Raw genomic sequence first — 477,096 nt, 5'->3', positions numbered from 1 at the left:
ACAGCCAGGTATGGCCTGGCCCCAGCCCCCTATCCGACCCCTGCTGCTTCTTGCCCCCATCCGGCCCCCCTGACTGCCCCTGGAACCCCTGCCCCTGCTGCCCCATCCTACCCCCTCTCCTTCCTGACTGCCCCCCTGGGATCCCTGCCCCCATTCAACTTCCCTGTTCCCTGCCCTCTGACCGCCCCAACCCTTACCAACACCCCTGTGCCCTGACCACCACCTCGAACTCCCCTGCCCTCTATCCAGCCCCCTTGCTCCCTGCTCCCTTACTGTGCTGCCTGGGGCACCAGTGGCTGGTAGCGCTACAGCCGTGCTGCCCAGAGCACCAGGACAGGCAGCCATGCCACCCAGCTGGAGCCAGCCACGCCACCGCGCAGCACAGAGCACCAGGTCAGGCCCTGGCTGTGCAGCTGCGCTGCCCGGCAAGAGCTCACAGCCCTGCTGCCCAGAGCATTGCGCTGGCGGTGCAGTGAGCTAAGGCTGCAGGGGAGGGGGAACAGTGGGGGAGGGGCCGGGGGCAAGCCTCCTGGGCCAGGAGCTCAGGGGCTGGGCAGGACGGTCCCGTGGGCTGGATGTGGCCCATGGACTGTAGTTTGCCCACCTCTGTTCTAAAGCAACACATCTGCCACTACAGAAGTGGGGCCCAATCCCACAAATCAATGCTGATTGTAAACTAGATTCTATACAATTTAATGGGGGTTGCAAACTTAAACTTGAAAGCATTACATGTAATGCTTGCATTTTGGATGAGAAGTTCCTTTGTTTGTGAAAACCAGTTAAAAGCATCCTTCATGCTTGTATTATTGGAGCCTTGTATGAGAAAAGACAAGTCACGTGGGAGACCACTCTTTAGCAATGCGCTTACTGCCACTGCATTGCTCAAACACATGGCTGATCAGATTTTACAAATACAATGAATATTTACTAAGCATGAGCAGGAATTCCCCATGAGAGTGCCTAGAGCAAAGGGGGCACAACAGTGCGAACGCTGCATGAAATACAGGGTTTGCTGTGTGAAAGACTTGCTGATTTGCTAATGTCTCATGGGCATTAAAACCAAGACTTCACTCACTTTGCATAATACAATCAGGGAATTTACTGGTTCAAATATGTAGCTGTTGCCTTCACCAAACTTAAACTGCTCAGTGCAAAACCAGATATGTTCATAGCTGGGTATCAATGCTTGGACTGGGAAGAACCAGGGCAGCAGCCAGCTCTACTCAGAGGTGCTGACTCCATGGGTGCTCTGGGGCTGGAGCACCCACAGGGAAAAATTTTAGTGGGTGCTCTACACCTACCAGCAGTCAAGCTCCGCTCCCCACCCCACCTCCGCCTCCTCCCCTGACTGTGCGTGTCCCCGCTTCTCCGCCTACCTCCCAGGGCTTGCTGCCACAAAACAGCTGTTTCGTGGTGTAACAAGCTCCGGGAAGGAGAGGGGAGGAACGGGAATGTGGCATGCTCAGCTGAGGAGGCGGGGAAGAGGCGAGGCCAGGGCAGGGATTTGGGGAAGGGGTTGGAATGGGGGCAGGGCAAGGGTGGAGTCGGGGCGGGGGCAGAGGTGGGTTGAGCACCCACCAGCACCAGCAGAAGTCAGCGCCTATGGCTCTACTCAAGGAAAGCTGATGCAGTGGGGATAGTGACATGCTCCTAGCTTTCAGTAGCAGCCATGTTAGTCTGTATTCGCAAAAAGATAAGGAGTACTTGTGGCACCTTAGAGACTAGCCAATTTGAGCATAAGCTTTCGTGAGCTACAGCTCACTTCATCGGATGCATTCGATGAAGTGAGCTGTAGCTCACGAAAGCTTATGCTCAAATTTGTTAGTCTCTAAGGTACCACAAGTCCTCCTTTTCTCATTGGAGTCTGTTTTTGAAGCTTTTCTGTTGCAAAATTGCCACCCTTAAATCTTTTACTGAGTGGCCAAATAGGTTGAAGTGTTCTCCTACTGGTTTTTTAATGTTATGATTCCTGATATCAGATTTGTGTCCCTTTATTCTTTTGCGTAGAGACTGTCTGCTTTGGCCAATGTACATGGCAGAGGGGCATTGCTGGCATATCTCAGATTGGTAGATGTGCAGCATGACCGTACAGGCTGGCTTCGGGTAGGCTACCTGACTGGGAACATGGAGAGTTGCTGTCAGCCAGTACTGGCTGCTGCCAGCAATGTATGTGCATGCAAGCCAGGTTGGAGCCTATCCACCTCCTCCACGTGCTCTTGTGTAGCACAAGCTGCCTGCCCTGGCCACACAACTCCCTCCTACACCTTTTCCCCTATTTGTACACGAGCCCACAGAGGGGTGGGGTTTAACCCTTAGCATGCAATTTTCCTATCCTGGCTATTGAATCTTGTAGAGTGCAACCTTGATCTACCAAACTCCCCCTTTGGGGCTGGTTGGTCACAGTCCCTCAGCCTGCACATGCTGGAGTTCGCTACGCTGTGGATCTCCTGGAACCCTTTAACAGCCCATCAGTTCCGGCTTTCCCAGGGCTCTGCGTGTTTGAAGGGAGGATCTCTTTGCTCTTCCCTGTGGAAAATACATTGAACAGTCCCTAACGGCCTATGTGATAGACCCAGGCCAGTTTGGGTACAGCAGAGTAGCTCCACTGCTAAAGGATCCCCCCCAGCCTAAGGCAGGGGAGGTCCACAGGACCTGGAAAACCAAGTAATTACGGGGGACAACTAATGAACAACAGGGATAGGAGTGCGGTCAAAGGGTCAAATGAAGGGAACCGGATGGGGACACCGAGCAGAGGACCCCGGACAGCGCCCACTGCTCCTCAAAGGCATCAAGGGAGTCAGTGGACGCTGCCCAGAGGAACTCTGCCCGGAGGCGTGAACGGACAGAGGATCGGAAATAGGCCCCACAGTCGCAGGAGACCCCATCGGCCACTCTCCTCACCCTGGTTTTATAGATGGCCACTTTAGCCAGGGCCAGGAGGAGGTTGACCAGGAGGTCCCGTGACTTAGTGGAGCCACGGACAGGGAGTGCGTAGATAAGGAGGTGAGGGGAAAAGTGCAACCAAAATCTTAACAAAATATTCGTGAGGAGCCGGAATAGGGGCTGCAGCCTGGCGCACTCCAGGTAGACGTGCACCAGGGTTTCCCTCACGGCGCAGAAGGGGCAGGTGTCTGGGATTGGGGTGAACCACGCCAAGTACACGCCCGTGCTCACGGCCCTGTGAAGGAGCTGCCAACTGATATCCCCGGCGGGCCTCGGGACTAAGGTGGAATAGAGGCTAGCCCATCGGGGCTCCTCACCCTCTAGAGGTGGCAGGAGGTCCCGCCACTTTGTGTCAGGGCGGGATGCGAGGGTGAGGACATGAAGGGTGTGGAGCACGAGCGTGTAGAGATGTTGTTTTGGTGTGGTCTGGAACCGGACCGGCTGCAGTTCACGTAGCCGGCTCACAGTGAAGGGGCCGGGGGGGGGGGGGGGGGTCGGTCGGGTCCATGGGACAGGGGCCCATTTAAAAGGTCCCGAGGGCCTGGGGTGGAGGGTGGGTGGGGCACGCCCTCTCGCAGGACCCGGTTGAGGTAAACCCGGGCAGCAAAGCGGCCCTCACCTCCTGAAGTACGCGCAGGGGAGTGCGAAGTCTGGAGAGCCCCATGCGCTGAGCGAGCGTCGGGGGATGCAGCCAGTCTCCCCGGTTGTAGTCCAGGAGGTCTCCAACTCTGGTAACTCCTGCCAGGACCAACCTCTGGTGCACCGAGGGGGACTCCGCCACCTGCACACAGAGCTGGGGGTTGTGTAGCAGGGGCTCCGCGAGGAGATCTTCCCCCACGGAGGCCGCCATGGACCTGGTCGCTGCAAAGAGTTTCCAGGTCCGGAGGAGGTCCTGGTAGAAGACCGGCAGCCCGGAGAGGTCTCGCGGAAGACCCCTTGGATGGAGATAAAGGAGCTGCCGGTCATATCGGAGCCCTCGGAGGCGGCGCAGAAAGGTGTGCGCCAATATGCTCCACGCCGGACTACCTGCACCATAAAGGAGCCTCTGCAGGGCCTGGAGGCGGAAGACATGGACCTGAGTGCGGAGACACTTCAGGCCCTGCCCTCCCTCCTCCAGGGGTAGATGGAGAACCCCTGCAAAGACCCAGTGCAGTCCTGACCAGAAGAACTCCAGAATCAACGTCCGGAGGTTGGCCAGAAAATCCAGGGCTGGGACCAGGGTGTTGAGCCGGGACCAGAGCATGGACAGGACTATTGATTGAGCACCAGTGCCCGCCCTCAAAGGGACAGACACTGGAGTAGTCCTGTCCATTTCCAGAGCCGCTCTACCACCCTGCCCTCTAAACCCTGCCAGTTCTCTGGTGGAGACGGATGCATGGCAGAAAGGTAAACGCCGAAATAGAGCAGCGGACCCGCGCTCCACCAGATGGCTTGAAGCACGGGTGGGAGGGAGCTCGCCTGCCGCCAGTCCCCTACCACGAAGCCAGAGCTCTTGACCCAGTTGACCCGGGTGGAGAAGGCTGCCGAGTACACAGCCTGGCAAGCCTCCACCCGCACCAAGTCGCCCGGGTCCTGGACCACGAGGAGTACATCGTCGGCATATGCCGACAGGACTAGCCGCAGCTCCGGCTCCCGTAGTGCCAACCCTGTCAACCTCCTGCGGAGGAGACAGAGGAAGGGCTCAATCACCAGAGCATACAGCTGGCCCGAGAGGGGGCACCCCTGCCGTACTCCTCACCCAAAGCTGACCGGTTCGGTCAGGGTCCAGTTGAGCCTGACCAGACACGCTGCGGAGGCGTACAGCACCTGGAGAAAACCCACAAACTGGGGTCCGAAGCCAAACGCTCGCAGAGTGCTAAGGAGATACCCGTGATCCACCCTGTCGAACGCCTTCTCCTGATCCAGGGACAAGAGGGCGAACGACAGACTGTCCCTACACCCGAGTTCCAAGAGGTCCCGGACCAGATACAGATTGTCGAAGATGGTGCGGCCCGGGACAGTGTAGGTCTGGTCTGCGTAGATCACGTCTGCCAGCACGGACCCTAGCCGCAGCGAGATGGCTTTCGCTACGACCTTGTAGTCTGTGCTGAGGAGCGAGACGGGACGCCAATTTCGTAAATCACGGAGGTCCCCCTTCTTTGACAATAAGGCGAGCACGGCTCACCTGCACGAAAGAGGGAGGACCCCGCTCTGCAAAGACTCGGCCCAGACGGTGACTAGGTCTGGGCCGAGGATGTCCCAGAACACGCGGTAGAACTCCACGGTCAGCCCGTCCATGCCCAGAGATTTATTGGTGGGCATGCGGCAGAGGGCTTTCGAGAACTCGGCCAGAGTGAGAGGTAGTTCTAGCCGGTCTCGGTCGCCCGCGCTGACCGTCGGGAGTTCGTCCCAGAGCACTCTGCAAGCGTTAGGATCGGTGGGATCCGGGGAGAAAAGGCCTGCGTAGAAGGCCCTGGCCCTCCCGCACATCTCCACCGGATCCGTGAGGGGGGTGCCGTCCTCTGCGAGGAGGCAAGTGACGTGCTTCTTGGCCCCCCTCTTTTTCTCCAGGGCGTAGAAGAAGCGGGAGCCGCGATCCATCTCCCGAAGGAGGCGGATGCGGGATCGAACAAAAGCCCCCCGGGCCCGAAGGTCCTCGAGGGCCCGGAGCTCCTCCCGCTTCTCCCGGCACGCTCCGCAGAGGGATGGATCCTTGGGGCTGGCGGCCAGACACCTCTCCAGCTCTAAGACCTCCCATTCCAACTGCCCTATTGCCGCATCCCTCTGTCAGCTGGCGCCCCGGGTGTAGTCATGGCAGAAGAGCCGGGCGCGCACCTTCCCTAGGTCCCACCACTCCGCGCTGAGGGAAAGGCATGCCGCTGCCCTCTCCAGGCCAACCAGAACTCCCAGAAGGACGCCACGAAGCCCACGTCCTCCAACAAGCTGTTATTAAAATGCCAATAGGCCAGCCCTGGCCTCTCTGCACAGAGAGAGACCGTCATGGTGGCCAGGTGATGATCGGAGAATGGGGCCAGCCGGATGCTGGAGGAGTGGGCCTGTGAAAGATGGAAATGTGATAAATAGATGCGGTCCAACCGGGAGTAGCGCGACCGATGGGCCTCCACCCGGACAAAGGTGAACGTCGAGACGTCGTCCGGGTGGTGGTCGCGCCAGACGTCCACCAGGGAATGATGGTCGACTATCTCCCGGAGGACGTCCGCGGCGGCCGGGCACTGCTCAGTCCCTGAGCGGTCCCGCTCCTCAAGGGTCGTATTAAAGTCCCCACCCAGGACCAGGCACTGGTGTGGATCCAAAGTGCCAAGGAAGGTGGACGCCTGCTGAAAGAAACGCAGCCGCTCCAGGCCTGATGTCAGGACATAGACGTTGACAAGATTGACCACGAGCCCCCTCCAAACGGACCCAGAGGTGCAGCAGGCAGCCCGGCACAGCCTCGGCGACCCCCAGCACCTCGGGCCGTAGGTCAGGGGAGAACAGGGTCGCCACTCCAGCCGTACGAACTGTGAGATGGCTAAAGTAGACCCTGTCCCCCTATTCCAGCCACCAGCTAGCTTTGGCGGCCGGATCCGTATGGGTCTCCTGCAGGAAAATCAGAGTACCCCCCCTCCCGAAGGAAGGAGAGCACCTGGCACCTGCGGAGACCCATCCTACAGCCCCGGGTGTTTAACGTGATGATGGTAAGAGGTTCCATGAGGAGGGTTGGGGGGGGGATCCTCGCCGGCAGGGACGCTTGCGGTTCCCAATGGGCCACGCAACAAGCCGTGACCTACCCCGTAGGTAATTAGGGAGTCACGGAAGAAGCAGACCCACTGGTACGTCGCAGCGTCCTGCTTCCCGGTCCTTTTACCCTCCCCCATACGGGCCCTCGCGGCCCGGAGGATGAGATGGAAATCCCCCCCATCGCTGCAGGGCGAGCTGCACCTTATTATGGGAGCCCCGGACGTCCTCAAGGAACTCCCACAGCTCCTCTCGCAGCGTATGGGGGGCCGGGGTCACAAGCCCCCGGCTGTCCTCCGGAGGGACTAGTGACACAGCCCCGTGGCCCACCGAAACAGGCAGGCAAGGGGCAGACCCCCGACGTGGCGCCTGATGGGCTGGTGCCACGCAGCCCCCCTCAAGCCCTGGCTTGATTGGGGGCGGCGGAGGGAAGGTAGCAGCCCTTAGTGAGTCGGGACTGGGGAATACAGAAGCCGCTCCCTGGGGGCTATCCTCTAGGAGCGAGGAGATGACGGCCCCAGGGGCGGCAATGATAGCACGGGAGGTGGGGGGGGACAGGGGCGGGGATCCAGAGTAAGGGCAAGGCAGGGTTTGGGTGCAGAGCCAGGAAGAGGGGCAAAGGCAGGATCCTGGGCCCCAGGAGCCAAGCCGTTGGAAGATGGCCCCTCTTGATCAGGCTCTGGGAGGTGGGGGTGGGGCAGGGGACCCTCCATGATGCTGGGCTCTGGCACCACGGCCAGCATAGTAGCTACAGCACCCTCGGTGGGGTCCCCGCCCGGGAAGGAGGTCAGTTGCCCCACGCCCTCGAGGGGCAACCCGTGCGGCTCGGGTCCCAGCCGCAGTGCACCAGCGGTCGCCTCGGTAGGCTCGGCGGCTAACGGGAGGGTGCTACCCACAGCCGGGCAGATGGAGGAGCCCTGGGAACCCTCGGAGGCGGGAGCAAAGGTAGCGGTTAGGGGAAGGGGACATGGGACAGGCGGGGCCGGGGTGAGGTCACTTAGATCGAGGCCCGCTAGCAGAAGGTCGTCCTCCCCCTGGGTGACTGGGGTCAGACCCAAGGCCTCGATCTCCTCGTAAATGGACGGGAGCTCTCCTTCCGCCACCCCAGAGGTCTCTCCACCAGTGCCCGAAGCGACACTCACCCCGAGGCTCACGGGGGTTCCGGATGGTAATGGGGCAGGTGGGGCTACATCGGGGTCCTTGGAGGGAGGGGACACTAAGGGAGGGACGGTACTGCCCTCCTGTGCTGCCACGTTTTCCCCAGCTGGCACCAGGGGATGGTATGCGTCTGCGGGAAAGGCAGAGGGTTCGGCATTGGCACCCCCCCTTCTGGTCTTCCGGGGGGCTTCCGCATCAGTAGAAAGGAGCGGAGCTCAAGCCTTCCGTTTGCCCCGCTTCCCCTGGACTAGGGCCCAGCCCTCCATGGCATCATCGGGGGACCGGCTAACAGGGGTCGGGTCAGGGGGCGAGGACAATGGCTCAGGGACCGTGGGAGGCAGCGGTGGGGCGGAATAAGGGAGGGAAGAGTCCCCCTGGGGCAGGCCCTCTCCCACTCTTGGAGGTATCCCTGCCACACCCTCCTCTAGGGGCCCCGCTGAATTGTAGGCAGCAGAGGCGGGGCTCTCCTGCTCGTCTGGGCGTGCTGGGAGGAGCGCCCCTTGGGCCCAAGCGGGAGCAGTGATGGACTGAGTGGGAGAAGGGGCGGCTTCGGGCGCCGGGCAGCCAGGGGCGCCGGCGATGACGGGGCCAGCGCCCTGCCGGGGCTTGGTGGTCCCGGATGCCTCTCCTTGCCGGGCCAAGGGGCAGTCCCTCCCGACGTGCCCCATCGCCCGGCAGAGGTAGCACCGGGCCTCCCCCATGGAATAATGCCCCCGGTAATGGGCCCCCTGGTAGGGGATCAAGAAGGACCCCTCAAGCGCCTCTCCGTCACGTGCCGCCGGTGGCAGTTGCAGCTGCACTTGCTGGCGGAACGAGAGGACGTGGCGGAGGGCGGGGTCCTTGCAGCCCAAGGAGAGAGGGCTCAAAACAGAGATGGGCTTCCCCAGGGTAGAGAGAGCAGGTAACAGGGTGGCATTGGGAAGGAAGGAAGGGATGGAAGTCAGGACCAGGCGGACACCCAGGTCGTCCAGTGGCTCCAGGGGGACGAACACGCCCCCCACCGCCAGGCCCTTCTCCACCGCCTCCTGGGCAGCGGCCTCCGATGCCAGGAAGAAGACCACTTTCCCATACATTTTGGAAGCCGCCACAAGGGCCGTGGGCCCCACCGCCCTCACCAATGCCCACACGTACATCTCCACATGGGGCGAGGCGGGCACCAGGAGGCAACGGACGCCGTGCTTCCTGGTCATGGTGGGAAAGGGGCCCCGGCCGCTATAGCTGGTAGCGGAGGCGGCGGGCGGGAGAGATGATGTAACGGTAGGCGGGGGGGCTGCCGCCACCTGGGCGTACGCCCTGGGGGCCGGGAGAGGGACACCCGCAGAGCTGGTGGAAGGAGCAGCGGGGTGGGAGGCTGCGGCCGGTGGCGGGGCCGCGGCAGTGGCAGTGAGGGCAGTCCCTGCCATGGAGGGCCTGGACTTTTTGGCAGGGCCCTTCCCCTTCTTCCTACCCCGGCCCTTCCCGCTGGCTGGGGGGGCTCCCCCAGAATCTAAGGGGGAGAGGGACGAGGCAGCAACGGAGGTCACCCTGGTGCCCGCCCCTTCTGGCGCCCTGGCGGAGGCGGTGACAGGTGGTTTGGCAGCAGCGGTTGAGGTAGAGGCTTGGGGGGGTGACAGAAGGGCAGGCAGGGGAGGGGTATCTGGGGGGGGGTGACAGAAGGGCAGGCAGGGGAGGGGTATCTAGGGCTGCTGGAGGAGCCCCACCCATCGTGTCCCCCGCCACAATGAGCGGGGAGGGAGGGAGGGAGGGACACCAGAAAGAGGAGGGGAAAGGGGAGGCAGGTCAACCACTCCTCCCCGCTAGGCTGCAGGCAGGGGAGGAGGGCGCCAAAGGGGATGGGCTGGACAGGGGGGCTTTTGAGGGCTTATGGGGGACAGTCACCGACTAAGGGTAGGAAACCGGCTCCTCTAGCTGCACTAGGGGAGGGGGGTCATAACAACATTCGGGAAGTGCAGTGAGATCGGGGCAAACTCAAACAGGGGAAGGGCACAAGCGCATGGGAGGGGGCATGGGCGCACTGAATAAGGGGCCAGTCAGGGCAGGGGTATCACATGGGGAGGGGGGGAGAACCAGGCTGGAGGCAGGACAGGGAACCTAGGGGCTGACTTCAGAGGCAAGGGCGGGGCAAACAAGCAAAGGCTGCAGAGGGAGAAGGGCGGGGCAGGCAAATAACTGAAGCCAGCGAAGTGCTGCGGTAAAGGGGAGGGCAAAAGGGCTGCAAGGGGAAAAAATGGGGCAGGGAGCCAGGGACAAAGCTGGGGGTTGCTGAAGGGGGTCAGTCCAGGATGGGGCAGGGGGCACATGCGCCCACGGGTGCTTGCAGAAGAGTCAGTGCGGCTGGCTGCTGCTGCAGGCCCAAAAGGTGGTGAAAGGCAGCAGCAGGCCAAGCAAGCAGCGGAGTCCCAGAAGCAGGAGCTTGAGGCAGATGGTAAGTGTCCACTGGGGGTGGTGGCGGGGACAGCGCCGACGGTGGTGGTGGCGGAGGTTGCGGGGGGGGGGGGGGAGAACACACTGATGGACTAGGGGGCAGGCTCCACGCCACACCCCCTGTGTCCCCACAAACACAGTGAGGACCCCCACCACAAGAGCACAGTCCAAAAGTTACTCAGCCTTCAAGCCCCCTCCACAGTGGTCTACAGAGTCCTTGTGCGCTCCCCCAGAAGCAGATGGCCTCATCCCCTCCTCCTTCGGGGTCTGGCAGCTCTCAAGCAGCAGTAAAGGCAGCAGCCCGGTGGCCAGGCAGGCAGAGAGGACCCCTCACAGGTGGTGTTGATGGTGGTGTCCACAGCAGCGGTAGCAGCAACAGCTGGGGTAGGGGTCCCTCACTCCCCCCCTCTGGGGAGCAAGCCAGCAGCCCCCCCCCCCCAAGGGGCTGTAGTTGGAGCAGTATCAACAGCACCCAAGGGTGGGTAGGTGGGGGAGTCCAGCAGCTAGCTAGCAACTAGGTAGCGGAGAAGGGGGGTGGGTGGATGGTGTCCGGCCTGGCCAGGGGAGCAGCTGGAGAAGGGGCAGTGGTGGCAGCAGCAAGGGCCCAGGGCCCAGCAGCAGGAGCAGCAGTCTCCCTCCTCCCTCCAGGCCAGCCAGGTATAGCAGAGGAGCCGAAGACGGGTCTACTGGCCACTGGATTAACAGTTTTCTGTTCCCTGACTGACCAGAGCAGGGGTGGCTCCAGGCAAATGAGAACACCTGACTCCAATTAACCTGCAAAGAGTCAGGTGAAGCCATTAAGCTAATGTGACCGCCTGACTCTAATTAAGGCCCCTCTGATCATATAAAAGAGGAAAGGAAGTGCAGCTGAAGGGCTGGTTAACAAAGACACCCTCAAGTTATTAGTAAGGGAGCCCTAAGGTAAGGGCGAAGAAGGGAAGCAGGAGAGTTGTGGGGAAGTGGCCCAGGGAAATGTAGCAACTCTACCAGTAAAAGGTCAGCTGCCAAGAGCTGCTACCATTAGGGTCCCTGGGCTGCAACCCAGAGTAGAGGGCGGGCCCGGCTTCCCCCCAATCCACCACTACAGAAACACCTCCTGGGAGGAGAAAACAGGCCCCTGTCAGGACAGGAGGCTAAACTGTTTTGGCATGAGGCCATAGGAGCAACAGAGATACTGGGAATTCTTTCACCAACCTCCACTGCTGGCTTATGATGAAAAGAGCTCGGTAGACTGAGTCCCTGGCCCTAGAGAGAAGGGCTCCGTGAAGCTAGCATAAACCGCCTGGAAGCGTGGGATCCACAGGGTCAAAGAGCTCTGCCACACCTATTTCACCCATTGGTTGATATCCCTCTCGGGTAGTGCGGTGGTGGCTTCTTGCTGACAGGAGAAGTGTGGAGGGGTGATGTGCAGTGCCACACCCCTGGCCAAACGCTTTCCTATTAAGTGAAGCTCTGATCTTATCAAGGTAAAGGGGCCCTTTGGGGCTCAGAAGGAGCCTTAACATTCCTACCCTTAGACTAGCTGGGCCTATAAGAGCAGGGCTCCGGAGTGGGGCATAGTTCACCCCTCCCTGGACTCTGAAGGGAAGCAGTCAACGTAAGTAGCCCTTGATACCCTTAACTCCATTAAGAACATGACGACTAGTGTTGTCTCAGCAGTGTGGCGGGTCTCCCAACAGCAGGCCCAGAGGCAGGGGCGCTGGAACAATTTGTATAGTGGGGGGTGCTGAGAGCCACTGAACCAAACTGTAAACCCTGGATATGATGGAAACCACTTCAAGCCTGGGGTATGGCTGCACCCCTAGTTACAGAGGGAGTTTTGCATGTATTTAGGGGTGACTTTCTCTTTAAATGTGTTCAGCCTGGGATACATTCTGGTGGTTATATGGGGAATAATGGTAACCTGGTTCACTAAAGCCCCAAAAATACAGCCCCAGGGGCCTGTCTCTCTCCTCCCTCAGGCCTGCAGGGCTCAAGTGATGGGGCTGTTTCAGTGCTGTGCAGACTTCTGGGACGGGCTGGGCATCTACACAGCAGTGAAACAGCCCGGCCCCAGGAGCCCAAGTCGCCTGGTATAGGCCAGCTGCAGGTGTCTAGGCCCGTGCAGACATATGCTAAAGCTGCCATTCATCTTCAACGGATGAATGGTTACCAGTGACTTCATTGCTTTATCACAGCACTAAGCAGGAGCCGCAGCGCAATGAAATGCACGAGACTTGGCTCAGCTATTGTAGAAGGACTAGCCCTCGAAACAGCAGGACACTCTCCATGATGAGTGGCTTAGCCTACTTCTCTATCTGCACTGGGAAAAATAGAGAAAGTTCCTGCCATTGCAACCACCAGCTCAACTGCATTGGTAGGAGGCCCAGCCTAGACAAGGCTCTGCCATTGTACTACCGTATAAGGCCGAACTTGAGACTATCAGAGCCTCATCTGTGCTAGGGCTTCCAGGGGGGGCAGTTTACCTGGGGGTAGCACTAGGGGGTTTAAGGTCCTTAGACAATGTTAATGAGTTGGTAAAGGGATTTAGGTGAGGAATTTGAACAACCCCCATTCCCCCCACCCCCCATTGATTCAAAAGGCGATATTGCTTTGGGATGTACTAGGTTACAAATGGTTCCCCTTTGCCTGAACTATAAATATAGATGAAGCAGCTCCAGTCTGTCTGACTTCTGGCTGCCATGTATAATGGGGAGGGGGAAGGAGAATGGGTGATATTTGACTGAAAACCTCAACACAAGATACTACGTGTCGGAGAGGAGGGGAGGGCTGAGCCAAAGCGGGGTCTAGACGTGAGCTGTGAAGCAGAGCTCCGGGTTGGACTCAAACACACGCTGCTGCTTGGCTCGAGTTCTGCAAGTGACGTTGCCGGGGCACGTTAGAATTGATAAGCTGTTTGCTTTTGTCAGCTAACAGTGCTGTTCAGGCATCTGCTTTCTCTCAGGCAGGCTCGCTGCACCTACCACTGGGTTTTCCCTTCTCTCTGTGGTTGTCCAACCCTGTTGAACCCATCCCAGTGCAATTTGTCTCCTAGCCACGGGAATAGCTGTATTCCACCCATCCTCCTCTCCCTGAGCTCTGTTTGTTTTGTAGGTGTGGCCAGGGGCACCCCCAATCCAGATTGGGGCCCCATTGGGGTGGGTGCTGTACGGCATGGTTGACAAAGCATAGGGAATCAGCCAGAAGTGCTGAATGATACTTGTCCTAGAGGCAAATTTCTGAGCTCTTCTCAGATTAAAGGGAGTTTGCTGCATGGTAGGCAGCAGCTGCTCTTCCCCCATCTCCAGCATAGGATGAGAACTGACAGTCTCACCTGCAGCTCCTTGCAGCTTTGCTAGCCAGAGGAATAAGGCAACTTTTGCCCTCAGGTGCAGTCTCTCTGCACTCCAGCTTCCAGCCTCCCACTTACTGCACTTTGGCATTGAGCCTTGTCAGGGTCAAGCTCTGGCCCTGCTTCAGCTTCACTTATGCTGCTGCTAGGGCTACCAGAAGTGGATGGAGGTACCAGGGGCCTAGAAGGGAACCCTTGGCTGCAGCTTTGCAGACAGCATCCCAACTTCTGAGCCGTGGGAGGGCCACACAGCTCTACTGACTCTAGGTCTGGTAGGACCACAGCATCAGAGAGAGAGATACCAACAAGGCTGTACCCTACAGGCCGTGGACCAATGCCACGGCCCCTTATGGAAGATTAACGGGCCTTTTCCTGCCTCTGTGGCCTTCATCTCAGCAGCTGCATGAGCCACCTCCACTAGCCACCAGTGCTGCTTAGCAGCTGGGAGTAAGTTCTCCCCCCAGCATGCATTGCAGTAGCTTGCAGTGGTCTCTAGGCAGCAGCGTGTGGTCCTTTTTCTCAGCTTCCCTAGCGACCACCCTCTCTCCTCACTGGGGAGCCGCTCAGAAACTATGCTTGAGCCAGGCTGCCCTAGCAAACAGGGCCTGGAGCCCAGGTGAGGCTCTCACGCCAGGAGTCCAAGGTGGCTCAAAAGTGGGGCCTGTCCTGCCCCGTTCCACAAGGAGTGCTAACGTTGTCATTATCAACTGCCTCAGGCTTTGAAGCAGACCAGCCAAAAAGGGTGGAAACAAGAGAAACCAATTAGCTGGGTGGGGTTTGGATCCTTTCTGCTAGGGCTGTGAGCAGCATAGCATACACTTACAACAAGCGAGCAGCACCTTTCAGAAGCACTGTGCACCTTGCTGTGGAAGTCAGACTGTTTCCCTGTGTGTGAGGGACGTGATCGGCCATTTAACCACGTTGTACTTGGAAGAGTAGCTCACTGTTTCTCCTGTAGCCGGGAATCTGGGGAATTTCTGGGGACCTGATTAAAGGATATTCCCTATGCCCGTAGTGGTCTGTGCTCAGTAAATTCTGCAGTGGGACTCCATATCAGAGTAGAAGGAGACCTACAGGGCGGCTATCTCAACAGGATTAACAAATGTATGCCCTGCTGAGCCAAATGCCCCCAGGGTTCAATTAGGCCCTATATATCTGATGTAGGAGTTAAAGCAGCCATGGACCCTTCATCGGTGAGTCGCCTGACCTTGGTGCATTGACTCGCTCTCGCTGGTGGGCTTATGTGAGTTTCTTACATCGAAGTTCCTTTGTAAGAGAGAGGTGCAGCCTTCCAGGAGGGATGAGTGGTTGTCTCCAGGAAGGACAGGCGAGTCAGAGCAGCTGTTCCTGAGAGGGGGATGGCACATTCACATCACATTTTGCCCACCTCTGAGTTTAGTAACACTTTCACAAAACTACTCCCTTGGTGTGGAGGTGGGAAAATGGGGGATGGTCCAAGAGCAAGATTGCCACAACTGCTGGGGCCCTTTTCAGATCCAGCATGCGAGTCCTAATCTGAGGTCAGGTACTACAGACCCAACTAGCTAGGCACATTCACACTGAGCTCTGGCTGACAAAATCACCATCAAAACAGTAGAACACTAAACCAACATAGGCTTCCACAATGGCAAATGGTGCAGCCTCTTCTCAATTACTGTGTGCGCCTAGGGTGACTGCCCGTCCCAAATAGGGTGGGACAGTCCGAAAATGCAGAGTTCAAGATACGGTCCCAGGCTGAATGACTCCGGGACAGCATTTGTCCCAGATTCCCTGTGGTGCTGCTCCGTGCCTGCCTGAGGCTCAGGGGCAGCACCAGCCTCTTCCTGGTGGTGGAGGCTGAGGTGAGCCTTAGTCCTTCCTCCCCACAAGGCCCCAACCCCTGTCCAGGCTAGAAGCCGGAGCTGGGCAGAGAGCTTGGGCCACTGTGGGGAGCCCCAGACCCTCCATCTGCCCTGTGGTCCGGGGCCTTGGGATGAAGAGGAGCAGGGATGGGGGACTCGGGGGAACAAGAGGGGCAGGGCCATAGAGAGTGGCCGGGCTCCTGCATGTGTCCCGCTTTGCCTTTTAAAAAGTTGGTCATCCTATGTGCACCCCATCTCACAAATGATAGTGCAGAATTACAGGGGGTTCAAAGAATGATCAAGGGCTTGGAATCGCTCTCATAGGAAGAGAAGAGTTGTATAAGAGGGATACATGATAGGAATATATCAAATAATGACTAGCCAGACAAGGTAGATCAGGAGCTTCTGTTCTCCCTGGCTCAGCACCCAAGAAAAAGGGGCCATTAAATTAAAGGTGGGAAATTCAAAATGAATCAAAGGAAATGCTTTTTAATACAGCATGTAACTAGACTGTGGAATTCTCTGCCACAGGATGTCACTGAATCCAGGACTTTAATGACAGTCAAAAAGGGATTGGCCATGTATATAGAAGATAATATCCAGAGCTGTTATAATTTGATGATGATAAAAATGTTGGCAGAGGTATAAAACCTCCTGCTTCAGGGCTTAAACCACTCTCTGACTATTAGCACTCAGAATATGACCTAATGTAGGTAGAAGATTATCCCAAATCTGCCTACTGCAGGGTACTTACACCTTCCTTTGAAGCATCTGGTCCTGGCTGCTGTCAGAGACATGATAATGGGCTAGATGGGCCTTGTGTCTAATTCAGCAGTTCTCAAACCATGGGTCGGGACCCCAAAGTGGGTTGCAACCCTGTTTTAATGGTGTTGCCAGGGTTGGCTTTCACTTGCTGAGGCTTGGGGCTGAAGCTGAAACCCGAGCCCCACCATCTGGGCTCGTAGCCAAAGCCTGAGCCCCACCACCTGGGGCCGAAGCCTGAGGGCTTCAGCGCTGGGTGGTGGGACTCAGATTTACAGGCCCCCTGCCTGAGACTGAAGCTCTGGGGCTTCTGCTTTGGCTCCCTGGCTGCGGGGCTCAGGCTTCAGTCCCCTCTCCTGGGGTCGTGTAGTAATTTTTGTTGTCAGAAGGGGGTCTCGGTGCAATGAAGTTTGAAAACCCCTGGGCTAATCCAATGTGCTACTTCCTGTGTTCCTAGAACCATCCCTGGCCATGTTTCTGTGGGAAAAACAATCTGTGACTTAGCCCTGGTCTACACTACAAGTTTAGGTTGAATTTAGCAGCATTAGGTTGATTTAACCCTGCACCCATCCACACGACCAAGCCAGTTTTGTCAACTTAAAGGGCTCTTAAAATCGATTTCTGTACTCCTCCCCGGTGAGGGGTTTAGCGCTAAAAATTGACCTTGCTGGGTCGAATTCGGGGTAGTGTGGATACAATTCAACAGTATTGGTCTCCGGGAGCTATCCCAGAGTGCTCCATTTTGACCACTCTGGACAGCACTCTCAACTCAGATGCACTGGCCAGGTAGACAGGAAAAGCCCCAGGAACTTTTGAATTTCATTTCCTGTTTGGCCAGCGTGGAGAGCTGATCAGCAGAGGTGACCATGCAATCCCAGAATCGCAAAAGAGCTCCAGCATGGACCAAACAGGAGGTACTGGATCTGTTTGCTGTACGGGGAGATGAATCCGTGCAGGCAGAACTCCATTCCAAAAGACGAAATGCCAGTATATTTGCCAAAATCTCCAAGGGCATGATGGACAGAGGCTACAACAGGGACACACAGCAGTGCCGTGTGAAAATTAAGGAGCTCAGGCAAGCCTATCGAAAAACAAAGGAGGCAATCGGCTGCTCCGGGTCAGAGCCCCAGACATGCTGCTTCTATGATGAGCTGCATGCAATTCTAGGGAGCGCCCCTACCACTACCCCACCACTGTCCGTGGACACCTGCAAGGGGGGAGTCTCACGCAACAGGGATGAGGATTTTGTGGATGAGGAAGATGAGGAGGTTGAGGATAGCGCACAGCAGGCAAGCAGAGAATCCCTTCTCCCTGGCAGCCAGGAACTGTTCATCACCCTGGAGCCAATACCCTCCCAAGGCGGGCTCCCGGACCATGAAGCCAGAGAAGGCACCTCTGGTGAGTGTACCTTTGTAAATATAATACAGAGTTTAAAAGCAAGCATGTTTAATGAGTAATTTGCCCTGAAGACTTGGGATGCATTCGTGGCCAGTATAGCTATTGGAAAAGTCTGTTAATGTGTCTGGGGATGGAGTGGAAATCCTCCAGGGACATCCCCATGAAGCTCTCCTGGAGGTACTCTAAAAGCCTTTGCAGAAGGCTTCTGGGGAGGGCAGCCTTATTCCGTCCTCCATGGTAGAACATTTTACCACACCAAGGGGATATTCAGAGGTGCCCATTCCTGCGGGGCTGTTTGCCTTTGGCTGAAAAGAAATAATTCCCCCTGTTAGCCAGGCGGTGTGGGGAGGCCCATTCATGTTGAGCTGTTCGTGTTTGGCTGACAGGGATCTTTCCTGATACTAGCCATGTGGTGGAGGGGGCGGGGGGGGCGGGGGTGGGTGTGAAGCAATCATCCCAAAGAATTGGGGGTGGGGGTTGGGTTGTGCTGCACATTCACCCTAAAACTGCAGCCCCTCCTTTGAAATGGCCAACGCAACGGGCTTTGCTTGGTATGGGAAAGGAGGGCACTGCTGTTTGAAACCAGTCCCACATGTTATGAAGTTTGAAGAAGCCAAAACCCTTTGCCTTACTATGGCTGCCTGCAAGCCGAATTCTGTTGCCCAGCCGAGCATGTGTGATGTCTCACAACAAACAGGCAGGCACTCAATATAAGAGACAAAATGTAATGTGAATCGCTTGATTCAGTGTGAAATAGTCTTCCCTTTGTTCTCTAAAATGTATCTTTTTTAATACTACTCTCCCTTTTTTTTCCCTCCCTCAGCTGCAAATGTTTCTACGCTCCCCCTATCATCTCCATCTCAGAAGCTAGTGCAGATTAGAAGGCGAAAAAAAACGCACTTGCGATGACATGTTCTCAGAGCTCATGCAGTCCTCCTGCACTGAAAGAGCTCAGCAGAATGCGTGGAGGCAAACAATGGTAGAGGCCAGGAAAGCGTTAAATGAATGCAATGAGAGGAGGGAGGATGCAATGCTGAGGCTAATGGGGGAGCAAACTGACATGCTCAGGCATCTGGTGGAGCTGCAGGAAAGGCAGCAGGAGCACAGACCGCCACTGCAGCCCCTGTATAACCACTTGCCCTCCTCCCCAAGTTCCATATCCTCCTCACTCACCCCTCCTGGGCTACCTTGTGAGTTTTCCCGCTATTTGTGTGATGAATTAATAAAGAACGCATGATTTTGAAACAATAATGACTTTATTGCCTCTGAAAGCAGTGATCGAAGGTGGAGGTCGGTTGGCTTACAGGGAAGTAGACTCAACCAGAGGGGCAGGTTTTCATGAAGGAGAAACACACAGAACTGTCACAACATAGCCTGGCCAGTCATAAACTGGTTTTCGAAGCTTCTCTGATGTGCAGGGCGTCCAGCTGTGCTCTTCTAATTTCCCTGGTGTCTGGCTGTGCGTAATCGGCCACCAGGAGATTTGCCTCAACCTCCCACCCCACCATAAAATGTCTCCCCCTTATTCTCACAGATATTATAGAGCACAGAGCAAGCAGCAATAACAATGGGAATATTGGTTTCGCGGAGGTCTGACCGAGTCAGTAAACTGCGCCAGTGAGCTTTTAAACGTCCAAATGCACATTCTACCACCATTCTCCACTTGCTCAGCCTATAGTTGAACTGCTCCTTACTACTGTCCAGGGTGCCTGTGTATGGCTTCATGAGCAATGGCATTAAGGGGTAGGCTGGGTCCCCAAGGATAACTATGGACATTTCAACATCCCCAACAGTTATTTTCTGGTCTGGGAAGTAAGTTCCCTCCTGCAGCTGTTCAAACAGACCAGAGTTCCTGAAGATGAGAGGGTCATGTACCTTTTCTGGCCATCCCACGTTGACATTGGTGAAATGTCCCTTGTGATCCACCAGTGCTTGCAGCACCACTGAAAAGTACCCCTTGTGGTTTACGTACTGGCTGCCAAGGTGGTCTGGTCCCAAGATAGGGATATGCGTTCTGTCTATCTCTCCACAACAGTTAGGGAACCCCATTGCAGCAAAGCCATCCACTATGACCTGCACATTTCCCAGAGTCACTACCCTTGATAGCAGCAGCTCAGTGATTGTGTTGGCTACTTGGATCACAGCAGCCCCCACAGTAGATTTACCCACTCCAAATTGATTCCTGACTGACTGGTAGCTGTCTGGCGTTGCAAGCTTCCAGAGGGCTATCGCCACTCACTTCTCAACTGTGAGGGCTGCTCTCATCTTGGTATTCTTGTGCTTCAGGGCAGGGGAAAGCAAGTCACAAAGTTCCATGAAAGTGCCCTTATGCATGCGAAAGTTTCGCAGCCACTGGGAATCATCCCAGACCTGCAACACTATGCGGTCCTACCAGTCTGTGCTTGTTTCCCAGGCCCAGAATCAGCGTTCCACGGCAGGAACCTGCCCCATTACCACCATGATGTCCAAATTGCCAGGGCCCATGCTTTGAGAGAAGTCTGTGTCCATGTCCTCATCACCATCGCGATCGCGCTGTCGTCACCTCCTCGCCTGCTTTTGCGGGTTCTGCACATACTGCAGAATAATGCGTGAGGTGTTTACAATGCTCACAACAGCAGCGGTGAGCTGAGTGAGCTCCATGCTTGCCATGGTATGGCATCTGCAGGAGAGCAGGAAAGCAGAGTTGCAGCGGAAGCGGTGGATGACAATGGATGCCACAAGAATAAATATTTATACAGAATGATGAGAGGACCTGTGGGGTGGATTCATGGCACCAGGAGAGCAGAGTTGCAGCGGATGATGACGGTTAGCAGTCCTACTGCACCGTCTGCTGACAGCAGCACCCAGGACACAACAGCAGCAGTGACGGTGAGCTGAGCTGAGCGGGCTCCATGCTTGCCGTGGTATGGTGTCTCCACGGAAAAAAGGCGTGAAACAATTGTCTGCAGTTGCTTTCACGGAGGGAGGGGCGACTGACGACATGTACCCAAAACCACCCGCGACAATGTTTTTGCCCCATCAGGCATTGGAAGCTTAACCCAGAATTCCAGTGGGCGGCGGAGACTGTAGGAACTGTGGGATAGCTACCCACAGTGCACCGCTCCGTAAGTCGACGCTAGCCACGGTAGTGAGGATGCAGTCCGCTGACTTAATGCGCTTAGTGGGGACATACGCAATTGACTGTATAAAATCGATTTCTAAAAATCGACCTCTATGAAATCGAGGTAATTTCATAGTGTAGACATACCCTTAGATGTGCACAAAACCAGAAAGAGACAGAACACCTTCCTAGCACTGAGGATAAACAAATTGGGGCCAGCAGCACCAGCATGTGCTCAGATTCCGGCACCCATGGAGCAGGGGGAAAACCTGCTTGAACCCCTGACTTTCATGACAATGGAGGTTCCTTGTTTGCTTGGAGCTTAAGGCCAGAAGGGACCTTTAGATCCGTGGTTCTCAACCTTTCCAGACTACTGTACCCCTGAAGCCTGAGCCCTGCCGCCCAGGTCTGAAGCATGTAATTTAGCTTCGTGGGGCCCTCTGTGGCATGGGGACCCAGGCAATTGTCCTGTTTGCTACCCCTAATGCCAGCCCTGCATGTGGAACCCCCCTAAACCTGTTCTGTGACACCCCCCCGGAGGGTCACAACCCCCAGATTGAGAAACTGATCTAGATGAGTTGAAGACCCCTGGAAGACCTCTGTGTACCACCAGGGATACATGTATCCCTAGTTGAGAACCACCGCAGTAGATCGTCTAATCTGACCTCCTGTATAACACAGGCCCTAGACCCACACCCAGCAACTGCTTGCCCCTTGCCCAATAACTTGTGGGTGGAACTTAGAGAATATCTTTCAGAAAGCCACCCAGTCTTCTTGTAAAGGCTTTAAGCCGGGAGCATCCACCGCACGGCTAGACAAGCTGCGCTAATGACTATGGCTGGTGGGAAAAACGTTGACGAATCATTCTTTCATCAGAATTTGCCGATTCATCAAAATCAAAAGAGACCGTGGAACCAATCAAAATCAAAATGTTCTATGGGACCAAACTCGAACAAAACCAAATCTGGCATCTCTATTAATCCTCCACAGAACAGAATTACCATTTTTCACCCACTTCTACTAATGACAGATGATTCCACTTTCCACAAACTATCACTTCACAAAGCGAACAAACCTCTTCTAAATCTTAACGACCCCGCATACTCACCCATCCACCCTGTGGCACATGTACCAAGCTTACATCTGTGAGTTTAGAACAGCCCAGACTTCTGAAATTAAGAGGAATTCCCTTCAAAATCAGCTAGTGAAAGAATAGCAAGAAAACTGTATTTACTTAAATTGCCATTTCTTTGGTCTTTTTGGTCTGTTTTTGTATGACGCCTAGCACAATGGGGTCCTAGTCTGGGACGAGGGCTTCGAGCATTATGGTCATACAAATAAATAACAATCATATATTTGATCTCTGACCCTAAAATCTTGCAATGGGAAACTCCTGCTAACACAATGTGGACTTTCTAGCTTCTAAAACAGCTAATAAATATTTATACAAAAGAGAAGTGCTTTGGAGTTGGGAACAAACAGACCAATTTTAACAAGAGGTTCCCCAAACCAGGTCCCTTTTTGCCAGTGGTAAGCTCTGTGTACCAGCAGTATGGCTACTGTGGGGAGGGACTGGGGAAGGGACTCATATTTTCCCCATTTACACTGAAAATCTCTCATTACAATAGGTAGGGAGGAGCAAATAGCCCTTGGCAAGCACATATACATTAAGTGCCTTTGCTGGAAATGCTTATGCTTTGTTCCTGAAAAAAATGACAGTGTTAGAGCTGACTGCCCTGCTTGTGTTATTTGAATGGAGAGGGGGATGAAGGGAGATGTTTAGAAAATCCCTTCCATTTGGTGCAATCTAGGCCATTCTGAAGACCAGAAAGTGCTCTCTTCTTTAGCAGTCTCCTCATGGGATGCATGCACATCAGAGGCACAGAAGTCACCATAAGAACGGCCATAGTGGGTCAGACTAAAAGTCCATTTGGCCCGGTATCCTGGCTTCTGACAGTGGCCAGTGCCAGGTGCCCCACAGGGAATAAACTGAGCAGGGCAATTATTGAGTAATCCATCCCCTGTAGTCCACATCCCTGCCCTCCTGCGCGCAGTTTGGTGGTACAACTGGCCTGTATGTCTGCTGGGTGGTGAACTGCCTTTCTAATCCCTGTGAAGGCAGCTTCCAGGAGCCTTTAGAGTCCTTCCAGGTTCCAGCACATCACTGGCTACCTCAACAGCTGCAGCTATTTAAAGCACCTGATGCTTGCAAATGTCATGTATAAATCATTAAATAATTGTGGTAACCACTGCCCTCTTGAGACCTCTTGTTGTAACTGCATACAAGGGACAGAAAAATGCACAAGTCTTACCCTCCCAAACAAAGGCATTAGGCCTGGTCTATACTTGGAGTGAGCCTCGATTAAAGCCACCTGGGTAGTCCACCAGTGCAGATTACTGCTTCCCTTGCCTACACTTGGGGTTTGCACTGGTGCAGCTGTGCCAGTGGCTGAAATTGGGGCTAATTCCAAGTGCAAAGAGGGCCTAACAGCACTTAAACATCCAGTTGTGGCTGAAACAGGCAGCAGGGCTGAGCAATGTTATAAGCAGGTTCAACCAACAAAATCATGCATTAACTGAGGCCTTTCTTCAGCCTGACTGTCATTAATGTGCTTTTTTCTTTTTGTTCTAGTTATAACAGGTTTAGTCCCTGTCCCCACAGGTTGTACCAGGCTGGGTTATGATCTAGTTTGGTCACAAGGAAGGTTAATAACCATTGTTTCGGCTGAGAGGTGAGTATATAAATGGCTAGTCATTTTTACTGTGTTACCAACATCTAAACATATCAGGGAGGTACATAAGAATGGCCATACTGGGTCACATCTCGCCCAGCAGGCCAGGGCCGTAATCAGGTTGGGGCGATCAGGGCAGACGTCCAGGGTGCAAAGCTGCAGGGGTGGAAAAATGGTGTGGTGTGAAGGGGACATATGGGGCCATGTACCTCCTCCAGATTTCTGCCTTCCATTTAGCACAGAGGTTTTCAAACTGTGAAGCGCCCCACAGTTTGAAAACCATTGCCTCCTGCCAGGAGCTGGTGCATTGGAAGCTGGTGGGAGCCACTCTGCCTGCTTGGGCCCCTGACTCTCTGTGCTGTGGGAGCCCTCTGCACGGCCAGGCGCTCCATAGGCAGGGCGGGTGGCAGAGCTCTGAGCTGTGCCCCTGATGTGTTCTTGCCTCTCCCCTCCAAGAACCAGGTGCAGTTTGAAAACCTCTGTGCTAAATGGAAGGCAGAAATCTGGGGGGAGGGGGAGAGGGCACGTGACCTCACATGCCCCCCGTGCATTGCCTCTGGGGGCACAAATATGCTTACTTGCCCCTGGCACTAAAATGCCTACTTATGGCTCTGCAGTAGCTTGTCTCCCAACAGCTGCTGATGCCACATGCTTCAGAGGGAATGAAGAGAAGAGGGCAATTATTGACTGATTCATCCTCTGTCATTCAGTCCCAGATTCTGGCAGTCAGAGGTTTAGGGAAATGCAGAGCATGGGGTTGCACCCTTGACTATCTTGGCTAATAGCCGTTGATGGACCTATCCTCCATGAATTTATCTAGTTCTTTTTTTAACCCAGTAATACTTTTGGCCCCACCTTCATAACATCCCATGGCAGTTCCACAAGTTGGCTGTGTGTTTTATGAAGAAGTACTTCCTTATGTTTGTTTTAAACCTGCTGCCCATTCATTTCATTGGTTGACCTCCTAGTTCTTGTGTTCTTTGAGGGGTAAATAACACTTCCTTAGTCACTTTTTCCACACTATTCAGGATTTTATAGACCTCTATCATATCCCCCCTTAGCCTTCTCTTTTCTAACCTGAACAGTCCCAATTCTTTTGTGCTCTCTTCATATGGAAACTGTTCCATACCCCTAATCATTTTTGTTGCCTTTCTCTGTACTTTTTCCAATTCTAATATATCTTTTTCGAGATGGGGGGGATGACCAGAAATGCACGCAGTCAGTATTCAAGATGTGGGCGTACCATGGCTTTGTACAAAGCCATGGATGATATTTTCTGTCTTATTTTCTATCCCTTTCCTAATGGGTCCTAACATTCTGTTCACTTTTTTGACTGCCACTGCACATTGAGCGGATGTTTTCAGAGAACTCTCCACAATGACTCTAAGATCTTTCTTGAGTGGTAACTGCTTATTTAGACCCCATCATTTTATATGTATAGCTGGGATTATATTTTCCAATGTGCATTATTTTGCATTGATCAACATTGACTTTCACCTGTAATTTTGGTGCCTGTTAACCAGTCTTGTGAGATCCCTTTGTAATGCTTTGCCCCATAATTCTAATTTCTGTCCCATATAAAAGAATGGAATAAATATTAGGAGGAAAAACTACACTAAATATGAAAGAGGACACCATTACCTCTGTCTGGCTTGGGTTTATAAAAACTTGTCACAGGGGCGTAGACACCTTTTTTATTTGGGGAGGCTAGAGTTAAAAATAATACAGTAGTAGCTGTTGAATATCACTTTGAGTAGTTTTGTACCATGACTAAATGTGTCCATGTTTAACAAAGTGAGAAATGCATTTCTGTCCCAAATTTAGTGTTTCCATTAGTTATTAAGGAAATCCCTAAAAAAATCTTTGGGGGAGGGGAGGAGATACAGCCCCTCCCTGTTCCCAGCTGTCTACGCCCAAGTGTCAGACAATGTTTTTGGTGAGCTTTGTTTGCTAAATTACAATCTTTGAGGACAAAGAGAAAGTTATAGATGGAATATTTGGATCTAAATGAAGAATCTTAGTGTTGTTCAAAAACTTTTAAATGAATTACAGTTGGTTCTAACGGCAACAATGTCCCGTGGAATGAAAACTGGCAGAAGGGGATAACTGTCTACTGATAAATAACTATGTATCAAGATGGGAGGGGCCATGTGGTCTAGTAGAGTATCACATTTTCTGGGTCACACCCAAGTAAGGCACAGCCTTACCTCTGACCATGGCTAGATTATGATGTATTCTCTTGAAACATGTGCACTGATAATGCAAATGTGTTAGCTGCATGGGGAAAGCTAGGAGGTTGGAGTTAAGGCTGTGTGATTGCCTCTGATGAAGAGGAATAGGATTATACATTATATGTTGGAAGTGCAAGGGAGCTTGTCGTGGATGTGAGAAGCCTGTGTGTGTGCTTGGGCAAGGATTGTTAAGGTGTGTCAGTGAAGATTGCCTTAGCTGGTGATTTCCTTGTTTTTCAGCGATTGTTGTGTGGGATTTGCATTCCACCTACCTTAAATCCAAGCTAACTAACTTCTTTGTTTTGCGGGGACTAGACTGTGAAGAGAGAGCCTCTTAAATCTGGAGTCTACTTTAGAGCATTTGATCAGGAAAGATGGCACATGTGCGCCTCTTCTTCTGGCAGTGTGCTCAGCCCCAGGAAGCGTGCCCTGAAATGGATCACTCTTGCCTACAAGATAGGTTGAAAACTCCTTGCAGCAAGAAATGCTCAAGTCAAATGACATTGCAGTAGCCTCACTTCATGGTTCATCGTTTCTAATGTATTTCAGAGCACTGAAAGAGCCAGCCCTCAGGATCTGTGTGGGCTGGAGGCACGCAGGGCTAAAATGAGAGACGTTTCTCCCATTGAGAGGGAAGTAGGGGCCAGGGTGTGTGTTTATGAACAGTCTGACTTGCTGCCAGAGATCACGAGTGAGTCAGTAGTAGTAGCGTGAGCTGGCAGGGGAAGGCAGGAGAGTTTGTGCTTTGTAATAATTCCTTTTGTGGAAGGTGAGGGTCAATTGTAGAATCCTTGAAAGGGCAGAACCCGGGCAGGGAGCCCCAGGTGGCTCTTGATGGTTCTGGGAGGTTCTAAAAGGCATTGGCAGTTGAGGAGTAAATCGGTGCCCAGGTGGCTCTTACTGCTGTGAGCACCTGTGACTGGCCTCTTATTCCTCCTCGTCCTTAGGGGCCTTGCAGTGGCTCCCCAGGAAACACCGATTGTAATATCAATAGGGATGGGGAGGAAACAAAGATAAAGCGATGGCAAGCTAAATGCAGCAGGAGGAGCCATGCCTGGGAGGAGCCAGGCTGCCAAGAAGCCGAGGCTGAGGGAGGGGCTCCCTGGGCAGAGGAGACCCCATGTGACAGGTCAGGGAGCCAGAGACTGGTGATGACATGGAGAAGAGGAGGAGGAGGAGGGATTTTGCCAGCGAAGAGTCTGCCAGGCTAACCACAAAACCACAGAGGACCTCACAGCAACCAGTCTCTGACAAGCCCCTTAGGAGCAGGGAGAGGCCCTCGGTCATGGATGGCAGCTCAGGGAGAAGGCCAAGGAGCCCCTCTCTTGGCAGAGGTGCCTATAGACTGGGAAGGGGACTCTGCCATTGCTATGGGGATGAGGAACAGGCCCCAAGTGGGCCATAGGGCAGTTGGCCCCATCCAGAGAGAAGAGTCTCTGGGAGAGGGGAGCAGCAAGAAACCACCAGGTGCCAGGAGCAGAGACGAGCCACAGTGAGTGAAGCGAGCAGGTCTCCAGGGTTTTTTTTTTGTATCTCTTCGTATTTGTATGGGTTTATGTTATACGTGAAATTGGCACAATTTAGGGGGAAATACATTGTAGAGCTGTTGTCATTATGCCCTGAACCATGCATTACAAACCCAGGAAATTCAGTGTTAAGGTTCAACTTAAACCTAACCCCATTAAAGTAAGAAATGCACTATTAAGTGCCCAAACAACCTTAACTCTGACCTGTAGTGACAACACAATGGGAGGACATTTGAAAATAAAAAAAGTGATTGTGCTTTTAAAAATCAGTTTAGTTGAATCCTGAGAACACAAACACTAAAATGCCTCAGTCTCAATCACATGGTTATTCTATCTGATCACTCCAGGGCAGAGTTATTTTTATTGCTAAATCACATATTTAGATTTCTTACAAGTTTACCCTGCATGGTGAATTTCCTGGGTTTATAATGCTTGTTTGAGGGATTATTGCAACATCCCCATAATGTATTTTACCTTAAATTACTGATATGTCGACTCCATCTTAACTCCACTTGAGCATAGTTTGTGTTTTGGAATAAAAGAAATAACAATGTGTGAGGCAAGTCCCTGGCTGGACTCGGGTGTACATAGCAGTAATAATCATGAGTCAGAGAAAAGATATCTGGTACACGTGGCCCATAACCTCAGAAGGCATGTGTCCCAATTCCATGTCAGTCAGAGATTCCACTACAGTTTTGTCAGCAGCTCCACAGACCTGAGATATCTTCTTTTGATTTTTGATAACGTTTTGATTTTGGTTTGGATATGGAGCTGTGATCTGCTTCCAGATGGCTGTTCAGCATGAAGAAATGAGAGGAGAAGGGGCTGGAAAACATGACTAAATATGACTGGGTTTCCGATTGCTACAGACTGTTAGTTTAGCTGCCCCTCCCTGCCAGCAGCCACAGCTGGAGATCCCAAGGTTTGAGGAGAACCATGAAGAGCTGCAGGCCGGTCCTCCCTCCCCCACTTTTTTTTTCTGTGGGGAAATCTGCAACACATTATTGGGGCTAGAAAGCCTGGCATGTTTGAAGTGTCTTTAAAATTTCATTAGCCTTTCATATTTCCTACAGGGGATTATGTAGTGTCTGGAGTTTCAATAAATTCAGGGAGAACGGTAGTTACAGACTTTTGTGGTGGGGATTGTAAATTGCATTTGAAATAATCTCATTCTGTTGGAGATAAGAGAGCACTGATGATCAGCAGAGACGTGTGCAATTTTGCATGCCTGCCATCTGTGTACAAACACTATGACACTGCACACAAATCACGGACCTGATTCAGCAAAGTATTCAAGCACATGCCTAACTTTAAGCATGTGAATAATCCCATTGACTTCAGTTAAACTACTTATGTGCTTAAAGTTAGGCAAATGCTTAAGTACCTTGCTGAATTGGCAGCCAAAGGATTTCTGCATACACTTTGCCAGCTACATCCCTAGCTCGCTGTGTGTTCATGCAAACATCCAATTTTCATGTGCATTCATAGTATTTATGTAAATAAATTAGGCATGTGTGATTGTGTACATACAATGGAGTTTTCTCATCTTTGAAAACCTTGCCCAGAATATCTTTGACTTGTACATGACTTGTTGTTGGGGGTTTTGCTCCTGTTCTTCAGCATATGTTTGGGTGAGGGGCGGGTGTGACTGTGTATAGAGTGGAGAGAGCTGTTTAAAAATGTGTGTAATTATTTAAAACTTGCAAATAGCTTGAAATACGTTTTGTACAAGCGACATATCAACTTGTCAATGGATAAGATCGCATCTCTAGTACTTCTTGGTGCCTTCCATCCCCGGCTTCTAATAACATTTCTTCTGCAGCATTATAAATGCACATGGCACTTTCAGTGTAAACGATGACTGATATCCTGCCACAGAGAGCCTACAATCTAAGGGCCCGATCTTGCAAACAGGTAGACACAGGAGTCAAGTTTCTCATGTGAGTAGTTGCATTGAATGATTGCTGGACTGCTAAATAGCCAACAGGTGGAATCATTATAATGCATACAGCATGGTCTGGAATGTTGAATAGGTTTCAGAGGAGTATGTGAAGAGTAAATGGAAAAGTGTGAGAGTGTGGAGCAGATTAAGACTCAGAACCTCTCAGGCAGCTGAGGAGGGTTTAGCATAGCTGAGGAGGGGCATGGAAAGATGGCTTTAAGCTGCTTTTGCACTGCCCCGCTACCGGGGCTACTTCATGCTAATCTGATCCCCAGGCACAAGTTGTATGCCTGTAACCTGCAACGGTTGCCTACCACCTGAAGGTGCTTTTGTGGCAGCTAAGAATCCTCAGGCTGCAGGGATGCCCCAGCCAGACCACCTCCCTTGCTCATGTTCCCTGCACTGGCCGCAGAGAGGGAAGGAACTGCTGAGGACAGCCCCGTCAAGAGAAATTTGGGGACCTGGTACATAATGGTTGTTGAGGCCTCATCCCCTTTCATTTCACTTTATTTACACAAACTTTACAGTTTGTTTTTTTTTGCGGGGGGCCCAGAACAACTGTCCCCTCTTTCCTCCCTTCTTGTCAGCTCTGGCTGTGGCAGCTCTACACCACCCAAGGAAATCCATGCTGTTCTGTAGCTAGTTAAATCAGCTTTAGGACAGAGAGATCTGAACAACATTGTATGTATATTGGTGCACTTTAAGACCCTGTTCAGTAAACCAAATGGTAAAAACATACTAGTTCAAGAAATAGGCCAATTAATAATAGAGGCGAGGTTGATTTGCAATTAGCGAGTGTGTGGAGGTCTTAAATCATACAAAAATTATATGATCAAATACGTTCTGTTATAACTTGGCCAACCATCATCTTGACCATCTTACTTGTATATTGTACCCTTCCTTTTGTTTGATTGTTGGATCGTAGTGTGTAAGCTCTGCACATACCTGCCTTTATTTATGCAGTGCCTACCGCATTGTGGGCATTATTGGAAACAGACAATAACTAATACGGATCAGTGTTTGGTTTGTGTATTCCTGGAAGTCCATGTAAACAGAAGCTCTGCACACTGCAACAAACCAGCCACTATAAACTTTGGAAGGTCAGGCAAAAGGTGTTGCATCTTAGAAGCGCTGCAGAGAAATAAGAATGTAAACATAATTGGTTTACATATTTAGGCACAGGAAGTGGGTTGGACCAAACTAGAAAAGTATTTCCTCAATACTGGTAACTACCAACCCCTCAAAACAGACCCCAAACCCCAGGACCTTCCATTACAGGTTTGACAAGCTGTTGTGAGGAAAAATCAGGTAGTCTAATGTGCACTGTTCCCTGGCACCCTGAATGGGAAAGGGTTCAATTTATGCCAACTAGTGCACCAGTTGTGGCATCTACATGGCTAGCTACCACCGTCTTTCCTGATACCTTTTGCTTTGAACTCAAGTGCATGTGATCCGGTCAACTCCATTTCCTCTAGCCTGAGGATCTTTCATTTCCGAGGAGTGGTCTACACACTTTGTACCGGTATAACTATTTTGGGTGTGTGTGAGATGGCTTACTAATACAGTTATACCGATACAGCCCCTAGTGTGGATGCAGTCAGTATAAAGGTGCCTTACGCAGGTATAGCTTATTCCCCTTCCATTACAGGAATAAGCAATACTGGTGCAAGGAACCATTGTACTGATATAACTGCATCTACACTGTGGGGGGAGGAGTTATAATGAAAGAGGGATAGCTCAGTGGTTTGAGCATTGGCCTGCTAAACCCAAGATTGTGAGTTCAATCCTTGAGGGGGCCATTTAGGGGGTTCTGGGGCAAAATTGGGGATTGGTCCTGCTTTAAGCAGGGGGTTGAACTAGATGACCTCCTGAGGTCCCTTCCAACTCTGATATTCTATGAAAGCAGTACACCAGTATAATTGAAGAGGTACAATTTATAAGCCTCCAGGGATGTCCAGGCCAATCAGCAATCAAATGCCAAGTATGGGTGCATTTAACCAACAGGTAAGAAAGATGTAAGAATCATAGTTAAAGTAAGAAAGAAAAAGCATTTATTCATATGCTTAGCTAAGGGAAGCTGCACTGGCACAGATGGGGATACTTCAGTTACAAAGGTCAAAGCATGGGTATAAAGTGCACCTCAGCTGGCCCAGCATTGCTTGAGAACCCTGTAGCAGTCACTGCTGCCACAGGGAGAGACATCAGGCTCCAAACCCGCAGATCCTCAAAGTTATTTAGGTCTCCATTGAATTCAACGGGAGTTAGGTGCCAAAATAACTTTTGAGGATCTGGGCCCAAGAGCTGTCCATCCTCCACTTTCTAATTGACCTGCAGGATAGAAACTGCAGCAACAAGCAGGGTGGGTCAAAGCACTACTTCCCTACTGGTCTTCTGAGGAGAGCAACAGAACCACTAGGAACTTCGGAATGAGGAGAGAGACAATGTCACCAGGGACTGGGATAGGAGATTGAGGAAAGGGTGGGCTGAATTAGGAGACACATCTTGTGTGGTGACAAAAGTAGCACAGGAAAAAGGACATTTCAGTGTTGTGGTGGTGGAGGGGAAAGGCTCACTTTGAACTATTGCCTGATGATCTCCACACTTGGGATCAAAGACTGATCACTGAATTTGCATTTGCTCTTAGCAGCGTCTCAGTTCAGGACTGTTTCTTAGAGCTCCCAAAAGTCAGTGTCCCCACTCCCATCCTCCAAGCAGTGTATGGTGTTCAGGTTTTTGTCCTTTCCATAGATTGTGTCCCCCCCCCCCCCGCCACTCCCCACTGGTGACTTGGTGCTGTCTAATCTCTGATACATGTCTGGTAGAATCCCAGAATTTATTCCTTCTAGCCCTTTCTTGTGGAGCCTTCCAGCATAGAAAAGCTACATGATAGCAAACCTATACAAGGTACTGGATATGTTCAGGCAGAGGAGTTTTTTCACACCAGCCTGCCATGAGCCCTTTGCAGGTGTAATGATTTACTTACAAGTGCCCTGCTCATTTCTTGAAAGCAAAGTTGTGGTGATTGAGCATTTTACATGTTGGACAGGGGCATTTCTGTTGTCTCCTATGATGCAAGTGCAGTAGTGAAAGTACTGGGGGAAGAGGAAGTATTGGTAAGTCTCACATGTTACCTACAATAAATAGGAGATTGAATTGTGTGACAGGGAGTCAACCGATCTGGGTTATGGTCTTAGCTCTGCCACAGACTTCCTGAGTGACTTGGGGGAATGTCACTTAACCTCATGGTGCTTCAATTTCTCCTTCAGTTAAGTAGCGATGGTACCTTCCCTACAGGCACGCTGTGATGGTTAATTCATGGGTTTTGAAATTATGGGATGGAAAGTGCTATAGAAATATAAAATATTATTAACAGCAGAGGGTGTCCTAGAATCTACTAGTGGTAGCTCTATGGCAGTTTTTTAGATAGGGTACAGTAACTTGCCTTAGCTCTGCATGCGCTCATAACTGAGGGCACTTTGGAAAGTTCCCCTCAGTGCCATCCAGTGGCTGATAGGCTGTTCAATTAAGTCCTGCAGCTGCTGCTACTTCAGAGCTCCCTGCTGGAACGTCCTTACATGGATTCTTCATCGGGAAGATCTCTTTAAAATTGGTTGTGAAGGGTGCATAAAAGTAGGATGAAGGTAGAGTTTGTGTGTGTTTTTTCTCTGAATGGGGTAGTGGTCCACTGATTAGAGTCTCCATTCCCGGCCTATATCAGAAGGCTTTTATCGAACACTTTAGTTGAATCTTCCTCGACATGCCTTTTCATGTGGAATCTAATCAAGACGACTGGGCCAAGCAGTTACCCTTGGCATGCTAGCAGCCAGAAACTGCATCTAAGATTCCTTTGGGTACACACTATTCCATGTAGGTTTGCTGCTATTGAATACAGAGACTACCATGTCCTCACAAACTGGCACATCACAACAAAAATATATTAGTTGAAATTATTGTTTAACTTGACCTTGAAAACAATTTCTGGATCAGGAAAAGTGTCGCGCATGGGAGGGCTGGAGTCAAGTGTTGGAATTCAGAAGCCAATGGCTGGATAATTTCATGAAGATCAATAGTAACAGTTGTAGAGAGATGCTGAGATAGGATAATCAATTCTCAGGCTTCAGGGCATAAACTGATATCTGGGGAGTCAAGAAAGACTTCTTCTCAAACCCACGTGCACTCTTGGCTAGGTCCATTATAGGTTTTTTTTTTTTTGTTTTGTTTTTTTTTTTCCCCCCTTCCTCTGAAGCATCAGTGAGTGGCCACTGTCAGAGGTGGGATGCCCAGCCAGATGGACCAATGACCTATTCCAGTACCAAAACTATACATTCCTCTGCAACAACTTCAGATACTGAAACAAAACAAAGGGTAAATAATTCCATGGTTTCCACTGGTATCAATCTGACAATTTATCAAATATCATACAGAATGGGTGGGAAGCCCTGGCCTCACCCAGTTTTAAAAAAAACAACCCACTCTCACGTAGACAAGGCCTATGGGCTAATCCACACTGGAAAGTTATACGGGTAAACACTAAAATGAGATTTAAAACCAATACACAAAAAAGAAAAGGAGGACTTGTGGCACCTTAGAGACTAACCAATTTATTTGAGCATGAGCTTTCGTGAGCTACAGCCCACTTCATCGGATGCATGTAGCTCACGAAAGCTTATGCTCAAATAAATTGGTTAGTCTCTAAGGTGCCACAAGTCCTCCTTTTTCTTTTGCGAATACAGACTAACACGGCTGCTACTCTGAAACCAATACAATTATTCTAGTATAAATCCCTGTATGGACACGCTTATTCCAGTGTAAGGATATGCTTATACTACAGCAGCATAGTTATGGTGCTGCAGTAGTATAGATGGGCTTTTTCTGTTGATGTAGTTAATGCATCTCTCTGGGAGTTGGGAGCTACGTTGATGGAAGAATTCAAGCTGCATCTACAATGAACATTTGGTTGACCTGACTACATTGCACGGGGCATGAAATTTGTCACAGTCCTGAGCTATGTACTGTACCTAGGTTGATCGAAGTTTTAAGTGTAGACCAGGCCTAACAGTGCCTTTTTTCCAATTTAGCTTATGTCATTTTAGAAAGGGTTTAAGATAAACCAGAAAAAGCCACTCTCAAACTGGAATAAGAGTGTCCACACATGGAGTTGTGCTGGTATATTTATACTGATTTAAGTGTACTGGTAAAATTATACCAATATAACTGATAAAACTTTCCTGTGTCAACAAGCCTGAAGCAACAGCTAACAGAGTAGAAAAAATGGTCAGTTTTCAAGATGACGAATGATTAACACTGGTGCACGTTTAGATTTCTTTCTAGGTTCAGTGTTTGTTAATTGTCTGGAAAAGGAGATGAACAGTGAGGTGGCAAATGTTGCACCTGATGTAAAATTATTTATTCAGGACTACCTAGTCAAGACTAGATAAGAATAACAAACTCCAGATGTACCTAACAAAGACAGGTGAATGGGAGCCCAGTGGTAAATGAAATTAAATGTTAAGAAATGCCAGGAGAAGCAAATTTGAAGGAATGATTTGAATTACTCATACACATTGCTGGGTTTTAAGTCAACTGTTAAATCACATGGGAAGATGATCTGGTCATTATGAATAATCAGCAAAAACCTCTTCATAATGTGTTGCAGTGGACAGAAAAACAAGTAAAGTCGTATCATATAAAGAACAGGCCTGAAAATATTTCAATTAGGGCTGTCAAACAATTAAAAGAATAATTACAATGAATTGTGAGATTAACAAAGTCACTATTGATCACAGTTTTAATCACACAGTTAAACAATAATATCAAATTTAATTCGATATTCATTTTTTTTTTTTTTTTTTTTTTTTTTTTTACATTTTCAAATATATTGATTGATTTTCAGGTGATAATGGTGTCTGCTTTTTATTTACAATATCTCCCATAAATGTAAACAAACTTGTTTGGCTTAGCAATTGGCTGAACAAGAAGTAGGATTGAGTGGACTTGTAAGCGCTAAAGTTTTACACTGTTTGTTTCTGAGTGCAGTTATGTAAAAAATATTTCTACATTTGTAAATTGCACTTTCACGATAGAGATTGCACTCCAGTACCTGTATGAGGTGAATTGAAATACTATTTTTTCTTTTTTACAGTGTAAACATTTATAATAAAACTATAAATATAAGGTGAGCACTATACACTTTTATCCTGTGTTGTAACTGAAATCAGTAGATATAAGAAGGTAGAAAAACCTCAAATATTTATAATAAATGTAAATTGGTATTCTATTATTGTTTAACAATGCAATTAAAACTGTGATTAATTGTAACTTTTAAAAATCTAGTTAATTTGTTTCACTTCAGATAAGGGTGGTTAATTGACAGCCCCAATTTTCATGTCATTATGTAAATTGAGAGTTTGCCCTCACCTAAAGTGCTGTGCTCACTTTTGGTCATCCTACTTCAAACAGATGTAGCAGAAAGGGAGATATTTCCGAGCCAGGCAGTGAGAATGAGTAGAGACCTGCACAGATTTATGTATGAAGAGAGACTGAAAAGATTGGGACTGTGTAATCCAGCCAGGAGACAAACAATTGGGGACATGCTAAAGATACACATACCAGTGAATAATAAGCTAGGCCCATGTCGGGGGGGACTCCTATTTCTCATAACCTGAGAGCATGCAGACATGCCAGGACGTTAAAAGGCAACACACCTTGAAAACTGCCCCCGGGGCAGCCCAGGCAGGCACGGACCCCCCGGGCCCAAGAGTTGAGTGGGGTTCAGGGAGCATGGCACAAAGCAGCGGCGCAGCGTGCCGCTGCTGGACTTGAGCCAGGCAACCTGATGGGGCAGAGAAGACCCCGCCCCTGGGGATACAGAGCTGGCCCAGGTTCCCACTGCCCCGCCCCGCAGGCACCCAGGCTCGAAGTACCCCCTGCCCCGTGTGTGGCCCCGCCCCCCATTCCCGAAGGTTGCCGAGGCCCCGCCCCTCCGTGTTCCCGAAGGTTGCCGAGCGGGGGTCGGGCCGCCTCGGCTCCCGAGCCGGCGTTTCCGGAGAGAGCCGAGGGGCTCCGGCCCCTCCCCTCCCCGGCTGCTGCTCCCGCCGCCGCCGCCGCCGCCGCCCCCTCCCCCGTGGCCGGCCCGAGTCAGTGCCTGAGTAGCTCGGCAGAGCGGCTGCCGCGGGACGGACCCCGCTGCTCCTGAGCGCCCGGAGCCCGCTGCCTGACCCTTGCCCCGGCTGCGCCGGGCCCGCCGCGCCACCGGGCTAGCGCGACAAGCGGGGACCCTATCGCCCGTGTGCGGCTGCGGCGGCTCCCGCAAGGGACGCGGGGCGGCCGGGGGGTCCGGCTCGGATGGCGGAGGGGACCCAGGCCCAGCAGCAGCAGCTTCTCCCCGGCGGCGGAGCCCCCCGGGGCGTGAAGCGGGAGCCGGAGCTGGAGCAGCCCATGCCCGGAGGGGACGGCGCCGAGACCGGCCTCAGCAAGCGGCTGAGGACAGAGGCGGAGGCGAGCGGCGGCGGCGGCATGCAGGTAGCGGGGCCCGGGCAGGCTGCGTTGGGGGGCCGGCAGGCGGAGCCGGAGCGGGAGGAGGGTTGGTGCAGGCTCCGGGGGGCGCCCGCCAGCTCGGGGACCCGTAACTGGGTTGTGTGGGTCAGCGAGACCCTTGCATCGGAGGAGGGGCGGGATCGGGACCAGATCCTCTGGGGGCACCCGGCCGGGCCGATGGCCGCGGGGAGCGGCTCGGGAGAGCTGGGGGAAAGCAGCCGGCCAGGTAGGCTGCGGGAAGGAGGAAGCCGGTGCTGGAGGAGCAGGGCGCCGACCTGGGCAGGGATGGGACACACTCCGGAGCAGGGGGCCATGGGCTGGCCCTGGGCAGGTAGGGGAATGAGATTGACGGGGGGTGTGGGATTGATTTGGGTCGTGGGTCAATTCCCCACCCGCAGCTTCATGGTCCCTGTAGCAGAAATGAAGCCAGTTTTCCGAGAGGGGTTTTCGCCCTTCCTTGTCCCAGTGCCGAACAGAATCCAAAAAGTTACTGTTTCTAATGGAGAATAATACAGTGCTGATTTTGGAAAGTGGCCCTAAGGATTTCAGTGTTTCGATTAAAGGGACACTTACTTTTCAAACTGTTATTTTTGCTAGTGCTCTCTTAAATAATGGGGCTTATTTTTTTTAATTCCTTTTAAAAACAAATTATACAGTTTTTTCTTTGGTTGGTTGTTCCCCCCCGTTCCCTTGATGTTTGTAAGAGTCTTCTCAACAATGAAGAAACTGAGGGGGCTATACAAGAGAAATTGTGAAACTGACTAGATGCAAAGTGATTTCAAATGCACAATGTAAACAAAATAGATACATATTTTGTTAATCTATTTGTTGTTAATAATCTGAGGTATTATTTATAACAAGAGAATGTATAGGGTTTTCAGACCTGATATTTTCAAGTTGATCTCTTTTACTGTTCCATATGCCTATTTATTAAAAAAATAACACAACCTTAAAAATATGCCATTCCGTCCCATAGTTTGATTTTTAAGTACTGACTTTTCCTATGTTAAAGGTGTAGTAATATCTAAAACTGCAAAGAACGTTGTAGAATTGTTGGCATCCAGTGTGGGGGCTGCCCTCCTTTAACATATTTTCTTTTGCCAAATCACTGTCTGTTGCACTGAGTCACTGGATGCTTGTTTCTATCTTGGGTGCCTCAGATTGGTGACAGCTGCTGATTGTGGACTTCATTTACTACTTTTGTTGTTGTTGCTGTTTGTTCTGCTTTTTCCAGTTTTTAATGAATGGGAGAATATAGAAAATAAGAGTTCAGTGCTAGTTTACAGGATTGGAAGAGGGATTTTGGGATTGGAGTATTCAGTGTATGGAGCAGAAGTGTCTTGGATAACATGAAGGAACAAGGAGGATCTGGTCTGTAATCTTAGAGCCTGTTCTCCCATAGATATAGATGGGCATGAGTTTATGAATTCACATGGGCACGTCATCACAATGAACTATTTTAATTTATCAAGGGTACATTTCTCCTGGGGACAGTCTTGTTGCTGTTTGTTCTTCACTGGGCCTTTCGTTCCCACATGGCTGGATATCTCCCTCTGATTGTAGCTTCTGTGTACTGTATCACAGTCTGTGTAATGGCAGCGCTGCCCTGGGAGATGCTACAGACGGGAGTGGCAAAGGCAAATGGTTCTGCCATCGTGCATGTGTGTTTTTAATAATCAATGACACTTAGCCAGATCTTGCTCTTGTGTGTTTGTAAATAATGACTAATTGGAGGTGCAGCTGATAAACAAAAGACCATCCTATGTGGGTTGTTCCCAGGATTGGCAAAAAGAGCGCTACCTCTTATTATTAGAGTTTGAAGGCAGACATGTCAGCACATGAAAGATTCTTCTATCTTCTTGCCCCTTTTTGTTTTGATTATCATTAATGAAATGTTCTCTCCTTTTTCAGATGCATTTGTTTGGAGTGTTTTTATTTTCTCTTTGGAGATATTTTACACAATGCGTTTCTGCTAGAGAAGTAAGCGGGTGGTCTCAGTGCTTCCTGCTGCTGTTTCTTGCACTGGATGTGTTGGAGCTCTTTGAAAACAACCTGATTTATTCATCATATTTTTTTCTGCTCTCATTCCTGCTTGGGTTTGTGGTTCTTGTTAATAGTCTCTGAAGGGAGATAACATGTTTCTCTCCTGAGCACTTCCCAAGTGCCAATACAGGTTTTTCTTCACTTTTATTTTATGGTTATTTCCAGATTGGATGCTGAAGGCTTTTTTTTTAAACTACCTTGCAGCAGGAAGTGTTTGTTTGGAGATCTCCTGTGTGTCTGGCCCTACCCTGGTTATCTCTCTCTCTCTCTCTCTCTCTCTCTCTGTCTCGTCATTCACACCCCCTGTTTTCCCTCATATCCCTCCTTTCTTACACCATTATATCAACTGAATTTGATTTGGAACATCACACATTCAATTTGAAATGCCCCCTGCTCCTCCAGGGGCTGCCAGGAAGCACACACTTACCTCTTTCTCCCTGGTTGCAATGATATTTTACCTGGTATAGAGGTCTTGAAGTGTGAAGACTATGCGTGAGTGCACTAGAAAAGCTGCTCAGAATAGAAGGGAACCTTATATATTGCATGTAGCTTGGTAATTATGAATGAATACGAGAACAGTCTGATATGCACTGGTTTGGTTAAATAATGGTGGCTAATTTGGTTTACAGTTAGTTTACCAATATGTTTGTTCACACAGGAGTTTGCTCTGATTTAACTGAATTAAATAAACTCAGGTTTTAAATTGAACTGGTGCAACTTTTGTGTAGAAAAAGACCCACTTAAATTTGTGCAGGGAATGTATTTTTGTTATGTGTGTGTACAGTGCCTATTGTAATAGGACCTTATTCCCTTATTGAGGCCTTTAAGTGCTACCACAATAAAAATATTAAATAATAATAGATATGAATGTTTTCCATACTGGTAATGTAGGCAGACATACAATTCTAGCAACACAGAAAAAAAATTACAGTTAAAGTCCTCTTGGTCTGAAGTTTCACATGGTTATTTTTAGGCCAGAGGAGAGTGGTTTGTTTGTTTTTTGGAAGGTTTTTTTGGTAGTTGGGAGTGGGCCAGTAGAAAGTTTGAGGCTAATCAGACAAGTAACTTTTGGGTTATTGTTTTTAGAAAAATTGATGGTTCTTAATGTTTTGGAAATTTATCCTTATAACTACAATGCCTTAATATAAAAACTTAATACTTTATTTTCCATCATGAGAGAGAGTGCCCAGACACTTTTAACTTTTGAAATCACTAATTTTTTTAGCAAATCCTCCATGTATAAGTTAGGTATGATGCTTGCAGAAATTATGAATTGTGAATTGTACATATATCGGATCTGTAAGTATCGGAGGTTTTATGGAAGCTAGAAATAATGTGAAACCAGTGACCTTACGTTGTGGCTCCTGCGGGTCTTTTACATTCTCTAGTTACTATTCGAGAGGTACTAAGCTTAGTAGCTGCTGTCTTCAAAACGTTGAGACTCTGTGCCTGTAGAGCTTGTAAAGGTTGTGAAGGGGTCCTGAACTGCCATATCTATCAGTTTCCTTTATGCTAGAGCATTATGTATTAATGTCACCATTAGGTAGACAGTGAATAAGGAAGAAGAACGTAATGTTGTAATAAATCAACTCCCAATTACTGAAAAATCTTAACTCTTCCATAAACTTAATGATGCTTTTTTGTCTGTGTATATAGAATTGAAAAACTAGGTCACAAAGAGAGACTCAAGATAGTAACTGGATATTGAGAGGCTAATACTGGGGACAAAGTGTGCGTTAGGTGCTAATGTAACCCCTAAGTATGTTGAGTTTCTTATTCTTCACTCTCTTTCAACCCTGGCACTAGCAGACCGCTTACACAGTTAGGGTTTCATTATCTAATCCATCTCTGATCAGCCTGGATAAGCCCTGTTTGGCCGGTGCTGATCTTGTTAGTAGGGTGGTGTAAAGCCGCTTGAGCTGGGATTGGGACAAATCGGATCATAGCTGGTATCTGAATCTGGGACGTATTTCTGTTAATCAGGCTGTGGGAGGGGGAAAGAATTAGCCACAGCAGAAGGTCCAACATAAGCTGCTTCTGTCAAACTCCCTGTGGCCTGTAAGTGGCAAATATGCTATACTGGACCAGTAATGTGTTCTGGGAGGGCTTGGATGCGTTTGCAGACTTTTTAAACAGAGTCCCAAGTGCATTGTTGCATCGTCTATTAACCATTTAAATACTGTGGTGTAAGAAAGTAACTTTCTTTTTCTGGGGGTTTTGCTGTTCTGAAGAAGTGATTCATTGATTCACTTGAGTACCAGTCCCTCTGAAGTTGCCTTTGAAACACCTTGGTCCACTACTTCTCCAAGAGGTTGCCTGTTGTTCTGATTGAAGGAAGAGTGCCACTGAGACCAGCACATCTTTTACTTTTGTGCTGGGGTGGAGGAGAGAAATGGGGCATTGAACTGGGAAGTGTGCACTCTTTCTCCTTCTCTAGGAGAAAATGTGGGGAGAAGAATGGAATTGAAAAATATCATTAGCATGGAAAACATTGGGTTGGACATGTCCTCCATGCCCTCTTCATTGTGGCATTAAAGGGATGCCAGCCGAGTGGGATGCATAGGTTCTTGGCCACTGCTGGAGAAAATGTCCAAGTGCTTCTCTTCTGATTGGCCTGTGAAGGGGGTGAATTACTCACCCATGCCACCCTTTTGTGTTTTCCAATTAATCTGGGGGAAACTTTCTATCTGGACATGCCTTGTTTTGTGAAATAAAATATTTTTGCTTCTGTGGGTGAGGAACCTGGTACCGGTGGGGATGAGGGTACTATGAATCTGCTACTAAAGTCTGGCTGGAGACTTTATTTTACAGCACATTTCTTTTGGAAACGACCCATATGTCACGTGCATTCTGTATCTCTCTGCGGCACGTGAAAGGAATTGCCTCTTGTCAGCTATAAATCTAACTGGGCGTTAATGGATCTTTAAGTAAGGTGTGTGCTAAGCAGGCCACTGATATTTTCAATGCTAATGATGCTTTTTCTCCTTCTTGCCATTCTTGCATCTCTGGTAACAAATTTCCAAAGACTGGGTTGGATTCTGAAGGAGAAGAGTTGACTGGGACTGTAATAGGTAGGAAGAGTCTGGTTGATCCACCCTTTTATGGTATGGGTTCATTCCTAGGAAACTGGCTGGTTACCAGGTCCTCTTAATTCCTACAAAGAGGAGCAGATGGTTTAAGGAGATGCTGTAGAAGGTGCACACTGGGGTTGGACTTTCCTCCTTTTTGTCACTTAGTCAGTGGCCATCTCTGTATGAGGAATACCAGGAATGTAGAATATTCTACAATAGAACTGAGTTTCATTTTCTGTAATAACCCCTGTCTGAGATTCAATGAGGGATGTCGAGGGAGTTTAACTGGGAGACTGTGGGTTTACAGAAGGTTTTGGATGTGGACAGTCATATTCATGCTGGGGTGGAGGTGCATAATAATTCCTCTGGTTCATAATTATTTCTCTGTTGACTTTTGTTCTCTGGGTTTTTTAGAATCTCTATATGGATGTTACAGTTTCATAGATTCATAGATATTAAGTCAGAAGGGACCATTATGATCATCTAGTCTGACCTCCTGCACAATGCAAGCCACAGAATCTCTACCCACCCACTCCTGCAATCAACCTCTCACCTATGTCTGAGCTATTGAAGTCCTCAAATCATGGTTTAAAGACTTCAAGGTGCAGAGAATCCTCCAGCAAGTTACCCGTGCCCCATGCTACAGAGGAAGGCGAAAAACCCCCAGGGCTTCTTCCAATCTGCCCTGGAGGAAAATTCCTTTCCGACCCCAAATATGGTGATCAGCTGAACCCTGAGCATATGGGCAAGATTCACCAGCCGTAAATCAGATTGATGCAGTAGAACACCAAGAGAGTCTGTCAATATTTATCTGGATTTTAGAGGTGTATGTTTAAAGGTGATAGCTGGAATTGCAAGTCTAGAAGCTAAATCAAAGTCTGGTTCTTCTGGGGGCTGTTTTCTTTCCATATATGGTTGGGTGCTCTATGAACAATTAGTTTTATAATATTTCCAATTAGAAACAGCTGGATGTTTGCATTTTATAGAAATCCTGGGATCACTGTGGTCATTTTGAAAACTTTATTGCCCACTTAGCCAATGAGGTTCATAACCAGGGTAGCACAATGCGACCAGAATGCCAGCCTTCCAGGCTTCCCCTGTGAGTGCTACTCTGTGTTATTTCCAGTGGTTTCATTTGCAGAATCTCCATTTCACAATATACTTGAGTTCACGGTTTTTATAGTTGTTGTTGAGAAGGAGGCACTAGTCTACGGGTTGGCAAACTTTTTGGCCCGAGGGCCACATCTGGGAATAGAAATTATATGGTGGGCCGTGAATGCTCACAAAGTTGGGGTATGGGAGGGGATGAGGGCTCTGGTTGGGGGTGCGGGCTCTGGGGTGGGACCAGAAATGAGTTCAGGGTGTGATGGGGGGGGGGGGCCCTCCGGGCTGGGGCAGGAGTGCAGGGGGAGGGGAGGGAGGGCTCTGGCTGGAGGTGCGGGCTCTGTGGTGAGGCTGGGTATGAGGGGTTCGGAGGGCGGGAGGGAAATCAGGGCTGGGGCAGGGAGTTGGGGCGTGGGGAGAGGCTCAGGGGTGCAGGCTTCAGGCAGCGTTTACCTCAAGTGGCTCCCAGAAGCAGCAGCATGTCCCTTCTCCATTAGAGCATCAGAGTGGGCCATTGGAGTGCGTAGGAGCCAGAGGGTGGCCATGCAGTGGCTTCCAGGAGCCGCATGGAGTAGCCCCTGACCCTGCTCCCCAGCTGGAGTGCCGGAGGGGGGCCATGCTGCAGCTTCTGGGAACCATGTAGAGCGGCCCCCGAACATGCTCCTCGGCTGGAGCGCCAGTGCGGGGCAAGCCCCAGATCCTGCCCAGCGGGAGCTCGAGGGCCAGCTTAAAATGGCTGGCAGGCCGAATCCGGCCCATGGGCTGTAGTTTGCCCACCCCTGCGCTAGTCACTTGAGGATTGTAAGAAGCCAGAGTGACATGCTGGCTTCCTGCCTTACTCCAATATCTATCTGTGGCTGTATTTACATGGAGGATTTTCCCATTGTTGGTCTAGCATTATAGTGAAAACATTAGTGTACATGGGAGGCAGATGACACAGCTGAAAAAATGCAAATGCCTAGTATACACTAGTGATTCCACTGTTGCTAGTACTGCTGGGATCAAACTGGGGCTGGACTAACTGGAGAAGTGCTGAAAATTCTCAGTATAGGCAAGACTTTGTCATTCAATCAACTGGTGAGTCTGATAAAGTTTGAGCTGTCCTGTATAACTGGGTGTAAAAGTAAGAGAGCAAAAGGTCTGGGAGGAGATTAGCAGGTGCTTTGGGTGGCATGGCAACCTAATATTTAATTTCCCCATATGAAATATTAATTGACTGCATTTATGTGTGTGTAAAAAGCCTCTTCTGAGATATTTCAGCTAAGGGATTAAAAGAGCATCCCAAAGTAAAGTGAGAGAGGCAATTAGAGCTAACCAGTTCCAGTTCACTGAAGCATTCTGTTGATCTACATTTTGCAGTGGTATTGAGGTGACTCTGGAGTGTAGCTGTCATGAGATAATCCCGCAGTTTAGGGATTAAAGCCATTTGGCTGAGTTTTGGGCATTAACGCCCTCTGCTCTCCAGTGAATTTCATTTTGACCACAGTCACTTCTGAATTCAAGAAAAATGCTCTGTTGAAAGATGTGCATCAGCTGTATGTGTGTATGCATTTTCTCAAAACACTTCCCCCCCACCCTTTGTATCAGTTCTGCAGATACACACACATTTCTATACTTATGGCTATGTCGACTCAACCTATCGCAACCCTTTTATGCACTGGGCTTTACTTAAAAAGAGTCTGTCTGATCATTCTGTAATGTGGATTCTCACTTGTGGGCTGTCTCCAAATTTTTAGGCAGAAGCTTGTGAACGATCCCAGTACCATTGTCATCTGCCTTGTCATGCAGACCTATGGTACCTAGTGAACGCTACCAGAGTGGCTCTGTTGTTGGACTGGACTGGAATGGGACAGTAGGTGTATGGGAAAGATATGATATGCTCAAGTGGCTTAACATTGTGTTAAGGCAGCAGGAGTTGTGGAAGATGCTCCTAGTTTATTTTGTGAGGAATGGTATCAAGATTTGAAGATGGGCCTCCTATAGGGCAGTGCAAAGAAAGCTCTTGCAACTTCTGCTGGCTCAGTCACTGAGAGACTGGGACCCTATCAAGTATACTAGCACCTCCTGGTAATCTGGGGTATGTGGGAACAGGATGTTTCCAGTCTATGTGACTTAGGAAGTGTGGGACTCAGACTTCTGCTTGGATGAGTCTCCTCTACAGCAGACTAACCACCCCACCCCCGCCCCTTGCTTACCAGTGTGATTGATTGTGTGTGTCCCTGTTGCCTCTGCCAAGGGAGAATTCTTTGCACAGGATAATTGGGATGCTTTTTTCCAGGGACATAGGTTAGACGAGTACTGTTTATTTTCTTTTATGGCTTTGTTGGTTTGCCTGATCATAATTGCCTCCACTGGAATAAAAGTACTATTTAGTGCAAAGATGGGACAAACCCATACTACTAAAAAGCAGAGGAGGGGGATGGTTTTGAAACCTCTCCCTTCCCTCTATTTTTGGCTAAAATCCTAACAGAAAAGCTAAAGAAATGATCTTATATCGCATTTCTGTGTTGTGAATATCAAATTATCCTCCCTAGAGGCGCTTGAGATTCTGGGATCTGGATCTAGATCAGGCTCCTCCCAGGGCCTGGAATGCATTCTGTTTGCTGAGGCTTTCTGCAAGGCTTTTCCTGTTCTGTTATTTTAGAAGAATTTTGCAGACATCTGGGGTAATTGCCACCATCAGGGGTGATGCCCAGGAGTGAAATTCCACCAAGGCCTCACTTAAGTCTTAATTTAGTATTGAGTATAATAGCAAAAGGCAGTAACTGGGACCACAGGTACATAATTTGTCTGTGGCTGCAGTTTCCTCTCTGAGGGGGGTGGGAATGGAGCTTTAATCTAGAATATGCTGCGTCAACCATACAAAAGCAAAACCAAACTCAAGATTTATCAGAGCTGTGTACTTTCAACATTACTTTTAAAGAGTGCAGAATGCGGGGGAATGACAAAGTATGACATGTCCAAACTATTTTCATTCCGTACAACCTGTCTCAGAAAAATCCTCCGTATCTTTTGGCCCAGAACAATCTGAAACCAAGATCTATTGACACAGTGCAGTCAAGAGAATATGAGCACCATCATTGCGAGGAGGCGCTGGAGACGGATTGGCCATGTGCTTCGGATGGAAACTGATTCCAACACCAGAGTAGCAATAAGATGGACACCTGAAGGCAAGCGAAAATGAGGCCGACCGAAAACAATATGGTGAAGAGCTATGGAAGCCGAGCTGAAAAACCTGGGGCGCAGCTGGGGAACCATTGAACGACTTGCCAGAAACAGACAGGAGTGGAGGAGCTTCGTCGCTGCCCTAAACATCAGAGGCGTAATGGGAACATGAGGATGATGATGAAAATGATGACCATAGACTCCTGAGGGTTCAGCACTACCCTCTAGATCAGCGGCTCTCAACCTTTCCAGACTATTGTATCCCTGCCAGGAGTCTGATTTGTCTTGTGTACCTCCAGGTTACACCTCACTTTAAAAACTGCTTGTTTACAAAATCAGACATAAAAATACAAAAGTGTCACAACCGCTATTACTGAAAAATTGCTTATGTTCTCGTTTACCATATAATTATAAAATCAATTGGAATATAAATATTGTACTTACATTTCAGTATGTGTGTATGTAGTACATAGAGCAGTATAATCAAGTTATATGAAATTTTAGTTTGTACTGACTTTGCTAGTGATTGTTATGTAGCCTGTTGTAAAAGTAGGCAAATATCTAGATGAATTCATGTATCCCCTGGAAGACCTCTGTGTACCCCCAGGGGTACGCCTACCTCTGGTTGAGAACCAGTGCTCTAGATCAGTCTTATCCCAGAAAAGGTACTGGTGATGAGGTCTCCCCCTCCCAAGTCAGCCTGTGTATGGATTCTCCAATTTCCTCTGCTGCCTTTTTACTTCTGAGTGAAAGCCTCATGCTCATTGGCATGGAGGATGTTGCATAGGCACCTCTCCGTTCTTGTGAGTATTGGGGGATTCTCAGGAAACTGTCTCTTTGTGTGGCACTCCCCCAGGATTCTGGGCTCAGAGTGAAGACTTGCTTGCTAACTTTCACTACAAGCACTTGCAGCTTCTGCCAATCTAGTCAGTGAGGGGCTGGGATTTTAACATGAGTGCTCAAACCCTTGGGTGATCTGGGATGTTTGAGAACAGTCTATTTCCAGTCCATGTTGGTCCAGGAAATGTGGGACTGGAGCTTGAACTTGGGTCTCTTATATAGAATGCCAGAACTCCCACTAGTCCAGACCTGAAAACTTGTAGGAACTTGAGGAAATCTCCGTTATCATAACACACTGGCTCCAGCAGTGAGGGATTGTGTGAAGTAAGTAGCAAGATGATGCATTTGTTTTGAAACTATTGTAATGGAGCACAGATGCATACACACATGTGTTTATGGCTTGGCTGCTAACTGAATCCCATGAATGTCTTACTCAAGAAAAGCATGATATTGGAACTCTGCCATTGTAACATAGTGTTTTTGTATGCAATATGTGAACAAAAGTTAAAATTGCAAAGTCAAGCACTAAGAAGTTAGGAAATGCAAGAATGGAGGTTACCTTTGCAATCTTAATTCTGCTCCCTTGTGTGTATGCATTATGGTACACTTTTAATTACATGATCACATATTTGGACAGTGTTCACTGGGGCCACTGAAATCAGTGGGAGATTTGACACTGACTAAAATGGGTGCAGGATCAGATCTTGAAGGGGTAGCTATTCAATATTTCTTTTTATTCTCGTCATCCATTGTGTGGCCCTATGTATTATTTATTGCACACCATCCAAATCCTGCACTGAATACAGAATTAATTTCCTCATGGGCTTTTCTATAGAAGTATTCACCATAGTATCTAAATATTTCACAGATATTAATGATCTTATCTTCACAGCAACTCCTGTGCGATAGGGAGGTATTATCCCTACTTTACAGATGGCGAATTGAGGCACAAAGAGATTGTCAAAAGTGTGAACTAAATTTGGGTGTCTGCTTCGGGACATCTAAGGCCTGATTTTTTCAGAGTACTTAGCATTTTTTATGTTCAATGCACAGCTCTAATCAGCTTCACTTGCAGTTGTGTTCTGCGCTTCTGCAAATCAGATCCTCTGTCTCAAATTGGTCACCTAAAAAATGAGGAACACACAATTAGTGACCACCTGTGAAAAGTTTGGTTTGAGTGACTTGCTCAGCATTACACAGAAACTTTGTGTCATAGGCAGGGATAGAATCTATTTCTCCAGGGCAGTATTCACACACCTAAACCACAAAGCCATCTTTTCTTTTCCTGCAATCCCCTGCCTCATTCACCACTTGCCTTCCAAGTTCTGCAACAAACTAGAGTCTTATGGATGCTGGCCTCATTTACATACACAGCCATGATTCATTGTCAGTGGACCGTCCATCCTGTGCACTGAATGAGGCAGGGATATTGTGCAAAAAGTAGTATGTGATCATGTAATTAACAATTTTATCATACATATGCATAAGGGGGCTCCTGAATTAAGGTTGCATGGACCACATTAATTCTGGTGTTTTCTTAACTTTTGAATTCTTGACTTTGCAACTTAAAATTTTGCTAATGCAGCATTTTTGGATGTAATTTCATAACTTTTTTTTAAAAAAAGAAGATTGAAAAAACAATTTCTGTCATGTGGAATCATACTGGACTTTCCCTGTCTCCAATGCTGGGAGCTTTAGGTCAGCAGCAAAGACCTCTACCACTTGAGCTAACAGAGTAACTAACTGGTAGCCTCTATGTGGACCAGAGCCACTAGAGGGGAAGAAGAGAGACAGGTTGCCAGTAGGTTTTACGATTATTTGCTCACAATAGAAGAATGTTGACACTCAGGAATCCTGGATCTTGTTTCAGGGATGAGTTGTTCTGGAATGAGTGGTCTCTGGTCGTTACAGACTCTTCTGTCCCTGTCCCCAGCATGTACCAATTACAGCCTGAGTGTCACTATCTCCTTTCTGCTTCTCACCCCCTGCAATTACTGCCAAGTTACTTCCTCTTTCTCCTCCTCACTGCCTAGGTGCAACACAGAGAACAGGAGAGAGAGAGACTCCTTGGTCTCATTCCTTGGGCCCAGCACCAGAAGCAGTTGCAGGGAGAGTCTTGCTTAGCCCCTACACCCCTGGGCTGCATGCTTAATACAGATGGAGTCTTCGGAGAAGTTAGTTGCCAAAAGCTACCAAGTGTCTACTGAACTCAGATTTTCCGGAGGCTTGTAATTTAGCCAAATTTAGGTGGATTTTTATGAGATGGCAAAATACACATCCCTGAAACAAGGGCAAGCCCCTGCCAAATTTCAAGACTGCTCCAAAGCATGGAGGCTTTACTGCTTTTCAAAAAAAGTCTATGGATTTTTTTTTAACATGGACAAAACTACATACTTCCCCAAATTTAATCCTAGAAAATGATTGAACCATTTTTGCTGAAATTTAAAAATTCTAAAGCAGACATCTAGCATGGAAAATTTCAGTCTGAACAGATACATTTTGAGAGAGCCATAAACAACTGAAAATAGGATCGTATAATTAGGTTTGGCAGAATTTGATTTTTTTGGGTAATTTTTCTGGATAATATCAATGTTTGTTTCTAAGCATTTTATTTTTTTGTTGATTTTAAATTTTCACAGTTGTGGGAAATTGTGGTGGTGAGAGATAATAAAGGGGTCAGACAATAATTATTTAATGACAGTAGATGTTGCGATTCAAAATGTTAAAGCTTTATATCGATTAACACAAATTGGCAACATCATGTGTCAAAATATACAAAGTAAATATCCTTAAATCAAACTCTGAGTTCTCAAGCAACATTTTTCTTGTTTTGTCAATCTGTAAATTTCAAGTATAATTGATGGGAAATATTTTTCGTTGGGGGGGTGTGTGTGTGTGTGTGTATACAGTGAAATCAACTTTTACTGACCTTTACTGATACAAATCTAATCCTTCGAAGTCTAATTATAATGGAATGTGTTAGGCAACCTTAACTATAGGCATCCCTATCAACTCTGCCTACAATAATAAACACACACATGAGTGTATAAACTGAGTGTTTTCCTAATGTGTATTCTGCACTCATCCTTTGTCCTCTGGATTAGTTTAAAATAGTCATTATCCTACATCAGTTCCCCCTTTCCACTTATTCTGAGAAGACTATTTCTGGATTCCTGTGTTTCTTGAATTCCTGAGCAGAGTTCAGAGGTTCAGAGTGTTACTTGGTTTGTCTTTCTATTAGAATATTTTACTTGCACTGTGAGGCAGGATTTTAAGGCCCAGGCCTAAATTCCTGGTTTTTTCCTTTCGGCAAGAGTGGCTATGGGGCATTGCTGCTGTTGGGGAGCAGTGTGTGAATTCAGACCTTGGTAAGGTTTTCTGCATAAGTGGGCACACAGGGTGTGGTTTTGGTGAGCTTTGCAGTTGAACTGTAAATCAACGAACTTGCTGAAGGGATGTGTTTTAGATCTATGGACGATTCTTAGTTAGGAATCCTTCCCTCTTGCCTGGGTTCTCTTCTAATGCAGGGGCTAGTCTATCTTGGGGCTAGGGACCTCGGTCTTTTTGCAGGCTCTGTTGTGTAAAGCATTACAGCATAGTATTTTATATAGTTTGTCATTTAATCACGGAGGCAACTATCACTGTCAAGATACTGCAAAAGAATACAATTGATTGTGAATAGCCTGAATGAGAACTGCTGGTTTATGGGACTGGAGGGCTCACAGGATTACAAATAAGATATGGCACCCTTTCATCTCTTGGTTGCTACTTTCCATTTGAACACCAGGTCAGGTAGTGCAGCTTGCTCAGGGGATAGAACGGAGAGTCCAGAGACTTTCACCTCGAGGTGCCAATTAAGATTAGGCCTAGATTAGTAGTCACTGAAAGTCATCATTGTCTGATGGCAGTTCAGTCCACTATGTGAAATTACTTGGTAGGGCTTAAAAATTGACTTGCATCCTTAAATCCCTCAGAATTTAAACTTGAATGAAAAAGAAAATCTCTAGCTACTATGTTTGTGAAGATAACCCACAAAATATGAATCTATACAGTATGGTCTTGTTAAGTCTGCTGTTAGACACCTCCATTGCTTCTGTTCTTGCTTACAGCTTGCCCATGTAGCAGAATTAAATTAACAAAACTGGTCAATTCATTGCTGCAGTTGAGAACCCTCTGGGCAGCAGTGAATCTGACAGTAATTGCATGACACTCATACTGCTGTGGGAAAAGCAGAGGGACAGCAGTAAAGGGAGGCCCTTGTGTAACTATTCAAGAGAGAGGATGATAATCCAAAAATGGATGCAGGGGGAACAGTAAAGTAGAGGAGGTCCTCTGAATTCCTTTTCCTTTATGAGCTTCTAAAGGAGTTGAGGCTTTGGGGCAGGAGACAGTTCTCTCCTCTGTCAGGTACCTACTAGCCAGAGGTTGAAGGAGCCTTTGAGCATGGTTAAGGGACAGCCGCACAGTAGGAATCCCAGTACCCTCCCTTTTCCTGGCAGGCTTCTTTCTTCTTCTTAGTAGGATTAATCCTCTATTTAGTAAAATTTTCAACCCCAGTGAGTTGGTTGTTCTGGTCCACTTTTTGGTTAGCCATTGTCCACATTACAAAAACTGTAACACTTTAGATCCCTCTAATCCAGGGGTGGCCAAACCACGGCTTGTGAGCCACATGCAGCTCTTTTACAGATAAAGTGCGGCTCACGGAGCGCTTCCCTCCAAGACACCCCCCCCCCAATTCTCCATCTACCAGACTCGGGGAGGGGGAGAGGAGAAGAGCTCAGAGGTTCTGCCTTGCAGCGGGCTGGTGGGGCTAGGGGCTTCTGCCAGAGACAACTGGTGCCTGCTTGGGGGGGCCCCAATTTAAAGGTTTATGCCCCCCCAATAGCTTGTGTGATGCCCCAACAGGCACGCTCCCCCTCTTACCCTCAGTGGCACCTCCCTGCAACTCCCAGGTATTAGTTCTGGGGGGAGAGGCAGCAACAAAAGCAGCAGCTATCCATGCAGCTCCCAGCTGTTTGCCCCTGCCTCTCCCCATGGCCATAGTTCCCAGCTTGCCGGCTCCAGCAGCTGCCCTGCAGGGAGGGGGCCTGGTGACACCATGTGACTGAGTGGGGCCAGCAAATCCTGGCAAAAATGTGTGTGTGGGGGGGCACATGACCCCACATGTCTCTCTCTTCCCCCCTCCCCCGCGTCACCTCTGGCTTCTGCCCAGTGGGGACGGAGGGCTCGGGACTTCAGCCCCATAGGGCATGTCTGTTGGGGCTTCAGCGGGAGCGGGACTGAAGCCTGGAGCCTGGGCAGGCACCTCCCATGCGGCTGGAGACCTGCCTCCCTGCAGGGCTAAAGCCCTGAGTCCTGGCAGGCACACCCCAGCTCTTGAACTTCTGAAGACTGTTGTATGCGACTTGGAGGCTCAGTAAGTTTGGCCACCCCCTGCTCTAATCCATGGTAGTTGCCTGGCCCCCATTACCATAGTATCTAGCACCTCACAATCTTGATGTATTTATCCTCACAATGCCCTTGTGAGGTAGGGAGGTACTGTTATCCCTGTTTTATAGATGGGGAAGAGAAGCACAGAGAGTCTAAGTGATTTACCTAACTCCATTCACGCATCCGGGCAGAGTTCCTCTGGGCGGCATCCACTGGCTCCCTTGATGCCTTTGAGGAGCAGTGGGTGCTGTCCAGGGTTCTCTGCTCAGTGTCCGCATCAGGTTCCCTTCGTTTGACCCTTTGACCGCGCTCCTGTCTCTGTTATTTCATTAGTCTCCCGGAATTATTTGGTTTCCAGGTCCTGTGGATCCTCCCCTTAGGCCGAATGGGGGTCCTTTAGCAGTGGGCGGGCTCTGCCCGTCCACTTCCTGGATCCCAATAGAATCACCTGGGAAGTCTGTAGTGGAGCACGGAATTGAAGCCAGGTATCCAGAGTCCTAGGCTGGATCTTAACCACTGGGCCAGCCTTTCTTCTTAACGTGCACTAATGACGCCTTTGACTGTCTGCAGAAACGGAAAGGTGAGTAGCTCCTTTTGCTCTTAGAGGTGATTCTTCAGTGATGGATGACACAGTGGAGGAGGATGCTGTGTACTTGCACTGTTGCTGCCTGTGCTGTACCTGTCCAGGGCATAAATAGGAGACTCCTTTCTCCAGGGGCTACAAATCCAGCAACTCTTGCCAGCACCAAATTCACTTAAAACTAAATACATATAATGGAACTGCTCCCTATCCCTAGAGATTGCTCGTTTCATCTCTCTAACCTGGTAACTAATTAAAAGAATGCAGTGTGTGTAGACTTTCTCCATTTCTCTTCCAAGTGAAAAGTGGATGGTGAGATGGAGAAGGTTGTACCATTTCCTCCTTGCTCTCTGCCAGAGTATTCTGCATAGGAAAGCTGTTCAGGTTGCAAGAGATTGGAGCAATTGCCGAACCCCATGGCTGATTTACAGGTGTATTTTCCACACTTTGTTCCAGTTCCATGTTTACTCCTCTTCCATTTCTAGCCCCTAGACTTTCAGACATTAGTGGCAACTTGAACAGCAGAAAATGACCCTCTATAGCAGCTGACAGATGGGCTGGCAAAAGCTCCAGAAGGCTCTATCTTTCAACAATGTTTCACCATAGTTAATGTCATATCAACACATGAGCATTAGCAATGTCAGGGTTTCTAGTGTAGGACGGTCTACTGGCTGCTGACGACATTTTCAGGATTGATATGGTGGGTAATATGGTGGTGGCAGTCAGTGGGCTGTCTACACTAGCGCTCCTAACATTGCTGATGCTGTTTTGGAAAACATCCCTAGTGTAGACCAAGCTTTAATGGAGGCTTGTCCGTGAGTATTCACACACTAGTGCTAGGAACACTGACCACAGAAGCCGTGCTATGTCTCTGGGGCTGAAGCGAGCTGAAAGAACTCAGTCTGGAGTACCTAAAGTGATGGTCAACAAAGAGTAAATATGTGTGTGTCGTCCCCCCCGCCCCAAGTGAACTGGCTGTATTGGATGGAAGGAGAGGGTGCAGCATACCTGTATTTTTGAAAGGCAACATGAGCCGGCAGGAGGTAGAGAGGAGGCAGCAATATATTTCAGGCCTGTGCAGTGACAGTCTTCCCTTGCCTCTGTGATCTTAACAAGTAAGTGCATGTTGGCCTTCAGAAACCCAGCAGTATTGGGGAGTGAAAGGAGAGACTCTCTTGTAGTGTTACGTAAGGAGAGGCCATTGAAGAATTTGTATCTCTACTGCCCAGGTGGCCGCTGCTATTCCTCACAAAGAGAGGCTGTTCTGCCAAGAGTGCTTAAAGTTCCTGTTTCTTGGTGGTGTTTGGAGAACCGGTATCTACACTTACTCTGTGGGTGTGTGTGTACACTCAGCACAGCTGAATACTGGTTTTAGCCTCAGTGCAGAACAATGGAGGTGGGGCATAGTTCTTGTAGGCAGAGGCTCCTCGCTCACTCGGCATTGGTATTCCTCTGCTCACCTTTATATTTAAAAAAAAAAATGTTATTTGGACTCTCTTCTTCCCTCTGTGGAAAAAGAGGTGAAAATATTTGTTTTGGTGGCTGCCCTGATTGCCTTTGAGTTTTAAACTCTGACCTTCCAGCTGATGACAGGCTCCCCTCCCCCTCAGCGCATGTCTGCAATGCTCTCGTCCGCCGGCACGCGCGTGCTGCCCTTGAAAACAGACTGGACTTATTAAAATCATTGCTAGTTGCCATGGCAGCCGTTGTTGCTGTGGGCTAATAGGAAAGGCAATTACTGCTGCATGTCGGAGGAGCATACTGATGGGGGAGGGAGAGAGAGTATCCCATACTGATTAGCTGTGTGACTGATAGACTGGCTGTCATAGAGAACAAGCCATGGAGGGGAGAGAGGCTGGTGATATCTTCTAATAAGGTTTGGCTGAGTGTGTTATATTTTCCAGCTCATGAGCTAATCCAAATGGAAAGATTCACACCCCTCTCATTAAGAAGGGACATCTCTCATTTTAGATTCAGATTTACTTCCGTCCAGTGCAGATCTGCTCATCTGATTCTGTTACTAAACCACCATCAAAAACTGAGTCTTGAAAACTTTGTACATGTTGAAGAAATGAACCTGGCCTCTTTCCAGCCATCTCTTCTCCATAAATATCCCTCTTCTCCTCTTCTTTTGCTGTGCCCAACAGGCTGAAGGTTATAATGAAAATTAATTCCTATTTTCTTATTATGGAAAGAGTGGCGTGTGAGAACTGGGAATAGAAGAGTGTTTCAGGCAGCTCGCCTTGTCCCCAGCAGCAGCCTGTTCTAGCCCTGTTAGACTTTTGATATGGTATCGTGTGTGTGAAGGCTGAAACACCTTCACTGCTGACTGTAGTCCTCTGTCTCTCCACAGATCACATGTGGTCATAAAGGCAACCAATATCTATTTTTTCCTGATGCTTTTGATAGTAAACTCTCCTTCTTTCTGACTTTAAGAGAATGTACAGAAGCAGAATCGGAGCCATGTGCTGGACAGCTTTAAACTATAAAGAATCAATAGTTCCCTAAAGTGTATGTGTGGAAACTCGGCTTCCTATCCCAGAATTGTAATATACAGGAAGTAGTTTATTCACACTTGTCAAAGCCCTGCTCCTCAAGATATCAAAACACTGGCTTTCCCTCACCTCTCTGAAGGTTCTTCCTTCTCTTCTGGGAAACTGATGCCATTTCATGACTCGGAGACACTTGGAGGAGGTCTCCTCTGATTGGCAGAAGGCCTATCGTATGAGAGTTTCTTTTGGGATCAGAAATTCATCATGGTGTCAGCTCTGATGGTTTTGTTCCACTTGACGGTTTTGTTCCGCTTGGATGAGGAAACAATCCTGGGGATTGGGGAAGGGATATTTTTCTGCCAAAGCAAGAAAATAATATAGCCCTCTCAGAATGGGCAAAATTGGACCTTAAATTCATGTTTCTGTTTCAGATATCTCCCTCTCTTTCCGCTCCCCATTTCAGTTGTTCTCACAACAGCTGTTTCCAGCTGCCCTCTGGATCTTACCCTTCTGGGATGGCTGTAATGACTCACTCAGTTGGGATGACTTCCACAGTATGTCTAATTCTTGCTTCTTAAAGATGAGTACATCAGGAAGAGGAGGAAGATTTTTGGTGCCCTGTTTTAAATCTCTTAGTTAGGATTGCTCTAACTTATTGAAAAAGTACTTTCCTCTCTACATTTAAGTTTTTATCTCCCGGATCTGATCTGGTAGTAAATATGGATGATGAGCTTAGTGAATAATATTTCAGGAGGCAGGGTGCAAAGGTCAGGGGTGGGGATAGTTCCATATGAGTAAGCTTCCTTGTTTCCCTCACCAAGTCTGTTCTTTCTTTTCTTTAGGAACATTCAACATGCCATTTGAGAAACTGCTGGATGTAGTGATGCAGTAATTCCTGTTAATTAAAAGGGGGGTGTGGGTGTGTTCCAAAGTAGAAGTTAGCTTTGTGTTCCTCTCCCATTCCTTTCTCTTCCCCCTCCTTTACAATTCAAGAGTTAACATAATAGGCTGGCTGCTGTTCTTGCAGTAGAATCTAAATTTTCAAACTGTTTGATCTAAATGTGCAAATTATCAATTTTATGTTCAGTTTTTAAAAAGGTAATTTTAGTGCTTTCAGTCTTACATGGACTTGGCTGTTTCCCAAAGATCCTGTGAAGATCTATACAACTCTTCATGGGCCCTAGCCCTGGAAAACTAGAATAACAATCAATAGAGGGAATACTTAGGATTCCAGAGAGAGCTTCCTTATCTTTCTTATTTTAGAGAGAGTTATTTGTGGAATCGAGATCAGGTTGGGATTTTTTTTGTCCAGTGAACTGCAACCCAGCTCCTTTCAGGCCCCAGAGGAATCTTCACAACCGGATGGACATCTGTGCTCAAACTGCAGTGCATTGTCAGTCTGCTGTTCGTGGAGGGATGAAGGTGGAGAATGAGCTTTTTCCTAGAGCTTCCAGCAAGTACAATGGACCCCATCCACTTTCACCTGCCCGTTCAGCAGCACTTCTCTGGTACCAATTCACTTTCCGGACAGAGGCTAGAGTAGGAGTCTGTGTTTGTGTATACAGAAGAGTGATTGTTCCTGTACTGTGTCAGGGATGGAAATGGAGAAGTATAGGTCACTGACACAAGCCTGGTGCCACCGTGGTTTAAAATACTCATTCACAAATAATTTAATAGAAGAGTCATTGTGGGCATAAGATATGTAAACAATTATTTCCAGCCAAGACCAACTTGAGGCTATCGGTTCAGCACCTGGTGAGGAGGCACTACCTTTTGCCTTCAGCTGCTATAACTGCTGCTTGTGCACATCGTCTCACCAAACGAGGGTTGCTGGTTCATGTTGCTGTAGTAACGTGGGATATGTAAAAGCATGGCAACCAGAGTGGGCTAAGAAGGACTTAGCTCATGAAATCCTTGAGGCACTTTTGTCATGTAGCCAGGGGTGAAAGTAACTTAAAGGACTTACTGGTATGCTGGAGTCCTGAGCAGGGGGGCGGGGCTTCAACGCGAAGAAGCGGGGCCGTTAAATCCTCTGGCCCTTTAAATCGAGATTTAAAGGGCCTGGGGCTCTGGCTGTGGTAGCGGCAGCTGGGAGCCCCAGGCCCTTTAAATCGCCTCCGGAGCTACCAGCTGCAGAGGTGGCCGGGAGCCCCAGGGCTCGGTTGGCGATTTAAAGGGCCTGGGGCTCCGGCCACTGCTGGCAGCCCCCGACCCTTTAAATTGCCGGCCTGGGGAAGCCGGTATGGTCAGCGGTGTACCGGACCGCACTGGCTTGCTTTCACCTCTGCAAGTAGCAGATGTGGCAGGGTGTGCTGAGTTGAATAGACACTAAAGGTGGGAGTGCCTAGAAACTTGGAACTGTCTAAACTTTTCTGGGTTTAAGAATCCAGACCTTTGGGAATATTTCCAGATGTGGGCCCATTGCAGAGGGGAGAGGGAGAGAAGAAGAGAGTTCTAGAGACATCATAACATTTGCTGACCACTTCTGAATGTCCTCGCATCCTTACCAGTGAGGCAGAATTACAACTAATTCCATTAGTTAAGGTATCTGGGATGTGCTGGGGTCTGGGCAGTCACCCACTTTAAGCCTGACTACCTGAGTGGAGAGGGCAGAGTACCCAGGCTGGAGTCTCTCACATCCCAAACTTATATGCAGTCATGTTCACTTAGATATAACTGCTCCACAACTGGGGGGCCATTCTGAATCTTGCCCTCTGGTGTCACACCATAGTTCTGCAGGTGTTCTCCCCTTGGCTTTCTCAGGGTTCATGTGCCAAAATACTTAAAGTAGGATCCCCCTTGTGGAGTCTTATTTATTAAGTCTTATCAGAATATAGACCCTTTGGCTCCTTAGTCCCTAACCTTGTTCCTTCTTAAGTGAGGAATCCTACAGCCCTCCTTGGGGCCTGTGCTATGATCAAGGCAAAGGTTCTCTTCCTTGGGTCAAGAGTCTTACAGCTCCCCTTCTGGGGCCTGTGTCAGCAACTCCGGCTGGCTGCAGCCCTTGATCAGTTTCTTTGAGCTGGCCCCGCTGACATCTGTCCTTTCCTCCTAGGCAGGCAGGCTTCTGTTTGTCTGCTCATTCTTTCCTCCTTTGGCTCTCTGGAAACTTCTCTTTTATCCCTAGGCCTGGGACTGATTTAGCCGCAGGGCCTACTAGTCATGTGACTGCGATAACTTTCCCCAGAACCGCATAAAAGGGCCAGTCCCCCTGTGACTGCCCAATGTGGTGATTGTGCCTCTTTTCTAGAAACTCAATTCCCTTTGCAGGATAGTGCCATATTCAGGTAATAACTATATCTGAGGTTGAAATTTGGAAACTGTTTTCCCCTTTCTCTGTCCTTTGAACGTTTCTCTCCCTCACCTTCTCCCTTCCTGTCACAGTTTTTTTTTTTTTCCTGATTTTCCCATATTTACTGGAGCGGCAGAGTAGCTGTGTTTTCCACATGGAAGGGCTGTAGGTTGCAGAGGGAGAATGACTAGGAATAGTCTGTTTTCTGTGTAAAGCTCTAGAGACTGGGCTGTACAGGAACACGTGATTTAGTCTCTTTCCCCTTGCAGTAAGCCCCAGGAAGCTATGTGCAGAGGGAACAACCAGCTGCATGTAATTAGCAGGGACTCTGATGCTGTTATAGTAGGGTAGGCAGTCGGGGTTGCTGGTTGCTGTAAGTGCATTGGTTCAGCTGGCAGGACTGTCACGCTTAGTTCCTCTCCTGGAAAGTGGAGTGTTTCTTTGGCTTGTTGGGCTCCCTGCAGTGAAATGAAACAAGTACTCCATTTGAAATTTGTGTCCCCACACTTCAGGTTTCAACCCTACCTGCAAATTATTATGGGGTAGCTGACATTAGTTTACGTTGGTTTTATCTTGCCTTGACAGCCTCTTGTAAGTGCATCGGGATGTCTGAATAATTCACTCCTTTCTGTCCTGCTGTTCATATTGAATTCCCGCTGTGGCTCTGGGGCATCTTGCCAGGCCCTAGGGTGATTGATTCCATTGCTTTGTGTGCTGTATAGGCACAGTGCTCTGTGTATATGAGCTTTGGGGAGGGGGAAAATGATGGTGGGTCATTTGATTGTACATGTGAGTATGCAACTTGAGGTTCAACTATACGTCAAAAAAGATCTGATGGCCTTTTAATCTCTTGATCTGTGTAAAGAGGCTGGTGGATAAAGGCGCACTTTCCTCTTTAGCAAGGACCACATGTCTGGTTTTTGTTCTGAAGGCCAACTGGATTCCTGAGGCATGCTCTTCACTCCTTCCTACCATAATTCCTCACTTTCTGTATTCTCACTCGACACGACACCCTACGTTGCAGGTATTTTATCCTTGAAGCAAAGTCTATCTTGTAAAGCCTATCCTTGTCATTCCTTAATTGCAACTTGAGATGATGCATCTCTTGCCCATATCCCCTGTTTTCAAGGGTCAGTGTGCTACAAAGCAGCCTCAGTCGTTACCCATCTCTGATCTGGTGGGAGAGTTTCCCCTATTGGTGAAATGGAAACAGTTTCCCATCAGTTTTAATGCTGGTTTTAGCAGTCTGAAAAAATTTACTGTTAAATGTTTCCTCTTTAAAGTTCTTATTCTGTCCACTAATTGTCCAGTGATCACAGCACAAAAGGGCTATAGTGTTCCCAGCTACTTTCACTGGGGTGCAGTTTATAGTTCGTGATGAGTATCACTTTTCTTGCTGGGAACTTCCAGACTGATGCACTTAGCCATTGGGGAAACAAAGAGAAAAGGATTCAGAGTAGCAGCCATGTTAGGAGTCATCTTTGTCACTCAGTGGTCCCTATTTTGCCTTGTCCCTCTGACTGTTATCAATAATGTTCAGATGGCTGCAAAATATTCCTGGAGAAGCCATCTGTGACCTGAATTTGTTCTCAGATGTTGGCTAATGCTAGCAGAGGGAGAGGGAACTCCAGGCCCCTCCCTCTGCTCAGATAAAGTAGTGCGTAATGTAACTCAACCCTTCCTTTGTGTATGCCTCATCCTCTTTGTCCAGAGCCTCCCTTTAGCTGCGCTGTTAGAGGGCTCATCCTATAGACATTGAATTGATATATTATCAGTCTTGCCAGTGTGGAATTTAGAGTCTATGGTATTTCTGAGAAGAATAAAACAGGAATAACCCCCAGGGTTACAGCCAATATTCCCTCTCAGTAAAACAGATTCTAATATTTGAGATGATGTGTGAATGATCTCTGAGCACAGAACAGCTGATGCATTAGTCTGTGCAGCTGCTGCACTGCTGAGCTCTTACTCAGTGATTTGTAAAGTGCTTTGGGGACCCCAGGGTATGAAAAGTGCTAGAGAAAATGGAAGTCTATCCTAGAGAGGAATCCAAACCGTTCACATCAAAGCAAATACAGAATGGAAATTAAACAAACTTTTTTGGGAGTAAGTTGGCCATTCCTGATAAGCGTACTCTTCTGCTGGTTGGTGAGAGGTTTCCTGGTGCATGGGGCCCTGTTGGCAACGATAAAATTGATCAGAATTGTAAGCAGGAGCAACAGAGACTAGGTTCAGTCTCCTGCTGCTATTTGGAATCCAGAGGGAGGTGGTGAGGAAAGAGAGATTTCTCCTTTTTCTTCCTTCCCCACTCCTGTCCCTAGACCGCTGGAGGATGCTGTTGCTTTTGAAAAAATCATGTTAGTGTCACTTTGCTATGATGGTCTGTAGCAAACAGCAGAGGAGGCTAGGTATGATTCTGTGTGAAGGGTAACAAAGCACAAGCCAGAAAAAGGAGTGGAAGGTAAGATATATCTACAGAGAAGAGACTGCTGAAGAAAGAGCCAAATAAGCAGGAGAATGGGGAGTGGTTCTCCCCGTACGCTTTCTAACAACCAGGAGTTGAGAGGAGGGTGGAGAGAAACACCATTTCTTTTCCAACTATATAGAGGGAAGGGGGACCTCCAAACACAGGAAAACTACTGCTCTCTGAGACCAGTTAAGCACAACCCTTCCCTCCCACCCAACAGAAAAAAGTTGGGAGAGTGGAAAGGGGCACAGCAGGTTGTAGAAACAGTATTCTGGGAAATCCACAATGCTGCCATCCTCACAACAGCCAAGAGACAAGGGTGGGGATCTGGTTACCTATTATCTACCAGGACTTAAAAGATGTATTAGACACTTAACATGTAAAAGGACTAGTCCTAGCCAGAAGTAAATGCAAAAGATGGTGGGGGGGAAAGGGCCGTGCACTAGCAAGGTCTAGGTGCAATACCTTGGTGAGAAGCTGAGCCTCTTTATCATTCCCAGGAAGTAGGAGAGTGCTGGGACTGCTGCTAGGATGCTGTCCCTGGACTTTGCTTGCTCAGTCTTTTGTACAGGTTCTAGCTGTAGGTGTCTGATTAAATTTTGACAGGTTTCAGAGTAGCAGTCATGTTAGTCTGTATTCTCAAAAAGAAAAGGAGTACTTGTGGCACCTTAGAGACTAACAAATTTATTTGAGCATAAGCTTTCGTGCGCTACAGCTCACTTCATCAGATGCATTCGATGAAGTGAGCTGTAGATCACGAAAACTTATGCTCAGATAAATTTTAGTCTCTAAGGTGCCACAAGTACTCCTTTTCTTTTTGATTAAATTTTGAAGCTCCTCCCTCCCTCCCCTCTCTAACTGGAAGAAAGGAGGAACTTGTTCTTCCTCCTTCCCTCCTCTGTCTCCATGGGTTTCCTGACTAAAGCCAGGAAGGAGCAGATCTCCTACTCCCTCCCCCCCACATACTTCTAGATGCTTCAGGGGTGATGGGAATGAGGAGCAGTCTCCCTCAGTCTGTATTTCGCATGGGTTGAGTCCCTTTCAATCCTGAATAATTCCAGTCTTTCTCAGCAGTAGCATCAGTGTAAAATGTATGTGATTCATGGCAGTTTTATTGCTACCCATAGAATTCTGAACAGCTGTAATAAAATTGTCAGCTGACTAGCATCTTTTAAATTTCACTCTGTTGCTGCTGTGCAAAGTGTGACCATCCTGCCAGGGACTAGAGCTGTCTTTCTGTAGATTCAATCTGATGCAGTGCTCTCTTTCTATTTGCTTGGTGTTTGGGAGATTTTTTTCAATCTGAAGGACTAGAACCTTCTTACTTTTTAATGTGAATCTTTAAATGCTGTGAATGCAGGAGTTGATAGCTTAAGCCCTGACCATTTACGAGGGGGAAAAAAAAATCTCTTTCCATGAGTTAGTGGATTTTCTGAACCGTTCCCATCAAATCAGTGCTACCGATCCCTGCTCAAGCTTGGGGAGCCATTTATCCTGTTAGCTGCTGGCTAGAAATTTCAGTGCTTTGGCTAGTACTCTAGGTGCTTGGTAAACAAGCCATAATATTATCATAATCATGAAGAAGCAAAAGGCAGGAAATCTGTGTGTATGTATGAAATCCAGTGCAGAACTGGCAGCCTCAGTTTCCCCTGAACCCTTGCTGATTGGTGAGCTGGAAATAAACTCCCAAGTGTCGATGGATTTAATTGATAGAAATGCCCATTTCCTCCTGATGCTTAAGGCTCTGTCAATAATTAACTGAGCACAACAGAGCTTGGTTCCTGGCACCCAGCTGAGGTCAGAGATACTGCTGACATCATTCCCTTCCATTCATGAGAGTTCACTCAGTTTGAGCACCTCCACTCCTTGATAGAGCTGCATTATATTGTATCCAGCTGTCCCCTGCTTACGGTGAGGGGGGAAGGAGCAGTATGAGCAGATATGTCTCTCACATCGTGGTTCTGTACAGTACGGGTTGGATTGGGAGTGTCTTGGCACAGGGAGGGAAGCCAAGAAATGTGACTGGAGGGAAGTAGATTCCTTTTTTTCTTTGCCTGAGGTGAAAGATGATGTCACATGGAATGAATGAATTGCAGAAGAGCACAGAGTCCTTGATCTTAACCTGAAGCAGTTTTAGGGGCCCAGTGGAAATTGTTCTGAAATGCATAGTAAGGGTAGATAGATTTTCCCAAGAAGGAGGTGTAGTGGTTGGTACTCCACACCACCATGTGGCTGACCTGACATTGTGTCCCAGTATCTTGCTCCCTGGGCTGAACGTCTTTTACCAGCCATGCAGAAGGAAGAGCAAGTAAGCTGAATGTACATGACTGCAACTGTCTAGGGCTTTGAATAAAAAACTTGGCTATGTTTACAAAACTGTTTTTTAAAAAGCAATGATGCTTTGTTGTGGCCTGAAGTTTAGATTGGCTCCATCAACTGCTATTTGCCATTGCCTTGTGGCTGCTCCAGTTCTGGAGTCTGCTGTCCTGCCAAATTCTCTGTACCTAATTTAAGATGTTTGTGTATGTATCAAGAGGGCCAGCTCCCTTTTCTGTCTCTTCCAGATAAACTTGCCACATTCTAGGAGGAAATATGATTTATTTTCAGGAGCCTAGTGTATTCAGAACTCTTCTCTCTTGTGTTTCAACTGTATGTTCAGGGAGGGGATTTAACCTCTTGATGCAAATAAATCTCCAGGGATTTTAGAAGATTTTTTTTTTTGCCTTGTCCTGGAGGGAGATGCAAAATAATATTGAAGCTTTTCAGCAGTACAGTACTTGCAGGAATTTGGAGTCTGGGGTTTTTAAATCTCTTCTCTTTTCTGGTGTGTTTAAAGTTAGGCGAGTGGAACTTGGACCAAGTATGGAAATCCATTTATTAATGAGAAGATTAGTCAAATCTTAGGGCTAGTAAAAAAACCGCTTGATAGTACTGACATGTGATGCAAGCAGGAACCGTACAAAATTTGTCTGCTGGTTGCACCTGAGTCCTGACCTATGGCACTCCTTACTACTTCAGTTCTGAGCCTTCACGCAGTTCTGTCTGTGCAGCTGCTTGGCATTCCAATCCTGGGTTAACCGTGGAGATCCTCTTAATGCCTATCTGGCCATCGCTACCCTTTGCTTTTCCCATCCTGATATGTTCCAAAGACCAGAATTTGTGCCAAACAGCATTAATTTTGTGAAGAATTCTCTAACTAGGTTTAGTTTTGCCTTTTTTTTTTTTTTTTAATTCTTGCAGTCTACAGGGTTTGAACTAGAGGTGTGAGGAGAGTACACTACCTCCCCTGTGCCACTGGTAGTCTCTTATCTCCTTCCCCAGTCTCATTGTCACCTCTGAATCAAACTCTTGGGCTTTCTCCTGGGAATTTCTAGCAGCAGCTGTTCTTCCCTTAAAAGCAAGACTAGCACTCCTGTGCAGATCAAACATGAGAAAAGTCCTGCTTTGGTTGGCTGGATAGTTACCCGGTGGATACTTTTCTCCTCTTGTAATATGGTTTCTCTTAGGGCTTGTCTACACTGCTAAAAAGCTTGGTGTTTTTATCTTGTGGTAACTAATGTGCATGAGCTATCCCGAGGTGTAAAAACAGTGAAAACCAGGCACTTTAGTTTTACTGCAAGGTAAATTCTCTAAGGGCAACAGCAGGCAGGGTATAGGGTTGATGAGTTTACCTCACAGTAAAACTGTAGTGCCTTTTTTGTTAACCTTGAGAGAGCTCATGCATGTAGTTATCACAAGGTTTAAACCTCCCCCCCCCTTTTTTTTTTTTTAAAAGCAGTGAAGACAAGATTCTAGGTCTCAGGCTGCTGGCACCCTGCAAACTCTCCTTATAGTGGCCTGTCTTGCTTCCCTGAGGCACTTCTTCCCTGTAGCAGGCTTTATTCGAATTCTTCCCTGCTCCCAGCGCTCCCTTCCTGCTTTGCGTGCAGTCTCCCGTGAATGAAGCTTTGGTCTTGTTTTCCTCCTTTGAATTTTATGCTTTGTTCTTCAGTTTGATTGAAACAATTCTGGGGAGGTGGTGTTTTTGCTATGGGAGTGGGGGAGACAGCCATAATATTGTTGGTGGCTTTTCCTGCTTTTAACTCTGTAGTGGCTGCTGCTGTCATATGCACTGTGGTGACTCAGTCCTGCCCTTTGCATAAAGACCTAGTTAATCTCAGCGAGGGGCAATTACTAGATTTAATGGGTTATTGACTATAACCTGCCATAATGGACAATCTATTTATGGCTGGTGTTTTTCATTCATGACATATTCAGTGGGGACATGGGGGCGCCCCCCCCCCCCGTGCTCTTCCAGTATAGGGATCTAAGGGCAGAGGAGCTAATTGTGTTTAGCAGCAGCCAGTCTTGTAAAGGAGGAAGAGGTCAGAAAGACAGAAGTGTGCCCAAAAGAATTCTGGGGGGGTGTTTGAAAACATTTTTACATAGCACAATTGGTGTGTATGGCCTGGTGCCTTTATAAAAACAGTAAGACGTGGGGTCTGGCACAAGCCACTTACAATCTAAATGGCACCAAATCTGAGGCTGGACATAAGGGAAAGGCAAAGATTACTCTGTAGAATGTTGTGATGTTAGTTATCATGTTAGTTTCTGTTTGTAGTTGGTTTGGTATCTTAAACAGGTGGTAGGTTTTGTTTTTTGCTTTATTTTTGTTTAGCTATGTTTTTGAAAAAAATTCTTACATTAAACTAGCAATTTAGCAATAAGGGTCAGCCCTGGAAAGTTAATTGGAAAAAAGTTGATCTGGAGGAAGGTGTTGAATGAAAATGGGGCAGATTGCAAGGCATGTGTTTCTTTGTTCTGGAACTAGTAAACTGTTACAAACTTGTAAGACGGAATTACCTCTCTGAGCATATCAATGCATAACAGCTTGTTGGCTGGGTAAAATGCCACAGTCACTAGCTATCCCTCTACACGTTACAAATTAATACATGTGAATGTAGTATTAGTGAAAGGTGCAATATTAACAGTCCTGGAGATTGAAGTCATCTGTTTATCCACAGAGCGGATATAAAAGGATTAGCAGTTACAAGCAGCTTTGCACCCACACCACTTCCTGCCAGCATATCCCAGCCCTGATTGGGAGGAACCTTTCGAAGGGTAAGAAGGGGTAGTTCACTCTCCATGGACCCTTTCAGTCCTTGGTACTGCTGTTGAGACTGCCAGTTTAGTGCTAATTGTAATGGGTGGGTGCGTGTGTGTGTCTGTGGTTTTATATGATCATCCATTCCATAAAGAACTGAACTGAGACTCTGTTTTATGCAGATACTGCAGAATATTCCTTTATGTTCAGCTAAGTGGATTTTCTCATATCTGCATGCCAATTTGGCACTGGCCCGGAGCTTTCAAAAGAGCAAGTAGCAGTGTGAAAGGTCTTCTGGGTGTTTCATTCCTTTTTAGGGCTGCTGTATCCACTGACAGACAGTTGGGATTGGTGTCTAAGTTCCCTCTTTATCTCTTTATAAGTGATTAGTGCACTGGACACTTTGTTACTAATGTTACTTTTGAAGAAGTGATTCTTACAGATGGCTGATGGTTGATCTGAGAAATAACCCATTCTGCCTTAATGATTTGTCTGTCTATGTTCCTTCCCCTTGTGTTGCAATCTCGTGATGACTCCTGTGAGCTGAGAGGGCCCTTGCACTGTGTGAGCCTCACTTGAGGGGTTTCATTCTCTCATATAGATGCCCTTTTGTTTGCTGCAGCCACAGGGAGAGGAGGTTTCCAGGAGGGGAATGAAGAGGGCCAGGCTCAGTGGTTTTAAAAGAGGGAATGATTTTTTTAGGGCGAGCCTGGGAGCTGCTTGGTTCTGACTGATTCCAGATGGTGCTGCTGGAACACAAAGATTGCCAGTGTGTTTGGGGTGGTGCTGACTGAGGGCCCCCTGAGCGCTTCCTGTGTGGCTCCACGATCATACGAGCTTAATCAGAACCAGCCTTGCCGCTGGAACTCACATAAGCCTCTCTTTTCTTTATCCAACCTTCTGAGCTCCATGTTTTCTCCCACCCCTTTTAGCCCTTTACCATTTCAATTCTGGCCTTGCGGCCCTCCTCAGATCTAACCTGTTAACTGTAGCCGGTTAGGTATCCAACAGATGAAATTCAGGTTGTATAGAGCAGAGGTTCTCAACCTTTTTTTCTTTCTGAGTGCCCCCTCACACCCCTCCAACATGCTATAAAAACTCCACGCCCCACCTGTGCCACAATATCAGGTTTTCTGCATATAAAAGCCCGGGCTGGTGTTATTGCCTGGGGCCCCACACCACAGGGGCCCCCACAAAGCTAAGTTGCTCAGGCTTCGGCTTCAGCCCCAGGTGGCTGAAGCCTAGGGTTCAGCCTCATGCGGCGGAGCTTCGGCTTTCTGCCCTGGGCCCCAGCGAGTTGAACACTGGCCCTGCTTGGCGGACCCTTGAAACCTGTTCGCGGCCCCATTGTGGGCCCTGGACCCCTGGTTGCGAACCACTGGTATAGAGTATTTGGAAAGGAGATCGCTGTTTCTGGGGGAGAAGTTAGTGTGTAAAATGAAGCGGTGAAAATGACACCCCAGTTATTTATGGCAATCCAATTCCGTCAGCTCAGAGTATCCTGGGCTTGGAAAATTCCCTGACACCTAGATAAGTTCATGAAGGATAGGTCCATCAATGGCGCTTAGCCAGGATAGGCAGGGATGCAAAACCATGCTCTGAAGTGCCCCTAGCCACTGTTTGCTAGAAGCTGGGAATGGGAGATGGGATGGATCACTTGATGATTGCCTGTTCTGTTCATTCCCTCTGAAGCACCTGGCATTGGCCACTGTCGGAAGACAGGATGCTGGGCTAGATGGACGTTTGGTCTGACCCAGTCTGGCCGTTCTTATGACAAACTTACTAGTCTTATTGAAAAAAGTCTGTGCTACGTCTCTCTTTTTTTCCCCCCCTCCCCTCCAAAAGAAAACCCACTCTAAAACAAAGCCTTGCTTGCTTAATTTATATTGTCCCATCTTCATTTCCCACTAATAAATCAATTCATCTCTTTCACACACAGCACACTATGAATTAATTCTGCCCTGCTTCTTTGTAGGACTGCCACTCTCCTGATCATGCAGGAAGTCCTTGTGCTCCTGGCCACCCCTCTGCAAGTAGGGCTTCTGTTCCCCATTCCTTTTCCTCTCCCCTCAATCTTCTGAGAAAATGAGCAGTGACACTTGATCTGTTCTGCTGCCTTTCCACCTTCTTCCTCCCCACATTCTCCAAGGAAGGAGTCAGTAGTTCCCTAGTCTTGCTTGCCAGGCCAAAATTTCTAGTTGCTGTGGATGAGCAAGCACATGGAGTTTTGAAACCCAGCGAGTGTCACTGCAGCTGGGGGATGTAATTCCCAGTTCGAGCTAGTGCACTAAAAATAGCAGTGTGGTTGCAGCGTCATGGGCAGCAGCTCAGGCTTGGTGCCTCAGTGCAATCCCATCCTAGGTACGTGTGTTGGGCCACTGCGGCCACACTGCTGTACTATTGCACGCTAGATTGAGCAGACCTAGTGCGTAGTATGTCTACCCGAGCTGGGAATTACACCTCCTAGCTGCAATGTAGGTGTATCCACTCTGACAAGTAGATTACAGTGCAAATAAAATGCAAGATGCTTCATCATCAACCCTATGTGATCTTGGTATCAAAAGGTGATTTCAACATTGGATTTTAAAGTCTGTGTAGGACCCTTAGATGTTTCCTGATGAGTAGAAATAAAAGTGAAGAAAAGACGTACTTCTAAAACGCCATTGTCTACCAAAAATTCAAAATTGGGTGTTGCTGACTTTTGCGCCTACAGCATGTCCTTGTATCTGCGGGTATATAGCTGTCACATTGCTCACAGTAGTCTCGGGGGCTTGGTAATGCAAACGCAGTTCATGTAGGACCAGAAGCAGGCCACAGGCCCTTGAGGTCTGAAATACATTGAAAATACTGCCATCTCTAGCCTATATAGCTTCTAACAAAACTCAGATTGAAAGTTGCTTTAAATAAATTGAATTTTTTTTAGTCTCTTTGTTCCGGAAGGCCAAAATGTCCTAAAGCAAAAATCTCCATAGCCGATCTGGGGAGAGAAAAGCACAATTAGCAGAAGATTCCTTCCTGTCCTCCAGAAAACAGAGATGGCTACTTCTCAAGCACAAAACTGACTAATACACCTTTAATGTATTAGAGTCCATATAGCCATCCAGATTTTGTTTAAATACATTGGCTCATTCCACTGACAGATACTCACCATCTGTCTAATAAGACAAACATACTTTCAAAGTGGATGCATATATAAGGGATGTCATACATCCTTTCCTGTCTGAGCAAGTTGTACTGACCATGGAGCTCTAAGCCAATTAGCCATTTAAATATTGTGCATAAGTAAGATGGCTATCCCGTGTGTTTGAGAGCAATGATCTTTACATTTTATGATGGTAATTGAACGCAAGTATTTCAGCTAAAGATGAGCTGTGGCCAATCTTATAAAGCAATTTTGCTTTCAGTGTTTTTTTACTATATAAATTGAAACCCCTTACACTTTCTAAATTGAAAGAAATATTCTGCAGAAACGTACGTTTCTTTAACAATTCTAAAAATACGTTGAAAAAGAAACAGAGATTAAATCCATTTAGTTGAATTTTATTTTTTTTATAAAATCTATTTAGAGAGGTTTTTGTAATAGAAGCATTTATATTGGGTGATGTTTTCACTTTGACACGTATGAATCATGATCTGCTCAATGTCTTGCCTCCAAAAAATAAATAAATAAATAAATAAAAATTCTGATGTTCCTTTGGTTGTGGTTTTCTTTTCTGGCAAAAATTTTCCAATCTTGTAAACAAGATCTGTGATAGCAGCATAATGACTGCTTAAGAAACACATCTTAAACTGAATAAAAACTTTTTAAAAGGAAAAAAACACCAAAAAACGATTCTAGGGTGTCACTCTGAAGCCTAGAATGTCTACAAGCTAGAGCCCTGCAGTGGGACTGGGGTCCCGTGGGTCCCACAGGACCCGCTGCCATAATAGCAAGAGTGGGTAAAATGTACTTTGTTGTGGGCGGGATTTAGTGGGGAAAAAAATAGACTGTGGTAATTTGTGGGGAAACACTAAATATCTCATTAGTTTACCAAGAATATCTTATTTGAGAAATTGCTAATTACTTTGTCTAAGCTTCTTTTTCCTATACATGTTTATCTTCCTTGCTCCGAATCTGGTGTAGTACACTGGCTCAAGTCAGGTCAGAGAATCTCACTAATTGGTTTTATTGTTCTGTGATGTCACATATGCGCAGACTGTCACTGTTGTATCAGCTTGCTGTCAGTGCCGTGAGCAGTTTTCTGGTAAATGTTTTTCAAAAAGCAATAATTCTGACATGTAAATAATTTGAATGGTATGTTTCAAAGTTCCGAAAATGGTGCTTAAGCAGTTTAAAAAATTCCTGGTTTTTTAAACAACTTTCTTTTTATAATCATTAAAAAAAATCTGCACCTTTTAAGGCAACATTGTGGTGCAGTTTGTTTTGACAACTGTGATATACACGACAGCAGTCTGCCATCAATAGAATTTCAGCAATGTAAAGCAAATTTTTCTTTTTTTAAATAACGGTATTAATACTTAAATTTAAGTGAGGGATAGAATTATTTGATATCCATTATAACAGGACTTAAAATATTTTTTTTACCTGGTTTAAGAAAGATTTGTTATGATTTTTACCACTGAAAAAATATATATATATAAAAAAAATATATATATATAACAAAAACAGTCAGTTTTATATATATATATATATAAAAATAAAACTGACTGTTTTTGTTTTAGTAGCATGGGGGAATCAGTCTCTTTTGCATGATCTAAGGTTTTTGTGGGTGGGATCAGGATAAAAAAAATAGTTCTATGCAGGGCTCTACTACAAGGATTGTTGAGAGCTCTTTGTTTAGAATGTCAAGCAGTTCTATCCTCACTGCAATCTGACGTCTTTTACCATCCGGTTTTTACGTTCTCATCCATTTTTGTTTTTTTTACACTTTATGAATTACAACCATATGACGGCATGGCTTTCACATGGTTCTCTCTCTAAAGTTATATTTCTCGTTCTCTTTCCATGTATGTTTATTTTAAAGGGACACTTTCAGTTTAAAACCTGTTCTTATGTTTAAAACTTTACCTTCTGTTACTATTAACACTTGAGATTACTAGTAGAATTGAAAGATTAGAGATGTTCTTTTTTGGTCTTTTTTTTCTGTTTGTTTACATAGTGCATTTGACGGCACTGTAGTCAGTGTCACTGTTTCTGCTGTGAGGTCAATTAATTCCCTTTTAGTTTGTGAGATTTTCCACAGTGGACAGGGAATAGGGATTGGAGTTGAAGATATGCATCCAATGAAGTGAGCTGTAGCTCACGAAAGCTCATGCTCAAATAAACTGGTTAGTCTCTAAGGTGCCACAAGTACTCCTTTTCTTTTTTGTTTTTACGAATACAGACTAACACGGCTGTTACTCTGAAACGAGTTGAAGATAAGTATTGAAATAAAAACTTTTTAAAAATAGAAAAACGTGATTGTAAAACCATACAAAATTCAGAGGGATTAAGGGGCAAGTTAAGTGCCTCAAACCACTTTTAATTCTTCTAAAACTTAGATTTCAAGATGATCTCCATTTGATAAACTTTCTTCCTTTATTTGTGGTCTATTTGTGGTAGATATCAGCATGACAAACTGGGAGTTAAGGGAACACATCAAGGAATGTGCAGGTAGGGCAGGGAATTGTGAAGATGTGACACCTGTTCTTTCGGGCCAGAAAACCACACCAAAAAGTTTGGGGCCAATGAACTCCAGCTAGCTTTGTCTGATTTCAGTACTGCTTTACCTGACAGTAGTAAAGCTCCCTATGTATGCTTGCATGCCTTGTTTTATAGCTGCCTTGTTTAATGGCTCCTGGCTGCCTTGCATGTTTTGTCTGGCTAACTGCTCCAGATTATTGACATTCTGATTAGGGCTGAAGGCTATTTTGATTAATCTTACATCACTTCCGCTTCTTGTCTTTTGCTGCCTTTCCTATCTCCCTGGATAGGAAAACATGCTTGAACTGGGACTCTGCCCTGCATATTGAAAATGTATCTATCTGGGGTGTGTCTGTCTTTAGTGTACTCTTTCTGTTCTGTAAGGCTCTGACCAGTTTGGGGGCATTTCTTACTTGGTTATAACTGGTGCCTTGTCCATTAATGGTAGCCTAGAACAGAACCACTTGACTGAGTAGTGAGTAACAGGTTGTATTGGGCTATAGAATATTGCATTATTACTATAAAGATGCGCGTTTTGCTTATGACAGGGAAATACATGACTGCACTGAAAGTCAGGGTCCATAGTGTGGGCTGGCATTTGAGGGAGGAGGGGAACGTGGCAGTCTCACTGTTGTTGTTTTACCAGGCAATATGTATATGTGTCTCCAACACTTTATATGCACTGCTTCTCAGTAGGTAGATATATTTCCTTGCTCCCTGGGAACTAAATAAAACTCTAATCTCATTGTACTACTCAAGGAAATATGTATTTCTGGATGGGGAAGTGCAGGACATAGTTCCTTACGAAATTTAAAAAATACTACTTTCCTCCATATGTTCAAGTAAGCCCTGAAGCGTGCTGGGAATTAGGTGAGATTCAGAGTTCAGGTGGCCAGTGTCCTGGTGTGTTTTTTTTTTCTTTTGTCCCATGCAATTATTTATCTTATTCAAGAAAGGATGAGGTGAATTTTCCATTTTGTGTTTCAGGGCTGATATTTATGGCAATCCCAGTTGTTTACATTCCATAGACACTGCCCATTTCGTCTGAATTCTGAGGGGAGGAGGGAAATGTGGAGCTGTTTCCTTAATTACAAGACTCCATATCCCAAATGTCTAAATTTAGCTCTGCTTCTTGTTGAAAGCATCATTTTTTTTTAGGCGAACGGGAAACCTTGTATCCTGCTCTGTGAGGCCACTGAAGAAGCAGGAGGAGGTGAGGGTTACCATGGAGATGATAGTTGTGTGCAAGGGGAGAACAGCATGGTTTAGAATTCCAGGAAGGAAGAGGGAGTGATGTCATCATATTTCATGCACCAGCCCAGGCACCACTGTGGTGATTGTGGATGTGCGTATTTTTTTCAGGAACATCAAGGATGTGTAGTCGGTCATGCAGAAAGGCCCCAGATGTTTCATTTGGAAACATCACCTTGAATTTGTTTATAAATACTTGTCAGGTCAATACCCTGAGTTCTTTTGAATGTATAGTGTGTGTGTGTGTATATACACTGTATTTTATAAAAAGAAAAGGAGTACTTGTGGCACCGTAGAGACTAACCAATTTATTTGAGCATAAGCTTTCGTGAGCTACAGCCCACTTCATCGGATGCATACTGTGGAAAATACAGATGATGTTTTTATACACACAAACCATGAAAAAATGGGTGTTTATCACTACAAAAGGAGAGTGATCACTTTAGATAAGCTATTACCAGCAGGAAAGTAGAGTGTGGGGAGAGAAAAACTTTTGTAGTGATAAACACCCATTTTTTCATGTTTGTGTGTATAAAAACATCTTCTGTATTTTCCACAGTATGCATCCGATGAAGTGAGCTGTAGCTCACGAAAGCTTATGCTCAAATAAATTGGTTAGTCTCTAAGGTGCCACAAGTACTCCTTTTCTTTTTGTGAATACAGACTAACACGGCTGTTACTCTGAAACCTGTATTTTATAAAGCATTTTCTTCTGGTTAAAAAGAAAAAAAGGGTGATGTAACAATCCATGACTGTATCTGTTCACGGAAAATGTGGTTGTCAGCTCACCACGTAGTCAAGCCTCTGTGGAATAGAATATATGGTCTTTGACTGCATTTCTGGACATATCTTCCTGGTGAACTAAAGAAACAGCTTCACTAACTTAACCAAATGGGAAAACTTATATACATTTGGGCAGGAGTATATATCGTGGGCAATAGAGGACAGTGGTGCACAGTATAGTTAATATCTAAGTGTGATACCTCTGACCAAAATTACCTTTTTACATTCAAAATACGGCCTGTAAAAATAATGATGGGATTGGGAGGAAGTGGTATAATTCTCAATAGCCTACAACTCTGTATGTAGAGATGTTCATGCTAGTGCACTAGTGAGGCGGCAAATAAATAGAAAGTCTTCTAGTAAACAAATGATGTTTGTAGGATTGTTGACGGGCCAAAGCCCAGAACCAAATGAAACTGGAAGAGGGAAGACAGCCAGAGGGAGGCTTACTACTCTATACATGATGTTATTGGAGCTTAATAGCAGGAGGTAATAAAGAGCCATACATCAAATTGGGGTAAATATCCAGTTGAGGTGCCATAGAGATCAGTTTCAAAACCAGTTTAATTCAGTTTTTCATGAGTAATCTGGTAGTTGAGCCTTAGACACTACTTTTACATTAGTTGTATTCACAGGTGATTCTAGATCAGGTGGTGTTGCAAACAGCAGTGAAGACAGACCTAATGTATTGGGTGCATCCATGCTAGGAAAAAACGGGTTTTCTTACCATGTTAGCTAATACGTGGTAACTAAGACGAAATAAAATTCTAGGGAAGACAAGGCAGTTTGTAGTTTCCAAATGTGTTCAACCTGCTAATTGGTGGTAAAACTAAAACTGTCTTGTCTTAGTGTTTTACTTCAGTTAGCTAACATGGTAAGAAAACACCTTTTCCTCATCCAGCATATTACATCTCTATCTTCGGGGCAGTTTTGCCTTTTTTCCTACTGAAGACAGGGCCACTAATATGAAAGATTGGAGGTTAAAACAGTGGGAGAGGTGCAACAGTGAGGTAAAAGGACAGTGCATCCGCCAGCTTCTGGTAAGGAGGATGGTATTGGGATTCTTACCGAGTTAAGTTCCCATGATGTGTTTGCAGTCCCCAAGCTGCAGGCTGAAGGTCAAGAAACAGTTGCTACAGAAGTCTGTTAGACCATTGAACAGTCAAAAGGGAAATGGTTGGCCACCCCATCACTTGCTTCCTTTTACAACTAAACTGCCAGGGAACTATCCTGTGTTGACCATAGTGGTGGACAAAGAAAAACTAAGATCTTTTCAATCTCCAATTTCTCTTTGTTTTATAGAGAAAAATTAAGGGAACCTGTGAACCTTTCAGTATGTGTGAGGACTATGGTATTTCCTATCTTGGATGCTGATTGTAAGTGTGTGCAGAGAGCGGAGAGCGGGGGGCAGCTTGCCCTGAGCTGAGTCCTTCTTCTATGTGGCTCCCACACATGGATGTTGTTTACTGTATCAAACGTATGAGTAAATTGACTTCATTAGAGGAGTTGATGTAGAGTTTGTCCCCTCAGTTATGTTTAAATCTTGTCTTGTCTAGAGACCTCTCTTTAAAATTTCCATCATTGCTAACTCAGGTTCATCTTCATCAGTGTTAGTAAGATTCAGTTCCACAGTGTGGGTGGTCTGACTGCCAACATCATTTTCAGCACCGTCTCAATTAGACTTGCTCCCAGTTGGGTTAGATGACGTGGATGCTGGAAATGGCATTGGGAGTTTGTGAGCTGTCTGCACCAGAGCTCTTAGTTTGCTAATGTTGGTGGAAGTAAACTTGTTCTAGCAAGACTGGGAAATATAAACAAAACCAAAAAACAACAAAACCAAAACCCTCTGATGTAAGCAGGGTGTAAAAGTCTAGCATGGACTTCATGGGAGCAGTTGCGGGGGTAAGTCACAGGGCTGGCATATGTATTGTAACTATTACTTCTGTGCTGTAGTTGCAAATGCTGTGGGAGTGAGGGAGTCATGTGTGAGAGATTAGTAGACAATCAGAAATCTAATGCCCGTGTGCTCCCATCTCTTCACCTTGTTCTCCCCACTTTAAAGCAGGTCTTGAGCACCCGGGAAGTGCCTTTCAGCAGTAAACAAAATGATGAAATGCCCCATGGCAGTTTGATTTGATTTCACTGGCTAGCACATCCTAACTAAATCTCTCTGGAAATGGGGAGAGAAAACTAATTTGGTATTGGTAGCAGGGAGTCGTGAGGGAACTGGAATAAGCTGGGGTTGTCCTGTCCCACTAGGCTGTGTTGCTCTTACTGGAAGGCAGACACTTTTTTCTTCCTCCCTGAGGAGGGGGGTGTGTGAGGGTTTTTAAATTAAACCTCTCTTTCTCCACAGTCTTTTTTGGAATGAGTTTTGTTGGGTGTAGGCAGTACGGTATATTTTGCTCTGTATTTAGTCTTTGCTTCCCCTTCTCCTTTGGATCTGCTATTGGGATTTTCTCTCCACTTGGTTTAACTGGATTGTTCTGTTCCAATCATAGGAGTTTAACCCATTCTAACCTTTTCACTCCCTGCTCCTTATCGTCTTCAACAATAGGAAACTCTGTACAGAATAATCATGCAGCAAGGCCCTTCCTAGATTCACAATTAGTGACCTGTAAAATTGGCAGCACCAGCGACTATTGGCAGGAGCCAGCTTTCCCCAGGCACTTCCCCACTCCCCCTGGAGAGTTAAGTTCAATTAGAGCTACAACATGCACAGCAGGGGATTTGCAAACAGTACAGTGCCACATGGCACCATTTCTGCATGAAAGTCAGAAAGGTATCTTTGACCCTTCTGTGACCTTGATGCTCTAGCTGCTGCCCACTCTCTAACCTCCTTTTTCAGCAGATTGAAGAAATGAGAAAAAGCTACTTTCTTAAGCAGTCACTTCTTGTACAACAATATCCTTGACTGTGTTCAGTCTGTGTGGGTTCCCCCACTTCGGTCATAGTGTGGAAACTTCTCACCATATAGTTGTTGCATGGGTTTCCTTCTTCCTCATTTTCCTTGACCTCAGTGCAGTCTTGAATCCTGGACCAGCCGCATAACTCTCAAGCCATCTCTGACTGACTTCCTTCTTTCCTGATGGAGCTCCTACTGTCCAACCACTCTGTTTCTGGAGATGACTTTTCTGCATCAAAATCCTTTCACTTACAAGTCCCACAAAGCTTAATTTTGGCTCTCTTCCATGTCCCTGCCAAACCAATCTATGTTCACTTTGGGTTACTTTCTCTCAAACACTTTTATTTTGGTCATATACAGTGCATACCTAGCTCTCATTTTCTATAACAAGTGGTCTCTGTTTACCCTTTCTGCCTCTTGTCCAAGTAATTCTTCTAGTTAATGTCTGATGTGAACAAGTGCATCCTCCAAATAACTTTGTCCCCCTCTTTCCTTGATTTGTGCATCCCATTTGCCTCCACTGCCTATCACATTGGAGTTGTCTATGATCCTGCCCTTTCCTTCCTTCCCACATCTTCTGTCTGCCAATCTTTCTACTTTCAAGGGTGCTTTGAGAATGTAGTCAATATTTCTAACACCCTTTGAAGATGAAGAGCTATAAAAATGCAACACATCTGCAACATTGATTCTACTGCTGCATTCATGTCTCTTGGCCTTGACAGCAGCAAATATCTTCTCTCTGGCTTCCACAAGTGTCATGGTGATATTTTGAATGTCCTCAGCTATTGATATGACTCTGCCTATAACTATAACAATTAAATACAGCAATTTAATCATTTTCCTTGATCCATAATCCTTGATCATTTTGTTTAGTTGCACCTACTTTCTTCAAAAGCAGCCTATTCATGAGTTTTTACTAATATTTAATAATATGGGGAGTTTGAAGAGTCTATTATTCCATTATTAATCATAGCATACTAGAACTGTAGAGCTGGAAGGAACTTTGAGAGGTCATCTAGTCCAGTGTTCCTCAATGACCAGTCTGTCGGCTGGTGCTGGTCCCAGAGATCTCCCTGACACAGTTTAGGAAGGCAGCAAGTCAGTCCCTGGTACCAAAGGTTAGAAACACTGACCTAGTCCACCTCCCTCATGCTGAGGCAAGGCCAAATAAACCGAGACCATCTCTCATAGGTGTTTGTCTTATCTGTTTGTGCATTCCTCCAGTTATGGAGATTCTACAACCTGCCTTGGTAACCAATCCCAGTACTTAACTATCCTTTTAGTTAGAAATTTTTTCCTAATATCTCACCTAAATCTCCCTGGCAGCAATTAAACCAATAATTTCTTGCCCAACCTGCTGTGGGCATGGAGAACAATTCATCGTTTTCTTTCTCTAACAGTCCTTAACATATTTGAAGACTGTTAGCAGGTGTCTCTGTCTTCTTTTCTCAAGACTAAACATGCCCAGCTTTTGTAATCTTTCTTCATGGGTCAGGTTTTCTAAATCTTTTATCATTTTTTGTTGCTCTCCTCTGGACTCTCTCCAATTTGTCCACATCTTTCCTAAAGTGTGACATCCAGAACTGGACACGGTACTCCAGCTGAGGCCTCACCAGTGCCCAGTAGAGTGGGACATTTACCTCCCGTGTATTATGTACACCCCAGATTGGTATTTGCTGTTTTCACAACTACATCACATGTTGACTCGAGCGTAGGCTCGGCAGGATTCAATTTAAATGGTAAATGTCGATTTCAGCTGACACATTGAAACTGATGAAAAAAGTAGCCAGCTGTAACAGCGGGAGTGCAGCCCCCACCCCATTGTGCCTGCAGGGATCGAGTGTTACTGGCCCTGTCGCAGTGCAGGGAGCCCTCTGCAGCCTGCTTTCATGGACCTGCTCCCTCATTCCTGTGATAGTAGGGCTGCAGAGGGCTCCCTGTACTGTCACAGGGCTGGTGATACCCAACCCCTGCAGGTGCACGGGTTGGGGAAGGCTGTGGCCAGGGCCAGCAGGAGGAGGACAAGCCCCCAGCTGTGAGGGGAGGCCACCTAGCTCCTGAATGGCTTGTCGTTGTCCTTTTGATAGCCCTGCCGGTGGGTCTCTGCTCTGTCCTGTCAGGACTGCAGTCTTCCCCATACCTTGCACCTGCAGGGATGAGGTGCTACTGGCCCCACAGCCGTCCAAGGAGCCCTCTGCAGCTCTGCGGTCACAGCCCTGCTCACCAGCTGGGAGTGTGGGAGCTGTCCCTTGGCAGGAACTATTGAACCCCTGGCCACAGAGTACTGCTGGTCCTCCTCCTTGCAGTCCTGGCCTGAGGCGGGGCGTTCTTTACTCTTCTTCTGGGCTAGGACCGCATCCTTCCCTGCACCTTGCACCCCTATGTCTTGGGCCCTTCAGTTGTGCAGAGAGCCTCTCAGAGCCCTCTGCAGTCCTGCTGTCAGTGCTGTTCTAACCCCGCTCCTGCTCCTTAATTTCCAGCAACTGTAAAAATAAAAATCAGTAAAAATTGAAGAAAATTCTCAAATAAAATTAGAATGTCAAATAATTACAGTTAACTCATGCAATTAACTCAAAAAATTAACTGTGATTAAAAAAATTAATCGCGATTAATTGCACTTATAACTATAGAATACCAATTGAAATTTTATTTAATATTTTTGGATGTTTTTCTACATTTTCAATATTGATTTCAATTACAACACTGAATACAAAGTGCACAGTGCTCACTTTATTTCATTATTTTTGATTACAAATATATTCACTGTAAAAATGATAAGGGAAATAGTATTTTTCAGTTCACCTCTTACAAATACTGAAGTGCAATCTCTTTATCATGAAAGTGTAACTTACAAATGCAGATTTTTTTTTTGGTTACATAACTGCACTCAAAAACAAAACCGTGTAAAACCTGAGAGCCTACAAGTCCACTGAGTCCTACTTCTTATTTTGCCAATCGCTAAGACAAACAAGTTTGTTTATGTTGACGGGAGATACTGCTGCCTTATTCTTATTTACAATGTCACCTGAAAGTGAGAATGGGCATTCACATGGTGCTTTTGTAGCCAGCATTGCAAGGTATTTACATGCCAGATATGCTAAATGATCGTATGCCCCTTCATGCTTCGGCCACCATTCCAGAGGACATGCTTCATTGCTGATGATGCTCGTTAAAAAATAATGCGTTAATTAAATTTGTGACTGTATTCCTTGGGGGGAGAATTGTATGTCTCCTGCTCTGTTTTACCCGCATTCTGTATATATTTCATGTTATAGCAGTCTCGGATGATGATCCAGCACATGTTCGTTTTTAAGAACACTTTCACAGCAGATTTGACAAAACGCAAAGAAGGTACCAATATGAGATTTCTAAAAATAGCTACAGCACTCGACCCAAGGTTTAAGAATCTGAAGTGCCATCCAAAATGTGAGAGGGACGAGGTGTGGAGCATGCTTTTAGAAGTCTTAAAAGAGCAACACTTTGATGTGGAAACTACAGAACCCAAACCACCAAGAAAGAAAATCAACTTTCTGCCAGTGACATCTGACTCATGATGATGAAAATGAACATGCATCAGTCCGCACTGCTTTGGATCATTATCAAGCAGAACCCACCATCAGCATGGATGCATGTCCTCTGGAATGGTGGTTGAAGCATGAAGGGACATAAGAATCTTTAGCACATCTGGCATGTAAATATCTTGCAACGACAGCTACAACAGTGCCATGCGAATGCCTGTTCTCGCTTTCAGATGACATTTATAAACAAGAAGCAGGCTGAATTATCTCCTGCAAGTTGTAACCAACCTTGTTTGAGTGATTGGCTGACCAAGAAGTAGGACTGAGTGGACTTGTAGGCTCTAAAGTTTTATATTGTTTTGTTTTTGATTGCAGTTTTTTTTGTACATAATTCTACATTTGTAAGTTCAACTTTCATGATAAAGAGATTGCACTACAGTACTTGTATGAGGTGAACTGAAAATCGCAATTTTGTTTTTTACAGTGCAAATATTTGTAATAAAAAATAAATATAAAGTGAGCACTGTACACTTTGTATTCTGTGTTGTAATTAAAATTAAAATATTTGAAAATGTAGTAAACATCCAAAAATATTTAAAATAAATGGTATTCTATTGTCGTTTAAGAGCGCGATTAATTATTTATTTAAAATAGTAATGATAGTCATGATGTGTGATGGAAGTAATCGAGCACCTTTTGCCATGAAGCAGTTGTCTTTACAAGCACTGTGGTCCTGGAGTTCAGTCTCTGGACAAAGACTATAATCTTTTTGACTCCAAGAGATCATTGAGCTGTGAGAACATAGCCTCAACCTCATGCTCTCTGTAGGACAGAGGCCAGTTTGAGCTGAATACTCCAGCATCAGTCAAGGTCTACAAAGTCTCTCTATCTAACTTCCAGCTGTTTCCAACAATGCAACTACTGGTAGAAACAGCAGTCCTGGCATAGGTTTGCTTTTAACAAATTTGGTCTGGTCAGCTTTGCCTAGTTTTTCCTCTAGGAACAAACAGCTGGGATAACATGCAGGGCTTGTTAAGACTCCAGAACACCCCCTTGCCAAACAATACCTACTGCTGTGTGTAGCAACAGTTTAAAAACAAACTCTATGCAGGAGTGTGGGATTGCTACTTTCTTTATGGCCAGCATTTTATAACTTTTGCATACAACTACTTCCCCCGTCTGCCCTGGAGGGAGCAGCAGCAGCAGAATGAAACTGAAGCAATCCTATTCACTTTTACTCACTCCCTACCCTAACCTTGTCAAAGAAAAGAGGTGTGTGTAAGGTGAAACTGCCTAATTTCTCCCCCAATTTGAATTTGCAAGTGTGGGAGAGATTCTCTTCCTATCTCCAGGAAGAGTAAAAATGAAGTATTGATATGTTCACCTCATCTCTGCTGTAGTTGCTAGAATATGGGAGAGGTTGGGAAATTATAAGAAATTCCACTGATGAATAGGACGTAGAAAACTCACATATCTTTCCAGGCAAGGCAATGTGACAGAATTGCTGATGTAGGAAGTAGGATGAGCAATTTGGGGGTGAGAGAAGAGAAACTAGAACATTTGTTCTTTTTGGGAGTGTGTGTGATATTTCGCCCAAGTTTAGTAAAGTTATAATTTAAACTGTAACTAACATTATGTTCACATGTCACAGTGTAGCACGGTTTTCAGGAAAGAGTTCACACCTTTGCTGCCATTGTTTAGATGGAGAGAGTTTTCTCCCAGAGTGGGTTAACTGGGCAGCAGCACATAGACGTTTACACTATAATTGTTCTATCTCCACAATGGAAAAAGAGACGTTTAAAAAAAAAAAATCCTGTGAAAAATAGCAAAAACTATACACACATCTCACAGGAGATGGAGTAGGAATAGTTTGATTATTTCATGCCTGTATTTTCTTCTTCCATGCACTCTGGAATATGTAGTTTCAAACTAGTCTGTATTTAGATGCATTGACTCACACAGAAAATAGGACATCAGTAGGAAATTTTAATGTTACCATCCTCTTTCCCCAAATCATTGCAGCTTCTTGTGTCCACCTGGACTTGGGTAGACTTATAACCCCTTGTTTCTATTCCTTACAGTCGTTGCATTCACCTTTTCTGTTCTCTTGTAGAATGAGCCTCTGACCTCAGGTTATCATGGATACCCTGCGAGGGATAATCAAGTAAGAGTCCGATTACAATAAACTGTGTGTGTGTGTGTCTGCTTGTGGATGTTCTGGCAGATGGCTTCCTAACACTGTTTGTTTTGGAATGGGGACTGTTTTATTTCACTGGTTGAACGCTTACGGAGATATACAGTAAATTAAATACATTTTTTGGCCATGCCACATATGGAATGTGGCTGCATGCATGATGGGTTAAATGTGATCCCTCTGGTTCTCATTAAAGAATTTCCTGACCCTTGGCTATTCTTAAAACCGGACTTCAGATCTAAATCCCAAATACCTACTCGGTCTCCTCAGTTTTACTCAGTATAGACGTTCAGTCCGTGAACTCTTCACTCTGTTTTGTTCTTATTGTTGTAACTCTAGCAGCTGAGGAGAGATGAGAAACAGTTTTTGTCTGAGAAGTCTCTTCCCTTGCAGTGCTGCTGGAGCAGAGAACAGCGTGGCCCAGGATGGGTTGCTTCTAGCTCTTATGAATTTGCCTTGGTGCTTTTTGAGTCCTGCAGGGTCCATGCCCCATCCACCAGTTGAGGATGTTTTAATTTTATAGTAGTAAAGATGGTACGGTTTGGTCCATTGCAGCCATCTCAACATCCCCTTCCCACTCCACAGAAGGTGGGAAACGCCAGCTGATGAGTCTGTGTAGAGCAGGGAAGGAGAGGGCCATCATAAATTGTCTTTCTACCTTTCCATTGTGAGGATATTTGTCACCCTTTGTCCCTTGCAGCTTACAAGTCAACATTGTCCAGGAAGAAGTCCTGAAGCTTGTCTGAAACCTTTATTCTAACTCTGGAATTGAATTTTATGGAGATTTTTGAAGGACCTAAGCAAGGAGTATGGGCACATGCACAGTAGAAGTACAGCTATGTTTGTATTCAGTGTGTCACATGCTCTGATTTTGTTTCAACAAACACAGTTGTGTTGCACTGAAACCCCCCCCCCCCCAAAAAAAAAAAACAAAAAAACAAACAAACAGAAAACCTCCCTAACCCTGTTGTAGGGACACCACATTCATGTGTTAGCTGAGTTTGTATCCATGCTTGCCATGCTGCTGAACTGTTTGTATCTATGCATTCCTGGGGAATTTGGTAAATTATCCTACAGTGGTTCCATGGGAGTGTGGGGATTGGGTTGGGTGACCAGAGCAAGTGCATATAGAGTGGCACACCAGAGCCTGTGGTGTAGCGTAGTCTGTGATCTCCTACTGCACAAAGTTCTGGAAAAAACATGTGGACCAGTCATACCAGTTAAGGGATTCCCAGCTACATTGCAAAAAGAAAAACCTTGTCTATGCTACAGTATTTTGGCATTGCAGCCACCTGTATGCCTTATTTTAACTCTCAAGACCCTTGCTGAGAGAAAGTACAATTACAAGTCTTGCCACCATTGAATCCTACGCTGGGTTTCTCTACATTGTTGTAGAGAAATAAACAGAAAATATAAGTGTTATAGCTACAGTGGTTGAGTTAGTTCTGCCAGTGCAGTGTTACAATGCTCCTGGCCCCACCATACAGTAGTAGATTTGACCGTTCAGAATACTGGCTCTGTCCTCTATCGTGCAGCTCTTCTTTTGGCTGCATGTGGGTCTGAACACATGCATTGGTACTCATCCGCTCTCAGCTATGCTCCGTCCTGTCTTCCAACTCCTGCCATTCAGGGCCATCCTGACGGCACCTGGGACGCTATATGAACAGTCTTGAATGTTCTCTCTTACTCTGCACCCAAACTCTGCACTCTGCACCCTGGGACAGCAATGGGAGACTCACAAAATAAAAACACTAAACTACAGCTTTTGTAACCTGAACATGTTTAAACCTCATGAGGATTTGCCTGAAAAACAAAGGACAAAAATCACTTGCTGTTCAGCAGCCAATCTAGGCATGCACATGCCCTATTGTACGCACTTTCCTGATGGCAATCAAATCCATCTCTTAACTGCATTATTCTTTTATTTATGAGACAGTAGCTCCCAGATGCCCCAGTCAAGATGGACATCCAGTGTGCTAGGCACTGTACAAATGTAGAATGAATGCCTCTGCTCCAACGTGCTTACAATCTAAATAAGGTCAAGGTGTGACGGTGGGTATTGAACGCAAGGGAGGGGGGGAAAGGGAGAAGACAAGGGTAATAGCTAAATGTAGTAGGTTTCATGGTGGCTGGGTTTTTTCTTTTAAGGTGAGTGACACGCCAACCAAACAAGAACAGAAAATCAATCATGCAACAAATTAAAATGAGTTATTGAATAAATAATCAGACTCAAATCAAAGAACCTCCTCAAGAACGGTTACCCAAAGGAGGTAGTGTTCATCGTAGCTTGGGCCCCGGGTAAATCTGGCAGCAGCTTGGGGGAGAGGTTGGTGAGACTATACAATGAGCTTGGCAACTGTGAAACTAATTCTTGGCCCTCATGAGGCATGTGCAAATCCCCATACGGGACAGAATTATTCAAAGGATCCATTGGGACAAACAAAAAATGTGAACCAGGTGCAAATACCATATACCCTGTGGGGCCATCGACACTGGTCACAATTTCAGCTTGTACATAAACAGCATCAGTTAATCATAGGGCCTGCTATGGCAGCTGTACCCTGATAGATCACGAGGACACTGCAGGTGGGCACAGGAGCCAATGGATCAGCCAGTGTGTGTGCTGGCAGCTCTACACAGTCCAGTCATGGCCTCTCCATGAAGGTGCGCACAGGTGTCAACATATTAGCCAAAACATGTATAGGCATTTCAGATGGCAATTTACTTCATGGAGGTTTCCTGGCAGGCCAGGCAACCTCACTTTTTAACGGTCACGTTTTCACTTTAGTAAATCTCTCTGTAAAATGATTTTCCTTCCATATTTGCTCCTCGTTATTTCTTGATCTGTTAGGGTTTTTTCCTAGTCTCGCTTTTGGCTCTGAGGCAGATGAAATTCAGACCTGGCTTTCACTAATGAGATTTCAAGCTTTTAGCTAATCTGATTGGGAGCCTCTAATCTGATAGCAGTAGAAAGCAAAGTCCTCTGTAGTCACAGGCTGGGTCTGGTGTTGTAGACGGCGGTGTGCAACCTATCACCTGGTTCTTTGCAGCGCAGGGCGAGGGAGGTTAGGTTTAGTAATTCAGGCTCCATGCTAAAGTAATTGAGATGCAGAAGCAGCAATTTGGTCTGTTGAATGAGATTTCTCCCCGCACTCCGACTGGGAACTGGATTTGAATTGGTGGTTTAGGTTCAGAGCCACAGAGGGATATAGGTATTGCAATGCTGAACTTTTACTTCAAAAACGTAGGTGCAAAAGAGTTTAGGTGCCTACAAAAACAACGAGGAGTCCAGTGGCACCTTAAAGGTGAACAGATTTATTTGGGCATAAGCTTTCGTGGTACAGGGTTCAGCAACAGCCAGGCAGGAGTTTTGTAGATTGTAGTGGAGCATAAGTCTTGGAGTTAGGTGCCTAAATACCTTTATGTATCCGGGCCTTAGTGTTTAAAAGCTGCATAGCTAACTCTTTTCTGAGACGTCACATTTATTTCTCTTTAAGAACTGTGCTGATTTCTTACCAAGTCATTTTTTATCAGAAATGGCAAAACTGAATTTTACTTTCTGGATAAAAGTGCTCAGGGATAACTCAACCTTTCTTCCATTTCTTCCTGTATGCCTTTTTCACTCCTTTGAACTGTGAGTGCCATTAATTGACATCTGTAAACCTTTCACTGTGTTGTCCTTACACCATCTAGTGGATAAACCTTATCCATACATTCTTGACTGTTTCAGTTTTGTCACCTTTCCTTCTTCCTCCCTTCCAGGTAACTGTTCAAGGCCAGGGGATTAGGGTTCAGGAGGGGGTGCGGGGTCTGGGAGGGAGTTTGGTGCAGGAGGGGGATTATGATCTGGGGCAGGTGGTTGGGGTGGAGGAGGGGGTGCGAGGTGCAGGCTCTGGCTGGGAGGCACTTACCGCTGGCCGGGAGCTGCCTGTGGTGCAGCAGGGCTGAGGCAGGCTGCCTGCATGCCATGGCCACATGCCGCTCCCGGAAGCGGCTGGCTACTGGCACATTTCTGCGGCCCCTGGCTGGAGTGGGACAGCATGTATCTGTGCGCTGCCTGCGCCTGCAAGCACTGCCCCCGTAGCTCCTATTGGCCGGGAACCGGCCAATGAGAACTGCGGGGACAGTGCTGGGAGTGGGGGTAGTGCACAGACCTGCCTCCCCCCACATCAGGAGCTAGAGAAACATGCCAGCAGCCAGCCACTTCTGGGAGCGGCGTGGGGCCACGGCATGCAGGCAGCCTGCCTGAGCACCCCTTTTAGTGGCCCAGAGATCGTTGCCTGTGATTTATTTTTGCAGGGGCCCCCTTGAGCTGGGGCCCTGGGCTGCAGCTCCTAAAGCCCCTGCCTTAATCAGCCCCTGCCTTAATCCGGCCATGCTCGCGGACCCCAGTTTGAGAACTGCTGCTCTCTGCTGTTCAGCCCTTGCCCCTCTGCTGAGTCTGCCAACAAAGGGACCAATTGTGGTGGTTTCTGTGATATAAATACTTGCCCCTTAGGCACTGAACTGAGACTTCCAGAGCTCATTTCATGTGTCCTGCTAAATGTCTCTTAGATACTGTAGGCATGTCAACACAAGGAAATTGACCTTCATTGCTAAAGTGGACTAACTCCCCATGTGGACACTCTGTTCTGGAATAAAAGTGACTTTATTCCAGAATAATTACTCCACATTACTCTACTTACTTCCAAACAGTTTTCTGTTGTGACTCTGCCAGTCAGTTTCCCTGTTTTGTATTTTTCTAGTGCTTTTCATGCCAAAGTGCTTTATAAACAATATCTAGAATTTGCTTCAGCCACTTCTGGGGTGAAGTACGCCCTTTCCCCAGTGTCAATTGAATATGGTACTCTTCCTCATTTTGTTCCAGACTGCTGAGTAGCATAGCTATGTGCCATATTCTACAGGCAGAATGTAATTGCACAAATTGGAACTGGGCCACAAAAGTGATCTTCAGCTACCATAAAGAGCTAGGGTTTAGAATGTTAGTTTGAAGCCTCATTTAAAAGATTGCACCTCCAGGAATACAGAGTTGTAACATCCTACTAATTTGGAGGGGAAAGTGCCATCTATCTCATCACAATGGCTACTTCATGCCGTAGAACAACTTCCCTTGCTGGTTTCCCATCCAAGTACTTGCCAGGCCTGACCTTACTCTTCTTATGAGTACAGATGAGAATATAGTCCAAGGTAGTATGGCTGCATATGGTAACTGCTAGAAACAACTTTCTGTCACTGCCCCTTTGATCTGGCTTCAACCTCAGGGTAAAATTTATCTAACCCAGGGGTTCCCAAACATTTTTCATCCTTTTTTTTTCTCTTTGGTATCTGACTAAATGTCTCTCGTTTCTGGTATTACTGGAAAGCCACCGCCAGAGTGGGAGTACCGTTGCCAGCTTGACCTCTCATGCTTGGAATGTGCAAGGTCACGCTGTGCAGAGGACGTTATTTTGAGAACAAAATGGTGCCCTCCAGACAGCAAAAAGTTCTTGAACGGTGTTTCGACACGTTTCAGCCTTGTTTCAAGGGACAGACCCTGCATAATCCATGGCAGGGGTCCAGGAACCACTGATCTAATCCATTTCCAACTGAGCCACTGACCTCTTGCATTCTTATTCACTTATTGTTTTAAAATGTATATTCAGTTTCCTGAGCAACTTAGCCAAAAAGATTTGTGTGTTCGCTCCTACTAATGGTTATGAACTGGTTTGGATGAGCCATGCATCACTGGCAGAAGCCTTGAAAACAGGCAGTCTTTTGTGCTGCTTGATCCCTTTCTGGCAACTGGAAAATTCACAGATCTGTGCCTGGTTCTTATAGGCTCAGCACAGCCCTTCCGCCTCCTCCCATTCCCTTGTGATGTGTGGAATTCGGCAAGAAGGCTCTTAGTGAGGAAATCGAGTGAGTTTGCTGCCTCTCCCAGGGGAAGTGCACTGCAGAGCAGCCAAGCTTCCTGGTGTAATCTCCTCACAGATACTTTACCTGTCGGGGGAGTCTCTGCTGTGTACAGCATCTTCATGCCTTCTTCATTTGGGAAATGGGGCAGCTAGCATGGTCTCCCCATTGCTCTCTGACTGGTTTGGTGTGGGTCTGTTTCCTGTACCTTGGTTGTCCTGTTCCCTTTTGGGAAGGGGGGAAGTGTAGCAATATGAGTTGGGATTCCACATTGGGTGTTAGCCTTTTTTAAGACAATACTGGGGCAGGAAAATATCTGAGATTCAAAGGGAGTGGGGGAGTAGTTCAGCCTTATCTGTCTTGTCTATCATGGTAGTGCCTAGGAGCCCCAGTCATAGTTTAGGACCCTATTGTGCTAGGCTCTGTACAAACACAGAGCAAAGAGGTTACATTCTTAGGGCTTGTCTACACAGGGAGTTATTCTGGGATAGCTATTCCTGACTAACTCCATGTGTGCATGTAGTTATTCTGCAATAAAATCCTCCCCTGCACATAAGATCAGATGCATTGAGGTTAGAGTTGTTAAACCTTCTACTTCACTACTTTTCCAGCTTTTTGTCAGCAAGGAGTAAAATGTTTGTACTCTGTACTAGACAGGCCCGGTAACGTGGTCTGTTGTTGACCTAACGTGCAACTTTTTGCAGAAAATAGAGATTCCGTTTAGAAAACGGCAAGATAAATATCTGGGCAAAAATAATCTGAAACAGAAATTTAAAGGAAGGGAGAAATCTGGGAAGCAGTGGTGGTGAAAGATATTGAGGAGTGATATTGACTGATGTGGTAGACATGAGATTAAAATGTAGCATGGTCGCAACAACAAACCAGTGTAACTTAAGAGTGCGTACATAAAGCCTTTTAACAGAGTAGGAAGGGAAGAGACCTTCTTGAGACATCTCTCATGCACAAACGCGGCTTAATATGTCCAGGTCTGTGCACCTCCGTGTCGGAAAGATAGTGACAGATTGGAAGGCGTTAAAAGCAACATAAATTATGACGCTTTGGAAGAAGAGTAAGAGTCAAATATTCCTTAAGGAAAGAATTTATAGGGAAGAGCCAGGCAGAGGCTGAAGCTGGTATAGCACATGCTGAGGCACTTTAAGCAGGTGTAGCCGCCTGGGTGAGGGCAGAAGGGGAAGAGGAAAGATGGGGCCCACCTGGGCCTACCTCTTCGCCTCCAGTGCCACCTACTCTCAGACCCAGAACTGTGCAGAGGAGATCCCTCTGGGAATACTAGGAGGACCCATGTAAAATCCAAACCCTTACTCCAGCCGTTGGACCATCCAGCCCATTTTCCTGCCAACGCAGGAGTGTTCCCTCCAGTGCTAGTGCTCTGAGTCTAGTCTTTCATGTCCCAAACAATGGGACAACCACGATTTCTACTGAGAAACTAGGCGAATAGAGCTCACTGTCAGAAAGCGAGTATTCAGCCTAGATTTCCCTGTTCTCAGTCTGAGCTCATACTCCTAGTTAGACCCCCTTGTAAACACCAAGGAAGGTGAGGAACAGGGGGGTCTGACTAGGAGTACTGAGCTCAAATTGAGAACAGGAAAATCTAGGCTGACAGAAGGTGATCAGTCTGAGGCTCATGGGGTCAGAACTAAAAATGTGCAAACTTAATGTCTGTCTTGTGTAGGGATATTTTTTCTTAAGAATATTTAGAGCGATACTTAGTGAGGAGAGCAAAACCCCATGGGAGATGGGAAGTTGTCAGCTCCCTGTGTATCTGTAGTTATCCTATCATTTGATATCTTTTGAACTGGAAAAAAAATCACTTAAATATCTTACATTTATTTAACATTTTTGATTCTGAAAGATTCCAAGACACTTTACAGACTTCCTCTCTGGATCTCTATAAATATCTGCACACATCACTGCAACAACCACATAGCTGACTGCAACGTTTTTTTAAACTGCATGCTGCAAGACCACACAGCAGTAGATCATTTGAAGTCCCAGTTCTGACGTGAGCCACATAGCAGTCGGCACAAAGAAAAGGAGTTTTCAGGAGGAGGCACCTCTGGCTGTATATGGGATTGATGTCATTACATTATTAGGAAAACTGTTACTGAACAGAACCAATAAAGGACCTGCTGTGTGCCACGTGGGAGGAGATAGCTGATATGTGTGGCTGTATCTGTGTTTTGCCAGAAGAGGGCACCCAGTGCATAGTAAGTGCCAAATGTTAAAGTGGAAACAATTCAAGACTCCAGAGCTGGATCTGTCTACAGAATGGATATATAGAAAAGCCAAGAGTAGGAGTGCAAAGATTCCGCCTTCCTCTCCTGAAAGCCATTCTCATTTTCTAAGTGAGTCTTTTAGACTCTTCTTTCACTACAAATTTGTTGTGTGCAGTGTTGTTGTAGTGTGTCAGTCCAAGGATATTAGAGACACAGTGTGAGTAGGTAATCTCTTTTATTGGACCAACTTCTGTTGGTAAAAGAGACAAGCTCTCGAGCTTACACAGAACTCTTCTTCAGGTCTGGGAAATGTACTCAGAGTGTCAACCAAAAATTTGTAACTACTGCTGTGGAACAGGAATGTTGTAAGATTTGGGGAGAAGATGGAAAGTAGAGGGTAGAAGCTGACTGGTTGTGTGAAGGAGTTAGTGACTAGGAAGTGGGAAAAGGCATGATAAAGTAGGCGTACTAACATCTAGTAAGCATTTAGTTACTGCTTCTCTGTGGATGTGTAGGAGGCAAATCTTGACAAGAGAAATCTTATTTTTGGAGGTGGGAAGAAAATGCTATGACCAATTCCACACAGAGCCAGGAGAACCCAATGCAGGCTTATGCGTGTGCATTGGTTGATAATGGGTCTGTCATCCCCAAATACAATCTGCTTTGGAATAGGACAGAGACTTAATCTGAGGAGCTGTGAGTGCTTTTGCTGGCAAGGTATGTAAGAAAAGGTTTTAATCATGGAATAGTCTCTATCTGGTTGCCAAATACCTATATGTCCAAGGTGGTGGACAAAGGGGGAAATAAAGAGGGTCTTGCTGAGAAATGTTGGGCATAGACAACTGACCCTTTTGTGGGAAAGAGGCTAGTTGGGCACCAGGGCTGTTCTAAACTTAGCATGCTGTTGGTTTTGAGCCTGCATTATCATTATGAATATTTGAGCGTGCTGTCAAGCATCATTCCTACTCAGTGTTTTATATATAATGGCAGAGTCACTGATCTGATCTAGGTACATCCCCCTTCAGGCCCCTAACCACCCTAGTTTCCCTAGAGACCACTCTGTAGGGAACACCTACTTTCTCCACTGCAATCAGCCTACCATAATCTGTAATACCATTTATAGGAATAGAAGGGGGAACAGGACTCCCACTCCTCAACCCCTTCTCCAGTGGTATGAAAACAGGTGTCTCCATCTATATCATAACAGCCATGACAGATTGAAGGCTAAGGCCCTTCTGTCTGGGTTATTAATTGTAATACTGGAGGTCTCCTGTGGCTGACATATGATGTGTCCATCCAGGTGCCAGGCAGCTGGGTGGGTCGTTTCTTTGAGACCTCTGTCCCACAGCTTTCTGTTTTTTCCTTGCCTGACTTAATACCCGAGGGCTGAAGGAAGCTGTGGACTCCAGTGACAGGCCTTTCTTCTGCCTGGCATGGATAAGCTGGGCCAGGCTGTGAACCCCAGAAACCAGCTCAGTTGTACGACTCCCCCATACGGTTCAGTGGCCAGAATTTAATCTCTTTAGCCCATTTGAAGAGGGATTCCTCCCTCTCACCATATGTATGTAGCCTTGCCCCCATCTCCTGTTACACAAATAAAATTGGACCAACAAACTTCAGCATCAGTATTTCCTCACTCCAGGGAGCTCTGTTGCTTGCTTTTACCCATGTGCTATTGGGAACTGCCAGAGGTGGACAACATGTTACCCCCAGTATAGTAATTGCTCTATGCCTTTTCCTTTCCCTCTTGCACCTCATGCTGCCGTACTACCCTGAGAATGAAATGAATGGGAATTTCCTAACTACAGCTATTCTGCTTACTTTTCCTGCTTGGTAAACAAGCAACTCTGCATTTGCTGGTGCAAGATGGTGCATTTAAGAATCCGGTCTCCTGTCAATAAACAGATGCTTCTTAAGAAAGGACAGTGGATGGAGGATATTCATGCTCTTTCTAAAAGAGAGGGTTGCTTTCAGCATAGAGTTAGGGTCTAGGATAACACTGCCTGGAGCAGGCATTTACCAGATGGATTCTGCTCCCCAGAGACTTCTGGATGTACAGGAACACCTCACTTAGTCGTCCCGGTTGACATTGTTTCGTTGTGACCTTGCGGATCAAGTAGGGAACATGCTTGTTTAAAGTTGTGCAGTGCTCCCTTATAACATCGTTTGGCAGCTGCCTGCTTTGTCCACTGCTTGCAGGAAGAGCAGCCGGTTGCAGCTAGCTGGTGGGGACTTGGAACCAGGGTGGACTTGCAGCCCCCGTATCAACTCCCTGCTCCCCCAAGTTCTCTGTGCGGCAGCCGCCCAGCAGGCTACCAATTGCCGGCAGTTCAGCTGTCCCTCCCCCCACTGCCATGTGCTGCTCCTGCCCTTTGCCTTGGAGCTGCTCCATGAGCCTCCTGCTTGCTGTGCAGGGGAGGGGGGAAGAGGGGGGCTAATGTCAGGGTGTCCCCCTCCCCCCTACTCCTGCCCCCCCTTACCCCTTCTCCATATAGAGCAGGATGGGGACAGGACAGGGCTCCCGAGAGCTTGCTGGCCCCAGCTGCTGTCTCAACTTCCTGATTTTTTTAAAAGGCAATGTACTTAGAATGGGGTCAGCGTACTTAAAGGGGCAATGCACATCTCTCTCTCTCCCCCACATACAGGGTGTGTGTGTGTCTGTGTCTCTGTCTCTGTCTGCCATGCTGTCTCCCCTCCCTCCATTCATGCTGCCTTGTAGAGTGTGAGGCTACATTAACAACAATGTGTTAACCCTTGAGGGCTCAGCTGAATGCTAGTTCATCATTTAGCAGTAAGGCATTCCCTGGGAAATATCCCACCCTCTTCCACTCTCTAACTTCACCACCTCAACCAAGCTTCACAATCATCATTGCGGTGTACAGTATTACATTGTTGGTTTAAAACTTATACGCTCTGTGTGTGTGTGTGTGTGTGTGTATAAATAGTTTTTTGTCTGGTGAAAAAAATTTCCCTGGAACTTAATCCCCCCTATTTACATTAATTCTTATGGGGAAATTGGATTGGCTTAAAGTCGCATTTTTCAGGAACATAACTACAGTGTTAAGCAAGGAGTTACTCTGTGTGTGTGTGTGGTGGGGGAAGTGCTGTAGACACTATTTTGATTCATTCCATTAGTGGATTAGTTGGCAATGTCCTGGCTTAACTCTCCTGCATTTCCCAATGGATCTCAGGAGGTGCTGGCACAAGCAACAATGTCTTTGTGGGATGGCAGGCGGGAGGAAAGAAGTTTAAAGGCAGCGTCTTTGAAAACAGTCCAGTTAAGCATTGTCAGTAGGAGTGACGTGGCAGGTGAAAGTGTGCTTTAATTCTGCTGCCATTTTGCTGGGGTGTGTGTGTACATTTAATGTCCTTGGAGTGTGGTCTGCTGTGCTAATTTGATATAGAAAAAAAATATTTCTCTATTCTGCATTAATTGCCGGCTGGATTATGTTTTTTCAAGAAGTCTGTAATTAGAGGACAAGGGTTCTCTTTCTAACAAAGGTCAGAGGCTGCTGTCTCCTGAGACTTGCGGTAAAATGAACAGAACTGTCTGGCAGATTTTAGCTGAAAATTTGAGCAGATGCCATGTAGTTGTTTACTGGGCGGGGGGACCCATCTCTCCTTCCACCCTCCCTTTTTACTAGACCAGCTAATCATTGGGGAGTGGATTTAGCTGCTGCTGCCACCACCCACACAGGAGCCGGGCTTGTAGCTCTTGGCGGTTTTAGCAGGAATTTGAGTTTTTAACTCTTCGGTGGCTTTGAATGGTGATGAGCTGCACTGTTGATTGTGTGGGTCTGAGCTGCATTTGCTCTCTGTCTAATGCAGATTTTCTGAATGATTTGTTGCTGATGAGTCCAGTTGAAAATCCCACAAGGATGATAATGAGGAGAAGCTTAAGTAACTGCTCTGTAATACGGCCTAACCTCTTGGGCTTCATCATCACTCCCCTGTTACAGCCTGGATGCCTGGGTTACACATTTTTACATGTCAACAAAGCAGCCATGGGAAACGCCTATTACTTTTCATGATTGTCATCTGTATTTATGAGGCACCTAACACCCTGGCACCTAAGCATACTTGATATAGGTTTAAAATAGTACTAAACAATTTCACATGATAGGGGAACGTGTCTTTTCCAACCCTGTGTAGTAACCAACTCTGATCCTTTGCAAGGATCTGAGAAGATGGCTAGCAGCCAGAAGAGTAAATGTCATGGGATTCAAAAGCTTTCTGTTGAAAGCTTGGATGAAGGAGATGTCTTATATCTTGTGGTATATGGGGCCAGGTTTGGGCTGTCGTGTTTCCTGCTGATTGGCATTTCAGAGCTGACTGCTGTGAGCTTCATCCTAAGGACAAATAGCTGATGCACTCTCTCTGAGATTGTGGTTGTGGTTGGGCATAGAAGGAGTGCTGGTCTCTGAGATACAGTCCAAATTATTTTGGGCTCTGTAGATAGTAGCCAACACTTTGATTTTTCACTCAAAAGTTAATCTAATTACTTCACAATATGCAACACAGGTGTAATGTATTCTTAGTGGTCAGTGCTACATAAAGGGCAAACAACTGCATTTAGCATAATTTGGAGCTTTTAACTGTCCTTCAGATTTAGCATTAGGGCAGACCTAATGTTCTCATCTTTCTTGCCACTTTCCTGTTTGGGGTTGGTGGCTTTTTATAGCCGCCTTCTAAAACTCATCATTGTGCACCAGGCTCTTGTGCCGATTGGTGTCTCCGAGCTACGCTGATATCTGGTACATGTACCGAGTCTTTGGTCTCCCCCTTGGTCATCTGTCCCCTTGAGTCAACCTATTTGTGCATATGTCTGCCCTCAAATTTGCCCCCGCCCAGTGTAAGCAACCCACTACAGCAACACAGTAAAATCACCTCCCTGAATGGTGTAGAGCAATGGCCAACCTATTTAACAGGTTTCAGAGTAACAGTCATGTTAGTCTGTATTCGCAAAAAAAAAAAAGAGTACTTGTGGCACCTTAGAGACTAACCAATTTATTTGAGCATAAGCTTTCGTGAGCTACAGCTCACTTCATCGGATGCATACTGTGGAAAGTGTAGAAGATCTTTTTATACACACAAAGCATGAAAAAACTGCTTTCCACAGTATGCATCTGATGAAGTGAGCTGTAGCTCACGAAAGCTTATGCTCAAATTGGTTAGTCTCTAAGGTGCCACAAGTACTCCTTTTCTTTTTGCAACCTATTTAAGTCATTGCAGTGCTAGTGTAGACATTGAATGACCTGAGTTGACCCTAACAGTCCTCCAGCAGTTGGCCCACTTTCTGCGACAGCGACTGCTCTGATCACAATTTTAAACTCCACTGCGCAGGGGTCATGAGACTGGAAGCCCCATTTTCTCCCCCCCACAGTGTTTTTTGGAAATGCCTTTTCCTGATTGCCCACCTTGGCAAGCCCACCTGGAAGCTCACCCTTGTTGTGTGCAACTGCCCATGCTGGCTTCTTTCACAGAGCGGGGTACTAAATGCACTCCTGCCTGGAGTAGAAGGGGAAGTACTGGGGATCCTGGGCCTGTTGAAGGGGAGGAGGCTGTGCAAGCCTGTGACATTCCCCTCCTACAATGTGAACAGATGAGCAGCTGTGTCCCCTCAAATCTCCAACCTTGGGTGCCTTTTAAACTGCTTCACTGTGACAACAACCACTCCTGGCCTGTTCACACACAGCCTCCAGCATGTAAATTGCTCCCAGTTACATTGTATGAGCTTTCTAGCTAACCACTCATGAATTACATTACACGGCAACACCAGCAAATCCCCAGTCCCAGACCTTCCCCCAGAATTATGCATCTTGTACTGCTCAGCTCTCTCCTTCTGGACAATATAAGCTCATAGAAAGTCCGTCATTTCATTAATAGAAAATGATATGCACAAGCAGTTACCTCAAGTGGAGGTTCCCAAACACTTTAATCAAAACATACTGGCTTAGATAAAACAATGAAACAAGTTTATTAACTACAGAAATAAAGATTTTAAGTAATTACAAGTAATGAGGCATAAAAGTAAGAATTAGTTACAAGAAAATAAAAGGTAAAACACAAACTAATCCAAAATTTAGCAAATTAAATGAATTCAGAGCAAAGGTTTTTCTCACCACAAGCTTTTTGCAATCTTACTGGCTGGAGATTGCATTCCATCCCAGCCAGGACCACTCCCCCAGTTTAGTGTTCCTTCAGGCGTAGTTGCTGCCATGAGGAGAGAGGAATGGAAGAGAGAGGAAATTTATGTTGTGTCCTCTATTCTTAATCCTCCAAGAGGAGAGAAAGCTATATCTCCAGCTGGGGTACAGGCGACAGCCAGTCTGTTACACGGGAACTCCCAGCTGTTCCATTGCCAAAAGGTAAATTTCTCGCTCACACCTTTCTTTCTGCCAATGAATGGCCATTTACTCAGGTGATCTGATTATGCTGACACATTGCTGAGGTGCTGACTCACTTTTTGTCTCTGAGAAACTGGTTTGGGCTGTTTCCCTAGATATGGAATATGCTTTGCTAAAATCATACAGTAAAACCGTATACATTTACATACTGTATTGCCACACATTTTACTAAGACAATAATGTTCAGCAGATTATGAGTTTTCAAATGGTACCTCACAAGGCATACTTTGTACAAAATGTATCAGTCTTGTAAAAGTGGTGAACGTTGGATACTGTCTGTCACAAAGCCCAGCTACGGACCAGCTATAGAAATGTGGACATCTTCGAGCAGATTGCATGAGGGAATGCAGGCAAATGAGTATGACAGGGATCAGCAGCAATTCCACGTGAAAGCGAAGGAACTCTGTCAGGGGTACCACAAGGCCAGAGAGTGCAACAATAGATCGGATGCTGCACTGCAGACCTGTTGTTTTTATAAGAAACTGCTTGCCTTACTTGGCAGAGAGACTGCCAGCACCCCACAGACTACTCGGAGGAGCCTGAGACAGAGATCCCTGCTGTGAACAATGAGGAGGAGGAGGGAGACGTGGCAGGAGACCCTAGCCAGGCCGCAAGCCAGGTCCTGTTTGAGACTCTGTCACAATCTAGCCAATTTTCCCGAGCAAGCATAGATGATCCTGAAAAAGGGGAAGGGAACTCTGTGTGTGTGTGTTTTCCCTTACAGTGTTTAATTTTAAAGATGGTGCCAGCCCATCCCCCAGTTAACAAGACAAAGGTATTGAATTTTCATTTTTTTACTTGTAGGAGAAGAGGTAGTGGTACAACAAACAGAACTAAAGTTGGCGTCTGCTTTCATTCACCTGTTGGGTTAGGTGGGAGGGGATACATGGAGCAGTTTGTTTATGTGCATAGGGATGTCACTTTTATTTTCCTGAGAGATCTCAATGAAACTTTCAAGGAGATAGCAGAGGACTGCAGACTGAAGGTTTCTAGGGATGGCTGCCTTATTTCCTTCTCCACAGTAGGCCACTTCCACACGCTGCTCTGCGATGAGTTTGGCTGGCACCATTGCAGTAAACAGGCTAGCAGCATATGGGCCTGGGGGTCTTCTGGGTGCCAGTAGCAGCTGTGCTCTCTGTGGGTCTGCAACCCTTAGGAGTGAGATATCTGCTAAAATAGTCCCAGTGTTCAATGCCATTGCCCTGTGCTACTACCCATGGAATAGGGAACAGAATTTTATATCTTCATGCAACAGAAAATCCTCCCCCCCACCACCCTTGCCATACTTACCACAGGTAGATCTGGAGAGCAGTGTTGTGCTGAGGTACTCCAAAGCTCCGGCGTGTCAGTAAGCATTTCTTATGTGTTTATGGGAATAGGGGAGGGGAATTTTGAAACTTATCTTTCCCTGTCCCCTTGTGACTGTAAATCCAGAGGCACATCTGTTTTTATCAGCAGCTTCTAGTGTGGTAGCCTTTTGGGGGGGTCCCCCTCCCCACCCACAGAACACCTGACCCTGATGAAGATGAGAAAGAAGAGGACTAGGGAGGACATGTTCTGTGAGATCCTTCAAGCCCTTTCTGGATCAGACCATGAACAAAGGGCTTGGGTGGGGAATATGACCAAAAGCATGGAAAAAGACCGAGAACAGGACATAGGCCCAGGAGTTCCATCAGGGACAAGGAGTGGGAAGTGCACTAGGAAGTAATGGGTCTTCTCAGGTAGCAAATCCAAATGCTCCAGATCCTGGTTGATCTACAGGACAGGTCCAAAAATCCTGAACTCTCCGCCCTTTGCAGTCCTCTGAGAACTCCATGGTCACTGCTCCCTCCACCTCCATCATACCATGTGGCATCCAGGGGTGGTCATTACCCCAACCACTTCACACTGGGAGGCAGCAAGGAAAACCACCACTTCACATGTGCTGACTGGTGAGAACCACGGCTGGTGTATGTATAGCCCTAAAGGACAACATTTGTGCACTCAAATGGATGTAAATGTTTATTTCCTTTCTAATTTTAATTTTTCGCACTGTTAATTTATGTTAAAATTTGTATATCATTGCCTGTGGTTTTATTAGCACATTGATTTTTCTGACCTGTTTTTTCCTACTCAATGAAGTTCTATTTTTCAAGACTCAAATTGTTTATTAGTGTACAACAAATCCTGCAGAATGCATAGTGGTAGTCAAAGGAAACAGTACTTGTAAATGCACACTAAGCACCACAGAACCAGCTTCAGGAAAATACCCAGTCATATTTCTAAATGTACAGCAAGCACTACATGGTCTCAGCAACACTCAAAGCTCCAGGCCAGGGGACACTCCTGCACAGAACGCCACTGTGGCTGACCATTAAAGTACTCTTTCAAAGCCTCCCTCAACTGCATAGCTCCATGCTGTGCTCTAGTAATAGCCCTTGTGTTCAGAGTCAGCAGACAACCGCTCCCCCTCCACCCAGGTGGCTGCTTTCCCCCCTTTGCCTCACAAACATTATACAGGACCCATCGGGCAGTTATAACCATTGGGATATTTTTCTTACTGAGATACAACATTGTAAGTAAACACCATCAGTATCCCTTCAATCTACCAAAAGCACATTCAGCAGTCATTTTGCACCTGCTTAGTTGGTAATCGAATCTTTCCTTGGTGCTCTTGAGGTAGCCAGCATATGGCATCAGGAGCAAGAGGTAGGTTGGGTCACCTAGAATCATTATTGCCCTTTCGGTATTGCCAGTGGTAATGCACCAGCTGGGAAAGCATGTCCCTGCCTGCAGCTTTCGGAACAGTCCTGTGTTCTTAAAGATGTGAATTCGTTCACCACCTCTGACCAGCCCACACTGAATATCAATGATGTGTCCCTGGTGATCCACCAATGCTTGCATAGCCGTAGAAAAGTAGCCCTTTCTATTGATGTATTCTGTGGCAAGGTGGAGTGGTGCCAGTGTAGGGATCTGTATTGGCCCACCACAATTCAGGAACCCCATTGCTGCAAATCCATCCACTGTTTCCTGCACTTTGCTGAGAGTCACAGTCCTGCATAGCAGGAGACTATTAATGGCCCTGCATACTTGGATGACAGTGGCCTGTACTAGGGATTTTTCTAACCCCAAACTGATGGTCCACTGACCAATAGCAATCCAGTGTGGAAAGCTTCCAGAGTGCAATTGACACTCTCTTCTCCTCTGTCAGTGAAGCTCTCGTTCTGGCATTTGTGTGTTGGAGTACTGGGGTGAGTTTGATATACAGATGCAGGAATGTGGCCTGGTGCAGCCGAAAGTTTGGCAGCAAATGCGCATCATTCCAAACCTGCGTTACAATGAGACACTCAACCCCACCCCACCCCCCGCCCCCCCGCGCACCCAGTCCGTGCTCGTTTCTCAGGCCCAGAAGTGGTGCTCCACTGTGTTGCCACCAACAACCTTGAGTTGTTTTTCCGGTGTTCCACAGCAAACTGTCCTCAAAGAAAGCATCATGTCTCCTGTGAGTCTGCAAATACAGAAGAACTGTGCATCCTGTATTTGCCATGTGCATGAGACCCGTGCAGAGTGGTGTGTGCTTCTGTCAGAGATGCGGGTTTGTGGGATTTTTAAAAAGAGATGCAAAAATTGATGGGATATGGATGGCATTATGGGATGGAGAAAGTTGTATGCTGGGAATTTGACCCCTAGCACACAAGAATCCCCGGGTGAGTCATTTCTATCCCATAACACACTATGAAAATTTCCCAAAAGGCATTATGCTGGACGGTGACATGGGGCACACTGGGAGACCAACCCCAGTGCTCTGTACTTTACATCAACACAAGCACTCCTGGTGAGTATGCACAATGCTGACGCAAGTAGCCAAGTATGTACGCACCCCAGCGGTATACCAACTTTGGCTGCTGTACACCAACATAGCTTGTGTCAACTACAGTTTGTAGTGTAGGTATTGTTTGGGACATATCCCACTTTGGTCCTTCTGTATGTGGTTTGAGAGCTGTGGATACACATATCACAAACTTTTAGTTCTATATATGGCAGTCTCCCCTTGATTTTTCTCTACTCCAATGCTCTGCAGGTATCAGCTTTCCCTTAAATCTGTATTTGGTTTTCTTCCTCCTTCCCCTACTTACAATATAATTGTTTGTTTTAATTTCAGCCTTCCTTCTGGTGATTCCCTTCAGACCCCACTAGTGTTGCCCCTTAATTAACTGGAGGAGTCATAGAATATCAGGGTTGGAAGGAGGTCATCTAGTCCAACCCCCTGCTCAAAGCAGGACCAATCCCCAGCTAAATCATCCCAGCCAGGGCTTTGTCAAGCCTGACCTTAAAAACCTCAAAGGAAGGAGATTCCACCACCTCCCTAGGTGACGCATTCCAGTGCTTCACCACCCTCCTAGTGAAAAAGTTTTACCTAATATCCAACCTAAACCTCTCCCAGTGCAACTTGAGACCATTAGTCCTTGTTCTGTCATCTGCTACCACTGAGAACAGTCTAGATCCATCCTCTTTGGAACCCCCTTTCAGGTAGTTGAAAGCAGCTACCAAATCCCCCCTCATTCTTCTCTTCTGCAGACTAAACAATCCCAGTTCCCTCAGCCTCTCCTCATAAATCATGTGTTCCAGTCCCCTAATCATTTTTGTTGCCCTCCGCTGGACGCTTTCCAATTTTTCCACATCCTTCTTGTAATGTGGGGCCCAAAACTGGACACAGTACTCCAGATGAGGCCTCTCACCAATGTCGAATAGAGGGGAACGATCACGTCCCTCGATCTGCTGGCAATGCCCCTACTTATACATCCCAAAATGCTGTTGGCCTTCTTGGGAACAAGGGCACACTGTTGACTCATATCCAGCTTCTCGTCCACTGTAACCTCTAAGTCCTTTTTTGCAGAACTGCTGCCTAGCCATTCAGTCCCTAGTCTGTAGCGGTGCATGGGATTCTTCCGTCCTAAGTGCAGGAGTCTGCACTTGTCCTTGTCGAACCTCATCAGATTTCTTTTGGCCCAGTCCTCTAATTTGTCTAGGTCCCTCTGTATCCTATCCCTACCCTCCAGCGTATCTACCACACCTCCCAGTTTAGTGTCATTTGCAGACTTGCTGAGGGTGCAGTCCCCGCCATCCTCCAGATCATTAATGAAGATATTGAACAAAACCGACCCTTGGGGCACTCCGCTTTATACAGGCTGCCAACTAGACATGGAGCCATTGATCACTACCCGTTGAGCCCGACGATCTAGCCAGCTTTCTATCCACCTGCTAGTCCATTCATCCAGCCCATACTTCTTTAACTTGCTGGCAAGAATACTGTGGGTGACCATATCAAAAGCTTTGCTTAAGTCGAGGAATAACACGGCCACTGCTTTCCCCTCATCCCCAGAGCCAGTTGTCTCGTCATAGAAGGCAATTTGATTAGTCAGGCATGACTTGCCCTTGGTGAATCCATGCTGACTGTTCCTGATCACTTTCCTCTCCTCTAAGAGTCATTCCTCTCCTACCTGTGAATTATGTACTCGTATATTGGTCTCTCCAGGATCCCTTCTCACACCAAAACCATGTAACTGGCATGTTGTTGGCAAAAATGAGCTGACAATCCAGACAACTTGTCTTGCTTTAGGTACATAAAGCGTTTGTATAACCTTATTGAATTTTTTCTTTTATAGGGGATCACCACAAAGAAGATAATTAGTTTATAAGAAAAGAACACAGAGAAAAATTAAAGGAACCATGACATAGGATGCAGCTAACCAACCATGAGTCTGTATAATGCAGAATTTGAAAAATAGTTGGGCTTCTGTGCTGTTTTAGGTGTATTTTAAATCTACTCAATGTGATTTATTAATCTTTGGGTCTTCTTGGAAGAGAGAAATCATTGCACACTGTTAAAGGGAGTGTTCAGAATCAGTTCAGCTGCTCAAGGGGCTCTTACAATTACAGAATAAAATTCTTGTCTCCAGTCACATCCATATCCCAGGGCTTGTAAACTGCTTTACATAATATTGAATTAGATCTCAGCAGTATGGGGCTGGCACAGGTAAACATAATAGCTAACAAGCGTCAGTACTGTCATATTGCCTGGAAAATTAGGATCTCTTTTATTGAAAAAGAATTTGGCCTGGACAAGAGAGCATCTCCTATTTTTTGATTAATGCCCTAGTATCTTTAGGTTTCTCCCACAGAGAAGAAGAAAGGAATTCCTTTAGCTTCTGTAAAGGATGGCATTTTCCGTAGGTTCTGTCCTGAGGTGTCAACATGGGGTATAAGCCAAAGTTCTGTAGTGGAATTTTAACATGACTTCCTGGAGCAGAGGGGAGAACTCGGCTGCCCTCTTTCCCACACATACTGCTGTAATATCGCTCCACATACAGCTGATCTGAATTCAGTGGATGGTCTGTGTATGCACGCTCATGAGTTGCTAATGTGTTAGGATAGCCTGCAGTAGTGGGAGATGGAGGCAAAAAAATTGATTCCTGATTCAAAACCAATGAAAAAAACCTCAGCTGTTAGTGGTTCAGAACAGCAGCAGCTTCCCTTCTTCCTCACCCAAACCACCTATGCCTCAAGCAAGGCAACACCCCTGACATTGCCTGTCTGACCTGGATGTGGCCACAGTTATGCAACATTGGTGACCATTCTGTCATTGAGGTTGCCCCTGAGTTTCCATTTTATAAGCCCTATTTGTGCCCTGTATAAAATCCACAAACAAATGTGTATCAGCCTCAGCATTGATACATTAAATCGGGGGGAGGGGGAATTTTTCTACCCATTTTCATTTAAATCAGATATGGGGTTCCTGATTTGACACACTAAAAATAGAACAGCATTTGAACTCTGGAGAACGTTTAACGCTTTTTGCTGCTTTATAGGGGCAACGGGGGAAAGAATTCCAACTTAATTTTCTGGACTCCCCCAGTCAAAATAATGAGCATAAGATTAAAGTTTAGTTGATTAAACTCTAAGTTCAAAAATTATGAAAATTTTGAAATATCCGTGCCTCATGCCAGTCCTAGCAACCCCTTCCTGTGCAGCTCCAAATGTACTAACTTTTTGTGGCCCTTAGTAGGTCTTCCAGTTATGACATGATGGTGGGGAGGGAATGGATCTTGGGTTGAAGCAGTGAAAAGGAGAATTTAGGGATGGTGGTGGTGGGGAGATTCCACCCATACTCCACACCCTAGGCTTGGTTGGCTCTTCATTCTCCCCTAAAACTTTGTTAGAACCCCCTCGCCCCACTGCAAGACTTAATAGGTTCATTGGGGTTCTTGCAACCATCCCACATTCCCTGGAAGCCTAATTAGGTTTGCAGGTGCTGAGAAGTCTTTGTAGGTCCATTGGGAGCTACAGAGGTTTGTCGCGGAACTGACAATCCTATTTAGGGTCATTATGGACAGTTGAATTTCCTAAGGGTTACGAGGGAAGTATCAGGACTTGGTTGGGTCTGAAGTATGTGTTAAGGTTTGCAATGAGGGTGGATGTTTGTGGGATTCCTACTGCTCTTCTGCATCTCCTAATACTCATGGGGGTGGGGATTTTCCACTGAGCCTCCTAAGCCTTGGGCAATGAGGGGGACTAGAGCCGCAAAAGTGTTTCAGAATTTGGGGGGCAGTGGATTCATACTGACTTCCTAAGGCTCCTGATAGTGAGTGCGAGCCTCCTATAGCCTTCATGTGGGAGTGGAATAGCGTGGCCTGGGGCAGCTCTCATTGAAAATGCCAAGGTCAGGGCAGGCTGCAAAAAGGAGAGCAGATTTTCCCAAAACTGGTGGTTAACGCTGAAGTTAGACTCACCAATCAGTCAAAAATTGTGCTCCTGATTCCCCACAGTGGTTATCAAGAAACTAAAAAAGAAATCATATATCCCCCTTATTGCATTCCAGTTTTCTGGCTCCCAGTCAGCACATAGGTCCACTATAGTGAGAAGTTATTTAAAACTCTGCTCACTATACAAAATGTTCTTCTGACCCCAAAGGGCCAGCTGCTTTGTCAAGTCAATATTAGTTTGGATCTTACCCAAAATACTATGCTGCTAGTCAATTCTTTAGTATCTAAAACTAAAGGTTTACTATAAAGAAAAAAGAAAGAACAAGAAGAGTGTTAAATGGTAAAGTAATCAGATACATACAGAGACTTCAGAGTCCATATATCAGGTTCTTAGCAGTATTAGTGAATTTGCTGGCTTGAAAGGCCTCATGGAACACATCCACAGCTTGGATGGGTCATTCAGTCCTTTGTTCAGAGCTTCAGTTTATAGAGAAGTTACTGCCTTTTAAATTCTTTTGCCATGTGGCTTGTACTTCCTGTGTCCCAAATACAAGCTTCACAGCACATGGCATGGAAAAGCCTCAGAGTTCTCTGTTCACTGGCCTGCCCCTACAAGTCTTGCTGATTCATAAGGTGTATCCTCTGGCACCTTTCTATGGGTTCATTGTACCGCTGACGACCATTGATGGGCCACTGAACAGGCTAGGCAGTGCTGATGCTAATCTGTCTATGGGTGTCACCCAGAAACACAGCACACGTTTGGAAATACAGATATACCCTACATATCTGTAACTCATAATACAAAGGTGGTACAAACATATAATCAAGATTATTTGCCAAGTATAAAACATTTTCACAGATACCTTTCATGGCATATCTAGCACGATTCATTGCAATTTTATAATACTGGTATTAATAATAATAATAATAATATAAAGTGTGTCTCAATTCCATACAGCATCACGAATAGGGTGAGGTTTTTTTTTTTAACAAATCCCAAGGCCTTTCAGGAAGTGGATTTTGGGGGTGTCTCTGACAAACCTCATAAGGCTCACCAGAAGGTTGATGCACTCAGGTGAAGTCCTACTTCTGTGAGCCTCTTAAGTTAAAAGCATGGAGATTCACAGTTAAGGCACCCAGACTAATTTACCTGTGTCCTGGCAGGACACCATTCTTGGCAGATTGAATACCAAAAAAGCACCACAGAACATTAGCTATCTGGTGTGTGACTGTATTTCTGAATGTTTGCATTTCTTGCAACGTTATCCTTAACTCTGAATTTCCTGAGTTTAAATTTTGGTTTTGCTAACACTATGTGCTCTCTCAATCTTAACCTCACTTTCCCAAATAACTTTGGGAATAACTACAAAGACTGCCTTGCTGGCTTTATATACGCCCTACTTAAGCTACTAATTTGGGAGTGACAGCTAAAAAATGTTTCTCAATGCTTGGTTCCTTTGTCCTTGCTATGGATTTCACTTTCCTTGGCTGCAGGTTTGGACAGTAAGGCTGTGAGCTGAGATCTTTTGAAGTATTTATTACCATTGTACAAGGCACTGGTGAAACCTCATCTGGAATACTGTGTGCCGTTCTGGTTTCCCATGTTTAAGAAAGATGAATTTAAACTGGAACAGGTGCAGAGAAGGGCTACTAGGATGATCAGAGGAATGGAGAACCTGGTTTATGAGAGGAGATTTAAGAAGCTTGGCTTGTTTAGCCTAACCAAATGAAGGCTGAAAGGAAATATGATTGCTCTTTATAAATACATCAGAGGGATAAATACCAGGGAGGGAGAGGAGTTATTTAAGTTAAGGACCAATGTGGTCACAAGAACAAATGGATAGAAGCTGGCCATCAACTAGGTTAGGCTTGAAATTAGATGAAGGTTTCTAACCATCAGAGGAGTGAAGTTCTGAAACAGCCTTCCTGGGGGAGCAGTGGGGACAAAAACCCTAACTGGTTTCACAGGTGAGCTTGATAAGTTTATGGAGGGGTTGGTATGATGAGATTGCCTACAATGGCACGTGGCCCATCTGTGATTGCTAGTAGCAAATATCCCCAACAGCCAGAGATGGGACACTATATGGGGAGGGCTCTGAGTACTACAGTGATTTCTTTCCCAGGTATCTGGCTGGTGGGTCTGACTGACATGTTCAGGATCTAACTGATTGCCATATTTGGGATCAGGAAGGAATTTTCTCCTAGGTCAGATTGGCAGAGACTCCAGAGGGTTTTTGCCTTCCCCTGCAGTGTGAGTCATGGGTCACTTGTTGGTTTGAACTAGAGTAAATGGTGGGTTCTCTGTAACTTGAAGTCTTTTTAAATCATAGTTTGAGGACTTCAGTAACTCAGCCAGAGGTTATGGGTCTATTACAGGAGTGAGTGGGTGAGGTTCTGTGGCCTGCAATGTGCGGGAGGTCAGATTTGATTATCACGATGGTCCTTTCTGGCCCGAGTCTACATGAAATATATTTAAGGCCAGAAAATTAATTCCTGTGTGGCCAGTGGCGGGACATCTCCAGCAATGTTCCTGGAAATGGTTTGTTCCATCCACATGTTGGGATATCCTTGCTGTTTGGATTGACGCATTCCCTTTAGCAGGAGGTACTCTCATCCTAAGCAAAAAGAAAAGGAGTACTTATGGTACCTTAGAGACTAACACATTTATTTGAGCATAAGCTTTCGTGAGCTGCAGCCCACTTCATCGGTTGCATTCCTGCATCCGATGAAGTGAGCTGTAGCTCACGAAAGCTTATGCTCAAATAAATGTGTTAGTCTCTAAGGTGCCACAAGTACTCCTTTGCTTTTTGCGAATACAGACTAACACGGCTGCTACTCTGAAACCTGTCATCCTAAGCAGTTTGCCTCCACAGAGTAATCCCTTTCAGAAGCCTGCTTCATGTGGTAATGTATAGCTGAGCTGTACCTACCAGAGGAAGAACAGACAATCCTGTTTTCCAGTGTCTCCTTTGCACTGTAACAAAATGGGTTTTCTCTTGAAACATGCCACTGTTTTGCTTGCTTGTTTGATAAGACATTCTAAAGGACCCTAGGGACCTTTCTGGGAGGCTTAGCGTACGCACTTTGTATTCTCCTAACTTTTTCCACAAGCAGGCTGGTGGAGAAAGAAACATTTCCAGGTGCCTTGGACACTGAGATGAGACTTACTTTGTGGCTTCAGACATTCTGATACCTGTAGATAATGCAGGACTCCTGGGAAGAGAGGTTCAGAGTGAATATATACTCTTTTTTATAAGGTTAGAGTCTCTAGCAGCACCCAAAGGAGTAAACCAGCCTCAAAGAAGATCTGCTTATCTTCACAGGAACTGCAGGTGTGCCCAGAGACTTTTGCGTCCCTCCCCAGATAGTTCCCATCCCATTAATCAATCTATCTTTATTTATTTATTTATTTATTTATTTATTTACTTTAAAAAAAAAAAGAAGCAAATTCTCTTGCTGGGACGTTCTGACAGAGTCAGATAAGCCCCGGAACACAGCCATTTAGTCATAGAAATTTCCCTTTGACAATTGCAAAGCACGTTTCCCTTCCCATCTCCACTCAGACCTTTGTAGATAGTCCTTGAAGTATTTATCGTGGTGGGACAATGAATGAGTCTCCATCCTTGATCAGTATACTGTTTCTGCATAAATTGTGGCATCCTCTGTCGGACTTTTGGCTTAGAAAATAGTCAGTTTCCGCAGTTTGAAATGAAATTCTCCCTTTCCTTACCCCTCCAAGACATACACACCTCTCCTCCCACTTCTTGGCCAGAGGAATACAACACAATGTAGGAACACCAGTACATTCAGCAACATTTACTAACCATAATAGGACATGGTCATCCTTATTTAACTACTTTTTAATTTTATCTTACAGGAGAGGGTTCAGACAAGACTTATTTGCTAACAAAAGCAGATACATCCCTGACCAGAATTTTCCATCCCAGGATATGATTGTGCATTAGCAGCATCTCTCTGGGACAGCAATTTATTTTTGTTTCCCTCCCTTATGCCTTCTACTGCATCTTTCTTCCCTTTACCTTCTTTCAACTGATTGGCCCACCTTCATTTCTTCTCTCCTTTGGCCTGCAACGTTAGAGCGTTGGGCTGGGTTATGTTCCTAAGTGCTGTAGAAAGTGGTATTGGTGATTGTCAATGGTAGTATTTTCCTCACTCAGTTCTGAACCAGTGTCCTGATGTGTCCCTATGGGGCTGCTGATGGAGATGTCTTAATTTGGCAAAGACTTAGCCCCTGTCCGAGATACCAAAAAAAATAACTGCATCAGGGAGCCTGGCTACAACATGGTGGAACTTTTTGACCTGGCTACGTTATAATTAAAATTTTGTAGTGTAGATAGGGCTTATGGTTGTTGTAAACAGGTCATGTAATTCGGCTAAAACCTTAGACGTGTCCATGGGCCTCCACCTGGATGTAGTCAAATCTTTAACGTGATTAAATAATCTGTGTATATACATTGTGGTTAGGTCCCTTCTATTCTACAGATTTTACCTAGATTAGAGGACAACAATATTGTATCTTGGCACCCTGATGTGGTTATGTTTGTTGTGTAAACAGGGCCTTTTAACAAAAAGGCTGACTGCTCCTCCTGATTAAGTATCCCATAACATTTTTTACAAGAATAAGGGTGGCAACTCTGTCCACTTCCTGGCCATATTCCCATTTGGGTCATTACATTCTGCCAACCTAAATATCAAATAAAATATGATCTGCTTTGTGTCCTGTTGTAAAATGTTGAGTGGGGTTGCTGTGTGGTGTTAAAACAGCTGCTGGGATTCAGAGGCAATGGAAGCTCCCTAAAAGGGGGTGGGGGGGCACTGGTGCCAGAACTGTGGCCTTTTCCCTAGCACTTCCTCTCCCTTTCTTCCCGAGGCTCTGCCCTTGTGCCACTCATTCCCCTGAGGCCCCACCTCTGCACTTCCCCCTCCCCCCAGATCCTGTCCCCTGTTTGCTCCTCTCCGCCGCGCCTCCCCCACCTTCGCTTGCCATTATGGCCAGTAAAAAGTGATAAGGCCATGGCCCTCCCTGCTGGAATTTACCCCAAGGATGGCTGCATTTCACAACCAGAGAATGTGAAACTTTGGCTTTGAAATCCTTCAGGACAGAAGATGCTATACGAATATAAAATATTTATTTGTTTAATCCTCTTTATATTCTTCCCTCATTTTTCTTATTAATCTTTCAATTTCTCTCTTGTATTGGGGTGGGAGGGGCTGTCAAATAATTAGGTAGTGTGGTTTAGTGAGTAGAGCCTGGAACTGGGAATAGGGAGACCTTGGATTCTCTTCCTAACTGTCGCTGTCTTGTTGTGTGATCTTAGGTAAGTCACTTATTTCTTATATGTACTGCAAATATAACCATGTTAGGGGTCTGTGAGGGAAACATCTTTGAGGCAGGCAGTGGAAACTGTTGGGTCTTGCATCTAGCGAGCAGTGGTATAGCTTAGTTTCTGGCCAGTGAAGTCATAAATGCAATCATAGCCATTTAGACACAATCCTATCAGTCACAGCATTGTAAAAGAAAATGGGGTGGAGACACCATGCCTACAGATTTTGAGACACCTAGGAGTTTAGCTGTAAGGGATAAAATTCTCATATTAGGAGAGAGTGACGTGCCCTGGTAAACTGTGATGATCCAACAACATACTTAAGAACCATCCATCATACAGGAGCCTGATTCCACTGTGGATGACCCTTGTTAACCTGGCATACTTAGTGCCATGAGTAGATGAGTAACGTGAGTGGCACAGAGAAACCTCAAGTATCCCGCCACTTGAGTAAGTTCTGACCCCATGACTCCCTGATCCAGAGACCATTCATGAGTATCTGTAATGGGGCAACTCCGTCAATCTGCAGTCACGTTCTCCCTCCCTGGTAGGTACTTTGTAATCAAGAATATCGTGTGGAACTTGCACACCCAGCCACTGTAGGCAGGCCACAATGACAGCCAACCTTTTTGTGACAACATGGAGTGCTGCCACCACCCCAAAAGGCAAAACAGGAAATGGTAGTGGTGTTGTGCTGTGGAAAATCTGATACACTTCTGTTGCTTAAGAATTATCTTTGTGTGCATGGTCCAGAGCACGTAATAATTGGTCACCTTCTTCTAAAAGAAGCATATCTCCCAGGGTGATGGTCTTGAATTGTCCTTGAGTAAATAGTGATTTAGGTACCTGAGATCCAGGATGGGCTGGAGCCCTCCTGTTTTTTGGCTACCAGGAAGTATCCCTCTTGGGTCTAGTTCCAGGGGTGTCTTTGTTGCCAGGAGGGTCTGGATTTCTTACATCATCTTTTCCTGATAAGGTGTCAGGTAGTATTCATGGAAAGTGGGTAGTGTGAAGCCTGATTTTGTAGCCCCACTAAACAATGGTGAGGCCCTACGAGGCCTTGGTGACAAGGGGCCAACTGGCCATAAAAAAACCTCCCAGTTTGCCTCCAGTGGAGAGGTTCTGACTGAGTACTGGTTATTGGTGGCAGGATGATTCTTTATTTGATAGTTGTGGAAAAAGGGGTTTAAGACTTGAGTTCCAGATGTTGCTTTGGAAGCTGAATGTGCTCTGTGCAGCAGTGGAGTTATGGAGCTGCCTTGAAACCAGCCGTCAAATTGAAATCCAGCTTTCAAGGCACAGGCTTTCCCTTACCTTCCCCGTCTTGTGAAACGGACCTAAGGGGTGAGACAGGCTGAGAAAATGCAGGGTAGCTTTTTGCCTTAGAGAGCTATTGGGTATTCAGGACTTTTGAAAATCAGGTCACCTATTTAGGAGTTTAATTTTAGGCACTCGTCTTTTAAAATCTCTCCTAAAAATACATTTTTGTATGGAGCTTGAATTTCCCTGGGTTGTGCTGGGTCAGTGAACTGCTTTGTGTTTTTTGAGGCTGTGCTATTGTATTCCAGAATCTCCAGCTTTCATTTAAAAAAATTGTAAGTCTCTAGCTGTCATGGTTGTGAATAAAATCTTGAAAATGTGACCCACGTGCAAACCAGTGGAGGGATGCCCTCCTGAATCTGCAGACAGCCTGAATAATATCTCCCAGAGGTGTAAATGTGTCCCATTCATGTCAGCGAAACGTTAACTGAGATGCCCAGTGATGTTAATATGAGCATTTTTAACTATTTCACTGCTATTCAGTGCATATAAGAAAGAAGCAGAAGGGTCATAGTGCAGATTATAATATCTTCTTCTGAGAGTGACAGCTCAGTTTGGTGCCATGACTGGGTGGTGATTGGAGGGGGAAAAAGGTGGTATTCTCCCATCTGACCTATGGAGTCACAAGGCCCAAGGGATTATTTTAGCCACACCAATGGGGAGCCAATTGTGCACAACCCAGTGGGGCATACAAGCCTCCCTGGGCCAACCCTGTGCACCTTCTCCACAAAGTGTGTTCCGGTAGCGAGTATTGGGCCAGGTGGCTTCCTCCCTGGCTTTAGTGGCTGCTGAGAAATCATTGCATTTGTTCCATCCCGGTCACACTGTCAAGCTTTTCTTTGCAGCCATGAGGGTCAGAAACAAAATGCTCTACCACTCTGAGGTTTTGATATTATTTTTTATCTCTGTCTGTCTATGATTTTGGGAGAAAGGGCCCTAGGCACGTGCCTGTTGTGCCTATACCTTAATCCAGCCTAGTCCGTGGTGTATCTCAACCCTACTGAGGGGGAGTCAAGTGTGAGGAGCCCAGGAGAACATATGTGAGCATACTTTGAACATTTTCACAAATTGCTCTGGTGGCATCTCATTTTGTCACCCTAGATAGGTGGCCTTGTGGGAGTGGAGTTGGGAGAGTACCGCTGCTGTTTCCACTTTGAGCCCTATTTATGTATATAATTTATATGTAAGGATAAGGAGCAGAGGTGGTGTGAGATTTCTATTCCTTCTGCTGAGATAAAAATATTTGTTCCAAACACACATTTCCAAGGAGACCATTGCCTCTGCCTCTTGACCTCATTCAGTTAAAATACAGGCTCTTGCATTAGAAGAGAGGCCAAGTAAGGCTTATCATTTGTGGCCTAGTGAGGCGAGGAAATTTTGCATCCTGAGACGGGGAGGTAAACCCATTTTCCTAGTTTGGAACAGCAGTTTTAACAGGTTAGCTAGATGAGAAGCGACACTTGTCCTCTGAGCATGGGGGATGGGATGGGGGTATTGTGTGGAGGGGAAGGACTTGTTGGCTCATGTCTTTTCAGACCTATGCTGGGAGCTCAAGAAGAGGGTCTTTTGTGCCATGCACCTCTGCCGGGGCTGGCTCCTGATTGATGGGGTTTGTAAAACTGAAATTGAGGATGGGGGATCTGAATGCAGTAAGCAAGAGGGTGCTCACCTCAGCTAATCTCAGCTCACCCTCACCTCAGCAGGGCCCCAAGGTAGTTGGAACTCCATAGTCTCCATGAATCAGGAGCCAAGCCAGCTGCTTTTTTCCCTTTAGTGATATCAAAGGTTGTAAAATATTCACGTAGAAAGCCACCTGCAAAAGATTTTTAAACCCTTTTATCTTTTGATTCTCTCCCCTTCTGATCCCACCCTGATCTTCTCTCTCTCTCTCTCTCTCTCTCTCTCTCTCTCTCTCTCTCTCTCTCTGTTGATAACTTTGGGGTGCCCGGTACACTGTATACACCATCTTCTGAGCTTCAGGGTTCCTAAGATTTGTTCTCTGCCTTGGTCCTTGCAAGTGGCACACTATAAATACATATAGCTACTGAATTATGACTAAGCTTTGTACGTTGACTAACGTTGGCTAATGGTTGCAGAAGAAGATGTTGCAGGAATAGGGCTCTGCACAGTTTCTAGGTTTATGGATGACTTCTGGAGAGGGAACTAAGGGAAGGGAGTTGTAGAGAGGGGAGGACTTGCTCTCACCCTCCTTGACCTTGGAGAGCAGTTCTCTGCTTCATTCATGTTTAAAGAACCCATTTCTAAAGTAAGCACACTCTGGCATTAGGAGTTGGTCTGCATTTATTACTAACCCCACCCATCCCTGCCTTTTGCAAGAATCTTGTGAGGCCGTGATTGTGTTTTTAGAAGCGGAATGACAGAGAGAAATTCCCTGGAGGCAAATGCAGAGTGTGTGCTCTGCACGCCAGTACAGACACACAAGGCTGGGAACTCCCAGAGAGATTGAGTGAGAGAGAGAGAGAGAAAGCACAGAACAGCCAAACAGTGTTGGAGGAGGAGGGGGGAGGAAGAGGCGAGACACTTTTTAATCCTTAAACTGAGCAATTTGGATTTTTTTTTTTAAACCCTTTGTCTCTACTTTTTACTGAGGAGCCTTTTGCGTTCTCGGATCACCTCCCTGCTGGGTTTGAACAGCTCAGGCTGACATGATGTACCTCTGGGTGAGTAGAGGGCTGTGTGTGTGAGGGCTTACACGCTTTGCACATATAAGGAGTGGAAAGCTGAGGGATTCTGTACTAGCATGAGCGGCCTTCCCCTTAGGGCTCAGCTCTCTGCAGCCCCTACACACAGTAGGCTTTAGCTTCCATTTTAAAAAATTCTCTAAAAAATTATATTGGTAACTGAATTTTAAACCGACTTTTCCTGCAGCAAGATCCCTCTGAGCTTGTATGTTTTTCAGCAGGTGCCTCAGAGAGAGAATTCTTTGTGGAATTATCCTCATTCTCTAGCACCTGTAGGACCTGTGCTGTTCCTGGACTTCTTCCTATGCTTTGTGGAATTTTGGTATGACTGAGGGGCACCCTGGCGGTGTACGGGGTAGAAATAAGTTTGATCCTCAAATGCCAGGAGAAGAGAATATGATCAGGGAGGATTAGCATTGTAATTGGGGAGTATGTGGCCAGATGCAAGGATGCTTTTATCAGAGGTGCCAGGATTACAGGAATTTCTAGTGGATTATGGGATATAGTGACAGGAAAAATGCGTGTGAGATGATAAATATCTAGCTAGCTTTATAAAATATACATAAATTTTCATCCTCTGAACAAATTCTGAAATTTTCTCTGGAGTAGTCCGCTGTTAGGCTGCTCGGCTAGGATGTGTAATTCTCTCTGCTCCTTGGTACCCTTGAAATCTGTCGTTTTGTCCTTGGATCTGTTACCCATATGCCCAAGATTGCAGGCTCCTGCATTTGATTTAAGGATAATCAGGTCAAAAGTTTAATATATTCATTACTGGGGAAGTTGTGGGATTCTGTCACTGTCATTTTTTAACTCGCATTCCCCCTCCCCCAGCCCTTCCCTCCAGTTTATTTAGAAAACAAAGGAAGCCTTGGAACACAGAGGTGTTTTGCTGCTTTTTACTTTTTTTCATTGTGCACACACTCTACTTTGTAATCATAGGGTAACTTACATATGCTGGGCAATGCACACTTGTTTGTTTTTATAGGGTTAGCCCTGTTAGCAGATGGATATCAACTTTTAAATCCCCTTTCTTCTCCAACCACATATTCTGGGCCTTGAATATGGCCACCACTTTTGCCAAGGAGGGCTAGATAGGCCTTCTCTTGTGGATCAGATAAGACTGCTGCTAAATCTGCTGGATGGGGTGAAGTGAGAAGCTACTCACTGGTGCTAGTACTGATTTTAGCTAATAAGTGACAATGGTGTGATAGTTCCCCACTGACTATGGGTGCTCCTACACTGGACCTGTAATTTCCAGCTCAGGTAGATGTATAGTACCCATGCTAGCTTTGATCAACTGAGTGTGCTAAAAGTACCAGCATAGCCCCAGTGGTGCAGGCAGCAGGATAGCTAGCCAGCTCCAGTACAATCGTTTCCAGCACCCTGGATTGGTACTTGGATGGCTAGCCCCTTCTGCAGCTCATGCTGCTGCAGCTACACTGCTATTTTTAGCACGCTAGCTGGATCAAAACTAGTACGTGTGTATCTGGAAATTACACCTCCAGCTCCAGTGTAAATTGGCTAAAGTGTGGGAGCGGACATCAGTAGCCCTGCTCTCCTTCCTCTGTGTGTGTGTGTGTGTGTGTGTAACAGTTCTAGGTGTAAGGGATATGGCCTGCCAGTGTGTCAGCCAAGAGAGACTCATACTAGCGGTATGCTTCATTTTTTAACAGGAGTGATTGTGAATTGCCGCTCTTGTGGATCCTGGGAGAAGGTTTAGTTTTGGCCAGTTTCCCAGCAGACTGAAGAACAGTATCCTCCTTTATGCTGTATGTACTACTCTTCCTCCCACCTCCACCCCAAACTCCCAGATCCACTATTGCTTTAGTAGGATTATAGTTAAACTGAGGTGTTGAAAGGGTTTTAACTGCTGTTAACCAGTGCTAAGGGCTCTTTCCAGCACCAAGTATGTTAATTCAAAAATGGGTAACTGGTAACATTCTTTTCTCTTTCCGGCACAAAGTGTGGGGAATTTTCTGCGACCCTGGTTCTTTGGGGAAGGTGTCTCTCTCTCCCACTCCACAGAAGCCTTTGCCTCCCAGTGCATCCTACATTCCCTCTTATGCTTTTGTCTCGCACTGACTTACCGTGTAGCCTTCAGTGGCAAAAACTAGGAACCCAGAGTTACCTGTCTGATTTGACTCTGAGTCGGCTGTGCCACATCCATACTGTAATTGGGCTCTGGTTTCTTGCTTCAGTGCTTGTGGTCACAGCTCTTTCTGTTCCCTGTGCTATATTTTCTCTGTTCAGTGTCTTTTGTCCATAGAACATTGGAACTGCTGTAGATCCATGGAGTTTTGTACTGAGTCATTCCTTAATTTAGTGTGTAAAGCTACATTAATACAATGTTAAATTTGAGGTTTTAAATGTGCAGGCCAGGAAATCCAGAGTTATGGTTGCTGCGGGAACCTTAACATTGTCCCTTGTGCGTGCACATTACAGTATGATCTTTTCTTAAGTGATCCTGCAACACTGGACATTGCCACATACTATTTGGTAAATGATGCAATGAAATAAAATACAAAGGAACTGCACTTTTCTCTAACTGTGGGTGCAGAGTAGAATCCAGCCCAGAACGGTACAGTAGCCAGAACGCAATAGCTTGGGGGTTATAACTACCGCCTCCTTTGAATGAGCCATCATATTCCACGTTCAAATTAAATTTCCTGCTTGCTGATCTGTACTCTCTAACGTGTAATGTGTCACAGGATATTTTAAATAAAGCCTTTGTAAGATACAGTGCATTCTGGGCTGTAGAGATCCAGAGAGTGGGAAATTTAAAATCTAATGTGATGACCTAATCTGTGGGGAACAGCTGGCTGTGGTGTCGGAAGCTGAGAAGGCAGGCTAACAGTGGAACTGCACAGTTACAGTAGTAAGAAATACCGTTTACCTTAGCAGTGTTGCAGTGTGGGGTATGCAGTTGTACGAAGTCTGCTGTGAGGCTCCGGCAGTAGGGGCAGGCTACTGCCCAGATCAAAATGCAGGAAAAGACGCCTACTATCGTTTTCAGTATTTGAATTGAAAATCTTTTAATATTCCTAAACATGTAATGGTCAAACTCAGAAAGGACTAGCCATGGGTGAAGTCTGATGGGAGCCCCTGCGGCTGCGGTCCACAGGAGGCTTGTGGTGGGGGAGGGGAAAGACGTGCTGGTGGCCCCGATATCCCAGCCTTTTCCTTCTGCGCCCTTGAGCCGAAATAAGAAACGGTGTGAATTGAACCAGACTTAGTTTGGTGCGAGTCCCTGTCTGGACACTTGGGTATTTTAGAACAAAAATGGCTAGGATCAATCTAGCTAAGGCTGCTTTGTGCTACTGACTGTACCTTTGGGGCTCAGATCCACCTGTTGTGTGCCAGAATACCATACCAGCCCCTATGTCTTGCTGCTGCCTTCTTTGCCTGAATTTAAGCTTTCACTTGAAGTGCAACTAAGAGCTTCTCTGCACTTGAAAATTTACCAAAATAGCTATTCTGGAATAGTTATTTTAGTATAAGCCGCTGTATGGACACTCATTCTGGAATAAGTATGACCACACGGGGCTTATAATGAAATAACTATTCTGGAATCGCTATTTTGTTAAATTTCCAAGTGTAGACAAGTTCCCAAGTGTCTAGCTGTTATGGTTATTGAGGTATACTTGGCTCATATTTTTGAAGCTAACTAATGCAGTGATGTCTACCTGTATTTTCGATCTGAAATAACTCAGAAAGCCATTAACTGCCCCATTCATCTCAGTGGGGGCTAACTGAGGTACCCAGTGATGTTTTGCCATTGAAAGTGTTAACTACTGAACTGCTCATCAAAGCACGTAAGAAAGGAAAGGGAAGATCATATTATGAAGATCTGCAAGTGACAGCTCATTTTTGAACCATGAACATGTCGGTTTGGAGACACCACACTTTGTCCTACACACTGATTGAGAGTGAGCTAAACCCAAGGAGCAGGACATCTGAGGCCTTCCAAAGTGTGTGGGAGGGTCCAGCACAAAAAGCCCAATGGGTGTGTCCTTACCAATGGGAAGTCAAGCCCAAGGAGCACAGCAAAGTCCATGGGTTTCTTTGTACCCAAAGGAGCACAAAGAACATGCAAAATCATATTCTGAATTTCTGTACAGTCTATTTTAAGCAGTCTCTCACGTGGAGGTAGCTTATTCTGTGGGCTGAGTTTGGAAGAGTGTCATATTTTTTTCTCAATCTGACCCATGTTTAGTTCAATCAAATTTTATTCCACAATAAGTGTCAACACAGGCTTGCACCAAAACAAAGAGATTTTTGGAAATTAACGTAGTTAAACCAATACAAGTTTATGTGTAAACCAGCCCTTAGTTGCCTTTTAAATCGAAAAGCCTTACCCTCGCATTAGATGTCAGAGGTATGGCCCCTAACCCTTTGTATACAATGAATCATGTGGTACAAATGTAGGCTCACTTTATTTTGAGGAGTGCTTTATAAATTGCAGGATGTAGATTCAAGAGTTACACAGATGCTGCCTTGCTGAATGTATGTTGGAATATGAAAGGTTAGAAGAAGGAGCAGCAACCCCAGCAAGCAATTTGATCAATCTACCCTTCCTTCCATTCTCTGAGAGGGCTGAAGCCATCAAAGACAGGAGGGACTAATGGAGCGAAAGTCCATGTTGTTGCTAGGCTCCTGATAGGAAAGCACTGGATTCATAGCTCTGATCTCCAAGGGATTATAGTGTCTCTAGATAATTTCCTCGGTTCTCCCAGCTGTGCACAGGGTGCATGCTGAGTGTTTGTGAGAGGACTGGCTTCCCAGTGCAGTTAGAATGATTTCTTTCACCCGAGCTCTGTGGAAATGAATCCCTTCCTCAGACCTCTAATGACTATTTGCTTTACAAGCAGGAATGGTGCCAGGTAGCTTACCAAGTTATTTGTAATATTTCTGCCTTTGTCTCCTTTTTCTTTTTGATTTGCCTTTCATTTGCCTTGTCTTCACTGCAAGGGGAGCTCGCTGTAGAGTCTCTCTTTGGATTGCATAGAATCATTTTTCTTTTCCCTCCCTCTAGGCCTTCAGCTCATCAGCTTCACCACCCTAGGGACTAGAAACCCAACTCTGCTGCCAGCTCTGGGCCTTAGCAACATACTCCTGCTCATGCCATGTCTGTCTTTCATTTCAACCTCTTGCATGAGGTTGGTTAGAGCCAGTGCATAGTATGATCAGCACAGGATGTTTTTCACAGGACGCAATATATATACAGTCACATAGCAAGTGACCATCCCTGCTTCTGAACTTTTCACATACTGTGCTAGGGGCTGGATCTCTGTAAACATTGGAAGAATGGGTGGAACTTCATGAGGCTTTGTTAAATGTGTAAATGCTGATCTATAAAACACATACTGTATTATAGTTCTATTTATTCTCTTTGGGTAGTGAACTAAGGGCAGAAGAAGTGTTTCTCAAAATAACCAATTAAATGAGATCTTTGAAAGTGGGGCATAGATCGGATATTTCTTAGACCTTGTCTTCTCTAATGTAAACTGTGTGTGTGTGTGTGTGCGTGCGCACGCGCATAAATATTGTACAGAAAGCTACATTAATAGAACTTTGTTGCAAAGTCGGGTACCCCAAAGTTAGGAAATTCCAGAATTTGAACCTTAATTTGAGCATATGCATTATGATAGTCTTTAATTACATGATCACATTTAATTACATGATCACATGATCCACAGAACCCCGTTCTCGTTCAGTTTCTGAGCAGCTATTCAATATTTTGTTTTATCCTCATTGTTCATTAATTTCCTTATGGGCTTTTCTGTGGTGTTCCTTAATGTAGTATCTGAGTGCATCACAGTCATTCGATTTTTCACTACACCCTTATGAAGTGCAGGAGGTGTTATTATTTCCATTACTTAGTATTATGTAGCACTTAATATGTTCAAAGCACAGCTCTCATTGATTTCAGTTACAGCTCAGCACTTCTACAAATCAGACCCTAGGGTGTCAGTTCGGGCACCCAGAAAATGAGGAACCCACAATCTGTTATCACCTGTGAAAAGTTTGGTTAAAGTGACTTGTCCAACATCACACAGAAACTGTGTGTCAGAGGCAGGGATAGAATCAAGTTCTCCAGGGCAGCATTCAACTGCCTTGACCATGAGACCCTTCTTTCTCTTCCTGCAGTCCCATGCCTTATTCACTACACACCTTCCAGCTTCTGCAACAAATGAGCTAAGGGTTCTACAGGCAACAGCTTCCTTTGCTACACAGACCTGATTCATCTCCAGAGCAGGTCCATCTTGTGCATAGGCGCTGACTCTGTGGGTACTCCCACCAGTGGGCCCCGCTGATCAGCTCCTCCTCCTGTTCAGCAGTGGGCAGGAGGCCCTGGGGGGGAGGAGGAGGAGCAGGGGCAGGCAGAGGTGGGGCGCGTTTGGGGGAGGGGTCAGAATGAGGCGGGAAGAGGCAGGGAGGGGGCGGAGCAGGGGTGGGAAGAGGCGTGGTGGGGTGGAGTCTTCGGGGTAGGGGTGCTTGGGGCGGAGCGGGGGTTGAGCACCCCTGGGGAAATCAGAAAGTCTGTGCCTGTGATCTTGTGTGCTGAATGAGACAAAGGTCCTCTGGGAAAAAAAACTCTGTGATCATGTACTGTATCATAATGCATGTGCACAAGGGGGCTGAATTAGGGTTGCACAGGCAGCCTGCATTCTGATATTTCCTGACTTTCGAGTCCTTGACATTGCAACCCCTCAGTAACTTTTTAACATCATTTTTATATGTAATTTCCTAGGCTTTTTTTTTTTAAAAAAGCGAACTTTAAAAAAAAAGTTCCATCCTGTAGAATCTTATTGGCACCCATGTGGTTCATCGGCAGGGTTGGAATCTATAGAGCCAGAGCACAGACCTCTGCCACTTGAGCTACTCTGTCACTTGGTGTAACTGATAGCAGAACACGATTGTGACAAGCACTAGAAAGGGGATGAGACGTACGCTTGGCAAGATGATTTCACGGATCTATGCTGACAATAAAGGAATGGTCAGACTTTAGGCTCCTTTCCAGGCTTAAGAGACGAGTGTGCCCTAGTGCAGGGGTTCTCAACCTTTTTCTTTCTGAGGCCCCCCCAACATGCTATAAAAACTCCACAGCCCACCTGTGTCACAATAACAGGTTTAGTGCATATAAAAGCCAGGGCTGGCGTTAGGCGGTATCAAACAGGCCAATTGTCTGGGGAGCCTCATGCCACAGGAGCCCCTGCAAAGCTACATTACTCAGGCTTCGGCTTCGGCCTCGGGTGGCGGGGCTCAGGGCCCGGGCTTCAACCCCATGCGGCAGGGCTTTGGCTTTCTGCCCTGGGCCCCAGTGAGTCTAATGCTGGCCCTGCTTGGCGATCCCCCTGAAACCTGCTCGAGGCCCCTTAGGGGGCCTCAGATACCTGGTTGAGAACCGCTGCCCTAGTGGGCACAGACTCTGGTGCCTGTACCTCCCAAACTTGACCCCTTCTGTTCCAGCCCTTTGTCCCCAGCCCAGTCTCTTCCTACTCCAGTTCCTTATCCCAGGCTCATTCTCCTTCTGTCTACCTAGTCTCAGTCTCTCCTCACCAGACTTCTTATAGCAGTGTCTTTTCCCAATCCTAGTCTCCCCTTCCGGATTCATTGTCGGAGTCCCAGTTTCCTCCTCACCACTCTGTATCCTTGCTCAGTTAGTTTCAATTCCCTCTTTCCCATCCCGGCTCTTTGTCCCAGTCCCAGTTCTGTTCCCCCGTGGCCCCGGCACTTCAATTCCTTGTCAGCTCGGTCTGCCCTCTCCCTGCCACATTCCCCTCACATATAGGTTCCTAGTCCCAGCCTCCTTGTACAGCCAAGCTAAGTGTCCCCCCAAGTCCCAACTTCTTGCCTGATCTCTGCATGTGTCCCTCCCCCCAACTGGCTCCCAGTCCCCCCACTTCCATCACCAGCCACCTCTCCCTCCACCTCCCAGTCCCAGCCACCTTGTCCAGCCAGTCTCAGTCTGTTTCTCTTTCCCCCAGACTCCCACTCCAGTCTTAGTCTCACCAGACTTCTTGTCCCACACCACCTCCTTTCTCTATCCACTTGTCTGACTTCTGTTCCCTGTGCATTCAGATCAGGCACTCTCCTTCTGCATGCTGCCAGGGTGCCAGCAGAGGAATAGCTCAGAGTGCAGCTGAGCCAGATTCCGTGCTTTCAGTTTGGGTGGCCAGTCATACCCCAGCCTAGAACAGCTATTACAAGGAAAGTCCAGCTTTGCCCTTGTGGCACTGGGCTGGAGCATGCTCTGCTATTCTGTGTGGATGGCATGTGCAAGGCCTGGTCAGCCCTAGTTGCTGAGAGAGGCTGTAACATGCTCAGTGAGAACAGAATCACTGGAGGTTTTAGCTGGTAAGAAGTCTCTGCTGAGCATGTGGGAAGTATGGTTCTTCAAAGGCCTATAACGTTGTCAAATTTGGGTGAACTTTCACAAGGATGACAAAAGGTGTAGGCCTGACACATAGTCCACCCCCTGCCAAATTTCTGGGCCCTGCTCCAAAGCATGAGGGTGCTATTCCGTTTCAAAGGAAAAGTAGTCAGTGTTTTAACATGGGCAAATCAGCACATTTTTCTCTAGGCTCTTCCTCAGAAACAGTGGAACAGTTTGGCCTGAAGTGGTGTCGTGTCCCCCCCCCCCCCCCAACATAATAAAAATAAAGAAAAGTCAGCCTGAGGCAGACACCCGACATGGAAAATTTGAGCCCAAACAATAGCTTGGCGAAGTTGTAAGCAACTGACAAGGTGTTATAATGGGAGGTGTTGGGCAACCTTAATAACAGGTGATAGTACCATCCCCATTTATAAAATAATAATAAAAATATCCACAGTACCATGCTCCTTCCGTGGGGAGAGGATGAGAGAACAAACATGTAACTGATGTTAGGCATGTTGTTTAATGCACTGCTGGAAGGCATTCAGATACTATGGTGATGAACACAGTATAAGAACGTATATAGAACTGAATGTTAGGGAGTACTGTGTCTTAAGAGATAAGAAGTGCCTTGTCTCATCTGAGCCTAGATGTATGAAACCATGAAGGAGAAAACTCTGTAATTCTGGGGTTTACATTGTAATGAGTCACGTTGCTCACCCAGAGAGTGTTCCTCTGTTCCCCTCCCCCAGCATGGTCTTGTGCCATTTTCTGAAGATATATTTGTTGAACCTCTTCTCTCTCCCTAGGTCCTTAACCCCCCAAGCAAATTGCAGGAACAAAAAACTATATTTTTCCATTGTGCCATTGGCCAGGAAGTGTACTGCTGTTAATAATTATTCCAGTAGCTGCTAGGAGTGGGGCCCCATCATACTGGGTGCTATATAGTCTAACAATGTGCATTATTTGATGTCCAAAATATACAACGTTTTAATAAACATTGCCTGTTTTTGCTGGTTTTAAATGGCTTCTGCTTGTTCCTTTTTAAAGGATCCCTTCCTGTTTCTGTTTTATTCCTGAAAGTGGCAAGAGAAGAATAGCTTTACAATAGTTGAGGGGAAATTTGAACACTTATTGGTTGGTGGTAAGCTAGTTATTTGGGCACAGTGATAGGGAGAGGTGGGAAAGAAATCTGCTAGCCAAGTTCAGGTGGTAACATTTCAATTCTAGGAGATTACTTTTGAATGGTTTTGGTTGAAGGTCAGTTTAGTAAATGTCATTGTGTCATCCTCCCGTTCAACATATGTGTAAAGCCACTTGGAAGAGAGAGGATGAGATGTTTCGTATCATCATCATCTTCTTGTGAAATCCCAAAGGGACATAGCCTTCTTGGAGATCGAGCACCACCTGGATCAATCCCTAGCTAGGTCCGTAAGGCAGTCTGACTTGATGTTCAGTCTATGTCCGTCATTGATGAGCTGATCAGGCCACCAAAGCTTTTGGCGCCCACGTGATTGCCGGCCATCCCTTGGTAAATGCAGAGTGGTTACCATGCTGATGCTACTCATTTGTCGTCTTTTCATTGAACCCAGATTTTGTTTATTTGTTGTTGACGTCTTGAAATCCCAATGAAGGATCAGGGCCCCATTGTGCTAGACACTATTAAGATATATAACAAAAAGACAGCGCTGTCCCCAAAGGGCTCTAGTCTTATTACATTACTAGTATATGATAGAAGTTGGGATCTGGAGGAAAACAACACGGCTGTGATTTAACTTGGGTAAAATAGAAGTGGTGGTGTTACCAGGACAAGAAGTGTTGAGAGAGATGGAAGGAGGAGGTATCTGTATCAAAATGAACACGTTTTCAGGGTGTTTGTACACCTTTTGCTCAGTTAGTTCACAACCTCTAAGTCCAACTGGCTTCATTGCTGTTCTGGGATTTTCAGAAAACAGCAGTGCCTGACACGTTTTGTTGTTTTTTAAATCTGCTACTAGCCAAGAATTTACATCTTACCATAGTAACTCACATCTTTTTTCTTTGATATTCTGTGCCAGTCCAGACACATGGGTATAGTTCTTCCCAGCCAACAGATGGCGACAGAACTGGGTCTTTTGATGTAGTTCCCCTCTCCATGTAGGTGCTTTACTGGCTTTCAGACCTTGGTGGTTTCTGTTTCCAACAAGTAGAGCACATCATTGAGGCCTGAACAAAGGTGAGACTAGCCTAGGTGTCAGAGCCTAATAGGAGCTTTATCTACCTATTGGTGTGAATCTGCCTTTTTTGGGCTCATGATCCTTTAGGTCAATTCATCAACTCTCTCGGTATAGCTTGGCTGACTTGTACAGTTACAGTTCCAGGAAAGTGTCAGAGGACAGGAAGATGGAAGCTTTCTGAGGAGAGCAGCTTCAAGTCTTTCTGTGTAAGCTCACTCTATCAACTGGTTCATTAGCAGCCATCAGCAGGCTACAGAAACTGAGGAAATCTCCTGTGCCAGAGACGAAGTAAGACCTGGTCAAGACTTTACCCTACCTTGATTTGAGCTTATCTACATTGTGATGTCATGTGGCTCTATGGCTTTGTCAGTCATCACTGTGGCCAAAGCAGTGATCCACTGGCCACTCCTTGAAAGATAAGTTATCTCTCTTCTTTCACAGCATATTCCTGGTGGGGGAGGAGCTTGAAAAGTTTCAGTAATTGCTAGTGCTTATGAAGACTCAGTGTTTCTCTCCTTAGAGGGCCTTACATGATTCCTAAAGTAAGCCTCTAACTCGTCCAGGAACAGACTCAGAGAAACCAAAGTTATTACCCAGAGACCACGATCCCAGTTCAATAGGAGAGGTCATTTCAAATGAAGCAACACTGTGTTCAAAGAAGGGGTGGATTAGGGATCAGGGTGACCCTCATATGCAGGCCAGTGCACAGAATACCATTGTAGTCAGAAGAAATAAAGATTCTTCTTCGAGTGCTGTCCCTATGGGTGCTCCACTTCAGGTATTGGTGCATCCCGGCGCCGTCGATCAGAGATTTACGGTAGCAGTGTCTGCTCCGTAGGTGTCTCGCGGTGCTGTTGGTGCCGCATTTAGCATGTGCACGACCCAAGTCCTTCAGTTCCTTCTCAACTGTCCTCTGGCGAAGATGGAGCTCTGGGGCAGTGTTAGTCACTCTTGCCAAATCTTTAGAAATAGCAGTAAGTAGCTAGTTAGTCATTTGAAAGTTATAATTAGTTTTAGTAATAGTAATATTTTTAGTTTAGTTTAAAAAAAAATTTACCTTTCCCAGTTTTACCCTCCCTGTAGTTTCCCTGCACCAGGGTCTATTAACTGTTTGGATGCCTGGCTCTCCAGGTTTTAAGCAATGCAGCTCTTGCCGCGAAGCAATGCCTGTTTTGGATGGGCACTCTTTGTGTCTGATGTCTCAGTGAGGTGCATATCCCACAAAAATGCGCCCACTGTAGTAATTTGAAAGTGAGAGCCCGGCGTGACCAGGATCGCTGCTTGAAAATGATACTAATGGAGAAATCTCTCCAACCAGAGCCTGACCAACAGACCTCCTTTCCGGGCACCCGCCCCCTTCAGGGACAGGTGACATGCCTTCCTCTAAAAGACCGAGGAAGAGGGCGCAGACGTCTCCGCAAAGAGCACCGCAGAAACATAGGCGGTCTTCTGCCAGGTCGCTACCCCTGGATGCCGACACATGCTCAGGTGAACACCTTTGATGCTCCAGGCACCGCCGAGTCCTGAGTGAAGGAGACGGAGTCAGGGCACAGACACAGACATGCCTTCTCCATGGCACTAAATTCACCTGTAAGGGACTCCGGTGCTGAGCGTCTCCTCAGGCACCTTGCCTCCGCCCCCAGCACCGACATTGCGGTCGGTACCGTTTGAGAAAACTAAGTTGACACAGACCGTGCCGTGAACCGCCCCAACATCTGATGGCACCGGCATTGTCACCGATGAGAGCGCCCCCATCGGAACCAACTGTACCGACATCAGAACTGATACAGACTCTGTTGTAACAGTCCCCACTACTTGCTGCAGAGGGCACTCCTGTAAGTTATAGAGGAGATCCCCATACCTCTCATGACACTGTACACTCGTCCAGTGAAGACGATGATGATGCGCAGGAACCATGCATTTTCTCACTGCACCACTCATCACCAAAAGGATGCCAATCAAATACCCTTACAACCAGACAGCTCAACCGTGTTATGGACTGCCATGGATGTATCCACCAGTGGCCTTCCCAATTCAATGGGCACATTGGGAACCCTGGGCAACTTATCAGGGCCCCCACTCCAGGCCACCCATGGCTCATAAAGGCGAGTTGAGGTCTAATCCCACATCCCCACCCTGCAGCCAATGGAAGCTCAGGATGTTGGGGATGACACAGAAACAGGCACAGATCAGGAAGCTGCATGTCCTGCTCACAATTCTTCCTCTTCCACAGATGAGGCAATCATGTCACTGCTGTCTACCTCAGCGGATGACTTCAAGCAGTTCCAGGAACTGTTTAAGCGGGTCGCCCAAAGCCAGGACATCCCGTTGGAGGAAGTGCAGACAAACCAGCACAAGCTGGTACAAATTCTTCAACCTTCATCTACTTCCAAAATCACTCTGCCCATCAACGATGCCATTTTGGAACCAGCAGACAGAGTCTGGCAGACACCGGCCTCAATTCTGTCGACATGCAAAAAGGCGGATAGGAAGTATTACGTCCCTGCCAAAGGGGTGGACTTCCTCTTCTCACCCCCGCCTCCCAACTCTTCGGTGGTCAACGCTGCTAATAAACGTGGCAAACAACAACAGTTTAGATGGACCCCACAAAATAAGGAACACAAGAGGCTTGACATCTTTGATGAAAAATTTACTCCTCAGCGACATTACAATTCCGCGTCACCAACTGTTCAACCGTGTTGGCTAAATACGGTTATGATACTTATGGGAAACTTAGTTTGTTCACAGTGGAGCTTCCCGAGTTAAAAAATCACAATTTCAGATGATTGTAAATGATGGTCAACTCATCGCTAAAACAACCCTCCAAGCGTCTTTGGATGTCATGGCACAGCTGCCAGAACACGGCCATGACCACAGTGATGCACCAGACATCCTGGTTGCAGTCCTTAGGCATCCCTAAAGAACTTCAAATGAAAGTCAAAGACCTACCTTTTGACCGAGAAAAGCTGTTCTTGAATAAGACAGATGAAGTGCTCCACTCGATGAAAGACTCTCGAGCCACTCTGTGGATTTACATCCCACCTGCAAAGAGACAGGTGGGATGTAACCTTATCAGAGGTCCAGAGATTCCTCTTCTAACTGACAACAGCAACGACCATACGAGAACCAAAGACAGCGTCAATGTTCGCAGCGACGGAGAGCACCTCAATCTCAACCGTTGAGTTCTCAATCGGCTCCGCCCGAGACACAATTTTGAAGTTTTGGTCGAGGGTCTGGACAACCTCCCTCACCAGGCAGCGCTTACACCCGATCCATCCCCATGCTTTGGTCATCGTCTTCACCCATTCTATTTTATCTGGGTGTCAATAACCATGGACCAATGGGTGTTAGAGATCGTACGATCGGGATATACCATCCCCTTTACCTCCCAACCACCTACCCTACTCCCCTCTCTTCCCTCTTCAGGGACCCTTCCCACGAGCACCTGTTATGACAAGAAATCAATCATCTTCTACAGCTAGGTGCCATGGAACAAGTGCCTTTGCAATACAGAGGCAAGGGGTTTTACTCCCACTACTTCTTGACGCAGAAGAAGAATGGGGGATGGAGACCTATCTCAGGAAGCTCAACAAGTTCGTATGCTCTCAAAAGTTCAAGATGGGCACACTGGGCATGATACTTCTAGCGCTGCAAAAGGGGGACTGGTTTTTAGCCCTCAACCTCCAAGATGCTTATTTTCATATTACCATATACCTGGCCCACAGGAAATTCCTGCGATTCACAATAGGACATGAATACTTCCAGTAGAGAGTACTACCATTTCGCCTATCCACTGAACCAACAGTTTTCTCCAAAACCCTAACGGTAGTAGCAGCACATCTACGCAAACAGGGAATAATGATCTTCCCTTACCTGGACGATTGCCTTCTCAAAGGCCCTACTCAACGAGAAGCACGGGACATTGTCCAGATGGCGATCACACTGTTCAGGGATCAAGGGCTACAGATAAATGAACAAAAATCCACTCTAGTCCCTGTTCAACAACTGGTCTTCATCGGGGCACATCTTGATGCCACAGAAGCCAAGGCATCCCTGTCCCTGAATAGATTCACAATGCTGACAAACCTCATCTCAGAGGTAAGAGTGAGCCCCCAAATACTGGCTCATACTGTCTTGCAACTGTTCGGACACATGGCAGCCACAACATGGCAGACACGCAAGACACGCAAGAAAATGTATGCTTGGGTATTCCAGTCCAACAGGATCCCCCATCAATAGTAGTCACAACAGATGCGTCACTGATAGGCTTGGGCGCCCGCATGTATCAGCACACAGTCTCTTGCAGAGACTCAGTTACACATCCATCTACTAGAGATATACGCAGTTCGCAACACTAACAGACACTTCCTATGTCACATAAAGAACAAATCAATTTGCATATTGACCGACAACATTGCTTGCATGTTTTACACCAGTCGCCAAGGGCGCGCTCGATCTCACTTGCTATGCACCGAAGCCATGCAACTGTGGAACTGGTGCATACACCACAATGTAAAAATTTCAGCTGTCGGAATGTGACGGTGGACATGCTAAGCAGATACTTCTTTCGAGATCACAAATGGGAAATGAACAAGGGAGTACTGCTATCGATATTCTGCCAGTGGGGCACTCCCCTCATCGACTCATTCGCTTCCCAAATGAACCACAAATGCGCCATGTTCTGCTTGAGAGTGGGAATAGGACCGTGATCATTGGGGGATGCCTTTCTCATGGGATGCACAACTCATGTACACGTTCCTTCTGATTCCCCGATATCACAAATGATACACAAGATATGACTAGACAAAGCCGAGGTCATTCTCGTAGTCCTGACATAGCCCAGGCAAGCATGGTACCCTTACCTGATGTGCATGGCAATATATTCCCCTCAAGTTCTCCCTCGCCGTCCAGACCTGCTGTCTTGGAACAGTGGTTGCTCTGTTCACCCCAGTCCGGAGAAACTCCACATTCAAGCGTGGCTTCTGCATGGTTCCATTATGGTGAACTAGCCTGCTCGGAACAAGTTAAACACCTGTTACTAAACAGCAGGAAAGTAAGCACACATGATACTTACCTTTAAAAATGGAAGAGATTCTCCTCATGGTGTCATTAAAAACATGTGATGGCCTCCCCATCACTGCTATCATTAGTGTTGGAATACCTACCGGAACTGAAACATTCCGGGGTTTAGCAGTGAGCTCGATCAAAGTCCATCTCGCGGCCATTACTGCATTCCATCATGAAATTGACAGGACCTTGATCTTTGCGCACCCCATTACTAAACGCTTCCTCGCATGCCTCCAGAACATTTACCCAGAGGTTCGCTAACCTACTCCAGCCTGGGACCTCATTCTGATAGTGAAATACCTCACCAGACCGCCATTTGAACCCCTAGCCACCTGTTCCCTGCTACATTTATCCATAAAAGTGGCCTTTTTGGTCACTGTTACTTCCGCCAGACGGGTGAGTGAGATAGGGGCTCTCATGGCCGATCTTCCCTACACAATATCCTTCAAGGACAAGGGCACGCTACGTATGCACCCAAAATTTCAACTGAAGGTGACATCATCCTTTCATATTAACCAGCCAATCCATCTTCCTATGTTCTATTCCAAGCCTCGTGGGTCTCCAACAGAGACTGTCTTGCATACATTGGATGTCAGGTGTGTGCTAGCATTTTACCTAGAAAGGACCAAACCTTTCCAGAAATCTCCTAGACTTTTCATTTCTACTACTGAGCATTTGAAAGGCTATGCAATATCCACTCAGAGACTGGCTAAATGGATCTTCACATGCATTCAACATTGCTATAGTATTCGGAACACAGATCCTCCTACGCACATCAGAGTGTATTCCACACGATCTGTTTCTATCTCGATAATGTTCCGATATTAGAGATTTGTAGGGCAGCCACTTGGGCCTCTGCCCACATATTCACTGAGCACTATGCAATAACTGAAGACTCCAGGGCTGACACCATAGTTGACCTAACCGTACTTACCTCTATGATTCAAATGAACCTTAAGTCCCTGCTGCCTTCTGAGGGGCACTGCTCTACAGTTGCCTGAAGTGGACCTCCCACAGGGACAGCACTCGAAGAAGAAGAAAAGGTTACTCACCTTGTGCAGTAACTGAGGTTCTTTGAGATGTGTGTCCCTGTGGGTGCTCCACTACCCACCCTCCTCCCCTCTACTTTGGAGTTTGCAGTAAGGATTCTGCGGTAGAGAAGGAATGGGAGGGCTCAGGTCCTGCATGCGCTAGACATGGCACCAATGGCACCGCAAGACGCCTACTGTGCATGCGTGATCCGCGCAGACACTGCTACCGTAAATCTCTGGTTGTTGCTGCCAGGATGTACCAACACCTGAAGTGGAGCACCCACAGGGACACACATCTCAAAGAACCTCAGTTACTGCACAAGTTGAGTAACGTTCTCATTTGTTTCCTGAATGAGCCTAAACAAAAGAATACCAGGGTCCTGGATGGTAGATTCTAGCCACTGAACATACTATAGAGTTCAGTGTGAGTTCTTCCTTAAACTCTTCTGCTGAGTTGCTCTGCAGCAACTTGTCCAGAAGGCAGGGAGTGCAGGAGACCTTTAATCTATTGTAAACAGAAACTGTTCTTCCAGTCCTGGAGGACCAGAGAGGACCAAGGGCCCACTCAACTTTAGTTTGTGCAAAACAGCAGGCAGCCCAGTCACAGACTTGGAATTGAAGAGAGTAAACTTTTGTTAGGGTTCACAGAATCTCTGAAGTAGATTATAGAGTTGAGAGATTAGTGCAGGCAGCTGGTGAATCACAGTGAAAGTCAAGATCTCCCTTTTTTGCTGGCAGAAAAGAAAGAAACCAACAAAGGATGCCCTCTAGAGCCCACAGATTGGAGGATCCTAACATACGCTAGCATTGCTATGGCCATCAATCAAGTGTGTTCAAGTTCCTCAAATCTGCGAAGAAACTAAAACTGGTAATTAGGCCGCCTCCTGTCCCTCCCTTAAATCTGGTTTTCATTGTTCTCTCACAGCCCTTTATGAAAATCTTCATTTGTATACCTTCTGTATCCTATTTCTGATGGCTAAGGTTCTGTCTGCAAGATATGATTTTCCACCAGGTTGATGTTATTCTTGGGCCTTTAGTTGAATTCAGGCCAAAGACAGTTTCCATGTTTCATATGAGCTAGGAGGCAGCCTGTCCCCTACCCCTTTGTCCTAATTCATGCCTAGATATCAAGACAATTATTTGAATTTGTCCTGACCAAATGATGAACTTCAGCTGCTCTGTAAGAGATTAATCATCTTGCTGTAAGGCTCTACTGTAGGATGATTCTAAAGGCGGTTTTCTGATGCATGATAGACAACAGTGACATTCTTCTGAACATTTTCACAACTTCAGAAGTACCAAGAGTACAAGCAAATTTAAATGCAGGAAAACAATGCAAAAATTTCAATTACTGCATGTCTTGAAATTGACAAATGAGCATGCTCTGGTCTATTATATTTCTTTTTTTCTCTCATTTCTGCTACAGTAGCCTCCCCTTCCAGGAGAACCATGTCAGCTTGAGCCTTCCTGGAAATTTCATGGGTGAAGTGGCCTGTTAAGGATGGTTTCAGCCTCCTTCAGGAAGGAGAGATTTCACTGCAATATTTGGGGCAGCAGGAGTTAGCTGAGTTTCTGCCTTCTGTATACCCACAGAACGAGGATTTTGGGGGTGTTTGATTCCAGTAGCCCTGTCTCCTAATAGCACTGCTGTAACAGTCCCAGCGCTCCAGTGATATATGTGATTCCAAACTCTCGGAGCTGTTTGAGATTGGGAGATTGACTGACTGTTCAGTGCAGAGGTGTGGCAAAGGGGAGGGATAACTAGGATTAGTCCTTGCTTTGTCCATTTCAGCTAGTGGGACAGATGGTGCAGGGTAGGTGAGATTGGTGATGGTGGCACCTTGTGAGAAATGGCAGGTAACTGAATTGTGAAATTGGGTATTTTGCTGGAGCATGATGCCTTGAAGGAACTGGAGAAGAGAATGGGGTTGGGTAAGTGTTATTAACTGCACTTGAATGCTTTAATGTAGTGTTGTTTTTGTGTGTATAAAAATAAAGTGTTTGTATAATTGCTGTTTTTAAAGTTGTTTGGGATTTTTCAGGATAAAAGGTGCAGTAGAAAATGCAAGATGATATAATGCCTTCTTCTGGTGTCTCAGGTGTAGATCCCCTGTGCAGCTGCTTAGTTGTTGTGAATAGCTGTGCTCTGTGACAGTTGAGCGGGGTGGGTGTGACAGTTTAAAATTTTTTTTTCAGCTTGTGCAAAAAAAAAAAAAGGCTTTAAAAATTCTGGGTACATTATATGGATGTCTAGAGAGAACTGGGTACCTTGCCTTCTTTCCCTCTCCACAATATCAATTCAAATTACCAGCACAAGTGCTGGAAACTTTAAAGACCATTGGAATGGAGGAGCAGCTGGCCTGCATGTGCTACCCCACAGTAATACCAGTGACATGTTTTTGAGACAGGCTTTTCTTTCTTTTGTGATTCTTGGGTTCTGTTGTACAATGGGGATATGCAACAATTTTTCTTAAATGTGTGTTTGCTGATATGTCCCTTCTAGTATACTGCTCTCTTTGTTCCTGATGGTCAATGGACACCATCAAAAGCCGACTGCCGATCTGCAGCATGTCTGGGTACAGCTGAGGCATTTCCACTTTAGCCTTTCTCTTTCATCAGTCATGGGGCAACCCAATCAAATTCGCTATAGCTAGATTTATGGCTGGCCCCAGGACACTGCTTTGGTAAACTTCAGACTGTCTTCAGTGCTCAGGCAGCTTATTATGTCGTCCCTTTGCTTTCTGTGAAGAGCAATGTCTGTTCTGTGGTTTTTCTACAGTTAGAGAATTGAACTTGGTAGTGCTCTGTCATCCTTCCCACAAATCCTGTAGTGGTATTGCAACCTCTCTGCTATTTAATTGGAGTGGCGGCAGTGAAGGCGCTGTGGTTTAGATATAAAAATAAAAGCTGCTGTTGATTTAATCCCATTACGTAGTGTTGATCTCACGACCACTGGACTATTAGTAGGATTCCAGTTTTAATCCTGCAAGGATCAGTCTAGCCTGTTGCTCTCTCTGTCCTGATCCTAAATCCCCCTTTAATCTTGTTAATTACACCAGGCCTTTTTCCTGTGGACCAGCATAGCCACATTATGCCTTCATGCTGCGTTCTTTGACCTGGGATTTTCCCTTTATTTTTGGAGAGCTGAATTACTATTTGTTCCTGAAGACTGATTTCACCCGTACAGGAGCACTGTATCAACCCACCGTGGCCCCAGATTCACTTTCTCAGATGCTTGTGCTACAGGTGGTATCTGTGCTAGAACTATGTAAGGGTGCTCTGCTTCATCCCTCCTAGCTTCTTCCTGGAAAGTTTTTTTTCCCCTCTGTCATATGATAGGGTATCCTCTGAAGGAAGAAGTGCTTCCAGAACACCTGGGCCCTCTGAGAGGGAAATAGGAATCTGATGGGAAGAGGCTCTTCTAAAATGGCTAGGAATGGGGAATGCCAGAGATGGGATCAAGGATTCCTGTGGGGGAAGGGAATCTCATGGGATACAGGAGGATTCTCTGGGTGTAGTGATGTCTCCTGCTGAGGCTCTGACTACAGGGATCCCTGGACTGGAGATAGGCACTCCCATGGTAAAAAGATCCCAGGATGACATATTCCAAAGGCCAGGCAGAAATCCAATTGCTTAAATCAGCTTTTTTATCTTGACATATATTCTGTGGCTTAAGGTAACCCCGGGAGAAGAGAGAAATAACGTGCATTCAGACTTAAGACTCTTTATCTTCAAGTTGCACAGTCTGTAGGCTGCAAACCCCTGTGCTGCTTTTTCTGCATAATGCACAAGGCGAGTTTCTCTCTGTGACAATCTGCTCTTAGCACTTGCAATAATAGAAACTAGCTGGGTTTAATGTATTCATTTTTAGTATATTTTATACTGTAAAGAAAAAAAGCAAACCAGAAAATCCCCCTTTGTTCTAATTTCATGAAGAACTGACAGATTTTTTTTTTTTCTAGAACAGGTCTGTACAGGGACTCTGGTAGCTGTTCCAAATCCAACTCCTTCATCTGGCTGGTGCCCTGCTAGTCCAGTCTTTCCCCTCCCCCTTCTTTCTCTTTTGTCAGTGCACCTCCCTCCTGACAAACAATCTCCTGCTATTCCAGTCCAACAACCAGGCCCCCATCTCCCAGAATTTTGCCACTACACCTCAGTCTTGATATACTTCCTCACCAAGAATACAGTCTGCAATGACAGCCTGCAACACAGGAAGCCAGCATAATTCCATTTTAAACCAAATAAAGGGAAAACCCTTTTGGCTCATGGAGGATGAGTTTTCTGGCTGCCTCTCTCTCTCCTAATTAAAGGGTCCCTGATACTTAGTTTTTTGGGAGGAAGGGTTTAAAGCTGTGATAAAAGGCGATCGTTTTAAGCAAATGCTGACATGATCCCAGCATTTCTAGGGTTAAAGAAATCACACTGAGGGGTGATATGGTGACTGTGTTCCATATTTTTTGTGTGTTGCCAGTAGTGAGAAGGGGGAAACTTTGATTTCTAATCCGCTTTGGAGGAAACTCTGTATCAGGGCTGCACAGAAACATCCAGTCAAGCAGTTCCTTTATCATAAAGGGGATTTTAATTAAAACTGTTCTTGCATCATGAGCGGAATGAGCGTCAGCGCCAGCCAGCCCCGTACCAGGCATTTATCTCCTTCAAACCACATTACCAGTAATTGCTACATTAAATCAAAGTCGGGGGAGATTACAGGTCTGAATTGGGCAGGCGACTGGTGCCAATGCAGGGAGCTCTATGCTGCTGAGTGGCTGATATGGGGACCCCTCCTTCTTCCAAGTGAGGGTCAAGGGTTGAAGGACGGCTGGTTTCCAACGATCCCTCCCTGTTGATAGGGCAGGATTCTTTCTTATAATCTAGGAGGAGTGGCAGGCTGCACGCTTCAAACAACCCAAGCTACTGGTGTGTTCTCTTATTATTTTCTTTTTTCTTAATTTCCATATGTAGCAGGAATCCTACCCTTTCCCCGTATCACACCGCGAGATACGTTAGAGACACTTCATCCCTTTCATCCAATAATCCTTGCCCCACCCCTTGAATGCAAGAAGAAAGCTCTCCCCTTCTTTCTTGATTTGTGCCGTCCCTCCCTGCCCAGAACCATGAATGAAACAGGGAACTTCTAGCTTGGTCAATCTTTCTGCCTTCCCCTGGGTGCAGGAGAGAATCTTTCCTTCCATCTGTGACTTCCCTGCCTATGCTTCCCCTTCTGCCAAGTGCAGCTCATTAACTCTGTGCATTATTTCTAAACGTTAACCACACAACTATTTTTAATTATAGACCTGGATGTTCCCTTTTTGTTCCTTTGTCTTGACCCTGTCTACAACCCTCCCAGACCATCTGATCTTCATACTGTAAGTTCTAACATTGGAAGTATCGCCTGGTGAGATTTAGGAGTGCCCCATCCCCCTGAGACCTTTGGTCTGGGGACTGACTGGGGGCTTAAAAGTACTTGCAGGCAATTGGAGAACTACTGAAATGTGACAGCTGGGTTTGCAAGGTCACCATTAGAACTGTCTCTTAGTACTAACGAGGATGGGTGAGTCTCAGTCTTTGCAGAAAGCTCCCTTTCCATTTTAGTTTTCAGTCTCTCTGCTTTCATCTTGATGTGAACTGCACTTCTGAGAACTTCAGTTTCATTGCGGCTAGTTAGGGGCAGTCTGGTGGCAACCCCTCTTCTCTTCCTCTCCCCCAATATATCCCTTTGGCAGTGTGTCACTTCCAGAGGTACACTTCCCAGGGGGTTTCTCGGTCTGCCACTTCTCTCATCCCCAGCAGAAGGTCTCATTGTCAAATCTTTACATAGGACCTGGGTAATTGGTATGTGAGAACAATACAGCCAGGTCTGTCTGCTGAAGAAATTAATAGACATCTAGCAATTTAAATTCTCAAGGCTCAAATGAGCGTCCTGGAAGTGGTGTAATGCGGAGGCATCACAACATGTGTGCAAGTTAGGCTCTTTAAAATGGGGAGCTATTGTGTTTGCTTCACTGAAGTGTTAGCTTGAGGTATGACTCAAGTGTTGCCCCATACCTGACTCCCATCCCCTCACACACACATTTCTAGTTTGAGTTAGGTGGTGCTTTAAACTCCAGCTTGCTGGTCTATCAGGGGTGTGGGTCGAAGCTTGAGTGCTGCATCTCAAGCTGCTAAAGCAGTGGGAACACAGCTACTCTGTACTGCTAATACAGTCAGTCTACAGCTCAAGTATTGTTTTGCAGTGTGGCCACTATTAACTTGAGCCAGGCTAACTCAAGAGGTATGTTCTAGGAATTGTTTTGGGGAAGTTCTCTGGCCTGCGTTATGCAGGAGGTCAGGCTAGATGATCACAAGGGTCCCTTCTGGCCTTGGAATCTTTGAATCTACGAGAGGAGGTAACTCAAGCTAACTCTGCAGTGAAGACACATCCATCGTCACAGAGCACATCAGTATGTGACCTACAGAAAACCAGGTATAAGGCTGTATGAAAGTTCAGTTGATGAAAGTTACGTCCGTGCACAGCCGCTCACTTTTGTATATAGCTCGGGCATGTGCACGCTTGGGTGCTTGCATCGTTTTAAAATGTGGTGCAGCACAGGTAGGTAGCCCAGTGTGCCCCTTGCTGCCTGATGAGTCGGTGCCTTGTAGGACATTTGCACTTTTGTGGGATACAAGTGATTCTGGTATCACCCAGGGTTTTCTAGGAGCTAGGGGTCAAGTTCCTGCTATGCCACTTTCTCCATCCCATAACTCTTTCCCCACCCCATAAATTTTGTGCTGTTTTTTAAAACTCCCACAGTCCCACACACTGCTTTTTGTCCTGTGCCATCTCTCTGATAGAAGCATGGACCCTACTCTGCACAGCTCAGCATAGTTCTTATGAGCATTGCTAATAGAGGACGCACGATTCTCCTGTATTTGCAGGACTTGAATGAGTACTACTACAACCAGGAGTATGATATGGAAGAGGTGGAGATGTTCAAGCACAATAACTGGATGCTGATGGATGCAATGAAAAAAAAAAATGCTAGCAGCCAGGTTGCTGCTAGCATTCACGGAGCTGCTCCACTTGGTAGATTGCCTCTTCTGGGCCTGAGAGACAAGCACTGATGGGTGGGATTGCATCCTAATACTGTCTGCCATCATGAGCAGTGGCTGCAGAACTTTTGGATGCAAAAAGCCACATTCCTGGATTTTGTCCCAAGCTCACGCCAGACCTCCAGTGTACCGAAATCAGAGCTGTATTGACAGTGGAGAGGTGAGTGGCAGTCATGCTCTGAAAGCTTGCAATGTTGGATTGCTGTCCATCAGTGGGCAGTCAATGTGGAGTTAGGAAAGCCACAGTGGTGGGCATTGTCATCCAAGTGCGTAAGACCATTAAGAGTCTCCTGCTACAAAGGACTGTCTCTCTCAGTAATGTGCAGGAAATAGTGGATGGATTTGCAGCAGTGGGGTTCCCGAATTGCGGTGGAGCGATAGATGGCATCTCTACTGCGGCACTAACCCACCTTGCCAGTGAGTACACCAACAGAAAGGGCTACTTTTCCATGGTTACATGAGCACTTGTGAATCATCAGGGATGCTTCACCTTTGTCAATGTGGGCTCGACAGGGAAGGTGCATGATGCTCGCATCTTTAAGAGCACAGGACTGTTCAAAAAACTGCAGTCGGGTATTCTTCCCCAACTGGCGCATTAGCACTGGTGATGTTGAATGCCAGTAGTGATTCTGAGTGACCCAGCCTATCCCTTGCTCCCTGGCTCATGAAGCTGTATGTTGGCCACCTCGACAGCACCAAAGAAAAATTCGACTACCGGTCCAGCAGGTGCAGAAGTTGAATGTGTTTTTGGTAGATTGAAGGGACACTGGCACTGTTTGCTTGCTCACTTGAATCTCAGGGAGGCAAACATCCCCATTATTATAAGTGCATGTCGTATACTGCATAATATGTGAGGCAAAGGGGGAAAAACTACTGGCAGGGAGGAAGGTGAGGTGGACCAGCTGTCTGCTGATTTTCAACAGCCAGATACAAGGGCTATTGGAAGAGCCAACCATGGAGCTATATGGCTTAAGGAGGCTGTAAAAGTCCATTTTAACAGTCAGTCACAATGATGCCTGATGCTTTTATTAAATAATGTCTGTGGTGTGTGTGGAGATCAAATATGGATGGGTTATTGCCTCTCGCTATGAATTCTGTAATGCTTGGTGTAAAGATATTTTGAGTTTCCAAAAATAGAACTTCATTGTGTGCAAAGCAGCAGGGAACAAAATTAAAGTGCAGACACAATGTAAAAACTGTTTAGCAACACTGTAACAGGATGAACCACACTTTAAAATACCAAGTGAAAATGGAAATAAACAGTGAATATTTGGGTTCATGTATGTAAAACTTGACTACAGAGTATTGTCAGATCCTGTGGTTTTCACGTGGGTGGATGTGTAGCTGTTTTTCAAAGATTGGAAAGGTAGATGAGTTTGGGGTCTTTAGGCATGTAGATCAGTAATGCTCTGCAGTATCTGAGTTTGTTGCCTGAGCAAACTGATGATGTCCTTGCACATTTTCTGATGAGTCTCTAAGTTCTTTTTCCTCTCTTGCATCAATCGCTCCCTCCATTGCTGATCCTTCTCTAGGGTCGAGGTCATATGGCCCCTCTGTGCTCACGGTCTGGGGCTATAAGGGATTCAAGGCTCTCACAGAACATATCCTCCCTAGTCCGCTTCTTTCTTCTGATCATGGTCAGATGTTCAGCAGGCGTGAAGGGGCCACCTCTCAAGGCCACCATCCCAGAGGCTGGTGATTAAAAAGACAGCTACATCATTAAATTTACAGTCATAACAGAAAAGGAACGATAAGTCTCAACTCCCTTTAAACATTATTCCCATAAATACCATGAGAAATGCTAATTGACACTTTTGCTTTGGAAAACCTCGCTACAGCACCACTTTGCAGGTCAAACCATAGTATGTCTGCTCTAGCAGGAAGGAAGGGGATTGTTCTGCAGAGTGGATGCTTTAAATGCTGGGTACCCCAGAGTTTGGGTATAGGGCAAGTGCATTTAATATTGGCAGTATTTTCTCAGGCAATGGTGCTCTTGGCTGATACCTCACTCCTGAGGGTGACAAAGTCAGAGACTCCCGCTGTTACTGGTGTCCCAAAGCCGCCTGAGCCCGTGTGCTGCTAGCATGTTTGCATTCCGTTCCTCTGGCAGCACTGCAGTAGAGTGGCGTGGGAAAGTCTCCTATCTTCGGGAAAGAAACAAGGTTGCCTTTCCTTGAAATGTCGGGACAGGATTGCAGAGGATCTCCATGAAAGTTTCATAGATATTTCTCAGTAGGATAAAAGGGACATCCCTATTAAGATAAGCAAAGTACTCCACAAGTGCCCCACCGCCAGTGCAACAAATCAAAGAATTTAAAGTGGATTCCAACTCTACCCCGTTTGTTCTACCTCTACTCAAGCACAGGACTTGATCTTGATATGGTTTATGTAATCAAACTGTCATACTACTTTTTAAAAAATTTATTATCGAACATTTGATTTTTCAAACATTATACTAGTAAAGTAAGCAATTGGAAGTCAATGCCTTTGTTCCCTATACATGCAGATAGGACGGGTGCCATTTTTCAGCGGGGAAGAAGGGCAAAAGGGAGGAGAGAGATGAGGTTTCAGGAAACAAAGGAAAAAAATGATTATAAGGAATAATGTGCATACAGACTTACCTGAGCTCCCTTCCCCTTCATCACCTGTGCTTGCCCAGTGGGACTGGGTAGACTACAGTGGAGTTTCAAACAGCTCCTGGTTCATGGCATGGTCTGAGTCCCCTCTAATATGGCTCCCTCCTCTATGCCCGATCATGACAGGAGTGGCTCCTGCAAAGTGTCCACAGTCAAATGCAGGGTGTTGGCGAGATGACTGCCAATATGGCATACGCTTTGTGGTAAAAGCAGCAGGTCTTCACAGCAGCACCAGATTTCTTGTTGCCCTCCCTTGCTTGCTCTTATCCCCGGAAAAGTCCCTTTGCTTTCATGTGGCACTGCTGCTCATCCCGGTTGTGTCCCAGTTTCAGCATCGCCTGTGCAATTTGCACGTAGACGTCAATATTTGTATAGGTGTTCCTTAGCTGTGCTTGCGCAGCCTCTTCTTTGCACAGGCCAAGGAGATCCAAGACTTCTTGCTCCATGCATGAGCATGTCTAGTTGTGCTCTGTGCATGTGGAACGAGCATGGACAGATGCACGCAACAAAGGTGAGCTGGGAGGTGTGCTTGCCAAGGTGGACAATCAGGAAAAGGCACATAAAAACACACAGGTGGTTTTAAAGGGGGGACAGGCTTCCAGGTCTCTGTGACCTCTAGCTGAGTTCAGAATTGTGACTAGAGAGGCTTCTGTTGTGGGGACAGGGGCATTGTGGGACAGCTACTGGAGGACTGTTAGGGTTGACACATAAGAACGGCCATACTAGGTCAGACCAATATTCCATCTAGCCCAGTATCCTGTCTTCCACTAGTGACCAGTGCCAGATGCTTCAGAGAGAATGAGCAAAACGGGGCAACTATCAAGTGATCCATCCCTTGTTGTCCAGTCCCAGCTTCTGGCAGTCAGAGGTTTGGAGGCACTCAGAGCATGGGGTTGTGTCCCTGACTATCTTGGCTATTAGCCATTGATGGACCTATCCTCCATGAATGTATTTAATTATTTTTTTAACCCATTTATACCTTTTGGCCTTCACAACATCCCCTGGCAACGAGTTCCAGAGGATGACTATGCACTGTGAAGTACTTCCTTATGTTTGCTTTAAACTTGCTGCCTCTTAATTCATTGGGTGACCCCTGGTTCCTGTGTACTGTGAAGCAGTAAATAACACTTCCCTATTCACTTTCTCTACACCAGTCATGATTTTATAGACCTCTATCATAACCCCACTTAGTCGTCTCTTTTCCAAGCTGAAAAATCCCAGTCTTTTCAATCTCTCCTCATATGGAAGCTATTCCGTATCCCTAATAATTTTTGTTGCCTTTCTCTGTACTTTTTCCAGTGCTAGTCTTTTTTTGAGATGGGTGGGGTGGGGGAAAACCAGAACTGCACGCAGTGTTCAAAGTGTGGGCATACCGTGGATTTATATAGTGGTATTATGATACTTTTTCTTTTTTATCCCTTTGCTAATGGTTCCTAACATGCTGTTAACTTTTTTCACTGCTGGCGCACATTGAGCAGATGTTTTTAGAGAACTATCCATGATGACTCCAAGTTCTTTCTTGAGTGGTAACAGCCAATTTAGGCTCCATCATTTTATACGTATAATTGGATTATGTTTACCAATGTACATTACTTTGCATTTATCAACTGAATTTCATCTGCCATTTTGTAGCCCAGTCACCCAGTTTTGTGAAATCTTTGCAACCTTTCACAGTCAACTTTGGATTTAACTATTTTGGATAATTTAGTATCTTCTGCAGACTTTGCTGTCTCACTGTTTACCCCTTTTTCCAGATCATTTATGAATATGCTGAACAACACTGGTCCTAGTACAGAACTTTGGGGGACACTGCTATTTACCTCTCTCCACTGTGAAAACTGACCATTTATTCCTATCCTTTATTTCCTATCTTTTAACCAGTTACTGATCCATGAGAGACCTTCCCTCTTATACCATGACAGCTTACTTTAAGCTTACTTTGGTGAGGAACCTTGTCCAAGGCTTTCTGAAAGTTCAGGTACACTATCCACTGGATTACCCTTGTCCACATGCTTGTTAATTCCCTCAAAGATTTCTAATAGATTGGTGAGGCACAGGTAATACAGTGGCTACGCTTGCACTGTGTCAACCTAAGTAGGTCGGCCATGGCTCTGTGTTGCTCAAGGAGATAGTGTTATTGTGTCATCATAACTGGGCACTTCATAGATTCCAAGACCAGAAGGGACCATTGTGATCATGTAGTCTGATCTTCTGTGTAACACAAGCCACAGAACGCCCCCAAAATAATTCCTAGACCATGTCTTTTAGAAAAACATCCAATCTTGATTTAAAAATGATCAGTGATGGAGACTCCATCACGACCCTTGTTAAATTGTCCAAATCGTCAATTACTCTCACTGTTAGAGTGATTGGATTGTGTTGTACCTTTTTCCACTAGACTGAAGTGACCATTATTAAATATTTGTTCCCCATGTAGATACATATAGACTGTAATCAAGTCACCCCTTAATCTTTCTTAAACTAAATAGATTGTGCTCCTTAAATCTTTCACTACAAGGCACGTTTTCTAATCCTTTTAATCATTCTCATGTCTCTTCTCCAAACCCTCTCCAATTTATCAACATCCTTCCTGAATTGCGGGCACCAGAACTGGACACAGTATTCCATCAGCAGTTACATCTGCGTCAAATATAGAGGTAAAATAACCTCCCTATTCCCACTTGAGATTCCCCTGTTTATGCGGCCCAGGATTGCATTAGCTCTTTTTGGCCACAGCATCACACTGGGAGCTCATGTTCAGCTGATTATCCAGCATGACCCCCAAATCTTTTTCAGAATCACTGCTTCCCAAGATAGTCCCTCATCCTGTAAGTATGACCTGCATTCTTTGTTCCTAGATGTATACATTTACATTTAAATGTATTAAAACACACATTGTTTGCTTGTGCCCAGTTTACCAAGTGATCCAGATTGCTGTGAATCAGTGACCTGTCCTCTTCATTACTTACTACTCCCCCAATTTGGGTCATCTGCAAACTTTATCAGTGATGATTTTGTGTTTTCCTCTAGGTCACTAATAAAAATATTAACTAGTGTAGGGCCAAGAACTGATCCCAGCAGGACACCTCTGAAGACACATCCGCTCGATGATGATTCCCTGTTTACAGTTACATTTGAGGCAGTTTTTAATCCATTTAATGTGTGCCATGTTTATTTTATATTGTTTTAGTTTTTTAATCAGAATGTGTGGTACCAAGTCAAATGCCTTACAGAAGTCTAACTATGTTACAGTAACGCTATTCTCTTTATCCATCAAATTTTGTAATTTAATCCAAAAAAGCATCAGGTTAGTTTGACAGGATCTGTTTTCCATAAACTAATGTTAATTTACATTAATCACATTACCCTCCTTTAATTCTTTATTAATAGAGTCCCATATCATCTACTCTCTTATCTTACACTGGATTGATGTCAGGCTGACAGGCCTATAATTACCCAGGCCATCCTGTTTACCCTTTTTCAATATTGGCACAACATTAGCTTCTCCAGTCTTCTGGAACTACCCCAGTGCTCCAAGATTTAGTGACCTGTTGATTTAAAAATGTCTAACTTAGTAGCTTCTGTTTAACACCTTCCAGAGATACTAGTGGAATGGAAAGTGTTATCATCACCATAGGATGAGCCTATATTCTGTTTTTTCCCCAAATACAGAACAGAAATATTTATTGAACACTTTTGCCTTTTCTTCATTATTATTGATAACTCTGCCATTCCCATCTAGTAATGGATCAATACCATTGTCAGGATTCTTTTTGTTTCTAATATATTTTAAAAACTCCATATTGTCTTTAACTCTGGTCATAGAGATCTCCTTATGTTCTTTTGTTTCCCTTATCAATTTTCCACAATTCCTAAACAATACTCATGTCAGTGGGAGACAAATTTTGGTGTAGATGCATCACAACCAGGTTGACACATGTTCACTTAGGTTGATCTAACGCAGAGGTTCTCAAGCTTTTGTACTGGTGACGCTTTTCACATAACAAGCCTCTGAGTGTGACTCCCCTTATAAATTAAAAACACTTTTTAATATATTTAACATCATTATAGATGCTGGATGCAAAGCGGGGTTTCAGGTGGAGGCTGACAGCTCACGACCCCCCCCCCCATGTAATAACCTTGCAACCCCCTGAGGGGTCCCTACCCCCAGTTTGAGAACCCTGACCTAACTTTATAATCTAAACCAGGCCTAATGCTTTCTGCCTCTGGCGCAGGGACAGCAGATAGGGGAGACTCAGGGTCAGGGAAGCTGTAGTGTGAGTCTCTTCATAGTGGCCAAGGAGGCTGCTAAAGGGGTAGAGTGTGGTCCTCTCACCTCCCAGCTTGTGGAAGCTGGGAAAACGTTGGGTGGTTAATATCCAGTGTTTTGATTTTATTTGCTCTTGTTTTAAAACTGTTACTTGAAAATAAAGCTAGCCCTGCGGGAAGGGTCTTGGACTGAACGGTTGTTGGGAGCTTTATTCTACCTTCTCTGGCCTGTCTGTTTGCCCACCAGCCTTGAGTCAATAGAGGAATGTTGTGCCATTTTGTGCCCTATTTCATGGGGTTTTGTGAAAATGCAAATATTTCAGTTTCTTGGTTTGCTGATAGTGGATCCCTGCACCTGTCTGCCTCAGGGTGAGAGCAATCCCCTTCTTCCACACGCAGCATGTGTGTTTGGAGAGGGTGTGTGTATTTATTTGTAGGTCTCACTGCCTTTTTCTGGCTGTTTTCATCTGCTCTCTTTTCCCCTTTCTCTTAGTATGAGGCAGAAACTGACCTGAAGACTACTTTTGGTGGGTTGGCAAACTGACTGCACAGTCTGGATGAAGCTCCTCTAATCTACACTGGCACATCCTATGTCTGAGAAAAACGCAAGAACGTGTGCAGAACATCCACAGCAATAACTAGTGTATTCCCCCCTCGTCCCCCCAAGAAAAGTAGTCCTTGGGGTCACGCCCTGCATTAAAGCATGACTTGCTGCTGTCACCATTCATTTAGCAAGTCTGACTTTCTTCTTTCCGGGTAAACCTTTTCATTCTTGCCAAACATCTCTGCAATCTATTTCTGAATCCTTTCCACACAACTAAGCAAATTCACCTAATTCTTAACATGCAGCACTTCTGGTATTCTGCTCCTGAGCCTCTCCTTAGTAGACTACCAGGCTGAGTTTGTTTTGTTTGTTTTATGGGTATAGAGTGAAACAAGATTGATGGTCTGAAGTTTAGAACCTAAGTCAAATTTAAACCTGGATCTCTAGAGATTAAAGGACATGTATAGCTTTCCCTCCTGAAATTGCCTCTGCTGATTTTGACTTTACCTGTCACATGCTATATTTTGCAGACCAAGAACCATTGCAAAAGCAATCTAAGTATTGTGAGGTGTGCACCAATATATTTCAGCTGTAGTTATAAAGGTCCCCCTTGTACAACATTCCCTGGTTTCTCTATTTCCATTGTCAGTGTAGTGTCAGAACCAGTTCCCTCACTTTGACTGTGCTGTTTATTTAGCTTAAATTTCCAGTTAAGAGGGTAGTTTATGTAATGTGTGTTTGCTCGCCTACTTATAACCTGCAGTTCTTTTTCGAGTCATTGTGCATGTGCTTTGCACTCTTAGTGTTGGTGTGCCCTGTGCAAAGCCATCAGAAACTTTTTCCTTCAGCAATACCTGCTAGGTAGCTGGAGCTCCCCTTGCTGCTGTGTGCCACTGCACAGAGGTATAAAGGGCACCCTCAGTTCCTTCTTACCTCCCACGATGATCGTTGGAACTCTGTTCAATACCAAACAGGTCTTTCTCTCAGCCGTTGTACATAGGTTGTGGTGTGTGTAGGTAATCTAGTCTTCAGTGTAGTTAGTAAGTTTTAGTTGTGCTGTTTTAAAAATAAATAAATAAATAAAGGTCTACGTCAGTGAGTGCCCTGCACAATAGCTGCCTGAAGTGCTTAGGGGGAAGAACACACAAAGGACCGGCGCCAGATTTGCAGGGGGTTCAAAGCTAAGACAAAGAAGGATAGGGAGGCTAGGCTGACATTCCTGCTGAGGGAGGTGGAGTTCAGGCCACCGTTGGAGCCATCCTGGTCTGACTCAATGCTGAGTGTTGCAGATTCAGTGAGAAGCATGCCTGCAGCTTTCACGGAATCCAGGCTCTCTTCTTTCACCCGTACCATGGAAGAAATACAAAACTTCTAGAGAAGCCCTGGCCAGGGGAAGGTCTCCATCCTCTCAAGTCTGGTAAAAGGAGCAAGAAGGAGTTCAGTAGAGTGCACTTAAAACCTAAGCACTCTTCCTCCAAACTGGAGTCTAAGTTGGCTCCAGAGCTGCAAGGAGCACCTTCAAGCCCAGTGCCAGAAGTGGCACAGTGATCCACAGCAGCTAATGAGAGAGTGCGACAGGGCACTGGGCTGCCACCCCAAATCAAAAGATGTTAAGAGACTAGACTTATTCATCGCAAAGATTTATTCGACCGCATATTTGCAACTGCATATTGCTAACCAACAGGCTCTGTTGGGGCAGTATGATTTTTATTGTGGTGCTCCATGGAAAAGTTCAGAGAATTACTCCCTGGTCAATGAGGGCAGACTAGTCACAAGAACTTTGCTGCAGGCGGAGCTGGATGCAGCAGACTCAGCAGCTAGAACCGTGGCTTCCACCGTTGCAATGCGTAGATCATCCTGGTTGTAGTCTTCTGGTCTTCCCTATGAAATACTGAGCACTATCCAGGACTTGCCATTTGAGGGTCCTTCTCTGTTCTCGGTCCAGATGGACAGCAAGCTCCATGGACTTAAGAATTCTAGAGCCACCTTGAAGTCTTTAGGTCTGTACACACCTGGCCCGGTCGGGAAGCACTATCAGCCCCAGCAAATGCATTGATCATAGAATCATAGAATATCAGGGTTGGAAGGGACCTCAGGAGGTCATCTAGTCCAACCCCCTGCTCAAAGCAGGACCAATCCCCATTTTTTGCCCCAGATCCCTAAATGGCCCCCTCAAGGATTGAACTCACAACCCTGGGTTTAGCAGGCCAATGCTCAAACCACTGAGTTATCCCTCCCCCTATTCCACTCCTCAACAGAGCTTGTCAAAAAAAGAGTTCCTGGGGTTATGGACCTATGCCTCCCCCTCCTGCAGGTTCAGCTCCGCTTCCGCACACTTCAAGACATCCAGGAAGTGCAAAGCCATCCTTTTTACGGGTCAGTCAAGGTCAACTTACCAGTCTCCATCTTTTCAGACCCAAACTCCCTCACCTTTGTAAAACATCTGTCCCTCTTCCACAGTGCTTGGTCCCGTGTTACTTCAGACCAATTGGTCTTGAGCATTGTGGAAGTGGGATATACTCTCAAGTTTGCTTTTACCCCTTCCTCCTCATCCCTCTTCAGGGACCACTCTCACAACAAACTCCTTATCCAGGAAGTACAACCACTCCTTTGCTTGGGAGCCATAGAGGAGGTTCCAAATGGTCTCAGAGGGGAAGGGGTTTTATTCCTGATATTTCCTAATCCCAAAAGTGAAGGGGTGGCCAATTTTAGACTGGTCTCAATTCAACAAATTCTTTAAAAAGATAGGTTTCAGAGTGGTAGCCTGTATCAGCAAAAACAATGAGGAGTCCTTGTGGCACCTTAGAGACTGCCCAAATAAATTTGTTAGTTTCTAAGGTGCCACGAGGACTCATGGTTTGTTTTTTTTTTTTTTTTTTTTTTTAAAGAGTTTTGCATGGTCACCCTAGCTTCTATTATTCCTTCCCTGGATGCTGGGGACTGGTATGCTGCCCTTGACTGAAAAGATGCCTACTTCCATGTGATGATCAGGCTCACAGGAAGTACCTTTGATTTCTGGTAAAATGATTACCAGTTCACTGTACAGCCTTTGGCCTCTCAGCAGCTCCCAGGTCTTTACAATAGTCATGGTGGTAGTAGTAGCTAAATTCCTCTGAAGATCAGGAGTTCTGGTTTATCCCTGTGTGGATGATTGGCTGTTCAGGGGTTGGTCCAAATTACAAGTACAGAACAGTGTTGCCCTGATCCAGTCAACATTCAATGCTCTGGGACTGTTAAGCAACACAGAAAAATCTCTCCTCTCCTTGGTCCAGAGGATAGAGCTTATAGGGGCTATACTGGACTCATCTCAAGCCAGGGCCTTTCTTCTGGACTCCAGGTTCCAGGCAATTTGATCAATTGTTATCGGTTTGAAGGCTTACCCGCTCACAACAGCACAAAACTGTGAGTTTTTTGGGTCACATGCCCTCTTGCACATACATAGTTCAGTATGCCAGCCTGCATCTCAGAACTCTGTAGGGCTGCTGGTATCAGTCTACTCACCAAGGTACCATCATTTAGATGTAGTGATGAGGGTGTCTTCCCATGTCCTCACCTCCCTAGACAAATCCAGCCAATGTATGTGTCAGTGTTCTGTTTGCCTGCCTACAGCTGACTCTCATGCTAGTGACAGATGCTTCTGCTCACCTGGGTTCTCTACAGACACAGAGTTTTTGGTCCTCAGAGGACTTAGCTTTACCCATCACTGTCAGAGAACTGAAAGCAGTCAGATTGGCATGCCAAGTATTTCTGTTGCAGATCTAGGGAAGCGGCCTGTTAGTCCTCACGGACAACACAGCAGCAATGTTCTACCTCATAATCTGATGTAGTCTGCTCTTCTCCACTCTGTCAAGAAGTGACTCTATTCTGGGAGCTCTGTATTGACAATTTGATAGATCTAGAAGCATCTTACCTGCCAGGAGGACAGAATGACCTAGTAGATCACTTGAGCAGATTGTTTACAAGTCACAATGAGTGATTTCTTCCCCCAGATGTGGCCCGATACATCTTCCAGCAGTGGAGATTTCCCCACATAGATCTATCTGTGACAAAGTCCATCAGAAAGTGCTAGCAGCTCTGTTTCCTAAAGTGTCACAGCTCAGGTTTCATAACAGATACCTTTTTACTGACATCAGGCAGGCATCTCTGTGCGTTTCCACCAGTCCTGTTCATTCACAGGGTATTACTAAAGATAAGAGTGGCCAGAGTCATACTTATAGCCCCAGTATGGGCCCGTCAACTCTGGTTCTGTGCTCTCCTGGCACTGGGTCAGTGAAACCTCCAGTTTAATTTCCATTACACTTGGACCTAATCTCTCAGGATTATGATTGCCTACTCTACTCGAGCCTACAATCCTATCACCTAACTGCATGGATGCTCCATGGTTAGACACTAGAGAAAGACATTCTAGAGATTCTGCTAAATAGTAGAAAGCCTTCTACAAGAGCTACTTACCTCTCTAAATGGAAGCATTTTTCTGTCTGGTCTCGCCAGTTTTGAGTGTCACTGACCAATTCTTCAGGTCTACATATTCTGGAGTACTACTTATACTGGAAACACCAAGGTTTGGTGGTTAATTCAGTTAATATCTGGCAACTGTCTCCATGTTCTACCCTAAAGTGGACAATTGCTCTGTTTTCTCCAGTGACATGTCTGTATGGTTTTTAAAAGGCTTCCTCAAATTATACTCTCAGGTACAAAACCTAGTTCCCTTGTGGGAGCTAAACTCAGTGTTGTCAAGACTTATGGGTTCCCTGTTTGAGCTGTTGGCTCCCTGCTCTCTGCTGCTTCTGTCAATGAAGTTGTCATTATAGGTGGTCGTTACCTTGGCCAGAAAAGTAGGGGACCTATGGGCATTAATGTCAGGGCTTCCATATATGATCTTTTTAAGGACAAGGTTTACCTGCGTCCTTATCCAAAGTTCATCCCAAAGGTGGTTTCTTCTTCCCACATCAACCAACTAACTTATTTGTCCATTTTAACCCAAAGCCACATATAAGCAGGGAGGAACAGCATTTGCATACCTTAGATGTAAGGAGACCCTTAGTGTTTTACCTGGACAAACACTTTCGTAAAGCCTCCTAGGTGTTAATAGCGGTGGTGTACAGAATAAGAGATCAATCAGTCTCCACCCAGAGAATTTCTCCCTGGATCATATCCTGTATATGCCTGTGCTGTGACTTGGCTAATGTTGCTCCACCTGACAGAGTCAGAACTCATTCAACAAGGTCACAATTGGCCTTGACAACCTTTTTGGCACAAGTTCCAATTGCACACAGTTGTAGAGTGGTAGCATAGTACTAGTTCCACCTGTTTGCCTTCCACTATGCTGTGGCTCAAGACTCCAGAGATGACACTAGATTTGGATGAGTTGTTCTCCCGTCTTTATTGAAATAGACTCTGATTTCACCTCCTGTTCCTACAGCTTGTGAGTTACCACAGGAGGAATGTGCATGTGCAATCACATGAAGAAAAAAAGTTACTAACCTGTTCCATAACTGTTGCTCTTCAAGAGGTGTTGTGCATGTCCATTCCATGACCCGTCCTCCTACCCCTCTACTTTGGAGTTGCGGCAAGAAGGACCTGAAGGAGCCTGGGGGAGTTCTGCCCTTTTATCCCTGCACACAGTGGGAACTTGAGCCAACCAATGGGTACAGCTGAGGGAAAAAGTTTCTGACAGCTGGGCGTACTGACACCAGGAGTGGAATGGACATGTGCAACACAGCTCTAAGAACAACAGTTACCAAACAGGTTAGTAACCATTTTACAGCTGCTCTGAACTGAAGAAATTTTTCCAGTCCAAGAAGTTGAAGCAATAAACAGCTTTACTCCTGTATAAAAAGAACTACATCACAGCTAACACAGTATTTCTCTGAAGCTCTAAGGGGTTGTCTACACAGGAAAGTTATACCAATATAAAGTAGGGTATGAATTTAAACCAATGTAGTTGCATTGGTACATCTCCCAATGGGGATGCTCTTAGTCCAGTACAAGAGTGCCTTTTTCTGGTTTAGCACATGTCATTTGGAAGTGACTTAAAATAAGCCTCCCCCATCAACCAAAAGGAGCCACTTTTCTTTCCAAATAAGAGTCTCCAGATAGAGACGTTAAATTGGTATAAGTATAGTGGTTTAACTATGCTGGTATAACTGGAAAAATCTCCCATGTAGACAAGCCCTACTTTACTATTCATTCAATTAAAAAGATTTTGTTAGAGTATCTCTAATAGTGCCGCCTGGTGACTTCCAATAATATTACAGTTTATTCTTAGGTAGTTATTTAAATAAGGATTTAAGATTAGTTTTAATAGGATTAGCATGGAATCCAGTTCAGGTGGATTTGGAGAAATGCACAGGCTTCAGGTTCTGTATTTCATATGAGAATAATGTTCCTGTCGTGAAACTGCACGTTAGGAGCTCAAAACACCTTTGAGAGAGTCATTCCCCTTGAGGATACTCACATTGTGCAGCCGTTAGTCTCAGAGTGAGAATGAAATAGGAGTACAGAGTTATGAACACCGGAGTTGCAAACTGATGGGTCAACTACACACTTCATTTAGAACCGGAAGTACACAATCAGGCAGCAGCAGAGACGAGAAGAAAAGCAAATACAGTACAGTACTGTGTTAAATGTAAACTACTAAAAGAAAAGGGGGGGGTGGGAGTTAAAAAAATAAAATAAAAAGATTTGACAATGTAAGGAAATTGTTTCTGTGCTTGTTTCATTTCAATTAAGATGGTTAAAAGCAGCATGTTTCTTGTGCAGAATAAAGTTTCAAAGCTATATTGTCAGTGTTCAGTTGTAAACATTTGAAAGAACAACCATAGCATTTTGTTCAGAGTTACGAACATTTCAGAGTTATGAACAATCTCCATTCCTGGGGTGTACGTAACTATGAGGTTCTACTGTATTAGAGGAGGACATGCCCATTTTGCCTTCTGTATTTAAGGGTCCACAGATGTGTGAAAGGAAGCTGCTAGATCTATCACAAGCAAAGGGAAAAAATCTTTTGGTCTATTTCAGAGCCGTTGTTGCTGCTGTCATATTCTCTTAAAAAGAAATGCTAAAAGGCAACATGGCTATCATGAATGTCTAAACCAGTGATACTCGAGACTGAGGCTCAAGAGCTACAAGTGGCTCTTTAATGTGTCTCTCTGCAGCACATGATATTAAAACACTGTGATTTAATTGGTTAATAACTTAGGTTGGTTAATCAAGTTGTTTTTACTTATTAACCAGTGGTAGTTGATAAAATAATACTTGATCAGTCATTTTGTGTGTGTGTGTGTATTTCCCCCGTCATATTGTTTAATATTTAGTACTATGGTAAATGAAACAATGAATTCACACTACTGTGGCTCTTCTGGGTAATGTTCATCACTAATTTGGCTCCTGAACCACTGAGGTATGAGTATCATTGGTCTAAACCATGAAAAAGGAAGTTCATTCTTTTCTCCTCTGTAGTCATCTGGTGAAATAGTGTAGCCAGAAGGCTTCTTTTGCTCTTCACATGGCAGGCCAGCCAAATTCTGTATGGACAGCTAGAACTGCCAAGATCAAACCAAACACCAGTGCTATGTTATGAACACATTTTTCCCCAAGTGGTGTAACCCAAAAGGCTTATTTTCTTTCTGAGGCAATGCCAAGTGCTCAAAATTTTGTTTTGAGGAGATCCAGCTCACTTGGAGAAAAAAAGTTCTCCTTCACTGGAGTCTGGAGCTTCTGTGTACATTTTTCTCCCTTTCCCATTGATATCTTGTGTCTTATGGAAAATAAAACAGGACAGAGCTTCTGTGGAATTGGAAGTTCCAAAAGGTTGGCCAGGTTATGGTACTCAGGTATGCTGGCACTATCTCAAGATAACATAATTAAAGATGGTATTGTAATATGTACACAAGTGGAGAAGAGTTAGTTATGTGTGCAACATACACCCTGGCATTTCCTCACTTATGCTTCATTTTGCAACTTTAACCTTTGAAATGCATTTTAAAATTATTTTTCCATTAAAGTTGTCTTCCTGGGAGTTATCTGTTTAGGTAGGACGATGAGTAAAATCCAAGCTTTGGTAGTAGATTCTCCTGATGGAATATTTCACAAAGTTAAGATAATGCAGTGTGTCCATCTGAAATTTCTTCTCATGGCAATGTCTGAATTTCACCTGAACCAAACCTATATCCCAGTCCTTCAGCTGACTCTGTTCGAGCAGACCACATGCTGTGAAGAGTTCCATTTACTTTAGCTGAGGTCTGTCTTCACTGATCTGATTGCAGAATCAGGACTCCTTGTTCTTCCACTTTTTTTCTCCCAAAGTCTCACAATGTGCCTGGGAAAGCTAGACTGCATAGATGGGGTGGGCAAAGAGCTTTGTTGTTATTTGGAAAGGATCCAAGCCCTTTCAGATTTATTGATGCGTTTAAGGAATTAATTTCTGCCCACCTTGATAAATACGTACCAAACCTACTATAGGCAGGAGTTCCAGTCCATTGGTATCTGCTCCATTGGAGGAAGATTACTATTATCATTTATGGTAGAGCCCTGGGTTTGGAGGCACAGTCCATAATCTAAAAAGAAAGTCTCCTCCTAGGTCTTTTATGTTTCATGCATATTGATGACTTATAAGGCCACAACTTGGAGTTCAATTCACACTTTTTCTTAGAAGTACTCCCTCTACTTTGGAGCCTATTTACAGTTATAATTATTCTTTTTATACTACCCAAAGTGGGCTAGGTGCTTTCCTAATAATTAAATAAAACACTAGGTCCCTGCCTTGAAGAACTTGCAATGCCCTTAACCAAACTGGATGCTTATGCTCAGAGATCTGTCCTTCAACCGTTAGTTAAAACTCCCATTAACTTTCCTACCTGATTGCTGTTGTCTGCCAGTTTCCTATGGTACAGAGGCAATTCCATGTGATAGCAAAGGTTACTCTCCAGTGACCTGAGTGTCTTGGAACGTATTGCCTCTGCACATCCACACTGATTCTCCCTCCTCCCACCTCTTCTATTAAAATTTGTCAAGAGTAGGAAAATAAGTTGTTTGAGACTTATCCATTTTAAACCCAACTTGGACTGCCTACCTTACCTTCACAGTTGTGTTTTAAAATTGTGGTGTTGTACACACTTTCAAACACCATTTATTTTCCTAGTTTAGACAAATCACTGGTGTATTATAATTAAGTGTAGATGAAACAGTGAGGAACTGTGGACAGTAATGGGACCAGGGTATCCTATAACTACAGTTTAACCCTAGCTGTTAAGCCACATTACATTGGTTCCAGCATTACTCAGTTTGGCTTAGAATTCTTTAGAGTGGCAGAGGCAGTATATGGGAAGAGCTCCATTCATTGTAAGCACCCTTTGACTGACCTCCATGCCTAGACCCTGCATTTGTCCAGTAGTTGTTTGTAACAAAGACATTGAAATCTCCTGAGCTGTCTGACCTGTGTGCTGATGCCCAGACAAGAGAGATGCTTACTGGTCGTGGGCGCAGAAGTGCACATATTTTTTCTCATGTGCCAGGATAGAAATGAGTGCATCTCTGAGCAATTTTGAAGATGATTTACAGAGCTAGGTGACAGTAACATTTCATACATCTCAGAAATGGCTTCATTCCCATTAGTCCCAAAAGCTGCCTCATCATTTCTTTCCTGGTAAAGCAGTGATCCCCAGGGAGTCTGCCTTGACTTGGAGGTGAGTCTGCCATAGCTGTGCTGGGAAGACTTGAGCTCGCTACTGGTCACTCGCTGAGTGCAGAACTTTTTTTTTTGGAGATGACAGCAGAAAGTGGTTACCTATTGAGGGCACTAGAGCTTAGTGTCACTGCCTGTTACTGGTGCCCATTCACTTGTGTCAGCGATGTCACTTTTTGTGGGGATGCACACGTGGATGCTTCTCTCATTTGCGATATGTCTACACTGCAATCATGGGGTGTGATTACAGCTCTCACATACATACCTGAGCTAGCTTAAATCTAGCTACCTTGAATGCTGGAGAAGAGAAGCCATGGGAGCATGGGCTAGCCACTCTAGTCATTAACCAGGAATCTGGTTGGGCTTATACAGATATCTCTGTGTTACCACAACTTCACTGCTCTAGTACCAGAGCTAGCTAGATTAAAGCTAGTACATGCATGTTTCCGTGAGCTGCAATCATACTGCATGATTGCAGTGTAGACATACCCTTGCCGTCACCAATTCTTACAATATTTGTCTCTAAATTTCAGAATTGCTCTTTGAATATTTCCTGTCTTGTGCTTTTAAAATCTGGTTTGAGGTTCGAGTGATGTGGAATGCTAATGTGCTTAACAAACCCAGAAGTAGGTATTAGACTGTAAAGACTTACTGTTAAAGAGATGAGTATATGGCAAGTTGAACATAATAGTTTTACAGGCATTGTCTTGGAAACCCAGTTAAACTGAGCAAAATGGCAGAAGAAGATCAAATAGGAGGAATCTCCAGCCTCTTCTGAGAAGGAAAGGGAATATATAGTAACAATTTTTGAGTTTCCATTTCTTTAAATAATTCTGTTTCAATATCACACCCATTAACATCCTCCTGATATCTTGGATCACATCCATGAAAGCCAGGATGGATAACAACTGAGGTCCCTTATTAGTGTTGTTTCAGGGACTCTAGCCCTAATAACTTTTCAAATGTCTTGAGTGTATTTAAGGCTTGTGAACATTGAGGTATCAGTAGCATTGGCTAGTCAGGCATAGCTCAGGCCAGGTAGGTACTATGCAAGCTTCTCCCTTATAGTTCTGCTAGTATACCTGATTCCTGACTTGCCCATCGTGCCAAATTATGTGGTGGTTTTGTGCAACAGATAAACTGTCCACTATGCGCTTTGTTGAGACTGCCCAATCTTCTTGCTCTTGTGACCAAAGGAGATATCTAACATTTCTAGATCTCTAGAGGTGAAAAAAAGCTTATACCCTAATACGCTTTATTCCCTCATAGAGCACTCAGCATTGAGCTTTGAGCTCTGCGCCCTGCACTGTACTACTGAGCACCTCCTGATGTATGCTGTAATTCAGTTGATATCCTCTCCACTTTAGTGTATGATGATCCCAAGGGCCAGATACAGTCAGGCTTACCTTAATTGCTCCAGTTTTTAGTGGATACTAAAGCTGGCTAGGAGATTTTCATCAAAAAGAGCTTTTGACAAAATTGGGAGGAGAAAAATTCATAACAATTTTTGAGAAAATGTTTTTCCTTTTCCCACCCAGCAGTCTAGTGAGTGTGTTGCTAGCCCAGGAGATGGAGCCCTGCACTACAAATGAGGTGTAGTCCTGGTATGAGTTCACTAAGTCACCTTCTGGCCTAGCAAAAGCCACCTTCACGCACAGGCCATATAATTTGCATTAATATGGAATGGCACGTAAAATGTCTAAATAAGGTGCTATCTGGAAATGTTATTCCCAGTCAGTTTGTCTAACACTTGGTAAGAGCTGACTAGGCCCCTTGGTCTATTTAGCTGCTGTGGAAATGGGTACATACCACACCAGAAAATGCATCCTTGCTTGCTAGCTTGTTTCTTACCTTGCCCTAGTCTTTAAAAAGCATAAACATATTCTGAGCTCCTCACTGGAGCTCTCATGACCCAGTTTAGCAGGTGCAGCAATTGTGTAGTTATTAAAGATGCCAGTTTGGGTGGGTGTGAGCAAGTGCACCAGCCAGTCCTCCTGGGATGAAGGGAACATGAACATAGTTAGAATATGTGGAGGGGAGAGTGTCAGTAGTGGGAATACAAGATGAGCCTAAGGATTATTCTGCTATCTCCAGAGGAAAGAATTTAGCATAAGACATAAGATTAAATTCTGTTTACTGTGAAACAGTTGGTGTGTTGATGTAATTTACTAAGTAAAGATCAGTACGGAGTGATCATTGTGCAACACAGAAAAAACCCCAGATGCTGTATGCACTCTGTCTCTCTGGCCATGTCTATGCAGTGTTAGGAATCTGTTTTAAAAACTTCTGTAGGAAATGATTTCAGCTACTCTGATTGTGCCAGAAGCGTTGATACAGTAATAACTAACTTATGCTGGTTTGTACTTTTGAGTTAGCATGCTTTCCGTAGCCAGTGCTGAAAACAGTTTGGCCATGCTGACTCCAGCAGCCCAGTTTTGGGGAAGGGGAGAGATCTGATTTGACTGTGTATCAGAAAATGACCTATTGTTGACCAGTGTAGAGAGGGCCCTGGTCTCACAGTTTCTAAAAATAGTCTGCAGTCCTGAAAGCACTTACACCTGTGAGTAACCCATAGGAAGTACTCATCATCTTAGTTACTCCCTTACAAAGAGTTTGCAGGATCAGGGCCAGGGTAGTTACCTACCCACACCAGTGTCATGAATCGTGTTAGCGGAATTTTTAAAACTTTCTCTCTCTCTCATTTCCTAGCGTGTCACATGGTAATGTAGTTGGAGCCTCTGTCTCTTCTCAGAGTGCGAAGTGTAATTTTTGGTATTAGGAGGCACAACATTTAACAAACTCCCTCTGCCATCTCCCCCAGTAAAGGCTGTGCCACTGGCCCAGTGCTCACAAGCAACTCTACAATAACAAGCCAGCCATGACGAATAGCCCTATAATAACAGCATTTTCTAGAATGGGAGTCCATGTAGCTCGATACTGGTCAATAAACAGTGCATATTTTTACTTTTTTGTGCATGAGAATAGTGGCTTGGTGCAGTGATCTGAAAACAGGTTTGTAATTTAACTGTACTTTTCTGAGGGTGGAGGGGAACCGCTTCATCACTGAAGTGAATTAATGCTAGCAAGCCTAAGTGCATAAAAAGATATCAACTTTAAAACATTGCTCTTCTGTCTGGAGTTATTTACCTATTATATTTCAAGTAATACTGAAGATTAGAGAAAAAAATGTTTCCTCTATTTTTTCATTTTTGTTTTCTTTCTCCATTTCACAGCATTTTATGGATAGTAAGTTTCACTGTTTCCCCCTGTAAAACCAGCTGGTTTCTCTGTTGTTATGTAAGTCTTTTCACACAGCAATTATGGGGATAGAAACATTTTTTAAAAGTAGGAAAATGTGATCATATAACCACCAGAATTTGTGGAGTGGGGACTCGGGGGCAGGTGTAATACCTGAAGCTGCTTTTAACTCATTTTAAAAATGGATTTTTATTTTATTTTATTGTGGGTTCTGTTTCTTTTCCTGACCCATGTCGTAAGTTTCTGGGGGCAAGGATGGTCTCTTACGCTGTATGATGCCTAGCACAATGGGGCCTCTACAGGCTAATGGAATATAAATAATAATGTCGATGGCATCCCTTCAGCACTAAAATACTTTAAGGTTATGCTTTTGGTGAAATTCTTAAATGTAGTGTAGCCTAGGTCTTTTTTTAGTTAAAAAAAAAAAAATGACCCACTATTGCTACCACTAGTTCAGCTCCATTGGTGGTAGCAGCAGTGGGAGCACAAGTGTAGAAGAGGCTGCCACTATTTTAAGCACTGTGTTGTGTAGAAGTTCTGTGTGTGGTTTAGGCAACATGAGGCTTAAAATGCCAGTAGCTGCAGAAGCTGTGTCAGCCCCATCACCACCACCACCACCACCACCAGTGGAGCTGCACTTGTGGTAGCAACAGTGGGAAACTGACAAAAAGGTATAGTGTAAATAAGTCCCCTGTGCTTTAAAGCTGAAGCACTTCTCAAATGTGTGAGGGCACCCATCGTTCTATGGCACTTTCAGATTAAGGTGCACTTAAATACTGAATGAAAAATGTTTTTCTGCGTAGATATGTTCAAAGTATCCAGTTTATAAAGCACCATGCACATAAATTGTGCTGTATAAATCAGGTATTTTAAGCCTTTGTAACTTTCAAAGTAATAAGTCAATTTTCTTCAAACTTAGCTTGATTTTTGCTTTGCAAGAAGGGTTATTGATATGCTAGATACAAAGTTTATAGCTTCATCTGTTGAATTGCGGTTTTTGCGGGTAAATTAAGATATTTGAAACACAGGGTAGGACGGGGGATAAAGCGATGCATTCTAATCCTTAACTATAGTGGTCACTACTTTGAATACTATCATGCAGAAATCGTTTCACTGATCACGGAAATACAGCCACCTTAGAGGTAGGACATAGCAGTTATTTAACAGTGCACAGAAACGCTTCATAAGAGTTCAAGATCAGAAGTGTAGAAAAAAATCCATAGCCAGTTAAAACAGGAGGGGGAATTGAGGTAGACACTGCTTTTGATCACCACAGCTTTGTCTCATTTTTTTGGAACTCCAAGGTGAGGGATACTGTTACTGACCTCTCAGGCTGAGGGTTCATGGCGTCAAAGAGGAGTTTGGAATTGTTCACTATTTTCTAAGTGTTAAACAAATGTTTGAACCATTGGGTTCATGTGTGAAATTGAGATTAGTTACTTTGGAGTAGAATCCAGTGACATTTCATGTATTTTGTTGCTGGAATTGTCCCCTTCTCTCTCTCTCACCCTCCCCACTCCCTTTCAGGCCATGTTCTGTCTTCTAAATCACTGGTCAGTTCTCAGGTTACAGATAACACATATGGCATCCAGGGCTCTAAAAGGAACTTCTGAACCTGCTGGCCTTTGTCAGATTAACTCTGCATCTGTCCATGTCAGTTACACATCCAGTATCCTTTTGTAGGAATGTGTGTGCGTTTGGAAAAGTACAAGGGAGTTTCCTAAAACGGGAAGAGCAACTGGGTTTCCAGACCTAGCCGCCTTCCCCACCCCTCACTATCCCCTTTGCTGACAGCCAGAGTTAATCCTCCTGAGTTTGATTGGAACAGCTGAGAGCGTGCATCCGGCATGTTTCAAGGCCTCTCAGTGGATTCATGTTGCCCCAGAGCTGGGGCCCCATTCTCTTCACGCACGCCCCACCCCAGTGCTGGTTCCGGCAGCTGTCTCTGCCTGGGTTAATGCAGAGAGAGAGGTGTTAAACGATACAAGCATGTATTCTGCCATGAAAGAAATCCCTTCACTGCAGATATCAATGTGGCTTCTCTCTTCTCCCCCCTTCTGCATCACCAAAGAGTTTTTTGCTGTGCTAATCCCAGCACCTGTCCCTGCCTAGGACGCTAAGAAGGATCTCTGAATAGGGGGAGAAACAGTCCCATATGCTTTTCCCTGTCCTGGATTGGGAGTTTTCCTTCTGACGCACCTAAAGCCCAGAACTTATGCCCTTTCCTAAATGCTGCTTGCTTCCTCCCATCTCTGTCTGTTGCTGCAAAGTGCCTATGTTCCCCTCTTGAGTTGCAGGAGAGTTGTCAGCTGAGGATTCAGTTTTCAGTTCAGGAATCCCAATTTAGTAGCCTCCTCTCTACCCCGTGCACTTTGGCTCTGCAGTGCTGGATACCACTGGAGAGGGGAGAAGGGGGGCTGATCTGAACTGAATCAGGCAGCTCCTTTTCATTTTCAGCTGAGCCAGTATCAACCTGAGTAGACCCAGAGTCCTGAGCCAGGCATTGCACAGTGCTGCCAGAGTCCTTTGCATAAGACTGTAAGACGGAGACGCAGATTTGGAGCTTCCAGTTCTCTGCCTAGCTGGTCTTTAATTGGAGAATCTTTGGCTATGTATGGTGTGTATTGTATGGATTATCAATACCCAGTTGTCCAGGTAAGCAAAGGAACAGTTGCAAATTAATAGCCTCGTCGTCATTTCCATTTATTCCTAAAATATGCTTAGGTGTGTGTTTTATGGAAGGGTGATAGCCTTCTAAGCTCTGCTCCTCCACGTGATGCTGATCAGGCCTCAGCTTTCCAGGGGCTCTATACTGAGCTTTGCTGTAGCAGGAACTGTGAGCTTTACTTGCTTGGGGGTCCTATTGAGGGGTTTAGCATTAAACTTTGGAGATTCAGTTGTTCCAGATGCAGTTTCCTGGATTATTATTTTTTCAAGAAGGGTGGGAAATGGTTTTGAATTGATAAAACCTTCATGCTCTGTGAACTGAGTCTCTTTCTTATTGGGTGACTCATTGCATCATCTGGGGGCAGTCCATTTCAGAGATGGCAAGCAGCGGAGGGAGCTGCTTCTCCCGCCCCTCACTTGTAACTAACTAGATTTTGTTAGGTTTTGTGGAGCATTTGCCTTTCACTTCTGAAGATCTGTGTTAAAGTCTGCATTAGGCTGTAGGTGTGATGACTTGATGGTTTCAGGCTAGTGCTTAGTGGACATTTGTCCACTTTAAAACAGGCTTGTTGGCCTGTGTTCAGAGGAGAGCCTGGGCCCGGAATATCAATGAGTACTCAGACCTGTGGTGTGCCTGAAGAGGTCTGAAGCAACAGGTCAGAACTGAGGTGCTTCTGGCACAGCTATGTGGAGAATGGTATACTCTGCACCATGCCTATCTAGCCAGCTCCAGCAGCCCTTCATTTTCACAAGCACTAAACTCATCCACAAAATTTAACAAACAAACAAAATAAAGAAACATTGGGTGAAGATTCTGTGCCCTGAGAATGCCCAAATGGCCACTGAATAGTCAGTGTTTTGTTAGGTTATTTTGCATTGGGGTTCTTCTTACGCTACGTGAAAAGAATCCGCCACCAGAAGTGTGTCTCTTGGTTGTTAAGATTTGTCCCTGATAAATGTGGTTCTTTGCACTTGAAACTTTTTATCTGGCTCTGGTCCAGCTGGCAGGTTTGTTCCATCTCAGTTTGAGCCAGCACAGAAATGTACATAATGAGATGTTAAAATCGAAGAGTGTGCTCTCTTTCGACTCCACCAGGGGAGAATTACAGGGATAGCAAAGCAAAATTAAAACTAACCCTGGGGGCACTTGAAGTAAAGAAATGGGGAGTGAAAGGAGAGCAGCAGTTGATTCTATCTGCCCATGGTGTATTAGCCTTTCAACCATGGTGGCTAATTTAAGTGCAAGCCAGTTATCCAAACCAAAGGTTAGCCCTTGCTTTATTTGTTCAATGTTCATAGTGTAATTTCAATGCCTGACTTCACCTTTGTCACCTGCAGTTGAATCATTCTCCTCCCAGCCTCTCTTTCCCTTGGAATTGAATGACATGGGCTGATGGAAGTCATCAAGTGCATTGAGGTTATAAAGGAATTTAAGGATGGGCGGAAATGCCCAGGTGTGATGCAGGGCCCTGTAGGACAACAAAGCATGTCTGTTTAGCCACTGTGTGAGACAGACAGGTTAAATTTCCCCATGGTTACTTTAGAATGCTGTTTATCCAACACCAGAATGAAGTTCCGCGTGCATACTTGCACCAAGATGCACACAAGATGATGAGAACTTGTAAGTACTGGTATCCAGATATGTTTTGTTTCGGTTTTTAAATTTTTAATAAAGTTGGTGACTAGGAAATAAGGATCTGATCATACAGAGCTGGGTGTAGGGCAGGGAAGTGCTATGTAAGGTTCCCACACAGCTCTGCTTGTGCACCTCTATCACATCTAGCAGCATCCCCAGTAGTTTCAACCTGGGGCTTTTCCTAAGTAGAGGCTGACTGCCAATTATGCTAAATTATGTTGTCGTTCTATGGTGTGCTCAAATGAGATGCTAGGTGGAGGCCCAACAATCTTACTTTACTTGACTACAAGGCAGTATTTGAACCCAGGTCCCCAGAGTGAGTGGACGAAACCGACTTATCCCATGGATCTTGTTCATCTTACACAAAGTTCTCCCTTGCTGGTTCCAGCAGAGCACAGTGAAGAAATGACTTATGTTAGCATGCCTGATCCTCACCTCCACGGCTTTCTTGAAGCTTTTGAAATTCTATACTAGATTCTTATTTGACATGTTGTTTTTGTTTGTATTGGTCAAAACCCCTAAAGAGAACCTTCCTTTCTTGCCACACCAGAGAGTGCATTGGCCCTTGGGTGGCATTCCTCTTCAGTCAGGGCGGAGCAGAGATGGTGGATAGGGTGGATGTATACCAAACAAGGGAATTAGAGTCTCTATCTTGTGAAGAGTTCATTTGGGTAAGAGGTGAAGGCAGCAATTGGGCACCACTATGGGTGTGCCCCTTGTTCTGGCACATGTGTAAAGCGGTTGTACCAAGGAAGTGACAGGATGCAGAGTGCTTGAACAGCAGGGTTATGAGCAGTTGCTTTGTTTTCAGAGGTTGGTTTTGTTAGCGAACATCTCTAGGAATTTGTAAGGTGAAAATCTAAATGGATCAAAGGCATGACACTGCCCCAGTGATTGGGGCTGTCACCCCTTTGTGTTAATGGCTCCACAACATGAACGTTTGTCTCTGAGTTGACTGTAAAAATGACCATCACCTCACTTGTTCGATACATGTGATTTATCTGTTGCAGTGTACTAGAAGATATCATGGGTTTATGAGTTACAGCAGGGTAAATGCATGAGTCAAGCTGGCTATTGGGCTTGGGAGGCTGACTATACTTTGTGGGGCAGGGTTTGTTCTCTAGGTTTTCTGGGTAGTATTCTGGACAGATGTATGGTGAATTGTGATACACACAGGACTGTACACAGGAAACCAAGTACTCTTAATATTTGTAGGAGGTCGATTTGGATTAGTTTCTATTTCTGTCAGTGGTGTCTGCTCCCATTCCCTTTGTAGAATTTGCAGTGGCAGTGTTTCTCTGGAAATGTCCTTATCTCTAGCATGTTGAATGTAACAGTTTCTCTCAGACATGGCTGTGGCTGAATAATCGTGTTTTTGTGACCTCCAGATTGCAATATGGTACATGGGACTACTGTTCAGAAGCACTTTGAAACTGTAGCTTGTGCTGAATATGCCTTTTTGCTTATTTAGCAGATATTGCCATAGGCAGCATATTATATCAGTGCTCCACAAACTGCATTGGCTTCTTATTCACTTCTAGGTTCAATTCAGAGTGTTGATACTGACCCTTAAATTCCTATGTGTTTTGAGGCCTGGTTAACCAACAAATTGCCTTACTCTCTCTGTCCCTTCACAATATTTTAAATCAGCTGAAGTGCCTAGGTTAACATTTTTTAAATGTTGGGGGCTGACAGCAAGGTGCTTTCAGTAGAGGACTTTTGATTTTGGAGGATACTTTTTTTATTGATTCAGTAGAGCCCATTTTAAGCCAATCTGTTCTCTCAAGCTTCTGCCTGAGGTGGAGAACTTGGGGAATATTTGAATACTGAAATGTTAAATTCTGAGGCTGAGTTTCTAATTTTAGTTAAAATTGTCTGGTTAGAGATAACTGCCAAAATTGTGCTTCACAATCTGAGCTTTCTTTTAAAGAAAGTCTGTTTCTAGCCTTTACAGTTTCAGAGATAACTTTGGAAATCCAAACAAAATATAAACCAGTGTAATGTGCTATGCTTGAGTCTGCAGACATCCTGAAACAATAGCTTTGAGAGGCATGAACTGCCCTATTCACCTCAGTCAGGGCCCTGAGACTCAAGAGTTCCGCAGCCATGGAGTTTGGCTCTTTTCCAAGATGTCATTTTCCTGCATTTTCCTGCAACTATCCCACCTGACATTTTGTTTTCTGCCTCCCTGCCCTGCCAGGATGTGCCTGCCAACAACTGCCTCTTGCTCTCCAACTTTATTTCTGAGAGGGAGGTAATTGGATTACAGTGCATGCTTCAGGCACTGTTCCACTCAAGCAAGCAGTAGATGGTGAGGAAGCCAGAGCACCCAGAAGTAGTGTAGGCTGGTGAGCTAGGCAGCGTGAAGAACAGTGCAGGAGCAGCAACCTAGAAAGCCAAGGAGACAGGTCAGTTTACAGATATTCCTCCTCCCCTCCCCCCTGTGCCTGCTTTCACTGGTAAACTTGAAGATGGTTCTGAATTTGGGCTCCTGGACAGCATTGTATGAGCCAAGGTCAGGGGAATGGAGCCAGGCCACATATAGGAAATAACAATGACAAAAACAAAATCCCCTCAAAAATAATTATAGATGAAATTTACTCCAATAAGTATTTCCCATGATAAACATGATATGGTAGTGACTATCTATGGGTGATTTTTCTGCAAAGGCTGGAAGCAACAATGATGGGTTGAATAAAGTTATGGGCAAGTGCAGCAGGGGTTTGGACATGAACCAAAATGGTGAACGATTAATGGAAATCTACAGTGTGAATAACTAATGGTAGATGGAACAATATTTCCTCATAAAGAAATCCGTGGAGTGACATGGAACTCCCCAGATGGTACTACAAAGAACCAGATAGATCATTTCTGCATTTTAGGAAAGCTTTGCAGCTCTTTGGTCAATGTAGTTGCTTTATATTGCTAAATTGAAGATCAATTTAGAGGATGAAGAAAGTTAAAAGAAAGACAATGCATCAACAGTGCACAGTTAAAAGATTCAAATGCAACAAATGCCTTTAAGCTTGAGGTGAAGAACAGGTTCAGTGTTCTAATGGAATCAACTGATGAAAACGAAGTAATTGATACTCTGTGGGAAAACTTCAGTTTGTGCTATCTAGAAAGTGCAAAGATAACTCTAATGACAATAAGAAAAGGAGTACTTGTGGCACCTTAGAGACTAACCAATTTATTTGCGCATGAGCTTTCGTGAGCTACAGCTCACTTCATCGGATGCTGTAGCTCACGAAAGCTCATGCGCAAATAAATTGGTTAGTCTCTAAGGTGCCACAAGTACTCCTTTTCTTTTTGCGAATACAGACTAACACGGCTGTTACTCTGAAACCTGTCTAATGACAATGAAATCTAAAGGTGAAGAATGGATTAGCAATGCTACATGGGCAGCAGTGGAAAAGAAAAGTAATACAAAGCAAAAACACATGCATGCTAAGATATGTGAAGAGACAAGGAAATAGTGCTCCCGGGGGAATTCTGTGCTACTCCGTGTGTGCATAATTAATGAGCTGTGCATATCTTTAATTTTTCGTGCAGAAAAAAGTTTCTGCTGAAATGTTGCTGTAGGTCCATCTTGTGACCACCGGAGGGCGCTGTGGCACAAGAACAGCAGCAGCTCCCAGCGGAAAATAACTTCTGCAGTTCCGCCTTTTGCCTACCAGAAGGTGCTGTGGTGATAGAACAAAGCAGCAGCTCCCGGCCAGCTAGGGAAGAGAGAGAGCCAGTCTTCTTCGCAGCACCTGTCAGGTCAGATCAGGAGACGGGCTATGGGGAGGCAGACAGCGTGCGGTGCTGGGGATGACGGTCAGACAGGGGCTCATAAGGGCTAGTGGGAGAGGACAGACTGGGGCAGGGCCTGAATGGGAGTGGAGGCACAGGGCCACAGAGGGGAGGGAGGTGCAGGGCCACATGGTGATGGGGGGAGAGGGTGCAGAGCTAATAGGGATGGGGTGGCTAAGTGGGGGCACAGAGACACATGGGGACAGGGGAGTGGCTGAGTGGGGGCACAGAGACACGTGGGGATGGGGGGAGTGGGTGTCTGAGTGGAGGAGGAGGGACACATGTGAACAGGGGGTCCAAGGACACATGGGGGTGCAGGAATCCGTGGGGATGGGGCAGATGTGCCTGACTGAATGGGAGAGGCTAGGAGTCAGCCAGGGTCTGCATGGGGGAAGCTCCCTAATAATCCCTCCCCACCCCCAAAATTCTGTTCCATACTTTTCCCCACGCATACCTAACATCTCTCCAAGTTCACACCCGGGCTCCTTCCCAGCAATTTACTTCCCTCTCCCTCAGCTCCTCCGTTACCCCTGACTCCCCCAAGCCTTTGCACTGCTTCTGAGGGGTGTGGGAAATACGGTTCTATATTGTAGTTTAAATGAATTATTACTCAGAGTTCTGTATTAATATGCTTAAGGAATCTATTTGTCAATAATCAGTTCCTGAATCTTTTTTTGTTGTCTGTATTGTTAGATATTTCCTGACAGGTATTTTGAAATAAATGACCAAAAATAATTGAAACTGGTGTGATTATATTGTGTTGTTTTTGACACAATATGCAGAATTTTAAAATATTGTGCACAGAATTTTTAATTTTTTGTTGCAGAATTCCCCCAGGAGTAAAATAGCAACAATACAGAATTCTAGATGAGAGACAGAAAGGAGAGCCAGGAGGGATACAGGGCATGTACTGATAGAAAATATTGAGAGGCTGAAGATACTAGCCAAAGTGGTGGCCGTATTACCTTGTATAAGACAATCAAACAGCTAACAGGAAAATTTAGCAATACTGGAGGCCCTATGAAAGACGCAAATAGGTAGACTCTTAGTACAGAAGAACAACAAAGGAAAAGATAGTCACAATATTTTCAGGTTGTTTTAAACAGACGAAGACCAAGCGAACTACTAGAAATATGTGATGAAGATTTACCGCTGGAGCTTGATATTGATTTAGGTGATATTAAAGTGGAAGACATTAGAAAAGTCATAAGTAAACTCAAAAATGGGAAAGCAGCTGGAGAAGACAGACAACAATACTGGAAGAGAGATGTTTAAAGCAAGTGATGAAACAACCCTCCAGACTTGTGTTTTTGGCTAGAATATGGAATGAAGAAAAGACCCCAATTCAGGGGAAGAGAGGCCTCAGAGTAAAATTGCCATAGAAGGGTGATCTACCTAATGGCAATATCTGGACAGGAATCACATTACTTTCAATGCCTGGGAAAAATCACATGCCACATCATCCTTCAATGTTTCAAGGAACAAATAGATCTCCAATTTATAGAGGAACAAGCAGGTTTTAGACCATTGAGATCATGTACAGACCATATTGTTTTCAGGCATATTATAAAACCAAGTGTGGAGCAGCAAGCACCTCTTAAGATCAATTTTATAGATTTCCAGAAGGCCTTTGACAGTGTACACAGAAACAGTGTCTGGAGAATTATGGCATATTAGGGAACACCAGCAAAAATAATTGGAATAATCAGTTATCTATATGATGATGCCGAATGTACAGTCAGAGATGGTAACATTAGTCAATGGTTTGCAGTGACACCTGGAATAAAGCAAGGGTGTATTTTGTTAACGCTGTTTGCACTAGTCATTGACTATGTCATGAGGAAAGTAACAACAGAAGGCAAATGAAGAATTTTATAGACAAGTGATAAAGCACAATTGAGTTACCTCATTTTGCTGCTGATAGTGTCCTGCTTAGTTCAACACATTGCTTAATGGAAGAGAAGACCCAGCTTTTGGTAGGCATAGCAAAACAGGTTGGTTTGTTTATCAACTGGAAGACTGTGTGTATGTACACACAATATATATAATAGCTATTAGTGTCCCAAAAGCAGCCCTCAGAATAGACGGAGAGATACTAGAAGAGGTAAAATGACTGCCTTATCTAGGGAGTGAGATGTACAATGATGGTGACCCAAAGTTATATATCAACAAATCTCAAAAGCAGCAAACAACTTTCATAAACTTGAAAAGATTTGGAAAAGTAGCATAATGGGCGCCGATACGAATTTTAAATACTGGCATCATGTCTGTCCTCCATATGGAGCAGAGTCATGGAAATCTACAACAGAGAGAAGATAAGATGATCAACTCATTCTAAGTAAATGCCTGCAGAAGATCTTCAGAGTACAATGGAAAAGAATTTCTGATGTTGCAAGCAACTCAAGTAGAGCAAACCAACCTAAAGCATCAAACGTGGTAATAAGATGATGATAGACATATTTAGGACATGCTTTATGGATGCCACTGAGATGACTTCCACATCAAGTGGTGATTTAGGTGCTGCCTGGAAGGAGGAAAAAAGTGATCTAAAGAAACATGCAGAACAATAGAGAGAGAAGCCAAATGCATCAACATGACACTCAGAAGTCCAAACAGACCAGCAGAAGACCAAAATAAATGGCGGAAACTAGTGGATGCCCTATACACCTGAGAGTGTAGGAGGATAAAGAAAGAAGTATTTTCCAACCGTAAGCCATAATTGTATGTGTTAGCATGAACGTGAATGGATGGGGATGAAAGAATGAACAAATATTGTTGCAGGATTTAGAGGTTGTTTCGGTGGAATTTGCTCCCATTTTACCACAGAGTGCATGGGGTCTTGGGTATAAGATATTTTGTTTGAAGGAGTGGCTTGCACAAGCACCGACTTTCCACCGCCATGCCACCCCTTCCCCCAAGGCCCCACCCCTGCCCTGCGTCTTCCCACTCCGCCCCTCCCTCAAGCGCGCCGTGTCCTTCCTCCTCCCCTTTCCCTCCCAGCCTCCCTCCATGCTGCCAAACAGCTGTTTGCGGCGGGTGGGAGGAAGGGGGGAGGTGCTGATCTGCGGGGCCCACCAGCGGGTGGGAGGCGCTGGAGGTGTGGAAGGGAGCTGATGGGGAGGCTGCTGGTGTGTGCTCAGCACCCACCATTTTTTCCACGTGGGTGCTCCAGCTCTGGAGCACCCATGGAGTCGGTGCCTATGGTGGCTTGGAAGGGATTTGGTGCCCTGTTGGTTTTATTCTTGAGGAGAGGTGAAAGTGGTACGATGATAAGGAAGGATGGTTCAGTGGTTGACACTAATCTGGGATTTGGGAGACCTAGGTTCAATTCTTGGTTTGCTGCAGACTCCCTATGTGACCTTGGGCAAATCAGTTGCTCTCTGCCTCTGTTCCCTTTCTGTAAAATGAGGATTATGGTATCTCACATGGGGTGTTGGAAGGATTAATACGTTAAAAATTGTGGGGCACTCAGCTACTGTGGCTAAGGGGGCCAAATAAACACCTAAGATAGATGGAGGAGCCTGGGAAATAATTCAGTGATGTCCATAGTATGAAGGAAATACTATTAATGCAGAAAGAAAAGGAGTACTTGTGGCACCTTAGAGACTAACCAATTTATTTGAGCATGAGCTTTCGTGAGCTACAGCTCACTTCATCGGATATGCATATACATATGCATTCAATGAAGTGAGCTGTAGCTCACGAAAGCTTATGCTCAAATAAATTAGTTAGTCTCTAAGGTGCCACAAGTACTCCTTTTCTTTTTGCAGTTTCATGTGTAATCTCTAATCCAGTCACTTTAATTTCTGTGATGGGAGGTCTGTGTAAAAGTATCAGACTGTCAAACAATAGCTTTTCAGATGTGATCTCACATTGCCAGGCTGTGTTTGATCCAGGACTCGGGTTGGCTTGGTGAAATAGAAGTGGTAGTTCCCTGGCCTAACATGGAGCTGTTTGAAACCATGGATACAATTGGGCGTGGGTACAAGTGATTTAGTTGGGGGTTGGTCCTGCTTTGAGCAGGGGGTTGGACTAGATGACCTCCTGAGGTCCCTTCCTACCCTGATATTCTATGATTCTATGATATACAATATTTTAGTTTCACTTTCATGGGTCGCATTTTGTCATATTGGGAAAAAAAGATTTGTTTTGTTCTGTACGATACTTTTTGTTTCCATACTGCTAGATTTCTCTCTTCTTCCAGATGTGCCCATTGTTTAAGGATCAGATAGTTTTCAATGCCACCTCTACCCTATTTGTTTATGGGGATTCTGCAGGCCTTACAGGGGACACACCTCAGGAAGTGTGTGTGTTGGCAGTTGTGCCTTGGTTATTGTGGGGAATCCTTGCCACTTAAATACCAACTTCTAGGCACATTAGAAATATGAGACAACATTGTAGGTATGTGCTTGACTGTAAATAAATATTTCATATGGCCAGCTGCACCATTTGTAACCTTCAGGGCTGTGGGCTCTTCACTGTGAGAGAAATTGTACTTGAGGGGAAAACCACCCTGTGCAGTTCTCAGGCTCGTTCTGTTTCAGTGATTAGCCTACCTTCCTGGTGCATCTCCGCTTGCCTACATGGGCACCCGCCCAATAGCTGAGCGCACACATGCCCATATACACACACCCCTCCTTTCCCCCAGCCCCACACACAGAGCGCGCACACTAGCTTCAGAGGCGCAGCCTCCAAAAGGCCTCTCTGTGTCTCTGAGTTGGATATGTCAGCAGGCCAGGCGGGGATGGAGGAGGAGGCGGGACCCTGCTCTGATTAATTACCTTAGGCATTCGGGGGTGGGGCTTCCATCAGCCATCTGGCTGAGATATGGGAGGGAGCTTGAAGGGGGGGGGGAGAGAGAGGGAGAGGCAGCCAGAGAGGAAGAGAAAAGAAAGGAAGAAACACTAGAGAAGAAAGGGAGGAAAACGGGCGAAAGGGAAAACCCCACAAGCTCGTAAGAGCCACACGAGGGCAGGGTGAAAAGCAAAGAGCCAAGGAGGTTCTACCACATCCGGCTCGAACGTTTTTTTCCTCCCACTTGTCTCTACTCCGGTTTGGTTTATGGAGAAAAAGAAAATGGTAACTCAGGTAAGGTTTGTGTTCCCTGCTGCTGTCTATTCTGTCTCCCCCTGCAACTCTGAATAGCGGGGAATTAAGAGTCTTCCTGCAGAGCTCTCGCCTGCTGGAAAAAGCAGCTTTTAGTGTGCTGAGCTGCAGGACGATTGAGCTGCATGTGTGTGTGTGTAGCTACCCCCTTCACCCCTGCTCCATAGCAGATTCCTGTTTCCTGTGCTGTGCAGCTGCAGCTCAGGAAAGACCCTGTGGGGATTTGTCTACCTCTTTGTCTTGATGTTGAGAGGGAGGGAGAGGGACTGCAGAGGTACGGAGGGATTCTCACAGAACTGCCATGGAACGAGGGGTTTCGCTTTCCACGTTCACAGGAGATTTTGCATGAGTAGGTTACTAGGGGGCTGGACCTCACTCCCTTTCACCGCTCCTATTTTGGCTTGGGAGCTGGAATTTAACTCCTTCACTCAATGGCTGGGGTGTCTTGTGGAGAGCAATTCATTTTTTGGCTCTGTTGGCAGCACAGGCCCCAGCAGATGGGGGTCCTCTGCGTATTTACGGGGCAGGGGATTTGAAGCCCCTTGTCTTCAACAACTAATTTAGCTTTTCAGTGCCCTCTAGAGAGCAGAGTGCATGGGGGGGGCATATGTATATCTTCTTTCAAGCTAGGCTAAATCTGCATTTTAATGGCTTGTTTCTGACAAGCAGAAAGGTAAACATCCCCCTCCCACCATGTCCTCAGGTGGCTCTGCTGGTTACCCTCCAAGCGATGGACCCTTCTTTAAGGGATGTAGAAATGGGAATGGGACGGATTACAGTTTAGGAAGGAGAACGTGCTTGTGTTGAGGGCAACTGACATTTGTGAGGGAATTTACCCAGGGTTTGGAGCCATCATCTTTCTCCCACCCTGTGAGGGGATTTAGTCGGACAGTGCCCACCTTTTAAGGCCACTACTTGTTTTAGGATTTTTTGGCATGGAATCACCAAGTCACCACCGTAGGGAGAGGGTAAGGAGAGGGGGAGGGAGGGAGGAAGTGGCATCGCAGGAGCTGGAATCCTTTACCGTTTGACATTATATAATGCCCTGCAGTGCCATGCAGAGCCGGAAACCTTTGGGGGATATTCCTAAGGGGAGTGGGGGTGGAGGAGAGGTCTAGTGGAGGGAACTTTTCATCAGATCTGGGGTTGGTGAATACTGTTTTTCTTTGGAGCTTTGCATTATTTGGAAAACATTCCAATTTCACATATACACATCCATTCTTTGCTCCCCTTAGCTCTAACTGGATACATGTTTGTTATGAACATTGCTGAGACTGTGCCTGTCCCAACACAAGGGGACATTTCATAGATATTTGGCTTAGTTTGGGACAGCCACAAGAAGTGGTGATACTAGCTTTGACCCCTTCATTCTCTCTCGCCTTGCATTGACTGTCAATGGCTAAAAGATGGGAAGGTCTCTGTCCACTCTAAGGCATTTTTGAGGGCTCCCAGTCCCCAGCCCTCTCTCCTGCTTTCGCTGTCATAGTCGGCATCTCCATCAGTGAGCCCTTTCATTCAGACCAGGGTTTCCAGTGATCTCCTGAGACTTTCTGCCTCTGTGTAGTTATTGAATGGTCCTAAAACTGTGCCTCAACAGTCAGTGTCCAGTTGTGTGTAGCTGTAGTGTGCCTGTAGAATGTGCAGTTATTGTACAGTTGTATGTACATAGCTTGTGTTCCTCCGTGTATGTGTGGGGAGAGGGGATACCATGTTTGTGTGTATGTGATGTGTCCTTATTGTGTGTAGTTATTGTGCACATAGTCTGTGTCTATATTGTGTGTGTGTGTGTATGTACAGTTGTGCATGTGTGCCCCCAATTACAAGTGTGTACAGTAAGTGTGTGCATATGGCCAGAAAACCTGAGACGGAACGTAGGCATAGAGATATGCAGAAGCTTGGAAGGATAGGATTCTTGTTGTACAATGTTGAACAGAAAAATTATAAACCTATCAACGGGTTCTGGGGACACCCTAATAAACCAGATGAGGGAAGTCTGGCCTATTGCTTTTCCCAAAGAACCATTAATTCACAGGCGTGTGGGAGAAGATGTCAAACTCATGAATTACTAGTCTTGGTTGACCTTGAATTACAATGTCTTAAGTGTGTGTAATTTCAAGGATACATTTGCTGGGTGTAAGTTGTATGTTTACATTCTGATATGAGAGAAATCCAAATTAAAATAACCAGAAGGGTCTGAAAGCTCAGGCTTCATCTTTCTCTGAGGGTCTCTGAATGATTGGTATCGATTTACTCAAATGTAGGAACAGTGGGGTAAGTTTGTCCATTAAGTACTGCCATATTTTAGGGAGACTGCATGGGTTGCTTAAAATCTGGCCCTATATGTTACTTTGCTGCAGGTTTGTGGAGTTACATGGTCTAGAATGACAGGTTTCAGAGTAGCAGCCGTGTTAGTCTGTATCTGCAAAAAGAAAAGGAGGACTTGTGGCACCTTAGAGACGAACAAATTTATTTGAGCATAAGCTTTCGTGAGCTACAGCTCACTGAGTCCGATGAAGTGAGCTGTAGCTCACGAAAGCTCATGCTCAAATAAATTTGTTAGTCTCTAAGGTGCCACAAGTACTCCTTTTCTTTTTATGGTCTAGAATAACCTGGCATACAGAACAACATCCTCGTCCACGTTATTCTTACTGAGTTGTCTGGTTCTGTGTATTTTGCAGTGACCCTGTTCAAAGCCTGTGAGTGAAAGCCCTGTTTATTCCAGTGGGACTTGGAACCTTTATGTATGAAAAGCAAGTGATTTGTGTTGAACTTATAGCAGTCTCTTTGTGTAGAGCTGTCATATTCACACACACTATCTGCTGCACACCCGCTTTTTGGAACATCTCAAAACAGTGTAGTCTGATTTGCTATATTTTAGGGAACAAGCTCCCCAATCTCCCTGGAAGTGCGAGAGTGAGATTTGATGTATGAAGGGCCATTTAAAAAAACAAAAATGGGAGGAGATTGGGGCTAGAAATAGTAATGGGTAGAAACAGGAGATTCTGGTATGCTTTTAAAATAGGAAATCAAGATTGCTAATGAGAATTTAAGCTCCAGTTCATTAGCAGAATGTGCCCTGATTCCCTTAATCCTTAATCAGTGAAAATGAGTATAAACCAGACCCAGTATGTCATGTGCTAATTGCAGATGAAAGGGAAAGTCTTGGGTGGAGAGGAAAAGATTATATGTTAAAGGGCTTTTCTCTCTGCAGTGCATGGTAAGATTGCTAGCTTCTGTGAAACACAAAGCCCTCCCTTTCTTGGACAGCCCTGTGCCGTGCTGGCATTTTCCTTAGAATCTGTTTCCCATCAGGGCTGAGAGAGGGGGAAGGTGTTGAACATCTGGGAAAAGAGTAAAGGGGCTGCTGTCCCTTTAAGGAGTTCGGCAAGCCCATGTGGCAGCAGGCAATTCTGGAGTGTATTCCTTTGTAATGAATCACCCGTTCCATTGTTTGCTCCCCCCCTCCCCTGTAGCTTGGAGGGATGGAGCCTTTCACCTGGGCTGCTGCTTGCTCACGGTTCGTGTTCCTAGGTGGGGGGAGGGGATGTTTGCTGTAATTAAAGCCAGACACAAGAGAGCTGCTTTCTTCGAACTGCAGTGCCCCTTTTTCTCTCTCAACATGTCATGGGGTAGGGGGTGGCAGCTCTGCATTTTGTGGCGAGCATAGGCAGTAGCATCTGAGGGTCTGGCATTCTTTTTCGTGTGAGTCCTGGATCTCCTTGTAAGATTACTAGTCTCCATTTTGTGACACCATCAGAAGTGACTTCACTCCATTCTCTGCCAGCATGCCCCCTCCCCCCCAGCACCCCTCTGAGACTCCAGCTAGCACCGTTTATCTTGGCACGGGCTTGACTCACTGCGCTCTGTCCGGGACTCAGAGAGGTGGTGGGGTTTGTGGGTTTGAGACTAATTTATGTTCCTGTTAAAACGGACTAGCAGGGGCCTCATTTTTTCCAGAGATTGCTCCTTCCCTTCCCCCTTCTATAACCCTTTCCTTTCCAGGCCCGCGGCACGCCAGTCTGAGACACAGCTGTCTGCAGCCAGAAGTTGCTCACCCAGTCTCTGCTTTTTTTGAAAACAATTCCAGAGCTCCTTAAATGGAGATCGTATTTGAATCTGAGCAGCTTTCTGACTCATTAAAGGCCTCTCTCTGTGTGCCCATCTCATTCCTTTGCCTCAATCTCTCTTCCTATCTTTCCCAACCCACTCTTACCAGATAAAATGGACCTCCTTTGTCTGAACTGTCTGTAAGGAAAACTCAGTCCTAGGACAACTCTACTTTCTCTTACACTGTGTGGTGAGATTTTTTCCCCCCCCCTCCCCAGAGTTGTAAGCTGCCAAATCCCTCTTTCCCCCCTTTAAACACCTCTTCTCCCCACTCTTGTATGGTGAATGGCTCTAAATTCTCCCTGTTCCTTCACAAGCGCCCCTCCCTAGATGATATTACTTCTCTCCTCTAGCCTACCCGCACCCTTTTTGCTGTATGGCGTCGGCGTCTCCATCTCCCCTGGGCAAGCTCTCTTCTCTGCTGTTCAGTTTGGGGTTTCTTTCACCATGTGCAAAGACTATCTGAAAGCCTTTGTGCTTCTCTTGTCTCTAGGGCTCACGTTCGTGGTTTTCTTTTTGTCCTGAAAACGGTCCCCGTTGAAATATACACTGCTTTTGTGCCTGTGGCATTTCCTTGTCTCTCCTCATTTTCCCTGGTTTGTCCTCCTAGGACTTTTTTTCAAATGCTGCAGAGACAATGTTGGCAGTGGAGGGATGTGTATGTGCGTACACGCGCGCTCACGTGTGAGTGAGAATAGGAGTCCTAGCAGGTCATTTTTCCAACAGAACGTCCCAAAGAGGAATCTAGTAATGAGTCTTCAGCTCACTTTCCTGGTGTAGTGTCCGACTTGCTGGGTATATGGGCCTTTGGTTTGTTTCCTTAGGTGTAGGATTATTTTATAGAGTGTTTATTGCATTTAGAGGAAGAACTTAAAAATCAGTGGAGCCTATAGGAACCTAGAAAGTGCATTGAAAGACCTATTCTCTGCACCACCCAGTTGAGGACTTTCAGGCACATTTGAGCAGAGTGCAAACTGCTCCAGGCACTCACTCAGCAGCCTCAGGATGGCAGACGCTGCATTTAATCATCCCTAAGCAGTGAGGTGGTGGGAAGGGGAATTTGATACAGCCATACCATTTGCTCAGTTCCTGGTCTCAGGAATTAACTATTTCATTTAGCACGTTTCTACTTTGGAAGACAAAGGTGACTTAGTGGTTGGTGCCCAGGATAGAGAATTAGGAGAGTGGGGTTCTTAGGCTCATGGTGAAACACATTGTTATCAGATTAAAAGTGCCATGTAAATGCAAAGTATTGTTTTTTGTTATTACTTCAAGAAGTGGTCCCAACATGAAAGATCCAAATGTATTGCTCATTGGGCTGTGGTGAGTTAGCAAGAGCCATTTGAGGATAGGGACCCTTTGGTGCCTTCTGTATGTCTTTTGGCCATGTGAACAAAACATGAGTTCTTTGTGACGAGTGGAATTTCAGTGAATTAGTATTGGACATCTACTTATTGCAAAGCAGGACCTACTGCTGCCAGAGGGAAATAATGAGAAGGCAGAATGTCCTGGCTAACAGACATTTGTATGAGGATGAACTCCATTTTCAAACTAGCTTTTACAGGTAAAGTGATAGTGCTCATGCGTCAGATTCTGGAGACAATTTCAATGGGAGATGCATCTGTTCATTTGTGGATTTGTAGAACAAAGTAGTATACTCTATTCTCCTTTCTTTCCTCTTACCCTCACCGTTACCATTTACTAGTTGGCTTCTTAGGTCACAGAATTCAGGTTTCAGTACAGGGAGTAGAAGCAATCAAATGGCTTCATGGTGGGGCACACAGATGGAAGAAGTTTGCTTGTTAAAAAAACCTCATAGATCTAAAAGGAATGTAGTCAGGTGCTCTCCCTATTTCTCATTTTTTCTGGAACCTGAAAACAAATCTTACCTTCGTACTACATCTATTTTCCATCTACATTATGTGAAAATGCTCTGATTTGTTGTTGTAGGGTTATCTATGATCTCTGTGCTGTGCAGATTTTTTTTTTTTGGCTTGCTAGTGAATGTTGGTTTGTGGTTTGTGAGAGAGGGAGTTGCATATATTGTTTCTGTAGGGTTGTTCTCAGACACGAGAGCTACTAATGCTGACTTGTTTTCTTCTAGAAAAAAGAGCATTGAAACCTTTTGAAAAATAAAGAATTGAATGGACTTTGCAAATAAATGGAAAAGAAATCAGTTGGGACAATATCAGGCCTGTTCAGTGACAGTATGCTTTTTCAGAATGTCTGATTTCTTTTCGCCTTACCAAATTCAGTCTGTTTATGTAATTCATATTAATATTTCACACAAAAACAATGTTAAAAGAGCAATATTAAGGTTGCAAAGTCAAGCACTCAAAAATCACGACATACCAGAGTTAAGTTTGTTTGTGCAAACTTAATTTGGCCCCCTTGTGCAGTATGCATTATGAAACAGTCTTTAGCTACGTGATCTCATACAATTTTTTCCACAGAAAAGAGAAAGAAGGTTTTAAAAAAACCAACAAAGTTCCATCATGTGGGATCATATTGACGCAAAAATGGATCACGTTGGAACCTTTAGATCTACCATCCAGACCTCTGCCACTTGAGCTAAGGGAGTAACTGATACCAGTAGTAGGTGGACCAACCCCAGAGGGAAATGAGACACAGGCTTTGCCAGTGGGTTTCATAGCTATTTGCTGACAGCACAGGAATGGTGGACTCAGGAATTTTGGATTCTGTTTCACGCTCTGGAGGGGTGAAGGCTCTAGCAGGCGCAGATTCTACTGCTTATTCCCTCAACCATGACCCCTTCTACCTTGTCCCCTCCAGCCTGTCCACATCCAAGTCCTGTCTCTGCCCCACCCTTGGCTACTAATCCCAATCCCTGCTGCGCAGCCAGTCCCAGTTCCCCTCCTCCTGGCTCCTTGATCCAATCTCTCTCTCCTCCACCCCGCTTCCAGTCACCAGGGGGCTCTCTTCCCCACCAGCCCACATTCCCCATCCCTACTGGTTTCCAGTCCCAATCTCCTTCTCTGGGTCCCTTGTCCAATTTCAGTATGTCTCCCCTCTTCTCCGGTTCCTAGTCTCCTTGCCTGACTCCCAGCCCCAGTCTCTCATTGTGACTCCTGTCCTAGTCTGTTTGCTCAGCCAGTCTCGGACTTCCCCCGCAACTCTGTCTGCCATCCCACAGTTCCTTGTACCAATCTACTCTCACTCCCTTGTTCTCCCCCAGCAGATCTGGCTCTTGCCCCCTCTGCATTCTAATCAGGCAGCTTCCTTCTCCACTCTGCCTGGGCCCAGTAGAAGGGTCAAGGAGAACACAGGAACGACAGTCTCCCCTGCTATCTCTTCAGGTGCCGAGAGCTGGACTCAGACCCAGCATATGGCCTGCAACAGTTGAGAGCTGCAATTGCAGTGAAGGTCCTGCTCTTCTCCAGGCTGGAGCATGCCTATTGCAGATAGAATCTTCCTGGAATTTAGTTGCTAAAATCTAAGAATTCTCAAACCAGCATGTGCAAACTGTGATTCCTCCCCCCGGATTATAATTTGGCCAAGATTGGATGGATTTTCAAAGGAATGGAATAGACTTTCAAAAATATTCAGCCTGAGGCAGACATGTGGCATGGAAAACTTCAAATAGTTAGTTTGGCAAAGTTATAAGTAACTGAAGATAGGGCCTGATAATGGGAAGCGTTGGGCAGCCTTAATGATAGGCAATAATACTAGCCCTGCCTATAATTGGCTTGGCAAAATACTCAATTTTTATTTTTTAAATAATTTTGATGGATAATAGTTTACTTTTAATTTTTTTTCCTATTTTTATCTTTTTACATTTTCATTTGTGCAAAAATATGTGTGTTAAGCATTTCCCCAAGTTGATCCATATAAATGTTCACAGTTGTGGGAAATTTTGGGGTGTGTCAAACAGTAATTATTTAATGACAGTAGGCATGGATTCAAAAAGTTAAAGCTTTAGAACTGTTAAAAACACAATTATCAACATCACATGTCAAAACAAACACAAATATCCTTAAAGAAAACTCTAAGTTCTCAAGCAGATTTTTCTTACTTTGCCTATTTGTAAATTTTGATTATTGATGGAAATATATTTTCATTGGTTTGTGTGTACAGGGAAATTGACATTTATCAACATTTACCAATACAAATCTAATGTTTTCAAGACAATCTATAATTACTTTTACCTCAAATGCAGTAGAACCTCAGAGTTTCAAACACCTCAGGAATGGAGGTTGTACATAACTCTGAAACGTTTGTAACGCTGAACAAAACGTTATGTTCTTTGTAAAGTTTACAACTGAACATTGACTTAATACAGCTTTGAAACTTTACTATGCAGAAGAAAAATGCTGCTTTCCCTTAATTGTTTTAGTACTTTGTTTAACACAGTACTGTACTGTATTTGCTTTTTGTGGGGGGTGTGTCTGCTGCTGCCTGATTGTGTACTTCTGGTTCTAAATGAGGTGTGTGGTTGACTGGTCAGTTTTAACTCTGAGGTCCTACTATAGTCCCAAAGTACTGTATATAGCCTGTAAAGTACAATCCAGTTATCTGAGAGTTCAAGGGGACACTACAACTTTAGGGCAATTGGGAGGGCAGCCTAGCTAGCAACCTTTAAGGACTACACTTAGGTTGAGGAACCCTGAGTGCAGTTAGAGCCATTCTGCTTCCTTAAAGTTCATAGATTTTGAAGCTGTGGTCCTGCAGACTTTAGAAGTTGTGCATGGTGAGGCCCTGGTCCCACAAAGCTTCCAAATTTTGGAGAGCAAATTTGACTTCCAGATAACTGTTTTTGATTGATCGAGTTTTAGACATCAGAGTTTGACTTAAGCAGTACATACAATACCACTCAGATTCACCTGTGAGTTTTTTATCTTCTCCTAGTATAAAAGCCTATCTCACCCTCCAATCCCTAAATCGTTGCTAGGCTTAAAATATTTGCAAGAAGTATGAGAGGCTCACCTAAGACTGGGCTCATGTTTTTTTTGGACAGCATCAATCCTCTATGGTGCACATATCCCTAAAACTTATGTTGTCTTTAATTTGTTTTGTTGTCCTTCTCTGGATCTTTTCTTGTTTTTGTTGTGTCCTATGTAACACTTGAAGTGCGATGACCGAAACAGAACACACTACTCAAAGTGAGCACAGTTAAGGAGAGTGGGAAAGGCATTTGTTTTTCAACCAGCCCCCTTTTTGAGAAAGATCTGTCTCTGTAGCACTAATTGGAAAGTGTAGTACAGACAGGAACAAAAGTCAGCCATTTAAATAGGCTGAATTTGATATCCATAGTTTCCTACAAGGAACTTCTTCCAGACTGACTAGATTAGACAATAGAAGAGGGAAGGTGGCTCTTGAGGGATCCAGGAACTTGTTGACTCCCTGTGAACTGGTGAGATTTTGTGGAACGTTAGCTTTGTTTAGTGTTTAACTGTCCGTATTTAATTCACACTATGTTGGTGTAAGTTTTCCTCATTTTTCTTTCTGTGGGTCTTTAAACACCATCTTTTGCCTTGTTGTATTTACCAAATGCAACTTTGTGAGGCTCATTTTCTGTTAAGCTGAAGCCCCTCAGTGTCATCATGGCAGTGTAAAGGGACAGAACTTTACTCTGGGGAATTCCCTCCATGTAAGGGGGCTACACAAGTGTAGTCCCTAGAGTAGAGGACAGGGAGAAAAGGGGGCTGATCAGAGTTGAGGAGGGGGCATGGTGGGAAGCACACTATGCTTTGGCTGTTCTCTGCTTCCCATGTAGGGTTGTCAACTTTCTAAAACTGAACACCATAGCCCCGCCCCTTCCCAGAGGCCTGGCCCACTGCCCCACCCCTTCCTTGGGGTCCCGCTCCCATTCACTACATTTGCCCTCCCTCTTCCCCACCTTCACTCACTTTCACTGAGCTGGGGCAGGGGGTTGAGGTGTGAGAGGGGGTGAGGGCTCTAACTGGGGACGGGGGCTCCGGGCCAGAAATGAGGGGTTCAGAGTGTGGGAGGGGGCTCCGGATTTGGGGGGGGCTCAGACCTGGGGCAGGGGGTTGGGGCACGGGCTTACCTCAGGTGGCTCCCGGTTAGCGGCTCAGCAGGGCTAAGGCACGCTCCCTGCTTGTCCTGGCTCCGCGCTGTGCCGCGGAAGTGGCCAGCAGGTCCGGCTCCTAGGCAGGGGGGCCAGGAGGCTCCGTGCAATGCTCTTGCAGGCATGGCATTGCCCCCCCAGCTCCTATTGGGAGCGTGGGGGTTGGTGCCTACAGGCGGGGACAGTGCGCAGAGCCCTGTGGCCCTCCCCCCACCTAGGAGCTGGGCCTGCTGGCTATTTCTGGGATGCAGTGTGGTGCCAGGACAGGTAGGGGTTTTCATGCCTTAGACCCTCAGCACCACTGACCAGACTTTTGATGGCCAGGTCGGCAGTGCTGACCGGAGCCCCCAGGGTTCCTTTTCGACCGGGCATTCCAATAGAAAACCGAACACCTGGCAACCCTATCCCCATGGCCTTTATGGGGACATGGGAAATGGAGTGTAAGTTAGAGCAGCAATAAAGATACCCTCATGCCAGGGCCCAGTCAGTTTCCCAAATGGCTCAAGAATATAGTGAGTGCAAAGGTAGTTTAAAGCTATTTTTCGATCCCATGCCCTGCCCGATATTCATTGTGTCACTGTGCTCAGAATTGAGTCCTGTGTGTGGAACAGTTTAGATCCCCATTTTCTGTAGTAACCCCAGAACTTCCAGGATATTGCAGGTTGGCGTGCCATAAGTGTTGAGAGGGCAGGATTACCCAATAGGAAGCATATTAGGTAGACAAATGCAGACCAAACTACAGAGGTCTTAGGCGTTCTGTAGGCCTGGTTTTACCAAATTAAGCTAAATCTAAATAAACCAGGTTTAAGGATGAGATCTGAGAGGGAGACTCTTAATTAGCTTGGAAATTGAGCGGCCGCTTGGAATGGTTATTGGAGGTCTGAGAAAGGAAGCAGGGAGAAAGCTGAACCAGAAGTTTGAGACTCCAGATTCATTGTCAGGATTTAGGCAGTCCATTGGCCACAAAAAAACTGTTTGATGTGAGGCCAGAAGTCCTCTCCAGCAACTGAATCCCATCAGGAATTCTGTATCCCTCAGCCAAACCTCTGACCAAAGCTAAAGAAGCCTAGTGAGTGAATGTGTGTGTGTGTGTTGGGGGGGGGAGAGGGAACTCTGGGAAATTAACAATGGAAAAGAAATATCTAATGATTAAATAAGTAATGGAGAACTTCAGATATTTGTGGGGGCTGTAAAGGGAGATGGCTTTTATTGATTCAGGCAGATCATAGAAGGCAGCAGTGACTTCAAAATTTGAAATGTTCCCCAAGGTTAGCCAGGAGGATACTGTATATTGCCATACAACTGTGCCAAGTTACTATCTGGCGGAAGCCTGGGGGGAAAGAGTCTGGTGGCAGAGAAAGCTGGTTTAGGGTAATATAGTAAATGCATAACTGTGATAGTCTCCATGCTAACATTTAGGTAATTTTGGCAGATGGAGTGATAGTATACAAGGAATCATGAGACAAGGTGGGTGGTTTGCCATGATTCCTGGAAATGCTTAAACTTGCTGGCAATGAACTAGAGGAAGATATAAAAGCAGTGTATTATGTCATCCCATGTTATCTTAAGTGTATTTGGAGAATCACACATTTAAATAAATGTCAATATTTAATTCCTGGATTGAAAGGAGATCTTCTACAAGCAGGGTGGATTGGTTTAAATAATCAATTTTAGTCTTGTTTTACATTTGTACTTTTAAATTATTTTCCTAAATAGAGGTTGATTTCTCATTACTTGATAACCATTAAAACATGTTGATTTGTAATTAAATATAGCTTTACAACAAAATTGGTACTACTTTTTGCTAACCAGGAGGATCTAGTGTATCTAGCAATACACATTTATTTAAGCAGCTATATGGCTTACTGTACATTTATTCAGATTCTGAATTTTTACACATTTATTATGTTAGAAAATGGTGAAAGATGCATTTCTTATTTAGATTAATTTTTAGTCATTTGTGTTATGCTTTATTTGGATTGAAATTGGAATTCAATTAAAATGCACAAAAACAGCATTTTAAATTTTTTTTATTACTTAAATGAAAGTACCTTAAATACACTGAATACATTAAAAAAAAAGTTTATCAATGCATGTTTTGCTTTTAAAATTAACTGATTATTTTAAAAAAAGGATTCTGGCCATGATTAGGGCTCCTAGGTGCTACAATAATACAAAACAATAATAATAATAATAAATATAATCTGTAGTTAATGAACTCAATAGCTTGTTTCTGGTCGTCCTGTCCTTTAAGATTTTAGAACTAATAGATCTCATCCTCTTGCACCTCGTTTTTATTCAGACTGGAAGAGGAAAACAAGCTTTCCTTCTTTTTCACTCCCAATGAGTTCTTAACATGGAATGAACTATGCATTGAACTGAACTAGCTGAATAAACTGAAATGAAGAAAATATTCTCTCTGAACTTGCAGAAAAGCCTATTGCTGTCAAATGCAGGTTTTAGCACTTCAACAAATTGTGATTCCAGTTGTGTAGCCAGCGACTTCCACCAATTCAGTGGTTTGACTTTCTTTAAAACTTTGGCAGCAAACATATATATTCTGTTTAATAGTATTTTTAATTAAATGATTGTAATAGATGATAGTAAGTTTAGACCTTAACATAGGTTGTCATAATTTTAAATTTAATTTAAAAGTTTTATATTTCAAAAGAAAAAAGTATTTAATTTAAATTTAAATTGTTTTTAACTAAAAAAAAAAAATTGATTTTTTTTATCCACCATGACCACAAGTACTTAGCTTCTTGTAAGCCTCTTCTTGTAAGCCTGCTATTCTACATTGGCCTCTGGAAAGGACTGGAATAGCAAGGGTATGGCAGGTTAGACTAAGGTATGCTGGCAGAGCTGTACTTTTAACAGTCTGCGGCCATTTTGGGAGTATTAAAATTCAGTAAACTCATCCCACAATTTTGGGGAAAGAAAGCAAAGCTTAGTTCCTCAAAAGTGCCACCAGTCTGGATGCATGGAGTTGGAAGGAACTACACACAGTAGAAAATGGATTTTGCAGGACTAATGCAATCTTATTCTAGCACCTGGCCAGAATTCCTTCAAGCAAAGAGAAGCAGTCCAGCCCAAATCCCTTTATTCTAAAAAAAATAAGTTAAAACAAACTGCCCAGGGCTCTGTACTGTGGAAGGTTTCTGGAGTTTGACAATGATAAAGTGTGTCTTGTGAGCTGTGCTGGCCCATCTGTGGGAGGCTTGTAGGGAACCTATCCAGCAATCTGGGGCTTCTGCTTCTAAAGCAATGAATGTGTTCAGTTGCAAAGTGCCATCTGCTTCAAAGGAACATGTCTGTAGGATGGAGAAAACTGTCTTTCTCTGTGTTCTGTATGGGACTTTCAGTGAGCGAAGAGTAAATTGCATTTTCCAGTGTCCCCACTATATGTCAGAAAAATTTTGGTGCTAGCACTGAGACAGTCTCACCTTTGCTTCCCTTTGTGCTTCTGGCTCCTTTAACATTCTGTGAAATTCTGTTCCTCCTAGAATACTTACTTGAACACATGTGCGCACACACGACAGTATCTCTGCTCTCCTTTCCTGTCTTCCATTAGTATTTAATTTGCTTTTTCATATCCCATCTTTCAAGCATCTTTCAAATCTTCTTGTTCAAGATGCTCATGACAGGTTCTGCTGCAATCATGTGGATTTTGGGATGAATTGGTAGTGAAATTAGTATACTCCATGAGGAATATCACCAGTATTGGCTGCAGCATGACCTTCCTGCCACTAGGGCTGCAGTTATCCAAAATTAAAGTTTGTCATCCGCTTATCTCCATTAATTGGAAATAAATCTATCCTTAGAAAATACAGAATAAAATTTTCTTTTATTTCTTTATTGTATTTCTCCTTTTCCATTTGGTAAACATTTAACTTCTAATTTGGTTTTCTGTCATCCTGGATCAGATTAATATGACCCTCCCCCCACCACTGCCTTTTTTGTGCACTAGCGTACATATGCACAATTCCAGGAATAGTATTAAACTACTACCTAGCAAGCAGAGGGAGCTCTCACTATTTTTGATGTGTCCTGCAAAATGGTGGCAACTACTTTAAATTTCTCAATGAAGGGGTAGATATATTTTTTTTAATAGTGGACTCATGATCCCCACTGAGTCTCCATAAGCCTCCTTTATATATCTTTGAGTATTCGCAAGGCCTGTTAGGAGGACTGAAAGGTGCAAGTCATTCTTCTTTGTCAGATCAGGTGTTTGATTTTTAATGGGGTTCCCAGATCCTTTCGCCCTCCTTAGTGAGGGGTTTGTCAATACTAAAGGTGACTGCAGTGAGAAATGGGAGAGGGAATGTAAAATCCAAGCTCTCAACAAGGGTAAAATAAATTGCTGCTGCCCTTGGAACCACTTTACTATGGTACTTACAATGTTGATGTAAACAGGATCTCTTCCCTTGCCCCCTGGCTATAGTCAAAAGTAGTGGCTGCTGTGCACCCTCCTGGAGCCTCAGTTCTGCAGGGATGGAGGGAGGCAGCAAGTGATCGATCTAACAATTCAATACACAGCTTCACTTCCTTGAAATTCTATATGGGGAGAGAGGTTTTGCCATTTGACAGCTCAATATTTCATATGGGAGCCAATTCATGCCATGGAGCGGGAGGGAAGGAGAGGGTGTTTCATTAATATGGAACTGGCCATCCAGAGCAGACCAAGTAGCATTCAGACATTTTAGTCAAGAAAAAAGAGAGCTAATGGCATATTGTAAAGCCCCACTTGCATTAGAAGGGTTCCTGGGAGATATAAGTCCCCTTGTCTGTGGAAACTTTGACCTTTCATTTTCTGTTGTTGCTGATTTGTTTGATAAGATTAGGCTTTCAGAGGGATAGCTTCAAGTTGCACCTTCTGTTTGGTTCTTATCCTCCAGGAAGCAAAAGACCAAGACCCAACACGTTGTTCTTGTCTCCCCCAGGATCAGTTATCCTGGCATTTAGGAAAAAAAACACTAAATAGGGGGCAAAAATAAGGAATAGGAAGCAAAATTTATCCTTTAGATTTCTGAAACTTGTCAGGACAGTAGTACCAGCTGGAACTACTCTGTTCCTGTGTGAGTGTGACTTGTAACATCAAATTCTCCCATATACCTGAAAATACTGTTGAGGAGTAGAAAGATGCATTTCTGCAGTAAGATTGGGGTATCCCCTTTGATTTAATCAGCAGGAGACTAATCAAATCCGTGCTTGTGCAGAGTGGGTATGGGGATGAGATAGGGGAAGCATATGACCATCCTGCTGCAAGGCAGTTGGTGGAGTAAATTTCTGTCACTAGTGTTGTCAGCGAGATGGCTCAAAGAACCACTCACTCCAATGGGCTTCAAATTCCCTCTTCCTACAATTCCACCTGAAAGCATTGTTTCTTTTCTCCCCTCACCCTCTAACAGAGGGCAGGTGTCTACACTTCACCACTTTTGATCTATCTTTAGTCTGCAGTCATGATGGCTCATCCTGTACTTTAGATCATTTGGAGATGGGAATCATACTGCTTTTCTCAGACTTTTTATTTATTAAATTGGTAACATTCAGGCAGGCCTCCAGAAGGAGGGTTTGTTTTAATCTAACTGGTATTCTGCTGATTTCCTTTCACTCAGTGTAAGGCTAAATGGCATCCTGAATGGCTTTTCCTAATATTGTATATCTGTTTAGAATTTTAAATGGGATCTTTCATGACCTGGTGAATAAGTGGTGGTCGCTGATATGACCCCTTCTGTAAGGAGACCATGAATTCCACATCCTCTTCCTGTAATCTAAGCATATGAAAGTCAATGATGATGCAAATGCAGGTATGCCCCATCCCCAAAATATACCTTCTGCTTTCTTAGCATTCTCAGAGGAGCTTCGGGTTATCCATCTTGAATTTTAGAAGCAGCCAACGTTTTGTGGGAAACCTATCAGGCCCAAGGCTGATATCTATGGCCGTGAATATGGCCCTTAATTGGTGTTCTATACATTTGCTTCAGAATTTACTGAGGACTGTAGCCTCCAGTACAGGAAAACCCCTTTAAAAAGGAACTTGGTCTCCAAGGAACCAAACCCTGGAAGTATAATCAAGGCCTTGGACAGGAACAGATTTCTAGTTCTGAAAGTTAAAATCCAGTACGTGAAGAAGTATGCAGAAGATGAACTCATTAAACAAATGTATTTTCTGTAGTATTCTAAAATTTGTTTTCTATCCATTCTTATTCATGTTTCATGTTTTATCAGAAATTGCAAAGTTCTGTACAACTGTTACATCCCACAGAGGGCTAAGAGCAGGGAGAGGAGTTGGTAGCAATAGAAAAAGCACCAGAGTAAACTCAACAGTTAAACTAAGGAGAGGGGTTGCAGCTGAACCTGGCTGACCTGGCACTGAGCTTGGCCCTCAACATGTTTTACTGTTTCAGGATGTACTGTGGAAGAGTAGAGTCTAAGAAAGCTTTGAGGGGACTTAAAGCAATTATTTTCCCCCAGAACAAGATAATATCACCTAAAAGTTTGCATCTCTCCAGAAGCTGGTGATCATTTTGTGGTCCCATCCTCCTGGGATATGGGACACACATCTCTATCCTCCTTTGTGGTGGTTTTTGCTGTTTGGAAAGTAACTGAAACTATGCTCATTAATCTTTGAAGTTCTCAGGTGCCTAGTGGAGGCTTCGGGAAGGAGGGGGGAACAGGACAAGGAGTGGCCATGGCCCTGCAGTATTTATGTCTTCTCTTTTATCCTAATAGACTTCTCGTCAGGATGAATGTGTTCTGAAATATTTATTGCCCTGTTTAAATATTCATTGCTCCAAAGGCAGTACAGCATCATGGCAGCACTGGTGCCTTAGGAGACGGGTAGGCTACAATGCTCCTTGGCAATTCCTTTCAGAAATATGATAAAAATGGAATAAATTTAAGGCATTCCCCCACTGCAAGATTCATACTAGCATTCGGGCTTACATCTTGGTGTTTCCTCTGAGTACCAGAGGCTTGCATTTGTTCTTAGGTGCATATCCTAGAGTCTCTCTCTCTTGGCTGCCCGATGCTCATTCTTACTGCCAGGCCTATATCCTAGGGTGTGTTGCCTTGTTTAGCCTGGCATTTATATGTAGGACCCGTTGGCAGAAAGGGTTTGAGTTTGATGTGACTCAGCCTCTTGTATTTCTGGTATGGTGGCAGACTAATGGAAAGAGGAAAAATTGTATCTACTCACCCCTTAGTACACTGCTGTGGGTGGCAGAAATCTGTTGGGATTCACTGAGGAGCAATCTTTGGGGGTCTGTAGATACTCACAGAAGCCCTGACATCAGTTTAGCTTACAGAAGGATTTAAACCAGTTAAAAGTATGTCTGCATATTAGGAGTTTGCACCAGTTTAACAAGATCAGTTTTTAAATTGGTCTCGTTAAACTGGTGCACTTTTCTAGTATAGACAAGACTTTAGGGGGGTGAGGATAGGAATGAGCATTTTGCCTTTGGAAAGCTTGGGGGCTGTTCCATCTGAAGGCATCAAGGCCGAAGTTTACTGAGACCTCACTGAGAGAGTGGAAGTGTAGAGAAGATGTCGCTAGGTGGGCTGCATCTCTGAGCAATGGATATAGGGCAGAATTTAGTGCAGGCTTGTGGGTTACAAACTGGTATATGATAAATTGAGGTTTCTCCTCCCCCAGGTCTACAAAGAGATTCCGCAATAAGGTAGAAATTTCTTACAGGTATGTCAGACATTCATAGAGGTTTAAGGCCAGAAGGGACCGTTAGATCATCTAGTCTGACCACCTGTATATTACAGGCCATTAATTTTCACCTAGTTACCCCTGTATTGGGCCCAGTAACTTGTATCTGTCTAAAGCATAATTTATGTTTAACTAAAGCATGTATTCTAGAAAGGCATCCACTCTTGAGCTGAAGATCTCAAGATGTGAAGAATCCACCATTTCCCTTAGGAGCTTGTGGCAGTGACTAATCCCCCTCATTGTTAAAAATTTGTGCCTAATTTCTAATTTGAATTTGTCTGGCTTCAGCTTTCAGCCATTGGTTCTTTTTATGCTTTTCTCTGCTAGATTAAAGAGCCTTTAATACCTGATATTGTCTCCCCATGAAGGAATTTATACACTGTAATCAAATCACCTCTCAATCTTTTTGATAAATTAAGTAGATTGAGCACTTGAGGTTTCTCACTGTATAGTATTTTCTCCAGCTCCAAAATCATTTTTGTGGATCTTTTCTGTAACCCCTCCAGTTTTTCAACATCCTTTTGAAAACTATACTTGGTATTCCAGTATCAGTTGCACCAATGCTGTGTAAAGAGGTAAAATCATCTCACTACTTCCCTGCTTGCACATCCAAGAATCACATTAGCCCTTTTTGCCACAGTATTGCACTGAGAGCTTATGTTGAGTTGTTTTTTCACTATGAGCCCTAAATCCTTTGCACAGTCAGTGCTTTCCAGAATACAGAATGAAACCTTCCTTTAGGATGGAAATTTGGTCTTGGAAAAAATGAATAACAAGGCAAGAGGAAACTAGATTAGCTAGAGGAGCCAATGTGGGAGCCAATCTGGATTCCTGAGCCACCAAACTCCTTAAAAATAACATGCCAAGTCAATCACAGATCTCCTTTGCCACTTCTCTCCTCCATCCACACCCCCATGGCAGATTGTTACAGTATTGTTGCTTTGCTATTGAGTCCTGGCATTTAAAACACAGAGGAGAGTCTGGTTTGCCTTGGCTAGGATTGTGCGCATCTGAGCCAGTCTGGTTGCTGTTGAATTCTCTCCATGCACAGGATGAATTCATATGGACCCGTGGTACGTGTAGTCTGCAGTGAAAGTGGTATGAGCCTGACAACTTTAGCTGCTTATATAATGAAGAATCTCAAGAGGAGTTGTGCTTTATATATAAATACTCTCTATGCATTCCCCCACATCTCATCTCCAAAGTCGTGTCTGTACATACAGCTCCTAGCTGTGTTTTCTGCCAGCTCTGCAGTTCCTTCCAAGGCATTCAAAACCCTACCAATTGATTCCAGATGTTTTTCCCTTTCCCAGGATTCCCTCCTTTCCCCTCCCCCTCCCTATCCGGCTGGCACACTGCTGCTCTGTCCTTGGTTTTCATCCTGAAGTGCTGGATTTGGGGAAAGGAGGTGCAGGCAAGGGGGTAGATTTTGCTAGCCACTGGAACAGGGGAATCAGAGTGGATTTTTTTATGTAAGTGAAATTAGACGTTTGACTGGGCTGTGACGTAGTCCTTAATGTTTATGTGCATCCTTCTACCATCAAAATCATGATGTAGGCAGTTACTTTGCACAGTTCAGTACCACCCTACTTTCCTCTTTCAGCTGTGGAGAAAGAGACAAGGAAGCTTGGCTTCTGGTTGCAAAGGGATCTCCACAATTCTTTCCAGAGAAACACCAGTTTGAGAGAGCTGCATGTGACTCCCATTGCAGGCAGACACATGCAATAGGCAAGGCTTTGAAAAATCCACTTGCCTACAATGAGTAGGAATTTTTCTGGGTGCGGGGCATCAGCTTCTCTAGGATTTAAGCTGTAATTTAAAAAAAAAAATTCTAGTTTTTATTGTGATGTCTTCCTAAATCTGTGGAACTAGCTCCAGTGCCACTTTTGGGGAATCTGGTTACTACCACTGTGAAGTAGCTGGGATGGAGTGCCCCGGTCACTACTTGTAGGAGTATGGTGCCCTGTGTAGGGCTGTCATCCTCCCTACCCCTTGGAGCAGAGGCATCTGGAATGGGTAGCACTGCTTAGAGCAGGAGATCCAGCTTGTGTGGGCAGTGGCCCCTGCCAGCACTATCATATCATATTCCACCAAAGATTTTGCTTTCCCCACTCCATTCCCCCACACAGAAAACTTTGTTTTGTGGTGTGGTATTGGGGAAACAGTGGACCGAGGGTCAGGAAGTCAGTCTGAAAGCCACTGGTGGCATGCCCTGTATCTGCCTCTCTAGTAGTGGGCTTATGTACAGGAACCCCTTATCCTGAGTCTGCTGCTCCCTTGTGTTGGGTGATTTAGGTTCTAATCCGGAAGGGAAGCCTCAGCTTCCAACCATCCCAGCAGAGGACTCTGCTTCTATATGGGGACCCTCCTACCACTTCAGCAGAGGTCAACATAAAATGATTGGGGATCACTAACCAGCATTAATTTATTTCTGGGGTGTGTCAATGATGATAGATTTTTATGGTGAGGCAGTTGATGCAGAGTTTAGCAGCAGCAGACCCAGTGTTTTGGAGTCCAGCAGTGGAGGGTACCAATCCACTGGGAGACTGGGCAGAAGGTGGTATGGCTCAGAGCAAGGGTGTATTTTTAGCCAGGTGATTAGGCTTAATTCTTGGCTAAGTTGTTGTCCGTTTCAGCACAGAGAGCTTGAATTTGTGCACAGGAATAGAGTGAAGGTTAACTGGTGTTAGGAACAATGATTGTCAGTGTGTGTGCTGTCTTTCAGGTGCTTGAAAGTAAAGATCTGTCTTTTCTTCCTTTCCCACAGCAGCGGGGTTTGGCTTCCTTCTATATGGTGTGTTTAAAAAGAAGTCCAGGGGGTAAATTTCGTGTCTCAAATTTCTTTTGCCTGTCTCCATTAGAATTTTTCAGACCTATAATTCTCATGGTGTTCTGAAAAACCAGTGCTAGAACCAGTGGATTCTGTGGGCTAGACAAGGCTCAGGTGAGCTCAAGCACTTTCACCACATTGTTATTCACCATTTGATGATAGTGATAAAAATGCTTGAATACATAGGAGGCTTCTGAGAAATACAGCTTCCATGAGTGCTCTCATGAGTGGAACTGCACCTACTGTGAATTACAGGCCTGAAAAATTCCAGTGTAAACAAAGCTGCCGTGATGGGAAGAATAAATGTCCGAGCCTTCAGACAAAAAATCTGTAATATTACAGTGGTAGTAATACCTACCTGTTGCACAGTGCTTTACAAAGGAGGTCAGTATATCCCCATTTTACATATTGGGAAACTGAGGCACAGAGGTGAAGTGACTTGCCCAAGATCACCCAGTAGGCCAGTGGCAGAGCCAAGAATAGAACCCACATCTCCTGAGTACTAGGTCAGTACTCTGTCCTGTCTCCTTTTATCCACTGCAGTTTTAGTGCTGGTGAAAGGTGCTAGAGGGACAGCCTTGGGTGCTGAAGACCTCTGTTTATGGAACAGATATGGTAGCAGTGCAAGCTTTCCATACCCTCCATCTAACTCTCACTGGTGTTCAGTCTCCATGTTTTATTCAGTGCTTGCCCTGTGTTGGCAGTGTTAGCAAGTAAGCAGTTGTGGTTGCATTTTTGTGTTGTGGATACCAGCCAACTAAGAACAGAACTGAAAGTTAATTTTGGCAACACTTGCATACATTGTCATTCCAACTGAGTTGTTAAAAGCTGATTTCAGGCCCCTTGCGTGCCCCCATCCCTTTGCACCTACCCTACTGAATAGCTGTTGGATGGTGATAGATTTTGATCACTTCCAACAAGAGCCATTTGGAAATAGTGATATAGAGACAAAAGGCTTTGTATCTCATTTCCAGTCCTTTGAACCCATCCAGTTTCCCCAATATGGGGCTGTGGTATGTATGTCGAATTCCACTCTTCAGGGCAACTGGGATATGAGGCTGGCTCCAGGTGGGGCTGGAGTTATGCTCTCACTGTGTACATGTAAATGGTCAATACTGCTTCTTGACTTTGAATCCTATATTAGTGAGATATTTGAAAGGCCTCTCTTTGAAGTTTCAAATGTGGGTAGGTGATGCTGCTTGGATTACCTTTTTCCATCATGACATCTGAAACCTACTCAGAAGAGACTTCCATTTCTCTGTGAAGTACTGAAGGCTGGAGTCTCCTGTCCAAAGCAGTTTCATCAGTTTGTCTTATGGGTTTCTGGAGAACAGTGTTAGAGCTACATAAGAACTTCCTTCCTTCCTGTATATACAGAGACAAGTTCCCATTTCTGCTCACTGTCTCATTTCCCAGTTGGCCACCAAGCTGCTTTCTAGATCTTGGGAGATCAACAGTGTTTGAGCAATACTGTAACACCTTGGATTTTGAGTGGTAGGGCTGCAGGCAGCCATGGGATTTTTTTGTTTGTTTGTTAGTTCCTGTCATTTCCACAGAGAAGAGGAGAAGGAAACAGGACACAGTCCCCAGAAAGGAAAAGCGTCTGATCCTGAGCTGATATGACAGATATTTGAGGACTTATCCTGGGGAGAAGGGAGATACATAATTCAGGCTAGATCTCCTGTGTTGTTTTCTCAGATACCAGAGACCTATAAAAGCACTGCTAAATAAGGCATTCTTTCACAATTATCATGACAATGTTCTTGTTCAGGTGCACAATACCTTTGTCAATGAGGATGATGGGAAAGTGAAATTTTATTTTCCTTACCCATCCAAAAAAAATGGCTTATCTGAGGCAAATGGGAGAGTAGAATATTGCAAGACTGAAATAATGTGTAAGAATATGCAAGTGATTCTTTCTGCTCCTTTTCCTTGACTTCTCTATTCTTGTGAGCTTCCCTGAACCTTGGAGTCCATGCAAAAATTCACAGGCTCACGCCTGTATTATGGTTGAGTTTGAATAGTACAGGATTTATAGGAAGATACATTGCATTTTGAATGTGAATCCCTGTTTTACATATCTGGCATTAGGAGGCAGTGCCAAATCTTCTCTATATATAGATTTGCACTAGATTAACTAAAGGTGTGTTTTTAAACAGATTTAGTTAAACGAGTAAATAAGTTTGTGCATAGATGCTTTCTTTTTTTCATTTTAAGAGTGTCTTATTTTGGTTTAGCTTAATCCAAATTTAAAAATGAACCGGATAAACTAGCCTCAAAACAAGAATGTCTACACACAAATTGTACCCATTTAACTAAATTGGTTCAAACCCACACCTTTAGTTAAACTTCTGCAAGACTGTGTATAGACAAGGCCAGGGGTAGTCAATAATTTTTTGTCAAGGTCCAAATTCCTTGGTCAAGATAAAGTCAAGGTCTGGATGCCAAAGAAACATTTTTCACACCACAAGCGCCCTGGTTCAGTGAACACATACAATGCTGTGCAATATACCCAGGGCCTATATTGCGTATATTTTTACTGCATTAAATGAAAAATAAAATCAAACCACTGTATAACCTAAAAATAACCTCCAAGAAAGAAGTAATTTATCTGAGACTTTGAGAATTACTTGGATAAAATGTCAAACAGATGCAAATATTTGTGGTCAAAATCCATGTGCTTCATTTTGTAGTGCCGTTTGATGTTCCCATTTTTAACAACAGCCACAGTCTCTGTCCAAATTAAACATACTGGTTGACCCTTTGGGTGTTGTGGCAAAATAAAACAATCAGCATCAGTCCACTCTTCTTTAAATGAATGGTTTTCAGTGTTGATTTTCTTCCTTGTTTTTTTTCCCTGAAATTTTTAAACACAGTGCCATTAAACGTCAAAAGCACCAGAGGTGGGACTACCTTGGCTCACCTTTGCTCCTCCTGCAGTTCTTGGGGCTCTTCACCGCTCTGAAGCTCCGAGTCCTGGCATGATTCCCGGCGGGGCTGACACCATGATTCCCAGCGAGGCTGAAGGGGTGCAGGGGGGAAGAGGAGAAGAGGGAGAGGCACAAGAGCCCTCTTCTTGTCCCAAAAGTAGACGGAAGGGAAGAGCAGAGCCTCCACAAGCCATTGAACTCTTTCCTCTTTCCTGTAAAAATGGCTCCTGCTGAGGGGCAGGGGCAAAGACCACTGCCGCCTTCGAGTGCTGTCCCTGTGGGTGCTCCACTCTAGGTGTCGGTGTGTCCCGGTGCCGTTGATCGGAGATTTTCGGTAGCAGTGCCTGATCGGGACACAGGTGTTCAGTTGGTATCTCTCGTCTTGTTGGAATCTTCCTGAGCGCCTGTGTCCCGCACCCCCCTCAGTTCCTTCTCAACCGACCCTGGCTGAAGACGGGACTCGGGGCAGTGCTACATCTCTTCCCTGGTCTCAGTAGGAAAAAAAGTATCAAAGAGCATAGAAATAGTTGTTAGTTACATCCCAGTTGTTTCCCTTCCTTTAGTGTAGTTACATAGTTAGTTACTTAGTTTAAAAAAAAACAAACACACACCTTTTTGCTTCAGGCTTGTTTCCTGCTGAGACACTCTCCCCTGCCATTTCTAGTTCACAATGCCAGGGGCTTCAGGATTCAAAGAGTGTGTTTCCTGTCAGGACTCCACGCCACGGTCTGATGGGCACTCGCATTGTGTGAACTGCCTCGGAGAAACCCACATTCCCGCAAAGTGCCTCCACTGTACGAGCCTCAAGTCAAGGGCTCGGCGTGACAGGGACCTGCAACTTAAAATGTGTCTGATGGAAAAATCCGTGCAGCCGCTTTCGGAGACGGGGAAAGTTAAACCCGCTCCTACACGCTCCCCGGCCGGATCCGAACCAGTGGGGAGCGTTGCTTCACCTTCTTTGGAGCAGAGGCAAGAAGCACAGCAGTCTCCTGGGAGAGACTCCGACAAGGGTAAAGGGTTTCCCGCAAGATCCTTACCCTCTGTGCTGACAGCGCCTCAGCCCTTTCTAAAGCCTCAGCCGCGGCTCCCACAGACCGCAGAGGCAGGAACCTGACCTCCTGTACCGGGAAGGTTTCCGTGGCACCGAGCGCCTCAGCACTAAAAATATCCACGGTGCCGACTGCACGCTCTGCCCCGGTGCCGGGAAGAATGTCGGCACCAAGCCTGCGTCCTGCCCCAGCACCTGCAGCAGACCCCCTGCAGGGCACCTCCAACAGACCCGCGGCACCGCTGATACTTCCTCTTTCAGTTGCTGATGCGCTAGAGCACAGTCCAGGCTCAGGGCAGCCCAGGGAGCAGGAGCAGCAGTTCCTCACTGAATGTGACCTATCCGTGCCACCTAAGCCTAACTCCCCGCTCCTGGATACAAAGGGCTTACTCTTCGAACAGCCACTCTCACCACCTGAACTGGCTACCTTCGCTGACAGCAAACCCGATCTACAGCAGCAGGCGGAGTTCTCCCCACCTGCCTCTCCTCCTCCACTGGACCCTCTTCCACCTCAGGCTATAGTCCTCAGCCACCAGCCTCAGTTTCCCTATTTTGCCTCCCCATGGACGGCACCTGGGTTCTCCTACCCTATGCCTGGGCCCCAGTGGTACCCTTGGCCACATCCTCCTACCACTCATCCTCAGACCTCTTCCACGAAACCATTACTTGCTTCTGTGCCTCGATCTCCAGCTTCGTCCACTTCTAGAGTACCTGAACCCCCTCCTGAGAACGTGAGCTACGAACCATATCCTGACTCACCGACCCCTAATTCCATCTGCTCCAGACAGAGCCCTCTCCCTCCCGCTTCTACAGAACGTGGTCGACTGTAAACAATTTCAAGAGCTTTTCAAGAGGGTGGCACTCAGTCAAGACATCCCCCTAGAAGAGGTTAAGGAGACACAACACAAACTCCTCAGGATCCTTCAACCCTCTGCACCCTCAAAGATCGCGCTCCCTATAAATGAAGCTCTCCTGGAACCAGCTGACACTTTCTGGCAAACTCCAGCTTCTTTATTACCTACCTGCAGAAAGGCCGAACATAAATACTATGTTCCTCCTATTTTCTCACCCACAAATGAACTCTCTCGTCATGGATGCGGTCGCACAAAGCACGAAACAGCCACAATATCAGCCCACCCTGGAAGACAAGAACCTTAAACGCCTTGACGTCTTCGGACACAAGGTTTACACATCCTCCACTCTTCAATTCAAGATTGCAAACTACTCTGCACTCCTCTCCAGCTACGACTTTGATAACTACAATAAACTTTTTGAATTTGCCTCCTACATTCCAGAGGATAGGAGAGCGGACTTTAAATCAATTCTGAGCGAGGGCCAATTGATTTCCAGAACGGCCCTACAAGCCTCTTTAGTCATGGCAGACACAGCAGTCCGTACTATTGCAACTGCTGTGGTTATGCGCAGATCTTCATGGCTTTCTGCATCTGGCATCCCTAAAGATCTGCAGACCAAAGTGGAGGACCTCCCCTTTGATAAAGACAAACTGTTTTAAAAAAAAACAAAACGGATGAACTACTTCACATTATGAAAGATTCTAGAGCTACACTGTGCACCCTGGGTATTCACCCATCTCTTCCCAGGAGACAATGATACCAACCTTACCAAAGACCATGCACACAACAATATTATCGGCCTCAACCCAAACCATATGACATAAATAGGAATCGCTCTAGACCCCCTAAGTGCAGACAAAATGAAGCTCAAGCAACCACCTCCCATCCATCCGGGAATAAACAACAATTTTGAAACGTTGGTCGAGGGTCTGCACAACCACCCCTTGATTCCACAGCCTACTTGCTCATTTGGCCACCGCCTCCAGAGTTTCCAACGTGCCTGGCAGTGTATTACACAGGATCGCTGGGTCCTCGAAATAGTTCAGTCCGGTTACTCTATCCCATTCATATCCTATCCTCCTACCCTTCCCCGTCCCTCTTCAGGGACCCCTCCCATGAGCACCTACTTCGCATAGAAGTGGCTCACCTTCTCCAGCTAGGCGCAGTGGAACTTGTGCCGACACAACATCAAAGGGAAAGGATTCTACTCCCATTACTTCCTGACCCAGAAAAGGACCGGGGGATGGAGGCCTATACTAGATCTACGCCGACTGAACAAATTCGTGAGGATACAAAAATTCAAGATGGTCACACTGGATCAAGGGGACTGGTTCACAGCCCTCGACCTACAGGACGCTTATTTTCATATATCAATTCATCCAGCTCACAGTTGCTTCCTACAATTCACAATCAGTCACGACCATTTTCAATATAGAGTTCTTCCTTTTGGCCTCTCCACAGCGCCGAGAGTCTTTTCCAAAACTCTAGCTGTGGTCGTGGCTCACCTCCACAAACATGGGATCACGCTTTTCCTCTACCTGGACGATTGCCTCATCAAAGGCAACTCCTATGGCGAGACGCTTCAAGCTACCCGTCTTGCCATCTCCCTCTTTCACAGCCTAGGCCTCCAAATAAACATCAAAAATCCACCCTGACACCTACACAACAGATCGAATTCATCGGAGCTCATCTCGACTCAATCCAGAGCAGAGCCTTGCTCCTATATCACAGATTCCTTGCTATCACGCAGCTCGTATGCACACTCTCTATTTGTTCCAGGACACAGGCAAGAATCTGTCTACAATTCCTTGGTCACGTGGAGCCACCACCTTCGTGGTCCAGTACGCCAGGCTACACATGAGATGTCTTCAGGGCTGGCTCAATTCCAATTTCAAACCCAACAGACACACCGTAGGGACGCTGCTAACTCCTCCTCCCAATGTTTTAGCTTCCGTACACTGGTGGACAAGACCAGAAAACCTCTGCATGGGGGTTTCCTTCCAGCAACGATCCCCAACGCTCATGCTCTCCAGATGCTTCCCTAATCGGTTGGTGAGCGCATCTAGGGGGTCACAGGACACAAGGCCAGTGGTCCGCCTTAGAGATGCACCTACACATAATTCTCTTAGAGCTCAGAGCAGTGAGGTGAGCATGCCTTCACTTTCTTCCCCTCATAAAGAACAAATCTATTCGGGTCTTGACAACATAGCATGTATGTACTACATCAACAGACAAGGGGAAGCCCAATCATATTCCCTTTGCATGGAAGGCATCCGACTATGGAATTGGTGCATACAACATCAAATACAAATCATCGCTTCCTACCTACCAGGCTGCCACAACACTACTGCCGACGCACTCAGCAGACCCTTCTCAACAGAACACGAATGGGAACTGCAATACTTCAACAGCTCTTCTTCCTCTGGGGCACCCCGTCAATAGACCTGTTTGCCACACCCCAGAATTGAAAATGTCGGCTGTTTTGCTCCAAAGTGGGACTCAGGACTGCATCCCTAGAAGACGCGTTCCTCATCCTGTGGAACAACTCTCTCCTCTACGCCTTCGCACCAATCCCTCTGCTACACAGTTCTTCGGAAGATCGTAGACAACAAGGCCCAGGTCATCCTGATTGCCCCGGCTTGGCCGAGACAGACGTGGTATCCTTACCTACTCCGCATGTCCTCCTGTCATCCACGGGCTCTCCCAATAGGCCAGATCTCCTTTCCCAGGACAACGGATGGGTTCTTCACTCCCAGCTCCAAAAGCTCCACCTGCCACAGCCTGGTTCCTTCATGGGTCCAAACCCATGAACTAGCCTGTTCCGAGCAAATCCGATACGTCCTTCTGCACAGTAGAAAAGACTCCACTTGTAAAACTTACCTGCAGAAGTGGAAGCGTTTCACCCTCTGGTGCTCACGTAATCACTTAACGCCCAATACGGTGACCCTCCCTAACATTCTAGACTACCTCCTGAGACCAAAACAGGATGAACTTTCGCTCAGCTCCATCAAAGTACACCTGGTGGTGCTTACCACCTTCCACAACCTGTTAGAAGGTTATTCACTCTTTACCCACCCCACCATAAAACGATTTCTCACAGGCCTGCAAAATCTCTACCATGAAATTTACCCAACGGCAGCTACATGGAATCTTAACCTCATTCTTCACGCTCTCATGAAACCTCCATTAGAGCCTTTGGCTACCTCCTCTCTTCTCCATATGTCCATGAAGGTAGGTTTTAGTTACAATAACATCAGCAAGGAGAGTAGGTGAAATAAGCGTCCTGATGGCCCATCCTCCCTACACAGTCGTCTCCAAAGACACAGTCACTCTGAGACCACATCCTAAATTTGTCCCTAAGGTGGTATCCACCTTCCACCTTAACAGACCGATATACTTGCCTACTTTTTATCCCAAACATCACAAGACTCCACACAAAGCATCCCTACATACTCTCGATGTCAGGCGAGCAATCGCCTTTTACTTGGACAGCACTAAGCCATTTCGTAAATCTCCATGTCTCTTTGTCTCCATCATCGAAAGATTGAAAGGTACGGCTATCTCTAAACAACGTCTGTCCAAGTGGATCTCTGACTGCATCAGATCCTCTTACCGTATTCAAAATATTCAACCGTCCGAAGGCATTAGAACTCATTCCACTCGAACGTTCCATTCCAACGTCCGTTACCTTCCTACATAACGTACCCATTTCTGACATCTGTAGGGCGGCTACATGGTCATCTGAACACACGTTTACCAAACACTGTGCTATCACACAAGATACCACGGCAGACACCATAGTAGGCCAGACAGTACTCTCTACAGTACTCACTGCTGCATCTCCAAAGTCCCACCGACCATAGTGGGTACTGCTACACATTCACCTAGAGTGGAGCACCCACGGGAACAGCACTCAAAGAAGAAGGGGAAGTTACTCACCTTGCAGTAACTGAAGTTCTTCGAGATGTGTCCCTGTGGGTGCTCCACTCCCCACCCACCTCCCCTCTACTTTGGAATACTAGTATAATCACTCCACGGTAGAGAAGGAACTGAGGGCGGTGCGGGACACAGGCGCTCAGGAAGATTCCAATGAGACGGGAGATACCAACTGAGCGCCTGCGTCCCGACCAGGCACTGCTACCGAAAATCTCTGATCAACGGCGCTGGGACGCACCGACACCTAGAGTGGAGCACCCACAGGGACACACATCTTGAACTTCAGTTACTGCAATATGAATAACTTCCCTTTATTCCTCCATCAGCCCTGTTTGGCAGCAAGGGAAAAAACGGTCAACCAGAAGAGGTTTTTCCAAGACAGGAAATATGCAGCCTCAGCAGCTTGGGTGGAATTGTGGACATTTTAATTGCAGGGTCTGTGCCCAGGTGTACTATTTTAGATTTTGATTGGGGTGGTGGGTAGCATTCCAGGGGCTACATAGCTGTCAGCCCTGGGCAGGCTCCCACTGTCATGGTTTAAATTCAGGTGCACAAGATTAGAGCTGGATAAATGTTCAGGAATGCCCCCTGTGTCTCCTGCTAGGCTGAAGCCCCAAGTCCCCACGTGCCTGGACTTGGGTCTTCAGCCCCACCAGAAATCCTAGGGTCATCCCTGTGGGAAGCACCTCAGGACTGAAACACCCTCCTGCAGGGCTGAAGCTCTGAGCCCCCGGGAGCCCTGCGGTCTGCTGAAAAGACTTTCGCGGTCTGGATGTGGACCGCAGGCTGCCTATTGACTACCCCCAGACAAGGCCCTAATTTCAGGAAGAGACTGCGAGAGTTGCTGCCACCCCTGTAGTGGCAGACATCAGAATCTCTGGTCCCCCTTGCTGTCATGTAGCTGTTCTTCAGCTGGCTCATACCACAAGTACTAGATGTGCTTTCTTTGGCTTCTTTTCTTTGACAAGAGGTGAAATTCAAAAGTCTTGATTTTATTATTGGACTCCCCTGCTATGATATTTTACTTCTGACCTCATACTAAAAGGAAAGAAGGCTTTGACAGGGCAGTGTCCTGCTCCTGTCTCTTTTCAAGAAGAAACTGTTTGGAGACCTTCTTCTGGTCAACACTTCATGGCTTATTTCACCAAGGGAATTGTGTGGTCAGGTTCTGAATTAGTTTTACCCAGCTTTACTTGACCTGTAAGACCATAGTTGTGGCATTGGGCTTTGAAGGGAGAGGGCATGACAGTTCCTTGATCCCTATCTCATGTTTGCATTCATTCAAACGGTTCAGTAGACAACATCAGTAGGTTGGAAAGCTGTCATGTGCTTGGTGCCTTCCTCTGTGGGCTTGTCTTACTAGATACATACTCTTTAGATCCAGGCTATAAATGTTTGTTCTTTACTTCTAGTCTATTCTCCCGGTTAAAGAATAAAGAACAAACAATTATAGTCTGGATCATACTAGCCTTTACAAACATGTTAATTACCTCAAGTTAACAGGCAATCAGTTGCCACAAGGTTGAGTGTAGACATTACAACTGAGAAGAGTGCATTGGCTTTTGCTTGGTTTGTTGTTTTTGTTTTTTTGTTTTGTTTTGCTTGGTTTGTTGTTTTTAAATGAGGGATATAAACCCTAGTACTTCAGGACGTACGTCAACCAACCACAACCTGACAGGAGAAGGAAACTTCCTCCAAGGGCAAGTTATTCACAGAGTTTCTTTCACCTTCCTAAAGCATATGATGCTCGCTACTTTCATATAGGGTATTGGATTAGATAGACAACTGATCTGATCCAGTAGGACAATTTTTATGGGCTTCTCTACAACACAAGTTGTACTTCTTTAATTATACTGATATAGTTAAAGTGGTACAACCTCCCTAGGGTAGTCGCAGTTCAGTAGGTGTACATGTGCTTAGATCAGGATAGCTTATTCCTATACAGGAAGGGTAATGAACTGTCCTGGTGTATGGCATGGTTATACCAGTATAAATGTATTCCCCCGACGGCTTTTACTGGTATAACTATTTAAAAAAAAAAAAAATTCACACAACTGACCAAAATGGTTGTACTGCTTTAAAAAAAGTGTGTAGACCAGGCCAATGTTTCTCTAGTAGCCGTGCTCCATTTCAGTGTTATGATCTTGGTTCACCACCTACTGACTGCCAAAGGAATTTACCTAATTAACATGGCAATGAAGAGTAAAGTAGTTTAGTAAATATTCAGAGGAATGTCCCCAGCTCCCCATCTTTATAAGCTATTACATTTCTATAAAGGCTGATCTATATGCAGTTTTTTGCACTGATTTAACCAAATTTCCTGATGTACCAGTGTGAGCTGGTATAAGTTTCCACAAAAGGGGTTTGAGCAATTAAACTCAGTCAAATTTTTAAACAGTTTTAGATAAATTGGTTAAGTGCGTGTACAAGATCTAAGTTGGGAAGGAGGTCTCTGTCTTTAGTGTTCTACTTGGCCTCCACAGAGCCACGCACTACTCTGGATCACACCTTACAAGCCCAGGGGACTGGGTTCAAGCTGCATTTAGTTACACTAATCCCATATCCCTTTTGTGCTCTGACCACTGCTTCAGTTATGTTTCTGAACAGAGCCTTAGTTTTCTTATGAGCAATGGAGGTGTTCCCTGTATCTTTATGGAAGTGGGGTCTGACAAGTGGACATGTGTCAATGAATCAGATGCAGGAATCTATTCATCTGTTTTGAGAGGGGAGTTGGTTTGAGTCCCTGGTTGTGGATGAATTAGTGGAAGAGAGCAGAATTTTTTTCTTAGGCTGAACTGCAGGTTAAAAAGTACTATACACTGTGTTTAAAGAAAAGTACCATACACTGTGTTTACTGTTTGCCAAGCTACCACTGCACTTGGAGGGCTTGTTGCTATTCGTGAACAACCCTTCCCTGTTCGGCTAGTCTGGGATGGCTGTCATCTGCAGAAGAGAGTTTGAAACACACTATTGCTGACAAGACTCTCAAGACAGTTTGTAGAGAGGATGGGTAGGCAATGCAGTTTCAGTCCATCCATCCACGCCTCTCCTCCTGCTTGTGATTGTTAGGACTCTTGCATTTCTTCATGTCTTTCATACCTGGGAAGTGGGAGAATCAGTTTGCTTAAATGCTGCTGTTAGAATTGTATTTACATTTTGGGAGGGAGGGAGGGTGAGGAGCCCAATCCTGGCAATTTCTATATTTGAATTGTAATTTCAGGTCTTGTTGGTATTTCCTGTACTATGTGCAGTACTTAGAAGATTTAAAGTGTTCTGTACATGCTAAGAATTAGTAGTAGTAAAATAATGGAACAGGTATTAAGAGGTGAAACTCGCTGAACATCTAGATGATAACAGGACAATAATAAAACTTACAGATAGTGTAATAGGAGGTATTACGAGCACTAGTGAGGACAGAGAAATAATACAAAGGGATCCACGAAGGTTAGAAATATGGGCAGAGAATAATGAGATCAGGCAGGAAATGTGCAAGTGAATACATCTGGAGAAAAATAATCTGAAATACAAATATTCAGTGGGAGGAAGAAACCTGGATAAGAATACTGGTGAAAGATAGTAGGAAACATCAAATTTAAAATGAGTTGGCAATAGTGTGGCAGCAAATATGGTTTTGAACTGAATTACTTGGACATGAAGTCAAAAAGCAGGGTGGTGATAGTCCCCTCTAAATTGCTCTGGGACAACTTCATCTGATGTACTGTATTCAGCACCAGAAATTGATTGAAAAATTTGGGAAGTTCAGAGAGGATGATAATGATCATAGTTGGATTTATGAGGCAAGATTAAGAGCTAAATATATATGCGTTGTCTAAGCATCCACTAAGAGGCTAGAAGGAACATACTATTTTCACCCTTAAAATGTTTGTAAGTGACTAAAAGTGGGAAGCGTATTTATTTAGGATGGTACAAGTGGATGAACTTGTAAGATAGGAAGAAAGGAATAAAATGAAATTAAAAGGGAAACAACTTCTGAAAATGAGATTGTTAGGTTTGCAGGATCGTCTTTTTGGGTCATTTTAAAACAAGATTAAATAAAACAATAGAATATGTCCTGCAGGGAACAATCCTGCATTATCAAGAGGATAGACTGTGTGACCCAATAGGTCTTGTTCATAGAATCCTAGAAATGTAGGGCTGGAAGGGAACTTGAGAAGTCATCAAGTCTGGGTCCCTGCGCAGTGGCAGGACCAAGTTAACCTAGACCATCCCTGACGGATGTTTGTCCAACTTGTTTTTAAAAGCTTTCTAATTAGTATTTTGTTCTCAGTGTTAGAGATACTGTCAACTTGAAAGCTACTCAGTTAAAAATAAATAAGTTAGTAGTTTTAGATCAGTGATTCCCAAACTGGGGTTTGTGAACCCCTGGGGGTTGGCGAAATGTTACAGGGGGTTCTCGGGAAAGAATTCCCTAATGATGGACAGAGCCGTCCTAGGGACCCTGGGCAGCACGGGGCCAGCAGCCCGGAGCCCCTGGACTTCCAAGAGCTAAGCAGATCAAAACAAACATATCTAATCACACTGAGGAGATTTAAACTTCAAGACTCCTTATAAGAAATGGAAAGGGAGGTAGATATTTTTTGCTGTTTTTAAATTAAATAGGCAGCTAGTATTGTTTTTAAAATTATTATGAAGAACAAGTTTAAGCTTTGTTGTAATGCTGTGCATTGTTTGCCTGGACTGCTCAAGACCTGAATGCTTGTGTAGGAGGAACTCTTTAAGTTGGCTTCTTAAATACCTTCATGCTGTTTCACATCAGGTACTCCTTGATGAAACACAGGAGCTTTTGTCTTATAGCAGGCTTCTTCAAAGTGATAAAAGCTACGAAAGTGAGATCTTGGAAGAGTGTTGCCGTTTTCATAATGTAATAAAAATACTGTTATGATTAATAATAAATAGTGTGTAATAAGCATGTCATAAAAACAAATTTTATATTTCCAAGGTCCCTGCTTTTATAATTTATACTCAAGTAAAGGAGAAAATCCCTGGAAATATTCATTTTTAGGAGGGGCTTCACGAGACGCAACATTTTAGTGAAAGGGGTTCACAGGTTGTTAAAGTTTGGGAACAACTGTTTTAGATACTGCGCCTTCCCCGGAGTCCTGCTGCCAGTTTTTGTAGTTTTACAATCACAGTTTCCTATTTTGTTCCTATTTTAAAAAGGGAAAAACCTACACAGTCATGGGGAACTGACTTACATTGAAACTAACTATAGACAAACAGCTGTCAAACGGACAAGGAAAATAAACTGAAAAAATATTAAAATTATTTTTCTCTAAACTTTCAGTTATAATAATCAGAGATGTCTCTCACAACGATAGGTTTAAAAAATTCTAGACAGAAACATAATTAAGTTGATGGTGTTTCTTTAAAATCTTCATTTAAAAATAAAGTCTTCAGGCCTGTCCTTCATTTAAAAAACTAAACTTGTTTATTGTATTAGTTTAGATTCACTTAAAGGTTCAAAGACAGGGAACTTGTCAGGGTAAGGGAAGCAATTGGATAGAAATTAAAGCATGGTGGGGCTACCACTCTTCTGGGCTTTTTGGGGAAACCTTGCATTGCACAGATGATGCATTGAGTGAGTCTACACTGGAAATAATTGCAGCTACAGTAACTCCTCGCTTAACATTGTAGTTATGTTCCTGAAAAATGCACTTTAAGCAAAAAGATGTTCAGCGAATCCAATTTCCCCCATGAGAATTAATGTAAATAGGGGCGGGGTTAGGTTCCAGGGAAATTTTTTTCACCGGACCAAAAACTGTTTTATTTTTATATAAAAATAAAATATAGTTTTTGTCTGGTGAAAAAAATTTCCCTGGAACTCCCCCCCCCCCCCCTTTACATTAATATAATATATACACACACACACACAGAGTGTAAGTTTTAAACAAACAATTTAATACTGTACACAGCAATGATGATTCTGAAGCTTGGTTGAGGTGGTGATGTCAGAGGGTGGGATATTTCCCAGGGAATGCCTTACTGCTAAATGATGAACTAGCACTCGGCTGAGCCCTCAAGGGTTAACACATTGTTGTTAATGTAGCCTCACACTCTACAAGTCAGCATGAATGGAGGGAGGGGAGACAGCATGGCAGACAGACAGACACACCCACACCCTGTGTGGGGGAGGGGGGGAAGGAGATGTGCCTTGCCCCTTTAAGTACGCTGACCCCATTCTAAGTACATTGCCTTTAAAAAAAAAAATCAGGAAGTTGAGACAGCAGCTGGGGGCAGCAAGCTCTCTCGGTCGGGAGTCCTGTCCTGTCCCCACCCTGCTCTGTATGGAGAAGGGGTAAGGGGGGGCAGGAGTAGGTGGGAGGGCTACACCCTGACGTTAGCCCTCCTCTTCCCCCTCCCCTGCACAGCAAGCAGGAGGCTCCCAGGAGCAGCACATGGCAGTGGGGGAGGGACAGCTGAACTGCCAGCAATTGGTAGCCTGCTGGGCGGCTGCCGCACAGAGAACTTAGGGGAGCAGGGAGCTGATAGGGGGGCTGCCGGCCCACCCTGGTTCCAAGCCCCCACCAGCTAGCTCCAACCGGCCGCTCTTCCTGCAAGCAGCGGACAAAGCAGGCGGCTGCCAAACAACGTTATAAGGGAGCACTGCGCAACTTTAAATGAGCATGTTCCCTACTTGATCCGCAAGGTCACAGCGAAAGGGACGTGAGGAGTGACTGTATATTCCAGTAGCTGCCAGCGGTGGTGCAGCCATTTTCGTGACATGGTGGTAAAAATGTCCGAGCTGCGTCTGCGAATTTAACAGTGCTGCTGACAGTTCCTGAAACACGACTACTGATTTTTCTTTCTTTGATAAGGGTTCTGAGTTCTATTTCTGCAAGCAGCAGTGTTTAATATGCAGCTTTGTGTAGGGACTGGACTTCAGTAAGTGAAACGGGCGGTGTGGTTCCATAGGGTTCGTGGCTGCAGCTCTGCACTGCTGAATGGTGTTGAATTCCCTTTCCTCACCTTCTTCCCAGCTACAGGCGTGCATGATCATCTGGTCCGCAGGGGGGACAGGCCAGATATACTAGTGTAGAACAAGTCTGAGATTCAGCCAATGTCTGAATGACCTGTGTTGGCTGGAGGTGCATTGAATTTATCATTGTTTCATTCGCTCTGAAAGGGAGCTGCAGGCACTTTGATAACTGGATTGAAAGATTTGTCCAGTTTCAGCGGAGCTCCCTTCAGTGTCTCTGTATTCTCTGCTGAACGACTATATAATTTCCTGCAGCAATTACCCCTTGGTGAATCCCTTCCCAGCAGAGATCCCTTTGCCTCATTTGGTGACAAGACTGTTTTCCCTTTTGTCCATTGATTTAAGCACACCAATATTACAACAGGCTCCACTACCTCAGGGTGTTGTGGGAGGAGGGCCCATATCTGGAGTAGCAGGTGAAACTTAAAATCGGGATTACAGTACAGTGGTTAGCAACCTCCTAGCCTGAGCATATTCCTTGGCTTTCTCTGGTGGGGTGATGGGTGCAATAGAAACAGAGCAATAGTCCAGTCTTCTAAGGTCAGAGAGACTTGAATGTCATGGGCCATTCTTCCTTTACCCGAGGTGACTGAATTCTTCCAGCCATGCCTCCCTCCCTTCCCTGAGGGCATGTAGATGGGCCCTGACAGTTGGGCAGAGTGGCTATAACGATGATTTTGGAAGTGCTAGGGCCCTCTGGAGGCATGGCAGTGTGGGATTTTTACCCTCTTTGGGATACCTTTCATCTGGTGGAGTATCTTTTTAATAGACAACCAGTTGGCATCAAATGGTGCCAAAAGTTGCTAAAAAGCCAATTGTCCTAGCACAGAAATCTCTGTGGGATGCCTTGAGTTGAGGGAGGAGTATAATTAGCGTCTTATTTGAAGGTAGTGATGCTAATGCTTGGGAGAGAGCAAGTGCTGCAAGCCTGTATTCTCAATTCTCAGTTCCCCATGGCTCCTGTCTGTCTTCTGAGGAGTAGGCAAGAAGCATGAATTCCAGTAATTGGGTATCTGGGTAATCTGTTTTGCACAGATCTGTCCTGGAAAACAGATTTCTGCTCTCTTTTACTAGAGTATAATAGCAAGGAATACTGCCCTAAGCAGAGGTACTTGGGGGCAGTGCCATGAGGATGCAGTTTGTCACAAGAAATATCTTAATGGTTAGAGGACTGGGAGAAGTGGGATGTGCCAGCCAAGTACACTAGCATTTTATAGGGATGTTAGGACCAATGTCACCCGCACTGGAATGCTGGGAGCACTCAGGAAAAGTCAGAAAAAGAATTCTATTCTATAATTTGGGCCTGAGGAGGAGATGCAAGCCAGTCAGGCCCCGGAGATGCACCTTACATGACTTAGGGGATCCTGTGATATTTCAAGGGTGTGTAGGTCCTGAGCCCCAAATATGGCCCCTTCATTCTATCCAGTATCCGCAAAGCTGCCAAAGCAAACTTAAAAAAATGAGAATCTGTGCTCTCTGGGGAGGAGTGTTCCTTCTGTATAAAATGCAATAGAGGACTTGTTTGGGTGGTAGTGTAGTGACAATGAATGAGATACTGAGCTGGGCTGGATTGGACACCTGTTTGCTCTTCTTAGATTGGACTGCTGGTCCATCATTTGTAGCATATTAAATCCATTTTCTCCTTTCCCCTTCTCCAGGGTAACCAGGAGCCAACAGCCACTCCTGATGCAATGGTCCAGCCATTCACCACAATCCCGTTCCCACCACCCCCACAGAATGGGATCCCCACAGAGTATGGGGTGCCACACACTCAGGACTATGCAGGCCAGACCAGCGAGCACAATCTGACACTCTACGGAAGTACGCAGGCGCATGGAGAGCAGAGCACGAATACGCCCAGCACGCAAAATGGATCTCTTACGGTATGCACAGCCAGTTGCACAGTGGGAAAACCAATACAGTGCCATTCATACAGTGCGTTTCCTGAAACTGTTTTAGGTTAGATTACCTGATAGCTCTCTTCCATTCCTAATGTCTCATAAGTGCGTAAGTAATGTTGCTCTTGTATCAGAGGTGGGCTGCTTGTATCCCAAAAGTGAGAGAATTATGAAAGCCCCGTGGCTTTCACATCCCAGTGCAATGCTCCTACCTTCTTTCCCCCTTGGATATACTCTCTTGATAAATATGTGTTTGTGAAGAGAGAAATATCCCCTCTGTCGCAACAAGGAGTAGCGATAGTTTATGGTGGCATTCTTAAATGTTGTGACTGAACTGTAGCCTAGAACAGTAATTTAGGGATGTCCAGCCTTTACAAAGATGTTAAGTACTTTGAGTTAATCGGCAATCAAATTATAAAAAAAAACAAAAAACTGAGTGAAAACAAGCCTTAAAAAGCTGAAATTATAGATAGGATTATAATTAGTAGATACAGATGAATTATCCCAGTTCAGGGAGGTGGTAGAGTGGGGAGACGTTTTGGCTTTTTGAAGATGACCGTGTGGATGGGGGGTGCAGGGGGGCAGACCTAGGCAGGAGACAACCTTTGGCTGCTATGCAGCCATTTACTGAACAAAGACTTTCACCATCTTCCTTGTTCACTTTCATCTTCCCGTAGCCTGCAACTGGAACTGGACAACATGCTGGCAGATTATCCCAGGGAAAGCTTTATCCACCCCTTAAGCCACTTGTTAAGATTTAACTTCCTAATAAAGAGCCTTATGGTTAGAGCCTTCAGTGCAAAGGGATGGATTTAATCTGCTAATGTTTTCAGTTTTCCTTGTAGTTAGGTGTTTGGCTGCTAGAGATTATTTTTTCTCCCTATGAGTACGGAGTGAATTTAGTCTCAGTGATTGGAAGGGCTGATATAGTGCCAGCTCAAGTGTGTACGGATGCGCAGCATGTAGCACCCTTCTCTCTGTGATGGGCCATGACTGCACTGTTCACAGCACTGGTCTTGACCTTGGGAGATGCGTCGAGCTATGGTGTTCACAAGATGAATGGATTGTCTTTCACAACTGTACAGAAGGAAAGGGTATAAGCCCGGTAAAGTACATTGACCATGCTTTCAATTCACTTCAGACACCTTACTAAGTCACAGGGCAATGCAATCCTAGTCCATGACAGATCATGACTGGAAATGGAACCGAAGGATGATGCAAGGCAAGTGCAGAGCCATATAAGTAACATTATGACACTGAGCTGTCTGTCCCATGTCCCACCCATCCAGTGAACACAACACAGGAACTGGAATTTTAGTTTCCTGCCTGGCAATGCAGAGCAATACTAAGCACTACCAGCTCAGTGATGGAGTTGGATGTTGGGAATACAACCTAGATCTCCTGCATGGCAGTGCAGAGTGCTTCCTTGTTTGTCTGCTTTTTCCATGTGTTTATGTAGTTCCTATCTTTGTCCAGACATTAAGAATGTTTTTTTAAAATGGAAATGAATAATGTGAGCCTTGACCCTGGACGTAAACTGCTGCCAACCCTCCTGTTCCTATTCCATATTAGGAACCATCTCCACTGCATTGCGGGGAAGAGCTCTGTGTTTCATTGACTAATACAAGCTCCAGAGAGCCAAAAGAACAAGAATAGGAGTCCGCATATGTGCTCTGGCAGGGTGAGACAGTGGTACTTAGTAGCCTATGAGGAGAGAATAGAAGCTCGTGTGGGAAGGAGTGTGTTGCTGGGTGCCTGCTGTGAGTGGGAGAATTGTTGTCAGGAGTCTGTGGAGAGGTTAGATAATAGGTTGGCTAGCATGTAACTTTTCTACCAACTACTGGGAACAGTAGGCATGTCTGCTCTAACTATTTAACATAGTTAAAGGTGTGCAAGTGAACACTGTGAAGTAGTAGAGTGCACAGAACTGGAGCGGGCCAGGAACGGGTAAAGGTAAATTCCTTCAAGAAAACACATGAACACATTAGTGGTGGCAGTTTTGGCCAGGATTATTTAACCTGAAAGGATTCCAGTTGGTGGTAAGCCACTGTGTGTGTTTCATGGAAATCCAAGGGGAGTGAACAAAGTAGCTGAGGGCTTTCCTAGCCTGTCTTACATGCTTTGGGCCTTGAATCTTTCTGCACTTATCCCTTTCTATCCCTCTAGTGGAATCTTAGTGTACGAAGCTCTTTTGATTCCATGAAATATAGGCCTTGGGGTGTATTTGCTTTTAGCTTTGCTATTTATTCAACACACTGAGCAGTCATGTGGGAACCGAGGGAAACTCACTGTATTGTGTTGTAAGTAGGAGGCTTAGTTACTCAGGCCGAAGGTGGGTGTTAGAATACAACACACCAGGTAGATGATACTACCTTTCCGAATACACCCATAACTCACAGGCACTGTCCATCACATGTGCCAGTTATTACATACATACTTGTGTGTGTGTGTGTGTGTTGCATGTGTGCACTCATTTGTCACACACAGGTTCTCCCTCTTTCTAATCCTGTCTTCTGGCCCACGGGACTCTACTAACCTAATACTGTGTAAAGTTGTCTTAGGGCCTCTAATGCTCTCCTCTTGCTACAGCAGTCAACAAGAGCAGCTGCCCTCACATGTGTGCAAGTGAGATCCCAAACCCAACAGGCCTGCAGATTCCCCTGCTGTTGTGATCTTAAGCCTGGAATCCCAGGGGCATTTCAGGAATTCCTTTAACCAGAGAAAAGAGACCTTTCCCTACTTTTAAGATCAGAGTTTGTGCTGATGTCCATTTGGTGCAGTACACAGTCAGTTAGCAAAAAGGGAATGGGAGGAAGAGCTTAGAATTCCTGCTTTTCAGCCTGGCAGATGCTGAGGTTTTTGCAGAAATGTTAAACTGAGAAGACAGAGTGTCATTTCTGAATTGGTTTTGGGTGGGCTACATCTGACTGATAACAAGCCTGTGCGACAGTGTAATGAGTTCATCCAGTTTCTTCTCTTATGAGCTAGTCAGGCTCTGACACACAAGCCAGACAGGCTGATGTGAGGATGCTGACAGTGGCAAAGTGAGTTAATTAACACAGTCTGGACGCCTGAGTTCAAATGTCAGCTCTGGTTGCAAATGAAATAAACTTCATGAGTCAAGGTCCGCTCCAGACTGGACATTTCTCTACATCAGGGGTAATCAGTTATTTTTTGTCAAGGTCCAGATTTCTTGGTCCGGGTATAGTCAAGGTCCGGACTCCAGAGAAAAAAATAAGTAAATAAAAATATTTTGGGGTTCTTTTAAAAGTGTCTGGCGGTTCGGGTTTGGCCTGTGGTCTTCCTATTGACTACTCCTGCTCTACGTTATAAAAACAACGCACATTCTGGCATGATTGTTTTGTCAGCCAAGGAGAAACCTGGGACTTAAATAATATTTATGGCTATAGGTCAGGATTGAGAAGCACAGAAATGGAACTGTGGATGGAGGAACTTGCACATTAATTGCTCATATTATGCTTGAGTTTAATTTGTGGTATTGGCCCCTCACTTATTGAGGATCAGACCTCATGTGCTGGGCTGTGTTTCCTGCCCGGTACTTGGGGTTATGAGTCTATTTCCAAAGCATCTGGCCTTTCTTCCCAAACTATGCCCAAAGCAGAGTTGAGAGAGCTGGATCAAAAATTGACAGGGACATCAGTTCAAATGTGGCTTAGCAAAACAACCTGCAGCAGAAGTGTCTTTTTCCCTGACTGATACCTTGCATCTCAGTTTGTCAGTGCTATGACTCTTGAGTTTTTATCAGTTTACAGAGGTAGACATAAAACAACCTGAGGACTCTCAATCTGAGACAGCCCAAGGTGGAGAGACTTATTTAGAGGAATGATTGACCATCTAGTGAGCTAAAATGGCTTTCTTGACAGTAGAAAACAAGAGGATTTCCCTATAAGGTGAATAAAACTGATGAAAGAAGCCAGCTGAATAGTGGGAAGAAGGTGTGTGTGTGTGTGTGTGTGTGTGTGTGTAAAACTCTATATCTAGAGGTATAGCTGTACAGACATAGACATATGTAAATCACTTTATATGAAAGTTCCTGATGCAGCCTCATAAATGGCAGGTGTTGAGAGCTTGCCTTTCGCATTATATCATGAACCTGTACAATACAAAATCTCATTGCAGAGAGCAGTGTCTGAGATAAATCTCTGACGTACTGTCACTTAAACATATTTAGTAAATGCAGCACATCCTCCAAAGGAATACAGATGTCCTTTTTTTATTGGCGAATGAGGAATCACATTCACAGTGGGATCCATGTACCCTAGTCAGTGTGAATGGTGAGATAGGGACTATACTTTCAAATTTCTGGGTGTATTATATGCATCTAAACATATGTTTTTGAATGTGCAAGGTTTTCCTAGGACAGGGTGTTCCCAAACTTTTTTTTTATAGCATGAACTGCATCTTAACAGAAGGATTGTCCCAGGGATGTCTCCTCTCCGATTTGCTGTTGTATAGATTGCCCCCTCTCCCACAAATAATAATGGAAAATCCCTATGGTAACTACAGCAATTGTGTACCTAGGAATTTTAATATTAAGGAAGTATGTAATGTTTACTTTTAAGTGTCTCTTAATGCAGTTTAACAGGTGGAGGAGAAGCCATCACTATGTGACCGAACAGCTCTCTGTGGACCACTCCATGGTCCACAGTTTGGAAACCATTGGGCAACTAAATATGAAATTTTGAACTTGAGAGCATGGTCTGACCATGAAACAGATTAGTTCAGTTTTCCACACTTACAAACCACTGTTTAATGTCTAAGCATGGCAGCTGTTCGCCATCACCTTCTCTGGCTTGTGTGCCAAAACCTCCCTATTTGATAAAAGATGCATTTGGTCCCAAGAGACTTTCATGAAGGTTCTGGCTTGGTGGCCATCAAAACAATCCTGTCTGGACGCTGCGTGTCGTCATTGCATAGAAAAACATTTAATACGTTCAGAGATTCCAAGGCCAGAAAGGACCCCTTGTAATCAGCTGGTCTGGCCTCCGGTATAACACAGGCCACAGAATTTCCCAGAATAATTCCTTTCTTATTATATTCCTAGCATGTTCTGAGTTGCATTTAGACATCCATATTGCCATCTCTGGAAATTGGGCTCCCTATTTTTAAGGTAAAGAATACAAATGGAAATGGATTTGTTAATTTTAAAAATGAAATTTAGTGCTGTTGAAAAGTGCCAATTGGCACTGGAAGTCCTCTGTCTTCAGCACAGGTACAGCATGGGCAATGACAATTCAAGTTCCCACATCCACTGCCCATGACTGTGTATTCAACCTTAACTCGGAGGAACAACCTATAGGAGTGAGGGGGATTCAGTGTCCATGGCCCTTTTAAGTCCTTAACCCATACCTCTACTTAAACTGCTTCCTAGGGTGTCTGTTATGATGGTAGCTTTTGTGATGTGAACCTATTGGAAGCTGGACTGAAACCCCTCCATCCCCACCCCACCCCCCAAAAACCTCAACAAGCAACCTTCCATTTCTGTAGGCACATAGCCATCAAATAGTAGTGAATTTCAGTCACTGCCTTCAGTCATTCCGCAAGCTGTTTCCTGATCTGGGGCCAGACTATAACTAGTGGAGTCAAAAAATGCTATAGCTCAACCCCAAAGCTCATAAGCCAATCTAGTTCCCCCCTGAATACAGGCATTAATAGTTTACATTTTTCTGTCTGTTTTGTAAATAGACTGTACCCACAGTCTACCCTTGTTCTTGGGCTACACAGGATTCTGGATCTTCTATTTCCAAACGTTTTAATTTTTCGTAACTTGCATCTGAAGAAGCAAGCGAGGGAGAGAAACAAACTGTACTTTGTATTTATAGTTTCTGTGCTGGCTGATCTCTTTGCTATTGTCAAAAGAACAGGAGTACTTGTGGCACCTTAGAGACTAACAGATTTATTAGAGCATAAGCTTTCGTGGGCTACGCCCCACTTCATCGGATGCATAGAATGGAACATATAGTAAGAAGATAGATAGATATAGATAGATACACATACAGAAAAGGTGGAAGTTTCCATACAAACTGTAAGAGGCTAATTAATTAAGATGAACTATTATCAGCAGGAGAGAGAATTTTTTGTAGTGATAATCAAGATGGCCCATTTAGACAGTTGACAAGACGATGTGAGGAGGATACTTAACATAGGGAAATAGATTCAATATGTGTAATGACCCAGCCACTCCCAGTCTCTATTCAAACCCAAGTTAATGGTATCTAGTTTGCATATTAATTAAAGCTTAGCAGTTTCTCGTTAGTCTGTTTTTGAAGCTTTTCTGTTGCAAAATTGCCACTCTTAAATCTTTTACTGAGTGGCCAGAGAGGTTGAAGTGTTCTCCTGCCGGTTTTTGAATGTTATGATTCCTGATGTCAGATTTGTGTCCATTTATTCTTTTGTGTAGAGACTGTCCGCTTTGGTCAATGTACATGGCAGACGGGCATTGCTGGCACATGATGGCATATATCACATTGGTAGATGTGCGGGTGAACGAGCCCCTGATGGCGTGGCTAATGTGATTAGGTCCTATGATGATGTCACTTGAATAAATATGTGGACAGAGTTGGCATCAGGCTTTGTTGCAAGGATAGGTTCCTGGGTTAGTGTTTTTGTTGTATAGTGTGTGGTTGCTGGAGAGTATTTGCTTCAGGTTGGGGGGCTGTCTGTAAGCGAGGACTGGGTCTGTCTTCCAAGATCTGTGAGAGTGAGGGATCATTTTTCAGGATAGGTTGTAAACCTTTGATGATGCGCTGGAGAGGTTTTATTTGGGGGCTGAAGGTGACAGCTAGTGGCGTTCTGTTATTTTCTTTGTTGGGCCTGTACTGTAGTAGGTGACTTCTGGGTACTCTTCTGGCTCTGTCAATCCGTGTTTTCACTTCAGCAGGTGGGTATTGTAGACTGTTGTCAGTCTCACTTTGTCTATTCACCCTATGTCTGCTCACCCAGGCAGATAAATATTCACTGTTGGCTCAAGCAGTATAGATCCCCTACTTCGCCAAAATCTTAACTGAGACCCTAACTTGGGCATGCAGTCTGTGGAACTGGCTGCTTCAGAACAGTTTGGGACCATGAGTATAGTGCCAGGTGACATTACCATCAATGTATGCAGTGTTGTTGTACCTATGGTGGTCCCAGAATATTAGAGAGACAAGGTGAGTGAGATAATATTTTTTTAATTGGACCAACTTTTGTTGGTGAGAGAGACAAGCTTTCAAGCTTACACAGAGCTCAGACCTGAAGAGTCAAAAAAGGGTCACCACCTTCTCACTCTAATTACCATCAATGTAAATTACACAGACTAATGTAAGAGTGTAGGATGGGACTAAAAGCATTTTAAATTCCAGAATTTCTGCAACAGCATAAGTCTCCTTGTTACTGCCTCCTTGCTGGCAGTTGAGATTTAAGGAACATGAAGAGACTCTGCACCCCACTGTTCTGAACTGACAACAGGTTGTAGTACTTATCTCGGACTTGAGGAGGGAGAAGTGCAGTTCCCCACTGTCAGATGTTGCTATCAGGCTAGAATGAAGTAAGTGAGAGTTAGTGCGGGGAGGAGAGATTTGGTTTGTGAAGAGTGTTTTTTATTATGTGACTCAGGGTAACTTTCTGCCATGAGTCTCTATTAAATGCTGCCTCTAAACAAGCTCCAGGCCTTTCCCTTTCATCTCCTGATGAATTAAGTCAAGGAATGACCAAAAAAAGAAAAACGAGACCTTAGGAAGCCATTTCTTCCATTTGTATTTGTGGCTGAATATATGGCAATACACAAATGTATCCAGCCAGTCCGATGCTGGCTGAAAGACTGAACCTCACTTTAGGGTCACAGACGTTAGAAATGGGAAAGAACCATTAGATTGATGAACCCATCCCCTTGCAAGTGTAGTTTATAGCTTTCAGAGAGGGAACATATCTGACATTAGCAGGAAACTGTTGAATTCATGTAGAAGAATGTACCCTTCCACATTGGTGTTACCTGTCTCTGAGCTTGGGAGTCTTATCATAGTCGAGGTGAGGTTTGACAGGAGACCTCTTGTCTTCCCTGTTTGAAGCCTTATCTCACTGTACAAAGCTAGCATGCTGTAAATATTGTCTCTTGTATGGCAGCAGCACGCATGCCATATGCAGGCACAGCTGTGAGGGATTTCTGAACAGGCCGCTGTATGACATAGTACAGGCTTAGTAAGACATGAGTTCCTGCCTCTGAGTGTTTATATTCTCCTCGGTCCACTAGTTCACAGCCTCATGTTTCCATGCCTATTGAAGCAATAGACCTATTCCTTGGCAGATTACATCAGAAACTGTTCAGAGTCCTTAAACTTGTGCTGACATACCTCACTTTGTAGAGTCTACACTTGTCATGCTTGGGAGGGATGGACAGAGGGTGCATGCCTATCTGGTGGGGCATGTGTCTACCTGCAACTTTTACCATCTGTTGCGGGAAGCACAGGGCTTGGAAATTTTACATTAGTGGGACTCCAGAGTATGCATAAAACCTGACTGAAGAGAGATTCCCTTCGAAACTCAGTAGCACTGGGGGAGTTAATGATTTCTGGGGGTTGTTTTGGAACGCTAATCTCTAGGCAGTGTTTGCACTGATGATGGATGAGCTGCCATGTGTTCTGTCCTTTTCCTTGGACAGATTTGCCCCGGGGAGCAGAGGACTCTGATGGAGTCATAAAAATAAAACTGCCAAATAGCATGGTGTGATTTAATCACAAGCTGACTGCATTGATTCTTCCCCTAGGGTGCACCACACATGTTTCAAGATGCATTTTGTCATGGGGTGAGGGAAGGGAAAGGCATCTGGAAGTGGTACATTTTAGATATGATATCTGTCAGGATGTTGTCTGTTTGATATTTGGGGGTGGGTAAACCATGGCTGATTGTAAATGGTGTACTTTGTCCAGTCTGTGGTGGGCTCATGTCGCTCTGCTGTCCCCTTCACTGCAACTTGTGAACAGAGATGCTTGCATAGCCATGCCATTCCACTCTCCCCATCACGGCTAGTTTATACCAAATGGATCACATTCATTTGTACTGCCTGCATCGCTTAAGTGAAGTGAAATGGAAAGCTGCTGTTGCTTTGATCAGCATGCCGCAGCCACAATGTTCACTGTTAACATGCTATTGTCAGTCCTGTATAACTCGTATGTGTGTCCGAGAGAGAGAGACTTCTGGCTGAGAGAATTTCAGTGCTACTGCTGCCCATTTTGTATAGCAACGGAGAGATGCCCCTTTTCAGGTCTTTGGGACTACGTCTACCCAGCAAAGAAAAATCCATGGCTGGCCCATACCAGCCGACTGGGGCTGCGGGGATGTTTCATTTCTGTGTAGGCTTCTGGGCCCAGGCTCTGGGATCCTCCCATCTTTCAGGGTTCTAGAACCTGGGCTCTAGCCCAAGCCTGGAAGTCTACACACCAATGAAAGAGCCCCACAGCCTGAGCCCCATAAACCCAAGTTAGCTGGCGTGGGCCAGCCATGGGTTTTTCTTTGCTGTGTAGACATACCCTGGGAGGCTCTCAAGGCTTTGCTGCATAATGTGCAGGATGCTCTGGGTAAGTCCAGCCAGTGGTGGAGAAGCACAGTCTTTGGTTAAGTCGCCTGGGAGAATTTCTTTGCACATTTGATAGACAAAATGGATGTCCAGCATCAGTAAAACACTTGATTGTTTTAAGCTGTTAGGGCCTGGATATGTCATTGCAAGTGTTTAAAACAGGCTGAATAGAGTCTTTGCTAGCCCTTTGAGTTCCCATACAATAGGTTTTCACTATTGCTGTGGGTGAAGGGGTGAAGTAAGCCCACACCATGTGAGAGAGAGTGAAGCTGGGCTTAAGAAATTTACTAGACATCCAGCCAAAGCATTAAACCTTCATCTGAGACAGGTGACAAAAGAAGGGGTGAATAGGCGCTCTGGTGATTATCCTGGCATACCATTCACAGCTGCTGGAAAGGGACACAGCAATAAAACTGATCAGATTATTATCAATTTCGCTGTTCTGCTGGCAAGCGTGAGTCAGTGAGTACATTTTTCATGTCTCAGAGTAAGGGATGGGTTCCCCCATGCTGGGGTTAACAAAGTCATGACACAGCTTGTGGAGTCTCCTGGAGGAGAGATTCAAATGGAGATTAAATAAATCTGGCTATTTCAATTTCAATGTTAAAACCTCCTACCAAGACATCTTCATTTGTGCCTCAATCTCATCTATGATGCAAAACACGTTTAGGGGCAGCACGTATATTTTGACTGCAAAGCCAAAAAAGGAGTGTGGCTCTTTGAGTTTTGGTAGAACCTAAAAATGGTGATATTTATTTATTCAAGAAATTAAAGTAGATTTTAAATTAACTAAAATAAATTAAACATAAGAATGCATAGCCATTGCCCGTGGGCTGAACCATTTTAGTGTAGGTCATATTTGGAGGTGGTACTTCTCTGAATGGAACACAGCAGAACAGATGCAGTTTTGCCTGGGGGTGCAGTGCTGACATCAGTCTGTTGGAAAGCTGCACCTCAGTCATGGGATTTTGATTATTGCATCAACATGCTGCTATAAGAGATTAGAATAATAATATTACTTGCCAGCATCAGGACAAAAAAGAAGAACCCACCTCTTCACTGTAGCTTTCCCATGGTAACAAGGGGGAAGACAAACCAAGGGAAAGAGAGGAGAAACTACTTTAAAAAACCAAAACAAAACCCTACTAAGCTAAAATATTATATTGGTGGAGAAGGGGAGAGAAAGAAGTCTAAGATCCTCTTACTATTTGCTCATGGAAAGGAGGGAGAAATAAAAGATCAGTTGTTTGCTGGGATTAGCAAACTTACTGTGTCACAGTTACAAGTGTAGTGTAAATACACAGGCAGAGACTACCTCATAAGGGTTGGTTGGAATTGGTATGATATCTCTTCACTTCTCTTTTTGTCACTGTTTGATTTCAGCAAACAGAAGGAGGGGCACAGACAGATGGACAGCAGTCACAGACACAAAGCAGTGAGAATACTGAGAGCAAGTCCACTCCAAAGCGGCTTCATGTCTCTAACATTCCCTTCCGTTTCCGGGATCCAGACCTCCGACAGATGTTTGGGGTAAGTTACTGAAGCCTTTAAGGAACAATGGACTCTACTTCACTATAAGTACAGTAGATGGTGACACTGATGGTGTGTCTGTTAGGAAAAAAGGTATTTTTACTACATGTTCGTTAATGTGGTAAAATCCCAGTGTGAACAGGGCAATTTGTAGTTTTCACATGTTAGCAGGGCGAGGTAAGCACTAGGTAGGGTTTACCTCTACTTGCTATCACTTGCCCTTTCTGCACTAAGATTTTATCATGTGTTAGCAAACAGTGGATAAAATTCTGCCTAGTTGCCTAGTGAAAATAAGGCTTCATAGCTAAGGTTGATTTAGGGTTTCCATTCTAAAGCGTTATTTTTCAGTTGGTTACAAACTTTCTGAAACGTTTAAGGGCCTCCTTATGATCCACTTCTGGGACCTTATGAAGACATTCCTGTGAAGAAATCGGCCAAATAATATTTGAGGCGCCACTGGTGAGGGGATAGTATTTTTAAAAGTATATAACATACCCATTGTGTGTAGTTTGACTGTATCTTTTAGCGTGCTCCCCCCTCCCTCCAGCCTTGTACATTACCTATCTTCTTAGATTGTAAACTCTGTGGGGCAGAGACTGTCTTCATATGTATGGCTAGGGACTAGTTCACCATGGACACACACGAATTCAAAGGATGATACAAGGCTTTGCAAGAGCTATGCTTCAAGTGAAGTGTCTATACGATCCACAGGAACCTTTGGCTTGTTGGCTGCTCATCCTGTGTGGTTGACAGTGTACTAGTGTTGTCTGCAAATAGTTCCGTGTAATTAAGTGTTTTGTTTTTCTTTTAACAAAATCTAGGGAATTCTATTTAATAAAACAAAACAAAACTTTGTTGCATGCTAAGGCTGCAGACTGAAGAACTCAAGACAGGAAATACAATGTTAAGGTTGCTCATGAAACCTTGATAGTTGTTCCCTGAGTGTATGTGGTAAATCATTTCTAAGTGCACCATCACCTACAACTGGTTCTGCAGGACTCTCACTTCAGTCATTGTACAGCTTGAACAGTATTCACTGAATGAGGCAGGTGTCCTATGAAACCATACCTAATTCACATCAGCAAACTATCCCGATGCGAGGGAAAGATAAGAAGAATAATAAGAGGTCAATTTGGCTCTATCAGGAGTTCTTTAATGACCTGAAAATCAAAAATGAATTCTACAAAAAGTGGAAATATGGACAAATTGCTAAGGAGAAGTATAAAAGAATGGCACGAGCATGTCGGCACAAAACAGAAAGGCTAAGGCATTTAGCCTTTGAGTTACACCCAGCAAGGGACATAAAAGGCAACAAGGAGTTTTTTGAACACATTGGGAGCAAGAGAAAGACAACGGAAAGTGTAGGCTCACTATTTAGTGGGGAAGTAACACTAATAACTTATGACATCAAGAAAACTGAGGTATTTAATGCCTAATTTGGTTCAGTCTTCACTAAAATGATAATGGTGATCAGATACTCAACACAATTAATATTAACAAGGGGGAAGGAGAAGGAATGTTAGCCAAAATAGGAAAAGAACAGGTTGAAGACTAGTTAGATAAATTTGATGTATTCAAGTTGGAAGGTCCTGCTGAAATTGATCCTAGGGTGCTTAAGGAACTAGATGAAGCAATCTTGGAACTATTAACAATTATCTTTGAGAACTCTTGGAGGACAGGTGAAGTCCCAGAAGGCTGGAGAAGGGCAAATATTGTATCTCTTTTTAAAAAGGGGAACAAAGAGTACCCAAGGTCTTATAGACCAGTCAACCTAACTTTGATACCTGGAAAGATATTGGAACCAAATTATTAAACAATCAATTTGTAAGCATCTGGAGGATAATAGGGTAGTTCTTCGAGTAGATGTGGCCTTGTTTTCCATGTAGGCGTGTGCATGCATCAGTGCACTGAAGCCGGAGAACTTTGCCTAGCAGTACCTGCAGGGACGGTCCTTGTGCCCTGTGGTCCTAGCATCTACCCTGGCTATATAAGGGTGGCACTGCCCCAGCCCGCCTCAGTTCCTTCTCCGCACCCGTGGCTAGAGTCAGAGCTGTGTGTGGTGTTTCACCTTATATTTTCAGTGTCAGTTTTTCTGAGCTTTTCTTCTCAAATAGTAGTTATTAGTCCTTTAGGTTTTGTTTAGTGTTAGTAAAGCATTAGAGTAGTTAGTTACCCTGTGTGTAGCCCTCACCAGGTTCAAGCATTATCCATCTCCTTAATAGTGATCCCCACATGAGATGCTTGTTGTATCTCGGTGAGGGACACACTGAGGAATGGTACTCCATCTGTAAATCATTCAAAAAGAGGATTCAGGTAGCAAGAGACTTACAGCCAAAGCAGCACCTTCTGGAGTAGACCATCAGGTCGCTTCAGCACCCAGGCCCTTGTCTTGTCGGTAGTTGCCTTCAGAACCAACAAACAATGCCTTTCCATGTTTGGACTCTGGTGCTTCCTCCAAGAGAAAGAGGAGTTGTTATTCCTTCATTGCAACAAGAAAGACATCCGATAAGACTAATCGGAACCATTTCAGGCTCGGGAGACTGTTCTGCTGCTTCTAAGAGGAGTGCTGACCAGCATCACACTCCTTTCGGCATGTGGGGTGGAGCAGGTCGTCTAACCAGTCCCTGGTACTGCACCGAGATCAGCGAGAGCCGATACTGTTAACTCCCTGGTTCCAGCCACGGGGTGTCTTTTGAATCTGGTACTGATGATGTTGGCACCAGTGTTAACTGTCTCCACACCAGTGGCATATCAGCAGACATCAGACCTGCTTTGCCGCTCAGTCCCTAACTCTTCACTACTTCAGGAGTTTTCAAATGCCATAGCTTCTACCACTTTGTCCTCCATTATGTCTTTGGCACATTCTGGCAATGTTGCAAAGCTGCTGGGTTCGTTAGCACGGCAGCATGCATTGCCCATGTCCCAAACTGTGGAGTTGAGGCTGATGCCGGGCCCAGTGTCAAAGGCTCCCTCACTGCTGGTGTGTCCTTTGACACCGTCATTGCACTTTTAGGAAGTCCCATTGTTGAGTTTGGTACCTCCCTGGGCCTCGGTGCTGGTGCCTCTCCCAGTACTGAGTGGGAGTGTGTCTTGCTCAATACCGTCGATTCCCCATTCCTCTTCAGCAGCAATGCTGGCCCCCGTGTTGGGCTTCGGATGAGTCCAATTGTTTGTTCGCCCCATTGGGGCTGGCTCTCTGTTCTCACTGCAGAATCTTCGGAACTCCTCGAGATCCAGATTGGGGTTGTCCTCCTCTTTGTTGTTGTCTGATAGAATGTAAGATTTGTGAGATTCTGTATGGTCACCCTTGCAATCATTCTCCCTGTGTTAAATCACAATGACTGGCTTGCTGCCCTGGACCTTCAGGATATTTATTTCCATGTAGCAATTCTTCTGAGCCACAGGAGGTTTCTCAGGTTTGTCATGGTAGACTAGCACTATCAGTACACCATGCTTCCTTTCATCTGTCTTCTGCTTCCTGGGTTTTTACCAAGTGCACGATTGTGGTGACAGTGTACCTCAGGAAGAGGGGAGCTTATAGCTTCTTGTATCTGTACGATTTGATACTGAAGGGCAAGTCCAGAGACGAAATCCTGTCACCTTCAGTTCACGCTATGCTTACTTGGTCATCTAGGTCTCATCCTAAACAGTGGGAAGTCAACACTGGTTCAGACTTTAAAAGAATTGAGTTCTTTGGGGTCCCGCTAGACTCTGAGTTTGAGACTGTTTCTACCAACTGACTGGTTCCACATGATTCACCATCTTTGTCTGGAATTGCAGTCTCAACCCTCAACCACAGCTTGAGTATGCCTGAGGTTTCTAGGCCATATGCTGCATGCACATAGGTAGTCCAATATGCCAGGTTGTGCCTTCATCCTTTTTAGATGTGGCTGAAGTTGGTGTATCATCCAAACGGTCATCTCTTGGACAGACTGGTTCAACTTCCTCTGCCAATCCTGGACTCTTTATGGTGGTGTATGGCAGGGGTTCTCAACCTTTTTCTTTCTGAGCCCTCCACAACGTGCTGTAAAAACTCCACGGCCCACCTGTGCCACAATAACTGGTTTTCTCCATATAAAAACCCGGGCCGGCATTAGGGGGTAGCAAGCAGGGCAACTGCCTGGGGCCTTATGCCACAGGGGCCCCCACAAAGCTAAGTTGCTCAATTTCTTTGGCGTCATCCCCAGGTGGTGGGGCTCAGGGCATGGACTTCAGCCCCATGCGGTGGGGCTTTGGCTTTCTGCCCTGGGTCCCAGCGAGTCTAACACTGACCCTGCTTGGGTGACCTCCTGAAACTGCCCCAGTCCCCTGGTTGAGAACCACTGGTGTATGGTTCAGGACAAAGTCTGCCAGGGTGTTCCTTTCTCTCTGTCCTCACCAACCAGGCCTCTTGTCATTGTTGCCTCCTTAATAGATTGGGGAGCAATCTGGGGTCACTGAAAGTTCAAGGACTGTGGTCGGAGGAGGAAGCTTCTCTGCATATCAATGTCCTGGAGCTTCATGCCACCTACAATGGCTGTCAGGTACTTCAAGATCACATCTGGGACTCAGCAGTGCACATCCTTACCAACAATACCACCACAATGTATTACTGTTTGTGAACAAACATGGGGGAGCACACTCCAACATGATGTGTCAAGAGGCGATCAGGCTCCGACAGTTTTGCATCAGGGACAACTTTACCCCTGTGGCCGATCACTTTCGTGGGATCCAGAATCATCTGACGGATCATCTCAACAGCAAATGGTCCCTAAAGCCCAGAGTTCTATGGTCAATCTTTGCATTTTGGGGCATCCCAACTGTCGCCCTGTTCGCTATGAAAGACAACAAGAAATGCCAGCTGTTTTGCTCCCGGGGGGGTTTCTGTCCAGGCTCCTTGACCTTTCTGCCTGAGCTGGGAATTGTCATCCCTGTGTGGTTTCCTTTCAATTCCAGTCATCTCGCAGGCCATTCTCAAGCTGAAATTGGACACTGCCAAGCTTATTTTTATTGCTCCAGCATGGCCAAGACAGTGTTGTTTCTCCAACCTCCTCACATTATTGTTACGGCTTCCCATATCCTTTCCATTTCATCTTGATATCCTGACTCAGCATCATGGACAGGATTTGCATCCAGCACTTAGCTCATCTCACAGCATGGATGCTGCAACTAGATGAGGAGGAGGAAGGATGTTCGCAGATGGTCCAACAAGTTTTGCTCAGTAGTAGAAAGCCCTCCACCAAAGTGGCCTATTTGGCCAAGTGGAAGTGGATTTCAGTGTGGTTGTTAACCTGAGGAGTTCAGTCAATGATGGCTTGTATCCAGGACCTGTTACACCTTCAGTCTTCTGGTCTTGGACTTAGTTCTTTGAAAGTGTCTCTGGCAGCAATTTCAGCATTCCATCCATCCATCCATCCATCCTTCGGAAGTTGTTGTTTTCAAACTCCATGGTGTTGAGGTTCTTGAAAAAGTGTCACTCATCTCCACCCACCAGGTAAAGAACTGATTCCTTTGTGGGATCTTAATGCTCTCTTAGTGGCTCTTTTGGGACTTCCATTTGAGCCTCTGGCAACTTCTTTCTCCTTTCTGTGTCAAAAAAATCACTTTTCTTGAAGCAATAACATCTGCAAGGAGAGAGTTGCAAGCTTTGATGGCAGAGCCTGCTTACACACAATTTTCCGAAGATAAAGTGACCTGTGATTGTACCCTAAGCTTTTTCCTAATGTGGTTTCTCAGTCTCATTTGAACTAAGTTACAGATCTGCTAGTATTCTTCCCTAAGCTGCATTCACCCCAGAGGAGCAGCGTCGTCACACATTGGAAATCAGGTGACGTTTTGTTTTTTACTTGGATAGGATTAAACTTTTCCATTTTTCACCTCATCTGTTTGTTTCAGATGCGGTCTGAATGAAGGGACAAGCAGACTCTTGACAGACAATCTCCTGGTGGTTCTTCCTGTGTCATGCCAGTATACGAAATAGCTCAGACTATGCCTCCTGAAAAGGTGCAAGCTCATTTCACAAGGGCCAAGCAATGTTGATAGCATTTCTAAGTGACGTTCCTATATTGGACATTGGCAGGGCTGCCACTTGGTTCTCTGTACGTACTCTTACAAGCCATTATGCCATTGCATCTGCATCTAGATCAGATGCAAGTTTTGGGAAGGCATTCCTGGAGTCCTTGTTAAATAGACTCTGAACTCTGTCTCCCACGAGTACTGCTGGTGAGTCACCTGCCTGGAATACATGGCTGCATCTACTCGAAGAATTAAAAACGGTTACTTATCTGCACAGCAGTTTGTTGAGATGTGATACAGACCTGTACTCTACAACCCACCCTCTGCATCAGAGTCTGTACTCTTGTTATTTGGTGTGAAAGAACTGAAGGGGGTTGGGGAAGCACCGCCCTTATTTAGCCAGGAGAGGGGCTAGGGCCACAGGGTGTGAGCGCCACCCCTAAGAGTACTGCTAGGCAGAGTTCTTTGGCTTCAGTGCACACACCTACATGGAATGCATGTCTGCATCAAATCACAAAGAACAACAGTTACAGTACAGAGTGAGTAGCTGCTTTGTATGAGGAATAGCCAGCATGGATTTGTGTAGAACAAATCATGTCAAACCAACCTAATTTCCTTCTTTGGCAGGGTTACTGGTGTAGTGGATGGGGGGGAATCAGTAGATGTGCTATATCTTGATTTTAGTACGGCTTTTGACATAGTCCTGCATGGCATTCTCATAGGCAAACTAAGGAAATGTGGTCTAGATGAAATTACTATAAGGTGAGTGGACAATTGGTTGAAAGACCATACTTAGTAATAATCAGTGGTTCGCTGTGAAACTGGGAGGACATATCTAATGGGATCCCACAGGGGTCATTCCAGGGTTAGGCACTCATCAGTGTTTACATTAATGGCTTTGATAATGGAGTGGAGCGTTTGCTTATAAAATTTGCAGATGACCCCAAGCTGGGAGGGGTTTCAAGCCCTTTGGAGGAGAGGATTAGAATTCAAAAGGACCCTGGCAATTTGAAGAATTGGTCAGAATTCAACAAGATGAAATTCAATAAAGACAAGTGCAAATTACTTCATTTAGGAAGGAACAATCAAATGCACAACTACAAAATGGAGACTAAGTGGCTAGGTGATGGTACTGCAGAAAAGAATGTGGGGGTTACAGTAGATCACAAATTGAATTAGTCATCAATGTGATGCACCTGCCAAAAAGGCTGCTAATATTCTGGGGTGTATTAACAGGAGTGTTTTGTATGAGACATGGGAGGTACTTGTCTTGCTCCGTTCTGCACTGGGGAGGCCTCAGCTGGAGTACTGGGTCGAATTCTGGGTGCCACACTTTAGGAAAATGAGGACAAATTGGAGAGAGTGCAGAGAAGAGTGACAAAAATGATGAAAGGTTTAGGAAACCTGATCTGTGAGGAAAGGGTAAAAAAAACCGGGCATGTTTAGTCTTGAGAAAAGAAGACAGAGGGGAGGGGCCTGATAACAGTCTTCAAATATGTTAAAGGCTGCTAGAAAAAGGACTGTGATCAATTGTTCCCCATGTCCATGGAAGGTAGGACAAGAAGTAACGGGCTTAATCTTCAGCAAGGAGATTTAGGTTAGATATTAGGAAAAGCTTTCTAACTAGAAGGACAATTAAGTTCTGGAACAAGCTTACAGGGGAGGTTGTGGAATCACCATCACTAGATTTTTAAAAACAGGCTGGACAAATACTTGTCAGGGATGGTCTAAGTTTACTTAGTCCTGCCACTTCTCAAGGTCCCTTCCAGCCCTACATTTCTATGATTCTGGTTTGTGTGTCATTAGCAATTACAATACTGTTAATCTCCAAAATTCATGGATTTTTAATTAACAATGGTTTAAATGAGAGCAGAAGTGGGCTCTCAGTTCACATATTGGCCAGGGTGAAGTGAATGAAATGTGCCAAAATGTTAAAACAACCAGCACTGGTCTTCAACTCTGCTGACCAGTAGGAGCTGGGAGTGCTGTGTACTGTGAAAGATAAGGGTTAGTCCTGGTTTCTTGCACTGGGGTGGGAGTAGGCACTGTGAGAGACCTGGTTTTGAGTTCCAGGCAGTTAATGTAGTAGATGGCAGCACAATCCACTGCTGTGCAGATAACCTGGGTTTATTTCTAGTGCAGGGGTCAGCAACCTTTTAGAAGTGGTGTGCCGAGTCTTCATTTAGTCACTTTAATTTAAGGTTTCACATGCCAATAATACATTTTAACGTTTTTTAGAAGGTCTCACTCTATTTATTATATAAGTAAACTATTGTCGTATGTAAACAGGGTTTTCAAAATGTTTAAGAAGCTTCATTTAAAATTAAATTAAAATGCTGATCTTACACCGCCGGCCTGCTCAGCCAGTTGCCGGCCTGGGGTTCCGTTCAACTAGGTCAGCAGCCAGGACCCCGGCTGGCAAGGGGCTGGCAGCCAGAACCCCAGACTGGCAGTGGGCTGAATGGGGCTGGCGGCCGGGACCCCAGACCAACAGTGGGCTGAGTGGCTCAGCCCGCTGCCACTCAGTCTGCTGCTGGGCTGGGGTTCTGTCCGCCGGCTCCTGCCAGCCAGAGTCCCGGCTGCCGGTCCCTCTTAGCCCGCTGCTGGTGTGGGGTCCCGGCCCTGTCCACATAGAGTAGGTACCTACCTTCTCCCTGGTTCTAGCCATTCTCTTCCTCTCTCTGCACTGAGATGATGCTGGGAGTGCATGGAGACCAGGGCTGGGGGTGAAGGAGCAGGTTGGGGTGCAGAGTCTGGCTAGGAGCTAGAATGAGGGAGGGGGCTCAGGGTTGGGGCAGGAGGTTTGGGTGTGGAGCGCTTACCTGGGCAGCTCCCATTTGGTGTGAGGGGTGCAGGTGGGAATGTGAGGTGTGTGTGTGTGCAGGAGCTCCCATTTGGTGCTCAGGGCAGGGGGCTTGGGATGTGTGAGCAGGGTGCAGGAGTCAGGGCAGGGGGCTTGGGGTGTGTGAGCAGGGTGCAGGAGTCAGGGCAGGGGGCTTGGGGTGTGTGAGCAGGGTGCAGGAGTCAGGGCAGGGGGCTGGGTATGTGTGGGGGGTTCCGGAGTCAGGGCTGGGGTTGTGTGGGGGGGTGCAGGGGTCAGGGTAAGGGGTTGGGGTGTGTGGCGGGTGCGGGAGTGAGGGCAGAGGGCTGGGTGTGTGTGAGGAGGGTTGAGGGCTGAGGGTGTTTGAGGGGGGTGGGTGCAGGGGTCAGGGCAGAGGGCTGGGGGTTGTGGGGGGTTCAGGGGGCTGGGGTGTGTGTGAGGGGATGCAGGAGTCAGGGCAGAGGGCTGGGGGTGTGGGCTGGGGTCATGGGGGTGCTCCCAGCCCCCTGTCCTGAGCGGCTCAAGGCAGGGGCCTGGAGGGGATATGCCCTGATTCCACCCCTCTTCCCCAAGGTCCCTGGAGAACAGAGCGCGCTGCGGCTCCACTTTTCCCTCTCCCCCTCTGTAACAAGGCCATCAGCTGATTGGCCGCAGGGAGGGAGAGAAGGAGGGGCAGGAACCCAGCACTCTGGGGGAAGAGGCTGGGGGAGGGGGGAGCTTGCCTGTCCTGCAAGGAGAGAGCAGTGGGCGGGGGACGGAAAAGAGCGGGCCGGGCTGGGCAGGAATTTAAGTGGCACGCTGCTGTCTGCCGGGGTCCGGCAGACAGCAGTGTGCCATTAAAAATTGGCTCGCGTGCCATCAGTTGCTGACTCCTGTTCTAGTGTGACACACACAACCCTGGGAGTTCAGGAGCCTCTATCCTCTGAATCACCTCTTCAGGCTCATCACAGTTGTGTCTGAGCACCTAACATCATCTGCATTTTACTAATGGGGAAACTGAGGCACATTGAATAACTACACTTCTATCTTATGAAGTTTCTTCCAGAAAGCACATTGTAACTGCTGGGTACTTGCAATAAGGATTTCCTATCCTTCACTGAGGCCCAGCTAATGCCATGTTATGTTACACAGAGGAAAAACAAATGTTTTACTTGTTAATTTTCATTCTCCACCAAGTGATTTTTGTGCTTTAAAGTTACTTGAGTTAGGGTACGTCTACAGTACAAAATTATTTTGAAATTATTCTATTTGAATTTTCGGAAGCGATTTTATACATTCGGTCTTGTGTCTTTCCACTAAAGTGCGTGAATTCAGCAGAGTGCATCCACAGTACCGAGGCTAGCATCGAATGTCGGAGTGGTGCACTGTGGGTAGCTATCCCACAGTTCCCACAGTCCCCGCCGCCCACTGGAATTCTGGGTTTAGCTCCCAGTGCATGATGGGGCAAAAACATTCTCGCAGGTGTTTCTGGGTGTGTGTCGTCAGTCGCTCCTCCCTCCATGAAAGCTACGGCAGACAATCGTTCCATGCCTTTTTGGCGTGCAGATGGCATACTGCTTTCAGCAGACGGTGCAGTATGGTGCACCGTTTCTCTCCTGGTACTATGAATCCACCTTGCATTTCCTCTCGTCTTTCTATGTAATCTCGATAAGTATATACTCTTTCTCTTCCTCATCTCTTCCGATTCCGCTGCCAACTCTGGTCGGCCATCGTGAACCGAGCAGCACAGCTTCCGCTGCCAACTCTGCTCTCCCACTCTTGCTGCACTACCGAGCTTCTCCATGTTGTCTGTCCTGGGCTCCCGCCTCTGTGAAAGCTACAGAAGACCACCATTTCCCGCCTTTTTTCAGCTATCATGAACCGAACAGCATCTCTTGTGCTGCCACTCTGCTCTCCTATGTTTTGCGTCCTTTTTCCAGGATTACCCGTGCAGGCACCATAGCGCGGCAAGCATGGAGTCCACTCAGATCTCCACTGCAATTTTGACCATTGTAAATACCTCGCACATTATCCAGCAGTATGTGCAGTACCTGCAAAACCGGGTGAGGAAGCGACGACAGCACGATTACTATACTGATGAGGACATGGACACAGACGTTCCTAGAAGCATGGCATGTGGCGATTGGGAGATCATGGTGGCGATGGGCCAGGTTCATGCTGTGGAACACCGATTCTGGGCCCAGGAAACAAGCACAGACTGGTGGGACTGCATAGTGTTGCAGGTATGGGATGATTCCCAGTGGCTGCGAAACTTTCGTATGCATAGGGCCGCTTCCATGGAACTTTGTGACTTGCTGTCCCCCTGCCCTGAAGAGCAAAGACACCAAAATGAGAGCAGCCCTCACAGCTGAGAAATGAGTGGCCATAGCCCTGTGGAAGCTTGCAACACCCAACAGCTACCGGTCACTCGGGAATCAGTTTGGAGTGGGCAAATCTACTGTGGGGGCTGCTGTGCTGCAAGTAGCCAATGCAATCGTTGACCAGCTGCTATCAAGGGTAATGACTTTGGGAAATGTGCAGACCATTGTGGATGGCTTTAATGCGTTGGGGTTCCCTAACTGCGGTGGGGCAATAGATGGAACGCATATCCCTATCTTGGCCCCCAGAACACTGGGGTGACCAATATGTAAACCGCAAGGGGCACTTTTCCATGGTGCTGCAAGCACTGGTGGATCACAAGGGATGTTTCACCAACATCAACGTGGGATGGTCGGGAAAGGTGCGTGACGCTCGCGTCTTCAGGAACTCTGGTCTGTTTGAACAGCTGCAGGAAGGGACTTACTTCCCAGACCAGAAAATTACTGTTGGGGATGTTGAAATGCCTATAGTTATCCTCGGGGACCCAGCCTACCCCTTAATGCCATGGCTCATGAAGCTGTACACAGGCACTCTGGACAGTAGTAAGGAGCAGTTCAACTATAGGCTGAGCAAGTGCAGAATGATGGTAGAATGTGCTTTTGGACATTTGAAAGCACGCTGGTGCAGTTTACTGACTCGGTTAGATCTCAGCACAACCAATATTCCAGTTGTAATTGCTGCTTGTTGTGTGCTCCACAATATCTGTGAGAGTAAGGGGGAGACGTTTATGGCAGGGTGGGAGGTTGAGGCAACTCGCCTGACGGCCAATTTCGCACAGCCAGACAACAGGGCGATTAGAAGGGTGCAGCAGAGTGCGCTGCACATGAGAGAAGCTTTGAAAGCCAGTTTAATGACTGGCCAGGGTACAGTGTGACAGTTGTGTTTTTCTCTCTTGAAGTTACCCATCCCCTATATATATGAAAGGAAATAAAGTCACAATTGTTTAAAAACCGTTCTTTATTATTTGTTGCACAACACAACACAACACATACTTTCCACAGTATGCATCCGATGAAGTAGCTGTAGCTCACGAAAGCTTATGCTCAAATAAATTGGTTAGTCTCTAAGGTGCCACAAGTACTCCTTTTCTTTTTGCGAATACAGACTAACACGGCTGTTACTCTGAAACACATTGAGAGAAATCAGAAGGTAGACCGGGGCGTGGAGGGTACTGGGTTAGGGGGGTGGAGGAGGAGGGAAGGACAAGTCCAGAAACCAAATCAAAGTTTCAGATATGCCAGCTTTCTGCTGCTTGTGCAATCATCTGGGATTGAGTGTGTGGGTCCCTGTAGCCTCTCCCTCCCCCGGCCCCATGTTCTTGGGCGTCTGGGTGAGGAGGCTATGGAACTTGGGGAGGAGGGAGGGCGGTTATACAGGGGCTGCAGCGGCAGTCTGTGGTCTTGCTGCCTTTCCTGCATTAGATCCACCATACAGCGAAGCATGTCAGTTTGCTCCCCCATGAGCTTGACCATAGCATCCTACCTGCTCTCATCGCGTGCGTCCCTTCTCTCTTCGTGTTCATTTAACGCTTTATGGGACTCCGCAATTGTTTGCCTCCATGCATTCAGCTGGGCCCTGTCAGTGCAGGAGGACTGCATGAGCTCAGCAAACATGTCGTCCCAACTTCGTTTTTTCCGCCTTCTAATCTGGACCAGCCTCTGGGACGGAGTAGATAGGGGCCGCGTTGAAACATTTGCACCTGTGGGAGGAGAAAAAGGGAGGGTAGTATTTTAAAAGATACATTTTAGAGAACAAAGGGGACACTCTTTCTTAGTGAAACAGGCAATTCATAGTACACAGCACATGTTCTTTCTGTACAAGGTCACATTTTGCCTCTTATACTGAAGTGCCTGCCACTTTGGTGTGAGTAAGCCATCACACGCGGCCAGGCAACAGAATTCAGCTTGCAGGCAGCCATGGTAAGCCCTAGGGACGCGCGGGGTTCTGCTTCTTCCGCATTCATTTCAATGCTTTCAAACTGCCAGGCCCCATTTCCCATAGCAAGCAATGCCTGGTGGGTTTGCCATATAAAAGGAGGGCCTGCAGGCTTTCTGGGATGATGGCTTCACACAGCACCTCCTCCCACCCACCACGAGGCTCCGATGAGGCTCTGAGCAGGGATGAGCCCTTTAAACTAAACGCGAACAGCCCAGCGCGGCTGTGTGTCCCCCCACCCCCGACAGTGTGGCTCCGATCAGGCTCCACTCACCAGAAGTGCCTTCTCCAGAGACATGGTCCGGGAGCCCACCTTGGGAGTGAGGGGAGGCTATTGGCTCCAGCGTTAAGACTAGTTCCTGGCTAAGCGGGGAAACGGATTCCCCACTTGCTGCCTGTGCACTGTCCTCCTCCTCTTCGTCCTCCAGTAACTCATCCTCCTCGCTCCATGCAACTGCCCCCTTGCAGGCTTCCACGGACAGTGGTGGGGTAGTGGTGATGTCATCCCCCCGTAATTGCATGCAGCTCACGGTAGAAGCGGCATGTATGGGGCTGAGACCCAGAGCGCTCATTAGCCTCCATGGCTTTTTGGTACGCTTGCCTGAGCTCCTTGATTTTTGTACAACACTGCTCTGTGTCCCTGGAGTAGCTTCTTTCTGTCATGGCTCCAGAGACTTTAGCGTACGTATTTGCGTTTCTTTTTTTGGAACATAGTTCTGCCATAACCGATTCGTCTCCCCAACATGTGATGAGATCCAGTACCTCCCATTTGGACGATGCTGGAGCTCGTCTGCGAATCCGGGACTGTGTGGTCTCTTGTGATGGTGGACTCTGCATGGTTGCCTGTGATGGTGGACTGTGCTGATGGTGACCAAACAGGAAATGAAATTCAAAAGTTCCCAGGGCTTTTACTGCCTACCTGGCTAGTGCATCGGAGTTGAAAGTGTTGTCCAGAGCGGTCACAAGGTAGCATTCTGGGATAGCTCCCGGAGGCCAATAACATCGAATTGCATCCACAGTACCTGTAACCCAGAACTGCGATCTTGATTTTAGCCCTATTCCACTTGCCGAGGTGGAAAACAGAAATCAGACTAAAGAGCCCTTTAAATCGAAAAAAACGGTTTGGTCGTGTGGACGGAATTAGTTTTATTTCAAATTAACTTGGATAATTCTGAAATAACTGCATACTGTAGACCAGGCCTTAGATCAGCAGTAACAACAGCTAGATAGCCAGCTCAGTGGCATTGATTTAAGGGAGAATTGTGACTGGTAAATCTCAGTGCCAGTGTGCTCAGCATATCTGTATGTCCAGTGAGAAAGGTATGAGCTTTTCAGGAGTGGTCTATCAGAACTGTATCTTTTGAGCACAAATTCAATTACATGCCATTTTTCAGCACTGAGAACTCTGCAGCTTTGCCAGAGAAACAATCAATGACTCTCCTCTGCTCCCTTTTTCCCTGTCAGTGCTGCTTCTCTTAACACATTCACAGCCTGGAGCAGTAATGTGGGGCTTCACTTCCACCCATCACAGGAAGCAGGAGGGTTTTCCTTAGGTGACTCATATTGAAACAAACCTTCTGTCTCCTTCAGGGGACTCATGGTTGTTTGAGTCTTCAGCTGTGGGTGGTTGCAAGCCGCCTCCTCCTCCCTCCCCTTTTTGTGTGTCAGGTCTGATCACCTCAACGTAATCTCTGAGAGACTCAAAGCCCTTGCCTCGAGTGGTTTTCCAAAAATACTGTGCAAAGAGTGAAATCGGGTAGACAGCATTGAATGGGGGGGAAGGAGTGAATGTGATGCTGGGGAAGAAGTCCCTCAAGGATAGAATGGCAACCCAGAGGTCAGCTCTGTCCCCAGGCATGAAGCATCAGCTAATGTTTTCGTGCAGTCTGGAGCAGACATGGAAATGAACCTCAGTGAAGTATGGGTGGGGAAAACTATTTAACCCTTTCCAAACCACTGTCATTAATGAAAGCTAGGGATTGAAGGATTTCCTGTCAGATTCAGCCTCTAGAGCATCTCATTGTAAAGTGCCAGCATGTACTGGAAATGGAGAGCCAGTCCCCTTGTGGGACCTGAACACATTTCTAGCAGCTCCGTTCGAGCCCCTCGCTTCCTGCCCACTGTCCCTCCTGTCTCAGAAAACTGCATTCTTGATAGTCATTAACTCTGCCAGGAGGGGGTGTGAGTTGCAGACCCTGACTGCTGGGCCTCCTTACACACAGTTCTGCAGGGACAAGGTTACGCTTCGGCCATACCCAAAGTTTGTATCCAAGATGGTCTCTCAGTTTCATTTGAACCAGGTGGTATATTTGCCTGTATTTTCCCCTAAGCTACATCCCTCCCTGGAAGAGCAATGCCTCCATCTGCTAGATGTCAGACGCTCTCTAGCTTTCTATCTGAACAGGACGGAAGTTTCGTGCTTTGCCTCGCCTGTTTCATATCGTATGTGGACCTCATGAAGGGACAAGTGGTCACTGTGGAGACCATCTCTTGATGGATAAACATCTTGCATCAAAACTGCATACAAGAGAGTGTCAGCTTCACCTCCTGACCAGATACGGGTGTATTCCACAACAGCGCAGGCAACGTCGTGATGTTCCTCCATGACGTGTCCATACTGGACATCGGTAGGGCGACCACGGGGTCGTTCATGCGTACTTTTACAGACCATTATGCGATCATTGCTTCCTCCAGAGTGGGTACTAATGTCAGAGGAGCGGTCCTGCAATCTTTGTTCAGGTAGACTCCAAGCTGAGCCTCCGGTTGGGTGTACTGCTCACTAGTCACCTTCTTGGAATACACATCTGCATCTACTTGAAGAAGAAGAAGAAACGGTTGCTTACTATAACTGATTCTTCAAGGTGCGATGCAGATGTGTATTCCACAACCCACATGCCATCCCCTCTGCATCAGAATCTTTCACTGGACATTAGATAAGAAAGGACTGAGGTGGTTCGGGGCGTGTGCACCGCCGCTCTACAGGTACTGCTAGGCAAAAATCTCTGGCTCCAACGTGCGCATACACCTACTTGGAATACACATCTGCATCACATCTTGATTAACCATAGTTGCAGTAAGGTAACCATTCTTATTTTCCACTAAATGACCCTAAATCCACACCTAGTATGATGAAGGTTTTTGCGTTCACAACTGGTGAAGATAGGAGTCTTACTCCTGCTGAGTGCAGTTCAGTGGGGAAACAATGTGATAGAGAAAACTAAATTATAGGTCTTGATTCAGTCAGGAATGCAGGAGCTGAAAACAAAGAAAAGTACAGATGCTGTCCAAGGGCCTTCCATCTTCTTGCTCTGCATCCTTTAGACATCCTTATGGAGGGGCCCCTAACCTTTAGGATGTCAAGACACTGGTATTTTTTCCCCGCCCTGGACGTGCTCCTTGTACCTGACTCTGTTCCCACAGTCTCGGATATAGGTGCAAGGAGGTATAATAAAAGCTGTGGTGCAGTAGTACTGGTAGGGACTGCTCTTTATTTCCTGGCCCTAAGGGTCAGGGTTGCAAAAGGTCATGCTCCTCCCTGTCATGTGGCGGGAAGGGGGCGGTCAGTATCTGCTGATTCTCGTGGCTACTGTTACAGGAGGCACTGGCATTATCTTGACACCTTGCATCACTAATATACTTTCTAGAGTGACCTTTAACTGGGAACTGTATGTTCAGTGCTGCTTGAGCAACAGGCTTTGTCCAAATGGATGCCCTAGAACTGAAACTCGAGGACTAGAAGCATCTGTCCTAAGCCAATGGTAGCAGTACATCTGTCAACAACTATTGTGCTGCCTTTCTTGCTTGGGGACATTTGTTTGTGCTGCACAAAAATTGTGTCTGCACATTGGAATGCATAGGGTCTTGTGTGGTTTATTCTAGGGGAAGGCAGTGGTGAGTGTCATTTGTCTGGCTGAGACATCTTTGAGGCTTTTATTTAAGTTGCAGGGAAAGTCTGCACTAAGGTCTATATGAAACTAGGTGAACCTGTAACTTTTAAAATCCGGTTACATATGGATTCTATCCACAGGTGCCAGTCCAATCAAACTGAGATTCTGCTTACCCTGGTTCTAATCAATCGTCCGTGTAACTCACTGTCTTGTAGTCCAAGAGCTTCTTACCTCGCTGGCAGGTTTCAGACTGCTGAGGTTACCAAGAAACAGTATTTTTATATGAAGTTTCCTATCACTCTGGTTTCTAAGACAGTTGTGGTCTGCATACCCTACTGTCTATGTGGCTTCCTTATTTGGATCTAGCCTATTAGAAAACTTCCAGGTTCCGTTGAGCAAGAGGTTTGTCCAAGCATGACTAGTTGAAGGTAACCTACTGTCTCTTCAGTTGATAATGAGTTGCAGCCCTGCAAGTATTTAATCCCTTTCAGTTCTGTCATCCTGTTTTTAAAATGTGGTATTCTATTTTGACTGAGTGTGGGAGATTCCAACTGAGTCACTTCAAGCCTGTGAACTCCTATTATTTCACAGGTAGAAAGTCAGTTTATCAGTTGTTTTGATTGTGTGTGTCAGAGTGTAGGGGCTTTGGTCTCTAATGGCTACTCCACCTTTTGCTGGATTAAGTAGAGAGAGGGGGTGATGTGAATTATATGGATTCCTTTTGTGAGTGCTGACGGGGCAGGCCCTACACAGTGTTCTCCAAGGGGAGGGGGAGTTCTGTTCTGTGGTGGTGGAAGGTTGTCGAGCCTTACATTATTTCTCCCTTTTGTTGTCATCTGGCCGATTCTGGAGAGCTCACATTTATGATTTTTATGGTTTTCATTTTTAGGGGAGCTATCTTTTTTTTTTTTTTTTTTTCCTGCACGTTTTGAAACGGACAGTGACTGCTCTAGAGAGTGAGCCAAGGCAGTGCCAGTTGGAACAGAATACAAGGGAGGGGCCATACTAAACTGCCAGTGTGTCAAAAGGCAATCTCTCAAATTTATCACAAATAATGCAGTTTTGGCCTCTGCCACAAGAACTCTCACAAAAAGCTCCTGTCTTCATGCCTTCTGGGTGGGAAACAAAATGAGAGGCACAAAGACACACCCACCCTTCCCCACAGGTGCATAAGCTGCAAGCCAAAAGAAGAACCCATGTGGCAGTGAAAGACTCTGGCAGTGGGGAAAGGCTCCTGCAGCTCTCCATTGCTGGACCATTTCCCTGCTGCCTCACCCATGCCAGAGCCTTTCACTGCCGCATGCAGCTATCTGTATCCTACATGCCACTGCAAGTGTAGGCCAGGCCTAAGAAAGAGGATTCACTGTACCACCTCAGAGCACTGGCTCACCCCATCTGGTATCCCATCTTCAGCTCTGGCCCATCTCTGATGTTTCAGAGAAAAGCTAAATAACCCCCAGCTAGTTAGGTTAGTTAGGCTAGTTGTGCATCGTCAGGAAAAATGTCCTTCCTGACCCTTGCAGGTGACCAGCTGAAGCCCTGAAACATGAGATTTGATTACAGTCATTGTTGTAGTACAGAGCTGAAAGTGTTGAACATGTTGAGGGCAATGCAGGCAATCCTGTTCTTCCTGTGGCCCAGGAAGGGAGGGAATGAACAGGGGAATTTATAGATTCCAAGGCCAAAAAGGACCACCACCAGCTCTCCCTCCACCACTCATGTTAACCATGCTTTATTACCGCAGTGCCTATCGTCCAACCAGTATCAGAGCCCCATTATGGCAGGCACGGCACAAACAGGGAGAAGCAGACAGTCCCTGCCCTAGTGAACGTACAGCCTCGGTTATTGTATGGATGTGCCCATTCATGTTGGAATGGGTGTGCTTATAAATCATAGGGAAAGAGATAATACAATAAAATGGGCCAACTCCTCAGTTACCTCTATTCGGCATTGGTGAGACCTCATCTGGAGTACTGTGTCCAGTTTTGGGCCCCACATTACAAGAAGGATGTGGAAAAATTGGAAAGAGTCCAGCGGAGGGCAACAGAAATGGTTAGGGGGCTGGAGAACATGATTTATGAGGAGAGGCTGAGGGAACTGGGATTATTTAGTCTGCAGAAGAGAAGAGTGAGGGGGGATTTGATAGCTGCTTTCAACTACCTGAAAGGGGGTTCCAAAGAGGATGGATCTAGACTGTTCTCAGTGGTAGCAGATGACAGAACAAGGAGTAATGGTCTCAAGTTGCAGTGTGGGAGGTCTAGGTTGGATATTAGGAAAAACTTTTTCACTAGGAGGGTGGTGAAGCACTGGAATGGGTTACATAGGGAGGTGGTGGAATCTCCTTCCTTAGAGGTTTTTAAGGCCTGGCTTGACAGCGCTCTGGCTGGAATGATTTAGTTGGGGATTGGTCCTGCTTTGAGCAGGGGGTTGGACTAGATGACCTCCTGAGGTCCCTTCCAACCCTGATATTCTATGATTCTATGAAGAATAGGTGTTGTAGTCCCAGCTGACTGCTGTTAATATGGCTGTGCTTTGGTACAGGCCTTATTATTAACCAAAGCATCATTGTGCTACCATAGGGTGGCTTACACCTTAAGGGCTAGAGGCCTGGGGGTCAGCCAACCCTGATTACTAAGGAAGCATACCTGAGGCGGAATCACTTGATTTCCCTATAAGAGCAGGAGGAAACTGCAGAGAGAGTTCTCAGGGGGAAGAGAGGCTGCTGGGAAAGAATAGGCTCCAGCAGAGAAACCTGAAACTTGGAAAGGCCTTGGAGAATGGATGGACTTGAAAACTTTATTATGAATGTTTAAGGTAATAAAGCAGAACCTGATAAGGGATGGGAATGGATGGAAGTGTTTGAATTATTGAGGAAGTCCCCTGAAGAGGGAAAGTGAGGCAAGGGACTCCGTGTAGGGCCATTCTGAGGCTGTGAGTGAGCACCCAGGAGAAGGTCACATGTTGACAATGTAAAAAAAAACACGATGGGGGAGTTGGTAACAACCCCTATAGTTAAATTGCCTAATATTTTCCGTTATAAAAAAACTCACTCACTCTTCCATTGTTTACAGAAAGCTGTTGATATTTGGCAGGAGGAACACTCTCCAGCTACAGAAATGTCTTTTCTTTATCCTGTGAGGTTCTATTCAACCTTTTGCTGAGATATAAACTGTTAAAATTCACCATTTCACTCCTCTGCTTTTCATTCCTCAGGATAATTTTGACAGCATGAAAAAATAATGAAACACCTGAACATCCTAAGGCTGGGCTCATGGCACTGCCACAGCAGCAAGAGGACCCCACTAGTGGGAAGAGTGGGGTAGAAGAGCCAAGCTGGGCTACCCAGATCCAGCTCATGGCCCCAGTGGCTCATACCCTTCTCTGGGGCACCACATGAGGCAGGAACTAGCTAGGCTCATTTCTCCTCTCCCTCCACCAGCCCTGCTCCTGGCCCCAGGTACGAAATGGGGCTGGAGCTCCTCCAACTTCCCACAGGGGAAGGAGAAAAAGACAGGCCAGGTTCCCTCCAGTTCAGCAGCCAATCCCCCCCCACCTCTGGAGATACAGTGAGTAGGCATTCCCCACCATTTCCAAGTGGGAAAGAGAGGAGTGGGCCAGGCTTGGATACCCAGTGCTTGACCTAGCAGTCCATACTCCCTCTAGGAGAACAGCCTTCTGCTGCTGACAACTTATATAGTTAGGCCTGTAGCTCAAGTCGTAGCAGTCTGCGCTGTACTGCTGAATGTTCAAGGTTGAACCCTGCTGATGAGGCATGGTTACAGTTGCACAGAATGTTGTTTGCTTTTATTTTTCTGTTTAAAAAATGTAGAACATTAGTATATTTTAAAAAAAAATCTTGAGAAAGTTATTTAGGTTGCAAAATGAAGCACTTAAAAATTAGGAAATCCCAGATTTGTGGCTGCTCACACAACCTTAATTCTGCTTCCTTCTGTTATGCATTATGCCAGTCTTTAATTACATGATCACATATCTTTTCCCTACAGGACACCTACCCCATTCAGTGCACAGGATGGATGCACAGGGGGACAGAATTAAGTTTGAGTGGGCAACCATAAATCTGGCATTTCCTGTCAAGTGCTTGACTCTGCAACCTAAATAATGTTCTTTTGTGTGTGTTTTATGTACACGTATATTACGGGCAACCTTAATAATAGGTGTCACTACCATCTTCACCTAACACTTCCAGTATAAGACCCTATTTTCAGTTGCTTATAACTTTGCAAAACTTTTACCATGTAGGCTGGGTGACTGCCTGAATTTTTTGTGAAAGTTTCAGCTAAATGGTGTAGTTGTTTCCAAAAATGAGATTCAGGAAAAATATGTTGTATTGCCCATGTTACAAAATTCTTACAACCATTTTGTGGTATATCTGGAGCAGGGACTTGAAATTTGGCAGGGGGTGTTGTGCAAGTGTCAGAGATGTCTTTTGCCATCCTCATGAAATCCTCCCAACCTGGGCCAAGTTATAGGCCTCTGGAAACTGCAGTTTATGCAAGCTCAGTAAGCACTTGTCAGCTGCTGGCAGATAAATTTTTCTGAAGATTCCATCTATTCTGCAATCCATCCCAGGATTGCAGCAGCTGAGCTGCAATGCTCTTTCAATGGCGCCTCCTAGTTCCCAGGAGCCAGTGGTGCTGTTCTTTGTCCTCCCTCCTGCACCAGCGTCCAGGCAGTGTGGAGGAGGAAGAAACAGCCTGACTGGAATGCAGAGGGCTGAGGAGCAGGAGTTTGGGGAGAGTGAAGGGGGCAAGGAACCATAGGGTGAGGGTGTATAGTTAGAGGCATGGAAGAGGGTAGGACCGGGGGACATGGATGGGTGCAGAAGCTAGGGGTGAAGGTGGGGGCAGAAGTGTTTATAGCTATTTAGTGTATGCTTCCCTCCAGAACTTGTAATTTGAACCCTGGATACCTGAGTCACTACATTTCTATGCCATCAATAAATAGCTGTGAAACCCTCTGGCAAAGCATATATCTCATCTTTCTCCTGATTAATTCTAGGGTGTTCGACTGGAACACCTGGTTGAAAAGGGACCCTGGCAGCTCCGGTCAACACCACTGACAGGGCCGTTAAAAATCCGGTCAGAGGTGCTGCAGCGCAAGGGCAGGCTAGTCCCTATCTATCCTGGCTGTCACCACGCTGTGCCCCAGAACTGGCCAGTAGGGCCGGCTCTTAGGCGGTGGGCATGGGGCTCCATGCGCTGCCTCTGCCCCGAGCACTGTTGGTTCCTGGCCAATGGGAGCTGGGGGGCGCGGTGCCTGCGGGTGAGAGCTGCACGTGGAGTCTCCTGGCCCCTCCGCCTAGGAGCTGGACCTGCTGGCTGCTTCTGGGGGTCGCACAGCACAGTGACAGGGCAGGCTGGTAGCCTGCTTTAGCGCGCCCCCCCCCCCACCCGCTGTGCCGCTGTCTGGGAGCTGCTGGAGGTAAGCCCACGCCCCAGCCCCTGAGACCCCCTAAACCCGGAGGCCCCTCCTGCACCCCAGCCCAGAGTCCTCACCCCCCCAACCCACTACCCCAGCCCAGAGCCCCCTCCCACACCCTGAACCCCTCATCCATGGCCCCACCCCAGAGTCCTCACCCCTTCCTACACCCCAACCCTCTGCCTCAACCCGCAGCCCCATCCCATACTCCAGCTCTATTGCACTCCAGCTCTCTTGGCCTCACCCCCCAGCCTGGAGCCCCCTCCTGCACCCCAAACTTCTCATCTCCAGTCCTACCCCAGAGCCTGCACCCCCTCCCGCACCCCAAATCCCTGCCCCCACCCAGAGCCCCCTCCCACACCCTGAACCCCTCAGTTCTGGCCCCACCCTGGAGCCTGCACCCTCAGTTAGAGCCCTCACCCCCTCCTGCACCCCAACCCCCTGCCCCAGTCCAGTGAAAGCGGGTGAGGGTGGGGGAGAGCGAGACATTGAGGGAGGGGGAATGTAGTGTGTGGGGGCGGGGCCTCGGAGAAAGGGTAGGGGTAGGGTGTTCTGTTTTGTGAGACTAGAAAGTTGGCAACCCTAATTAATTACACATTTTTCCAAAGCACCCCTGCCTTATTCAGTGCTCAAAATGGTGGACATTGCCCAATGAATGGGAAGTTGTTCAATATTTTTGTCTTCCTCCTTCAGTGTATAGCCCAAGCCTTATTTAACACACACCCAAACTTTGCAGTGAATACAAAATTAATTTCCTCATGCCCATTCCTATTGTGAATTCACCACACTATCTATGTGTTTCACAAACATTAATGAATTTATCTTCACAACACCCTTGTAGAGTGAAGTTGTGTTATCATCCCCATTTTACAGGTGGGAAACTGGCACAGAGAGAGAAAGGTCTAAAATTGTCAGAAATATCCACTAATTTCGTGTGCACAAGTTGAGACACCTAAGGCCTGATTTTTAAGGGTACCTGGCATTTTTACATCACTTTATATGTTCAAAGCACAGCTCCAATCACCTTCTCTTGCTGTTGTGAGTTCTCAACACTTCTGCAAATCTGTCCCCATGTCTCTCAAATTGGGTACCAAGAAAATTCACTAGATACCTTCTAACTCTGCAACAAATGAGATGGGTCATATAGACAACAGCCTCATTAACTACCAGGCTGAATGAGGCAAGGGTCCTGTGGAAAAAACAGTAAGAGATCACATAATTAGACTGAATCATAATGTATATGCACAAGGGGGCTGAATTAAAGTTATGCAGGCCAACTTAGTTCTGGCATTTCCTAACTTTTGAGTGACTGATTTTGCAACAGTAACTTTTTTTGACGTTTTTGGAATGTAATGGTTATTCAGGAGAATTTTTCAATAGTTAATGTAAGGACCCTGGAATGACTGTAATTGTGAGAATTACTTAATATGCCAAAACATTATATTCAGAAGTGAGTTTGGATGGATGTTTGTTTGTTTTTATTGCATTTTTGGTGTTTGTATTTTGGTTGATCTGAGCTGTCCCTTAAAGGACAAGATGGGGAGAGCACTTTTACTGTCGTGTGTGTTTGAGAGCATTGTATAAGAGATATTGCCTGTATCCACACAGTGGAAGACCCAGCCTTTGTATGTTCCTGGGAGGTCAGATATTGATTTAATAAACTTTTCAGAAAGCAAGCCTCATTCTAGAAGTGTAACATTAGTATTTCTGGAGGACTGCATGCCTTAGGGCTTTGCTAATGAGCTACAGTGCCTTTCCCCTGGAAGTCATCAGAGAGTGTGTGTAAATATAATTTAGTGCATCCCAGTTCCAACTCCCACATTGCACTTATCGTTATCATTTGTACTAGTTAGCACGTGAATTTGTACAGCACCCCCCTGATCTCAGGTGAGCCCTCTGGAGAGAGTTCCTGCCGCAGGGGCCAAAATCGTGTTACTCGTGATAAATGTGCGAGCGTTAGCAACACTGATGGTCTCTCACACATGCCTTGAGGGTGGGCGGGGGAGTTAAAAACATGATTTAATCTTTTAAAAAAATTTCAAGCTCATTATTTCCTACAGTCTTACTCATGACTATTGAACATTTTATGGTTGCCAAACCTGAAAATAGCTAAGAGTTTAGGGAAGTTCCTATCTGTCTTATGCAGGGAGATGATTCCCAAGTATAGGAGTCCTGTGTGATTATCCTCTTCAGAGAAGTAGGATTACAATTCACTTTCTCTTTGTCGCAGCCCTTTCAGGAGGAGGCAGATGGCAAGATGTGACTACATTTGGGAGGTGTTGCTAGTCTGAGGGGAAACAGTAGAATGGGAGAGGAGGGAGATTGTTGAAAATATGAGTGAGGACAAGACCATAAAACTGTTCTGGAAATACAGTCTGAGAGAAGAAAAAAGTCAAGAGAAACCAATGGGCCTGTGACCGAGAAAGAGTCTGAGGGCCCCAGAGAATTGGGGCAACCCTAGGGTTGTCCCTGGGATTTAGTGCTCTCACTTCTGAGTCAGAAATGGAAGGATTCCCACCTCCCTTCTTTCATATGTAAAGAGGACAAAAATAGAGAGAGGGAAAGTGGCTAGCAAGGAATAAATCTTTCTTCTCTTGTCTCTCTGCAGCAGTTCGGCAAAATCCTTGATGTAGAGATAATCTTTAATGAACGTGGCTCCAAGGTAAGTCCTGTTTCTATATCCAGTTTCTCTTGTTGTTTTGCTTGCACAGAGAAATAGGCAGTTCATTGGCCAGATAACATGCTCTGCGGAGATCAGGAGGACCTGGTATGGGGGGTGGGAATGGAGAAGCTATTTCTGGGACTCTCTCCTGCTTCTTCTAACTCCAGAATCTGAGCATGGCCAATTCTGGGCAGCACATCCAAATGCTCCCAAACGTTCCTCTCTATAATGAGAGATCAGGTTCCCCAACCCTGTGAGGAAGGAGGGAGTCATTTGAACCCTCTTCACTGCAGAGCAATGTGGTGTTCTCTGGGGAAGGCAAGACAAGATGACACTGTGTGTTATGTAGATATCCATAAAATGGTTTTTATTACATAAAAAAGTGCTTATTTAGAGTAACTGGAATATCTCACATATGCAAGGAATTTTTTCCTCGCCTTTGAAAACTTAATAGGCCGTTGTGAGAAATACTGGCCTTTCTTGACAGAGACATCTAATGCTTAAATTAAGTACCCACAATTTCCCCCAATATGAACCCTTCCCCACTGAATTTCTATTTGCGCAACTATTTTCACCTTTAAGATGCATCAAAAGGGAGGTTTTGTTCAGCATTGATGCTAATTTACCTCTCTGGAGTCCAGGCTTCAAATGCTGCTCAGGTTAAATGTAGTGAATTTCAGGGCTCTTTGTCCTAACTGGCAGTTGGGTCTCATCTCATAACCAAGATCATCACAATGACAAATTGATGTGGTTCTCTCTCTGCCCAGGAGGTCCAGCACTGGAATAGCAGGGAGTGTTGCAGGTCAGGATCAAGGTGCATTGGCAGAGCTCTGTGGGGGAAGCTTGCACAGTGCATGTCTATACTATGCTTGACTTAATCAGTGCTACGATTCCCATTTTCAATTAAAAATGAAAATTTCCTCTCTCACATGAGATTTCGGAGATGCAAGCCAGCTAAGCAGTTTATATTTTTAAATCCCTGCCTTTCCCTTGGGTTTGAAGTTCACAGCACTATGCGGCCTCACTGCTCCTTCAGCAATATACGGATATACAATGTTCTCTACAAATTCTCACCTGTGTTCCCTAAATTGCATTTTAAAATTCCTTAATCTCTCCATGTATTCTCTGGAATCCAGGCAAGGGGTTATTTTATATCTAAAAGAACCAAGATTCACTCCCCACTCCCAACAGCGCACCACTCCACCCATTTTTGCCCATTCTGTGTGTTTTATAATCCAGTCTAGGTAAATAGGTTTCTGGATAGTTTAGTTTGGGAGTTTTCTTTCTCTTTATAGATACAGTAAACCCTACATGCTTTTACCAGAAACATTCAGCTATGGCTGAATCTGTAAATATTTATTCTGCTCTGCACAGTTCTCCTGTTTGTAGGCCAGAGCTGTCTGTGAATTATCCTTGATTTCAGTCATTTCTCTTGGGTGTTGTGAACAGCCTCTAGCAAAATCTCTGCTTTTTCTGAATGTAATCACTTAAAAAAAAACAAACAAAAAAAAAACCCAACTGACCTGTCAAAAAAACTGTGGAGCTATATACCTCTTCCCCCACAGTATTTGTGCTTTACAGTTCTATATGCCTTTCCACCTCCATACACACCCCATCTCCTCCCCCAGCCCTGTATTAAACACCCACACCTGCCCTTTCCCATTTCAACAATATTAACATAGGAGATTTTCTGTGAATCCTTGAATTCTGATTATGAACACTAGCTGTGCAAGAAGATAAATGAGCCCAAGGCTTCTGATTTTCAGTTAAAACAAAACCCATGTTTTGCTGAACAGTTTTTTGCAGAATTTTGCCCTGGATTCTTAGTAAATATTTTAAAAATGAAAACAACCCAAAGACATAATATTCTGGATATTCAGTTTCCTATTGCTGTTTGTCAACTTCATAGCAATGAGTAGTTGCAAAACTGATGCTTGCTGTTTCAGAGATGGGACCCAGAATACACCTAAAGAATATTTGTTCATGATAGTTTGCATCCTGCTCTACCCAAAGTAATTATTACTGTTTTTTAAAAATGCCAAACTTATTCCTACTTAGTGTGAAAATGGGAAGCCCAAGTGTTACTGAGTGGGGTATAGCTGCACGAACCACCTGGTATTCACGCTATAATGTAAAAACAACAATTTGGTGACCTGATGGTGAAGCAAAGGAAATGGATCTTTCTGGAGGCCCCTTACTCACTCTTGGGTTCCCCCCCCGCCCTAAATAAAATTTGAAATAAATTAAAAATCTGAATGCATTTCTCCTGCCCTGTGGTTTCCTTTGTAATCTAATTATATGAAACCTCTCTCTTCTCCTCCTCCTCTCTCTTGGGAATCTGAAAGCAGATGCTCCTGCTGCCTGCCTTGTGCTGTGTTCTCAGTGCTCCCCTCCCCTTCCCAGAGTTCCTAAAGGGTGTAGCTTGTATGTGTGTTTGGTAAATATTTAAGGTATAAAGGTAAATCCCAAATACCCCTGGTTTTGCCCGCACCCAGTGTGTGATGGGAAACTCTTCCATGGTCTGAGCAGCTCTTGTCCCTGTCTAATGATGGCAGAGGTTCTCTGCCAGAAATTGCTCCAAGGTTGGTAAATGTAGGGATTTGAGAAAATGTGCAACTTATATCCTTCCTTTTGGATCCACCTGAGATGAACTGATAACTTTTCTTTCTGCATCCTTAATTCACTTAGATGGGTGATTTTTTTATACATTCTGAGAGGAATTGTACTCAACAGGGCAAGTGATTGTGGCCCCTGAGCACCTGAGAAATACACTAACTGAGTCCTGAACAATACAGTTACAGCACAACAACTGGATTGTGTTACTTATCTTAAAAAATTGCATTGTTGACTTTCTGAAGTGTGGGGTGGGATGAATTAGTTCCAAGTCACCTGGTGGTTTCCTCTAGTCACATGATTTGGATTCCAAACTAATCAGAGTGCTCCTCTGATTGGGACTATATAAAATGACACTGTTGCCTCTGGTGGTCTTTACACTGATGCTGTGCTGGTACCCATTCGAAAGCATAAATGAATGTTATAAGGCCTCTTGTGGCACCTTAGAGACTAACAAATTTATTTATTTATTTACTCTGTAAGGTGCCACAAGTACTCCTTTTCTTTTTGCGGATACAGACTAACATGGCTGCTACTTTGAAACCTGTCATAAGGCCTCTTGGTTTTCTTGTGGTTTTCAGCTTGCCAAACAGAATGACTTCAGATTTCCCTTAAATGGGATTTTTTTGTTCCCAAGGAAACTAGCTGTTCGTTTTTGATTCCCCACAGCTTACCATTAAAGTTCTAGTTCATGTAAATGGTACAACACTCCCATCCCCAATTCACCATGCATTTTAGTGAACCAAGGACACAATATATCCAGAGTAGGGAGGGTATACGATGCTCCACCTGTTGGAGGAGGCACCTCTTCTAGTAGATGTCCCAACATTAGTATACCAGCTGAACAGCTGTGTGTGTTTGCAGAGTTAATGCCATCTGCATATTAGTTTAACCATAGAATTTTAATTGAGACTTGCTCCCCCCATTTCCTGTTCCCAAAAGTTATAACGGAACATTATACCAGAAGGAAACTTAGTGCTTTTCTCTTCATCAGCCATTCAAGATGCAGCATTCAGAACTGTGCACATGATGATAACAACAAAATAAGACTGCTTCTGAACCAGGAATCCTGGCTGCTGATTGGCTGATGAGGGAATCATTTACAAAAAATATTAGTGTTCAGTTTTAGTACAGATCTCACATGCCATTGATTTTAGAATTATGTAAATGATGTTGTCCCCTGCTGCCTTTTATGGGGGAAACGCAGACCCATCAAAAAGGAGTTAGCCCTGTGTCCTGAAGAGTGTTCTGAACTTCTTGTGGGAGAGAAGGTAGTATCCACAGGAGCAAATCCAATGGGGCTTAACCCCAAAAGGGATTGTGGCTTGTTGGAGAAATATACATCGATCACATCTATAGAGTTCCACTTTTAGCTGCTAGCTGTCCTTAGTGCACACTACTACTATGGTGACCTAGGCTACTGGCCAAGTATTCGATTACAGGGTTCTGGTTCACAGAGCGATTTAATTCACACTGGGCTCTGCTCAGCACCACTCAAGCCCCCCGTGTAGTTGTATGTTTCATTTTAACATTTTGTAAAATATCGTACACGTTCTGTAAATTTTGTTCTGGCCTATGGCAATTCATGCAGAAAACAGGCAGAGGTAGTTAGCAGGCACACTGATACATCCACCCACCCTTTATGGACTTCCTGTACTGAGGGTTGCCATGGCAGTCTGTGCTGCAGCAACAGCATCTCCTACATTCCTGAGATCTAAACCAGAGAAACCAAAAAGGGATGATTACTTAAAGGACACTCATGTGCAAATCTCTCTCTCATTTCCTCTGTTATCCCCAAGTAAATCCTCTTACTTTCACACACTGCTCCAGCACCCAGTCATCACCTCTTCTTTCCCCACGGACTGAAACACATCTCCTGGAGCCTCACTGCTAGAGGTGAGGATGGGTGACATCACCTCTTTAGACCTTTTGCTGGACCACATCCAAACCCTGAATCTTAAGAGGGAAACCTGAGTGAAGAAACAATTAGTGCACCTACAAAACAAACTAAGAAAAGAAAATCAAGCTCCTTACCTCTTGAAGCACCACACCAGAATTCATATATTCAAAATCATAATATTGCCCATACTCCAGGCTCAGAATTGGTCTGTCAGCAGCAGCAGCCCAAGTGGAGGCTATCTCACCCTTATGATAAAAGACAAGGAACAGCTTCAAAACACTGGTAGAGCAGACACCCATCCCTACTGCTTGCTATGCCCTTGAAAGCTGGGGGCGGGGGTAGGAGAATCTCACGCTGTTCATACAACTTATATAGCCCAGCATTGTTGCAGAAAGCACACTCCTGTTTTTTAAAAATATGGTTGCACACTAGCTTAGGGCTTGCCTAAACAAGAAAGTTGCACCCATTTAACTAAAGCTGTAATTTTAAACCCATTTAGTTAAACCAGTGCAAAAGGTGTGTGGACACTCTTATGTTGGTTTAAGTCAATTTAAACTAAATCAAAATAAGTCACTAAGGCTATGTCTACACTGCAGACCTCACAGCAGTACTGCTACAGCTGCGCCACTGTAAGGTCTCCTGTGTAGCTGCTCTATGCTGGCAGGAGAGAGCTCGCTCTCCTGCTTGCATAATTAAACCACCCCTAACAAATGGTGGTAGTGATGTCAGTGGGAGAGCGTCTCCCACCAACATAGTGCTGTCCACACAGCGCTTTTGTCGGTGAAATCTTTGTCAGTCAGGGGTGTGTTTTTTTCTGACTGACAAAGGTTTCACCAACAAAGTGCCAGCGTAGACATAGTGCATTATTATTTTCTTACTAAACTGAAATAAGTGTGTCCACACAGGTTTGTATTGATTTCACTAAATTGGTTTAAAAACAGACAAGTTAAATCATTGCCACTTTCTTTTGTCAGCAAGGTCCTTAGTAATTACTTAGAATGAAAGAGATGTAGCCAAGACCTTTCCCCCTAGTTGTCTACAATTTTAGGCCTTGTCCACACACAGTCTTGAACCCGGACAAACCCTGGTGTGCACACTTTTATTTCGGCTTACCAGTAACTAATTTCAGCTTAGTTTAAACCAATTCGTAATCAATTTGAGAGAAACTGAGCAAAGTCTGGCGTAAAACAAAATAAGAGAGTTCACACAGCCATTTGTGTACTGGTTTAACTAAATCCATTTAAAATCACACCTAAATGCAACTCTGCTTGTAGACAAGCCCTTAGTTTGATTTTCCTTACTGACCAGAAGTTCTACCGTTCTCCTCCTGCAGGGTTTGGGGAATGTGCGTCCACTCTTTAAACAGTGTGTGCTTGTTTCTGAATCTCCTGCTCTGTTGCTGTTGGTGCATTCCAATCACTCATCTCAGGTGGATTATGGAGGAAGGTGAAAGGTCCCCTAATCTTTCCTAAAGCCTTGGAAGCAGACAGCCCATACTGCTGGACTTTCCTGGCCATGTCTCTATGCTTCTGTGTCTTGACTGTATCTATAAAGAGGGTTTATTTTCAGAAAAACAACTTAGTTTTGGTAAAAATTAATTTTTGAATGTAGCAGCAAATTAAGGAAATGCCCTTCAGAGGCTTTGTGTTCTAGCAACACAAGACAAAATTACTGCTGCTCAGGTGAATGTTCTAAGCACAGTGGAAAACAAAGAGTTAACAATGCATGGATTTCAAGGGACTGGTTTAGTTTCCTTTGGTTTTTATTTTCTGTTTTTTGTTGTTTTATTTTTTGTTTTGTTTTAATTTCTGTGTTCTGGCCACACCCAGGAGAACCGTCTGCTTTTGATTTCTCCCTTTACGGTCACATGGTAAATTTTCTTTCTCATTCTTCAGAGATGGAAACATTCAAAGACTATATATCTCTACCTATCTATTTTTTTACACCGCTCATCCTGTTGCTTGTTATTTATTGCAGAATCTGAGGCCAGACTAAAAGGGTGACAGTTACTCGGTCTCTTCAGGGCCCTCAAACAAGCCTTTGGGGAAAAAGAGAGGGATACTGTTGGGCTGCAGATTGCTCAAATGTTGCAGAGAGGTTTCTTTGGGGGTACCCAGTACTGTCTAAGCTTGATCTTATTTCCTACTGGTGGTTGAGCTACTGGCAAGGTTGACTTTGGGGTGGAAAGCCATAACAGTCCTATTAAACTTAGTCTGCTTGTAATATTTAGAAAACCCTAGATCTCTCTTGACCCAGGCCTGTATCCTCCCTGGATCTGGCCCTCTGCCTGCTGAGGTAAGGAGAGCTTTTGCCCATTGTGGATCCAGGTTAGCAAATATTTTTTGCTTGAAACAAGTATTGTTTTGTAAAGCAGACAGTCTTGGGTGTGAGCAGAAATGATCAGGGAGGGAAAAAGAAGACTGTTATAAATGCATTTAGGTACAAAATAATCTCCATTCTTTTGTAGGTCACCTTTTTTAAAAAGGATTTTTAAAAATCAGTTTTGTGCCTTTTTTTCTCCCACATGGAAATTTTTAAAACAAATGAAGAAAATAAAAATTTTGCAAGTTTTTTTTTTTTTTTTTTTAAACCTTAGAAATAGTAGTAATGTCAGGTACGTCTGGTCTAGTTTTACTGAACTAGTAGTTGTAGGCAGTGTTGTTGTAGCCATGTTGGTCCCAGGGTATTAGAGAGACAAGGTGAGCGAGATAATATTTTTTATTGGACCAACAGAAGTTGCCTCTGGAGTACTAGTTGGAAGGCTCAGATGTGCTTTATGTGGTCTCACACTTTAATGGAGGGTGCATAGGTGTTTGAATCTTTAACACCATCCATACTCCAAAGTGTTAATTGGGTATTGGAATTAAATAGGTGTCAACAAAGGGATACAGTCTGAGGGCTTGTCTGTACATAAACTGGAACCAAAATAACTAAATCCGTTTTAATTCATACCTTTAGTTATTTTGGTGCAAGTCTGTTTGTGGGCATTCATTTTAGAATGAGTGCCCCAGTTTGATATTAGTTGTTGGTTTCAAATTTGTTTTTACTTAAGTTCATTTGAAATAGGGTACTCTTATTCCAAAATAAGTGTCCCCATGCAGATTTACACTGTCTAGAAGTAAAACCAGTGTAGTTATTTTGGTTCCAGTTTGTGTATAGACAAGCCATAAAAATCCCTTTTCCCCGTTGCTCAGTTTTATGTAATTTATGATGTCATTTCTTCAATTCTCTTCTCTTCATAAACTCCAGGACAGATAATTACAGATGTTTTTAATGAAAAAGCAAGTTTTTTATTTTTAACTTTTTTACAACAAATTTTCAGGCTGCCTTTATACACCATAAAGGAGCAAAGAGGGGCACAACCATAACTTTCCCACCTTCACAAGTTGCCTTTAAAGGCAACCTATGGTCTATCCTCCCTTGGCAGCCAGCTCAGCTCCAGCATGTCTGAGCCAAGGTTCAAGAGGGTTTTATCAATTCAGACTAATTTGTCATCCCTGATTCTGCTCCCCATGTGGTCTAAATTTGACTCATTTCAGCAACACGCTTTCAAACTGCTTTGAAAAGGGAGACACTTGTTAGTCATATAGTTTATTTTTTTAGTAACCAGGAAAATGTAATTGGCTGGAAGTTTAGATTCCTGGGGTAAGAGGAGACATGAGATTCTCTTACAGAAGCTAGCATAACAATTTAATCAACTATGATTTTTTTTCTTGATCTTAAAACAAAAAAACAACCAACACTGCCAAAAAAAACCCTGCTTTACAAATGTAAAAGGATTTTGTACTGGAAATCCAGTTGTGAAGGATAAGGGCTACTATGCACAAGGCTACTGGAATGGCAAATGGCTCAAACCTTATAAGGTTCTCATTATAAAACCTTAAAAAGATCTTGTAAAATGATGGCCCACTAGCCTCTTGCCATTAAGCCTGTTTAGAAATCAAGATGCTGCTACTCCACTTCAGCCCGTGTGTTGAGGAAGGGGGCTGCAGAGCCGAGATGCCTTTTCCCTGCAGAGACATAGTCTTACATCACTCACATTACCTGGGTCTCTATTTAATATAATTGTTTCCATTAAATCAAACACAAGCTTTGTTCTCCCTGCTCCCCGGGGTGGTTCCAGCACAGATTACTGTATGTACACAACTGGTGTTCATTTTATACCAAGCCACAGAAACTATGTACCCCTCTCCTGTTCATAAAAGATCTTAAAAGCCATCTGAGGTGAAATTTTCACCTTGGTCCCTGACCACTAGACTTTTATATTAAAAATGTCCAAATCATCAGAGCTGTCTGTTAGAATGTATCATTTGCTGCTAGTTAAATTCCTAATTCATTTAGTCATGTTAGTCCATCCGTGTGACAGTGCAGTTCATCCCCATAGGATTCAGTGTGACATCATACACTGTACTGTTTTATGATTGAATGAGTGGAGACTTCTTAGGAAAGAGATTCTATATGTGTGTTCAGGGTGGCCTGGGCTAAGTAGGCCAAGGGCTTTGCATGTAAGGAGATGTTATAATAGCCCTTGGGCCACCATAGTTACCCTAATAGGCATAGGTGCTGGCTTGAAGTGGTTTCTGTCATCTACAGAGTTTAGTTTGGTTCAGTGACCCTCAGCACCCCCACTATATAAATTGTTCCGGTGCCCCTGCCAACAGGCCAATGTAAAACCATTCTTCTCCAGCTTCAGAGTTCAAGCCCACCTAGTGGTCCCACTTGTCTCTACACACAGTTGAGAAGAAACCGGGATACCCCTTTGAAGTAGGAATTGTTAAAATAGTGGTCTAGGTATGTAACTGAGTTAGGAGATGTCAGCTAAATCCTGTCTTGGCCTATGACATTAATGCACATAGAAATCTCGTTCATACTTATTATGCTATATAGATTTGATATGGCAGTCACAGAGGGAAAATTTTACACTGCTTTTTTCTGACAATAATATATAGTGCTTTACATGTTTATATTTTGGTACTGCCTAGAAGTCTGAGTTAGCATCAGGGGCCTGTCCTAGGCACTGTACAGGCATAGAGGTAGACATGATCTCTGCCCTGGAGACCTTACACTGGGCTTTACAAACATCTAAGCCTCACAATAATTATCTGAGGTAGGTAAATATTATTATTGTACCAATTTTACGGATGAGAAAAGTGAAGCAAAGAGGGTGACTTGCCCATAGCTACAGTGGTGTCAATGTAGGAGCCAGGATCAGAACACAGGAATTCCTGGTGCCCAATCCTTAACTCAACCCACACCTCTCTCTTGCAAGAGACTGTTGAAACTAGCAGGTGCCTTTCAATACCAAATAAAGGTCCACAAAGTAGCACAGGCATTAATTGGCAATGGCATGAAATGTCCAGCTTGGGCTTCACCAGCTTCTCTACATCAGAATAGAGTAGGGCCTAGGATTTACTTTTAAGAAAATTTGTCTCGAGTAACTTTGTACTTCTTTTTTGGTCTGGCCTCAATTGCTTTTACATTTTCTTTTCATTATTATTATTATTATTATTATTATTAATTTATTATTTTATTATTATTATTTAATATTCTGATTAAAATTCCTTTATTTTATTGAATTGAATTTCTTTTATTTATGAAACATGCATGAACCAACTATGTGACTCTAGGAGAGTATTGCTGAGTTGTGCTGATGTCAATTTCATACTGTGATATTTTTTCTCTATTTACCTAGAGATCAGTATTTCAATATATAACGATGTGCATGTTTTCCCCCCTTCTCCCGCTGCATGCAGGGATTCGGGTTCGTAACTTTCGAGAATAGTGCTGATGCAGACAGGGCCAGGGAGAAATTACACGGCACCGTGGTAGAGGGCCGTAAAATCGAGGTGCATGTCTTCAGTAATTCAATTTCTTCTTTATATTTATTCTTTTTATTTCTTTTTTGTGTCTTGCCTCACTTATTTCACATTTGGATCCCCGTCTTGTGTGTGCGTGTGTTTGTGTCTCTGTGTCCTTCACCCCACTGCACTGAAGTGTACAAAAGTGACATCCCCTCCCAAAAAAAATCTTTGATTTGAATATTTTTCTTTTTCTTTTTCTTTTTTTTTTTTTAAGTTTGTTTCCCACCCACTCCAAATTTTTGCCCTTCTGCTGTCTTGATTTTCCTTTGCTTCAGTTTGTGAGGCTCCGATTTCCTGTTTGTTATCAGGCCTGAACAAAAGTAACTAAAAAAGTACTGTCTGATTTCTAACTCTGTGTCTGACAATAAAGCAGGGGGCCAGCAAGTATCCTCTTTCCTCAGAGGCCAGTTCTCCTTCATATGAGTGTGAGCTGATGTTGAGGGCAGGGTAGAGGGGAAGAGGCACTAATTGGGCTGCTATTGCTGCCTTCTTGATCTGTCTGCAGTCAATTAAAGTTAACTCTTAAAACTTCCTGTAAGGAGAGCTCTCAATAGAAGGGTTAAGTGGCTGGCCAAAGTAGCTACATATGAGGCCATTGCATGGTGCTCACCAATTTTCTGTTCCACCTTGTTGAAGGCTAACTGGCCCCTTCCCATTCTCCCTCTTTCTTTACTACAACAACAACAACAAAAAAGTACTAAATATTAAAAAATATTAAACATAAAAGCCGCCGTTTTGAGTAAGATGTCTGCATATTTTGCTTTTTTTTTTGTTTTTGTTTTTTTTATTTCCCTTTTCGATGGTTTAGCGTTTAGGGCCCTTCACTTGACTCACTCTTTCCATGGTAACTATACACAATGCTGGCGATGGTACGAGTTGGCGGTAAGTGAAACAAAAGCACTGGAGAAGAAGCTTGTATTTTTAAATTTTTTCTTAAAGTTACAAAAACAAAATTAAATAAGAAAGAAAAAATCCATCTGCCATCTCACATTAACACTACAAAATGTGATTTGACTTGTTGTCCCCACCCGCCTCCTTTCCCTTTTCCCCTCTTTTATTTTCAATGCTGTTGAGTAATGCCGCCTGGACTTTGGATGTACGTATCGTTTTGTAGCAGTCTGAGCTGTTTGATTACTGACTTCATGGTGATTTCCCCTTGCACATCTTACTCAGAGTTACTGAACTCCAGTTTGGCTGGTTTTTATTAATGCACCCATCCCCTCCTCTTTCTCTCCTGCTCCTTCTTTCTCTTGCTCTGTCTTTCCCAGACCTATTTGTAGCTGTGATTGTTTGTTCTCTCTTTCTCTCTCTCTGCGCCCCTCCCCCACATGCCCTCCCTCCCCAGTTTATTTCTTTACTCCGTTAAATGCAGCTGTTGGTCTCTCTTTGCTGACTGGTGGTTTCTGATTGGTTCTGGCAATTTTTCCTTTAAGTGCTTGTGTTGCACTTTGCTGTAGCAGCTGATTTCAGGCACTGGCTCCATCTTACTGATTGTCTGTGAGACCCTCTCTTCTCCTCCCTTCCCCCCCAATCAATTGTTTTTTTTTCCCTTTCTTTTATCTGTGTGTGTTTAACTGCATGCTCTCAGTCTCATCATTGTTGTTTCCCATTCTTTCTTTTTTAAATGTGTAATGTTTATATTGTTTTTGGGCCAAAACTAGAGTAAATGTGGTTCCAGGCTCCCCTCGCCTGCACAGGCTCACCACTCCATAAATCCCAAAGGGTTCCTTAAGGCAGGCTTCTTTCATTCCTCTGGCCTCTCAGTTCCATTCTGGCCTGAGATTTTGACAGATCATTGATTCCTGCTAAGAAGCTTCACCCTCCTTGCAAGAACTCTGAGGCTGTGTCTGACACAGGGCTGCAGTAACTTGGCTTTCAAACCCCATCCATCCTTTCTTTATCAGCACCACCTCTGCTGTAACACCCACTTGCTGTAGCACTCAGAATGCTTGGAACTATACGGAGCTCTGTAATGAGGGTGGAGGGTACAGTGAAACCAGGAGACCCATCTACACCCCTGCATTTTATTTTAGCAGATTTTTGTGAGAATTTTAAAATCAGAGATAAACAAAGCAGTAACCCAAGGGCATCTCGAAACTAGGTTGAAGGCCAATGTCTCATAGGATTCCAAAAGTCTCTCTTGGCCTAGAGAGATTAAATCCAAGACAACTGGAATCCAGATTACTTTTCTTTGTGAAGACCTGTTTGTCTGTGATGTTTGTGGTCTAGCACATTTTAATGGTGGGCTTCTAAAAGAAGCTAGTTTATTCATCACCTGCTTTGTTTGTCCTCTGCCTCAGCTGCAGAGATCACCATCCTTACCACTCCAGTGGGACTGAGATAAGCTTTTTGCCCATCCAGCTGGTGAGCTGCAGATACCCAATGTGCTTTAATGGTGGCAGGATGTCTGAGAATCCCAACTTTACTCTTGTTGGCCTTTTGTTTAAATGCATAAAGTGCCACAATTAGCTGTAATGTTTACAATTAAATGACAACTTCTAATAGTAATTTAAATTATCTTACATTTTTATAAAAGTAGCTGTTTGATTTCTTTGCTCAAGGATGTATAGGGTATGTGATATTGGAGAGGAAGTTATAATTTTCCCTAACGTCTTGTGCTTCCTTCCCTCTCCTCCCCCACCCCTTTCTTACTTTTAGGTGAATAATGCAACAGCGCGAGTGATGACCAATAAGAAGATGGTCACGCCATATGCAAATGGTAAGAGAGAATGTTTGCACTAATCCGAACCTGAAAGGTTTCAGGTGTGATGACAAACTCTACAGCCTCAAATTCAAGACCTTATTACAAGGTCTCATTGTTCCTTGACTACAGTGGGATCTCTGGCTGCTCAGCACCTTTGAAACTCAGGCCACTTATTTAGATGCTTAATTGTGGTTTTAGGAGCCCACCTTTGGGAACTAATTTTTAAAATAATCTGGGCCTTACTTTTAGCTGTAAATATAACTCTCCTCTTGCAGCCAGGAAAGCTGGGGCACCAAACAGTTTGTCTTTCACAGAACTTGCCTATTGTCAACAGTTTTCCAAGGAACTTGAATAAGGAATGACTCAGCTGTTTTGTGGAGTGAAGAACTCTGTCTTGATTAGAAGTCTTGGGTCTGTTGTCTACCAATCTGTCTGCAGCAACTCTATGTAGCATAGTATAGAAACAGCAATATTCTTATTATACAGTGCACATGTTGCGTTATGAGAGCTGAGCACCATTATACAGGAAGCTGTATATTTTAAATCTCACCCACAGTGAAATGAAACGTGGAGTTTACAAAGTTGTCCTGGGACAGACTGAGGTACACAAAGTTGTCCTGGGACATAGTGTATGGTCCCCAGTTGCACTGAAAAGGTTCCCAAACAGCTTCTGTGCAGTTTCAAGTTAAACATACAGTAGATAGTGAGAGAGCATGGGTTGGTGGTTAAAACAGAAGATTGGAAATCAGAAGATCTGGGTCCTATTCTTGCCTCGTCTACAGATTTACTATGTACCCTTGGGCAAGTCACTTAATTTGTGTGTATGTCAGTTTCCCAAGTGTGGTGAGGCTCAATAAATGTTTGTAAAGAGCTTTGAAATCCTGTGGTGGGAAGTCACTATGGAAGTGCAAAGTGGTTGGGCTGTGTTACTCAGTGAATAGGGACAGAGAATGTATAGGGTTACATGGTAATGACATGTAGACCAGGGTGACTGGCAGGAGCATCCTTTTGGTTTGTCAACCCATAAAGTCTATGTTAAAATAATGTAAAGGTGTATGGTATTTGGGCAGTTTATGAGTGTACTAGTTAGTGCTTTTCACTGCCATGTGAGAGAGACTAGGTTTGGGAATTAAAATCCATGTCTGTCTATCCAGGTTCTTATCTTAGCACCCATCATCTTAATCTCTTGCTCACAAAGTTGGCAGTGCACAGGTAATACGCCCAGTGCTGCAAAGAGGGTGTGCATTACATCATTCAGCATTACACCCCAGCATATTAAGTAGTGACGTTGGTGGGCTGTGATCAAATCACACCAGAAAGGTGATTTGTAAGACCTCAAAGATGGGGCTGAGTAGTTAAAGTGTGGTAAGTTTTCATAGGACTCCTGTGGAGGAAAGATATGTGATATTTATTAGTAAAACCTGCATGATTACTAAAAAATAGATGAGGACTGCCCTGAAAAGTAAAGACTTTTCTGTGGAAATCAGACCAGATCATTTTAAAGGGCCCACCCTAATCCCAGTTCTCTTCCCTTTTTGGTTTGTATGGGTGGAGACAAACAGGTTTTCCAGCTCTGCTCACTTGGGAAAAGTGCCTCAGTTCATGTCCATTCTACAATGGCAGGCTTTTCACCGGGTTCATTATTTGCTTATTTAACCATTGCTCTCTTGTGTATTTGTGTTGATGATTTTCAGTACTTGCCCTTTGTACAGATTATATTAAATGATTCTCTGGGAAAGATTGCATCTGGGGGATGCAACATGGAGAAAGCAGCAAAATATAAATAAAACTGAGAAGAGAAAATGTGGAATGAACAAACTTGTTTGTTTGAAATACTTTTGTGCAACATATTCTGTGTGATTCAGTTACCTGGGAAATCTCCATTCAATTGCCATGCTGTCTTTAGTGACACTCCAGTAAATATCATAGCTAGTGTATTTGAGACATTGGGATGTAAAGTGACTTGCCTGAGATCACCGACTGAGCCAGTGGTTTAGACATAGTTAGAATCTTCAAGATTCCCAATGAACATATAGAATAATAAAAACTGACAGGAAGATTCACAGAGAGAATGCGTCTTGTGGGCCAACTATGGGGATTGTAGTGAATATATGTATAAGGCAGTTGGCTTTCTGCTCAGTTTTGTTTCTTATAGCTTACACCAGAGGTTACTATGCAGTGGATCAGCTAGTGTTCTGCTTATACCTCCCATATAATAATCTATATCTGGACACTGGCATTAGGAAAGGTAGTTTGCCTCTGTTCAAAACCACAGGGACCTCGGTGGAAGCAGTAATGGGAGCAGTGCCTAAAGCTGAGTTTCACATGCAAGGCTCATTTTCCTCCCACACCCTTTCCACTGTTTTTCCTGGTATGGACTTCAGCACTCATTGCCATCTTTGCTCTTTCAGGTTGGAAATTGAGCCCTGTGGTTGGAGCAGTGTACGGCCCCGAGTTATACGCAGGTAGAACTTAAGTAGACACTTCCATTTCTGCCATTTAACTGCAGTGGTGTTTGTTTGTGTTCACAGTCTGCTGTTTCTTTATAACCTTTTTACATTTTTTATTCTTTTTAAAACTAAATTAGCATCCAGCTTTCAAGCAGATGTCTCGCTGGGCAATGACGCCGCAGTGCCCCTGTCAGGAAGGGGGGGTATTAACACTTACATTCCTTTAATCAGTAAGTAGCCCCAATTGGCCCCTGTATTGTTACTGTGCTTGAGTAAACAATGATCTGTTAGCCCTCTTCTCTCCAGCCTGTATGATATATACTTGAAAGGATGGGTTTTGCTGGGGACAGATTTGCCACCAGCCAGAGCCCCCACGCTGGGCAGCGGCCATGACCGTTTCATCTTGCAGTGCGTTTCCATGCTTGCTTTTGACTGGGGCTTCTGAAATGAAAAGGAAGGTGCAGAGCAGGAGGGAGGGAAGTGTGAAGAGAGTGCCACTGCTTGTACTTCAAAACCAAAGAAACCAAACAGACAAATCCCCAAAGTACATATTATACAAGCTGCTAAACTGCGAGTCGACTGCAAGCCCCCTAGTGGCATGCGCCTGGAAGCACCTTGGGTTGAATTTGTGCCTTGCAACTGGCTCCTTCTGGGTATCTGTTGTTGCATTGTCTGTAGCTGCCTCTGAGATTTTGACCTAATTTGCCCCGAGCCAGTTTACTCCAGCATGAAGTGTAATAAAACAGGGCCCAATACACATGGAACCGGTTACTGGTCACATTTGCTAGAAGATGATGGGCTCTCGGTAAACTGGCACTTAATGGGGAATTTCTGCTGCCTTACATGGGGGTTATCCTGTCTTTCTGGCTTTAAATGGAACATGGGGAGGGAGGGGATAGCCAAGGGGGGAAGGGAAGAGGACAATTGACTGATTTAAGGGGCTCATGCTGAATTATTTCAAAGAGCCACATCCAAATGTAGAAGAGTCGCCTGCTATATTGGTAGCAACTCTCTGTGCTTCTCGGGCTCTTTCTAACCAGACTGCACGGCAGTGTCAGAAGTGGGGGTGGAGGGAAATTGTACCACGTTTGCAACGAGCAAGGCATGACACAACATTAACCCCTTGCATGCCAGGCCTCTCTGCAGCCCCTCTCTCCTTCTGGGTCGTGATGCAGCAGGAGGTACATTCTTTCTATGGGGCTGTAAGTATGCCCCTTTGCCGGACAGATGCGGAACATCCAATAACTCTGGAGCCTATTGTATTATTTTTGTTTAAAACAGATAGTTTTGAATTGGGCAGGAGTTCTGATCCCTCTCATCTTTCTCCTTATCTGTCTTTACAGTTCCAGGCTTCCCCTACCCAACTGCAGCCACCACAGCAGCTGCGTTCCGGGGAGCACACCTGAGGGGCCGAGGACGGACAGTATACGGTGCAGTCCGAGCAGTACCCCCCACGGCCATCCCTGCCTACCCAGGGTAAGCACTGGACACCAGAACAGTGTGATCTACACCATGTTGAGAGGTAGCTGATTGGCCAAGGATAAAAATCAGAGCTCTGTTGGATGGTGAGAGTCAGGATGCACCAACACCAGAGTATTCTGCACCCAATGACACCAAAAAAAGGCAGATCTAAAATCTTTTGTGTTAGATACTTTACACTTCATTTCAGTATCCTGACACACTAGTAACTAATGGCAACTGCGTAAGGTACCAGCAGGTTCCTTCTCATATGCATTAGCAGTTTGTCCATGTGGAATTCATCTAGCATTGACACTACGAAAAAGGACAAAGAAAGGGTCTCAAGTCTGTGGAGTGAGGCAGGTTCTGTTTTCTTCACTCCTTTGTATTTTGGTATCCAGGAGTGGGGAGTATTATCCGTTACCTTCAAGCCTCCCCATCTGGGAGTAGGGTACAGGAGAGCCAGTTACCCACAATGGATTTGCTTTCTTTGTTGGAGACAGTTTAAAAAGGTTTAAAACAAAGATCAATCAAGTCCATTTAAATTAAAGTGGGGAGAGAGGGAGTATAGGGAAAATGAAACGGCAACATGCTTCAAATAATAAGAATGGTATAAAGTACTGATGGATATGTGATCTAGCATCCTTCACCATCTGATTTTCATTAGTTGTGTAGTGGAATGAATTCCGTAGCAACAAATTATTCTGTTGTTTGAAAGGTGTAAATTGCTGGATTTATTTGGGTTTTTTGAATCTGAGGATGCCTCATTCACATCGCTTACCCCTATAGCCTGTTTGTCCGGTTCTCAAGGCAACATCCTCACAGTTTCACAGAGGGAATCTGAGTGAGAAAGAATCCTCCCAGAGAGCAAGAAAGTTGGACACTAACTCCCATTTCTCCTCATTAGGTCAGCTCTGGAGGGGGAGAGCATAGACCATAAGTCTCCTAATACCACAGTACATTTGGACCTTGCCCTTGGATGCACTGATCAGCGTAGGGGACCTTGTGTAATAGATTAAGATGGGGGTTACTGTGCCCATTCTTTGCAGAGTTCAATCTGGCATTTAAAATAAAGCTCAATGAAGCAAGTTGGAGTGGCCAGACATCCATCGACCCTACAGCAATAACATATAGCAATAATTTGAACTGCTTTGCATCCGACATTATGCAAATAAATATTTTGGACTTAGTACGTTCAGTGACCTGGGGTGGGGAACCTGTTGCCTGAGCACATGGGGGTTCACAATGGTGTTCTTTTCGCTGAGTTTTCAGATGATCATCCCTCTTACACAGATCCGTCTCTTTCCATTGCCATTACAAGTTTATATCCTATGTTCTCTAACCCTGGCCTCTGACCTACAACCTCTGTCCATCTTTGTTACTGTAATAATGACCCAATCCTGTTTTATCAGGAAGTGCTCCAGAGTGAAGCACACAAGCAAAACTGAGCTAAGCGCTACTGTCTAGAAGGACTTTTATCCCGTTGTAGGAAGGACTTTTATTCTTTATCCCTGATAGTAACGGCTAGAGCATTCCTAGCAAGAGGCTGTCATCAGTGGTACACTGGGAGAACACTCCTTATAGCTTTTCTGCACTTATGACTGATTGGTTAAGTCCAACCCCATCTTTGTACAAAGGAGTTATTTACATTTGGAATACAGGCCATGCACCAGTGACCATCCCTTCTAAATAATATCTCATGACTGTATGTACTTGCAATTCATTCAGTTTGTCTGACGCCACAGATTGATCTCATATGTCTTCATGTGCAGTGAACTGTCCAGCAAACAACTGGAAGACAGCAGTAAACAAGCAGCACTCACAAATGATCCTGAATTGTGCTAGACACAAACATGAGGTTTCAATTAATACATTTGTTGTTTTCACAGACTGGGTCTCCAACATTGCATGTCTTACAGAGGAAGGTGGTTCCTCGTTGTAGAGTTTAAAATGTATGGAGCAGTTTATGTTGTAAAAAATAGTAGGAGAGAAACAGTATTACAACTGAAGTTACATCAGGCCACTTTTGACCTTGAATGCTTAGTGTCATGCATACATTCCTGGCACCAAATCATGCATCAGTTACTTCCCCCTACCCTTTTAATGGAAAGATGAGACCATGAAACCAAGAACCAAGCCTTGAGTGACTAAAATAAAATGGATACTTAGGAAGAGGACATTCAATAAAATTGAAAGGTGGAAAATTCAAAACTGATAGTAGAAAATACTTTTTCACAAAACACAATTATTTTGTGGAAATAATTGCCACAAAATATCATTCAGGCTTAGAGCTTAGCAGGATTAAAAAAGGTAAGACATTTATACAGATAACAAGAATAGGAATTGCCAGACTGAATCACGATCAAGGTCCATTTAGCCCAGTATCCTGTCTCTGATAGTAGTCAGATCCAGATGCTTCAGAGGAAGGGGCAAGAAACCTCCTAATCCCTAGTAATTACAGATTTGGTTTAAGACCTGAAGCATAAGGTTTAATAAAATATGCATGAACATGCATTTTAATACTGCTAATTGCAGGTCATACATGTAGGGACTAGAAACACAGGTTACACATACAGTTCCCTATCCTACATCTTGGAAGGCTGTGAACCAGAAAAACATTTAGGGGTCATGATGGATAACCAACTGAACATGAACTCACTGTATAATGTAGGGACTAAGAGAGCAAATGGAATCCTTGAGTGTACAAGCATGAGAATATTGAGAAGTAGTAGGGAGGTGATATTACCTTTGTATAAAATGGCAGTAAGACCATTATTGGTATACCGTGTCCCTATCTAGTGGCCATGCCTTTAAAAGAACGTTAGGAAATTAGAGAGGGCCCAGAAAAAAGCTGCTACGAGAATTGAAAAACACATCTTACTAAAAAAGCTCAATCTGTTTAGGTTAACAGAAAGAAGGTTAAGAAGTGACTTGATCACAGCCTATTAGTACCTATGTGGAGAAATAATTTATGATAGTACAGGGCTCTTTAATATCAGCAGACAAAGGCATAACAAGATCCAGTGTCTGGAAGCTGAAACTAGACAAATCCAAACTAGAAATAAGGCACTTTTTGGGGCCCGGGGGGGTGGGGGGGGCAGTGCAGATAATTAACCACTGGAATAATTTACCTAGGAATGTGACGGAGTCTCCATCTTCTTCTGTGCTGGGCCCAATGTGTATTCCACATGTGGGTACTCATGGGCACTATGCGGCTGAATCTGCAAGTTTTTCCAAGCAGTGTCGGTTGACCTGCACATGCGTAGTATCGTCCTTTGTGCTCCTGACCAAAGAGGTGGTGGTGCAGGTCGAAGTGGAAGTCTTTCTAAAAGATATGCTGTGACTCAAATGGAAGTTATAGGCTTGAAGCAGAAACCACTTGGTGAAATTCTGTGGTATGTGTAATGCAGGAAGTCAGAGTAGATAAACATAGTGGTCCATCTGGCCTTAAAATATATGAATATCTCTTCAAAAATTTGTTTGCATTAATGAATTAATAAATCTGGATATTTTTGTTAGCTATATAAATGTCCAGTCCCTTTTCAAATCTTGCTAAGTTTTTAGCCTCAATAACCAGAGTTGTTATAGTAAATACTAAGAAGGGAGGAAAAAAATACCAAGAGTTTTGGAAGGGATTTAAACCCTCAAACTTCAGGTTATAAACCAATCTCAATTTATTAGGGATTACGGAGGAGAACTTTCTCTAGTGACAAGTTATCCCACAACATGGATTCTTGTACCTTTTTCTGAAGCAGCCAGTGCTGGCAACTGTCAGTGACAAGATCCTAGACTAGATGGACCATTGATATAATCCAGTATGGCAATTCCTATGAACTCCGATATATTTTTACCAAAATGGTAACCTATTCATAAAACAATCACTTTCTCTGTCAAGTGTTTATCCTTCATGCAGGAGTGGGGACGTGCATAATAAAACACATTTGACAACAGAAAATCTAACAATTTAAGTCACGGCCCCAGAAGCCAAACTTTTGTGGTTTTAGAGTTTGGTTCCTACAAACACCATATGACCCACTTCTTCCTGCTGAGGTATATCATCTTGTCTCTTCATCTCCACATCTAGTGCACTTAGAGACCAATGCAACTCTGTCCATGGGGAATGGATTGCACCTGTCTTGGAGGAGACAAAATTTTACCAAAAGACTTCACTTGTAGCTAACGCTGCTCCATTATTTTTAATGATAACTTACAGTCTGCTTGCAAGATATCCTGACCCCTCTCTCTGTACTTTACAATAGATGGGTGTTTTAATCAGGGTGTCAGGATCTTGGCAGCATTTTACACTCCAGCTGATACCATGAAAAAATTACAGCTAATGTTCCCTACCTCTTTCTAGCTTGTGGTAATGCTATTGGTAAGTTATACACATGCCCCCATCAGTCTCAAAGATGGTGGAGATAATGCTTTTTAAAGTGTGGGTGGCTTAGGACTGAACTGTCCAGAGGACAAAACAGGAGAAAGTTGTGTAATATGAAAGCATGTGTTTATATCAAGGGGTGGAGGGGGCGGCCTGGAGTATACCCTTTTTTCCTTCCTTGTCCTTCCCCAATTTTCATCCCCAAAGCAAGCTACATTACAATCTCACACTGCCAAATATTCTGGTAAGAGTGGCTCTTTGGGAACCACAGACCCTGGTCTGACATTTTTGCGGCTTGAAGTTCTGAGAGAAACTAATAGTGACCAATAAAGCCAAAGAGAGCACTACCCCAACTTTCCAGTTGCTCCTCTCTGCTGTGGAATGTGTCGTTACTATCAGGGATGATCCCACTGCACCTTTCAATTCTTGAACCTTGGACCAATCACTTAACCTTTTTAGCTCATTATCTCTGCTTGTGAAAGCAATGCATTGTGGGTATTTTTGGTTTTTTCTTTTGAATTATATTTCTCTGTGTTTACTTTGATCAGAATTGATTGACTTGTTTTCCTGAGGTGTTGCATCGGTTCTTTAAGATGCTGAATAATAATACTTTGCATGCTTGTGTGATCAGCCGAATCTTATCGCATGTCTAATGTGCAGGGTAAAAACAGGTGATGTATGGATATCAGAAACAGTCATGCAGCCCTGTAAAACTCAACATACAGAATTATACACAGCTTTCTCCAGTGTGCTTCTGACTTAGGTGGACTCTAGCCCTTGTGGGACTGCTTCTAAAGGGCTTCTTTAGTCCATGTGAAACCCACTCCATGAAGCCAGTCTTTCCATGTGTTTAGGGAGTAACTAAAGTAATTCCAGGATCATAACCAGAGTGGAGGCTCCTAAACCCATGTTTCTCCTCTTCAGGGCATCAGGTCTTTCTGAGTCTATTTTTATTATACAATATGAAGGCTGTTTCCCTCCCACCCTATGCATACTGTCCCATCCCCCCACCCTCCCCGCCTGCATGCCATGGAGGATGACATGGGGCCGCATGGGTACGTGCGTGCACACATTCTCTTGCTGATTCGCTCCTGCCAGAAAGCCCAGGTTGTGGATTCATACATCACCTGCCTGTGTAAAACGCATGTGCATGCTGCCGTCCTCAATAACCGGAATGTGTTTTCTGTTCTTTTTGTTTTTGTTTTTGTTCTTTTGTTTTTGTGTGGATTTTCTGCAGTGTGGTTTACCAGGACGGATTTTACGGTGCTGACCTCTATGTAAGTACACACACCGGAGCCTTCTCATCCCCAACCTTCGACAAGCCAGCCTTTTTTTGTTCTTGTTGTTGTTTGTTTATTTGGTTGGTTTGATTTGTTGTTTTTTTTTTAAATATCATTTACTTTGATTTTCTTCTTCCTTGTGGATATATATATTATATATTTAAGAATGCAAGCATGCTTCTCTGTCACTGCGCTTGCCCCTGGGTGCAAGACCTAAGCCTATGGGTTTCCTGATCATTGCCAGGGTCAGTTTACTGGGTGTCCTCTCCCCACATGCACACTGCTACTAATCAACCTGAGAGATGATTAGCAAATTAAAATTTCTCTCAATACTTCTCTCATTTGCATAATTTGGATATAAAAATAACAGGACTGGTTTAGCCTCAGATGTTCCCTTTCCCTCTCCCCTCCCCCTTCTTCTCCCCTCTTGGGGCCCTTTCAGGCTTGTTTTGTGCACCATGCACTAAGCTAACTGAGCTCTGTGTTTACAAAAGCTCGTGTACCATTGGGATGTGGATGTCACTCCTCTGGAGAAGACGTGGGGCTGATTAAAAATGGAGTCTGAGATACTGGAGTGAAGGTTGGCATCTCATTTTACTAGTTGAAATGGTACCTAAATAGAATAAGGATTCTCTTTCTTCTCCCCAGGGGAGTTGTAGAGCACGTATATGTGAGGATGTTTAGATGGAAGAGTCAGCAGCCTCCTGCTTCCTGGTAAATTTCTCAAGCATCGCAAAAGGCTTTGCCCTATCATGTGACTTCACCAGCATATCTGTATCCAGAATTCCTAGCGCACTGATGTTTGAACTGATTGAGGGTGGTGTTCCTACACCATGGGGGGGGGGGGGGTGTTCTTATTGGTAGGTAAGGAGAGCAGTTTTCCTTTGGATGGAAAGTTCCATTATAACAATCACACTATAGGAGTGTGCTCTCCAGACCAAAGAACTTTACATTCACTGTCCCCACCTTCATCCTGCTCAAACTATCGGGCTCCAGCAAAGCTCTTCCTTCAATAGGTGGAGATGTATCTTTGGAGTTACAAGAATTTTGTCTTGTTTGTGGGTAGAGTTGCCAGAATAGCTGAACTTGGTTTCCATACTGCTTAGGAGATGGTGCCCCTAACATCCAAAGATATACATCTAGAGGTTGGTTCCTGGGTAATGGATAGGGTTGCCTTTGGGCTTCTCTGGTCTATATGGAGCTTCAGACCTTGTAAAGACACTTTTCCCAACCCAACAGTTAGAAAATATTCTATCTAAACACTGAGGAACTTAGTGTTATGTATATACTTTGCCTGTCTGCAAATAAACTCTCACACACATGCTCTCACATGTACATGCCTGCGCACACACATACACATGCATTTCCTGATTCACATGTGCTCTTGCACATATGCTCACCTAGGAACTGACCTGCCTGGTCAAGTGTTCCATTATAATACTTCTTCAGGATGTAGGAAAGAGTTCTGTTTTTTCTCTGTCACTCCTAAAGCCTTACTCTAATCTATATAGATCAATGAGTTTGGGGCTGACCTTGCAGTGACTAAGCAGGTAAATGGGCAGCTATTCTGTGCTTGGTGGCTTCTCTTGCACAGGCTGGCACATTAAAGCCTTGTTGAGAGGGAAATGTTGACTGGGGTTATCTCCCGATTCTTTTCAGAAAGTTCCTTCAGATCTTTAACTTGCACCTTTTATGCATAAAAGGGTCTCATTTAACACCTTGACAGCAACTTTAATAGTGCAGAGAATCCCCACGCCCACCTCATGTTACACTCCGCTTTCAGCATTTAAAGTGTCTAAGCGCTAAAAAAGGGACTAGAACCCTCAGATAAAACCATTTATTTGGCATCTTGCTATAAATAGTTCAGGTCCCATTAATACGGAAAACAGGGACTTCAGTATAGGGCCTCTCTGAAGATGGGTCGGCCAGGTTTATCCCTTTCCTTTTTATTGCTAGAGTTCTCAAGAGAGATGCATCTCGGCCTGAACTTCTGAGTTACCCCACTTTCCACTCTGGATTGGCACAAATTGAATGGGTGCTGGTGCCTCATCTCGCACTGGATTGTATTCGTTTAGTTGCTGTATGAGGGCTGTCCTAAGCTTTCAGATGAAGGAACAGGGTTCTTCAGCCACTGATTGCTGATTTGGGAAGAGGGTTCCCTAGCTGTTGAGATGGCGGAAGTTAAGGTGAAGAGCCCTCACACCTGCTGAACTGATAGGGGTGGGCTGAGGGAAATGCAGGGGGGAGAAGGACCTGCAGCTGGCAGGATGGGGAGAAGAGGGTTGTTCCAGGCTTTGGCTGCTTTTCCTTCCCACACAGGTATCATACGCTTTGATTTGGTCTTCCTCTTCCTCCTCCCTCCTCTTCTTTTCTGGGGCAACCATCCTGCTAGCCACTTTCTTCTATTAAAAGGGCTGTTCCATCTCTTGTTGGACTCATTCCTGTCTGGCAAAATAACTGAATTTATAAAGTAACCTTCCCCAGCGTCAGTGTTGGGGGATAATAGCTCCATTTTGGCCATGAGGAAAGACAGTGCTTCTCCTACAATGGGGTCAGTCTGGGATAACAAACCACCCATAAAGACCACTCCCATCTATGAAAAGCGTGCTTGCATCCACTGGAAAGAAAAGGCTGGTGAGCCCCTCGGTGGGCTGTGTCTGTATGATTGTTTCTTTCCACAGCTGTGTTTTTTGAACTGCTCTTCCTGTGTTCTGTTATAGAATAGTCTTACAGGAACCAATCATTAGCGCTAAAATACCTCAGGTAGGAGAGCCAGTGTGACCTGCCAACCAATCAGATTGTGGATTGCAGTGGAAAAAAACTGAATTATACTAACCATTCCAGCGCCACGTTAGAGATGGGAACAGAGGCTTTTTTTAGGACAGTGCAGACTTGTGAGCGTGTGATCAAAGCTCCTGCTACCTCTGGGCTGCACATGTTCAGGTTTCACACCAAGTGGCTTTTCATTCCAAAAATTAAGTGGAAGGGTTAATACAGGTCATGCTTGTCCCATTACTATGTAGATTCACCTGGTGCAGTGAATGCTGTTGTCCTGTCACCTCTTTCACCTGCCGATCCACAGTGCTTACCTGCCAGCTTTCTAATACTGAAATCCTAGAAATTAATTCCAGCCCCTTTTGCTTTTTAACCTTCAATTATAGAGGCATTGGGGAATGGAGAAAAGACGCGCCAGGCCTAGAAAACAAAGGGTTCCTAAAATTGGACTTGCAACCCCAAAACTGATAGGGTAGTGAATATATAGACACACTCATCAGCATGGACTGTCCTTTTCTTCATGCTTCTGGAAATACCTCTGACACCTAGAGGTATGCAGGTACTCCATAGTACTGAACCTCAGCAACACGCTTCTCTGCTCGCTCCCTCGTGTCCTCTGCCACTCCAGAGAAAGGGCATCTGCTAATATGCCTGAATAATAAGGCACTGAAAGAGGAGAGAGGAAGCTTGTTGCAAGGTGTAATTGGATTTCCTTATGGTCTGTTTAGTTTGATTGCCCCATATGGCTCTTATGCGTGGAAGAGAGAGTGTGTTTTTTTGTGCTGAAGAGCAGTGTAGGCAACTGAAAACACTTGCTGTCTGCCTTTAGAATCTTCAGTGGGCAGCTGAAATGTTGTTTCAGTTCAAACAGCAGCTTCATACTTACATCAGTTATCAAATAATTTTCAGATACTTGCAGCAGCAAACTAATACTGAAAAAAATCCACATTTTAATTTTGGGAAAGGAATCCAAAGGGAATGTTTTGACTTATCCTTCTGTTGCTGGGCCATGGCTGGTATCTGCTTATCTTGGTCCTCTGGCCCTCAGAAAAGCAGTTTGAGGTCAGGGGACTTCTGCCACAAACCTCGGAAAATCCAATCAGATTGACAAATGAGGACAATGGAATCGGCCTGAAGGGCCCTCCATATAGCCACAGAAGAGGAGAGGTTCATTAAAGACAACTTCTCTCAGCACTTGAGACATACTGGGAGTAAAAGAACTCAAATGAAGCTAATCTGCACTTTGCCGAAGCAGTGCTTAGACTGTCCTCGTCTGTCTTCACACATCTCCCTCAACCCAGCCAAAATAGTATGCGCTCTAAAGACCCATACCTGCTGTAGAAGAGCCTTCTCCTTGCAATTGAATGCTCACTAAATACATACAGCCCTTCTCCTTGCCCCTCCTCCCTTCTTGTGGCAGAGCTTTGTTACTGCCTTGCTGGTAGGGAGGTGTCTGGCATCACATTCTCACAAGTCCAGACCCATTCATTTGTTTTGAGACACAGTTTGGATGTTTTTTTAAAAAAAGGCTAACTAGGTTGGTGGAGATTGCACAGCTGCCTTGGGTATTTAGGAACTATGCCATTGAAGGGTAGGCTCCATTAGGGTCCCTCTGCAGCACTGGAGAAGTATGGAGCAGCTATTCAGGAGGTGTCTTTTTCATAGGGTGACATGAACATGCAAGGTTTCAGAGTAGCAGCCGTGTTAGTCTGTATTCGCAAAAAGAAAAGGAGGACTTGTGGCACCTTAGAGACTAACCAATTTATTTGAGCATAAGCTTTCGTGAGCTACAGCGGATGCATCCAATGAAGTGAGCTGTAGCTCAAGATAGCTTATGCTTAAATAAATTGGTTAGTCTCTAAGGTGCCACAAGTCCTCCTTTTGTTTTTATGAACATGCAAGTTCAGTGAAAATATCCTGTAGTGACGCAATTTAAATACGCTACAATACCTAATGAGAGTGGCATCAGAAATCACTGGGGGTATGTCCCTGTGAGTGGGTTAATAGATTCGCTTTTTACTTCAGGCAAAGTTGTGTGGGGGCAGGAATAGCAGGATGGAGACATTGTATGTGCTTTGGACAAGCTGTGTGGGATCTGAGATGCACTGACGGAGCTATGTGTGGGTCCTGGTTTGGAAAAGCAGGGGCTGCTGCTGAAGAAGGAAACTCCCACAGAGCTTCCCCTTGTTTTTTACAAGTCCTAAAACTCACCAGAAATTATTAAGGAATGAAAAGGAGTGAGAAATGGGACCTTTTATTTTTCCCCTGTTTTGGTGTATTCGGACCTGCTTAGGTAATGCTAGATATATCCAGATGTCTGAATCCCTAGAAGTGGTCCATGCTCATTGCTCCTAGATCAGGAACATATCATAGTGAGGTTAGTCCTCGTTTTTGTTTTATTTATTGTACACACACATAGAATATGTAAACGGCTCCAGATCACAGGTCTGATTATGTGTGTATATACATATAGCCTTTAATTTTTTTTTAATTAACAGTAGCTTCCGTTTTGCATCAGTGCATGGTTAAAACCAGTACACATGTCAGCTGTTTCTTAACTTCATTTCTCCAATGAAATATTTCTCCTGTTTTTTGTTTGTTGTGCAGTCGGAGAAGAAATGTTAACATCTCGCTCTAAATCTCAGTGGAGTCTCTGTTCCCTTCTCTGATATAACAGATGGGTTATTGCTTGTTATAATTATTAACATTGTGGTGTGGGCTAGGGCTAGGGTGGGAGACGTTTTTATTTTGGGGCGGGGTGCGGGGATTGTTAAGGTTTGGAATGTTAACTCCAGTGGTGACTGACTGTTTCCGTAATAGCAGGTCGTTGTGGCTGCACGCTCTAGTAATTGAGGCTGTGTACTTCACCGAGCTTGTGGTAGAGCCTAGGACAAACCGCTGTCCCAAGAGAATGCTGGGATAGATAGAACTAGCCAATATGAGTCTGAACGTGGTGATTTTGCTGGTTGTTTTAGCTCCAGTTGTCAGCATGCTTAGTTTTTAATTTGATTAATAGATGTTACGCCATTACCTTTCCCACACCTGATTCCAGTCCCTCTGTCCCTTTTCCCATTATATGACATGTAAGTTAAAAGAGAATAAATGAAAACCTTCTTTGGTTTCAAACTGCATCTTGCTGTTATGTTCACAATAACCTCCACTCATATTAAACATGGCTACTGATCTCCAGTGTGGCTAGTAAATGTTCGGGAGAGTGAGAATCTGGGCACATTCTGATGCAGGCTGCCCTGCATGTGATACTAACATGTGGAACTGGGTAAATTTTGCATCTGCCTGAACATCAGACATACCAAGAATTCAGGAATCTCATAAACTAGGAGAGTACAGTGGTGGTGTCAATTTGAAGTTTTGCTTGCATTTGCTGGCGAAGGTTAATATGGATGAACTGGGTCTCACTGTGCCTCGTGCGCCCTCTCTCTTTTGTGTTTGGGGATTAGCAGTAAAGTATAAAAACCCAGCAAATTTAAGTGGAGGGACTAAAAACAGCGAGGTAAGAGTGGGAGAGTAAAAGCAGTGACATCACACCATTTTAAAAAGATGATGTAAGGTTTAATGGGTGAGGATTTGCAATATGCTATATCTCATTAACAGGAAGATCCTAACTTAACCCTAGACATTATATCTTCATCTCCTCCAAAGTAAGAAAGCATCTGCAAACTTGTCTTCCAGTCAGCTCCCCACCCTTCATTCCGAGTAGCTCCACTAAGGCAGTGGAAACTAAACAAAAGCCATTGCCTCTTTTTAAAAAGAAAACTTTGAGACAAACTTCACAAGGAGAAGGATCATGTATTTTCCCTCAGATTGAATATGAGCTTGAGTTTTTGCTTTTGCCCTCCTCTTGCCAAAAGTTTGTCAGCTAATGCTGGCAAAGTTGTCATTAACCCAATCCAGAGATGAAGGATGTAAGGCCAGCATTTGGTCCTACACAACTGCGTAAATGTCGAAAACTGTCTCTGGGGTTTTCTGGCTTTAGTAATGGCTCAAGCTGGAGTCACTGGCCATATTATCCCCATATGGTTAACAAAAGCCATGTTCAAAGTTATACAGTAAATGCAGATCGAATCCCCATTTCACCAAGTTCATTATCCTGGTTTCTGACACTAGAAGCCTCTTTGGATGGGTCTTTGTCTCCATTCTGAGCGGGAATATACCTTTCAGTCCATAGTTTACCTTTAATTGCCCCATGAAAGATATAGAAAGCCGCTTGCCTGACTACTCAGGTCTCTCTCAGCCCCGAGAAGGGGGAAAAGGAAGGAACTGCTTGTGTCTCTGCTTTTCCGGAATTCCACTCAGAGACCCACAAATCTTTCTTTGGCTCAGAATTTAGGATGAATTTTGCCTATTCTCTGGGAGCTGTAACTAACTCTCTGAACAACCTCCCATGATCTGTAGCATCTCAGCGTCTTTTAAAAGGCTTCTGTGTATTCTCAGAGCAACTATAGCATGGACCACAGCAACAACACACGCTTCCCTGACATAATGCCCAGATGTCCCCCACATGCCTCAGTCTTACTTTAAGTGGCCAACCCAAAGTGGCAAAAGGCCTGTTCAGTCTCTGTAAACATTTAATCCTTGCTGCCTCTGCCGAGAATGCCAGCTAGTGGCACCTGCTTCAGTTTCTGGGCGTTTCGCTAACTCATCATTCTTTTGTGTATCTGGACCAGGTGAATATCTAAACTTCTTGTTCCTCTCACAGCAAAGAAACAAAAGCAGGAGTTTCCCTGCGTGATTTTCTTTCTGAAGTGCATATTGGTGGAAAAGAGAACACCTTGTTATGTTCCTTTGCCCACAGCCCACACCTCCCTTCTTAGGCAGCTTCCCCCAACTCTGGCAGAGGGGCATATAGGGGTACAACAGCCAAATTTAGCTCTTTTCTGTCCTGGTTTTCCCCTCCTCAGCACCAGCTGTAATTTCCCACACGAATGACCGTATGAGATTTCCTTCGGCTTATGCCTTTCACTAAACTGCCTACTGAGGCTTTGATTCAAGGCTCTCCCCAACCCTACTGAGGGGTAGAACATAGATGGGTTAGAGGGTGACTCTGTTGTGATGGATGTAACATGGGAGCTGATGCAGTTTGAAACCCTTCCTCTCCTTGTGGTGTGTGTGAGTTTTGCTTTCTGCTGGTGGACAGGTATCTGTAAAGTCAGTTCTCTTTTCTCCTGCAGGGTGGATATGCCGCCTACAGATATGCACAGCCTGCCACTGCAACAGCAGCCACGGCCGCTGCGGCCGCTGCAGCAGCTTACAGCGATGGGTATGTAAGGAGGCATGGGGTGAACTGGATGTGCTCAGGGGTTCGTGGAGCACTGCTACTCCTTTTAAATTCTCCTCTATCTCATTACTCTGGCTCATTCCCCCTCCCCCACCCCCAAAGACGCCCCCCATCCACCCACACACACTTTAGAGGAAAATGTCCAGTTGGCCCATTCCAGGCTTGGGCTCTGTAGCTGTCAGATATATGGAATAGGGCACTAAACCTGGTTTCTCCCTTACCCCTTTGGTCCTCTGCCAAAAGAGACAACATGGTTTTATGGTTAGGGCCAGGTACTGGGAGTCACGAGACATGGTTTATATTCCAATTTCTTTGTTCTGTGACTGTGGGGTAAGTCACTGAATCACTCAGTGCCTCACTTTCCCCATCTGTAAAATGGTAAAAATGACCTTGTAAAGTAGTTTGAGATCCTTTCATGAAAACTTCTATCTAAGTGCAAGGAATTATTCAGATTATTATCAGAGTAATTGCCATAAGGTCTTTTACCTCCCTGTACAGTGAACATTGCATATTAATTCAAATGCATGGTGGGACTTTTCAGTCTTACTAGAGCTGGGGGAAAATTTTCAACCAAAACTTGGTGGGGAGGGGGAGCAGGGGCAGGGGAGGTGTCAAAAATGCAAATTCAGTAACACCAAAACATTTCATGAATTTGTGTTGATTTTGCCAAATTGTTCTGGCCAACTCTCCTGCCCCGCATCCCTCCCAAAAATCTGAAAAAATCTAAATGTTTTGTTTTGACATTTCAAACTGAAATGTTTCAATTTTGGGGTCAAAACCACTTTTTATTTTGAAATTTCCTTCAGTTTTGAAAATGCAAAAACTTTAAGAAAAACACTTGAAGTCAAAACAAAAGGTTTTGTTTGACCTGAAACTAATTTTTTTTGAATTGTCAGCAAACTGAAAAATCCCTAATTTATCCAGCTCTAAAGCTTGCACTCCTGTCTTCATATTCTGGACAATTCCCCTCTCCCTTACATTTAGTTGCTATAATCATGGCAGCTGCCCTAATACCAGTAGTTGCCCTCCTCCAAAATCGCACCACTAGAGGTAGGAGGGGCACTAAATATGATGCCAGCTGTTCTCACCACGCTCCTGCTAATTGAGAATATGGCTTTTGTGTGTCTCCTCCTTGCAGGCCTTTCTTTCATCCCATCTCATACAACGTATCCATAGATGCTCTCTAGAGTGGGGCTGCCTCAAGCAGGTGTGGGCGGGGGCACAACATTTCCCCCCCAACCCTCCCACTTCCTCTCGTCAAAGAGTAATATCTAAATCCCTCTGTGGAGTGACATTTTTTCTTTTCCCCCTTTCCTCAGGTATGGCAGGGTGTACACAGCAGACCCTTATCACGCCCTTGCCCCTGCCGCTAGCTACGGAGTTGGCGCTGTGGTAAGTATGATTTTCTTTCTATCCTCCTGCCATTTCTCTCATTCCTACTATGATGAATAGCTGCCTAGGGCACAGGAGCTGCTATGAGTCTCCATCGACAAGCTTTTCTCTTCAGTCAAGAGGCCTCTCACTGCAAGGAAGCTCTCCAGCTAGTCCATGCCCTCTTGTCTGTATTGCCTGACAGATCTGTTACTGCAGTTGGAGATGAGCAGTGTCTTGTTGTTCTGGTGCTTAGGAGAGGGATGGGGAGAGCAATAAGGTGATATGATAGTGTGGCTTTATTATTATTATTTGTATGACCATAGCGCCTAAGAGCCCGAGTCATGGACCAGGATCCCACTGTACTTGGTGTTGTACAAACACAGAATTAAAAGATGGTCCCTGCCCTGAGGAGCTTACAGGCTAACCAGACAACACAGAAACAGGGTGGGGGAAGGGGTCTCTCACACAATCAGAGTGAACAATGTGTTGGTGGCAAACAGCATGTTAGTGCTGTGACTTTTTTCCTTATTTTGGTGGGTGCAGTTAGGATGGGATAATTAAAAGGAAGGGCGAGGGGAACATTGAAGGGAAGGGAAATGAGGGGAATAGGGAAGGGAGGGGAGAAGAGGAAAACAGGGGTGATGCTGAGGCAGAGAGACTGTGAGGGAGGAGGGAGGGTTGGAGCCAACAGCCAATCAGCACAGGGTGGAAAAAGTCCACTCAAAGCTGTAGAAAGTTCTCCCAGGATACGTCTACAATGCAGTGAAAAACCCGCGGCACTGAGTCTCAGCCCAGGTCAGCTGACTTGGGCTGCAAGGCTATAAAATTGCAGTGTAGATGTTCGGGCTTGGGCTGGAACCTGGACTCTGAGATCCTCCCCCCTTGCAGGGTCTCAGAGCCTGGGCTTCAGCCCAAACCTGAATGTCTACACTGCAGTTTTATAGCCCTGCAACCCAAATCCCATGAGCCCGAGTCAGCAGACCTGGGCCAGCCACGAATCTTTTATTGCAGTGTAGACGTAACCTATGGATCAAAGGTCTCTGATTTGGCTGTTTCTGCCCTTAACCAGCCCTGCTCTGTAGCTTTCTTCCAAGCCCACGTGGGGGGAAGGGCAGAAAGACACACCTAGGTCCTAGTGCCCCCAGAGTGTGTGGACAGTCTCCCCTGCACAATCCTGAGGACAGGAGTACCCCCAGCTGGGCCCATTTTACCCCCTGGCCCTTGCTTTGGCTGCTTCTGCTTCTACTTCTACTGGATGGAGTCTCTGGAAACTGTTGTGGCAAAGCTTGAAAGCACAAGGCATCCTTTCACCACCACTTCCCTTAACTTTAAATACTGTGTTAAATGTCAAGAATACTAATTCTTGGTAGGGGAGGTGGAATAAGGTCTTGTCTCTCATGGGCCTCAAGAGAGCTGCCAACAACCAATGGAGTTGTTGTTCCTGGTTCCCCTGGGCACTAGAATGAGGTTGCTGAGGAGCAACACAATGATTGGCAAAGTGCAACCTGTCAGCTATGGCAGAAAGAAAGTCAGTAAACAATTAGGCCCTCAGGGCCATTGCACCCATTGCCTTCAGTGGGTTTCCACAGGTGTCACTGCTTGGGACTTTGTATACCATTGTTTTGTACAAGAAGGAAGAGATTCCAGTTCCATCGCTCAGCTCTGTAGGGCTCAGAGGAATAAAAAGTAGCAAAAGTTTATTTTGTTACTAAAGTCAGATCTGACTCTGATACATACACAGAGCAGGTTAGCTGAGGTAGAAGGAGCCATTTTTCTGCCCCTGCATTGCTCTGTAAAGCAAAGCAGAACTATATAGAAAAGATGGCAGGTGAATGGATCAAGGACTCGTTGCAGAGAACAGACCTAGATGGCTTGCTTGGCTCTCCTTTATCCTCAGTGCTTCTTGCATTTCTAAGTCCCAAGTTCTATATGTTTAAGGGCTCAGAATGGGAGGAAACCCCCTACAGAAAGGAGCATGAGGGCCTTCGAGCATTGGAAGCATTGCAGACCAACACTGAGGTGCATGGGGGTGTGGAATTCCTGGGATTGGAACAGCAAGGGGTGTTCCAGGTCAGGAGTGAGTAAGGAGACCACATAGAAAGTGTGAAAAATCAGGACGGGGGTAGGGAGATGAGATAATAGGTGCCTATCTAAGAAAAAGCCCCGAATATCAGGACTGTCCCTATAAAATCGAGACATCTGGTCACTCTAGGAGTGAGATGCTGGGGAAGAGCTGTGGTGGGGGACATGACTGGAAAGACAGGTTAGACCAGGTCAGGAATGAGGTGTGTGGGCATCTGAGGTGAGTGGAGCAGCTTGCACAGAACTCACCCTCACCAACTCTGCTTCCAGTCAATACTGTATCTCTGCTCTTATGAAAATTGAAATGCAAGCGGGTTCATCCAAAAAGGAAACATAGAATTGTACTCTGAGATCCTTGGAGCTGTTTGGATTAGGAGATTTGCTCAACTCTACTTTCAACTAACTGGTTGTCTGTGAGGCTATCCCACCTGAGCCTGGTGTCTGTTTTTTCTGACTTTCCCATCTCATCTGCCAGTGGGAGTCTCCAAAGATGGTAGATCAACACCCGGACGCGCACTCACCAATCCCTTTCATGGAGTTTTTGTCATTGCTTTGAATGTTTCTCTCCCCAAGCTCCTAATCACCTTTTCTTTTATCCTTTAACTTCTGCAGGCGAGTTTATACCGAGGTGGCTACAGCCGATTCGCCCCCTACTGAAGTGACGTGAGCCCCTGCAAGTGGGACAGCCCCCCCAGTTCATGAGGCCTGGCTATTGCAATATTTACTAGTAGAGGAACTCTATAGCAAGATGAGGAGGAAAAACAAAAAAAGAAAAGAGAAAATACTTTTTTATACCTCACTATGTTCTTTGAATATGTATTTTTCCTTTAAATTTCTGCCTTTAATTCTTTTGTTCCAAAGATTGTGCTTTTTTTGTTTGTTTTTTTGTTTTTTAACTGTGGTAAAAAATAATGCATTTCCGTGTCTGTATGTTGGTGCATAGCTTATCCTACCAATCACGGAAGAGGCAATTAATGATAAGGAAAGATGTTAGGAACCAATATCATGCAATTAATTGTGGACAAAGTTACTTACCTGGGTCTGGTGCTTGGCACCTGTGAGATAGGAGGATGTGAGGGAGAGCCTCTTCCTGCTGTGTTTCTGCCCTTTGGAGGGACGCATTGATTGGCTGTGGCTGGAACCCACATGCTGGTGAGAAGTAGTTGTTTGTATTTGAAAAGAAGGGAGATGCGGAGACTTCCAGCATTTTATCACCATCTGGCATGCACACACTTGGAACAGTTTCAGGGGCGTCAGGACTGTATAATTGGCAAGAGAAGATTCCCCAAACTTGCCCAAAGACTTGGGCGATTAACTGCAGTAGGGAACAAGACTTTGAAATGAATTCTTGTTATCTCTCCCCCCACACACACCTTGATTGTTGTCCACTACTGGACTGTAATTGTCTGTCCTTCCTCTGCTTTCTAAGGTCTTTCTCCTTTACTGCCCCTCTTTTTCCCTTCTTGAGGATTGGTTGGTGTGATGCTGCAAACGTGGGCCAGTAAGGACAGAGCTTGAGGCAATGGTTTAGAGTGCTTGTGTCTCGGACATCAAGGAGTGGTTAGATTTACTGAGCATTTGCAGCTTTATGGGGAAGGAAGCTGGCTGAAGAACCCTGCATCGGTGCCACACTGAGCTGCTCTGAGGTTCAGCATTCAAGGTCCCTCTCCCTATTCACCATGAGCCACTTAGGCATTGCTGCAAATAAATCATTAAAGTAGTGTGAAGACAAAAAATGAGTCATGGAGCAGCTGCAGAGGGACAGAGGAGTGTGTGTGAGGGGAAGAGAGTGTGTTTTATTTCAGAACGCTGTTCCTGAAGTGATTTTGGATAGCTCAGATGTCTGGAGGTAGGCAGAAGCCGTTTGTACAAGCTCTGAAGTCATAGGAACCTCCCATCTGCTAGATCTATTTGAGGCCCTTAAATATTTAATCTAGAGCCTCAGTGGCCATTTGCCCAGCCTCTCAGTATCCTGCAAAGAGCACCTGGACTGCTCATTCCACATTTACACTACAGACTATTTAGAAGGGCTCCATGGCTCCCAAGGCCATCTTCCTTCTGCTCTTTTAACTGGAGTGATTCTTCTATTTTAAAAAGCAGGCATTTTATAGGTTGCTGCAAGGAGTAGCACTGTGGCAGGGAGTCGTTGCTGTCAACATCTGAGCTTGATTTTAGAACTCAGAGGAATAGTCTCCCATCCAGTTGTTAGTTTTTGCTATGCTCCCAGCAACTCTTGCAATCAAAGGCAGATTCTCTGAAGCTTTATCTAACCCTAGACACTAGAGAAACAGAGAGAGAAGCACAATTCCATTTGGCTCTCTTGTCTAGCTGAACTGGTACGGGGGTGACTTTTCACTCCCAGAAGGGCTGTGTGGGGTGTGGATTTGTAGCTAGAGCCTTTCAACTCCTGCCACCATACACTTGCTTCTCTGTCAACAGTTGATATCAGAATAGGAAAGCAGATGCGCTGAACTTTAAGCATTGTAAGTGGGCAGGGCTGTCTGGGAGGTGCACTGACCCACCATGCACAACACACATCTTTGCTCTTCCCTTCAGCAAACGTCCTCCCTGTGCCTGGCAGGGAGGAGTTGCCTGAAATGGGAAGGATTGGGGAGACATTAGTTAAGCTAGAGACCCTAAGGCTATTGATTCTATGGAGGAATAGCTAGAACAAGGGGACACCAAACTGCCAGCCTGTTGGCCACTTTTTTCGTTGTTGTTTTTTTTTTCTCCCCAAGCCAAAGTTTGGTTTGTTGCAGTTATGACAATTTTTGTTGTTTGTATATAAATATTTTAGTTAGATTGAAAACAGGGTGGGGGAGTGGGGTGTTGGGCTTTCACAAAATCAAGAAAATGAGGGGACGGTGGGATTTTTGGCTTTTACTGGTTGAGTGGGAAATTTTTTTTTCCAGTAGAACTTCTAGTGTCATATTGAAGGGAAGCCAATTTCCATCATGTGGCAGATGGGAGTGGGAGACTCCTTTCTGGAGCTGAGACACAGCAAAAGCCTCAAATGGAGTTCATCATAGCCACACCTAGGGTGGTGGGGGGAGTGAAAACAGGATGTCTCTTCCCTTACTCTCAGGAAGGAGAAATTGCTGATGCTGTAGGGCCACAGAATGGGAGAGGGTGAGGGGCCACAGCTTGCTTAGCGCTGTAGTGGCAGGAGCTTGAGCTTCGGCCGCTTTCATGTGTCTCAGTTCAGCTGGTTCTGACTGTAGCTTCTGAAAGGTCAAGCTCCACTTTCTCAAGAGCCCTCCTGCACCATGGCAGTGCAGTGTGTGGTTGGTTGCCCCCTTGCTTCTCCATCTGTAGGGAAGGCTGAACACATTTCTGCTGTTAAGTAGGGTCTGTGCTTGACAGATATAACCCCGCTTAGTGCTGAGAATCTGGGTTCTCGTCACATAAGTGCCTGGGTTTAGCAGGGGGTGGGTCACCTAATGCTTTAGCACCTACTGTCACCAGCTTCTGATCCACAAAGGCCAGTCCCCTAATGCATCAGTGGGGGCTGCCCTGATCTATTAATCACTGTTCTAGGCCCCTCAGTGTATTAGCACCTGGGTTTCCCTAATTCGTACTCCGTGGTGACCGGGCTGGGGGGAAGCTAAGCCCTTTGTCCTGCTGACTACAGGAGTTAGTTCTATAATTTTAGACATTTACCATCCATACAGTCCAGGTGATACTTTCCAAAACCAAAACCTCCCAGACAGCTTTTACCACAGCTGGATTTTTGCAGCATGGTTACTCCTATGAATTCTGTGCCATGGCAAGCAAGAGCCTTTCATCCCTCCCTCCATCCCTCTTGGCAAACACAATGACTCTGATTCCACAGATGACATTTAATGAATTGGCTCATGATACGAAGGACCTATTTCCATTCAGATTAGCCAAGCCTTGGCTGGTTTGAAGTATCCATTGTTCCAAAGATTGAGGAAGGCCCATATCTCCCTATGCAGACTTAATTATACTCAGGCTTTTTACAGGGATGAGGGGAATGGGGGTACAAAAGTGGAGCAGGCTTTTGTCACTGAGAACATCTAGTACTTTTGTCCTGTAATGATCAGTGTTCAAGAGTTTGTGTCACACAGGACTTGGCTCAGGGCCTTAACCACTTAGGTCTGGTCTGCCCCCCAGTGTTTGTACCAGTATAACTAGTTTGGTAGAGGGGTGATTTTAATGATATTGTTATACTGGTACGATCCAAATGCGGGTGCTGTTATACTGGTATAAAGGTGCATTATACCAGTATAGCTTATTCCCCTTTCCACATGGGAATAAGCTATATCAGTATAAGGCACATATGTATATTTGTGTCCACACTAGAGGTGTTGTGTGACTTTAACTACACTGGCGTAGGTAAAGCAGTACAACTTTTGTGTGTAGACAAGCCCTTAGTGTACCAGTTATCCATTTCTTATAACCAGCCATTCATAGGGCAGGCAGTCATGGAGGTCCTGTCTACAGTAGAGTTCAACCATGTTAGCCAAAGCCATGCTTTTAAATTATATTCTTGCTTAGACAGCCCACTGCTATGGGGACAGTAGTGTGGTCCAGTGGGATAGAGCACTAGGCTGGGAGTGGAAGACCTGGGTTCTAGACTAGGTTCTACCGATGATCCTGCCATGTGACCTTGGGCAGGCCTGTTCATCTCCCGGTGCATCAGTTTTCCCCATCCACAAAGCAGGGATTGTGATACTTTATCCTCCTTTTGTGAAGCCCTTTGACACCTATGGATGAAAAGTTCTATATGAGATCTAAGTAATGTCTCAAACCCCAGTATAGGTAGGGCCTAACTGGTATAAAATGGTTTATAAAACGATTTCATAGCCTAGCAACTTGCTGGTGAGAATCATTCTTAACTGAGGTCCTGGCTGTTGTGGTTTTTTGAGCTCTGCTATGTGGGCACCTTGGGGGCTTTGCAAATCTTCATATATCCCCCTTCTACCCCAATCCCCAAGGAAAAGACAAGTAGAGAATAGGTGTGGGGAGCACTTAGGAATTCAAGAAGGGAAAGAAATATTGGCTCTGGGGAACTCTTCTTTTGCTGAGTCCAGCTCCAAAGGGAAACCACACAAGCAGCTTGGAGAATAACTTGCTGCTTGCGCCCCTCTAGTATGGTCACGTCTAAGGAGTCCATGCCTTGGCGGAGGGGGAAGTGGTTTTTAAAGAGTGTGTTACTTGTTTGCACTGTTTTAAAATAGGAGAAAAAAACAAACTAGTGAACAAGGTGAACATCCAATGTAAACTTCAGTGTGTTTTTATTTTGTCATGCTCTTGAAAATGTCAAACATTTTGTAGTATACACGAGTGAGACTTGATTCTTTGTTGCATAAAACACTATTTTTTGGTGATGTTACTGTCTGAAAAGCTCCTCCCTCCTTGCCCCCACCCTACTGATCTCCCCACCCCAACTTATTTTATTCTATAATGAAATCACCAGTCGACAAGGCATGCAGGAATGTAATAGCCAGAGTGTGAAATGGGGTCCTTTCCAAGTAGGCTTTGGGTGTCCTCCAGGGTGGAGTCCTTCCTGTAGCTTGCAGTATGCAACATAACACCCCTCCCAGAACACACACCGGTTACAAAGCAAATTGAACTAAGACGTCCAATGCCAGAATCGGTTGCCACCACTAACAGTGGAGGGGGACATTCCAGAAGTGGTGTAACCACTTGCAGTTGTTGTCCTACCCATGTTTCTGGCAGCAACCAGTGAAAGCTTACACAGGAAGATGACAAATACGGTCAGTGCCAGTGCAGCCAGTCGGCAAAGATTGGTAGCAGAGTAAGAATGCATCAGCCAAAACCTTGCCTTTAAGGAAATTGATGATGTATAAAGCCGTCCACCCGAGTATTCATTTGGCTGGCAATCTGCAAAGTGCCAGTGATCTAAGGATTGATTCTAAAGCTGGTCAATAAGTCTCTCTTTTGCCAGATATTTTTTTGGGGGTGGGTGAGTGGGTGGGAGGGGTCTGTTTGTTGCTTCCCTGAGGAGTGATCTCGTTAAGGGAATCTGGCCTCCCACATAAATAATCTCAGCTTCAGTCACTTTTTTCTGTTTTTCTCTTGACAGTATTTTTTGTGTGCGCGCGTGGCAGCTCAGTTTGGCTGCGTTCTCAAGTGACGAAGTAATCCTCTTTTACCCCAGGGGATATGATTTGTTTTTCTTTTTATGTTATCAATTCTGCTTGTAAATAGCTGGAGCAAAAAAAAAAACCTGGGGCCGATAGCAAACGAGAACCAGGGCTGTAGAGCGATATGGAGCTGGTGGAGAGTTTACTGACCTCACGGGCTGATCTGCCTGAGACTTGGAGCTTTTCAATGCAAGGCTAAAATTCCACGGAACCTCCAGTGGCAATGACTGACTTTGCCCCTTCATGCAGTCTCCCCACCACCTTTCCATTGCCAGGTACCCTTGGGGCATAGGATGCATCAAAATTAGATGCTTTCCTCTCCCCTGGATCATTTCCTAGGACGCCCAAGCTGCTTGTTCAGGGTCCCATTTCTCTGCTGACTCTGGAGAAGCAGTACCTGCATCCCAGGGCTTTGTGACCGTCTCTAACTTCCTTCCCCCTCTCATTAAGTATCATATTGTATAGTAGCTTTCAGACCATACAGTATTCATTGGGTTACTCCTATTATTATCAAGTAGCTGGAATTGTGAAGGTCGGAGTAGTTAGATCTTTAGCTTTTATTCCTTTTTTTGTATTACTATCCATGTGTATAAATTATTGATCATGTTGCTGGCTTTTATAAACTCTAAGCAAGGGAGGAGCCCTTCCTCACCCTTTGCAAATGGTAATGAAGCACTGTTTTTAAATAAAAGAGAAACACCAGTCGGATGTGTCCTGAGTGTTTGTTTACGGGGTTCTCTGTTGTGAGCGTTGTTGGTTTTCGTGCCCATTCCCCTTTGCAGAAGAATTTCGCTGTTCTCACTTTGGAGGGCAGAGAGGCTTTTTTAAAAAATGATCAATGTAAAGCTCAGGAAAGTCAAGCCAAGAATACTGCTGGGATGCAGGAGAGGCGCTCTCAGAGCTCTGCTGATGCACCTCAGTCGTGACCGACCATGTTCGTTAATTGGGCCCCCAAATCTGTCTGTATCTCCCAGTCCTGTTCTACCGCACTCCCTGCTATCCATATCCTGCGTTTTCTTAAAAGCAGGAAAACCCACTCACTGTGGACATGATTTGAGACTTTATTTCACCTATAAGCAATCCACATCTGAACCCAGTTTTAGGGGGTGAAAGGCTAATATTTCAGCCCATAGCGTCTTTAGGGCCATTTGCCTTAAACCTGTGTACCCAGCCACCCTGCCATTTGTGTTCGCACGGCCTCAGCACATGACTCAGAGTCAGCAGTTCTAGGTTCTAATCTTGGCTCTGCATAGATTTCCTGTGGGAGATTGGACAAGTAATTTTAAACTCTCTGATCCTCTTTGCCCGTAAAATGAGGATACTATTATTGCACACAAGTGTTGAGGTTTGAATTCATTCATATTTTATAAAGTGCTTTGAAATACTGAAATGAAAGACATCATGCAAGTGTATTATTATTAGCCCTTGAAATAGATGTGTTTTCCAGGCTAATGATCCTAAGAATGAGGGAGAAATAATAAATCATAGTGCTGGCAGAATTATGCGTAATTGTAAAAGTTGACAAGGGGAGCAAAAGAATACAAGGAGAAATCTGTGGCCAGCAGCATTAAGGAAAAGAAGGAGAATTCTGGAGTACATCAGGAACAAAAGGAACGCTACCAAAGGTATTAGTCCATTTCTAAATGGAAATAGTAGAATTGTCAATAATAATGAAGAAAGGCAGAAATGTCCAATAAATATTTGTTCTATGTTTGAGCAAAAGCAAGATGATGTATTCATATCCAATATTTTCCATTCCACCAGTAACTAAGGAGAATGTTAAACAGCAGCTACTAAAGTTAGACTTCTTTAAATCAGGAGATCCAGATAACTTGTTTCCAAATAGCTGGGCAAAGAGCATTCTGGACCAATAATGTTGATTTTTAGTAGGTCTTGGAACACAGGAAGTTCCAGAGGACTGGAAATTAAGTCAGTGATGTGCCAGTATTTAAAAAGGGATGACCCAAGTAAGTGTCAGCTTAATTTTGATTCCAGGTAAGATAATGGAACAGCTGATACTGGACTTGATTAATGAAGAAATAAGAGGGTAAAACAATTCATACCAGTCAACATGGGTTTATGTCAGAGGGGGGCAAACTACAGCCCGCAGGCCCCTCCTGCTCGGCTCATGAGCTCCTGGCTGGGGAGGCTAGCCCCTGGCACCTCCCCTGCTGTCCCCCCGCAGCCTCAGCTCGCTGCGCTGCCAGCGCGGGAGGGGGCTGCAGTGCAGGGGCAGGGGAGAGAAGGAAGGGAGGCTCACCTGCAGCCACAGGGGAGCAGGCAGGCAGGCGGTGCGGGTGGCGAGAGCACGGCGAACGCAGGCAGAGGACTCAGGAGGAGCACCACGCAGCCTGCCGGAGAGAAGCGGCACTTTGAAGGGGAAACCACTGCTCCTCCTGAGTCCTCCGCCCATGTTCGCCGGGCCGCATTCTGAAAGAAGATTTAGAGGGGGGCCTGTTGGGGCGGGGCTGTGGATAGGGGTCGGGGCAGTCAGGGAGCAGGGGGGGGTTGGATAGGGAGTGGGGTCCTGGGGGGGGGTGCGGTTAGGGGTAGGGGGGTCCCAGGATGGAGTGGTCAGGGGACAAGGAGTGGGGGGGGGTTGCATGGGTCAGGAGTTCTGAGGGGGGGCAGTCAGGGGGCGGGAAGTGGGACGGGGCAGATAGGGTTAGGGTTTGGGGAGGCACAGCCTTCCCTACTTGGCCCTCCGTACAGTTTTGGAACCCCAATGTGGCCCTCAGGCCAAAAAGTTTACCCACCCCTAGTTTATGTTGATACCATTTTTCATTATATTGCAAATTTGGTTGATGAAGGCAGTAGTGTTGGTGTAATACGCTTGGACTTCTGTATGGCATTTGACTAGGTACCCAACTACATTTTGATTAAGAAACTAGAACAATACAAAATCAACATGATACATAATAGATTAAAAACTGGCTAACTGATAGGTCTCAAACAGAAAATCATTACTGAGAAGGTGTGTATCTATTGATGTCTGCAGGGCTGGTTCTTGGCCCTATGCTATTCAACAATTTCATCCTGGAAAAAACACACAGAAACAACACTGATAAAGTTTGCAGATGCACCAAGGATTGAGAGTCATAAATAATGAAGAGAACAGGTCACTGGTACAGAGTATTCTGGATTGCTTAGTAAGCTGGGTGCAAGAGAACAATATATGTTTCAAATATGGCCAAGTGTAAGGTCATCAAGGAATAAAGAATGTCGGCCATACACGATGGAGGACTCTATATTGGAAAGCAGTGACTTTGGAAAAGACCTGGGGGTGATCAAATACTCTGGCTACAAGGGCTAACGCTATCCTTGGCTATGTAAACAGGAATCTCGGGTGGGAGTAGGGAAGTTATATCACCTCTGTATTTGGCACTGGTGTGACCGTTACTGTAATACTGTGTCTAGTTCTGGTGCCCACACTTCACTTGAAAAATTAGAAAAGGTTCAGTGAAGAACCACAAAAACAATAAAAGGATTAGAAAACACGCCTTATAGAGATAGACTCAAGGAGCTAAATCTGTCTAGGGAATCCAAGAGAAGGTTAAAGGCTGAGTTGATCACAGTCTATAAGTACCTATATGGGAAACAAATTTGATAAAAAAGAGGGCTCGTCAGTCTAGCAGATAAAGGTATAACAAGCTCCAATGGATGGAAGCTGAAGCTAGACAAATTCAATATTGAAATAAGGCACACTGTTAAAAAAAAATGTGGGAAATTAATCTGTGGAACAACTTACCCTTGAGTTGTGGTGGATTCTTCATCACTGAAATTTTTTAAATTAAGATTGGGTGCTTTTCTAAAACATCTGCTCTAGTTCAACCACAGCTGTTGGACTTGATGAAGGAATTAGTTTAGGGAAGTCCTATGGCCTGTGTTAGGTAGGAGGTCAGACTGGATGATTACCATGATCCCTTTTGGCCTTTCACATCTATGAATCTACTGCACTGTGATGCCAACTCTTTAATAATAGGTGATGGGCTTGCTTTCACTGCACTTTGGTGCTGTTAGTCTGTCCTCTAGTGGCTGGCTGAGGAAAATTGCAATTATTCCAGATAAGAGTGATGGCTCTGAAACATTTTGGGACCCAGTGGGGAGCACCCTTTTCTTTTTTTCTTTTCACAAATAGTGTTTCTGTTTGGAGAGCCCCTTTTTGAGATTCAAAAAGCCCTGACTTTGGAGCACTGGTCGACGGGTTACTTCTTTGCCCTATTGGGTTTATTTCCCATGGTGAGTCTCTCTCCGGACTGGTGCAGAGAGACTGGGTGCATTCTGCACTGTAGTGCCACATGTTCCAGGTTCACTCTCCAGTCCTATTGTCTCAACCTCTGGCCTCACGCTGGCTATCAACAACATTGGGTTGTATTGTTTGCATCTCATTAGCCGCGAGGGGCCCCCGTTAAAACGTGGGCTCCATTGTGCTAGGTTCTATCCAGACAGAAATGGATTCTACCCCAAAGAGCTCATAACCTGCACGAGAGAGCGGAAGTGCACTCGCAAAGACATACTGGGAATTCATGTCTAGATGAGCAGGTTGGAGGATCACACCATCCGACAGCTGGCGTTTGGAAAGGCCTGTTCAAGAGTGAGTCTGCAAAGGCCTGGGATAGACCTGAGGAAAGCTTGGTTTCTAACCATGCACACTCTGCTTCTGTTACTCTCTGGTGAAAGTGGAGGCAGAAGCATTTTCTTGACACCCAAAGCGCAGTTGCCAATATCCCAAGATGGCTGCCAGAAGGCAGGAATTGACCGTTTGTGTTGAGAAATCATGTGACAGTTGGCTCCTGCTTTGCTGTGAGCTGATCACCCTTGGAATGGTCTTGAGATTTTGGGCACACATGGGAGAGAGAAGATGTGCAGTGCCTGCACGGAGAGCAGCTGTCCCAGTCTGTGGGTACTTTGTCTTTTTAAGGACATGCTGAGTGCTGCACTCTAACTTTAGCACAATGGTATGGATTGACTCGGCTTGTTTTATTAATGGAAGGATATAAATACATCTGTTTTGCATCTGCCTTGTTCCTCCATGTGCAAATGGCAAGCTTTGTCCCAACTCCCTTTGGTGATTAAACTCGCCATCTTTTCAATCACAAATCACATTTCCATGTGTCAGTAGGAAATGTAAAGCTACAGAGTCACTTTGCTTTGTATGGAAAGTGCGGCTCTTCAGCCTAACTCAGCTGAGAAGCCACTGATTTTGTGGAGCTCTTTAAAAATATCTTCACTTAATCTTTGTTTATATCAAATTATCTTTTCCATGATTGGCAGTTCTAGCACTGCCGATGCACTATATCCCTTACCCATTCCACACTATTCCACCCCGTCCCCTCTGCCTCAGCTCTAAAAACCCTAGATCTTTGAGTTAAAAGCATCAGTGCTCTTTAAAATTTTTACTACTACTTGGTTCTCATCTGTCCACATGGAAGGAATTCAGACTCCACAAATATCTCACGAAATTGATCAAGTACATTTCCCATGTGCAATTGACAGTTGTCTCAGAGGCCCTGGTTCTACAGAGCACAGAGTCAGTCACATACTCAACAGCTGCAGGGGTCGCAGCATTCTCATCATTTGAGGGGAGATGCCACCCTCCCATGACTCAGGAACAACATTGGCCAGCTGTGGAATTATGCTCAAATACATTTGTTAGTGTCTAAGGTGCCACTAGTCCTCCTTTTCTTTTTGCGAATACAGACTAACACGGCTGCTACTCTGAATCCTTGAACTCTGTGACTGTTCACATACAGGGCTTTTTGGGGGAGGGTCATGTGGCAGAGCTCCGACTTTGTACCCGTGGGTCCCACGCTTCTAGGCAGTTTATGCTAGCCTCAGAGGCTCACTGTGACCCTCCACGTATCCCTTCTCTCTCTAGGGCCAGGGTTACAGTCTACTGAGCCCTTTTCATCATAAGCCAGCAAGGAGGTTGGTGAGAGATCTCCCATAGTCTCTGTTGTCCCTATGGGCTCAAACCCGAACAGTTTAGCCTCCTGTCCTGATGGGACCTGTCTTCCCCTCCCAGGAGGTATTTCTGTAGTGGTGGATTGGGGGGAACCCGGGCCAGCCCTCTACCCCGGGTTCTGGCCCAGGGACCCTAATGGTAGCAGCTGTTGGCAGCTGACCTTTCACTGCCAGAGTTGCTCCATTTCCCTGGGCCACTTCCCCACAGCTCTCCTGCTTCTCTTCTTCGCCCTTACCTTAGGGCTCCCTTACCCATGGCTTGAGGGTGTCTTCATTAACCAGCCCTTCAGCCGTGCTTCCTTTCCTCTGGCTCTCCTCCGCCTGACTGGAGTGAGCCCTTTTATATTATCAGAAGGGCCTTAATTAGAGTCAGGTGTTCACATTACCTTAATGGCCTCACCTGATTCTTTGCAGGTTAATTGGAATCAGGTGTTCTCATTAGCCTGGAGCTGCCCCTGCTCTGGTCACTCAGGGAACAGAAAACTGTTCATCCAGTGGCCAGTATATTGCCTTCTACCAGACTCCTGTACCCCACTAGTCTGGAGGAAGGAGGGAGACTGCTGCTCCTGTTGCTGCTGCTGGACCATGGGCCCTTGCTGCTGCTGCCACTACTGCCCCTGCTCCAGCTGCTCCCCTGGCCGGGCCGGACACCATCTCCCCTGCCCGGTTGCTGGCCAGTTGCTGGACCCCCCAACCCACCCTTGGGTGCTGTTGTCTCTGTTCCAACTACAGCCCGTTGGGAGGGGGGGCTCCTGGCCTGCTCCCCAGAAGGGGGGAGTGAGGGACCCCTACCCCAGCCGTTGCCGCTACCGCTGCTGTGGATACCACCACCACCATCAACACCACCGGTGAGGGGTCCTCTCTGCCTGCCTGGCCACCGGGCTGCTGCCTGAGAGCTGCCGGACCCCGAAGGAGGAGGGGACGAGGCCATCTGCTGCTGGGGGAGCGCACACGGACTCTGTAGACCACTGTGGAGGGGGCCAGAAGAGCTGAGTGACTTTTGGACTGTGCTCTTGTGGTGGGGGTCTTGACTGTGTTTGCGGGGACACAGGGGGTGTGGCGTGGAGCCTGCCCCCTAGTCCATCAGTGTGTCCCCACCCCCCAACCACCACCACCACCACCGTCGGCGCTGCCCCCTCCACCACCCCCAGCGGACACTCACCATCTGCCTCAAGCTCCTGCTTCTGGGACTCCGCTGCTTGCTTGGCCTGCTGCCCCCTTTCACCACCTTTGGGCCTGCAGCAGCAGCCAGCCCGCACTGACTTTTTCTTCTTCTTCCTTGCAAGCGCACGTGGGCACACGTGCCCCCCGCCCCATCCTGGACTGACCCCTTCAGCACCCCCCAGCTTTGTCCCTGGCTCCCTGCCCCATTTTCCCCTAGCAGCCTTTCTGCCCTCCCCTTTACCCCAGTACCTGGCTGACTTCAGTTTGTTTGCCTGCACCGCCCTTCTCCCTCTGCAGCCCTTGCTTGTTTGCCCCGCCCTTGCCTCTGAAGCCAGCCCCTAGGTTCCCTGTCCTGTCTCCAGCCTGGTTCTCCCCCCTCCCTATGGGATAGCCCTACCCCGGTTGGCCCCTACTCAGTGCGCCCATGTCCCCTCCCATGCGCTTGTGCCCTTCCCCTGTTTGAGTTTGCCCCAACCTCACTGCACTCCCCGAATGTTGTTCTGACCCCCCTCCCCTAGTGCAGCTAGAGGAGCCGGTTTTCCACCCCGAGTCGGTGACTGTCCCCCACAAGCCCTTGAAAGCCCCCCCCGTCCAGCCCATTCCCTTTGGTGCCCTCCTCCCCTGCCTGCAGCCTAGCGAGGAGGAGTGGTTGACCTGCCTCCCCTTTTCCCTCCTTTTCCCGGTGTCCTTCCCTCCCTCCCTACTCATTATGGCGGGGGATACGACGGGCGGGGCCCCTCCAGCAGCCCCGGATACCCCTCCCCCGCCTGCCCCTCCGTCACCCCCCCGAGCCTCTACCTCAGCCGCCGCTGCCGAACCACCTGTCACCGCCCCCGCCAGGGCGCCGGCAGCGGCGGGCACCGGGGCGACCTCCGTTGCTGCCACGTCCCTCCCCCCCTTAGATTCTGGGGGAGCCCCCCCAGCTGGCGGGAAGGGCCAGGGTAGGAAGAAGGGGAAGGGCCCTGCCAAAAAGTCCAGGCCCTCCATGGCAGGGACTGCCCTCACTGCCGCGGCCCCGCCACCGGCCGCGGCCTCCCACCCCGCTGCTCCTTCCACCAGCTCTGCGGGTGTCCCTCCCTCGGCCCCCAGGGCGTACGCCCAGGTGGCGGCAGCCCCCCCTCCCACCGTTACATCATCTCCCCCGCCCCCCGCCTCCGCTACCATCTATAGCGGCCGGGGCCCCTTTTCCACCATGACCAGGAAGCACGGCGTCCGTTGCCTCCTGGTGCCCGCCTCGCCCCATGTGGAGACGTACGTGCGGGCGTTGGCAAGGGTGGTGGGGCCCACGGCCATTGTGGCGGCCTCCAAAATGTACGGGAAGGTGGTCTTCTTCCTGGCATCGGAGGTCGCCGCCCAGGAGGCGGTGGAGAAGGGCCTGGCGGTGGGGGGCGTGTTCGTCCCCCTCAAGCCGCTGGACGACCTGGGCGTCCGCCTAGTCCTGACTTCCGTCCCTCCCTTCCTTCCAAATGCCGCCCTGTTACCCGCCCTCTCTACCCTGGGGAAGCCCATCTCGGTTTTAAGCCCTCTCCCCTTGGGCTGCAAGGACCCCGCCCTCCGTCACGTCCTCTCGTTCCGCCGGCAAGTGCAGCTGCAACTGCCGCCGGCGGCGCGTGACGGAGAGGTGCTTGAGGGGTCCTTTTTGATCCCCTACCAGGGGGCCCAATACCGGGTGCATTATTCTACGGGGGAGGCCCGGTGCTACCTCTGCCGGGCGACAGGGCACGTCCGGAGGGACTGCCCCTTGGCCCGGCAAGGAGAGGCATCCGGGACCCCCGAGCCCCGGCAGGGCGCTGGCCCCGTCATCGCCAGCGCCCCTGCCTGCCCGGCGCCCGAAGCCGCCCCTCCTCCCACCCAGTCCATCACTGCTCCCGCTCGGGCCCAAGGGGCGCTCCCCCAAGCACGCCCAGACGAGCGGGAGAGCCCCGCCTCTGCTGCCTGCAACTCGGCGGGGCCCCTTGAGGAGGGTGCGGCAGGGATGCCGCCTAGCGTGGGAGAGGGCCCGCCCCAGGGGGACTCTTCCCTCCCTTTTTCCGCCCCACCGTTGCCTCCCACGGTCCCTGAGCCATTATCCTTGCCCCCTGACCCGACCCCTGCTAGCCAGCCCCCCGATGATGCCATGGAGGGCTGGGCCCTAGTCCAGGGGAAGCGGGGCAAGCGGAAGGCTCGAGCTCCGCCCCTATCCACCGATGCGGAAGCCCCCCGGAAGACCAGGAAGGGGGGCGTAGATGCCGAGCCCTCTGCCTTGCCCGTGGGCGCATACCATCCCCTGGCGCCGGCTGGGGAAGACGTGGCAGCACGGGAGGGCAGTACCGTCCCTCCCTTAGAGTCCCTTCCCCCCAAGGACTCCGATGTTACCCCACCTGCCCCCTTACCATCCACAACCCCTGTGAGCCTCGGGGCGAGTGTCGCCTCGGGCACTAGCGGGGAGACCTCCGGGGTGGTGGAAGGAGAGCTCCCCTCCATTTATGAGGAGATCGAGGCCCTGGGTCTGACCCCAGTCACCCAGGGGGAGGACGACCCTCTGCTAGCGGGCCTCGATCTGAGCGACCTCACCCCGGCCCCACCCTCCCCATGTCCCCTTCCCCTAACCGCTACCTTTGCTCCCGCCTCCGAGGGTTCCCAGGGCTCCTCCATCTGCCCGGCCGTGGGTGGCACCACGCTGTTAGCCGCCGAGCCCACCGAGGCTACCGCTGGTGCGCTGCGGCTGGGACCCGAGCCCCACGGGTTGCCCCTCGAGGGCGTGGGGCGACCGATCTCTTCCCCGGGCGAGGACCCCACTGACGGTGCTGGGATCATTATGCCGGCCACGGCGCCGGAGCCCAGCAGCATAGAGGGTCCCCTGCCCCACCCCCACCCCCCAGAGCCTGATCGAGAGGGGCCTTTTTCCAGTGGCTTGCCTCCTAGGGCCCTGGATTCCACCTTTGCCCCTCTCCCTGGCTCTGCACCCAACCCTTGCCTTGCCCTTACTCCGGATCCCTGCCCTGCCCCTGACGTCAACCCCGCCCCTGTTCCCCCCACTTCCCGTGCTATCATTGCCGCCCCTGGGGCCGTCATCTCCTCGCTCCTCGAGGATAGCCCCCAGGGAGCGGTTTCTGTATTCCCCAGTCCCGACTCACTAGGGGCTGCCACCTTCCCTCCGCCGCCTCCACTCGAGCCAGGGTTTGCGGGGGGCTGCGTGGCGCCAGCCCATCAGGTGCCACGTCGGGGGTCTGCCCCTTGTCTGCCCATTTCGGTGGGCCACGGGGCTGTGTCGGCAATCCCTCCGGAGGACAGCCGGGGGCTAATGGCTCCGGCCCCCCATACGCTGCGGGAGGAGCTGCGGCAGTTCCTTGAGGACGTCCGGGGCTCCCGTAATAAGGTGCAGCTCGCCCTGCAGCGATGGGGGGATTTCCATCTCATCCTCCGGGCCGCAAGGGCCCTCATGGGGGAGGGTAAAAGGACCGGGAAGCAGGCTGCCGCGACTTACCAGCGGGTCCGCCTCTTCCGTGACTCCCTAATTACCTACGGGGTAGGTCACGGATTGTTGCGCGGCCCGTCGGGAACCGCGAGCGTCCCTGCCGGTGAGGATCCCCCCCAGCCCTCCTCATGGAGCCCCTTACCATCGTCACGTTAAACACCCGGGGCTGTAGGATGGGTCTCCGCAGGTGCCAGGTACTCTCCTTCCTTCAGGAAGGGGGGTACTCTGTGATTTTCCTGCAGGAGACCCATACGGATCCGGCCGCCGAAGCTAGCTGGCGGCTGGAATGGGGGGACAGGGTCTACTTTAGCCATCTCACACTTCGTAAGGCTGGAGTGGCGACCCTGTTCTCCCCCGACCAACGGCCCGAGGTGCTGGGGGTCGCCGAGGCTGTGCCGGGCCGCCTGCTGCACCTCCGGGTCCGTTTGGAGGGGCTCGTGGTCAATCTTGTCAACATCTATGCCCCGACATCGGGCCCGGAGCGGCTCCGTTTCTTTCAGCAGGCGTCCGCCTTCCTCGGCACTTTGGATCCTCAAGAGTGCCTGGTCCTGGGCGGGGACTTCAATACAACCCTCGAGGAGCGGGACCGCTCGGGGACCGAGCAGTGCCCGGCCGCCACAGACGTCCTCCAGGAGATAGTGGACCATCACTCCCTGGTGGACGTCTGGCGCGACCACCACCCGGACGACGCCTCGACGTTCACCTTTGTCCGGGTGGAGGCCCGTCGGTCGCGCTACTCCCGGTTGGACCGCATCTATCTCTCACATTTCCATCTTTCACAGGCCCACTCCTCCAGCATCCGGCCGGCCCCTTTCTCCGATCATCACCTGGCCACCATGACGGTCTCTCTCTGTGCAGAGAGGCCGGGGCCGGCCTATTGGCATTTTAATAACAGCTTGTTGGAGGACGTGGGCTTCGTGGCATCCTTCTGGGAGTTCTGGTTGGCCTGGCGAGGGCAGCGACGTGCCTTTCCCTCGGCGCAGCGGTGGTGGGACCTAGGGAAGGTGCGCGCCCGGCTCTTCTGCCGTGACTACACCCGGGGCGCCAGCCGACGGAGAGATGCGGCGATAGGGCAGTTGGAACGGGAGGTCTTAGAGCTGGAGAGGCGTCTGGCCGCCAGCCCCGAGGATCCATCCCTCTGCGGAGCGTGCCGGGAGAAACGGGAGGAGCTCCGGGCCCTCGAGGACCTTCGGGCCCGGGGTGCTTTTGTTCGATCCCGCATCCGCCTCCTTCGGGAGATGGATCGCGGCTCCCGCTTCTTCTACGCCCTGGAGAAAAAGAGGGGGGCCAAGAAGCATGTCACTTGCCTCCTCGCAGAGGACGGCACCCCCCTCACGGATCCGGTGGAGATGTGCGGGAGGGCCAGAGCCTTCTACGCAGGCCTTTTCTCCCCGGATCCCACCGATCCTAACGCTTGCAGAGTGCTCTGGGACGAACTCCCGACGGTCAGCGCGGGCGACCGAGACCGGCTAGAGCTGCCTCTCACTCTGGCCGAGTTCTCGGAAGCCCTCCGCCGCATGCCCACCAATAAAACTCCGGGCATGGACGGGCTGACCGTGGAGTTCTACCGCGCGTTCTGGGACGTCCTCGGCCCAGACTTAGTTACCGTCTGGGCCGAGTCTCTGCAGAGCGGGGTCCTCCCTCTTTCGTGCAGGCGAGCCGTGCTCGCCTTATTGCCGAAGAAGGGGGACCTCCGCGATTTACGAAACTGGCGTCCCGTCTCGCTCCTCAGCACGGACTATAAGGTCGTAGCGAAAGCCATCTCGCTGCGGCTGGGGTCCGTGCTGGCGGACGTGATCCACCCAGACCAGACCTACACCGTCCCGGGCCGCACCATCTTCGACAACCTATATCTGGTCCGGGACCTTTTGGAACTCGGGTGTAGGGACGGTCTGTCGTTCGCCCTGCTGTCCCTGGATCAGGAGAAGGCGTTCGACAGGGTGGATCACGGGTATCTCCTGGGCACTCTGCGAGCGTTTGGCTTGGGTCCCCAGTTTGTGGGTTTTCTCCAGGTGCTGTACGCCTCCGCAGAGTGTCTGGTCCGGCTCAACTGGACCCTGACCGAACCGGTCAGCTTCGGGCGAGGAGTACGGCAGGGGTGCCCCCTCTCGGGCCAGCTGTACGCTCTGGCGATCAAGCCCTTCCTCTGTCTCCTCCGCAGGAGGTTGACGGGGTTGGCGCTACAGGAGCCGGAGCTGCGGCTGGTCCTGTCGGCATATGCCGACGATGTACTCCTCGTGGTCCAGGACCCGGGCGACTTGGCGCGGGTGGAGGCTTGCCAGGCTGTGTACTCGGCAGCCTCCTCCGCCCGGGTCAACTGGGTCAAGAGCTCTGGCTTGGTGGTAGGGGACTGGCGGCAGGCGAGCTCCCTCCCACCCGCGCTTCAAGCCATCCGGTGGAGCGCGGGTCCGCTGCTCTATCTCGGCGTTTACCTTTCTGCCGCGCATCCGTCTCCGCCGGAGAACTGGCAAGGTTTAGAGGGCAGGGTGACAGAGCGGCTCCGGAGATGGACGGGACTGCTCCGGTGTCTGTCCTTTTGAGGGCGGGCACTGGTGCTCAATCAGCTAGTCCTGTCCATGCTCTGGTACCGGCTCAACACCCTGGTGCCGGCCCCGGATTTCCTGGCCAACCTCCGGAAATTGATTCTGGAGTTCTTCTGGTCAGGACTGCACTGGGTCTCTGCAGGGGTTCTCCATCTGCCCCTGGAGGAGGGAGGGCAGGGCCTGAAGTGTCTCCGCACTCAGGTCCATGTCTTCCGCCTCCAAGCCCTGCAGAGGCTCCTTTATGGTGCAGGTAGTCCGGCATGGAGCATATTGGCGCACGCCTTCCTGCGCCGCCTCCGAGGGCTCCGATATGACCGGCAGCTCCTTTATCTCCATCCGAGGGGTCTTCCGCGAGACCTCTCCGGGCTGCCGGTCTTCTACCAGGACCTCCTCCGGACCTGGAAACTCTTTGCAGCGACCAGGTCCGTGGCGGCCTCCGTGGGGGAAGACCTCCTCGCGGAGCCCCTGCTACACAACCCCTACCTGCGTGTGCAGGCGGCGGAGTCCCCCTCGGTGCGCCAGAGGTTGGTCCTGGCAGAAGTCACCAAAGTCGGAGACCTCCTGGACTACGACCGGGGAGACTGGCTGGATCCCCTGACGCTCGCTCAGCGCATGGGGCTCTCCAGACCTCGTACTGCCCTGCGCGTACTTCAGGAGGTGAGGGCCGCTTTGCCGCCCGCTGCTCGGGTTTACCTCGACCGGGTCCTGCGAGAGGGCGCGCCCCGCCCACCCTCCACCCCAGGCCCTCCAGACCTTTTCATCGGGCCCCTGCCCCGTGGACCCGACCGACCCCCCCGCCCCTTCACCGTGAGCCGGCTGCATGAGCTGCAGCCGGTCCGGTTCCAGACCGCGCCAAAACAACATCTCTACACGCTCGTGCTCCACACCCTTCATGTCCTCACCCTCGCGTCCCGCCCTGACACAAAGTGGCGGGATCTCCTGCCACCTCTAGAGGGTGAGGAGCCCCGGTGGGCCAGCCTCTATTCCACCTTAGTCCCGAGGCCCGCCGGGGATATCAGTTGGCGGCTCCTACACGGGGCCGTGAGCACGGGCGTGTACTTGGCGCGGTTTACCCCAATCCCGGACACCTGCCCCTTTTGCGGCGTGAGGGAAACCCTGGCGCACGTCTACCTGGAGTGCGCCAGGTTGCAGCCCCTATTCCGGCTCCTCACCAATATTTTATTAAAGTTTTGGTTGCACTTTTCTCCTCACCTTCTTATTTACGCACTCCCTGTCCGTGGCCCCACTAAGTCGCGGGACCTCCTGGTCAACCTCCTCCTGGCCCTGGCTAAAGTGGCCATCTATAAAACCAGGGTGAGGAGGTTGGCCGATGGAGTCTCCTGCGACTGCGGGGCCTATTTCCGATCCTCAGTCCGTTCACGCCTCCGGGCAGAGTTCCTCTGGGCGGCGTCCACCGACTCCCTTGACGCCTTTGAGGAGCGGTGGGCGCTGTCCGGGGTCCTCTGCTCGGTGTCCCCGTCCGGTTCCCTTTTTTTGACCCTCTGACCGCACTCCCGTTCCTGTTCTTCATTAGTTGTCCCACGTTATCATTTGGTTTCCAGGTCCTGTGGATCCCCCCCTTAGGCTGGGGCGGGATCCTTTAGCAGTGGGCGAGCTTTGCCCGCCCACTTCCTGGATCCCAATAGGACTACTCTGTTCTACCCAACTGGCCTGGGTCTATCACAGTAGAAGGAAAACGGGCAGGGAGGGGGGGAAGGGGTAACCCACCCAAAGCTTACAAAAAATGTTGGTAAATATGGCACAAGACTCCACATTTATGGATTTTACATATTTGTGTCTCAATGACTCAATTCAATTAACCCATTTTATATTTAGGAAGGAAGCAGGGGGAGGGGTTCTAGCTGCCAACCTTGCAAACTCACCGTGGGCTCTGGCCGTCAAGCAGAGTTCTTTGTGGCTGTGATAAAGGCAATTAATATTCTAGTTTATTATAATTTAGTTAAGAATACTGTCAATGATGTGTGAACCAGAGTCAAATCCAGCTTGCTGTCCCATAGTGTGTTGGCTCTGCAGGGGGAGCAGCAATAGAAAGATGTGAAAGCTCGATGGAGACAGAAAAAGGTCTCTGAAGACATACAGAGGGTCAAATCCATCACTGATGTAATTCCAATAACTACTACTGACTCTAGTGATGAAGGCTATGTCTGCGCTACAGATTACGTCGCTCAGGGGTGTGAATAATCCACACCTTGAGTGACGTAAGTTATACCGACCTAAGCACTTGTGTAGACAGTGTTATGTCAGCAGGAGAGCTTCTCCCATCAGCTTAGAGCGTCTTCACCAGAAGAGCTGCACCGGTGCAGGGCCCTCCCCATCCAGTAGTTGTTGCTGGCTATTACTGGACAGCTATGGGCAATACGAAATTATCCATTGCAGCTGCCTATTGTCAATACCCTCAAGTCCCAAACCGGACACAAACTAATGCTCTAAGCAATTGATACGTTTTTGCCCTCAATGGAAATGCTGCTGTAACACTGAGTGCTCCAAGACACAACGCTAAATGCCCTGAAAGCACAATAGTGCCTTGGGAGCCAAATGCAAGGTTTTCCCCTCCTTCTCACCCCTCCTCCACACACACCTTTTCAGGCCCCATGCATCTGTGTACCCTAGTCTTGAACTCCCAGAGCTGTCCAGGCCCTAAGCTGCCCAGAACCTCATGAACACCCTGGGTGAAATCCTAGCCTCATTGAATGCAATGACAAAACTCACATTGACGTCACTGGGGCCAGGATTTCACATGCTGTGCTTTCCCTACCAGGACCTTGAGCGTTTACAGCCCCTGTTCCTGGCTCTGTGCTCTCATGGGCACAGGCGCTGTGCTCATAGGTCCTGTCCCTGTTTAGACCCCAACCTGTGATGGTACCTCATATCTCCCCTGCCAGTCAGGGCCGATGCCTCCACTAGCTGTAGGCCTGTGCTCCCATGCACGACGCCCACAATCCACATTCTGCATTCCCAGGGCAGGAATTCCCTACCCAGGAACAAAGCTTCTATTTTCTGTATTGTGCGTGTTTGCACACGGGCTCCTTGCTGATGAAGAACTGTAAGTTTTTTCACCCTATTTCTTTGGAAAGTTAATTCACCTGAGACATGTGGTCTTGGATTTGGCCTAGGTACTAGACATAATGGCATAGCCATTTTGAAACCTGAGGGATCCGGACTGATCCCTTGAGCCAGTAGGCCATTCAAGGAAATTTTAACTACCACAAGCCATCAGGAAATTTCCCCTGCGTTTGCCAAAAAGTTACAGCTTTGCCATGTAACCTCAGGATCCAAATAATGTGGGTGTGCACAATAGACTGATTGGGTACAGTACTTCCCAGAGTGTGGTGGTTTTGTCCCAAGTTGATACAATGTTGTCGTTTTCCTTCCAGTGATCGTGCACATACGCATTCCACTGTAGGGTCATGGAACGTATGTGTGCACAATACATCTTGCAGAACAACAATTATTGTACATATCTGGTGAGTAACAGATTCTTGGCTTTTGCAATAGTAGTACTGGGTTTCCACATGTTGTGATAAGTGGTGTTGCCATGTGGGTGTGTACCTCTGTTCCTCAGTCTAGCACCTGCCTTCCTTTACCAAAGCACCACCCTTTGGAAAAATCTTTAACTTAGTCTATTTTTAAAATACCCCCGTTCTTTTAATCCAAGAATTTTGCAGCATATTCAGTGGAAAATGGTGCCCTAGAGAGAGAAAGGAATTAGAGGCTAAATTTAGAGCTACTGGAAGCAGGTGAAACTATACTGTCTTTGCTGGAGCTACACCTAATTCTAACAGTTGGAGTTGTGACCACAGCTGCTGAAATTCTAGGAGTGCTATACATTTCCAGTACACAGGGCTGAACAGCAAGAGCCCAGCATGCTCAGCAGGGGAAGGTATCAAGTAAGCTCCTGCTCTGTTTACCCAAGTTGGTTAGCAGGTGTGATATCCTGATACCAACATAAGGTCTGCTCAACATGAAGGGTGCATATTATGTATCGTCACTGGGCGGGGAAGCATAAAGTTTCCCTTAGAGTAAGTGAGGTACCATTTAGCAGCAGAGTTTGGCCCCTTTGCCTTCTTCCTGTACAAAAAAGCTCAACTAGCCTGTTAATTTCAGTAAACTAGTTAAGGAAGATAGAACAGGGAATGAACTGAGGCCAGTATGTAAAGTTAAGACCATGCATAAGTCTGTGCCGGACTGGAGCCTTGGGGCATAAAGCAGACAGGGAAGAATGTTTATTTTCAGACTATTTACAAGTCTGCAGAGGGAAGGGTCAGGTCCTGTCACCTTCTCAAGTCAGACATAATTGTTCCTTACAGAGCATTCAAGTTTACATGTCCTTGCCTCTGAAAGCAGGGTTGATGGCCAAATCATTAGGTATTTAAGACACTGACATTCCAGTGCTCACCAGGTTATTTTTGAACAACACTGTAAGGGAAGCAGCAGCTCTGATTTTTGTCCATTTTATTATAAATTTATCAAAAGCCTCAATAAGTGGCAGTAGAGGAGGGGACTGATACTTTTGGTGGAGAAATAAAAGGAGGAGACTCACCTGCATGTAACATTACTACTGTATTTCTAGACTTAGTACCTTGGATACCCTGATTCTGTCAAATAGTGACTGCCATGGATCCAAAAACTTGTCAACCTGGAGCAGAGAGAAAGGGCATCCTTGTCATGACTCACAACCTGGATTAAAGGGGCTGGGGAAAAAAATCCATTACTGCCTATACAGCCAAGGCCTCAGTTCAGCGCTAATGAAAGCAAGAGCAAAATGTAGCTCTCCAAATCCACATTGATAGGACCAAATTCTGCTCTCAGCTACGCTGTATAACTCCAGTACTTTCCGTGGAGATACTTTGGTTCCACACCTTGCAGCTAAGAGAAGAATCTGGCCTGTCAAGTTAAAAGTAGTGGCGGCAACCCCATTCCACCCTGTTAAAAGCTTTGTCAGGCATGAGAAGAGACTCCACCTTTTGTGAAATTAGAAACTGGCAAAAAGTTTCAAACTAGGGAGTATACAATGAATCACAGAAATCCATATTTAGGCACCTAAATAGAAATGGCCTGATATTCAGAGGTACTGAGAGATCCAAATTTCCATTGAAGTCTGTGGGAGCAACAAACAATTTTGGACTGGGAAATCCACATTCAGAGTATTTCTCAACCTCAAGTTTTGCTTCCCCAATCGGTGTCCTGCCGCCTGACTTTTAACAACCTATGCACCTGTACCAGTTTTTCTCTTTTTTTTCCTTCTCCCTTCACAGCTTCTCAGCTATCTAATCCACTGGCATTTATAAAACGTCACCACAATACCTGATCAGAGTACATATGTTTGAACAGTGAAAACTGCCCGATATAGGGATTATAGGGTGGTGGAGGAATTAGTATTCTGTCATACTCCGGGTGTAATCAGACTCTTAAATTGACCACATTATCCTTCATTTCTCTGGCCTCCTCTTTGGATCTAGTTACTTGGGGAATAACATGGCCAAGAGATGAATCCCTCTCCATGATAAGACCAGTGTCTCTGCCCTCTGACACTCCGTGCATGTCCATTTGAGGGAAATAACTTTTTCAAATAATTATTTAATTATTCTAGTGTACTGAAAATGTATAAGACATTAATCAGAACACATGGTAATGGATGAATAAGAATGATAAAAATGTAGAAAAAGCCATTTTTTCCTGATTGTTAGAGTTTGAGATGATAACATTTGGATGCAGATAAAATCAAAGCAAGCACCAAGGGCCGTATGCCAAGATACAACCTATTTACCAGAACAAGAATATAGATAACAAGAATCACATTGACCGTAAAAATAAAGTGAACAAGTTTTCCAGTCAAATCAACCTTTTCCTATGAGAAAGAAGGGTAGAAAGAAAAAGAGGAAAGGATATATCCAAAGCTCAAACATCTTTGTGCGTACCTATATTATTTATAATGATTTTAAATCCTACATGATAACCCAATATATTAGAAGAGAAAAAATAGTTCTTTTGGGAACAGCTGCCACACTGAATCCTTTAAAATCTGAGTCTCTGGTCTTTTTCCTCCTCTTGGAATCTTCTCCACTCTTCTTAAAAATCAGAAAACTCATTTTTATCCATAAATGGCCTTTTCTTCCTTAATAAAAAAGTGTTTCATTTTGTGTGTCTTCAATCACTAAGTGAGTGAAGCATCCACCCCTGACATAATGTATCTGTTTGTTTGTGACAAGCCAGCTCAGAGTGAGACATATGGCATCATCTGGGGAAGAATCAGGAATTAATCATCAATATGTTACTTGGTAATGATAGAAGAGGAGGAACAATGCATCGTGATGGCCAACTCATTAGAGTGTCAAAGTTTGTCCCAGAAGATGGAGATACTTAGGTAGGCCTATTAGTAATGAGATTAGTTGGCTGGATTTCCTCCATATTTTAAGAGAGAGTGAATCAGCTGCAATCACAAATTGACTTCTAAGAGCTGAAGTCATATACAATTTATGAAGACTGTTGTACTAGATTTTATGGACCTAATCAAGAGAGCCAAGATATTCTAGATTATGTTCTTTTGTTTTTGTATTCACAGTTGCCTTTGCAGATAACCTCCAAGGCTTTCCATGCTCTATTACTGATAAATGTTTTAGAGAGACAAGGTGGGCGAGGTAATAGCTTTTATTGGACCAACTGCTGCTTCACAGTAAAAGCTATTACCTCACCCACCTAGTCTCTCTAATATCCGGGGACCAACATGCCTACAACAACACTGGAAACAACAAGTGGTTTGGATTCATTCAACGTTTTGTAGACTTGAAGTTAGACCTTTGCAAAGGCCAGTAGATTGAATAATTGATTCAAGTGGGGAAAGAGAATAACATTAGTTCCACACATGTGTTTTTCCAAGCCATGCCTTAGTTGGAAGTAAGCAAAAAAAATTGGAATGAAGATGACATCAATATAAAAAGCAGATCTTAAGGGACCCTAGCACATCAGCATAGAAAATGCCAGCCAGTCATCAGATAAACCTTGACCAACTGCATGGAACTAGGCTAGGTTGAGATTTTTATTTTTGTGACTGGGGCATAGAGGGGAAAGGGATGGAGTTTCACAAACAAATCCATGTTGGTGGTTGGGGGGAACTGTTTACAATGGCTTCGCTGATTGATGGACAAAAGCTATCTCCCCAATCTGCGTAGAGGCTCAATTTTATAAAGAGCACGTTGAATATGATGTAAAGCATTCCATACCTCCCAGGTGATCGTCCACAAATCTTAATGGGAAAGCATTGTTCTATACCAGTAGTTCTCAACCAGGAGTACTTGTACTTCTGGGGGTATGCAAAGATCTTCCGGGGGTACATTAACTCATCTAGATAGTTGCCTAGTTTTACAACAGGCTACATACAACGCTCTAGCAAAGTCAGTACAAACTAAAATTTCATACAGACAATGACTTGTTTATACTGCTCTATCTACTATACACTGAAATGTAAGTACAACATTAATATTCCAATTGATTTATTTTATAATTATATGGCAAAAATGAGAACGCGAGCAATTTTTCAGTAACAGCATGCTGTGACACTTCTGTATTTTTAGGTCTGATTTTGTAAGCAAGCAGTTTTTAAGTGAGGTGAAACTTGGGGGTACACCAGACAAATCAGACTCCTGAAAGGGGTACAGTAGTCTGGAAAGGCTGAAAGCCACTGATCTATACCATGGTTTATATTTAGGAAGGTCAGGTGCCTCTCCCGCCTTGGAGCACTTCAGATATTCCATGTGCATTTGGAGATATCTAACTGCTACCGTAATACATATAATGATCTGCATAAAATGCCATCTTGGTTGAAAATGGAGATGCCTTTGATCATATAAAACCATTGCTCACCTCAGCCAGCAGTTCTACTGCAAGAATAAACAGAAGGGGATATTTCAGTGTATGATTCTTCATTTGTGGTGTATTGAAACTCTATTAAAATTGTAGGCGGTGACTTTAAATTTCAGGTTTTTATTCCTGGTCCTGCTTGCAAGCTAGGGGACTGTGAAAGTAGAATGAATTATATTGAAATTATAATTCATTAAAGAAATGCTGCTTGAAGAGTTTGTTGAAATATAGTTGTCAGGAAGAGAAACATTAAGGAGTGTGAGACAATGGGTCCTCAAACTAATTAACTTAGAGCTCCTACTGAGCTAGGAGATTGGTAAATGTTAGTATGCAAATAAGATATGTATGTATATTTGTCAGTTTCTGCTTCCTTTTGTCTCCTATGTTAAATTGGCTTTGGCTTATCTGTATAAATAAGTTAGCTTGAGCTTTTGCAGAAGGCTCACATATATCTCGGTGCATTGGCAAAGCGCTTTGCGAATAAACAGAGTGGTCTGACAAATTCAGTGAGTCTTGTATCTGACTTTGACAGGACTCTGTAGGAAAGCATGTGATCAGTCAGTCTGCAGACAGCCTGTCTAGACTCTAGAGTATGGTGGGTGAGTTGTGCCTCTCTGTTTTTAGGGAGCAGCCTGCTTTGTCTCTCTCTGTTTTGTGGCTTTTGTTATTGTGTGGATATGGGTTACTTGCAGGATTCTCTGGGTATATCTCATTTAATCATTTCCCTGCCGTTGCTGGGGCCTCCAGCACCAGGGCACCTCAGTCCCTCTTGTTCACTGCCTGTGGCACATAATAGTCTAGTCTCCTGTGGGCTGCAATACTCTGGTGTCATTTCAGTTGTTGGGTTTAGAGTGCAGGTGCTGGTTGATACTGGTGGCCTGTGCTATACAGAAGCCCCTTTGTTTTCAGTTTAATCTGATTTTTACCAAAAAATTCCTGGGTTTTACAAAAAGTATTATTCATTTTTTTTCAGATTTTCACCCTACTTTTCTGTCATTCAAATATATAAAAAATAACTTCTTTTATTAGGAAAATACAATACGTTGCATGAGATATATGTATTACGATAGTATATTAGTCTGTGTGTATATGCAAAGCTGCTTGTTGAAGTAAGGCTATGTATTAGTCTAGAACAGGGGTCTCCAAACTTTGAGACAAGGGCCATATTAGATTTTTGAAGGGGCTTCGCGGGAAGAAGCGACCGTGAAAAAATTAAACATATGCAAAATCGTTAAAAAAAAGAAATATTATTTTAGGATTAGTGAGAAGTATGGTACTGATGTTTTTCTGACAAAACTGCATTTAGCAGTGGTTCAAAGTTAGTGTTCCCTATCATCAGAATTGATTGTACATGTTCATCAGACAAGGTCGATCTGTAGTTGGATTTCACATATTTCATCATCTAAAATGTTTTTTCACATACATAAGTAGTGCCAAACACTGACATTAATCCACAGACAAGGTTTTTTACATGAGCATATTGATCACTTGGCAGGCATTTATAGAACTCTACCAGATTTCCTTCCTTATATTTGTCCTTCAACAAATCATTGGATTGCAGGTCAATCACTTCCATTTGAGGTTCAGGTGGCACTTTTTCGAGATCGCAATGAAATGGGTTTTGGAAGATCCATATTTCTCCTGCATTCACATCAAGGTCAGAGAAACACTCCTGGAACTGTAGTTTCAGATCAGAAGTGATTTCTTGTGCAAACATAGTTGGGAATCGTGATTCAGTTGAACTTGGTTGAACTTTTCACAACATGTAAAATGAGCAAAGCAGTCCCTCATCAGCTGGGACTCGAAAAGAACTAGTTTTTGCCTGAATGCTTTCACCTGGGTGTACATGTCACAGATAAGCCCATTTTTCCCTTGTAGTCTAAGATTGAAGTCATTCATGTGCTTGGTTAAGTCTACGAAAAAAAGCTAATTTCCAAACCCATTCACTGTTTGTGAGTAAAGGTAGAGGTCGTTTTTTAAAATTTAAGAACATTTCAATTTCAGTTCTAAGTTAAAAAAATCAAGACAAAACCTTTCCACAGCTAAGCCATCGAACTGAAGTGTGGTAGGGCAACTCGTGATATTCTGATTTTATTTCCAGCAGAAATGCTTGGAACTGACGATGGTTAAGTCCATGCGAGCGAATGAAATTCACGGTTGAAACTACGGGTTCCATAACACATGACAAATCCAAATATTTCCCGCACAATGCTTGCTGATGAAGAATGCAATGGCTTGGGTTTCATAGGCCCGCACTTTCACAAGCTTTGTAGATTTGTCCAATCAAGCCTTTTTTGGAACCGCACATATTTCTACCTCCATCAATTGTAATGTATTTCAGTTGTTTCCATTGCAGGTTGTATTGAGAAAGTGACTTTTCAACTTCTTTGAAAATCTTTTCACCTGTGGTTGTTCCATGCATACTATGCACAGAGGCTAGTTCTTCCATAACTTCAAAATTACTGCCGACCCTGTGAATAAAGAACAGCAGCTGCGAAGTATCGGAAACATCAGTTGATTCGTCAAGTGCGAGGGAAAACCACTCAAACTTCTTAGCCTTTTCATTCATCTGAAAAATTATATTACTGCCAATGTCCTCGATTCTGCGAACAACTGTGTTCGCCAAAAGACTAATTGTCTTAAATAAATCTACTTTTTCTGGGCATATTTCTTCGGCTGCTTGAATCATACATATTTTAACTAGCTCGCCATCAGTAAATGGTTTTCCTCGTTTTGTTAATAGGTGTGCCACTCGGAAGGTGGCTCTTGTTGCAGCTTTGTTCTCGGTTTTCTTCTTCTTAAATATAAACTGTTGTGACGATAAGCCACATTTCATGGATTCTAATTTATCTGAACGTAGCTTTCCCGTAAATTGAGAGTAGTTCGACAAGTGCTTGGTTTCATAATGTCTACAAATGTTGTATTCTTTTAGCACTGCGATAGTTTCGTTACATATTAAACACAATGCTTTACTACCTGATTCAATAATGAAATAGTCCACACTCCATTGTTCTTTAAACACGCGGCATTCAGAATCAACCTTTCTCTTCTGTCCTTTTCCCGACATAATGGCCCCAGTAGCAACAGACTTAAACACAACGAATATACATTTCTCACTAGTCTGACATGCGCTAAGACAAAAACTGAGGGAAACAACAACTCATCACACATCCAGTTCCTTCTGCCGCTACTAACCTACCGACTGCGTGCTCATCGGCTCTGCGACCCTGGCAGGAATGCAGTGACGACATGAAGTTCTGCCACGGCTCTGGGGTTTCTGCTGCTGGCCCCTTGCCGGCCGGGGTCCTGCCACTGGCCGCACCCAGCACCCACTGCTGGCCTGGGTGAAGGAACCCAGGCTGGCAGTGGGCTGAGACCCCGTCTGGCAGGAGCCCGCCGCAGGAACCTCAGAGCGGTGGCGGGCTGAGCTGCCCAGCCCACTGCTGCTCTGGGATTCCCGCCACGGGCTCCTGCCAGCCGGGGTCCTGCCGCCCGATGCGATGTTGGTTGAGGGGCTGGACAAATCGAAGCCGCTGGCCATATCCGGCCTGCAGGCCGTAGTTTGGAGACCCCTGGTCTAGAAGATACACACAACAAACAGGCATGCACACAAGCTCTGAAGTGCATTCGCGTCTGAACGTACTGATGAATTTCACGTCGACCATGTACATGTTTCAAGCTGTTAGCAGATAACAGTTTAAAGATTTGATACACTAAAATGGGAAGAAAACAAAAATCTGTATCAGACTACGTTTCAGAACACAAGGAAGTATTCGAAAGTTTTAAAAAAAACAAAAACGGGAGAAAAGGATGAAGTTGAGTGTATGCGTTGCAAATGGTGTAGCCCAATTATTAAATGTAAATATTTGTAGGCTAATAGTTCTAAGTCTACGGCAGTCCATTGTTTATTCAAATGAAAAGTTTTATTTGGGGATTAGAGATATTTCGTTTTCTTAAACTCAGAGGCGGCGTTATGTTTTGAGTTCTGTTTTAGTTCTGCAGCAAACGCACATTGATTAATGGAATTCAAAGCATTAATCTACTGAATATTTCCCCCCCACCGTCTTTCCATCCACCAAAATAAACCCCGATATTTACTCAGTAAAATGATGAATAGTCTTTTGCACTGATTTTCACCTGTTTTTGTTGTTATGGTAATAAACACTGTTAAATTCCTGGGAGAATAAACACTGAAAACGAAGGGCCCTAGCTATACAGGAGGTCAGACTAGATGATCTAGGGTGCCTTCTGGCCTTAAATGCCATGATTCTAAGGATAAGCCTACACTTAAACCACTACTGCAGCACAGTTGCACAGATTCACTGTAGACACTCACGAGAGTCATAGGAGGGGTTCTCCCGTTGCTGCGGTTAATCCACCTCCCCAAGAGGCAGTGGCTGGGTCGATGGAAGTATTCTCCATCGACCTAGTACCGGCTCCACTGGGGGTTATGTTGGCTTAACTCTGTCTCTTGGGGGTGTGGATTTTTCCAACCCCTGAGGGATGTAGCTATGCTCATGTAACTTTTCAGTGTAAACATTCCCTAAGGAAAGTCGTGTTATGTTGCAACCTTCTAACAAGAGTATTTGATTTTTATCTAACTTCTCCATGTGTATGCCGTGAACGGTATATTTATATATAAAAGTTTGCTAATTTGCCATATCTGTCAATTCCAAATACGCTGTATACAGCAAACTGATCGCCTCAAGTTTCATTTTCAGCTTCTCAGCTATTTTTCTTATTTCAGCTCCAGTCTCTCCCTTACCTCCCTCAGCTAAATGTGTGACGTCTGTCTTAATCACACAGGCTTTGTTTATGATGGCTGGTGTTGCTATTACAGCATTCAGCCAGTTTCCCTTGGACGCAGCAGGTGGTGTTTCAGCTGAACCGCTTCCCATTGCCTTAGACTGTCTAGTTCTGCTAGGGATACTGCTTTCTTCTGACCTTGAACTAGGGTTAGCTTTTTGTTGAGTTGATTTGTTTAACTTTGTAATGTTTCTATATAATCCCTGAGCTGAACCAGCAGCAGACAAGAAATCATTCAAGTAGTTGCATGAGGCCTCAGTCTTCTGAAAAGCTTCTAATTCACAATCCTCTTCATTGGAAATTTTCAGATAATTCAGGCTGTTTTCATATTGCTGTAGCAACTTCTTAACTTTATCCTCTATCTTGAAGTTGTTATGATTTTTGTATACAAGTCTGGAAATATTTGCAACATCACCTAATATCTCCAAACCAAGACCGAGACGGCCCCCATGTTTTACTAGATTAAAAATGCTTGAAATAAAACCCATGGTGTTTGCTGCAGTACGTATTGTGGCACATTTTTTATGGACTTCATCCATGGTGTCTACCATTTCCTCAAGGCATCGTATGCAGCTTTCCACCTTGTTTCTTTGCTCGGGAAACTGCTTCAGGAAGTCACCGATACTTTCTTTATTCCTGTTGGATGACAAAGTCATGTGTTTATAGTTGGTGCCACGGGGTCAGTCAACACATGAGAGTTGCTAAAAGGTGTTAGAGAGCTTATTCCTTCACTCTCCCACTTCCCTGGTCCTTCTCGCATGAACAGAGAGCAACAATACCCGAAGTCCGAAGGTGCAAACAATTCGATGTTTATTGGGGTGAACTTCCAGCAAGCTTAAATACAAGTTTCTTTTTCCTTATTTTCGAATCCCAACTTACTTCCTGTTTGCCCCTAATTTATATAGTAATATTCTTAGCTATACCTTAACCAATCATTCTACTGAAATTTAACTAACCAATCCTAACATATTGTAACATGATTAGCTAACCAATTATATCCCACCACCTTAATTAGATTACACCCAGCAAAATTAATTATACAGCAGACAGAAACAATCACAGAACCAGACAGAGATTATACAGACAAACAATAGCAAAGTGGGAACTATAATGACAAAACAATACAGAAGTGAGGATTTCACATCCCGGCTATTGATAAGTGAGTTCTTGCCAGACAGGATGCTATCAAACTAAGTTTCCTTTTACATTTTCTAGGCACTTCCCTTTCTCTGGAGGTGATAGGAATATCAGGACAGGATTGTATTCAGGACAGGATTGTATTCCTAACAGCCCAATAGCACCTTCTTTCAATGTGACTGGTTTGGAATGTGAGGATGTGACTGTTCGCTTCCTGGCTTATGGCTGCCTCTGCTGCTTAGCCAAAGGCCTTAGCCTAAGCACAGGGCCTCAAACTGTCACAGTAAGAGAAGGCCCTTACACCAGCAGACAGTGATTTTGATTCTTTCTTTTATACCTCTAACTAGCCAAGTGATAAGAATACCCCTAAATTCTTAAAGTACAGGCCTTTACAGACAGGCCTGAATATCTATATCCTAACAAAAGGTAAAGGCTTGAATGGAATAACCAAATACACAAATGCAGAAGAGTTGAATACTGGCTACTCATGAACAGTAAGTGCCCCAGTGAAACTCTGTTCTATTCAGGTTTTATGCCACACCCCTCACCTTGTATGAAGATGTTGGAAATGACAGGAGGTAATACGCTGCAGAGACGTCGCTGTTGGGGGAGGGTGGGATTCTATGAAGCTTCTCCTCCTGGCAGGGGCGCTGGCACGATTTGTAGAGTGGGGCTGCTGAGAGCCATTGAACCAAACTGTAAACCCTGGATATGGTGGAAACCACTTCAAGCGTGAGGGTGCGGCAGCACCCCTAGTTCCAGCACCTATGCCTCCCAGCGAGTCCCCTCTAAAACCGACCTCAGACGGAGTGCCTACAGAACAGTCAATGCTGGTTAGGTGGTGGGTGTGCAGTGACTGCTGCTGAACATGCTCGTTGCAGTGTTACCTTCCCCTTCCCCCTCTCTCTTTGCTGTATCCACTTGTTCTCCCTCTACGCTGAGGTTGTAAGCTCTTTGGGACAGGGGTTACCTTGCTATTTAAATGTATGTGCTACATCTAGCGCACTGGGAAACCCAACCCTGCCCGAGCCATCTAGATACTACCCCAATAGCAATAATTGTAGCTCTCTTGTCGTTTGGGAGGGTTGAGACAAGAGCTCCCCCAGGCAGACAGTGGCACAGAATCGGCAGCGAGCGGTAGGATGAACAAGAACTTGAAGCTACCTGCTACCCGTGTGCTTGAGACCTAGACAGCCACTGGGGCGTTAGTGCAGAGGAGTTGTTGATAGCCCAGAAGTTTGACGGAGGTGCCCGGACAACCAGACTCTGTGCACAGGACAATCTATGCCTGGACACCCAGCCCACGCAGGCTCCTTGTTTGGAGGGGGAAGTAAGGTGTCAACTTCTAGAATCAGGACATGTTACCCCTCAGTTGCTGTCTGCAGGATGGGGAAGGGGAGGAGGGGACACTCCATTTGCTTCTCAGCAGGAGCCCAGCTGAGCAAAAGCACCCAGCCCCTTGTCAGCTAGTGGTCCCAAAACAGCTCAGCTCCTTGAGGCATTGGCCAAGGAGAGAGAATTTTAAAAAGTGAGTGACCTTATTTTAGCCACTGCAATATATCGGACTAGGGTCGTATCCCTTTTAACGGTCCGCGAGCCCTCTAGTGGCACTCCCTGCATTCTGTGTTTTAGAAGCCCCCAGACACCAGCCGGAGCAGCAGCGTGTACATGACTAGGCTGCCTGCCATGTTTGTGTATGTTAGTAAACATGGTTACTTAGGGCCCAACTGTGCCCATGTGGTTTCTTTGTGTCATTATTGGGTGAGGAGCAAAAGACACAGTGCCTACATTTACTGAGATGGAAAGTATAGCTTGATATTGGGGGGGGGAAGCACTGTTGGGATGTATTCTGAAGCACTTTGAAAAGTCACTGGAGGCAGAAGTGAGCAGCACTCCCCCTTGACTTGGAAAACCTGCAAAGCTGTTGACCCACAGGATGCTCCAGCCACTTCCCCAGCTTGGGATTCACTTCACGCCTAACAAACAGGATACGAGCCAGCCATGCAGCACTGCTCTCAGATACCACCCTGAACGGTGTAAATCAGTGTGTCACATGCACCAAAGGAGGAAGTAAGTTGCTCTGCTTTACTGGTTAAATCTCTCTTAGGGTGAGTCTGCACTCGACGTTTTCTTAAGATTTCCCATCATTGCCCTACATCCCACCTCAATGATCTGTTTGTTTTAAACAGTGAACAGGGAAAGGGCCAGAATCTTAACTGTTAAAATGAAAGCTGAATTCAGGCTGAATGTGTAACAGCTGCGAGATATAGGAATTGCCAGGTTGGATCATACCCTAGATGTCCATCTACAATAGTTCAGTATCCTGTCCCTAACAGTGGCCAGCACCAGATGCTTCAGAGGAAGGGGTAAAAAAACTCCTGCAGCAGGCAGCTCTGGTATAACCTGCCCCCAGGGAAAGTTTCCCCTAAACCACAATAGTTAGAGGTTGTCCTATGCCTTGAAGCTTGAAAAGGGGACTTCTTTCTATCATAACTGGCACCTGGAGACTGTGTCACTCCCCAGCGTAAGGAACCTGGACTTTGATGGACTTTGAGTGCAAAGGATAGCCTTAAAAATGCTAACCCTCGTCACTAATTCTCAGAAGCCCTGTTTATGCTCGAGAAATTTTCGAAAAAAATTCCCACTCTGTCCATTGTCAATTCAGCTTCACAGACATTAGTAACATGGAGAGCCCCAGCTCAGGACTCATGCTGCTGGCTTTAATGTTGTATCCTGTAACCCTGCTCAAGGCAGATCGAATACATTTTCAGTTAAAAAAAACAAAAACAAAACAACAAACATCTGAAACGTTTCACAGACACTGCACCTATGCCTAGAACTGGAATACCACAGCCCGCGTTTTTCACATAACATGGAACATTGTGTCGTACTAAAGGGGAAGGAAATTAAAGCAGATCAACTGGTTAACTTCTGTTCGCGAGAATTCTTAACTGGCCAAAATTGCCATGCATTACCTCTCAAGATATATCAAGGCCTGCTTGACCATCATCAAATCTTCAGCATTCAAGTCAGTGACAAACTTGTCCACCAGTGTCCTCTTCAGATGCTTTGATATTTCAAGATTGTCATCAAGACTTTCTAAATCAAATTTAAAATAATTAAACCAAGTATTCCCTTGTGTTTCACATGAGAGTCAAACGAAGAAGGGGCAGGAAGCTACACGCAGTGGTTCATGCATTGTGCTGCGCTACAGGAGATTAGAACTCAGTTCCAAGTCCTGATCCTTCATTCTCTGGACTCTCAAGGCCTGGAAATGCTCCTCATAATCATGTGGAAGACCCAGATTTGGGTCCCAGGCTCTCTCGTCGCAGGCCAAGTGTAACTGGGTGTGTTTTACAGGTTACCTGGGTGACCCTGATTAGGGTGACTCTCATGGCCAATGGGATGATGAGAGAGGAAAGCAGGAACTCCTGGCCCTGAAAGGGTGCTTTAAGTGTGATGCACTAGTTCTGAACAGTGAAAAATAGAGATTGAGAAACAGCCTGAGCTGCAGCAGATATTCAGGTACCTTCAGAAATACTGGATGCTCCTGAAGATATCCCGGAGGAAAATACTCTCTGCATCTTCTCTGTTGAACCCTTCAGGGGTATCTTGTTAAAGGTGACTCAAGAGGAGACTGATGTGGCTTGTGGAATGACTCAGAATCTAGTTCCTAGTGGGAACAGGTGCCCATATTATAAAACTATCGGTGGAGTCAAAATTGGCATGAGCTGACCCTTTGTTGGTAGCCTCAGGGATTCCATGGGCAACATTCCCACCCCTGAGAGATGTAGCTATACTGAAGCCCTGGTGTAGACAGCGCTTCTGTCAACCTAGCTACTGCCTCTCGGGAAGGTGGATTAACTACGCCAATGGGAGAACCCTTCCCGTCAGTGTAGGTAGTGTCTACACTGAAGCACTATGGCGGCTCAGCTGGTGGGGCGGCCTGTGGGGTCATGTGCCGCCCCCACTGCCCGATTTGCTGCTTGGCTTGTACTGAGCATGCTCACAGACTGAACATGCTCAGTAACATCTGCTGAAGCTGCTGCCCTCACTCTGCCCCGCCCCCCAAAGGGCAGGTCTCTGAGTGTAAACATACCCTGATACCTTTCCAAGACCTGAGGAAGAACTGTCTGTAGCTCAAAAGCTTGTCTTTTTCACCAAGAGAAGTTGATCCAATAAAAGATATTACCTTGTCTTTCAGTTAGTTAGTTATTTTGCCTTAATCTAGCAAATGTCAGTTTGAAATGCCATTTGACTGAAACATAAGGCTTTTCTCAGTGTGTAGAAGGAAGAACACTAATAAATCTTCAGTGCTCTGCAGAATCTTCTTTGCAGTAGAAATAAAACCGATCACATTTCTGACGTGGACTCTTATCTGTAAATGCTAGATGAAGCACTAGAAAATATATTATGAGGAACAATCTTGTGCTAGCGGGCCACGAGAGAGGAGTGGACTCAATTACCTTGGTAGATCTTTTTCATCTGTAATTTCTTTGCTCCCTTAATTTAAAAACTGGTCATTTAAAGTGCTCTGGGTGGCTAGTTGGCTTGGACTCAGTAATTTAATTTAACAGCTCATGTTCAGAGCCTTGTAAGTGTGTCCTGGCTCTGGTAACTATGTGGGTTGGTTTCAGAGTAACAGCCATGTTAGTCTGTATTCGCAAAAAGAAAAGGAGTACTTGTGGCACCTTAGAGACTACCCAATTTATTTGAGCATAAGCTTTCGTGAGCTACAGCTCACTTCATCGGATGCATACTGTGGAAACTGCAGAAGACATTATATACACAGAGACCATGAAACAATACCTCCTCCCACCCCACTCTCCTGCTGGTAATAGCTTCTCTAAAGTGATCACTCTCCTTACAATGTGTATGATAATCAAGTTGGGCCATTTCCAGCACAAATCCAGGTTTTCTTACCCTCCGCCCCCCCCCCCAAACTCACTCTCCTGCTGGTAATAGCCCATCCAAAGTGACCACTCTCTTTACAATGTGTATGATAATCAAGTTGGGCCATTTCCAGCACAAATCCAGGTTTTCTCACCCCCCCCCCTTCCCCTTCCAAAAACCACACACACAAACTCACTCTCCTGCTGGTAATAGCTTATCCAAAGTGACCACTCTCCTTACAATGTGTATGAAAATCAAGGTGGGCCATTTCCAGCACAAATCCAGGTTTTCTCACCCCCCCCCCAAAAAACACACACACACAAACTCACTCTCCTGCTGGTAATAGCTTATCCAAAGTGACCACTCTCCCTACAATGTGCATGATAATCAAGGTGGGCCATTTCCAGCACAAATCCAGGTATTCTCACCCCCCCCCCACCCCCATACACACACAAACTCACTCTCCTGCTGGTAATAGCTCATCCAAAGTGACCACTCTCCCTACAATGTGCATGATAATCAAGGTGGGCCATTTCCAGCACAAATCCAAGTTTAACCAGAACTTCTGGGGGAGGGGGGTAGGAAAAAACAAGGGGAAATAGGCTACCTTGCATAATGACTTAGCCACTCCCAGTCTCTATTTAAGCCTAAATTAATAGTATCCAATTTGCAAATGAATTCCAATTCAGCAGTTTCTCGCTGGACTCTGGATTTGAAGTTTTTTTGTTGTAAGATAGCGACCTTCATGTCTGTAATTGCGTGACCAGAGAGATTGAAGTGTTCTCCGACTGGTTTATGAATGTTATAATTCTTGACATCTGATTTGTGTCCATTTATTCTTTTACGTAGAGACTGTCCAGTTTGACCAATGTACATGGCAGAGGGGCATTGCTGGCACATGATGGCATATATCACATTGGTGGATGTGCAGGTCAACGAGCCTCTGATAGTGTGGCTGATGTTATTAGGCCCTGTGATGGTGTCCCCTGAATAGATATGTGGGCACAGTTGGCAACGGGCTTTGTTGCAAGGATAGGTTCCTGGATTAGTGGTTCTGTTGTGTGGTATGTGGTTGTTGGTGAGTATTTGCTTCAGGTTGGGGGGCTGTCTGTAGGCAAGGACTGGCCTGTCTCCCAAGATTTGTGAGAGTGTTGGGTCATCCTTTAGGATAGGTTGTAGATCCTTAATAATGCGTTGGAGGGGTTTTAGTTGGGGGCTGAAGGTGACGGCTAGTGGCGTTCTGTTATTTTCTTTGTTAGGCCTGTCCTGTAGTAGGTGACTTCTGGGAACTCTTCTGGCTCTATCAGTCTGTTTCTTCACTTCCGCAGGTGGGTATTGTAGTTGTAAGAATGCTTGATAGAGATCTTGTAGGTATTTGTCTCTGTCTGAGGGGCTGGAGCAAATGCGGTTGTATCGCAGAGCTTGGCTGTAGACAATGGATCGTGTGGTGTGGTCAGGGTGAAAGCTGGAGGCATGTAGGTAGGAATAGCGGTCAGTAGGTTTCCGGTATAGGGTGGTGTTTATGTGACCATTGTTTATTAGCACTGTAGTGTCCAGGAAGTGGATCTCTTGTGTGGACTGGACCAGGCTGAGGTTGATGGTGGGATGGAAATTGTTGAAATCATGTTGGAATTCCTCAAGGGCTTCTTTTCCATGGGTCCAGATAATGAAGATGTCATCAATATAGCGCAAGTAGAGTAGGGGCGTTAGGGGACGAGAGCTGAGGAAGCGTTGTTCTAAATCAGCCATAAAAATGTTGGCATACTGTGGGGCCGTGCGGGTACCCATAGCAGTGCCTCTGATCTGAAGGTATACATTGTCCCCAAATGTAAAATAGTTATGGGTAAGGACAAAGTCACAAAGTTCAGCCACCAGGTTAGCCGTGACATTATCGGGGATAGTGTTCTTGACGGCTTGTAGTCCATCTTTGTGTGGAATGTTGGTGTAGAGGGCTTCTACATCCATAGTGGCCAGGATGGTGTTATCAGGAAGATCACCGATGGATTGTAGTTTCCTCAGGAAGTCAGTGTTGTCTCGAAGGTAGCTGGGAGTGCTGGTAGCGTAGGGCCTGAGGAGGGAGTCTACATAGCCAGACAATCCTGCTGTCAGGGTGCCAATGCCTGAGATGATGGGGCACCCAGGATTTTCAGGTTTATGGATCTTGGGTAGTAGACAGAATATCCCAGGTCGGGGTTCCAGGGGTGTGTCTGTGCGGATTTGATCTTGTGCTTTTTCAGGAAGTTTCTTGAGCAAATGCTGTAGTTGCTTTTGGTAACTCTCAGTGGGATCATAGGGTAATGGCTTGTAGAAAGTGGTGTTGGAGAGCTGCCGAGCAGCCTCTTGTTCATATTCTGACCTATTCATGAGGACAACAGCACCTCCTTTGTCAGCCTTTTTGATTATGATGTCAGAGTTGTTTCTGAGGCTGTGGATGGCATTGTGTTCTGCACAGCTGAGGTCATGGGGCAAGTGATGCTGCTTTTCCACAATTTCAGCCCGTGCACATCGGCGGAAGCACTCTATGTAGAAGTCCAGTCTGCTGTTTCAACCTTCAGGAGGAGTCGACCTTGATTATCATACACATTGTAAGGAGAGTAGTCAGTTTGGATGAGCTATTACCAGCAGGAGAGTGAGTTTGTGTGTGTGTGTGGGGGGGGGGGGGGGTGAGAGAACCTGGATTTGTGCTGGAAATGGCCCACCTTGATTATCATGCACATTGTAGGGAGAGTGGTCACTTTGGATGAGCTATTCCCAGCAGGAGAGTGAGTTTGTGTGTGTGTGGGGGTGGGGGGGTGAGAGAACCTGGATTTGTGCTGGAAATGGCCCACCTTGATTATCATGCACCTTGTAGGGAGAGTGGTCACTTTGGATGAGCTATTACCAGCAGGAGAGTGAGTTTGTGTGTGTATGGGGGTGGGGGGGTGAGAAAACCTGGATTTGTGCTGGAAATGGCCCACCTTGATTATCATGCACCTTGTAGGGAGAGTGGTCACTTTGGATGGGCTATTACCAGCAGGAGAGTGAGTTTGTGTGTGGGGGGGCGGAGGGTGAGAAAACCTGGATTTGTGCTGGAAATGGCCCAACTTGATTATCATACACATTGTAAGGAGAGTGATCACTTTAGATAAGCTATTACAAGCAGGAGAGTGGGGTGGGAGGAGGTATTGTTTCATGGTCTCTGTGTATATAATGTCTTCTGCAGTTTCCACAGTATGCATCCGATGAAGTGAGCTATAGCTGATGAAAGCTTATGCTCAAATAAATTGGTTAGTCTCTAAGGTGCCACAAGTACTCCTTTTCTTTATGTGGGTTGGGTTCAAGAGCACATCACAGTAAGGAAGGTAAAGTTAATATTAACAACAGCACTGCATTAGGACAACCATTTAAGAGAAGGAAAGCAAAGTGAATCTGGTTGCTGTGACCATCAGAAGGGGTCTGCCGTATGTTTTCTTTAGTAAACAGTTCACGTTTTACTAAGAATTCCAACTACAGTGTGTTATGTTTGCCAGCAGGAGACAAAACAATAGCACCTTGCTTGATAAATACAGAAGATCTAAATCAATAATTCAAATGAAATCCTATCGCACTTACCTCTCGGGCTGCCACTTCTTTGTCTGTGTCATGATTTGCATGGCTTTCCCTCTCCACTGATGCCCTGGCTGTGCTGTGGGAGGACAAAGAGCAAAGCTTTCAAAAGAAAGTGGAACCAGGAAACCGGTGAGATAGAAACCGAAAGCAGATCCGATGGGGATTTAGTGCGTGTTTTGCAAGGTTAAATTAAGGTCTTGGGGCTCTGGTTAACAACTCTGCATTGAATTGCTTTTCATCATATGCAGATAGCATGTCTGTGGAGAAAAGGTTCATGTAGGGTTGAGCATGAAACTCCTGGGCACCTCTTACCACCCAGTTCAACATTCAGCCAGCAGACGGCTCTCTAATCCTTCTAGAGTCCAGCACAGGAGCGGGAAGGAGGAGGTCACTGGGGGACCTGGCTCAGAAGAGAGCTGAGGGCCCTGTGGGAGGAACTGGCTGTTGAAAAAAGTCCAGGCAGCTGGAGAGCTGAGGCTGGAAGGCTGGATCAAATCACAGCCTGTCGCTGGCAAGGGACAAGCACGAGCTGCTGCCAGGGGTACATCAGGTAGAGAGGTTACACCAAGACTCTTTCCTTCATCTCCTCGTATTGGGTTGTTCTTGGCCTTGGGGACTCTGAGTTAGGAGCTGCTGAGCTGATCATTTATCATCTCTTCTGCCTGTGACTAAAGCAACTGTGCTGAGTGTCTTTGCACCTTACCTCTTCAGCCCTAGTTATCTTCCATGTTATCACAGTGAATGGGCGCTCACCCCGAGGGCTAGAGCTGAAAGAACTCAGTGCTTGGAGCATCTAAACCATTCACCTCCAGGGGTGTGTTCACCCAGTGTGATACCAGATCCCTACAAGTCAGTGACCCACAGCGACGCCCTGCACTAGGGTTGGATACAGTGTCCCGTGGCTTGCAAAGTACAGCTCTCACGTGTGGGGGCTGCCATTTTCTAATCCTCGGCTCTGCTTACAGAGCTGTGGAAGATCTGCCTTGCTCCCCGAGGGACAGTGCAGTGTGGACATGTACTGAATTGGAGGAAGATTCAGCTACAAAGGGTCTTGGCACAGTGGAACCTGCTGTCATTGCTGGGTTTTTTGAGCCTCGCATTTGCACCAGGATGTGAATCCCTTGTGCTGTCACCAGGAGCCATCTTTAACATCCCTGGCTTTGTCACTGGACAGAACTGTCTGTGTTGCAGAGATTATCTTGGTCGGTTTTAGCATGAAATGAATCTGCACTTAAAGCATTTTTTCGAGCGTAGCCACCAGATGGCTTCAGATCATGCCAGTGGCTAGAAATCTGGACTACAACAGAGATACCAGCAGGAACATAACATTTGAATATGCAGGAAGAGCTTCAATGTCTGCCAGTTCAGTTCAGTACGATAGTTGTTAGGGTCAGATACACATGACTGGGGAAATGTTAGACACATGATGTGAAAACTTCTAATGTGAAGCCTTGAGAGAGACCGGAGTCTATTCTGGGCAGCCTAAGGAGACTAAAGGGAGATGACAGGGGACATGGTTATTTGGAGGTGGGGGACTTGGACGGTCGGACTGTGGAATGGATGAGAGCGACACAAGAGCCCAGTGCTGTTACGGGTCTGAGGCACGACGTTCTGGGAGTTTGGATCCAGGGTTTTAATTCAGCTCATTAAAGAGCTGGAGGCCTCCCCAAACTGCAGACTTGGAGCTGGCCTTCCGGAGTGTATGGACGGTTGGGTCTAGGATTTTGGCTTGGGCCTATTACTAGTTCCTGTGTGTGGGAAGCTGCCTAAGCAGGGAAAGCGGGACATGCTGTGTTTGAAATTAAATATTTTAGTAGAATGTGCTGACTCTGGCTCGATTTGTGTGTGAATGTTCAGAAACGAGCTCCCATCACATGTTGGTGGAAAGGTTATTCTCCCTTTCTTTGCAACCTGGCTTTCACCTATGATTTTGATGTCACAATAACTTAGCTATTCTGAATGTACCAACAGTCTGACTAGTTCCCTCCTCTGCCTGCTAGGAGTTGAAGGTCAGGCCATGGGTCACTCTCCCCTCTCCTACTCCCCCAGTTTGCAGTAAAATCTTGGATTTGGCATGTGACCTCAATGTCACAACCATCTGGGCAATCTGTTCTGGGAATGGGCATCATATGAATTGTGTGTGTTTTGCCATATTGATCCTAGCTAGTACAGTGGGGGCCTGAACCTGTTCTGGAGCCTCTGGGCTCCACTGCAGTACAAATAATAAATCATATTTTCTAGGATGCGCTTTCTGAATGGCAGGGCTGGCTTTGGGGGTTTATGTGTAGGTTTTTGCCACTGCAACGTGTATTTTTAAATGGGAAACAAAGTGCACGCGATGCCCTTAGTGCTCCTCCATTTATATTATCAGTAATTTTGAAAGAACGTTTTTTAATTTCCATGTCTGCTCCTTTCAGACTACAGCTTTATTTTCCAGTTGGATTAATTTTTTTCAGACACATTTTTAAATCATTCATAATGAGTCAGGAATTAAACTGCATGTGTCTAATGGGAAATACATGTGCACAGCTAGGGTTTCATACGGCTGCCAAGCTAGCCTGCTTAGTCTTAACTCTTCACGGCATAAAATACCAATAAACCCCTCTTTTGCCAGGCCCGGTGTGTTGGTCTCAAAGGCAGGACATGGGAGCAATGTCACAGCTGCTGTACAGGGTGCATTCTGTAGGGCACTGACTTTCTCTTGTTTTCCCTTCAAGGGCTGATACAGCCTTCCTTCTTCTCTAAGTTACTGTCTGTACATCCTCTCAGCTCCCTCTTGGTACCCTGGTCCTGAGGGTATGGATGCACGTATATTGGTTCCTGGTTAGTGCTGGCTGAGCCCGAAAGAACTCATTAGCCTCTTCTCTGCTAGAGTGAGGGTGTGCCCCTCCCCTGAAATGTAAAAGTTTTGACCCTCCACCTTCCAGAAACACTGCTTTGCTACTCTCCATGCTAGTTCATGGCTGTGTGGTTGGTTAACCTAGAACTGCTAGGACTCCACAGCATGGCTTTAATTTCCAGTGAAGGGAGTCGGGGGAATCTCCCCTTCTCCGGATGCTCTTGCAGATAGGGGTGAGTTTCAGAACTCTGGAGAAATTTCTCTCTCCCTCATGCCTTCTCTTCACACCCAGCCCCAGTTTCCACTGAGTCTGTACAACACCTACCGTTGAGGCAAGTAGGTGCTGCTCTAATATAAAAATAATGGTGGCCAGGCACAAATATCTCAGGTATTTCTATCTATTTGCTGAGGTGAATTAAAATGCTTCAGTGAGCATTACAGATGTGGGCAAGGCAGCTAATACACTCAAAACAGAAAGGAAGAAGTAGTTTAATGCTTTACAAGTTCATTTGAAAAGCAGGTACTGGTCTTGTAATTTCACTCCTGAGCAGATCTCTCACACATGCGTACAGGATATTGTTGCTTTCTCGTAAGCACAGGCAAAACAGGGTAAACTCCTAGCAGGGTGATTCACGGTGTCCCAGGTCCTGTACAAACAAAATGCACGACATCTCCCGATCCTTTCACTGAATTCCAAACACAGGAGGGACTGAATTACCGTATCAGTCTCTTTGAACTGTTCAGATTGTTTGATGCTTTTGGTCAAAGTGGAGCTGGGATCTCCTTATTAGTTGCCATCATGTGTCGCTTTTGCGGGCTTTGACGTCCTACCATGATCTCCCCTCCCCTTGTGGCTCGGTTCCTCTCCTGGCCCAGTGCTGGAAATGGGAACTTGTGTCTCATCTATTGGTACACCATGCCTTTCAGCTCCTCATACAGCTCGCTGAGATTCTGAAGGTCCTTTTCAAGGTGGCTAGCTTTTTCTCTTATATCTGCTGCAGCCTCCGCCTTTGCCCCCTCAGTTAAATGGATGGAGTCTTTCACGAGACTGTAGGCATCAAACAAGACAAAAACTCCTGCTGCTGTGGCACCGAACACCCTTGCACCTTTGGACATGGCAAGGGTGGTCCCACCTAACGCTTTTTGCACTTGCTTGGTCCCCTTTGCTGAGTTTCGGGCTGCACTCCCAGCCGCGGTGAGCCGTTTTGCTAAGGCCTTCAAACCAGGGTTAGCTTTCACCACTTTGAATGCTCTTACGTTGGTTCTTATCCCCTTAACGCTTTTGTATACTACCCCTGGAATTTTACTAGCGGTGGAAAGGACGGGTTTCAGGTGTTCGACCATGGTCTCGCTCTTTGGAGAGAATTTGGGTCTGAAATCCACTTCGTCGGGGAGGGACAGTGTTTTCAGGTTGCTTTGGCATTCAACCAGCAGTTCGTTGGCTTTGCTCCTTTCCTTCAAATTGCTGACGTTCTCATATATGCTTACAGAAATGCTGGTAGCTGCTGCTGCCGCCTGTAGGCCAATCCCAGTTGCAGTGAGAGCCAAACTCCCCCCTGCCGTCAGTGGTGCTAACGTCAGCCCAAGGATGGTCAAGATGCCGGACGCCAGGCTCGTGGAGTTCGCGGCCATGTTGGCAATGGTGCAGTTCTTATGGGTCTTATCAATGCTGTCTGCCATATCCTTAAGGCACTGGATACACTTCTCTATCTCCTTTCTCTGGTCAGGGAACTGCTTCAGAAAGACCATGATATCTTCACTGGCACTCTCTTCCCAGGGGATGATTCCTTCAGACCTATTAGAAGCCAAAGGTATATTTTGGTCACTGCAAGAGACCTTATAGTTGTGTGGTGAAAAGTGACTGTTAAAAATGGCCCCTTCTTCCTCAGCAGATCTGTTCCCTTGTGTGTATCAGAGTCATAGCTATTCATGGCAATGAAAATATTTTCTGACTTGTGCGGAGACTGTGTGTTCTAATGGCTAAGGTACTGCACTGGGACTTGGGGAGATACCTGATGCTTATTTTGGCTCTGCCACTCACCAGCTGGGTGACCTTGGACAAGTCACTTTACCTCTGGGCCTCTGTTTCCCCACCACCCTTTGCCTTGACTGTAATCTCTTTGGGGCAGGGACTGTCTGCTAACTTGTGTGATACAGTGCCCAGCACAATGGAGTTTCAGTCTTGGCTGGAATCTCTAGGCGTTATTAGAATTCAAATAATAACAATACTGCCCGTCTTGTAAACTGAGCAAGTATCCCTGGGCTAGTCTACACTAGAAAATTAGATCAACCCAGCTGAAAAATCCATCTCCCTGAGTAATGGAGTTAAGCCGACCTAAGTCCATGTGTAGGCTGTGCTAGGTTGATGGAAGAATTCTTCTGTCCACCAAATTACCGCCTCTCAAGGAGGTGGATTAACTACAGCAGCAGGAGAGCCTCTCCCTTACTGTAGTAAGTGTCCACACTGAAACCTTACAGTGGTGCAACTGCAACATTGTAAGTTTAGACATAGACGCTATCCCTTACATACTTATCTGGCCTCCACTGCCATAGCACTGAGTGCCTCCTATTCTTAATGTATTTATCCTCCCTACCCCACACCCTTCAGGGTGGCTTGGGGGAACCCTCATCACTTTGGGTTTTTTTGTTCCCGCTTTTGTTTGGCTGGACAGAGGGGCCTGGCACAAGTGGGGAAGAGGGGAGAAAGCCACACACAGTTTCATTGTCTCTGGGGGAGGAGGGAGTTCTGCTCCCCAGATCCCTTGTTGGTGAGATTTTGCCCCCGTAATACCCCAACAGGGATCTCTTCCTTCCCAAACCCCACGGCCCTCGGATCACGGATCTGTCCTGCCTGCCAAATGTTGATACTGCTGCAGCCTTAGTCCCTCTGAGGTAGATTTTCTCAACCTGTGGGTTGGGACCCAAAATTGGGTCACTAGAACGTTTCAAAAGGTCATGTGGCAGCTCCTGTGGCTTCTGTCTCACAGGGCTGGCTGGGCTCGCATCCCTGCTCCCGGCACTGCAACCTCCGGGGGAGCAGCACCGCGGCGGTTTGGCCCAGCCATCATGATGATGGGAGTCCGGGTAGGCCAAATTTGAGTGACTGGCACTGCAACCCCATGAAGCAGGTCACAAATCCATTCAGACAAATTTGGTCTAGTCAGAGGTGTGGGGCCAAACCTGAGTGGTGCTGCAACCCCAGAGGTTGCAATGCCTGGAGCGGAGACCCAAGCCCAGCCAGCCCCACAGCACAGGAGGTGCAGGAGCTGCCATTGTGGGGTGAGTGCTGGGCAGGACCCAACCCCCTGGGGCGCAGGACCTGACCAAAACCACCCCAGGCCCCAGACTATTTACTGGGTCACGACTGGGCATAAACATTTACAAATGGGTCCTGAGCCCAAAAAAGTTGAGAACCACTACTCTGAGGCACTGGGTTGTTCTCTCTGGCACCCTCTATTCCTCTCTCTTGCTCTGCATACCGCTGAAGGTTATCCTTTCCCTGAACTGAGCCTGCTGGCAGAGAACCGTTTCTGCTTTATACATCCTCACTGGTGCTAATAAATCTGAAATTGTTCACCGATAACAAATAAAATGGAGGCAACACCCGGGGCTGTCATGGATGAAGGGACCTGGGTGCCGTTCAATTGGGGGTGAGGTGTTATCAGGAGACAGCTGACCAGCCTCTGCGTGTGAGAATTCTTTTTTGACCAACATTTCTCTTGCTTACCTCTCAAGGTCCATCACATCCCGCAACATTTCCTCATAGTTGTACCCCTCAGGAAACAAGCTCTGCAGCTCCTCACTATATATTTTCTCCTGCAAAAGCTCTGAGATCCCCAGGCTGCCGTCATATTGAAAATCGTGGTCATCAGTGTTTTCTAAGATTAAAAACAACATCAGACTGGAGTGTCTTCAGACCTACTTTTAAAAGGATGCATGCATTTCCCGTTCTGAATCATGAAAACAGAAGGAAAGAGAAATAGTGCAGTGGCAGGAGCAGGGATACCTTCGTAAGTACTGAATGTTTCCGAGGCCATCTTATCGGGTGAAAATACCAGGTGCAATCTCTGTGACTTTGTTTACATTGCAGTCCTTCAGCACCTCTCATGCAGACAAAAAGAGTGGCTTCCACCCTGGTAAAGGGAAGAGTAGGAGGGAAACATGGTTCAGAGTGAATCAACAGAAGAAACAAGTGTTGCATGTGGAATGAGTTTAGTGGGAAGGCAGGGTCCCATTTTAGTTTGCTATTGGAACATGCCCAGCCATCACAAAATCACCATCATAATTGGCACAAATTCTCCCTTTTGTTGGCAGCCGCAGGTATGTTGTGGGAAATCTAGCTGTTGATGTTGCTAACAGCTTGAAACCTGTAACGCTTTTATTGGTAACTTGCGATCAATTGGTTATGCAGGGGATTGATACTGCTCTTAATAACCTCTATGTTAAATATCCCTGTGAATTTAAAATGACTCTTCCTGGCTTGAAGAGAGGCTAATCCAGGGATCAGCAAACTTTGGCATGCGGCCCATCAGGGAAATCCGCTGGCAGGCTGGGTCGGTTTGTTTACCTGTAGCGTCTGCAGGTTCAGCCGATCGCAGCTTGCACTGGCCATGGTTTGCCATTCCAGGCCAATGGGGGCTGCAGGAATTGGCGCGGGCCAAGAGATGTGCTGGTCACCCTTTATAGTAGGTACATCTAGAAGTAGTTAGGTCAGGGGTGGCCAAACTGTGCCTCCGGAGCTGCGTGCGGCTCTTCAGAAGTTAATATGCGGCTCCTTGCATAGGTGCTGACTCTGGGGCTGGAGCTACAGGTGCCAACTTTCCACAGCTCAACCCCAAGCCCCGCCCCCACTCCACCCCTTATCCCAAGGCCCCCACCCTTTCCTGCCCCCTCCCCTGAGCCTGCTGCACCCTTGCACCTCCTCCCTCCATCCCAGAGCCCCCTGTACACTGCGAAACAGCTGATCACGGCAGGCAGGAGGTGCTGGGGGTGGCGATTGGGGGAGGGGGAGCTGATGGGGGGGCTGCTGATGTATTACTGTGGCTCTTTGGCAATGTACATTGGTAAATTCTGATGCCTTCTCAGGCTCAGGTTAACCCCTGAGTTAGGTTAATTAGAATTAGTTAGAAATAAAGGGTAAATAAATATTACATTTAAATGTACAATGTAAAATTGGGTCACTAAGAAGACAGGATCGTGAATTTTGAAAGCATGAAATCTGGTTTACCTTTGTTGTAAAAGCCAGAACCAAGATGCAATTTGAATGGATGCAAAGGCCCTTAGCCCTGGTCTACACTATGGGGTTAGGTTGAATTTAACTGCGTTAGGTCGATTTTAAAATGAATGCATCTACACAACTAACCCCGTTCCGTCGACCTAAAGGGCTCTTAAAATTGACTTCCGTACTCCTCCCCAGCGAGGGGAGTAGCACTAAAATCGACTTTGCTGGGTCAAATTTGGGGTAGTGCGGACGCAAATTGACGTTATTGGCCTCCGGGAGCTATCCCAGAGTGCTCCATTGTGACTGCTCTGGACAGCACTTTCAACTCCGATGCACTAGTCAGGTACACAGGAAAAGCCCCGGGAAATTTTGAATTTCATTTCCTGTTTGGTCAGCGTGGCAAGCTCAGCAGCACAGATGACCATGCAGTCCTCCCAGAATCGCAAACTAGTTCCAGCATGGACCGAAAGGGAGACACTGGATCTGATTGCTGTATGGGGAGAAGAATCTGTGCAGGCAGAACTCCAATCAAAAAGAAGAAATGCAAATATATATGCCAAAATCACACAGGGCATGATGGACTGAGGCTACACCAGAGGGACACAGCAGTGCTGCGTGAAAGTTAAGGAGCTCAGGCAAGCCTACCAAAAGACAAAGGAGGCAAACAGTCACTGTGGGTCAGAGCCCCATACGTGCCGCTTCTATGACCAGCTGCATGGCATTCTAGGGGGGGACCAACACTGTCCGTGGACACCTGCAAGGGGGAAGTCTCATGCAACAGGGAGGAGGATTTTGTGGATGAGGAGGAGGAGGAGAATGTGCAGCAGGCAAAGTGGTGAATCCGTTCTCCCCGGCAGCCAGGACCTTTTCATCACCCTGGAGCCAGGACCCTCCCAAGGCGGGATACCCAGCCCTGAAGCTGGAGAAGGCACCTCTGGTGAGTGCACATTTGTAACTACAGTACAGGGTTTAAAAGCAATAGTGTTTAATGTTTGATTTGCCCTGAAGAATTGGGACGCATTTGTGGCCAGTACAGCTACTGGAAAAGTCTGTTAACATGTCTGGGGATGGTGCGGGAATCCTCCAGGGACATCTCCATGAAGCTCTCCTGGAGGTACTCTGAAAGCCTTTGCAGAAGGTTTCTGGGGAAGGCTGCCTTATTTCGTCCTCCACGGTAGGACACTTTAGCACGCCAAGCCAGTAGCAAGTAGTCTGGAATCCTTGCAGCACAACGCATGGCAGCGAATGGTCCTGGGTTTTGGTCGCATTCAAGCAACATTCGGGCTATATCTTTCTGTGTTAGCCTCAGGAGAGTGATATCATTCATGGTCACCTGGTTGAATGCGCGAGGTGTTTACAATGCTCACAACAGCAGCGGTGAGCTCAGCGGGCTCCATGCTTGCCATGGTATGGCATCTGCACGGGTAATCCAGGAAAAAAGGCGCAAAACGATTGTCTGCCGTTGCTTTCATGGAGGGAGGGAAGGAGGGAGGGAGGGGCGACTGACGACATATACTCAAACCACTCGCAGCAAGGTTTTTGCCCCATCAGGCATTGGGAGCTTAACCCAGAATTCCAATGGGCAGCAGAGACTGCGGGAACTGTGGGGTAGCTACCCATAGTGCACCACTCCATAAGTCGATGCTAGCCATGGTATTGAGGATGCACTCCGCTGACTTTATGCACTTAGTGGGGACATACACAATCGACTGTATAAATTGATTTCTAAAAATCAACTTCTATAAAATTGACCTAATTTTGTAGTGTAGACATTAGTGTTGAGTCTGGCACTGCAGCTGATGTTTGAAGCAATAGTTGTTTCCTGATAGAAAAATGGATTTTGTAATAGTTGGCATTTTCCGTACAGTAGATTCTGACCTGTTCAAACTGCATTTCATTAAAGTCTAAAATCTAGAGAGACATTTTAATCTAGATCAAGATGAGGCGAACTACATACACATGGACTGAGTCTCCTCTCACATATACCAGGTTTAAACAGGTCTAATTCTGCCGGTGGGGTGGAAGCATGCTCTTGTGCAGTGTTTTCCAACTATTTCAGGTTGGCAAACCCTTATTCAAATGCAAAATTTTTCCTGATCACCCCGCCCCTTACATTTTTTTACTCTTACTTTTATACTAGCTGTATTGATGATGATAATACCAAGCCTACATCATGTATCCATATGTGTGTTTCAGGATGTTGAATATTTGACCTTGAAGGGTAAGCGTGGGGGTGGGGTGGAGGGACTGGAGGAGCTTTAGAGTCTAATTAAGTTTTCAGTGCTTCACATCATACCTTGATTGCCTTTTGTGATTCCCCTGAAGGTCATTGACCCCTCAGCAGAGAAATTCTAGTCTAGTAGATGAGGATCTGGATTGGGAGTCAGGAGACTGAGGTGCTATTCCTACCTCTGCCACTGTTGTGCTGGGTGACCTTGGACAAGTCACACCCCCGTGCCTCAGTTTCCCCTTTGACTAACTTGTCTATATAGTTAGATTATAAACTCTCACTATGCATTTATGCAGTGACTAGCACAGCATGGTCTTGATCTCATTTGAGCTGTTAGGCTGTACCGTAATACAAATAATAATCTATAATGGAATGTAGGAAACGGAGGATTTAAAATCTCAGCTCAGTGCTAGTCTCTTTGGGCAAAGAATTTCAGTAGTGATTTTGGGGGCCCAACGTGAGATGCCTTAAGGGGGCTGATTTTCAGAAAGCACTGAGCATCCTCCTGTGAAAATCCAGCCCCTTTAAGGGACTGCAAGTTGCACTCACAAAATCACCAGATGCTTTAGAAGCTCTTGGCCAAGGACAGCAGTGCTAGTCTGAGATGTTTTAAATCTTGGTCCTTGTGTTTTGTCAAGCACCGTGTACATCTACTGGGCTCTGTTTAAAATTTTTTTTAAAACGGTTATTTTTAGAGCTGATTAAAATTCTGTGTACATGAATATGGAAATTAGGTATAGCACTGGGGCTCCTGGCTAGCAGCGAGCATGGCTCTTAGCACTGCAAAGGTCGGGCAGCTCTGCTGGTCAAATGAGCAGAGCTCAAATTACAGGTAAGAAAATTCCCTGTTGAGGGTGTCCAAGTGCCTCACTGTAATTAGCATCTGTCACACTGCAAATCAAATGAGTGCCTAGAAGGATGCAAGGAGGGGCAGCAACCCAGCCATGGGAAAGAAATGGGGATGACGGATCTACTGGATGCTGGAGAGCCAGCATGAGAAAGGGACTTAGGAGTTGTATGACCCAGGTCCTGATTGTGATTCCACTCTGGCCATCCTGCGTGCGTTTCGGCTAGTCACTTAACTGCTCTGCGCCTCGTTTTCTCCATCTGCAAAAATAGGGGTGATCCCTGTGCCTCCTTTTGATGCGCTTTGAGCTCTTCAGATGAAATGTGCGATATGAGCCCAAAGCGCTGGGTTATTGTTACTACATCTGTTGTCTCCAAAGAGCAGCTAAAATGAAAATAAAAGAATTTTAATTTTCAGTTTCATCAACTGCATTGCTGCAGCATTGGAGCAGTGTACAAACTCCTCCCAAAGATGTTAGAAATTCAGCGACACAGAAAGGGTGTTTGTTTACACTGTGATGCAGCCTTGTTCTCCTTGCACTAGCAGCTCTGACCTGCTGGAATCACAAAGAGGAATAGTTCTGGATGCCTTGTCCTGGGAGGTGCCTTGTGCTTCCTGCTGGAGGCTGGGTACTCTCATCTGCCACTGAACTCAGTGGGAGCTGAGCTGTTCAGCACCAGTCAGGATCAGGCCCTGAGGAAGCAAGAGCCCTAATTTCCTGCTTGGCAAACAAAAGCAACCTGTTCTGCAGTTTCAGTCCAACTGACAGTACCTGGGTCGGGGCCTCAGGCTCGTGTTTTGACACTGTATTTATACCGGGCATGGGTGTTAGCTGGGAAATGTGACTACTGACCACATGCTGTTCAGCTGATGTTGGCCCAGGCACCTTGGTAGGACAATCTCCCCTCCCTGCCTATCTCCCCTTCCCCACCACAAGTGGCCTTCAGCTGAATCCTGCCATTTTGCTGGTGTCATTGGGAGGCACTCGAGTCAGAGTACTGATCTGGTAACTAGGCAGGGTGGGCGTTCCAAGGGAGTGAAACTGTTTTCTTCTTGTTGTATTGTTTCAGTACAGAACAGAAAGCTCCTGGAGGGAACTGTGGCTGCTGTGCAGCACAATTTAACCTGCCTGGGAGTACAGCCACATGCCACAGTCATTGGACTAACTGCACCTCTGACCCCCACCTGTTTTCTTCGCGTGCACCCTGCTCTGGTCTTGGGCCTGATGCCATTGCCTTTCTCAGGGTGGAATCCTGTGATTCTATCACTCTCAGAACAGGGCCTGGCTGCAGTCCCCTGAGATCAGCCATGATTAAGGCTGTGGGTCTGTCACGGAAGTCATGGACAGGGCTGGCCTTACCATGAGGCAAACTGAGGCGACCGCCTCAGGTGCCAGCCTGTGGGGGGAGAGAGCCACTAGGACCCAGAGTTTCAAAGTTTTGGCCCAAGTGAGGGGGCATGGGGACGTCATTTGAGCTCCCTGCCTCAGGTACCAAAATGTTGTGGGCCAGCCCTGGTCGTGGATTCTGTGACTTTTTGGGACCTCCATGACTTCTGCAGTGGCCGATGAGGCTGGCTTGGGGGCTGCCACACAGGCTGCTGCTGCGGTAGTCTCGGGCCACTGCGCCCCTCCCCCTCAGCATCAGCAGGAGTTTGGATGTGGGAGGGGGCTCAGGGCTGAGGCAGGGGGTTGGAGTGTGGGAGGGAGTGAGGGCTCTGGGTGGCACTTACCTTGGGGGGGGGCTCTCTGGAAGCAGCCAGCATGTCCGACTCCTAGGCGGAGGCGTGGCCAGGAGGCTCTGCGTGGTGCGTGCTGCCTCCGCCCACAGGCGCTTCCCCCGCAGCTCCCATTGGCTGGGATTGGGCACTCGGGGCGGGGGCAGTGCACGGAGCCCAGCTGGCTGCGCCTCCACCTAGGGGCTGCCGGGACAGACCGGCTGCTTCTGGGAGCTGTGTGGAGCCAGGTAGGGAGCCTGCCAGCCCCCCCTCACCCCTGCAACAGTGGGAGTCCTGGGCTGCGAGCCCCCAGACCACCCCCCCAGAGCACCTGCTGCACCCATGGGCCACATAACCCCCCAAAAAGCACCCAAGTTTTAGTCGGGGTATATAGTACGAGCCATGGACAGGTCACTGGCCATGAGTTTTTGTTTACTGCCCATGACCTGACCATGACTTTTACTAAAAATACCCATGACTAAAATGTAGCCGTAGCCATGATTACCTCAGCGGGCTGACTTATTTTCAGTGCCTGCATTTCTGTCCCCTGTGTGACCAATGACAATGGTATTCGCTACCCAGTAACAGAACAGGCTTTCTAAAGCAGAGTGTTATTTATTTAGAACCAAAGCTTTTCAGATGAAACAAATCTTAAAACAATAAACAGACTAATGCATGTCTAGCTTACCAGGTATCTAACACTCTTCCACATGAGGACCTTGGTAGATATGTCTAAGCTTCCTGTAGAAACCCTGAAACCTCTAAGGTCTGGCCTGCATAATCTGTTGCTTTAGCTCACAAACCATTTCTCCCCCTGCTTCAGAGAGTGTCACCTTTAAAGACTGCGTAATGTTTTGATCACTCCCCTATTTATAGACCTTTTGATCACTAGTCTCCTAGCCTGGCAGAATAAGTCTTGCATCTTTGTTAGAGACAAGATATAAGCTCTGTTCTTATGTGGGACCATTATGTTTCTTTCCTGCTTGTTTTTCCAGTCCTCATTGAATTTGAGCATTATACGATTATAATAAACATTCCACTACTGCAGTGTAAGTTACGCAGTCTATCTCAATAACCAATAACCTCAATAATACAGTGTACAGAGAATTATTACATACCGGTGGTCTTAGATTATTACACAGCAGCTTTGTGCCCATCACACCATGTCTCAACGCTGACTTGTGCACTTTCCAAAAGAAGGCAATCAGGTTATATAATTTTCTAGCTAGCTGTCTTTGAAAGCCTCAGACTGTGACCACTGAAGTCAATGGCAAAGCTCCCTTTGATTTTAGTGGCCCTTAGAACAGTTCACACAAGCGTACTGATGAGTAAAGTGCACTGCACTGGTCTCTACCCAGGTGAATGACCCAACATTTTGCACAGATGCTTCTCTCTCCCCGCCACACACCCCTCTTCCAGCTATATTCTTGCCATGATATTCTTGATATTGATATATGCCTCTTCCAGCCCCCTTTCAGCAGGCAGCCCAGCCCCACCTCCCTGCTGCTGGAATCTGTCGGTGTCAAGAGATGAGGTACTAAACCTAGCATTTAAGAGGAAGGGAAGATTTAAGCGTAAGTGTAAGCGCAAAGGGGATCTCCACAATCAATTCCATCTCAGCTGCAAACAATCAATAGTTTACATTTTACAGGGAATTTCTGGTTTGCCCACAGGCCAGCAGGAGGCAAAGCAATATCCCCTTCCTCAATATAAGGTCTGCAAGATCGAAAGCCCTGATGAAACGCTATGACCCTTACCTCTCTGGCTGCCCTTCGCTAGTTGGCCTGAGAAATCATAGGGCCGTGTCTGTGAAGGCTGAAGCACAGTTTCCTGTAAGGAAGTGGAGAGGAGTTTCTCAGAAGTGGATTTAAAAAATATGTCCTATAGAAGCCAAATATACTCACCAAGGCCCTTAGTGTGTGTTTACCAAGGGTGGAGTAACTCAGTATAACCTGTTATGAAGGAAAGTGGGAGGAGCGAAACAAAGGGCATTTTTTGGTCAAAGAGCAAGCCTGTCTGCTGGCTACACTCTCCTGTTGTAGGCAGTGTTGTTGTAGCCATGTCAGTCCCAGGATATTAAAGAGACAAGGTGGGTGAGGTAATAGCTTGGGCCAACTTCTGTTTGTGAGAAAGGCGAGCTTTTGAGTGACACAGAGCTCTTCTTCAGGTCTGGGAAAGGTATTTAGAGTGTCAGAGCTAAACAGAAGATTGAACAGATAGTTTAGCAGTCTAGAGTCATGGTCTTACTAAGGACACTGTATTTATGGCTTATTACAACAATCTGTAACCCGCTAACTTCCTTTTTGTCCTATGACTGCAGGGGTGTTAATAAGCCACTTCACCTTGAATAGTCCCTTAGAATATGTGCTACTTATGCTAAACTATCTGTTTGATCTTGTATTTAGCTGGGACACTCTCAGTCTACACTACAAAATTATGTTGATCTAAGTTACGTTGGCATACAGCTGCAGCAGTTATTGTTTGTGCTCGTCCAAACTGCGCTCCGTGTGCTGGCGGTGCGTGTCCTCACCAGGAGTGCTTGTGTTGATGCAGGGTGCAGCGCACCATGGCAGCTATCCCACAGTGCACCTCGCCCCCATCCAGTGCAGGGTGTTGTGGTAAGTTTTCATAATGCTGCACTGGGATGAAACGAGTCATGCAGGGGTGACTGGGAGCGTGGATTCAACTTCCCAGAATGCAGTATTCTCCATCCCATAAACCCGTGCTTCCCTCCTCGCTGTCCACCATCTCTGACAGAAGCATGGAGCCTGCACAGCTCTGCACTACTGCGATGAGCACGGGCCACCTGATCCTGCAGTAACTGCAGAGCTGCAAGAGGTGCCACGGGGAACATGATGATTCGTTGGAGGCTAGATGGCTGTGGGACATAGAAACAATTCAAAGTTGTTGGCAGCATTCACAGAGCAGCTTCAGACAGTGGAGTGCTGGTTCTGGGCCCAAGAACCCAGCACTGGCTGGTGGGATCGCATTGTCATGGGGGTTTGGGATGATGAGCCGTGGCTGCAGAACTTTTGGATGCGCAAGGCCACGTTCCAGGATCTGTGTGCAGAGCCCGCCCCAGCCCTGCAACTCAGAGACACCAAAATGAGATCTGCATTGACAGTGGAGAAGGGAGTGGCAATTGCACAGTGAAAATTTGCAACGCCAGATTGCTACTGATCAGTTGGGAATCAATTTGGAGCTGGGAATTCCACCATGGGGGCTGTTGTGATGCAAGTGTGCAGGGCCATTAATCGCCTCCTGCTGGGAAGGACTGTGACTCTTGGCAATGTGCAAGACATAGTGGATGGCATTGCAGCAATGCGGTTCCCCAACTGCAGTTGAGCAATAGATGGCATGCATATCCCTATTTTAGCACCAGACTGCCTTGCCACAGAGTACATTAACAGAGAAAACTAGTTTTCTATGGTAATGCAAGCTCTGGTGAATCACCAGGGATGCTTTACCGACATCAGTGTGGGCTGGTCAGGAAAGGTTCATGACACATATTTAAGAACACATGGCTGTTCAGAAAGCTGCAAGCAGGGACTTTCTTCCCCGACTGGTGGATTACCATTGCGGATGTTGAAATACCAGTGGTCATCCCGGGTGACCCAGCCCTACCCCTTGCTCCAATGGCTCAAGAAGCTGTACACTGGGCACCTCAACAGCACCAAGGAGTGCTTCAGCTGCAGGCTGAGCACGTGCAGAATGACTGTTGAATGTGCCTTTGGATATTGGAAGGGTCACTGGCACTCTCTACTCATGAGATTGGACCTCAATGAAAAAATATCCCAATGGTTATAGCTGCCTGCTGTGTCCTGCATAATATCTGTGAAGCAAAGGGGGCAAAGTTTCCATGGAGTGAAGAGTAGAGGTGGAGCAGCTGTCCGGTGATTTTGAGCAGCTGGAGACCAGGTCTTCAAGAAGAACACAGTGCGGAGCTATTAGGCTCAGGGAGGCTTTGTAAGACCATTTTAATAGTGAGCCAGAGTAGTGTGTGTTGCTGTAGTGCGCTCTACCTGGCCTTGCTCTTTTGTAGCTCTGTTATGAACCCTTTGGTGAGTGCTGTGTGTGTAGTAAAATAACACTGCCAGTGCACCCATGCTGTCTGTAAAGGATGGCAGCACCACCCAGCATATGTTGTGATCGAATAAAAATGCATTTGTTTCCCAGAATAGATTTTTACTCCATAACAATGCAAATAGAAAAACATTTATAACTTAATAGAACATAACACATTAAGGGAAAAGAACGTATGAAGGGGAAAGAACAGTCATTTCCATCTCAGCTGCACATACACCAATCGTGTCTTTCACAGGTCAGTGTATGTGCGGCTGTGAATGTTTTTAATATCCCCAAGGGGTGGAATGGTAGGGGTAGAGCAGCGGCCCCTTGTACTGTGTGGAATGTTTGGGGGGGGAGCTGTAGGGAGGTCCTGATATGCAGTTCTCTATGGAATGCAGAGGGAGGCGAGCATGGGATTGTTGAACCTGTAGGTCCACCAGAGTCTGCAGCATGTCTGTTTGCTGCCTGAGAAGCGCTAGCATCTCCTGTGGCATGTCCCTCTCCTTTTCCTGCACCTCTCTCTGCACTGCCTGACTGTCTGGCCAGACTGTTTACAAGGGTGATCCTCCAAGCCCTATACTTGTTATCTGAAGCAGCGGAGGCTTGCAGGATTTTTTGGAACATGTCATCCTGAGTCCTCTTTCTCTTTCTCCTTATCTGGCTCAGCTGTTCTGCTGGTGTGGATGGAGCGACCCCGAAGGCCACTTTGCAGCTGCTGAAGATACAGTACACAGAGGTACCATTGTCAATGTATTCACGAGATAAACTGAAACTTAGGATACTGAACTCACTCCCCTTGATCCAGACAAATTTTAAGCACTCCATTATTGCTTCTCCTTGGGGTTTATACAGCATGATGGCAGTCACAGTACCAGCCATGGTGAGTATGGCCCTGGGGTGGGAGGCAAACTGGGGAAATGAGGGGAGATAGCTCACAGGCATGAGTATATGTGTATAGGGCAACTGAACTGAATACGGGCACCATTTTCCATAGGTGGAGCTGGATTTTAGCCGATATTTCAGTCCTGAGGGTAATGGAGGCTGAAAGGGAACAACTCCTGCAGATGTCCAGCTGCAGACCAAGGCAGTACGCTGCTAGCCTGTGTGCTGCAATGGTGCCTGCTGAAGTAATTGCTGAGTGGTGTGGGAAACTGTCCTACCGCAGTCTTCCCCAGAAACCTTCAGCAGAGGATTGCAGATTATCTGCAGGAAAGTTTCATCGAGATATCTACGGAGGATTTACGGGATATCCCAGTGCACATAAACAAATTGTTCTGCGGGGGCCCCCTCTGCCTAACTCTAGAGGGGGATGAGAAGTGGATAGCAACTCTGACTCTGTTGGTTGTTTCACTACCTCTTCTAGCATAAGTAAAAAAGAGTAAATCAATGGATGTGTCCTGCCACTTTGGGGGTTCCATCTCTGGAATTTCTAAGCAAACCATATACTTACCAGAGGTTCCTTCCCCTGCATCAGGCTCACCCGTACTCAACTGTTAGGACTGGTTGGACTGCGCTGGAGTCAAAAACAGGTCCTGGTTCGCTGCGCTGCTGGATCCCCTGTTCCTTCTCCCTGTTCATGGTGGGGACCTCTGCCTTGGGGTCCTACAAAATATACACGGGGGCTCTTGGGGATGGTGGTGGGGTCTCGTCCAAGGATGGTGTGCAGCTCTTTGTAAAAGCGGCAGGTCTGTGGTTCCACAGCCAGTGCTTAATTTGTAATGAAAGAGGTGCCGGGGCTCAAGCAATTTTTTTACGTTCATAACTGATGCAGCAAGCCCAGAAGTGCTGGGGCTATGAACTGTCAAGCCCAGAGGTGCCAGGGGCTCAGGCCTGGCACAAATTAAGTATTGTCCACACCAGAGTGATTGTTAGCCTCCCTTGCCTTCTGGTACGCCTGCTGCAGCTCCTTGGCTTTCACGCATCACTGCTGCTGGTCCCTGTCGTACCCCTTCTCCTCCATGCCTCAAGCGACCTGCTCGTAGATGTTGATATTTCTATGGCTGGATCAGAGCTGTGCCTGCACGGCCTCTTCTCCTGACAGACCCATGAGATCCGACCCCACCGTCCCCCATGTACTCCAGGCAGGAGCACGTCTGTAGCATGTAGCCAGCATGGTCAGTTGCCTGGTGAGCTCTCCAAGCCAGGCAAACAGGAAATGGCATTTCAAAAATTCACGGGGCTTTAAAGGGGAGGGGTGGCTTCCTGTGTACCTGGCTGCTGGGCAGTGGAGTTCACAATGGTGACCAGAGCAGTCAAGGTGCGGCATTGTGGGGATACCTCCTGGAGGCCACTGACAGCCGGGGTAAGTAACACAGTGTCTACACTGTCACTGCTTCGACCGAACTACATTGACCTAAACTCTCTGCTGATCATGGAGATGGAGTTAGTAAGTTACGTTGGCGGGAGCGAAATTTAATGTAGACACCTCCAGAGTTAGGTCGACGTACGCTGCCTTGCGCCGACTTAACTCTGTAGTGTAGACCAGGCCTTAGTACCGTTCCCAGCCCTGACGAAGAGCTCTGTGTGGCTCGAATGCTTCTCTCTCTCACCAACAGACATTGGTCCCATAAAAGAGATTACCTGAGCCACCTTGATACTCTGCTGTTGATAGGCTTGTAATGTGACCCTGTAATGCTATCCATGATACAAAGGTGTAATAGCCAGGATGGCCTGAAGCTGGTCACAGAATCATTTTATTTTAATAAAAAATTTCAATGTAAATGATTTTTTTTGTTTTTGCCCAAACATTTTGGGGTTTTGCTGAAAAGCTGAACATGAAAAATATTTCCCTTTTTGGCATCTGCAAACGAAGACACAACAAAACGAAATGAATTTTCTGGTTTTCATTTTTTTAATGAAAATTCAAAACAACTTGAGGAAAATGAACATTTTCCATGGAAATGTTTGTTTCTATGAAGAAAAAAATCTCAAATGAAAAATTTCAGCCAGCTCTACTAGCAATTCTGTCCTGAGTGTGGCCTTTACTGCATGCGTTCAGGAAGCCTGGCTGTAGAGAAAAGACTCAAAAGGATAAGCATTGTGGATTCAGGGAATAAATCGAGAGGCAAGAGTGAGGTGCCAGGAATTATAGTGACCTCAGAAGAGTGAAGCTTTTGATGTCACCAGACCCAGAGATGACTTTATGGATTACAGATGAGTCTCTCTTCACAGTAACGTCATCACAAGAAAAGTTTGGACTGTGTGCAAATCACTTGGAATTAGTTCCCGATGGCCCCTGTCCAAATACAATGGTATGGCTCACTGGTCCATAATTCTTAGGGGATCTCATGGCTCCTTTTTTGCAGATAGGCCCCATCTTAGTAACTAAGGAACAGCTGTAGTTTCTAGAGCTAAATCTATGCCTTTGTTGTATCTTTGGAAGGATCCTGAGGTTAGAGCAGTGGACTGGGAGAACTGGGTTCTCTTCCTGGCTCTGCTAATGACCTTGTGCATGGCCTTGAGCAAGTCATATAACCTCTCTGTGTGGCTCAGTTTCCATCTGTAAAACAGAGATGATAATGCAGTAACTGCCTTTCATAAGTGAAGTTTAATTCCTTAACGCTTGTAAAGTGCTTTGACATCCTCACAGAGAAGACACCAGAAAGATGAAAAATATTACATGGTCATATCCCCCATTTATTGCCAACAGAACCTTCTGACGCTGAGTATTGCCAATGAATTGCATTTGAGTTTCTCTAGTTGCTCTGTAATTTCCTTAAGGAGGCCAGTCCCCATCAAAGTGTGGGTGATCCAGGAACGCTGCATCCTGTACCTTGCAGTAGAGCCCTGTGTGGGACTATTTTTTTAATCCCGCTGCCACTCCCACCTGCTCCCACATTGTTTCTTGCATTTTTATCTCGCTCCCACCTGCAAAAACCTTCAATCTTGCAAATCCCGCAAGAGAGAGAGGTTTTCCCTATGCTACTAAAAAACAAAACAAAACTCAGTCAGTTAACATATTATATATATATAAACGTAATTCAGACACAATTTTTACCACTGAAATTATAAAACAAATCTTGCTTAAACCATGTAAAAATATTTTAACTCCTGTTAGAAAAGATACCAAATCTCTTTCGAGCCCTTGTTTAAATTTAAACATTAAAACCTTTATTTAAAAAAAAGAAAAACTTGCTTTATATCACTGAAAGTGTTTTCCTGCAAATTACCATAGTCTGTTTTTTTTTCTTGGCCCACCCAATCCTGCCCACAACAAAGCACATTTTACCCACTCCCGCTTTTATGACAGTGGATCCTGTGGGACCCACGAGATTCCCCGTCCCGCTGCAGGGCTCTTATCTTGCAGTGTCCCAGACATGTTTCTTGGAGTTGCCATTTTTGAGTTCCTGCCTCTCCCTTTTATAAAATGCCCAGCTACACACTGGAATGTTGCAGAAGTGAGAATCCAAAATGGCAGCTACTATCTGATAGCTCCTTTTGCTCTCGGGACGATCTTGTAACTTGTCCTCGTCAGAGCACAATAGCTAATGCTGAATTGGAGAAGCAGCCATCTATATTTAAAGTCCTGCTAGCATGGGGGTCTTCCTACAGACATTGGTCATGGTTTAGTTAGCAATGGACCATAATCTGTACTCTTCTTTCCCGCTGCCACACAGAGAATTCTTTAAAATCCCTGGCTCCTGCTAGTGGGATTATCCTACTGTGACCTTGCTATGAATGAGGCTGCACTTATTGCATTACTCACCCAGAGCCACTAGGTGGCAGCAGGTCATGCCCAATAGGTTCAAGTTTGGGCTGAGCTCTAGGAACTTGCAGGATGTATGTATGAGCATGCAGCAGGCTCCTGTCATATAGATGATGGCATTATCTCTCTGTGTCGCTCACTCGCACCTCCCTCCTCCCCACTTGCCTAACATACAGGGTTGACTCTGAGGGAGAGTCCCAGTCAGAAGAACACTGATGATGACTTGGAGGCATAAGAGGGAAATAGAGGGACTCCTTAGGACTTTAAAGGGGAGAAGGGAAGGGAAGGGCTGGGGGGAGGGGTCACCAGTATTCTGCTTTGAACCTCAGAGCATCTGTTTGGTCCCAGCTAGTCAATGACCCATTGAGTCATGTATCCTGCCTCAGGGCTTGTCTACACTTAAAACGCTACGGCTGCAGCGCTTCAGTGTAGATGCTACCTATGCCGACAGGAAGGGTTCTTCCTTTGGCGCAGGTATTCCACCTCCCGGAGAGGCAGTAGCTAGGTCAATGGGAGAATTCTTTTGTTGACTCAGCGCAGTCTACACCGGGGGTTAGGTTGGTACAGTAACTCCTCACTTAACGTTGTAGTTATGTTTCTGAAAAATGCAACTTTAAGTAAAACGACGTTAAACGAATCCAATTTTCCCATAAGATTTAATGTAAATGCGGGGAGTTAGTTTCCAAGGAAAAAATTTGGGGGCAGACAAAAGGCATTATATACTGTACTGTACTGTGGTTGGGAGGTACCCCCGGCTTACCCTACACAGGCACAGCCCGCTGCAGACAATGAGGTAGGCAAGGACACTAGGAAGCACCTTGCACAGCAGCAGCGGCAGCTTCCCCCCCGGAAGAACAGGTGCCGACTTTGCCAGGGGATGCTCCAGGCCCGCCTCTTCCCCTACCTGCTCCATTCCAGGCCCACCTCTTCCCACCTCCATTCCACTTCCTCCCCAGAGCATGTCGCGTCCCCGCTCCTCCCGCTTCCTCCAAGCGCTTCCCTGATGCCAAACAGCTGTTTGGCAGTGCTTAGGACTTTCTGGGGGGGGGGAGTGGAGACACTGTGCTGTTTGGTGGTGGGGGAAGCACTGGGAGGGAGAGGGAGGAGGTGGAGAAGAGGGACTTGTGCAATGCTCCCTTGTAAAGTTGCTGTTCTTCCACAGAATCCTACAAGCAGTGGACAGAGCAGGCAGCCAAACAACATTAGAAGGGAGCATTGCACAACTTTAAATGAGCATGTTCCCTAATGGAGCAGTGACGTAACTTCAAAACAACGTTAAGCGGGAGGACGTTAAGTGAGGAGTTACTGTACAGCTACATCTCTCGGGGGTGGATTTTTCACATTCATCAGCACACTCTGTTATACAGCGTTATAATTATTAGCACTTATATACTGTGATTTACAAAGATGATCTAATCAGGTAGAATGTTTTTCCTGAGGGCTGGAAGCTATTTGGAATGATTTATGTCATGTCTCTTTAATTAGCCTAATGGATCTATCTAGATGCGTATGGTCCTCACAAACATTAATGGATTTTAGCCTTGTGAGATGGTCAAGTATTATCTCCATTTCACAGGTGGGGACCTGAGGCACAGAGAGATCAATGTGACAGAAAGGTTTTACTGGGTTTTTTAGGGTTTTACTTAGATTGTAAGCTCATTGGGCCACAGAGTGTCTTTTTGTTCGGTGTTCATACAGTGCCTTGCACAATGGGGTCCAGGTCTCTGACTGGGGTTCCTAGATGCTACCACAATACTAATAATTATTAATAATAGGCTGAGTTTGGGATGGAATCTTTACTCCGAGCAGAATGAAGCCTTTTTACCCATGAGTTATGTGGTTATCCCAGATGAGTGCTAATAAGACCTTTTATACCATATCACATGATCATGTATCTGTAATTGCCCCATATTTTTCAGGAAAACTTTGTTTTAAACAAGTTTAGAGTTATATAGAATGTTAATAGTTCTATATTCCTTTACTTGTCAAACCAGACTCCCTTTCATACCATGAGACCAACTTTTTGGGCCTCAGAAGAAGAGGAAAATTAGAACAAATAGATTTTGGAAAAGTGTTTTATCTTATTGAAAAGGAGGCTTTTCTGGCTTGCTTACACTATAACTCTTATTTTTAGCCCCAGTGGATCATGAGTTATCAGAGCTTTAAATCTCTCACTGTTCTAAAACAGAATATTGACCTGTCCCTGGCCTAGTGTCTGTGTAATTTGGGTGGAGGCGATTGCGGGGGAGGGGGACCTTTTGTGCCAGGTTGTTTTTTTTAAAAAAAGTAGAGTAGCCTGGAGTGTTGTTAGATGTCCCAGCAAGATGGTTTAGTGAGCTGAGTGCAGGTGAGGTGGTCAAAAGTACATGATAAATTATACCAATCAGACAGCTGTCAGCTAACACTCTATACCCCCCACCCTTAACCTAAATGTCCCCTTCCATATAGAAACTCTGAAATGAAACTGAGTCTTTGATTAGATCCAAAGTCTGGGTGGATGTTTACTGGCAGAAAATTGATGGCCAAAATTTAGTATGAGGTTATCATGGTGAGCCATACAGTTCAACCTGGTTTATATTACAGAAAGTCAGTACAAAATTATATGCACATTTTACACCACACTTCTCCAGAGCAATTTTGTACCTGGGATTGACTCATGATGTCTGAAATATGATATGTGGTGTAATAAGCTAGGCACAAGATAGGAAGCAAACTGTAATTTAGGGGTTTAGAAAGGATAATCGGAGAAAGGTAACAGAAGGGTTACAAATATGAGTTTGTCTTGACCAACGTACTAGCTAAGCCCAACTGAAACTTGTCCTTTCCCCTAGGCTAGCTGGAGGGTAACACCTTTAGCCTCAGTTTTAGGTGGTCAAGTTGTAGCTTAGGCTCCTGCCACTTTTCCTAGTCAAGACAAACCCTCTATGGCTATGAATTATTCAGAGATGTCATACACACCTCTTGAAGATACTTATCTGGCCCTCCTCACTGTAGTATCTGTAACCCTCTCTGGAATTGTTTGTTCCTAACATATTACACTAAGCCTTTAGGGGGGTTACCCCTGGACTACAGCAGCAATGGCTACAGAAGCTCAGGACTCTTTGCCTAGATTCCAGGGTGGAGATAAAACAAGCTAGAAGCTACTACCAGAACCAATCTTAAGCCAAAACTCGGAGAGAAAGGGTTTGGTTATACTTTTGGGTTTTGGCTGTATTTGGAGTAAGGCAGGGAGAGAAGCATCACAGCCAGGGAGGACCCTTTTACCCTCCATGTTCCTAACCAAGGGAAGACTTTTGCTAGTCTACTTAGATGACCTCATCATCTTCGGAAAGCCCCTAAAGGACCATGAAACACATTTGCTAAAGGTCCTGGATTGTCTGCAGGAATGTGGCCTGAAATTATCACTGCACAAATGTGTTTTCTGCCAGACCACCACCAAATATGGGGGACACGTCATGTCTGAACCAGGAATATCTCCCAGGCCTGACAAAATAAGTGCTTTGGCTACTTGGTCTCAGCCATGCAATTTACGAAGCCTACTATTCTTTTTAGAATTATGTGGATACTGCTGTAGGTTCGTCAAGAGCTATTCATTAGTTGTGAGACCCCTGCGTGAACTAACACAGGGGTATGTCCCTACCAGATCTGAGGGGACTGGCAAGAAAACATTTAAAGAAAAACCCTATTTTAAGGAGTCTCAACCTTTCAGAGCCCGATGAGACCCCAAATGTGAGGAGACATTACAGCAGATCATCCAGTGCCTGACACAGGCCCTGGCTGGTACTAGCCTAGGGGTGGGCAAACTTTTTGGCCTGAGGGCCACATCGGGGTTCCGAAACTGTATGAGGGCCGGGTAGGGAAGGCTGTACCCCCGCCCCCTATCCTCCCCCTCCCACTTCCTGACCCTGACTTCCCCCCTCAGAACCTCCGACCCATCCAACCCCCCTGCTTCTTGTCTCCTGACTGCCCCCACCCGGGACCCCCTGCCTGGGACCCCACCCCCTATTCAACCCCCCTGCTCTCTGTCCCCTGACTGCCCCAACCCCTATCCACACCCCCACCCCCTGACAGGCCCCCCCGGGACTCCCACGCCTATCCAATTGCCCCTGTTCCCCGTCCCCTGACCGCCCCCCCCAACCTCCGCCCCATCCAACTGTCCCCTGACTGCCACCCCGGGACCCACTGCCCCTTATCCAACCCCCCGCTCCCCATCCCCTTACTATGCTGCGCTGCGAGCTGAGGCTGCAGGGGAGGGGAGACAGCAGGGGAGGGGCCGGGGGCTAGTCTCCCCAGCCAGGAGCTCCAGGTCCAGGCAGGACGGTCCCGCGGGCCGGATGTGGCCCATGAGCCGTAGTTTGCCCACCTCTGTACTAGCCTATGCTCACCTTAAAACCCCTAAACTTTGCATACAGACACTAGCTGTAGTGGTCTGGAAGCAGTTCTTTAACAAGGAAATGATAAAGAGTTAAAACCCATTGCCTTTGCCAGCAGAAGTTTGAAAGTAGAGGAAAAAAAAACTATTCTGCTCACAAGTTGAAGTTTCTGGCATTGAAGTGGGCAGCAGTGAAAATGTTTCATGACTATCTTTATGCAGCCAAGTTTCTGGTATGTACAAACAGCAACCTGTTATCCTATGTGCTAACATCAGCTAAGCTTCATGCTACGGACACTGATGGCTTTCAGCATTGTCCCTTTATGACTTCAGCACCGGCTCAGTTTGAACGACACTAATGATGGTGCTCTGTCTTAGCACCTTCACACAGAACAGAACACACCAGATTTCTGGAGGACTATTCTTGACTCTGGTGTAAAGGCTATATGCCATATGCTAATCTCTACAGACAAAATGACCACCAACCTGAAGAGGGCTGCCAACCAGCTGGGAGCCCCTCCAGAAGCTATCTCTATGGGTTAAGCCCATTTCACCCATCTGGATACAACTTCTTTACTGCAAGTCTGCCTAGAGAAAAGCTCAGAAAACTGACTTCAGTTTAAAAGACTTTATTCATACTCTGCAGAAGGGATTGTGAGAGTTGTCAGTCAAGTCTCCTCACCAAGATGCACCCTTATTTTTTTTTAAAAATGGAGTAAGCTTACTCTAATAAATGGCCTATTATTTCGCATAAGCAAGGTTAAATGGCCCCAAAGAAACAACTAGTGCTTCCATTTAAACTCTGGAGTATTGTCCTACATTTCCTCCATTACGAAAATGAGCACTTGCGAGTAAACAAAACTCTTAACCTAGTAAAGTTCAGGTTCTGTTGGCCATGTATGGCTCATGAAGTGGAAAAACATTGCAAGGCTTGCTTTAGATGTACATGTAACCAGGATCTGAATGAATGCTTCCCTGACAGCTAGCTGGGAGAGGGAGAGACTTTGGGTGTGTTTATGTAAATACAGTTTGCTCCTGCCTTGCTTATATATTCAGCAGATGGAGTGGTGTCAAAGTAATCAACTTTGGCTGGTGTTGGGTTACAAATCACTTACCAGCCACCAACAGTACCAGGAGGTGTGAGCCGGTATGACATTGTGCATCAACTATGAGAAAGAGACCGAGAGACTTTTTCCATTGGACCATATGAACCGGAACCATAAACTCACTGAACATTAAATCTAACCAAATGAGGGTAAATCCATCCTCATCATCGTATCCACTCATTATACTCCACACCTGCATATAGCCATTATATGAACAACATACTCCCATATCTCAATGTCTGTACTTTGACCCGTTAACCTTTTACCCCCAATCGGGGAGATTGCAGATTATGTATTTCTTATGCCATCTGTTCCTAAACCGAACTTTGCATCCCTTGATAATCTGTACCTTATTCCCTAATAACCAGAAACTTCTATGCTTAAACTCTGTACCGTTTTCTTTTTATTTCAACATCATTTTAATAAAATTATTAAGTCTAAATTCAGGAGTGGTGAAATATGCTTACCAATGTTGTAATTATAGTAGGAATACAGGAAAGCAGGACTGTGCTTAACCTATCCCAAAATAAGAGGGTCACCCTCAGTTGAAAGAACCTCATTAAGCCAGGGGCTCAAATGCCAGAGCTCTGTTAAAGGAAGAGGGGTGGGGCTAGATGTCTTAGTCAAGAGGCTGAGAACCCTCCCCAAAGGTCCTTCCTGGACGTTTAAACCTGTTTCTCCCCACTGTTCAGAGAAAGAGCTAAATAGGCTTTATTAGGAGTTTCTTTGTTATTTTAAATGCTCAGTCAGAACTGAAATCAGTTGTGGTAGGACTGTGTTTCTGCCCTGCCTGCTAAGAGCTAAAAATCATTGAGAGACTGATGTGCAGAGGTCACAGCAGAGAAGCAGGTGGCAGCAGTAGGTGATTGACAGTTGGCTGGTGAACGAGTGGCTGGTGAGGCGGAGAGGCACAGCGAGCAGCCAGCAGGGAGGCTGGCGGAGAGTGCCACAGCAGCGCCTTGCAGAGATGGGTGGTGAGCGAGTGCTCGAGCACTAACGTGCCTCTTTTACCCTCCCATCACCCTAGGTGTGGTGGGGTGAACTCTGCAGATGCACCTCTGAACTCTGGGTCTGCACTGACCAAGGACAGCACATGTGAGTGGGGTGCAGAGAAGGGTCAGGCACGTGAAAAGGACTTTTGGGTTCCTGGCCTTAAGAACCTGAGGGGAAAAGGACACTGCCCAACTTACTTGGGGGTGGGTCTTTTGTTCATGGTTTTTGTTTATGAACCTTGTTTGCGGAGTTTTTCCAAATTAACACCCAGTTACTTCCCTCCTTTTATTAAAAGTTTCTTTTCTACACAGACTCTGTGCTTGCGAGTGGGGAAGTATTGCCTCTCAGAGGTGCCCAGGGGTGATGTGTCATTTTCCCAGGTTACTGGGTGGGGGCTCAAACCCGTTTTGTGTTGTATCGATGGAAAGGAACCCCTAGCTATTGAACCCGGCCCTGGTTGCTGCTGGCTCCAACTGGCAGAAGGGTTACATTCACAAAGAAAAACACTGCCAAAGATATCTTCCCCTTTAGTTAATATTACCAGCTGTGGACCCCTTGATCTCGTACACATGGACTTTTTAAGTTTGGAAAGTAATACTAAGAACATTGAAAACATACTCCTGGTAAAGGACCATTTCACCCAATACTTGCAGGCCTTCCCCACTGAGGACTAGAAAGCTGCCACCGTTGCAGAGGTGCTGTGGGAAAAGTTCTTTGTGCATTATTGATTGCCCTGTAGAATCCATTCAGATCCAGGAAAAGATTTCAGAAGTCAGCTTATTAAAGAACTATTGCAAATGACAGGAATGAGGAAATCCAAAACAACTCCTGCCATCCCCAAGAAGACCCTCAGCCAGAGAGATTTAATAGGACCTTGTTAAACATGTTAGGCACCCTGAACCCTAATCAAAAGTTCAAATGGAGTCAGCATGACAGCTTCTTAGTACCTGCCTAAAATCGCACAAGTAAAAACCCACTGGATATTCCCCATGCCACCTAACATTTGGGAGAGAGGCAGACTGCCAGTGAACTTAGCCTTTGGAGTGTCTGCTGATGGAGCTTACTCTGAAATCTACCTCCAGTGTGTCATCCAACTAAGAAAGCATTAAAAAAGGCCTATAAAATAGCCACAGAAGCAGAAAAGAAAAAGGCAGAGAGTCCAACAAAAGCAAATAAAACGACTGTGTGAGGGATCAAACCCGCAAACCAGAGAGCAGATCCTGACACAAAATCTTGGGCTCCAGGAAAGACATAAGATTGCTGACCATTGCCAGGCTAAACCTACATCACAGAAGAGAAGGTGCCAGGCCTTCTTGTCTACAAAGTTTGGCCTGAGGAGGGGAGAGAACCTAGCAAGATTCTCCGCGGAAACCAACTGTTGCCCACTGGACAGCTAGACTCCAGTACTAACACGGCAGTACCAGCACCTGTCCAAAGACCTCCTGTTACTTGGAGCAGGAAGACAGCAAGTTAACCTCAGTCTCCAGTGCCATCTCTCGATATAGCTCATTCAGCGACAGCCAAGGGGAAACCTCTTGCTTCTAATGATGATAATAAGTATAGTTTCCCATGTGGGGAAATGGTTTATGAGCACATCAATCTGATGACGTTTGGAAGGAACAAGACTCGTAATGAAATGAAAACCCTAGTTTCAACAAAACCTTACTGCTATAGGTAAGTTAAACCCTTTGGCTGAACATTTCATTTCACCACAAAATCAAGACGATATGGCCATGGTTATGGAGAAAAATCCTACTGAGGGAGAAGTTGCAGACCCAAGTGTGGAGCCTGAGGTGGGAAGTGCATGCCCTACTGCTGCCAAGGATACAGCTGTACCCGGACAGTCTGGTCAAGAGGTGAAACCTGTCATAAAGTTAATCTGTGACTCCCCTGGTGTCTCCTCCAGTGTACTTCTCCCTGTGCTGTATAAGTGGGTGTCAGGAGCATGCTGTCCAATATTAAAACCCACTGTGTAGCGAGGGGGTGTGGCCTCCCTCCCAGACGGTTGGAGAGACAACTGTGACAGCCCCATGGTGGGCAGAGCCAGGACACCCATGCCCACCTCGCCAGAAACAGAGGGATGGGACAGGAACTGGAAATATAAAAGCCTTCAGCTTAGTTGGGGAGGAGCCGCCAGAGGAGAAGATGTCTCCCACCAGTTGCTGGAGCTCGGACCTGACAGCAAACATTACAGCGCCCGAGACCCAGAGTGACTACCAGAGCTGCCGGTCGCTGGAGGCACCGAGAAGTTGCCATTAGCTGTTTATCCTAGCGAGGCGAACGACGACACTAGGACCCAGGTACACCCCCCTGAACAGGAGTGTAGGAATTAGCCCAGGGGAGCCGAATATAGTTCGGCTGTGTTGCTGACTGACATCTGACCAACGTTTTGTGGCTGAATTTCCCTGCTGACCCAGCGGTGGACCACTTCACCACTGCTAGGGCCCTGAACTGGGACCCAGTGTAGTCAGGCAGGCCCAGGTCCTCCTGCCACCCCACTCTTGGGGTGGCAGGCTCCTCACTCTAGACCAAGAGACCTGTGTTTGTTTGGTGGTCTGCCAGAGCCAGGAACCACAACTGTGCGCTGCCCCACCCAGGGCTTATAGACATTACTGCTCTACCCCGCCGACTGGCAGAGACCTCAGGTCTAATTCCCCCCTGGAACTGCACCCTCGCAGAGGCCTTGTAGCAAGGGGGCATGGCCTCCCTCCCAGACGGGTGGAGGGACAACTGCAACTGCCTTACACCATTAATGTTGTCCTCAGGTTGTAGTAGGACAGCGTATTTGTGTACATTAATGAAACTGAATTTACGTATCCTTTTAAATGTCTATTGAAATTCTTGATGGGAACATCAAGTTTTCCCAGGTGAGGGAGTGTGTAACCCCCTCTTGAACGGATTGTTCCGAACATATTACACTGAGCGTCCAGGGCAGTGGTCTCCAAAGTGGGGTGCGCAAGACCATCCCTGGGGGTGTGCGGCAGGAGAAGCGCTGCCGGCACGCCTGCGGCAGCTCTTCTACCTTTGGTTCTGCGGCGGCAGGAGGTGAGCGCCTGCGGCAGCTCTTCTAGGTAGCAGCTCCTCCCTTCTTTTTTCTTTGGCAGCACGCCTGCGTCAATTTTTTTTTCCTCCTGGGGATGCGCGATCAAAAAAGTTTGGAGACCACTGGTCTAGGGGACTTGCCTCTACACCACAGCAGCAGTGGAAACAGAGGCTCAGGATCCTATTCCCCAGACTGCCTAGAGTCCAGGGCAGAGATCAAACAAACTGGAAGGTACTACCAGAACCAATCAAAAGCCAAAACTCAGAGACAAAGGGTTTGGTTATACTTCTGGCTTTTTGCTTGTGTTTGGAGCGTAGCAGGGGGAGTAGCATCACAGCCAGGAAGGACCCTTCTACCCTCTACATTCCTACCCATGGGAAGATTTGAAGACCTTTTGGAATTTCTAGGACAATGTAATCTCAGCAGAAATCAAAAACTCAGAAGACTTCAAGTTGCAGTCAGGCTACTGAAAGTCAGCCTAACTGCACACTTAAATCCAGATCAGAGAGGCACAACGACAATCTCCTTGGTGCGAATACAGTAGTTTGTAAAAACACCCTTGTTTATTTATTCTGATATTGTGTTTTAAGCGAGCCACTGATTCAGTGCTGCACCATCCATCAAAGACTGAGCCTGAACTCAGTTTTTGCCTCGGCAGATGCTAGCTGCTGGGAGAGGAAGTAGGGTGGTTTGCACTGGCTGTAAATGTTGGGTGGGTGGTAGAATTTATATATGACTAATTTTGTGTTTTGTTGGTTATTGTTTTATTACTCTGGGAACTGATATAGCTATTTTATTTTTGTGTATTCTGACTAATGCTCCTCTGTATGAGTTTGGATGGTAAATATTTTCCCAAGGAACAGGCCCTCTGTGTTATATTGGAATTGGAAAAGGTTCAGAAAAGGGCAACAAAAATTATGAGGAGTAAGGAACGGCTGCCATGTGAGGAGAGATTAATAAGACCGGGACATTTCAGCTTGGAAAAGAGACAAACAAGAGGGGATATGTTTGAGGTCTATAAAATCATGACTGGAGTGGAGAAAGTAAATAAGGAAGTGTTATTTACTCCTTTCAATAACACAATAACTAGGGGTCGCCAAATGAAATTAACAGGCAGCAGGTTTAAAACAAACAAAAGGAAGTATTTTTTCACACAACACGCAGTCAACCTGTGGAACTCCTTGCCAGAGGATGTTGTGAAGGCCAAGACTATAACAGGGTTAAAAAAGGAACTAGATAAATTCATGGAGGATAGGTCCATCAATGGCTATTAGCCAGGATGGTTTCCCTAGCCTCTGTTTGTCAAAAGCTGGGAATGGGCGACAAGGAATGGATCACTTGATGATTACCTGTTCTGTTCATTCCCTCTGTGGCACCTGGCATTGGCCACTGTCGGAAGACAGGATACTGGGCTAGATGGACCTTTGGTCTGACCCAGTATGGCCGTTCTTATGTTCTCTGCACTAGGAGGGGTTTCCTTGGGTGGAGGCACGAGGTGCCTTTGTTGATGAACCCAGGACTCATACCCACACCTCAGGGCTGGGTTACACTCACAGAACCACTGTGAAGTAGGTCACTGCTATTACCCCCATTTTACTATGGGAAACTGAAGCACTGAGAGACTTACTGACTTTCCTAAGGTCACATAGGAAGTTTGTGGCAGGGAACTGAACCCAGATCTCCCAAGTTCTAGGCTGGTGCCAATTTTCATCTCCTAACAAGAGCTCCCTTTCTCTGTGTATATACACTTCTGCTTAGCCACAGATACGGGTGCATATTAAACAGTAATTGTTGATTGAATTTTATTATCAGGCCATGTTCTGACCATGTCAATAAGGTTTCCTTGAACCTGGGAGGGAATAAATCACCACTTCAGTGTGCCTGCCAGTTGTCTGTCCTTCCCTGGCCAGCTCCCTCTATGGAGCTATAAAGAAGGTTGGTAAGTCTCCCAAACTGTAAACACAGCGCTGTCCTTCCCTCCCCTCCCCCCTGGATTTCTCCAAACACACAGTTATTTGAATGTAGGGATACAGACATTTAGTTAATGATTAGGGGAGGGAACATTATCAGACAGGATCAGACCCTGGGTCCATCTAGCCCAGAGTCCTGTCTCAGACGCTTCAGAGCCCTGAAATATGCAGATGTGGGATAATCTGCCCCTGACAGTAGGTCTCACCCTGGCCTCTCATACTTAGAAATTGTTTTGAGCCCTGAAGCATCAGGTTTTGTATCATTTGATAAATGGTTACCTGGGGGCTATGTGACACATTCTGGGTACCACCTTGCAACATTCAAGCAGTTCAGTGCTATAATGTTATATCCCCCTTGGTTTTTTCCTGGTTCTGGAGAGTGAGGAGGGGAACACATGGCATTTGGACCCAGAGGAACTAAAAGCTCTCGAGGAGACTTCTCCATGAGACTGTGTGATTTTCTAAAAGAGAATCACCTGCTTTTATCAGAGAAGAAAATAAGAATATTAAAAAAGAAATATAAAATCTCATCCCAGATCCGCAGTGGAAAGGAAATACTTTTGTAATCAGTAACCAGTTCTACAGGACAGCTGGGACTTCCCCTGTTGCCCATCCTGGGGGGATGAATAGAGGTGCAGAGAATGGGTCACTACAGACAGACGTGGTCCATCTCGGCGCTGCTGAGTGTGTGGTTCTGAAATCTACAGCTTGAAATTTTGACTCTGCCTCTCGGGTCCTTGGGACAGCAGCTCTGTGACAGGCTCCTGGCACTGCACTCCAGCAGTGTCCTTTCTGCCACAATGGGATATGTGCCAACCCAATAGGAAAAGCAGAAATTATTCCATCAGTGGCAGCCACAATAGCACCTGACCCAAAATAGCTTCCCAGAAAGAGAGAGGCAGATTAGGTTAAACTAGCCTGAAAGAGAGCGAAACTCCAGCTGACAATTGACAGGTGTCTGTCTGTGAGGAGGGATTATAAACCGCAGGAGTGAGCTCTCTAGCAGCACTCTGAGGCAGGGCATTCGGCTGCTAACAACCTCATCTCTGCTTTTTTTTTTTTTTTTCCAAGCACCAACGAATTATGGGGCTCAGTGATGACGAATGGAACCATGTCCTGGGCATCTGGGCGAAGGTGGAACCAGACCTCTCGGCCCATGGACAGGAAGTTATAATCAGGTAGGCGTGAAACTGGTGATGGAAGCGTGCGAGAGAGCATGGCTCAAGCGCTTGGTGCATTGGACTTTAGGAATAATATGCTTTTGAGCATCCTTTAGAGGTGTACAGGTGAGAAAGCAAAGAGGGTGTTGTGTCTCATTAGCCCTGGGGCTTTAGTTTTCTCTAGCATTTGTATGAACTGACTTCTTTTTTTATTGATCATTTCTAGGGCAGTGGGTTTCCCGTCACTATGGTTTCTGGGTCAAAAGCGTTAACTTTTTAAGGTCCCCCCCCCCCCCCCAAAAAAAAAAAAAGGTCTTGGGTTTTGTCACTCCCTTTGCCCTGATCAGCTAGCCCACTAATGAAGTTGAACTCCAGGTCCCCACTGTCAGAACACAGTGAAGCAAAATGTTGGAGTGAGGTGGGTGTCCCTCCCGGGCCTTCCAATTCCCTGCAGTTGGTCCCTCCGGAGGTAGGGAGGGGAAACAGCATGGGAGGATACAAAAAAAGGGGTCGGGGGAAGAGATGAGAGAAAAATTGCATGTGACCAATTTTTATGGAATCTGTGATTTCATCAAATTTGCTGTGATTACCTGTGATTTCCCCCCACCAAATTTCCCCCGCCTAATCATTTCTTTCTGTTTCCTCTTCGGTAGTCCTCTTCCAGCCTGCCACAACCTCAGGACAAACCATCTAGAAAGGTGGGAGGTAGGACCCAAGCTCTTTTTCCAAAGCCCAGCTTGAGTCTGTGGTCTGAGATGGGGCACTTTCCGACCCCACCCTCCTCCACTGGAGTGTGTGATTCTGAGGTTAGGGTGGGAGTTCTCCCCAGGCCAAGCTCTAGGGAGGCCCCACAACACTGAGTTTTTGAGCATCTGGGGATGGAGCAGTGAGTAGCATTTCAATGGCCTTGAGGTCCCCCTCCAGTGGGATGGACATGTTGGGTTTTGATTCCCCTGGGTGCCGTGTTTCAAGTCACATACACCATGAGCTTTAACAGTAAATTGAGATCCCCTTTACGTATCAGTTCTGCCTGTCCAGTTCCAGAGGTCACCAATCCCCATAGGAACATGCTAAAAAATGATTCACATAAACATGTTCTTGGTTAAGTTGCTCTGAGTGCTTTACTTGTGTTATGGTAAGGTCATCTTAACTAAATGTGGCGCCAATGACGTTGTTGATATTTTAAGAAGGGGCTGCTACCAGATTTCTCCCTTAGCTGGTGCTAAATCCCATATACCAGAGGTATGGCGTATACTTGCAAGAGGAGGACGCGGGGCAGGTGACTGGAGAATCTATCCGTCTGCTTCCCCTCTTTGAATGAGAATGTTTTCTTTTAAGCATAGCTAAGGAGGGGAGCAACATTGCTTGGCAAATCCATACTCAGTGCCCTTCACTGGAAAGGTCTATACTCTGCTCTTGAAAAATATCCTGAGTGTAGTATTCTTGTATGACAATTTTTGGTTCTGGTAGCAGCCACAGTATGTTAGACGCTTTTCCAGAAAAGAAGTAATTGTCCTTGCTCCAAAGAGCTCACAACCAAAAAGACAGACAGAGAGAGGGTAGGGGAAATGAATATAGCATAAACAATAAGAAAAGCCAGCCATGGTGGTGTATAGTCACATCTTGGCAATACAGTGTTTTAATAACATAATGGGGAGGAAGTGCAAGGGGTGTTTGTTTTTTGCATAACATACATAGATTATCCCTCACTACCCCGAGACCTAATCAGCCAGCTGGTTTCTTGTAGGAATCAAGAGGGATTTGAATACAGAGAGGCCTTGCAGATGTCTGTTGGCATAGTAGTGTGTTCAGCCTGTGCTAAGTGAAAGAGCTTGTAGGTAGATATCATCCCCTGGGAATATTTTTGGAAAATACTTGACACTTGATGCAGCTGGATGCATTTCAAGCAAAACAAAAATTGCTCGTCAGAGGTATTTTTAGGAGTCCAAAAGATATATCATCTTTGTCAGGCATAATTTAGCCATAGCCAGGCAGAGGGTGAAGGGAGATCCATCAGAAGCATAGAACAATCATAACTTTTCTTCCAATTTAGCGGTGGCATTTTAACAAGGCTAATTGGTCCTGATAGGCTCCTTACATTGCACTGGGTGGAGAGTGTGTCTGCAACAAATTGCTTTGCTTATAAAATACAATAGCATATAGTTCAAATGATACTAAGTGAAGCAATTTGTTGCATGTCCTTCCCTAAGAGATACCTCTGTGCCAGTCACTTCTTTCTGAAACCAACCAGGTCATGAGGAGGAAACAAACAAGAAGGAAAAGACCCATCTTGATACATGTAGTACCCGATAAAGGACAAAATTGACACAGAAATCCTTTGTTCTGGTAACACTGGTGCCATCTTAAATGAAAGCCCTTTAAAGAATGGTCACCCACATAAAGAATCTTGTTGCTACAAGGCTGTTCCTATTATCCATATACTCGGGGTGTTTGTCAATTTAATCTAACTAATATAATGATGTCGTAAGACTGAGAATCTGGCACGAGACTGAATGGCCCACAGAAGCAGAACTCCCTTTTTACTGCCCTCTATGGGGTCTCTAGTTAAAGGTGGAGGGACTGACATACCTGCTACTGGCCAATAGCATCATTCCACATGGCAGTGAAACTTGGTGGCCATCACGTTGTGAAAGATGGTTTGGTGGTGAAGGCACTGGACTCAAGAGATGTGGGTTCAATTTCTGGCTGTACCACAGACTCTTCGGGCAAGTCATGTAACCTCTCTGTGCCTCTTTTCCCCATGTGTAAAATAAGGATACCAATAATTTTTTGCCTTTTCTTTATTTGCCTTGTTTATTTGGAGTGTATGATCTTCAGACCAGGGACGGCCTCTTTGCCTGTGTATGTACAGTGCCTAGCTCAATGGAGCCTGATCTCGGTGCTATGTGACACAAATGATACATACTTATTAGGTACTATATGAATAAATAATAGTAATGTGAGCCAGTATTCCCCTTTCATTGTCACTGTAGAAAGTGGGGCAAAAGTGACGTTTCCTTCAGGACTGGCTGCCTGCGGTATCCGTCTCCAGTAAATTCAGCAGGGGAGGAATGGTGACAGGTCTGGTTTTTAACCACCTTCCCACCGTCTCCATTTCAGGAAACAGAGCTCCTGTTTGTAGCTTTGGATGGTGTGGGAAACTTGCCGGCCCTGGGATGGCTGCAGACCTTGTGCTCCTCCAGCTCTTGTTACCCAGTTGCTCCCCATTCTCTAACAGTGCACAGTGGCAGAATCGTGTTGTCAGATATCAGGCTTAGCTGGTGGATGGGTGAGAAAAGCGGTAGGAATTAACACACACTCTCTGCCATGGTGTTGGGAGTGCTTACTGCTGTCTGCACACACACAGGACTCTGGCACAGCATCTACACCTCTCTGTCAAAAGGCTTTTGGTAGCACCTTTGACCATTCTATTTAAGTGCTGTACATGGCTCCCCTGGGTGGGAGGGAGGGGAGAGAGAGATGTCTAATATTGTTCCCTCCTGGTCGATTTAAGAGCAGCGCTGATGGGCTCAGATGGGAACTCAGAGTTTAATGGCTGTAATGCCTCATGAAGCAGAGCTTGAAGAAGCAGCCAAGGCATTAAATTGTGTGAATCCTCAGAGCCCCATGGCAGGTGAGGGAAGAAGGGTTTTCTCAGACAAATGTCAGTCACTCCTTCGTGTCCTGGCTGGCCCTGTACTCCTACCCTGATCCTAATACGCTGGCACAATCCCAGGTGACTGGTGCCAAAGGGCTAAACAGCTGTGAAAAACAAGTAAGATGGGCACCTGCTCTGTGACATCATTTGAAAATGTTAAGTGCACTGCCTGCCTGCCTCTCATGAAGAGAGATGGAGAAGGCTGGGATCGGTCATCTTAGAAAGGAGACAAATACGAGGGAACAGGATTAAATGTTAAAAAATGATGCTTGGTCCAGGGGAGGAGCTTCTGTTCTCCCTGTCTCATAACACAAGAACAAGGGGATGTGCAATGAAATGTAAAAGCATCAAATTCAAAGTGGATAGAAGGAAATACTTTTCCACACAATGTGTAATTAGACTGTGGAACTCACTGCCACAGGATGTTGTTGAGGCTAAGAACTTAGCAAAATTCCAAAAAGGATTAGGTATTTATGTGGACAACAAGAATAGCCTGAGTTGTCATAGTTATTACTGAAAACTTGGAAAGGCTCTAAAACTTCTTACTTCAAGGCATAGGTGCTGGAATTAGGAGTACCGGGGGTGCTGCCGCACCCACTGGCTTGAAGTGGTTTCCATCATATCAGGGTTTACAGTTTGGTTCAATGGCTCTCAGTGCCCCCACTATACAAACTGTTCCAGTGCCCCTGCTTCAAGTGTCAGACTAATCTCAAACAACTGAAGGCCAGGATGACACTTTCATGGGAGGCAAATCCCACATCTGCTTTCTTATGAGGTTCTTATACCTTCCTGTGAAGTATCTGGTTCTGGCCATTGTCTAAGGGTATGCCTACACTGCAATCGGCGGTGTGATTGCAGTGTGTATAGGGATACCCAAACTCGAGCTAGCTTGGATACCAGAGCCAGCAAAGCCACAGTCGCATGGACTGGACAAGTCTACCAAGAACCCTGGTTAATTACTTGGATGGCTAGCCCATGCTGAGGTCTGTTCTGCCTCAGCTTCACTGTTCCAGTACACAGTCCAACTAGATTAAAGCTAGCCTGGGTTTGTCTACTCGAGCTGCACTCATACTGCAGCGTAGAGATCGGTTTGATGCTGAAGTAGATGGACATTGGGTTTGATCAAGTCTGGCAATTCCTGTTTTTTTTCCCCATCCCACCTTTGCACCTCATGGGTTCCCTGCCTCTGTTCACAGACTCTTTCAGCTTCACCCCGAGACCCAGGAACGCTTTGCCAAGTTCAAAAACCTGACGACGATCGATGCGCTGAAGAGCTCAGAAGAAGTGAAGAAGCACGGTACCACTGTCCTTACCGCCCTGGGCAGGATCCTGAAGCAGAAGAACAATCATGAACAGGAGCTGAAGCCACTGGCAGAGAGCCATGCCACCAAGCATAAAATCCCTGTCAAGTACTTGGAGGTATGGGAATTGGAGAGGGTTTCTCGGGTGAGAGGGGTTCAGTGTGTGTAGAGAATGTGGGCTTGAGTGGGAGGATGGGTTGCACCTCTGTTCACTGATATCTAGTTGGACCTGTATGAGCTCTGTGTGATGTAGGAGGCCACTGTAATATTAGAAGGCTCAGCTCCTGGGGTGAGAGTCCCCACGTTTACATTGCTCACACGCAACCCTTAACAATAACAAACCAGTGGGTGCAGCGCCAGCACCCGTGGAAACCAGATCATATTAGAACAGTGAGTGACAGCACCCAAGATACTTCTTTGTATTACAGCAGCATCTGGAGGCCACAGTGAAGATCAGGGATCTATTGTGCTAGGCACTATACAAACACAGAGGGAGAGTTTACAGTGTAAATGGACAAGGCAGACAAAGGATGGGAGGGGAAGTGACTTTCCCAGGATCACGAAACAGGTCACTGACAGATCCAGGGCTAGAACCCAGGTGTCTCCCAAGTCCCAGCCTAGTGCTTTATAGGCCACGATGCCTCTCAAATGGCTGAAGGAAGGACTACTGAATTCAGTCCTAGGACTTGCCTATGCAAACACTTAATTTGTGGCCAGCTGGAGTGTAAATCTATCTTGCAGTAGCTTACCACGCACTAAGTGCCTGTATGCACCCTGCTGCCATGCACCAAAAGCTCCCTGATGCACTTTGATCTACTCCCATTTCAAAGCGGCGTAGATCAAAGCGCACTAAAGAACTTTTAGTGTGCGGCACCTGGGTCCACATGGACACTCAGTGCACAGCAGGATTGTGCGGGGTAGATTTACGCCCCTGCTTGCCGCGAGCTAAGTGTTTGTGTAGACAACCCCTATCTGCAAATAATTATTTACTGAAAGGTCCCTACTGTGAGTGATGCTTACCTGTCCCTTTTCCTTTCCCTCCCCCCTCTCCTTCTTGACAGTTCATTTGTGAAATCATTGTCAAGGTCATTGCTGAGAAGCATCCCTCGGACTTTGGGGCCGATTCCCAGGCTGCGATGAAGAAGGCCCTGGAGCTGTTCCGAAATGATATGGCCAGCAAGTACAAGGAGTTCGGTTTCCATGGCTAGCGTGTACATCAGGCGACACCTCCATGGAGGCCCAGCAGTGCATCTTAGAATAGCTTCCTAAGCCCCGGTTTGGGTGCCTCTTAAGTGACCATCCAAAGAGTGAGGGGGCGCTTTTGATTAGAGCAGTGTTCAGTCTCTCACCAAAGAGAGGCGCTCACGGTGATATCTGGCTTCACCTAGAAGAGAAATCTGTTTTCTTAGCAAAATAATGTATTTGTTCATTACGGAATGACCTGAGACCTTCTCCCCTGAGCTCGGCCCCAAAGACCCCATCTCATAGCAGAGCCAGAGAGTAGGAGAATGTTTAAGAATAGATGTCTGAGAATGTGTGTGGGAGGGAGAAACTGGGCTTGAACTAAGAACTCTCCTGCCCGCTGCTAGAATTGGCACCACAGCTGGCACTGAGGGACAGCCTTGGCCAAGGTCTCCAAAAGGAACTGGGAGTTTTAGGTGCCCAACCAGAGACGCCATAAATGGGCCTGATTGTCAGGAAGTGCTGAGCTCCTGCCCTCTGAAAATCAGGCCTCCGTAAGGTGTCACAGTCCCTAGTTTGGAAGAACTTAGCAGCCTCACATGAGCCACCAAAGGAGTGAATGGGCTGTGGGGAGTGTCCCACCTCCCCCTAAGAGGGGGTGACAGTCTCTCAAGAGCAGGGATGAGACATGTTAGCAGGTTAGAGGGGAGCTTGTATTGCTACCAATGGTATTATGCCAATTCTGGGGATAAGCACAGCCCTTCAGCCTCTGGGGGCTGGCAAGTGTCTCACTAGTTGCTAAACTCTCATTAGCAAAAACTCTCAAGAGAAAGTGTAGGACTCCCTTGATCCCCAGCAGCTGCTGCTACGCATTTGAATTTCCATCGCACTGGGTGGTGAATAGTGTGTTTCACAGTAAATAAATATGCTTGCTGTACCGGAGTCTGTGTCTGCTTCTTACGTTTGAGAAGTGCCTAGGTGAGAAGCAGGGGAGGTGGGAAAAAGAGAGAGTAGCAAACACCCAACATTTCCTCTCTGTGACAATCACAGGCCATTGCCCCTGTGGTACCAGTCTACGTCTTGAGATGCACTTGGAGTCTGTATGCTTTAGTGGAAATCAAGCTGCCCTGTGGAGGAATAAAAGCCCCTTATATTTGTGTATGGGGGAGACACCCTCAGCTCTGTCATTGCTCAAATACCAACACAGATTCACAGGCTCATCAGCCTTTAAAACTCCACCTCAGCTGAATTCTGGGTCCCTGACTGCGCTGTGTGGTTTCCTTGACCAAACTCTGTGGCCACTGCTGGGCTGGAGATTATCCTTGGCCCAGCACGGGTTCTTCCTTTCACAGATGCTCAGCTGGTGCTACTTCTGCAGAGAACTGAAGGTGACACTGTACTCTACTTTCTAACGGCAGCACATTTCTTATGCAAACTGAAACATGGCAACAAAAGAAATGCAACTTCTAGCTCAAGAGGGTAATAGGGGGCTGCAGCTGGCAGGCAAGTGGTTAAAACCTGCAATGGAAGAAGGACAGGCCAGTGGTTAGCCTAAGACTTGGAAGACCCGAGTGCAATTCCCTGCTCTGCCACAGACTTCCTGTGTGTCCTTGGGCAAGTCGCTTAGTTTCGCTGTGTCTCGAGATAGTAGTATTTCCCCACCTCAGAGCTGTTCAAATATGCTGAAGATAGCGAGGGGCTCAGTATGATAGTAATAGGGGCTCTAAATACTTCAGAGCGCATTCCCTACTTCAGTGTGAGTGAAATCAGCAGTGACTAAGCCCCCAGTTTCCTTAAAATACAGAAGACTAGCTGAAGTGGTCCTGCTCCTTCTCCATTCAGCTCAGAGGTCCAAAAACCCTCTGCCACTCAGAGGAGAATAGGGGCAAAGTCCTTGATGGAACAGGGAGTATTTCTTACTTTGCTCCCTTTATAAATCCCCACCACTCCAGTTTTGGGTCATGATCAGCATTCTCTGGGAACTCAACCTTTCAGAATTTGGCATTGTTAACTAGCTGGAAGGGTCACTGAACTCCCTCTTGCCACCTAGATGAAGTTACAGTCTACTTGGCCCTTGTCTCAGTCAGACCACTAGCAGCTTGCGCATTCTGGCGCGGGGTATAGCAGCCGCTGCAGGAAGAGCAGCATATTAAATATGGGCCTAGGATTGTCAGTTGAACACAACAGGATTCCCTGCCAGCGACAACAGCCGCTGCTTTTGGCTATAAAGCTAGGCTTGCTGGGGAGCTAAATTCTGCAGCTATGGCAGCTGCTTATGTCAGTCCAAGTGGGCCAGCAGCCATCTATGGCTATGTTCATTTAGGGCAGTGTAATGGAGGAGTGGGGCTTGCTGCTGGCTGTGTTGTGTCTGACTACTTGCTGCATACTCAGCATAAGCTGCAGTTCTATTGGGTGAGGTGAGTCTCTACCCTCCCCAGCCAAGCTAGTAGGGAACAATGCTAAGCTCACCTCAGTCGTGTCCTATTGGTTTGGCAGAAAGCCAGTCACCCATTTGTCTGTAGTGTGGTAGCATGGAAGCACCCCCAGTTGGTGAGCAGGGCTGTGTTGGGCTGGGCACTGTACAGATAGGACAGTCCCAGCCCCAGAGTGTTCACTACCTAGGATTTTGGACCGGCTAAGGTGGTAGCTTTCGCTTTAAATCCTATCCAGCATGCCGATTGCTGGGCCTCACTCACCTACCACATGGCCAGTCCTCTTGCTTTGTGGATTTCCCCCTCCAGTAACTGGTAGCACTGGCGTGCACGTTAGTGACTAAATGCTGCAGTGTTGATCACTGGCTCGTTGCAGGCGAGGATGGAGATGGTTAATTATGTTATAGGGCGAGAACAATAAAACACCTCTTGTGGACACTGTACCCGGCTTTGTCCCACCAGGTACAGCTGATGTGAGGAACAGTGCCCAGAACATCAGTCATTTCTTCAGCCCAAACACCTGAACCCTCATCCATTTGAGGATATTTGAACATGCTGAGACTGCTTGGTGTCTGGGCAATGTCCCAAGAGCACAGAGTCTGCACCATGGTTGTTGCTAGACTAAAGGGTGCCGCCCCAGTGCCCTGTACCCAGTGCAAAGTGATGTAAAACGCTGCCAGCTCAGCATAGTTACAGGTTATGGTCACTTGGCTTGGACGTGGAGAATCCAGCCAGAGGCTATAGGGGACTGGCAAAGGGGTGCATGTGTCCGTCCTAGAAGTGACAAAGTAAATGGAAAGAGAAGTCCAGGTCAGACTTGTCTCACAAAGGCTTATTAATGTGTCTAGCTGAGCATGTGTGAGAAGAGAGAGCCATGCAGGCCCGTTTGTTAGCACATAAATTCACTCCCTGCCTCTGTGACCCTAATCATGGCAGGGTCCATCTCTCAGTCCTGTGACTTGCATATAATCCCTTTGCAAATGTCAGCAAAGGTGACTTTGTGGCTTTTTAAAGAGCTGTTTTATAGACGCTTGGCTGAGCTGCACCAAGGTCCTTCCCCAGCTTGGCTGCCCTCACTCCATAAAGATACAAGCAAAACAAGCATCTTCTGCCACCCCAGGAAGCACTGAAGCTGCCTTTTATGGTGAACAGTAGCAAACAGAGGCACCTCCCTGGTATGTCATGCAGTCCAGGCTCTTGCATGTGTCCACAGGCACTACGGTGATTTCCAGCACAATAGCTGGGCATTCAAACTACGGTGCACGTTTGGGTCATGGTGATCAGCCATAGCTGTGCCTCATCCCCCTCACCAAACGATCCTGCTGCCTCAGCTCTTGCTGGGGCAAATGGAGATTTAGTAGCACCATGTGTTGCACTAGTTGGTGATGGATTGTTTCCGAGACTGTTTGTTTTCCCCGGGAAGCGCAGTACAAATATAGCATGCGGGGGCCCTGCTCTAATATTACAGCCTTGTTGTGGCCCGGTCACACACTGAATCAATTGAATAGTCTGGGCTGGAAGACCTCTTAGCTTCTAGTTCTGGTGTTTTCTCTGTGCCTCCTTGTTTATCTGAGCAGCAGCTCCGTGGGCTGACAGTGGTATTTGTTTGGAACTCCTAGTGCGAGAACGGGAACCTCATTTACTCTGTCCCTTTCTCATCTGCTCCACCCCCACCCCCCCTTCCAAATTCCACAGTAGATTCTCCCACAATCCCAGTGTAGGGGTGGAAAATTACTGGTGTTGACATCATGCTAACGCAGGGGGGGCTCTGCCTTGGGCCTACGTGAGAGCAGTCCCGTCCTGCAGGCTCTTGGTGAGCTCTTGGGTTATCGAGAGAGTAGCTGATATGTCAGAATGGTTCTGTCTCTTCTCACTCACCCCCTCCGCTGGATGAACGTATACAGGAATAGTCAAGCCACTCAGAGGAAACCCTTTGGGGGATGCAGGATGCCACGTATTTACTGGGAGCGGGCAGAGAAGGGGGAAAACTAAATGGGACAGAAAGAGTGAAGGTAAAGCACAGCTGGAAAGAAAAGAAAACTGCACAAATTGCTACCAATGGGCTATCAAGCCAGGTCTCTTCCCTTGGACAATAGCTAGTTCCATGAGCTTCAAAAAGTTGCTCATAATTTTTCACTGCTTTACAATGGGCAGGAGGGGAGGAACATGTCCTGATCCCACTGATGATCCATTTTTGATCTGTTGCAGGGAGATATTGAGACCGTTTAGTATGGCTACTCTCACTTCAGCAGCTAGTCTTCTTATTACCCTTGTAAAAAAAATCTTATATGCTTTTTGTCTCTATATTGTCATGTGTCAGTAAGTTCCACAGGTTAATCATAGCACATCAAGTTTAAACTGCTCATCCTCACTTTTCTGCTCTTACATAATTCTTCTGTGTCCAACATCTCAGACCTACTCAACTTATTGTAAGCTCTTCTCCTGGCCCTTCCCTGGTCTATCAAAAAAGGCAGGCTTGACACCGGCTTGGTCTCCTTCCACTCTTGTCCCCATGACTTTTTCTATGCTCCCTCTGCAAATGAAATGACCTCCTAGTCCCAGTTCATGAAGCCACCAGATGCACATTCATAGATTAAAAAACTCCTTAACATGGTTCCTCCTGCGGTTTTCCAGCACATTCTTTCTAGGTCTGTTTTAGATTGGAAGCTCTTCAGAGCAGAGGCTGTCTGTCTGTGCATCTTGTCTGGGATGGAGCACGTTATGAGTATTTAATTAATGATAAGGTATTCTGGTTTATTATCTATTTTGAATCCATTGTTTTTTTAAATCTGAGTACCCATCTGTTATTGAAGCATGACTTAGTAAATGGGCACACTTGCTTAGCCTTCTTCCTGCTATTCATTATATTATTGCTGTCTCATTTAGATCGAGGACGCTTCACTTCCTGCAGAGAACGACTTGGGCAGTAGTCCCATGTGCTCTTAAACAATTCCATCCCCGAGGTGGTCACCTTTAATTGGTAGATGAGACGATTCCTGTATCCAGCTGTGCAGCTACTCCAGTGATCCGGTATAGCTAACCAGACAGATTACAGATGCTGTCTGTAGGTATATCTACACTTCAAGTTGTGTAATTTCCAGCTCAAGGAGATCGATTCATGCTAACTCTGATTGAGCTAGTGCATTAAAAATTAGTGTGAGGGGCTAGAGGCCCCAAAATCTGTAGGCGGCACATTCGCGACGCTAGGTATGTATTCAGGTGGCTGCCGTTACAGCGACATACTGAAAATAGTGTTAGCTCATCAGAGCTAGTGCAGGGATAACTCCTGGAGCTGGAAATGACACCTCCAGCTTGAAGTTTAGATTAAATGACAGAGTGTGGTTAAGAGCTTTGGGTTTAGTTTGGAAGAAAAGGCTCTGGAGACATATGCACTATTATCCTTAGAACTCTGTATAGTGGCTTAGTCTTCTCCTTCCCAAAGAAAAAGCCCTGGTCTGCAAAGAAAATGGCCACAGGTGCTGTGAACATCAGTGGCAGGCCAAAGCAGAAAGGGCTCCAAGCCCCTGGAGTCACTAAGCTAGAGATTTATATGTACAAACAGAGAGAGAAGGGAGCAGCCTGTCTTTTGAGGGCACAGCGGGTGCCAGCCATCTGGGGTACAATTAGGAATCACCTTTTCACTCAGATCCATTTGCTTTGCATTTAGCCTCCGCATAAGGTGCTATGGATTCTAGTGGGAGCTTTTAGGCTACCATCAGCCATGTCCCGAGCTATTAGTGCACAGTGTTCCTGCTGTCAGACTGAACTATACATGCTGGGATTTGGACAAAAAACCACTGGCTTGAGACGACTCAACATACTCCACTTGCAATGTAACAGAAAATGGAAACCAGGCTTTTGTGTATTAACTTACTGAACCCCGAGTCCCCAGTAGTGGTCCCTTTTGTGGCAACGGCTGTGATCTCTTTAAAGCACCAAGACTTCAAATCACAGTTCCCAGCAGCAGGGGTAGAGAGTAAGGTATCGATGGAAGCAAGTAAAAAAAAAAAAAAATTGACATCCCTCCCCCACCCCCATGCTGGTATCCATCCTTGTTGGCAGTGGTTAGTAGACCCTGCCACTTGAGGGCATGACTTGGTTTCTGGCTTTAGTGTGTTATGGCTATGGGGAAGGGAGGCTGGATTTCCTGGAGAAATTGTGCTGTGATTTGTATGCCTGCGTCACACTCATTCTCCTTTATTTATCCCCAGGGAGAGGGAGATGGTCCTATCCCACTGACTAGATCTACATTCACAAAGACATCATGACTAAATCCACATGGCATGACTGCCAGACTGAACTCTGATTTAACAGCAGTGCACTCATTTTCAGATCAGCAGTTTGGCCTTACAGGTGAGCTTTAAACAGCATGGGGAGGGTGCATACATATGGTGGGGAACAGGAGGGTCTTGGACAGCCTGCTTTATAGGAGAACTAGCTTCAATTTTCACAACCTCTTATCTAACTCTGTATAGTGCTGTAGCAATATTATTAGTGTGAGCTATGCACGAGTGTAAGGAGTCCAGTAAAGGCAACAAAAGCAAGCTGCTCTCTCTCCTGGCACAATATATGTAACAACCAGGATATCATGGAGGCCCCGTAGGAGCACCATAGATAAGGTTGTGTAGAGATTTCTGTTTAAAGCAGGACTAAAGTCCATTTGTTTTGAATTTCAGCTTAGGTGCTGATGCTCAGTTACTGAGTTCCTGCGGGCACAGAGGGTAGGGCAGGAATGGGGGTAGGGAAGGAGAAAAGGGGCTTTGAGTTAGGTTTGTGCTCCCTGTGTTGTGGGGTAGCCAATGGCCTGCCTGCTCTCCAATGCAAGCTAGAGCAGCCACAGGGCTGCTCTTACGTATGTGCTGTTTCCCCTGGAAGCAGTGACTAGCTGGAGTGTGATGGATTCTGGCCACCTCTCCTCTTGGCTCTGCCTTGCACAAAAAGCCACTGGCTTGAGACCACTCAACATGTTCCACTTGCAATGTAACAGAAAGGGGAAACCAGGCCTCTGTGTATTAACCCACTGCACCCCGAGTCCTTGATGGCAATGACTGTGATCTCTTTAAGTGCTCAGACTCCAAATCACCATTCTCAGCAACAAGTATAGAGAGTAAGATATCTGTGGAAGCAAGTCAAACAAATAACCCCATCTAATGCTACTGCCTCATCCACTCCACCTACATGTTTGCTGAGAGGAGATTCTCAGAGTGCTGTTTCCACTCTACCAATCGTTGTGTAACTGAGAATCAGTCCCTTAAGTCTCCAAATTATGCACTGCTAAGCAGGAGACAACTGAGTTTTTTGGGTAAGCTGCCATTGCCTTCCATGCTAGCTTCTGCCTTCGGCTTTTGATTGGTTCAGAGGAGCGCCGGATGACCTTTCCCAGCTTCCTTTCTGAAGAAGTTGGCTCTCTGTTGCTTTCATAACTGGATAGGAAGGCTGAGGTCATGTGACTTTGCCCCTTAAACTACAGACAATTGTCTAGTATGAAATTGCCTTTTTACTGAGTAATGTGACTTCCAGCACAGCCAGGACTTATTGTAATTACATCACTAGTTTCTTTAGGGAGCCATTCTGAACCATTTCTTCTTAGCTTGAGGTAGAACCACGGCTGGGGGAAACAGACACCCACCCTTCCAGCCTGAGAGGAGGCTTAAGTGCTCAATGCTAAAATGATCAGAGAATAGTTCTCTCACAGAGCCTGAGTTTGTGGTCACCTATGGGTATCCCAGAGCATGGAATTCTAGCAAGAGTGCCTGGAAGAGATGCGTGGTGGAAACAAGCAGTTGGTAAGAAAACAGAGGATTAAATAGTGCTTTCCCCTTGGTTGCTCTGAGCGGCTTGACAGCTGCACCATCTGGAGGGAGCGATGTTAAACAGACCGCCCTTCAGAATGTGTCCCAGTACAGAACTAAGGATTAGAGGAGTTGTCCTGCACACAAGACCTTAAAATGCCTAGGGTACTTTCAAACTGTTATATGCACGCTAGAGGTCCTGGCCATGACTGGTATCCTAATCAAACAGGTTTTGTTGTCTATCAGGCTACATGAGCAATGGCTGGACCACATAATAGTTGCCTGCACAGTTAGTATCTATGCATAGCTGTGTGTCATAATGACAACAGTGCTTTGAGATCTCCAGAGTCATTCTTTCCCCACCCTCCATTTTTTGATCCTTTTCTTTGGAAGCAGCTATTGGTATGAAATTCTCCATTTCACCTCATGGGGATCACTGTGTCTGGTCTCATATTTTCCATTACACAGACTCTTTCATAACCTCCCATGAGACACCATCCTACTACGCAAATGAGAACTGCCCTCCCTGATCTCGCAAGGAGCAGCTTCTGTCAGAGGCCTTGTCATAGCTATAATTTGTTAAGCACAGACCATGTACTTGGGCACTGTACAAGACAAGAGATGACAAGTTTTCTGCTCCAAGTAGCTCATCTGCTGACCGAGTGGAACTGAGAGAGACCCATGCCTTGCCACCAGACCACTAAGCTAGAGGTGCTGAGACTGTAATCTCAGAGACTCCTCTTCACAGACGTCAGCACAGCCAAGGACATCACAGAGGCTTATGCTAATGACATCAGACCAACAGAGTGGAAGTGCTGAGCAAGTGTTAGCTCAGAGGCTAGTCCATCAAACTTGAGATGCTGAGCCAAGAACTTCAAACTTTGCCTCAACAATAACCCCGCAAGATAGCCTGACGTAGTCAATAACCTTACAGATGTCCAGGCCTTCATGTAAGGCCAGAAAAGCTAACAATGTTGATCCAATGACCTTACAGAGGGCTGTCCCTTAACATCAGGCCAGCAAGTTAGAGGTACTGAACCAGTGAGCTCAGAGGCCTATGCCATGATGTTAATCCAATAAGGTATAGATGCTTAACTGGTAAATAACTCCACAGAGGCCTGTGTCTTCAAATAAGCCAGCAGTTCAGCAGAGACACAAGAGTGCCTTTGCAGAGGTCTGTGTTTTGACATCAGCCCCTCAAGCTAGGGAGCCAAGTGGCAGTATAAGTAAGCAGCAGTGCCTCGGAAAGCAGCTTTCTCAGAGCATCTCCCTTTCTTTGCCCAGGGAAGGGAGGATTCATCAGGTGAGGGACTCTGAAGTGGGAGCCCAGGAGCAGAACTGACTGAAATTTTTTAAATGAAAAGTTTCCTCCACCTTGAAAACTGGCCTTTTCTGAAAAAAGGGCATTTTAATGAAAAATTGTCACCATTTTCCAAATTTTTTTTTGTTTTTCACCAATCATGACTTTATCAGAATTGATTAAAAAAATCCCCCAAACATTCCTGACATTTTTTGTTTAAACAAAAAATTACTTCGATAACCATTTTGATTGTATGTGGATTTAAACGTTTCATTAAAAGGTTTCATGATTTTTTTTAAAAATAAGGTCTGCGCAGAGCCCTGCCAAATGAACACAGCTTCAGCATTTTCCAGAAAACTGCATGTGCACTTTTCAGCCAGCTCTAGCAGGGAGATTCGGGGGCTCCAAGCATTCCTGCTCGTAGATGTGCCAGCACTGGCACCTGAGAGGATTACTCACACTGGGAATTCCTTATGTGTTTCCTGTCTCCTGCAGGAAGATCTGGTTTCCTCATCTGTATAGAGGGGCAAAGAGAAAGGAAACCACTTTCAGCTGTCCCTTCTTTCCAGGAGTAAAAGGACAGATCTTACCACTGGCAGAGTCCATGGGAAACCAAATGGCCCTGTAAGTGCCTGCTCCCTTCCTGGTACTGCATGGTGGGGAGGGCAGCTGGGAAAACAATTCACAGCTCCACCCACTGCCTATGAACGGGCAGGCAAACACCACAGGTGTTTTGCTGGCTGTCACCCTCTTTGGGGACACGCAGTGGTGCAAGTAGAGTTCCTTTTTTACCAGTACTCTGCACCAGCTAAAGGGGGGGGGGGGAAATCTCCCCACATGACTCCTCATGTGACCCTGCCCCAGCCCAGGGCCCTGTGCTCTCCCCATCCCCTCCCCATGATCCATCCCATGTTACCTGGGGGGGCTCTGTCCTCTTCCCGCTGGGCTGGAAACTTCTGAACCGCAGGGTTCTCCAGAAATGCAGCGGGGAAAGGAGCAGAACGTGGGGCCAGCAGGCGGCCCTGCGCTGGCACCTCCTCCCGCGCAGCTGTACCGCCCCCAGGCCCTTTCATGCAGCTGTGTCTCCTGAGTCCAGGGAGGCAAGGCATGGGGCGGTACAGCCGCGCCAGAGGCGCTGCCAGCATGAGGTTCTGCTCCTTTTGCTGCTGCAGTTCCCGGGAGAGCCCTCAATCGCAGAGCTCTCCTGGGAACCACAGCGGCGAAAGGAGCAGAACGTCGGGCGGCCCCTACTGTACAGACCCCGGACAGGAGACGCAGGCACGCAGCGTCAATTCAGGGCTCTCCCGGGAACTGCAGCGGCACCCCACGCCAGCAGCACAATGTCCAGCCAATGCAATGGACTAGCTCTTACTTTAGTCTGCTTTAACCACTCAGTCAGAAGAAAGCCCACCCATCAGACACAGCACACCCAAGCTCCAGCCTCTTGGTGCTCACGTAGTTCCTGGGTTTGAGAGGCAATGGGTTCAGCATTCTTACTGGTGTCTGTCTATGGTGGCAGGCTCCTGAGATGTGCACGGTTGATGCCTGGTGAACTCTGATGAGAAGGGAGTTCCAGGGCTAGGGGCAGCATTAGGGGAAGTTTCAGAGTAGCAGCCGTGTTAGTCTGTATTCGCAAAAAGAAAAGGAGTGCTTGTGGCACCTTAGAGACTAACCAATTTATTTGAGCATGAGCTTTAGTCTCTAAGATGCCACAAGTACTCCTTTTCTTTTTGAGATTAGGGGAAGGATATGAGCACAGTGGTGAGGTGGAATTCAATGGCAGCTAAAGAACATGGGACATACTGAGCTGACGGTAAGTTACGGGGTCAGTACAGGAACTGTTGGATGAACTGCAATGGCCTGTGCTATGCAAGAAGACAGACTAGATGAGCTAATGGACCTGTCTGGCCTTAAACTCTGTTCATTTTGCACAAAAGAGGAGGCCTCGCACCCCAGTTCTGATGGCTGTCACCCCACATCTTCATTTGGTGTGGTGAACAGATGTTGCATCATCTTGTGCTGACAGCATACAGCAGGAGGACACTAGATACTATGGCCCAGCTCCACAAAGGTACTTAGGTGCCCCAAGCCCAAATTTAGGCATCTAAGTGCCAGGTTTAGGTTCCACTTCGATCCACAAAACTTTTGCCAAACACTCAGCGGGTAAGTTTTGAAAGTAAAAATTCCCTCAGCACCCAAGTTTCTGCCTCTGGTCATGCATCCTGCTGCCTCACTCTAGGCACCCAGATGGGTGCTCTAACCATTGGACTACAGAGTCTCTCTCTCACTGGACCAATGATTGTTCGACTGTGGATAATTCTAAATAGTCACTGGGCCAGACACCAAGAGAATGACTCTGTTGTCCAGCGGTCAGGGCACCCATCTGGGAGATGGGGGGGCCCCCGGGCCAGTCCCCCCTGCTCCAGCTACTCTTATTATTTATCCACAGGGGAACAGCTTCAACAGGCAAAACTGAGGGAGTCTTACATCAAAAGATCCCAGAGCTCAGTGGTTAGATACTCTCCTGAGAGGTGGGAGATCCCTGTTCAAATTCTTTCCTGTCCTCTGACGGGGTGCGGGGATTGAATCTTAGGCTCTCACCTCCCAGGCAAATGCTCTAACTACTGGCTAAAAGTTATAAGGTGGGCACTGGCACTGCTCCTAGTCCCACCAACCTCAATTTTGTGTGGAGCCATGTAGGTGTCTAACCACAGGTGAGAGGGAAGGGTCTTACAACACACTGGTGGTCAGCATTTCCCATGGGCTAGCTTAGGCAGCTCCCTGCCTAACATGTTAACTTTTGTGGATCATCACAAGGCACCTCTCTCTCCCCATTCATTGTATGGGCAGCCCAGGTGCCTAACTCACTCTTTGTGGAGCGCAGTGGTATTCCTGGTACCTAAAAAGGTTAGATGCCTTGAGTCTGAGTTTTGCATAAGGTTACCAGGTGTCCTGTTTTCAACTGGAATGCCCAGTCGAAAAGGGACCTTGGCAGCTCCGGTCAGCACTGCTGACTGGGCTCTTAAAAGTCCGGTCAGCGGCACAGCACGGCTCAGACAGGCTCCCTGCCTGCCGTGGCTCTGTGCAGCTCCTGGAATCAGCGGCATGTCCCCGCTTTGGCTCCTATGCTAGGGGGGCTGTGCATGCTGCCCCACACCTCAAGCGCCGGCTCCGCAGCTCCCACTGGCTGGGAACCTCCTTCAGCAGAGGCACATTCCCTCTTCTCTCCACTTCCTCCAGCTAAGTCTTCTGTTTCTGGGGATGAAAAGGCTTTCTTGGTTTAGAGAGTTACCCCACTGGGCCAGGTGCTCAAGCAGAGAAGCTGAAGTTCTCCCAGTCATCTGCTCAGACCAGGGGATTCCAGCCCTCCCTTCCCCCCAGAAAGGTTTCTGGGAAGAGAGTCTATTCAAAGTCAGTGACCTTACTGGCAGACAGCCCAGTGTCCCAGCAGGGGAGAGTCATACAGTTGATGACTCTGTCAGCGCCAGCTTTCTAGGAGGTGCCCCCTGCCCTCTGCAGGAGCACAGTGTGTCCAACACCACCTTTATGTCTTAACCCAAGATGGAGGATACAATGTAAAAGGACTTTCACAAAACAAAATGGCATTTACAAGTTGACACGGACGTATTCCCTCAGACTGTCACAGTGCTGGTTAGCGATTCATGGGGTGGGAGGAGGGACATACCCCTGGGAACCGAAAGCCAAGGTCAGGTTTGGAAATAGACAGTCAGTCCCCATGCTCAAATAGACTGACAGGGCAGAATAGTCTGCCTCATGGGCTCTGCATTTGTACAGCAATTGCCTATTGGGTCAGAAAGAGTCTCATAAAAATAACTCACACATGGGCTAGGGTTGCCAGGTGTCCAGTTTTTGACTGGGCGTTCTGGTTGAAAAGGGACCCTGGTGGCTCTGGTCAACACCACTGATCGGGTCGTTAAAAGTCTGGTCAGCAGCACAGCGGGGCTGAGGCAGGCTCTCTGCCAGCTGTGGCTCTGCACGGCTCCCGGAAGCGGTGACATGTCCCCCCCCTGGTTCCTATGTGTAGGGGGATCCAGGGAGCTCCCTGTGCTGCCCCAAGCACCAGCTCCACAGCACCCATGGGCCAGGAATCTTTTTTTTAAACTAAGTAAGTAAACAAACATTTTGCCCCCTCCATCCCAAAAAAAGAAATTTAGTTCCAGTTTGTTGAAAGGCACCCACTTCAAATTCTTTCCATCCTCATGGGGCTGGACTCAAAGTACAGATGAACTGACATGACTCTGGGAGCCACAAATTCCTGGATTGTACTTGCAATCCTGCCTCCACCACTGTGTGCCTCAGTTTCCCCAACTGTAAAATGGGAATAATTGCTTACCAGACTGAGGGCTTGTGAGGGTTAAAGTAATGTGCGTACACATGTGAAGACGTATAGTATTTATTATGCCAGCCAGGTGGCACATACAGCATCTGGTGTCATGTCTGTAGGGACTCAAGACCTGGCACTTTTTGTAACTGGCCACAAGATGGCATCATTGTGCCTCACATCCCACCAGCTGGGCACTTATCAGGAAGAGTAGGGTGCATGTAGGTGGCTAAGCTACAGTCATACCATCCCCATCACAACAGATCTTCCAGGAGATCTCCCCAGCTGATCGGCTGTGGAGCATTCACATTTAAATTCTTCAAGACAGCCTACGGCTCTCACATATATGGATGTAAATCCAGAGTGACTGCAGTGAGGTCAACGGTGGCATGAGTCTGCCTTTACACAACGCAAACAAGATCAGAATCTTCCTTCTCATTCTTACCTCTGAAGCTCTGCCTCTCCTAACATCTCAAACTGGTCTCCGCCTGCTTCCCCTGCATTCCCTATACTCTACCCCAACTCGTCTTTACTTGATGCCCCCTTGGTATCTTTCTCCCAGGCACACCTTTGATGCCATGCCCTATGCCTGGAAAAGCCTCAATCCCCTTGAGCACTGAACACATTCCCTCTCTAAATCCCTTCTTGGCTCTCTTTCACTCCCTGACAGCAGCACTGGCATCATGAGCAACCTTACTCCCACCTGACCACATCATTAATTGAAACAAATAACCTGTCGCTGATCTGATCAGACTCCCTCTTGCAGGCCGCCCACCAAATGGCTGTGGAGAAGTCCAAACCTTTTGATCCCTGGGTGTTTTAAGGCTCCCGAGTCTGAACAGAATGCTACTCCCTCCTGACAGCGGTGACCTTGCTGTCCCCTGCCCAGCCCCATTACCAGACCTGACGCCGCAGGCTCCCCCAAGCTTCAATACACCTTTCTCCAGAAATCCACCAAAAGGTGTGAGCCATCTGGGTTACTACTTTACTCTCTCAGGGTTGCACATGGTAGATGCAGCGTACAATACTCACGCATTTTGCCCGGAGTTCTACAATGCTGCTGCTCTTTAATAGCATGAGAATTACACAGCGCTTAACAAAATAAAATAACCCCACACACAATTCCCCTCACTCTAGCTAACCCTTCCCGTTGGAGTCCTATCTGTTTCCAGATACGCGGAGGTCCCAGCCACAGCAGCATCCCTGATCTTATGCTCATGAAAAATGGTCAAAGAGAGAGACAATAGACTGAGCAACTCCTGCACTTTAGAGTATTCCAGTCCCTCTGTCAAGTGACTCATTGATCAGCCTACTCAGGTGAGCCACAGGCCCTTACCAAGGTGACTTCATTGCCAGGTGACCTCTCCCCTGATAAACCATTTCTCCTGCTTGGGAGCCAGGCTATTGTATACAGTTATTCCATTTCAGTGGTCAGCCAATCGGATTTACTATCCTGCTATTGTCAGCCTTGTATCACTGCCTTGTTGGAATTTCAGTCCAACCTGGCGGTACAGAGGTAACAGAGTAGGTAAAGAACCCCAAAGCCAAGATGGAGTCAGCAGGCTGACACAGATACAAATGAAGAGTTCATAATCTCACACAGAGCTCATAAATCATACAGATTCCCCAAATCACCACTCCAACATTAAAATCAAACAAAAATAGAAAAGAAACATGGAACCAAAACATACAGAACAATCTCAGTTCTTCATAGTTCACTCTCCCCAAACCATTTTTCCTTTTCTCATTTTCTGTTATCTCCCCTCTTGCCCTCCTATACTTCTCCATAGGTCTATTTATTATTCTTGAGGAAGGGATTGTGCCTTCCTGTCTGTACAGTGCAATTCATATTTATTGGGCTAATGCCATAGGATGGGAGGAAGGATCTTGGTTGCCAGCCATCAACTAGAGATATGTATTAACTCCAGCATGGATTATTGGCTTGATGCAGGAGTGGTGGAAATTCCCTAAGAGAGAGAGAGAGAGAGTGTGTGTGTGTGTGTGTGTGTGTGTGGGGTGTCACCAGCACCTGAACGGTGGCTCCGCCCCTGTGCCCACACTATCCGTTAGCCCTGAAGCCACACCCCCACACTGCCCCTTCTCCCTGAGCCCCAGCCCTCATGCCACCTGTTCCCCTGCATGGCACATCTACCCCCCAACCCTCTCCCCCCCGCTTGCTCACCCTTAGGGCTGGTAAAAAGTGGGAGGGCATATCCCTCCCACTTTTAAAAGTGATGGGGCCATGGCCCTGCTGCTCTCCCCGTTCTGGCACCCCTGGCCTGATGCATGAATTACTGAATGAAATTCTAAGGCCTGTGTTATCACAGAGGTCAGGCTAGATGAACACAATGGTCACATCTCACCTTGAACTCTCTAAGTGTATCATGCTTGTTAGCATATGAAAGCTAACTAAAAGAGAGGGTCTAACCCACTAAACTTCCATTAAAGACAGGTCTTAAATGCCATTGAATTGCACTGGCCTGGGAGAAGTTTTGGGGATGGACAGAGATAGAAAAAGGATATTTTTTTCCTATGAAAAAAAGCAGGGACTAGTCCTACTAAGCACGGGCAATCAGTGTGTATGAGTTTACTGAGTCAAATAAACCATAAAAAATTGACTGACATTAAAGTCAGTGCAAGAGACAAGAGCTGGAAACATTTCCCCCTTAATTGGGCATATGCTTCTAAATAGATTCTTTTTTTATATATGTAATCCAGATTTATGGCTTGAACTGGATAGCTGAAATGTTTTTTCAAATGTTACCATGCATGATCATCAACAAAGAGAGTCTTAAGATTGCTTTGAATTGGACCCAATCCTACTCTGCAGGAGTTTTTGTAATTGTTATCAGGGGAGCAGAAATGAGCCCTGTTGATAATATATCATCTGATATTAGCCTTCCAAGAGGGCAGGTCGTCTCATGGTTCAGTAACTGGTTAAAAGATAGTAAACAAAGGGTAGAAATAAAATGGTCAGTTTTCACAATGGAAACAATTGAATAGCGAGGTCCCCCAAGGATCTGTATGGTGACCTAGGCTGTTCTACATATTCATAAACAATCTGGAAAATGGGCTGGACAGTGAGGTGGCAACATTTGCAGACAAAATGAGACTACTCTAGATAGTTAAGTCCAAAGCTGACTGTGAAGTTACAAAGGGACCTCACTAAAGTGGGAAACTGGGCAACAAAATTGGCAAATGAAAATGAGTGTTGATAAGTCCAAAGTAATGTGCACTGGAAAAAATAATCCCAACTCTACATCCAAAATGATGGGGTCTAAATTAGTTATTAACACTCAAGAAAGAGATCTTGGAGTCATTGTGGACAGTCCTCTGAAAACATCCACTCAATGTGCAGTGGCAGTCAAAAAACAAACAGACTGCTAGGAACAAGTAGGAAAGGGATAGATAATAAAACAAAAAAGATCATAATGCTGCTATATAAGTCCATGATACACCCACACCTTGAATATTGTGTGCAATTCTGGTCACCCTATCTCCAAAAAGATATATTAGAATTGGAAAAGGTACAGAGAAAGGCAACAAAAATGATTAGTGGTATGGAACAGATTCCATTTGAGAAGAGAGTGAAAAGACTAGGATTGTTTATTGTAGAAAAGACATGACTAAGGGGTCATATGACAGAGGTCTATAAAATCATGAATGGTTTTACTTGCCCCTTCACATGACGCAAGAACCAGGGGTCACACAATGAAATTAATAGGCAGCAGATTTAAAACAAACAAAAGGAAGTACTTACTCAACCTGGGACGCTCGTTGCCAGGGGATGCTGGGAAGCCCAAAAGTATAACTGGGTTAAAAAAAGAATTAGATAAATTCATGGAGGATAGGTCCATCAATGGCTATTAGCCAAGGTGGTCAGGGATGCAACTCCATGCTCTAGGTGTCCTTAAACTCCTGATTGCCAGAAGCGGGGACTGGATGACAGGGGAAGGATCACTTGATAATTGCCCTGTTCTGTTAATTCCCTCTGAAGAATCTGACACTAGTCACTGTCAAAAGACAGAATACTGGGCTAGAAGAACCACTGGTCTAACCCAGTGTGGCTGTTCTCATATTTATTATTAGTATTTGTATTACCATAGCACCTAGCATCCCTAGTCATGGGCCGAGACCCCACTGTGCTAGGTGCTGTACAAACACAGCACTAAAAAGCAGTCCTTCCCCCAAGGAGCTGACAATCTAAGTATCATACAAGGGATAAGAGGTGGGTACAGCGCAAGAAGGGTGGGCACATGGAAACAATGATACAATAGTGGTCAGGATAATGAGCAGCGGCCTAACCATTGTCAAGGGTTATTTTTTGTAGGTATCATGGCACAGGAGAGTTTTAAGAAGGGATTTGAAGGAGGAGGATGGGGTGGCTTTTTGTTGTACATTTTTTCAGTGAAAAGGGCAGAATGTCAGTGTCATCAAACAAGCATATTATATATTTGCTGTATCCTGGGACTGTTAGCCCCTTCACTTTTCCTAAAAGGAATCAGTCCCAGATTTAGACGGGGGACTAGGAGAGAGATGGGGAGTTCAGGTGTGAGTGGAGCTCTGAACAAGACTGAAGTGACAGGCTGTGTCTCTCTCTTAAGGACCTGATCTCACACAGTGGGGAACTTCCTCAACTCCGGTCCCAGTCAGTGGGGATGATGAGGAGCTCAGCACCGAGCAGGACGAAGCCCCAAATGCTTTGAAATCAGAGGAGAGTTGGTGTCACAAAGATCAAATGCAGCCTCTTCTTTTCCATGGGTGAAGCCCCCGTCCATGCAGGGGGAGATTGTCCACAGGCACACACAACACCTAACTCCCACTGAAATTACACGCATTGGGGATCTGGATACTTGTTTCCCCTCACAGACCTTTCCTCTGGAGTCCTCAATTTCCAGTGTCGCTGTTTGGTCACTACAACAGTTATTTAGTACTATACCTGTACCATGAGAGAGAACCACAACGCTCTGCCCTTCATCTGAGGATCTCAAAGCACTTTGTGAACATTTCTAGGTCTCATAACACCTCTCCGGGATAGATACAGTATTTATACCCTAATTTTGCAGATGCGGAAGCTGAAGCAGAGTCACTTGCCCAAATTCAGACAGAGTCAGTGGCAGACCTGGGAATAGAACCAAGAAGACCTGCCTCCAAGTCCACTGAGCTAACCAATAAGCAATGGTGCTGATTCTGTCTCACCCAGATTTTAACTGGAAACTTTGGATCTTCCCACTCAGAGTTTTCAATCTTCCACCAGATTTCAACTGGGAACCAAAAACAGAGGGCCCAAACCAAAACCCTGGATCTAGTCACTCCCAAACTTTGGAGAGGTCTAGATCTGAGGTTTGCCGCTCAGAATCACCTCTAGTGGACCAGACGTCCCATCACCCCGGGACCAGCCCTTGCCCCAGGAGTGATTGCCTCCAAAAGCCCAGTGCAGAAGATGCTGCTGTCAACCCGCAGCCATGACAAGACTACCCCTTCCCGCCTCTATATTGTACTGCAAAGCCTCTTCCATCTCCTGGCATGTGGGACTGATCCCACAGGATATCTTCACTTAATGGGGCAGAGGGATCTCACAGGTACTACTTTGGCCTCCTGCCTCACAAATGCCCCCAAGGTGCACAGTTGTCCAGTGCAACCTCCGTACAATTGCTTAGACATTATGCAACATTTCCAAAAACTCAGCCATCTTTCTCCCCTGGCTCTGTAAACTATACCTGTTACAAGCAATAAAAAGGAGCCACACAGTCATCAAGTGGAAAATATTTTCCCCCTCCCCCTCTTTCTTCCACCTACGAGGTATGATTCTCAGGCTGCACTGTATGGATTAGATTTTCAGCGAGTCACTTATTTCTGGCAGAACCTGCCTCCGCTCTCTCTCCCTGCTCACTGGATGAGTGACACTAATCAATGGTGTGGGAGGTAAGGAGGAGATTAGCATTGCTGTGATTGACAAGCCTCACTCAGCATAGCAGTGGATACCTGAAGACCCACTGGATAGATCTAACCCATTGATACCACGCCCATCGCTGAAACAAAGGGCTCACTTTGTGGACAGAAACAAACAGGGCAAGTTACCGCAAAAAAGGCCTAACTCAGTGACATTTTTAATCAAGAAATTTCCCTATATTAATCACAATATGTAATCAACAGGAAAATTGGTCCCTGCTGTGGAAGGAAAGATCCCTTGAATTATCTCAGCAGGGAAGCTGGCACTAATTTATCGCTGTTTCGTGCCAAGTCTTTTTGATGCGACAGATGAATGAAGCTGATGTTTTGGACCTTGACTCTCTCATTTACCCTAAGGTCTTTTACACCGGGCTGGCAGGGCCATGTAAGAGGGAATCAGGCCCTTAATCTTGTGAAGCATGGCTAAGGTCAAGAAAGCTGGTGCTGTTAAAACTGCTCTCTCTCTTTTCCTTTCTTTTGCCCACCCCCATCCCCGCACACCTCCAAAGTCTTGGCTGGATAGGACTCTCCTCCTCCTCCCTTCATCCCCGAAGAGCTGATATCACTTCAGAAGAGCAAGCATTGAAGCCCATTCTGCCTCATCTCAGCAAACTCGTGGGCTGAGTGCCTGTCACATTGTCGCTGGTGATATTGCTGTAGAAAGCAGCAAGGGCACAGTTTGCCTATCAGAAACATTTGCTTCCTCATTTTAAGAAAATGTCTCCCTTTAAAATATGTCACCAAATCAAAATGTATTCCCCCTCTCTCACACACCTTTTCTCCTGAATTCTGGCTGGGGAGGGGAGGCCTGTGACACAGTTTCCTTTAGCCCTAAAGAGGAGGGAGAGCTAGAAGCACCAGGCTCTGGCTCTTTCCCTCTCTGTTCCCCTAGAGGAGATGGGGAACCAGCAGGGGAATAGATCCTCCTCTATGAAAAAGGGGGCAGGTAGGGAACTACCAGCCTGGACAATTCTTCTCTGCCCATCAGAGCCCAGTGCTTCTCCACCTACTGGCAGAAAGCCATGGAGGCCCAGAAATACTCCAGGCAGGGAACAGCTCCTGCTGTTACTCCCACTTCTGATTCTCCTGCCTGATGAGTCCTTATTGCACCTGCCTGTGAAGAGGCAGGAGGTGGGGGAGCTGAGAGCTCCCAGAGCCAGGAGAAGAGGAGAGCCGTATTCCCACATGCTCCTCTTTACTTTAACCACTGTGCAGCACCTCTATTGTGAGCTCACTGGCTTAGCACTTAGCTTGCTGGTTAACACTTAAGGCCCAGACTTTTGTGATGCCACTGGCTCAGCAGCTGAGCTGATGTGAGGTCTTTGAGAGTGGTGCAAAGTAGCCTCCCAGCAGTCTGTCAGTGCTGATGAAAAGAGGAACTCTAGCCTAGCCCACCCCACCCTCTGGAATTCAGGGTCCGGGCTCTGGACTCGAGGCATTGGTCTGGGTTTGCTACCCAAACACCCCTGCTTTCCAAGACTACTTCCAATCACGTCTTTGCTCTATCTCCATGGGACAAAGGGAGTAAAGCCTTCCGATGGCCTGAAAACACACACAGACTTTGGACCCTGGTCCTCTTCAGAGCACAGAGAGAAATTAAAGCTTTTAAAAGAGGCTCAAATACCATTTTAAAGCAAAACAGACTTACTCTGAAGTTGGTGGTGCTGCCTCTGTGATGAGCAGACAGTCTCCAGTGATTGCTCCACTTGCCCCAGCTCCTAGTACTAAAACTCAGTGGGGGTGTTTTGGTTGGCTAGCTCCCAGTACCAAGGGGAAATCAGGACCCTGAGACTGACAGTTCCCAGGAACAATGGGGAGAGGCCAATGCTCCACGTCAGTCTGAATGACAGGGCGGGCAGGCTAATCAGGGAGTCAGGAGACCAGGGGGGTCCCGTCCTCTGTGTGAGCTGGAATTGCCTGGGTCAGACAGAATGGGGGCCAAGCTAAGGAGAAAGCAGGGGCCCCGAGCTGAGCTGGGGAGCAGAGCTGTGCCAGCCAGAGGGGCCAGAGAAGCAATGCAGGAAGCAGGTCAGTGCTGGGAGCAGAGTCACAGAAGCAGCCCACAGAGCAGACCTGTGCTGGGAGGAGAGCTGCAGCAACCAGAGCCAGAGGGGCCAGAGAAGCAGCCCAGGGAGCTGGAGGCACAGCAGGAGCTGTGCTGAGGCAGAGTTTAGCTGGAGCAGTCCAGAGCCGGGTGCTGTGAGCGGCTGGGGAGAGCGAGTGGGGACCCTGGGCAGCAGGCCCAGCACAGGGAGATGCCCCCAGCCAAGAGGTCCTGCAGGCTAGACTTGGAGGGGGATCATATCCCCAGCGGGGCAGAGGCGACACTGGGAAGGGTCCTGCCGCCTAGAGCCTGAGGGTGTGTGGCCACCACCAGAGCAAGTGTTCAACCCACAGCATCTCTGCAGCACAGCCAGGGCCTGAGAAGGAGGCCTGGGACGTGTGAGGAACAGACTGTGAACTGCCCTGACATTCCAGAGACACTGGTTGTGGCATCCCCGTGCCACAGAGTGGGGTGACGCGTTTTCCTTTAACCTTTCCCATTTTCCCTTATTTTTTTAAATTGATTGTTTAATAAATTGTATATTTGAACTGTATGTAATGATCAGTGGGTCACGGGACCATCCAGTGCAGAGAGAGCACCCAGGAGTGGGGACACCCTAGCCCCTGCCCTAAGTGATCACAACAAGGTTGGGGGTTGAGCCCCCCAGGAATCCTGGGCCCAGCCTTGTTGGGGTTATGAGGACTCTGCCACACGGGGGAGAGTGGAAGGGGAGCCCTTGAGGTCAGGCAGGGACTGAGGACTCAGATCCTTTCACTAGCCCACTTCACAGGAGTAGTGTATAAGCCAGGAAAGTTTCCCCACAACAGCGGGACCATTCCCCCGCTTACACTAGCTTGTACTTCCTCTTAGGTGTCTCAGGCTGGCTTCCTGAGAGGCAAATGGACTTTAGCTGTTTTGTGAGCCTGCCGGTTAACCCCTTGCTTTCCTGACTGGATCCACAAAGCTTTCTAAATAGGTCACTCCCTACCCCTCTTGGGACCCAGGTATGTAATATATCCCATCACAGCAAGGTTACTGACTAAGTACCTCTACAAATGCTGGAATGATAGATATCAAGGCATAGGCCTCTTAAGTTGCTGTCGCTTGCTTGCTTATCTGATGTCAAGGAACAGGTCCCTGTAAACTCACTGACCAAACATCACTGGTTTGCTGGTCACTAGCTCAGCAGCATTAGCCAGTTGGTATGTCATCATAGCCTCTGTGAGGTCACTGGCTTCGCTCCTCTAGCAAGCTGGGCTGCTGTCTAAACAGAAGAGTCTCTGAGGTTACCTCTTCAGCACTTCTACCTTGTTTGGATGATGCCAATGCACAGGTCTCTCTGAGACTACTGATTCAAACTGCTGGTCCTTCAGTGGCTGAAAAAGATCAAAGTAGGAGGAGAACCTCCCCCATTCTGGTGGATGCACGTTATTGTGCAAGTTGACATCATGTAGTGAAGTGATACTTCAGTATACTGTCAAATGGGACATGGCATGTTGAAGAAAACAGAGCTAAGGGAATAAATGTACTGTGCATGTGTGCACATGCAGAGTGTGCAGTTGTGTAGGGGAACAAACTTTGTCTACCCACAACCCCACAGTGGAGTACCAGGAGGGGACACGGTATTGACAGACATTTTGTTTTCCTTCATTCTGGTGAGGGGAAGGGGCAAGCTTTTCCCCAGAAGAGAAGGGAGGCCTAGAAGTGGGAAACTCTCCTTTTTCCCTCTCTGCCCCCTTATAAGGGAGGGGGAACCAGCAGGGGGACAGATCATCCTGTAGAAGAAAGAAAGCTGATCAGAGACTCCTAGTTTGGATAATTCTCCTAGCAGGTGCTAGTGCTGCTCCACCTACTGACAGGAAGGCTTGGAGCCCCAGAAATGCCCCCAGCCGGACACCAACCAGCCCCTCCTGCTGCCCCTGCTTCAGATTCTCTTCACCAGCCCATGAAGAGGCAGGAGGAAGTGGAGGGCTGGATAGCTGAGCTCTCCATGTCCAAAAGAGGGTGAACCAACCTGTGAGCCCCTGAGATCCTTCTTACTTTAATCCCTGATTAATGAAAAGATGTTAACTGGGAAAATAACAAACAACCTTTGTCCTTGAAAGAAAAGGAGGACTTGTGGCACCTTAGAGACTAACAAATTTATTTGAGCATAAGCTTTCGTGAGCTACAGCTCACTTCATCGGATGCATTCAGTGGAAAATACAGTGGGGAGATTTATATACACAGAGAACATGAAACAATGTGTGTTACCATACACACTGTAACGAGAGTGATCACTTAAGGTGAGCTATTACCAGCAGGAGAGCGGGGGGGCGGGGTGGAACCTTTTGTAGTGATAATCAGGGTGGACCATTTCCAGCAGTTGACAAGAACATCCGAGAACCACTAACCCAGGAACCTATCCCTGCAACATAGCCCGTTGCCGACTGTGTCCACATATCTATTCAGGGGACACCATCATAGGGCCTAATCACATCAGCCACACTATCAGAGGCTCGTTCACCTGCACATCTACCAATGTGAGATATGCCATCATGTGCTAGCAATGCCCCTCTCCCATGTACATTGGTCGAACTGGACAGTCTCTATGTAAAAGAATAAATGGACACAAATCAGACGTCAAGAATTATAACATTCAAAAACCAGTTGGAGAACACTTCAATCTCTTTGGTCACTCGATGACAGACCTAAAAGTGGCAATTCTTCAACAAAAAAAACTTCAAAAACAGACTCCAACGAGAGACTGCTGAATTGGAATTAATTTGCAAACTGGATACAATTAACTTAGGCTTGAATAGAGACTGGGAGTGGGTGGGTCATTACACGAAGTAAAACTATTTCCCCTTGTTTATTTCCCCACCCCCACCGTTCCTCAGACGTTCTTGTCAACTGCTGGAAATGGCCCACCTTGATTATCACTACAAAAGTCCCCGTCCGTCCCCCCATGCTGGTAATAGCTCACCTTAAGTGACCACTCTCCTTACAGTGTGTATGGTAACACCCATTGTTTCATGTTCTCTACGTATATAAATCTCCCCACTGTATTTTCCACTGAATGCATCCGATGAAGTGAGCTGTAGCGCACAAAAGCTTTTATGCTCAAATAAATTTGTTAGTCTCTAAGGTGCCACAAGTACTCCTTTTCTTTTGCGAATACAGACTAACACGGCTGCTACTCTGAAACCTTTGTCCTTGAGTCAATGCAGTCCCCGGGAGTGCATTCCTTTGCCCAACTGTTTGAACAGAAATCAAGCGTCCCTATTTTCTAAACGTAATCAAATGAAAATAAAGACCTCTCTCAGCCATTTGACCGAGGAAATGTTCTCAGCTTAAACCCCTCTCCTGGAAAGCCACTTATTGTTCCTTTGAATGGGAACCCCGTTCAAAACAACATTGCTCTTTAATAAACATCAGACCTCAAACTCCCTCTCTACACTTAGACAATTGAGGGAACATTTTCAAAAGGAGCCAGGTGATCTAGGATCCTGAGCCTCATGGAAAGTCAGTGGGATTGAAGGCTTCGCTGTCAATTAGGTGCTTTTGAAAATTTCACCCTTTGGCAGAACGCTGAGAAACGAGCCAGGGTGAGAATTCACCCAGCCCGGGGAGAAGGAGCTAAGAGGTCTTTAAGCCTTAAGGAGGTTTTAGTACCGTTATACAAGGCACTGGTGAGACCTCACCTGGAATACTGTGTGCAGTTCTGGTCTCCCATGTTTAAGAAGGATGAATTCAAACTGGAACAGGTACAGAGAAGGGTTACTAGGATGATCCGAGGAATGGAAAACTTGTCTTATGAAAGGAGACTCAGGGAGCTTGGCTTGTTTAGCCTAACTAAAAGAAGGTTGAGGGGAGATATGATTGCTCTCTATAAATATATCAGAGGGATAAATACCAGAGAGGGGGAGGAATTATTTAAGCTCAGTACCAATGTGGACACAAGAACAAATGGATATAAACTGGCCACTAGAAAATTTAGACTAGAAATTAGACGAAGGTTTATAACCATCAGAGGAGTGAAGTTTTGGAATAGCCTTCCAAGGGAAGCAGTGGGGGCAAAAGATCTATCTGGCTTTAAGGTTAAACTCAATAAGTTTATGGAGGAGATGGTATGATGGGATAACATTGTTTTGGTAATTAAATATTCATGGTAAATAGGCCCAGTGGCCTGTGATGGGCTATTAGATGGGGTGAGATCCGAGTTACCCAGGAAAGAATTTTCTGTAGTATCTGGCTGATGAATCTTGCCCATATGCTCAGGGTTTAGCTGATCGCCATATTTAGGGTCGGGAAGGAATTTTCCTCCAAGGCAGATTGGAAGAGGCCCTGGAGGTTTTTCGCCTTCCTCTGTAGCATGGGGCACGGGTTACTTGCTGGAGGATTCTCTGCTCCTTGAAGTCTTTAAACTACGATTTGAGGACTTCAATAGCACAGATATAGGTGTGAGGTTTTTTTTGTAGGAGTGGTGGGTGAAATTCTGTGGCCGGCGTTGTGCAGGAAGTCAGACTAGATGATCATAATGGTCCCTTCTGACCTAAATATCTATGAATCTATAAGCCACTTTTGCGCCCTCCTGATTCCAGGCTGCTGTAGAAGCCAGCGCGCTCCCAGAGAGCAGCTGTAGAAGCCAGTGAGACCCCTTCCTGCCCCCAATGCTCACCCAACAGAGGGGCTTGCAGCAGGGCCTTTTAGGACAATGTAAACTGCCTTGCCCAAGCCTGTGCGGGGGATAGGGGGAGGAGGAGAATTCTCTCCTGTCTGGAAGCAGGGCTCTGCTACACTCTGCAGCAGTACAAGGGAGCCGTAGAGAAGAGAATCCCTCCCCCTGCTGCCCACACTCCTCACTACTTCGCCTTCAGTGATGGGGTACAAACATCTCCTCTCCCACACTCAGCACCCAATTGGCTACATCTTACAGAACCACTCATGAGTCAGCTAAGGAGCAAAGTGATCTAGCAATCCCTAGAACAGCCCTCCATGAGAGTATTGCAGGAGTGACGTAGGCCAATATGTTCGACAGTGGCTGCTGATTTTTGGATGCCCAACTTGAGACACCTGTTGATTTTCGGAGGTGCTGAGCACCCACAGCTCTCTCTGATATCAGTTGGAATTGTAGGGGCTCAGCACCTTTGAAAATCAACAAGCTGGGCACCCAAAACATGAGGCCCCCAGAACTGAGGGGACAATATTTCTAATTTTGGCTTTCCCGTCTTGCCCTAGAATCAACTAGGGCCCTACGACTTCTGGGCAGGACTGTATGGGAGCTCTGTCCTCTCCAGCTGTGTCTTAGCAAGTCCAGCTGAAGAAACATTGTCCCTAAAATTACACAAATTATAAGTGCTGCTACCCATTAGAATATAATAGTTACTAGGTCTTCACAGACATACTGATCACTTATTTATAATGATAACCAGGGCAGTGGCTGACTTCTAATGCATACAGCCATACCCATTTCAGCTTACCACACAGGGAGAATGCCTGAGAGACAAGGGTTGTGCAGATGACTAGTCAGCATGAATAAAGCATAGGACAGACATCATGATGATGCCAAGTATCAGAGGAGTAGCTGTGTTAGTCTGTATCCACAAAAACAATGAGGAGTCCAGTGGCACCTTAAAGACTAATCTTTTAGTCTTTCAGGCGCCACCGGACTCCTCATTATTATTGTGATGGGCACAGTATGGCTATAGTACAGTTGGCTACTGTCAGCCAAATTCTGCCCTGGCCTTTATTTAGATTGTAAGCTCTCTGGAGCAGGGATCATCTCTTTGTTGTGTGTTTATACTAGCACAATGGGATCCTGGCCCAGTGACTGGGGCTCCTAGGCACTACTGCCACACAAGTAATTAATACAGAAAATAATAATAGTCTGTATAAGATTCCAGGATTGTCACTCTGAAGCCTAGAATGCCTGTTGAGTCAGTGTGACATGATAGACACTGCTACAAGCATGGCTGAGAGCTTTTTCTTCCGAATATCACCAGGTTCAGTTATCACTGGGCTTCACGGTCTGTTACCATCCAGTGTTTAAGTTCTCAGCCATTCTGAATGTATGAAGTACACCCGTACAGTGAACAGCTACAGTAAGGCTGGTATCTATGCCATGCCAAGAGTCCTAGACCACTGTGATATCAGAGGTAACTCAACCAAACACCATCCTCACTCTACAGGTAATTTGCTTGCAACAGTTTCATTAGTTGTATTAGGGAGTGTGGACGGATCGTGGATTACTTGGCCCAACTCCCATACCTATGCAACACCAGGGCTTTCAGTTCCTGGTAATAATAATAATACTGGCCCTTGTGTAACTGCACTGAAGTCTAGGGAGTTGCACAGCCTATGAGTCATTGTGTTTGTGTAAGGGGAGAATGTTCATCTTGCTAGAGGTGTGCCTGGCTAGAATTGTTCTCTTCTATAACTGCCAAAATGTAGGTTTCTCCCAGCTGGCAGCAGCTCATAAAAAGTGTCTGAAAACTGCTGCTGAGCTCTGGCTACGAAGGCTCCAAGGAGAACTGTTCATCCCCATCATGCAATTCCCAGGTAAACCTCCTGTCACTTGGCAGAACACTTTTCCACGCTGTGTTTATTTCCCTTTTTATTTTATTTCTTTTTAGAAACCTGTATTTCTTTGGTTGGCATCCTGCCACCAGGACTGGAACAAACTGTCCCCTTGCGTGTGGGGCACTCGCCTGTATCAGCCAGTCAGAGAGCCACCTGCCCTGTCACCACTCCCTAGCCAGTGCCACTTTATCAAAACACACACTATTTTGTAATCAACTTGTGTTTGCATTAGGGGTTTAGGTTCCAAAACAACTAGGGGATGGATGAGTAATTTATACTCCATGCCAGTGTAGGGTGACCAGACAGCAAATGTGAAAAATCGGGACAGGGGGTGGGGTAATAGGAGGCTATATAAGAAAAAGACCCCAAAATTGGGACTGTCCCTATAAAATCGTGACATCTGGTCACCCTCTGCCAGTGCAACAGGCTCTTGGGCTCCCACCTGTCTGCAATCCACTCCCGGTTCACACACCACAGTGCACTGATCTGGGGGTGGAGGGATTTTAACCCTTAAACTGATGGGATTTTCTAGGCTGCCAGGAGGACGTGCATAGTCTGCGTACCTCAGTTTAAAAGTGGTATATAGCTCCTAGGAAATGCAATTCCTTTTCCCCCACTGTTGGCCTTGCAGTAGTTCAGCTACTAGATGAGGCAATAGCTTATTTTTGGTATTTCTTTGGAACTCTACCACTATAGTATCTGAGCACCCCACAGTCTGTAACATAGTTCTCTTTGCAACCCCCATATGAAGTAGGGCAGTGCTATTATCCCATTTTACAGGTGGGGAACTTAGGCACAGAAACTAAGACCCAGATCCTCAACAGCATTTAGGTGCCTAACTCCCATTGGAAATCAGTGGAGCACTTGAGTATTTCACACCCTTCATAAACGTTGTTACAAAAATTTCCTGCTTTGTTTTTTAATTTTGAAAAATATGGTGACCTTATCCCACCCCTGCCTCTCCGTCTCGTCTAATCTAAATGATCCAGCCACCGTCCACCCACTGGCTGGAATACATTTGCATAAATCATCAATCAAATACTTTTGAATAATGAACACATATGTAAGAGCCAGTCTCTCTTCATGGATAATTCATTGATTGTTTGCTGCAAATATGTCACTGAGCTCCTCTGAAGATGCTCTCAAAATGGGGTCTAGTACAGGTCATCAGGTCTACCTTGTAATATTGATCTGCCTGAAGGGGAGCAGAGAACTACCCAACCTCCAAGTGGCATAGTGAGAGTGTGTGGAGGGAAGGGGGTTGGAAGTAAAGGGAAATTTAGGGAGATTTTTCATAGATACCAGATTGAAAGGCCAGAAGGGACCACTGTGATGGTCTAGTCTGACCTCTTTGATGCAGACTTTGGGCATCTCATGTTCCATCACAGAGACACTCTTAGAGATGGAGATAACTAACCTATTCTGTCATCCAGTCCATCACACTACCAGCACAGAATGATTCTTTGCAAGCTAGTATATATTCTAGTGTTTATCCCTATCTAGTTCTAATGAGACTTCCATGACTTGAGATTATACCAATAAATACCACTGTCAGGAATTTTCCCCTTCTTAACTTAATCTTTTTGTAACCCTTCTGCCTGTCAGAGTTAGCAGCAACAAGGGCTGGGTTCAGTATCTAGGGGTTCTGTTCCCCTAACACAATGCAAAACCAGCTCGAGCCTCCACCCAGTGACCTGGGATAACTACATACCACCCCCCCCCGGGCACCTCCAAGAGGCAATACTTCCCCTCTCGCAAGCACAGAGGCTGAGCGTAGCAAAAGCCTTTTAACAACAGAGAGAAACAATGTGGCATTATATTGGGGAAACACCACAAACAGGAATTGTAACACAAACCATGAGCAAAACCCACCCCAGCAAATTGGGCCATGTCCTTTCCCTTTGGTCCTTGAGTCTCTGTCCTTGGTCAGTGCATCCCCAGAGTTCAAAAGTTTATCTGCAGAGTTTTACCTCCCAGCCTGGGTGGAAATGGGGGGGTTAAGGGGCACCTTACGTGGTCCAAAGCCGACTGCCCCGCCTCTCCGTGGGGCTCCGCTCCGCTCCACCAGCCGTCCCATGAGCTGCTCTAGCCATCCCACAAACTGCTCCACTCCATTAGCCGCTCCACTCCACCAGCCATCCCATGAGCTGCTCCGCTCCGCCAGCCATCCTGCAATATATCTTCAGAGCTCATCCCACTACTTAACACAGCACTCAGTAATTTTAGCTCTTTAGTGATTTAGTAGCTCTTTAGTGATTTCAGCTTGTAGTAGGGGAGCCTCAGTACTGGTACACCATTATTCCAAATCAAGTTCAGCTCAGCAGTCTGTAACTAGACTCCTAAGGGAATCAAAATTAGCTCTGATATGCCACAGTAGAGAGATGAAAAGGTACAATTGGTGTTTTAGGCCATCACCAGGGAGCCTATACCACCAGATATTAATACATATCCCAAACCTCTTCCCCAGTCACTGGGCTCTGGAGCCCATGACCCTTGCCTAGCGAGTGCTGCTTAGTTGATGGCGAGTCCCTCCATCGTAACAAAAGGCCGAGTACAGTTCCACTGTCCTTGATTCACATAATCAGGATAACAACAGTTTATTCTTCCTTCCCCAATAACGGAGAAACTGGGGCTCCTACAGCAGCCAAAGTAACCATCTAGGTCGGGTGGGTGTGCCTATGCAAATGAGATCAGCCCCTGAAGTTCTTTTCCACAACCAGCCACAACTCACCACCAGATGTCAGGGTAGAGCTCATCCTGACTCTGTTTACATCATTATTCCCAGTTAGATTTAATAATTTTATTAAGATGATGTTGAAATAAAAAGAAAACGGTACAGAGTTTAAGCATAGAAGTTTCTGGTTATCAGGGAATAAGGTACAGATTATCAAGGGGTGCGAATTCGGTTTAGGAACAGGTGGCGTAAGGAATACATAATCTGCAATCTCCCCGATTGGGGGTAAAAGGTTAAACGGGTCAAAGTACAGACATTGAGATATGGGGGTATGTTGTTCATATAATGGTTATGTTCAGGTGTGGAGTATAATGAGTGGATACGATGATGAGGATGGAGTTACCCTCTTTGGTGACATTTAATGTTCAGTGAGTTTATGGTTCCAGTTCATATGGTCCAATGGAAAAAGTCTCTCGATCCCTTTCTCATAGTTGATGCACGATGTCGTACCCACTCACATCTCCTGGTACTGTCGGTGGCTGGTGATGTGTTTGATGTAGATGTCCCTGGACCATCGGATGGTGTCCGAGACCATGAGGTGCCGCACGAGCCGTGCGTAGTGTCGACCGATCCCACAGGTCCACAGCACACGCTCCTTGTAGGAGTCCCAACTGCTCAGGGCTCCAACGATCAGGGCATCCATCTGCACCTCGTAGCCCTTCGCTCTCAGGGTGTCAGCCGGGGGCGGGGGGGGGCGTATTTTTCCAGCTTACGAGCTCGGGCTTCGTGGACGGCTGGGGTCCTATTCTCAAAGGAGACCATGTCGTCGACGAGGATGATCTTTTTCTGGGCCTCGTCGGTGACTACCACGTCAGGTCACAACTGGCTGTCAGTACCGTGGATGGCGCAGTTCACAGCGACCTCCCCCAGGCGCGATGCGATGGCTTGCACCAGGCGGTTCTGGATGGCGTTGTGGCGCAGCTGCCAGGCTCTGGAGTGGGGCTTACAGCTGCAGAGGACGTGGGGCCGGGTCTCGTTGGAGTAGCCCCACTTCCTGCAACACTTGTCTTGGTTCCCGTGGTGGACGGCTCCGTTGAGCGGGACGCAGTTGAGCCGGGCATGGTGGATGAACCACCAGTTGGCAAAACGGGTGAAGCTGCCCCTGGCGAGGAAGCGGTTGCTGGCGTCCCACTTGCTGGTCAGTTCGAAGGCTTTACCCTGGTCTGGTTTAAGCTTCAGGGTTTCCATGTACAGTGAGTGAATGGCTGCCTTCAGGGTCCTCTCCAGCATGCCCCTGGCGCTCTGGGTGACAATGGTGTTGTCGTCGGACCTGATCTGCGGCACCAGGACTCCCAGCTCCTGGCGCTCCTCGCACCACTCCCAGAGGCAGCCGATGCTCTTCCCCAGGCGACGTGGCATTGCGAGTGCGGGACCACAGCAAAGCGATGTCGCGCCCGTCCCGTCCGAATTCGCAATCCAGAGAACCGCTCAGGAAGGTGGCAATGTCTTGGTTGGAGGGGGCTCTGCTGAGCCGCTTCTTTTGTTGCGTCATGGAGGGCATTTGCCGCGATGTTCCTTACCATGGCGTCGGGACACGTCAGCAGGCAGAAGGTGTGGGTGATCACCGCGATGTCACACAGGTTGCCCATGCAGGGGACATTGGCACCGCCATGCCTGTGGGTGACATAGACCAGCTCGTTGCTGGCTCTCTGGGGAAGGAACAGCCACTTCTTCACCAGCTGCCGGACGATCTTGTCTGCCTTGTTGAGAGGTACCTTCGCCACAGCAGATCCCCTTAGGACGAATGGGATGCGGGGGATCAGGAATGTGTTCAGGGCGTTTATCTTCTGCCACGGTGCTAGCAGGGAGGCATCAATCTTGGCGGCATCCGGCAAGATCTCCTGGATGGTGTCCTTGGGTGTCTGCCAGACACGGAAACCCGTCGGCGTGCCAAGGTGCTGGTATGTCTGCCCCTCTGCCAGGGGGATGACGGGCTCGTCCTGGATCTGGAACCCCATCGTGTGCACCGAGTCCCTTTTGCTGCCGTCAATGTAGAGAGTTGCACGCTTCTTTGCATTGAAGCGGAGCCCCATCCAGTCGACAGTTCGACTGGTGGCATCTAGCATACCTTGGAGGCTCTCTGGGTCGTCCACGGTCGGGACCAGGTCATCCGCGTAAGCCAGGACGCTCACCCTCTTATCATGGAGGTTGAAGTCATCTGTGCCATTGGAGATCGTTCGCAGCAATGGCTCCCTTCCAACCATAAATAACTCCTCTTCTTGATTTGTCTACATGCTTCAACTACTTGTAGCAAGTTTTCATACCATCACCTCCCTTAGAGATTGTTTGCCTAAGCTGTACATATTTAGCTCTTTCAGCCTTTCCATAATCCTTATAAAAGTCACTCTCTGTAGCAGCCCCATAATCATTTTTGTGACCTAACTCCCAGTCTACATTGTCAATAACCGTCTAGTAAAGCAGTATCCAATAGCCATTGCATAGCCCAAATGCTGGGATCAGCCTGTGACTGTGTGTGTGGGAGGGAAGTAAGGAGAGGATCTGGGCTGATGGCGTAATGATCTTTCCCCCCAGTTGCATCAAATGTTTCCTGGAGGAAGGCCTCATCCCCTGAACCCACCAGATGGCAATTCTGTAGGGAGTGAGGGAGTCCGGTGCTTGGGCCCCAAAGATGGGACAATAATGCTAAAATCCACCCACTTTGTTGGCCTGCAACATGGCTAGATCAAATATCCCTGCACCATGTCTTATAGTTATTGCATGGAAGTTGATATCTTATATAGAACAGCAGTTGCACCCTGTTTCTCAATATGTGTCTTGCTGGAAGTATCATCAGTGAAGGTATGTTATGGGGGCTGGCCCCTTGTCCTTGTTTCTGAAGGTTCACATTACATTCCCATGAGGACTAAGAGGCAATATATACAGGAACTGGTGTAGATCAGCTTTTGTATACCTCACCCACTGCAAACTTTTTGTTGTCACTGTGAACTGAGAGAAGAGACAGTCATTATGGAAACCAGGGGGAAAATATACATTATATCCCACTTTAGACCTGTTTCAAGGAAACCTTTTCATCTAATTCCACAGCTAGGTGGGTTACTACAGTGATTTAATTTCTAAAGCATCTCTGGCCCGTCTCCAATCCCATAAAAGTGATGGAGGGGTGGGGCCTATGCAAGGGTTAACAGAGCTTAAAAACTGAAGAAAAAAGCAAAAAGAAGCACTTTCAGATGGTTCTTATAGGTGCAGAAGGACAAAGTGAGGAGGATACCAAAGGGAAAAAAGTGTCAGTTCCCAGCAGATGCCTCAGCAAAACCTCTATCAGTGACCGGCCGTAGGTGTAACGGCTGAGCTCCTAGATGGCAACTAGTGTCAGATACCCATCCAGAGGAGGCCCACAGACAAGGTCTTGAAATAACCCAGGCCTGCAGCTCTTTACAAGAACCAGCTCGGAATCAATTTGTGTGACTTCATCCCATCCATGCCCTTTCACTTCTCCCTTCTCACACCCACCTCTCCCTCAGCATCTTTCCCCCACCTCCCCAGACAAACCTCCCACACATACTTTGGCCTAGCAACATCGGCAACTAACAAACATCAGTAGCCCTTCATCAAGCATGGAGAACCTACCAAAGCAGTCACATAGATTCATAGATACTAAGGTCAGAAGGGACCATTATGATCATCTAGTCTGACCTCCTGCACAACGCAGGCCAGAGAATCTCACCCACCCACTCCTGCGAAAAACCTCACCTATGTCTGACTGCTGTCACCTTACCCTCCTCCCATGCCCCTTCCTATCTGGACATCTTTCCCTACATTATATCTCCTTATCTAAGGCTGTAAGCGCCCCCAGGACAGCCCCCTCCCCTTTTACTAGTCTGTAAAGTGCCTTGCACACTATGGGCACTGGACAAATATGAAATCATAATAGCTGTGATCGGACTCACTGTTTATCAGCATCCAATGACTCCTGCCTTCCAGGTGTGATTCAGACCAATGGAGAGCAATTCCACACACACATCAGCAACATTCCTTGGAACGCCAAGGCAACAGCACAGACTCAACCACCCCGAAAGCTGCCAAGAGGCCCAGCGTGGGCAGCTGGCCCCAACCTAAATAAGCTGTAGATCGTGCATTTGAAATTATTGAAACAAACCATTTTGATTTGTCAGGCTAGATTCACAAGGCGATTTCGGCACTAGTCACAAAATTGAGGAGGAGCAGGTGGTAGTGACTGTGGTGCATGCCTTCCTTTTAGCCAATAGCCTGATGGTTAGGAAACTCACCTAGAAGGGGGGAAAACCTGTTTCAAATCCCTGCTCTGGATTTCAAGTGTTCCCAATCCCAGGTGAGTGCCCTAATGACTGTGCTACTTGTTAAAAGGGGGACACCGCCTCCTCCATGAATCTAGCCCTTCATGCCTTTTGCTTCTGTTAAAACTGTAACCCTTCTGCCAGATGGAGCCATCAGCAACCGGGGCCAGGTTCGCTATTTAGGGGTTCCTTTTCAACAATACAACACAGAACTGGCTCGAGCCCCGACCCAGTAACCTGGGAAAATTACACACACACCCTGGGCGCCTCTGAGAGGCGATACCTCACCTCTCGCAAGCACAGAGCCTGAGTGTAGAAAAGAAACATTTAATGAAAGGAGAGAAGTCACCCGACATTAATTAGGGAAAATGCTGCAAGCAGGATTCATAAACATAAAACTGTGAGCAGGATGCCCACCCCAGAGTGCGTGGGGCAGTGCCTTCCACCTCATGTTCTTGAGTTCGACACCCAAAAGGTCCTTTACTGTGCCCCTCTCTGTTCCCTCACCATACCCCACTCACTGTGGTTGTCCTTGATCAGCGAGGACCCTGGGTTCAGAGGCACATCTGTGTGAGTTCACCTCCCACCTGGGGAAGAAGGCACCTGGCTTGCTTCACCATCTGAGCACTTGCTGTGGCTGGCTGCTTCGCCAGCCGCGGTTCCTCACCGTCTGGCTGCTTCGCCAGCCACTTGTTGCCTCACCAGCCACTCATTCTGCTCACTGCCTCACCAGCCGCTCATTCGCTGGCTGTCAGTCACCTTCTGCTACCACCTGCCTCTCTGTTGTGACCTCTACACATCAGTCTCTGAGTGATTGCAGGCTGGACAGAAACACTGCGCCCCCCCAAGTGATTTCAGCTCTCATTTGAGCACTTTAACATAACAAAAGGCTCCTAATGAAGTCTATTTAGCTCTACCTTTGAACAGTGGGAAGGATCAGGTTAAACCAGATTAGGGACCGTTAGGGAGAGTCCACACCTCCTGCTGGGAACACCTGTCCCCACCCCTCTGACTTTCACAGAGGTCTGGCATTTGAGCCCCTGGCTTAGCAAGTTCCTTTCAGCTGAGGATGGCCGCTCAATTGGACAAGCTCAGCACAGTTCTGCTCCCCTTTAGTCATACAATGAAGATAACATTGATAACATTTCTCTACCCCTGCATTCAATACTAAAGTAATTTGAAACCCAGCACTAGACAAAGCTGATTACTTGGAGCTACACAACTCCTGTCTGCTAGATACCTACGCAGAGTAGGTGTGTTCATGTAAATACAGTTTGCTCCTGAAGTCTCTCCCCCTCCCGAGCTAGCTGTCAGGGGAGAGTACATTCAGACCCTGCTTACAAAACAAAAGGCTAAAAATACGTGCCTCCTTCCACCCCCGCGCATAAATAAATAAATAAATAAATAAAATTAACCTGACATTTTGTTTCAGGTTGTGAAACGTTTCATTTGACCAGAAATGAAATTTCCAATTTTTTTTCAATACGCTGTAAATTCTGATTACCTTTTTCTTTGATTTTTCAGAACTGCCAGAGAACCAAACCAAACCAAACAAAAAATCAGTTATTTTCACAGTTCTAATGGTGGGTCAGAGGACAATTTTCCTTCAGAGCTCGCATCTAATCCAAGAAGGGGTGGACAGTGTTTTCAGTCCATGAGAGGAGGGAGAGAGCGGCTGGCTCCCTGCACCGTGAGCAACGTGGGGAGCATAGCTAGCTGCCTGTGCTCTGGAGGAGATACGGGCCCCCTTTCATTTGTGCTTGTAGCATAGCACCACGGCCTGTGACCCAAACAACCCAACCCCTTCTCAGGAGCTGCCAAAAATTATGGCATCCTCAGAGCTCTGTCAGGGATGGATGTATGTAGCGGGAGCCTTCTGGAGAAAATAAAATGTTCTGTTCCAAGCAGGTCAATGAAGTCTGAACGGGCTATGAAAATCCCTTTAAATGTATGCTCCCGTCAGGAAAACAGAATCCTTTTCTAAGACTTCAGCTGAAGCCCCCTGTTCAAAAATCACCTGACACCTTACATAAAAACCCTACTGCCTTCCTAATTACTCCTGCTAAAAGCAAAATCAGGCAGGACACTGCTAATAAATCAATCAGGTTTAATCATAAACAGTATACATATTTATAAAGAGTGAGAGAGACTTGATAATATAGGGTGTTGCCATGGCACCAGGAATCAAACACTTGTGCGTTTTACCTGTGAATACAAGGAGAGGATGGAATGACGGACAAGTGGAGACAGGATTGGGTCTCTCAGAGGCTATTTCTAGCAAATATCTGTCATTTTTTGTCACCTGTCAAGTTACAGAATGAACTAGCATTCAGCCCACAGCTCCAGCCAGGACACAGCGAGATGAATACATACAGGGGCAGTATGTGAGGGATGGGGCAGGGTGGAATATGCCAGGGCTGGTATGAGGTGTATATATAAAAACCACACACTCATGGGAAGAATATATGCACTGTTGTTACTTACAGTTTTAGAACTAGATTCTACCCACAGCTATGTATGCGTTTCTCCCATTTAAGTCAATGGGAGTGGCATGCTCATATCAAAGGGAATACATCTGGCTTTCTGAGTGCACACAGGGCCCCAGCACACCAAGCAAGAGATGCTGAAATAGAAAAGACAGGGAGAGAGCAGCCAGGGACCAGGGCAAGGGAGGAATGGGAAAGAGTGACTCAACTCCAAATTAATCACAGTGGCAAAATTCACACTGTGCAGAGAGCTAGCACAAGGACTGTGCTGTCAGGGACTTTAGTGGTGCTACCTATGCCCATCCTCTGTTCAGGGGCAAACCCCACCAGTAATAAGGAGAACTCTGGAATGAAGGGATGGTTCCAAGCAGAGTTGGTTCCAAATCAACTCCCCATGTCCTGTCACCCTTGAATTTCAGAGGAAGGTCCAAACCTCTTTCTATAATGGTTCAAGCCAAAATTCAAATCACGTCCAGCTCTTGTCAAAGACAGGAGGAAGGAACCATTGCTCTGATAGAGAGGTGGGGCAGAGTGAGTGAGTACCTGTAACAGATTTGTGTTTGTTTTGAGAAGCAATCACACATGAGGAGAGCTAGCAGTCAGATGTGTCGGCTTTATAGTACAATTTCACTTTCAATTACTGTACATATTATGTAACCTTAAAACTGAAAATACTTGGCAAGTCTAGAACACAGATACGGTTTTCATTTCAAATACACAATTGCCACCTGGTTTCACTTGAAAAAACAAAACAAAAACAAGATTAAAGCTATAATACAAAAGTGACATTTACGTCAATGGCTGTTAGAAATTGCCACCTGTACAGCAAAATTTCATCGCTCCCGGACTTTCTAAGATACAGCAAACCAGAGCTCATCTACCTGGCCAGTCAGAATTGCATTCCCATGTATCGAGTCCACCCTCAGTCCGGGGAGCCTGGGTTAATACCATTATCCGTTGGATGAAGATGGGGAAACTGGAGCATTTTTAAAGTGTGCTTGAAAAAAGACACACATTTGTTTTTCTCAGCAGAGGCTGAATGATGGGTTACTCGTTATTTACATAAACCCAATGCCTTCTCTGTGTTGCTGACCTGTTCCCTGGGTAGGCATGAAGCAAATCCTTCTTTACAAGTCCAAGTTCTTCAGACAGGAGAAGAACGAAAAGGAACTTAATTAAGAAATGAAGAAGTTAGTCACCTTTCAGGCCTCGGATTTCCTCAACTGTTTATAAGGTGGCTTAGAAGTTTACTATTTACATTAGCGATGCTGTGGAGGTCTGAGGAAGAGCCAAGCTTACGGCCATGGTGGGCATCCTCCATCAGGTGGGTGCTATGAACCTGTTCTCAAACCGTTTACTTTAAGGCACTGCACCAACACAATGATTTCACTCAGAATGGTGGATACCCCTTCACTGGATAGTGCATTTCTCCCTCTCCCTTGCCTGGCCTTCCCTGAGAACTTTGGATTTGATGTATTTCAGGTCACTGTTGACGCTGGGTCGGCGAGCGAAGGGGGAGACCATGCCATAGGCATCCATCTCCTTGACCCGGCGCATCCTGAAGGATTTTTGGTGGAAGGCGTCACCATACTGGACAGAGATTTTCCTGTGAAGGGCAGGGCTCATCTCGTGAGGTAGCTTGGCCATGCTGAAGAGGACATAGAACATCTCATCCACATTCGTGTTCTTCTTGGCTGAGATTTCGAAGTAAGCACAGTTCTCATCGCTGGAGACAAGCTTCTCTGCTTCCTCCGAGCGCACCTTGCGGTAGATTTCACTATGATCATTTTTGTTGCCACAAATCACCATGGGGAGGTCAGCTGTCTCCTTGGTCTTGTTCTTCAGGCAGGATTTGACTTCAAGGATCTGCTTTTGGATCCTCTTGACCTCATCAAAGGAGTCTCTGTTATCCAAACTGAACACCAGGATGAAAACATCCCCTGTAATTACAAAGAAAGCCAGAGGATTTGTTTATTAGAATCCATCTCAGAGCAGTCTACTTCCCTTCCACCAAAAAGTTGGTCCAATAAAAGATATTACCTCACTTATCTTCACTCTCTCTATTTAAAACAATAGATTTCATTCCCCCTACACACCCATCATTCTTCCTCTTTGCTTGTTTCTCCTTCGATCCTATACACTCTCTAAGGAGTGTTCCTGGTCACCTTCTGATTCACCTTCCCCCTTGTTCCCACAGCTGTAGAAACATCTTATGGTCAAACTATTTCCTCAGTCATATCCTGTTGTCTTATCCTAGACTGCATTTGACTTATTGATGTGGCCTATTTGCACCATGTGTTTTCAATAATCTTCTGACTTAATTCTTCTGGGTCACTCACTCTTCCCCCCTTTCCCCCCTCCCAGATCATTTCTCCTGAAAAAACACCACCTGTTTAGCAACTCCCAAGAGCAGAAAACAGTAGCTATGATACCTCGACCCTTTCAATATACAAGAACAGGAGCAGCACTTGACCACAAGACCCACAAGCCAGTCTGTTCAGAGCATCTGAGAAATGAGTTTGAGCTTCCAAGAATCCAGTGCTCTGCTACAATTTCACTGGCTCAAGAGAAACAGAGTACAAAAGGAAGTGCAAATGACATAGGTCCTCTGGTATTACTTACCATGCTGGGAGAATCTTTCTTGTACAAATATAAGATAAAGCAAACTAACAGCCTGTTAAGTGCAGTTTACATGGAACTGAGAAAGAGATCTTTCATGGACCCAAGCTTACCCCCACCCACATCCTGGAGTTTGGCATCTGCATCATGTAGGATGCAGATCCTGGTATCAAGCGCTACCTAATATAGACTTGGGGTGTCACTGGATAGTAGGGCAAGTAGGACTTAACCCAGGTGGGCTATGAACTTTGGCTGTATATTCAGCCATGTATACACCCACAGTCTAATTTTCAGAAGTGATGCACGCACAGCAGCACCCACTGAAAACAGGAACTCCTAGCTTATCAACACTTTCCATATGAGGCCACCATTCTTCTAATATGTGGTTTACTTCATTCTGGGTGACTACAGGAGAAGGCAGAAATAGTAAGAGTGGAGGGAGTGACTTTAGGGAGATGCATTCCACTGGAATTTTTAATTGTCCAAAAGCAGGGAACCAGTTTAAAAATTTTTTTAAAAACCTTGTCAAGTCATTTTTAAATCCCTCAGTGTATATTTTACATTTGTATTACATTGCTTGTGCATGGTGGTGACAAACTTCCTCTTTCTCCTGGCGTTCTTTATACCTGTGAGATTTTGATTTTACCATTCACTTGTCACCGCAGTTAAAAAACACAAGTCATATGTATTATACGCGGGGGGTGAGGGGAGGAGAATAAATTAGGCAAAGAAACTCAAATTTTTGAACATCTCCAAGTTGATTCCTGGGTGAGTGATGTACTCCCTGATGACATCTGGAGTGCTCCAGTCAGGGAATGTCACTGGGGAAAAGATGCATCTTTATAACAAGCTCCATCCCATTACCCATCATTCCCTCTATCTATCTCCCATAACTAGTGCTTTGTTAGGAAAGAATGGTGTCCTGGTTATTATTGTCAAGCAGAGATCCACAGTTGGGATCCTTGACCCACCATCCCTCAGTAGGACACCCTTTTCTGTCTCACACCCCACCCCTCTCACCTGTCAATATAGAAAGCCTCCTCATTGCGGGGAAAGGGTGATTCCCAGATGTGTCCAGGATGTCCAGCTGGTACATGTCTCCCCGGATGTTGTAGACCTTGCGATGAAAATCCTCAATGGTGGGAGTGTACTGGTCCTCAAAGCGGCCAGTGAGAAAGCGTGAGACGATGGCGCTCTTGCCCACCCTGGAGGCTCCCAGCACCACCATGCGGTAGGAGTTCTTGGCTGGCACGCTCAGGGTGCAATTCCCACTGGACACAGTCTTCATCATTGCTTGGTGCTGAAAGGGTCAAAATAAAAGCAGGCGGGGGTGGAGAGAAAGGAAAGAAGAGTGAGGCTGTAGTGGAGAGACCTCTGTGTTTTCTTACAGCTAACTCAAAGAGCACTGTGGATTGCTCCATGATGTAAGATACAGCGTTTGGTTCTGGTTAGCAGGTCTGCTTAGCAGATATAGGAAATCTTGATAAGGAAATTACATGAGGGAAACCGTCTCATTTTTTAGCCTGATTTAAGGAGAATTTTCTTTTCTAAGTCACATCAAAATGAAGAAATTTATATTTGAACATAAAGTTTTGAACTACAATTTGCCATTTTATTTAAACATTGAGGGCTAATTTATCAGCTTGGCTCTAGCCATGACTCCAGTTTCATACCCACAGTTTAAGCCACTTAGGTATTTGGGGCCTGATTTTCAAAAGAGCTCAGTTCTCGTTTAGACACCTAAATGAAGCAGCCAGGTTTCCAGAAGCACTGAGCAGCTCCCATTAAGATCTAGCCACTCCCTTTAGGTATTTAAATGGGAGCTGCTCACAGTACCTGCTTTCTAGGATCAATAAGATACTTAGAGTCCAAGTGACCTAAAGTGCTGGTACACATAATTGCAGGCACAGAATTGCATCATCAGACACTAGCTTCAAAGACTTGGGCCCCAAATGTTCTTTTTCAAATTCTGACACCAGATTTTTATCCAACAAATCTCTTAGGCCAGAGCTCCTTACCCCCAAACTGTTAGCATCTCAAATACTGCTGCTTTGCAGCAAGATGGCTGGTAGTGGATGGAGCTGCAGAAATGCTAGTTTTGTTTTTCATGGATGTGTCACTCTTTACATTCACATGTTAGTCCTCAGTTCTGGCAGTCCTTGGCTGTATTGAGAGAAATGAGGGACTGTGCGGGAAGAGGGCAGCTTTCTGATATAACCAAAGGGCAAGGTGAATACTAAAGTGAGTCTACAGACCCCGGAGATTACATTTTGACACAGCAGAAAGATACAGGAAATCTTGATAGAAAAACATGGATTTCACAGACATTTTTTATCTTTCAGATCAAATATGTTGTACACAGAAAAGAAAAATACAGGCACACTGTAGAAAACTAGCTGTCATAGCATAGCAGACACATTTGGACAGTTTATTTTGGTTACTAGGAGCGTATGAAAGAAATATCAAGTTCCCACTGTGCTGTTTATTAAATGTAGGTGTTGTTTACTGAATGATAGGTTTTGAGTATTTATATATACACTGAGAGATTATTTCTGGGTACAGATCTGGATTCCTATCCTTTCCCCATGTGAATTTCATCTCCCAAACCTTTATGTATCTGGTATTTATGCCAAGAAAATCACATAAAATGTTTTACATGTGTTAAGTACCAAGGAGAAATAACGAAATATTCTTTGTAAATAAAGAAGCCTGTAAGAAGTCCGAGCCAGTATCCCTACTGGCTTTGTGCTGTGGCTTAAGGCACTAGCAGAACATTACTACTCATTGTTATGGTTATTTACTGAGCATTGACAGCATTCTCAGCTCTGTAAGAAGCATAAAAGAAAATGCAGTGCTTGCCCCAAAGGCAAATTATAATCTAAATTACACTCAAAGGGGATTACAGCCTAAATTACAATCAGGCAGTAAAATCAGGACATAATATTGTGCACATGTAGCATGGGTCCAATTCTGTCGATGTGAGCGCTGTGCCAGGCTAGGCTGGCAAGATCCGGCCCTATGTTTGGACTGTGTCTAATTTGGAACAGGTTGCACCTTCTCAGTGCAAAGTCACCAATTTTCCTCAGAAACACTGACATCCAGTGGTGTTCACTGGCCCCTGTACTCTCCTTTGTACACGAGGATGTGCAGGTTCTAGGGTCTGTGCACCAAATGGATGAGGACTGATCTGTTTTGGGATTAGGCAAAAGTCCCATCCCCCCCCCCCCCCCGTGATCTCTGAGCTTTGTTTAGTAAGGTGGGGTATTTAAAAAGGAGAATCAGTTTTGCCAGACAATCCTTATAAAAAAGATTGACATTATCCTGCCATAATGGTCTGATGCTGTACATAGGGCCAAATCCTCAGCTGGTGTACACTGGTGTCATTGCACTGACTTCAGTGGAGTGATGCTGATTTATACCATCTGAGGATCTGGCCCAGTGTCTTGCAGCTGTGCTGCTACAGGGTGAATACTGTTAGAATACGGTAGCATTCTTCAAATACGGAACTCTATCGGTGTTATCTGATGTGTTTGGTACAGTGCCCAGAATGACAGGGCCCTGATCCTCACTGCAGCCTTGGGGTGCTACCGTAATATAAACTAATAAATAAATAAATACCGGCCGAAAGGCAACTGCGTGAACTAGCAGTAAATCACAGATATACAGTCCCATCAAGAAAGCAAGCAGGAGAGTGTCTCATTTCAATGGGTGGGAGGAGAATTCTGCATCTATCATACAGACATGCCAAGCTGCACGTGTGCATCATCTCTTCTATATTTGAGTGCGTGGAGGAAATACTCATTTGGGCTAACAGCTTTAAAGTGGTCAAAGTCGGGGACTATCCAAACCTAATGGATAATAATATAAAGCGGCTCTGAGAGTTGGCCCACCACAGGGGTTCTATGGGGTTGGGGATGAAACAGACGCTCCTCAGCTGAGCACTGGAGGAAGTGATAGAACATAGGGCCAGATTTTCAGCAAAGCTCTTTGTTGGGGTCTGAGCACTGGAATATCTGGCCCCAGTTGAGCATGATGTACAGCTGAAAAGCTGGCCCCAAGCTCATAATGACCCTATATAAACCCTATAAACCCTGAATCCTTCAGAACATGCTGAGAACAAGAAGCAAACAACTGAACTGGGGCAGAAGAGTATGATTTTAGTTTTGGGTCTGGTTGGGAGCATACACACGTTGTCAGTTTCGTTTTACACGTGCAGGCTTTTCACACTGCTCTGGATTTGTCACATCACTTTATTGATAACAAGCCACCTACAACTCTCTGTCCGTTCTCTTCCAAAAGGGGACAGCACACATTCCTCCACTGAAAATAAAAATAATCCACTTTCTGTCCATCCTGTCTAGCACAGGACTTTTAGGAATTTTTCTCTCATATTCATCCTAACAATCGGGGCAGAGAATCTGCAGAACAGTCTCTCTTGGGAACTGGTGGGAGCCTTATGGCTTGGGCCAATTAACAAGCTTGATGAAGCATGGGAGAGTGCACAGTTGGGAACAATCCTAAAACATATGGGCCTTCTCTAATTCCTATACACACAGTCTGGGGCAGCTCCAACTTTTCTCCTGCCTCTCAAAGACACACTGGCCATGAAAAATACAATAAATCAATACCCCCTTTGCATCTCCACAGCACCTTCAATCCAGAGATTTCAAAGCACTTTTTGTTAATTTTTCCTTCAGTGTACTCCTGAGAGAAAAGTACTATCATCCCCATTTTACCGAGAGGGAGAGAATGAGGCGCAGAGCGGCTCAGTGACTTGACCAAGGTCAGACAAGTCAGTAGCAAAGTGGGGAACAGAACCCAAGTCTCCTGGCTCTCAGAGTGCCCCAAATTCCAGTCACTAGGCTACACTGCCTGCCAACCTGAGCAGGGCAAACCCTTATTGTGCGTGCGCTCACACACACACCCATGTGGTCATTTTATGAGGTTTGACTGAGGGATGTTTGTGCACAGGAGAGGTTAGGGGAAGTGACAGCTGGAAACAGATCTCCCCCAGCACACCTAATATTCATTTAAAATGTCACCTTATGGTGCCCTTGAGAGGTTCTGTTGGTCAGATTATTCCTTTAAGGGAGCTCCCATGCTCTGCAGCCTGCCTTTGGTCTAGTGCACAGTAAATAGATCCTTTCAGCACTTCTAATTCCTGTAGCTGTTATTCATTTCACTGCCTCCCCTGTGCACCTGACTTGCAGGGTGCGGCATAACCTGGAACCTTCATTTGTCTTTCACGCTCTTCAAATCACCACAGCTTCTCTCTGACTCAAATCTTTCTCCTCTCTTACTCAGAGAAAGAAACCAAGTTCAAGCCCCTTGCGGGGTACAGGGAGCCACACATGGGAAAGATTAAAGGTAGTAAAGAGGAAACAGAAAGAGACCACATGGTTATTTACTAAATAAAGTAAAAATCAATCAGAAGAGGACAAACACACACCACCAGCTGGTTTGAATCTATGACTCTTCCTTCAAGTTTATTAAAGGTTTAAAAATAGATTTGTTCCCTGCTCTGTCTTTAACTTCGTGCACTGACTTGAGGGTAACAAAACACCTGATTTATACTATTTTGCAATTTTAGAGCACCTTCTGTCCAATGATTTTAAACTGTTTCACAAAAGGTAGGTAAATTTAAAACTATCCCTATCTCTGTGAAACCAGGGCACAGAGAGAGAAAGCGACTGGTCTAAGGTCACACCGTGAGCCAGTGACAAGGTAAGCATTAAAACCAAGAAGTCTCCTGACTCCAGCCCCTTGCTCTAATCATTAGACAATGCTGTTTTTGCAAATTTAAGACTACATTATAATGCATCTGCCTTTGCAAATCCACGCGTGCACTGAAGAGATCATGCCTAAATTCCAGTGAGGTGGTGAAAAGTCTGATCCTATGCACCAGTTACAGAAAAACATAATGAAGATAAAAAACCTGCTGCCTGGAGCTTTTACATGTTAGCTTTCAATACCCAAATGCTGAGAATTACTGCATGCAGTATGCTCCCTACCACTGACCATACATAAAAACATCCTGAGATGCCACTGTTTACAGTCACCAGTTACAGTATCTCTCTCTCTCTACTAGTCCTAAATGATTTATTGCATCTGGCTAAAAGAGACATAGGCAGAAGCAAACCGAACTGTGCATTACAGACCTGTCATTGATTAGAAAATCCTGGAGTACCTTTCATTTTCATGCACACTGATATTATTTCTGCAGGGTGTTTTTCTCCCTTTCCGTTGCTTTAATTTCAAGTTCAGTGCCTCTCCCTTACCTTTCTTTGTTTGGAGGAGAAGTCCTGAATCTTAGTGCTGTGGATGAAGCTGTCTTGATGGCTTTCAGAGGCTGCTGCTCCTGCTGCTCCTTTCTGGATCCCAAGTCACTGAGCTGGGCTCTTCTCCACCACTTTGGACCTTAGCTGGACTGGGAAAGACCAGAGCGCTCCAGGGGCTGGTTCCCCATGGGTGATCTTTATTGGGTCAGAAGATTGACATGATCCAAAGTAGGCTCTCTGTACCAGAAGTAGTTTTTGCCCTCTGAAGAGGTTTGCTCTTCTCCTGGTAGTCTCAGTTCACGAGGTCTCCCACACACTTTCTTGTCTTGCAACTTGTAATTCGTAGACTCATTTGCATGGAAGTGGCCTCTGGTGCGACACCTAGCTGTCAAGGCTAGTGTGTGCATTCAGCTGACCCATAGTGCTTTTATGTAGACCCTGTGAAATAAAGAGGGGGAAGCAAATTAGGGGTTAAGAGGGGGGCCTGGAAGTTTCTTATTATAGCAGGTTTGAAAGTACACCCTCACTCTTGCACTGCAAAAAATCCTGGCAGATAAAATAGATTTCCCCACCTCATCTGAGATTTGTTTTAAAATGCTTTGCTTTTTCTTTACATTTTAGAATTTGTCTATTGATTCTTCCTCCCTGCCTCTCTCACTGTCTCTCTCCCCCAGCAGCTAGTAAGTTGCTGGTTTTCCTTCTGCAGATAATTGGCTCACTCCTCCCTTTAAGTCAGAGACAGTGGAAGAAGAGTTGCCAAGGGGGTGGGATCTTATGTTTATTGAAGGGCTTTTTTTTTTTTTTTAAAACACAAAATTCTTTCACATTCCAGATTGCAAATTCTTTTTCTTTCCACAAGAGACCTGTGTGTATATCTGTGATCGTGTGTGAGAGAGACTTTTTACTCCTATTATATTTTATGCTCTGAAAACTCATGAACTTTTTAAAAGCACTATTTTCCCCTTCCAATGTTTCCTGCTAAACAGAGATGGACTGAGCGGTTAACCAAATAGGGATTTTCTGTTCCTAATTTCTATGATTCTTTTGAGATATAGCATCCCCTGCCCCAAGACACTTTGCAGTTGTTAGGAACGCTCGTTGGTTTTGATCTAGAACTACAAATCAGGCTACAAATGTTAAGTGGCTTGCAACTTCATTTTGATCTGGATCAACCCAAAGACAGTGCTGATTTCCCCTCTAAAAGCTGTGGTCCAGCCTGCTTTCTTATGTTTGGATTCCTGACCTCTTCTTGCTGCAACAAGACCACTTTCTCCATAGACTGCGTATTGGCACTACTTTGTAACCACCTCCCTCCTTAGCCTCACCCCTTAGCTCTATGAATGACTAATCACTTCCTAGGAAGAGGACTGCTGGTCATACCCACCCACCCACTGCTGAATGTGCCTGTGGTATTCCTGAGAGCATTCTGTGCCAAAAAATTTAAAAAATTGTGCCAAAAAAATTAAAATTCTGTGCACAATATTTTAAAATTCTGCAAATTTTATTTATCATATAAATGTGGAGGCTCCAGCATGGCATTGGGGAGCACAGGCCATTGGCTGCACAGAGGTGGGCCATCACTGTGCAGTTCCCCCCCAGGACACGGACTCAGCGGTGAGGCTGCACCCAACCCTGACACAGCACAAGGACGTGGCCTGCCCCAGAAACTCCCCAGGGCCCTGCCCCTCTGGGTGGGCAGGCAAACTCAGCAAGGGAGGATCCAAGTGTGCAGGGGCTTAATGTGGGGGGATCCAGGTGTGGGCTGAGAGGGTTCTGTGTGGGACAATCTGGGTGCAGGTGGTTCAGTGGTGGATCCTGGTGCGGGGGGGGGGGGAATCTGGATGCACAGGGGCTTATTGAGGGGTTCTGGGTGCAATGGTAATGGGACTCTGCAGGGGGGTCCAGGTGAAGGTGGTTGAGGCTCAGCAGTGGGAGGGAGTCTGAGGGTGGGCTCAGTGGGGGATCCAGATGGAGAAATGTGGGGGTGGGTCTGGCCTGGCCCCGGATGCTGTGCAGGGAAAGAGGAAATCCCATCCTCCCCAGCCCAGCCGGGACTAGCAGCTGAACCCAGTGCAGGGTAGGAGCCACTAGCCGGGTCTTCCCCAGTCCTCCCTCTTGCCCTCCCCGCTCTCTGCCGGCTGCCCTGGGTGCCTGAAACATACTGCTGGGGAGGGTCACATGACCTTTCTTGTGGCTTCCCTTTGCTTCCCATTTTTCTGCAGGGAAGCAAAGAATTCTGCAGGGAACATAAATGCTGTGTACGTGCAGTGGCGCAGAATTCCTCCAGGAGTAATGTAGCTGCACTGTGTCAGGTTTTCGGGCTCCAGCCCTGGGGCTTGGGTTCTCAGCCATCCCTCGTAACTCCTGTATGATAGAATCATAGACTCATAGGACTGGAAGGGACCTTGAGAGGTCATCAATCCAGGCCCCTGAACTCATGGCAGAACTACGTATTTTCTAGACCATTCCCAACAGGTGTTTGTCTAACCTGCTCTTAATCTCCAGTGATGGAGATTCCACAACCTCCCTAGGCAATGATAGTACCATACAATAATGGGGGATAAATCAGTGCATCAGGTTAGCTCCCTGCCTAACTCCTCGTCTGGGGTGAGAGTAGGGTTGCCAACTTTCTGATTGCGGAAAACTGAACACCCTTTCCCTGCCCCCTGCCCCGCCACTTCTCCGAGGCCCTGCCCCTGCTCACTCCATCCCCCGTCCCTCCTTCGCTTGCTCTCCCCCACCCTCATTCACTTTCACCAGGCGGGGGAGTGAGGGCTCCAGCTGGGAGTGGGGATGAGGGGTTTGGGGTGCAGGAGGGGGCTTAGGGCTGGAACAGGGAGGTTGGGTGCAAGGGCTATGGCTGGAGGTGTGGGCTCTGGGGTGGGGCCAGGGATGAGGAGTTTGGGGTGCAGGAGGGGGCTCCAGGCTGGGGCTGAGGGGTTCAGAGTGTGAGAAGGGGCTCAGGACTGGGGATTGGGGTGCTGGAGGGGGTGAAGGCTCTGGGAAGGAGTTTGGGTCCAGGAGGGGACTCAGGGCTGGGGCAGGCTGTGGGGGGAGGTGCAGGCTCTGGGTGGAACTTAACTCGGCACGTCCCTGCGGCTCCTAGGTGGAGTCATGGACAGGTGGCTCTGTGCTCTGCCCCCACCCGCAGGCACCACCCCTGCAGCTCCCATTGGCTGCGGTTCCTGCCCAATGGGATCTGTGGAGCCGGCACTTGGAGAAGGGGCAGCATGCGGAACCTCCTTGGCTGCACTGGTACCTAGAGGCCACAGAGGGACTTACCAACTGCTTCTGGGAGCCATGCGGAGCCAGGGCAGGCAGGGAGCCTGCCTTAGCCCCGCTGCACCACCGACCGGACTTTTAAACAGCCCAGTCAGCAATGTTGACCGGAGCTGCCAGGGTCCCTTTTCGACCAGGTGTTCCAGTCGAAAACCAGATGCCTGGCAACCCTAGCCTGCAGTTGGCTGGCTGTCTAATTAGTCCCAACCACTACACCTGGGAAAAAGATGGCAACTTAATTGGCTGAGCCTCATAAAAGGAGGAGTAGGAAATGGGAGAGTGGGCACCGATACTTGTCAGAGGTTAGGATGTGCAGCTCCAAGAAACAGAGGGGAGACTGGGGAAAATCATGTTAGCACAAAGGGCTCTGAGGTAAGACTCAGGAACTTTTGGTTGATGATATCATAGAGTGAGGGACAGACTTGGGGGTTGGGGAAGGGACTTAATCTATACAGGCTTTGTGGGGAAAGACTGTGAAACTTTGATCTTGTTTTCATTAAGAAGGCTTGAAATAAAACCCACCGCAATTAGTGGGAGTGGAAACTACTCTGTCTGGATTCTGTGAGAGGCCCCATGCAGGATTCCCCCAGGGCGGGAGCTAGCTCTGCAGGCACCAGCCTGGGTCCAGCTGGAAGAGGGTGCTACAAGGTAGGCCTAGTCCTTCTTATGTGGCTCCTGAACAGGGACCTTTCAATCTGAGCCCTTTCCATCAATGGAGTAGATACTCTGACTAATGGTGAATCAAAAGCATGTGGAGAATAAAAGGATCGGTCAGTTCCAGGAGGCTCTCCTCGGTTCCCAACAGCACCTGCAAGAAGGCCAACTGGCTGATCATGAGCAGAACAGACAGCTCTTAGGTAGAAATGGCCTCGCTTGCTCTCACGATGATTGGCGGGAGAAAGGAACAGCCACAGAGGGAAGCCAGCTCTAGAGTTTCACCCAGTTTTACTTTGACCAAAATGGGCAGCAGTGACAACCCTGAGGCCTACCTGACCACCTTTGAATGTGTTGCTACCACAGTGGGCTGGCAGAGGAGTTCCTGGGTGGCACATCTGGCCCCATACCTCATTGGAGAGGCCCAAGCAGCTTATCAGGCCCTGCGTGTGGATGAGGCACAATCCTATGCAATGCAAAGGGGAGTCATCCTGGACCTCCTCTGTCTCTCTATAGAAGCTTATTGAAAGAAATTTTGGTTGGAGCCATTCCCTAAAGGGAGCACCCTTGGGCAGTAGCTCAATGGCTCCTGGACTTGACTACCCAATGGCTAAACCCAGAGGCCAAGATGGTAGTGGAGCTCATGGACAATATTCTCTCTAAGGTGGTACACACCTGGGTTCAACATTTTCAGCCTGGATGCACTGCAGAGGCTGTTGAGACAATGGAGAGGTTCTTGGCGGCTGAATTACCGAGGTGTGGGAAGGACAGCCTCTCAGTCAGCTGGCCTCACTTAGAAAGGTAGCAAGAGACTATGACCTACCCACCCAATCAAAACTTTACCGCTATCAGGTCTCCCACACTCACAGCAAGGGCCTCAAAGTTCCAGACTTCCCATGGGCCACTACTCCCCCCCTCGAAGGGCCTGTGGTATGTTACCGCTGTGGGCAACATGGGCACATCTGACCAGAATGCCCTATGATGGAACGTGACTATTTAGGATGCCTCTTTGTCCAAGCCAGGGAGACTCCAAGCCAATCCACAGAATTGAGCGCAAGGCCCCTTGTGGTCCCAATAAAGACAGGGCCAAACATGATGGAGGAATTAATAAACTCAGGGTGTGGGCAAATGCTATTTCAGTAAGACCTGGTTCCATCACTGGTTCCAGAGTTCCAAACCTACTCAGATTTCTTGCATTCATGGGGAAATCCATGCATACCTAACAGCCTCTGTTGTTTTGCAGGTCAAATATGGCGCCTCCAGGTAGGAGTGGCAGATTGCCTACATTGGCCCATGATCCTGGGATATGGCTGGAAACCTCTTTCAACTCTCCCGGGAGGAGAATCAAGTCCCTGCAGCCAGACACTTTAGAGAGGCAAGAAAAGAACCCCACTGAGGATATCTGGGATCTGTTTTCCATTGCTCAATCTGACTTCTTTGAAATCCCACGATGATCCCAAGGTTTGCAAAGACAGCCCAAGAAGTCTCAGAAGGGAGGACAAGCCAGAGGTGATTCAATGGAGCTGTGAGAAGAATCTTCCTAAAAAGCAGACCCAGGTGAGGGAACAGCCTACTGATTGTGGGATATCCCCTATCCATGGATACCACAGAGCCCATCCCATCCTCTACTACAACACCCTAAGTGACACCTTTGATGTGGTGGCGGCTCAACACTATGACCAGATGCTCTGGGAATATTTCAGCCAATTTGCTGCCATCAATGGGGTGGCCGTCTCTGAAGATGCATCTCACCAGTTCCCCCCCTCTGAATTACAGGAGGAGATCCTGTACTGAGTAGAGACACATCCCCAAACTTCTTGCCTCATGAACTCCTATGACTAGCTCATACACTCACCATGGCAGGACACCTAGGTAAGGTGAAAACCCAAGAAAGAGTGTTTCTATTGGCTCTATTCTTTTGGCTAGGGATACATAAAGAAGTAGGCAATTTCTGTGTACTGTGCCCCAATTACCAAAAAGTGACCCCAACAAGTCAGGGCTGGGCCCCTTAACTCCCTACCCAACATTGCAACCCCCTTTGAATGGGTAGGGATCGATTACTAGGCCCTCTGGAGAAGAGTGTCTGAGGTCACAAGTTTATTTTGGTACTTGTGGACTACGCCACCTGAATTCCTTTATGAAATTCCTTTGCCTCCACCCTAGCATTTTCCTCAGTTGATCTTCCTGTGGAAATCCTCACTAATCGGGGAATGAATTTCACATCCCAGGTGCTCCAAGTGTGGCCACTGTTGAAAGTAAAACCACTCCAGATCTCAGTCTATCACCCTCAAAAAGATTGACATGGAGAGTGGTCCAATAAGACCCTTAACAGTATGTTAAAATTTGTGGAACAGAAGCCAAAGACTGGGACCAACTGCCTCTCTATATTTTGTTTGCAGTGTGGGAGGTACTGCAGGCCTCCAGAGGCTTCTCCCCTTTGGAGCTCCTTTATGGGAGACAGCCTAGTAGAGCGTTAGACATAGTTAGGGTGTGTTGGAAAGCTCACCCCACCTGCTCTACCAATAACCTCCAATACGTTATTCAAACTAGGGAAAGGCAGACCCAACAGGCCCAGATGCAACAATAAAATAAGGGGTCTAGAGCCAGGAAATTCCAAATATTTCCCAGCTCAGAGAGCAAGCTCCTGGCCAAATGGCAGGGATAATATGAAGTGCTCCACTGAGTGGGATGAGTAGACTATGAAATCTATCGCCCTGACTGGAGAAAACAAAAGTAGATTTATCACATAAATCTGTTAAAACCCTGGAATATCCAGGAAGGTCTCTTCATCCGCCTGAAGGAGGGTGAAGAGGATCTGGATCCTCAGCTCCCTACACCAGCTGAAATAGGGATAGGAGAGGTGCCACTTGGGGACAGACTGTCTGATGGGCAGAGAAGGCTAAAAACCTCCTGAAAGTTTACATGGAAGTGTTCTCCCCACTATCAGAATGAACCTCCATAGTAATTCACTGCATCGTACGAGCCGGGGGCCAAGCCCCTCCAGAAGTCACATCCCATCCCAGACAGCATAAAACCCGTTAGTTCAGGAAAAACAGGAAATGTTAAGATTGGGATTAATCAAGGAGTCTAGTGGTCCCTGGTGTAGTCTGGTAGTTTTGGTACCAAAGCGAGCTGGGACTGCCCAATTTTGGGTAGATTTCTGTCAACGAATTTTATGCATATCTGATGCTCCAAGTCAATGTATTGCCTTGGTCAAGCCTGCTTTATCACGGCATTAGATCAAATTAAGGGCTATTGGCAAATTCCTCTTACTCCCTTTTCTACCTCACTGGGTCTATTCCAATTCATTAGCATGGCCTTTGGATTGCATGGGGCCCTGGCTACCTTTCAAAGGCTGATGGCCCAGGAGTTTCAGCCCCATCATTGCTATGCTACAGCCTACCTTGATGATGTGGTGTTCTATTGTCGGGACTGGCCCACCAAAACCTAGCAGGTGTCTTTCAAGCCCTATAGGAGGCCATCCACAGCAAATCCAAAGAAGTGCCTGGTGAGGAAATGGGAAACAAAATATTTGGGGTATCTAATAGGGAACAGAAAGGTACAAAGTGGACAAAGTTGAGGCCCTAGCAAAACTCCCATATCAAGAACTAAAAAGCAGGTCTAGGCCTTCCTAGCTCTTGCCGGGTACTGTAGAAGATTGGTACCGAACTTTGCCCAATTGGCAGCACCACTTATGATCTTGTTTAAAAAATCAGCCCCTCGACAGGTCATGTGGTCTTCCCAGGGTGATCAAGCATTTTGGAAAAATTAAACAGCTTCTATGCAACAAGCCAATAATGCACAGCCCCAATTTCTCTCGAGAATTCGTTCTACACCCTGACACCTTGCACCGCGTTGTGAGTGCAGTGTAATCCCAAACCTTCCATGGACAAAAACACCCTACCCTCTATATAAGTAGAGAACTCCTATTCTGGGAAACCTGATACTTGGTCCTTGAGAAGGAATGCCTGACCATACACTGGGCTGTAAAGGCACTGAGGTACGGTTTGGAAAACTCTTTGTCTTGGTCACTCACCATGCGGCTCTAAGGTGGCTCCAAACCATGAAAAACTCAAATGCCCATGTGACATACTGGTACCTACCCTTACAACCCTTTCAGTTTTGAATAGGGCATTAACCCGGGAGTGATCATCAGAATACCATCTTCCTGTCATGAACTGAAGACTACTAGGGGCCCTGTGGTGAGTGCCTGACAGGACCTCTCAAGGACAGGTGATATGTGAAAGTATAAGGGATAGTATTCCTCTGAGGACAGAGGCCTCCAGATGGCTGGCTGGCTAAGTAGCCCCACCTGCTTCACCTGGAAAAATGACCAGCAACTGAATTTGCTGATCCTTATAAAAAGAAGAGCAGGAAATGGGAGAGGGGTCAGCCATACCTGCCAGAGGCTGGAGCAACTGTTGGGAGGAGCAGTTCCAAGAAACAGAGGGAGAGAAGAGAGACTTGGAAAAGTCCTGTTAGTGCAAAGGGCTCAGAGGTAAAGAGCCAGGAACTTTGGGTTGAGCAACTCGTAAGGTGAGAGACAGACTTGGGGGATGGAGAGAGTAGGGACTTAACCTGTACAGACCTTGTGGAGAAAGGCTATGAAACTTTGATCTTGTTTTCATTAAGAAGGCATGAAATAAAACCAACAGCAATTAATCGGAATGGAGACTACTCTGCCTGGATTCTGTGAGAGGCTCCCCCAGCAGGATTTCCCCAGGGAGGGAGCTACCTTTGCAGCCTGGATTCAGCCGGAAGAGGGCCCAATCCTTCACACTCCTTTCATACAGCAAGACCAGGGCTCCTTCAACTACCAGGTCTCCCCTGGCATCTTGACACATACTAGGGGTGGGGACTGGATAGCTCAGGGAATTTTTTTTAAAACTGGGATATGATGCCCTTTACCACTAGGTTACCAATTCAAACTGAATACAGGCCAACAGGAACCAAAAGCTGTCACTATAGGATAGCTGTTCCGTGGTCTAAATAAGATGAGCATGGGGGCCCCACCACCCAGCTTCTAGCAGATAAGGATCAACAGCACAAAATCACCACCCCAAGAGAACGGGAAGAGCTTGGTTTGTTTAGCCAAACCAAAAGAAGGCTGAGAGCGGATATGATTGCTTTCTATAAATATATCAGAGGGATAAACACTAGGGAGGGTGAGGAGCTATTTAAACTAAAGGACAATTCTGACACAGGAACAAAAGGATATAAACTGGCCAGGAATAAATTCAGGTTGCAGATTAGAAAAAGGTTTCTAACCATCAGAGGGGTGAGGTTCTGGAATGGTCTCACAATAGGAGTTGTGGGGGCAAACAACTTAATTCATTTTAAGGGATAGCTGGACAAAATTGAGTGGGATTGTATGACGGGGTTGCTTATGATGGTTGCTTATGATTGTATGACGGGGTTGCTTATGGTGGGATGTCCCTTCTGGTTTATGTCTTATTTTCCTAAAGCTTATGCTTCAGGACTTCAGCCAATCATCTACAGGGGGCAGGAAGGGAATCTCCCCCCCGCCCCAGTGTATTATGGTGGTTTTTTTGGTCTCCTTCCTCTGACGCATCAGAGATGGCCAAGGCTGGAGGAAATGGGATACAGAGTGGGATGGGCCAGTGCAATGAGGTGACACCAAGAAGTCTTTCTCCAAGGTGCTTGGCTGGACGGTTCTTGTTCACATGCTCAGGGTCTAAGTGATCACCATATGTAGGATTGGGAAGGAATTTTCCTCCAGGTCAGATTGGCAGTGACTTTGGGTTTTTTTGGCCTTCCTCTGCAACATGGGGTGTGGGCCACTTGCCAGGATTATCTGGGTGTCTTTCAATCAATTCTCTGCCACTGCTGGGGGCCTCAAGTGCTGGTGTAGCTCAGACGCTCCTATCTCTGCCTGTGGCACATAATAGTCTAGTCTCACGTGGGCTGTAATGCTTTGGTTTCATTTCCATTGTGTGGGTGCTGTCTGGTGTTGGTGATCTGTGATATACAGGAGGTCACACTATACGATCTGGCTTTCTCTTCTGGCCTTAAGCTCGATGATTCTATACCTGTCACTGGCAGTATTATGGCCAAGGACTGGATGGGCTATGGAAGCTGAATTTGCCTTCCACTCACAGAGTGCATGTACCCAGAGAATATCTCTAAGAGTTTCTCTGAGCTGGAGCATTTCCACCAGTGTTATCAAAGGCAGAAGCTGTAGAGTAGACAGAGTGCAGGCCATATCACCACCATGATGTCTAACCCTAATCAAGGTAGGTTACTCTATACCTAATGCAGGTGAAGATGAAGAAGCAGATAAACAAAAGTGAGGTTACAGCCTGAAAGACTTACCCAGCCTTCTTCATCAAAACCAAAATTGGACTTCGATATCTTTTTCTGAAAGGTGCCCAGATACCATGTTGATGGCTGCTGGATGGGAACCTAGATAAGATAAAAGATTTCCAGACTTGCAAATCAGTTCCTGCAATTATATCAAGAGATAATCTGGACAGATTTTGTCAGGTGCCCTTGGATCCATTTGATTTCACCAAATGGGTAATAAAACAATCAATTATATTAATAAAGTAAAAATAAACTATAAATCTTCAAATTGCTTTATGAATAGCACTATGATTTTTATTTATATTTTTCTAGCATAGTCACACAGTTCATGAGAGGAAAGATGGCCCAGTGGTTCATGTGCTTGCCTGGGACTCAGGAGACCAGGATTCAAGTCCCTGCTTTGCTACAGACTTCCTGTATGACATTGGGCAAGTCACTTAATCTCTCTGTATGAGACCCATGAAGCAATTTAGACACCAGAGTTAGGCTCCTAAATCCTTGTATGCAGCACCACTGTGACCCACAAAACTGCTGCTTGGCTGCTGCCTAAACTCACTTAGTGCCTAACTTTCTGCTGTCAAAGTTCCCTAGGGACCAAAATTTTAGACCCTAAGGCATGTACACTGCTGCCCTACTCTAGGCATCCAGACACCTATCTCCCACCTAAGCCCCAGAATGATGCATGAACCAGGAGCATTTGGCTACCACTCACTTCATAACTCGTATCCTGTTAGTGGGAGCACTGGGGGGCATGGATCAATGTTCACATCACACTCCCCATCAATACCCCAGCCGGGCCAGAGAAGCTAATGATCCAACCAGTGGACCAAATTCAGTGAGGAATCCTGGTCACGTGCCACCCAAGGCATGTTGTGCATACGCTAAGAAGAAGTTGGAGCACTCACTGGGGCTAGAGGAGACCCAGATTCAATTCCCCCTCTCTGCCAGAGTGGGGGAAAAGGAATTGAACAGGAGAGCCCGTCTATAGAGTCATTCATTCTCTCTCCCCACCCTCAAATGACTGTTCTACTGTGGATAAATACTTAAAGAGCACTTGAGCCAGCAAGAGAGTGAGAATGACTCCGTAGTCCACCTGCCTAGGAGATGGGAGACGAAGGGACCAGTCCTCTTGCTCCAATCACTCATTATTTATCCACAGGGCAACAGGACAGACTGAGGGAGCCCTAACTCAGAATATCCCCTAGCTCAGTGTATAGAGCACTCTCCTGAGAGGTAGGAGACCCCTGTTCAAATCTTCTGTTCCCGCTCTGGCAGAGATGGGGGAATTGAACCTGGGTCCCACCTTCCAGGTGAGCGCTCTAACCACTGGTCTAAAGTTATAAGGTGGACACCACCACCACTGGATATTTAGTGAAGAGCAAAGCAGATGCCTAACCCATTCCCACAAGAAATGTCTTAGGTGCTTACGCTGTCTGACTCCCCATGATTGCTTCCTATTCATGGATTGCCAGCAGAGGTAAGTGCCTATCTCATAAGAATATAAGAACGGCCATATTGAGTCAGACCAAAGGTCTGTCTAGCCCAGTATCCTGTCTTCCAACAATGGCCAATGCCAGGTGCCCCAGATGGAATGAACAGAACAGGCAATCATCAAGTGATCCATCGCTGTCGCCCATTCCCAGCTTCTGGCAAACAGAGGCTAGGGACACCATCCCTGTCCATCCTGGCTAATAGCCATTGATGGACCTATCCTCCATGAACTTATCTAGTTCTTTTTTGAACCCTGTTATAGTCTTGGCCTTCGCAACATTGTCTGCAAGGTGGTGCGGCTTAGTACATACTCCTCTCATCAGCATCTCCCATTGGCTAGCTTAGGTGGCTCCCCATCTAGCTTGCTGGCTTTTGTGGATCAGATTCTAAGGTGCCTCTCTCTCCCCGGTCATTGTACAGGGAGCTCAGCTGTCTAACTCAGACTTTGTGGATCACTGTGTTGTTCCTGTGATATTTTTGTTGTTTTGTTTTAAGTGCCTATAAATTACGTGCTGTGACACTCAGCATTGCAATGTGTTGTGGATCCCTCCCTTTGTGCCTCATTTCCCATCTGTAGAATGGGGATAGTAGCACTGTTCTTCCTCCCAGGAGTATTGTGAGGATAAACACATCACAGATTGTGAGGTGCTCAGATACTATGGTAATGGGGGCCATATAGGTGCATTGTATAAGTACATAGTTGATTTGTAATCCAGAACATGAAGCCAGCTAAAGTGTGTAAGAAAACCATGTTGCATGATACTGAATGCAAGCACACTCACTATGGTACAGATCCCATAGCAGTGTAGAGCCCAAAGAAAGAAGTCTGGGTTATGGTCAAGATAAGAGAAACCGAATTGCACATATCAAACAGCTCTCTGTCTCTCTCTGACTAATTAGCGACTAGCATCAACAGGTTCTGGAGGAAGCTCTGCCTACCCCTTCTTCATATCAGGGCTTTAGAGCTGTGCTCCGGCTCTGCTCCAGCTCCAGGCAAAAACCTGCAGCTCCACTGCTCCGGAGCTGCTCCGTGCTCCAGTTCCCGCTCTGCTCCAAAGCCCTGGTTCATATCAACAGTGTCTGTGACGTGGAGCGCAAGTCTGGGGTTAAAGTGTAAGAGAGGTAGGGAAAAAGGAACAGTGCTTCAGATTCTTATCAATTGAACAAAAACAGTAGCCATTATTTGGTCAGGGCCCACAAAAATAATGTTTCTTCCTCCATATACTGGCTCTGCAGCAATGAACACATATATACACTGTCCTATAAGACCGAGATCACTCACTGATGCTGGTGCATAAATGAAGTTGTCTCTACAGCAGAATGTGCGGTGGATAATGCCCTGGTTGCAAAAGTGCCATGGTCATTTCAGATCAACCGGGAAAAAAATAGGTCAGCAGAGGAGAGAGGGAAAATTTACCAATAAGGGTCAAAGGAAGGAGAACAAACATGGTGATGGGAGAAGCTCCATGTTCCAACTTCACCAGAGGCTTTACTAATAAAGGAGGAGGGGGTGTGGAGAAGTGAAAAGCCAGAGTACAGTGCAGTTCGAACTGACTGCTTCCAAATCTAAATGACAGACAGAAAGCAAAGTGACTTGCTCTGTAATATTCTGCATTTGAACCAAAGCACTAGATGGCAGCTGCAGGGAGGCTCCTCCATTTTTAAAGATGCAGTGCAGTGCAGGATGGGTGCATCACCTCTCACACTGATTGCTTCAGGATCACAATGGGACCCCTCCCCATGTAACATACAGCATTGGACAATAGGCTAGGTGCAATAATTGTTATTGTTTTACTTCTGCATACTTCACTGCTGAAGACTGGATGCTGACTTAATGGACTAGTGGTCTGATGAAATGAGATTCATCTGTTCTCTCTTAACCAAGGATATGAGGAAAATGACAATCGCATGCCTCTCACCTCTGATCACAATTAGTTCAAGACAAAGGATGTTCCAAGGTTTTTGTCTCCTTTTCAATGCAAACACATGAGAAATTAAATATTTAAAATCAGCTTTCCTGTCTTCTCCAATTCATTTTAATCTCCTTCATTATTCAATGTACCAGACTCATTCTCCCTCCCCCACCATCTTTGTTCTTCCCTCCACCCCTCTCGGATTCACTTCAATTGCTTATGGCCCCTCCCTGAATAACTGAAAAGTTATTATGCAGGAGACAGCAAGCTGCAGCTCTTTTCCCCAACCCCATGTAGATTGCCAGTTTTGGTTGGAAGTATTCCTGGAGCTGTTTCAGACTTAATCCTGGAGACTCCAGGACAATCCTGGAGGGTTGACAACCCTACATGTCACACTTACTATAAGCAGTACAAAGTTGGGTAGCCCTAAAGATGAGAGCCCCCTCCACCCCCCAGCTAATTCAACTTAGTGAAGGACACTCAAGGAGGGGGGAGTTTACAATCAGTCATGAACATGGGGAAATAAGCGGCTATCAGCAGCGTTAACCTAGAACGGGAGGAAGGATGAGATGCAAGCCTGGGAGACAGCCAGGGTTCTATTCCTAGCCTTGCCACAGACTTTGTGTGTGACCTTAGATAAGTCATTTGATTTCTCAGTGCCTTACTGGCCTTGTGTGTAAAACAGAATAATAGTTACCCTTCTCACAGGGAGACTGAATAAAGCTGGTTGAAAAATGGAGGAACAATTCTGTGAAAGTTCTGAAGCTGTTTCTCGTTCACGAGGTTTGAAATTGAACAATTTTTCATTCAACAAAAATGAATTTTCATTTTCCCCTGTTTCTCTCACTTGGCCACTGAGTGCATAAAATGAAGGATGCCCAGATTTTACCTCCTCCCCAAAGTGCACAGACAGTCTTTTTTTCCTTTTGCCACTCTAGCTTTTCAAAATGTTTTGTGCATCTTTGAAAAGTTACCAAGTAGCAGAGTTAGAGTTTCATTTGAATATTCAGAAAGGTTACAGAGTGGAAAATGGGAAGAAAATAGAAAAATGAGGAAAAAACCCCCTCGGAACTGGGAGAAAGAAAAACAAATTCAAAATATGTGGTTTTGGTTAAAAAAATGGAAAAAATGAAAAACTAAAACTGCTTGCAAAAGTTTTCAATTTTGAAACAAGCCATTTTTCATCAAAGAAGTTGTGACTGAAAGTTTTCAGCCATCTCTAGTTGCAAGTCTACATTCCTTTATGTTTGTAAAGCTCTTTGAGGTTCTTGGATAGAAGGTGCCAGGGAAATACAAAGTATTATTCTTCCCCTATCCTAGGGAGGGCTGTACAGCTAAGGGTAAAGAAGTCAGTGTCTATACTCCCATTGGTGGACCAAGTTAATTGGTTTATAATCTCCCCTGCCCTGATGAAGGAAAACAGAGTGGTCTAAGGCTTTCTCTGCTGAAGGAAAGCCCTGTTCTCCTCTGACACTGAGTACAGAGTACTGTACTGTATAAAAACCCTTCATGAACATGGAGGAGCAGGCACAAGTCATGAGTTTGGATCTCTTTCCCACACCCATTTCTTCAGGCAGACAATAGTGCATATGGGAGCAAGGAGGGGTGCACACCTCTCCCTCCTGAGTCCTGCAGGCCAGTGACAGTGGGTATGCAGCATGGTATGAGGGGTACCACAGACTCCATTCCCTAGGGGTCCTGCTGGCTTCTTCCATCTAGGAGCTGCATACAGAGAGGGGAAATGGCAGCTACCTGGCCTCTTCCACAGTTCTGTTTCTACAGTATCTGGGTTCTCCTTGGCTCTCCATTTTATGACCCTACTTTCCCCCTCCCTCCCAATCACCTCCTGTCAGGGTTGGAACCTTCCAGAAAATGTTTAGTTACAACAGGAGTGTGAGGAACTGACGGAGGAGTCAGGTGAAGAGGTGAATACAGGGGATCACTTGAAAGCATCAGAACAAAAGCATAATAAAGCCTGATAAGATGGGAGGGGAGGTGGGAAAACAGAGACAAAACAAACCGCATAGAAACAAGCTGAAATACATGAAAAATGCATGAAGCATTGAGTAAAACACCACAGCCTTCTGCAGCACATGTGACGCTGTCTCTGGCAGGTAGTTCTATTTTGGTCCCCATTAAGAAACGTCTGTTATAGCCCAGGCAGCTCTGGCTGCTGCTACATAAACTGGGACAGTGTAAATACTCATATTCTGAGGCTCCATCTGCCTTGCAAAATGGATGGAGCACTACGGGGTGGGGAAGCAGCTTACAAAAAAATGCTTCTCTGGGATCTAGGTTTTTAAAATCTATTCAAAAAACCCTTTCCACGTTCACCCGCGCCTGTGCCTTCAGGAGATGGTGGAAGCAGTATTTGCAGAAAATACTTTGCAGATCGTTTCTTCTAGCACGAACGCTGCCAAATCTGTGTTCTTTGTGACTGAGAGATGGACTTTTCTCAACCCTGATTCTCTGCTTTCTGGAGCCGATACCTCACTGGTGGAAGGTGCAACTGAGGGCTAATCCCTTTGACACTTCCCTTGGTCTTTCTCCCTGAAGTCAGTGTTTCAGGACCAGATTTCCCTGTTATTAAAGATAATTAATCCCTTTGTTATCCCCCTTGGCCTCCTCCCTGAAGCTGGCTTCACCACCATGTTGCTCCAATGTTATACTATTGCAGATCCATGGATTTCACCTTGGCGCTTGGTTTCAATGGAGTCACACCAGGGTAAAAATAGATGGCAGTGAATCAGGCCCAATGTCTCAGTGATTTAGGTGAATGTCCTCATTTACCCGCCCTTTCCTGTCCCGTAGAACTGCTGGACTATCTCACTGCTGTGCCATTTCTATGTAATCACAATAACTGTTCTTTCCCTACCACTTTTAACTTTTATTATGAAAATAAGGAGGCCTCTGGGATAAATAAATGCCTCCTTACTTTGACACAATATTAAATACCTCTGGGTTTTTTAATTGAAGTCTGTGACTAACTATAATTCCTGGAAAAAGAATAGCTCAGAATTAGCATTTGTCCATTTTTTTGTTCTTGTTCTCCGCACCCTGTTTTTCTCTTTTTGTTCTAAGCATAGCAATAATGTACTCAAGATGCAAAATGACAGCCATACTAATAAATAATAGTAATGCTTGAACTTCTATCATCTTTTACTAATACCACAAAATGTTTTATGAACACCCATGAGTTTAGCCTCAGACGCTCCTATGAGACAACTACACAAATATTTGTCTCTTTTGACATATGGGGAAACTAAGGCATAGAGGCAAGCTATTTTGTTCAAGGTTGCACAGTGAATCAAGTGGGAGAAGTGGAAATAGAAACCTTGTTTTCCAACCACTCCAGTGCTGGGTCTGAACCATCAGACCAGGCATAATCAGCACAGAGAGAGGATACAAGGAAAACTAATTGCAAAGTCTGAATGCTTACCATGGGAGGTGAGTTATTGCATGAGTGAATAACAGTCCATGTGGTATGAAAGTTTTTTGGGGGGGGGAGTTGATAACTCATATGGAACAAAGCCATTTTTGTCCAGTTGTAATAAATGCAGCATTGTCAACTACAATGCCAACCACAAGCAATCAAAAATTATGAGTCAACCTCCCCCCAAAATCATGAGATAAAAAAATATTTTGGGTTCTTTTTATTGTTTGATTTTTGAGCCTTTAGGATACATTGGGGTCAAATTTTCAAACTTTGCTTTGAAAATAAAAGGGCTAAAATCTTACTTTAAAAAAGCTGGGGTTTTAAGTGAAATGTCAAATATCACTAGATGTGCAATAAAATCAGAGCTGGCAGTGCTAAAACAGAGCACTATATTGTTAAGTAGAAGATGTAGGGTACCTACCAGAAGGACTGTGTGAATTTGTTTTCCCCCAGGTTTTGATCTCAAGTTTGAACGAGCCCCAAAATTAAATGTGGAGCTCATCTGGAAGCTCTAATATTCAGGAACCAGGGCTGCTCCACTGTTTTTGAACCTGTCTGCAAGCCTGGTCTGAATTTCAAGCTTTGAATGAAATTCAGATCTGGATGAACATGGCCCAGTTTCAGGTTTCATAATGAAAGCTACAAAGAGCTGTGCTGACATGGGGCCAACTTCACCATCACCTCGCTCTTTAAATTAATAGATTTCAAGGCCAGAAGGAACAATTCTGATCATGCAATTGGGCCTTCTGCATAACACACGCTGTGCAATTACACCCAGTGATTCCTGCATCAAGCCCCAATAATTTGTGATCAAACTAGAGCCTGTATGAATGATGTAAATTGCTACCACTCTGACACAGCAGTGGTTTATGTGTGTAAGTGACCATACAAGGTGCAGAGCCATAGGGAATCAGACCCAAGGTGCTTTCTATGTGTTCTAGATCAAAGTTCACAGAACATGTGTAGTACAAAGTTGTTGTTACCTTCTTTTCACTTCCATATCCTCCTGACTTTCCTCTGCTTTGAGACGCTTCTCTCCTCTCCAAATAATCCCACAATAATCCAATTAGCAACAAGCTCCCACTGGCTGTGACCACCACTCTCCTTAAAAGTGGAAGAGGACTGCATCTGTGAAATGAACAGCAGAAACAAATTTAATTAGTATCAAACTAACCAACTGGAGTGCCACTCCTTGCAGTGCCAGAGCACAGGGAAAGTGAGCTACAATTTATATGGGGATTAGAACTCTCCAACAAAACAAGGAGAGGAGAAGAAAGAGGGAAACTATGAGCATTTGTGCACTGTAGGATACCATTTTACAGCGAATTAGGCCATGAACTGTGTATATTCACCTCTGCTTAGGGTTGCCAACCCTCCCAGTTTCGCCGGGAGTCTCTCGGAATCGCGCTTTATCTCCCGGAGGCTACTGAAGCCAAACCGGGAGATTTTAGGCTGCTAAAAGTCCGGCACCGCAGTGGGGCTAAGGCAGGCTCCGTGCCTGCCCTGGCCCTGTGCGGCTTCTGGAAGTGGCCGGCACATCCCTGCAGCCCCTGGGGGAGGTGTGGGCAGGGGGTCTCCATGTGCTGCCCCTGCCCCTTGCGCCGACTCTGCAGCTCCCATTGTCCCAGCCCTGAGCCCCCTCCATCACCCAGACTCCTTCCTAGAGCTTGCATCCGCATCTTCTCCTGCACTTAACTCCCTGCCCCAGGCTCAGCCCAGATCCCCCTCCCACACTCCGAACTCCTCAGCCCCAGCCGAAAGCCTGCAACGCCTTCCTGCACCCCAACCCTCTGCCCCGTGAACGTGAGTGAGGGTCGGGGAGAGTGAGCGATGGAAGTAGGGGGGATGGAGTGAGTGGGGCGGGGCCTCATGGAAGAGGTGGGGAAGGGGGCTGGGCAAGGGTGTTTGGGTTTGTGTGATTAGACAGTTGGCAACCCTACCTCTGCTCCACATAATACACAGCTAAACTACCCTTGAATTCTCTCTCTGCGTCAAGGGTCCTACTGCCTTACCCTATGTCTCCATTTGGGCATTTGCAGTTTACTTCCCTGTCCCTGCCTTAAGAAAAGACTATAGAAAGAAAGTTAATGAAGTTAATATTGATTTTTTGGGGGCGGGGGTGGTGGTGAGGGGAGATTGTCTCTAGAAAGCTTATATAACCACCTGGAAAAAAACCTCACCGTCCTTGCTAGTTTCTTTAAAAAGCACTTTATTCTATTTTAATCCCAGAGAAAGAAACACCAAGATACAGAGAGATACATCCTGCATTTCAGTTCCCCCTGGCTGGTGACAATACTTGCTCAATGAGGACTGAAAGCTAAAGACATCTGCAAAGGACATGCTACTTGGAATGTTGAGGTGAAATCGATGCTCATGAAACTGAGGTAACAAATAGCCCAGATGGAAAGACACTATACAAACTTCCCATTCACCGTGCCAGTGCACCTCTGTCCCAGCCTCCTGCTAATTCAATTCTGGGCACCCCACCCTGTTCTACCAATGCACCTAAATCATGACCTGCAGTTCCCCTGCTATTCTAGCCCTGAGAAACGCCCCCTGGCCCAACAGCTCTGCCAGTGCATTTAAATCCTCACCCGCATCACCCCCTGTTAATCCCCTTCCCAGAACCCTCCAGCTCACAAATACAGCCCTGCTAATGAACCTCAGTCCAACTTTGCAGTGCCACCTGACATTATTGTTGCCAACTCTTGCAATTTTATTGTGAGCCGCAGGATATTTGGTGCTTTGCTTAAAGCCCCAGATCCTAATTTTTATTAATGTGATGATGTGAAAGCCTCAGATTTAATTTTAAATTTTATGTTTCTAGCCCTCACAGTTGCAAAGCAAAGCTTGAAAACACGATACATTTCTTTGGACAGGAAAGCGTGTTATGATTTTATTTGACATGTGACCACTTGTTGCCAACACTGGTATTCCTTATGACTTGACTCTGCTCTTTGATTATAAACTTATTCTTGTTTTCACAATAAATACATCTCAGTGCTGTGCTGCTAAGTGAAGTGCTGGTCCAGAGTTGAATCTTACAAGCTGGTGTGTATTGTTCCTTGGGGGACAGGAGGCCCGGTTATTCTGAGAGTGTTCAGTGGATGAGAGGCTGGACGCTGCAGGGAATCCTCCGAGTATTCAGGGGTTGGCGTGTGCCTGTCACGACCTGTATGGAGAGTGTGAGGTCTGCAGAGGCCTGGAAGGCACTGCTTGTGCTGACAGAGGCTCTTGGTTTCAGGAAGCTGACCCACAGCAAGCACAGAGAGGACTGCTTCATGCAAAGGGCAGGTAGTGGTAAGGTGCCTCACAACTCTGGGAGCATCACAGCCCCCCCACAAACAAGGGAGTTATTTGTCCATCACTACAGTGTGTGCTCACACACACACACAAAGTTTTCTATCGAGAGGGAGACGGAGACTCGGGGATGGAAGTTGCCATAGCAACCTCCGACTCTGCAGTTCCAGTCTTATGCAACCATAAGCAGGTTTGGAAGGTGCAGTGGGGCACTTGGCTTATGGCAGAAGATTTGCTTTAGTTAGTTACAGTTCAAAGGAGTGCTGTGGGGTTAAACTGAGGCAATCTGTTTGCCAGAGCTACAGCACTTTCTTCCCGGCACAGCCCTTGCCCTCTTCACTCACATCTCGCTGCCGCTTGCATGGCGGGATTGCAAGCTTGTGTGCGCAACACCCTCTGCTAACAGACCAGCCCTGTTCTTGGAAGGGCATCCAGGCAAGCCATTTCCCACCACACCATCAGCCAAACATGAGCATCCACAGCCAAGTGTCACACCACTTAAACAGGTGCACACAAAAAAAACAAAACCACACCACTGTGGTGAGGCTGGACTGAAATGCTGTCGGACCAGGTGGGTGTGTTACTGCCACCAATCTCTGCGACTGCTTCATTGAAATGCAGCTCTGCAGCTCTGAGGACACAAGGCACAAGGTCTAGGAGTAAACGTGACTGTTTTTCCCTCTCCTTGCCAATTGGAAGCTGGACAATTTAGACACTAAAACAGCAAAGAAGCAGTTTTCGCTCCCCACCCCGCACAAAGGAGAAAGGCAGAGAGAGGCCAGGGACATTTCTCTCCAAGTGGATCTGCTGGAGCATGGTGGTGCCAGCAGCGTGAGCCGTGTTTTGCTTTCTTTGACCACATTTGCTCACTGCATCCTTGGGGGTGTCTGTTCTGTATTTTCAGACATAAAGAACAACCTGCATCTTTTGTTTTAGAGCAGTGATACTCAGACCTCAGTGGTTCAGGAGCCAAATTAGCAATCAGCATTACCCAGAAGAGTCACAGTAGTGTGAATTCATTGTTTCATTTACTATAGTGCTATATATTCCTATTTAAACAGTATGACAGGGTAAATATTTAGCTTCTATATGTAATTCTCACAGCAAAATGACTGACCAAGTATTATTATATCAACTACAATTGGTTAACAGCATAGTAAAAGCCTCCTGACTGGTTAATAATTAAATCACAACGTGTTGTAATATCATGTAGCTAGCTGCAGGAGACCCATTAAAGAGCCACTTGAGGCTCGGGAGCCTCTGTCTGTATCTAGATGAATATTATTTCAGATTAAAGAAAATAAATGGAGAAGAATTCCAAAGTCACCATGACAGAGGGAATACAGTGATTCACTCTAAGGCCCTGCATCTGATCTAAGCTAAAACTGATCTCCAATATGGACAGCCTCAAAATGAAAACACAAGGTGGGTGCGGTCATATCTTTTATTGGACCAATTTCTGCTGGTGAGAAAGACAAGCTTTCAAGCTACACAGAGCTCTTCTTTAGATCTGGGAAATGTACTGAGAGTATCACAACACTGGATATAACCTTAAAATCGACAACCAGGCTGCCTTCTTGGAGATTTAAAGGGACCATACAGAGAAAACAGATTCAGCATAACATTAACACAGCAATGCTGCAAACTCTTGTGATTTTACTGTAAGTCTTGCAATATCTGGTGCTTTTCATAAAGTCCCAGCCTCTAGATTCATATGATTAGAGGAGAATCTCAGCTTTCATTTAAAAAACAAGGTGTCTAGACAGAATGGTTTCAGATAAAAGCTTAGAAATGTGACCCAAGTGTGACAGTTGGACCCCCCCCCACTCTCGGTCCGGGATGCCACCTGATGTGCTGAGGTTTCACTGAACCAGTCTGCTCAACTAGCCTGGGCTCCCTCTCCCTGTTTTGCTGAATCAGGCTTTCCGGCCTCTGGCAGCACACACACGGGTAGGGACTCACCAGCTGTAGACTCACATAGAGTCTGCAAGCAGCTCTCTATGGGGAGATTCAGCTAGGAAGTTGCCCAGCACTCAAGTGCACACCCCCTTTTGGAGAGTAAATCCCAAATAATATTGTCTTGCACTATATAGAAAGATCTGCATAGCGCAAGCTCATAAAAATTCACCCTCTCCCTCAATGTGGAGAGTTATGCACAACTTCTTGCCCCCCCTCCCAATATGAATTACACAATCTGGGTTATGTTATAAACAAGAAATAAGTTTATTAACTATTAAAAGGTAAATTTTAAGTGATTATAAGGGATAGCAAACAGAACAAAGCAGATTACTGAGCAAATAAAACGAAACACACATATTAGGCTTAATACACTCAAGAAATAGATAATAAAATGTAATTTCTCACCCTAAATGTTGTTTTAGGCAAGTTTCAGAGTTTCTGTAGCTTAGAGTTCCAGTTATTTCTCTTTACAGACTAGACTCCTGTCTTAGTCTGGATTCAGCCCTTGCCTTTCCCACAGCTCATTTCCTTTGTCTCTTCAGGTACTTTCAGCAATCTTTCTTCTTGGGCAGAAAGAGTCCTGTTTGCCTTACTCCCCAGCCTTAAATAGAGTTTACATAAGGCGGGAAGCCTTTGTTTCCAGTGGAAAAGTAGCAGCAGTGTCAAAAGTGGTACTTTTTACCAGGTGACATTATCACCTGACCTTGCAGTGTAAAAGCAACCATGAAACCAGGTTTATTTGCAATGTCCACAGGAAGGAACCCCCAGAAGATGGAGGATCCGCATCTTCAAAGACTCATTGTCTTTTTCTTATTGGTCCATTAAGGCTGATTGCTTACTGTCTGGTGGGTGTTCCAAGTATAATCACGGTGTTCCAAGTATAATGGAATTGTTACATAGTCAATATTCCTAATGCCAGATACAGAAATGATACATGCATACAAATCGGATAATCACATTCAGTAAATCATAACCTTTCCAATGATATCTTACATGGGCCATCTTACATAAAATATCTTAATTATGCCATATTCATATCATAAGCATATTTCTATAAAGAATATGGAGCATCACGTCACACCAGGTTCACCCTAGAAGCTCAGAAACCAGGTGATAAATAGGAAGAATCCCCTTTTTTAAAACCTCATTATTGTTAAGCCAATCTCATGATCTTTGGGGACTTGACTCATGATTTTGAATCATAGAATATCAGGGTTGGAAGGGACCTCAGGAGGTCATCTAGTCCAACCCCCTGCTCAAAGCAGGACCGATCCCCAATTAAATCATCCCAGCCAGGGCTTTGTCAAGCCTGCCTTAAAAACTTCTAAGGAAGGAGATTTCACCACCTCCCTAAGTAACGCATTCCAGTGTTTCACTGTGAAAAAGTTTTTCCTAATATCCAACCTAGACCTCCCGCACTGCAACTTGAGACCATTACTCCTTGTTCTGTCATCTGCTACCACTGAGAACAGTCTAGAGCCATCCTCTTTGGAACCCCCTTTCAGGTAGTTGAAAGCAGCTATCAAATCCTCCCTCATTCTTCTCTTCCGTAGACTAAACATCCCCAGTTCCCTCAGCCTCTCCTCATAACTCATGTGTTCCAGTCCCCTAATCATTTTTGTTGCCCTCCGCTGGACTCTTTCCAATTTTTCCACATCCTTCTTGTGGAGTGGGGCCCAAAACTGGACACAGTACTCCAGCTGAGGCCTCACCAGTGTCGAATAGAGGGGAACGATCATGTCCCTCAATCTGCTGGCAATGCCCCTGCTTATACATCCCAAAATGCCATTGGCCTTCTTGGCAACAAGGGCACACTGTTGACTCATATCCAGCTTCTCGTCCACTGTAACCCCTAGGTCCTTTTCTGCAGAACTGCTGCCTACCCATTCGGTTGCTAGTCTGTAGTGGTGCATTGGATTCTTCCGTCCTAAGTGCAGGACTCTGCACTTGTCCTTGTTGAACCTCAGATTTCTTTTGGCCCAATCCTCCACTTTGCCTAGGTCCCTCTGTATCCTATCCCTACCCTCCAGCGTATCTACCTCTCCTCCCAGTTTAGTGTCGTCTGCAAACTTGCTGAGGGTGCAATCCACACCATCTTCCAGATCATTTATGAAAATATTGAACAAAACCGGCCCCAGGACCGACCCTTGGGGCACTCCACTTGATATCGGCTGCCAACTAGACATGGAGCCATTGATCACTACCCGTTAAGCCCGACAATCTAGCCAGCTTTCTATCCACCTTATAGTCCATTCATCCAGCCCATACTTCTTTAACTTGCTGGCAAGAATATTGTGGGAGACAGTGTCAAAAGCTTTGCTAAAGTCAAGGAACAACACATCCACTGCTTTCCCTTCATCCACAGAATCACTTATCTCGTCACAGAAGGCAATTAGATTAGTCAGGCATGACTTGCCCTTGGTGAATCCATGCTGACTGTTCCTGATCACTTTCCTCTCCTCTAAGTGCTTCAGAATTGATTCCTTGAATGCTTGGGGTTGGCCAACCCATTGACCACTACAGGAAGTGGAGGTGTAGGACTTTATAGGCATGACATATGCATAAAGCCTTCTCTCTCCTAATTGTAATATCGTAACATCCCTCAGTGCAAAGGGCCTGCCAAAGACACCCTGCTTTCAGTTATATATTCAGTGAACATGGCCAACTTGCTGACTGGATAAGCCATCAATCCTTTAAGCAAGGGTCAGTCCTAGAGCAATATTGTGTATTTGCATGAGGAAAACCTTCTGGTCTCTCCAGTGTAAGTGGTGATTCCACCCAAAGTTTTACCTGCGAGCAGGTAAGGATCTTTTCCATTACAAAAATAATCACTAGCCCATGGGCTAGGACATTTTGTCAGCACTCAGACATGGGCATTTACCAGGGTGGTCTCTGTAGTTAAACCCTACAGCAACGCTGCACATTGCAAAGAATTTTTGGGTATTTCCAGGCCGTGGTTATACTCTGCAGGGAGAGAGCTGACAGAGAGGACTTGGCAAGCTGACATAGGCTGCTCTGGAGATGTAAGTCCACATGTTCATCTAAACAGAGCAGCATTAAACAAACTGTCAAAAGCGTCCAATAACAGCTCGCAAAAATCCCCCAAGCCCATCACAAATGTCAGCTGAAGGGGGAAGTGAAATTAAATGTATGCAACACCGCAACCTGACCTAGGTGCGATGGCCTGAGGAGAAGCTAATGGAAAGGGAAGGAGAGAGAGATCAGCACATGGGAAGGGGTGAGGTGTGAAAGCAAAAAAAAAAAAAAAAAAAGAGAGAAATGCAGCTGTTTTTAAATTCCCCATTTCCTTGTTTGAGTCCTGTCTCCGGGCCAACACAGGTGGGGACTCAAGGAGACATATCTCATTCCTTACACAAGGGGGCCAGTCTGCAATAGACCCTACTCTCCATGGGGAGCACGTCATCACCCTATAAGGGCAAAGAGGGGTGAAAACCATGGCCCTGCCTTCCTCTGCACTGCCCACTGGAACAGAGTGGGTTTACTGGGGATGGCAGGCTGCACTATCCTCCTTCTGTGCACCAAGCAGCTTGGGAAGGGTTTGTACAATCCTTAGAGTTCCCCCTAGGGCAGGGTAGCTCTGAACAACCCTTTACTGAAGGCTGCCGATTAAAGACACAAACTAGGCCTCTTCATTTTATGCCCTCAATAGCCAAAGACAATTAAGCCTTTGCCTTGGACAGCTGCTGAGCCTCTAATCACTTACAGATGGGAGGTTTTTGTTGTCAAGCACAGCTGCTCCTCGCGGCTAAGCATTGCTTACTTTTGCAGGGAGGCTGAAGGAATGTTGCAAATTTTTTGGCCAGCGGCTGTGGTAGCTCAGCCCGACCTGAGCTGAGGTGATCTCTGACCCAATGCCTCTTGCACCATACATTCCCCTTGAGGTGGCCTTGGTGACCAATGTTGAATTGTGACACTAGTCTGAACATCATGGGTAACCACAAGAATTAAATGCAGTGTCATGAGGGGCCATTTCATCATCACGATAGTGGCGATCACAGACTGATGACACAAGTAGCCGCTGTGTTACTGCAACGTGTCACAAGTGATGACTGCATTATCACGCTAAGTTGGAAACAGTCAAGAAACATGTAAGTATCTGTCCTAACTCCTCTCTTTAGTGAGTCTGCTTCTGTGAACCATTATCTAAGTGGCACTGAAATTTTACCTTATGTCAGTATGGGGATGGAGGAATCACCGATGAATTCCTCACATGAGGAATCAAGCCCTCTTCCTCGTCAGCCATCTTTCTGCATCGAGCTCTCTTCCTCAATGGCTATCATCAATCAAGAGCCACAGTGAGTTGCCGCAAACCCCGAACCGGCACACGGGCATAATAAGGAAATCAGATTGTGCGTATTTAAGAATCAGGAGGATTTGATGAGACTTTTCAAACTCTCCTTCCGCGTGTTTCATTTCCATGGGAATCGAAGCGTCAAGTCCTAAAAAAACCCAAAACCCTGTGGGTGAATTTCATCATCAGATGCACTTCAGAACCAGCTGAATTGCACTCCAGCTGGGTGTCTTGCTGTGGAATTACATGGGAGCCATCAGAGTTCTTTTCATTGTTTCCCAGCCTCTCTACTGAATGCCCTGAAATCTCCCCATCCACACAGTGATTTACAAGCACTTGACACCAGCCATTTTCTTTAATTTACCTTGATTTCTAAAGCCTCCTTCAGATGGGAGGCTAGCAGGGCTGCTTTACCTCTCTGTTGTGTTCCATCGTCTGCAGCTGTCATGAGCAGTAGGTATGTCAGCAGAGAACGTTCTCAGGAATGGGTGAGCTTCAGTGCTCCACATCCATCACTGCAGGGAATGGCTGGTTCGTAGGCATTCCAGAGTTGACGTCCCTTAGCATGAAGCCCTGTCAGGAATGGTGTGGGAGCACTGTTTGTGCAGGAAACTACTCCAATCCCAGCTTCCCCCAGCAGCAGGTGCTGTAGAGAATGGCACACGAGCACAGGCTCTGAGGCACAAACAGCTCCACCATTCCCAGCTGTCCCCAGATGTTGGGAATGGGACAGATTTTATTTGAGATGCTCCATTGCCCACCATACAGAACAGGATTCTTCAGAGACTTTGCTTCCAATAGCATTTTGGGGGCTCTATGAATTACTTCCCCCATCTCCTTCCCCTCTGCTCCACTCCCCAAACTCTGCTCTTGCCTCCTGGTGCTGGGATGACTAGAGTTGTCCCTTGCTGCAGCCTGGCACCTTTCCCCTAGGTAAGCTGTGATGCTTCTCCAGGCTGTCTTTGAAACCAACTTGGCTGCGGTAGCCGCCAGGCTTCAAAAGGAAAGCATCATTAACAAAAAGGGATTTCTCTCACCTCAGATATGGGCAGTGAATACTTTTAAACACAAGATGTGCTAATTGGCACCACTGTAACCCCGTGATCCTTCCTCCTGGGCAAGCTAATGAATACATGAATATTATTATGAAACCCCAGAGTGAAAGAGGGCTTAACACACCTCCAGCACTCAAAAGAAACACCATACCCATCCCAACCCTCAGTTATGAGTGAACCTAACACATGTGCCAATGCATGCTCTAGGGCTCAAGTCAGGAGGGATCTAAACAGATCAGATACGTGGCTGGAGAGAAGATAACTAGCATGAGTTTAAATGTAGGAAAATACTATCTAATACACCTGCGGGAAAGCAATATGAAACACAGATGCTCAATGGGAGGGAGAACCCCAAAGCAATAGAGATGAAGGAGAAATCGTGGGTGGCAAGTCAGCAGTGCCGGCTCCAGGCACCAGTGAAGGAAGCAGGTGCCTGGGGTGGCCAATAGAAAGGGGTGGCACTCCGTGCATTATTGGGGTGGCACTTCCGGGTCTTCGGCAGCAATTCGGCGGTGGGTCCTTCATTCCCTCTATTCCTCTTTGGCGGCAATTCAGCGGCAGCTCAGTCGGGTTTTTCTTTTTTGTTATTCTTTTTCTTCACCACTTGAGGTGGCAAAAAAGCTGGAGCCGGCCCTGCAAGTCAGTCTCGGCTTTACAATTCAAATGTGGCAGCCAGGAAGAAAAAGGGCAATTCAGTTTTGGGTTGAAAACACATTGGCGTCAAATCACATACAAAGAATTAATAAATTCCTCTCTGCATGGCTCTGGCACACTTACACTTGGAATATTGAATTCATCTGTGGTGTGGTCACTTCATTATCAGAAAGAATTTGGAGGGTGTTTAGAGAAGAACAACAGAAGTGATTTAAGGTGCTGTAAGTATTGATTAATAAGGAAAAATTAAAGCTGAGATTTTCAAAGGGGCCTAAGGAAATTAAGCAATCAATTCCCATCAAAATTCAATGGGTGTCGTGTATGTAACTCCTTTGGTCCCTTGTAAAAATCTCAGCCTAAGTGCCTGATCCAGCTCCCATTGTAGTCAGTGGGAGACTTCCCATTGATTTGCATGGGAGCTGGCCTGGATCCTAAGTGCGCTAAGTACACAGGGTGAAATCCTAGCTTATTGCAGTCAGTAGGAGTTTTGCCATTGATCTCAATGGGCCCAGAATTTCACCAACACAATTTAGCTAAAGGATAGTATGGCTAGAAATGATTAGTGTTACTATAGACCAGTGGCTCTCAACCAGGTGTGTGTGTCCTTCTGGGGGTACGCAGAGGTCTTCCAGGGGGTACATCAACTCATCTAGATATTTGCCTAGTTTTACAACAGGCTACATAAAAAGCACTAGTGACATCAGTACAAACTAAAATTTCATACAAAGACTTCAAGCTTCAGAGGGGTAGCCATGTTAGTCTGGATCTGTAGAAGTGACAAAGAGTCCTGTGGCACCTTATAGACTAACAGACGTATTGGAGCATGAGCTTTCCATGCATCCGACGAAGTGGGTATTCACCCACGAAAGCTCATGCTCCAATACGTCTGTTAGTCTATAAGGTGCCATAGGACTCTTTGCTGCTTATACAATGACTTGTTTATACTGCTCTATGTACTATACACTGAAGTGTATGTACAATATTTATATTCCAACGGATTTATTTTATAATTAAAATGAGAAAATGAGCAATTTTTCAGTAATAGTGGCTGTGACTCTTTTGTATTTTTATGTCTGATTTTGTAAGAAGTCATTTTTAAGAACATAAGAACAGCCATACTGGGTCAGACCAAAGGTCCGTCTAACCCAGTATCCTGTCTTCTGACAGTGGCCAATGCCAGGTTCCCCAGAGGGAATGAACAGAACAGGTAATCATTGAGTGATCCATCCCCTACCACCCATTCCCAGCTTCTGGCAAACAGTGAAGTGGGTAAGCTGGGGGTACTCAAGACAAATCAGACTCCTGAAAGGGGAACAGTAGTCTGGAAAGGTTGAGAGACACTGCTATAGAGAAGGGTGTGGTATAAAATTTAGAGCTGGTCTACATGGGAAAATTATACCCCTATAAATTAGGTGTGAATTTAAACCAATACAATAATACTAATACAGCCCCTTGTTTGGATGCTCTTATACAAGAGTGCCATTTTGTTTTGTTTGTTTTTTGTTCTTCACATACGGCGCTACAGCGGTGTAGCTGCATCGGTACAGCTGCGCCCCTGTAGCTCTTTAGTGAACACTCTACTCTGCCAGCGGGAAAGCTTCTCCCATCAGCATAGTTAATCCACCTCCCCAAGAGGCAGTAGCTATGTTGACGTGAGAAGCTCTCCCATCGATATACCACGGTCTACACAGGGAGTTAGGTCAGTGTAACTACATCTCTCAGCAGTGTGGATTTTTCACACCCCCGAGCGATGTAGTTATACTGACATAAGTCTGCAGTGTAGACCTGGCCTTAGTTTATATTGCTTAATTTATGGGAAGAAGTTTAAGATGTTAAAGATCATCATTTAAGTTAAAGAGTGTCCACATAGGCAATTATATCTGTATAACAGGGCCTGTGGAGATAAGGCCCTAGGCAGATAGATCAATAGAGGCCATCACAATCTGAAATTATCTGAAGGGTGCGGAAACCCAGGAGAGAGAGGAACTGTTTGGAATGAAATTAACAGAAAGTTTGGACAGACTATCATGGAAGTCTTCCCAACGGTGCTATCTGTTCAGCTGTGGAATAATCGCCCCAGCGAAATGGTGGAAGGTCCATCGCATGATTTTAAAAACTAGACAGAATAAAACAGAACATATAATGCATGGAACCATCCTCCACGGGCAAGCAGTTTGACTTTAAGATCAAAATGGGCTTTTGCTATCTCTAGGACATGCTACCACGAGCAACTCCAGCCCTCATGAGCCCAAAATAAGCAACGCCACACACACAGCTCTGGCCCGCATGAGCAACCCTGGAATAACAAAACCCAACAATCATAAGCAACCCTACAAAAACAAGCCGCAGTGTGCAGCTCAGCCTTCAAGTACAGCCCTGCAACAACAAACTAACATGTGAGCCGGTGAGCACTTTAAATAAAACCAGATTTCGGTTCTAATGTGCCCAGCGGTTATTACAAACAACAGGGAAGGAAAGAGGAGTTTACAAATAAGGAATGCCCAGGTTCCCCTTTTAAGCTGTACAATAACTAGGACTCTTACTTTGAAGAGTTTTCTCTCTACTTCCTTCTTTGTTCTGAGGTCCAGTGCCACTCTAGTTTAGGATACTGGATGAATATTCCAGGAAGCATGGAGACGATGCCTGAAGGTGGTTGGAGAAGGCTCTGCCTGGGGGCCTTACCCACTCTGTGGTCCCCTCTCAGGCTCAACCTTCTGTCTGGCTTCCCGGAGAAGTATTCCCATCTCCTGTAGTCTGTTACCACCCTTTGCCTGGGCTTCTGAGTGCCTTTTAACCTGCTCTTTTAGTCAGAGCATGCTCGGCAGGCCCGGAGCAACGGGGCTACCTGGGCCCAGTATTGTTTTTTAACATGTTTGGGCCCAGTGTGGGGTTTGTATACCCCATCACAGCATGGCTGGCTAACTGGATTTTGAAAGACACAACATTTTGTAGGTAAAGGTTTTCGGAGAAGAAGCGCTGATGACCCTATTTCTTACCTTGATCCCTTCAATTCACTATACCTAGTAGATGGGTGGCCCTCAGAGCTGGGACCCTTGCTAACATGCTCAGCGTTAACGAAAAGCACTAGCAACTTTGTTGAATAGGTTTGACCTCGATGGAGGTCTATGCAGCACTAGCTAGGACTGCCCCAGTACGCACTGGGTCTCATGTAAAACCTGGGGAAGGGTGTCTTTCTCCTTGAGCTGTTCTAAAGTCCTATGGGGGTAGAACTTTCCAGACCGTTTTGCTATGGTGGCACAATGGGCAGCTAGAGAGAAGGCAGGACAGTATTCTGGTTCACTCCCCACATGTCCTGGCTTCAGCCCACCTAGAATTCACTAAATGGAGCTCCTTCAAACTGAACCCAGGTCCCGCTGGCCCTTCGTTTATCAGACAACCTCATCTCCTTATAAGGGCTGCAGTGTTCACCCATCCTCCTGTACAGATTATTCCTCCTGCATTTTGCTCCACTTTGCAGTTTGGCTTTTTGATCTTATACATGCCCCACTGCCTAAATCCCAGAATGTTCCTTCCTCATCCCTTCTCCAAAATCCACGAAGTCCTGTTTTTATATTACAGCATAAGCCTCTCTCTACTTCTGGGCCCTGCTCCCTTGGCACGCAAGCTGTGTTCTCCTGTGGCTATACTTCTAGGCTCCACCCTGCTAGCCCCAGTGAGCTGGACTGGTTTCCAAAGTGAGATCAAAAAACCATCCCGAGGAGGAAGAACTATAGGAACTCTGTAAGAGCATAATAACAAAGAAGAGAGGAGGCCCCACTCCAGTGCCATATGCTGCAGCATTGCCAAAAAAGGGAAGAATTACCAACAGCCATGTCCCCAGATGATCACTCTTCTGTTCTCTCTCACTCGCTCACTCTCAGCATCCTATTCTCTTTTTCCTATAGGCAGATCTGTAGCAGCACATCAGTCACTCTCTGACTCAGCTTGTCATGATGGATTCACCCTCCCCATTATTTTACCCGTTGTTGGTCTCTTTTATTCTGGTTCTTATTCCGTGCCTATCACCACATGGCAGGCATAGCACAGGCATGTGCAGACTGGGAGGGCAAGAGGGGGACAAGGATTGACTGGGGTCTGATGCAGGCTTTGTGGTTGCTCTAATTTACAGCAGCCTTACAGTGTTTGCCTACAGGCTGAGATACAGCCCGGGACTTTTGTAGCAATGGGCACTACTCAGACTCCCCCCTCCTGCCCCTGGCTCTGCACCCATCCCCATAGACTGAGGCTGGCAAGGGGCTTGGTATGGGGCCAATTCTTCCCCAACCACTTGTTGCGCCTTTACAATCCCTACACCACTGCAGCAGCATACAGGGGCTGGAGCAAGGGGGTGGGGAGGGAGGGCAGAATATCTCTCTAACGCCTGATTCTCAGAGGTGAGGAGTGCCTGCAGCTCCCATGGACTTTTAGACCTTAATATTTGAGTGAGGATAGAAGTCACCCCCCCCCCAACTCCACCTCCCCATTACCCACTTACTGCCATATCTCATCCAGATTTAATTCACTCACATGTACATCCACTGTAGGGTCTTGCTGAATCTTTGTTGGGACCCATAAGAGTCTGACAGCAGCAATTCAATTTAAACTTTTGGCCCTTATTAAAAAAAAACCCCAGGGAACTTCCTAAACAAAAAACATAAAGGGTTCAGTTTGAAATTGTGTTTCACTGGACTACAGCTACCACCAAAAAGCAAGGATATCTTCTTTACAAAAATGCTAAACCTTTAAAAACCACACGCCTCTCAGAAAGCCTGGAAATATTCTGGGTGAGGTGATACGTCAGCTAGAGAGAAAAAAGGAGCTGAAGGCATAGTACAATAGATGCCATGAACATGTCACACCAACAGCTTTGTACTGGTATGCAAAAAGTTATATAACAGAGCACAAGGCCCTCATGAAGGTGCGGAACAATTAGTGACAGAGTTACAATTGCTGACTAAGGACTGTGCATTTATGAATGTGGATGAAATTATTCAGGACAGGAAGCATTTGGAACAAATTTACCATAATAAGCAGAGAGCTGAGCTTAATTTAACTGAAGCTGTGCACACTGCTAGAATGGCACAGGCCCATCTCAAAATCAGTGTCTAAAGAAGAGATGGTGTGTACAGTAGCCAGCTAACTGGGCAGTTGCCCTCAGGATTCTTGAATGTAGACAACGATGGTTTGCCCTGATCACAATTTTTTCCTATTCAGATATCAGTGAAAATGATCTATAGACTTAATTACTGACAGAAGTTCCCAGCAGGGATGGTAATAATTCCTCTGTGCACAACAAAGACTTTTGCTGTAATAACCTACCACCTTTTCAAATCCTTTATGGTGTTGTGCCAACGCTGTCCCAAATCTGCAGGTTCCCCACTGCTTCGACCCACAGAATTACACTCCATGATCATAGCTAAAAAAATATAACCTTCTTTCTCAAATATTTTTACATACCAGTTACGTTTTCTTTTATATCCTTTCTCAGTTTGCTAAACTCGCTGCTGCTGCCTACACTTTAAAAATACCTTAATAGAGTTAATCTCTCTTAAATCATGCCTCCCTACTTTCCTAGGTTGCTCTTCATATTCACCCCCCTTCCTCCACCTCTCTTCACTTTTGCACTCTCTTTGTTTTAGAGGTCCAGTAAAGTTTGCAGGATACTAGTACTGTGCTTCATGAACAATAAACTTGGCTGGGTGCCTTCGTACCTTAACGGATCTTATGGTCATTGGGCGGTTTGCTCAAGGTCTGCTGTGCCAACTGTCTGTGCAAAGCTGGGACAGCACACAGAAAGAACACACACATGCTGCCAAACATCTAAGCACACCTACATCCCTCCTCAATATTCCATGTGGCATCAGGGGCTGCATGCCTACCCCCACCACTCCACACAGGGAGACATTAAGGACAATCATGGCTTCACATACACTGACCAGTGAAAGCCATGGTTGCTGTATGCATAGCTAATATGGAAATGAACGTTTTCTCCTTCTTAAGTTCTGATCCATAAATGTATTAAGTTTTTAAAGTATTTGCTTTTAACTTTTACAGATTTTTTTTGCATTATTTTGTTACTAAAATTCTGTAGTTTGGACAATAATTCATCTTTATTAGTTCCCAATATATGTTCCAGAATGCCTTGCGGTACTGAAAGCACCCACTGATTTGTTATTATACAGTGTGACACAACTCATAAGATCGGTGACAAACTGTAATAATTGTAAATGTACAGTAAGCACGTTGCATGGACAGTGTTATATTTATAGATCTACACCAGTGGTTCCCAAACTTGTTCTGCTGCTTGTGCAGGGAAAGCCCCTGGCGGGCCGGGCCAGTTTGTTTACCTGCCACGTCCGCAGGTTCGGCCGATCGCAGCTCCCAGTGGCCGCGGTTCACTGCTCCAGGCCAATGGGAGCTGCTGGAAGTGGCAGCCAGTACGTCCCTCAGCCCGCGCCGTTTCCAGCAGCTCCCATTAGCCTGGAGCAGTGAACTGTGGCCACTGGAAGCTGCGATTGGCTGAACCTGTGGACACGGCAGGTAAACAAACCGGCCCGCCCCGCCAGGGGCTTTCCCTGCACAAGCGGCGGAACAAGTTTGGGAACCACTGATCTACACCAACCACCACAGGATTCCTGAAACAGCAGGGTGAAGTAGAGCACAGTACACCACAAGGCATTACTGTGGTTTGCTGTTCAAGCGCTCTTTCAAAGCCTCCATGAGATGTATAGTTCTGCACTATAGCTCTGGTGGCTCACTATTCAAATCCAGCAAACAGCCACTCCACCTCTGTCCTCTACCCTGGCAGCAACTTCTCCTCCTTTGCCTCACAGATATTATGCAGAACACAACAGACAGCTAAAACCTCTGGGATATTTTTTTCCCTGAGATCCAATCTTTGATTAAACAACACCAGCATCCCTTCAATCTACCAAACTGTCTATTCAACTGTCATTCTGCACCTGCTGAGCTGGTAGACAAACCTTTCCTTGGTGCTGTCATGGTGGCCGGTGTATGGCTTCATGAGCATAGCAGAAGATGATTAATGGACCCGCACACTTGAATGACAACGGCTCCCACCGTGGATTTTCCAACTCTAAAATGATTTCCCACTGACTAGTAACAACCTGGCTTTGCAAGTTTCCACAGCACAATCACCACTTGCTTCTCCATTGTCAGTGCAGCTCTCATTCTGGTGTCCCTGCGCTGGAGGGCTGGGGTGAGCACGGCACACAGATCCAGGAATGTGGCCTTGCACATCCAAAAGTTCTGTAACCACTGCACGTCACCCAAACCTGCATTATGGTGTGATCCCACCAGGCAGTGCTCATTTCTCAGCCCCAGAAGTGGTGCCGCATCATCTGCAGCTGCTCTGGGAACACCACCAACAGCCTTGAACTAGTTCTCACTATGTCCCACAGCAATCTGTCCTGCACAAAATAGTCATGTTCCGCACTGATTCAGTTCTTGCAGCTCTGCAAATACTGGAGGATTTTACAACCTGTGTTTGCAATGCTCATGACAATGGTACAGAGCTGTGCAGGCTCCACGCTTCTGTCAGAGATGGTGGACAGCGAGAAGGCCTGGGTGGGTTTGGGGGATTTTTTAAAAAGGCACAAAAATTATGGGATATAGATGACATGATGTGATGGAGAAAGGTCCATGCTGGTCCTCTTGCTCCCAATCGGCCTTGTGTGCCTCATGCATTGCCAAAACTTTGCAAAAGACAGTGTGCTGGATGGTGACAAGTTGCACACTGGGATACTTACCCATGATGCACTGCACTCTGCATTGACACAAGCACTCCTGAAGTCTATGTGCAGCACCAATACAAGGAGCCTAGCACACATGCGCACATGGAGTTTGGATCATGTCCCATATGAGGAGAGATTAAAGAGGCTAGGACTTTTCAGTTTGGAAAAGAGGAGACTAAGGGGGGATATGATAGCGGTATATAAAATCATGAGTGGTGTGGAGAAAGTGGATAAGGAAAAGTTATTTACTTGTTCCCATAATATAAGAACTAGGGGGCCACCAAATGAAATTCATGGGTAGCAGGTTAAAACAAATAAAAGGAAGTTCTTCTTCACTCAGCGCAGTCAACCTGTGGAACTCCTTGCCTGAGGAGGTTGTGAAGGCTAGGACTATAACAGGGTTAAAAGAGAACTGGATACATTCATGGAGTTAGTTAAATCCATTAATGGCTATTAGCCAGGATGGGTAAGGAATGGTGTCCCTAGCCTCTGTTTGTCAGATGGTGGAGATGGATGGCAGGAGAGAGATCACTAGGTCATTACCTGTTAGGTTCACTCCCTCTGGGGCACTTGGCATTGGCCACTGTTGGCAGACAGGATACTGGGCTGGATGGACCTTTGGTCTGACCCATTATGGCTGTTTTTATGTTCTTAAGCAATATACTAATTGTGGCAGTTTTATGCTGACATAACTTGAGTCAGCAGAAGTTTGAAGACATGCACATTGCCTTACACTGATAATCTTCAGGAGTAATTTGGGATAATTGATAGGTAATCTACATAATCTACCCCTCCTCCCCTGCCCCCCTACACTCAGACATACAACCCTCTGTTAATATAATCTTATATTACCACATTGTGGCCAGTCACCACCTTGATTTCTTCCCTGATCTGCTGGGCCTCTTTCTCTTAACCTTTGTTTTTAGACTGTGAGCTCCTTGGGACTGAGACAGTTCTTTAATCTAGGACATCGCGGGCTGTTGCCAGAATGGAAATAATAATAAATATCTAAACCAAAGATAGCGCCAATGGGAATTCCTGAACAACGGCCTACTGTTGAGACAGCCTGATAGCAAGAGTTTGACATTTGGAAGGCCAAAGAGTGGAAATAAAATCCTTAGATCCTGTCTACCTTAAAGGTGGAACCATGTTGGGTGTATCAGAGACCAGGTACACCCATTTGACATGAAGCAAACTCATTTCAGTATGTTTACACAGTAAATTTTTTCTTGACACAAGTGCAGATACAATTCTTCCCTCGTTTACAAGGTACGACTCCCCACTGAAGTTAACAGATGTTGCTCTGTGCAAGTTAAGGCAGAATCAGAGCCTATGCATCAACCATGTTAAGCCCTGAAACATGACATTTAATATCTCTAAGGACAGGTTAAGACAATCTCTAATTACTAGGGATTAGGAGGTTTCTTGCACCTACGACCGGTGTTGGCTACAGTCAGATACAGGATATTGGGCTAGCTGGGCCTTGCATCTGACCCTCTTTGGCAATTCTTATGGTAGATGTGGACAAGCTGACATAGTTGTCATCCAGGCTCCAACACTGCCCTCACTTATGGATGGCAATTATATCAGTGTATTCTGGGAAATTCTGTACTCAGTGGCAAAAGATCATTGGTGTTTTTCAGACAGAGCAAAGCACTTTGGAATGTCCCCTTGTACAAGGATCCGAGAGGTAGGAGGACTAGCTAACCCAGTTGTACAGCAGAAGAATCACATTAAAGCTTTACAGCCTGACAGCTGTGCTATGGCCCTATTTATGAGCAGGGCCTGTGGCAGTATGCATGGATTAAGTAGTCCAAAAACTACTCCAAGATCCCATTCTTCAGCATGGGACGTTCCCTCTGAGCACAAGCATGCTCCAAAGGGATACACAAGTGGACATACTGAACCATCTTTAAAAATTATCCATAAAACATTAAGAAAGGGTCTCTAAACCTCTCCCCGGAGAAAATGAATGAGACCTACAAACACCAGGAGAGCCCAGTCCCCTCCACAGGACATTCAGCTAGCCTCACTAAAGCATCTCCCAGCTCAAGCCTTTCTGCACTCACTTTATAACCAGCTTTTCCAGCCAGCAGCTCTCCCAACAACTCTCACGGAAGAAAACTGTCTCTTGCTTTTGTCTTACTCAGAGGCTTTTATAGCTACTGTCCTAAGCATAGGTACAGCTCAGACCATCCACAGGTAGGCCTAGTTTGCCCTCACCATTACAGCTCAACTAGTCTTAACAGAACCACCTGTCCCCAAGTAAATCAAACTGTTCTTTCAGGCCCCTGGCACTCATAAATGATTTCTCTAGCAGAGGGTTGAAACACAACACTTCCACATGGTTAGAAACCACATGTTAACCAGGTGGTGTGGGCATGGACTGGAGGTCGAGTCAACCATACTAAAGATATGGTAAAAACTTCCAGTACAGATTACCCTGACATTTTGTTTTCCACATGCACAAAACCACATATTTCTAATATAAATAAAAGTTACTCCTGTTCCTGCTTATAAGCTTTGATCCAGACTCTGATCTCTCTGGGAAACTTAGAACTGGGATTTGGCTGTTGTCAAATGAAAATAAATACAGGGGTTTGATAGATGGAACAGCTCTGTTCAATATTGGTTTAGTTAGTCTGTTGAAGAAGGGTGAAAAACCCCAGCATCAACTAAACATGGCACATTGACTTCATGCAGCAGATGCTTTGGAGTTTGTAGGATTTCACATGGGAATCAGCTGTGGAGGGACAGGTGTAGTGGGGAAGCCATGAGTTAAGGGCAGCATGATGTTGCAGTCAGTACTTCTTGGAGTAATGCCACAGAGCCAGACAATCTGGACTGGCTTCTCAGCATTGGAAGAAGTACAATTAGTAACAGTTTATCCTGTGCATGCTACTGTATGAGATCCAAAATAAGATGTTATTTTCAAGGCAGCAGCAGAGCCACCATTAGGAGTAGGCTAAACAGGTGGCCGACTATGGCACCTTATTTTTAGAAGTGGCTTTAGCCCTGCCCCCATGACACCAGCTCAGAGAGCTTGGGGATGATGGGCTGTCCCTTTAAGGCTGCCCATCCCACCACCACTTGGAGCAGAAGCAGGTCGAGGAGCTGCTGCATCAGCATGGTTCCAGTCCAGCTCCTCCTCTCCACCAGATGGGACAGCTTGTGGGGGACACAGTCTGCCCCGTTAAGGGTGCTCCCCCAACCTCAACCACCAGGTAGCAGTGGTTGAGTGTCTAGTCCCAGCCTTCGGTAGCAGAATTCTCCCCCACTCCCATTCATTATTCCTAGGCATCAACCCCTCTTCCTATTTGGAAACAGCCAAGTTTTTCCCACATCCTTCAGGTCCACCTGTTGCTCATAAAATCTGGCCTGATATTTGAGGTAAGAGGTGTTGTCTGTCTGTGTCCACACAGCTCCTGAGACCTAACTGCAGTGCTGAAGTGGAATAGCCATCCAACAACTACATGCCACAGGGAACCCTAGTGAGGGGGAGATAGCATGAATTACCAGGCATTCCCTCCCTGTAGAACACTCAGGAAATCTATGTCACACTCATACTAGCCCAGAGGTGGGCAAACTCTGGTCTGCGGGACTGTCCTGTCCAGCCCCTGAGCTCTTGGCCCGGGAGGCTAGCCCCCAGCCCCTCCCCTGCTGTTCCCCCTCCCCCACAGCCATGCCGCCGTGCGGGCAGCACTCTGGGCGGCGGGGCTGTGTGCTCCTGCAGGGCAGCACGGCAGCGTGTCTGGCTCCTTCCGGGTGGCGCAGTTGCCAGACATGCTGCGCTGAGTGGCATGGTAAGGGGGCCTGGGCTGGGGGGCAGTCAGGGGACAGGGAGCATGGGGTGGTTGGACAGGGCAGAGGTTCAGGGGGGTGGGCGGACAGGGGGGGTTGGACAGGGGGTGGGGTCCCGGGAGGGAGCAGTCAGGGTACAAGGAGCAGGGGGGTTGGATGGGTCAGGGGTTCTGAGGGGGGCAGTCAGGGAGTGGGAAGTGGTAGGGGTCAGATAGGGGCGGGGCAAGGCTGTTTGGGGAGGCACAGCCTTCCCTACCCAGTCCTCCATACAGTTTCGCAACCCTGATGTGGCCCTCGGGCCAAAAAGTTCGCCCACTCCTGTACTAGCCCCTATTAACTGCTACTTTAGTACGCTGGAGAACAATTTGACTAACTTGCATCTTTGCAGACCTTTCTATATTCTCACTTCCAGCCGATTGAGATTGTTATTTTGAAGTTGCTTTCAAAAACAACCATATGGAAAAAACCCTAGATTGCTTCTCTGGTTATGTATATTTGTATGCCCCAATCTCTGTAGTATCGGAGTGCCTGGCAATCTTTGATGTATTTACCCTCATTATGCCCCTCTAAGGTAGAGAAGCACTATTATCCCCAGTTTACAGCCTGGGAAGTAAGGCAGAGAGACACAAGACCTAGATTCTCAAAGGTACTTATGTGCCTAGCTCCCACTGAATTCAAGTGACTTGCTTAGGTCACACATGAAGTCTGTGGCAGATCAAGGACTTGAACCCACATCCCCCAAATCCCATCTTATTGCCCCAATCACCAGACTATTCTTCTGTGATGCTGCCTGAGGGCGTGGGGAGGCAGGGCTGTGAGGCACATTACTACCACCTGCCCTAGTGTGAAGAACCCATGTCTCTGAGGGCCGTGGATCTGTTCCCCAACACCAACAGTCTCTGGCAACACAAGCACTCCCCTCTAGGCCTCTGCAGGCCCTGCTCTCTCTTTACAGGTTAGCAATAAGCTCATTCCAACTCCTGAGTCCTCCAAGCATCTCCTTGGAGTGTCCAGCCCTTGGTCCACTGGACACTCACAGAATTCCCATATCCTCTCTTCCCAGAGGGACAGTACAACCCAGCTTACTGGTTCTGCTGTAGAACACAGCTCCACTTAACACCCAGCACTTAGACTTGCTTTCTCTACAATCAAATCTAAGTTTATTTAACAAAGAGCAGAGATTCAAATGACAGCAAGCAGAAATATTGGAACCAAAGGGTTACTTACAACATGAAATCATAACACGCTTACACTTAACTGACAAGACATTGTCCTATCATACAGAGCAAAAGCTCATGCAAAACCCTTCCGGCATATTACAGCCAGACTTGGCTGTGGTTTTCCATTCACGAAACAAGCCCAGTATCCGCTTACTTCCTAGATGAAAAATGCACACTGAGTCTCTGTACCTACAGTTATACTTCCAAACATCCATCATCTCCACTTGCAAACAGGATAACCCCTACTACTTATGGGTTTTCCTGGGTCACACCTTCCACTACTGAGAGCTCTGTTTCTGAGTTAGTTAGGCTAATCATTCAGTTACCCTTTGTGTTTCATTGTCAGCCAGCCTGAGGCAGGTTTTCAGAAGCAAACTAATCCGCCAAAGTAGGATCACATGACAATTATTTTTTCTGCATCTTTGTTTTCTGCAGTAATATAAATGTGCTTTGGGAATTTCAGATGATGGGAAAGTGATTGTCATGAATGGCCTGCACCTGCCTTACTGAAATCCCATTGGGGGTGTTACCACTCACTTCGCTGAGTCAGGATCAAACCCTATGTAAGGGGACTTTTGCCCCCTTACTAACATTCAGTGGGGGTGTTTAGTTGCTAGCTCCCAGTACTAAAAGGGGAAGGGTCGATGGGGAATCAGGACCCTGAGACTGACAGTCCCCAGGAACAATGGGGAAAGGCCAATGCTCCAGGTCAGCCTGATTGACAGGGTGGGCAGGCTAATCAGGGAGTCAGGAGACCAGGGGGGTCCCGTCCCCTGTGTGAGTTGGAATTGCCGGGGTCAGACAGAGTGGGGCGGAGCTAAGGAGAAAGCGGGGGTGCAAGCTGAGCTGGGGAGCAGAGCTGTGCCAGATCCAGAGAGAGCAGACCCTGTCCTGGGAGCAGAGTTGCAGCTCCAAAGCCAGAGGCACAGCCCAGAGAGAGCAGACTTGCCTTGGGAGGAGGGCTGCAGCAACCAGAGCCAGAGGAGCCAGAAAAGCAGCCCAGGAAGCAGGTCAGTGCTGGGAGCAGAGTCATAGAAGCAGCCTGTGGAGCAGACCTGTGCTGGGAGCAGAGCTGCAGCAACCAGAGCCAGAGGGGCCAGAGAAGCAGCCCAGGGAGCTGGAGGCAGAGCAGCAGTAGTAGTGCTGAGAAAGAGTGGTGGAGCTGGGGCTGGAGCAGTTCAGAGCTGGGGAGAGTGAGGGGGACCCTGGGCAGCGGGCCCAGCACAGGGAGACGCCTCAGCCAAGAGGCTCTGCAGGCCAGGCTTGGATCGTAACCCTGACAGGGTGGGGGCGACACTGGGAAGAAGGGTCCTACCTTGTTGGGGTTACGAGGACTCTGCCAGACAGGAGAGTGGAAGGGGAGTCCGCAAGGGCAGGGAGGCCACTGGGTAAAGGAAGTGGGAGCAAGGATTCGGATCCTTTCGCTAGCCCACTTCACCGGGGTAGTGCAGAAGCCAGGAAAGTTCCCCACAATAGCAGGACTATTTCCCGCTTAAACCTAAATCTAGTAAATAAAACAAAACAGCATTAACAGAGGATAATATCAAACCTACCCATCAGAAGCAGTCAAGGTTGAGCAGCATTTCAACTGTATGTTTTAACTCCTTTAAATTTTCCCTTTCTGAAAGGAATATACTGGAAATTCCTTACAAAGGACAGACACAACCTACATATCTTTCCAACATAGTTCAGGTCATCAAACCTTTGTGCTGCCATTGAATTGAAAGGGAGTTGATGAGAGGGACTTTCAGTCATCTGCAGTACTTTTCTGGTTTGCTTAGGATTTCATATTTTGTCTTTGTGCTGTACTCTGAGTTTTGAACCAAACAGGGCTGCAACCCCGACATTTTCCTATAATGGGCTGTGTGAACCTTGATCCTCCAAGTCCTGGTGTGGTACACAGCCAGGAGTATAAGCACAGGTTATGGATGGACAGAAATACAGTTAAGTGCTGGGCTTAGTCAACCTTGCTGAGCAGAAGTAAGTCTCCCTTGCACACGTGCTCTCTTACGCTCAAGAACATGGAGTGAAAAAGAGGGCAGGTGTGTGTGTGGTGAGGGCAAATGGGTACATCTGGGGAGACTGAGTCTAAAGGTTTGTTGTCACTGCTGTGTTACTCAGGTGATTGGCACCCAAGTATGAGCAGCCACACTGCAAAGCCCTTCCCGAGTTACTGCATCCTCACTAGTGCTGCACTGCCCCTTGGTGTGTGTCGCTAAGACTTCTGGGGGCACAGCCCATAGTTCCTTGTGCTGGAGTAAGCCGAGCAGCTCTACGAGTCTTTCCAAGTGAATTGTGGAAGAATTTGTCCATCCTTCTGTGCACATGGAGGAACTGGGGGAAGGAATTGGAGGACTAGCAGCACTGGCATGATTTAGTCTGTGTCCTCACTGCAAAGAGGGTGGGTTACCAGCCTGAGCAAAAGTGGTACTAAGCTCTAGTTTGTATCCCCAGCTGGGCCAGCTGTCCTTGGTTTGAAAAGCACCACCGCACTCAAGGGAGAGGGTTTTGTGTGTGGACAAGAGGCGGAGTTAGGGGCAACACCTGAGTAAGAGCCTGGGTAAACTCTGCAGAGAAGACATACCCTTAAAGTATGATCCTCAGCATGGCACTAAACTACACACTCCCCTATTCGGCCTCTCTCTTGTTACAAGGCAAGAATAAACTGTTGCTTTCAGTCATACAGGATTGGGTTCCCTCACACTCCTTGGCCTGCTCATCATTTTCTACCTTGTCCATACATGTCCTACACTGTGCCCCTGTTATTAAAGCATGCCTTGTTGCCTGGATACTGGGATCCAAGAGAAGAAACGTAAAAATTGTAGAGTTTTTGTATGGAGTCTGCTCTTTGCTCTTTTCTGGGGAGCTGTTTCTGCAAAAAAATAAGCCCAGATCTTCCTCTCCATCCTTGTTCGGTAAAGCAGAGATCTGTACATTGTGGATTCTAAATTGGCTTTCAAGTGCAGCAGCTGCTTTATAATGTAGCATTTAGTTTTCGTTCACCCTGCAGTCAAGTAAGCTAGAAATAATTGTATTTTTGTCGTCATGTTGTTAGAGTTTTGATCTGATTTGCTAGAGCAGTGTAAAGTGACCTTAGTTACTCCTAAGGAAATTCTGAGCCAAAAAAATAAAAATTCTGCACACAGTATATTAAAATTCTGCATGTTTTATTTGTCAATAAATAAATGCAGAGGCTCCAGCATGGCAGTGGGAGGCACAGGCCACTAGCTGCGCAGAGGTGGGAGATCACCCTGCAGCCCTCCTCCCTTCCAGGACACGGACTTGGCAGTGAGGCTGCACCCGACCCTGAAACAGCACAAGGGCTGGACCTGCCCCAGAATCACCCAGGGGCCCTGGCCTGCCACAACAGGCATGCCAGGTGTGGGGCAGGCAGGGTCAACCACGCAGGATCCAAGTGTGGAGGGGCTCAGTGTTGGGGGGGACCCAGGTGTGGGGCTGAGAGGGTTCTGTGTGGGACAGTCTGGGTGTGGGCATCTCAGTTGGGGGTCTAGGTGTGTGTGGGATCTGGATGCACAGAGGCTCGTTGAGGGGGCTTCCAGGTGCAGGAGCAATGGGTGAAGGTGGCTGGGGCTCAACGAGGGGGTCTGGGTGCTCGGGGAGTGGGGCTTGGTGAGGTGGAGGTCTGGGTACAGCTAGTTGGGGTTCAGTGGTGTGGGGGTCTGGGTGTGTGGGGCTCATCAGGGTCGTCCAGTTGCAGAGGGGTGGGACTCAGAGGGGTGGGGGTTTGAGTGCAGAGGGCTCAGTGGGGAGTGGTCTGGGTGCAGGAGTGGGGCTCCAGATGCAGGAGTTGAGGTTCAGCAGGGTGGGTTTAAGGATGGAGGGCTGAGGCGGGGGGTCCGGGTGTACAGGTTCAGGCTTGGTGTGGGGTCTGGGTACGGGGGTCTGATTGCACCGGGGTTGGGCAGATGGGGCAGCAGCAATGGGGACAGGAAGCAGGGGAGGATGCTGAGCTTCCTGCAGACGGGGCAGGGTTTTCTGGGGGTGGATCTGACACAGCCCCATGTGCTCCTTGAAGGGGAAGAGGAAGTTTTGTCCTCCCCTGCCTCTAACCCAGCCGGGACTAGCAGCTGATCCCAGCACAAGTAGGAGCCACTGGCTGGGGTGGCCCCAGCCCTGTGATGATTTACATCTCTGCCAGCTGCTCTGGGTGCCCAAAAGGATGTACTTGCACTGCTAGGGAGGGGTGTGTGACTGCTCTTGCAGCTTCCCTTTGCTTCCCTGTCAGAAAGTCATTTTTCTGTAGGGAAGCAAAAAAAATCTGCAGAGGACATGAATTCTGTGCATGTGCAGTGGCGCAGAATTCCCCCAGGAGTACTTTGTGTAAATGAGAATCAAGCCCATTAATGTTTGTCAAGCATTTTAAGATCCTCAAAGGGAAAGTGCTATGGAAATGCATTCTGTATATGTCTGTCTATTACTACTATTGGAAGGGAAAGAACAGCCGCTCTGGCTTCAGGCCATTCTAGCTGGCTCAGTGCTGCTCCTTCCCTGCCATCCTTAGGAGCACCCTGGTCAGTACTACTGTGTTTTCTGCATCATTTACCTGAGACTAATGTATCAGCATCAAGCCTATTTCCTTTTCCAACAAGGAGAGATTTCTGGATAAGCCCTAACCAAACTGGCTATAGTTTCTACAAGACCTCAGCATGGTGCTTTACCCTCTGTTAACTCATATGTCTCACTGTCCATAAGAGTCTCCTCAGAATAACAGCTAAGGAGGCTCGCCTCTTTGCTGGTTATTTTGTATATCCACAACATCTACTGGTCTCCTTGATCAGCCATTGCCATAGAGGCTGGATGCTAGTCTCATCCACCTTCCTTACAGCCACACAATATATCTTAGTATAATTATTCCATAATGATATGCCTCCCACAATGCATTTCCTCCTTCCTTGGTGCTGTCCACTGAAAATACAGCCAAATCCAAAGCTATACAGAAATGCAACAGAATAAACTTCTAAATGAATCCTTGTGAATGGACTGAATCTGGGGACTGATAAACCCTTAGACCCAGATCCTCAAAGGTATTGAGATGTCTGACTCAGGGAGTTAGGCACCTCAATACATTTGAGGATCTGGGCCTTAAGTCGCTGCTTCAAATCCAGCCTTGGTTGGGAATAACTGGAAGTAGTTACAATCGGATGACTTTCTGGTGAGCCATGTGAATGGAGAGAGGGGGTGGGTCTTGAGCCGAATGTCAGTGAATAGGTGGCCACATCAAAAGCCACTGTAGTGCTTGGCACCCTTGTTGGTATTCTCAGCAGAGAGCCCAAGGAGTGAATAGGCCATAAGGAATGAAATCCCCTTTTCACATCGTTATATGTATTTTCTCCAAGGCAGGTTAAACCTCGAGTAGTTTGCACTGCGACTGCCACCTCAAACGTACCTCTTCTATGCATAAACAGAGGATTTCTTTCTTTGGAGCTGCCTGTCCGGTACCTTTCATAAACACTGGTGTCACATGAAACATTAAAATGAGAAAATCTTTTATGAGGTCTTTTTCATAGGGAACTGACAGAAATTTGGGATGGGGAGTATAGACTTGTCTCCCCTGTTAAACCATTTACAGATGGAATTGAATAACTTTTTAAAGGTTAAAAATGTGCACTGATTTATTAAGATTCTTGTTTCCCGGTTAAACAAACAATCTGTGAAATGTCTTGCTGTGTACAACTTCTGGCCTTTTGTTTTAATGTTTCTCTTTTTTTAATCAACTTCCGCTCACAGCATTAATAAAAATTACTGGTTTTTTTTTTTTAGTCCAGTGCTGATTCATGAGAGAAAAGGAGTCATGAGTTTACGTTTCCTCAGCTGCTTAGAGCAGCTATTGAATTTAGTGATTCAGATGGGAAAGTAGGAGACATTTGGGTATCTGGAAACTTCCTGAACTACAGATCAGACATAAAACCAAGTTCCTAATCCTAACCACTTATGGTCATTTAAGACGCAACAGCACTTTCTGAAAGAGTAGTGGCGTGAACCATGGTATCCTGGCCAAATTCCAATCTGGTTAATTATCTTTTTTTACATAGATTTTTCCCACAGTTTGGGATGTGGTATTCTCCTTCACTTCCTCTCCTAAACCACTATTCAACATTGCCACATGCTGTTAAGCAGATGACACATTTCACCCCAGAAGGTGAATGTAATGGGTGAAGTAATTCCTTCTGCATATATGGGCCTGATCTAAAGCCCATTGAAATCAAAGGCAATACTTGTTATTGATTTTGGAACATGAGTGTATGGACTGTAAAGCTATTCACAAGCCTTTGGGAGAAGATATGCCATCGAGATGCCAGATGTTATTGCTACCTTATAGAAAGGCATGTTGTTGTTTTTTAAGATGGGAATTTCCTGTCGGCTTTTCCTAAAATGGAAGATGTGCCTCAAACTACTTCAAGCTAGAGCTCCTGAGAATGTACAGCTCCTGGTCTGCACTGATTCTTAGCTTGATTGATCTCTTTAGCTTGTATTTCCTCAGCGTGCATCAGGCAACAGGAAAGTGACTTTTGATAAGAGACTCAGATGCTCAAAGGGAAATAAAATTCAACTTCAAACAAATAACGATCACCGCTTCCTTTTCAGCTGCAGTCTAGGGGGAATGTGTCATGAGACACAAGGGGTTGGACCTTTGAGGATCGACTTCAGGAGTCGGGCTTTAAGAAACTGCCAAAGTTAATCACTTCAAATAAGGCTGCAACAGAACACTGGGCTTGCTACAGGAAACCATTACTGCAGCAGACAAAAAAAGATTACACGTTGCATTATCTGGCAGGGATAGGAAAGGTGCCACTGTCAATGCCACCCCCTCCCCCATAGCTCCGTGATGCGCTGTTTCAGGATTTGGAGGACACAGCTAAAGAAGATCCTCTCCAGAACAAACTGCACCCTGACACAATCAGACTAGTGGCTCTCCAGGACCCGATGAGTACAGGACTCTTAATTTGGAAGATTTTTTTGTTTTGTTAAGCAGGTTATGATTATTGCTTAGTATTTGTATTGCTATAGCACCTAGAGGCATTGAACTTAGAGCTCCATTGAAGTAGGCACTGTGCAAACACACGGAGAGACAGTCACTGTCCCAAAGCGCTTACAGGCTAAGACAAAGGATGAAAGGGGACACAGAGATGACGTGACTTGCCTGAGGCCACACATCAAGTTGATGGTAGAGCCAGGATGTAACACCTAGTCTGGTGCCCCAGCTGATAGACCTTGCTGCCTCGTCCAATTGCATCCCCAAAGGTTCTACAAGTGACTCACTTTCCTGATTCTCCCACTTCGGTATCAGCAAGATTTTTATCACTGGAAAAAATGTGTGGATAAGAAGCATATTGCAAGGTTAATAACCTGCATTGCTTTCAACTTACAAAAGTCTTCCAGGACCAAGTGGGGAAATGGAGATCTAATGGAATGGGGAGCGAGTTCAAGACTATGCACAGACACCTCTTTTTTAAAAAAGGAAATCACTTCGGAGGTGTTCAAAAGAAATGTTTCCAGGATAGTGGCTGGGATTAATGCTAGTCATGACTTGCATTAGAAAAAAATTTGGATTTCAAAAGCAGAAATGTTTGCAAAACAAAATTGATTTTCTTATTGCTTCATGTTCCCAGAAGCTGCTAGTCAGTTTGTGGGCTAAGTGGGTCCTAGATATTCAGGAAGGCACTGGAGGGGTGATTAAACTCTCTATAATGCACAGCATTGATGCGGATATTAGTTATCCATGTATGCAGATTATGTCCTGTACTGTACCCTAACAATACAACTGCTTAGGAAGGTTCGTTATTTATCTGTAACCATAGTGACTCAGCACTTAAATAAGATATTGTCTAACCTAAAAGACAGATATCCAGGTGTGTGAGCTAGCTGAGGTACTTTGATGGCCCATGTTACCACAGTACCTAAGCACCTTACAATCTGGAATGTATTTATCCTCACAGCACCCCTTTGAGGTAGGGCAGTGCTTCTATCCCCATTTTGCAGATGGGGGACTGAGGCACAGAAAGACTAGGGGCTAGATTCACAAGGGGGACTGAGGCATTAGAAAGCTTCAGTGGAGCAGCAGCTGGAACCCAGTTCCCCTCTCTCCCAGGTAGGGGCCTGAACCACTGTGCTATAGAGTCATTCTCACATGCTCTCTGGCCCAATTAATATGTAATTATTTATACAGAGTGGAAGAGCTTCAACAGAAGAGTTTGAGAGACCAAACCCAGAATGCCGTACAGGCCAAGGGCTATGGCGTTCTCTGAGGAGAATGGCTTCTAGTCCCTGTTCCACATCAGGCAGAGAAAGGATTTGAACCCAGATCTCCCACAGCCTGGGTAAAAAGGGAGGGGACATGACCTCCTCCTCTTTTGCCCAGGGTGAGGTGTGTTCTGAGTACACCCATCAGATCAGATGGGTGGGGGGGAAGCACCTACTTCGTGAATCCTACCAGGGCTTATGAATGAGTGAGGCACCAAGCAGCTCTGTAGCATCAAGACTGAGTTGGCTGCGTGCATGCTGAAATGTGGGCACCTTGGGGACTTCACCGGTGGAAACTTAGGCACCTTAGGATTAGGTTGCAGCGGAGTAGGGGGTTGTGAATGCCAGTGCTGCCTAACTGTTGGACTTTGGCACCAAAGTCCCCCTTGGAAATCCAGCCCTAAGTGACTCACCCATAGTCACACAGGAAAACTGTAGCAGAGCAGAGACTTGAACTCAAGTCTAGCCAACACCTAGGCTAGTGCCCTAACCACTGGACCATGCTTTCTCTCTGGCTAGCTCACAGAACTCTTTATTTTCCCCATACATACATGTCGCTGCACTGTACCTCTGACTGGCAAATTAAAACAACCAGTGAGAGCTACTGGGCTAAGGAGGAAGTCTATGGAACTTAAGAACTTCCTAAGAGTGCCAGAGAGAGCCACTGTGGCCAGGGCACCAGCACAGATTTATAGGGCCAAGTTGTGATCCCACTTGGAACCTGTGGAGTTACTCTAGGTTTATAGAAGCGTAGCAGAGATGAGAAGCTGGCCCATAAGTAGTTGACCGTTATTACAGAAATTCAGCCAGATCCTCAGCTGGTTTACATCAGCCTGGCTTCAGTGGAGTATGCTGAGGGCAAGTCTACATTTAAGACGCTGCATACAGCTGCACCACAGTAGCGCTTTAATGAAGATGCTTTAAGCTGATGGGAGAGAGCTCTCTAATCACTAATCATCACTAAACATCACTAATCCACCTCCCTGAGAGGCGGTAGCTATGGCGACAGAACAAGCTCTCCCACCGACACAGTGCTGTCTACACAGGGGTTGGTATAAGTGTGTCGCTCAGAGGCGTGGATTTATCGCACCCCTCAGCGACGTAGTTATACCAATATAGGTCTGTGTTAGTATAGACCAGACCTTATTTACACCAACCGAGGATATGCCCTATTATTTCTACTTAGAGAAAAATATTTCTTAAAAGTAATTCTCTTCTATTTCCTGTGGGGAGACAGGGAGGCATTTGCTGTTCTTTAAGTAGAAGCCTCTACCCTGCTGCTGTGGCCCCCTATCTCACGTGCTGCTCCCCTAGAATTCTTAAGCTCTGCGGAGCATTTAAACTGTGTGGGCTCCCCACAGCACCCTGGCAGCTCTCTGCTGCCAAAGCCTGTTTCCCAGGGAAATACATCTACAGCTAGAACAGCACAGAATAAAGCAAACGTGAAACAAACAGATCTACAGTCATTTATAATAAAAGCTAGTCTGATCGCTGAATAATTGGTGGGAGGAAAAGGCTCCCCTGGGCTCCTTCAATTCTTTAGCATTTGGCTTGGTGTTTTTCATTGTTAAGTTCCAACATTTTGCTCAGCGCTGTTTGATCCCATGAAGAAGATACTTGTCATTGACCCGCAGATTTTACAGCCTACGCAGAAAGACAAGTTGAAAGAAAAGAATAAGGGTGGAACAAACAATGTATTTTATTTGGACTGTATTTTTTCCTGCAGCACCTTCCTGTCATTTCTGATCTTTGTGTTTCACAGCTCCCTCCCAGTGAAGCATCCCCCTTTTCCCTCTAATATCACATTCTGCTGCCATGGAAATGATTGAAACGTCATAGATCCAGCATCGTGACCTCACTGCGGGAAGGCATAAAGGCATAGGAGAAGAAGGGCTGAGATGGAACCAAGCCAGTGTCTGAACACAAAGGTTCTATCAATAAGTGGCATGTGATGAAAAGGGAATGGATGTATGTTTACATCCTATGCTTTTTTATAATGTTTGTCCTCTAACATCATAAAGGGAAGTTGGAATTTCCAAGGGCGCATTGTAGAAAAGCAAAGTTCATCTTTTGGATCAAGGGAGGATTAGCTTTTCACAATGAAATGTATTTTAGTTGTAGGGACATGAATACGGCCTAGTTGAATTGCCAGTGTGTTTTAGAGATCACTTTACAGATATGTTTCCTCATTATTCAACCAGCTCGCATCAACACAGAGCAATTTCTGTCTCCCTCCCGCTGCTGCTGGCCACCCCTCCCTCTCCTCCCGTTTCTCATTTTGATCTTGTTCATGTTCCAGTTTCTAGCAGTTTATCCAAAGGCACGACCTTAAACTGACTGAATTAAACAAGTGTAAAACTCTGTGTAGATGCTCTTAATTTGATTTAAACCTGCCTTACATCAATGTAGTTTAACTCAGCTCCTTATTGAGTTAAGCTAAATCAACATGGGCTTGTCTTCACTAGAGGACAGACTCAGTATTCCTCTTGATTGTTCCTGTTAACTTACCCCCACATCCCTGTCGAGACTCAAAACCCCCACAAGTTGTGTCCTGGCTGTGGCACGCAATCAGGCAGCTGCCTTGCTCTGAGATTTAGTCCAGACTGTGACTTAGCTTGGCTCAGTATTTGCTAACCTGACGTGTCCCCAGTCAGAACACTGGCCTCAGTCCCCACCCACCAGTCGATTGTTGCTGGTCCTCCAATCCTTTTCCAGAACTCCACACAGCACTTCAGCCTAGTTCCTTATCTTGCCATCTACCCAGTCTCTGTATGCTGATTGGATGTCACCTCCTTCAGACGCTGCTGCTTGAAGTCCTTGGCCCCACACAGGTTTTGCACCAATTTAAACTTTAAGTAGATTTTTAAACCAATTTAAAGTTCACCTGGTACAACTTTTAAATATGGACAAGGCCATCGATAGCAATTCTTAGCAAGCGGTGTTTTTTCCATAAAATAACATGCATGGCTCTCTGGGGGCCCCCAAATTAAAATTCCCAGCTTGGTCACTTATTCACCATGACCCTCACTTTTCAACAAAGCCAAAGTCAGCAAAAAAATTTTTTCCAGCTGTGGAAAAAAGTAAGATTTTTCATGTATTGTTTAAAATATATTTCCATTATGCTGTAAGTTTCTTTTCATGGAAATTCTGAGAGAGCACTTGGGAGACAGCCCAGAAAAGACAGACAAATTGTGTATGTTTTATGGGAATGTGGAAGACAAGACCCCATGAATCATTATTAGGGCTGTGTGCCATAAGTCCTGGCTGATGTCAGCTCTAGTAGCCTTCTAGCTATTTAGTGCCAGAATCCCAGCTCCCGAAGGTCACATTTTCTTTTAGCAACATTTTGCATGTCATGTCTTTGAAAAGCCTTTATCCCTCTTTAGATGAAATTTATCATCATCTCATAATTAACATACCAGTTGATAAAAAAATGTTCTAAATGACTGAAGTTCTGTAAAAGGAGTTTCAGTTAAATCACACAACACGTGTAGTAGCTTTAAGTTCTTAGCTCTTTGTAATAACAGATACAAGTTGTACTGATATGCAATGAGCAAAATAATTATACAACATGTTCTGTCAATCAGCACCCAGAATTCTCCCAGCATTCTGAAGTACCCGGTCCCCAACCAATCAACTTCAGTGATCCCTCAAATGCCTTCTTCTAACCAATTGGCACCCAGGATTCTCTCACTATTCTGAAATACATCCTCACCCAGTCAACACTCATGAATCTCCCAGCTTTTGGAAGTCTCTCCCCCTCAGCCAATCAGCATCAACAATCTTTCAGTATGTTGAAGTGCCTCTTCCCAAACAGTCAGCACCTGGGATTCCCCTCATATTGTAAAGTTTGTATTTTGCTGTGGATGGAGATGACTGCAGCTCCCAGAAACCATGGGGAAATCCACCGGGTCCACAATTAAAAAAAAAACAAAACACAAAAATGTCTACTATTTTTTGTAGGACCTGAGCACTGACTGTTATCTACCTGACTAAAAGAAAGAGGAGCACTCAAGCCACAGAAGCCGTAATAATGTAACCACACTGTCCAGAGTATAGTGCCAGCAATAGTAACGTATATAATAAGATTCCAGGATTGTCACTCCATCTGCGTGTCTCTCTGAAGCCTAGAACATCTGTGGAGTAATTGTGAAATGATGGAAACAGCTACAAGCCTAGTTGAGAACTTTTTGTTCAAAGTATCACCAAGTTCAATCATCACTGGGTTCGCAATCTGTTACAGTCTAAATTTAAGTTCCCAGACATTTTGACTTTACCAATTACACCAGAGCGGTGTACAGCGACAGTAAGGCTTGTTTCTATGCCATGCCAAGAGTCCTAAACCACTCTGATATCAGAGGTAATGCAGCCAATCACTACCCTTATTCTACCACTAATTTGCATGCAACAGTTTCATTATTTGTATGAGGGAGCGTGCATAGATGGTGCATTGCTTGGCCCCAGCTGTGTGACACCATGGCATTCAACTATTAGTTTATTTTAAGTACATACAAAAGCTAACAGTAGGGTTTTCCTGAAAGCCCACCCAGATAGTGGCCTCATCATGCTTTCATTTTTGGCCCTTGTACATTCCCTTCTCTGAAAGCCCCTCTCCATATTTAACTCAGCCTCCATTTGTGAAACACACTGACCTACAAATAGCTACACAGATTTCTTCATATCCATGAACTATTGCTATTGATTGCACTTCTGGGCATACCTTGCTCAGATCTGAATGATCTCATGAAGACTGTTCCCTGCCCCCTCCCCCGCCCCCACAAATACACACGAATTGCAGTGGGTTTCTATCTGTTTCTGGGAGCAAATCAAGGTGTTGATTGTAATGGTTCAGGGCCTGGCTACCTCAGAGACCGCCTGTAATTACACACTCTGACAACAGCTGACATTAGTTGAGATGCTGTTGCTGACAGTGTGTAGATGTACACTCTTGAGGACGGGAGGCAAGATATTTTCACTGGACGTGGGAAGCCCTGGCTGTGGTGGAATTCACAGTCCCTGTTCACTGAGTTTATTGCCCGTGGCTCTGAGCCAACTTCATTAACATCAGTGGAAAGACTCCCACTTACTTCAATGGGAGTAGGATAGGGCCCCCTCAGAGAATGGTGTAAGGCATAACCTTTTGGTCAAAGCCTTTGTTGGCCTCGATGGTTTATCAATGGCAGAGTTTCCTTATGTTGGGCTGGGACAGTACAGAGACAGGATGTCTTTGCATAGGCTGTTGTGGGTAGTGTCATTTAATGCATAGGCTGCTTTTTACATATGTTTTGCCTAGATACCATGGCTGTGTACATAAAAATCATTTAAATAAATAAATGCTTTACCATCTGTTTCTGCAGATGGCATAAGCCCATTTAATTATTTTGTAAGTTTCCATTAATTCTGGCAAAAAAAATTGTTTTCTATTGTACCAATATCTATGATGAAGCTAAAATTCAGTTTATAAAATGTAAAAAAAAGAATAAAATAAAATTCCCTCACCTAAAAGATGTATGCAGCTTCTTTTAGCTTTTTCCTCTCTTTCCCCCTCATTTCCTTGTTCCCTTTTTTCTTTTCTTCCTATTCCTCTAACTTTCATTTTCTCTTCCTCTGTTGCCCATAGTGTTTCCCTCATTTCTAGTGTTTTTCTCCTATCTAGAGCTGGTTGAAAAAAGAAAATTTTATTTTGGTGGTAAATTTTCATCTCTTTCTAAATTTCCTGCAAACATTTTTTGTTCTTTTGATGCAAAAAGGCAAAAGCCCAAATTGAAACATTTGATTTTTGAAAAATATTTCCAATGGAAAAGGTGGGGGTGGGAAATGGAGAGAAAGGGGGGAAAACTGAAAAACCAAAAACCAAACATTTTTGGGGGTTGATTTTTCATTTAAAAGAATGACAAACGAAAATTCTCAGGAAAATTCAGAGAGGCATTTTCTAGTAAAAAATAATTTTGATGGAAATGTTTCATCCAGCCCTACCCCATCTCTGTCCTTTCTCCTCAACCTTTTAGAAATCATAATATGATCCCCTTTTCCCTAGACTGGAGCAACAGCTCCTTTCCCCTGCAGCTCTATTGCATCCCTCCCTCAGATCATATGTCTGTCCACATATCCCCCTCCACACACACACCTGACTCTCCTCCCTTGTTATGCCTATTCTGTTCCCTCCCCCACTCTGCTCTTGAAGTGTCCCCAGCGCTGTTGTCTTGCTCCATGCCACCTCAGGCCCCTGTTCGGGTATGTTTGAGAAACATGGAATTCAAGGTAAATGCCCAAAGCAGGAGGCCATCACTGGAAAGTATTGTGAGGTGAACAGAATATTATCTCAACATTACACAGATCTCTGTTTATGTGCAGCATCTTAATCCTCAGCTTCTATTTATTTAAAGTGTGTTGATGAGACAGAGCTCCGACAAAGCTAAAATTGAGTTTCCATTCCTCTGGAAATGTTTAACTCCTAGAACACCAAGAGACTCTGTAAAATGCATTGAGGAACTGAGATAAGTCTAAACATCCTCCTGACTCTTTCTTCTCCTCTCTGTCTCCTCCAACTTCTGACTCCTCTCTCTTACAATACAAAAGAACTCGTCCTAGCTCTCCTGTCCTACAACATCCTCAGTAGTAGAGCTGGTGTGGAAATTTTTGACAAGTCATTTTCCCACCAAAAAATGCTGATTTGTTGACACAGAATCTGTTCACAGGAAAGGGTCAGTTTCAACTAATTTCTTGATTTGAAAAGATGTTGGGAAGGAAGCTCTGAAATGGTCAAAACCTCCTTTTTTGACATTTTCAAATGAAAAATTTTGGTTTGTTTAGAAATCTGGGCTAAATAAAGTGAAATTAATAATAATGATTGAAAACTAAACAAAATGTTTTGAAAATGTCAAAATGAAATGTTTTGATTGACTTAAACTGAATTTTATTTTTATTTTTGGTTTGTCAGTTTGAAATTTTTTTTGAGATTTTGATTTTTTGTCCTGATTCAGAAGGAGAATTTCTTCTAAATCTCAAATATTTTCCCAGGACAGAAAAACCATTCCTGCCCAGTTCTACTCAATATCCCTGCATTGCCAACCCCAAGTCTTCTAAAATCATGAGCCAGCCTGCTCCCCCAACCCAAATAATGATTTTTAAGCCAGATAATAAATGTTGTATTCTTTTTATTTACCGTCCGGTTTCTGAGCCTTAAAGCTGCACTCAGGTCATATTTTCAGGCTTTTCTCTGTAACCATGAGGGTTAGATATTTGCTCTTTTATAAATGAAAGCTGAGATGCTCACATAAATCACTTGCCTCCAGGAGATGGGGCTTTAAGAAGGCACCAAATATTGCAATATGCATGATAAAAAAAAATCATGAGTTGGGAACAGTGATATCCAGCATGCTTACCCCTTACCTCTGCTGCCATTCATTCATCCTCCCTTGTTGTCAACTATCTTTCTTGATCCCACCCCCACAATTTAGGCCCCCAACTGTGGGACTCACGATGAGCATATATCAGTGTGAGGTGGAAGGGTTTTGGCACCAGGGAAGCGGAGCGGATCAGGACTCATTCTAGAGGAGGATCCCCCACAAGCCCCTCATCCCAGCTGCCAGAAACTTTGCTCAATATCCAGACTAGCGCCCACTACCTTATCCAGCTGCCAAACCCTAATACCCACAACTTCCAGGTGTCCTTTGCCTGACGCTGCTCAGCGTTCTAAGAGTTAAAAAGTTTCTCTCGAGTTTTATTCCCATTTTATCTGCATAGTTCCCTCCCACATTCTGATCCCCACAGGATTTTATAACCTCCATGTCCTATTTTGGCTGGTGATGTCAGAGGCAGAGCTGTTACCATGGAGAGGAGAGGGACAGACTCCACTGAGACGGACACAAACATAGCCTAAAACTAAAACAAACTTCTGATTCATCAGCCAAATTGTATCATTGTTCACGGATTGCAAAATGGTCATCAATAATTTCCCAGATGGATGTGCATGGTGGGAGAGAAGTACATTAAAGCCTTATATAAGACTCTGGATAACATTTACGTACGAAGCTCCCAGAACATGTATTACAAATTAATCTGTGGAATGAAGTCAGAGGGTCATTTCATGAGTGGCCATGGATGAGAGCATATTGAAACCAAGCTCTTCTCAGAGAGCAAACAGGATTACTCACTGATACCAAAAAGGATGGCTCCCATACTGCAAACAAGATGATATTCAAGGACCATACGTATACACTACAGCAGGGGTGGGCAAACTTTTTGGCCTGAGGGCCACATCGGGAAATAGAAATTGCATGGCGTGCCATGAATGCTCACAAAATTGGGGTTGGGGTGCGGGGGGGGGGGAGGGCTCTGGCTGGGGGTGCAAACTCTGGGGTGGGGCTGAGGTGTTTGGGGGTATAGGAGGGTGCTCCGGGCTGGGATCGAGGGGTTTGGAGAGTGGGAGGGGGATCAGGGCTAGGGCAGGGGCAGGCTCAGGGGTGCGGGCTGGGATCGAGGGGTTTGGAGAGTGGGAGGAGGATCGGGGCTGGGGCACAGGGGGAGGCTCAGGGGTGCAGGCTCTGAGAGGTGTTTACTTCAAGCAACTCCCGGAAGCAGTGGCATGTCCCTTCTCTGGCTCCTGTGCAGGGAGGGGCCCCCGACCCTTGGAGCGGGGTCATGCAGCTGCTTCTGGGAGCTATGTGGTGCGGCCCCTGACCCAGTGCCCTGGCTGGAGCGCCAGAGCGGGGCAAGCCCCAGGTGGGTTTGCCCACCCCTGCACTACAGCAATAATATGGTGCATGGAGCCATAAGCAGTAATTTATTACCAATTATTTCTGTATTGGCAGGTGAACTTCAGCAAAGTCATTCACATTGGAAGAAAACATCCCAACTGTATGTACAAAATGGTGGGGTCTAAATTAGCTATTACTACTTAAGAAAGACCTTTGAGTCATCATGGATAGTCCTCTGAAAACATCCGCTCAAAGTGTCCTAGTGGTCAAAAAAGCTAGAGAATGTGAGGGACCATTAGGAAAGGGATAGATGAGAAGACAGAACATATCATAATGCCACTATATCAATCCATGGTACACCCACACCTTGGATACTGTGTGCAGTTCTGGTTGCTCCGTCTCAAAAAAGCTCTATTAAAATTGGTAAAGGTGCAGAGAAGGGCAATGAAAATGATTAGGGGTATGGAACAGCTTCTATATGAGGAAAGATTTCAAAGACTGGGATTGTTCATCTTAGAAAAGAGACCACTGAGTGGGGATATGATAGAGGTCAATAAAAGCATGACTGGTGTGGAGAAATGGAATAGGGAAGTGTTATTTACTCCTTCACATAACACAAGAAGCAGGGGTCACCCAATGAAATTAGTAGGCAGCAGGTTTAAAACAAACAAAAGGAAGTACTTGTCAGGAGACTGGGGTGTAGGCAATCTGGCCTAGAGGTTGGAGGAGGAATCAGGTCTAGTAATCAGAGCAAGGGTCAGAACTGGAGTCAGAATCCAAATGCCAGAGCCAAGGGTCAAGACAGTCAGAGTGAGGAATCAAAGCTGAGGGTCAGAACTGGGTTACCTGGAGACAAGGAAGGCAGGAGCAAGGCTGGGACAGAATTGGAACAAGTCTGGGTGCAAGGCAGGGTCCAGGTTGGAGAAGTACAGGAGCAGTGAGGCCAGCACAAGAAGGCAGAGAATGCACAGGCATGTGCACTGAGCAGCTGCTTACCCACCGCAGCTGATGAACTTAAGAACAAGCCACCTGACTGCCTTAGCCAATCAGGTAGTTCGGCTATGGCCCAGCTGTGCTCTTTGGCTGCTTGGTGACTGGGCAGGCACAACTGCAGATCCTCATTCCTGACAGTACTTCTTCACACAACACACAGTCAACCTGTGGAACTCATTGCCATAGGATGTTGTGAAGGCCAAAAGCATAACTGGTTCCAAAATGAATTAGGTAAGTTTATGGAGGATAGGCCCATCAGTGGCTATTAGTCAAGATGGTCAGGGACACAACCCCATGCTCCAGGTGTCCCTAAACCTCTAACTGCCAGAAGCATCTGGCAGTGGCCTCTGTCAGAGACAGGATATTGGGCTAGATGAACCATTGGTCTGACCCTGTATGTCCATTCTTATATTTCTTTCTCCAGATATATTATCTTATCTTATTATATATCTACAATGTTTAATTTATAATTTTTTTTAGGTAGAGAAAAACCACCTGTAATGGAACATTCCAACACTAGCAAATTCCCTTTCTCAACAATTGCCCTGCTCCATCACTCAGAACTGGGGAATCCAGGATGCTCTTTGGTTGTTGTTGAGGTCACATGCTTTACTATTAAATTTAAAGTACTTTACAATGTTACTCTAGAAATAAAATCATCATGGGGTTCTGTGTTTGTTGTCTTCCAAGGATTCCGCATCAATATTTCTCAGTTTACAAGTAAAAAGGATTGTTTATTTATTTTTGTTAACTACAAGCCTGGCAAACTCAACCTGGGTTCTGTCTAGCTCATGCATCATCACCAGAACTGAAACTTAGTTCACAATTTTGACACTAGCACAATAGAATCCAAACTGTTCTCTCATATCTGTGTTAGCTCTCCATGACTAACAGGGCTAAAAAATAATAAAAACCAACAAAACCAAACCTTGGCCAAGATTTTCAAAGAATAGATGCACAAAATTGGACTCCTAAATTAATAGCCTAATTTTCAAAAGTGCTGAGTACTCAGCAGCTTCCGCTGACTTCAGCATAGTTTTAGGAGCTTAAAGTTAAGTGTCTATATTTGAAAATCTTGATTTATTTTTGTCACTGAAGTCAGCAGATATACACACAGGGAACAGATCTGTTTGTCCTTTCCTAGATTCACTTTTCTGATTATAACTGCACTTTAACAGATTGCTTATTGCATGTTGTTCCAATTATTAACCCTTCTCATGCCCTACAAGTGTGTAAGCTCACATCCAACAACGCACCTGTCCTCCATCCCCCCGTATGGCTGTGCTGGGTATATTGCACATACTGCAGTCATTCTCATGGACCCACAGCACACCAGCAAAGAGCTTCCAGCAATGCATGGAACTTGCCGTGGTGTAGTTTAAAAACAACATGTCTTTATTTAATATGCCATAACAGTCTTATTCAGTCGGTGAAGTAGGGAACCTTCATTTAAAGGGTCACTGGTAATATTAGTCAGGCTTCTCTTGAATCCAGACTTACTGCAATGGGACAACATGAATGAGCTCTATCCTTGAAGCCCCTCGCTTCTCTTAAGTACAGAGGGCAAGTTCTTGTCATCCACCCTAAACCAGTAAGGCCTGCTGCAGCAAGAGAGGGGCTTGGTAAGAAGCATTTCCCACTACAGTACAGTGGAAAAACCTGGACTTCTCATGGTGACACAGCAAGAAGAAATATCTTGCTCTGTTTTTGTTCCGTAATGGGTGTGAGAATTTTAACATAAATAGATTGGTTTATAAATGTTAACTCTGGAGTCAAACGGCGCCAGGGCTAACAGACACATGCAACAATGGCCCTACCACAGCACTGCCGTTCTAAAAGACAAGGATATATTTCTCACCCTTGTTTTTTCTCTTCTTTCCCTTCTTCCTCCCCCTGCCCACCCCACACCTGGGGATAAGTGCAAAGGGAGTTGTACTGAGGTGTGTTTTTCATTAAGCGATATCCATTTGTTTAACTGAGGGAACTCAGAGAAGCAGGAATAAACATTCCACGCAAAGCACCAATGTAAATATTTAAGTCTGGGAGTTCATGACCAAACTGCATTCTGGACTCAGCGAAGAGTTATATAACCAGGGGGAGAGCACCCTGAAGCTTCTTGGGGGATACTTTTAGAAAAACGCCCCAAAAGAAATGTTTTGATCTCTTGGCACTGTTATGGGGTAGCTCACACCATTGGAGTCCTGGGCTGTCAGACACAAGACAGGCTATGAGGAAGCTCAGAGTCTCAGCGCTCCAGGCTCTGCACTGGCAAAGCACTGCTATGAAGAGGCTCACAGCTAGAACTGGTTGAAACTTTTTGTTCAAAACGTTTATGCCTGAAAAATGGCTTTTTTGTCAGAATGGAAATTTCCACAGGAACTATCCATTGTCAGGGACAGTTTGGGGAGAGTTGTCAAAAATCTGACAAACCAAAGATGGAAAAGTTTGCATTTTTTGTTCCCCCAAAAGTCAGTTTTTTTGACAAACAGGCAAAAACATTTGAAGTAAAATTTCAACAGAAATTTTAGTTTGTACGTTTTGCTGAAGTTTTTCAAGGGAACAAAAGCCACTTCCTGACCAGTGACTCACAGCACTGAATTCCCTGCTGGCATTGAGGCTCCTCGAGCCCCTACAACTTGGCTTCCATTCCCTACGTTCTACTGAACCCATGCTCACCATGGGTACCAGTGACCACCTCAAGGCCTCTTCACTGTTCTCATCCTTCTCACTCTACTTGCATGAGGTGCTCCAGTCAAGAAACCTGCCACTTCCTTGGCTATAGAGACTGGGCTTTCCTGGTTTTCTTCCACCCTCTCCGGCCACTCCCTCACTGTCTCCTTTTGTGGCTCTCCTTGCTCTGCCCTCTCGCTATGTCTGGGTTCCTGTGGTGGGGCTCACTCATCCTTGGAGCACCCCTTTGTGTCGGTGTGAGATGTTGCTGCTATCTTTGGTTCCAGAACATTCTCAGGCTGTCTGCCTCTGGCCCCAGATCTTCTGTGGCTCAGCTCTCTGGCCAAGTCACCCAAGTTCAGAGCCCTTCTGGCGTATCATAAGCAAGCATAAATGAAACTGAATAAGTCTTCTGCCCTCTTGGCCTACTGAAGTCTACTCTGCTTATAAACCCAATCTCAGGACTCCCTTGCCCAGGAGCCTCTTCTGCTCCCTGTGAGTGTCCCTCCATAGGAGAGTCCTGCCTTGTCTACTGTCTCTCCCTAAATCATGCTCCCTTTTTCTAGGCCCCACCACGGGGCCTAATCCTGTCCCTGTGGCCTTCCTTAGCCTGCCTCCCACAAGCCTTTCCCTGGGAGAGGGAGGGTCTTCCCTTCTCAAGGGAGCGCCTTCAGTCTACTTAAAGGCCTAGCTCCACCTCTTCTTGCCAGGAGGCAATTAGTTAATCAGCTCCCTCCCCCCCCCCCCCGCAGGTGTAAAGCATGACTAATCAGTGTTTTATCCCTTACCTTCCAGATGGGATGGGGGTTAAACCCTGACACTGTCCCACAAGGGTCTGTACTCTGCCCACCCTCCTGCTCCTCAACACAATACTCGGTCACTGGGAAACCTCATCCATTCTCATGGCTTTAATTACCACCCCTCACCAATGTCTCTCACATTTGTCTCTCCAACCCTGACTCCTCCCCCTCTCCTCAGGTTTGTATTTCTAACTGCATCTCTCATATCTCCTCCTAGACGATCCACTGCAACCTATCAATTATTTATTTTATAATTATTAATTATTATTATGGCCACAGTGCCTAGGAGGACCCCATTGTGCCAGGCGCTGTACAAACACAGAACAAAAAGACAGTCCCTGCCCCAAGGAGCTGACAATTCAAGTATAGGACAATTGACAACAGATGGATACAGACAGGTGGGGGAGTACAGTGAGACAGTATTGGGGAGAACTACAAGCAGCCTAACTGTTGTCAAGTTCTTTTGTAGGCAAAGGAGAGTTTGGAGGAGGGGTTTGATGGAGGATAATGAGGCAGCTCTGTGAATGTTTGCAGGGAGCTACTCCTGTGTGTGTGTGTCGGGGTGCAGCATGGGAGAAAGCACGAAGGTGCTTGTTTGACAGTTTAACGCGTGGCAGTGGAGGCTGGTGTCATGGACTGATTAGAGGTGGGAATCGACATTTCAGTAGCGAATGAGAGATGATATGGAGGGTGAGGATAGAGTGCGAAGGGTCTTGAAAGTGAATACAAGCAGCTTAAGCAAAAACTGAACTCCTCATCATTCCTCCCAAATCTTCGCCTTCTCCTTTGTCTGGAACTATTAACTATGCCGCCATCCTCCCTGTCCCATCGGCTCCAAACCCTGGTGTCATCTTCATCTCCTCTCTCTCTTTATCTCCTCCCACATAGATTCTATAATTAAACCCTTCCAGTTTCAGCTCACCTGCATCTCAGACTGTGGTGTCAAACACCCAGTCTGTGGGTTGGATCCAACCTGTTTCACGTAATGATCTGGCCCCCGTGACAGATTCCGCTTTTGCAAAACCTAATTTTCATGTAAAAGGGAGGTGTGAGGAGCCCTTCTGCCAGGTGCCAATAGAATCAAGTAGGGCTGGGTACAGTCGGTGCAGGGGCGCTTTTCTAAAATAAATTGAAGGATATCTCAAGCCTCGCCTAGAGCCATGCCCTGTCTGCTTCTGGCTCTGGGAAATTAAAATCCAACTTCCCTGGTTGCCATTGCAGGTGGCTCTTCCCCACCTGCAGGCACTCAGGAGTGCTTGGGAACATGGAACCACAAGTACCTTTTATTTGTAGGGGAGAAGGAAAAATCCAAACAAAGAAATCCTATGTATGTATGTATGTACATCAAATCGGTGTGTCACGAGTTTGGTTAGCCCCACAGTTCCAATGTTTTAATTATCTGGCTTGTTGGGTCCAGAACTTTTAGCCACACAGCAACCCCCACTCCTCTAAAACCACAGTCACAGGTCCAATTAGGTGCAGGAGTAGCAAGGGCTATCATGGGGGCTGGCTCTCTTTCACCAGCTGCTCCAGACCAGAGAAGGCCAGATCATTATGCCATACCACCTGGTCCAGCTCTATGACATCAGCTCTATTGTGGTGGGTCTGGTCGGTCCTAGATGCAATAATCTCTACAATGATGCCTGTTGAAACTCTGTGGAGTCACCTGTGTATTGCCACCACCAGTCCAGTTAGGCCTCCCTGCAGAGAATCATAGAAATGTAGGTCTAGAACAGACATCAAAAGGTCATCTAGTCCAGCCCCCTGTGCTGAGACAGGACCAACACCGAGCCACCCTGGTCCAGGCAGGCTCTGCAGCAAAGCCAGCTTTGCACCCCGCTCTGAACTTCAGCTTGGTCCAGCCCTTCAGAACCATTCCACACAGGAATCAAAATCTTCAAATGCAGAACCCAGAGCAGTACAGATCCCTGAGACTGAGGGCCGGAAGTAGAGCCTCTAGTTTTTATAGCAAAACCTTCCACCATCTCTGGGTGAATTGAATCCTGTTCCCAAACAAGGGCCCACTACCTTTAGAGTCAGGGTGACCCACTTATTCCAGGGCATACCTTGCACATTTCCTGTTACCTTTCAGGAGTACAATTACCATAACAATCAATTTATATGGAGGCAGAACAGGGGCATTCCAGCTAAATCAGCAAAACACAGTATATGGAATTATGGGTCAGTAAAATTATATTTTATGGAAATGACATTGGCCAGAACAGGATTTTCCTCTTTTTCCCTATAGAGGGAGTTCTATTTCCCCAAACTTCTGGGGTTTACATATGTACCTAGCCCTGATGATTGTGACCACATTATCCCATTGTCTTCTCCCTTCTCCTACCTGTCTCTGGACTACCTTCTCCTCCTTTTGGTCTCACCTTAATTTAGGGTTGTTTATTGTTAGTATGGAGGAAGCACCTAGAGGCCCCAATCAGAATGGTAAGCTCTTTGGGCAAGGGAAGCCATCTTTATCTGTGTTGTAAGCACCATACATAGCCATGGTGCTCTGTAAGCCATAAATAATAAGCAGAGTAGAAAGAAAGCTCAGATTTCAAGAGGCCCAATAGCCAGTGACAACACTATTGTTGAAGAAGCTCACATTCTTGAGTTCAGGGCTGGCGTTGACAAGGCACTGCTGTTTTGGAAGCTTGCAGCACCAGAGTCTGGAGCGGGGACTGGCCGGACACCAGCGTGAGGAAGCTCAGCTGACGGGAGAATCCGAGGCTGGCGCTGATAGAGCGCTGCTATGAGGAAGCTTGCAGTGCCAGTGTATGAGACAGAAAAATCAGTACCCTCTCATTGCGCTGTCACAGAATCAAAGGCAGTAAAAACAAAAGAGAAGGTTGGTGGGGGAGGGAGGGGAGAGCTGAGGCGACTGGAACAGAACACAATGTATCTTTATGAAATATTTAACATTTTCTTTTACCCCATCTGTCTCCTCAGAGCCAACTGAATGTTTTGTATAAGCCAACCCCTCTGTTGACCTACTTGAGATAAAACCTCAAGAAGTCCTATTGTAAATGCAGCAGGGAGGCAGAAAAGAGAGCCCAGAGGGGGAAAAAAAATTTCCATAATAAAACTGTCAAGGGGGAAAAAAAGACACCAGAAATCATTGCAAGGGAAAGTAATTAAATTAAGAATTTAAATGGTGACGTCCACTCCAAACCACTCAACATAAACGGTGTCCTTCATTCTCTAATTAAAGAGGAACATTTCAGGGAGAGGTGTGCACTTAGCTCAACCGAGACAGAACGGGAGCAGCTCGGGAACCTTTGTTCAGGGAAAAAGATACCCTTGTGAATTTTAAAGCTGGGCTGGAAGATTTGGGAGCCAGTAGTCACTGCAGTGTGTATGGACCTGATCCTATCTATCTGGTCTCAACGCATGCCAAGAAGCCACAGAAATCCACATCCCTCTTCCCTCTGGGTGTTCCCCCCAGAGTTCATTCCACAAGGTCTCTCCTACTTCGAATCCCTTCTGCAGACTTACCTCTACAGCAACTACGATGGAATGGCTGTAGGATAATCTAATGCATTTACCCTGCAATGAGACCTGTGTGAGCAGATCCTGTGCCCTGCAGTCTGTGAGGGTCCATCCATATGGAATTAGTTGCAGTATCTGGGCCTAAGTGTGGTGCACAGAAAGCTGTATTAAAATCATAATCTATCACTTTAAATGCAATGCGTTTTGCCCTCGTCCTTCTTGCAGGCTAGGGGTCTCTGTAGGGAAGTGAACAATCTGGATCTAGCAGAGCCAAGGTGCTAAGAGCCAGCCTTGAGCAACATGGGGTTAGTTGTGCCTCAGGGAGCAACCTACTTTGTCTCTCTCTGGTTTTGGTTCTTCAGTGATAAAAGTTCTGGGTTTTAAGCAATAAAGTAGCGTTACTTTGCAACCTTCCTGAAAGAGTATTTTTTATGCTTTTTATCTAACTTCTCTGTCTGTATGCCATGAATATAACACTAAGATTGTATAACATTAAATACCAACCCTCCCACCACTGCCCCACTAAAACTTCATCTTATCACGATATGGCTAATCATTTCCTGGCCACTTTTTTTGTATGTTGCCGCCCTTTTTTTAAATTGGCTTTGCATTTTTAGAGTGTGAGCTCTCTGAGGCAGGGATGCCTCCTTTTGTGTTTGAAAGTTCAGAGCAAGTTGTGGGCATTATCAGAAGCACAAAGTAAATAAATACTGATCATTCATATAAAGAGTAACAACAGGGCACAATAATCCAGTGACAGGTCTTTCCTCCCCATTTGTTGCAAAAGGAAGCAACTCTAGGTGGATGCAGAAAGGCAGTTTAGAGCCACGTTTTCCCAGAGCTGGCATTCAGAGTTCATTCCAGGGCACACAGCTCCAGTTCAGAATCTTCTTCCAGAATCCGTTCCAGCTGGTCACAGGAATTCAATTCAGGATTCTTCCCTTCCCTCCCGCCCCCTCCCTCCCCGGGACTGCACCCACAGTCCATTCCAGGGGACAGAGGATTCCAGTGCAGGCTGCACCTGCCTCCTTCCAGATGATTTAAGAGTATGTTTATAGGTAGTGGGGGAAAAAAGCATCTCTGGATCAGGACAATGAGCTGAGTGAAGCAGGGCCAGGTTCTTAAAATCACTCACACCCAATGTTCAAAAACTAAAGTATAAATTACTAGTGAGCAGGTGAAAAATCCATGTCCTTTGAACAAATCGCCAGGTGTTTTAAAAACACCTCTTTCCTCTGGAAAGAAAGCACAGTGGGTAACAGAAAGCAAAAACACTAACAAAACCCAAGACAAGTAAGGAACTTGAGGCACCTGAAAGACGGGGGGGCAGATGTGGACTAGCCAAAACCCAGAGCAATAATACCGGAGAGTGTCTAACAAAAACTGCAATCTCATTTAGCCCTATGCCAGATTCATAAAAGAGACCTGCAACGTTTAGGACATGTTATGCTCAGTCACAAGCCATGTGTGACAGATAAATGCCACGTGGTTGGCATTATGCAGCTACCCTGCAAATTTGTTGGGCTTGCTTAAATATAATCTTTTTATATTTTCAACATACCAAGTTCCACTTAAGTATTCTGGCTGCCATAGCAACATGGCACATTCATTCCAGGTGTCATTTTCCATCACAATCGGTTTGTTCGGAACTCTTCCCTGACTTCAAAACTTTTGTTGCCGAGGTAACAACATTTCTTTTCACATGGAAGTGCTTGGCTGTGTGCATATGTGGCAAGATGAGGTCTGCTCTCTGCAGGAGCTCATAGTACAATGGGATGAAGATCAGGAATGCTAAAAAATATTTGTAATAAAGGAAGGGTGGGATGAAGGAACTGTAAGAGGAAACAGTGCTGCAGTGGCAGGTGGTACAATGTGACGGGGGACATAGTAGGATCCCAATGGGTGGCCCCACGGTTAGAACATGGGAAAAATCTAACATATTATATCATAAAGAATA

The 477,096-nt window shown here is 46.1% G+C and overlaps 4 protein-coding genes and 2 long non-coding RNA genes across 20 annotated transcripts; 3 read left to right on the top strand and 3 right to left on the bottom strand.

The window, feature by feature from the left end:
* The first annotated feature begins 36,373 nt into the window (after positions 1-36,373).
* On the top strand, positions 36,374-287,120 carry RBFOX2 (RNA binding fox-1 homolog 2). Of its 14 annotated transcripts, none has more exons than XM_074941397.1 (14): positions 36,376-36,623; positions 82,456-82,506; positions 209,684-209,908; positions 220,878-221,024; positions 246,067-246,120; positions 256,387-256,479; positions 259,153-259,213; positions 261,610-261,663; positions 261,786-261,878; positions 262,992-263,124; positions 271,485-271,527; positions 276,729-276,817; positions 278,155-278,227; positions 280,904-287,120. In XM_074941397.1, exons 1-14 carry the CDS (start codon positions 36,447-36,449, stop codon positions 280,946-280,948), a joined length of 1,338 nt encoding a protein of 445 aa, XP_074797498.1. In that variant the 5' UTR covers positions 36,376-36,446; the 3' UTR covers positions 280,949-287,120. The 14 variants fall into 14 exon arrangements, with proteins under 14 accessions (XP_074797525.1, XP_074797602.1, XP_074797498.1 ...); XM_074941406.1 differs by lacking the exon at positions 271,485-271,527 and adding an exon at positions 268,722-268,761 and having other exon boundaries at positions 36,377-36,623; XM_074941482.1 differs by lacking the exon at positions 36,376-36,623 and adding an exon at positions 66,197-66,219.
* Positions 287,121-324,597: 37,477 nt separating this feature from the next.
* Positions 324,598-383,846, bottom strand: LOC141985677 (apolipoprotein L2-like). 2 transcript variants are annotated; one of them, XM_074949895.1, is made up of 5 exons: positions 383,730-383,817; positions 336,463-336,535; positions 328,698-328,824; positions 328,419-328,569; positions 324,598-326,486 (listed from the first exon to the last, which is right to left on the bottom strand). In XM_074949895.1, the coding sequence occupies exons 3-5, from the start codon at positions 328,726-328,728 to the stop codon at positions 325,595-325,597; spliced, it is 1,074 nt and encodes a 357-aa protein (XP_074805996.1). In that variant the 5' UTR covers positions 328,729-328,824; positions 336,463-336,535; positions 383,730-383,817; the 3' UTR covers positions 324,598-325,594. The 2 variants fall into 2 exon arrangements, with proteins under 2 accessions (XP_074805996.1, XP_074805997.1); XM_074949896.1 differs by lacking the exon at positions 336,463-336,535 and having other exon boundaries at positions 383,730-383,846.
* Positions 334,915-354,846, top strand: LOC141985703 (uncharacterized). Its single transcript, XR_012638994.1, has 3 exons — positions 334,915-334,953; positions 339,440-339,509; positions 354,805-354,846. It is a non-coding gene; the product is annotated as an uncharacterized LOC141985703 (long non-coding RNA).
* On the top strand, positions 355,848-363,199 carry MB (myoglobin). The gene is made up of 3 exons (XM_074949894.1): positions 355,848-356,140; positions 360,977-361,199; positions 362,143-363,199. The coding sequence occupies exons 1-3, from the start codon at positions 356,046-356,048 to the stop codon at positions 362,287-362,289; spliced, it is 465 nt and encodes a 154-aa protein (XP_074805995.1). The 5' UTR covers positions 355,848-356,045; the 3' UTR covers positions 362,290-363,199.
* Positions 383,847-399,694: 15,848 nt separating the features above from the next.
* RASD2 (RASD family member 2) lies at positions 399,695-409,891 on the bottom strand. The gene is made up of 3 exons (XM_074949893.1): positions 409,078-409,891; positions 403,820-404,099; positions 399,695-402,120 (listed from the first exon to the last, which is right to left on the bottom strand). Exons 2-3 carry the CDS (start codon positions 404,088-404,090, stop codon positions 401,591-401,593), a joined length of 801 nt encoding a protein of 266 aa, XP_074805994.1. The 5' UTR covers positions 404,091-404,099; positions 409,078-409,891; the 3' UTR covers positions 399,695-401,590.
* Positions 409,892-419,384: 9,493 nt separating this feature from the next.
* LOC141985650 (uncharacterized) lies at positions 419,385-461,079 on the bottom strand. The gene is made up of 3 exons (XR_012638991.1): positions 461,000-461,079; positions 427,158-427,302; positions 419,385-419,433 (listed from the first exon to the last, which is right to left on the bottom strand). It is a non-coding gene; the product is annotated as an uncharacterized LOC141985650 (long non-coding RNA).
* Between the last annotated feature and the right edge of the window lie 16,017 nt (positions 461,080-477,096).

Source organism: Natator depressus, chromosome 1, assembly GCF_965152275.1.
Source record: "Natator depressus isolate rNatDep1 chromosome 1, rNatDep2.hap1, whole genome shotgun sequence".
Taxonomy (NCBI): domain Eukaryota; kingdom Metazoa; phylum Chordata; order Testudines; family Cheloniidae; genus Natator; species Natator depressus.
This window is presented reverse-complemented; position numbering and strand designations above follow the sequence as displayed.

What these genes read in the sequence shown, in the direction of transcription:
- RBFOX2 (XM_074941397.1), top strand. Translation starts at nt 36,447, where the DNA reads ATGGCGGAGGGGACCCAGGCCCAGCAGCAGCAGCTTCTCCCCGGCGGC. An exon ending in TTAATGAACGTGGCTCCAAG is followed by an intron (nt 246,121 to 256,386) that starts GTAAGTCCTGTT and finishes CGCTGCATGCAG; the next exon opens with GGATTCGGGTTCGTAACTTT. An exon ending in GGTCACGCCATATGCAAATG is followed by an intron (nt 259,214 to 261,609) that starts GTAAGAGAGAAT and finishes TTGCTCTTTCAG; the next exon opens with GTTGGAAATTGAGCCCTGTG.
- LOC141985677 (XM_074949896.1), bottom strand. Translation starts at nt 328,728, where the DNA reads ATGGCCTCGGAAACATTCAGTACTTACGAAG. An exon ending in AACATTCAGTACTTACGAAG is followed by an intron (nt 328,570 to 328,697) that starts GTATCCCTGCTC and finishes TTTTAATCTTAG; the next exon opens with AAAACACTGATGACCACGAT. An exon ending in GATGTGATGGACCTTGAGAG is followed by an intron (nt 326,487 to 328,418) that starts GTAAGCAAGAGA and finishes GGCTTCTAATAG; the next exon opens with GTCTGAAGGAATCATCCCCT.
- MB (XM_074949894.1), top strand. Translation starts at nt 356,046, where the DNA reads ATGGGGCTCAGTGATGACGAATGGAACCATGTCCTGGGCATCTGGGCG. An exon ending in GGACAGGAAGTTATAATCAG is followed by an intron (nt 356,141 to 360,976) that starts GTAGGCGTGAAA and finishes CTCTGTTCACAG; the next exon opens with ACTCTTTCAGCTTCACCCCG. An exon ending in TCCCTGTCAAGTACTTGGAG is followed by an intron (nt 361,200 to 362,142) that starts GTATGGGAATTG and finishes CCTTCTTGACAG; the next exon opens with TTCATTTGTGAAATCATTGT.
- RASD2 (XM_074949893.1), bottom strand. Translation starts at nt 404,090, where the DNA reads ATGATGAAGACTGTGTCCAGTGGGAATTGCACCCTGAGCGTGCCAGCC. An exon ending in GAGGCTTTCTATATTGACAG is followed by an intron (nt 402,121 to 403,819) that starts GTGAGAGGGGTG and finishes TTGTAATTACAG; the next exon opens with GGGATGTTTTCATCCTGGTG.